This window comes from Schistocerca americana, chromosome 2 (genome assembly GCF_021461395.2).
Source record: "Schistocerca americana isolate TAMUIC-IGC-003095 chromosome 2, iqSchAmer2.1, whole genome shotgun sequence".
Lineage (NCBI taxonomy): Eukaryota > Metazoa > Arthropoda > Insecta > Orthoptera > Acrididae > Schistocerca > Schistocerca americana.
The window spans coordinates 789,761,322-790,293,651 of record NC_060120.1 but is presented as its reverse complement, the minus strand read 5'-3'; the positions used below and the strand labels follow the sequence as shown (position 1 = coordinate 790,293,651).

Sequence of the window (532,330 nt, the reverse complement as noted above, 5' to 3'; positions counted from 1 at the left end):
GGAGACACGGTGTTAACATACTGAAGGAAGAGGTGGAAAATTGTGTATTCCATTCAACAACTTTTACCTCTGGTACTGCAATACCACAGTTTAGAATTTAGTGTTACGGCAACAAGGCACAGAAATACTGAGGCAGTCTACATGTTTCCATTCAAAATCCAAATCAAACCGGCCATACCTGTAAGAGTTTTGTGACCGAGGGCTGACTTTGCGAACCAGATTCTAACCATGGCTGATAATGAAGGATTTGAAAATGGCTAAATCTGGTTCAGATGAAGCACACTTCTAACTGAATGGTTCATTAATAAATAAAACTAGTAGTTTTAGGGTTGTGATACTCCCCAGTTGTGTGAAGTGAAACCACTGTATTCTCCTAAAGTTACTGTTTGGGCTGCAGTATGTAGCAGAGCCATTATTAGCCCTTCTAATTTGAGAAACAATCAGTATTGTACTTAACATTGCAATTTTGAACAGTATGTCACTACACAGCATTATAAGAATAAACCTGATGTAAACAAACACAAACCCACGATTAGTCAGAAGCTGCAGCACACATACACTGGTGGTGTTACACTCTTGGAAGTAGGTCCTACTTATGTATTAGATATGTTACATTAAATGACACTTTAAGATATTCAAATGTATTAACAGCCATCAACATTTTTTGTAATCTTGCTTTAGGTACATAGTTTTTATGTCAAAGTGTACAATCATAGCCTCTGCAGTGTTGTGCTATGATTGTCCTACTGTTAATCCACAGTATGAAAATGGCTGGGCCACTTTCTGTTCTGTAGTGAAACACGCATCTGGTATACAGTAAAAAAGTGCCGAGAAATAGGCTATTCTTATGTTTTCGATTTGATTTTTTATTGGTCCAGTTTTATCATATAGCACAAATTGTACAATTGATATTGGACAGGTCAGACAAGTTACAATAATACATAGTATTAGCAATTAAAATTAGGTACCTACTACAATTAATTTCCATAAATTTATGGAGATAATTGGCATTGATGTTTTCCCAGGCGATGTATGTAATACGGCTGATGCATAAACTCAAATCTTAGGTGTAGCACATTGCCCATTCAGCTTAGCTAATAATTTGGTGGCAGAGAGAGAGAGAGAGAGAGAGAGAGAGAGAGAGAGAGAGAGAGAGAGAGGGGGGGGGGGGAGGAGGGGGGGGGGGGAGAAGAGATTGATTTAGCATTGCATTAATCATATATCTTGGCACTTCCGTCTGTTTTAGTTACCTCTATCGTTTTCTTCCTCTGCTGTCCATGTTTTACTGCTGACACCCGGCTTCATCCCACGTTTCGGTGTGGGTGAGCACATATTTTTCAACGATTGTTCCCCGTGTTTTATGTTCCGTTTTCTACTCCTGTTCTGGGATTTTTCTTGACACCCGTCTCACTATGTTACTGAACGGGCACTGAAGGCCTTGCTGTCGTGCGCCCAAACACCCCCCCCCCCCTCTCCTCTCTCTCTCTCTCTCTCTCTCTCTCTCTCTCTCTCTCTCTCTCTCTCTCTCTCTCTCTTCCCCCCCCCCCCCCCCCTCTCCCTCCCTCTCTCCCCCATTTTGTGTGCAACACAAAGCATCAGGTGGTGATTTTAGGTAGCAGCGAGCAAGAGATTTAAGGGAAATTGAAGTTCTGGAAGTGTGCAGCACTGGTTCCGCAAAATTGATCTGAGCACAAATCCCATCAGCTCTGGTGCAATCTGGAGTGCTTTGCTAGTAGTCTTCATGAACTTAGGTTTTGTCTTCAGGAAACTGCCTTCACCATCATCTAACCATATTGTCCCTCATAGTGTTTGGTGGTCCACAGAATTGGCAGTGAACCTCTGCTGGGCTTTGCTTCTGAACATGCACAACTTCGACAAGTTCTCAATGGTATCTACATCTACATTCGTACTCCGCAAGCCACCCAACGGTGTGTGGCGGAGGGCACTTCATGTGGCGGAGGGCACTTCATGTGGCGGAGGGCACTTCATGTGGCGGAGGGCACTTCATGTGGCACTGTCATTACCTCCCTTTCCTGTTCCAGTCGCATATGGTTCGCAGGAAAAACGACCGCCGGAAAGCCTCTGTGCGTGCTCGAATCCCTCTAATTTTACATTCATGATCTCCTCGGGAGGTATAAGTAGGGGGAAGCAATATATTCAATACCTCATCCACAAATGCACCCTCTCGAAACCTGTACAGCAAGCTACACCGCGATGCGGAGCGCCTCTCTTGCAGAGTCTGCCACTTGAGTTTGCTAAACATCTCCGTAACACTATCACGTTTACCAAATAACCCTGTTACGAAATGCGCCGCTCTTCTTTGGATCTTCTCTATTCCCTCTGTGAACCCGACCTGGTACGGATCCCACAGTGATGAGCAATACTCAAGTATAGGTCCAACGAGTGTTTTGTAAGCCACCTCCTTTGTTGATGGACTACAGTTTCTAAGGACTCTCCCAATGAATCTCAACCTGGCACCCATTACCAACAATTAATTTTATATGATCATTCCATTTCAAATCGTTCCGCACACATACTCCCAGATATTTTACAGAAGAAACTGCTACCAATGTTTGTTCCGCTATCTAATAATCATACAATAAAGGATCCTTCTTTCTATGTATTCGCAATACTTGCATTTGTCTATGTTAAGGGTCAGTTGCCACTCCCTGCACCAAGTGCCTATTCGCTGCAGATCATCCTGCATTTCGCTGCAATTTTCTAATGCTGCAACTTCTCTGTATACTACAGCATCATCCGTGAAAAGCCGCATGGAACTTCAGACACTATCTACTAGGTCATTTATATGTATATTGTGAAGAGCAATGGTCCCATAACATTCCCCTGTGGCACGCCAGAGGTTACTTTAACGTCTGTAGACGTCTCTCCATTGATGACAACATGCTGTGTTCTGTTTGCTAAAAACTCTTCAATCCAGCCACAGCTGGTCTGATATTCCGTAAGCTCTTACTTTATCAGGCGACAGTGCGGAACTGTATTGAACGCCTTCCGGAAGTAAAGGAAAATGGCATCTACCCGGGAGCCTGTTTCATTTAGTGACAGACAGTATTAGTTGTGCCATTTTCTACTCATGCTGAGAAATGATGGCTGTCACAACACTGAAACTGTGCAGCATTATTGCCTCATAGCCCCTCTTGCTACTAGTTATGTGTTACTCACACCATCTTTGGACATGATCGTACTATACGGATTGACTCAGGTAATTTCAGTCCTAGACTTCGTACAAATATTGTTGTGTTATTAAATGGAGGGGAAACCTTTTCCCTTCACTTAGCTGTCTTTCTGCAACGTTGATACAAGATGGAGATGCGATCGAAAGAAAAGGTTTTTTCCCCCATTTTGATGAGAAAAAGTATTTTATTTTGCAATAAAGTTATTGCTCCTTTCAAAATAACCCCAAATATGTAATGCATTAACACCATTGTCTCACATTCTATCCCCCCCTCGTCCTTCCCCTTCGCCCACCCTACATCTCCTACCAACTTCTCTTTCCTCTCTTGAAAAGGAACACACACTTCTGATAGCTAGGATTACTACTGATAGAACGCAAAGTGAAATATAGTAAAATGTGAGGATGTTGGAAAACAGAATAACAAAACTTCATGATGATTAACTGCTTGAAACATCAGTGTGCTTCACCAGACCAGAAAATTACACAAGAAGTTAAATAGATGCACGCTTCAAACATGCCGAGTATATGTTTACAGGAGTACAGTAGCCTGTTGTTATAAACAAAATCCTTTGAATTACAACTTTCAATATAAAGAGTTCAAATTACTTGCAGCTGGTTCACTAAAGTGTTTTTTCTCCTTGTTCTCAATAGCTTCCAGTATTTTTAAGCTGGGGACTGGGATTTTGAAAGTACTGAGTAGTTTCCTTGCTTGTTCAGGCCTATTTTACACTGCTCATTTTTAGGGATGGGTAAAACATTTTCATTTTACTAATTGGCAGAGTTCTGCCTTACATTGTCAATCTGGGAGTTTTATTGGGTTATTGCAGAAGTCTGACGCATTTTCATAAGCTTGTAACCCAACAAATACACATAACACAGACTTTAGTCAACTATAATACATTCTCCTTAACTATTTACAAAAGTCTGCCAACATTTGGATAAACTTTTCGATTCTGTGACTGTAGAAATAACGTGTTTTTGAGGCAAAGAATTCGTCAAGCCACATTCACAGAACATTTTCATCTGGAAAGGAAGCTCCTTGAGTGTTGTTCGATAGAGAGCAGAGATGAAAATCTAAGGGCACAAGATCAAGTGTATAAGGCGAGTGTGGAATGACTTCCCCAACCTAACTCCTGTGTGGTGCTTTTGTCAGTCTAGCAGAACGTAAGTGGGCTTTATTGTGGAGTACCATCATTTCACGCAGTCTTCCTGGTCATTGTTCTTGGACTCTCTCTGCAATACATCCTAGTTGTTTACAATAAATGTCAGCAATGATGGTTATACCTCACGGAAGCAATTTTTTAGTACGCCATACCATCGCCATTCCACCAGATGTGACATTATCTTTTGTGGATGCACTCTGGTCTCTATATGGGGAGTTGCTGCTTGTTTGAGTTTGGCCATTCCTTTCTTTTCCTTACGTTAGCATATACTATAAACAACATTTCTCGTCACCAGTAATAAGAGATAGGAATGGCTGGTGTTGTTCACAAGACAACTGGTGACAAGCAAGCAGAGCAACATATACGACCACCTGCTGATTTTTGTGATTTTGGCTTAGAGCATGTGGTTGGCATACATATACCCGATTTTTGAACCATCTCCATTTCATGCAAATCTCACTTGATGGCAGAATGATCACAGTTCATCATATTTGCCAGTCCTCGAGTACACTGACACGGCTCATTGTGAATTAAAGCATTTAAGTTATCTTCACCAAACCCTGAAGCTCTTCATGAATGTGGAGGGTTACTAATGTCCAAGTGATCCCCTTAAAATACAAACTTTCTTGCTGTGCTCTGCCCAAAGGCTTTATCCCCATACGCAGCACTGTTTCTCGGTGCCACTACTGTTGCCATTCCTCTATTGAACTCAAACAGAATAATATGTCAGAAATGTTCAGATTTCTCCACTGGGCACTCCATTTTCTAGCACCCACAGCTCTACTCACATCTCCAAATGACAAAATTACAATACGTAAACTCAAATAGCAACAGTGAAATACAAATAAAAAATGCTATTAACTTTTGCACCAACCTAATATAACTGCACCAAGTATGATGAACAGTGGTTAAGACATTACCTATTTTTGGCAAGAATGGCATTCAAGTACTGGCCACTAAGATCAAATTTTATGCCAGGATGAATCCTTTGACGACACAATCGATTTGCTTCCATATCTGTAAAGGGAATGGTCCAATCCAACAAGTCAAAACCTACCCTGAAATTTTTCGCCTATAAAGAATACACCGAAAGGAATGTACTGTCAAAATTTTAGCTGCTAAAATGCACTGAAATATTTTTAAAAAATTTTGAGCGTACTAGTTTTTGCTGTATGGAGAGCTGCTTATAATAGTGATTCGTACAGCCCTTCCTGCCTAGTACTGAATTAGCAGATACAGCAACGATAAAAGGATGTAGCACAAAGTCCAAAGTGAGCACACAAGAATTTAAAGCATTTGAACATACCAAAAATATCTCAAGCCATTAATTTTTTGATTAACTTGCAGTCCATATCAACAGCTCAACTGTTGCAGGTGTCATTGTTACACAAGTGACCAGCAGAGGAAAGAAAATCAAGGCAGTGTATGATAACAATTTACAGACGACTTCCATCAATCAGGACTTTGATTTATTGGCAATAAATATTGTATAACAGTTCCTGTAACACAGTTCTTATAATTTTTGAATACTGTATATTTTGGAAACAACGGTACAGTTACTTGTCTATTCCCTGCAGTTGTCATAAGACTGAAGCATCTACTGGATGATAAAAACATTCATTTTCCTTACAACAGGTCCACCTAATAAAAATAAATTAATGCATTCAGGCACGTCACAGCAATTACTAGTTTTTCGTAGATAGTACTAGAATGGAGTACGAAATGGTCATGGGCATTGTTCTGCATACTGTATTGTGTGCTTAATCAAATTCATTAAATATGGTGATGTATACACACTGGTGAAATTACTGAAGTTTAATAATATTGCCCAACCATTTTCTGAAAAAATGCTTTAGACTGTTGAAAAAATTATCAATAGTCTGAATCGCATTCTTAGTTCCGGATGGAATCTGAATTATACTGGCATTCTTTCGTCATCTTCCTGAATACAGAGTTGCCGTTACGTCCAGGCCGAGAGTCCAACAAAAGCAATGAATTTTTGTCTGCAAACAGTAAGATGATGATGCAGATGTAACACTGAAAATCGTTGTCTCCCATTTTTCCAGATTTTGTGACATCAATTACAAGATTTTTGAAAGAAATTTCTGCCATTTGACTGCCCCATTTTGGCCTTTGGAGCCATTATAAGTACATATATAAATGTCAAAATATGTCTGACCTGTCAGTGACATGTAATTGTTGTTGAAACAACGTATTTCTGGTTTTATGCACCAGTTGATGTATTGCAGGATATAAGTACACATGGAAGATATGTAATGTGGCTGACTTTTGCACAATGAGAAAACATTAACATACAGTATGGTGTATTTAATAGCTAATATTTTCCTCTGAACTGCATGAATGCACTTTGAGATAAAACAACAGATTTTCAGCATATTTGGCAGTTAACTTTCCATCTTCACATCAGCAGCACAGCCATGGCACGCTCTTTACTTGATAGAATGCCCCGCCTCTTCAAGCTGGGACACCAAAGCACAGAGTAATTCAATGCACAGCTGGTACCATAACTTGTGGTAATGGTGCAATTGCCATCCCTGCTTGAAGGCATGTCTGCATCAGTTTATGTGCACAAACAGTAATGAAACTTCCAACCGGTTTTCAACTCTAGACGCTTTAACTAATAAACGGTTTCAACTACTGCAATCATTGCTCATCAGTTAGGTAGATGTTGTCTAACACATCACTTTATCAAAGTGATACATTCCACTACAAAGATTGGAGAAGGACCTCAAGTGGGAAAAAAAACTTTTATTAATAATTTTGGAAAAACATTTGTTTAATGATCACATCTATGAATATCTGAGCTGTCACCCAGCTTTGGATCCTGGGGATTGCAGTAGTTGGTAAAACGATATGAGAGCAGTGAGGCAGCAAACAATGACCTAAAAGCAAAGAATCAACAGCCCTCCATTGAATCGCAGAAATAAGTAATAATGAAATTGTATAGTCAGCCTTTGCTTGTATGCATTCTAGATGAAGTTTTATATTTGCAGTTATCTTTAATACTTTTAAAGACTTAAGAAGTTTGACAGTGATGAAGTGCCTGCAATGTTAAGAAAATATATTCTGTTTTGTTCTCAGTTGTCCATCATTTCCTTTACAAAATGAAGTGACGTAAGAGTGAGATTAGTTTATTTCTGATGAGCTGATGTGGTGTGGAGTTTTTAATTTGCTGTGTGAAGCTGAGACAGGTATTTACTTTTTGTCATATTCAAAATGGTTCAAATGGCTCTGAGCACTATGGGACTTAACTTCTGAGGTCATCAGTCCCCTAGAACTTAGAACTACTTAAACCTAACTAACCTAAGGACATCACACACATCCATGCCCAAGGCAGGATTCGAACCTGCGACCGTAGTGGTTCCAGACTGTAGTGCCTAGAACCGCTGGCCGGCTTTGTCTTATTATTTAGATGTATTCTTTGGATTGCTAGCGATGTCCTTAGCAGCAGAACAATTTTTAAGGTAGTCAGATGTGGATTCTAGGGCACCATTTCTGATTTTTTTATACTGGTAATTTAAATTTCCCATGAGATCGTTATTTTAGGCCTCTTACTGCAGTGGTTCGCCTGAGCTAAGTGATTACTGAACTTAAGTGCTCGGATCTGAGGACATTGGATAACATGTAATCAAATTCATGCCTAACCTGATTTATAATTTTTAAGAAAGGTAGTCGCCACAACAATCAGAAGTTGGTGAAGAGTGTAATCACAAAGTCACATGAAAAATACGTCCTTGGAGTACTCACTTAATCTTAAACCCTGCCATTCCCTTGTGGTTTACCATATCATTTTTAAGTTATTTGCCTTCTGCAGCACAAGGTCATTACTTAATTTAACTTTGGTCCAGCATATTACTTTCACCTAAAGTCTGGTGGTAGCTTTATTTTTGTAGACTGTGTGCATTCCTGGTGTCACTTTTGGTACAAGAGGATTTTCCCAGCCCATGCTTGAGCTTTGGTGTTCTTTGCAGCCCCAATTTTGGATGCTATTATGACTGTCCATCTATGGTAGATGTTTGCCTACTAGTTGTTTGGGCATGGACATGGCATCTTATGACTGCTAGTTAAACTATTTTTTAATCATTGCATTTTGTTTTTAGTATCTAAATTTTATTTTTTTAATTGTTTAAAGGAGTTGGTTACAGCTACTGTTTTACTCTAGATTTCAGATACACTTGATTCTAGGGATAAGACCCCAAAAGCGTGGTAGTGTGTAGTGACTTCTGTCACATTAGACTTCGTCAATAGAAGCATTTTACAACTGTGACAGATTTGTTTACCATGCACATTGCAGAACAGATGTGGATGTCCCACAAATAAAAATCTGCTTTTTCCTAATGAAATCATTTGTAAGATAATCAGCACATTGTAAGTTCAGAATTTTGTAACAGTTTGCATTGATATTTCAAGTCATTTCATTCTCACTGATCCATTCCAGTACATTTAATTCTATTCATTATACCCATGGTGGCAAGGCAAGCCACAGTCCTTCACCAACTGTGTTCCCACAGTTGACTTACTTCCACATACACCATGGAAGAACCTCTGGTAATAGTGTTCAGAAATGAACAATGAAGATTTAGGCCTTGCAGCATGCTCAGATAGCTGGAGGGTTAAGGCTACTGCTTATCATAAGCATGAAATCCTAGGTCAAGTCCCTGTCTGGTACAAATTTTCAGTTGTCACTATATATTCAAAACATGAGTTAAATTTACATTTGTATTTATTTTACATATTATTCCCATACAACTTTTCCCTTAGCCTTCAGCTAAGAAAAATCCATGCTGTAATGTACATGATGAAATAGAATTTCCAGAGTAATAGATCCCTATGTGAAACCCCTCCAGGTATCGGTTTGCAGATTTGTGATATTGCTGTCCAGTATACATTCTGCAATTCCCATCTTTAGTACATTACCCTTAAATGCAGCCTTTCCAGCAGAGAGCAATGCTTCACTTGTCACCCATTGCCATTGAGATATGTCAGGGACCTATGGAAGCCTGCCTAAAATGAAACACAACGAGTATCATTTCTTAGTGTCCAGATGGATAATGAACTGCAAAGCAATTTGCACACTAACAAACTGATCAAGAAGCACAGTAATGCATGTGTTTTGTGTAGATGAATCTATTATTGTGTTGACATGCAGTCAAAATTTGTTTATTTTGCACAATTTCACCTACTTTGCACACCTTCACTCCCTGATGTCCCATGCAGCTACCTCCTGGGTTGCTGCAGTGAAATTCAGCAAGGTAATTGTTCTATAATAGTGAGCAATCAGAATATTGTGCAATTCAGATAAGGCACCTTTAAATATCTTCAAATTTTTACATCAACTTCACATTTTTGGTGCTGACAGCAAATGATGTTGTTGTGGTCTTCAGTCCAGAGACTGGTTTGATGCAGCTCTCCATGCTACTCTATCCTGTGCAAGCTTCTTCATCTCCCAGTACCTACTGCAGCCTACATCCTTCTGAATCTGCTTTGTGTATTCATCTCTTGGTCTCCCTCTACGATTTTTACCCTCCACACTGCCTTCCAACACTAAACTGGTGATCCCACGATCCCTCAGAATATGCGCTACCAACCAACCCCTTCTTCTAGTCAAGTTGTGCCACAAATTTCTCTTCTCTCCAATTCTATTCAATACCTCCTCATTAGTTATGTGATCTACCCATCTAATCTTCAGCATTCTTCTGTAGCACCACATTTCGAAAGCTTCTGTTCTCTTCTTGTACAAACTATTTATTGTCCATATTTCACTTCCATACATGGCTACACTCCATACACGTACTTTCAGAAACGACTTCCTGACACTTAAATCTATACTCGATGTTAACAAATTTCTCTTCTTCACAAACCCTTTCCTTGCCATTGCCCGTCTGCATTTTATATTGTCTCTACTTCGACCATCATCAGTTATTTTGCTCCCCAAATAGTAAAACTCCTTTACTACTATAAGCGTCTCATTTCCTAATCTAATTCCCGCAGCATCACCCGACTTAATCCGACTACATTCCATTATCCTCTTTTTCCTTTTGTTGATGTTCATCTTCTATCCTCCTTTCAAGGCGCTGTCCATTCTGTTCAGCTGCTCTTCCAAGTTCTTTGCTGTCTCTGACAGAATTACAATGTCATCGGCGAACCTCAAAGTTTTTATTTCTTCTCCATGGATTTTAATACCTACTCTGAATTTTTCTTTTGTTTCCTTTACTGCTTGCTCAATATACAGATTGAATAACATCGGGGAGATGCTACAACCCTGTCTCACTCCCTTCCCAACCACTGATTCCCTTTCATGCCCCTCGACTCCTATAACTGCCATCTGGTTCCTATACAAATTGTAAATAGCTTTTCGCTCCCTGTATTTTACCTCTGCCACCTTCAGAATTTGAAAGAGAGTATTCCAGTCAACATTGTCAAAAGCTTTCTCTAAGTCTACAGATGCTAGAAACATAGGTTAGCCTTTCCTTAATCTTTCTTCTAAGATAAGTCGTAGGGTCAGTATTGCCTCACGTGTTCCGACATTTCTACGGAATCCAAACTGATCTTCCGCGAGGCCGGCTTCTACCAGTTTTTCCATTCGTCTGTAAAGAATTTGTGTTAGTATTTTGCAGCCATGGCTTTTTAAACTGATAGTTCGGTAATTTTCACATCTGTCAACACCTGATTTCTTTGAGATTGGAATTATTATATTCTTCTTGAAGTCTGAGGGTATTTCGCCTGTCTCATACATCTTGCTCACCAGATGGTAGAGTTTTTTTTAGGCCTGGCTCTCCGAAGGCTGTCAGTAGTTCTAATGGAACGTTGTCTACTCCCGGGGCCTTGTTTTGACTTAGGTCTTTCAGTGCTCTGTCACTCTTCACGCAGTATCATATTTCCCATTTCATCTTCATCTACATCCTCTTCCATTTCCATAATATTGTCCTCAAGTACATCGCCCTTGTATAGACCCTCTATATACTCCTTCCACCTTTCTGCTTTCCCTTCTTTGATTAGAACTGGGTTTCCATCTGAGCTCTTGATATTCATACAAGTGGCTCTCTTTTCTCCAAAGGTCTCTTTAATTTTCCTGTAGGCAGTATCTATCTTGCCCCTAGTGAGATAAGCCTCTGCATCCTGACATTTGTCCTATAGCCATCCTTGCTTAGCCATTTTGCACTTCCTGTCGATCTCATTTTTGAGACGTTTGTATTTCTTTTTGCCTGCTTCATTTACTGCATTTTTATATTTTCTCCTTTCATCAATTAAATTCAATATTTCTTCTGTTTCCCAAGGATTTCTATTAGCCCTCGTCTTTTTACCTACTTGATCCTCTGCTGCCTTCACTATTTCGTCTCTCAAAGATACCCATTCTTCTTCTAATTTATTGCTTTCCCCCATTCTTGTCAATCATTCCCTAATACTCTCCCTGAAGCTCTCTACAACCTCTGGTTCTTTCAGTTTATCCAGGTCCCATCTCCACAAATTCCCACCTTTTTGTAGTTTCTTCAATTTTAATCTGCAGTTCATAACCAATAGATTGTGGTCAGAGTCCACATCTGCCCCTGGAAAAGTCTTAAAAATTAAAACCTGGTTCCTGAATCTCTTTCTCACCATTATATAATCTATCTGATACCTTCTAGTATTTCCAGGCTTCTTCCATGTATACAACCTTCTTTCACGATTCTTGAACCAAGTGTTAGCTATGATTAAGTTATGCTCTGTGCAAAATTCTACCAGGCGGCTTCCTCTTTCATTTCTTCCCCCCAATCCATATTCACGTACTACATTTCCTTATCTCCCTTTTCCTACTTTCAAATTCCAGACACCCACGACTATTAAATTTTCGTCTCCCTTCACTATCTGAATAATTTCTTTTATCTCATCATACATTTCACCAATCTCTTCGTCATCTGCGGAGCTAGTTGGTGTATAAACTTGTACTACTGTGGTAGGTGTGGGCTTTGTATCTATCTTGGCCACAATAATGCGTTCACTATGCTGTTTGTAGTAGCTTACCCGCATTCCTATTTTCCTATTCATTATTAAACCTATTCCCGCATTTCCCCTATTTGATTTTATATTTATAACCCTGTATTCACCTGACCAGAAGTCTTGTTCCTCCTGCCACTAATTCCCACTATATCTAACTTTAACCTATCCATTTCCCTTTTTAAATTTTCTAACCTACCTGCCCGATTAAGGGATCTGACATTCCACGCTCTGATCCATAGAATGCCAGTTTTCTTTCTCCTGATAACAAATAAGAAAAATAAATCTCAAGTGAACTACTATTTATACAATCAGAAACAAGAACATAAACATAACTTCTGATTAAAATTTGCGGAATTTGTCTAAGGTGTTGAGGGAGTTCAGTATTCTTTTACAAAGGTTTCAGATATAAATCCGGAAACTATGAATCCTGACAAATTCACTGTAAAATTTTCACATAACCAATCTCATAATTATGTGATTTAATATGGATGATGATTTTAACTTCTTGTTAGCAGTGTGATAAGTAACAGTGTTAATTTTAAAGAGAGCCCAGAACAAAAAATACCAAGCAAATGCAGGAGACTGGTTCTAACGATACAGTCCACAACGACATGGAACCAGTAATGAGTACATTCAAGAAGAAACTCATTTCATTCTTGGGACATCTAATCAGGACACCAGGAAACAGAATCAACAAGAGAATAATGGAGAAATTACGGAACTGTAATAACAACAATAAATTGATTATACAAATCAAGGAAGGTGAGAGACAACCACAAATCATAAAAGAAAATTTTTAAAAAAAAAGTAGACAAACAAATAAGACTACAAACTAAGATCAACAGATAGACAGGCAAAAAGGGCCGTTGAAATTAGCGAGGATTAACTTGTACTGGGCCAACAGAAAACTTAAAAACAATAATTAAGCACTTAGCTCTTCTCCTGCTTCATCTGTGTGTAAAAGAATAAATAAGTAATTGTGAATCAACCTTGATGTTACTTCCACCATGGTTCATTCCACATACTTAAAATTCTTTTTCATTGTGCAATATATTTCTTTGTGTGGACATTCACATAGACAGTTACCAGCTTTATGTTAATTACCTTATGGAAATAATAATTAGAGAAATTGTAGACAGGTATTGCTACTCTCGTGATGAATCTATTAGTTACCTGGCCCATAATTTGCAACAATTACACCCAATTTTGCTTTGGAATAGAAAATAACATCCATTTGTTTCAATACATAGATGTACCACTGCACACAGTTGTTTTATGAAATGCTTAACATGACATATCCAGTAGCACAAGCAAGCAGACAGTGTCTAATAGAATTACAGTGATATACTTTCATTCCTCTGTCTATATTATCACATTCCTACAATGTTTTAAATCATCTGTTTGCTTCTGGTGTACAAAACTTAACATGTGAAAAGTAGAATAAAGCCTTCAGAGAGATAACACAGGCAAAGAAGTTATGCAATTAAAATAAAAGCTAAAGAGGGGAAAGAATTAAAACAATTTCTTCATCAGAGATTCATGACTAGGTCTCAGAGGAGAATTATTATTTTCTAAAGAGTGATTATGTTTGTATTCTGGGACCTGCTAAACAGGGGAAAGAATTAAAACAATTTCTTCATCAGAGATTCATGACTAGGTCTCAGAGAAGAATTATTATTTTCTAAAGAGTGATTATGTTTGTATTCTGGGACCTATCTTCAAATGCACTCCATTTTCTTTCTACTATTTTATTATTTCTGAGAGTTTCTCAGTTACATACAGTTGACTCACTCAACAAGTACATTCGACAGCTTACTTGTTAGGTGTCTGTGTTTATGTGGTGAGAGCTGCATGAAACTATGAAAGGATTTTAAATATGTTAAAAGAAAATTCTGTGCACCAGTTAAAGGGACTAAAATATCTGGAAAAAGTTTATTTTTGTAACCGAAGATCTTAATAATTCACACATCTTCATTGTCAAGTGATTAATGCCATTAACAATAAATATTCAGTTAAAAATTGTATTTTTCCTTTCATTTTCAACTGATGTGATTGTGATCCAGTGACTATTGTCAACATTTATACAATTAGATGCATGAAAGCCAAGTAAACCAAGCGATCATTCATTAAAAAAACTTAAATCTGAACTATTTACAGTAGTTTATATTGTGTCTCTTACTGGAGGGAGATCTGGCAGCTATGTATAGATGTGTCAGAGAAATTTTATGGTGAGCATGTAGATCAAAACAATCTGGAAATAAAAATAACATCTATAGCCAACATATTTTTGTCTGGTCCAGTCTGAGCTGCGAGAGATGGCAGTCATGTGTGCCTGGGGTGTGCTTGCTTGTATGAAAGAATGTGTGTGCTTGTTTCCTTTTCTGAAGAAGGCTTTGCCTGAAAGATAAGTGTGTAACCGTCTTTTCGTTGTGCCTATCTGCAACTCAACATGTCATCTTAATTGTGAGTAGCAATATGTCTTCTTCCTCGTATTGTTGATATATTTGTAGACCACAAAAGTCACTATATGTATATGAATCAACAAACTGACTAACATAATGTAGTCAATTAATCAGTTTGCAATACACTAAAATGTACACAATATTCAGCCCTGCATATACAGTCCATCCATTTTACAGAACAGAAAACTTATATGTGTTATCATTGTGTAACCTGCATATCAAATTGTCATCTGAAAACGCTGCATTCAACAATGTGCCTAGAATACTGCTAACTCACCACTTATTACTGAGTGAGTGAAATAAACAAAGTACATGTGGCAATTTATACACCTAACATTCTAGGTCTCAGGCCTAAGATCTCACAAAATATTACACTGAACACATTTTTCAGTGCTCTTCACTTAAAACAGATTTCACAAAAAAAGCTTAGTTCTTAGATTTTACAGTGCATAAAGAAGAAAAAATTCTGCACATCTGTAACTCTGCCTGTCATAACTTTACACCTCCAACATCACAATATATTTCAACCCTGGGTTAGGATTGATACTAGTCCCACACCAAGTGCCACAGACCACAAGCTTTGGCCGCTCTAATCTCACTGCAGAAGCTGGGTTTGAGATCAAACAATGTATCTGTCATAGAATATTCTGTAAGTGTCTTCAGGGACCTTGCTTTGAGGTCTGTTAGATATGTTTACCATGACAGATTGAAACTTAAATGGATATTTAAAACTTAAAATGGTATCCCTCATTTGTAGACTATGTAAATAAAAAGTATGACAATAACAGTTCATATCAACACTTACTCTTTTATCCATAGAATATTTAATACATTTCAGGCCACCACTCCAATCTTATAATTCTGAGTTTTAATTGGTAAGATTGGAGAGGCACAAGCGTTTTCAGAATTATCTACATGATAATGAGCATTGCACAGGCCTCCTTACCAAGGGCATTATGCTATTAATGACACTTTCAAGGGAGTTACACATAAAACACTCTCTTGAGGAACACGATTCTCCTGCTCAAACCAGACATACAGAAATGCAACGAATTGGTATCAAGAAAGCATTGTTATATGAAGGGTGAAATGAAGATGGGGAAATAACAATGGAAGCCCAATCAATGAAAAACTCTTCTAGAATACTGTATCTCAAAGGAGGGTCATATGTATTTTCTATTTAAAAAATATTCTTATTATGTACTGTGTTCATAGTAAAGCCTGCTGTGCAACCACTTGAGTAGTCAGGTTGTCCATGGTGACTCTAAGCCTACACTGATGGTGGCTACAGAGCTTGCTGGTCATTAGTACCCAGGCCAGATGACAGCTGACCATCAGCTCCATATGTCTCCTACACAGCTGCTTTAAGGCAATTGTTCTATAACTACTGATCCACATGCAGTTGCTCCCTAGTTTGAGGAGGGAGCCAAAATGCTCTTCTGTGAGTTGGGAAATTGTCTTGTAAGTCATATTGACTAAAAAAATTCTAGGAATATTTCCTTTGATTGTATTTCTTCTTTTTTCCCCTTAAAAAGAAACATATGGTTCTGAGAAAAAGCAGTGGCAAGTTCCTTTAATTTTCCTTTCGTTGTATCACATATATTTGGATTGCGCCATCTGTTCACTGTGAAATATGACTTATCTCGTAAGATACAAGACTTGGCAATATTTAAAAAGTAGTAGAGGTAGTTGTTGTTGGGTCTTCATTCCAAAGACTGGTTTGATGCAACTCTCCATGCTACTCTATCCTATGCTAGCCTCTTCAAGACTGAATAACTACTGCAACCTACACCATTCTGAATCTGCTTACTGTATTTATCTCTTGGTCTCCCTCTGCATTTTTTACTACACTTCCTCCAATACTAAACTGGTGATCCCTAATGTCTCAGAATGTGTCCTGTCAACTGGTCCCTTCTTTTAGTCAAGTTGTGCCACAAATTTCTTCTCTCTCCAATTCTGTTCAGTACCTCCTCATTAGTTATTAATCTACCCATTAAATTGAAACATTTTTCTGTAGCACCAAATTCCCAAAGCTTCTTTTTTCTTCTTGTCTAAACTGTTTATTGTCATGTTTCACTTACATACTTAGCTACACTCCAGACAAATGCCTTCACAAAAGACTTCCTAACAATTAAATCAATATTCAGCATTAACAAATTTCTCGCCTTCAGAAACACGTTTCTTGCCATTGCCAGGATACCTTTTATATCCTCTGCACTCCAGCCATCATCCATTATTTTGCTGCCCAAATAGGTGTACTCATTGACTATGCTAAGTGTCTTGTTTTCCCAATGTAATTCAGCTCAGCATCACCTGATTTAATTTGACTAAATTCCATTATCCTTGTTTTGCTTTTGTTGATGTTCATCTTATATTCTCCTTTAAAGATTCTGTCCATTCCATTCAACAGCTCCTCCAAGTCCTTTGTTGTTTCTGACAGAATTACAGTGTCATTGCCAAAACTCCAACTTTTTATTTCTTCTCCCTAATTCCTTCTCCAAATTTTTGTTTAACTTCCTTTACTGCTTGCTCAATGTACAGATTGAATAACAATGGGGATAGGCTATAACCCCCTCTCACTCTCTTCTCAATCGCTGCTTCCCCCCATGTCCTTTGATACTTATATCTGCCATTTGGCTTCCATACAAGTTGTAAATAGCCTTTTGCTCACTGTATTTTACCCTTGCTATCCTCAGAATTTCAAAGGGGGAGCTTCAGTCAACACTGTCAAAAGCTTTCTCTAAGCTTTAAACATAGGTTTGCCTTTTCTTAACCTATCTTCTAAAATATGTTGTTGGGTCAGTATTGCCCACATGTTCCTGCATTTCTCCAGAATCTAAACTGATCTTCCCTAAGGTTGGCTTCTACCAGTTTTTCCATTTCCTGTAAAGAATTTGTGTTGGTATTTTGCAACCATGACTTATTAAAGTGATAGTTCAGTAATTTTCACAGCTGTTAGCAACTGCCTTGTTTGGAATTGGAATTGTTACATTCTTCTTCAAGTCTTGCACATAGATGGAAGAGCTTTGTCATGGCTGTCTCTCCCAGGACCATCAGTAGTTCTGATGGAATGTTGTCTACTCCTGGGCCCTTGTTTTGACTTAGGTCTTCCAGTCCTCTATCGAATTCGTTTTGCAAATGGATAGATAAAAAACCCACTCACCAAGTGGTGACAGGAGAACACACCCACAAAAAGGTTAAACGTTTACAAGTTTTGGAGGCAGTGATTCCTTCTCCTAACAGAAGAGTTGAAGGGGATGGAGGAGGAGTGAAGGAAACGGATTGGAGAGGTTTAGACACTGGGGTGCAGTTCAGGAAGGTCACCCAGTATGCCGGGTCTGGTGAGACACTGGACGGGATGAGAAAGAAAGATTGATTGTTGGAGACTGCACCCAACGAGATTTGAAAATCTGACAGCTTAAAGGTAGAAGGCAGGAAGACTGAGATTACTACTAAAACATCATGTATGAGATAATAAGAGTGAAAAGCTAAGTGTATTGTATGTAACAGAGGTGGGAGAGGGGACGGCGAAAAATAGACAGGTCAGGAAGTGACAAATGTAGAAAACTAAAATGGAGTGAAGAATGGAGTAGTTAGTGACTGTGAAGAAATCCTGAGATGGAAGGAATTACCAGAAATTAAGGCCAGGTGGGTGGCAAGAACTAAGGACATTTTGTAGCACTAGTTCCCCCCTGCGGAGTTCTGAGAAACTGGTGTCTGGGCAAAGAATCCAAATGGTGTATGTGGTGAAACAGGCACCGAGCTCATGACTGTCATGTTGTAGAGCATGCTCTGCAACAGGATACTGTGTGTTGTCGGTGTACACCTTCTGTCTGTGCCCATTCATCCTGACTGATGACTGGGTGGGAGTCTTGTCAAAGCAAAAGGCCAGTCAGTGCTTACTTAACAGCTGGAAAATGACATGTAGTTTCACAGTTGGTTGTCTGCTTGATTGTTTATGTTTTGACAGTTATGAGGCTGGAATAGGTGGTGATAGGAGGGTGCATAGAGCACATCTTGCAGCGGGGCAGTCCCAGGTCTACGAGCCATAGGGTAGGAAGATGTGTGCAGAAGGAGCTTAGGGTCTGACAAGGATATTGCGCAGATTGGGAGGGCGACGAAAAGTGATTCTAAGTGCACTGGGCAAAATCTCAGACAGAATGGGTGGCTCCTTACTATGCCAACCTTTACATGGATCGCTTGGAGGGGCTTTCCTGGGATCCATAAGCCTTCAGCCCCTGGTTTATTTTGGGCCATTGATGACATCTTTGCCGTATGGGCTCATGGTGAGGCTGACCTGTTGAAATTCCTGGAATTGATAAATACCTTCTCCTAATTAAATGTCACACTGTCCTATCCTTAATCCAATGCCACTTTCCTTGATGTTGATCTCATCCTCACCAAAGACCAGCTACACACTTCCGTCAACATTAAATCTACTAACAAACAACAGTACTTACATTTTGACAATTACCATCTCATCCCTGTCAAACATTCCCTCCCATACATCCTCGGCATTCAAGGCAAACATATTTGTGTGGATGCAGACTCTTTACAGTAATACACCATCATTCTCACCTGAGCCTTCAGTTGACGTAATTACCCCAACCAGCTAGTACAAAAGCAGATTGCCCAGGCCGTCACATCCAGTTCTGGTACTACTGATCCCTCTAAAAAAAACAACTTCATAGCACAGTACTTGTGAGACAGTATTATCTTGGTCTTAATGTATTAATCAGCTACTTCAACAAGGCCATGAGTTCTTAAAATCATGCCCTGAAATGATATTATTCTGTGGGATATCTTAGCCACCACACCTAGAATAGCTTTTCGTTGCCCTCCCAATCTGTGCAATATCCTTATCAAACCCTATGCTCCTTCTAGACCCATCTCCCTACCCTATGGCTTCTACCCCTATTACCATTCCTACTACAAGACTTGCCCTATACATCCTCTTACCACCACCTGTTCCAGCCCTGTAACTGGCAAACATATACTATCAAAGGGAGAGCTGCAACTGGCAAACATATACTGTCAAAGGGAGAGCTACCTGTGAAATGACACGTCATATATTGGGTGTTACGTAAACAATGTCCGGTATTTTACATTGGCATGATTACCACCCAGTTATCAGTCAAGATTAATGAGTATAGGTAGAGGGTGTATACTGGCAACACACAGTATCTTGTTTCAGAGCACGCTCTACAACATGGCAGTCATGACCTCGGTGCCTGTTTCACCACTCCCGCCATCTGGATTTTTGCTCCAGACACAAGTTTCTCAGAACTCCACAGGTGTGCTAGTGCTACAACGTGTCCTTGGTTCTCGCCACACATCTGACCTTAAGTGACATTAATTCCTTCTCTCTCAGCATTTCTTCATAGGAATTACTACTTTTTTCACTCCATTTTAGTTTTCTAAACCTGTCATTTCCTGACCTGTCTATTTTTCTCTGTCCCCTCTCCCACCTCTGTTACATACAATACACTTAGCTTTTCACTCTTATTAACATGTGCACATTGCTTTAGTTGCAATCTGTCTTGCATACTACCCTGTCTTCTACCTTTAAGCTCTCAGGTTTTCAAATCTTGTTGGGTGCAGTCTCCAACAATCAGTCTCTCCTCCTCATCCCGTCTAGTGTCTCTCCTGACCAGGGTTCTAGGTGACTTTTCTGAATTGTACCCCTTTGTCTAAACCTCTTTAGTCCTTTTCCTTTGCCCCTATTCTTTCACCTTCAATTCTTCTGCCAGAAAAAGGGGCAATTGGTTCCAAAAGTTTGTAATGGTGTGTGTGTGAGCAGATTTTTTATCTATCCATTACATTGTATTGTCAATAACTGAATATTTTCATTGTTAAATTCCTTTTGCAGTGTCATATATCCCATCTCATCTTCATCTACGTCCTCTCCTGTTTCTATAATATTGCCTTCAAATTCATCTCACTTGTAAAGACCTTCTATACACTCCTTCCACCTTTCCATATTCATACAGTTGCTTCTCTTTTCTGGCCTCTTTAATTTTGCTGTAGGTGGTATCTATCTTTCCCCTAGTGATATGTGCTTCTAAGTCCTTACATTTGTCCTCTAGCCATTCCTGCTTAGCTATTTCCCACTTCCTGTGAGTCTCATTTTTTAGATGTTTGTATTCCTTTTTGCCTGCTTTATTTGCTGCATTGTTATGTTTTCTCCTTTCATCAGTGAAATTCAATATCTCATGTGTTATCCAAGGATTTCTACTAGGTCTAGTCTTTTTATCTATTTGGCCCTCTACTGTCTTCACTATTTCATCTCTTAAAGCTATCCATTTGTCTTCTACTGTATTCCTTTCCCCTTTTCTGGTCGACCATTGCCTAATGCTCCCTCTGAAACTCTCAACAACCTCTGGTTCTTTCAACTTAATCAGGTCCCATGTCCTTAATTTCCTATCTTTTTGCATTTTTTTTTCAGTTTAAATTGTGGTCAAACTCTTCATCTGCTACTGGAAATGTCTTACAATTTAAAATCTTGTTCCAAAATCTGTCTTATTGTTATATAATCAATGTGAAACCTTCCAGCATCTTCAGGTCTCTTCCATGTATACAACCTTCTTTCATAAGCCTTAAAACAAGTGTTAGCATTGACTAAATTATGCTCTGTCTATATTCACCTGCTAATTTTTTTTTTTCCTTTTCCTACTATCAAATTCCAGTCCCCTATCACAAATAAACTGTCAGCTCCCTTAACTATTTGAATAATGTCTTTTAACTCATCACACATTTTTTTCAATGTCTTCATCATCTTCAGAGCTAGTTGGCACATAAACTTGTACTATTGTGGTAAGCGTGTGCTTTGTGTCTGTCTTGGGTGCAATAATGCATTTTTATGCTGTTCATTGTAGTTTACCTGCATTCCTATATTCTTATTCATAATTAAATATACATCTGCATACCACTATTTATTTTATATTTATAGCCCTGCATCCACCTGACCAGAAATTCTGTTCCTCCTGCCACTGAACTTCACTAATCCCCACTGTATCTAATTCAACCTATCGATTTCCCTTTTTAAATTTTCTAATGTACCTGCCTGATTAAGGAATCTAACTTTCTATGCTCGAATCTGTAGCACGTCAGTTTTGTTTCTCCTAATGGCATCTTCCAGACCAGTCCCTGCTTGGAGATCCGAGTAGAGAACTATTTTACCTTCTGAATATTTTACCCAAGAGATGCCACTATCATTTAATCAAACAGCAGAGGTGCATGCCCTCAGGAAGAATTACAGCTGCGATTTCCCCTTGCTTTCAGCCATGTGTACCAACACAGCAAGGCCATTTTGGTTGATGTTACAAGGCCAGATCAGTCAATCATCCTGACTGCTGCCTCTGCACCTATTGAAAAGGCTGCTGCCCCTCTTCAGGAACCACAAATTTGTCTAGCCTCTCAACAGATACCCTTCCATTGTGCTCGCACCTATGGTACAGCTATATGTATCACTGAGGCACACAATCATCCCACCAACGACAATGTCCATGGTTCTTGGCTAGAAACATTTTTAATAATGGTAATACAGACGTTGATCAGTATTGTACACACATTACTGTGGTACAGCCATGTAACAGTCACTACGGTTTTCACTGTCTACAGAAAAATATACGCATTCCCTGATCGAACTATGTAATTGTCATCCATGAATTCTTCGACAGTGTCCGTGAGTGTGGGGCAGGCAGGGAGTATCTGTTAATGACTAACTTTCCCATTAGAGGAGAGAGCAATTTTTTCTGTGAATCAATCCATATTTTGAATACCATATATTCCTGCTATTTCCTATATTATAATTTTTTAACTTCATATACTGTAGTGTCTGGCAACACAGTGCTGAACAGTGAGTAGAAAGTTTAAAATTTTCTCTCATTCATTGATTCCATAAAAAAGGAGAACTCTGAGGGGTGTGGAAAGATTGAAGGTACACATTCACAAAAACGCAGGCAAGTGATAGAAATGTAATCAATGAACAATATTAACAGTAAATTATCATGACACTGCTTAACACCACTCTGAGGTGACTAAAGTCATGGGATAGCGATACGCACATATACAGATGATGGTAGTAACATGTGCACAAGGTATAATGGACAGTGCATGGAGGAACAGTCATTTGTACTCAGGTGATTCACATGGAAAGGTTTCCGACATGATTACAGCTGCACAGTGGGAATTAACAGACCTTGAACACAGAATGGTAGTTGGTGCTAGGTGCCTGGGATATCCCATTTTGGAAATAATTAGGGAATTCTATGTTCTGAGATCCACAGTGTCAAGACTGTACCGAGAATACCAAATTTCATGCATTAGCTCTCACCACAGCCTTCACTTAATGACCGGCAGCAGCGGCATATGTGTAGAGTTGTCAGTGCTAACGGAGAAGCAACACTGCATGAAATAACTGCAGAAATCAATGTGGGATGTACATAGAATGTATCCATTAGGGCACTGCAGTGAAATTTGGCATTAATGGGCTATGGCAGTAGATGACCAATGTGAGTGTCTTTGCTAACAGCACAACATCATCTGCAGCACATTTCCTGATCTCGTAACCATATCGATTGGACCCTAGATGGATGGAAAACTATGGCCTGGTTAGGTGAGTCCTGATTACAGTTGTTAAGAGATAATGGTAAGATTCAAATGTGGTGCAGACCCCATGAAGCCACAGACATAAGTTGTCAACACGGTTCAATTTGAGCTCACAGTGGCTCCACGATGATGTGGGCTGTGTTTATATGGAATGGACTGGGTCCTCTGATTCAGCTGAACTGATCACTGTCTGGAAATAGTTGTGTGTGGCTACTTGGAGACCTTTCCAGGCATTCATTAACTTCATGTTCCTAAACAATGATGGAATGTTTATGGTTGACAATGTGCCATGTCACTGGTCCTCAGTTTTTCATGACTGGTTTGAATAACATTCTTGACAATTCAAGTGAATAGTTTGGCCAGTCACATCACCCAACATGAATCCCATCTACATCTACACTATGTGATCAAAAGTATCCGGACACCCCTAAAAATGTACATTATTCATATTAGGTGCAATGCACTGCCACCTAATGCCAGGTACTCCATATCAGTGACCTCAGTAGTCATTAGACATCGAGAGGGAGCAGAATGGGGCACTCCGTGGAACTCACTTCGAACATGGTCAGGTGATAGGTGTCACTTGTGTCATACATCTGTACGCAAGATTTCCACACTCCTACACATCCCTAGGTCCACTGTTTCTGATGTGATAGTGAAGTGGAAACGTGAAGAGACACATACAGCACAAAAGTGTACAGACCGATCTCATCTCTTGACTGACAGAGACCGCCGACAGTTTAAGAGGGTCGTAATGTGTAATAGGCAGACATCTATCCAGACCACCATCCCACAGGAATTCCAAACTGCATCAGGATCCACTGCAAGTACTATGACAGTTACACAGCAGGTGAGAAGACGTTGATTTCATGATTGAGCAGCTGCTCATAAACCACACGTCACGCCGGTAAATGGCGAAAGAAGCTTCGCTTAGTGTAAGGATCATAAACACTGACCATTTGAACAGTGGAAAAATGTTGTGTGGAGTGACAAATCACGATACACAATGTGGCGATCCAATGGCAGGCTGTGGGTACAGCGAATATCCGGTGAATGTCATCTGCCAGCATGTGTAGTGCCAACAGTAAAATTCGGAGGCGGTGGTGTTATGGTGTGGTCATGTTTTTCATGGAGGGGGCTTGCACCCCTTGTTGTTTTGTGTGACACTATCACAGCACAGGCCTACATTGATGTTTTAAGCACCTTCTTGCTTCCCACAATTAAAGAGCAATTCGGGGAAGGCGACTGCCTCTTTCAACACAATCGAGCACCGGTTCATAATGCACGGCCTGTGGCAGTGTGGTTACATGACAATAACATCACTGTAATGCAATGGTCTACACAGAGTCCTGACCTGAATCCTATAGAACATCTTTGGGATGTTTTGGAACGCCAGCTACATGCCAAGCCCCACCGGCTGACATCAATACTTTTCCTCAGTATAGCACTCCATGAAGAATGGGCTGCCATTCCCCAAGAAACCTTCCATCACCTGACTGGATGTATGCCTGCAAGAATGGGAGCTGTCATCAATGCCAACACCATATTGAATTGCAGCATTACTGATGGAGGGCGCCACGAACTTGTAAGTCATTTCTAGCCAGATGACTGGGTACTTTCAATCACATAATGTACATGGATACTCTGCAAATCACACTTAATTGCCTGGCAGATGGTTCATTGAACCACCTTCACAATAATTATCTATTATTCCAATCTCGAACAGCGCATGGAAAAAACTAACGCCTATATCTTTCCATGTGAGCTCCAATTTTCTTTATTTTATTATGATGGTCATTTCTCCCTATGCAGGTCAGCATCAACAAAATATTTTCGCATTCGTAGGGGAAAGTTGGTGATTGCAATTTCGTGAAGATTCTGTTGCAACAAAAAACACCTTTGTTTTACTGATTTCCACCCCAAACCCTGTATCATATCAGTAATACTCTCTCTCCTATTTCACAATAATACAAAACATGTTGCTCTCCTTTGAACTTTCTTGATGTACTCCATTAATACTACCTGGTAAGGATCCCAGACCATGCAGCAGTACTCCAGAAGAGGACGGACAAATGTAGTGTAGGCAGTCTCTTTAGTAGATCTGTTAAATTTTCTACACAATCTGCCAATAAATCGAACGTTTATGTTACATTATTGAGAGGTCAATTTGCGCTCAAAATACTGCACTGGCAATACTTAAGCAATTATGGATGGCTATACAGCCAGTATGGCTCAATAATCTACAGGGGACTTCTAACGACTTGTTTGAGTCCATGTCATGTCGAATCACACTAAGCCAGGCAAAAGGAAGTCCGACATAATGTTGTGAGGTACCTCATGACTTTTGTCACCTCAGAGTATTTGTGTCCACATCAGCTAGATGTAACCTAGTAATAGAACAGGAAAGCCACTGCACTGAAATAAATAAAATGTATATTCCTACTGCCCCAGTTATGTTAAATAGTGCTCACAGAAAGATCCATACCCAAAGACTGGAAAGTTGTGCAAATCACACTAATACCCAAGAAAGAAAATAGGAATAATCTGCTGAATTACAAGCCCATATCACTAATTTCAATCTGCAGTAAGATTTTGGGACATACATCGTGCTCAAACATTATCAATCACTTTGAAGAAAATGATTTATTGACAAATAGCCAATACAGATTCAGAAAATATTATTCGTGTGAAACACAACTTGCTCTTTATTTTCACAAAGTAATGAGTGCTGTTGACAGCGTATGTCAAATTAATTTCATATTTTTACGTTTCCAGAAAGTTTTTGACACCATTTGTCACAAACTGCTTCTAATTAAATTGCATGCTTATGGAAAATCGTATCAGCTGTTTGACTGGATTCATGATTTCCTGTCTGGAAGGTCACAGTTCATAACAATTGATGGAAAGTCATTGAGTAAAACAGGAGTAATGCCTGGTGCTCCCCAAGGAACTACTTAAATGATTTAGGAGACAATCTGAGCAGGCCTCTTAGATTGTTTGTAGATGTTACTGTCATTTACTGTCATGTAAAGTCATCAGATGATCAAAATGGATTGCAAAATGATTTAGACAAGATATCAGTATGGTGAAAAGGATGGCACTTGACACGAAATAATGAAAAGTGTGAAGTCGACCACATGAGCACTAAAAGGAACCCCCTAAATTTCAGTTTCACAATAAATCACACAAATCTAAAGGCTGTCAACTCAACTAATTACTTAGAAATTACAATTATGTTGCCTCATCAGGAAAGAGGGAAAGAGAGGGAAAGACGAAAGGAAGTGGGTTTTAAGGGAGAGGGTAAGGAGTCATTCCAATCCCGGGAGCGGAAAGACTTACCTTAGGGGGAAAAAAGGACAGGTATACACTCGCTCACACACACATATCCATCCACACATACAGACACAAGCAGACATATTTCTTTAAAACCCACAGTTTGTTGCGAAAGCTTGAATTTTGTGTGTATGTTTGTGTTTGTTTGTGTGTCTATCGACCTGCCAGCACTTTCGTTCGGTAAGTCACCTCATCTTTGTTTTTATATATAATTTTTCCCACGTGGAATGTTTCCCTCTATTATATTGATATCAATAATGGCATTCTGATTGAAAAAAAAAAAGAAACAGAAATAGGAACAGAAAAATTAATTACTCCTCCCACGAATTACAAAAAAATCAATTCTCAACCATCTGAGTTTTAAAATATCCTCTAACGTCTCCTAACAACTGTGCTGCAATGCCCCTGTACACAACATACAACTTACCTCCTCATATATCCACTGCAACTCCATGCTAAAATATTTCAAAAAGCTATACAGTGATCCACGCAGTGTCATGCGTTGACCAATTGCAACAATTACTGTTACACTTTTATACATAGAAATTGAATCATCAGTAGGAGTTCGGTCAACTACCTTAAACGATGTAAAGGAAAATGAAAGGAACCAATAAGAACTTTTAATTTATTATATTAAGAAATTGATGATTTGATTGCTGACAAACTTTACACAGACTTTTAATTGTTCCACAGTGTCTGTACTCAATAAACGCGTTTCTGGCCACAATAAAGATACGAATATTACTCTGAGTGTATGCATACATAAATCTAACAAAATCCCTCCAGTGCACAAGCAACAAACAACTACACTCAGCGAAAAGGTAAATTGCCAAAAAAAAAAAAACTCAATTAATAACAAAGTCTCCTCGTGTGCTACTAGCACGATAACGGCAGGCTGTGACCTCTCGTGTCACACGGCTTCTCTCCACCACAGCCTGTGTCGGACCACTTCCGACTCCCCTCGACAACTGCTCACTCGCTACAACTTGCGATAATAATAGTTCAGACCCAGAGTTTGTGTATGCACACAGCAGAATCATAGATTTTCAACTTTCAACCTCTCTGCATGTTAGACACACTGGATCTACACCTGGAATTATCGTCTGGGGTGCGATTTCGCATGACAGCAGATGCACTCTCGTGGATGTCCTGTGCACCCTGACTGCAAAATTATACATCAGTCTCGTGATTCGACCTTTTGTGCTGCCATCCGTGAACAGCATTCCAGGAGTGTTTTCCAGCAGGATAACGCTCGCCCACATACCACCGTTATAACCCAACATCCACTACAAGTTCAACCTGTTGCCTTGGTCTGCTCAGTCACCAGATCTGTCTCCAATGTAGCACATACGGGGCATCATCGACCAGCTCTAGTGTCATCCAACAACAGCATTAACTGTCCCTGTACCGCCAGCCCAAGTGCAGCAGGCACGGAACTCCACTGCACGAACTGACACCTGGGACCTGTATAAGCACGTCTGCATGCTTGCATTCAACATTCTGGCGGTTACACAGGTTATTAATGTACTAGCATTTCATATTTGCAATGGCTTATTTCGTACTTAGGTTAACCTGTGATCTCGGAATGTTAATCACTTAAATATGTTACCTAGACAAATTTATTCCTGAAATTTCATTAGTCTTCATTAATTATTTTTTGGTGTTGCAATTGTTTTATGCCGGTGTGTATGAAACGTTTCTATAGGCTTGACGGCCAACCATGATTCCTTCAGTGCAGATGTACACCAGATTTCATTTCCTCCTCGCTGCGAGCGAAATGCACATGGACAGGAACAGAGGAACCACAATGGCGTATGACGAGTTGATAATTCGGGTCGGCCGAGAAGCGTGACCGGATGGCCAAGGCGACTAAGCCAACCGTTCTAGAGAAGCGGAGCATCCGGATTCGAGTCCCGTTCCAACGCAAGTTTTGAACTCGCGCAGGTGATTGCTTCCACTGCCACAGTGTGGCCGCTGTAGGAAAAAAATTCCTTACTATTAATATCATAGTATTTCCTATGTTCACTGTTGAGTGCGGATGTGATACAATTTTACAAGAGAAATATACCGGGTGAACATTAAGAAAACCGACAGACTGCAGGGACGGATTCCCAACAGGAAATAGAGGAAAAATGGTCCTATGAACATGCGGCCAGAAATGCATTGTTGCCACGGTAGAAGGCGCTGGCGAATGAAAGACCCTCTGACCAAGTGCCGTGTTCGTAACCCACAGATCACGATTATGCAGACTTAGGAAACCAGATCTGACAAAGATTGCTCCGTCGGTAAAGAGGACTGGTGACAGAAATCCCATAATTGTGATGGTCTGGTTCAAAAACCACCGACAAAATCCTTCCCGTAGAGGAACTTTCATTCGTCAGCGCCATCTACCGTGGCATCGTGCATTTCCGGACACATGGTCGTTGGACCTTTCTTCCGTCATTTCCTTTCAGGAATCTGTTCCTGCAGTTTGTCGGTTTTAGTAATTTCACACTGTAGTAAGCATAGTGGGGCAGATTTGCACTCACAGATTGTATAAATTCGTCCAGTATTCACAAGTGATGTAAAACGGACGAACAACATCGAGGTCGGACTGACATTGCGCCTTATGGGTTGCACAGGCAGGGGAAGTGGATGACACTGTTAAACAGAATAAACACTTTCCAAAAACAAAGGAACTTCCTTTTACTACGATTTTTGTAGATGGTAGAATTAGCAAGTGGTTGTGTAATATGATAAGAAATTACTTAGAACTAGTATCAAAACATGGCTGAAGCTTCAGTGTCAAAAATGGCTGAATAGAGGCGTATGTAAATTTAAGTGGCAAATGGTGTAAATTTCGTTTGTATGAGTTGTTAAGATACATCGTAGTCTGACAATTTTTTCACCCTTTCTGGATGGAAAAGTGTAAAGGAGGAGAATTCGAATTAATTGAACTTTATGTTGGTCCGACAACCTGCTTTTTTTTCTCCCGTGAACTTAGTAAATAGTTTTGAGTGACCACTTAGAGCAAACTCGGCGAGTGAATGAACATTTAACAGTTTAAATATTAATGCTCGGAATAGATGACTGAAATGTCACCTCTTGTATTAAGCTGTCATAAAACGTGAGCGATTGACAGATGCGTCCTTTCTCTAACGATGACCATAGGGCAGAAATATGGTACACTATTGGCCATTAAAATTGCTACACCAAGAAGAAATGCACATGATAAACGGGTATTCATTGGACAAATATATTATACTAGAACTGACATGTGATTACATTTTCACACAATTTGGGTGCATAGATCCTGAGAAATCAGTACCCAGAACAACCACCTCTGGCCGTAATAACGGCCTTGATACGCCTGGGCATTGAATCAAACATAGCTTGGATGGCGTCTACAGGTACAGTTGCCCATGCAGCTTCAACGCGATACCACAGTTCGTCAATAGTATTGACTGGCTTATTGTGACGAGCCAGTTGCTCGGCCACCATTGACCAGACGTTTTCAATTGGTGAGAGATCTGGAGAATGTGCTGGCCAGGGCAGCAGTCGAACATTTTCTGTATCCAGAAAGGCCCGTACAGGACCTCCAACATGCGGTCGTGCATTATCGTGCTGAAATGTAGAGTTTCGCACGGATCGAATGAAGGGTAGAGCCACAGGTCCTAACACATCTGAAATGTAACGTCCACTGATCAAAGTGCCGTCAATGCGATCAAGAGGTGACCGAGACGTGTAACCAATGGCACCCCATACCATCACGCCGGGTGATACGCCAGTATGGCGATGACGAATACACGCTTCCAATGTGCGTTCACCACGATGTCGCAAAACACGGATGCGACCATCATGATGCTGTAATCAGAACCTGGATTCATCCGAAAAAATGACATTTTGCCATTCGTGCACCCAGTTTCGTCGTAGAGTACACCATCGCAGGCACTGCTGTCTGTGATGCAGCGTCAAGGGTAACAGCAGCCATGGTCTCCGAGCTGACAGTCCATGCTGTTGCAAACGTCGTCGAACTGTTCGTGCAGATGGTTGTTGCCTTGCAAACGTCCCCATCTGTTGACTCATGGATCGAGACGTGGCTGCACGATCCGTTACAACCATCCGGATAACATGCCTGTCATCTCGACTGCTAGTGATACGAAGCCGTTGGGATCCTGCACGGCGTTCCGTATTACCCTCCTGAACCCACCGATTCCATATTCTGCTAACAGTCATTGGATCTCGACCAACGCGTGCAGCAATGTCGCGATACAATAAACCGCAATCGCGATAGGCTATAATCCGACCTTTATCAAAGTCGGAAACGTGATGGTATGCATCTCTCCTCCTCACGCGAGGCATCACAATAACGTTTCACCAGACAACGCCGATCAACTGCTGTTTGTGCATGAGAAATCGGTTGGAAACTTTCCTCATGTCAGCACGTTGTAGGTGTCGCGACCGGCGCCAACCTTGTGTGAATGCTCTGGAAAGCTAATTATTTGCATATCACAGCATCTTCTTCTTGTCAGCTAAATTTCGCGTCTGTAGCAAGTCATCTTCGTGGTGTTGCAATTTTAATGGCCAGTAGTGTATTTCTACTGTATACCAAAGAACAGAAAAAATGGTGTGTGAAGTATGCTGTACTATTAAGTGTTCATCTCTCTTGCCAACAACTGAATTGGATGTCATGGCAAACATATGTGCTTTAAATTTTCAAATCGATTCCTAATTTAATGCTTTCGGGACATAGTTGACTGCTGGAATCACCATCTGACCAGTAAATTATACATAGGACGCCCGAAGGGAAGGGGAGGGGGGGGGGGGGGGAGGCAGTGGGTGCAGCTGCCGCTAGGGAATGTTAATTTCGTTTACGGGTGTGCGAAAATTGCTGTAGAAACATCTTAGAGCACAAAGGAATTCTGGACACTGAGAATATCTGTTGTCGTCCAACTAGTGCTTGCAATTAGAAAATGTTTCATCTGCTGAAACAACTGGATAGTATACTTCGATATTTTTCATTAGTTTCAAAAACGAATGTAAAAAATCGACACACGATTATGAATAGTTTAAAAATGGTCGTTGCATTTGGTATAACAGCGATGCGAAATATTAATATTTTTGGTTCAGTACCTATATCTGGTGCAACACGCACGTTCATTGGTCGTTCCTGCCACAATGTCAACACTGAAACAATGAATTGTTGTGTCATAAATGAACTTATAACAAACACAAACATGTAAAAAATGAAGTAAAACTTTTAAAATAACAGCACCGTTGAAAACTTGAACGCTGTACAATACCTATAAGACGAAAAATGCACAATTAAATTTATATTGTCATAGCCTGAATATTCGGGATCTTAGTAATTGCGAACAACGCGTAGCTCATAAGGAAAGGAAGATTACATGTCAACTAACTCTGGGACTTACTTACAAGCTATATGCATATATATGGTGTTCCGGAAATGTTGTCTTCCTAGAGAACGAAAAAGTTGCTGGCTGTCACAGTTCCCACGTCACTATTTTGTTTATAGGTGTGCACATCTTCAAAACCTCAAATGGCTATTGGCGTAACAAAACAATAGCTTACTCCTTCAAAATTGAAATAATGGTTAACATCTGCAGGCGCTAATTTAAAGCAGATTTTTTTTAAAAATTTTTTTAAGGGGTGTGCTTTTGTCGTCTTGTATGGTCGCTGATTGGTACTTGTCGGTAGAAGTAGGAAACCGTGAATGGATCTACTGCCAACATATGTGGTGTAACAGTGGGCGACGCTCATTGCTTAATTGTTGTACAACAGCCTTTATTTAATTAATTTCATAATCACTACTGCAAATATCCACCACACATGAGGAAAAAAAGTCTTTATAATACGCTGTGGCTAAATTGGTGAACGGCGCAGCGCGCTGATGTTGGTGGCAGTCAATGAAATTATCTGTCAATTATTCCACAGTCTACAATCAGATGTAAGTGAGCAGTGGTGCATGAACGTGTTTCACGTAAAATTTTGTGCAGTGTGAGGTGTAAAAATATAGTGAATAGAGTAAGAAAAATTACTAACGTCCGTAAATGTTGGTTCCTTACAAACGAATCAAAACCAAAAATGGAAGTGAGGGTATGGAAAGTATACCACCCGCGATGTTATCACACGGGACGGGTGAGTCAAACTTAAACTGTCTCTACTAAAAATTCCCGTGATTGTACTGATGGAGAAAATGTACATCTAGTCAAATCTCCTAGTTTCAAATGCTTTGATAAAAAGGATAGTAATATCTTATTCAGTATGACCTACGTTGGAAATTCGCTGAAGGAAAGGACATTGACGATTCCCTAAAGTAAAAGATTTCATTGAACCATGGCAACCTGAAAAAAATTGTAGTTTCAAGACTGAGGTTAGATGGTAAACTCCACCCGAACTGGCCATGAAGGCCCCAGAGGTACTGATGGTATACTCAGGAAATTTCGATTGGCTGTTCGTCATCAAATACATGAATGGTTTATTCTAAAGCAGTAAAACGTGCACTTTGTAAGTTGCGTCCACTAGCCAATTTCAAAAAGTTTCACAATTTGTAAAAGTGCATATAAATTCCGAATGTCATAAAGATGCAATTGAAAAGTCAAGTAATCTTGTTAATGTCGTCATAACAAACAAAACTAAGATAACACAAAAAACTGTGAATGAGCATCTCGTAAAGTTTTTAGTACACTAATTGCGTAGGCTGAAATCATTTGTCTCTTGCGTATTGACTTATATACTACATGACTTGCCTTCAGGAGGAAAAACAAACTCAAATGCAGTTCCTGACGATTTATTGCAGTTTAGAGTAAGTCAGGTGACGAAAGATTACAGAAACATTTTGAAAGTGCTCCTAAAAATTCCATTTATATTTCTCATAGGACCCAAAATGATTTAGATTCTGAAGCAAACTATAGGCTTACAATTTTGTGATATTACACGAGCGGGAGTACAATGTAGTTCCATATAAATCGATTAGTAAATTGACGGTGAAGCTTGTGGTAGTGGTTCAATAACGCAAAATGAGGGGAAATTTTATCCATAAGATGTTTTTTATTTTCCTTCAGGAAAAGAATTATTGAGAGAATAGGGCTCACGATAGGACGAACAGAAAATAATGTAAATAGCGGGAAAACATAAAATCTGAGAATGTAAAAATAGGTTTTACTACAGCTATTATATTGTTAGCTCTTTAATGTTTATCACGTTAACCAGGTACTAAAAGCGCACAGTAGAAACCAATATGAGAAAATAATCAGCGGATGACCATCTCCTCAAAATTTTTGAAGCACATATATGTGGAAAATGTTTTGCCCCTGCTGACATGAAAACCTGTGGGCACCCCTGTTATACAAATTACACTATTTGACTCAAGTGTACACGCGCAAACACCAAAAAAGCATGTGGAACAGTGTCGCGAATTTGCATCAATCTGTAACGCTGTCTTTTTGAATAACCAGTTACCACTCGAAAAGAATAAATTTATCATTGCACCGACGCGCGCGAAGTAAATGCTTTCAGACTACATTAGTGTCAGCCGTTAGTGTGTTACCAAATGCTCTACATCTAAGAGGGAATGCGTGCACTAGCGGTCTCGGTCACCGGTATGTTGCTGTGTCTAAATTTACGTAGCACGACAGTTTCAACGCACTTCGGGCTTCAGCTGCGTCAATGTTCAGAACGTTAAACAAAACTGCTTCGCGTCTTTTGGTAGAAACGGAGATTGTGATGCACAGTTGTCTTACTGGTATGACGACATTCTAATATGCAAGAGTACAGTTATCTTAGTTATGGCTTTACTCAGGCTCTGCGGATCGCTAAGTTGAACCTGTAATGTTGGCCCGACCACTGGAAATTTTATGGCAAGCAGCCTACCAAAATAGCATTTTAGAACAATTTTCGCATCAATGGCGTAAAATGCAGCATTTATTTTTTATTATTTAATTGTATAAAATGTTACTATACAATTGTAAGATTAAATGAATCGATGAGATTAAAAATTAAGAAACTGAAATCATCAATGCGTCAAGAACTATTTATTAACGTCACTCTGATAGTTATAATTAAAAAGAAGTTGAGTTTCATTTCTATGCAAAAATCAGTATTTTAGTTTTCATAATGACACACTGAAACTACAATGATTTTTACGAATAAAAATATTCTTATGAAAATATACTCGTATTTATTTTTAAAAAGTTGGCCAAGTGTGAGTAGAGCTCGCGCTCTGAGGGTTCCGTACAAACTTAATTACATATTAGATTATTTCTATCCTGGGAATCAATAATCTCGACGATTTCTGTCGCCTATCTAGATCGATACGAACACGATATCGGTCCTGAGAATTCCAAGACTTCCGAGAATATTTTACCTTTCAAAAGTAAATTTTTTCGTGCACTTTCGCATTTGCTATTGTAATCCCAGAGAAAAAGAGATCTTAATGGATGCACAAACGGCAGACGGACAACAAATAACAAAAAATATGTTTTTCTTGATACAATTACTAAGCAACAATTTTCGGATTTTTTTGTTCCTTTACTTGTACTTTGCATCTTGCCATATGTCATGCTTCTATGTCAACGAGAAGTACCCTATAAGTTTCGATGGGTGAGTTTGTTAGCATAAAAGTACGTGAGACATATATGATCATATTTTTTGATTGAATTGACTTCGAAACTTAAATGTTGTCCACCGACAAGGGACCTTGCACCTTAATACGTGCCAAAAATTTTAACTTGATACGTCTACCCTTTCCTGAGAAAAAGGAGTCTTAGCAGACAGGCACATGACAAAAAATATTTTTTTCGCATGATATAATTACAAATTCACAATTTTCGAATTTTTTCCTTTGCTTGTACTGTAAAACCATGTTTCTTGCCATATTTCGTGGTTCTGTGACATTGAGAAGTACCTTTGAGGTTTTGACGAGTGAGTTTGCGTCAAAATACGTTACATAAATGGTCGCATCGTTTGACTGCCCTGACTTAAAAGCTTGATACCGTCAAGGCACCGAAACGTTAATATGTAACATAAATTTGAGCTTGGTATGTCAACCTGCACTTGAGACTAACAGTTCTTAACAATTGGACAGACAGACGACGGACGAACAGACCGACAGACAATAAATCCCGTTTACGAGGTCTGTTCAGAAAATTCTGGAACCATGTCCACAAAATTTTTCTACGCTTACCTTCTACTAATTAGACAATGTGTCCTTCGAAATACTCTCCTCCATGATTGATACATCACACCCAACGCCGTTTCCACTTCCGGAAGTAGTCTTGGTACGCCTGTTGCTGGATCGCCCGAATTGCCGTCTGCGAATTTTTTTTATCTCATCAGTCTTTCCAAATCTTCGTCCTTTCAACCGGATATTCAACGGAGGATGAGGCAGCACAGTGATTTAATTTTTTGTGCAATAGTCACGCACAGCAGGGAGGAGTGTGCGGGTTCATTATCGTGATGCAAGAGCCCTGGATTGTCTCGCCGCATTTCAGGCCATGTCCTTCTCACATTTTCTCGCAGGCGTCGCAGCACGTCCCGATAGCACCATCGATGAACACGTTGTCACTGTGGCACGAATTCATGATGAATGATGCATCATGAATCCTCCAAAGTCAAATAAAACTACCACCATGGCGTTGACATTTGACCTGACCTGTGACGAGCTTTTTTTGGTCTTGGAGAATCTTTCACGGCCCACTGTGAATATTGAACCTTGGTCTCAACGTCATAACTGCACACTCGCGTCTCATCATCAGTTACGATTCTCTTAAGGACCATCTCGTTATTATTTGCACGATCCGAAAGCTCTTTACAGGTTGCGAGGCGGAGATCTTTCTGGTCTTGAGTGATGACCTGTGCGACGAACATGGCGACAACACGATGCATTCCAAGATGCTATTCCAGGATTCCATGACATGGTCCTACTGAAATGTTACATCCTTTTGCAATCTCTCGGACAGTCAGTCTTCGATTGGCACGCACAATTTCGTTGACGTTGCTGACATTGGTGTCGTCGGTCGATGTCGAAGGGCGTTCTGAACGAGGGCCTTCTTTAACTATCGTCCAGCCATTTTTAAACCATTGTGAACTATTCGTAACACCGAGTTCGGATTAAGCACATCTCACCGTAGGCTTCCTGCATGATTTGGTGTATTCTGTAAAGTTTTTCTTGAGATTCACGCAAAATTTAATCCAGACGCGTTGTTCCTCTAACTCTGCCATCTCGAAATTCGCAAACTGTGTGACACAACGTGAGTGCAGGCTTTCTCGGCGAATTTCATATATGAAGTCATCACGGGCTGTCAGCCGAGTTGCGTCGTCGTCTCGTAGCAACGTTTCGATGCAATGCGTCTCCACCATCTTCAGGTGAAGTGTCGGGATATCGTCGGTCGCGTGCTGCTATCTCTGCTGGACCGCTCTCCGCTTCCCGCCGCCGGCCAGCGGACGCGACGGTGCAGCTTAAATCAGAAGACTAATGGCAAAAAATCGACGCCCTCCTGCAGGATCCTGCCTAAAAACGACAAAGGAAGGACCCCACCACAACAGTGACTCGCAAGACCGTTGAGATTCTCAACAACTCGGGACTAGAGAAGAATATCATCAGGAAGCTGTACTCGAGGGCACCGGCACCACTAGGTCTCTGTGGCCTCCCAGAGGTCCCTAAACAGGTGTCCCATTACGACCTATTTTGAACACTATTAAATCGCCGACATATGGTATTCTAATCATTTATCACAGATGCTAAAACCCTTGGTGGGTTACGGTCCACACCATGTGAAAAACTCGGCTGAGTTTGTGAAGGTACTGCAGGGCATGCGGCTGGAAAATGAAGACCTACTAGTCAGCTTCGATGTGACATCCTTATTCACACGAGTACCAATAGAAGACTCCCTGACTTTACTCGAAGAACACTTTGAGGAGGATATCATCAAGCTCTTTCGCCATGTGCTAACCACCACCTATTTCTAATGTGATGGGAAGTTCTAATAACCGATAGATGGGGTAGCTATGGGTTTCCCCCTAGTACCAGGCATAGCCGACCTATAATGGAGCACTTCGAAAAGCCAGCATTGGACACTGCTAAACACAAGCCAAAAGCCTTCTACAGGTACGTTGATGATACTTTTGTAGTTTAGCCACATGGCAGGGACAAACTGCTAGAGTTCCATCAACACCTCAGTAGTATACATGGAAATAGCAAATTTACGATGGAGATAGAAGAGAACAGAAGCTTACCCCTTCTGGATATCCTGATCACAAGAAACGTGAACGGCACTCTAGGACAAGAAGTGCACAGAAAGAAAACACACACGGACCTCTATCTTAATACCAGCAGCTGCCACCACCCTGCGCAACGCAATTCTGTACTCAACACCTTAGTGCACAGGGCCAGGTCCATCTGCGATAAGGCAAGTTTGCCAGGAGAATTGCAACACCTCAAGGACACCTTCAAGAAAAATAGATACAGTGAGACACAAATAAGGAGAGCTCTGAAGACCGACCACAAGAAGAGAGAAGAGAGACCAGATGAATACGAAGCAATGGGCTGTGCGTTCTTGCCATACGCGTGTCCTCCAACGGCCAAGATGGCGAGAATTCTCAAGAAACATAAAGTGAAGACCGTTTTCCGCGCTGCGGGAAAAATCAAAGACCTTCCCTGTTCAACCAAGGATCCACTAGGTCTGACGGCACCTGGTGTGTACAAGATCGGGTGCGAATGTGTGATGCAATATATAGGACAGAAGCATCGTTACATCTCACAGCGCCTCAATGAACACATCAGGCATGTAGGCTTGGGTCAGACCAACAAATCTGCTGTGGCGGAACATAGTACTGACGAGAAGCACACCTTCGATTTCGAGGACACAAAGGAAATATGCAGTACAAACGGATTTTGGGACTCAGTAATCAAAGAGTCCATAGAAATACGGTTACACGACAACCTAATCAACCGAGATAGTGGGTACGATCTCAGCACAGCCTGGGAGCCTGCAATCAGGAAAATCAGAGAAGAACGTTCCGATCCACCAAGGGCCATGGACGGAGCAGCCAGAGACGGACGCCGGGACACGAACCCCGCACACCCGTGTCCCCCCCCCCCCCCGCCCCACCACCCCCACCACCACCACCACCACCACCACCACCACCAGCCGCAAACGAACTAGCATTCCCAACTGTTAGGTTTTGTCTAGGCTTTGTTATTCCTGCAGTGTTAATTGTACATTAACAATGGTCCACAGGATTACTGATAAAGAGCTGGCAAAGTACTATGTTCTGAGTACCGTCGCTTCACGTACAACTCAGCATAGCGTCGCCGTGTCGTTCTTTCACTGCATTCAGTGAACTCATGCACGGGTTTCATATCGGCCAATAAAGCTATCCATACAACGCTCATCCTGTCATCGCATACTTAACACTGCCGGAATAGAAAATTGGATACAGAACCCAGCAGTAGTTGGTTAGTTGGTTGGTTTGAGGTATAAAGGGACCAAACTATCGGGTCATCAGTCCATTTTTCCTGACGCAAGCAGGGCTCAAGGTACAAAAACACCCAACACCACATCCAAAAAGAAAACGAATGGAACGAACCAAAAATAAGGAAAACATACACCACAAGGAAAAGTAGAAGAAGGTATTAAAACCAAAGAGCATATGGTGTGGGCTGGCTGATCACAATAATAAAAGAGAATGAGCCAGCCACTCTGCAACACATTAAAATGTCGACCCCAAAAAGACAAGGTGAGATGAACATATGTAAGGAAAAGACGACCACCAAGACAAACAAAAGCAAAGAAAGTGTGACAGAGTTAAAATGGAGGGAGGGTGGCGACCTCAGAGAGAAAGCTGAATGTCCAACCTTAGATGGTACGATAAAAATCCTCCTCACGAATAAAACGTAAAACAAAATCTGCTGTTGAGGCATTGTCACCCAACACCTAAGGTAGGGTGCTGGGAAGGTTGAAAGTTCGCCACAGAATGGCTAAAAGTGGGCAATCCAGCAAGATGTGGACGACAGTCATATGTGAGCCACAGTGACACTGAGGTGGGTTCTTGCAATGTAGGAGGTAGCCAAGTGTTAGCCACATATGCCCAATGCAGAGGCGGCAGAGAACCACAGAGTCCCCGCAAGAGGCCCGCATGGAGGTCTTCCATACATTCGTAGTCTCCTTAAGAGCACGCAATTTGTTGTCCATACTGAGATTACGCCATTCTGTCTCCCAAAGCTGAAAAACCTTGTAGCATAATAATGATCGCAAGTCAGTTTCAGGGATGCCGAGCTCCAGAAGCAGTTTCTATGTTGCCTGTTTGGCCGGTCTGTTGGCAAGTTCATTTCCTGGGATTCCGACGTGGTCTGGGGTCCACGCAAACACCACAGAACACGGAACGACTGGGCTGTTCCAGGGCATAGATGGACTGCAGGATGGTCGCTACAAAGGATGGCGGAGGCAGCACTGGTCGATGGCTTGCAGGCTGCTCAAGGAGTCAGTACACAGGAGAAATGACTCGCCAGGGCGTGAGCGGATGCATCCAAGAGTACGAGATATGGCTGCCAGCTCTGCAATGGGAACACTGCAGCCATCTGGCAAGGAGATCTGTCAATATGTCCTCCGTGGACATGTGTGAATCCAACGTGACCATCAGCCATCCAGCTGTCAGTGTAAACCACTTCTTGGGCTTGGTACATGGCAAGAATCGAGAGGAAGTCCCAACGGAGAGCCACGGGGTGAACTGAGTCCTTTGGACCATGTGAAAGTTCCAGGCGAAGCTTTGGCCTAGGTGCACACCATGGAGGTGTACGTGAATGGACATCGAGTTTGGTGGTAAAAGCAAGTACTCCACGTCAGACAGAAGAGATAGGACGCAAACCGCAATCTTAAGCCCTGACCTGGGCCTCTGAGGCAGCAGATGAACTGCCATGGATGGGAAAAGGAGACAGTAATTTGGATGCTGAGGAGAACCATGCATGTGTGCAACGTAACTGGCGAGCAGTTGTGCACGCCGAACCTTCAATGGAGGGACTCCAGCCTCCATCAGCACACTGGTCACCGGACTCGTCCTTAAAAGCTCCTGTTGCCAGTCGAACGCCACAATGGCCCACTGGGTTGAGTAAGCGCAACGCTCAGGGCGCTGCTGAACCATAAACCAGACTCCTATAGCCAATGCGGGATTGAACAAGGGCTGTGTAGAGTTGCAGCATCATAGAGCGATCTGAACCTCAGTAGCTGTTGCTCAGCCAGCAGAGGGCATTAAGATGCTGCCAGCACTTCTGCTTCAGCTGGTGGATATGAGGAAGCCACGTCAATCGGTCGTCGAAATTCAATCCTAAGAATCGATATGTCTCCACTACAGTGAGTGGATCGTCTTTAAGGTAAAATTCTGGTTCCGTACGAACGGTACAACGCCGACAGAAATGCATGACACATGCACGGCTGAAAACTGGAAGCCGTGGGCTAGAGCCCATGACTGCGCCTTGTGGATGGCTCGGCAATACCAGTACTAGAGGAGCAGTACGAAATGCAGAAGGCGTCTGCATACAGAGAAGGTGAGACCGACGGCCCGACAGCTGCTGCTAGACCACTAAAAATATAGATACACTCAATTCACAGCCCTGCGGGATCCCATTCCTCTGGATATGGATGGAACTATGGAAGTCACCAAATTGGACACGGAAGGTACAGAGCGACAGGAAGTTTTGGATAAAAATCGGGAGTGGTCCCCAGAGACCCCACTCAAACAATGTGGCAAGGATATGATGTCGCCAAGTCGTGTCGTATGCTTTACGTAAGTCAAAAAAGACGGCAATCAGGTGTTGCCGTCTGGAACAGGCTGTTCGGATGGCAGACTCAATGGACACAAGAGTATAAGTGGTAGAGTGACCCTGGCAGTAACCGCCCGACAGGGAGCCAGTAGGCCACGTGACTCCAGTACGCAACACAACCGCCAACACACCATACACTCCAGCAGCTTACAAAGAAAGTTGGTGAGGCTGATGGACCGATAGCAATCCACACCAAGCGGGTTTTTACCGGGTTTGAGCACTGGAATGATGGTGCTTTCCCGCCATTGCGATGGAAAAACGCCATCACACCAGATCCGGTTGAAGATGACAAGGAGATGTCGCTTGTAGTCGGACGAGAGATGTTTGATCATCTGATGTGGATCCGATCTCGCCCAGAAGCTGTGTCAGGACAATGTGCAAGGTCGATGAGAAGCTCATACTTTGTAAATGGAGCATTATAGGGTTCACTGTGACATTCAGTGAACGAGAGGGCTTTTCTTTCCATTTGCCGTTTGAGGGTGCGAAGTGCTGGAGGATAATTCTCTGACGTGGAGGCTCGAGCTTAGTGCTCAGCAAAGTGCTCGCAATTGCGTTTACGTCGGTAGATGACACGCCATTGATGTTAATGCCAGTAATACCTGTCGGGGTGTGGCACCCGCAAACACGTCTGATCTTCGTCCAGACTTGGGACGGTGACGTATGGCACCCCTGGTCGAGATATACCTCTCCCAACATGCCTGTTTCCGTCTTTTTATAAGCTGGCGAACGCGGGCACGGAGCCGTTTATAAGCTATTAGGTGCTCAAGGGAAGGGTGCCACTTATGTCGCTGTAGAGCTCGCCGACGCTCTTTAATGGCCTCAGCGATTTCCGGCGACCATCAAGGTACTGACTCTCTCCGGGGGCACCCTAAAGAGGAAGGGATCGTGTTTTCAGCAGCAGAAAAGATCGTTCTAGTGACCTGCTCAACTACCATACCGATGGTACCATGTGTGGGATATTCAACGGTGGCGTCAGAGGTGAGAGCCTCCCAGTCAGCCTTGTTTAAAGCCCATCTTGGTAGACTTCCGAGGGAATGGCGATGGGGAGAGAGACAGGAAGTCATCGTGGGCTCTCAAGTGGACAGATGGGAGAAGTCCTAGGCTTCAGAGGGACAAGTCAGTGGCAGGGTAAGTGCCGTGAGCCACACTGAAATGTGTCGGGGCCTCAGTATTTAAAGAGGCAGAGATGGAGTTGAGACAGGAAAGTATCGACATCTCTACCTCGGCAAATAAGCACAGTGCCACCACACAAGGGGCTATGGGCGTTATAATCTCCCAGAGGAGAGGTTTAGGGAGTTGATGAATCACTGCAGCCAATGCGTTCAGGGGTACTGCACCATCTGGAGAAGGATATACGCTACTGGCCATTAAAATTGCTACACCAAGAAGATAATGTGCTACAGACGTGAAATTTAACCGACGGGAATAAGATGCTGCGATATGCAAATGATTAGCTTTTCAGAGCATTCAAACAAGGTTGGCGCCGGTGGCGACACCTACATGTGCTGACATGAGGAAAGTTTCCAACCGATTTCTCATACACAAACAGCAGTTGACTGGCGTTGTCTGGTGAAACATTGTTGTGATGCCTCGTGTAAGGAGGAGGAATACGTACCGTCACGTTTTCGACTTTGATAAAGGTCGGATTGTAGCCTATCGCGATTGCGATTTATCCTATCGCGACATTGCTGCTCACGTTGGTCGAGATCCAATGACTGTTAGCAGAATATGGAATCGGTGGGTTCAGGAGGGTAATACGGAACGCCGTGCTGGATTCCCATGGCTTCGTATCACTAGCAGTCGTGATGACAGGCATCTTATCCACATGGCTGTAACGGATCATGCATGCACGTATCAATCCCTGAGTCAACAGATGGGGACGTTTGCAAGACAACAACCATCTGCACGAACAGTTCGACGACGTTTGCAACAGCATGGACTGTCAGCTCGGAGACCATGGCTGCTGTTACCCTTGACGCTGCATCACAGACAGCAGTGCCTGCGATGGTGTACTCTACGACGAACCTGGGTGCACGAATGGCAAAATGTCATTTTTCGGATGAATCCAGGTTCTGTTTACAGCATCATGATGGTCGCATCCGTGTTTGGCGACATCGCGGTGAATGCACATTGGAAGCGTGTATTCGTCATCGCCATACTGGCGTATCACCCGGCGTGATGGTATGGGGTGCCATTAGTTACACGTCTCAGTCACCTCTTGTTAGCATTGACGGCATTTTGAACAGTGGACGTTACATTTCAGATGTGTTAGGACCTGTGGCTCTACCCTTCATTCGATCCGTGCGAAACTCTACATTTCAGCACGATAATGCACGACCGCATGTTGGAGGTCCTGTACGGGCCTTTCTGGATACAGAAAATGTTCGACTGCTGCCCTGGCCAGCACATTCTCCAGATCTCTCACCAACTGAAAACGTCTGGTAAATGGTGGCCGAGCAACTGGCTCGTCACAATAAGCCAGTCAATACTATTGACGAACTGTGGTATCGCGTTGAAGCTGCATGGGCAGCTGTACCTGTACACGCCGTCCAAGCTCTGTTTGACTCAATGCCCAGGCGTATCAAGGCCATTATTACGACCAGAGGTGGTTGTTCTGGGTAATTCTTTCCCGGGATCTATGCACCCAAATTGCGTAAAAATGTAATCACATGTCAGTTCTGATATAATATATTTGTCCAATGAATACCCGTCTATCATCTGCATTTCTTCTTGGTGTACCAATTTTAATGGCCAGTAGTGTACATTGCAGATAGTTATTTCCTGCGTCGTCTTTATCCTGACAGCTACAGCTTCAAGAGGGGTTTGAAGGGGCACAGGTTCACTACATACTGAGTTAAGGACATAGGCACAAACTCCTCCTGACACTATTATAGTCGCTACAGTTCTTGTAATATCCCATATAGAAACGAAGGGCACGGGTCCACATTGCCAGGAACCAGGTTTCCTGGAGCGCAATGCAGAAAGCAGTTGTAAAGCTTAACATTTGCCGTAGCTCAGCCAGGTGGTGGAAAAGACTGCAACAATTCCACTGGAGGATGGCGTTATCGTGAGGTTGGGAAGGCATAAAGCATGCAAGGAGGCAGGTTACGCCTCAGGGTCACCTGCTACCACCAATTGTGTATTTGCATCCATTCCTATTGTGGATGAGACATCAGTGAGACCCAGGTCCTCAGGGGAATTTGAGATCCACCTCATCTGCATGTGCAGAATTGGTAGGGAGTGGTGGTGTTGGGGCCACTGGAGGGTCCTTTTTCTTGGCAGACTTCTTTGTTTGCTTGCCCTCTCGCTTCTCTTTAGGGGCTTGCTGGGAGGACTTCTTTGAAGTAGCTTCAGGCACGGAGCAAGACCGAGAAGCTCTTCGTCCAGCAGCTTTTGGCTCTTTTAGACACTGACGAGTGTTTGCTGTGGTATTAGTGGAGACCTTTGGAGAGAGGGTCCCAAGGGACTCATTCCGCACGAGAGGAGCTGGAGGAGCCTATTGCTCTCCGGTTGGAGGGGAGGGGACTGATGTCCCCTCAGTTTGGGGGGGGGGGGGGCTTGCTCCTGAAGTAGATACTTTGGGAGTAATGGAAGGAGATTTTCCCCCTACCACCAAGGGTGCAGATGTATTCTGGAGGCATGTAGGGCCCACTGTTCGTGGCACAGAGTGTGGTACGACTGGTACTTGTGATGGCAAAGGTAATGTAGCTGCACCGTATGTGGACGTCAACTGAATGGGGTGTGATCATTCAAATTTACGTTTAGCCTCTTGGTAAGTCAACTGGTCCAGTGTCTTGTACTCCATGATTTTCCACTCCTTTTGGAGTACTGTGCAGTCTGGCGAGCAGGGGAACTGCTGCTCTCTGTAGCTGATACAAGTGCGAGGAGGCGCACAGGGGATATCTAGATGCAGTGGATGTCTGCCGTCTCGACATGTGGCGTTGGAAGTGCAGCAGGAAGACATGTGCCCGAATTTCCAGCACTTAAAGCACCACGGAGGGGGATGGGCGTATGGTTTAACGTCACAGCGGTAAACCGTCACCTTGACCTTTTCAGGTAAGGAATCACCCTCAAAGGCCAAGATGAAGGCACCAATAGCAACCCTGTTGTCTTTGGGTCCCCTGTAAACGCACCAGATGAAATGAACACCCCGCCGTTCTAGATCGGCGCAGAGCTCGCTGTCAGGCTGCAAGAGGAGGTAACGATGGAAAATAATCCTCTAGACCATGTTGAGGCTTTTATGGGGAGTGACGGAAACAGGAATATCACCCAGCCAGTCACAAGCGAGCAATGCACGGGATGGTCTGGGGATGCTGTCTGAATCAAGACTGCTCTGCTTCTCATCTTGGACAGCGCTGTCACTTCCTCAAAATTATCCTCAAGATGTTCAACAAAAAACTGAGGCCTCATTGGTAGAAAGGAGCCCCATCCATTCTACTACAGACTAAATACCGAGGCGAATATGACTCTTTTCTTTCTGTAGCCCTACTTTTCTCCCATGGTGTAGCAAGGAAGGGAAACGATTTAGGGTTATATCTGTCAGCATTGTACTTGATCTTGCCCTTCTTAGAGACTGCTGGCTCTGTACAGTCACCAGCAAGAGATGAATCAGTCCACTTCATTGTGGGTCATCTGCCCTGATGCCACCCACTCCGATCAGGGACCCTCCCTATGGGCGCCACCCAGCCACAGCAAAAGCCACCTGGCATGATGGCCGTTGCTGGGAGTCCTGATGCCCCAGGAAGACAGACCTCTACTCCGTGGTATACATGGGGAGTTTACAGCTCAGGCATCAGCAGTGTGATCCCTGTGTTGTCAGGTGGCTACCACCAAATGGGTACATGATGGCCCCACCATAACAGTCACAACAGACTGGCTACCGTGCTGGATATTAGGTGCAGAGAAATCCAGTACTGTCATGGGGGCGGAAGAGGACAGGAGACAATGGAAGAAGATGATATACCCCGGAAAGTGTCCTCGCCAAATATTTGAATTTCAGGTGGAGATGCAAAGCTATCACAAGAGGTTGAGGATATCGAATCTAAGAGCACTGTGGATAACTGCTGCACCATGTAAAGCGTCCTTCCCCATATGGCCCTCACTTTTGTAGAATTTGGAAAGTGGCAGGACAAACCATAAAATGGGACCTGAACTTATAGGGCTGAAAAGTGTGAGACTACTTTTAGCCGCGTCTTACGACAGGCAGAGACAACTCGGGCCTATTCTAACCCCCGGACCCGCAGGGGGACCAGCAGTAGTCAGCGGAGGCTTGTGCTTGAAGAGTAAAGTGCTCATTACTGATGTGTACTGTCAACAGTAAGCACCGTGACCGGAATACGTTTGTTTCCAAACAAGCCACACAGCCTTTACCGTTGACATTTGCACTGTTGTGCGGATATTTTCAGTGTTCCCTGGATATTTTCAGTGTTCCTAACTACTCAGAGAATATTCCCTGACGACCAGCGAAAGTTTGTCGGTTGAGTTCAGATTCACCTTGTATGAAGAAGTACTGGGTGGTTACAGTTAAAGTGGAGCTGCTCAAAGAGCTCCAGTGTGGGCTGTAATTATCGTAGGGCAGTGAAAATTGGTAGATCGCTAAAGCGTTAATGCGGAACCAGTTTATGCTGAAAAAAATATTTCCAATTTTGGCCCACCAGGTCCAAACCTAGCGCTCTGAATGCAAGAAATATATACAGAAATGTTTCCACATGTAAAAGCTTAGGAACGGGACGTGAGCAGAAAAGATGTAACAAGCGAGAGAGGCATAAAGCTGATATTATTAATAGCCGCTTACACGTTGTTTTTTCAGTGTGAGCACTGGAGACATCGGCGAAATGCTGTACGGAGACAGATTTGCATCTAGTGGCCTAAATTAGAACTATTTTTCTGCAGCTTAAATCAGTTCCGCCTTAACGAATTAGAGTATCTAGCAAGTTTCACTGAAATAAAATAATTACAGCCCACACTGGACCTCTGTCAGTAGATGCACTTCAGTTACACTGAGGTGACAAAAGTCATGGGATACCTTCTAATATCTTGTCGGGCCTCCTTTTGCCGGGCGTAGAGCAGTCCCCTGCAGAAATACCGAGCATTGCTGCCTCTATAGACAACCACAATTGCGAAAGTGTTGCCGGTGCAGGATTTTGTGCACGAGCTAACTTCTCGATTATGTCTTATAAATGTTCGATGGGGTTCATGTCGTGCGGTCTGTGTGGCCAAACTATTCGATCGAATTGTCCAGAACGTTCTCCAAACCAACTACGAAGAACTGTGGGTGGTGACATGGCGCATTGTCGTCCACAAAAATGCCATCGTTGTTTGGGAACATGATGTCCATGAAAGACTGCGAATGGTCTCCAAGTAGCCGAACATCCAGAGGACCCAGTCCATTCTATGTAAACACAACCCACACTATTATGGAGCCACTACCAGCTTGTAGAGTATATTGTTGACAAATTGTGGCGATGGCTTCGTGGGGTCTGCGGTACACACAAACCCCACTTTCAGCTCTTACAAGCTGACATCGGGACTCATCTGGCGAGGCCACTGTTTTCCAGCTGTGTAGGGTCCAACTGATGTGGTCTTGAGCCCAGGTGAAGCGCTACAGGCGATGTCGTGCTGTTAGCGGCGACACTCGTGTTGTCGTGTGCTGCCATAACCCGTTAACGCCACATTTCGCCGCACTGCCCTGAAGGATACGTTCTCGCATGTCCCACATTGATTTCCGCCGTTATTTCACTAAGTGTTGCTTGTTTGTTAGCATTATCAGCTAAATAAAAGATTCTAACTACTGAAGGCACTAACTACTGATAGGCATATAGTTAGCAAATGAAAGATTTTGGTTGAGAACAAACAATGTATTTACTTTAATAATGTTCAAAGGTCATAATATATTCGTGACATCCAGTTTAACAAATTTCCTTTTTTTGACGGACACGCGTCCAGATCGTACGCTCATATTGACATCTCATGACTCTGGCATCTTACTCCCCACATCCACCACTGCTGGCGGCTCACCTCCAACTGCCCAACACTACACTGCCGAATAGCTTCCAACAATGAGTCCAACCAGCCACAGACTGCAGACAGCGCAGTTAGCGATTTTAATATCGAGCGCTACGTGGCGTTACCAACATAAAAACCTAAATAGCCTACTTAACAACCCACTAACGTGGCTGTGCAGTAATGTGTCAACACGATCGAATAGTCGGCCGGAGTGGCCAAGCGGTTCTAGGCGCTTCAGCCTGGAGCCGCGTGACCGCTACGGTCGCAGGTTCGAATCCTGCCTTGGGCATGGATGTGTGTGATGTCCTTAGGTTAGTTAGGTTTAATTAGTTCTAAGTTCTAGGGTACTGATGACCACAGCAGTTAAGTCCCATAGTGCTCAGAGCCATTTGAACCATTTTGAACCACGATCGAATAGTGGAAGCGAGTGCAGTCTCGATTCAACCCAGGTTGTTCTGCTGAATGCTAGATCTAGTTTTCAGGCAGTTATCCGCATTCGTCTGAATATACACTTTACACAGACAAGTCGTGTACATTCTAACACTAACGCGTAGATTTCAACGTAACACGCACCTCTAGATTTAAGCATCAATTATCCTGACCAGACAAAACATGCACAGAAAGGCAAGAAAATTGTTCACATTGTAATAGCAAATTTTCAGTGTTGTACTTATAACAGCATACTCTCGTAAATGAAGAGGAGTTAACTGTAACTGGACTAGCACTGTCACAAGTCCGAAAAGTTTATTAAGTTTACCTTTTACTAATAGTAAGTTCGTAAAATTGAAATAAAATAACGGGGCTCCATCTGCTTAGGCCACGCACATACCGAAACTTGGCTACTTGACTGGAGTTCTCTCACTCCTGTTTTCACGGAGTCGAAGAGTAAGGAAACCAACCACTGTTCCAGGTATTCGCCTTCGCTCGAATGATCCGCAAGTAGAACTGACACCCGTCGTTGCAGGCGCTGACTTGTACAGGCTGTCTCGAAACTTATCATAAATTATTACAGGGCACGTTCAGACGCGCAATGCTGCGTTTTACAAACTTATGATACTTAGACCTCTGGATAGAACAAAATTAGACAAAACACTCCTTAGATGGTTAACTGAAGAGTTAAGGAACTAAACAGTGACGTTACCAAATCCGTCCTTTATGGGGTAGTACATTTGCAGTCAGAGACATCAGTCAGAAATATGATCGAACTGTGATAGTATCTAGATATCTTAAAACCGAGGCAGTAAAAACAATATTTACGTCAGAGATGTGAAATAATTGCATTAGAGATAACAGCGTAAGGGTCAAAAGCAATTGTGGGATTCCACAGCTCATCTGTGGCGAGAGGCACTTCCCCCATGTCTGAAGCGGTGCGGGGGTAAGACAGTAATGGAATAAATAATTCTTTCAAGATGCGTAGTGCGAGAACCCTTAACAGTAAAAGTGAAAAGGCTAAAGACGCAGTGAACATTAGTAGGGCCGATATCAGCAACGTCACTGTCAAAGACGGCGGAGGAGCAGAAAGAATCTGTTGCCTTAGGCGTGGGAAATTGCCCCTAAAAGGTGGAAGAACCAGCAATGATCAATGGTATGATGATGCAGGAGGCAGTGGATACCACTCGGTTAAAGAAACACATTGCGTACCCACAGGACACGACTAGTGGCCTGTAAGTGAAAAAGTGCTATAATGACCTCTTCATTGGCAAAAGATTTTGGATTAGTCACCAATTGGATGTCCGGGAGGGGCTGCCAAGGCGGCGGTAACCATGACCAAAAGACTGAAAAACCAACGAACGGGTAACATTATACGAACAGGAGTGCGGAATGTCAGAAGTCTGAATATGATAGGGAAGCTAGACAAGTTGCAAAGGCAAATGCAGACTCAATCTAAATACACTACTGGACATTAAAATTGCTACACCACGAAGATGACGTGCTAAAGAGGAAAATTTAACCGACAGGAAGAAGATGCTGTGATATGCAAATGATTAGCTTTTCAGAGCATTCACACAAGGTTGGCGCCGGTGGCGACACCCACATGTGCTGACATGAGGAAAGTTTCCAACCGATTTCTCATATACAAACAGCAGTTGAGCGGCGTTGTCTGGTGAAACGTTGTTGTGATGCCTCGTGTAACGAGGAGAAACGCGTACCATCACGTTTCCGACTTTGATAAATGTCGGATTGTAGCCTATCGCGATTGCGGTTTATCGTATCGCGACATTGCTGCTCGCGTTGGTCGAGATCCAATAACTGTTAGCAGAATATGGAATCGATGGGTTCAGGAGGGTAATACGGAATGCCGTGCTGGATCCCAACGGCTTCGTATCACTAGCAGTCGAGATGACAGGCATCTTATCCGGATAGCAGTAACGGATCGTGCAGCCACGTCTCGATCCCTGAGTCAACAGATGTGGACGTTTGCAAGAGAACAATCATCTGCACGAACAGTTCGACGACGTTTGCAGCAGCATGGACTATCAGCTCGGAGACCATGGCTTCGGTTACCCTTGACGCTGCATCACAGACAGGAGCGCCTGCGATGGTATACTCAACGACGAACCTGGGTGCACGAATGGCAAAACATTTTTTCGGATGAATCCAGGTTCTGTTTACAGTATCATGATGGTCGCATCCGTGTTTGGCGACATCGCGGTGAACGTACATTGGAAGCGTGTATTCGTCATCGCCATACCCGGAGTGTTGGTATGGGGTGCCATTGGTTACACGTCTCAGTCACCTCTTGTTCGCATTGACGGCACTTTGAACAGTGGACGTTACACTTCAGATGTGTTACGACCCATGGCTCTACCCTTCATTCGATCCCTGCAAAACCCTACATTTCAGCAGGATAATTCACGACCGCATGTTGCAGGTCCGGTACGGGCCTTTCTGGATACAGAAAATGTTCGACTGCTGCCCTGGCCAGCACATTCTCCAGATCTCTCACCAATTGGAAATGCCTGGTCAATGGTGGCCGAGCAACTGGCTCGTCAAAATACGCCAGTCACTACTCTTGATGAACTGTGGTATCGTGTTGAAGCTGCATGGGCAGCTGTACCTGTACACGCCATCCAAGCTCTGTTTGACTCAATGCCCAGGCGTATCAAGGCCATTATTACGACCAGAGGTGATTGTTCTGGACAGTTCTCTCCCGGGATCTATGCACCCAAATTGCGTAAAAATGTAATCACATGTCAGTTCTAGTATAATATATTTGTCCAATGAATACCCGTCTATCATCTGCATTTCTTCTTGGTGTACCAATTTTAATGGCCAGTAGTGTATAAGGGCAATCAAAAAGTTTCCGTTCGAAGGCCGTTTAGCACTGAATCGGTAAACCAATCAGGCGAAATCGTCGTGAGCATTGAGACAGTCATCCAACCGATGCACCCGTTTTCTAAACCAACATGTTCTGCCATGATGAAGTCCGTAACTGCCTGCTGCACATCCTCGTCCGACCGGGATCATCGACCGTTCAATGACTTATTTTAGGGGATCGAAGGCGTGATAATCGCATGGGAAGATGTCAGGACTACAGGAAGGGTGCTCGAATGTCTCCCATTTGAGTTGGCGCAACATTTATGTTACAATTTTTGCGGTATAGGGACATGCGTTACCATGAAGCAGCAGCACCCGTTATCGCAGTTTTCCACAACGGTTGTTTTCGAGAAACATGCTGTCCCATATACATTCTTTGTTCTCTGATGGCTGTCTTTCACACGAAAGTGTTCTGGACATCAAAAATGGAGGCAGACAAATCCGAAAAAAGCCGCCTGTACTGTCACAGTAAGTAAAAACTAAATTTACATCCATATCGACAGATAAGCTATAGTCATGGCGATACATTAAAGTATGACCCATCTTTCTGCCATAGAAAGCACCCAGCATTATGCTACTAACAGTAATGATATAACTTCCCGGATCCTCCCGAAACCATCTGAAGATGAACCTGAAAAGGTTTGAAAACCGGTTTGTGGAATAAAGCATTATTATTCAAAAAAGTGACTGGTTGCAGTTGTGTATATCTTATTTACATTCAATATACAGTCACGGTTCTAAAATATCCACAATGGATAAGCATAAACTTTAGAAGTGTTTGGTGCACTGTGTTCAGACACAGTTGTACTCAGCTCAGCATTAAAGTCTGACTTCAGTTCCGCCTGTCCTGTTTTACGCCTGCCCATGCTACGATGTCCGACATCTGAATGAGGCGTGGCCGCCCAACTGCACTACGTTTGGACATTGTTTTCACTTTAGCTTCGCCACGTGTTTAACACACTCACCACAGCACTCCTCAAACACCCGACAGGTCGTGCACTTTTCTAAATGCTCTTGCCGAATCTCTGGGACATCACAATCTGCCCTCAATCAAACTCAGATAGATCGCGCGTCTGCTCCATTCTACACACAGACTGCATGCTCACTGATGCTACATGCACGTACTTGTGGGTGACTAGCGGTAGTTCCTCGCCAGGTGGTGCTGCTATAAAAAAAATGGTTCAGATGGCTCTGAGCACTATGGGACTCAACTTCTGAGGCCATTAGTCCCCTAGAACTTAGAACTAGTTAAACCTCACTAACCTAAGGACATCACACACATTCGAACCTGCGAGCGTAGCGGTCTCGCGGTTCCAGACTGCAGCGCCTAGAACCGCACGGCCACTTCGGCCGGCGCTGCTGCTATCGCCTGGACAGGTTTATAGTAGGTTGGTGATCATATTGTTCTGGTTGTTCAGTGTACAATGAAATGTTATCTTTCAGGAAAGGCCTGTCGGGTTGCTGTTTGCGACGTAACAAGATGGATGGTTATGGACTCTCCCTCCTGGAAACGACACTGAAAGCGGAACACAAGGCGAGGACCGAGCATAATCATCACGTAATCATCCTTTCAAACAAATTGTAGAGCACATTGAGAGGGTATTGGGTTGATAGCTGTCGATGGATGTTGGGGTTTTGCCTGGTTTAAGTATTGGGATGATGACCCTATCCCTCCACTTCAAAAGGTAAACATCTTCTAGCCAGTACTGTTGAGAACTCTCATTAGATGGAGTCCGTGTTTCACAGTCAGATCTTGGATCATTGTTTATGAATGGAATCAGGGTCTGGGGTCATATCATGAGAATTTACAATTCAATTTGATATCAAAAGTGTCTTTGTACTCCCATCTCCCTACTACTTCCTCAGACAGGCTGAGGCAGATGGCGGGATGGCGATATCCTCCCCGATTTCTCCACCAACCGAAGTTGTGCTCCGTTCCTTGTGGTTTACTCACCAACGTTACGTTTAACTGTGATTTCTTTTCATTTCCGAAATGGCGTTATGTTACTATGCACTGCACACATAAACCAACTGTAAAACATATTCGAATGCTTAGGTACTTTTGCTTTGAAACTTATTTACAGATTTATCGCTGTGCCAGCAAACTGATCCAAGTCCAAATGTTAAGATCTTTCATTCTGAAGTGGAGTTCAAAAATGAAAAACATAATATACACTGCGGTGACAGAACAGAGAACATGAATAATCTTCTTTACAGAAAAAAGCGATACTAACATTATTTTTTCTTTAAATTTTGTGTCTTTGCCGGAGACGGTTTTTTTATTATACTTGTCTCAGTGGCTCAGCATGTAAGCGCCACCATTGAGATCCTAAAGATCTGGGGTTCGATCTTCCCCCCAACACTTGTCACATCTTTTACCTCCGACGGCGATATGTGATATAAAAAATGCTAAGTCGTACAGTGATTCGAAGTTTACGTTAAAGACCTGCCACGTACCCCGTATCTGAATGGATAAGTCATACAATCTCCAATAGCACAACCGTTGCTAAAGCTCTGTAGCACTCCAACCAATCTTCAGGTTAAAGAAAGATTTACTTAACGAGAAAGAAATAAAGAAATACACTACTGGCCATTAAAATTGCTACACCACGAAGATGACGTGCTACAGACGCGAAATTTAACCGACAGGAAGAAGATGCTGTGATATGCAAGTGATTAGCTTTTCAGAGCATTCACACAAGGTTGGCGCCGGTGACGACACCTACAACGTGCTGACATGAGGAAAGTTTCCAACCGATTTCTCATACGCAAACAGCAGCTGACCGGCGTTGCCTGGTGAAACGTTGTTGTGATGCCTCGTGTAAGGAGGAGATATGCGTACCATCACGTTTCCAACTTTGATAAAGGTCGGATTGTAGCCTATCGCGATTGCTGTTTATCGTATCACGACATTGCTGCTCGCGTTGGTCGAGATCCAATGACTCTTAGCAGAATATGGAATCACGGACCATGACTGCGGTTACCCTTGACGCTGCATCACAGACAGGAGCGCCTGTGATGGTGTACTCAACGACGAACCTGGGTACACGAATGGTAAAACGTCATTTTTTCGGATGAATCCAGGTTCTGTTTACAGCATTCTGATGGTCTCATCCGTGTTTGGCGACATCGTGGTGAACGCACATTGGAAGCGTGTATTCACCAGTGCCATACTGGCGGATCACCGGGCGTGATGGTATGGGGTGCCATTGGTTACATGTCTCTGTCACCTCTTGTTCTCATTGACGGCACTTTGAACAGTGGACGTTACACTTCAGATGTGTTACGACCCATGGCTCTACCCTTCATTCGATCCCTGCAAAACCCTACATTTCAGCAGGATAATGCACGACCGCATGTTGCAGGTCCGGTACGGGCCTTTCTGGATACAGAAAATGTTCGACTGCTGCCCTGGCCAGCACATTCTCCAGATCTCTCACCAATTGAAAACGTCTGGTCAATGGTGGCCGAGCAACTGGCTCGTCACAATACGCCAGTCACTACTCTTGATGAACTGTGGTATCGTGTTGAAGTTGCATGGGCAGCTGTGCCTGTACACGCCATCCAAGCTTGCTTTGACTCAATGCCCAGGCGTATCAAGGCCGTTATTACGGCCAGAGATGGTTGTTCTGGGTACTGATTTCTCAGGATCTATGCATCCAAATTGCGTGAAAATGTGATCACATGTCAGTTCTAGTATAATACATTTGTCCAATGAATACCCGTTTATCATCTGAATTTCTTCTTGGTGTAGCAATTTTAACGGCCAGTTGTGTCTATTCAACTACTTATAGATTGTGTTCCTTTGATTTTAAAGTTTTGTTAATATTAGATTGGTGCATAAGTTCGTAGCGTTTTTATTTTGCGTGTTGGTGTTTGCTATGGGTTTATTTATCGATTGTCAATTTTTATTTGTAGTTCACTGTTGCTATTTGAGTTTACATGTTGTAATTTTGTCGTTTGGAGATAGTGATTGGAGCTGTGGACGCTAGAAAATGGAATACCAATTGGAGAAATCGGAACATTTCCGACATAGGGTCTATCCTTCTGTTTGAATTCAATAGAGGGATGACACCAGCAGAGGCAGACAGAAGCGTTTGCGCCCTTTATGCGGTTAATGGCATTGGATAGGATACGGCAAGACAATGGTTTTCTCGTTTTAAGGAGGATCGTTTTCACATTAGAGACGCCAACGTCCAGGAAGACATTTGGGTTTGATGGAAATCGTTTAAACGCGATAATCCACAATGATCCACATCAGTGTGCTCGAGATCTGTCAAATGCTATCAACTTTGATCATTCCACCATCATCAAACATTTGCGTGCAATGGGGAACGTTCAAAACTCGGGTGTATGGTACATAATGTTGTGAGCTCATATCACAGTGATCAGTGGGTGACCATATGTGCATCTCTTATTGCTCATCATCAATTGGCTCGTGAACAACGCCGATCATTCCTATCCTGTATTGTTACTGGTGATAAGAAATGGTGCCTTTATGCTAATGTAAGGAGAAGAATGCAATGATTAAGCCCAAACAAAGCAGCAATTTTATTTTCAAATTGAAGGTGGAGGGAGGTGGTCAGCTGCGTCGGGACATAACGCAGCAACGAGCGAAAATGTGTACCGGACCGCGATTCTAACCTGGGATCTCCTGTTTACCAGGCAAGTGCGTTAACCACTGCCCATCCGGGACACAGTGCTATCACATCTGCTGAGACTATCTCGGCATGCCTCACGGCCGATTCACATTCTCGCCAAGCGCTGCCACCCATCTGCAGACCCTATCCATTTCCTCCATATTTGCTTTCTGAGATTCCCGCAGGAGGTCGGACGTATTTGTGCTTCCGAACCGAAGAATGTGATTCCATTGCCCATTCATAGAAATCAGCAACTCCCCATACAAGGATCTGCGCGCATCCACAAAACATCATGTTATGCATCTCGTGGAATAGCGACGGTGTGGTGTACTACGAATTACTTCCGCCGAGGTGTAACCATTACAGCTGACATTTAGAGGAAAGTACCCAAAAGTGGACCCCCATTTCGTTTTTATTTTTTAAAAATATATAATATCTGAAATTTACACTTTATGAGCATTCTATACGTACTTAATTTAGTTGTCAAGTTGTTTATGTGAAATTTTTAACAGTTTGAAATAAGTTTCTTGCCCTAAAAAAAAAATACAACAAAGCTTACATTTTTCTTTTTGGAAAATTGGTGCCTAATTCGGACTCCCTTTTAAAATATTTAAATAGCTATGAAAATGAGTCACAGAGATGTCACAGCGAAATAAAACACAAAGTTAGAAGTATTGCTTTAATGAAACCAAGTACGTATTTTGAAGTAGAAGAAATTACAAAATGAAACAAAAATCGAACAATTTATGAATACATTGCAACTTCTTATACTCCATAGATGAATATCTTAACAGAGATGGTTAAGTCAGCTTACGTATAAATATCTGCCAGATTTCAGTTTTGACAACACTTCGTCACAACAGTTAATATTAGGTATTTTGCGTATGATAACGTTATTAATAGTGGATAACCGTGTTTCATTCTAACAGTGTATTAATTCTGTAAATATTAACTATCCCAGTTTCATGCATTGTATTAGCTTATTTTCCACTATCTCCTGACAAATGATCAGGGTAGTAAGTATTATATTCAAATGTTTTATGTTTTTATGTCATACTTTATGACATGTTCCAAACCCACGAGAATAATCTCATTTTTTGGGTCTATGGAACGAAAACTGAATCTAGTCTAATCTAATCTAATTAAGCCCGAAAAACGAGGCCTCCATTGCAAGACAGTAATTGACAAGCTCATCTTCAAGAGTGCTGCCTAAAACTGTGCGTCTGCCCCTTTTAACATTAGCTGCTTCCTTTGGAGTGCCATATTTCATGTTAGATAATCTTATTAGCGTAGTTTATGGGACATTATACTGCTTACTTGCTTTTTTCCAGCCCATCTTTTTACTTCTAATAGCATCTATAGACCCTTTCATTTTGGTTGGACTCCACCCAAAAAATGTTCAAATGCGTGTGAAATGTTATGGGACTTAACTGCTAAGGTCATCAGTCCCTAAGCTTACACACTACTTAATCCAAATTATCCTAAGGACAAACACACACACCCATGCCCGAGGGAGGACTCGAACCTCCGCCGGGACTAGCCGCACAGTTGGACTCCACCCCTTCTGCTTTGTTTTCACCATTTTATTCCCTTGGATTCTGGAACAGAAATCCAAAAGGACACATTAAAAAATAAGGGGTCCGATTTGGGAACCAGAAAGGGGTTCGATTTGAGACTGTTGTGTTTGTAAACTTATGGAAAAATGCTTCGAATTTATGCACCTACCCTATAGAAGTACGAGAAAAAGTTGCTCATTTTAAATGCGTCTACCAAAGTTAGAATGCCCACAAATACGATATGTGGCTATAAAATAACGGAACTTAATGCTGTCACAGAGTAAGTCCCCATGTGCCAGAGATAAACGACCAATAGCTGTGAAGCTTGTGCCTTCTCTGTCGAATGCGGCATCCCTGGTGTCTGTAGCCAAATAAGTGTAAGCGAGGCCTTCGTATGTGTAAGAGCTGCTCTTTGTGTACTAACAGAGCAAGGAACTGTCTTGAAGTTTCATATGAAACTTGGAAAAACTGTGGGGAAGACTGTTTATCACATATCAGTCCCGGATCTACGATATTTCCGAACCAGGGCAAAAACTTTATGGCCATCAAGCCTATTTTGAGGACATAGCAAATTAAAACTGTCCTGTGGTGCCTCTCCTGCTCGCAGTCGGTAGGTTTGACATCCTACCCCCCCCCCCCCCTTAAAAAAACTAACAATTAATACTGGGTGGGATTATTTGTAACAGAGAGAATAAGCACTCTTCAAAAAATTTGCACTCTTTATTGCCTATTAGCTAATAACACTCTCTTTTGTGTGGCATAAAATTAAATATAGGTACCATAAAGCAGAAGACAAGCAAGATAGTTCAAATTTCTCCTATCTATGGGTCCCAGCATTTTGTTCTTCCTGATCTTGCTACAGATTTACACAGCCTGTTTTCCTTTCTGCGAAAGAATCTATTATCTCATCAAAGTTCGTCAAACGTTGTGCTACATGACAAATCACAGTGTCGTTCTCTAATACTGAAAAAGCTGTTAGTACGAATAGTACCCAAGACTGGTGTTGTTTCTCGATCTGATTACGTCTATTTTGTCACTGTCTGCTAGATAAAACGAAATAGGCCTTCCCAATATTGCAGCAATTGTAACATACGCCAAATAAGCGAGACTGTTTTTGCAAAAATAGTCATTTACATAAATAACACGACAGAATTTAATTCACGAAGTACCAATATCAACTGCATATTAGGCCTACGACAAATACTAGTTTCACATTTCATTCATTTACTCCTGCCTCTCAAGCATAAGATGGAAAAGTAGTAGTACGAAATTTTTACATAAATTTGGAATCGTCATATCGTCCCATATAAATTGTATGGTATCCCTATTTCCTCTCCTTCCTCGTTGAATCAATCTTGTCATAACTAATTCTGTAACTATTCGTGCCATTGTCAAAACTTGTTCTTCGGCTAACTTCGCAAAGCTTGCAGAGTCACAGGTTCAGTTATCCCGAGTTTATTCTCCCGTTAGGCATTATTACGTGTCCGTACAGCGCGTTTTCTGCGCTATTCTGAGAATAGAACTTAAGCAGCTGCTATCCAGGCACTGTACAACTGGCCCTCAGTAGTGTAGCGATCAGGCAAACATTTTCTGTGAGAATTTCATTTTCCTGGATGCACCCAGAAAATTAATATGTAATCTTCCATACCTGTTAGTCGTTTATTTCCACTCTGGTAGTCTGAATCTATGGATTTCGCTAATAATTGTAATAACGCTGATCATTCGCACGCCCAATCAACCACTGCCGCCGTTGGATAAGCAGCTGCCAGCAGAAAGTCGTATACTCCTAGCTCACTTATTTCTTACATACTTTAATTCTTAATTTCTTTGCGTGTTTTTGGTATTTGCATTGTTTAATTCATAAATTTCGGGCGTATTATAGTATTTGAGAGTTGTAGCATCGCGTTTTAGTACCTGAATAGTGTAAAATCGCATAGTCTTCTTCCGCCGCCGAGCAGTGTGTCAGCAGTGCGCAAGTAGCAGCATTACTGCATTTACTGGGCAATCTTGTATTTTAATAATCGTTTAAATTTTGTGTCGATTTGTTTGTGCTCTCTGTAGATTAGTTCAGACATTCTTTGCACAACAGTTTTTAGCATAGGATAGGAACTGCAACTGCTGTGCTCGGATGCAGGCTGAGTTGGCATCCCTTCGCTCCCAGCTTCAGGCAGTGTTGGCTTCGGTCACACAGCTTGAGGCTGTTGCCAATGGGCATCACTGTGGGGTTCCGGATGGGGATTTGCCGGGGACGGCCAGCTCGTCCCACGCATCCCCCGATCGGACTACGACTGTGGCTGCCCGGGATACTGCCCAAATTGAGGCTGATTCCTCACCTGTGGTAGAGTGGGAGGTCGTCTCTAGGTGTGGCAGGGGGCGAAAGACATTCCGGAGGGCTGAACGGAGGGCCTCTCCAGTTTGTCTGACGAACCGGTTTCAGGCTCTGTCTCGGGCTGATACTGATCTTCGGCCGGACATGGGTGCTTGTCCTGTTCCAGAGGTTGCCCCTCAGTCTGCAAGATCCGGGCGGTCGCAGAGGGTGGGCTTACTGGTAGTTGGGAGCTCCAACGTCAGGCGCGTAATGGGGCCCCTTAGGGATATGGCAGCAAGGAGGGGAAGAAAACCAATGTGCATTCCGTGTGCGTATCAGGCGGAGTCATTCCAGATGTGGAAAGGGTCCTTCCGGATGCCAAGAAGGGTACAGGGTGCACCCATCTGCAGGTGGTCGCTCATGTCGGCACCAATGATGTGTGTCGCTATGGATTGGAGGAAATCCTCTCTGGCTTCCGGCGGCTATCTGATTTGGTGAAGACTGCCAGTCTCGCTAGCGGGATGAAAGCGGAGCTCACCATCTGCAGCATCGTCGACAGGACTGACTGCGGACCTTTGGTACAGAGCCGAGTGGAGGGTCTGAATCAGAGGCTGAGACGGTTCTGCGACCGTGTGGGTTGCAGATTCCTCGACTTGCGCCATAGGGTGGTGGGGTTTCGGGTTCCGCTGGATAGGTCAGGAGTCCACTACACGCAGCAAGCGGCTACACGGGTAGCAGGGGTTGTGTGGCGTGGACTGGCCGGTTTTTTAGGTTAGATGGCCTCGGGCAAGTACAGAAAGGGCAACAGCCTCAAAGGGTGCAGGGCAAAGTCAGGACATGCGGGGACCAAGCAGCAATCGGTATTGTAATTGTAAACTGTCGAAGCTGCATTGGTAAAGTACCGGTACTTCAAGCGCTGATAGAAAGCACCGAGCTGAAATCGTTATAGGTACAGAAAGCTGGCTGAAGCCAGAGATAAATTCTGCCGAAATTTTTACAAAGGCACAGACGGTGTTTATAAAGGATAGATTGCATGCAACCGGTGGTGGCGTGTTTGTCGCTGTTATTAGTAGTTTATCCTGTAGTGAAGTAGAAGTGGATAGTTCCTGTGAATTATTATGGGTGGAGGTTACACTCAACAACCGAGCTAGGTTAATAATTGGCTCCTTTTACCGACCTCCCGACTCAGCAGCATTAGTGACAGAACAACTGAGAGAAAATTTGGAATACATTTCACATTAATTTTCTCAGCATGTTATAGTCTTAGGTGGAGATTTCAGTTTATCAGATATAGACTGGGACACTCAGATGTTTAGGACGGGTGCTGGGAGAGAGCATCGAGTGACATTATACTGAGTGCACTATCCGAAAATTACCTCGAGCAATTAAACAGAGAACCGACTCGTGGAGATAACATCTTGGACCTACTGATAACAAACAGACCCGAACTGTTCGACTCTGTAAGTGCAGAACAGGGAATCAGTGATCATAAGGCCGTTGCAGCATCGCTGAATATGGAAGTTAATAGGAATATAAAAAAAGGGAGGAAGGTTTATCTGTTTAGCAAGAGTAATAGAAGGCAGATTTCAGACTATCTAACAGATCAAAACGAAAAAATTTCTGTTCCGACACTGACAATGTTGAGTGTTTATGGAGAAAGTTCAACGCAATCGTAAATTGCGTTTTAGACAGGTACGTGCCGAGTAAAACTGAGGGACGGGAAAAATCCACCGTGGTACAACCACAAAGTTAGGAAACTACTGCGAAAGCAAAGAGAGCTTCACTCCAAGTTTAAACGCAGCCAAAACCTCTCAGACAAACAGAAGCTAAACGATGTCAAAGTTAGCGTAAGGAGGGCTATGCGTGAAGCGTTCAGTGAATTCGAAAGTAAAATTCTATGTACCGACTTGACAGAAAATCCTAGGAAGTTCTGGTTTTACGTTAAATCAGTAAGTGGCTCGAAACAGCATATCCAGACACTCCGGGATGATGATGGCATTGAAACAGAGGATGACACGCGTAAAGCTGAAATACTAAACACCTTTTTCCAAAGCTGTTTCACAGAGGAAGACCGCACTGCAGTTCCTTCTCTAAATCCTCGCACAAACGAAAAAATGGCTGACATCGAAATAAGTGCCCAAGGAATAGAAAAGCAACTGGAATCACTCAACAGAGGAAAGTCTACTGGACCTGACGGGATACCAATTCGATTCTGCACAGAGTACGCGAAAGAACTTGCCCCCCTTCCGCAATTCTCTAGAGGAACGGAAGGTTCCAAATGATAGGAAAAAGAGCACAGGTAGTCCCAGTCTTCAAGAAGGGTCGTCGAGCAGATGCGCAAAACTATAGACCTATATCTCTAACGTCGATCTGTTGTAGAATTTTAGAACATGTTTTTTGCTCGAGTATCATGTCGTTTTTGGAAACCCAGAATCCACTCTGTAGGAATCAACATGGATTCCGGAAACGCGATCGTGTGAGACCCAACTCGCTTTATTTGTTCATGAGACCCACAAAATATTAGATACAGGCTCCCAGGTAGATGCTATTTTCCTTGACTTCCGGAAGGCGTTCGATACAGTTCCGCATTGTCGCCTGATAACCAAAGAAAGAGCCTACGGAATATCAGACTAGCTGTGTGGCTGGATTGAAGAGTTTTTAACAAACAGAACACAGCATATTGTTCGCAATGGAGAGACGTCTACAGACATTAAAGTAACCTCTGGCGTGCCACAGGGGAGTGTTATGGGATCATTGCTTTTCACTATATATATAAATGACCTAGTAGATAGTGTCGGAAGTTCCATGCGGCTTTTCGCGGATGATGCTGTAGTATTAGCAGCATTAGAAAATTGTAGCGAAATGCAGGAAGATCTGCAGCGGATAGGCACTTGGTGCAGGGAGTGGCAACTGACCCTTAACATAGACAAATGTAATGTATTGCGAATACATAGAAAGAAGGATCCTTTACTGTATGATTATATGATAGCGGAACAAACACTGGTAGCAGTTACTTCTGTAAAATATCTGGGAGTATGCGTGCGGAACGATTTGAAGTGGAAAGATCATATAAAATTAATTGTTGGTAAGGCGGGTACCAGGTTGGGATTCATTGGGAGAGCCTTAGAAAATGTAGTCCATCAACAAAGGAGGTGGCTTACAAAACACTCGTTCGACCTATACTTGAGTACTGCTCATCAGTGTGAGATCCGTACCAGATCAGGTTGACGGAGGAGATAGAGAAGATCCAAGGAAGAGCGGCGCGTTTCGTCACAGGGTTATTTGGTAACCGTGATAGCGTTACGGAGATGTTTAGCAAATTCAAGTGGCAGCCTCTGCAAGAGAGGTGCTCTGCATCGCGGTGTAGCCTGCTCGCCAGGTTTCGAGAGGGTGCGTTTCTGGATGAGGTATCGAATATATTGCTTCCCCCTACTTATAACTCCCGAGGAGATCACGAATGTAAAATTAGAGAGATTCGAGCGCGCACGGAGGCTTTCCGGCAGTCGTTCTTCCCGCGAACCATACGCGACTGGAACAGAAAAGGGAAGTAATGACAGTGGCACGTAAAGTGCCCTCCGCCACACACCGTTGGGTGTCTTGCGGAGTATAAATGTAGATGTAGATGTAGAAACAAACGGGCGACTGGCGTTTACACGTTCGGATTTATTCGGCTCAGCTCGTATAGCCCCTTCCATTTTTGTCGGCGGAAAAGTTTCTTATTTCTAGATGCGACAGGCAGCCCCTTGGCACAGACATCTCGTACGTTATGCACGCATTCAAAAGTCAAGTTATGTCGAAAATCTTTCTGAAAACAACTTAGAATGTGTTCAAAAAAGTTTAAAAATCAACAGCGATGCGTTTCAAAATCGTATAAATACTCGATAGACCAGCGTGCGCTGGATGGTAGGCGCTTTGAGAAACAAGATTTTTTTTGCTTCAAGAATATGAATTTGGCACCTCCTGAAAGTGCCATCCAGGGCAGATACCCCGGTCCCTCCCCCTAGATCAGGGCCTGTAACATATGGAAATCACTGAAGATGACTCACGCCCGCGATATCACAAACGGTTGGAAAGATTGAAAAGTAGCTAATCTGATTCGATCTGACGATCGATTGAGTATTCGCTCGATTCTTGATACTATATGAATTGACAAGAATGTGTAAGGCAAATTTTACATACCTAGTTAAACATGAGAAAAAGTGTGTGCGAAACTGGTACCAAAAATCCTTACGACTGAATTAATAAAGGCTTGTGAAAGTGTTTGTACTGACAATTTGAATAGCACTAAAATGATCCTAATTTTTTAGAGAAAGTGACAACATGTGACGAATCTTGATTTTTCACTTGTGTCCAGAAACTAAGCGCCAGTCCATGCAATGCGAGGGTTCAACTTCACAGAGAGCGAAAATAACTCGAATGAGAAAATCAAGATTAAAAACTATGGTGACTGTTTTCTTCGATATTCGTTGAATAGTATATCTTCCCTGAGTTCCTGCGAGACTATAAATCAACGTTACTACCTTTGAAGTCCTTGCTCAGCTCCCTGAGAAAACAAAGAAACGACCCGAAATTGGAAGACAAGTTCTGCATTAAGACAAAGCACCGGCTCTAATACCGCATTTTGTTTTCAAACGAAGTACAGCATTCCACTGCTAGACCACCCACCTGACCTTGCACCATGTGACTTATCTGTTTCCAGGGTTAAATCTGCATTAAATGGACCGGATTTCAGTCGAAGCAGTGAAAGAAAAAGCGGCACGCATCATCAAGAAGCCCACAGAGGAAGACTTCCAGCACTGTTCCTGTAAATGGAAAATTCACATGGGTTGTTGTAGTGATAGAAATGAATATAAGGGCATTGATGGTGCCAATAATTAAGTTTTACAGCAATAGTCGTGTTATTTTATAGCCACACCTCTTATATGGCGAGCCGGCGGACAGAACTAAAGGCCATTACAGATTACGCAACTTTAAGCAGTCTTCCTCAATTAGAGTGAACGACTTAGTAGTTTACTAGAAAGCAGGATGTCAAACGGAGCCGTTTCAACTTCGAGCATATAGCTTCTTCCTTCACAGGCACACCAGTAATAGCAATAAGCTAGGTATCGTTAATTTCCAAGACAGTAGGAACCTTGAGTATGGAACAATTAGTGAGAAAATTTCAGCTAGGAATTGAGAGAATGATATGGGTGACTTGACACAAACATTGACGAAACTCTAACGAAGAAACTTGCTGAAGCTGAAACAGGTCAAAAAAAGTACTGTATAGTGCCAAGGAAAAGGTAGGAAGTAAATCCACAAAACCTCTGAAATTTCCGTGAACTGTAAGAAAAAGATCTAAGGAGAAAAGTACCTTATCTCTCATCGTTGTGGACGAATAGGAAACCACCTTTTAAAATCATTAAAAGAGAATGGGGAAGAAAACAGAAGAAAAACTATGCAGCAACTAATGTGAAGCCAAAAAAAAGATCGAACAATGACAGACACAGGAGCAAATTTCCAAAAAAAGGTTAGCCCTGGAGACATTTCAATACGTCGACGGCAGCTAACCTTCAGATAAAAGGAGTATTAATAATAATGCTCAAAGACTGCATGAGAGAAGGAAGTGAAATGACAGGGCCTGAGCATGCCTATATTTCAAAAAAAGAGGGAGAGATTGTAATAATTACATTGAGAGGTACAACTAACATATGGAAAATGCTACTTCTGTAGTCGGAATCTGGCAAGGTACTGGAAACAAGACGACCACATTGGTAGTGTGACAAAGTTCGTTTCACCCCAGTCTGCATTGTTGCCAAATTTATTCAAGATGGTGGCAGTAAATATGGCAAAATTTGCGATGATGTCCTGGTGGGAAGTTCAAAGTTTGGCGGCAAAATATGTCACTTGCGCTACCTCCACTAAACTGAGTCATCCGACCGCCATCTATTCCTAGGAATTGGTGGGAAAAGGACTCAGCCTGTACTGGGCTGCTGGATAGGATGGCCGTAAGTATTTTGTATGCAGTATTTAAATAAATAATTTGAGGCAGTTGCTCCATCCAGTGTGTCCACCATGAGGTCAAGAGTCCAACTGACACAGTACTCAGTACTGCCAACAGAGGGTGCTGTTGTCCCTTCCATGACATAATCCAAGATGGCGGTCTGGGGGGAAAATGGTGGGAAAAGCACTCAGCCTGTGCTGGGCTGCTGGAGTGAGGAAGGCATGTACTTTATTTAATTTGGAACAATTTATTTAGGAACTGATTTCACATAGTTCATTTATTACACTGATACAAAACTCTCTCCCTGATGTGCTTGGGCCGCCCTACATAGCCAGCAGACCTGAAAACTACCCGTAAATTATCAAAATAATGCAGTACACTGACGTACAGACACGCAAACAACTCGTTAATTGTCAATAAATAATGCATGTCAAAGGCTCTGCAAACACATTCAACGCTTAAACACCCGAAAATAATGCAGTGCACAAACACTCATTGCATGTAAAAAATACTTTCGAACTATAGTCAACAGCTACGTTTCAGAGGCTCCAATGCATGCACGCGCCGATGCCGCTATCCTCTAGATGGCTGAATAGCGAACTAATACTTAGTATGTGTTGGACAGCACTCGTTATCTTGAGGAAATTTGAGAAGATTAAATATGGATGTGCCTTTTCGCTGGACCATTATTCCCACCCATGTAAATTTTCTGGTTGACTGCTTCTCCACATTTCCCGTCTTTATTTAGTTGAGGGAACATTGATTGTGGTGTGCGCATCTATCAAGTGACAGACAGATGGAAGATATGTTTGCTGGTTCTCTAGACACGAGAAACACCTTAGCTGAGTTTTTAAATTGTAAGTGTGATTTGCAATCTGTTACATCATCGACATCGGTATTCGCGAATGGAAATATCAATTTCCTCTATAAGTTTCTATTTACTCAGTGGTTTACAGCACACTCCACTTCGCTAAAGTTTCGGATTTCTAGAGAAATAATTTCCAGTCTATATCTTCGGAATTATACTGTGTGAGCGATATTGCTGTGTTCTTGATATCGAGACGTATCGCATAAATGGTATAATATTCTGGCAAACCATGTGAAAATACATGTGTTCTTGTAATCCCAGAGTCTGGAGAGGGGTGTAGAAAGCAAGCAAGCAGGTCGGGGCCAAAAAAAGTAATGCCTTTGTGCTAAGGGGAAAAGAGCCCTTCTTTGTACAGCAGTTCTGAGAGTGACTTCGGTCCGCTGAGTTCACTCTGGTCCCGCATCGGGAGTGGATGACTTGTGACCATCGACTTCAGTGGATGATCGTTAGACTTCACCGGAAATATCTAGTGCTGTGAGGAGTATACCTGCAGTGCATGTGGTTATGTTGCCTGTCTTCACAGTATATTTACAAGTATCTGGCAGTCAATAACTATATGAATGATGCAAAACGGACAGTTTTGTATGGTGCAGGATATTAACTGTACGTTTACTACATTGACACAGTACACAGTGATATATTGTCGGGTTGGAGATCGGTTTCTCGCTCTAATTTTCAGGATTCCATCCTCAGTGGCAGAGCAGAGTAACTGAGTAAGACTCTTTCTGTATTTGACAATCTGTAGGCCACTTTGCAGTATTTAACTGCCAGTGCAATATGGCAATCTCTACAAAATAGTTTTGCCGCTGAATGTCTCGCCTGCAGAAAGAAAGAAAAAAGCAGACAGTGCTTCCATCAGTAATTTGGCGGCTAAATTCAGTAAGAGCCGATCAGAATGTTCCATTCATATGCAAGACATCCTTTGTGCTGGGACATAGGAGCCTGTACATAGCTGTGAGAACGTTTACCGTTTCTGAGATGATGTTGAAAGCAGGACATCTCGATTTCCAGGAAGGGTAACACGTGACGGACATGGTGCATCCTTAGGACCATCACGAAGAATGCAATCGGTGTTATTCTGAGTTATTTTCGTAAACAGTTCCTGTTAGTAGAATAATTTCCATATAGACAAGCTAGGACATCACGAAAGCCTCTACAAAACCGACCGTTAACTATTTCTGCAGCACTTTACTATTTCCGAGAGGTAGACGTGCCTTTTATTTACACAGACATGTGACATCAGTATAACACTGAGAACCTTTTAGCAGCGCCTGCGCTGGTGGGCCGCTATGCAGACATCTCACACTTGATGTTGGATGTCCAGGTAGATGTCAGTCACAGTATACACGTGTGGATCCAGAGGTGACATGGCTCGTCAGTATAACACTTGAAGAATTCTAACTGTATACCCGAAAATAGACACGACTTTCACCTACGGGCTGTATGCGGTACAGTGTACTGCATTATTTCGATAATTTACAAGTAGTTTGCCGATCTGTAGGCTACGTAGTGTGATCCCAAACACGTCAGTGTGAGTGTTTTGTATTAGTGCAATTAATGAACTACCCGAAATCCATCCATAAATTAATTGTTCCAAAATAATGAAGTACACTCCTTCCTGTCTCCAGCAGCCCAGCACAGGCCGAGTCCTTTTCCCGCCATTTTCCCCCCCAGACCGCCATCTTGGACTACGCCATGGAAGGGACCACAGCTCCCTCTGAAGGCGGTAATGTGCACTAAGTCAGTTGGACTCCGGACCTCATCCGCAGCTAGTGGTCGCGCAGTAGCGTTCTCGCTTCCCGCGCCCGGGTTCCCGGGTTCGATTCCTGGCGGAGTCAGGGATTTTCTCTGCCTCATTATGACTGGGTGTTGTGTGATGTCCTTAGGTTAGTTAGGTTTAAGTAGTTCTAAGTTCTAGGGGACTGATGACCGTAGATGTTAAGTCCCATAGTGCTCAGAGGCATTTGAACCATTTTTTTTGACTCCATGGTGGACAAACTGGATGGAGCTACTGCCTCAAATTGTTTAAATAAACACTGCATGCAAATTTAAGAGTTACATCCACGCTATCCAGCAGCCCAGCACAGGCTGAGTCCTTTTCTCGCCATTTCCTAGGAAGAGGTGGCGGTCGAATGACTTAGGTTAGTGGAGGTAGCCCAAGTGACCTTTTTGCCGCCATTTTCTTAGTTTAGTGGAGGTAGCTCAAGTGACCTTTCCTCCACCAAAATTTGAATTTGCCGCCATTTTCTGAGGAAAGGGAGGGGGGTGTAGGTTAGTGGAGGTAGCTCAATTGACCTATTTTCGCGCCAAAATTTGAACTTTCCACCATGATGTCATTGCGATGATGCCATGTCTATGCCGCTATCTGGTCAAATTTGGCAACAATGCAGAGTGGCTGACACGAACTTTGTCCCATTACTCACATTTCCACGTTCTTATTCTCACTGCCTGCAGAGAGAGAGTAATGAAGAGTGATTCTCGTGATTTTAGCTGTAAAACACTGAAACATGATTATAGTAAAAGAGGTTTAGAAATAAATATTCAAAAAGTATCTTGTTGGTGGTGGAAATGTAGATAATGAAGTGAATGTTATTCAAACATGCAATGAACTTAAAAATCTTGAACTTTTATTTAAGGAATGATGACATGAAATCTACATTACGCTTCCACGCAGATTGCTCTGTTGGAGTACTGGCTATTCTCTGTAAGCAAATTGGATATCAAAACCAACAGGATATGATATAGCAAATTGTTATTTTTTAATGGGACATTTGTTAATGGCAAGAGGCAATAACAAGCAGCAATGCTCTATTAAAAAAGAGAACAGGCAGCTGTACTTAATGTGACTTGTAGGACACTCCACTAAAATACGGGACTGACTGGCCTAGAGTAATCTCCAACACAGAAAATACAGGTATTGTACTCCCTAATTGCCGTATTAAAGCTGGGAAACTTATTTTTTTTCTCAAACCAGGACCATTTATTCCACTCAATAGCCGTTTTTCTGCACCAGCGCCTCTAGACAACGAACTTGGCATTCCGTAAAAATATAAACATAGCTGCATCCAGCCACTTGCGAAATATTTGTCTATTTTCCTGAATCAGTTTTCGAGCCTTTCCAGCCACATCTATAAATGACGCGAGCGTAAGTCTGCCGCGTGAAGCAAACTGTAGTGATCAACAAAATGAATATGTAAACTTCTAGCCGGCCGGAGTGGCCGAGCGGTTCTAGGCGCTACAGTCTGGAACCGCGCGACCGCTGCGGTCGCAGGTTCGAATCCTGCCTCGGGCATGGATGTGTGTGATGTCCTTAGGTTAGTTAGGTTTAAGTAGTTCTAAGTTCTAGGGGACTGATGACCACAGCAGTTAAGTCCCATAGTGCTCAGAGTCATTTGAACCACTTTTTTGTAAACTTCCGCATATGATGATAAGCCTTAAAAAGCTCGAAGACCACTTCGTGAAAATAAAGCAATATTTCGTGACATGGAAAAGCAATACAGTATTTAACATACAGTCATGGGGTTCTTCACTATGACTAATAAACGAGCTTAATTGACAATCTGATTCCTACTACAGATTGACACTGTATCGGCGTAAAAAGAGTAGAAAGTTAAAACGCAGCCTTGCAAGTTTCGCAGGAGAACTTCTGTGAAGTTTGGGAAGGTAAAAGACAAGCTACTGGAGGAAGTAAAGCTATGACGATGGATCACGAGTCGTGCTTTGGTAGCTCAGTCAGTTCAAATGGCTCTGAGCACTATGGGACTCAACTGCTGAGGTCATTAGTCCCCTAGAACTTAGAACTAGTTAAACCTAACTAACCTAAGGACATCACAAACATCCATGCCCGAGGCAGGATTCGAACCTGCGACCGTAGCGGTCTTGCGGTTCCAGACTGCAGCGCCTTTAACCGCACGGCCACTTCGGCCGGCTAGCTCAGTCAGTAGAACACTTGGCTGCCAAAGGCAAAGGTCCCGAGGAGTTCGAGTCTCCGTCCAGCGCACACATTTAATTTGCCAAGAAGTTTCATGTCAGCACCCATTCGGCTGCAGAATTAAAAAATCATTCTGATATAAAATCCGTCGAAACTCTAAATCGAGAATGGAAAATATCAAAATTCCATGTCAAGCGCGATAAATTCAAAAGGCGCAATAACTTTCTGTGGTCCACTGCAAAGCATGATATGATGTCTGAATATGAAAAAAGTGGTCGGGCCGCTTGCTATTACACATACCCACTAAACACGTTTCGGTAGTAGCAGCAGCATCAAGGCTTGATAGACACTATACTACATTTAGAATTATGTGCTAGGTAATGACGTCATCGCTATTAGCTTCTGTGGCAACCACACTGTAAGCATTCAAATTAAATATGTACCTCGTTCGTAAATAATTTGTAGAGGATACTGGAAATTAAATTGTAACAAGTTCCAAATAGCATAAGTAAAATTTGACTTTGGTGCTCGTTACTGCTCGTAGTTCAATTGCAAACATTTCTTTCGTGACGCATTTGTTTTGTTTTTGTTTTGTTTTAGTCATGAGGTCATACGCGCCCAAGTCAAAACTACACAACACGAACACAGAGAGGAGGGAAACGACTATACGTCAGTCCCAATTGGCATAATAGGAGGTAACTAAAAACAGGCACGTGGAAAAAGGGCTAAAAAAACACCATACAAAAATGGATGTCCAAAACTAAAAATTAAATGGCCTTCGCCATATTGCAGCGTCGGATAAAAAGTAAAACGCGGTCAACAGCCCGCGCGTCTTTCGCTAAGACGACTGATAAATCAGACGGCAAACCCAAGCTGGAACTTAAATTGTTAAAAAAGGGCATTCCAGTGGAAGTGGCGGACAGTTAAAAATTAGGCGCAATGTGTACAAAGTGGTGCGGTAGCGCTTCTTAGGAAATGGCGATGGCTAAAAAGGCAGTGCCCAATACGCAGCCGAGTTAAAATAATCTCCTCCTGGCGGGAGGGCCGAGAGCGGGTCGTCCAAGCCACTGGGAGAGGCTTAATAAGGCGAAGCTTATTACCGTGAACGGAGGACCATTGGCAATGCCAAAGGGACACCACCTTCAGACAGACGGCAACGCAGAGATCGTCGGAGGGAATATAGGTACTCGCGGGCTGAGGTACGAGGACTGCAGCCTTGGCAGCAGCGTCAGCAGCCTCGTTTCCTGGCAGACCGACACGAGCAGGAACCCACAGAAACATGACGTTGCCTCCACCAAGAGTGAACAAGTGGCAGTTTTCCCGGGCCAGCTGCACTAAGGGATGAGTAGTATACAGCGCACAGAGAATTTGGAGGGCGCTCAGTGAGTTGGAGCAGAGGACACGATTGAGAAGGCTGTGTCGTCGGGTGTACTCCATAGCCTGATACAAGGCAAAAAGCTCGGCTGTAAATACTGAGGAAAGTGCTGGAAGCCGATATCGAAAGACACGGGTGCCAATGACGAAGGCACACCCGACCCCATGGTCAATCTGAGAGTCATCAGTGTATACAAAGGTACGAGGGTAATCCCAAAAGTAAGGTCTCCTATTTTTATGAGTACATAGACCTGTTTATTTCTACAATGGTTTACATCATTTTACAGATTGGACATTTAGCAATTTTTCGACATAATCACCATTTCTGTCGATGAATTTTTGTAGACGCTGTGGCAGTTTTTGTATGCCCATGGTCATACCAGCTCGCCGCCATGTTGTTCAGAAAGTTATGAGCCTCTTCTTTCACCTCGTCGTCGGAGCTGAATCGCTTTCCGGCCAAATGTTCTTTTAACCTAGGGAACAGGTGATAGTCACTGGCAGCCAAGACAGGACTATAGGGTGGGTGGGTGATTATGTTGCACAGAAACTGTTGCAGGAGAGCAACGGTTTGCCGAGCGATGTGTGGATGAGTGTTGTCATGGAGAAATATATACGCCCTTGCTCATCATTCCTCTTCTCCGGTTCTGAATTGCCCGTTTGAGTTTTTTCAGAGTCTCACAGTACCTGACAGCGTTAATTGTGGTCCCAGCGATTCAGCTCCGACGACGAGGTGAAAGAAGAGGTTCATAACTTTCTAAACAGCATGGCGGCGAGCTGGTATGACATGGGCATACAAAAACTGGCACAGCATCGACTGAAATGGTGATTATGTCGAAAAATAGCTAAATGATCAAGCTGTAAACTGATGTAAACCATTGTAGAAATAAACAGGTCTATGTACTTATAAAAATATAGGAGACCTTACTTTTGAGATTACCCTCGTACTATCGCGAAGTTCTATGCGAAGGCCGTGAAACTGAAGGCGATAGACAGAAGCTGGAGTAGTGTCCTCAGGAAGCGAATGGGCCGCTTCACAAAGCCAAGTTAGTGAAGGGTTCACACCCGCTGGTAAAGTTGCAGGTAGCATAAAATTAAGCCACCGTAGCAAGTGGTGGAAGTGGACTCCAGGAGGTAACAGAGAAGAGGGACGAACCCCATACCGACGATCAAAGGAATCATCAAAGAAGGAGGCACAGGAGGGGTGGCCTCGCATGGCAGACAAACGGTATGCATTCCTGCTGAGGAGGAAGTCACAGTGGTACGACAGTGCTAGTTCACCAGATTCAGCTTATAGACTCTCAAACTGGCTGGTGTAAAAGGCACCCGTGGCCAAACGGATGCCATGATGATGGATAATGTTAAGATGGTGTAAAAGGGATGGGCGTGCAGATGCATAAACAAAGTACCCATAGTCGGATTTTGAACAGGCAAGGGTGGTTGGATCGGCACCCCAGGAAGTAACATTGAGGACATTGAGGGACCGCATACAGCGGACTGCTAGGTAAGATACATGGAAGGACCAAGAGTGGTTCGTATCGAGCAGGAGCCCCAGGAATTTCGTAGTGTCAACGAACGGAAGGGCAACTGGCCCAAGGTAGAGAGATGGTGGGAGAAACCAGAAATTCGTAAAGACGGTTTTGTCAGGGGAAAAGCGAAAGTCTTTGTAAATGCTCCATGAGTTAAGACGTTCAAGACAGCGCTGAAGACGCCGCTCAGTGAGACAGGTCCGTGGAGAACTGCAATAGATGGCAGAATCATCGACAAAAAGGGAGCCAGAGATGCCGGGTGGGAGACAGGCCACTATAGAGTTAATGGCGATAGCAAAGAGGACGACGCTCAGGGCTGAACGTTGAGGCACACCATTTTCCTGGATAACGGTGTCCAACAAGTCAGAACCCACACGCAAATTGAATACTCGGTCTTCAAAGATAACAGGGGTACAGAGGATACCAGTTCTCCAGTAGGTGTCGTAAGCCTTCTCCAGATTGAAAAACACAACCACAGTCTGGGATTTCTGCAGAAAACCATTCATTACATGGGTGGACAAAGTAACGAGATGGTCAACTGCAGAGTGCCGTCCTCGAAATCCACACAGTGCATTCGTTAGTAAATCGCGAGACTCGAGCCACTACAGCAGCCGGGCTTGAATCATACGTTCCATCACCTTCCGAACGCAGCTGGTAAGAGATGGGGCGATAGCTAGAAGGAAGATTTTTGTCAGTATCAGCCTTAGGGATGGGTATGACGGTGGCTTCACACCAGCATATGGAAAATGTGCCCTCTGCCCAGATGCGTTTGTACGTGTTTAGCAGAAAGTGTTCGCAAGAGATAGATGCTGCAACATTGGACTGTGGATGGCTCTGGCCTTGGGGCGGAGGATCGGGATGAACTGAGAACATGATCTAGCTCCCTCGTAAAGGCGGCATTATAGCACTCACGATTCTGAGAAGTGAAGGGTATCGCCCGAGCCTTCTCCAGTCGTTTTCGAAGGATGAAGGAAGGTTGATAGTGGGAAGAGCTCGAAACTTCTGCAGACTGGCGGCCCAGGGTGTTGGAGATAGCAATACGGTCCACGATTACATCGTCAGCTACTGTCAGGCCGGAAATGGGGGAATGGATCTTGGTTCAATAGAGCCGTCGGAGGATGGCCCACATGACAGAGGAAGGTGTGGAATTGTTAAAGGAACGAGTGAATGAAATCCAGCTAGCTCTTTTGCTATCTCTAAGAACTCTACGACACATTGCTCGAATTTGTTTACAATAAATGCACTTTGCCAGCGTAAGGTGGCGGTTAAAAACGCGTAGAGCACGTCTCCATGCGCGAATGGCGTCGCAGCATGCCTCAGTCCACCAAGGGACTGGACACGACGTCGTAAAGAGGACGTGCGAGGAATTAAACGTTCTGCAGTAGTAAGGATAACGTTGGCGAGATAGTCCACCTGGTCATCAAAACTGGGGAAATCTTTTCCTCCGAGGGTCGCCAGGGAGGAGTAAAGCTGCCAGTCAGCCTTAGTAAGCTGCCATTTGGGCGTGCATGCGGATAGGGTAGGAGTCAGCAGACGGAGAACAAGCTGGGCAGTGCGAAAAGGTAGGTCCAAATGGGAATAGGTGTGCGAGGAGTCGGAAAGGAAAGCGTGTGCTCCTGCGTTAAGGCAGAAGAGGTTAAGTTGGTTAAAAAGGGCAGCCAAGAGGGCACCTCTCTGACAGGTCCTGGGAAAACCCCAAAGGGGATGATGCGCATTTAAGTCACCGAATAGCAAGAATGGGGGGTGGGGGTATCTGCCCAAGTCTGCCCTGGTGACAGCGAATGATGGAGGGACATAAATGGTATAGAGGGAAAAAGTCAGGCATGGAAGGAAAAGGCGAACTGTAACAGCTTGAAGACGGGTATTCAGGGATATGGGTTGACTAATGCACGTCATCCCATATGAGCAGAATGACGCCCCCATGAGATTGAATGTCGACCTCAGGGGGAAGGTCAAAACGAATTGGTGAAAGCTCAAAGTGTTCATGAGGGCGCAATTTCGTTTTCTGAAGGCAGAGTACAAGGGGATGTTGAGATGCTAAAAGCAGCCGTAAATCCTCTTTGTGGGACCGAAGGCCGTGAACGTTCCATTGCAGGTCAGTCATGAGGAGGAAGACATGTAGGGGTTCAACTCGGCGGCCGCCGAATGACAGCCGGTGTAGAGTCGCTGCTACAGGGTACAGAAGCAGGAGGATCCTGCTACATGGGGTCCACAGAAACATCGGCGTGCTTGTGTGGTCGATCTGTGGAGTTCAACACTGAAAAACGATTTGTGGGGGCGCACCAGCGAGACAGAGGCCGGCCGGGCTAAAGGACCACGCGGCGACACCGTCGAGCAGGATCTTCGAGTTGGCGAAGGAGAAGGCCGTTTGTCTTTAGCGGACTTCTTCGGGGCCTTCTGGTTAGAGGGAGACTTGGGTGTTGTTTGGCTGGAGGGACAGAGGAAGTCTTCACGGGAGTATTACTTATGTCCTTTCCTGCATGCTGGTTGTGTAATGGGTGACTTCGCTCCCTTGAGGCGAGAGTTTGACGGTCTGTTGCACATTGGGACGGGGGAATGGCGATGCTACTTTGACACTGGACGATTTCACAACCTCAGAGCCGAATTTGAGGTCGCATGCATGTCTGCGTGGCCGTGTCCTTCGTGGAGCGAGGAGTAACAAGAACAGAACTATAGGTGCCAGACGGGAGAACATAGGGTTTGAGACTAGCCAGTAACTTGCGAGCTACTTGGTAACGCACTTTACAATACCCCTGCCCCCACAATAGGATGGCTACCGTGCTGGGTTTTGAATGCGTTACTTTTGGCAGAAAAGAAGAGAGCAAAGACAGAAAGGTACAAAGGCGGAATGTGCATCACGGTGGGAGACGTTTCATGCATGATACAAACGTCTGAAAAATTTGGAAGAGGAATGTAGGTCACACCCGGCAATGGAGACTATGTAGTGAAGAATGAAAAGTTGTGTATAATGATGAAAGATGAAAAAATGAGTGTCCCATATCGAAGCATGGGAGTATCCGACAGAAAGGTAGACAAGTAAAAAGGAGTAGTAGAAGGGTAGACTTTGAGCATGGACAGGGAAGCAGCGTTGCAATGGTCAGAGCTATGTTGGACATCATGACCGCAAAAAAGAAAGAAAAAAAAAAGCAAGGGGGCGGGGGCAGATGGAAATATTAGAGTATTTGTCTAATGATAATGTTAAATCCCCACCCTTTTGCAGGATTTCCCATGACGTCCTTAAATTACAACAATTCAGCTGTGCTAGTGTCACACATTATGTCAAAATGTCTTTCCACAAATTATGGTAATATTTGCCATCATTTTTGAAATGGGATAATTCTGCTGCTGGTGCTTTCAGTGCAGTGCATAGACCTCAAATGAGGAGGCTAATGCACTTGGAATGGTAATAAAAGGGGACTTAATCTAAGTATTCCTATTGCCCTAGAGAGAAGGTTGGGAAGGAAGGGGGGGAGGGGGAGGGGGAGGGGGAGCCTTGTCCCAGGTCATTAACTGAGCTATATCAGGTGTAGCAGATGAGTGACCTTGATTTTCTCGCCACTTTTGTGTTACAATTAGCTTTTCAGGGCCACTTCTTGCTGTGGCTCAGTCTGGTTACCGAAAAAAAGAAAGAAAAGAGAAAGGACACATTTCTAACATGCATGGGAATTAAATATGTCCTAATTCCTTGCCACGGCTGCCTGTTTCCATCTTCTCCTTCCCCCTATGTCCATCTCCTCCTGCCCCCATTCTCCTCCCTCCTCCTACCCCTCCCCCCATCTCTTTGCCCTTCACCTCTCCCCCCTTTCTCTGTCCATCTTCTTCTCACCCATCTTCCATCTCCTCCTTTCCGCTTTCTATGACCATTCCCCCACCCCCCAACCCCCACTCTTCTGACCATCTCCTCTTCCCCCCTCTCTCTGACCTTGAGCCTTGTTTATTGTTAATGAAAAGTGAGATTGGCCGGCCGCGGTGGTCTAGCAGTTCTAGGCGCTCAGTCCGGAACCACGCGACTGCTACGGTCGCAGGTTCGAATCCTGCCTCGGGCATGGATGTGTGTGATGTCTTTAGGTTGGTTAGGTTTAAGTAGTTCTAAGTTCTAGGGGACTGATGACCACAGATGTTAAGTCCCATAGTGCTCAGGGCCATTTGAACCATTTTTTGAAAAGTGAGATTTTGTGATTGTATTCTAATCATAAGCCAATAAGCTACAAAAACAATGTTCCTGTTTCTGTGTATATCCATTAAAAATATATAACCTTTATTGTCGAAAGGGTTATGATCATAACATGTAAAAATCTGAATTAAATTAGTCAAGAACTTTTTGATAATTTTGGTAACAATGTATCCCTTTACAATTTACATATTTATTTACATACTGTATGTATTAAAAAAAAGAGACATAATAACATGTGTGTCTTCAAATGCAATGTTCTGCCAAAATTTCAAAGCACTTGGCGAAGAAATTAGGAGAGTTACGATTTAGTAAAAACATACATTTAAATTCTTATTTATATAAATAGGTTAATGTGCGTAGGTGACCATGTAAGGGGCATTATCTGGGTATGAGGTTACATCCTGAACTTGAATGTACCACACAAGTGTTCCAGAGATGTGGGCGAGATATCAGGTTACATCATGACCTTGAGATAGGATCGTTAATTTTTGTTAGAGGAGAATATGATAACAATTAAAGTCCGAAACAATTGAACCAGATACAGGGGCAGAAACAAATTCAAAAGGAATTTTATGTATATCGTATAATGACCAGAAACAATGACAGGTGTACCCATACTACCAAGTTCCCTTGTTTATCTCAACAGTTTTTAGTTGATATGACGAAAAGACAGAAGCAGAACGAATGATTTCATACGACAAAATAAAAGAAAATTGCGTGCAGAAGAGTGCAGTCATTTGAGTGACGCTATCATGATTGGCGGCACGTTGACAACATTGGAAGCCTGATGATTTTACCAACAACTTACGTAGGAAGCCTGCGACACATGTACGAATCCACTGAAGGTGCTAAGAATTATGTAAGAAAACACAGTCGGCCTGATTATTCGTAACATTCACCAGCAATTTGTCATTGCCAGATATCGAGGACTAAATGATTTATGGACAAACTTTCATGATATCATAGCTCGAGGTATTTGACAGGAACACGAGATTCATGGGCGTCGTCAGAAAGTGTATGTTTGGAACCGTTGATGCTGGGGGTACACAACGGCCACAATCTAACAGCAGAAGCGAGATTAACTCATTCGTATAATTTAATTTGATTACTTGAAAAAGCCCGACGATTTAAACTGATCAGGTAATTCAAGCTGAATTTCCGAATCCAAAAAAAGGATCCAGAACTACATAATAAGGAAAATAATGATTCAAGGTCCATGTGGAGGATTAATTACTAAATCGCCATGTAGGAGTGAAGGCAAGTGTACAAACAGATATACAAGTTTATTTTAAGCACACATGACGTGGAGTATTACAAGTTATGTTAAAAAATGCAGGGACATGGCTATATTCGCAGTAACAAGAGAAAACATTCTAAGTATTGCAATACTTCAGTATCAAATGGGCAGATATTAAATTACAATGAAGCGGCTCTGCGAATATTGGTTTCCCCAATACATGCTCGACAACCAGCAGCTGTTCATTTCGCAGTGCATTTTGAAAATGTCCACGAGTATGTTTTACAAGAGAAACTCTAGAGGAGTGGCCAGTTAGCTACTTGTGAATATGCCAATTGCAGCATTTTTCAAACTTAGCCAGTGTGGTCTATTAGCAAAAACGTTGCTGCATGCCGATGTACTAACATGATTGTGCATGGGATACAACAGACAAATCTTTCAACGAAGAAAGCAAGGAACTTAAACCGAGGGTTACTGACGAATCTTCGAAAGTGACGCATCGGGAACGCAAGTGTCACGAATTGATGCACTGAACTGCAGAATATTGAAAGGGAAAAGTTATAATGTTGATGAATTATTGCAACACGTCACTCAAACAAACCATTGTTTACGGAATATCAAAAACAATTTATGATTTCATCATGAATCACATGCGGGACCAGACTTTTTCGTAAGCTTTATATTGGCTGAAATACACACCGAAAGCGATATTGCGCTTGCACTATCATCTACATCTACATGGAAACTCTGCAAAATACACTTAAGTGCCTGGCAGAGGGTTCATCGAACCACCTTCACAATTCTCTATTATTCCAATATCGTATAGCGCGCGGAAAGAATGAACACCTACATCTTTCCGTACAAGCTGTGATTTCCCGTATTTTATCGTGGTGATCGTTCCTCCCTATGTAGGTTGGTGTCAAAATATTTTCGCATTCGGAGGAGAAAGTTGATGACTGGAATTTCGTGAGAAGATTCCGTCGCAACGAAAAGCGCCTTTCTTTTAATTACTTCCAGCCCAAATCCTGTATCATTTCTGTGACACTCTCTCCCATACTTCGCAATAATACAAAACGTGCTGCCTTTCTTTGAACTTTTTCGATGTGCTCCGTCAGTTATATCTGGCAAGGATCTCTCATCGCGCAGCTGTATTCTAAAAGAGGACAGACAAGCGTAGTGTAGGCAGTCTCCTTAGCAGGTCTTTTACATTTTCTAACTGTCTTGCCAATAAAACTCAGCTTTTGGTTAGCCTTCCCCGCATTTTCTGTGTGTTCTTTTCAATTTAAGTTGGTCGTAATTGTAATACCTAGGTATTTAGTTGAATTTATGGCCTTTAGGTTAGACTGAATTATCGGGTAACCGAAATTTAACGAGTTCCTTTTAGCACTCATGTGGATGACCTCACACTTTTCGTTATTTAGGGTCAACTGACACTTTTCGCACCATTCAGATATTTTTTCTAAATCGTTTTGCAGTTTCTTTTGATCTTCTGATGACTTTATTAGTCGATAAACGACAGTGTCATCTGCAAAGAACCGAGGACGGCTGCTCAGATTGTCTTCCAATTCGTTTATATTGATAAGGAACAGCAAAGGGCCTATAACACTACCTTGGGGAACGCCTGAAATCACTTCTGTTTTACTCGATGACTTTCCGTCAATTACTACGAACTGTGACCTCTCTGACAGGAAATCAGAAATCCAGTCACATAACTGGGGTTAGTGGTGTTTAACGTCCCGTCGACAACGAGGTCATTAAGAGACGGAGCGCAAGCTCGGGTTAGGGAAGGATGGGGAAGGAAATCGGCCGTGCCCTTTCAAAGGAACCATCCCGGCATTTGCCTGTAACGATTTAGGGAAATCACGGAAAACCTAAATCAGGAGTCACATAACTGAGACGATATTCCATAAGCACGCAATTTCACTACGAGCCGCTTGTGTGGTGCAGTGTCAAAAGCCTTCCGGAAATCCAGGAATACAGAATCGATCTGAAATAAATGTCAGTAGCACTCAGCACTTCATGTGAATAAAGAGCTAATTGTGTTTCACAGGGAAGATGTTTTCTAAACCCATGTTGACTTTGTGTCAATAGACCGTTTCCTTCGAGGTAATTCATAATGTTCGAACACAAAATACGTTCTAAAATCCTGCTGCATATCGACGTTAACGATATGGGCCTGTAATTTAGTGGATTACTCCTAGTACCTTTCTTACTGGAATTGCGGCAGAGTTAATGAGAGGGTCAATAACTGCTCATTCTGCTTTGAAAATGCCTTTAAATGTTGCAGAACAAGAATTTTCAGCCTACTGTATAGCCTACACTGGTTGTAAAACTTACGGACGAAAGTAACTTTCGCCTTGTGTATCACTACGAAGTAACATAGCTCGCTGAAACTTTGTTTATACGTAGAAAAGAACTGCCACAGTAGAGTGCAGAAGGTCACTGAAAGAAATATACAAAGAGACGAACAGATGTGTCACTTTCATTAAAAAATAATAATTACACTGATATACCGTGATTTCATGGTGGTCTCATGGCCATTACAAAAGGCGGGACGTGGTTCGTAATAGGGTGTGTGTCCATCACGGACAGCAGTGCATGCTCTGCAACGGGCTCACTCGTTGGCTGCTGAGTTCCACTCCTCCCTCAGTTCGGTCAACAACGGCTTGATGGTTGTTCCTGCAAGTGGACGGGCTGGAATACGTCTGTCCAAAGCATCCTACATGTACTATGTGGGATTCAAGTCGGAAGGACAGACAGGCTAGCCCATTCGCCGATTCCTTTATCATTTAGCTACAATATAGCAGGTCGGCAACTGGAAGCAGTTAATTCCATAAATTATCTGGGAGTACGCATTAGGAGTGATTTAAAATGGAATGATCATATAAAGTTCATCGTCGGTAAAGCAGATGCCAGACTGAGATTCATTGGAAGAATCCTAAGGAAATGCAATCCGAAAACAAAGGAAGTAGGTTACAGTATGCTTGTTCGCCCACTGCTTGAATATTGCTAATCAGTGTGGGATCCGTACCAGATAGGGTTGATAGAAGAGGTAGAGAAGATCCAACGGAGAGTAGCGCGCTTCGTTACAGGATCATTTAGTAATCGTGAAAGCGTTGCGGAGATGATAGGCAAACTCCAGTGGAAGACTCTGCAGGAGAGACGCTCAGTAGCTCGGTACGGGCTTTCGTTGAAGTTTCGAGAACATGCCTTCACCGAGGAGTCGAGCAGTATATTGCTCCCTCCTACGTATATCTCGCGAAGAGACCATGAGGATAAAATCAGAGAGATTAGAGCCCACACAGAGGCATACCGACAATCTTTCTTTCCACGAACAATACGAGACTGGAGTAGAAGGGAGAACCGATAGAGGTACTCAAGGTACCCTCCGCCACACACCGTCAGGTGGCTTGCGGAGTATGGATGTAGATGTAGATCCTCCCTTTCCAAGAGCTCCTCTACCTGCACAGTTCAATACGTTTGAGCATTGTCATCTATAAATATGAAGTTAGAGGCGAATGCAACCCTGAAAAGGCACACATGGAGAAGGAGAACAGTGTCGCAGTAACACTGAACGACGAATGTACCGCGTCCAAATGTCTGAATATCAGTACGCCCATGAAACATCACACCTCCCTACGCAACAACTCCTGGACCATCAAAACGGTCACTTCGACAATGTTGGAAGTACCTTCACATGGCGAGAAGTGGGAACGTACAAACAGGAACCGTGCCGAACATGGTCGCTTTGGTGGTCCATGCGTCATGGTATGGTGAGGCATAATGTTGCTTGGACATACTGTCGTCCAAATCTTTGAACACAATACGCTCGCTGGTCAACGTTACTGTGAGACTGTACTCCTTCCCCATGTGTGTCTTTTCAGGGGTGCATTCGGCCCTGACATTTTTATGGATGAAAATGCGCAACAGCATCGAAAAGCGCAGGTGGTTGAGCTCTTGGAAAGAGAGGCCATTTGGCGGGTGGACATGCCTGCTCTTTCCCCGGACTGGAATCTCACGTCGTGGGTTGCTTGATTTGGGGGAGGGGCCAAATAGCGAGGTCATCGGTCCCGTCGGATTAGGGAAGCATCGGGATGGAAGTCAGCCGTGCCCTTTCAAAGGAACCATCCCGACATTTGCCTGGAAGGATTTAGGGAAATCACGGAAAACCTAAATCACGATGGCCGGACGCGGGTTTGAACCTTCGGCTTTCCGAATGAGAGTCCAGTGTGCTAACCACTGCGCCACCTCGCTAGGTCACGTCGAGGAATGTGTTGGGCAGACGTATTCCAGCACGACGGCATGCGCCAACAACCATCCAGCAGTTATTAATCGCTCTGGTGGAGCAATGGAGCGCCCTACCATAACTCATTACCAATTTTGTGGCCAACAAGGGAAAGTTCTTTTCGTTTTTACGACCATGTATTAAGAGCATCTGGACAGAGTCAACTTTTAAAACAGTATAATCATTTGGGAACGACGCATAGAAAGTCCTTCGAGGAAAAGAACATCGCAATAAAATAATAGAAATCGGACCTCGTACACAAAGATATAGGTGTTGACGCTCCCCTGTGTCGTTCGAGAGTGGAGTAAGAGTAATGCCCGACACTTACGAGTAAACAACAGCTTACTCATGTTGGTGTAGGTTGATTTTTAGGTAATATTTCGAATCGGAACAATATTTGTGCTAATGGCTTAATTGAGAAACAAGTAATAATCTATGGGACTGAATTAATCTGTGTCAGCAAACTGAAGAAAACAAACGTCAGTGTTCTAGCTACCCCTAGAGTTCAACAGAAAAAGGAGAAATTCAGAAAGAGTCAACAAAGGAGTCCAAATATTCATCACGAAAAGTTCCCTGTTGTGCTTGAGAGCTCCTAGATTTTTCAAGAGGACAACGAAGGAGAAAATACTCGTTAGTACAAATACTACAACAGCCTTCGCTATCTGACGACATTATCTGCACCAGATGCAAAATAAATAAACGTCAATAACGAATTATAGAACGTAGAGTCGTTTTGAAAGCGGGCCTGAAAATTAACAACAATAAGACTAAAATAATATACGAAGAACGCATCAAACAGAAAATGTAATAAGAAAATGCAGTCACAGAACCAGTTGAGTTTCGTATTTAGGGCGCTTGAAGAGAGAGGCGTGGACAACAAGAGGGATCAACAGAAGAGCAAAAGTTGTATGTAGTGCCTTTGGAAACAGTATTTTTAATATTAAACCTACTAAGTGTCTGAAAAGAAAAGTTACTACCGCTTTTGAGCTATGGCAATGAGAAAGGGAATTTTAATGTGAAATCATTTAAAAACTGAGGGTTGTTCAGTGAACAATGCGGAGTGGCAAGTTTCGAATTACTATTCGCGCCAGACAGCGCAAACCAAGTTGACACTTGGCGTGGTAGTTGGTGGGAGTTGCCGTAAATGGGAAAATTAACACTTGCAATATCAACACTTTTCAGTAACATATATTACCGGAGAGAATGAGTTACTTTATGTCCAACAAAATTCTTTTATTGTCAACTTTTACTAAAAACATACTTTTTGAAGAGAGATTGGTGCATTGCGAAAAATCCCATCTACTACTAAGTCTTAAATTTTTTGGTCAAGTTTAACGGAAAAATTTAAAACATGCATATGGAATCTGGAAAGAGACTAAAATATAAAATATTTTTTTAAATTTTAAAATATTAAGTACCAAAGCTTTCCCCATTGGTCCTACGAGGTTTTATTGCTTTACAGTTGCTCCTATCAGCCATCACACCGAGTGTCGGCTTGGTTTGCTGGTTTGCCCGCATAGTATGGAAGGGGGGAGGGGACAAACAAACGGACAAGGGAACGATGGATAACTTAATTATTACTGCAGTGAAAATGCAGGTAAGCGAATGGCTGTAGATGGGCCAAGGAAGTACTTAGGTGGTTTCGAGGAAAAAATAAACAAACTCGATACGATGACCTAATGGAGGTAAGATAGATGACGTTAGAGAACATGCAGGAACAACATGGACGCTTGTAGCTAGAGATCATTGAGCGCGGGAAATACTGGAGGGGAGCTTTCATCCGATAGTAAATGTCTGATGACAGTTTTCATCGTCGTCATCATTATGATTTGTACGGCAAAGAGCTTCACTTGTGGCTGCTTTATCGTGAAATCAAAAACTGCGTCCTTAAGATACCTGATGTGCTGCACTACATTACAAACCATGAATCAGTCCTCACGTCAGAATGACATTCCACCCAGATTTTACTGTGTGTTACTAATTTAGTCGATAACACTTAACCTGCGAAAAGTGGGAGTGACCATTTTGTGCCTGCTAACACATCAGTGAATAACAGGGATTGCAATAACCCCATTACACTTTCATGGACCCAATGCAAATTTCTGTGTGTGGCTAACACTCAAATTATGATACCGCGCTGCTTTCTGCCAATGAAGATGGTTTCATTCTAACCACAAATACGACTAGATACTCCCATGAATGTGTTTCTTTTTCAGTGGACCTACCTGTTCTTAGCTAGGTTTGTATAGCAGACGTGGAAAGATTAGCCCAGAATGGAACGAATCGGATGTGTATGACAAACTGGTTAATGAAGCAATGTTGACCACAATGAATGAATTCTAGTGCTGATCGAGGGCACGGCAAAGAAAACTTCGCAGAACTTCCTCCAACATGTCTGTGCAGAAGCATACAACGCGAGAAAGAAAACAGTTGTTGCATCTTGTCCTAACTTCAACACTTCAGGAGAGATTTAAGGCGAGGTATTGACTACAGGTTTTCTTACTTTCCCAGACAACACTGTTTCGTCGATGCAACAATGGCCCTTGTATGGTGGTACAGAAGAGGGAGGGGGGGCGCAAGAGGGGGGAGAGGAAGTGTATTATTTACTAAAAAAAATAGCTTATACACGGAGTCTAGATTAAATATAGATCCCCAAGCCACTGCATGGCGGAGAGTATTTTAAAATGTCGTGCACGTCCGTAATCTCTTTGATATCTCGTTTCTTTCACAATGTTAATCGAAATACATGATTGAAGCACTGAAATAGTTGCAGCCCTTCTCAAACACTAGGCCCCTAATCTTAACCAAAACTGTTTAGCAGAAACATTTTCTGGAAATCTTTGCAAATGCAATCAACTACGTAACACAAAATTAGCAGTGCGCTTTCCTTGGCTTTATTCCCATCTTTTATTTCAAATGATCTAGGGGTCTCAGGCTGATTTTCCTGAATTCTGTCAATGCATTTTGCCCTTCCCACAATTAGGTTTTAATACGTTTCACTTCACACCGCCTAGTAAAGTCAAACCTAGATATTTAATTAATGTAATCGATTTCTATGATATTCATGCGCATTGTATTAACGTTTTGATATTTATTTAATGTTCGTGTAACTGAGCCGGAAAACGCCAAAACAGCAGGTTTCCATCTTATTCAATCATACTAACCTGAAACAAATCTAATTTATGCCTTCAAACGTTTTTTATTTTGCTTTATAGTTTGTGCCTTGGTAATGCCTGTCAAACATATTGCCATATCTAAATCGAGAGATTTTGTTAACGTACAAATATCGGTCTTTATTCAGCGGAACTGAAATAGCGACGACCATCAGGTTGTGTTAGTCCATAAATGATACGTAAACGGGCAACAGGAATTTATCTGAAATGATGAAAAAATTAAGCAAGGCTACAACCACGTATATGTTTACCTTCCACAGTCCAAATCAGATAATTGACCAGAAACGCTGATCTAAAGAGCTTGATACTTCCTAACATAATCCAAGTTCCTGCAGGACGAAAGTGTTTTAGACTGGTGTGTTTGTTCTGTGGTAAATGTAGCTGCTACACTTTCAACACAAACGCAACATACTGAACACTTTCAACACCAACGCAACATACTGATGGGGCAGAAAATTATACATCCCTGTATAATGAAATGCCTCCGTGGAGCACCGGAATACTCTTAACAAAAACACTTGTCTAGGCAAACTATAATTTTATGTGAATAAAGAGAAGAGAGAAGTTAGAGTGAAGCACTAAAATACTGTAGCCGCTAATGCATTAAACTGCTTAATTATATATGTTGTGCCACGTTAAGACTACAAACCATATGAAACTGATATCCACCATCTGTCATAATATTTTTTGCTCATTCTTCGAAGTGGGAAACTGCTGCATTTAATTTATGGGATGGAATGACATTCACTGCTAGCTAGTAATTATCTAGTGACTCAGCGCATTATTCCAAAATTTTCAGTTATAACCTACGCAAACCTGAACGAGAACGTTGCCCCTAGAAAGTTTAGTATTCCAGTAACTACGCCGGGCCTTTCCTGAGACGCCAGAGACAGCTCCTTTGGGTAGTTTCTTAAACAGCGGTTCCTCACTGTCGTACATGAAACCAAACAGCTATACATATTTTCGAGCTACCGATGTTGTAAAATACAGGACACCTATTTGGCACTATCTTCGCAGCAGAAGAACTGGCACCATTGCTGTCTGACGCAACGACGCCGCGTGCGCAGCTGTACATCAGGATCTGGTCAGTAGCGCCGTGACGGCAAGCAGCGTAACTACGGACCTTTGCTCATCAGTCCACTGCGGTTGGGCTGCCACGTGTCTGTGTGCTCCGTGTTGCAATGACAAATTTTAGACGATACAAGTGATTCGAAAATGGATCATTCTTCCGTAATCCACAGGATATGTCTTTGGTCGAGACCTCCGAGAGCCATACCTTCTCATGTAAGGACATGGGATGGTTTGTGTTTATTTTAATTTCATGGACTTAAGTGTGATCGACTTGTTTCTTTTATGATCTGTGATTTAAATGCTGCTTTGTTACGTGATTTATTTTGAATTGTTATTAATAGTAAATATACCGCTGAAAGGCAAACATTTTCTGAAGAAACAATCCCATCGATGAAGCAGCACGCGAAATTAACAACTTATTTCAGGGCATACCGCAAATAAAATTGCTAGGATTCGTTGATGGCATGATTTCAGAAAAAAATGTGGAATTTAGAGCTTCTGAAACTCAAGAGTAACGTTTCTAATTTACTGAAACGTTTCTTAAGGTAAATTTATCAGATGTTACATCACACCGAGAAGATGCTTATGATTGAACCTGTAATGCAAACCGAGGTTTCTTGCAGCACCGCTAGAGCGCGCGGGGCTAGCATTTGCTCGCATTTTAGTGGGTGTCAGAAATAGTCAATTTCATAATAAATAAAATGTATCTAACCCTTTCCTTCTTCCCTTGATTCGAGCTAATGTAAGACACTAAATAAATTTCTACCAAAAAACACCAACGACCTGTACTCAAACTGAAAGACGTCTGGTAAGCATACAAATTAAACGTCATAAGCGACCGGAAGTACAAATATTGTCATATTTATTTCAGGTGTGCGCATCAGTCAATGTAATTCTGTGTACAAAGTACAAATGAATGGACTTCCTCATCGCGAAATGTATCAATTTTGTCCCCTCAACCTAAGTATTAGCACTGTTTTTATTAGACCAACTAAATGAAACTCCAGAGGCTTATTTTAAAAATAAATAAAATAAAGCTCCATTAGGCAAGAAAGCACAAGTACTATATTATGTGTAGTGTCTCTATAGTTGTACGTAAGGTTTACTTACAGTGCTGCAAGTAATTGTCTGTGTAGTTAACTATAGAAATAGCGACTTTGGGTATGGCTGCTGATGTATAAATCTTTAACGGCTTACCAATGAACACACAAAATCTCCAAAGGTTGTAACTGTTGATATGTATGAAATTTAATGTTAAGTAAATTTTCTCTAGCCGTACATTTTGTGGATCGTTATGAAAGTTCAGAATGTGCTAACCACGAAATGCTTTTTCGGATGGCTAGTATTAAATGATTTTAACTAAAAATATGTTTATTAAGAGTTTACGGCACAGACTTAAGACATTAAAATACGTTGTTCAAACAGCTGTAATACAAGTAAATAACAGGGCAATCCGAATACATTAACTTCCGATTCACGCTTCCAGTTCTTATCCTCTCTTTGAGAAATATCGTTTCACTGCAACCACAAAAAGCGTTGTACTCTCTAATTCCACATTGCATAAACAAGTTTTGCATTGATGATAGCACGAAGTGTTGAACAAAACTGATTAACGACAACAAGTACGTTACTGTACAGAGCACAGGGCAGCACAGCGACGCTTCCCTATACAGCCCTGTTCTGCACTCTGAATTCGACCCGATCTGATCTCCTTCCCCGGTGGCGGCCTCCCCTCCGTGACACTCTAGCAGTGGACTCGTCCAGTCGGCTGCGCAACTCGCGCGAAGCAAGTTCATTCCCGCCAATGCGACGTAGCGTCCCAGTCGGCGAGCCTAGCAAGGTTTTCGTTCTGATCCCGCCACGGTGACGTCACTCAACTGTAGATTAGTGTGGAGAACCACAGCAGTAATGTGTTGTGCAGGAATCGCCGGATTTATTATGTTTCGTGCGTACGTTTTCCTGCCGAGAGAAGCTACGTGAAGGTTCCCCGATGAAGAGTTCAGCGCAAGATGGTTAGAGAGACTCGTCATCTGTGGGTCGGAAATTTGCCGGAGAATATCCGTGAGGATCGCATCCGAGAACATTTTAAACGGTATGTTGTTTGGTGCCAAGGGAAAAATGGTGGTGATACCAGATCAGCATCATCGAGTGTTGTTGTCTTAGGTGTTTTTTGTTGTTATGGTGTTGTGGATGTGCTAGAAGGTGCCAGTGTGTGCAGTGTTTCACGACGTGAGTTGTTTTCAGCTTCGGAATCTCCGACAGCGAACATCGAACTCAGGCCTGCCTACTCCGGACGCCGTGAGTCCTAACGAACAACATAAACACAGATCATTTGTTTTGGATTGCTCCTTTTTATTATTTCAGTCTATGATGTTATTTGTGTAGTAACTAATTTTGAAACGACAGTTTCGTCAATGCATGCTTCCCCACCTTTATAAATGTCTTCTGTTGTTTTGGTGTTTAGTTTCTCGAATTGTATGTAATCGTGGAATTTCAGATTGAGCAATACCCACGTATAAGGTCGCATTTCAATATTTTCTGTATAGTGATAATGTTACCGTTTTTAGTATCTCATTACACAGTTTCTTTCTTCAGTGGTTCTCATTTTATGTTATTAACGTGCAAGACAAGTCGCTAGTGTGAAATTCCAGAAGCACAGCACTAGGGGATAAAATCAGACTAAGCACCGCTGACTGTTACGCGTGTGATTTTAATTTTGTTTTGAAAGTGATACAGAGGAGGCGGCAAACATGTATGACGTAGTATGGTGGGGGCGCTGTAGCTCTCGAATGCGGAAAGCCCGAAGATAGGATGCAGATATGGCAGCAACATAGTAGATACATTTAACTAATCTTAGCTTTCAGGTTAATGGTGTTTATTCGTAGTAGCTGTCACACTGTAAATTGTGAAGGAATTGTCAGGTCCTTTTTTGAAATTAGCGTTTTATCTATTCATAGAAATGCGATCTGTCCACGTCATGTATACACATTACATATGATATGTCAGTGGTCTGGTGTATTCGTTTAGATTTTCAGCATATCTGATGTGCCGCCCACTGTGTAAATCACCACTCCCTCCCCTTTCTGCTATTATTTCTTTTAAAAACTGTCATGCATCATTGCTTGGTGAATTAGAGGCAAGGGGTATTATTTTCAAACAGCTTATACTTCTTCATAATAATCAATATTTAGCAGTTATAATTTTTGTAACACTACGTCGTGATTTCTCTCTCTCTCTCTCTCTCTCTCTCTCTCTCTCTCTCTCTTAGTGGTGTTAGGTATTCCTTTATTTCGTAGCGAGCAATGTTTGAAACTATGGGAAGATATGGTTAACACGTAGTGTACGATCAGAGTTTCTGCTGATGTCAAGTTCACGTATATTGAACGTTTATATATTGTAGAATGTTTTGTGGTAGGCTGTCGTGCAAATTATCAATCGTACACATCTTTGTCATGTTTTTCTAAGTGTGATTCGTGAAAGATCGAGCTAATTTTCGCAAATAGAAATCCATTATTGAATAAGTGACATTTGTCATAGATTGATTTAGAATACGACGATTCAGACATGTAAGGCAGTTCATGTACGTTTCGCGATATATGTTGAAACATGGCCACAGAGATTAGGTTGTATCTAAAGTGACTACGACGAATTCACATAACTGTTACGCACTTTACACAAAACACATGGAAATTTTAAGATAAAAACTTAAATGTGTTCTTCATTGGTTCTTAGTGGCCATGCCGTACTTGCTTTATTTAGATCACGTTTCGAGTATCCCTTCAAAGTTCAGTGAAGTAGTGGAAATCATATCGTAAAGATGGTTTGCAGTATCTACGCCATAGGCCGAAGTACGTGAGGTACACACTTTGTACAGACTATAACTTTCTAAATGAGTTTTGTTTACTAAACTGGTAACCTTGTTTATGTGCTATTTCTCACGACCAGTGTAAACCGGGAGAATGTTGTAAAGCATCCCGCAAATAACCAGAAGTAATTTTGTGTGTGATTTTGTTGAAGACAAGATGCATAGAGAACTTTGGTGGCTTAAATTTGCAGTGCCTTACGTGAGACTATTTGTTAATATTGTTTTGTCTGCGTGTTTAAAGTTTGCCCACAGTTATGTTTGGTAGGGGTAAGACTAATGAACATAATTTTGACAAGTGACACTCACCTACACTGTAAGCGCGCAGTAAGTTGTTATTCTTTTAACTGTAAGACCGAAGAGTATGCTGCTGCCACCAAGACATTGTTCGTGGCAAACAGGTTATGGCCAGTACACACCAGTTATTCGTAGCGTGTATCATTACTTTTCTACAATGTGGTAGTTGCCTATGAACGAGCGCTAAGTACAAGTGAATTACAGACGAAATTTGCAAATAGAAAACTGCATAGGCTTAGTGTTCGCACACATGTCAAATGGGTCTGTAAACTATAATGGATAAATACCGAGTGACAACCTATTTGTAAACGTTTCTTCTAAATTTTGATATGAGATTTAAGGAGCTGAAATAGTTAAATGTGAAATACTGCGTATCTCTTTGGAGACGATTTGCTACATGCCCTACTACTTGTCCAGTTTCCTTAACAGAAAATAATTTAATCTTTTCATTTACGAACGCTATGGTTATTTATTGTTCTGGAATACAGTATTTGTGAGCACATACTAGTAATGCATCTTTTGATATGTCTATTGATTAATTTCGTGTTCATGGTATTTTGCATAGCGTACATTTTCGCACAATTGAGTACAATATTTGCGTGCTAACAAACCCCGGAGTTCATGGACTTTGTCTGTTGGTGGTAAATGCAATATTTGTGTCTGACAACATGAGTTTCATTCCTGACAAATTTTTATGTGTATGTCACGCCATGGTTTGGTTACTGATTTAATTGTACTCATTATGATAGATTGTTGAGTAAGTCGCAGTAATAGGCCAAGAACGCAGTACCATATTTCCGCGTATAACGTCTTTCGTCTAATTCTTTAGTTTGGCGTAGGCATTTCGTAGTGACGGGATGTTTATCATGGTATTCAGTGACTTAAGTTGCCACCCCCTTATGTTATATTGGAATCTGTTTCCACTGAATTTGTATTTTAGTTTCTTTTATCACACTTTATATTCATCTCATACAAGGATTCCATTAACACAGAGGGCTTTTCTAGAAAGGGTTCCAATCCATAACACACAAATTTACTGACCAAATGGGAATCGCTTTGCCCTAGTATTATTTTAAGTACTGTAGTTCACCAGTTGTAAAAAAGTTTGTAAAATGTAAAACAGTGAAACTAGATAAGTTTAGTGTGGACTCACTGAATAGTATTTATAAAATAGTAGATTCACAAGTCTGATTTTCAGTGATTATTTAAGATAATTACGTTTCAGAGGAATACTATTTTTGGAGCAGTTAGTGGCCTTGTTGCTTGAGCGATTCGCAGATGTCTACAGTTTAAGTATGCGATTTTGCACTGGTAGTTAAAGTAGATACATACTTTGGTACCACTTACCATTAATTGTTGCACCGAGTATCCATAATCGATAGTGTGTTTTGTTTAGCAGTCAGTAGCGACTACCTCAGTTCCGTTGGTTACCCACAAAACCGTATCTAGTTTATCCGTACTTCATTGCTTTTCTTCTAACCCCTAGTACGAAATTTTTGTTGATACGCTGGTAAAACTAATCAGCGGTCATCTATACACAGTTTCCATGTTTAGGAGTAACGTTGGTTTGAAAGTCTCTCACGAAACCTAAAATCATTACTATTCTAAATTATTCTGTGTGATAAAGGGACACTTCTTTACACCATCTATGGCCGTCTCTCAACTCTCGTGTAACTATCCAATGTCCTGTGGGCAAGTTACTTAACTTCGCAGTAAAGGTATCTTGCATGAATTTCTTCACTTCGGATAAGACATTATCCTCCATGAAGGCATTTCAGTTTTAGCATAGACTATAAATAGCAACGGAGTGTGAACCTGCCAGAAAAGTGAATTTTTGTACCAAAACGTGACGAGGACCAGGACAGTTGCGTTATAGGCATCCTAATTTTTTAATCATCTCATCATGTCTCGAGGACATTTTCAGATTTTCATTAAACAGTGCTTCTGCGTTATAGGCACCCTTCTAGTTTTTTGAATCCTCTGATCACGACTCAAGGGCATACTCAGATTTTTGGTAAACAGTACCTCTGAGTCGAGGTGATGCCCCAAGTATATAGGCCGTATTAACTGATCAGAAAGCTGCGATTAGAAATATTGCTTAAACAGCTAGCACGAGATAGCTTGCACCCACACACTCCCGTTTTTTTTTCAGATTAAAACTATATAACGAGCAGCTTGTATCAGTATAGTTGCGTGGATACGAGTCATACCGAAATTTCCTAGTTGTAATACCGCTCAAGTTGAAATTATTGCATATTTTGATCCCTATTCTAACCCGGAAGAATCTTGCTTCGTGCGTGCGACTCCTCATTATTCTGAATGGAAATTTTTGCAACAGAATAAATGAAGTTTTAGTATAATGCCAGCCCTTTATTGAAGTGAATGTGTTAAGTGGATTTACGACACTCCTATTGTGTCAGTATCAGGAAATGTGCGTGACAGTAGATTTCAGTTCTTCGTACTTCCATTACTAACTACGTCTTGTGATCGAGTTCACATAGTTCCACGGGTAGTGTCTACTGAACAAAGTGTTTTCTTCTTGGTGCCAGTTGTAGTTTAATCTTGGAAACCAGTTGGTATTTTGTGACGTCCAACTGAGCTGGGAAACGTCGTCACGCAATTCGCCTTAATTGATGCCTAAGAAATTTGATGCTCACAGTCAGTTTTTATTTGGATACACTGTGGATCCATTGTGTTCAATATTGTTGCTGTTGTAATGCATCCAGTGCGGAAACTAATAGGATCCCTAACTCGGATGCACATTATTTACATTGGATTGAATTTCAGCGTTTGTTCTCGTGCGTCAACGGAATTATAAAATGTTACTAATTTAAGATTTTTCTACGTTCATTCAAAAGCAGATGTAAGGAACCCCAGATTACACCCAACTTGTGGGCGTCCCTAAACAGGATGCCCTAAATAGGAGCAATTGTCAATATTCAGGGATATGATAGGAACGATCATTTATAGAAAAAAGTTAAGTAAACATGGGCTCTAAATTGCATACTTTAAGAGCTATGAGCACTCGTTATCTTCGCTACTGTGAAACATCTTTTTTACTGAACAGCTGCTCATAGCTCTTAAAAGGCATGCATTTTAGAGCCCACGTTTACCAGAGAATTTTTCTTGATTTGATGCATACTACCTCCTCACAAAATATGGAAAGCAAGGAACTTGCAGTTGAAGAGATTTGTTCCACAGTATCGAAGATGTTCGTTGCTGTCATATCCCTGAATATTGACCTTAGCCTTTTGGAACACTGTGTAACTGGCGCCCTAATACCTCCCTAGCCTGAACAGATTATGTGGAGTACCGTAGCATGCTGCTTGGTTTTTGCTCAATGATAAGTCGGTGCATGCATTCCATAAACGCGGCCAAAAAGTACTGCGATTTGTTATACATGGTTATTGCGAATTCTACGAATTCTGGAGTCATGTGTCTTTACAGAAGTGTTCTTCGACGCTTTTATTTGCACATCAAATGCTTTGTTGTTTTAGTGAGCAGTAAGGAGTGCATAGGGAGGACCTTTGCTCCATTTCACGTGCTATGATACATCAACTTCCAAATGAACTATAAGGTTTAGGATGGTGGAAGCGTGTCGCGGCATATTCTCGTTGTACTATGTTCGTCACATATCGATGTTCCCGCTCCTTGTTTCGGAACACTAGTGCCAGAGTTTGTCCCAAGCAATTTTTGGGAAAAGTTGGCGACAATAAAAGTGTATAGTTCAACTCCTGGAGACGTGCTCGGATTGCCTAACGGTTAAGGCGACTGCACCTGCCGGTGTGGCGGAAAATTGCAGATAGATAACGGTTTTCGATACTACGCGGAAAGTAATATCATTCAGGCTCAAGCTACCCTCAGCTGGTATAGAAATCATAGGTAATGTCAGTAGTTTATCGTTTGCGTTTCTTAGTGCACGATTATCAAATTTTCCCTGTTGTTTAAGATGTATGTACATTTATTAATAACCATAACTACGAGGTATGGTGAACAGTGCCAAAAGTTATATCAGCACTGTCTTGCGTCTTTTACAGGCAAGCACGTTTTGAAGGAGTAGTAGTGACGTCAAAAGAAATTTGTATTTTCATTTGCAGGGCAGAGACACGGAAACAACCGATATCAGTAAATCTCTCTCATTATTAGTAAATGCGTGCAAACAAGTAGCATTTTACATGATTCGGAACTCATTAGGCTACTCGGGTCAGTATTAGGAGTTTCAGTTACGTGCGTTTACGCTCGCCACTCCACTCGGCTGCATTGTTCACAGTAGCCTAAACCGTTTGGTTATTACTTCCTAGTCGCTTTCCTTTTATGTTTCAGCTACATTGGCTCCTGACTGGACTCACGTCCGTGACGGGTATTCGCCACGCTCTGTTACCCTCCAATCCTGCCGCACCGGCAATTTCTCGATACGAATCGTACCAAGTTGCGACCGGTCTGTATTTCGAGCCAATTTCTCGATACGGATCACGCCATTTTTTGAGCGGTGTGTATTTTTTCCACTTAACTGGTTACTACAGACTAGTGCCCATCTTTAGAACACAATATATCAAACCAACTTTACGAACCCATTGCATAGGCCGTAAATTATCCTGCAACCATTGCGTTATTACGCCCCTAGTCGTCCTGATTTTCGTTTTCCACTTGTGAAACTAAGATTTTAGCCGAATTCTGAATGGCTTGTTACACAGAGCCATTTCCGTTTTCAATTCATTGCCTCTGTCACTAATAATTCATTTGCTCACTCCCTACTATACAACTCGTTGTGCTGAAATAGCCCCAACTGGTATCCTGTAACTGTTAGAAAGTATTCTTCAGTTTCTAATCATGTGGCCATTAATGACCTTTTGGAACTCGAACTTTCGGTGAGGTGCTGATCATAAGCTTGTCATTCTATGTATCCATATTTGAACATTACTATGTTGCCATCCACCACATGTACACAGTGTTCTCATCAAGTAGTTTACTGCATATTTCATAAATTACTCTACTTTGTCGGGTAAGCATGGGCAAGAGAATATACTCTGACATATTCAAAGGAAAGTCGAACCGATACTGCTGAATGCAAATTCCGTGCATAACACCCCAACATTTTTGGTGCGAAATTGGGAAGAAATGTTAATCGCTGTGCTGAGAAAATTAACCAACCCGAATGACAATTAACAAGTAAACAGAATAACGAGTGGTTTTTGGAAGTGCAGATGGATTATGTAATGAGTTATTCATCTTCTGCTAGCGTCTGTAGTTGGCTCTGAGGATGTATCTTTTTCATGTGTTCAGTTTGATCTTTCGTAACCAAAGGAGCTATAAAACACAAGGAATACAGTATTTCTCATTCGAAACGTATGTGCCAAACCATGTTTATTACCCAATATTGTATGCTGTCTTTCATCTCTTTGTAAAAGCCGTAACAACACTCCCAGAGCTTTTTCAAATTTTCTTTAACGTTGATGTTCCTACAGACGACTTTTGTATAGTAGAACCTGGCCTCATGTTGCCGGTTTTCTTGTCGCGCCCCGCTGTGGACGCCTACGCGCCGTTGGTGAACAATGGCGCCCACTTAACCGGATCTAAGGAGGTCACACGCCTGCTGCTCCGTGACTGGCTCCTGTGGCAGGTGAGGCTACCGAATCGAGGGCATCCGGAGCAGACACTGTTAAGCCGTGGCTGCCATTGCTGGCGTTTCTCCGTCATTAACAGTTGATGAATTATCGGACACCTATGTAAAACTGGCCACAATTCGATTAAAATGTTGTTCGATCGCCACTGAGGAGCAGAAGACGTCCAGTCACTAGAGACGGATGAATACACGCACTTGTGTAGTTGCCGATTGAAGATAGTGCCTGTGGTTTCAAGTGAAGTGTGACTCATTCTTCCTTGAAAGAACAGCGGTTGTCCCGTTATAAAAAGTTGTAAATCTGACTGCATGAGTGGCATCAACGATTATTGCGACAGTAAATGTCCAACGTGAAAAGATGCATCTAGCAACTCTTTGGACCGAAGATCAAAAAACAAACGAGTCTATGTCATCGAAGAAAGTTAATTTCGATGACAGTGTTGTGTAAATGGCTCATAGACTTTGGCCACAAATCATATTAGGGTTTACGAGACACGTGCAACGAGCTTAACCAACATGCATTTGTAGCTGTTAAATGTTTTTTCACCAAAACAGATTTACCTGCTGCATATAGTTTGACCATCCTAATTTACTGTCGTCGGGTTTTGATGCAGATAATAGCCTTTTATCTATATGCTTGACATTATCAAGTTAGGAGGCGATATGGAGTAATGTGGACACAGAAGTACAACTTCAAACAGCCAAGATCGCTGTAGTTTGCTGAAACTGGTCATCACTGTAAATGGCGTACTAGAGCGGTCATAGCTGATGGAAGTTGTACTTCTGTTTCTGCATAAAGCCTTTTATGTGTCGCCTCTCAACTTCTTGAATGCCAGTTTAATCAGTTAGCGTATTATTTGGCCTCATGATACTGAATTAACCATTCCACCACAGAAAAATCCGAGGTTGTCACATGAAATCGAACCCGGGGCCTCCGCATCAGTTGGTGGCGACGCTAACCACCAGCCCACGGAGGCGGCAACTTGATTATACAATATAGGGTTTCCCTGGTTTGCCAAAGTGACATCATAGTGACGTCAGTGTATCCCTGTAGAAGACAATGCTCTGCTTACATCGATTTGCTTGTCGTAAGTTGACATAATCTCATATATCTGTGAGCGTGCTTCAGGCCTTTTAGACCGCTAACAGAGTGAGGTAGATGAGTTCCAGTAGCCAACCATCCCTCCTTCGACCTGTCACAGTAGTATTCAGAAGCAACACTGTAGAGTGGTGCGCAGAACGAAAGTAACGTTGCACCACGTTTCTCTACAGTGTACCCGGACAAGAGCTGAGGAAGTACGATCCCACATCTGAAGTGTGGACTGTTGCGCGGGTGTGATACAAGTAGACTACAAAACTTGTTCAGTGACAGTTACTTCCGTGTGTGCCCTATTTTCAACTAATTTGTGGCGAGGGTTGGTGGCAGAGCGATTTACTGGATTCGTAACGCAGTAATCAAGGTAGTGGACTCGCGTTCGAGAGGGATGTGGCTCGCACTGGTATCACGTTCAAGAGGTTTGTGGCGAAAATCCGCTTACATCCCCCAGGTTTAGGTTATCCGTGGTATCTTTAAATTGGTTGTGGCAAGTTTGTTTTTTTGCAAGGAGCGTTCGATGATTACTTTTCCATGCCCTTTTACAGTTCTAACTTGAGGAATGTCCCAAGTGTCCATGTCGTAGACTTGACAAACTCATGTCTCCTGAATTGCTAAATTACATGCGTGTACCCCTTGATTTATTCAGCTGATTTTCCGTTTTTGCATTGATTAGTGAAGAAGGCACTCGAGATGTAAGTCACAATTGTAATGTGCTTCAGCTGAATGTCATGTAGTCGCGCAAACAAAAAAAGAAAGTGTACAAGCAAGTAAGACCTCAGATGTTCATTAACCTTTGAGTATAGTTCGTCATTTTTAATGCTCTTGGCGGAATAACCCAGCGGAAAAACCAGCTGTTAGCAGAGAATTTCATAACGCAGTGTGTTGTTATTTTTTATAACACAGAGTGTACGTAGTACATTATGTCTGGTACAGTGGTTTTTGCCTTCCAGTATATGTTATTAGTCGATGTATTACTTCTGGAAAATCATATAATTTGTATCTTACTAGAAAATTGGATGCACATTTAACCGCACATTGTGAGAAACCTGTAGATTTTCTTACGGATTGTTTGGCTAGTGCTCTCTGTTCAACAATCATCAAGTTTCAACAAAATACAGCGTTGACAAAGCATTATTCATTTCTTTCCCAGCGGCTGGAATATGTCTTCGATGTTAAGTCGCAGGTCTCCTACACGCGCAAAAGCTGGGTTTATAAGGCGGCAGCATGGCTGAGGAGAACATTCATCGTCGCTGATACCTATCGCGCAGCGACATCCCGTTAGCGAGTGTGGCGTGGACTCTTGCGGAACGGGATCAATGAGACCGATCTATTCTCACGTTGTAGGAAACGTGACTGTCCGATCATAGATGTGTGATGACGTAACAAGCGGGTGGGCACGCAGAGGTTATATAACAGTCCAGCGTTGCCACGTCGGACACCGCCGCCTGCCAGTCTGAGCTTGGCTGCGCTGGCGCGCCGTTGCCACGTTGCAGCGACAGCTGCGCTGCGCTCTCGGACTGGGCTATTTGCTTTGGTCTCTTGCTTGCGCGCTGTCCTGCGCCTCCGGCGTGTAGTCTACCGCGTCGGTATCGCATACAGTGCCCCGCGGTATCACAAACTCGGCTTTCTCAAAACTGGAATAGTTCGTGTACAGTACTTCGTTCTTGGTAGTCGTAGGATAATTTTAATTTTTGTACATATGGGAGTCATTCCTGTAGACTGGTGGACACGAACTTTTAAACTTGGGTGCTAGGTAGGCCAACATAAATTTCTAGAATTGAAGATATATTGTCGTATGTCCAACGCAAGTTCTATCGAATGTGGTTATTACATATATTGTGGATTTTGTTACTCAATTCGTAGTATGAAGAAGATTTTTTGGCGCAACCAAGTATTTGCAACGCCTACAGAACTGCTAAGAAGTTAAAAATTCGTTGTGTGATTTGGCACGAAATTTATAACGTTATGATTGTAAATTTCTTCGAGTTATCACCCTTGTTTAGCAGCGAGCAAAGTTCTGTGCGACTTCACTTCAGAAGTACACAGTTGGTGCTGTTTGTTAACAAATGCTTTAACACGATGGAGCAACGCAGTCCTGTAACTTGACAGTTGTCGCTGACCATGGTGTCGCCCGTGGCTGTTTCGGTGATAGTACAACGTTACACCTGGTGTGGTCACAGAGGAACACGCTGCTTTTTGGCGCAAAAGACTGCGGACGTATGTAAACCCGGACTCTCCAAATAGTCTCAGTTAAAGTGATTTTCGTGCCGTCCTCTTGCACGATGACACAGCCCACGTGTGGTTTCCCTCAGAAACTGTTGTCCTCGGATTTGAAGGGGGGGGGGGGGGGGGGGGGCTTTATTAATATTAGTCGCTGTTCAGCGCGTACAACACTCCATGTTTCGTCATTGGTCAGTGAAATCGTACGACGACTGTGAGCGGATCTATTTGACGTTGTTATTACAGAATTGAATGAGTTACAATAAATCTGTGGGAATTCATGTTGGTTTGCACTGCGGCAATTTTTTTTAATGAAGTGAAGTAGAAAGCGACAATAATTCTGTTCACTATGTGATCTTCCCATTTTTTCTGCATGATTAATAATGTATTTTTTTTTTTAGATGTTCAACACATCATTAATTTACTCTATTCACTGACAATCTCTTTACAAGGGTTGGACAGAATTACAGAACATAAAAACCGCAACACATTCCCATGCCAAGTACGGTGTAGGAAACCCTTTGGCGTTCGAAACAGCTCCCAGCTTCACAGAATGGATAAGTAGAGGCCTTGTATGGTTTTCAAGGGTATGTAACACCATTATTCCTGCGAAATAACGGCAAGTTCAGGTAAGGCTGATGGAAATGGATAACAGTCACACCCTTTTCTCTCCAAAGACCATGAAGACTCAATAATACCGAGATCTAGTGACTGAAAGACCCGCGGAGATGGGACCTTTCATCCTCGTGCCCACGAAACCATTCTTGGACGATTTGAGCTGTGTGAACAGGGACCCTGTCGACCTGGAACGCAGCATCACCATTGGGGAACAAACATTTTGCTTTGGGATGGACCAGATCAGTCAAAATGATGACATAATTCTTATCAGTTATGCGACATGGCAACTATAGGGCCCATGGTATACCACGATATTCTGGCCATATCACCACCGAACCTTTGCCGGGTTTCGCTCGTGGGATGTAAACTCTGCCGGATGTTGTAAATATTGTGAAACAAGACTGACCCGACCTAATGACTTTCGTCTATTAGCCCCATTCGCGTTGTTTTAGTGGTGACACGGTTAGCGAATTCGACTTGTAGTTCTGCCGTGACTTTTGCAGCTGTAGTCGTTTTAGCTTTCGTCACAGTCATCCTCGACGACCGTCTGTCTAGATCACTCTACACAAACATTCTTCCGCGTTGTTACTTTGCGGATGATGTTTTTTCCGGTTTTCTTGAATGCTTCGATACGATGCCTCTTGAAACTGTGAACAATACGAATTACTTACGAGCACCAACAATTTGCCCACTTTGGAGTTCCCTTAGCTTCGGCATAATATACTCGTAACCGTACAGAAATTGTTCAGGCCACGACTGACACGACTAACTTAGGACATTGTACAGGTTCCGTTCGTAGGCAAACACAGCACCACCACCTGCAGGCTTAGCTAGCTAGCATTTGCGTTTATATTCAAGCATGCTTCGTAAATGTGTGTTTATGCACCACATTTCATTTCACTCGTTCTTATTTATTGTACTTTGCTAACTGATTAGCGTAATATGTCCATTTCATAAATTTAGGTAGCTATGTGGCTCCTACATTATTGTTCTTGGGCGCGTAGTATTCAAAGAGAATGATTTGTCTCGGAATATCAAAAGTTTCACCGTACAGCTTTATGAACTTGTCGAGGGAATAGCTCTATTCCAATTACGTTCTCTCTGTTACTAGATCGGGTGAACAGGTATGAGTTCCATCCTTAGTAAATTGCATTTCGGGCTGTTTCAATTTTTTTTTTTTAACTAGGGCAGTTTTGTTGCAATTTTCATTGTAGATAAAAGGATGTTAGCCTTGATGCCTCACTTTAAACGGAACAGATGGTTCAGTATTAGAATCACTTGCCACAGCACCTAGCTTGACACTTTACTATCATTAAAAAGGTATAGTGTCAGTTCTTTCGGGCATGCATGTCAGAAAGAACAGACCACTGCGTCGATGCGCAGCCTTATATGTATGCACTTGACGAAAGAAATTGGTGACAGATGAAATATCTCAACTCCCCATTGCAACAAAATTCGGAAATTTCTTTCGACAAACACTTTCCTATCATGTCGTAACGACGTTTTACACAGAACTGTGACCAGAGACTAAAATTCTTGTATTGTGTGTGACTTGTCTTGGCGAATCTGCACCATACCTTCAGTGCTACATCATCATCTGGCGATACCGTATCTCTGAAGTGGACTCTTAAGGAATAGAACTAATGTTTTTACTCAACCCCCTTGCATGTGTATGCTGCAGTACTATTCAGTTATGTATCAAATACTTGAGCCTTGCAAGTACGAGGTGGCCTATGTTTTAGAACTCTGAATAGAAGCTGCAAGGTGAGCCTCCATTTCTCACTTTAATACGTCCAGACAATCATAACATTTCGTAGTATGGGGCAAATTGCACGGATTGCTTTCGTGTCTAGCTTAATACGTCTTTGTTGCAGATACCTCCGAAATGTCTGTGAAGATTTTAAAACACATACATTTGGCCCTGTTCTCTTACAAAATCTTCCCAGCGATGTTGGCAAGCCCGTATTTTACGGGTGAACGGTGTGGCGTGACAGCTGCGCCGGATGTTCAGTCGACTGTTGTTTACAGCACTACGGAAGGGGCTTTTCCTGCATGCAACTCTTCCCCCCCTCCCCCCCTTTTTTTTTTCTTCCGTAGTTGACTGCCATATGCTGCGCGTACAATGAAAGGCGCATACTGTGCGCAGACTGGGGCTGCGTCCCAAATAACGTAACCTTTAGCTATATACACATATTAGGACATTGCTGTGTTGATCATTCTGATTGTTCGGGCGTCACAATTTACGCAAGTACGTGTTTGGTACGTTGTTTCCGTGACTGTGTTAAAATATAAATAAAACTATGACGAATCAGTCCCTAATATAATTTTTTTTATTTGCGACACATTCCAAGGCGTTTCCACCAACATCAAGTGACAGTTTCAGTAGTTAGCTCAGGTGTGTTTTTGTGCATTGCTCCTTGGAAACCACCGATCTTGTAATATCTGCAGTCCCGTGCTGCTTCATTACGTGCACTCCTCTATATATTTCGACATCGTTGGTTCCCCAGGGGCAGTGCACCAGAGTCAGACCACCGGTTGTTGAACAAAGCCTCCGAGACTCGTCACAAATTAAAAAAAAATGATAATAAGTTTAAAATTTACGCACTAATCGCGTTGTGGTCTGAGTAAAGAATGGAAGACTCAATATGGTATGGGTAACTCCGTATTCTAGGATTCTCGCCATTTTTTTCACGGTGAATTTGGCGTGATACCCGTTCTCTTATGGAAACCAGTCAGTTTGTAAAATGAAGAATATGAAAAAGGTATGTATTTAACTCGGACGTAACTTACTGTTCATGATTTAGTATACGAACGTAAAAGCTAGCGCCGTCTGTCTATTTGTTCAGTCGATAACAGAATGGCCGCGTCTGTACTGCAACAGGCGGACGCGCTCCGCCGACAAAGGCCAAAGGTCACCGTGAACGCTAAAAGGGGTCATGTTTTCTCAGGGCATCGCCAAATATTTACATTTTGTGGAAGCGCGTCACAGTAGAGATGCCTCCATTCTGTTGGGGAGGCAACGTGTCCCTGTGCCTTTGCCATGGGAAACGCAACGCAGTCCCAATGCCACAGCACGCGCTGCCAGGAGGAAATGAGAACATTTCTTGGAACACTCGTTTGTAGTATCTTAGTGGGCCTAGAATGGATTATCAGTCGTTTCAGGAGAGAGAAAGCGGAAATGACCACTCGGGCTATTAATCTTGGTGTCGTAGTGCAATACTAGAGGCGGCTCGAGAATGAGTACAAAGATGCCCTTGTTAGGCAACTAATACCTGGGGGCTTTTGCGACATGTGGACTGCATTATTTGCAGCAGTATTAGATTTCGTTTGTGCCAACACGCTCAGACTCCATAGATCGGAGAGCGAAAGAGTGTGTGTGTGTGTGTGTGTGTGTGTGTGTGTGTGTGTTGGGGATGAAAGGGAGGGGGGCCAAATGTGCGCGCACCATCTTCTAGACACGGGTAAGTGCTGCTAAAGGTAACACATTGCACGCCTGTGGAACGACCACAATTCACATCTCTCGACATTTATAGTATCTCTTTTCAAGGAAGGATGCCTTTTAAGCCTCTGAAAACAAACCAAAGGCTGAGCTGATAAGTAGCACCGCCCAAAGAAGATCTAATTACTTGTTTTGCTTTGTAGTGTTTCTAAAAGGAGAGAGGAGTCGCAGTGCTTACGGCAGAATACACGCTTTCAACACAAGTGGAGTTAAATGCTCGTCCGGCTATCAGTAGTCTGATTTTTCTGTGTTTTTTCGCGCAAATCACTACAGCGCCACCTTAGTTCCTAAAGTAAACTGACTGCTACCTTACCTCACTCTTCATCATCTCACCTTGCTGACGACAAGATGTTAGATTCTTAACCCCAGCCCCCTCTCCCCAGTCATTTGCGCTCGATATCATAGTTGACTTTCCTCCGCATAACTATATTTCTTAGACAAGAAGAGAATAAAAGCTTTCGAAATATGGTGCTACAGAAGAATGCTGAAGATTCGATGGGTAGATCACATAACTAATGAGGAGGTATTGAATAGAATTCGAGAGAAGAGAAATTCGTGGCGCAACTTGAATAGAAGAAGGGATCGGTTGGTAGGGCATAGTCTGAGGCATCGAGGGTTCACCAATTTGGTATTGGAGGGCAACGTGGAGGGTAAAAAACGTAGAGGGAGACCAAGAGATGAATACACTAAACAGATTCAGAAGGATGTAGGTACTGGGAGATGAAGAAGCTTGCACAGGATAGAGTAGCGTGGAGAGCTGCATCAAACCAATCTCTGGACAGACCACAACAACTATACATCTACGCGAGCAATTGGCGTCGGTGGCTTCGTAACTTTTTAAGTGGTTTCTTTCGTGATAACACTGTCACATGGTTTCTTTCGGCTAATAGTACTAGCAAACCACTCGATATACTGGTGTACTAGCTTGGGGAGGGCGGTTTGCTTCGCGAGCCTTTGACCCCTATGTATTTGTTCTCATAGCGTTAATGCGGACTTCAGCCATATCCGTTCAAGAGCAGCGAAGCCGTACAGCAAGCAAATCTTGTTGGCACACGCAGCTCTGATCCTATTAACGAGAATAGTAGAGTCGGCTTTGGGAAGTCTCCAAATACTGGTAGGAATTTATATCCACCCTCCGATCATTCGTTACTGTTTTCGTGGAGGCTTTTCGTTCAGGATCCTAAAACTTCGGATTTGGACCACACTGTTCCACGCCATTCAGAAGTGTGAAAGTAATAAAATCGAACAAAGAGGCTTAGATTACTAGAATTTCAAACAAATAAAACAGTCGAGAAAAGAAGTCGATTGGAAACTTGTGCCAGAGTCAGTATGGTTCGTGGGTAGTGCTGAGGAACGTGAATGTCATAGGTAATATGGTAGTGGAAAGATTGATGGAGCTGAGAAGTGCGGAAGAAAGCATCTGAAACATACAGGTGCAGATCATTAGACTTGCCATGTAATATGTGTTCACCGATGAAGTAAGTGGAACGAGAAAGAAATAGCAAAATAACCTACTTGGCCTAGTGGTGGGAAAGTAATGTATCTTCATCTTTAGATTTCAGAAATGTCGACCTTAATTATCGTCACTTGCTTAGGAAAGTGGCATTGTACAGCATATGTAGAAATAATTCAGTTTACAAAAACAAATATCAGTTTTTTTCGGCACAGCTGAAACATGAACTATTGCAGCTCGTATGTGGACTTAACTGTGGTCCAGGATGTGCAGAACGCTGTCAGTCGTGCTTTCTCCAGTCGCAGCGTGGGAAGCTGTTACGGACATTACTTGTTCCAGCTTCATTGAACTGTATCTGTACACTGTGGCGTGGTTCACCCACACACTGGTAGCTAGTGCAAAACGCAACACACCGAAAACGTTAAAGTACGAGTTAGAAAAAGAGCTCTAATTTTAAAAAATTGTTAAAGCTTTCGTGGCCACTTGTTGACGAACGGCCTATTGGCTTCAGTCTCGGGTTCTTCGGCCGACGTTGTTTGCAGTAGGTACTGGGAGATGAAGAAGCTTGCACAGGATAGAGTAGCGTGGAGAGCTGCATCAAACCAGTCTCTGGACTGAAGACCACAACAACTACAGCAACCATACTTCTACGAGGCAGAAGTCAATAGGCAGCTCTAAGTTAGCCCGATCTAAGCTGCTTTCCGGCGCTCATTTCGCGCATTCAGGAAATGACGTCACATGTAGTCTCTGAGAGGTATGTACTACAGACGATTCACGGATAGAAGGAAATCCATTTGTTATCGGATGGCACCCTTCTCGGGAAGAGCAGCAGCCAAAGAGCTGACAGGCCCATGAAAGCAGTGTCCGGAGTCAACAGTTGCGTTGCTGAGTTTCACCTGTCTACTAGTATTAAAAAGGAAATAGTATACGCTGGCGTCATCACTCTCACTGACAAATACACATAAATAATACACCTCTCCTGCTTCCAGTATAGGGGCATGTTCTGCTTTATACCGTATAAGAAAGTAGTATTGAAATTTGCTGTTCCATAGACGGAGAAATTTGGAGCGTGCTAGTATCGGCGCGATCGAGTAATGCCCTGTGTTCGGATTAATATCTTCCGTGCTTGGTTTGATTGAATATCACCATTTCCTCCTACGTTTTGAAAATAGTATGAAATTGTTGTTTTTCTTCTGAAATAAACAGCCTGCTAGACATTGTACGTACCCAAAACTCAAGTGTATGTGATAAATTGTACGGAAGCGAAGTATTCTTGTAATCTTGACTACCCCTTCTCACGTTTCCCACTTGCACAAATAGACAAGAAAGGAGCGTTGTGGGGATCTCCAAAAGCAAGCAACTGGAAACCCCGTTCACGTATGAAACATGGAAGGAATTGTCATGGTGTCGGTAGTTAGTACGTGACACTGAATGATTTTCACGTGTGAACAAGAAAACAAACACACACGTAGTTATAACAAAAAAAATCAGTTTAAAAGAATGCGGAAAATACGCGTGGTAGTGTTTTTTCGTTCACGGCAGACAGTATGAAAAAATGTCATACATATGTAACGTACCTCAAATTTATAACACGGTTTGCGCTACAGATCTTCACATATACAGGATGACCCAAAAGTCTATAAACGTTTTAAACTTCAATACTTCACGGAATACTGTAGGTAGAGAGGTAAAAATTAACACATGTGCTTGAAATGGCATGGAGTTTTATGGAAACAAAAAGTACACAAAATGACCAACAGACGGCGCTTCATATGACTGAGAACAATAATTAGCGTAAAAATTGATTTTTGCCAAGGCAATGCCCTCTATAAAAAATGCTCAACATGTCGACCGTCTTTCCTCAACAGTGTTGTAGTCGAGGGACAGTGATGTGAACAGCACTGTAAATCGTATTAGTAGGTATGGTGAGTAACTGCCATTGGATGTTCTCTTTCAGCGTTACTAATGAGATCGGATGATCGCTGAAGACTTGAAACTTCAGGTAACCCCACAACCAATAGTCGCACTCGTTGAACTCTGGTGACCTGGGAGGTGAAGCATGACGGAAGTGGTGGCTCGGCATGCGATAATCACCAAACTATGTGCGCAAGAGACCTTTCACACAAGTAACAATATGGTGTGGAGCGCTGTCCTGCATAAATCTTACCCTTCAGAAGATGTCTATCAGCTAGGCTAGCAATGATGCTATTCTGTCACATGTCGGCGTACCTCACAGCCGTCACACTGACAGTTTGAAAAGTAGCACCCCGCGTTTTCTCGAAGAAAAAGGGTCCGATCACGGTTGATTTAAATCCACACCACACCGTGATTTTCTCGTAATGCAGTGGGGTTTCCATGACAGTTCTAAAATTTTCAGTAGCCCAAATTCTGCAGCGTGAAATGGGCTTCTTTGGAACCCCATTTTTGGAAGTGCCAACATCGCAACTGCTCTCTGCGTCACAAAATACGTGGATAACAGTTCATTACGACGCTGGGTTTTCTACGAGTAGCATTGGAAGGTACTGACCTGTTGCTGTCCAACGCCTTATGTGTATTGGTATTTGTACTTTTGGCCTCAAAAAATCCCGTGTTATTTCAGAAATGTGTGTCAAGTTTTACCTCTCTGCCTACATATTACTTGAATAACTGCATTTTCAAATGTTATCGGACTTTTGGATCACCCACTAAATCGGGAATGCAAATAGCAAAAAACTTGTTATTGCATTACTTGTCAAATTACATTTATACTAAAGTACCCAGTGTTTTTTCTGTTGTCTCTACCATCATGCCAAGAAACAAGCATAAGCATGGCTATCTGCAAATATTATTTGTCTGTAATGTCCAGTGTAAATTTTATGTTGGGGTATCTAACAAACTCCTTACATCACTTACGGTGAAGTAACGAAATTCGAGCCGGCCTGAGTGGCCGTTCGGTTCTAGGCGCTACAGTCTGGAGCCGAGCGACCGCTACGGTCACAGGTTCGAATCTTGCCTCGGGCATGGATGTGTGTGATGTCCTTAGGTTAGTTAGGTTTAATTAGTTCTAAGTTCTACGCGACTGATGACCTCAGACGTTAAGTCGCATAGTGCTCAGAGCCAACTAAATTCGAGCGAGTAAATAGTTTGGTGTCATTGTCTAAATATTATTTTGCATACGCAGGATGATTTTTGCAAGCAAATTCAATCGGATCTGGGTTTCATTAGCTAATCGCATGTCCTTGGGCCATGTAAATCAGTGCTCATCAAGAACGGAATGCAGTGGGCCTTCAAGATTCTTCCGTCCCGAAGACATATCCTTGAGCTCGTCGTCAAGCAGTACACAACAAACAGATCCTGCTCTCGCGTTAATACTAGAGCACCGAGACAGCTGTTACATAGATCTGCTTCTGTATATTTCGCACACCGTGCAGCGAGATAGAAAGATAACAAACGACTGCTGATTGCTCATTACAAATAATGCAAGCTTCATGAACGCAGCAAAGAATGGGCGCAGGTAATAAAAGGCGCCGGTCGGAGTGGCCGTGCGGTTCTGGGCGCTACAGCTGGAACAGAACGACCGCCACGGTCGCAGGTTTGAATCCTGCCTCGGGCATGGATGTGTGTCATGTCCTTAGGTTACTTAGGTTTAATTAGTTCTAAGTTCTAGGCGACTGATGACCTCAGAAGTTAAGTCGCATAGTGCTCAGAGCCATTTGAACCATTTAATAAAAGGCAATATGTTGTTGATGGTGTATACCCAACACCATTTTTGAATGATGCCGTCCCATGTTCATTTCATGTTTTTTATCGCTACTTTTCTTGGGTTTCTTTCTCCACATCAATCGTCAATAATGACATTTGCGGTTAAGACTATGAAAAATAAGAGAAATTGTTGTTACTAAACTTGTTATTTTTTTTTTCAAATCAATTAATTAGTGTTATCGTAATTGTTTTCCTGATTCTGGCGGATTCTTGTGCATCTCTTTGGGAGCAGTCGCAGAACCATTTTCATTAATAATGAGGATCAGCGCATGTGATTGTAATACGGCGTCCATCCCACAACGAAAAATTAATATCGTATTTGTCAGCAGAGTCGCCAGATGACACAAAGAGTAATAAAATCAAGCTTATCATATAGGACTTCGTCTTACGGGATCGTGTAGTGTAATATAGATCATAACTTTCGAATTTCATGTGATTCGGGATTTCATTACCATAGAAATTGTCAAATTATAAACTTTTCCTCAGTTTATCAAATACTTGGATTATTGCTCCAAGAACATTTTTGTTTCTGGCGTTTATAACGAATCTACCACCAGTTCCTGCTTATCGTTGCGGACAGGGACACAGTAGTACGTAGTGCCTGCCGAGAGCCGGCGGCATAATGTGATATATTGCTTGTGTAATAGGAATGGGTCTTAGATTCAAATTCTACCCCAATCTTACAGTTTTACGTTTTCACTCTTTCCCTAAAAGGTCAAACGTGGCTAGTCTGATTCTGATCGTTGAGTCGTTGTCTTAAATTAATTCAGAACCAACACTAGGCTGGGTGTTAGTGTGTACAACACTTAGTCACTAGATTCCTCAAAAGATATTTGCGCCACCACAGCTCAGAGGGGTCAACCTTTTTCCTTTCCCATTTTTCTCATATAATTTGAAGTGTGCGCCAGACAGTGGTGTACGCGTACATTTGCTATACCGAAAGCTCTTACACACGAGCTAAACGATCTAAAACTGCAATCATACTGTGTTTAATCTGCTATCTCGGATAATGGAGCTTTCCAAAAGTTACTTTCGATTTAGTATTATCCCCCCAACCACAAAAATCAGCTGACGATCTACATGTGCTGACAGAAAAGATACATACGAAGATCATAAAAAAAGCTTTATCGCCGATAACCCGCTTTTATTCAAGACACATAAGAATCCAAACTTATGGGAATGAGAAGTGGACTTACAATGCGAAACCCATTAAAAAACAGAGTTCTCGATGGTCCTTTAGTCGCAGCCGATCGTTGTTCACTATCACGGGCTGCATTTTATCTGGGTACCTGTCAGAAACTTTCAGGTATTTCGTCGTAGAGTCTTCGACGTTCCACCTAACGAAGTCTGACAGTTTCACAAATACAATATCGTGTTTGATACTGAAGAATGAACTGATGTTATCCGGAATCATCGTCAAGTACACTGATGTCCAAAATTAAAGCAAAAACCAGCTATTTCCCCGTCCTGTGCCTAATTCACGATATAATCATACGAGCTGTCAACAGATGTCGTTACGATTGTGTTCTGCACGGAGGATGGCATTCTGATCAACGGACAACCACGTCAACAATGATGCCAAGGGCACCTATTAAGCGGGGTACTGTTTGCAACGTAGACCCAGATTCACAATCGCTGTGTACACAGTCACAGACGGTGCAGTGTGACACAGAGAAGACGCCTGGAAACTCTGCTGTGGACGGAAACGGGAGAGTCGCAGACTGACGTGACCCGATAGGTGAAAGGGAATTGTTTTGTTGTTTCTCGGATGAGGCGACAGTTTATAGTGACGGAAACTGTATCCCGGAGACCATGACAGGGCCGACCACGTTTGACATCAGAAAGAGTGGACGTTTATTTGGCAGTAAGGTCTCGACGGTACCGTCTTAGTACTGCACTGCACTGCAACTGGCATCTGACGTCGCAACATTCACTGGACATGTTGTATCGATGCAAACGGTGTACGAAGGGTTCAGCAGAGTGACCTTTGTTGTTGGGGAACTACTGTACGTTTACCTCTGGCGTGCTTTCACAGAAGGGAACCTCTAGAGTGGAGACGTCAACATGCCACCGGGACGCTCGAATAGTGGGCCAATGTTCTTGTCACAGATGAGTTCCGATTTGGTCTGAGAATGATTCTCGACGGATTCGCGTCTGGAGGGCACGTGGAGCACGATATCGGGATACAAACATTGTGGAAATAGACCGGTATCGAGGAGAATCTCTAATAGTGTGGGCAAGGATTATGTTGACCACTCGAGCACCTCTTCATGAAATTGTGCGTATGAGTCGGCAAGATTTAACTACTGTCAAGCACAGTGAGAAAATCTTGGACTCCCGTGCGCAGTTGTTGCGAGATGCTGTGGGCCCAGACTTCGTACTGATGGACGATAATGTTCGAGCTCATAGAGCACGGGTGGTTAATGTTTTTTTGGAAACACAAGGTATTGCACGCATGGCGTGGCCTGCTCGCTCTTCCGATTTGAATCCGATAGAGCATCTCCTGGGTGCACTAGACGACGGGTAGCATCACTTAAGCATCTACCAACCACTCTCTCTCCAAGACTCTGCAGGAAGAATGGCCGTTATTGTCTCAGCATGAGACGGGTGACGTCATTCACAGCATGTCCCTTCGTTGTCAGGCCTGTATTTGTGCCAGAGGTGGTCCCAGCCCATACTGTGCATATTAACCAGTTGTCAGAATGTGTGTGCAAATCCGTTCTGTTGGTAAAAAACGAATATTTTTGTCTACCGTTGTGCATGTTGCAGTTGATTATGTTCTGTATTCTTTACATTGTTTCCACTTTAATATCCCCTGTCCCTACTGTTTTGTGTTAAAATAAACGCAACCTTTTAAAATTTCCTTTTGTTGATTTAATTTTGGAGGCCAGTATATTCAGTACGTTGGGAAAGCTTCTAGGTTGACACAAAATGAGGGTTGTGGTAGCTAGCAACGGAGAGGGCGACACATATCGGAAAATACTAGAGGCGTTAGACATGTTGAAAGATACGAGAAGAGTTAGGAAAACACTGTAGTGGAAGACGTATTTATGATCGTAGAGAAAATGGAATGGAGATATGCGCCACATGGAGCCAGGCGACTGGACGGTAGATGGACCGACGATGTTCGTGAGTTTATTGCAAGAGATAAGAAAAGACCACACGATGACGTAACGGAATGCGGGACACATTAGGAATCATGCAGGGGCAACAGTGATGGGAAGCAGCTTATATCCAACAGTGAATGTCCAATGGCTGACGCGAAAAACATCCCAAAAATTAGATTTCGTGGTAACTAATTTGTTGGCCGGACGTCTGTATTCTTAATAGCATCCTAGAACTAATAGGTAGTACCTCTGGAAGTTGACATTGTCAAACTCACATATTCAGGATATGGAACGTGTGCCTTCAGAATTTTGTACTTGGTGCCATCTGTGTCGACCTCTGGCCTTCTGGGGCAGGAAGGGCTGCAAGCGATAGCGAGGCGTAAGGGAACACGGCGACGACGGGTAGAGAGAGAAACGGCGTGCCCATTGAGGAGGGATGGCTGGCGAGAGCCGCGTTTCGGGTTCCTTTGTTTGCGCTGGCGCACCTGCCGCCCCCCACTGCATTCCACGGCGGCGCTGTACAATGGCCGCGGACAAAGACGAGCAAGGCGTGCCGCCCGCTACCTGCACCTGAGCCAGCCAACCCAGCCTCGCCATTTCTCCTCTGCGTGTTCTCGGGGGCAGGTTTTAGTTAAATACAAATATCCGCGATTTCCACCTTGGCGATTTCATTTTAAAAAACAGCATTATGTTTCACTGTTTTATTTCTTGTATGGCGTACTAAGAAAAAATATAAATCACAAATTAAACAAAAATATAATACGAATCCACTACTTCTACGGAAAATTGTTTTTGACACAGGATTCCTCCTTCACAGATCTATATCAATGTCCGACGCCAATTAACAGCTTCATCAGGACTTTACTCCATTTTCCAAAGTTTCTTCTTATGGAATGCTGTTGGACAATGCTCCATCCTCTTCTCAACTACTTCGCAGTCACATCCAGGGCCATCGACGATCTGTGCACGGTAGCTCTAGTAGCTCTAGTTCTGGTGTGGCTTTCCCACCCTGGTGTTGATATAGAGGGTTTTTCATAACCGTTAAGGCGAGAAATTTTCTAAAATTTTTCTTTATATCCTTACTCCAACAGAGAGAGTTGTCACGGAAACGGAACATCTTATTGCCACAGAGATCTGCGGGATGTCAGGTAGTATTTGGAGCGTTATGCAGTACGGTATAGATAAGACGTGCTCTTGGAAGTATGGGACCGCTAAGCTTATTCTATTGTCTAATAACGCTATAGTCGTCTCGGGTCTGGCGGAACGATGTTTCCAGTGGCATGGAGCCAGGTGTCAGTGAGGGTTTCAGCGTTCCATTTGCAATGTATTTAGTAGCACATCAATTTTGCTGGTGTCGTGCTCCTGCACACTGATGTACAGTGCTCTGGAATGGATAGTGCGGTGGCGTGTAGGATATCTGCTTTCCCCTCCCACACCCCAACACTGCCACCCAAACTGTTCCTGTGATTTGTTTTGTTGTTTTATTTTACTTAGTTTATATTACAATGCAGTTTTAACTAAAAGTTCCTTTCGGTATAACTGTGTCACATTTCGAGGGAAAATCGTCTAAGTATGCACATATTCTACACTGAAGAGCTAAAGAAACTGGTACACCTGCCTAATATCGTGTAGGGCCCCCGCGAGCCCTCCGCAACACGACGTTACATGGACTCGACTAATGCTGAAGTAGTACTGGAGTGAATTGACACCATGAATCCTGCAGCACTGCCCGTAAATCCGTAAGAGTATGAGGATGTGGAGATCTTTTCTGAACAGCACGTTACAGGGCGCCCCAGATATGCTCAATACTGTTCACGTCTGGGGAGTTTGGTACCCAGCAGAAGTGTTTCCTGGAGCCACTCTGTAGCAATTCTGGACGTGTGGGGTGTCGCATTGTCCTGCTGGAATTGCCCGAGTCGGAATGCTCAATGGACATGAATGGATGCAGGCGATCAGACAGGATGCTTATGTACGTATTACCTGTCAGAGTGGTATCTAGACGTATTAGAGATCCCATATGATTCCAACTGCACACGCCCCACACTGTTACAGAGCCTCCACCGGCTTGCCCAGTCCCCTGGTGACATGCAGGGTCCATGGATTCGTGAAGTTGTCTCCATACCTTTAAACATCCATCCGTTCGATATAACTTGAAACAAGACTCATCTGACATGGCAACATGTTGCCAGTAATTAACAGTCCAATGTCGGAGTTGACGGGCCCAGACGAGGCATAAGGCCGGCCTGTGTGGCCGAGCGGTTCTAGGCGCTACAGTCTGGAACCGCGCCATGCTACGGTCGCAGGTTTGAATCCTGCCTCGGGCATGGATGTGTGTGATGTCCTTAGGTTAGTTAGGTTTAAGTAGTTCTAAGTTCTAGGGGACTGATGACCACAGCAGTTAAGTCCCATAGTGCTCAGAGCCATTTGAACCATTTTGAACGAGGCGTAAGGCTTTGTGTCGCACTTCTGTCACTTTGTACGATCCTCTTCAGTTGTTTTTCCCCGGGCGCAGCGATGTCGCTGGATTCCTGATATTCACAGTACACTAGTGAAATGGTCGTACGGGAAAATCCCCACTTCGTCAACACCTCGCAGATGCTGTGTCCCATCGCTCGTGCGCCGACTATAACACCACGTTCAGAATCACTTAAATCGTGATAACCTGCGATTGTAGCGTCAGACACTTGTCTTACAGAGGCCGTTGGCGACCGCAGTGTCATATTCTGCCTGTTTACATATCTGTATTTTAATATGTGTGCCTATACCAGTTTCTTTGGCGCTTCAGTGTATGAAACACGTTTGTTCTACATTTCGTGAATGGAACAATAGGGTTAGGATGCAGATCTGGTCCCAACGAGAGCGGGTAATAGATATAGTACATCATTTCAGTCTTCAACAGTGATAGTGTGTGGGTGAGAGACTTGGACTGCCCGGAAGCTGATCCTATGAATTCTGCGAGTGAGACGTAGTAATGAACATCTTCCTTACAGTAAACGCCATAGATACTGGAGAACTGTGGGTCACAGTTTGCATGAAATGTACAACAGACGTAGCATTCAGGACCAAATGAAAATTAGTGTTTTCACGGGTCATGTCGTTCCAACATATGCTCACTGGCTAATTCTGAAATCGTTAGATTTTACGTTCCGTGGATTACATGGCCCTTAACAGGCTAAGAAAATGTGTATAATCCGACTACGGATTTGCTCAAAGGACTGTTGTCAGTCGGGAACTCCCGCTGGAGGCTCGAGTCGTCCTTCGGAATGGGTATATGTGTTGTTCTTAGCAGAAGTTAGTTTAAGTTAACTTAAGTGGTGTGTAAGTCTTGGGACCGATGACTTAGCAGTTTGGTCCCTTAGGAATTCACACACAAAGCCGCAGTCGGAAGCAAAAAATAAAGAAGAACCTATAGACGACTTGCGGCTGTCGTCATTCCATTGCACCCGGAAATTCGCTGACTTACTCTCAAGGTGTTTATATTAACTACTGTTAAGATGAATCGATTTGCTACTTTATCAGAGACTTCTGCTGGATGACGTTGATGTTGATTTCAATTTGTTGTACATTTAAGATACTAACGCAAGTCCTACAAATAGAGAGACACAATTCCACTAACCCTTAAGACATTATTCCCGATGACGGTCAGCATACGTACTAATAAAGCCATTTTTTGTGAGAATTGTCCTAGTGGACATTAATATGGAGGCGTGGCCATTCTTCCCCTTCATGACGGCTTGAACTATTCTGGGGACACTTTCAATGTCTGATTGTCTATGGAAGAATGGCAGCCCATTCTTTGAAACCAAAGGTGAAGAGGAGGTTGGTGAGTTGGACGCTGGTGGCTGAACCGAATTCTTACGTTCAAACTCATCCCAAAGGTGTTCCATTGGCTGCAGATCGGGACAAAGGGCAGGCCAGTCCAATCTGGAGTGTTATCGTCCTCAAACCATTGGCTCGTAGACGTTATGACAGCGTGCACTGTCGGGCTGATACAGTCAATCATCGTCTTCGAATGCTGTAAAATGTGTTCATATCCTTCAGTATTTCTGAATACTGGTCCACAGAGCACGTGCCCTGTCAGACCAAGAGAATCTACCTATAGAGATAGAACGTCTGAAAAAAGTTTTCTCCAAGAATGGATACACGGACAGACAAATTGAGAGGGCACTCGAACCAGCCACTATACCACAGGTTCCTGAAGAAGACCGAGATGAAACAAAGAAGGTGGCATATCTGCCCTATGCTGGCTCTATTTCTGCCAGAATCCGCAGGATCCTCCGTAAACACAATATCAAGTGTGTTTTCTGTCCATCCAACAAGATCGGGGGACTGCTGGGGAGTGTCAAAGACGACCTGGGGTTACGAAAACCAGGGATTTACAATATACCTTGTCAATGTGGCATGTCATACATTGGCCAGACGACAAGAACTGTGGAGATCAGGTGCAAAGAACATCAGGGGCACACTAGATTAAGACAGGTGACTAAGTCAGCCATTGCTGAACACTGTCTAGGACTAGATCATGCCATGAAGTATGAGGATACCAAGATTCTAGCACAAACACCCAGATTTTGGGAGAGTGTTATAAGAGAATCGATTGAAATTAAAATGGCTGACGATCTTATGAACCGTGGCACAGGGTACCAGCTAAGCAGAGCCTGGGATCCGGCTCTGGAATTGTTAAAGGAGCAACGGGGCCAGCTGCAACACTACACAAACAGAAGAACCAGAGACATGGAGATGGAAAACGAGCCCCTGACGGACTGCCAGGCGCACCAGACCGAAGATGGAACACCCAGAAGTGGGACTGGTGGGCGCGGACTGCAGAGGGAACATCCAGAGCCGCAGCGGACGAAAAACGGAGCGGCAACGCTCCAGCAGGGCGTGGTGAGCGGGCGCGGACCACAGGGGGAACGCTTGGTACCCCAGACCGTAGATGAAACCCCCAGGAGCGGGTTTGGTGGGCGCGGACCGCAGAGGGAACACCTAGAACCGCAGACGGAAAACGGAGCAGCAACGCTCCAGCAGGTCGCAGGGAATGGGCGCGGACCACAGAGGAAGCGCCTGCAGCCGTTGGTGGAGGGGAAGGCCATAGGCATAAATACTGGACCAGGTCCACTCGAGGAGCAGTCTCAGGTCGCACCTGATGAAGGTTACGAGCTACGTGACCGAAATATCGTGCAAGTACGACGCTGATATCCGGCAGAACACCCGACAACCCAAGATGTCAGGATTAGAAGTGTTGAAGTGTCCTTTATAGAGTTGTTACCCGGGTAGCTCTCCTAACCGACCCATTCTGTTGTTACTGCTTTCCTACTACACATAATCCCCGCCTCCTTCTGTACTGGTGCGTCTACCTCTTGTGACATCAAGTGGTCAGTTCGGCATTACATAGAAGTGTCTGAGTACTTTTTATCGGATAGTGTAATAGCGACGGGATAGCAGTACTGACAATTGAATGGAAGTATTTTGTATACGGAGAGAAGGTGAGAACATCCTGAGTCGAAATTAGAAACTAGAGGCTCATACAGTTTCTTCCTACTCCTCCAAGCGCGGTACGTGTTAAGCAGGAGGCCCTTTGCTGGTTTCTTAAGTTTATTTCATTTTGAAAAATTATTGAAAATTTCAGTTTGGCTCGACATCCATATGACTTTAGGGTTGGAATTCAGGATCGTTGAGATTTCACCTCTCATGTCCATTGATTGTGTTATATTTAGCTATATATCTGAATTAGATAATGTTATCGTGGTACAGGAAATGTCCACCACATCTGGATGCTGTGTATCCGAAATGGCGTTGAATAATGTCTGTGTGATTTTAAAGGTTTTTTTCGCTGCTGGGGTAATGGCTACAATTGTGTTATTAAAGAATGGAACTTCAATTTTTACTTCAGTGGATGCTGCTACGTATCAGCAAAAGATAAATTTCAGACCGTCTGTGTACCAATTGGGACGTAGACTACCTCGTGATCCATTCATATTGCTCAATTTATGTGTTAGCAGTTCGCGCCGTTCCATTGCTCACATTTGCTCATGGCTCATCTACATCTGTTTTCTGCGGAGGAAGTTTGTGGTACCATCACGTGCCCAGCCTTCCCGCCGTATTATTATCCAGTGTTGCTTCATTCTTGCGTGGTGTGGTTTGTCGAGGAGACCCAATAAAGAACGGAAGATAAGTTAGCAAAACTTAGTGCTGTCCGGTGTTGTAAACGTTTGTGCACCCTCTGAAAAAGAATTAGCATTGACGTTCTTCATCTACATGGATATTCTGCAAGACACGTGTAAGTGCCCGGCAGAGGGTTCATCGAACCACCTTCACAATTTTCTATTATTCCAATCTCGTGTAGCGCGCGGAAAGAATGAACAACTATATCTTTCCGTACGAGCTCTGATTTCCCATATTTTATCGTGGTGATCGTTCGTCCCTATGTAGGTCGGTGTCAACAAAGTATTTTCGCATTCGGAAGAGAAAGTTGGCGATTGGAATTTCGTGAGAAGATTCCGTCGCAACGTAAAACGCCTTTCTTTTAATGATGCGCCGGCCGTGGTGGCCGAGCGGTTCTAGGCGCTACAGTCTGAAACCGCGCGACCGCTACGGTCGCAGGTTCGATTCCTGCCTCGGCCATGGATGTGTGATGTCCTTAGGTTAATTAGGTTTAAGTAGATCTAACTTCTAGGGGACTGATGACCTCAGAAGTTAAGTCCCATAGTGCTTAGAGCCATTAATGATGTCTAGCCCAAATCCTGAATCATTTCTGTTACACCCTCTCCCATATTTGGCGATAATACAAAACGTGCTGCCTTTCTTTGAACTTTTTCGATGTACTCCGTCAGTCGTATCTGGTAAGGATCCCACACCGCGCATCAGAATTTTAAAAGAGGACGGACAAGCGTAGTGTAGGCAGTGTCCTTAGTAGGTCTGTTACATTTTCTAAGTTTCCTGCCAATAAAACGCAGACTTTGGTTAGCCTTCCCCACAACATTTTCTATGTATTCCTTCCAATTTAAGTTTTATTGTCTGGCAATATGTAACTTTTTTGTGCACGAACTGTCGGGCCTTGACATGTTGCCAATCGAAGGAAGAATGAGCTAGTAAAATCTCAGTTGAAGGGTGAAATTGTTTGATGCGTCAGTTGAAACTAAGGATTACGTGTCATTATTCGTTTTGTTCATGAGAGACTAAATATTCTAAGAAGAAGGGATCAAATCTCTTAATTAAGTTATCCACACAAATTATGATTTTTCTTGCAGAACAGACCCAACGTACACTTCTCCGCACTGCGCGTCTGTTTCCAAATACGCAAATGCGGATTGGGACAAATATAAAGAAGTACTCACGGAAGAACTATCAATACCACTGACGATAACAGACGACGACGACCTCCAACACACCACAGATAGAATAGAGACTGCCATACATCAAGCAATACATGAAGCCATACCCCCCATAGTAGTCGAAAATTGGAAACAAGCCATACTCCAGGAAGCCCTCAACCTAATTCGACACAAAAAACAACTTTATAGACAAATCAGACACGACAACAACCCAGACCTAAAAAGACAATGGAATAGATTGAATGCCAGAATTAAAAGAATCATACCTGAACACCGACAAAGACAATGGGGCGACACATGCAGAAGACTTAACTACAGGGAAGGGGGGAAATTCTGGCAACGCTTTAAAACGCTCACGGGACAACGACAGACAACAAACACTACATTACTAGTGGATAACGAACCGACAACAGACAAAGCAGAACAAGCAGATGCATTTCGACAAGTACTGCAGCAAGTTTACTCCTTCCCACAAGACGCAAAATTTGACGACAACTTCAGACAACACGCCGAGCAACATCTGACTATAATCCTAAACACCCCAACGACAGCAACAGAAGACGAAAACACGCTGACAGCAGAGATCACTAACGCAGAAATAATTAATGCCATATACTCAGGACGTAACACAGCTCCAGGACAAAATGACATAAGACGTATACACCTTCAAAAAGCCCCAGCCCACCTCCTGACACCCATCCTCTACCTCATCTACAACTATTGTCTCACAAATGAAACGCTACCCGCCACTTGGAAGACTAGCAAAACAATAATGATACCAAAACCTGACAAACCAAGGACTGACCCAAGATCTTGCAGACCAATATCTCTACTCGACGTCATAGGGAAAACTTACGAAAGGATACTAACTGACCGCATAAAAACGTATGTAGAACGCAACGACATCCTCCCTCTGACACAATCAGGCTTCCGACAAAATCACTCCACCAACGACCCGTTAATCAGACTGACCAACGGAATAACACAAGGCCTCAACAGAGGACACTGCACGCTTGTAGTCTTCTTAGACATACAGCGTGCCTTCGACAAGCTCTGGCATACAGGACTGCTCTACAAACTGAGCAAATTGGGCCTCCCGACCAAGGTTATACGACTAATACGGACGTACATCACAAACAGGAAGTGCAAGGTACATGTCGGCGGAGCCTACTCTCAAGAATTCACACCCCAAGCAGGAGTGCCACAAGGAGGTATCCTATCCCCGCTGCTGTACGCGCTTTACACGGCTGACGTACCAACGACAACAACCCCCAAAGAAACGGTAGGACTGTATGCTGACGACACCGCCTACTGGTGCACAGACTTGAAGACGACAACCATACAACAAAAAACACAGACCTACCTACAAAGATTAGAAAACTGGATGACGACATGGAGAATCCGACCAAACCCAACCAAAACCCAAATGGTTTTATTTAGACACAGACACCTGACGAAAAAACGGCAACAAAACACAAATGACATACAACTGACCCTGTGGGACACACCACTAAGACTTAACGACACTGCCAGGTACCTAGGAGTGTACCTAGACAAGTACTTAAATTGGAAGACACACCTCACTTACCTGCTAAACAAGACGAGGAAAAGACAACGCCTAATCAGACAAGTACAAGGACGATTCCATGGATGTGACGACCACACGGCGATACACACCTACAAGACGTACATCAGACCAGTGATAGAATATGCAGCAGCCCCCTTAGGAGGCTTGCACAAACCGGTAGCCGAACGACTTTACTCGACCGAAAGACGACTTTTACGCAGCATCTGTAGACTGCCAAGGCTCACGCCCAGTGACGACGTATATGACATCACAGGCGTGGAGCCGCTACAAAACAGACTGACCAAACTCAGAGCGAACTACGATAGACACATATTAACGAAACGCCCAGACATGGAAGACATTTTGACAACAACACCGCGAGTGAACAGACGACCAAAATTTAAATATACCCAACCAGCGCGTACAGTAGCACAAAACACCAGCCAAGAATACCCAGACCTCGCCCCCACCATGGAACCACTAACACAAGGCATCCAACTTCCCCCACACCTGACCCAAAGACACAGAAACTGACCCCAGAATATACACACAAACGCGAACGCGCCTGCGCGCACACGCACAAAACATACACAAGAACTGTAGACCTAAGCTACATCTAAAAAGTAGCATAGAAATAACAAATTAAACATTAAAAGTAGCATACACACCAAAACTACGGTACTACTATCGTATGCTACAACCTCCATACACACTAAAGTACTCAAAGAAAACAAAGAGAATAATCATAACGGAAAATACTGTATAATTTATAAACAAACACTATATCACAACATGACTTAAAATCTTTAATACTTAAACCTCAACCTCTAACCTCATTTTATGTAATATTTTTGTACCTATTTAATATCCTTGTACCTACTTTATATTTTGTTTATATTTTGTTTTATTTTGTATTATTTTATATTTCTGCATCTTTATATATACTATATTTTTGTATACTCAATATGATCAACTGCACTTTTGCAAGAAATATTGAACTAATAAATAAATGAATGTACGAGTTATGTACAGCAAATGGCTGAAAAGGGCAATGCAAGCCCTCAAACAGCCCGCCCATCCCCATCAGGGGTGGGAATGAAAAGTGCAAAAAAAAAAAACCAAAAAAACAAAAAAAAAAAAAAACAGACTTCTGACAGTGATGGTTTTCAGCCTTGGTAACGGGGACCCTGAAAGCTGAACGTATTCGGAATTTCCAGAAACTGTGAGGGTAGCTTCCCTCCTTCCTGCCCCTGGCAGACTGTTCGGTGACAGGTGTGTACAGGGTGGGCAGCTAACGGTCCCGGGCATACCACACACGACCGTTAGCGCTGTTATCGCGCCCTCCTTCTAGTCGCGACTGCAGTGCATACTTTGAGCCCAAATATGCTGCTGGTAAGGAGGGGGAAAATATACCGCTACATCTCATGTGACGAGTCACCCAGTGTTCATGCCAGCCGGTCGCGTTTGATTATTGGCATTGACATAATAATCCCTTTAGCAGAAGCAATGGCGAACTTATTTCATGCTGAAAACCTCACAGAATACTCACAGGGGTCGAGCGCTCGGGCCTTTGTGGAAGCACGACTCTTGGATGCTGCCTCCATTTGCATCGCGAACTCGTGCAGTGAAGGTCAGCTTTTGGCTGTCGTCAGATGGACGTAGTTAATTAATCTACGATCTCCAATCATTCATTAATTGGAAACAGGGTCACGATTTGAATTTTCCTCGTTTTTAAGTAGCGAAATGCGATACCGTAATGCATGAACTACGCTACGTGTCTTGTCCAGTTTTCAAAGCAATGAGTGGTACAAGTTACACTGAATAACTGTGGCAGTGTGCGAAAAGTATTGTCACACAATCGTGGCGTTCAAAGATTTATTGATTTGAATGGATAGTTTCATTTCATGTTCACTTCTCGTCTGTGGCTATAACAGGAAATGAAATTTGAACTAGAGAGATAACAAATTCAAAATATTTAGAGACACGGCATCCAGAACTTTGGGCATTAATTTTAAGAGCACCAACCCTCCCCTGTTTACTGTAGTGATAAAATTTTGCAAGAAAATGCTTCCGATCCTACTCCTTCCGCATCACCAAGACGTAAATCCAGTAGAACTAATGAAAATGGATGCTCCAAAACCAGCTGCAATAGGGTAATATATTTTTAATATTTTACACGGCAGGCCTGTTTCGGCTTATTGTCATTATCAAGTCACCTGCTAAAAACAATATTTCTATGATGATCTAGACGTAAACCACGGCTGTTTTATGTTTACATTTGCATTGGTACTTAGTCCAATTGGAAGTGACAACGATTTTGCAGTAAGCCGAAACAGGCCTGTCGTGAAAAATATTAAAAATATATTACCTTATTGGTGCTGGTTTTGGAGCTTTCAGTTTTATGTCGTCTTATAAGTCTGAAAACCTGCAAAGAAAAAAGATCCGTAGCTGTACTACATCAAGCATCTCGCTCTCTAACCTTATATTTAAAAAGAAAAAAGAAAAAAACAGGTTGATGCTTTTGCTGCTAAATAAACGTGTGTCACCTAGCCCAGTGCAAACCTTTCGACGTAAAACGCTATGTCGCCGATATAAGCGTCAGTTTCGCCCCTGTTATGTTCGAGCAGCATTTCAGTTGGTCTCGCAAGGCTAAATGGACCCTCTTTCCAGACCTTTCCGCCAGAGAGAAAGTTGAGGAGCTCAACGAGAATCGAACCTCAGACCTCACCGTAGTTCTAAGTTCTAGGGGACAGATGACCTTAGATGTTAAGTCCCATAGTGCTCAGAGCCATTTGAACCATTTTTTATTCCCTAATGTTCCTCACCAGAGGCGTTTCAGCAATCGTCCTTCTTCCCGGGTTCCATACACGAATGGAACGGGAATAAAGTCTACTAAAGTGTGCTATGGGAAAGTATGCATGCAGTTCAAATTGATGAATATGGATACATATGTAGACCGTATAAGGCGTTGCACCGATTCGTCGCTAGTGCGCAGTTTGCAAGCAGACTGCTTGTGTTCGGTGCTGCGCCCGCACCTCTCACCGGCCGACCTCGTTCGCCTTGGTGGGTAAATGTAGCGGCGCTGCAGCTGTGACATTTGAGGCCGGCGTGCAGGCCTTCGGCGCAGCAGGTACAGCGCGCTCCCTTCGCGCCGTTTTTATGCTCTCCGCGAGCGGAAACGTTCGCCCACATCGTTTCAGGGCTACGGGAACTGCTCTGCTGGTATTTCGCCGGTGGCATTCTGCCAGGTTCGTGTATCGGAAGTAACGTGTCGATCGGAGTAAGAGAGATTCAGCATGAACACAATCGTGTATGTTGTGAAATATCATAAGACGCAAAAATACCAATAAATGCAATTTCCGAGAATAAAGTCGTAAGATATTGGTACATGACAATGGTTTTGTTTATAAGCACTAAATAATGGTGTTGGGTCTTAAGTCCAAAGACCGGTTCGCGCAGCTCTGTCCGCTAGCCGATCCTCTCCAAGCGTCTTCATATCTGCCTGACTCCTCCGTACTGTATTCATCTCTTACCCTTCATCTACGATTTTTACCACTGACACTCCCCTCCAGTAAAGTAGGTGATTGATGTCTCAGATTGTCTCCTATTAACCTGTTCCTTGTTTTTGTCAAGTTGTGTCACAAATTTCCCACCTTCCCTGTTCTGTTTAGTACCTCATCATTAGTTACATGATACATCCACCTAATCTTGCGCATTCTTCTCCAGCTTAACCTTCTCTTCGTTCCTTGTTTAAACTGCTTACCATCCACGCCTCAATTCCGTGCGAGGCTACACTCCATGCAAATATCTTCAGAAACGACTTCCTGACACTTAAATTTGTATTAAATTTTAGCGAACGTGTGTTTGTTTCTCAGAAATGCTTTTGTTCCTACTAGCAGTCTGCATTTTACAGCCAGCCGGAATGGCCGAGCGGTTCTAGGCGCTTCAGTCTGGAACCGCGTGACCGCTACGGTCGCAGGTTCGAATCCTGCCTCGGGCATGGATGTGTGAAACGTCCTTAGGTTAGATAGGTTTAAGTAGTTCGAAGTTCTAGGGGACTGATGACCTCCGATGTTAAGTTCCATAGTGCTCAGATCCATTTTTTTTTTTTTTTTTTGCACTTTACAAACTGTACTTCGGCCATTGGTGAATTAATTGCCTGCCCTAATGCCAAAACACACAGACTACTTTTAGAGTCTCATTTCCCAATCTAGTTCTATTAGCTTCACATAATTTTATTCGACTACATCCCATTAGCCTTATCAGTGTTCGTTATATAATTTCGTTTGTAGATACTAGCCATTCGGCTCAACTGATCTTTCTAACCCTTTGCAGTCCCTTTCAGACTCAACATTCTCACCGGCAAATCTGAAAGTGTAATCTTTAATTCGCTTTCCAAATTTCTCCTCGACTACCTTTACTGCTTGCTCAGGGTACAGGTTGTATAATACCACGGATTGGTAACAGCCCTGCCTCACTCCCTTCACAACTACTGTGCCCTTTGTTCTCCTTCGACTGTTGTAACTGCAATCACGGCTTTGTATAAGTTGTAGATAGTCTATCGCTCCAGCTGGCCTGTGTGGCCGTGCGGTTCTAGCCGCTACAGTCTGGAACCGCGTGACCGCTACGGTCGCAGGTTCGAATCCTGTCTCGGGCATGGATGTGTGTGATGTCCTTAGGTTAGTTAGGTTTAAGTAGTTCTAAGTTCTAGGGGACTGATGACCTCAGATGTTAAGTCCCATAGTGCTCGAGAGCCATTTGAACCATTCTATCGCTCCATTTATTTTATGCCTGTTACTTTCAGAATTTTGTAGATTGTAATCCAGTCAACATTTCAAGCGCTGTCTATTAAATTTACAAACATAATAAACGTAAATTTGCCTTTCTTCAACATATCCTGTAGGATAAGTTGTAGGTAGGGTTTGCATTGCGTCGCGTGTTTCTCATTTCTGCCGAACCCAATTTGATATTCTACGAGGCAGCCTTCTACCAATTTTCCATTCTTGTGTAAATCGTTGCCAGTACAGATGAAAAATTATGGTGTAACACTAAATTACTAGAATCATTTATTGATGAGGTCGCTATGAGTAAAACGGGAGAGAGAAAGGCACAATTTAGCTTGCGTGAGCGTTTGTGTTGCTTTCAACGGATAGAAAGCACGACCAGATTCACCATTTGGAACGCCGTTAACAAACTGTCTATTTTTATCTGGCTTATCACTGTCACAGCTCGGAATACATCTCCTCCCAGCGAAACATTGGGGCCGAAGTACATGAGGCCCGAGGTTATCGCTGGCTGCTTTGTTTACTGTACTGTAAATCGTCTGTAGGATTTCGGCTTCAGTTTTTGAAAGGGCTAAGGTCCAGCCATACGGAATATTATCAGCGCGTTTGATTCTTTGTTCGGTTGTTACACACTATCAACACAGAAAAAAGAAAAGGCTCGGGCTCAAAATATTTGACATCATAGCAATATCTACAAGAATGAAGTAATATCTACCAGAATGAAGAGGAAAGAATAAGAATGGGACGACAAGAGAGTAATACTCGGATGAAAAAGGCATAAGATAGCGATGCAGTCTTCCTCCTCCACTCTTCCAAGAAGCAACGAACGAATTAGAGGGTTCGTACCTGATATTAAAGTTCATGGTGGAAAGATATCATTGATAAGATTTGTTGATAACGTTGCTATCCCCTAAGACATGACCTGATGACTACTGAAAACAAAATACAGACCGAGAGAGTAAGCCAAAGACGAAAGTATCAGACAACTGCAGAAATGAAATTGGCAACAACTTGACAACAAATTTGGGGACAACGTGAAGGAATTTTGCTAACATGGAAGCAACATAACGCAAGACGGAAAAAAAATGGACATATGAAGCTCGCGTGGAGTGAGCATTCCTAATTTGAAGAAGAAATTTGCGTGAATGCACGTACGGAGTGCATCGTTGTGTGCATGGATGTGATTGACTAGGATAACGTGAAAGGAGACTGGAAGAGTTAGAACAAGTTAAGATTGTAAATACCTCACAAAGTCGGGGGAGGAGTGGAATATGCATAAAACACTGACCAGGAGGATGAACAGATGATAGGACATGTTAAGACATCAGGACATAACTCCCATGGTACTAAAGGAAGCCATTGATGGCACATGTTATAGGGAGACAAAGTTTGGAATATATACGACAAATAATTAAGAAAGTTGGATGTTAAGTGCTACTTGGAGGTGAAAAATTTGCTACAGAACAGGAAATCGTGGTGGCCCCACACCAAAGTAGACAGAGGACTGCTGACGAAAAAAGAAAACTGTTCTACCTCGAATGTTATATGTTCAGAGGCTCAAATATTATTTTAAAGGAATAACACAAGCTGATAATATGACCATCTCCCATCAACCTAAACTATTCAATTTTGTACAGTAGTTACCCTCAACATGATGTATACATGATAATTATTTATTTCTTCGTTGTTAAAAATTGATATTTTCGTGTTTTTTGATACAGTAAAGGCAATTTCCTTTTGGGATTTTAATAAAAACAGACTTAACTTCCTAATCTGCCAACTGCACATTGCCGTTTCGCACTTTCGTTCTCAAATAACAAATCTCATATTCTAGTTCAAGGCACCATAATTTTACTGATTGCTCTGGCCTTAATCTGTTGGGTTGACTTGGAGCAAAAGAACTGTAATCTCTGCGCAGGATGTCAACGGCAGAAACTAATGTTATAATACAGATTGCTGGTATTTTCTGTTCGGCTAGTGTGTCGCAGTCTTCTTTCCTTCGGTACCCAGTAAAATCTCAAATGCAATTTTTTTAGTACATCACCATACTCGGCTCATTAGCGACTGGTAGCCAAGATATAATGAAAGTAAATAGGCCTAACCTGAATTTGCACGAGCAACGACGGTACTAGTAGTTGGTTTTATGATGTTTTGTCGAAAATTTACATAGTGAGACACTAGCTGTATGAAAATGCAAGCCAATTAGGGAAAGGTGAAAATAGCAACCGGCCACTGTCAATAATGCTATTTATGAAGAACAAGTGGCGTCTTCGTAGGTTTCGAACTGACATGTTCGTCAGATGACTGTTCACGTTTAAAATTAAACGTTGATGATTCTGTTACGTGATGCTGGCGGTTTTCTTTCAGGCGAAAGTTCTTTGGGCTTATAACGTAAAACGATTTAAGAAAAACTGCTGTGTTGTACTTGAACCAAAAAAAATTCAGCTCTTATCTTAAAGTTAACATTATTTTAATTCATCGTTAGAAAACAGTAAAATGTACTTTTAAATCGTTTTTTATTTTAGGTTACCAGTGCTCAAGACCTTTCCTCATAATGAAAATCAGCCATAATTCCTCATAATGAAAATCATGTGTACACCAAAGCATTGTGTATATTTAAATGTGAAGAGCCGTCCGTGACGAACTTGTCTCCTCTAAATCGGAAACTGGACCAGTTGTCTTTAGTAAATAGTATCATTTACAGTAGCAGGTTACTGTTTTTGCTTTATTGCAGAAATTAAACTGCCCTTAGTTTATATTGTTAATTGCTTACGTTTCTTATTCTTATGTAAACGTACCAAGGGTGGAGTAAACCTGCTAGCAGCAGATATAATGTATCCGTTAATGATTTATTAGGAAATACGAAAGTAAGGGGAACTTGCCTGTAAGTAACACGTGTCATTTCTAACTTATCTTGTGGTTAATTTTGAGGTAGTGATAAAGAGCTGGTGATGAGTAGTAGGTGGCTTGTTATCTTGCTCAACTGCGGCCAAGCGTGAGATAGCGGGGAAGACAGCAGAGCGCTGGCTGGGGACGATGCTGTTGGCCAGCTGGCAACCGCGCCGTCGTCCCTCGCGTTTTTTGCCCCTCCGCGGTTCCCCTCCGTATTGCCTACCCCATGTTTACCAGCCTTCCCTGGAAAATCCCCGCGCCCGCCTTACACCATCGTTGCTTTCGGCAGTTCCTGTGTACGTCGTTCTGCACCACGATTCACGTACTCAAATCTCCACTCTGCTTACCTCATTCTGTTCCACCCTTTACCCACGCTTCCATTTGGGCCCTACAGTGAGTACAAAAAGTATTCGCATACCCAAATATTTCGTGTTTGTGCCATATTCAGGACAGAGCTATCAAGAAGATACGCTGCTGACTGTATGCTGTGGTATTTACCTTCCATACGAAGATCAAGAAATATTAAAAAGGAAAATGTGTTGTTGTTGTCGTGGCCTTCAGTTCAAAGACTGGTTTGACGCCAGCTCTCCATGTTAGCCCAGCCTGTGGAAGCCTCATCATCTCCGAATAACTGCTGCAACCTACGTTCATTTGAACCTGCTTACCGTAGTCAAGCTTAGGTCACCCTCTATAAGTTTACCTCCCCCCCACCCCCCTCCCCCCGTTCCCTTCATTGCCAAATTCCGGGTATTTCATTTTTGACGCGCAGCAAATATTCAGACACCTTTTATCAAACCTACGAACAAATGTTTGCACAAAAATATATATAATTTGCAGGTGATAACTTTGATATAGAGGGCTGGGGATTTTATTTACAAACACCAGGTACAGAACACTACCGAGCATACATTATCAGACTAAACGCTGACACATACCATTTTCATTTTTCCTACTAAGAGGTAAGTTTTGTAAACTTGGGTTTTGTCAGAGTCAGTGGTGTACACAGCCGATATTTTGCCCCTTCTTTTTTTTTATGCAAAATTCTGTGATAATACAGAATACAGAATGTTTCACACACAAACGGTATTAACAGGTATAAATGTTGCCGTGTGGGATGGAAATTGTCCCAGGACCAACCGAGAGTACTTTCCCGAGCCTTTTTGTTATAGCACTTTATCAACTAGCAGCCATGCCGCAGTAATCAACCGTATAAAACTTCACACTAATTTCAAAATTCACACGTCTTGTATGACAAAGCACATGCACGCAAACAATGGTCTATATTTTGCTGGCTCTATTTTCGTTCAAAATGGGTCAAATGGCTCTGAGCGCTATGGGACTAAGCATCTGAGGTCATCAGTCCCCTAGAACATAGAACTGCTTAAACCTATCCAACCTACGGACATCTCACACATCCATGTCCGAGGCAGGATTCGAACCTGCGGCCCTAGCGGTCTCGCGGTTCCAGACTGAAGCGCCAAGAACCGCTCGGCCACACTGGCCGACTTCTATTTTCGTCTCAGTTTCGGTGAGCTGTGAACCACAGATCTTCTTCGACTTCATTTTCAATATTCGTTTTTCTTTTTCCATTAATTTTTCATTGAATTCCGACCATTTTTAAAACAAAAAGAGGAGCTTTTGGATTTCGGTGTTGGAATAGTGTGTTGTAGATTAGATGGGCAGATTGAATAACTAATCGAGAGTTACTGGAACGATCTGGAGAGGATTAACAGGCATGGCACAACCTTACTGATAGGGAGGTATGGCGAGTAGACAGATTTTGCGACATCAAGGAATAGTTAATTAGGTAATGGAGGAAATTAGGAAGAATAAAAGTTGTAGGAGAAGACGGAGGTCGGTCACAGTATGCAGTTTACAATTGATGCAGCTGCGGAACATCTACATACACTGATGGAAAAAATTCTCAACACAAAATATAGTTAATATAGAGTAATGAAATTTTCGGAAAATATTCGTCTAGGTAACATATTTAAGTGGTTAACATTCCAAGATCAGAGGTTAATGTAAGCGCGAGATAAGCCATTGCAAATGTGAAATGCTGGTTGGTACATTATTAACCTGTGTAACCGCCACGATGTTGAACGGAAGCATGCAAACGTGCATGCATTGTGTTGTACATGTGTCGGATGTCAGTTTGTGGGAGGGAGCTCCATGCCTGTCAATGCAGGCACGGTTAATACTGTTTGTGGATGACGCTATAGTTGTCCGACGATGTCCCACATATGCTCGATTGGAGACAGATCTGATGATCAAGCAGACCAAGACAACATATCGTTACTCTGCACAGCGTGCTGGGTTACAACAGCGAAATGTGGACGAGCGTTATCCTGTTAGAAAACACCCACTGGAATACTGTTCAAGAATGACAGCATAAATCGTATCACCAGACTGGCATACAAATTTTGCAGTCAGGGTGCTAGGTTTAACCACTAAAGTTGTCCTCCTGTCATAGGAAATCATTCTTCAGACCGTAACTCCAGATGAAGGTCCAGTGTGTGTACCGCGGAGACAAGTTGGTTGCAGGCCCTTAGTTGGTCTCCTAACAAACACACGGCATCACTGGCACCGAGACAGAACCAGTTTCTTAAAAAAACTGGCTTCCACCTTTGCCCTCCAATAAGCTTTCGCTTGACACCACTGAAGTCGCACAAGGCGGTCTGGCTCGGAGCTTTATTTGAAGTAAGCGATTTGTAACACTCTATTGTGTATTGTGTTACTGTGATGCCAACCGTTGCTCAGAGTGCTGCTGCAGATGGAGTAAGATGCGCCTGAGCCGAACACAGTGATCTTCCCTCGGTATAGTGACACTTGACCGTCTGGAACCCGATCTTTTTACGACCGCACATTCTGGTGACCAGCGCTACCAGCAATCTTAAACAATGGTTACATGCCTGCCAAGTCTTCCTGCAATATCACAGAAGGAACATCCAGGTTCTCATAGCCCTATTACTTGAGCTCGTTCAAACTCAGTGTTATGATGATAATGGCGTCTTTCTCACATTAAAGGCATTCATGACTAACATCAACGTACCACAACCAGTCACGAAGGTAATAACGCTCACGACAGTTACAACGTGTGTTTAAAATCAACCTGAATTGCACCTTTTTAGTGGCGCTACTAACACCACAATTACGCGCCTGGTGCGAAATTTGAATAGAAATCATCTTTCAGATGTGTAGAAACGCGCCTACCAACTTTTATGTCGCACAACTACTCCTCGGTGTTTTTCCGTCAGTGTTCGTCCTGTGCAAGACTCTGTACAACACATACAGGAGGTACAGCGTCTGCATTATTTCTGATTTTCATGCCTTTATTCGCTTGCTGAGTGAGGGAAAAATGCCAGTCTAAACTCCCTCGTATATGCTCCAGTGTCCTCGCTTCTTATTCTGATGGACCCTATGCGAGATATATGATGGTGGTGGCACCATTATGGTCGTACACCGAGACGGCTGTAGCATTTCTGCGTAACGGTAAGCCCCCAACTGAAGCCGAAGTTAAGGCAACGTCTTGGTGGGGCCGAGTCTAGTTGTATAGTCCTAGCGGAATACTCGTTGTCTAATTTTACACAACAGTTGTTTGTGGGAACTACATCTTTCCTCCAAGGTTTCTCACTTAAGAACCCAAAGCATTCCTGTTACACCCTCGTTTTGCTAATACCGAACTGTAACGATCCCAGAAGGGCATCTCTGATTCGTTAAATGTCTGTTGCCATGTCTACTTTGTAAGGAAATCAAACAATGGAAAAATACTCAACAGTTTGTCCCACTTGCGTGATGTTCGCAATTTCTTTTACAATGCGCTGCAATTTACTAGAACCTTCGTACGTATATTGAGTCTTCCATTCGCCTTTCCTGATACTTATTTTGCGTGACAATCGCGTTCACATCGCTCCTTAGTGTTACTCGCATCTACTTACAGGGTGTGACATTATCAAGATGTCCGCCACTAAACTTTACCATATTCTGTCGAGATCTTTCTCTTTGTAATAAGCATTATCTTACATCTACCCGTATTTTATACAATTCATTATGTCAGGTAGAAATTTTGTCCAAGCCTTTCTGCAGTTCCTTACAATCTGCCAACGATCATATTTTTCTGTACATAACTGCATCGTTTATGTATACTGAAAGTATTGAGGTCCCATTACGCTTCCTCGGGGCGTACACGATATCGCTATTGTTTGTGTGGATGATTCACCGCCCAGTATAACATACTGGATTTTATTAGTGAAGTATTCCTCGAACTAATCACATACTTGCCGAATACAATGCGGACGATCGTGCCAGTTAACTATGCAGGTTCGAAAATACTTGCCCAGGGTATGTTAACGGTGGAAAGGTGCACAAAGAAGTTATTCGGAGTGGTGACGACAACAACATGATTGCTCAGGCCTGGTCAGCTGGTGGTTGGATGCGAACGCCGCGTTGGGTCAGAGACCGGAGCGTGGTGAAAGGCTGGTGGCGGCGCCGGCTGTTGCGCCACGGCGCTGGCTGGCCGCTTGCCAGAATGCCGCCCCTGCCCCTACCGCCTGTCCCACTACTACACTCGCCAGCCTGCGTCATTCACCAGTCTCCGTCATGATCTACTCCTCACCTGTCCTAAAACTCGGTGGCTATCCGAAGCCAAACAATGTGAGCCTAAGCACACCTTGTGAAATTACAAGAGGTGTACGAGGCTAACTAGAGACTGTAATTTGCCGATCCCTGTGGCTTGGCCGATGCGAATGTTTCAGTATGTCCATGAAGTAACTCCTCCTGGAGGTGGAGTAGCTGTTGGGTGACACGTCTCTCTGTGATAGTTTTTGTGGTTGATGTTTACGCATTACCCACGACTGACTTAGATAATAAGATGCGAAGTTCAGAAGATTCCTATATAGGCAGATCCACAATATCTGTCACATTAGTGAAAGTGAAGCTTTATAAGAGTTTTATTTTTAGGATTCCGTGCTTCAATCGGTAAAAATGGAACCCTTATAGGATAGCTTTGTTATTTGCCTGTCCGACTTAAAAAAACCTTTTTCTCAGGTGGACCTCAAAGTTCAAATTTATGTCTCATACTGAGGTCTATGGTCCCTTGGCGGAAAAAATTTTTTTTCGAGAGATACGGCCATTTATATCACAGATGGTAATGTTCGCAAACTCAGTCATCAAAATCTATAGGATAATTCCCGGCGGTTCAGAATCATGAAATTTGGCAAACAGGAAGCTTTCCCAGTACGACCAAATGAAAAAAAAAAAACGAGAATTGTAAGTTTGTAATTACATCACGCGATTTGTTTTTATCTGACTGTGCGCCCGTCTATTAAGATACCTTTTTCTCAGGTATGGGTAGACGTAACAAGTTGAAATTGATATCACATACTAAGATCTATAAGCACGTCGCATTGTAATAAATGTAAGCTTCTAAGTCAGTGCAGCTAACAGATACGGCCATTTAGGTTGTATTTTTTGATGAAGAGATACACATCAAAACCTACAGGGTGCTTCCCGTTGGTCGAACCAAGAAATTTGGCAAGGAGTAAGATTGCAATGTAGTAAAGGGAAAGAAATCCGAAACTTGTTGATTAATAATTATATCCCATTAAAAAATCTTTTTCTTGCCATTTGATTCCGCTGTCAATCTTGAAATAAAAAACAAAATCAGTAATTCTGCATTCGATCTGACTCGGTCGCAGTAGTGTCATTTCTTGCCTGATGTTTTTGACTTTTATCATTGCGACCCAGTCTGCCTGAATGAATTCAGAATTACTGATTATTATAATAAAGACCGAGCGGCGTAGCGCGCTGGTTAGCACACTGGACTCACATTCGAGAGAACGATGGTTCAAACCCGCGTCCGGTCATCTTAAGATTTTCTGTGATTTCCCTAAATCTTATATGATGGTTCAGTCGCAAGGGGCACAGCCGCGACTCTCTTCCATCCTTCCTTATTCCTAGCTTGTGCTCCATCTCTAATGACCAATAAGTCGACGGGACGTTAAACTCTAATCTCCTCCTCCTCTTTTATAATAAAGGTCGCCTGCCTCCTACATGACTTCGTCACATTTATATTATTGGAAATAAACATTCCCGAGAATCTTGGAATCCATGGGACAGGTATCATGCCGTTATCATTGTCGATAAGAGGCAAACATGCTCGAAATTCTCGGTTCCCGGAATGGATGTACTGCCTGTGCACACAATTAAGTTTGTACGGGACACCCAGTTTGCGAGTCCTACTCGCGCCTGGCCAGTTTTTGGTGTCCCCTCAGCCCTCTCAGTGGTTTGATGTGGTCCACCACGACTTCCCACCTTGTGACAATCTCTTCGTCTAGTTTGCCTCAGCTTTTTGTTTATACGCATAAAAACACAGTGTCAAAAATATAATTTCATGCATAATTAACAGATTAAATAATTTAACCTTAAGGTGTTATATGATGTCATTTGTTGAGTTTACTAAAGCAATGCTAACACAACAACGAAATACTTAAAAATATATTTCAATAATTTGTGGACTCACTCGTCCTGTTCAACCGTCTTTTATCTGAAAGCTGGCGGAAGGCGACCTTGAGTGAGAACAGCGAGGATAGAGCTGTAACGGATATGTCGCCTCCCGATAAGATATTGCTGCCACACGACCTTTTTTTCCTCTCTTCATAACAAATAATGACAATAGGCCCACTGTGTGGATTCTCATGCGCCGCGTGTTGTACGCCACATCGTACTACATTCATCATTGATTGTCCTTCCTGAATGGTGTACCAATGCTGTTTATAACCTAAGGTCACAGTGCTTTTTCTTTCGATATTATTGCATGTTATGAGTGCTGACAAGATCATAAAATTACAGAATTTTACAGTCACGAAACTTAAGCACCGTTGTATATCTGTCGTAAACGACGGTAAATTAGTATGTTGATTAGATTTAGAGAAGCGGTAAGTCAGTGGCACATTTGAAAGGGGATCGAAGCACTAATTCACTGAAACTATACGTACATGCTCAATATGCCAAGAAATTAAGGTTGCCGCCTGGGACCGGCTTTGTGGTTAATTCAGTTCTTGTAGTTTTCAATTCAAGAATATTTCTCCAATTCACTTTGCTTTAAGTGGCATTATATGCGTGAGTGGCATCAGCTTGTAACTGTTTGGCCTTACGTTTCTCCCATTATTGATTTTCTATTTGTATTTCTTCTAAATGTTGATTCGGGAGAAAGAATGGAGAGTTCGGTAAAAGATGATAAACTGTACTTAATTTCTTTAAAAAGTACTACAGCCCGGTGCAGTAGAGGTAAACCTCAAGTTGATTTCTAGCTTATTGAAGGCTTGCATTGTAGAAATTTTTCTGTCTGTGATTTATACTCAAAGCTACTCAGGAAGAATGACACCTATCAAAGAAAATACAGATTTAACAACTGGGAGCAAAATCAAGCTTCTCTGAATTCCTTATATCCATAATCAAAGAAACCTTGTATATCTCACTTTCTATACGTTACATGCTTTGGAGATATCGTCCAGTAGTATTGTCTGTTCCAGTGAGGCATTTTCTGACAGTGGTATTCTACTTTCTCCACATGCCACGGTTGGGGTTGAGCAAGGAGTTGCGGGTTTGGCGTTCTGACTTGTGGCATAGTGATCGATCGTCTTCTCGAGACGGTTAGAGAGACATTGCGCCAGATAAATACTTCACAGCTTCGACATGCCACAGGAACCCGAGCCTGCCTAATTCTGTCGTGACACGTGCTAGGTGTTCAGTAGAGCTTCAGAAGACTTTTCGATGGTCACAAGGGTTTCCCAAGTCGTGGATCTTATCGAAAAAAGCTGTTGTAGGTAAAAGCGTGTCCAATGGAAACTGAGTACCTGAAGCAGGAGCGTGATACATTTGACTAAATACTCTTCTATTTTCACAAGCATGAAACTTTGTTAATCCCATTGTATGTCAAGAATCCTCGTCCTGCCCTCGGCTGAAAGCCAAACGTTTGTTGGAATGTTTCTATAATTTGAGAGAAACCCTATTATTTAGTAGCAGAAGTGTTTTTGCTGTTGTAAGGTAGTACAAATATAATTTTAGTTTCATGTCACTGTTTTTAATCATAATTTACTGGAAAAACTCCACTTGGTGCGTGTGTGCTTAAGAACTGTTTCATTAATGTTTTGAAAGGAAGTAGTACAGCCTCGTGTCCGTTATGTGCAACATGATGAACCTGTTGTCTGCCTATGAATCTGTACCTGCGGTCGAGCGTCATTCGTTGAAGGACAAATGGTTCAAATGGCTCTGAGCACTATGGGACTTAACTTCTGAGGTCATCAGTCCCCTAGAACTTAGAACTACTTAAACCTAACTAATCTAAGGACATCACACACATCCATGCCCGAGGCAGGATTCGAACCTGCTACCGTAGCGGCCGCTCGGTTCCAGACTGTAGCGCCTAGAACCGCTCGGCCACCGCGACCGGCTGTTGAAGGACACATGACACATCCATTTTATTGTGTGAGGTAGTATTACTAGGAATACGCTCTCCGGTGTGAGGTGGAAACGCCAAAAGTCTTTGCCAAAAATTGCAGTTGTACTAATTTGGAGAACTTAAGTGCTCACTTAATTCGCAAACGTAATTGATAAAAACTACTACTCTCTCAGGTACACGAAGACACGCACTTCAGAAATAAATATCATCGCGTATTGGAAGCATGAAGGTGCAGGAAGATAGTTCAGTGTGTGTGTGTGTGTGTGTGTGTGTGTGTGTACACGTTTTTTTTTGTTTGTAAGCTGTTATCGCAATATTTACATAAACCCAGTGTTCACTAGGCGTCCCAATTAATTCCTTATGAAGGCCGAGTAATCTTCTAGTTGTAATAACTATGCTTAGCGTTTGCACGACGATATGACACAGCGCACAGAATCGAACGAACGTTTCCTGTTCGAGTATTCCCACAGTACCCATATATTCGACGACGAATGATACGACAGTCATATTGGCGAAATCACCGTCTTCGTGAACTGTGGCTGTTAACTGTCAATACGTATTGCCATATAATACCCCTGTGACGCTCTACCTTTTAGACATTTCTGGCGGTACTATACGCTAAGTCGTGCGTCATACGATTCATCACATGGCATCATCATTTACACTTCGGCTGTTTACCCCAGAACGGCAAAGCGACCTGCCGACATGAAGCATCCAGCGGAACCCGTACGGCAGCGGGAAGCAGTGTGTTTTAGCGCGACTGCAGTGGTGCCTGGCGAGCAGCCACGGCTCGACTGAGCCGGTCCCGGCAGAGGCAGGCGGCCTCCCGTATCGATCCGCCTTGGCCTGGCCGGGCCGGGGCCGGGGCACGCCGGGCTGCCCGCCCGCGCTCTCGCTGCGTTGCCGTGCCGCCACTGCAGGGCACGGCGAGCCAGCCCCTCTATGAACGAGCGTCGCAGTGTCTGCCATTATTCACTAGCGTCTCCGGCGCGTACACTCAGCCACCCTAAAGGTCACATCTCGGTACACAGCCGCACAAGCCTGTCCGTAAGCCGTGTCACTCAAGGGATTCCCCTGCACTTATACAAAATGTCAATGGGCTTTTCCTGAGATCGGAAAACGTACGCAGGTGTGCGCGTAACCCCAGCATAGTTTCATTGGAACGGTCACTTCCAATCGCCATCACACAGATTGGCTGGTAGTGCTTTCAGGTTTTGAGAAGTTATTTAGGACAAGCAAATCGACGAAAATGGATAATGTAACATAGAATTCTACCACATTTGACAATGCCTCTGAAATTGAACTACAACCAAAACGCATTTGTTTGTAAGTGTAGAATATCGCATATTCATTTCGCTGGCCGAAACATTAAGACGTGAACGTGCGTAAGAACGATAGAAAAGGTACGTGAATAAAGAATGATACACACTATCGTCGAAGCCACTGGAGTAAATGCTGATTGAAAATTCAAAAATCGTGTGTCATAGGATGAAGACCCATATCACCGACTTAATTAAGGCTGCTGCAGCCTTTCCGATTCTTTGTGAGGATTGTACAGAGTGATTCGGCAGATATTTGCAAATTTGTTTTTGTACTGTGTAGCTGGAGTCAGCGAAAACAAATAATGCTCGTCATGTTCTTCAAGCGACGGCCAGCGTCGACGAAAAGCGACCGTTTGTTTCCCTCTAGAAACAAGATAATTTTTATAGCGGAATTGTGCATTCCCGTTCCGTAGAGTGGTATCAGATTAGTGTCTTATTTGTTTTATAGATATGTATTAACAGGGACAGCAAAACTCGAAGAATAACCAGTACTCCAGCAGCGATAGCACCCTCATGAACGCGCTGACTGCTACCGCCAAACGTGCAGCGTTTCTGACTCTGTGCTGGATTTCCGTTTATCTCTCGTGTTTTATGTCCTTGTTAATATACACCGATAAAACACATATTTGACTAGGCTAATTTGGGAGCGCTCTATAGAATCGGCACGTAAAATTCCGATTTAAAAATAATTTTGTTTGTAATGGGAAACAAACAAACGCTTTCTGTTGACACTGGGCGTCACTTGAAAAGGCATGAAGAGCAGAAACTGGACTAACTCCAGCTACACGCTGCAAATATCTGCCAAAACACCAGGGAAAATGCACTCCACTATTCTTAGGAGAGAGACCAGGTGTATTATTGAGAAATAGATCTTTCACTGAATAACTTGCAGGGAGAAGCCATTGAGGTGAGCAGTTATCGGGTCTAAAAGCTGAAGCTTGATTCCTGAAAACTAGGCTAACTTAGTAACGGCCTCTGTGATACATAAAGCGACTTCTCGCCAAACGCTTTGAATTGTAGTGCGTGATGGGCCTAAGATAGATTTCTAACTGCGTTTGAGTGTGTGCAGGTTTTAAACAAGCGCTGCTGTCACACTAATTTAAGAGTTATTCAAGCATTTGAAATCTGTAATTTCTTCCATATGTCGTGACGGATACCGATTTCACATGGAGGGCGGAGTGGTTGGACATTAGATTCTGGGAATTGCCGAGTCCCGCGTTCGGCTGTACTGATTTCGATTATACAAAGATGCCCTGCATCATTTCGAATGCAAGGGTGGTTTCTTCTACTGATTTCTTTTCCCGTAAGCAACTAGCTGAGCTGGTGCCACTACAGCTCTGGAAACGTTGCTGACGACGCGTTTTATTCACCCTCAGTAGAATGGGCCTTGCTGTAGTTGGAATCACGAATGACGACGATCGAGTTTGGGCTTGCTTCTGCTCCTACGTCGCTCATTCTCCGTTAGCCAATGACAGTTCAGTAGTGTTCTGAGCGCTCTTCTGTGATTGTCGTAGCCATTGCAAGCATTTAGCGTTATTGTAACTAGTTATTTAGTGAATTTTTATTCCATTTGTGACAAGTAGTCATCGCTGATGATGATGGTGGTGGTAAATGACAAATTATATATAAGCAAGCGAGAGCCATAATTTTCAAGACACACGCTTTCTTCAAATGCAAATCACATGATGTGTGTACAGCAGCTGTCGCTTGGAACCTGCAACAGTGCAGTCAATCCCTATCCGTGCCACGACCTGTGTGATCCGCCATGGTTCGTTAATCAGACACACGACAAACCTTTGAACGAATTCCAAAAAAACTTCATTAAGAAGTTATTGTGTTATTTATATGGACCTATTACTGAAAAGCAAACAGTGTATGGTTGTAATCATGAATGAATGTGTAATTTGTACACAGTGAGCCTTAGCATTTCGACCTGGCTGTTTCGAGAGCTTTGACGCGACGTGCGCCCAAGCGGACGAACATGGTGACTCCCCACTCTGGTAGGGGCTGCAGTCCGCATGGGATGCTTTCTGGGCGGCGTTCAATTATCGTAAACAGTGCCAGCGGCGAACAATGGACGCGGCCCCGGAAAGGATGGAGAAGCGCGATTCGCGTGTCCATCTGCCGCCAGCTGCGAAACGCGTCGGCCGCCGCTTTTATATTCAAATAGCAACGCGAGCGGTCAATAGCGGCCTTTGTCAGCGATACCTGGTGGCGTGCGGTGTTGCCAGTATGTATCAGGCAGCTGCATCAAACTGTTTCATTCTCCACGCCGACGCCCGTCGTATTCGGACCGAGAAGCTGAAAGTGCCTTCTGAGGGCACCACCTCACTTTCTATAGTTCTTCTTTCATAGAAGTACTGTATTTTAACGTTATTATTCTACCATTAACGCAAAATATTTGATCTTTTCTGCAGCTCGCTGGCTTCTACAACACACACACACACACACACACACACACACACACACACACACACACACAAAGAAAAAAAAAGTCACAAGTGCATTTCACTTAATGAAATTTTCGAAATGTGAGCACAAAATATAATCCTCGTGATGATAATGGATGACCCTGCGAAACATGAACCGAAATAATGCACGGGGTTGGACATCGGTTGTGATATGTACACTTCATTCAGCAAAGAAATGGACCGACGATAGTCAATTGGATTTATTTGGTATTAAGGTGGTTTTAGTCTTGTTTCCGGTTTCTATGATAAATACCAAGCTGCGAATAAGTTCACCCGCGTTCTAAAAGTGCAGTTAGTTGTCTGTTGCTACACGTCTTCAGTTTGTACAATTTCTATCAAAGTGATATGATGAAATAAGGAGAGAGAATTTTTATATAATTCAGTTTTTTCATCCATGCATTTATGCAAATTTCATACCGCAGATCATATAACTAAAGCGAAAAGTCCAACAACATTACCTATTGTGGTTAGCTATCCCTGTACAGGAGAGCTCGTCTCGTCGCGTCGCGTGTTGCGTCTGTGACTTGGTAATCAGCTCGGAGACGCTCAGTGTAACTTGGTAGGCGGAATAAATTGCCAATCCCCTCTAATTTGCTAGCGCAACAAGTGCACCAATTATGGAATAGGAAACGGTAATCGAACCAGTAATATTTTATGTGTGCATCAAATACGCGGGACTGGTGTCGGCAGTTATCGCACTGCTGTGCCCTACTATTATTGTTTTGGTGTGCCTTCTGCACGAATTTTCTACGCTTTTTCGGTGGTCATGGTGTACTTTTCGTAATGTTATTGTGTGTCCCAACGGTTCACTACGTTGACATCTTCGCTGTCAGCAGCCTTTATCGTACCAGACTGCACGAAAATTGATCGCTATCAAATTATGTAAAACTCTGACGAGGAATAAAAGATTAGTCAGATTTGTTAGCATTTCTCTGCTTGGTGCACGACACGTTTCAGTCATGAGCTTTACTTCAGATACAGTGCTTCGCTTTAGTTAACGCCCAAAGAGATTGCAGTTACCCCACATTTTTATATATGCAGTTTTTTATGAACATAATTACTGTCATTAATGTCTTCATTTTATATAACAGCATTTACTACGTAATCCACGACACCACTTAGCAAATTCTTCGCTGCAACAGCTTTATAGTAATAAGCGGCTATTTATACAAAATAACGTACACCCTTTTGGGTCACTTTCATAAGATACTCAAAGCATCCGAATTATTGAAGACGTGTCTACGTGATTTCTGTGCCGCGCCAATAACTGTCATCAATTTTGCGGCAGTGTCTTTTAGCACGGCGTTGTTACGTTTAAAACCTCATGAATCACGTGGTCATTCTGATTCCATAATTTCGTGATTTTTCTGAATTATTTCTGATAAAAGGCAGTGTTATTTCTCGGACAAGACTGCTTGTATTCCCTGCTTCCAGTTTCATCTTCTTTTCTAATGAGCTCACTGTGAGCAGAACACCAAGCCCTACTCATAAGTAAGTCATCTGTGTAGTTGGATTAGCCTTCAGTGTTGGCTGAAGTTGATTTGACTTCTATTGGAACAGATTTGTTTTTGGTTCATCGGCTGTTAAGAAGTCTTGGGAGGCTGTTGGTAGTTTCTCGTAAGACAAAAAATGGTTAAAATGGCTCTGAGCACTATGGGACTTAACATCTGAGGTCATCAGTCCCCTAGAATTTAGAACTACTTAAACCTAAGGACATAACACACATCCATGCCCGAGGCAGGATTCGAACCTGCGACCGCGCGGTTCCAGACTGAGGCGCCTATAACCGCTCGGCCACTCCGGCCGGCTTTCTCGTAAGACATTTTGTGTCTCCAATTAGTGAGATTTATCTCAGGCTACTTGTTGTTGTTGTTGTTGTTGTTGTTGTTGTGGTCTTCAGTCCTGGGACTGGTTTGATGCAGCTCTCCATGCTACTCTATCGTGTGCAAGCTTTTTCATCTCCCAGTACCTACTGCAACCTACATCCATCTGAATCTGCTTAGTGTATTCATCTCTTGGTCTCCCTCTACGATTTTTACCCTCCATGCTGCCCTCCAATACTAAATTGGTGATCCCTTGATGCCTCAGAACATGTCCTACCAACCGATCCCTTCTTCTGGTCAAGTTGTGCCACAAACTTCTCTTCTCCCCAATCCTATTCAATACTTCCTCATTAGTTATGTGGTCTACCCATCTAATCTTCAGCATTCTTCTGTAGCACCACATTTCGAAAGCTTCTATTCTCTTCTTGTCCAAACTATTTATCGTCCATGGTTCACTTCCATACGTGGCTACACTCCATACGAATACTTTCAGAAATGACTTCCTGACACTTAAATCAATACTGGATGTTAACAAATTTCGCTTCTTCAGAAACGCTTTCCTTGCCATTGCCAACCTACTTCGACCATCATCAGTTATTTTGCTCCCCAAATAGCAAAACTCCTTTACTACTTTAAGTGCCTCATTTCCTAATCTAATTCCCTCAGCATCACCCGACTTAATTAGGCTACATTCCATTATCCTTGTTTTGCTTTTGTTGATGTTCATCTTATAGCCTCCTTTCAAGACACTGTCCATTCCATTCAACTGCTCTTCCAAGTCCTTTGCTGTCTCTGACAGAATTACAATGTCATCGGCGAACCTCAAAGTTTTTATTTCTTCTCCATGAATTTTAATACCTACTCCGAATTTTTCTTTTGTTTCCTTTACTGCTTACTCAATATACAGTATGAACAACGTCGGGGAGAGGCTACAACCCTGTTTTACTCCCTTCCCAACCACTGCTTCCCCTTCATGTCCCTCGACTCTTATAGCTGCCATCTGGTTTCTGTACAAATTGTAAATAGCCTTTCGCTCCCTGTATTTTACCCCTGCCACCTTTAGAATTTGAAAGAGAGTATTCCAGTCAACATTGTCAAAAGCTTTCTCTAAGTCTACCAATGCTAGAAACGTAGGTTTGCCTTTCCTTAATCTTTCTTCTAAGATAAGTCGTAAGGTTAGTATTGCCTCACGTGTTCCAGTGTTTCTACGGAATCCAAACTGATCTTCCCCGAGGTTGGCTTCTACTAGTTTTTCCATTCGTCTGTAAAGAATTCGTGTTAGTAATTTGCAGCTGTGACTTACTAAACTGATAGTTCGGTAATTTTCACATCTGTCAACACCTGGTTTCTTTGGGATTGGAATTATTATATTCTTCTTGAAGTCTGAGGGTATTTCGCCTGTTTCATACATCTTGCTCACCAGATGGTAGAGTTATGTCAGGGCTGGCTCTCCCAAGGCTATAAGTAGTTCTAATGGAATGTTGTCTACTCCTGGGGCCTTCTTTCGACTCAGGTGTTTCAGTGCTTTGTCAAACTCTTCACGCAGTATCGTATCTCCCATTTCATCTTCATCTACATCCTCTTCCATTTCCATAATATTGTCCTCAAGTACATCGCCCTTGTATAGACCCTCTATATACTCCTTCCACCTTTCAGCTTTCCGTTCTTTGCTTAGAACTGGGTTTCCATCTGAGCTCTTGATATTCATACAAGTCGTTCTCTTATCTCCAAAGGTCTCTTTAATTTTCCTGTAGGCAGTATCTATCTTACCCCTAGTGAGACAAGCCTCTACATCCTTACATTTGTCCTCTAGCCATCCCTGCTTAGCCATTTTGCACTTCCTGTCGATCTCATTTTTGAGACGTTTGTAATCCTTTTTGCCTGCTACATTTACTGCATTTTTATATTTTCTCCTTTCATCAATTAAATTCAATATTTCTTCTGTTACCCAAGGATTTCTACTAGCCCTCGTCTTTTTACCTGCTTGATCCTCTGCTGCCTTCGCTACTTCATCCCTCAAAGCTACCCATTCTTCTTCTACTGTATTTCTTTCCCCCATTCCTGTCAATTGTTCCCTTATGCTCTCCCTGAAACTCTGTACAACCTCTGGTTCTTTCAGTTTATCCAGGTCCCATCTCCTTAAATTCCCACCTTTTTGCAGTTTCTTCAGTTTTAATCTACAGGTCATAACCAATAGATTGTGGTCAGAGTCCACATCTGCCCCTGGAAATGTCTTACAATTTAAAACCTGGTTCCTAAATCTCTGTCTTACCATTATATAATCTATCTGATACCTTTTAGTATCTCCAGGGTTCTTCCATGTATACAACCTTCTTTCATGATTCTTAAACCAAGTGTTAGTTATGATTATGTTGTGCTCTGTGCAAAATTCTACCAGGCGGCTTCCTCTTTCATTTCTTAGCCCCAATCCATATTTACCTACTATGTTTCCTTCTCTCCCTTTTCCTACACTCGAATTCCAGTCACCCATGACTATTAAATTTTCGTCTCCCTTCACAATCTGAATAATTTCTTTTATTTCATCATACATTTCTTCAATTTCTTCGTCATCTGCAGAGCCAGTTGGCATATAAACTTGTACTACTGTAGTAGGTGTGGGCTTCGTATCTGTCTTGGCCACAATAATGCGTTCACTATGCTGTTTGTAGTAGCTTACCTGCATTCCTATTTTCCTATTCACTATTAAACCTTCCTTAACATGAAATCAACGTCTCTATAAGTATAACTTTGCGCAAACTGTCCAATCAGGTAGAAATAAATGGAGATATCATCTTTTCGGGTTTATTACAAGGTACACCATTGATGAGATCAGCATTTTGAGGAGAACGGGTGCTTACGATATTCTTGGAGTACGCGAGGCGTACTTCCGGAATCCTAGGAAAATCTACACAATGCACAGCTGGCTTTTTTGTGTGGGCGAGTCGTTAAGCACAGGGTAATGCCATACCGCTAGCTGCCATCTCTAGCTCCATTTGTACTTAGGTTGCCCAGCGGACGGTCGTAACAGTGCAGAACGAGGTTAACCGCCTCCAGGAGATTGGGTCGTTAGCCGCTGACCGGGCCGTCTAGTGTCTCCGTGATCATCGTCTGCTCTTAAACGATGCGGAGGAGTGGCTTTCTTCATTACGGTCGATAAGAAAGCAGCCGTCGGCCCTGACACGGATTACGGCCCCGTGTTTAAGGAAGCGAGCCATCCCACAAAAAGGTCACGGCAGCGTTGGCTTGCGGAAGGTTTTGCTGGTGACGTGCGTGATCTCAGCCAGTGATTTACTGAGCTATACGACTCGCGCCTATGAGAGTTCAAGAGTTCAAGAGTTTAATTTTATATGCGCTGTTATTCACTCTCAGATCATACTGCGCGGTAGGCATGGACTTTTGGTGTTAAAGACTATTTCCCACGGGTAGAGATTTCGTAGGCCCGTTTCACACTGGGACACTGGTGACGGTCGCCAGTGATGGTCACCGGTGACTGTGGTGAACACCGTCGGATCACTGGTGTCCGACACCGCAGGTATTGCCAACTAATTAGTTAGTAAAATGGACTCGTACAGGGGTAGCAACTAAATTTCTGTAGCCTTTTATGGTCCGAAAAATAAGGTATTAAATTTGAATAAAGAACATACAACTTACAAAATTTTGTTTCTCTTATCCATGCTCTTCTCATTGAAATCAGGCACAAACTTCGTTATAATTGCTTGCCACGCACTCGTTTTCATCAGTTTGTTGCTATAGTCATCGCTTTTGACATCCTAAAAAGGACGGCTTTCTACTTCACTTACAAAATCTTCCGTGTTAATCAAATGTAATTTCATGAGTACAGTGTGTACTGTATAATGTACAATGAATATTTCGCGTCATTGTCGCGGAAATGACTACCTGTCGGTTGGCAAATCTACAGCGCTGTGTCTGTGATCAGTGTTCCAGTGTGAACACTCCAAACTAATGCATATACGGCGGTGACTGCTGTGAACACAGTGACCTTGTCCGTCACATGTGGCGAGGGTGAGTAACTGTTGGGTCACAGTGGATCGGTGAGGTAGTGTAGTGTTCCGGTGCGAACGCTCCAGTTCAATCGAATGTATCTCTGTCGGTGACAGTAGGTGGTGACCGTCACCAGCGTCCCAGTGAGAAACGGGCCTTATAGTTCGTATTTGAGAGAGTCTCTTGAGCACTTCTGTGTGTTGTTCTTATATCCATCTGTGTAGGTCAGTGTGTTGTTCTCATTGTCGGTGAGGAAAGATACTACTCACTTCCTCGTAAGACTGACCCCAGTTCCCTGGAAACGGTAGGCTTGAGCTTCTTCCGGCATACGATGTCCGCGTCTTAACTTTACAGCTGCCTGAAATGACAGCATAGCAAACTTTATTTTTGGGTAGTCGCAAAATTGGGGTGAAATTATGGCTTTCGATACAAAGACAAGAGGTTTAAATTGTAGTGTCAGTTTTTAGTGATAGAATCTTGTCGACGAGAGAAAAAGATATTGCGACTCAGACTCACAATAGTAATGACGCTGGCTCAATTCACGGACAGATTCGTTTGCTACGCTTAACAGAGATTTGTAAACGTTATTGTTTACGAACGGAAGTTTAGCTGCCTGTGTTTCCTGAATACGTGTGAATACTAGGCCGTGTGGATCCACTGCGTCGTGTGGAAGCTGTCGTTGCAAGATGTACCACAAGGCAAACTTTCCACGGTGCTTGATAAAATGACCCGTGATCACAAAAGATACCTGCAAGTATTTCGGGCTCTCGTGTGATGCCGTTTCGGAGAGTCCATTAACCCTAACGTTTGATACATTGTATTATAGGGTCTACTTATGCGTCCACGCATTTCCCAAGATCAACCAAAGTCCATGCAGCATTCTTATGCGGCATTAAAGTGTCCAAAATGAGATGAGTTCTGTAGTAATCACTTCTTGTGCGGTACGTGATACGTCTCCACGCTCATCCGATGAAGCTCAGTAATTCACCCTGCACGATCAATTTCTAGGAACAGGCTTATCGACTGACCGCCGGCGTGTGGACACGCGGACAATTATCGTACAACTACACGTGTAAACCCTAACTTTAGTGCATTGCAGTGGCAATAAAGTAGAAACAGCAGCAATAAAGTAAAAAATAAGATATACCAAGTTTCTATTTTGGTAGTAAATTAAATGTTAGAAAAGATAATGTGTCGTACATTTTCCCCGCTGGAAGTCCCAGTGATCTTCATGAAGAGAACAAGATGACGACGAAAAATGTGTCAATTGCAATTTAGGTACAAAATCGTATTTGCTATATTTTTGATTAGAAAGGAAGGCACGGGAAAACACTGTTAAGATGCGTCTGTAGGGTTTTCTGGTACGAGGACATCAAAAGTGCATAACTGTGTATCTTCGTTGGAGTTAACATGCGTTTGTACACCGTCCAGTCACATTAACGTTACGACGTACCAGAAGCCTGAATAATCCCCTTTTGCAAAGCATACCTCTGCGAGACGTGCAGGAAGAGAGTCACTGAGGTTCTGGAAGCTACCGACAGGGATGTGGAGCCGTGCCGATTCCTTTGACGTTGCCAGCTACGCGCTACGTTTCTCGGTGAAGGATCCATGGCGCGAACAGCCCCAGCGAGGTGACCCCACAGATTGTGTTTTCGAACCAGGCACATACACTGCGAGCTAATATGGTATGTTGCATTGTCCTGCTGGCATACGCCGTCTAATGGTTCTAATGGCTCTGAGCACAATGGGACTTAACTTCTGAGGTCACAGTCGCCTATAACTTAGAACTACTTAAACCTAACTAACCTAAAGACATCACACACATCCATGCCCGAGGCAGGATTCGAACCTGCGACCGTAGTGGTCCCGCGGTTCCAGAATGAAGCGCCTAGAACCGCTCATACACGCCGTCGTGCCATGGAAAAACAAACTTCATGGAGGGATGGACCTGGTCCCCAAAGATAGATTCCTACTCGTTTTGATCCATTTTGCCTTCCAGGAAACGCCCTCCGTCCTGAATCCTTCCGAAAATTATTGTAGGATCTTTGCTTTCAGACTTGCGACGCCGTACACGTCAATGGTCAACTGTCCGATGAAGCAAAAACGTGATTCAACGGAAAAGGCCACCTGTCGCCGCTCGGTGGACGTCCTCTTGCGTCTGATTTATGCACTCATGCATGAGTGCATAAATCGTGCGCCTGCTGCGGAGGCCTATACGCAGCAACGATCGCTGAGCGATTGTTGAAGAGACACTGTTGGTAGCCCCCTTGGTTCATTTAGGCGATCAGTTGCTCAACAGTTGCACGTCTATTCGTTCGTACACATCTCCGCAGCTGTTGTTCACCCTGTCATGTCTGGTGCGTGGTGCACCGTATTTGCCTCAACGCCTGTTTTGGATAGCGCTATTTTGCAATGCACGGTGTACTTGAACCGCGCAACAGGCGAACAGTTTACAAACGTAGCCGTTTCGGCAATGCTTCCACCCTTGGCCCGAAAGTCAGTGATCATGTCCTTCTTGACGTCAGATAAATCCTTCTGTTTCCTCATTGCGACGACTATGGCGCTGTTTAGTTACCCCCTCGCCTAGTGCTGCTACCAATCGTGGTTATTGTACATGGCATCGAACACAGCCGATGGTCTGTGAATGGGCAATGTAGCCAGAAACTGCGGTCGCGATGCCGTCAGATCTTTGACGAAGATGGCTTTCTACCCATTAGTCGTAGTGAGGTATCTAGTTGTGTAAACTCTTTCCTACTCACGCGTCAGTTTCAATACGTGTTTAAAGTTCTTTCGTTACCTTAACTTCCAGAAGGAGTTTTACGGAGACCAGAATAATGCAATAGAAAAACGTATCTCTTTCAGTGGTGTAGTTCCCACAATACTTCCAAACAACCAGTTACGACGAAGTCCATTTTACCAAGAGTTTCTGCACCAAAAATGTTTGTGTAGCATGCAAATGCTTGTCTGATTTCTGATACTTTTGTAGTAAGTCTTCAACAATACCACTTACAGGATATCTATTTCCAGCATTATATTATGTTTTGGTACTGTTGGGTTCATAGTAACTTCCAGTGGCTTCTTTACAGTTTACTATTGTTTTTTCTCGTTAGTCAACTGTACAGTTCTTTTTTACTTTCACCCCTCTCATTTTTTCCTATTTATGTCAGACATCATCAAGTCCTCCATAAAATTCATAGGCGGCCCCCCGCAATAAATTACTGAGCACGGCGAGGGAAATAGAGCGGAAAATATATCGCAGCGCTGTGGGCGGTGCGTGTCTGTGCGAGCGCGCGCGCGTAGCCGTGCGCGGTCGCGTGATCGATTGCGTTCGCAACACGGCGTTGCGCCGCGCTGCCCCGCGTATTTGTTGTGGAAACGGGATTTTCGCTCTGCTGGGCAAACAAATAAATGAGTGTAGGGAGGGGAAGGCTCTCGTGCCCTCCGCCGCGTTTCATTATCCTGTGGGAAAAGTTTTCCAATTAAAGCGCGCGTGATGGTCAGTGCTCGGCGCGCGCTGTTATTTCGAAACCGGGAAGAGACGCGCGTGCTTGTTTTGCATTCGGGGCCGGGACCGGGGCCAGGGCCCGCTATCCCGACACTTCCTGTCACAAGTATCATCTCCCCTTCCTTGCCCAAGGTTTATTTTGTTCTCTGTTTGTGAGGGCGAGGGTTGCAGTCTCACCCCTTTCAGCATAGTAGGTAGCTCAAAATTACTTTCTTCTGCTGCAAACGTTCTTGCTGGCCGTGCATGTAACGTACGTAGATGATGTGTGTAAACTGCCTTCGTATTATAGGTCGCTAAAATACATTTTTTTGGTGAACAAATCCTGGGCACACACAGCTCGAATCCCGTCGTTGAAAGAAATTTTCATTGCAATTATTTATTCTCCAAGAGCAAATGTGTGGTTCCTAACTACCAGTCAGTGAACCAGTGTCGTAGTTGAAATTTCAAAGCTCTTGTTAGTGTGTCATGAATGTAAAGGACATGCTGTTGAAAGTTAACCGCTTGTCGGACGGACATGCATTCCGGCGTACTTGTTCGCGCTTTTCGAGAGCAATGTTCTACGTTTTGACAGAGGGTTTCCCCCTCACCTTCCGTCATACCGGTCTGTAACGTAATAATGCATTGTACCAGTTGTCATCATCATTCACACTGTGTAAAGTAGATACACACCCGACCCTCCGTAACAGCTCCAAGGAACGCTGTGATACCATTTTCACTATCCATGTTAAGTAGTTCTACTACGAGAACTTCTGCACAGCACTTCCTTGCTGCTATCTTAACATACAAGTAATAATGATTTTCCCGTAACTCAACAGTGGCGTTTTTGTAGTGGCTTCGTTTTCATGGATCTCTAAACAAGGGCATGAAAAATCTTAACTGCAAAGACGTGACGTAGCCCGTGTAATAAGAAGGATGCCATAGCCAGTCGCTTTAGGTTGGGTAGGATAAGATCAATCATTCCGTACATAGCTGACTCTTAGTATGTGACATAAACGGCACTGACTTTTAAGTGTACACACCGAGCGAGGTGCACAATCCTATCTTGTAGACGGAACGCTAAACCCAACATAACAGGTGCCACGGTCGTTACGGTCGCAGGTTCGAATCCTGCCTCGGGCATGGATGTGTATGATGTCCTTAGGTTAGTTAGGTTTAAGTAGTTCTAAGTTCTAGGGGACTGATGACCTTAGATGTTAAGTCCCATAGTGCTCAGAACCACGGTCGTGGTGGCAATTTCATGCTGTACGTTAGTCAAGGATTGCGCTGATACGTCACGAGCGTAGGATCTAAATGTATAAATCTTTTTTATGTTAGTAATGGACAACACGAAAGCGACACTCTCAGTAGGACACGGTTCCACTCATTCCATATGACATATCGGTTTTTTTTTTTTTTTTTTTTTTTTTTTTTTTTTTTTTTTTTTTATTATACTGTCGTAGTTGCGGCAATTTGTGCGAACCTTCCTCATCAAATAAACTAGTAGTAAGGTTGATAATGAATAGTGGTAGAACATGACTGTAATAAACATTACATTTGAAATTTATCTTGTTTTATGGGAGGAAGACTACACAGAATTGCATAATTGCACCTAGTGGAAGTGTGCATTAATAATTATATTGAATGCATAGTGAGAAGAAGATTCCTGTCTGGACATTTAGGTTCAAGTTTTTCGTTGTTTATCCAATTTCTTCAAAATGGCCACTAGTTAATTTACTTTCTCCTAATTACACACACACACACACACACACACACACACACATTCTCTTTCTCGGCGCGTAATCTTGAAAGGCAATAGCCTTAGTTCCCTGTAATATCCCGTCCGAACAACAATTTCTGTTTCTCAGCATCACTGCCGTATGTGACTGTGGCTGTACATTAACTTGTCACCTTGAACGGATCGTCGGCAGCTTGCTTATATAAAGAGTGTCGAGTGTCTCGGGAAGAAGCCTTGTAGCGCTCGTAGAGGCGGCAACAGAGCGCGCCTGGGTGACGTGGCAACGCTGAGCGCGAGCGGAGCCGCGGCCTGGCCGAGTGATGTAATGGCGACGGATCGATGCGGCGCCACGCAGCAAGGCGCACAACCCGAGGACTAGCTCGGCCCGAGCGCTCCTGGTCCTTATCGCGCTACCGAACCACCGCCGAATCTCTCTGTCGACTCGCCCGTCTGATTAATTGCCGAGGGCGAGCTGGGGAGCAGCCCTTCCCCCTGTGTCTCGTGGGTGCCGCGTACGGAAGCTGCCAGTACGTGCTAACTTCTACGATACCGCTCGTGAGTTCTGTTGGTACATGAGATGGTACTGCTGTACCCTCATGTGCGCACTGCTACTCACCATAACGTGCAAGTGGATCACCGTGAAGTGCGTGGCAGAGGGTACTGTTTATTGTAGCTAGATTACCGTTACTTCATTTCACATTCACAGAGCGTAAGGAAAGTACACCTGTGTTCTGATACCAGCGCGATCTCTACGAAATAGGGAGCTTAAGACTATTCGTAGTATCTGTGTCAAATCTTCAAGTTTTCTGCTCAGGTTCTCTCGAGATTTTACGGTGCCTTTTTTGAAGTGTCTGCTGCTTAACATTTCTCAGTATTTCTATCACACTCTCGCCAAAGGCCGACATAATATGAGACCCATGTAGCTGAGAAGTATTCAGTTATGCAGTCTTATAGCTAAACTAGTATGGTCGTTGCACGTAATAATTGTGACAGACACTGACTAGTCTACTCGTTAATCCGATAGCCAAAGGATATCACGTTTTAAGCGGCGTGGACTTCCATTTTTCTACATTACGAGTAGGTGCCTATATTGCCGGTCTTTGCGGCAGGTTATTATTTTATCGAGATGTAACAATTGTATGATGGGATTCGTAGTAACGCACGAGGCTCAGCTGTAAATTAAAACCAATGACCAATTACTGAGTAACTGCTGTAAACCAACGAAGAAAATAGAATGCTGTAATAGGTCCCGGTGGAGTCCCTATCGTGCTAGATATCGAAATTCGCGAGTAGTGTGGTATTCGCGAGTAGTGTGGTACAGCTCTCCACCATAATCTACCGGACATCCCTTGAGCTGAGAAATGTGACCTCCGTCGCTGTCGTTAGGTATAAGCAGGTCACATTTCTTCACTCGAGGGATGTGCCTTAAATTATGGTCTAGAGCTGTATAACATTACTCGCTAATTACTGTACAAAGCATTATAAGGACTCCATCGAGACCTTTTACAGCATTCCATTTACTTCATTGACTTACAGCACTTTCTCAATAATTGCCCACTGGTTTTAATTTACGGCTGAGCCTCCTATCGTACTAGGAATTCCCACATACAGTTACTCCCAAGTATTCGTATAACTTGACTGGTTCCGGTATTGTGAGCCATTGGCCGTGTAATAAAGTTTTCACGAAGTGTACAGCTTTAATTTTTTCTACATCACAGTATTGAGCGACGTACGCAATGGTTACCACACTGGGCTCGCATGTAGGAGGACAACGGTTCAAATCCGCTTGCGACCATCCTGATCTCCAGGCAAATGCACGGCAAACAATCCGAGCTTATGCTCCCGTCACAATGACCTCGATGCCGACGGGAGTTAAAACCTAATTCTTCCTTTCTTCCATCTGTAACATAGCTGTTATGGATATACCAAGTAAAGATTTTGCCACGATACGACTCAGATAACTATATTTTTCTCGGGTTACATTTCTTTATGCAGAAAATTGCGTTATATGTCAAAAGTAAGTAAGCTATTAAACCTAAAATTGTGTACTTCAGTGTTTCTACGCCATTGAAATGAGGCGTTGACAAATTTCATACGGCTGTCGCCCAGGTTATACACCGCGTCGTATTGTAAAATGATATTGTTCGGCCACTGTCGCTAGTAGCCTAAATCAGCGAATTTAATATGTTACGTTGTTGTATGGCTCTGAGCACTATGGGACTTAACATCTGTGGTCATCAGTCCCCTAGAACTTAGAACTACTTAAACCTAACTAACCTATGGACATCACACACATCCATGCTCGAGGCAGGATTCGAACCTGCGACCGTAGCAGTCGCGCGGTTCCGGACTGAGCGCCTAGAACCGCGAGACCACCGCTGCCGGCTACGTTGTTGTAGTGGCTGGAACTTTGCATATCACTTTACGACATAGCACTGTCTGCAACCCACAGCTGCTGTGTGGGAATTGGACGTGGTCCGAACTGGCCGGCCGGTGTGTCCGTGCGGTTCTAGGCGCGTCAGTCTGGAACCGCGTGACCACTACGGTCGCAGGTTCGAATCCTGCCTCGGACATGGATGTGTGTGATGCCCTTAGGTTAGTTAGGTTTAAGTAGTTCTAAGTTGTAGGGAACTGATGACCACAGATGTTGAGTCCCATAGTGCTCAGAGCCATTTGAACCATTTCGTGGTCCGAAAGCGTACGACGAACTTCCTTGCATTGTGCTTGTTAGGATGTCGTCTAGTCGCCTCAACACAATATAAGGATAATATCTATGATGTAAAAAGCGCATACTTTTTGTAGTAGAGTACTGTTCAAGGAGTCATCCTTGTCTGTTTCCCTAAAGAGGCAGATAATCAGTAGCGTTAATCACTAAAACAGAAACCGAAATTGCCGTATCAGGCAGAACCACTTTTTTATAACATCTACATACGTTTCCACGCCTATAGACAAGGGCATGCCACTTAAAAGAGAACAATGTATAGTAAAGCACTGTGTTGTCCAAACGAAACTTCGAAATAATTTTCACCTAATTACACAGGTAAGAGGAGTGGTTAGAGAGAATTTCGTGCTGATTTTTGCTGGGAGCAGTTGGCCGCACTGGGCGGCTGGTATTCCTGCGAGGAGAGTGCGCACTAACGAACTTCCATTACGGCCGGCCTTGGCCACCTGCTGTTGATACGCGCTCTGATGAACTCCGCCGTGCAAATATTTACTCGCCGCACCTTATCACGCCCGAGTGCCAGCTGCCTGCCCTGCCCCCCCCCCCCCCCCCCCCCGCCGTTTTGCGCGATTCGCCCAGGGAAACATGGTCGAAAAGCTCTAAGAAAATAAATTACTCACAGGATGCACGAAGTGTGATGGGATCATTTCTGTTCCAAACGGTAATACTCCAACTTAAGTATCTGGTTACAAGAAACAGTGGTTTGCTTTCGGAATTTCCTGCATTTAATAGAACCTTGCCTGTTGTTGCAGTCTTCAGTCCAACGACCGGTATGATGCAGTTCTTGACGCTAGTCTATGTTCTGCAAGTATCTTCGTCCCTGCATAATTACCGCCAAGTACATCCGATTCAAGGAGCCTACCGTTGCCAGGTCTTGAACTCCGTTTACAATACTTTATTCCCACACTTCTCACTATTGCCAAATTAACTATTCTTCATGTCTCAGGATGTGTTCTGTCAAACGATCTTTTCTGTTGGTGAGATTGTGCCATAAATCGTTTTCACTCCAACTGAATTTAGTACATCGTCATTAGTTAGTTACGCTTTAACTATCCCTCTACTCTTCTGCGTAACACATTTCATAAGCTTCTGTTCTCTTCCGTGTACTGTTAATCGTTCACGTTTCTCTTCTGAGTAAGGCTACACGCCAGACAAACACTCTTTTTTTTCTTTTCGGAAAAGCTTTTCGTGCTATTCCCAGTCTGCATTTTGTGTCCCGAAATGCTACACTAGGTAAGCATTTTCTGAAATAGGCCAATATAAACTTAAGAGCAGTTGTATGTAGAAAATACGTATTGCAAAAGAAGGATCATTTGTACACTGAGGTGATAAAAGTCATGGGATACCTCCTAATATCATGTTCGGCTACCTTTTACCTGGCGTATTGCAGCAACTCGACGTGGCATGGACTCACCAAGTCGTTGAAAGTCCCCTGCAGAAATATTGAACTGTGCTGACTCTATAGCCGTCCATAATTGCGAAAGTATTATTGGTGCAAGATTTTCCGCACAACTGACCTCTCAATTGTATCCCATAAATGTTGATGGGATTCATGTCGGGCGATGTGAGTAGCCAAATCATTCGCTCGAATTGTCCAAAATGTTCTTCAAACCAATCGCCGAATAACCGTGGCCGAACATACAGCGCATGACTGTGCTCAAATAAACTCTAAGTAGCCGCATATAATCTTTTCCAGTCAACGATCGGTTCCGTTTGACCAGAGAAGCCAGTGTGTTGCATGTAAACACAGCCCTCACATTTATGGGGCCCCACACTAGCTTGCCAGTGCCTGGTCGAGAACTTGGATGCGTGGCATCGTGGGGCCTTCGCCACACACTAACCCTTCCATCAGCTCTTACCAACTGAAATCGGGACTCATCAGGCCAGGCCAGGCCTAGTGTCCAACCGATATGGTCACGAGCCCATGACAGGCGCTACAAGTTATGTCATTCTGTTAGCAGAGGCACTAGCGTCGGTCGTCTGTTGCCATAGCCCATTAACGTCAAATTCGACACACTGTCCTAACGTATACGTTCTTCGTACGTCCGATATGATTCCTGCGGTTATTTCACGCAGTGTTGCGTATCTGTTAGCTTTGATGGCTCTACGCAAATGCCGCTGCTCTCCGTCGTTCAAGAGATGGCCGTCGGTTGCTGCGTTGTCCGTTGTGAGAGGTAATGTCTGAAATTTCGTCTCCTTAAAGATTTTCGAAATGGAATGTTTCATGCGTCCAACTCCAGCTACCATTCCGCGTTCAAATTCGGTTAATTCCCATCGTACTGCCATAATCACGTCGATAACGTTTCACCTGAATTACTTTAGTACAAATGACAGCTCCGCCAATGCACTGCTCTTTTATACCTAGTGTATCTCATACTACCGACAAGCTGGGTACAGTGGATACAGCTTACGAAAGGCTTTTATGCTAGATAGTATAATCCTTCACAGCCTCTCGATGGAGTGTCCTTATACAGAATTTGCAAATGAAATGGCTCCTTGCGTAATTTACCGCAGATCCCTTGAGCAGGGAGATTTTCACCTTGATTGGGAAAGAGCGCAGGTGACATTCATCTACGAAGAGAGGCGGTAGAATTGATCCACTACCTCACTGAAGAAGATATACCATGTACCGATGGGGGGGGAGGGGGGGGGCGGACCCGCTCTATTCAGATGAACGTGGGTGTGTAGTAAATATGCACAAAAAATGCTCTCGGTTCTGGCGATACATCTCTACCTTCAATGACGTTTGCGTATCTACGTTCGCATAATGTGTCGCCTATTCATAGACGCACTTGGGTGTGTTTTGTTTATGTAGAGATGACTGATAGTTGGCGTTAGCGGAAGCGCTTTTTGTGGCCAGGGCCGGTGACCCGTTTAGGCGGGCGGCGGGGCCCCGTATCGGGTGTCGGACGTCCGCACAGTGCTGGCCAGTATGGGCGCCGGCGGACCGGGTGAAAGTACGCCGTGCAGCCGCTGAACCCCACTTCCGTTTCCTCCACAAGGTTGCCGGCTCCGCGTTACGTAAGCATCGCCGCTCTCCGGCACGTTTTCCTATTCTCGCAGCTGGAAACGAAAGGTTACTCGGAGGGTAAGGGCTAGGAACCTAGTTGCGCCCGCCTTATCGCCGGCGTGACTCCGCCCGAGCTCTGAACTTTGGCGCGCCGCGCCGGACAAAAGTCGAGATAGTCGTCACGCGCTCCGCCGGCGCCCCACTCTTTGCGGGCCGTTGCCCTTCTCACAATTGAGTGCGCCACCCGTCGATGGCGATTGCTCCGATGTGGCTCTTAACAACCGTCAGCAGACACCCACGGATACCCCATCGAATAGTGATAAGATTGCAAAGTGGTGCATAGCTGGCAATTTGTTTCAAATGAGCACAAATTTAAAATTCTGCACTTCGCAAAACGCACAATATGATACGACTACAGCATCCAAGAGCCAAAATTAGAACCAGTCAGATCAGGCAAATATCTAAATCTACATCTACATACACATCTGTACTCAGAAAGCTACGCTATGGTGCATGGCAGAGGGTAACCTGTACCCCCACTACTCATTTCCTTTTTCGTTTCACACCGTTAGTAGAGCGAAGGAAAAAGAGTATCTATATGTCTCCATCTCTCTGCTTTCATCTTAGTGGTTTTTACGCGAAATGTACGTTGATGGTAGTGGGATCTTTCTGCAGTCAGCTTTAAATGCCGGTTCTCCTAACTTTTCTCAATAATGTTTCTCGAAAACAGCGCCGCCTTCCATTCAGGGATTCCCATTTGAGTTCACAACGCATCTCAGTTAATACTCGACTCGTGGACCTTCTGGTGACAAACAGACCCGAACTATTTGAAACAGTTAATGCAGAACAGGGAATCGGCGATCATAAAGCGGTTACTGCATCGATTATTTCAGCCGTAAATAGATAAAAAAAAGGTAGGAAGATTTTTCTGTTTAGCAAAAGTGCCAAAAAGCAGATTTCAGAGTACTTGACGGCTCAACACAAAAGTTTTGTCTCAAGTACAGATAGTTTTGAAGATCAGTGGACAAAGATCGTAAGAGATGGAAAGGAGCCACCGTGGTACAACAACCGAGTTAGAAAACTGCTGCGCAAGCAAAGGGAACTTCGCAGCAAACACAAATATAGCCAAAGCCTTGCAAACAAACAAAATGTAGTGTGAGGAGGGTTATGCGAGAGGCGTTCAATCTACGTACTGACTTGGCAGAAAATACTAAGAAATTTTGGTCTTATGTCAAAGCGGTAGGTGGATCAAAACAAAATGTCCAGACACTCTGTGACCAAAATGGTACTGAAACAAAGGATGACAGACTAAAGGCCGAAATACTAAATGTCTTTTTCCAAAGCTGTTTCACAGAGGAAGACTGCACTGTAGTTCCTTCTCTAAATTGTCGCACAGATGACAAAATGGTAGATATCGAAATAAACGACAGAGGAATAGAGAAACAATTAAAATCACTCAAAAGAGGAAAGGCCGCTGGACCTGATGGGATACCAGATCGATTTTACACAGAGCACGCGAAGGAACTTGCCCCCTTTCTTGCAGCGGTGTACCGTATGTCTCTAGGAAGAGCGTAGCGTTCCAAAGGATTGGAAAAGAGCACAGGTCATTCCCGTTTTCAAGAAGGGACGTCGAACAGATGTGCAGAACTATAGACCTATATCTCTAACGTCGATCAGTTGTAGAATTTTGGAACACGTACTATGTTCGAGTATAATGACCTTTCTGGAGACTAGAAATCTACTCTGTGGGAATCAGCATGGGTTTCGTAAAAGACGGTCGTGTGAAACCCAGCTCGCGCTGTTCTTCCACGAGACTCAGAGGGCCATAGACACGGGTTCACAGGTAGATGCCGTGTTTCTTGATTTCCGCAAAGCGTTGGCGATACAGTTCCCCACAGTCGTTTAATGAACAAAGTAAGAGCATATGGACTATCAGACCAATTGTGTGATTGGATTGAAGAGTTCCTAGATAACAGAACGCAGCATGTCATTCTCAATGGAGAGATGTCTTCCGAAGTAAGAGTGATTTCAGGTGTGCCGCAGGGGAGTGTCGTAAGACCGTTGCTATTCACATTATATATAAATGACCTTGTGGATAACATCGGAAGTTCACTGAGGCTTTTTGCGGATGAAGCTGTAGTATATTGAGAGGTTGTAACAATGGAAAATTGTACTGAAATGCAGGAGGATCTGCAACGAATTGACGCATGGTGCAGGGAATGGCAATTGAATCTCAATGTAGATAAGTGTAATGTGCTGCGAATACATAGAAAGAAAGATCCTTTATCATTAGGCTACAATATAGCTGGTCAGCAACTGGAAGCAGGTAATTCCACAAATTATCTGGGAGTAGGCATTAGGAGTGATTTAAAATGGAATGACCATATAAAATTAATCGTCGGTAAAGCAGATGCCAGACTGAAATGGTTCAAATGGCTCTGAGCACTATGGGACTTAACTGCTGAGGTCATCAGTCCCCTAGAACTTAGAACTACTTAAACCTAACTAACCTAAGGACATCACACACATCCATGCCCGAGGCAGGATTCGAACCTGCGACCGTAGCGGTCACGCGGTTCCAAACTGACGCGCTTAGAACCGCACGGCCACACTGGCCGGCTGAGATGCCAGACAGATTCATAGGAAGAATCCTAAGGAAGTAGGTTGCAGTACATGTGTTCCCCCACTGCTTGAATACTGCTCACCGGTGTGGGCTCCGTACCAGATAGGGTTGATAGAAGAGAGAGAGAGAATATCGAACGGAGAGCAGCGCGCTTCGTTACAGGATCATTTAGGAATCGCGAAAGCGTTACGGAGATGATAGATAAACTCCAGTGGAAGACTTTGCAGGAGAGACGCTCAGTAGCTCGGTACGGGCTTTTGTTGAAGTTTCGAGAACATACCTTCACCGAGGAGTAAAGCAGTATATTGCTCCCTCCTACGTATATCTCGCGAAGAGACCATGAGAATAAAATCAGAGAGATTAGAGCCCACACAGAAGCATACAGACAATCCTTCTTTCCACGAACAATACGAGACTGGAATAGAAGGGAGGACCGATAGAGGTACTCAAGGTACCCTCCGCCACATACCGTCAGGTGGCTTGCGGAGTATGGATAAGATGTAGATGTACTTGTGTGTTGTTTGAACTTACCAGTAACAAATCGACAGCCCACTTCTGAATTTCTTCGATGTTTTCCTTTAATCCGACCTGATGCTGCTCCCAAACACCCTGAAGTATACTCAACAATGGGTCGCACTAGTGTCCTAATATGCTATCAGATGAACCACACTTTCCAAAAATTCTCCCAATAAACTAAAGTTGAACGTTACAGTCCTTAAATGCTCATTCCATTTCATGTTGCTTTGCAGCATTAAGCCTAGATGTTTATCTGCGTGTAACATTTTGTAGGGACATGAAATGGAATTATCACACAGGCTCTGTCTTCCTAAGGTAGATGACTGTCTTCGGGTCATTCGCAGAATAGTGGGAAAATATAGTCAGTTTACAAAAGAGACTGCCTATAAATGCTTGTGCGTGTCATCGTAGGCATTGTTAAAGTGTAGGTGACCATTAGCTAATGAGTCTAACGAGAATGTTGAACGTCGTATTTCAAAAAGGGCAGCATTGCTAGTCGCAGGTTTGTTTCATCTACGGGGGAGCGTTACGGAAATGCTGAGACACCTGAATCCAATGTAAACGCCAGTTATTCCTTAACTTTTAAGTCGGTTTTCAAAGAGTAACTGTCATCTTCAAAAACCATTAATAAGTCAAGAGATATTCTTTATCACGCAACGTTTAACTCCCGTTGGGAATCCTAATTGTAAGACAAGATTAGACGAATTACAGTCCGCACAAAAAAAAAAAACCTGTTTTCTTTCCGCGTTCCATACGCAACTGTACGTATGATACAATGCTGTGTACCATCTGCCACTCTCTTAACAGTGTTTTGCATATTGTGTATACAGGGCGTTCAAAAATTCAATGCCCGAACTGAGCGGGATGACAAAGGAGACAAAAACAAATACATTTCGTAAAGTAATCATCGTTGTGATGTCATGTTCTTCGACCTGTGTCAGTAAACAGTGGGTAGCACTAGTGCTTGAATGAGACATCAAACGCTACACGTGGAGAGAATTGCAAGTCTTTAAATTTGTTTACGGTAAGGGCGAAGGCAATAGTCAAAAGCCCTGAGTGTTCTACGAACATTTCCCTGCACCCAAATGTCCACATTATCGTGCAGAGCTAGTCTGGTGAGACCAAGGACGGTGCGTACACCTATCGTTGAGGAAGAGGTGCTGTTCCACTAAAGAGCGAGGTGGCGCTCCCCCCCCCCCCCCCCCCCCCACCCTTTTGTGTCCGGGGGTTAGAACAGGCCCGAGGTTTTCCTGCCTGTCATAAGAGGCGACTAAAAGGCGTCTCACACGTTTCGGCCTTTATGTGATGGTCCCCTGTAGGCTTTGACCTCCATTTTTCAAAATTTTCCCGAAGAGCGAGCCAATTGGAGAAGGGCGCCTTACATGGTGCGTAGTGTCCATAATGCGCTGAGACCTCTCGCATCCTTCGTCGACGTGAATCTGCACTTCCGCTCATTCTCCAGCTGTTCGGCGAGGTCATCCTCCTGGGTGCATTTTCCTTCATCCTCTGTGCAGTATCGCTTTCTGCGCTGTCGACGATAATGGACGTGTTAGCTCGTTTGCCCCTGATATCCAGCACGGTAGGCAGTCCGTTGTGGTGGAGCCGTCATGTACCCTGTTGGTTGTAGCCCCCTGACCACACAGGGATCGCACTGGTGATGCCTGTGCCGTTAATTCCCCACGTATGCTAGGGAGTAGATGCCCGTCACCCTGGGGCATCGCGATTCCTGTCAATGGCCATCCTGCCAGGTGGCCTTTGCTTGCGGCTAGGTGGCGCCATGGGGAGGGCCCCTGATCGGAGTGGGTGGCATCAGGGCGAATGACACGCCATGAAGCGTAGTACGTAATCTCTTGCTGGTGGTCAAACGCCAGCAGTCTCTAAGCGGTCAAGGTCTAACTTCAATCCTAAGAAATACGACCCCAAATCGTTCCACCTCCTGGCCACACCATGGAAGGAACGCGAGGCTAAGGGTGGCAGCGAAGCTTATTCACCCCCGTATGTACGAGAGTTGATGGGGAATCTTCCTTGTCAATGAAACCTCAGTTTTTTTTGTGGAGCATTTAAAGTTTGAGGAGGTGGAGTTCTTGTCCAAAATGCGGTCAGTGTCGGTCTTGATCAAAATAGCATCCTCTGCTCAGTCGCAAACACTACTCTTCTGTGACAAGCTGGGGGAAGTTTCTGTTCACGCCCCATAAGAACTTAAATATGGTCCAGGGTATCTTATTTCACAGGGACCTTCTTTTTCAGTCTGACGATGAGCTGCGCGCCAATTTAGAGCGGCGAGGTCTCCATTTAGTCCGGCGCGTCCACCGGGGTCAGAGGAATAATAAGGTTGCCACCGGTGCATTCATCTTGGCCTTCGAGGGTGACACTTTACCCGAGAAGGTCAAGGTGATGGTCTACCGCTGTGATGTAAAGCCATATATCCCTCCCCGATGCGGTGCTATAATTCCTGGAAGTTCCGCCGTATGTCTTCCCGCTGTACTTCCAGCGCCACCTGTCGATATTGTGGACGTCCTTCACATCGTAATACTTCTTGTGGCCCGCCTCTGACCTGTGTCAACTGCAGAAAGCACCATTCACCTTGCTCGCCAGACTGCAGGATTCTCCAGAAAGAAAGACAACCTTGTTCAGGAGCAACGCCCCCCCCCCCCTCCCCCGCCCACACACACACCAATGGGGACGTCAGTCCGCACTTCTGAGCTGGAGAAGCGTAAGTCTCTCGCCAGGAAGGGATCCCTTGGGTCAGTCCCTGAGACTTAATCGGTGAAGACCTCTCAGCCGGTCAAACCTAAGGAGCAGCGAGAGGAACCTAAAAAGCAAATGACCCCCAAGAATCAAGGCAATGCGGTGGCACCCACACCACCACTACCTACAAGCTCTGTGTCTGAGGATGAGGTGGAGATTCTGGCGTCCGCTGAGGACCTAGATCTTTCTGGCCCTCAGGCACAATGGATGTTGATCGCACAGGCACTCATCTGGTGGCAGCAGGTGACCCTGAGGCGTAGACTGCCTCATTGAGTGTTCATGCCTTCCAAGTCTCACGATCACGTAACCCTCCAGCGGAATTGGGGCGGGTTTTTCCACCGCATAGCTCAGCTACAGCAACTGTTAAGCTGTACACCTGCTTTCTGCATTGCCCTCCAGGAAACCTGGTTCCCGGCAATACGGAACTCTGCTCTCCGCGGCTATATAGGATATTGCAGGAATCGTAGCGACTATAATAGTGTGTCAGGTGGCGTTTGCGTCTTTGTCCTGAACTCAGTATGTAGTGAACCTGTGCCCATTCAAACCCCTCTTGACACTGTGTCTGTCAGAATAAGGACGACTCAAAAAATAACTGTCTGCAGTGTATATCTTCCTCCAGATGGCGCAGTAACCCTGAACGTGTTGGCTGCACTGACTGATCAACTCCCTAAACCTTTCCTAGTTTTGTGTGATTGTAACACGCATAAACCCTTGTGGGGTGGCGCCATGCTTACTGGCTGAGGTAGGGGGATCGAAAATATACTGTCACAACTCGACCTCTGCCTCATAAATACAGGTGCCCCCACACATTTCAGTGTGGCATATGGCACATATTCAGCCGTTGATCTCTCGGTTTGCAGCCCTGGCCTTCTCCCATCTATCCACTAGAGAGTACATGACAACATGTGTGGTAGCGACCACTTCCCCCATCTTTCTTTCACTCCCCTGTCGTCATGTCACCGGACGCCTACCCAGATGGGCTTTAAACAAGGCAGACTGAGAAGACTTCACCTATGCTGTCACCGCTGAATCTCCCCCACATAGCGCCATCGATGTTGTCGTTGAGCAGGTCACCACAACAATTGTTTCTGCGGCGGAAAACGCGAGTCCTCGTTCTTTAGGGTGCCTCTGGCGAAAGACAGTCGCTTGATGGTCGCCGGAAGTCACTGAGGCAATTACAGAGCGTCAGCGAGCTCTACAGGGACATAAGCGGCACTCTTCCCTAGAGCACTTAATAGCCTTTAAACGGCTTCGTGCCCGCGTTCGCCAGCTTATAAAACGACGGAAACAGGTGTGTTAGGAGAGGTACGTGTCGACCATTGGGTCCCATACGTCACCTTCCCAAGTCTGGGCGAAGAACACATGTCTTTTTGGTTACCAGACCCCAACAGGTGTTCCTGGCATTAACATCAATGGAGTGTTTATCTACCTACGCAAACGCAATTGCCGAGCACTATGCTCGAGCCTCTGCATTGGAGAACTACCCCCCAGCCTTTAGCACCCTCAAACGGCGAATGGAAAGGAAATTACTCTCGTTCACTACACGCTACAGTGAACCCTATAACGCCCCATTTACAGAGTGAGAGCTCCTCAGCGCCCTTGCACATTGCATCGACACAGCTCCTGGGCCGGAGCGGATCCACAGTCAGGTGATCAAACATCTCTCATCTGACTACAAGCGACATTTCCTCGTTATCTTCAACCGGATCTGGTGCGATGGCGTCTGCCCATCACAATGGCGGGAGAGCACCATCATTTCGGTTCTCAAACCCGGTCAAAACCCGCTTGATGGATAGCTATCGGCTCATCAGCCTCACCAACTTTCTTTGTAAGCTGCTGGAAGTATGACATGTCGGCGGTTGGGTTGGGTCCTGGAGTCACGTGGCCTAGTGTCTCCATGTCAGGGCGACTTTCACCAGGGTCGCTCTACCACTGATAATCTCATGTCCCTCGTGTCTGCCATCCGAACAGCCTTTTCCAGACGCCACCATCTTGTTGCCTTTCGCTTACGTAAAGCGTACGACACTACCTGGTGACATATCCTTGCCACATTGTATGAGTTTCCAGGGCCTGGTCCCGATTTTTATCCAAAACTTCCTGTCGCTCCGTACTCTCCGTGTCCAAGTCGGTGCCTCCCATAGTTCCCCCCGTATTCAGAAGAATTGCGTTCCGCAGGGCTCCGAATTGAGTGTGTCTCTATTTTTAGTGGCAATTAACGGTCTATCAGCAGCTGTAGGGCCGCCGTTCTCACCTTCTCTGTATGCTCCTCCAGTACTGGTGCTGCTGAGCGGCGCCGACAGAGAGCCATTCGCAAGGCGCAGTCATGGCCTCTAGCCCTCGGCATCCAGTTTTCATCCGCGAAGTCGTGTGTCATTTCTGTCGGCGTCGCACCGTTCATCCAGAACCACGACTTTACCTTAATGATAATCCACTCACTGTAGAGGAGACATGTCGATTCTTAGGACTGGTTTTCGACGCCCGATTGACTTGGCTACCTCAACTTCGTCAGCTTAAGCGGAACTGCGGGCAACACCTCAATGCCCTCCGCTGCGTGAGCAACACCAACTGAGGTGCAGATCGCTCTACGCTGCTGCAGCTCTACGAATCCCTTGTTCAATCCCGCCTTGACTAAGGGAGTCTGGTTTACGGTTCGACGCCGCCCTGAGCGTTGCGTTTACTCGACACAGTGCGCCACTGTGGTGTTCGCCTAGCGCCTGGAGTTTTTAGAACGAGTCCAGTGGCCAGTGTCCTGGTGTAGGCCGGAGTACCTCCACTGTACTATTAAACTACTCGCCAGTTACGTTGCACACGTTCGTAGTTCTCCTGCGCGTCCGAATTACCGTCTCCTTTTCCCAACCACGGCAGTTCATATCCCGCATCGGCGGCCCAGGTCAGGGCTTACGATTGCCGTTCGCGTCCGGCCCCTTCTGTCTGAACTGGAGTCATTCCCATTACCACCTCTCCTCCAGGTCCGTTCACATACACCTCCATTATGTGCATCTATGCCGCAGATTCTTCTGGACCTTTCGCAGGGCCCTAAGGACTCCGTTAACTCTGCGGCTCTCCGCTATCACTTCCTCTCGATTCTCGGCATGTACTGGGGTCATGAAGTTTACACCGACGGCTCGAAGGCTGATAGTCACGTAGGCTTCGCGTATGTTCATGGAGGACATACTGAACAGCACTCCTTGCTAGATGGTTGCAGTGTTTTCACTTCAGAGCTGGCGGCCATTTCTCGTGCTCTTGAGCACATCCGCTCACGCCCTGGCGAGTCATTCCTCCTGTGCACTGACTCCTTGAGCAACCTACAAGCTATCGATCAGTGCTACCCTCGCCATCCTTTGGTAACTTCCAGGTGCCCCCAGACATTTCAGTGTGGCATATGGCACATATTCGGCCATTGATCTCTCGGTTTGCAGCCCTGGCCTTCCCCCATCTATCCACTAGAGAGCACATGACAACCTGTGTGGTACTGACACTGTCCATCTATGCCCTGGAACGGTCCCGTCGTTCAGCGGTGTTCGTGGGGACCCCAGGACACGTTGGAATCCTAGGCAACGAAATTGCCGACTGGCTGGCCAAACAGGCTACGCGGAAACCGCTTCTGGAGATGGACATCTCCGAACCTGACCTGTGTTCTGTCTTACCCCTCTGGGTTTTTCGTATTTGGGAGACGGAATGGCACAACAGTACGAACAGCAAACTGCATGCCATTAAGGAGACTACGAATGTGTGGAAGTCTTCCATGCGGTCCGCTCATAGGGGATCGGTTGTCCTCTGCCGGCTCCGCATTGGCCATACGTGGCTAACGCATGATTACCGCGTCCGGTGCGAGGTCCCACCTCGGTGTCGCTGTGGCTCACAAATGACGGTCGCCCACCTCTTGCTGGACTGCCCACTTTTGGCCGCTCCGCGGCGGACTTTTAACTTTCCCAGCACCCTACCTTCGGTGTTGAGCGACAATGCGTCAAAAACAGCTTTAGTTTTACATTTTATTCGTGAAGGTGGGTTTTATCATTTCATCTAAGTTTTAGCGCAAGTCCTTTGGCCTTTTGTGTCCTCACCCGAGTGCATGTAGGATGGAGGTTTTTATGTGTTTCAGAGTGGCTGGAGTCTCCTTTCTATTCTCATGGTTAGCCATGATAATTTGCTCTCTTGTTTTGATCTCTTCTACATGTTTCTTGCGTCTCTTTGTTGTTTTCTTGTCTGATTTTGCCCATTTTAGTGTTTGTTGCCCTTCCGTCATTCTTGTGGTTTTCTACTTTCTTCCAGCTGTGTTTTGTAAGTCTCGATTATTTTACTCCCACCCTTGTGGAATTATTTTAATCGGAATGAGGGACCGATGACCTAGGAGTTTGGTGCCCCCCCTCCTCCCTCCCCCCCCCCCCCCCTTCACCCGTTCTTTTAAACCAACTAACTGAGGTGGCGCAGTGGCTAGCACACTGGACTCGCATTCGGAAGGACGACGGTTCAGTCCCGCGTCCGGCCATCCTGATTTAGGTTTTCTGTGATTTCCCTAAATCGCTCCAGGCAAATGCCGTGGTGGTTCCTTTGAAAGGACACGGCCGACTTCCTTCTCCGTCCTTCCGTAACCCAATGAGACCGATGATCTTGCTGTCTGGTCTCCTCCCCCCAAGCAACCCAACCGGCTGTTACACTTTGAGTACAATCCAGAGACAAGTACATAAGCAGTTGGTGCCGTGCTCGATACTCACCATAGTTTAGTATCGAATGTGTTGCGCTAATAGCTGCTTCTTGCTTATTGTCGTATGAGAGTACAGAAAATGGGACCAGATGACTATGTAGTTCGTCTTGTGTACGCACGCTGGTTCCTGCAACATACTAATTAACACCATCGTTTCCTGTACTTGGTATATTTACAGATGAGGCTCAATTTAGTGAGGGATGCGTGTACTGTTGTCACAATTGGCATCTACAGTCACATAAAAAGCCACGTGTTGCAGTTGTGCAAGGTCATCAGGGACGTTTTGCAGTAAACATGTGAGCCGGTATCGTGGGCAACTACTTACTTGGGCCTCACATGTTGCCTGCTCGACTTAGATGGCCAATCTACAGTGTATTCTTGAAAGTTCACCTGCCGTCGGTATTACAGGAGGTACACCGCCCCGGTAGCTGAGTGGTCAGCGTGACAGACTGTCAATCCTAAGGGCCCGGGTTCGATTCCCGGCTGGGTCGGAGATTTTCTCCGCTCAGGGACTGGGTGTTGTGTTGTCCTAATCATCATCATTTCATCCCCATCGACGCGCAGGTCGCCGAAGTGGCGTCAAATCGAAAGACCTGCACCAGGCGAACGGTCTACCCGACGGGAGGCCCTAGCCACACGACATTTCCATTTTTACCTAGATATCAGGAGGAGGATGCGGTTTCAGCATGAGGGGCCCCAGCGCACTTCGCAGAACCAGTCCAAGCAGTAATAACCACTACTTCTGGCAGTCGGTGGATCGGCCGAGGGAAAGTGTACATTGGCCTGCACGAACTTCACCCCATTAGACTTCTTTCTCTGGGGCTACATGAAAGCCGTAGTGAATATAGGCCTGTTCATTCGAGGGCGGAATTGGTTGCAGCAGCCACATAAACACGCTCTGGGCTGTTATGAATTTTGCTACTTTTGAATATTTATTGTAATGTAGTAATCATCAGAACAATGAAGCAGTGAAATACATTGAACACTGTTTTGTTTTCAGTCACACACAATAACCTCCTGCATACCAGTGTTTTTGTCTCCATAGCCATACCTGTTAGTTAGGACACTGAATTTTTGAACACCTTGTTTATAGGATGGTCAGTATTCAGTCTGTAAAGTGTATCTTCATCTAGACACACTTCGTAAGTCATCCTACGGTGCGTGTCCAATGATACCACGTACCACAATTTTTTTATAATTATTTCCATTCCTGTTCAACTCGCAAATAGATCGAGGAAAAAATGTCTGTCAAAAATCCTCACTACGAGTCCTTCCTTATTTCTCGCGAAATGTACGTCGACGGCCGTAGAATCGTTTTCCAGTCGGCTTCGAATAACGGTTCTCTAGTTTTCCGCAAGAGTGCCTCCCAAGATGAGCGTCAGTTTCCCTCCAGGGATTCCCATTTGAGTTCACAAGCATCTCCTTAATACCTGCGTGCTGATCGAACCTACCGGTAACAAATGTAGCAGCACGCCTCTGAATTGCTTCGTTAAAAAGTCTTCTAGTCTCACATATCCGGAAACCCAAACGATCTGCTCGGACCTTCGTTAACAGTCTGCAATGGGACACCCACTGTGTTAAACTCTTTCTGTAAATCCAGGAACATGGAATCCGCCTGTTGCTCTCGATCTATGGTTTGTGGGATATCATGTGAGAAAAGGGCAGGGCGAGTTTCGCAGAAGCGGTCTTTCGAAATCTGGGCCGTTTTTTAGACAGATGCTTTTCCTGTCCCAAGGAAATTTATTATTCTAACTCAATATGTGTTCTAAAATTCCGCAGTAAACCGATGTTAAGAGTATTGGTCTGTAATTATGCAGGTCCGTTAGTTAACCTTCCTTATATACAGGAGTTTACCTTTGCTTTTTTTTCCCAGTCGCTTGGGTACTTAACAATAAATGCAGGCCACGTAAGGATAGAAGTTAAGTCCCATAGTGCTCAGAGCCATTTCAACCAAGGTCACGTAAGGGCCCAATGTCGCAGAGTCTCTGTGTGGAACGGAATTGTTTTTCCATTAGGACCCGGAGAGTTACTTGTTTTTAAGTCTTTTTCGGTTGCTTATGGGCGCCACGGATGATACCTAGTTGTATGTCTTTCATGGGGGAGTCTGTACGACAGTCAAACGGCGGCGGTGCGGTACGTTTGTACGATTCTCCTAATTATTTCTTAAACCGGAAATTTAAAACTTCAGCTTTCCCTTTGCTACCCTCTATTGCCACCCCAGACTGGTCGGCAAGTGACTGGATGGAAGACTTCGCCCCCTTTTACGTATTACCAGACGTGATCTTTCGTATTACCAAAACTTTCTCGGATTTTGGGCAATGAGCTTCTTACGAACACAGAAATTTCTATTAACTTTCCTCTGTCAACATTTGCACGTTATTTTTTGAATCGAGAGTGCAACATTCTGTGTTTCCTCATCGTTTTCCGAATTTGATTATTGTACCACGGAGGGTCCTTTGCATCCTTAATCCATGTACTTGGCACATACATTTCCAGAACGCAGTTTGCAATCAGTTTGAATATTGCCTTCCTCTACTTCCGTCATATTGGAGCTAAGTGGGATGATAACTGCTTATCTGCTTTTTCTAACATAAATACCCTAGGATGGAGTTATTAACTTTAGTAACCTTCGTCACTGTGGCAATATTATGACCACTAATCCGTGTCTATACTGACACTGCCTATAATTTTTTGTTTCGTATGGTCTGCCTATCATATCCCTCAATATTGGCCATTCCTCCTAGGACACCCGTAGATGCAGATTCTGGATTGTCGCACTAAGCGGAATTGTAAGGTGGTTAGTACTGTGGTTAGTACGCGCATCTGACAGCAACGGAACTTACATTCATATTCTGGCATCCAAATGTCATTCCTCCCACATTCCCCCCACTGAGCGAGTAGTCGCTCTATAACGATTTCGCTGTTGATGTAACACGACCTTCCTCTCGACTGTCAAATCTCCTTCGGCCGTCGAAACTATGAACTGTGCCTCTGAATTTATTAAGGCTAAGAGCTACAGAGATGGTGAGCCTTTTGCAAGTAAATTAACAGAACTCATACTACATGTTGCGTTAAATTCTGGCAGTTGTATTGTCACTTGAAGTATTCTGTCGATAGCTGGTCTCCCCAATACTCAGAATTTGAAATCTGGAAAGCAGCCTCACGTGCACGATACTCACCTCTTGCCAATACATACCAAATATTCACATCAGGGACTTTCAGGCGTACCATTCAGCTTCGATGTCACCAAGGAACCTTCTGCTTGGGCCAACCTACTAATTACTCTGCCAGTATCCCATTAGGGCTTACCTCTGCGTATCCTCATTGTCACCAGACAATTTACAACATACTACAGATTAAACACATACGATTGTGGTGTACTATTATTATGAGTAGGCATTTCAAAGCTTGCCTCAGTTTCGCTTTTGTGTCATAAAACAGATGTCTAAGAAGGCGATAGGCATGATGAGTATCTTATTTTCCTCTCGGGGTTTCATTAAGCAACGCGAATAAAGTACAGTCATGCTCATAAATTAAGGATATGGTTTATTCGCCTGGAGACCTGAAGGTGCATTCTACTGACCTCTGGTCACAGGAGAGCCCCCGTAAAGCCTGGTGTCAAGAACACATTCCATATTCATTGAAACAGTGGTCCCAGGTTATGTTCACAGACGAGTCCAGGTATAGTCTGAACAGTGATCCTCGCCGGGTTTTCATCTGGCGAGAACCTGGAACCAGATACCAACCCCTTGATGTCCTTGAAAGGGACCTGTATGGAGGTCGTGGTTTGACGGTGTGGGGTGGGATTATGATTGGTGCACGTACAACACTGCATGTCTTTGACAGAGGAACTGTAAGAGGTCAGGTGTATCGGGACGTCATTTTGTACCAGAATGTCCACCTTCTCAGAGGTGCAATGGGGCCCACCTTCCTCCTGATGGACGATAACGCACGGCTCCACCAATCTGCCATCGTGGAGAAGTACCTTGTAACAGAAGATATCAAGCGAATGGAGTGGCCTGCCTGTTGTGATCTAAACCTCATCGAGCACATCTGGGATGCCCTCGGTCGACGTATCGCTGCACGCCTTCAAACCCCTAGGACACTTACGGAGCTCCGACAGGCACTGGTATAAGAATGGATATGAACATCTTCAGAACACTCTTCCTGCCATGTTTGAATATACCCTCTCTCACGGCTCGACACGTCCTGCTGGTGATATGCATGATGGTCATGAAGCAACGGAATAGTCTTTAGCCAAATTATTCATTCCGGTCAAAATGAAATGACTTCAATGAGGAGAGAAAGCAGCGCACACATTTCGTGTCACGAGTGTGCGTTGAACACATTTACTTAATCTCCACTCTCTCTTGTGGGCAACCAGGATACATATCCTTCATGTCACGAATGCAAACATAGGAAGCAGATTTCAGTTGTTCGAGCAAAGTAATTCCAGTCCTTTTTTAAGTTTTAAGCGTGAACAAGGACAGCACTAGCATACCTTTATTACCGATTTAAGATTCACCTTGTGTTCAAGAAGGTGACGTCTGAAAGCAAAAAGTGTTTTGCTGAAGTGAGAACTAACGGTGAGAAATGTTAAAGAAACTGTTTGTCATGTAAATCCCAAAATCGTTTTTGTTCAGGATTGTCTGACACAGTCACTTTTTTTTATTTACACTTACGGAGGGGTGGGTAAAACATCGGAATGGCGTTAAATATCAGCAAGTTTCAAATCCCCGTCCGTCCATTTCTCCGAAATGCTTGAAGCGAACGCAAGACGATTCTTTTGGATGCATCATGAACGGTTTCTTCCCGCATCCTTGTCCACTCGTAGCTTGTGGTAATGACCAGCTTGTCGTCGAGTCGTTAGAACCTAATGTTCTTTTTGAGGTTACATCATTTCGGTCATGTAGATACAATGTGAAACAGAAATTCACGGACAGGAAGAGGTCCACAGGTGTGAAATCGACCTGGTAACGTAGGTTAGGGAAACAGGCGTCACACCTCGAATTTATATAAAAAAAAAAAAAAAAAAAAACGAATCTGTTGTGATGTTCTAGTGCCTTAAATATATGTGTAGTAGCTACTCAGAGCAGCGGTGTAGTGTAATAGTTAGGATACTTTCCAGCTGTGAAGGAAGTTGTGGGTTCGGATCCGCTTGGATCATGTGAATTTTTTTGTTGTCAAGTCTTTATCCAAATGACTTCCTTATTTCCATTCAGTTAATGGGTTCAAATGTAACTTTTTTATTCCATGTCTTTTTGTGAGTCTTTTAGTCATTTTATTGCCATTTTTATTTACTGTCAATTTTTTCATCCATCATTCTTTATTCACTGGGAATATTTTTCCTTGTGATTCTAATTAATTCATGTAGTAACTTCGATTTACTTTATTCCGTCCATGTTATTGCATTCACTGTTTGTATTCCATATTTAGCTTGAATTCGTTTTGTTTCTATTCCCTTCTTTCGTCTAAATCTTCATAACGCAACTAGACTTTTTCTTTTGAATGTTTTTATGACGATTACTACACAAAAATGTACACCTTATAACGAAAATCACGTTTTGGACACCACTACTCTGACAAGACAAAGATTTTTTTTCTTTTTTAAACATAGATAAATAAAAATAATTAAAATCACATGCACAGAGATTCTAATCTTTTAATATTATGAATTATGGAGTTAGTCTCGTCGATGACTCACATGGAAGAAGTTATTTCCCTCAACGCCGATTCATATATACATAGATGAAATACTGGATTTCTCGACTTGTTCCGTTTCGTATAGGAAAGCAGTGAAACGGCCACAGTAATTCTTACGAAGCATCGAATCCAGTTGGGAGAAGTACCGTAATTTTAATGATGGCTACATGTTGGCCATCAAAATTTATGAAACACTTGAAAGGACTGTAGAGTGCAAGTAGTGAGGTTGTAGCTATGAATCCCGTCGTTGTTCTGCATGTTGCTTGATATCTGCCACTATGAAATTTCTTAGTGCAGCTTATTTCCACGCGGCACTGTTGTAAGTTTCTGTAACATTTAGTGTCTTGAATATCATTTCCAAAATGGTCGCATTTAGTTGAAAACCAGTTTGTTAGGACGTAGAGCACAACGAGAGTTCTCTTGTGTGCGGTTGTAATGACTCGTGGCCTGCATGCGTTGGCGTGGCGTTCGTGTTGGCTAAGTCACCATCGCAAGGACGTCTTGTGCCATAGCGTGCCGGTTTCCACACCTCCAAGCTTTTCCTGCCGCCCTCCATTTGGTGGCGGCTGCGCCGGCAACTGGCTAATGACATATATTTTTTAACACCCCACATAAGAAAACACAGAACATCCGCTTGGTCAGTGAGAGGTGTGTTTGTCCGACACGTTGGAGTCTACAGTCATTTGTGCAAATTACGTACGGAGTATTCGCAGTTCTTATGCTGGCACACTGTGGCAGACAAATGATTATCTGCGGCCGTTCAACTATGAGTATAAAGTATCAGATTAAAGATAAAGTTGTATGAGGGCCCAGTACGTATGGCACTAGCGCATTTCTGTTGTGTGTTTAACCAGATTTTGATCTTACTATGTTTTGCATGTATGGAACGTTCCACTGTGGATCCGTGGAGAACTATTTGAACTTGAAGCAGAGGGTCACACATCTTAATACTCGGGCCACAGTCAGCATACTACCACTAGTATATAGCACGGTCGTAATGCAGCTTACGTTTTGCTTACTACTGCTACTTCATCATCAATCTCCACTTACATGGATTCGGTAATTTGTACTATTTCGTCTCGTGTTTGAGAATCATCGTCACCTTTTATAATATTGAAAGTTATTACAAAAACATCGGTTTCCTACCCTTTCGAGCTTGAAATGTAATGTCGGTGTTCAGTGACGCAATATTGATCATCTAATAGCGTATAACAACTTTATTATAACGTTGTGAAGTTGTTCCCCTATTATGTGTTGCCCATAACCACGCCATACTTTCGCATTATTTATACCAGAACCGAAACTTCAACAGCAATTTCAGACGCAGAACTGTGTTGTTCGTTTCCATCCTCAGCATAGGTCGACAGAGGCTGCAAGCATCAGTTTATTTAGTAGAAAGGTGTCGGCAGTGAGCTGAAGTGTTTATAATGTTAAAACCGGGTCGAAGTCACAGAGAATAGGTAACGGCACTCTTTTATGCTAAGATTCAATGAGTGTATCTTACAGCTACCCAAAAATCAGTTAATGAAGTTTTTCGGTAAGTCTCTGCACTTATCGCAAGCATGGTGTGTGACAGTACTTCAGTGACTATTTCGCAAGTATTGAGAGAAACTAACCTGGCACAGTTCATTAATCGAAAGAGGTACGAATAGGGCTCGCACAAGACTCTTGTCGTCTTACACAGCATCAGAGAGACCTTGTGTGTGAATCCGTAAACGTTCTGTCAAGAGTAACAACACGACGACTAACATAGGCCTGTTGTCTTTCGTGATTTGTTTGACCTTAGTGTCTGAAAGAAGCCCAAGACATATGCTGTGGGTGGTGTTTTCGTCGTCGCCGAACCGTGCTTGCCAGTCTGCAACTTGAACTGTGATGGAAGTGTAGCATTATTGCTTCTCTGTAAATCGTGTTTTTCAGAGACTGCCATGGTCTCTACAGTCACTCTTCAGCATCCAGTACTTTTTGCGGTGGCCCTGGGTCGCCAAGATGCATCGTCGAAACTGTGCAAGTTTTTGCGCGCTCGCAGCTCTTCCCCCAGGGCAGGTTCGCTTTTTGCGCAGCTGGTTTGCTGGTTCTGCTGCTGGACCTCGGCCATCCATTAATCGGAGCGCCGAAGCGGCGTGCCGTCCGCTTGAATATTTATTGAATTTCCGACCCGGAATTGCTTCCTAAGATTAACCTGACCATTTCCGCCGCCGTCCTCGCAGTTTAGTATAGCTCCATTCTTACCGTAAAATGGATGCCCTCCAACGCAAGCCGTTCCGATGCTGGTTGCTGCTTTTGCCCGCAGGCTTTCTTGCAGCAGTGCGTTTTGCTCCGGAAGCAGCATCCGGGTGACTTGCTCCGTTTCTCGCTGTGTGTGTGTGTGTGTGTGTGCGCGCGTGCGTGCGTGCGTGCGTGCGTGCGTGCAAATAGAGAGAGAGAGAACAAGAACATGATGAAATTTAGCCTACACATCAGGGAATATGTTGCATGTATGAAGAAACTTATGTTGTACGAAGTAGCTTGGTTTGGAGGCGCCAAACAACGTAAGTACCAGAGCGAGGAGCAGATTCCCAATGGCGCAAGTTACCAAGCACATCCTGTTTCTGATAATCCAACAGCCAGCCAAAGACTGCGTTACTTTGATCAGAGAATTTCGTTCATTTTCGTCTTGCGGGGTACTACAGCCGTATATTTGTGAGTTCCCCATCTCGACTGTTTTTCACAATTATGTAGTACGATTGGCCAATTTCGGCCTTACATGCCATTTTCAAGCGCAGAAAATATCTGTGTGTTGTACCGGTATCCTGCTATTAATTGATTGTACAATACTTCGACTAAGCAGATTCAGAAGGATGTAGGTTGCAGTAGGTACTGGGAGATGAAAAAGCTTGCACAGGATAGAGTAGCATGGAGAGCTGCATCAAACCAGTGTCAGGACTGAAGACCACAATAACAACAACAATACTTCGACGCCTACTGCGCTGGAAAATGACCCGTAAGGACGCAATTGCTCAATCGTGCAATATATAATAAACTGAATACATGTTAAAAACAGCCAAGGTGGAACACTTCGAAATTTGCTTCAACAGGTGTACATGTTGAGTGTTACTACCAAGAGATTCTTCGTGTTGCTGCTGGTCATTCAGTCGTCGCTTGTTGATCGCCTTCCGCTTCTCAGTTACCGTAAATTGGTTTGTTGTGTCAACAGCTTAAGTATATTAGCATTGCTACAAATTGACGTATCTCTCTTATTAAATACTCATTTTGGGGCGGGTGAATAGAACAAACTAGTAATTAATGCGACGTTTGTCCAGCGCCGCGACCCACATTCGGATTGGAAATGTATCGTGTGCTGCATAACGTTAGCGTATGTAATTTTATGTATTCGTGCGACAAAGGAATGATTAAGATGGAAAGATTGATGTATCTTAGTTGCAGCCACAGCTGCAAACACTGGGAAAGTACTAAGTGCGTGAAATGCCAGACTTGCCGACAAAGTGTGACCAGAGTATTGAAGTATGCGCGCCGCGAGCACATGTAAGATATCTGTAATAGATGTAATTTGTTCATCGATTTACGGAGGACAGGCGAGCTTCCGCGGTTGCTTTGCGCAACTAATGTATCGTTTTGTGTTCTCATTCGACTGAACTGCGAGAACAACTCCTTCATTATTGCGATTTATATCTGTATTGAATAGGTGCTATATAGAAATTTTACAGCTCTGTCTGTAAGTACGAATATTGTGTTGAACTTTACACATTACATTGCTCACAGTGACGTACTTAACGTAAGACACTGTATGTTTAACTGATAGGATTGTAGAATGTGAACTGATAACTATTTTTAGTTGTTCTCTTCAGTTTTGCACATTTTATTGTATTGATACGTATCTTGCGCTCCTCGCACAGGTGGAATACAAAAATTCGATTCTTGTTGGTTTGAAACGGGGAAAACGGAGAGGAAGAATGATGTTTATATCAAAAACCGTATTTCATTTGTGCCAATAAGTACTGGATACTTCCGGGGATTACCGTATCTAATTTTACGAAGATAGACATAAGCTGCAGTGATCGGCACAGCTTGTATTCAGAATCAATAACACGGCCCCTACGTCGCAGTAAACAAGGTTATAAATTTGGTGGGGCGAAAGCATCTTTACTGCTGTGGAAGACGCAGGCTTGGGAGCGCAGGCCGACTAACGTGGACTCAGAAAACGACAGAAAGTCTTTGTACTCGCTTGCTGACTTTACAAAATAGTCATGGGCTTAATCTGTGTGAGCTGTACGGGAATAGTATAATGTAACTACCGTCTGAGTAGCAGCCATGTTTGTCAAGGTTTGGGGAGTTGGCGAGTTCTTCTGATGAAACAATTTCAGGTGATAAAAGAAGAGAGCAGGTAACTGACACGATATAGTTTTTGAGAGCTGAGCTTCCGGAGTGTAACAGCCAAAAATATTCTATTACACCTATCGATAAGCGTTTACACGAACACTTCGACCATCGCGGAAGTAATTATGCGCTACAGTAACGTCACCTGCATTGCTGCTTCTCCGTCTGCAAATAAATATTTGAGATTTTTACTTACGAGTTGCGTCGTAACAGAAGGAGGCGTATGTCCTGCTCGGCCGTCCAAATTTATGGTTTCCCCAGTACCTCTAAGGAAGCCGAGGCGAATGTTGGTGTTGTTCCTTCACAAGACCACATTCAAATTCCACAACTGTGATCCAGTATGAGCTAATGTTCTGTTAATATGATGATGCCGTCGACTGGTTGCTACTATCTTACCTTCCCAGTCATCTAATGTAGTTATACTGTTGCTGCACGCAGTTGTACCGTTCTCTACTGAGCTAAATAAGACGTAGCGGCTCCATTGCAGCGGTAATTTTTGAGGTTTCACTGATTTTTTTCGTGTGAATCTAGTTTGCTAGATTTTCCGCGGAGTAAAATAATCCTAATCTGTACAAGAAAGAGTTGATTGAGCAGCAGATTTGACCATCACGCGAATTTGGTAAATCCTCATCAGAGGTCGTCGTTGTGAGTAGATGCTGAGCTGTTAAGAAAGGAACATTCTCACAGAGTATCTCAGTATCCCTGAACATTTCTAGTGATGATCCTTGCGTTGCAAAGTATAATTTACAAACAGAGAAGGGGAATTTTATCTTATTCCCCAACAATGAAACCGACCGAGAGATCAGCTGAAAGAATCATTGACCTATAGACTTACAACCACTCTATTAGTGTGTGGTTTACGTAATGTTTTCGTATTACCAAATGCCGTTACCACATTGTTAGTGCTGTATACTGCTAAAGTAAGACGTCCAACCTTGACGGGTTTTCTGTTTTTCGTAAGCGATGTAGCGTCTTGCGAATGGCCTTCGTCGCCCCATTGAGGGGAAAATATTGCCGACTGATTGCCTAAACAGTCCTTGAGGACATTCTTCCACGTCACTCCATTTGCCTGGTCCACGAAGGGGGGGGGGGGGAACAAAAAATCTTACATAACGCCAACATCCGGGTATGGCGTGCCGTGCAGCACATAGTAGCCTAGTCCACAGTCTTCTGACTTGTGGATACAACAAGTAGCTAAACAAATTCGTTAAACTAAGGTAAGAAACCTTTCGCACGTTTATTCAACAGTATGGCAAAACTCTTGACACTGTCGCGCATTTGTGGAATGGTTTTTTGACGTACATTTATATTTCGTTGCTTTTTTTAGTGGACATGCTTATGAATGTTCTTATTGCTTCATTTTTAAACTTTGATTCAAATGCTTGATGTCATAAGTGCTTTTAAATGACACGTATGTACATTTATTTGCGTATAGTTTGTAATTCATTTCTACAAATAGCAATGGAACATTAATATCCGTAGCGTTCTCGCTTCCCACGCCCGGGTTCCCGGGTTCGATTCCCGGCGGGGTCAGGGATTTTCTCTGCCTCGTGATGGCTGGGTGTTGTGTGCCGTCCTTAGGTTAGTTAGGTTTAAGTAGTTCTAAGTTCTAGGGGACTTATGACCACAGCAGTTGAGTCCCATAGTGCTCAGAGCCATTTGAGCCATTAATATCCAATCTGTTACGCAGATCAGCAGATTCTCAGCATTGCACGATGATAACGATCGGTAGTTGGACTTCCGATAAACGTAATTCGAATGTCTTCACTATGTGCAAGCACGTAATTTGTAATACCGATTATAGTACCGTGACAGAAGCTGTTATCTTTACTCCCTTGATAAAGTTTCCTTCGTGTCTAACAGATTTTTCCGTATAATCTCCAGCCACTGGCCACATTTTACTGATACTTTGCCTTTTTGATCCCATACATGTGTTCAAAGATTTTAATAGAATTAGATTACTTTTTTATATTTAGGAATAACCACTATGAATCGACAATATTTTTCCCGTAGAGATAAAATTGGTTAAGTCAGTATCCTAAAACGTTCCTGTAAGGAAGTAGATGGGTAGATCACATAACTAATGAGGAAGTATAGAATAGGATTGGGGAGAAGAGAAGTTTGTGGCACAACTTGACCAGAAGAAGGGATCGGTTTGTAGGACATGTTCTGAGGCATCAAGGGATCACCAATTTAGTATTGGAGGGCAGCGTGGAGGGTAAAAATCGTAGAGGGAGACCAAGAGTTGAATACACTAAGCAGATTCAGAAGGATGTAGGTTGCAGTAGGTACTGGGAGATGAAGAAGCTTGCACAGGATAGAGTAGCATGGAGAGCTGCATCAAACCAGTCTCAGGACTGAAGACCACAACAACAACAACAAGGAAGTAGGTGGCATCTATTTGTCCTTTCCGGTCGCAAAAGAATTTCTGTGTTCTTTCTGGTACAAATGCAACGGTGAATGATTGTAACTGACATTTAATGCATCTCATCTGCAGAGATCAGTACAGACTTTGATCAACATCTAAATACTTCAAAAGAAATCCAGGGTTAGTGCGATTGTTTATGGCATTTCTCGCACCGAAAGTTATCTTTCTAGCCCATACTAAATTAATAAAAGTTTGAGTTAATTTGCCTCTGGACCACTGCATATTCATCCTTTACTCGTCTCTGCAGTAGTTTCGTTGGTAAGCCCTTACACATCCTCCATAGACCCCGATTTCTATATTTTTGGAGCCGCGAAGAAAGACATTTGTGGCCGTCGATTTTCTTCGGTCGAAGAGGTGCCTGCCTGGGTGCATTCGTGGTTCCATAGGCATTCACGAATTTTTTGTCCTGAAGACATTGACCGTCTTATCTCACAGTGGGCTAAATATGATAACAGTCGTGGATATTGTTTCTAAAATAATAAACAGTTTAGTTACTTACTCGTTTTCATTTGACCCTTATAATACATTCGATGAGATGCCTCTGAACTGTTCCTCTAGTGTACGTGGTGTAGTGTAGTGTGAAACGCGCACATATACTTCCACATTTCGCGTTTTCATCAGCGCATTAAGAGGATCACACGCTGACCACGAAAAACACAACCATACTTTAACACCACCTCCTCTGTACTTGGCTTTTGGCACTACTCATGGTGGCATCTAAAGTGATCTATGACTTCGCCAAACCCAAACCCTTCCATCGGATTGCCACAGGATGTAGGGTGATTCGTTACACAAATTGACTCGTTTACAGTCATCCACTATCCAGTGCCGCCGCTCTTTACATAGTATCAAGTGTCGTTAAGCGTTGACTAGAGAGAGGTGTGGCCTGTGGGGAGCTGCTCTACCATTGCACCCCATTCTTTTCAACGCACTTCGCACTGTCATTGTGATAGCTGGATTGCTGGTAGCGCTTCGAAACTTACTGAGTGATTCCTTCAGCATATTTAATTTACAACCACCGTCTGCATTGCTCGGCGGTTCTTGTCTTTCGGTACATTAGCCCTCGTCTTGGTATAGCTGTAATAGTTCCTATACGTTTCAACATCACAGACGCATCACCAACAGTCGGCTTGGGCAGCTCCAGAAAGGATGAAATATCCCTGATGGATTTGTTACTCAGGTAATTAGTCTGCGTTCATAGTCACTCAGCTGTGATGGCCAGTCCATTCTGTTGTTACTCTTGTGTGCTGACATAACAGTACTTCCCCGCCTCGTGTTGTACAGGTGGGCCCGCCGTCTTCATACAGCTGAGAACCCGGCGTTGCCCGGGAACATATCTATTTTTATCGTCTGTTAGTCCGTTACCATCTCTCTCCCCTCTCTGTCCATTTGTATGTCCATCTCCTCTTCTTCCCTTTCTGTCCTTTTTCTCCTGACCCTCTCTCCGTCCATCTCACTATCTGTGCCATCTTTGTCCATCTCCACCTACTCCCATCATGATCCCTATCACAGTAAGAGGTTGTTACTTCTTATCCTCTCAGTATTTCTTTTCAGGCATGTGTATAAATCGGTCCATTGGTTTAGGAGAACATAAGCTACATAAATACACTGTGTGACCAAAAGTATCCGGATACCTGGCTGAAAACGACTTAACAAGTTCGTGGCATCATCCGTCGGTAATGCTGGAATTCAGTACAGTGCTGACCCGTGGCCTTGATAACAGCTTCCACTCAACAGGCATATGTTCAATCAGTTGCTGGAAGGTTTCTTGGGGAATAGCAGCCCATTCTTCACGAAGTGCTGCCCTGAGGAGAGGTATCGATGTCGGTCGGCCTTCCAAAACATCCCTAAGGTGTTCTATAGCATTCAGTTCAGGACTCTGTGCAGGCCAGTCCACTACAGGGATGCTATTGTCGGGTAACCACTCCGTCCCAGGCCGTACGTTATGAACAGTTGCTCGACAGTGTTGAGTGATGCAATCGCCATCCCCGAATTGCTCTTCACCTATGGGAAGCAAGAAGGTGCTTAAAACATCAACGTAGGCCTGTGCTGTGATAGTACCACCCAAAACAACAAGGGGGGCAAGACCCCTCCATGAAAAAGACGATCATACCATAACACCACAGTCTCCGAATTTTACTGTTGGCACTACACACGCTGGCAGATGACGTTCACCGGCCATTCGCCATATCCACACCCTGCCATCGGATCGCCACATTGTGTACCGTGATTCGTCACTCCAGACAGCTGCTCGACCATGAAATCCAAGTTTTTTCACCTCCCACCTAACTGTCATAGTACTTGCAGTGGATCCTGATGCAGTTTGGAACTCCTGTGTGATGGTCTGGATATATATCTGCCTATTACACATTACGACTCTCTTCAAATGTCGGCAGTCTCTGTCAGTCAACAGACGAGGTCGGCCCGTACGCTTTTGTGCTGTACGTGTCCCTTCACGTTCCCACTTCACTATCACATCGGAAACAGTGGGCCTAGGGATGTTTAGGAGAGTGGAAATCTCGCGTACAGACGTATGACGCAAGTGACACTCGGTCACCTGATCACGTTCAAAGTCCGTGAGTTCCTCGGAGCGCCCCATTCTGCTGTCTCACGACGTCTAATGACTACTGAGGTCGCTGATACGGAGTACCTGGCAGTGGGTGACAGCACAATGCACATAATTGAAAAACGTATGTTTTGGGGGTGTCCGGATTTATAAAGTATATGGCTTGTGTTGAGAGTCGCTTGTTGTTAAGTAGTTTAATGTTGCATTTACTTGTTTTACTCTTTTATCCATCAGAAATGAAATTCCGGTATTAACCGTACCTTATAATGGATTTGAACCTGAAAATAGTTATGCAGCATTATGTGGGCTTTATTTATTTATTGACTATTGTATTTTACAATTTAGCCAACAGTTCGTTTGCACGTAAGTGAAAGCAGTATTATTTTTCACACGTAAGGATCTGTTTCAAAAATATAATGTCCTATTCATGATTACATCGTAATGTCAAAGTCTTAAACGGTGCTTGATAACTTAGAGTCCATTGAACTGTAGTAAATATTTCGAGCTCTCATTTAGGAAGTGGTAGAGGTTGACAATTTCATGCTGGTGTTCTTAACTGTAAGTAGACTTGCTTTATATGAACCATGTCACAGTCGCATTAAGAGTAATGTGATCATTCTCTGGAGCCTAAAAAATTGTTTTTTGTCAAATTAGCCAATGATTAAACCATCGTTGATAAAAGTACCAATTGTAACATTACATAAAAGTCTCTGTAAGGCAGCTGAATAAATGTAGGAATCCCTTCCGCAGTGCTCTGCTTTGCGTATGACTCATGTCAGCCTTAATCTACCCTAGGTTAATGTGTTTGTGACTTTGTTTTGCTTCCTCGATTAGCTCCGTAACATAGAATGTATGAGCCTTCGATTCTAGACTCCATTCCAATAAGATTCTATTCATCAATTCGAGTGAAATTGAAACTAAGACTTTAAGCGTACTGATAGTTTTGCGATAATGCGTGATGATGTAAGGAGTAGTGCGGTAAACGCCTCGCAGTCGAATTTATGGAATATTTCTCTAAACAGCTATTCCAGAGGTGCTCAACCCGTCGATCGCACTCGACCAGTCCATCAGTATGGCTTTATGGATCAATCTTTCAAAAGCCGTGTCCGAAATCTGTTGAAATGAACTGTTCTTGTATAAATATTGCTTCGTTAACAATGAGAGTTTCGCGCGATATTTTTAAACAGTACATTAAACCCAACACTTGTCTCCGCTTCTTCCGCCTCCATCTCCATGTCACCGCCTTTTAACGCTCATACCAAGAAACAGTCATTCCTGCTGCATAACGATTATGATACTATCTGCAAAGTGTAACTTGATGGCGTGTTTTGAGCGGTGGTTATGATGGGGGGGTAACAAGCTTCACCTCCAGTGGGCAACACAAATCCCTGTTTTCGAACTTCCGTGTGTGTGGAGGAGATAATGATCAGTTAATTACTTTGTATTATCGCAACTGAGAGAGCTGTTCGTATTGAAGAGAGAGAAAGATTACTCACAACTGAATGATGTCAACTGGTTGTTGCTGTGTCATTTGTAACAGATATGACAGTAAATCTAAATGAGTCACCCAAAGAAGTTAAAGGAAAAAACCAAACAGTCATAGCTTTTATGCCATTTGTAAAGTGTTTTATGCAAAAACTTGACCTTCGAATTGCACAGCTACAGAATTAAGTACGAAGCATGTCGCTCAAATATACTCAAAACTGTTGGCTCAGCAAACATCATTGGATCAAGAAACTGAAAAGAAGTAAACACTCAACATGAAAGCACTGTAGTCAGAGTTTGAAAACCAGTTTTCGGGTTTCAAAGGAATGGAACCTGTTCTGGCTTTCATAGCTCAACTCTTCCAAAAATGGATTGGAAGATACCACAAGTAAAATAAGTACCCTCTTGTGGGCCAGAACTTGAAGAGGTAATAATTTGATAATTTTCTATATAATAACAGTTCCACCCGCCTAAAGATGTTTATTTGCTGCTGTTCAGTTTCGTCCACTGTTCTGGTCATCAGATGGCGTACTCTGTGAAAAGGGTAACATGAATGTACTTAGAGGAACGTAAACTACAAGTGCAAGAAGGAACATACTACATCAACAAATACGTGAGAAAAAGAAAGAAAGCTATATCAATGGGAGTCTGCTGAAGCTGGCGGGGAGCAGGCGCCAGTCTAGGAGGCATATCAGCACTGCTGTATTACATGTAATTTACATCGCGTAAATAGCGGAAGCTGCACCCACCGCTCCAGTATTACATCATTGTCAGCCAGTAGCCACAAAACGCGTTAAATGAAGTCTAAATTCAATTAATTGTGTGCAGTATTTACGTCCAGATAATACGTATGTCGAAAATACAAAGAAACTTTATCAAACCATAATATAAAACTGAGTAACGGGAAAGCTTTGTCAAACCACAGTGTTATACGTGAGGGTGGGTTGTATCATCTTGTCTAAGTTTTAGCCCATGTCCTTTGTTCCTCTGTGTCCTCCAACCTAGTGCTTTTAGGCTGGAGGTTTTAATGTGTTCAGAGTGGCTGACTTTTTAATGTGTGCAGAGTGGCTGGCTTCTCCTTTTTATTCTCGTGGTCAGCCAGCCATGGTCATCTGCTTCCTAGTTTTACTCTCTTCTACCTGTTTCTAGCGTCTCTCTGTGGTTTTCTTGGCCCCTTTCGTTCCTTGTAGTGTTTGTTGCCTTTCTGTCGTTCTTGTGGTTTTTCCTTCCTTTCGGTATTGTGCTGTACGTCTCGTTTGTTTAACAGGGACGCCATCAGTAACTATGGTAACGTTCTGAAGGTAGATGTATTACGACTACACATCAAAGGTACATCGGTATTGGCTTACAATCTTTCGCTCGCCAGTAATAAAGGTACCATCGTCAAAATCGATATGTTACTACTATCGATCAGAGAACGAAATAGATATTATACATTGAAATTGTCACAATTATAGTAAAAAATAACGTGGTCTTTTATCACTAAAAGGAGTCACAAGGAACCAGTATTCATATATAAAACATATGCACTTGTCCATAGGGACAAGTGCATATCATATGTCACATAGAGTTTCCAATTATGTTAATCATTAAAGAACATCAATGGAATGGTACAAGCTAATGAGGATACACTGATGTTCTTGCTGTCACCAGAGTAGCGGTGACGCAATGTCCTAATCATCGTTACCGTACCTATGTTTAAGCTCCAATTGTGAACATTTGATGTTAACCTCAAAGGTTTATTTCAATTTATTTTTGTATTATTCCATTGTGGTTCTTTGATGCTGTAAACGTAACTGTAAACTCGAGATAATTAATGGCACGCATCTAATGTACATAATATTAAGAATATGAACGTATCGATCTTCATGTCGTATATTATGGTTTTATAAAGTTTATTTGTATTTTCGATACACCTTTGGTCTGGACGTAAATATTGTACACGAATAATCGTATTTAGACTTTATTTAACGCGTGTTATGGCTATTGGCTGACAATGATGTAATGCTGGAGCGATGGGTGGAGCTTGCGCTATTTAAGCGATGTAAATTACATGTCATGCAGCAGTGGTTATATGCTTCCTATACTGGCGCCTGCTCCTCGCCAGCTTCAGCAGGCTCTATGGCATAGCCTTCTTTCTTTCTCTCACGTATTTGTTGACATACTATGTTCCTTATTGCGCTTGTAGTTTACGTTCCTCTAAGTACATTTATGTTACCCTTTTCACAGAGTAAGCTGGCCGAAACTGGTCAGCAGCAAATAAACATATTTATGCAGTTGGAACTGTTTTATTATGTAATAAACTTAAACATTTGTTATAACTGCTGACTTTCCAATAGAAAAGGGGTAAAAATGTTTCAAGAAAAATAAAAAAGTTTTAGTTCAAAATGACATCTCCGTAAAGGCTTAATACAGTGAAGATAAACGTTTGGAAATTAGTGGGTGTAAAAACGTACCCTAACGTTTTAAAAGTGGAATCGTATGTGTTATCGTTCTTTTTTGTCAAATTAATCGTGTCAGGCAGCGTTTTCAGTGATGAACATACTGAAAGACAACTGAGTGATCCTCATCTTTCAGACTGTGGAAGGTTGCCTCTGAAAAATTATTGTTGTGTGTTTAAACCTTTTACGAATTTTTAGGTCATTAGATCTCTAAACAGATTAAACTGCATGTAGTAGGTGTCAGGCCCAAAAAGGTTGAGCACCACTGTAGCAAAGATACTACTGGTAGATGGCATGGCAGAAAGTGTGTTGTTAGTTCGTATGCTGAAAAGAATCAGCGCTGGCTTCGTCACGTTTGCTTCCTTGGAACACGGAAGTAGATGCCCGATGCTTTGGAAACAGACTGTAGCGGCGGCCCGTGCGGCCTCGGCGGCGGGAACTCGGCTATTTGCGAACACTGCGCGCCGGCGGCATTTTATTTTTTTGCCAGCGGTGCTGCGTGTGTGCGGCAGCTCGCGGTGTCGTCTTGGAAACGTGTGGGTCGAGAGAGGGGGGAGGGGCGTGCGGATCGATCTGCTGCGAGGGCGCAGGCAGCGCAGGGGTGAGGGCGAGGAGGCGCGGTCGTGGGCGGCGGCAGCGGCGGCGGCAGGGCCGGGCTGCGGAACCCAGGCCGGCCGCCCGGCAGGCCTCGGCCCGCCTCGGGTGCGCTCGCCGCACCTCCGGAATTCAAATTGATTACACACACACACACACACACACACACACACACACACACGTGCCCTGGCCCTCTCGTAGCTTTCGCGTGGCCTCGATCGATTCCTCGAAAATCTTCTACACACCGGCGGTCAGCTTTTTCCGACTCGCAGCGAGCGCGGACCGAGGTCACAGTAGCATTCCTTCGATTTCATCTTACGTGCACTACTGGCCATCTAACGTAAAGGGTCGCCAGCCGAACCAAAGCATATTTTGTATACACTGTTTATTTTGAAAGCGCTCTGGACTTTTCTTTTTTACTTGTATGCGAGAGAATCGTTTACATGTGAATTTGCCCTTACACATTGATACTCCCACGTAGGAATTTCATATGTAAAAAAAGAAACACAGGATTTTATACAGCCCATGCGACGCAGCAACTAGTCTACTGCGTGGAGAACGGATCAGTGTTAGTATATCTGAATTAGGCTTAAGCATGTAAGGTTCCTCATCGCCAAGTTTTAATTATCGCGTCGAAAAAGTTACTGTTGCGTAACTAAATTTTTGTTTGTTGGTTGGTACGTGCCTGGAGTTCTGATAGACAATAAAATCCTTGCCAATAAAAGCCGTTGCACGCTTCATGAGCAGCCAGAATAAAATGGCAAACGCTCCGGTACTTTTTGGCAGGGATTTCTGTGAGTGCCAGAAGTGCACGTCCCAACAAGCAAAGGAAAACTTAACTGTCTACGTCATCGTGTTTTGTTAGTGTACTGGAGTTAACTTCACAGGTAATAGCCACACAGTTTTTTAATGTATTTAATTATTGTGTATTAACCGTCGTAGCTCGCTTTCAGGCGTAGCACACACTTCAGTGTTGAACGAAGTTGTACAACGCCTTCATTAACCCGTAAGCAGACACATGGGGTAAAATACACCCCGCTGTACCTTTGATGCGTTGGAAGCATTGTTAATTAAATTCTACATCTATGACTTTCCATATAGTTTTCGACCAACTGTCCCTCCCTATATCAGTGCGTTGAGGTCTCCAGTTTCATGCATCGTCTTGATGAGTAAAGGTGTATCTTCTAGGGCCTACGTCAATAATGCACACCTTTGATAACGTAGCCGCTAAACTTCAGGAATGGATTGGAGATTGGGACATAATAAAGATATGGCATTCTTTGTAGAACGTTGTGCAGATGAATATGAGATAACGAGTCTGAGAGCGAAAATGGACCACGTTTCATAGATTGATAATCATTCAGATACTGAGCAAGAGGCTGTTATCGACGTTTCAGAGGATTTGACTGCACTATCCCAAGCAACCTATAAAGGAAAGAATGGCACTTTGCGGATAAAATCTGCACTACTTATAAACATGTGCACTCGCTTATCAAATCTATCTGAGATCCAACACTAGAAGAAAAACCAAGACAGACGGGAGCTAGATTGTCTTCCGCGAGATGTGACGCGTGTCCCCGGAAAAAGGAAGCGGAAAACGAAAACTACGTGCAATATTTGCTGTCGGTTAGTATGTAAGAAACATGAATTTTCAGTTCACAAAGAATGTCTCAACAGAGATTTTGATTCGATCTAAAAGACAAATATCGCAGAATAAACTTTCTGAGAGAGAGAGGTTCAATTTTTGTTACAGTGAGAAGTGCGTTCTCATCTTAAAAATTCTGAAATACATCTACTCTAATGATGTATACAAATCGGTTTCAGTTTTGTAGGTAGTTCCATGAAAATAACATCATTATAACAATATGCGCTTGAGCTTACATGTTGAAACAGTTAATGTTGGGAGTGGCGTCCATCACGCTTCCAGTGAATCTATGATCTTAATTGTGTTTCAGATTACTTTATTCTCTCGATGCTACATGTTTTAACACGAGTCACTAAGAATGCCTCACGGTCGATGTGTGCTGCTTTGTTTAGATTATTTACGCTTTAACACATAACGGTTACTAAGACAAAGAAGACTATGTTTGTGTGTTTTGGCAAGTGAATTTTGTATCTCTACACCTTGTCATACAGACATTCTTAATCATGGTACTTATCAGTATAAGATTGGTTTCTTGCATTCACCATGTTGTTAATCAGCACGTCCCCTACTCTTGGGAAATGTAAGTAGATTAGGAAGAGTCCCCGTGCCATAAAGTTAGCTAGATGTGATGTCGGATAAACTAATAGGCCCAAACACTATGTAAAAGCTAGCTGACATCAAAGACTTATTAATAAATTTCACAGACGGATCAAGCTAACTCGACTTTAAAGGGTAGTGCTATCACAGCACACAACAGTAACATTTAACTTCGGGCGGTTAGTGCGTGAAGTGCAGTATTGTCCGTTGGAGAGTGGCAAGCAAGCTGCCTAGCCTGCTTGGTAATTGTTGCAGGCACAGCACAGCGCTGCGGCAGGGACTCTGTGGCGCGTGGCGTTGTGGGATGGGGTGGGGTGGGTGGTGACCCGGGCGGGCCCGGCGGGAGCTCGCTGCCATGGCAACGCCCGGCCCGGGGCTGCAGCCGCGCCGCTGCTACTGCTACTGCGGCCCTGTTCCCCGTGCCCGACACGGCTTTCACTGTCTGCCAGGCGCACGACTCCTGTCCCGGAGGCATACACTGTAAGGGGCTTGCGGAGAATGAGTGTAGATGTCGCTTCTGCTGCTGCTGTTGTGTTTCTGGAGGATGTCAGTAACGAAACAATGGGTGTCTTAATTTACTGTCTAGATATTGCTATGTACTGTCTTATTCTCTGTTAACTGCCTGGGTGTGGCAGTGAAAAGTGCCGTTTCGCAAGTGACCAGTGTACATCCGTGAGATATTTACGTATCACTCAGGTTTTTGATAAGTCATCGCCCTGTTCTTCGTATCACTATCTATTTGTGTTGTTTCCTATTGCTGTTAGACCAATAGTCCTACGTTGTCGGATACACCCTTCACTGAGATGTCACAGATACACGTTGGTGTAATGTTAACATGCCCATCCCACATGTATGGAACCATTTGTACTTAGGGCACTGTACTTTCGAAGCATAAAAACTGTGCGAGGTGGCGCAGTAGTTAGCACACTGGGCTAAGCGCACTGGGGAACGACTGTTCAAACCAGCGCCGGCTATCCAGCCGAATGTCGATGGTTCCTTTGAAAGGGCGCGGTCAATTTCCTTCTCCACCCTTGACGCAATCGGAACTTTTGCTCCAGACCCCGATGTCGACGGAACGTTAAAACCCATCTTCCTCAGTTTCTTTCATAAGCTAAACGCTAAATACGCATACCCCTTCTACGAAATGGCGTGAGTCATCCTGGCATCAAGCGAAGTGATTTCGCTGATGGTAATATGTAACAAACGAGCGATTGATGTGTGTGTATGTGCGCCTAATTGGCCTCTGTGGATCCGTTCTCAGGTCACCACCCTTATTTTGGGCGAGATATCGCCGATCACCTTGCTGCTTATGAGTTTATTGATGTCCTCTTCCCTTTCGCGCAGTTTTAGATGCTACGAAGCGGTGACACCGAACATAATTTAGCAATAACCAAGCAGCTGCAATCAGCCTACGAATGTAACTGTTAGCGAATGCCAGTTACAATCCATCCGAGCTCCCCATGACATTTTCTTCATTAAACGGCGAGTAATTAATTAATTTCGTGGTCTCTCCCAACTAATTTGGAGTGACTGATCGTGTGAAACTCAGTTGGCTCCGGTTAGTTCATGAAATACGAAGGAAATAGATAGCAGAGCTAACGAAAAGGCCGTGTTTCTTGACTCGGAGAAAGCCTTTGACAATTTTCCGGACCGTCGTCTAGTAAACAGAATACATACACACGATATACCCGAGTAGATTACAGGAGGAATCTTTAGGAAATGTAACTCATCCACAAAGCAAGTAGCTTATAAGCCGCTTGTTATCCTTGAGTATTGTTTCATCTACGTCGGATGCTTACAAGGTAGAACTGATAGAAGAGATAGAGAAAATCCAACGAAGAGCGGCGCTTTTCGTCACGGGATCGTGTAGCCGAAGCGAGTGTGTTATGGAGATGCTCGGCAAACTACATTGGCCGACGTTACAAGAGAGGCGTTGTGTATCACGGAGAGATTTATTATTGAAATTTCGAGAGAGCACTTTCCAGGAAGAGGCGGATAACATATTACTTCCCCCCTCGCATACGTCTCGCGTCGCGGCCTCGAGGAGAAAATTCAAGAAATTAGTGCCAATGCAGAGGCTTACCGACAACCGTTTTTCCGACGCGCTATTCGCACGTGGAACAGCGTTGGATGGTTCAGTTAGAGGTAGAAAAGTACTCTTCGCCACACACGATTAACTGATTTGCGGAATATGATGTACATGTAGACTAGGATTGAAGGTTTTCCAATAAACGGACTGTAGATCTCGGTCATCCTCAAGGCTGTTTTGTGGCGCCACTGCTGTTCACCGTGTGTTCGGTGGTGTAAGAAACGTAAGGATGAAAGTAACTTTTGTATCACGTGTTACTGCTAAGTAATATAACTTAGCGAATGTTGGTCCGAACACAGAAAAAGCTGCTACAATGTAGTAAAAAGGGTAACTGAAAGAAATACGCAATGAAGCAACTGAAATGACACTTTTATCAAAGAGCAATTACACTCAAGTCAGTAAGATTTGTGATTGTTCCCAGGACATCACAAAGGGCAAGACATGCTTAATAGGATGTGCGATCATCGCGGACGACAGTTCATGCTCTGCAACGTGCTCCCATACCGGCCACAAGGTTGGTAAGGAGTTCTTCTGGGAGAACGTTCAATTCCTTCACCAGCGCTGTTCACACCTGCTAGACGGCCATGGTGCATTTAGACGTGCTAAAATAGGACGGGGGAATGGGCAGGCCAGTCCGTTCACCAAATATCGTCGTTTGAGAGCTGGTCCACCTCCGCAGTTCCATGCATTCGCTTTTCCCCATCCATAAAACTGAAGTCTAGGGCGAATTCAATCCTGGAAAGGCGCACATGTGGAAGGGCTAGTGTCGTACTAACGATGACTTGTGGGTGCGCCGTGTTCAAAGACACGGAGGTCAATAGGACCATGCAACAAATACATCCCCACACCATAACATTTGGACCACCAAAACAGTCATGCTCTACATTGCTCTGTAAGCATTACGCCCCCCCCCCCTCTAATCATATATGAGCCATAATCACTACTCAGAATTAACAGGCTCTCATCCGATAAGAGCATATATCCCACTTCTTGTTGGTCCACTCTCTATGCCCTGGGCACCGACGCAAAGGGAGCCGCCGATGTGAGTGTGTCAACGGGAATACAACATGCTGCTCGTCGGACAGACCACCCCCATGCAATCGCCGTGCCACTGTGGAGCGTGTTGGGATTGCGTGCCAAACAATCCTGTTAAATGTGGTTGCTATTGCACCCGCTGTTTGATATGGGTGCCACTTGGCTGTTAGGTAATGTAGCGGTCATTTGCTGCTGTAGTTGCCCATGGTCGAAAGCCACCTCGCCTTTGGGCAGCAGTGCCTGTGTGTTTCGGAACGCTCCCCACGCACGTAAAACGATGCTGTGAGCAGTTCGAAACTCCTGTGCTACACACATCGCCCATCTTCCAGTGTCCCGATGACTCTGCCCCGTGTGAAATCGTGCAAATGTACCTGCTTACTGATTGACACACGCACTGTCTTTTCCCGTTCCTTCTTGCTGCGAGACCAACGTCATTCGGTGCTATAGTCACGCTGACTTTTTACAGTACGACTGCCAACTTCCTGTGCAACTCTGGCAACATGGTCGCCCAGTTTCATTCATTTCCACCAAGTAATTATTATGTTATGTCGCTTTATCTGTTTTGTTCTTAAGTTTTGAGGGACAATATCGATATAAATGACCTCCGTATGTAGACTGCAGCTCTATGAGGCTATTCGTAGACGACACAGTTGTTTTAGGAGAAGCTATAGAGTTTGAAAATGTTTAGATTCTTACTAAATGCGGAGAGAGTTGCAGACGGTCACTACCGGTGGAAGGATCGCCAGCTAACCCAAAAAAATTATGATGTAATGCGCGTAAATTGAGGGAAAATTTGATACCGTTCGATTACACGATCAGTGACCTGTCATCACCTTCAAGAATCTAGGAGTATCTGTCCATTTAATTTAGAGCGACTACTTAAATCGAGCAGTGGGGATGGCAGAGTTATTGTCTTCCGACTCATTTTTTACTACTGCTCGTATGCATGGGACCCTTGTAATGTTAGTTTCAAAGAAGTCACTCGACTGTAAGACGTCGTTAAGTCGTCGCGACTGCGATGGTCAACAAAGTCCATTGGGAGAAATTGTCATTGTGCACCATAGAGAGCCGTACAAAATTCTGAGAGCCCATGTTGCGAAACGGATAGAGAAACATAGTACTTTCTCCAGCATATGTCACACATTATGAAGAAAGCACAAAAATCAGATCAGTTTTCGCTGTTATAGATGGGTAGTAACGTGGTCGCACCATATCTCAAATGATTCGATTAGTCCATGTTTCACAACCGTACAATACTGTGCTTCGTACGTACATTCTCAGAAATTTCTTCCTTAAATTAGAGCCTATGTTTGATACTAGTAGACTTCTGTTGCCCAGGAATGCCCTTTTTTCCAGTGCTAATCTACTTTTCATGTCCTCGTTGCTCTGTCTGGCTTGGTTTGCTGCCTCGGTAGCAGAATTCCTTAACTTCGTGATTCCCAATCCTGCAGTTTCTCCCTGTTTTTATTTCTGCTACTTCTCATTACTTTCGTCTTTCTTCGATTTGGTCTCAATCCGTATTATGTACTCAATAGACTGTTTATTCCGTTCAGCAGATCCTGTAATTCTTCACTTTCACCGAGGATAGCAACCATTGGTATCATTTCACCTTGGACTTTAATCCCACACATGAGTCTTCTATTTCTTCCGTCCTTGCTTCTTCGATGTACACATTGAGCAGTAGAGGCGAAAGACTACAGCCCTGTCTTACACCCTTTTTAATCCGAGCACTTCGTTCTTGGTCTCCCACGCTTATTGTTCTCTCCTGGTTCTTGTACTTATTGTGTATTACCGGTTGTCTTTCCCTATAGCTTACCCGTATTTTTCTCAGAATTCCGAACATCGTGCTCCATTTGACATTGCCGTACACTTTTTCCAGGTTGACAGATCCTATGAACGTGTCTTGATTTTTCTTCAGTCTTGCTTCAGTTATCAAACGCAACGTGAGAACTGCCTCTTGGTGGCTTTTACCTTTCCCAAGGCCAAACTGATCGTCATCTAACAGGGTCTCAATTTTCTTTTCCATTCTTCTGTGTATTATTCATGTCAGAAACTTGGATGCATGAGCTGTTAAGCTGATTGTGCGATACCCACTTTTCGGGTGTTGCTCTCCTCGGAATTGTGTGGATGAAACTTTTCCGAACTCCTGTTGGTACAAAGCCATCTCATACATTCAACGCACCAAAGTAAATAATCGTTTTGTTGCTATTTCTCCTACTCTTTTAGAAAGCACTGCCTATAGACTGCCTAGTCCCCTAGGCATACGCAAGAGGGCTACGCAATGATTCACCTACAGTTTTGTAGTCACATGTTAGTAACCATAATTCAGGAACCCCTCATTATATGTGTGTTGCATGCGGTAGGAGCTTAACATGATTATAGTAATGTATTTCGTTAGACCTCATCTTCCTTACTAAGTGAGCTGGCGCAGTGGTTAGCACAACGAACTCACATTTGGGAGGATGCCGGATCAAATCCACGCTCAGCCATCCACATTTAGGTTATCCATGATTTCTTTAAATCGAAAGGGAATGGCCGATTTCCTTCTCCACCCTTGAAACAATCCGTGCGTGTGCTCTTGTTTCTAATGACCTCGAGCTCGACTGGACGTTAAACCCAGATCATTCCTTCCTTCAATTTCTAATGACACCTTACTGATTTGTTAAACAGAAAACTATAAGTTTTTCGCCTATTTAAATTTCATCGCTGTAGAGCGTGGTAAAGCGATAGTCTGAAATAGGATGATAGCTCAGTACGTTTGATAGGTCATTATAGTGGTAGAATTATAGATCATCTCCGAACCCGTGTGTAAGTGAAGGAACTTAATTTCGCGTGGAATGTTGGAAGTAAAATTTCCAGTTCTTGAGTACTTCATGTTTAAACTGAGTGCCTGAAACATTCGGTATGCAACATCTTTGCCCATCTAAATGACATGACACAGTTTATTACGTGTTATGTTAAACAGTACTCCCAAGTACGAAATCTCCAGGCGTTGTGCGGTGATTTCTTGGCAACCAATATTTTGTGGTTTACTATGTTAACGCTGGGAAATTGCCAACCAGATATGTGGTGTGTTAAAATTCAAAATTTGTCCACTGTTGCCCTCAACAATATGACTCCCTCACGTGAGTAAATCCGAAACCTTCTGTTGTGAGATTTTCGAACATGACAGTTATCTCATCTTAATGGCATGGGGCACCAGAAAGTTGTTGTTTATGACATCTACGTTGATTTGCGTAAACAGAGATGATGGCAAACCCAAGTTGTTGACTGTTTCCAAATGAAAATCACAGATGTGTTTCGTATTTAATTCGATCTGATTGAAGGTATGCAATACTACGATCTTCTGTATGTGTCAGATTTCAGAACTCGCTAAACATGGTTAAAGCCGCTGATTGTTGAAATCTTTTGATTAAGCAAGTAATTCGTATTTCGGTATTCATAAAGTATTTAAAATATTAAAAAATGTGATGAGTTACACAAACTTAGAATTTAGTCACATTAAAAAACTTTTTTTATTATTTCAGTGTAGCAAAACTGTTGACATTCAGAATTGGGTCCAGCCTTCTTGGAGTGGATAAGTAGTGCCCCGGTTTAGTTTTCAATGGAATTTTGTATCTGCTACATAAACAGGGAATTGTCGGGCGACCTGGCATTCCGAACCCACTCTCCAGTGTTTCAAACGCTGTGTCAAAGCGAATTTTTGTCCCAAGAGTGAAACATGGCGGGGGTTCAGTGATGATCTGGGCAGCCCTATCGTGTTATTCCATGGACCCCATGGCTACTCTGCAAGGTCTACATCTACATGGATACTCCGCAAGCCACCGTACAATGCGTGGCGGAGGGTACCCTGTACCACTACTAGTAATTTAGTTTCCTGTTCCACTCGCAGATAGAGCGAAGGAAAAACGACTATCTATATGTCTCCGTATGGGCCTTATTTCTCGTTTCTTTCCGTACGTGCAATGTATGTTGGCGGCAGTAGAATCGTTCGTCTGTTAGCTTCAAATGCCGGTTCTCTAAATTTTGTCAATAGTGTTTCTCGAACAGAACGTCGCCTTCCCTCTAGGGATTCCCATTTGAGGGCCCAAAGTATCGACGTCTTGTTCGAACGTACCGTTAACAAATCTAGCAGCCTGCTTTCCGATGTCTTCCTTCGGTCAGACCTGGTACGAATCCCAAAAGCTCGAGCCGTACTCAAGAACAGGTCGCTCGAGCGTCCTGTATGCGATCTCCTTTGCAGGTGAATCACACGTTCCTAAAACATTCGCAATATACCGAAGTTGACTATTCATCTTCGATACCACAATTCTAACATGCTAGTTCCGTTTCATATCGCTTTGCAACTTTACGCCCAGATATTTAAACGACTTGACTGCAGGACACTACTAGTGCTGTATCCGAAAGTTGCAGGCTTGTTTTTCCTACTCTTGCGCATTAACTTCAATTTTTCCGCATTTAGAAGTAGCAGCTATTCATCACGCCAACTAGACATTTTGCCTAATTCGTCTTGTATCTTTCTCCAGTAACTTAATTTCGGCAACTTACCGTACAGTACAGTACAGCACAGCATCAGCAAACAAACAGGGATTGCTGCCCGCCCTGTCTGTCAAATAATTTATCTATACAGAGTGTTCATAAAGTCCGGGAACACTTTCAATTGTTTATTGCACGAGAACCAAACATTGTACAGATATCACACTTATGTTATTTTGAAGAGAAAGCCTGAAAGTTTTTATGTATACCGCCACAGCGTTGTTTGGTAATTTGCTGGTAGTTAGCGCTAGTCGAAAACATGGCGAGTTCGGGTGCGGGGACAGCTGTTTCATGAAATGGCCTCCCCGATCACCAGATCTAACTTCATGTGACGTTTTTCTGTGGGGTCGCATTAAAGATCTGGTGTATGTACTGCTTCTACCACGTGATAGTAGCAGAGCTCCGGCAGAGAATATGGGAAGCGACTACCACACGCTGGGACGGCTATGGCAAGAATTCGATTACCGTATTGACGTATGCCGGGTCACTCATGGTTACGGTGTCGTCAATTACCAACGAAGCCGATTAACGATTTTACTTAGGACCAGAATTTTCTCGGGTTCTATGTTACATCTTTTGCTAAGGTGTCACGGTGGTAGGTTTTTGATGCTTCAAGCATAGGTATTTTCACAGACGCACTTATCTCTTCAAACCTTTGCTTGTCGTGAGTTGTGCGTTCTTTTTTGAACTGAGAGTGCAACAGCCTCTGCTTCCTCATAGTCTTCCGAATTTTGGTGTTAAACCCTGGTGCGTCTTTTCCAACCTGTATCCACGTACTAGTCACATAACTCGCAAAACCACGGTTTACAATCTGCTTAAACTTTGTCCATAGTTCCTCTACGTCCATCATGTCAATTCACTGCCTAAATGAGATGCTAACAACTGCTTATCTGCTGTATTTTGCAGAAACACTCTGCTAGCCTTCTTGACTGAGTTACTGACATTCGCAACCCTTGTTGCTGTAATGACATAATGATCGCTAATCTTCCTTCGTATACTGACATTGTCGATAAGACCCGGCCTATTTGTAGGTACAGGGTCTAAGATATTTCCATTGCGTGTGGGCTGCCAAGCTAGCTGCTTGAACCAGTTTTCAGAAAACGTGTTCAAAAGTATTTCGCACTAGTGTCTGTCTATACCTCCCGCAATGAATCCATAGACAACCCAGTCTAACTCGGTAGGTTAAAGTCGCCTCCAACTAGTATTGCACGATCTGAGTATTGAAGCTCTATTGACCATATGCTTCCTTACAGTGTCTCTAGAACTGTCATAGCAAAATTGGGTGGTCGGTAAAAAACATCCAACAATTAGCGTGGTTTGACCTACACCTGTTATAAGCGTCCTGATGATTTCACTGCCACACTCAACTTCGACCTCAATAGAGACAATATTTTTGTCAACTGCAATGAAGGCTCCCCGTCCTGTGGCCTCTAGTCTTGTCTTTCCGATATACGTTCCACGACTCGCTAAATATCTCAGAGCTTTCCACTTCGGGTTTCAGCCAGCTCTCGGTGCCAAGAATAATTTGAGCGCGAGAGCTTTCCTGGAGCGCAGTAAATTCGCGAACTTTGTTACAGTACTTCGTCAGTTACTGATAAAACTTTGGCAGTCGAATTGTCTTTACTCTGAACAGCTTCTAACTTCCGTTGCTGCGTGTCGACTGGCGAGTTTTCATCAGAGCGCCTCAAACTATTGTGTAGTGCACCCCTGACCTATCAAGGGGAATCCTACAAAACCCACACGATAACGCAGGTCTAGAAATCTGCAGCCAAGACCATCACAGAGTTGACGAAGCCTTTGGTTGAGGTCCCGCACTCGGCTCCAAACCAAAGTATCCCGATCAACTCTGGAACGAGGCTACAAGTTGCGATCTCTGCTTGCACATCACGCGCGAGGCCAGCAGTCTTCACCACCTCCGCCAGCCGCCTGTATGAACCGAGGATGGCCTCGGTACTCACGCGACAGGCGTCGTTGGTGCCGACCTGAGCCACAACATGCAGATGACTGCACCACGCACGCTCTAACCGCAGGCAAAGCTACCTCCACATCTCGGATGAGACCCGCGGCAGACATACCGAATGCACATTGTCTTTCTTTCCAGCCCTGAACGCCATCTGCCTAAGGGACTGAATAACAGTCCTAACGCTGGAACTCTCGGTAACTAATAAACCTCTCCCCTCCGTGTGCCTGCTCTGACCCTGCTGAAGGGGCGACCACCTGTACTCATAGGGTGAAGAGCGAGGCCAGGCGGCCAGTCTCCACATTCGCCCTCTGCCTTGAGCGACGCGAACTCATTACCACCCACCACTCGTCCTGCTGTGAGGGCGGCTCCACCGCGTCGGGTAAGCTAAGAGTTGCCTCTTAATCAGAGCCCCTGGACAAAACAAGCGACACCTTCCAGTTTTATTTAATGTTTGTAGACTTCAACGTTGGATTCATTTGTTGCCGTGCACACGTCCAGACGATATTTCACTTCTCGACACATATTCACCAACATTTCAGGTGTAACTGTCCTAACCGCCGCGACCATTCTTTCCCGTAAATGACCGATGTCTCTGATCTTTTCACTGTAGACAACCTTTTTTATGTGGTCCCAAAATAAAAAGTCCAATGGGGTTAAGCGTGGGCTTCGTGGTGGCTAAGGTAGTGAGCCAGTCCTGCCTATCCAATTTGTAGTACACATTACGTTTTTTACGCACCATCATCATACACAGTATCTTAAGGCACTCCTAATTGTAGACTACGTCTGGCCAGTGACTTCTTCGGGCTCCGAACTAGCGAAACACGGATCTGTTCAACACATCTTCAGTTGTCGGTCTACCTGGTGATTTTGCTTTTAAAACAACTACCGGTCTGCTTGAAAGACTTAAGCCAATGACGGATAGTTTTTGCTGTAGGTGGTTCACCACCATACTGAAGTAAAAAATTAGGTTGCACTGTTGTTACTGACTCAGTTTTAATAAGCCAAATAACATGCTGCGCATTCTGTTGCGGAGTACACATTGTTGCTGAGTTGCTCTGAATTGCACGCGCGGCTGGACTGAACTGAGGGAACAGAGGAAAAAAACAGCACCGGTGCCGATGCCGTCTCGAGGTCAAGCAGACCGGTCAACTGCAGGGAGCCAAACTTGGAGAGTTGATGAATCAAACACCACAAACTAGAATAGCGTATGTCACTTTATACAGATTCTAGGACACAGTAAAACTAGGGAGTTCTTTTTCAAACACACTATATCAGCCGAGAGCGGCGGCCTCATTTACTGGCTTACTAAACGAACGGGCGGTTGTCTTCAAAACAAACCAAGGATTGTGTAACCAATTCGGCTGATCAGTTACATCCTATGGTCCGATGTTTGTTGGTGACGCTGTGGTCCAACCCAAGGCTTCTGTTCACGCAGCTCGCATCGTCCACGATAGGTTTTGTGAGCACTAGGGTGAACTGTCACATCTTCTCTGTCCACTAGTTACCAAGGTTCAATATTAGTCAGCCTTTGTGGTCTACTTTGGAAAGAAAAGTGCTTGATCGCTATACTTCTCCATCATAGTTTCTTGATACTGCTATTATTTGCAGACATATTGGTATAAAATTCCATTGAAAACTATACAGGAGCACTAGTTATCAATTCCGACACGACTGGACGCATTTTTGAATGTGTGTGACTACGCGAATAGAATGCACCTTGGGAACGGTTGCTTGAATTGTGGCTACATATTGGGTGTCCTTCTGTCTTACGTGGGGAGCGTGTCCGACACGATTGGTCGCATTTTTTAGAAGTATGATGCGAAATACGTTTTCCTACCTCCATCTAAGATAGGGTCTTTGTAGGTTCTCTTAAGGATGGTCTTCCTTTGCATAACACGTGTGTCTATCGTATTCGTTGCAGTTGTGGCATGTCATACATCGGTCAGACTATCAACGCCGTTTAGGAGCGGAGTACTGAGCATGAGCGTCTCATACACACTTACAACAGCCGAGCAAAGGGCTATTGCAGAACATTTTGTTGACACCGGTAACTCTTATGGAATATAACGACACGGTGATTCTGGCATGCACTTCCAGCCATTGGGATAGTGGTATTAAGGAAGCAGTTAAGGTCTAGCGGTTCTAGGCGCTCAGTCCGGAACCGCGGGACTGCTACGGTCGCAGGTTCGAATCCTGCCTCCGGCATGGATGTGTGTGATGTTCTTAGGTTAGTTAGGTTTAAGTAGTTCTAAGTTCTAGGGGACTGATGACCTCAGATGTTAAGTCCCATAGTGCTCAGAGCCATTTGAACCATTTTTTGAAGCAGTTAAAATTAAATTAAGAAGTAACCTTGCAAATAGAGATGGAGATTTTTGCTTAAATTGCACGGTCACATTGGGTTGTATGCTGGCGTTAGTGTTTACGTGTGTGTTTTTGTGCTACGTTTCCTGAATTTCTCTGCAAACCGAGGTTTTAAATGCCATTGCACAGCGGGTGTCGAAAACTTCCAAGTTATCTGAGTATTTTACACGCCGGGAGATAGTCATGTCTCATGATAAATATCATGTGTCGTCTTTGCAGCAAAGTTAATGCCTAGTGTCTCGGAGTCATTACAGTAACCCAGCTCATATTGACACGAAACGAGTTATTTTCCTTGGATTCAAAGTACGAATTCCGTGTTACGCTGGTCGCACAGATCCTGGAACGCACAGCGCGCAAGGGCGTCTAGAATTTTTTTGATCGCCGGGGGCAGGAATGACCTACAACCTTTTTTATATACCTTGGCTGTGTCTTTCCAAAACATTAGATGAATGGGGGCTCTCCGCAGATCGCCACCATACTCACCGACGATGCTCACACGGGATAGTGCGAAACCACGATTCATCGCTGAACGCAATGTGACTGTCCTTCATTGCCAGTCCATGCTTCCGGGTCACGGTACCACTCCAAACGTAGCCATTTGTGTTGCGTTAACGGCGGCCTGTTCTTGGGTGGCAGATGCAGATGTGAAGAGGTTATGAAATGCCATCCCTTCTTGTGGTGGAGCGGAACCTTGACGAGTACGCTTGCCCTCACGTTCCCATGCAGTGCTACATTGGACTACTGTTACATTCGACACCCCACGTATCTGGATATTGAACGACATGACCAGTAGTCCAAATGGTGATTTTACAATAAAGCCCCATTTCAGACTGCCAGGTGCCGATAAAGCTGACTCAAACGAGTACGTGGCATCTCCGTGCTCTTCGTAGTGTTTGCTCAACATCTGACGCTGTTTACGCCTCTTATATACTCAAGGAGACATGGTAATAATGCTGAACACAACACTGTTGCACACTGTTTGTAGTTCTACCTGTCACAGCGAATTGCAACTCTAATATAATAATTTACAACCCTGCTAATGGTTATACTGACTTCCATCCTTGTGTTCTGGGTGCGTTTCTTTTTTCGTTAGGCTGTGCATGTCATTATGTACACATTTCGCAAATTCCTCTGATGTAGTTGCAATAGTCCACTTATATATTTTTATGTATGCTAGTGGTGGTTTGCTCTTACCAAATGAGGTTCTGCTGCATTTTCTCCACTCTCTCTATTCCCGTTGTAGCAATTTACACGAATACTGTCTGTTGTTCACGAAGAAATACAGGCGACTCTCGTAGTTGATGTTGGAACAACCACGGCGACAGGAAAGATATCAGTAGATCATTCTGTTACTACTTTCAGGGGGCCTATGTATAAGTGCATGCGATAACGCTATCCGGTGAGGACTTTCAGCAGCGCAGCGTACGAGGCCGTTTTTAATAGACATAAATAAAGAAGCTTTTTTCTTGTTTCTTCTCTGGACTTTGTGTTGTTAAATGTGTAATTTTATGCGTGAAGGCTGTAAAGTTTTTATGTTGAGTGTGATTTTGCGTTAGTCTTCGTATGCATGAATATGGGAGCAAAGAAGAGGGACCAAGAGATGACGGCCTCTAACAAAAGTATAGTGAAATTGTTCGATATTGAAGGCAGTGACATTCGACCCGGTCATGAGCCACTGTCACACTCACGTACTTCAAATTCCCGTGAAGTATTCTTTGACTCATGATAGGAGTTGTAGCACAGGCAACTGATTCTGAATAGGACGAGGAATTGCTGAAAGTGGCTAGCGTTGGTATGAAAATGGGCAGAGGCACGGCGGACACCTGTATTGCCTCGTGCCGGCGCCTCACGTTCTCCGCAGGTTCAGGGTTATGCAGGATTCCTCCAAAATGGTAGCATAACAACTGGTGGCGTTGCGTTTCATTCTGGCGCAGAAGAAAATTAAATGGCTGTGGTTTGGACGCGATATCGTTTAGAGGTGTACGAGACACTTTACGATGACTACCCGACTCCGTTAAGAGTAAGATTATACGGGTTTTATCCACTGTTGGCCGTGCGGTTACAGGCGCTGCAGTCTGGAACCGCAAGACCGCTACGGTCACAGGTTCGAATCCTGCCTCGGGCATGGATGTTTGTGATGTCCTTAGGTTAGTTAGGTTTAACTAGTTCTAAGTTCTAGGGGACTAATGACCTCAGCAGTTGAGTCCCATAGTGCTCAGAGCCATTTTTATCCACTGTCATCCCACTACTGTGCAAAAAAAAAAAAATTCTTCTGGCATGATCGTCACTTTCCGTATGTGACAACTGATCTGCCGGAGACCCTAAGCAGAAATGACGACCTGAGAAGGGGAAAATAGGCAGAAGATGTGAATTGAAGTTTGTGTTTGGGGGGGGGGGGGGCGGTGGCGGACTATTATAGTCCGTGCAGCTATGTTAGCTATAGTGCTGTGGTGGTGTAATAGCTAGCATACCTGCCTAGTAAACGAGGAGATCTACGTTCATGTCCTGACCATGGCATAAATTTTAATTCATTCCTTCAGCTTCCATCATTATCATGACCTCCCGCAGTTGTTCGGATTCCATCCGAAGCTGTGGGTCGGCTTGGAACTGACTGTTCTTGGTAAAAGAATAATGCATTTTGATGTCCTGCGAGACACTTGTTATTAAAGTGCTTTGGGATTTGAGATAGGTTTTAAGATGATCATGACTTTTTCTGTGGTTGCGTTCTTTATTCAAAACATTATGGTTAAAAATTATGTTGGACGATGAATGTTGTGGCCAATAGTTTCATCTCGCTTCTTTATTCCTTGCTTAGGATCTTAGGCGTTATCGTACAGAGATTCGCGTGGCCAGTGTCTCCATTAGTGCAAATTTTGGGCCCCAACGAGACATCATCTGACGGAATGTGCTTGTGATCGCAAAAGGAAGGGGCTATTACAAAATATTAATGGCTTCTACCTCGCTGGCGTATTTTCAGTCTCATTGTTGACAGTACACGTTGAACAAATCGAGTATTGCCAGCAAATGATTGTGAAAGCTAAATTCGGGACTCTGTATCTGGATAAGAGTTCTGGTTCAGTGGAATTAAATGAATGATACTTGATTTGCACAAGTCTTGAAGAAAGATGACAGAGTATACTAAACAAAACTTTTCACACATACTTTAAGCGAGAATAGAGGAGGCATTTCATTATACATCCTACCATCACCATGTACGAGAACCTTATCAACGTCTTCCGTATATGATTCCAACCGTACGGTCCTGGACGGCGGCAATCACCAAGTTGGGGATCTTTTCTAATGTGTGTTCAATGCATGACGTTGTTCGAGGTAAATCGAGTTTGTTTATTCTAACATGGCTCAGTGGGAATTGTAGACCTGTGGAGCTATTCTGTATTCTAGATGCTTCTTAGATTTTGTTGAGGTTTACCTGTCTAGAATTCTTTGGAGCCTGTATGACCCATTTTGTATTTAATCCACCAAAGCTGAACCATTGCTTTGAGTTTTCGCTCTTATGTCGACAGTAGGTTTGACGTGTGAGTAAATGTAGGTTTATCTGAAAATTAAGCACAATTCTCTGATTAGACTCAGTGACTGTTAATTAGCTATACTATTTAGTTTGTGTAGGTGAAGTGACATGATCTACCGACAAAACGATTAATGGTGTACTGATAAAACGATTAGTACTAGGATAGTTGTGAGGCAAGTCCATGCTACCCTAGAGAAAGGAAGGTTGGTTCACAATGATTTGTGGGATCGATAACCAGGCATGTGTAGTTCTCATGCCGACTTGCACTTTCGTTTAGTCCTTCGATAACACAGGTGGCAAAGATGATTCCATTACTGTGTTCATTGTCTTCATTTCAACCACGTATTGGGTCAAATTTTTCTCGTCTTTTAAATGTATAAGCCTACTGTAATTTCCATCATTTCTTGCCGCTTATGTTTTGATGTAATGTGTTTTACTAAGTTGCTCTTGTGTCCTGTTCTTTACCGACACTGCCCACCGTAAGACTGGCAATTATAGTTGCTGGTATTTCACTATCAAAACTACCGCCGATGTTTTTCTTTATAGTTATGTGAGCAGTAAAAAGACTGCGTGTCACCCCCACTGTAGTAAAGTACTAAGAAAAAAATCTCTTTACAGAAAAACGAAAACCGCATGAGCATCACATTTGTGGTGTTGTAGATCTGAAAGATGCGGAAGCGGATTTCCGTGTCCAGACAGGACGATTCCTGTGGTACTAGTTTTCCACCTCAAACGCAACACAGCTGGTTATGCAACGGTTAGTAGACGTTTAAAATCCTGTGATACTTATATTAATGCTTCAATTTTGCAAAATGCAAAATTTATTATTAAACAATTGATGATGTCAGCATAACCATTCTATCAGTATCACACAATTCCTCGAACATCGTGTTTGAGATATTCTACGTCTTTACACGAAACTTCCAACATTAATTGATATCTAAAGCTAGAAGAAACCACTTCGATTCAAACCAACCTTTCTTCGTGTGCTTCATAGATCCTCCGTGACGAACTAGAAAATATACTCTACCCACAGAAAGCGCGCGAGGTTATTGATACACTATGTGATATAAAGTGTCCGGGCACCCACAAAAACACGTTTTTCATATTAGGTGCATTGTGCTGCCACCTATTGCCAGGTACTCCATATCAGCGACGTCATAGTCATTAGACATCGTGAGAGAGCAGAATGGGGCGCTCTGCGGAACTCACGGACTTCGAACATGGTCAGGTGACTGAGTGTCACTTGTGTCATACGTCTGTACGCGAGATTTCTTCACTCCTAAACATCCCTAGGTCCACTGTTTCCGATGTGATAGTGAACTGGAAACGTGAAGGGACACGTACAGCACAAAAGAGTACAGGCCGACGTCGTCTATTGACTTACAGAGACCGCTGACAGTTGAAGAGAGTCGTAATGTAATAGGCAGACATCTATCCAGACCATCACATAAGATTTCCAAACTGCATCAGGATCCACTGCAAGTACTATGACAGTTAGGCAGCAGGTGAGAAAACTGGGTTTTCATGGTCGAGCGGCTGCCCCTAAGCCACATGTTACGCCGGTAAATGCCAAACGACGCTTCGCTTGGTGTAAGGAGCATAAACATTGGACGATTGAACAGTGGGCAAACGTTGTTTGGAGTGACGAATCACGTTACACAATTTGGCGATCCGATGACAGGGTGTGGGTATGGCGAATGCCCGGTGAACGTTATATGCCAGCGTGTGTAGTGCCAACAGTAAAATTCGGAGGCTGTGGTGTTATGGTGTGGTCGTGTTTTTCATGGAGGGGACTTGCCCTCCTTGTTGTTCCGCGTGGCACTATCAGCACAGGCCTACATTGATGTTTTAAGCATCTTCTTGCTTCCAATAGTTGAAGAGCAATTCGGGGATGGCGATTGCATCTTTCAACACGGCCCGTGGCGGAGTGGTTACACGACGATATTCCTGTAATGGACTGGCCTGCACAGAGTCCTCATCTGAACGCTGTAGAACACCTTTGGGATGTTTTGCAACGCCGGCTTCGTGCCAAGCCTCACCGACCGATATCGATACCTCTCCTCAGTGCAGCACTCCGTGAAGAATGGGTTTCCATTCCCTAAGAGACCTTCCAGCACCTGACTGAACGTATGCCTGTGGGAATGGCAGCTGTCATCAAGGCTAAGTGTGGGCGCCAACACCATATTGAATTCCAGCATTACCGTTGGAGGGCGCCACGAACTTGTAAATCATCAGCCAGGTGTCCGGATACTTTTGATCACATAGTGTATGTCAACGGCTATACAGTGTGTCCCAGAAGAAATGCTCAGTATTCAGGGATATGACAGGAACGAGCATGCGAATCAAAAATATCTAGTAGACATAGGCTCTAAAACGCTTACCTTAAGGGCTATGAGCACCGAGAGAGGTGGCGCATTGGTTAGCACACTGCACTCGCATTCGGGAGGACGACGGTTCAATCCCGCGTCCGGCCATCCTGATTTAGGTTTTCCGTGATTTACATAAATCGCACCAGGCAAGTGCCGAGATGGTTCCTTTGAAAGGGCACGGCCGACTTCCTTCCCCGTCCGTTACTAATCCAATGAGACCGATGACCTCGCTGTTTGGTCTCTTCCCCCAAACAATCCAATCCAAGGGCTATGAGCACTTCTTCAACTTCGATACTGTGAAACACCTCTTCTACTGAACAGGTTGTCATAGCTCTTAAGGTAGGCCCTTTATAGTCCCATATTTAGTAAAGTTGATTTGGTTCGAATAATGACCATTCAACCTGGGACACCCTTTATAGTCTCGGAGAAGTAATTTCATTTAGAATGAGGCTAACCCGGATAAGTACTTAGTTAATGATTTTGTTGCATCATAGAAGTCGTAGTTGTCGTTAAGGCCAAGTGGAGAATTAGAGCGATCGCCTATCATAATTGTATGCAAAATTTATTCTCAGTATTGGTCTCGATGAACTATTTTGGACCATATCGTTTTCTGGTTAGGCATCGCCAGAGCTCCGTGCATACTACTTACAATAGTGACGCTAAGCGCTTTAGGGCGAGTATCACCGCGCCAGTTAGTAGATGCCGTTAGACATGTCGCAATCGTAATCAGTATGCAAAGCGATCTGAGTAAAGCAAATTTGCTGGCGAAACAGCTCATCACTAGGTGTTTATATGAACAAATCTGGTACTAGTCACTGTTACTAAATGTCCATAAAAGACACAAATGCTGGGGGAATGAATGTATGTGAGGAATTGGGACTGCTTTGGCGACATTGGAGTGTTACATGTATGTTGAGCTGGTGGTAGCTGCTTTGTTTGCGACTCGTTGAAGACGTATGTCTTGTAGTGGACCAAGGTCTAGGGCGGAGGCGGTCCGGTTTCTGCTGCGTCCGCCGTTAAATGCTGACTGACGCGTCCGCGCACACATAATTGGGCTTGCCGCCAGATTGCGACGTGGTGGCGTAAATATAGAGCGCCGCCATTCATTGGGGCGCCCAGGGTAGAGACGGGAAAGACGATGCGCCAGCGGCACTGGCGCAGTATCCAGTAGCCATTGCCTTGTCTGCACTTTACAGTAGTAACAGCTTCAAGTGCACGCTCACTGTAAGACGAACAAGCGTGCATCACAGCGCCGTTGTAGCCGATCTCTGCGTGGACGGCAGGGCTTCTACTGCCCGAAACTCCTCTTGTTGGCCACATCGTAGGTTGAAGACACAGTTAGAGGTCGGTTGAGAAATTAGATGATCGCAAAGCGATTGTTGGTTAATTTTTAGATTGATGTTACGCATCCTGCTGTCCACTTAACATCAGCTCCTTCATTAGCAATATAACGTCGATAATATTATAAAATAATCCACCGTTCAGTAATATATATTGCCAACATGAATGTGACAATAATGGAACTCAATATCGGAAGTGTAGCAGGGTACCCACCCGTTGGCCCGCGGCGCACGCTAGCGGAAATGACGAGGCGGGTTCTCTGCGTCCTCTACCGGCTAGGTGTTTGATGTTCTCCAAATGCGCTTCAATAAGTATTGGATTCTATGAAAGAGAGAAGTTTAGAGTCACACCAAAAATATATAGTATTGAAATTTCGTGTTAGTTGCGCTTCGGAAAACTACATTTGGTTTAGGGGAGTCAGAAGTGTTAATAGTTCCATTGCAGTGTGCGGTTCGTTCGTAAACTACATCTAGTAAGAAATGCTGTCAGTTGTATCAGACATGTAGAACTTCCCATAAACTCTTCAGCACGATGCCCCTGTCTCTTTTACACGTCTAATAATGAATGTATCAACTCTTAATCTAGTTGCATTCAGGGTACCGTAAGTTTTTGATACGAGGCAGCACTGTCATTTGTTTGATGTCATGCTAGTTGAGCCGAGTCATTGCGCGTACGGCAGCTTCATTGTCTTATATGGCAAATATGAAATACAGGAATCAAGCTGGAGGTAACAGGGACAAACTTTTCCAGTGGCACAGAGAGATATATAAACATTCTTTCTACACTCCATTTACGTTGGAAGGGGATGAATGTGAATAGAAAATTAAACTTTTTGCAACACAGTTGAAATAATTCTCCGAGGCAGGATTTATTATTATAATTGGCAATTATAGTAGACCACACACGGCGAATGGATGTGGAGTGAGCAGGGCTTTACTCGTAAAGCTAATTTATCAAAAGAAGAGCAATAGTTCTGCTCCTCTTCGCGAGCATCGACACATTAAAGTAATACGGAAAGATTCTCATTCCACACCGCGATCCGGAAGTTCGAAGTAACTGGCGATTTGGAAATTACTCCTGGGAGCGGCCTACGGCTAATTGCTCAACAAATTGTTGGAGAAGTTACTGTTGCCATGGCTGAGGATACTGGACGGTGTGGTCTTCAAACAGCACACGAGCTGTGTCACAACATCTGAACATTCCATGGTCCACCGTTCAAAAAGTACTTCGAACAATTGTGAAATGGTATCTCTGGTGCAGTTCCAGGCTGTCGTGGATGCAGGTGGACGTCACATAGAGCAAAATTTGTCACCTGAAACGTAAACATTGTACACAATTAACAAATGTTACCCTCATACGGGGAAATTAAAATGTTTCTTTCAGTGGTTTATTCGTTATTTCTCTATCGAAAGTTTAATAATCTGAAAGCAGCTACTGTTGGCAGCGTTAATTCAGAAATATCGAAATCGAATAGAAAAAATACTTTGGGGCTATGTAGTCCACCTACTTGCAAAAATTAACATCTCTATACCAGGACTAACAGCTGCCATCGATATGTCTTTTGAAGGGGACGATGGCGAACCTGCCAAATCCTTGTTCCCTAGCTGACGTTAGATCGCGGAGGCAAAGAAGTATTCAGTAGCATACCGCAATGGCGAACAGCTGCGTTCTCTGGAACCCACATACTTGCCTTTTGAAAATTTCGCGCAACTGCCGAGAGAATAAGTAAGTTTACTGGCTTTCGCCGGATTAAGGGCATTAACTTGCTTTCATTTGTGGTGCTATAATTACCGCAGCACGATTCTTAAGCGACCTTGGAGATATTTGGCGAGATGAACGAGGTACCGGTTGTTAGTTTGGTGGCTTGGCAACAGACTTGATTACCAGCGTAAGGTGAACCTGCAGCTTCCCAGGCGGGTGAAACGTGAGCGGGCGCAGGCGCAGCGCGGAACTGTTCTGGAACCGAGGCAGCCAGGTATGGGCCGCTGCTGCTGCCACCGCCGCCTCCAGCGGCTCCCAAGCCGAGGAGTCCGCTCAAAATACTCAGCCGCCGACAAACAAAGCGAGCCCTACATGCTGCCAGAATAGACGCGACGCCAGCGTAGACGGACTTACCCGTACTCATGCGACGCAGGATTTGGACTGCCGGCAGCTTCTAAATGCATTACTCTCTTTAAAAATTACCACACAACTACGGAAATATCGCGCAGAAATGTCTGTGTAACCGATTTGTGGTCTATGACTATAGCAGGTGCTTGAGCAGGACAGCGGGCTTTGAGCGAGCGTTATACAGGCATGTAAAAACAGATGTACAAAACATTGAATGTCTGTATCGTGATATGCCAGCTATAATCGCTGCATAAGGTCTCCGACGCCTACACAGTCCAAGTCACGCCATATGCTCATAATTATGTGCATCACTTTTACAAGGGTACTGAACATGTCATGGTATTACAGTTCAACTAACGAGAGTTTTACTTTGCCTGGACGTCTGTAGGGCACCTTACATGTCAGGTGTCTTAACTGTAGTCGACAATGGCGTACATCATCACGGCAATTATCTGTTCGTGATGCGGCGTCAGATATTTGTCGGACCCGTGACAAGTTGTTGATTCACTTCATAGAGTGGTAGAGTACACCGGCGCTGCAGTCAAACGACTGCAAATATTCTTGACAAAGAACGTCGGACAGTTACTCTTTTAGCAAATAAATGCGTTTTATCTGAAGAAATGTACTTGTCTTAGGCTCTGTACTACTGTACTTTAAACTGTATATTCCAGAGTTCCTAGTGATGCTTTTGTTAAATAAAAGAGCGGAACCAGTCAATAAAAAACATGGTGAGTGTAACTAGTGGCAGTCCTGAAAGACTTAATCATGTTTCGTGTCGAAGAACGTACACGAAATTGAATCGCCATCCAAGGAGTGTGATGGCTATACGTATTTTGCATTGAGGCTTGATTTAGTTTCATATAGGAAGAGACATTGCTACTGTGGCTCCCAATCTTTTATGTCAAAACAAGTTTCGTTATATGGGTCGTAATCCTACATACTGCACTCAATTATTGAAACGTACTAGTGTCTGTTAGAGTGATCTCTGTTTTGTTCTTGAGGTGCGTTTAATGATAAAGCACCTTTGTTTCTTTGTGAAAAGGAAACGCGAATAGTTAATGACGCAGGCAATCACAAGAAGGAAGATTGGCGTGGAAACAGCTGCGACAGATCGCAGATTACATAAGCGGCAGGCGCAGTTGCGCAATAGCAACGCTGTATTACATCATACTGGCAGATTAGGCCCAGCATTCATTTATCCTGTGCGGGAGACGTCTGTAAAGAGCGTGTGAAACAACGATCTGAGTGATGTCGCATCTACTGCAGGGTCATTTGCACGTTCTTCATGAGTAGCGCACCGCTACTTGACACTGGATGACCTCGACGGTCCCCAACACATCCAGGAAAGACAGAACATCCACAGCATACGGAAGAATCGAAGTGAAGATGTCGTGTACCATAGTAAAATGAAACGTTATCGGTCTGCCAGTAACCAACGTTTTTCCAATGAGTAGATTTCATCGCTGAAGTGTGTTTCTCAAAGGTCTACAATATCTTAGGTGCGGCTGCTGTAAACTCGTAATTAATCTCAAAAAATTTCCTAGCCACAAATTATTGCCCAATAGTTGAAAAGATTGAAGGATGTTACATGTGGTGAATCAGGCGCACATTCCAACAATTCCTACCTCAGATCTCTCAGTTTTGCCTTTTTGAAATCACCGCATGGGCAGAAGTAATATTCTGATGAGAGAGGGAGTTTTCTTTTGTTTTTACCTCTTGGTTAGAATATTTGCGCAGTTTTACTTGAGTTACTGTTGCAAGATAAGCAATAAGACAATTCCTTTTGCATTCTAAGAGTCACTGGGTCACAACCTTTTCGACACACTTTTGTTAGTGCAGATTACTATCTTTCATTCACTGCTTTGATTACTGGTATTTTATTGTCACATTTGCTTCTGGTCAAATATAACAAATGCAGCACCCATAATTGCGTAAAGCTTTCTTGTAGTTAATAATTCATATAGTGTATCGTATTCCTTCTGGCACGTATTCCTTCTGGCATTCCAATTTCGTACTCCGTGAAGCGAAGCGTCGCCTTTGCACCACAGTTATCGTTTTAATCTCAGCATTGGAACGTCCTTGACGTGGTTCGTTTTCAGGGGAAGATTGGTCACCTGTGAATTCATGTACCAATGTTACAAAAAAAAAAAAAAAAAAAAAAAAAAAAAAAAAAAAAAAAAAAAAAAAAATACTTCAATGTGGTCAACGCCATTTCTGTGTGTTGCTTTCATATATCAGGTACGCAAAGTATGTCTACCTTCCGAGAGCAGCGAAGGAGTCTCTATAGAATTTGACTCGGAACCAAGCGGTATTCTCATATAAAGCGAATCTCGAAAAAACTACGCGGTATTCACTGCAGCGTTGTGAAATTTCTGTCGGTCGGACGTAAGCTGTACGAAGCGGAACGTTGTATGAGGTGGCATAATGGTATGAGACTGGATTCTCATTGGGGATGACAAGGGTTGAATCCTCTGCCCCGTCATTCAGATTGACGTTTTCCGTGGTTTTCCCAAATCGATTAAGGCCGATCTTACAATATGGACAGTACACGATAGATTTTCTTTCCTAATCGGATCCCACCTGCGTCCCTATCGACGTTGACACGAATTTATAACCTACCTTCCCTTACTTTTGGTAGGACGAAACGTGATGAGCGTGCTGGGACTGCTTGGTTGAAGTTTCACCAAGCGGTAAAAAGTTGTTCTCAGTACTCCTTGAATTATGCTTCTCTGTTACTTAGTATGGTCAAACGTAGAGTAGCTCAAATCACACTCATAAGTTAAACAATGGTCTGGCCATTCTGAAGATGTAGTTTATTATGTCATCTATGCAAATGTCATACTTGTTCCCAACCGCAATTTCTTTGTTCTTACCTTTCTATATTCTTACAGCTTTTCCATGTAAAAAAGTATTACAGATCATTTTTTTTCCTCAAAAGGAACATCAGTTAAACACGTCGAGCTGTAACCCACAAGTAGGTTTTGCATGTCGACGCAAGCGATCTACTTTTTCCAAAGTCTGGTTTAGTGTCTTGGTATAAGTTTTAAAATTTGATTCAGTTGGTGACCCATCGCAAGAAATTCTGCTCTTATCCCACAGCGTGGAATGATTTGGTTGCAGGAAACCGACATACCAATCCCATTTCAACAGCCATCGATAATTCACCACTATGCGACGTGAGAATACTCTCAGACTTCCGCGACGGAATTAAAAGAAATCGCTGGTGCCTGGATCATGATGTGTTCACCTTAAGTATATCCAACATTTTACTCTTTTTCGAAAAGCGGTAGTGTACTATAGGTCCAGTTCCAGAGTGTTGAGGATTTATAGTAAAGTGGTATACTTCCTCTGACATACGCTAAAATACGATCCGAGACAAGGTACCGGCAGAAGTAAAGCTGTGAGGACGGGGCGTGAGTAGTGCTTGGGTAGCTCAGTTGGTAGAGCACTTGCCCGCGATAGGCAAAGGTCTCGAGTTCGAGTCTCGTTCCGGCACACAGTTTTAATCTGCCAGGAAGTTTCATATCAGCGCACACTCCGCTGCAGAGTGAAAATATCATTCTACCATCCGAGCATTGAACAATTGTTGAAACGTATAATTCCATCTACAAATTGCCCTCATTTCGATGGACGTCAAGCTCTAACCGCTCTGAATTAATGGTAAAGGAATGAGTATTAAATCCTGCTGAAAATGAAGTTGTTGTGTTGTTTTGACGAAGGCGAAGCTTGTGCATTCCGAAACAGGTAAGATACAAGCAAGCTTAAAATTGTGTGTGTAATGACGAGGACGTTTTTATTTTCTCGTAGAATCCGAAACGTAAGTGAGAGAGCCTACTGTCGCGAGAGCGGTGTAAATACGGTCCTCGTTACCCATGGCGGTTTCAAAATAGAACACTGTCAGTAAGAATTGAGATCTGTTGCCCGCATGGGTTTTCCCTAAATCAATCTAAAAAACATACAAGTCGTTCCGTTGAAATGGGCATAGCCAATTTGGTGCTGTTGACTCGTCACATCTAATATTGAGCCACGTCTCTAATGATCTCGTCATTACTTTTAATCTTCATTTTTATTTTTTTCTGCTGTGAGTCGCAGTTGGATATCCAACGATTTATTCTTGCTTGTCTCGTACAAGCAAAGACAGTAGACTTACGGTTTTGTTTCATCTTCTACCGGGGACACAGGACTTCACTCGTTTATCAAGCGATTTTAACTGCCTGTTACTACTGTTCATTCTGAACATACGCCTAAAGCGTCAGTTCCATAGTCGTAACGGGGACGCACTTATTTTAAGCATATCAGTGGATATTAGGACAGTTATGTAAATATTAGTGCAACTGTTTCTCAACATGGTATAACAAAGTGCCGATGTACCATTTGTTCACTTTCTGCACGTCCCTTTTAACTTTATACTTGTCCCCGTTGCTGAGTGATATAACTGAACGAAATGACTGGGGATGCCCTTCTTTTTCGCGGTGGGTATTCTCCACGGTGTAATTTGGAAGAAAGCCTTAAGAAAGGGCGAGTTATCTCTGCCCGCAAAATTCTAAAGTTAATGCACACGGTACAATTCAACCTCTCCCCAAATGCTGTGGACAATTCTCCTCTTTCCATAGGATGACGTTATGCCACAAGGGGAAATATGCCCTCCTTCCTAACCCGTTCCAGAATGGTTTATGATTTTTTTTTTGGCTCCCGAAGTGGCATGCATCATATACAAAAAATTCTAGGAGTCTTTTTGTGTCGAACGGCTGCAAGGGAAGCTTTGCAATGCGAGCCCCAGGTCAGGTCGTAACCTGTTTGTGTGCATGTTTCGACTTGACCATGCATGCACTATAGTCAAGAGCTCGTACCACGTCTGTCAGTATTGCCTTAGCTGTGGAAGAGTTAACGTTACGAGAGGCCGCAGTCGTAGGAAGATGAGTGCTCTGCAGTTTAATTGATAACGTTTCGAGGAAATGCCTCCAGTCCTTGTATAAGACTCTCAACAACGAGCTGTCGTAGTAAGACGAATCAAGACAGCTTCGGATGAATAATTTTAGCCGAAAACACAGTTATCGCTCAGGTCTGTAACTTTTTATTACAGCACTTTCGTAGCGAAAAAAACAGGCGTTTCGTAAGTGTTAACTGGATCCTTGAGCGTATCTGCCGTCCGATTGCTTAAAGATTAAATTACATCCGCTCCTTTTGGATTACAAGCTGTTAAATGTAAAACGACGCGGGGTCAGGGATTTTCTCTGCCTCGTGATGGCTGGGTGTTGTGTGCTGTCCTTAGGTTAGTTAGGTTTAAGTAGTTCTAAGTTCTAGGGGACTTATGACCACAGCAGCCATTTGAACCATTTTTTTTTTTTGTAAAACGACGCATGTAAGAACAATGAGGTTTAAACTTTGGACAATGTATTAAGTGGAATAATCGGGAAATACGGATATATATCAAACAGGTTAAAAAGTTGCGGACTTTGGTGACATGTAAATATGGAAGCGTTCTTGCCAGAAAACAGGGAGTAGAAATAGGTTTCGTGATATTTCTAGCTTCATAGGTTAAACTCATCTGTTTATTTAATTTGTTTCCATACCACTGGACTTCCTCTACAGTGATCGTATTTTAACTCGGATTTTGGACGATGAAGATACATTTCATAAAACAAATGAATTTGTAGTACATTTTTTCTGTTAACTCAAGACTATGGCATCAGTTAATGTCTCTTCTGCGACGAGAGAGATAACTGCGCAGTAATTGTTTATTTCGCCCATAAAGGACGGCGTTATGAGGCTGTGACTTGATCAATACAAATAAAACAGTTTCTGCGTCAGTCACTTGTTTAGTTTGCCACTACGCGCATTGATGGTACACACCTTCATCTTCAGGTGGAAACTTGTTAATTTATATGGCTGGTGTTAGTGAAGAGTGCAAACGTCTCTTCGCAGTCACAGACCAAGGGCAGTGTTGGGCAATTTGCGTCGTTTGCTAATGATAAAAATTGTTGATGTAAAAAAGGCACTTTAGAGGTTAAACAACATGAATTTGAACGCTGAAGTGTACTTACAGGGGCGGCAGAGTTGTGAAAGATCTGCATACTGTTGCCTCTGGTGTATGTCCTCTCCATTATATTTACATTGTCGTTTCAAAGTTGATTGTACATGTTACAGATTTGTCTGTTTACAGTGGATACAGAGAACCAAGATTAAATGGTTTTTACAAAAAATGTGTTTTTCTTTTTTAAATATATGAATGGTCTGCATCAGAGCACTGACATGTGCACAACTCAGTAATCACATCAGGTAGTTATACATATATCCTTTCTTTTTTATGTGAATGCACTGCAGCATTGGATAAACTTCCATTCATCCCTCAATAAGTACGATCTACACTACATACGTATGATGTGCTGTAACCGTTTTATATACAAGAAATTAATATAATAAATGAAGTGTTCATGTATCTATATTCAAGAGCATCCAATTAACATTTTTTTTTAAATAAAAGGAAAACATTTTAAGCATTTAATCTTTTTTGTATCCAGTGCTGCAGCACATTCACATTAAAAAAAAAAAAGAATGTGTGTATAACTGCCTAATGAAATAACTGAGTTGCGCACATGTCAGTATTCTTGTGCAGACCATTCACATATTTAAAAAAGAAAAATATATTTTTGAAGAACCCATTTAATCTTAGATCTCCGTATCCAATGTCAACAGACAAATCTGTGCTATGTACAATTTCTTTGAAACGGCAGTGTAAATGAAATGTTCAGTGGAGAGTATAGACATCAAGTAACAGATGCAGATCTTTTACAATTCCGTCGTCGCAGTTAATTACAATTCACTCCTAAAAATTTATGTTTCTTTATCTCTAAAATGCCTTTTCTAAATCAACAATTATTATCATTAGCAAAAGACGCAAAATAACCTACACTGCCCTTGGTCTGCGACTGTGAAAAGACGTCTGTACTCTTCACCAACGCCAGCCATGTAAAGAAACAGTTCTCCACCTGAAGATAATGGCGTGAACTATCGAAACGCGCTGTGGGAAAATGAACAAGTGACTGACGTAGAAGCTGTTTTATTTGTTGTATTTGCCAACGCTGGAGAAGGGAGCCGAGCGCTGTCTTGTTTATATATTTGTACCAATAGCTGCTTCGAGCGATATACGTAATCGAATCTTTCAAAATCAGCTTAACCATGTCTTAATGAGCTACGGGCGTAGTTACCTAGCTCATTCAGCGACTGTACCTGTCACCTGAATGTGTGATTACATGATCACCGGCTCTGCCACAGTTGTAAATGAAAGAGATGAAGCTATTCCGCTAAATTTATACCGGTCTGAACATTTGCATGCCCTTGTAGTATCTTGCATCTGTAGTGCTCATAAACACAAGGTGCAGACTGCCTGTAATTCCACTTAAATTTGCCGGTGGACTGTGTATGAAAACTAAAAAGCGTTATACAATCTCTCCATATCATCACGTATGAGCCCTAATCAGTGAGTGGTGTTTAGATTTATCACGTGTAACGCAAAAATCATATCGAATTCCCACCATCTACGCAGGAACCGTTCTTCCTCCCAGAGAAAGATGATAACTCCTTACAGAATTCTTGGAGCCAGCTGAAAATCAAGACAAATATGTTGTCCATCACAGTTTTTAGCCATCGTTGTTCCATCTGTCAGATTGGCATAGCCAAAAAAAGCTATTCATGGGTACATTGCGTATTGAAGATGGTTGAAAATGGTCGGAAATTCGTAGGTGCTAAAATCTAATGGATATTTGTCGACTCGGTCGTGTTGCTCGGCGTCTCTTTGCAAGCCATTCTGTAAACAATCGAGTTCACATACAAGCCAAAAGTAAATGTCAAAGATGCATGAAAATGTATCGTATGGTTCTCGAGTGAACGGTTCATTTGTGTTTGGCACATCGGACTGAATGAGTTAGATTTTCTAGGAGTGCATCAGAAATTTGCCATAGTAAGAAAGCTACCCGAAAGATTTAAACGGACAATTTTTCATGTCGTAAGAAACATGTGCACTACACTAGTCGTTAAGAAGAGGAATGAGATTCGTTATGTTATATCTCACCCCTATAAACCTCAGTTCTCGGTATCAATTGAAAATTTAGTGTGTACCATTCAGCTGAGCATAATCACCGACCCTAAGTGTTGAAAGTCTCCTACTTCATTTCACTCCTTGAAATATTAAGTAGTTCTTAACTTGAGATACATCTGGAACCATTGGAGACGTAAAGAAATTTATCGACGCGTGATAGCCCTTAAAGGCCCGAATATTTCAGCATTTACAGTGTAGTAACATTTCAACTGGTTTCAATAGTCGTGGAGAAGAGGATTCGGTGGTACCATTGTTAAGATGCATCTCTGTCCGAGTCAGCAGTAAAGTCTTGGCGGTATGCTAACCTCGTCGTTCCGTTTGGTGTCAGCGATGTTTCGGATAGCTGTCTCTTTTACTTATATTTTTCTGGATCTATACGCCACCCTAGCCGTCTGCATATCGAGATTTAGCTTTTCTGTGGTTTACCTTCCCCGTTTTTGTCGACCTAGGCATTTGCTTCTTCGCACCTCTAATTTTATCTCGCTGTCGACGAGGGGTTCAACTCTTATCTTTGTTACTTCCTGCTTTGAAAAGAGACATACAGTGCTGTGACGTTTATTGTGGTTTGTAGTTTAACTTTCTCCAGGGAATGACGGGAGAAGAGTCAAACGCAGTGGTGAAGACTGCTGGCACAGTGTCGTTTCGGAATCTGTTGGATACAGACAAGATCCTCAGGTTTTGGCATACTTACCGCATTTAGAATCTAAAGAGGCACCACATGTCTACAATTTTAACTCCCTACACCCCTTATACTTCCCTCCGTTCGAAGTTGACTGTTCCTCGATACCTCAGGGTATATCCTTTCTTCAGTAAAGTTTTTCTATAAATTTCCTTTATCTTGAATTCGATCCAGTATCTCATAGTTAGTCGACCTACCCACCTAATCTTCAGCATTCTTGTGTTACATCACATGTCACTAGCCTCTATTCTTTTCTTATGGGAACTGCTCGTAGTCATCGTTTCATTTCCATGCGAGACTATACCCTAGAAAACTACTTTCAAAAAAGACGTCTTAACACTCCAGTAAATATTTAATGTTAACAAATTCCTCTTTTTCAGAAAAGCTTTTCGTGCTATTGCCAGTCAACATATTATAATCGCTCTATGACCAGTTATTTTGCTGCCCAAAAGACATAACTTACCCACTGCGTTTAGTGCCTCATTTCCTCATCTAATACCTTCAACATCGGTTAATTTAATTCGACATTTTTCCATTATCGTTGTTGTACTTACATTGTTCATCTTCTCTTTCAAGTTCTTTGCCATCGCTTGACAAAATTATAGCGTCATCGTGGAAACCTCGAAATGCTTGTTTTTTCTTCCGGAACTTTAGTTCCCTTTCCAAGTTTTCCCTGTTTCCTTCCCGGCTTGCTTAGTGTACGTATGGAGAAACGTCGGCATAATCTACAACAATGTGTCACTCCTTTCAGACCTTTGGCTTAACTTTCGTGTCCTTCAACTCTTGTAACACTGATTTCTGTGCAAGCTGTAATTTAACTTGTCGCTTTCTGTATTTTATCCCAGCTACTTACTGAATTTCGAAGAGTTTAGTCCAGACCTACCCCGCGGTCTACTTCTACCAGATTTTCCAGTCTTCTGTGAATAATTCGTGTTAGTATTTTGCAACCATGACTCATTAGATGAATAGTTCACTACTATTCTCGTCGTTCGGTTCTTGCATGTTTTGAATTTGGGATTATTACGTTCTTCTTGAAGGCTTACTGCATTTCTCTCTTCTTGTACATGCTGTGCAGCAGGTGAAATAATTTTGCCATGGCTGGCTCTCCCAAGGATATCAGTGGTTCTGAGGGAATGTCCTCTAGTCCAAAAGTCTTGTTTCGACTTCTGTCTTTTCAGTGCTGTGTCGTACACTTCTCCCAGCATTATATTTCCCATCTCATGTTTACCTGCGTTGTCCTCTCCGTTCATAACACCGTCCTCAACATTGTTTCCCCTGTGTAGACCCACTGTATACTACTCACTGTTAAGTCTCCGAAAAAATTTGAGATCAAAAAATATGAACACAATCCAATATCTGTAGAGTGTATTAGTTTCCAAAAACATTAGCCATGTTCCATTGTATTATAATTTATACACGCACAGTAATTTACTATCTATTACAACACGAATAATGTAGAGTTTAGTCTCAAAGATAAACGAGATAATTTCTGTTCCACGGAAGATGTTACGAAAGACTGAAATGCTGGCCCATTGTTGAATCACGCCGTGGGTACTCTTTAACATTGCGAAGTCTCCCAGGGCTGTTTTAAAGTTGCAAAACGATGTACATTACTTCTCACGGAGTGTTGTTATTCGTACGGCGCGACGGAATGCTTGTCAGTTGTGTTGCATAATCACGGTCAGTACTGTTTTCGCCTTAGCGGCAACAACTGTCATGTTGCAGCTCGGGAGAAGTGTGTGTGGCGCTATCTAATCAGCAACAGAAAAGTGCCGTGTGCCCGATAATGTGGAGAGCTATCTGTTCTGCGTAATATTGAGCAACGTGGGCTGTGGCGCAGGAGTCGGCGAGCGGCCGGCACCTGGGCGCGGGCGACTGTTCTGCTGACGTGGAGCTGAACTGACTCACCGCTGCCGTGACTACGCCCTGCCTCCACACACACCTTCGTGCTGGCTGTTTGCGTGGCCGCTAAAACAGCGAGCTGCCGCCAGAGAGGCACGAGCTCTGAGATTTTCCGTAGGGACCACTGCTGACTGCTTCCCACGACGAGTGGAGCGAAGTTACGCTTACCATAAGGAGGACAGGACCTAGTCGATTGACAACACAGTTACTTCCTCCGGCGAGATCTACCACTGTGTGAAGCGTATGGAATACCATTTTCAGTGCAATATGTTTTAACCGCATGCATTTTATTGGCCACGAAGCGGAACCATAAGTAGACACCTTTCCGTTATTTGGAACATAATCATAATAAAGTAACCCCCCCCCCCAATTTGTCTGTGTATTTTTTAATTATTTTTCTCAGTACTGCGATGTCTGCTTTTAAGCCATTATCAAGTAAACTGCCAAAGATATCTGTGTACGTGGGAGGCATATCTGTATAACATATCAAAATATCTGTATACACTCAGTCCAATAGTATCCGGGCAGCTAATAGTGGAAACTGGTATAGGTTGTATCCCTATTCCGCCGTTATGGTTGCTTGAACTATGTTGGGGACATGTCTGAATGTATGTGGAGGGATGGCAGCTCATCCTTTTTCACGTGGCGAGACCGGAGAAGGTAGTAGTATTAGACACTGGTGCCAGGAGCGAAGTGGACGTACTAACTAATCCCAGTGGTGCTCCATTCGGTTCCGGTCGGGATTCTGTGCAGGTCAATCCATTCCAGGAATGTTATTGTCCACAAACCGTTGCCTCACAGACGCTGCTTGGTGACAGGGTGCATTGTCATGCTGAAACAAACAACTATCGTCTCGCAATTGTTCCTTTATTTTGCGCACTATGCACTGTTGTAAAAAAGGGCTGATATTCTTCCGCATTTACTGGAGTTTTCCTTACTGCATTAAGGGGAACACACCCAAACGATGAAAAACCCTCCAAAGCCATAATACCACCACCGTGCTTATCTGTTGACACTGCACATGATGTCGAGTAACTTACCCCAGGCAGTCTCCAATACCTTACATCAGATTGTCAGAGGGTATAAGCTTGATTCGTCTCTCCAAATCACTCGTTTCCAATCATCCACAGTGAAGTCGCGTCGACCGAGCGAGGTGGCGCAGTGGTCAGCCAACTGGACGCATTCGGGATGACGACGGTTCAAAACCGCTTCTGGTCATCCTGATTTAAGTTTTTCGTGATTTCCCTAATGCCGGGACGGTTCCTTTGAAAGGGCACGGCTGATTTGCCCCCCCCCCCCCCCCCCCAAATCTTACCCTAATCCGAGCTTATGCTCCGTCTCTAATGGCCTCGTTGTCGACGGGACGTTAAAACAGTCTCCTCCTCAAATAGCGTCGCACTTTTTACCCCACCTAAGGCTTCGTTTGTCATTGCATGCGCACAGTAATTGTGCTGTGTGCAACTTACGAGTGATTCTTTCCGCTCTCTCTCTCTCTCTCTCTCTCTCTCTGTGTCTTTTTAGCTACCCTCCTCAGTGCTTCACGGTCTCTGTCCTTCAGTACCTGAGGTCTGCCTGATCACCTATGGCTTTTCTTTTGCGTTTCCACTTAAAAATTAATCCCCAACAGTCTACTTGGGCAACTTTAAAGTATTGTAAAGTCCCTGATGGTTTTGTTACTATGGTGATATCCAGTGAATAATACAAGTTCGAAGTAAGTGAGGTCTCCTGACGGATAATACTTGTTTTTTATACTGGCAGGTTCGCCTTTGGTGACATCTAATGCTAATTTTCGCATTGGCTTCATTGAGTGTATAACGTAGATATCTTACCATAAAATATGAGAAGAAATCATACATAGGGGCTACATTTGACATTGCATACGGCTGATACTATCGGATTATGTTGTCTTTATTACTCGTACCTGTTGAATGAGCTGTGTACTTCTGGTTGATTTTGAATAGCGTGACGTGCAATACTTCACTTTCTTGTACAAACTCCGAAGGAATATTGTGGTTGAACGTGTCATCGACGACGAGGTGGGTGAAGCGCATAATTGGATGGGGACGAAATCGACCATGCCCTCACAAATAAACCATCCCATTATTTTTCATTAAGCGATTTATGGAAACTACCGAAATTTGTATCCTGTACTTACCAGTGCGGAGGGAAGTTACGAGCTACTACAACATGATAGTTTTCTGCCGCTGGGAAATACCAGAATATAGACGTACGCATCAATATTATTTTGGTAGCACGTGACTGGCTGATCAGTAGAGAACATGATCGAACGTGGCAGAAATAATCTCGATCTCGTGAAGAAAAGACAGAGAAGTGTAGAGTGAAACACTAAAATGGAAGATACCTTACGTGGTGGCGCTGTTGCTGTTTCCGAATGCGTGTCTGAGAAGCCCTTGCATTGGAGCTGGAAGTCGCCCGAGAAGTTAACAGTACTTTTGAAGTGGTTTATCATCCGCGGTATTGGGCCACGCGCTGCGCGCGGGTGGCCGCCGTGGAGAGGAAAGCTCTCCCAGAGCGGCGCGTGACCCGCGGCAGACACTCGTCTGCCGCTGCCGCTGCTGTGCTGAGGAGGCGCTTTCCCGCTTTGTCCGCGGCACGACACCTACGCCCACCACGACGTCTTCAAGTGTCGTACGCAGCTCCCCAGTGCCGACACTGTTTCGGCCTTTGTGTGGCTACGGTACATAGGTGGTATGAGCTCCACAAACTATCTTGCTATAGCTGTGTATATGTCGGGTACCATTGCTCCACTGCCATTGCCCCCTCCCTCCTCCCCACGGCCCCCTTCTGCTGTTCTATTAGTGAACGGTGATGGGGAAAAAATGTTCAAATGTGTGTGAAACCTTTTGGGACTTAACTGCTAAGGTCATCAGTCCCTAAGCTTACACACTACCTAACCTAAATTATCCTAAGGACAAACACACACACCCATGCCCGAGGAAGAACTCGAACCTCCGCCGGGACCAGACAGTAGGGAAGAAATACTGTTGGTATAGTCTGTGAACTAAAAAGCGAGCAAGCGACTCCCCACGCAGCTCGTAGACATGCCCGAAGAGTTTTAATTTTACACTAATTGCGTTAACATTTTACAGAATGTAGACATTAGTAACTAACGTAGGCGTTTATCGCGTTAGTCGAAATAAATGCCTACGTAAATCACCGCTTGCTACGATTCACCGTTAACCTGGAAAATGGTTATTGGTGTTCTGTGGCAGTTGCACGTGATGGCGTAGTTAAAAATGGCCCCCACCCCTCCCCCTTTTAATGCGAATGCGGTATTTCGATTTCTGAAATAAATGTCTACAACAGTGGCCAGTTTTATGCAATAATCGATTGGTAGCATTGTTCTGCCAGTACTTTAGTTCATGTCATCAGTGAATTTATACGCTGCTCTTTGCGGTCTACGTAATGACTTTCTGGAAGAAAGAAAGGATTGAATTGTGTTAGCTTATCAGAAAATATGTTCGATTAAGGAAACCCGCGAAATGTTCGATATCAAGTATCCGGATAAAGTTCTACCTGCAAAGAGAGAACTACAGAGTGTATAAAATTTGGTGCACATACGGATCTGTGCAAAATGTAAAACGACAAAGAATGCCTTCAGTTTGCGCATCAGAAGTTATTGCAAGACATTCAGAGCTCAAAGAAGTCTTCACGTAAATTGCCCCAACAGACGCAAGTTAGTGGTAGGAATTGCCATAGGATATTGCAAAGTCTTAATATAGCCGTATCTCGTGATGGTTGTCCAGCAATTACGGGAGGATGACAGAAAGATGTATATTACTGCACGTGGCTTTTGAATAACACCAACGATGGTGTGTTAGCTTCTTTCCGTTACACCATGGGTGATTAAGCATGGTTTCAACTTTCCAGATGTGTGAGTTCACAAAAAACGAGTACTGAGCAACGGAGAACCCTAACATCGTGGGTCAGCAAACACTCCGTGATAGAAATGCTCGGCGTTCCGTGCTGTGTAACAGGAACGCGAATCATTGGACCGATATTTTTTGACACTACCCTCAACACTGTTGCATATATGGAAATTTTTGATATAATTTGTGCTCAACTCACTTAATATGAAAAACAATAATGCTTCTTCCAGCGAGATTAGGCAACATACCACACGTCTGAGGTATCTCTGGAACGAGTCCATGGTGTCTTCACTGAGGAATGAACTCTCAGCAAACATATGGTCACCACGTTCTCCAGATCTAATAACACGTAATTTTTTCCTGTGGGGCCACACAAAGAGAAATGTCTATGAAACAAATCCACACACAATATCAGCCGTGAAATTGCTGCCATCGATATCGGAAGTTCACGCCGGGTGTATCTGAGTATGCTTAGACGTGCACAGTGTGATGCTGTAGCAGGGGGTCACTTTCGACATCTTCTATTAATGTATTTTTACTGTTTTTTCATTGTAAATAAATGGTAAGTCCATTTCAGACCTTCATTTCTGTAATTTCACTGCAATTTCTGCACTACCCTGTAGCATTCTTATGGGAAAGAACTTTCTGCACCACGACCGCCGCTCACTCCTCGGATACAGACGGACAGAGTACAGTAATCCTACGTATACTAAAGAAGTCCCTGCTTTTTCTCCTTTTTGTCAACGATTAGAGTCTGGCAATCTTTGGTGTGAGAACAACGAAGTCCCACTGCTCATCGAATAACTCAAAGAATTAGTACCTTTGATCTGAGGGAATCACTCCGGCGTGCGTGCGCATATTTCTGCCGCGTGAAAAAGAGATTTCGAAGCAATGTAGATCTAATTTGGAATTACGCCATTATAACTAACCCAAATGCTTCTTCTCTGATAGTTTTCGCTGTTTGGGTAAATGTTGTGCTGTAAATCTTTCATTTATTAGCTTGGGGCAAGGAAATTAGTCAGACAGCGGTTACATAGAACAAAATTCTCATTCATTTTCAGGACGTGTTCGGTGGCGAGTGTTTGGCGTCGGAAGGTCTGTAACAGAGGAGGAAAGAAACTGTGTAATAGAGGTAGCGGGGCGGTAAGGGAAGAGGGGATGACAGCAGTCATACCAATAATTATGTGGGGGCTTATTTGCCCACTAAACAGCTGAAGGTGGAGATATTTGTGGCTCTAGTAAAAAATAGTTACAGTTTAACACTGCAGATAACCATTTCATTTGATTTTTACTTTTATTTTAGTAAGTTAGAACCATATTTCCTTTTTTCGTCGCTTTTTAGTTTCCTAGTAGTCTTTGCTCTCTCCTTCATGTGTGTTCTTTCTTCCGACCCTGCAGTTCATCAGTTTAATCTGTGTTGACATGTTTCTAAATATAGTATTTTAGTCCGAAAAGAGTTTGCAATTTTTGAATAATGTTTCGTTTTATATGTATATTGATTCATCCGACGTATTTTTCTCATTCCTCCAGCCATTATTCGGCTATAAAGTATAGAAAAGTAAAGATATCAGCAACATAAAGGATGGTTTGAATGACAGTTGTACTGTTGGATGTGGCATGCCTCTTCCTCTGACGTACACAGGAACTTATAAGCGGATCTGCAGTTTACAACGCGCTCCAAAACAGTACACCATTTGTAATTTTCTACATTAACAAATATTTTTAGGGGTGAAACAAAAGATAAACGAGTCTTTGGATTTGTAGTCTGAAGCTTACGCGTGTAGTCACCGAGCCATACTCCTACTTTTCTCGTATCAGTGAAATCGTGACGGAAAAAAAGAGCGCTTTCTACCTAATTTTTCTTTATTCCATTATATGTTAACTTCGTGGTATATTTATTCAGGCGATTTCTTATTTGGCCACTTGTCACTGGTTGGCCATAATTCCAGATGGTCATGAGCACAATAGCGACACCGCCGACTGCCCGGAAACGCTCGAAGGATGAGTTGCATGAAAACAGCTGTATATTTTTATTGCGACAGAACGAAAGCCATTGGGAATAGGGTGCAGCGCAAAGCCTGACTACAGTATGTGACGTGTTGTCGCTGGTAGGTAACAGGACGAGGAGCAGCCAGGCTCCTGGTGCGACGGCGCCAGCCCCTAGCCTCGGTTCGCGTGCCGCCTGCCGGCCTGCACTGGCAGAACTGGTTTGCCCTCGCCGTCTTATGCAAAAACGAAAAAGGCGCCCCCACAAAAAGCTGCGTGGTTTCCTGGTTTCCCCTCCCGCGGCGACTGCCCGCTGCCGGCCTGCCCTAAATACGACGGCCCCGTCGCTAGCCGGACATTCTGCTCTCTATCACCCGCTATTCACAGCGGTCACGGACTAAACTGCAGATCGCACATTCACAGTCTTCTGTTCGACTATACGAGCAAAGACGCTCATTCCTAACGGAGATAAGAGGCCGATCTGTTGCTCTTTGGTCTACAATATGACCTCTCAATCTGCTTAGACCACGGCACAGTGTTCTCGTGCACTGTGGCTGTACGTTGCCTTTTGATACACATTAACGGGCGCGAAACGCACTACCCAGAAGAGAGAATATAATCACTTTTTCGCCTTAGAATGTTTGCCGTGTTTTGAGAACAATGGGAACGTTGGTAGTCAACTATAATGCAGTGCAGGGGAGCAATAATTGAAAATCGGCCCACGCTTGTTTTTCAGTATGGAGAGTAGTTTGATACAGATTTCCACGCAGATCTGCCCTGTGCAGGTCTCTTCATATGTATAGCGCTACAGTAACTCGTTTCTAGTCCATCGTTGTGCTCCCTCCACAATTATTAGCTACCACACTTCGCTCCAATGCCAAATTGGCTGTTCTTGACGCCTCTGGGTGTGTCCAAACAATCGGGCTCAACTTTTACTCAACTTGGATTTATGTTGTACATTAAAAACCTCATTTACAGATATTCTTTTCTTGATACTGAGTGAGTTTTATATCCTTTCTACTCCGGCGTCCTCTCTTCATATAACACTTTACTCGAAAGGAGAAAGATAGGGTTTCATGTCTCGTCCACAGCCAGTGTGAAGTTGATGGCAGAGGCTACGTGCGATTGTACCCGTTATTAGGGCCTTTTCGCGTTCCATTCACGTATTAAGCGCAGGAAAAATGATTGCTTGACGCCTCTGTGTGCGTTGTAATTAATGTGATCTTATCCTCGCGAACCCTAGGGGAACAGTAGTTTGGGGGTTGTACTATTTGCGTAGAATCATCATTTAAAACCGGTTCGGGAAACTTTATTAGTGGACTTTCTCGGGATAGTTTCCATCTGTAACATTAAAGAGTGTGCCAGTTCAGTACCTTCAGCATCTCTGTGACACTCTCCTACAGATCAAACTAACCTTATTTGTGTGTACGTTCTCACCTGTCGTCATATTCTTCGTTAGCACACTATACAAAATAATATAATGTTCTCAATGTATCGATCACATATTGGTGCATTAATTGGAGAAGCGCGTGATCTCAGTCAGAACTACGACTCTGACTGGTAACTTTAATGTATTGGAAACTGGCCGAATCTACTGGATAACAGAGTACATTTCTGCCCCCCTGACGTCTCTAACGAGCAGAATTTCATTCAGTTATTTCACTCGAATTTGCCATTGTTTTCGTGTTTAGATTTCATCTCACCCACCGGAGTAACATAACGCACTTGTCAAGCATGCTTCCAAGCATTTCTTTATCATTACGGATTGTTCCACCGTCACATTTACTGAGATACCAAAACTTTTTTTTTTTAGGATTCATTTACGTTTCCTCGGCGATTACTTCGCTAGAGAGTTGGGGTTTCTTGATACTCCCAAACCATAGCCTTCTGTTTGGAATTCAGTATTGATTAGCGTCATTTTCTTTATACCGTGACGACACGTAAGCCACAAGTCTCTCGCAGCTTAGTTCTGAAATTGAATTGTTCAGTAGTGGCTATTCCCTTCCACACAGACGTAGAACTAGTTATCGTTAGGATGTATAAAGTCGATATTCTGATATGCCTGTTTCGCTAATGAAGAATACATTACGAAGAGTACGATATATTGCCGTGACAACTTACGTTATACATTTTGTTCACCCATTGCATTTTACCAAAGGCAGACGTACACGGGCCGGCTGGCACGGAGGTAGACACAAAGAAAAGAAAGCGGCTGTTGAGGCTGGCAGAACGGGAGGTCGTTGAACGCGTGTTGCGGCTTTCTCCGGGTGAGGCTATACGTGTGCTAATGTGCTGCCGGAGGCACTGCCGCCGCCGGTGTTGCGAAAATGGCGTTTCTTCTGAGCACTCGGGCGCAGGAAACACTCGGCCCGGGGAAAAGCACTCCCTCTCAGCCCATTCTGTTGTTCCTTTATGAGTGATCCTAAGTAATGTGTTGGTCCCACCAAAAGACTATGTTCCAGCTAAGATTCATCTCCTTTTAATATTAGTTTCAGATTGGCAGGCGCTACTAAGGACAACATTTAATTCCACTGCTAAAGAAAGGCGTTGAAGCTGATGACAGAATCGCTTAACACTGATAAGTCGTCAACCCCTCTCCCCATTCCGAATCAGTTATCAACTAACTTAACCCATGAAGGCAATGTGGAAAGGTTAAAGTGAGTGTGAAAACGACGATCAGCGTGGGTGTGCGAAATTTATGACAAGTACTAAAGAACACGTTACCAAGGATAACACTACCAATTATGTAGAACTTAACATAGATAAAACATGCCGTTTTAAGATTGTAACCAATAACATAGGAAAGCAAGGCCCTTTTCTCGAAGCTTCCGGGCATAATTTTGAACAGTAATTAAGAAAAATGGGAGCGAAACAAAACTTACGTTGTTATGAGTGAAAAAACAGCGCCGATTTTTGAGATATATCTACTAACTTGCTACAAATTCTGACGCCAGTAATGTCTAAAAGTGTCGGTGAGGCTGGCAGTCAGTATGTCTTATTTACTCTTTGTCTTATTAATAAAGACAGAGATCGGTGAAATGTGATCAGTTAATATACTAGGACACATAAATGAAATAACGGGTTTGAGTAGAACGTCATATGTAGGTCGTGCCAAAAGTGGGTGCATGAACTCTTTCTCATAATGATGTGCAGTTGACATTCAAAGCAGCTTTCAGTTCGACTACTTGACTAAATATGCGAGTATGTAGGATTGATTTGATAGATAAACTTCTCGCTCAATCTGTGCAAGCGATAAACTACGAAAGATTGTCACAATTTCTCGCTTGCCACAAATTGAGCCAATATTGCCTTATTGCTGGAAACTCATAATCATTGTTTTACACATTTTATAACTATATTTATTCTTCATATAGCCGTCCGGCCGAGCGGTTCTAGGCGCTTCAGTCTGAAACCGCGCGACTGCTACGGTCGCAGGTTCGAATCCTGCCTCGGGCTTAGGTTAGTTAGGTTTAAGTAGTTCTAAGTTCTAGGGGACTGATGACCTCAGACTTTAAGTCCCATAGTGCTCAGAGCCATTTGAACCATTCTTCGTATATGAAGGTCTTTATGACATGAGATTGTATTCTTTCTTATCTGGAGGATGGTGTATGACCGAAACTGGTCGCAATAAGTAGGTTTACAAGACAGCATTGTGTCGTATATTTTCCCATGCAGTGAGATGTTATTCTGTTAGCGAAATTTAAAGCAACTGTCACCATATCGAGCATGATTGGCCATTGCGATCTGAAGTACGAGCCAAGTTCGGTTAATTGAAGCTAGTAGTCTCATAACGTAGACAGAGAATCTTTCATTTTGATGTCATGGGGCAGCACGCAACAACGAACATTGCGGCACTTGAGTTGTAAACGTTTTCTGGCCGTTTGGAGATGTCATCAGCGTTGTTGCTTAGCAGTTCAACCAGTTTCCGTATTTATCAGTGGTACATATTTCACGACCTACTGTGAAGTGTTGTTCGACTACATCTGCGTACACACCATGCAGACCACTGCGAAGTGCAGGACGGAGGGTACTTCCTATTGTACGACATATTGGGTATCTTCCCCTTCCACTCGCGTGCGGAGCGTGGTAAGAATGGCTTCCTCAGTGTCGCTAATCCGCAGCTCGTGGTCCCGTGCAAGTATTCTTTCGCAGGACAGGTGCTGTCTATCTTCTTAAAGTGTCTGCCGTTTCACGTGTTTCATCATTTCTCAAACCGTTGACATTCGTGCAGCCGATCTTTCTACACCCTCAGTGTCCTTTGTTAGTCGTGTGCGGAATGCTTCAGACAGACGTGAACAATATTCTAAAATGAGCAATCCCCTTTATAGATTGCATTTTCCTAGTATCCTATCAGTGAACCGAATCCTGCCATTTACGCTTCCCCCCATCTATCTCTCTTTACACATTCTGCCCCCCCCCCCCCCCCCCCCCACCACTCTGTGTGTGTGTGTGGGGGGGGGGGGGGGGGGTCTGAAGTAAAGTACGACTCGCGGACTGTTCGGAAAGGGTTTTAATAGCCGGATGCGAGTGCGCAGCGTATAGATAAACAGTGAGGAGGGACAAAGTGTGGTGGCGTGAGTACGCGAGGAGTCAGTGCCCCTGGCCGGTGTACTGGCAACAGCGCGGGGCCACGCCGGAGCTGCGGCTCGGTTCGGTCTGGCGCGGCGTTGCCTGGCCGCCGTCCCGCGGCCGTAGCAGTGGGCCGCGGCGCTCGGGACACCTCCGGGCGCAGCCGCTTCCGGGTTCTCCCGCTCTTTGCACTCCGTGACGCCAGCGCACTCATCTGTGTAGGTGTACGTACAGAAGAGCAAGCACTGCCCATTTGATCACTCTACTCGCGACCAGCACCACAGAGGCTCAATGCGCAATCAGCGTTCGTCTCACGATATGTATTGATTGATCGCAGTAAGTGCTTACTCACAAGCTGTGCACAAACATAAAATAGCGTTCATATGTCGTAGGAGATGCAGATGACGTGGCGTTATTATGCCAGAAGAAAGATATCGACCACTGTGGTAGCATACTTGCTCAAGTGGCCTCACCATGTTGTTGAGTACTGTTGCAAATCGAGATTAGTCAAACCCACACATAACAGAGGCAATCAACGTACCTAGCAACTTTCAATGCAAACTCATTGTTGAAAACCGGAAAACTAAAACATCTAACAGATACGCTAAAGAACCACAACGTACTCATAACAGCCATTCAAGAAACACGATACATGGATACAGATACCTTCGATTCCGAAGGTTTTAGGATATACAAAGGGAAAGTGGGACTGAGAGTAATGAAAAATGTACCACATCTTGGGACAGCCTTTATAATCAACAAACAAATCTTGAACTCAATAGTTGGCTTTGATTCCCAATCAGAAAGAATCTCAAGTCTTACATTGACAAGCACAAACAAAACCTACACAATTATCAATGCACATGCCCCTATAAAGAAGGATAACAGGAAAAACAAAGAAAAAGTGGAGGCCTTTTGGAATCATCTAGATGATATTATTCAGAAAATTCCAGATAAAAACATCATCATTCTTCTTGGAGATTTTAATGCACAGATTGGTAAAGAAAAAAGATATAAGAAAATAGTTGGAAACTATCCTGCACACAAGAGAACAAACAGAAATGGTGTGAGACCAATAGAACTTTGCCAAGCACACAATTTAATTCTTAAATCTACAGCTTTCAAGAAACTACCACGAAGATAAAAGACATGGGTATCCCCAAATCCTAGCCTTGGGGAATTTCAACTTGATCATGTGGCAATCAAGAAGATTTCTAGCAAAGAAATCATGAATGTTAGGGTACTCAGGGGTACAAACTTGGATTCAGACCACTACCTTTCTAAAATTAAGTTCAAAGTCATCCCAAACAGGAAACGCAGCATGAAACAAATTAAGGGTCGGAAGTATAGCACAGAAAAGATATTAAAATCAGATGAATTCACAAAAGCAACAGAAACCATTCAGACACAAAGCTGGGGGGATATCAAGGAAAACCTTATTACTACAGCTGAACGGATAGCACCTAACAAAAAAAGTAAAAAACATGCCTCGTGGTAGCTGTAATGTGATGCCCTCATTGAAACAAGAAAACAGGCATGGCAAAATTGACAATCACAGAAAACAGAAGAAAGTAGACTGAATTTCATTACAGTTAGAAAACTGGTAGATAAAAATATAAAAAGGATTAAGAAGACACATGAAAACAAAACTCTCCTCCAGATTGATGAAGAATTTGCTAAAAACAACACAAGAAGCTTTTACAGAACTTTCAAAGGCTATCAAGATACAAAGCACCCACCCTCCAATTTCGAGATTTAAACGAGACCATCGCTCACAACAACACGGAAAACTGCAAAATACTGGCAGGCTACTTTGAGAAACTCTTGAATTGTGAACCCATCCTTGAAAATTTGAATCCATCCCAAACAACCGTGAGAAGCCGGATTCAGAACCACCGACGACTGAAGAACTACAGAAGGTCATTTCAGAACTTAAAAACAACAAGGCGTCCGGAGAAAATCAAATGGTGTCCGAACTATGGAAAAAGGCTGACAAAAATGCAGTTAATCCCTAAAGTGTGTTTTCGATCAAATCTGGAAATAAGAAGAGATCCCCGCAGAATGGAGAACAGCTCTCATCCACTCTATCCACAAGAAAGGTTTGAAGACGGACCCCAACAATTACAGAGGAATATCACTGCTGGATATAACGTACAAGATTCTAAAGTCCTTTTGAACTGGGCAGAGCCGCAATTGGATCCGCAAATCGGGGAATACCAGGGAGGTTTTAGAAAGGGCAGATCATGTTCGGAACAAATACTAAACCTCAAAAACATCATGGCATACCAAAAATCAAGGGCAAAGACATGCGTAATCTCCTTCTCATTGATTTCAAAAAAGCATATGATTCGATTGATAGAGAATCTCTGTTATCAGTCCTGGAAGAAATGGGTTTGGATAAGAAAACAACTAATATTATAAAAGCGACACTTACAAATACGTTTTCGAAAGTTAAATTTATGGGCGAACTATCGGAACCCTTTGAAATAAAAACGGGAGTGCGACAGGGCGATGGGCTCTCACCGTTGCTGTTCAATTGTGCGCTTGAGAATGTAGTCAGAGAATGGAACACAAATATTATGAGTGGTATAAGACTGGGTTGCAAAAAGAAGAACCTTAAAGTAAATTGCATTGCTTTTGCAGATGATATGGCCCTGTTTGCTGAAACAATGGAAGAAGCACGGGAGCAAATCCTTGAACTAAAGAAACAAGCAGCTAAAATTGGTCTTCACGTCTCCTTTGAAAAAACTAAGATATTGACAAACGTCAAGCACTCATGTAAATACCTCAAAGTTCAAGAACAGAAGATTGAAATAGTAAAAGAATTCAAATATCTCGGAGAATGGATTAGTTGGAATGCTGGGGAAAGTAAAGCAATGGAATCCAGAAAAAATGAACTTGAATTGGCCTTCCAACTAACAAAAAATACATACAACAAAAAATCCCTTTCATGGGGGTCCAAAATTACACATTACAAGACAGTGATTAAGTCAGAAGCACTGTATGCAGCAGCAGAAACACTTAACATGAATTTCAAACGCCAAATGGAGAAACTTGAGGTACAGAAAAGAAAAATTTTAAGAAAAATCATTGGGCCAAAATTTCAAGGCGATAAGATTATATACATGAAAAATGAAACTCTCTACAAGAAAACTGAAAAACTTTCAGTTTATATGCGAAGAAGGCGAATAAATTTTTATGGTCATCTTCTCAGAATGAATTCCAACATATTAACTAAACAAATCTTTGACTTCTTCCGTAACCGAAAAACGAAGCCCAACTGGTTTAAAGAAACTGAGAAAGACCTAGTGGAACTAAAGATTTCAGAAAATTCACTTATTGGTCGAACTGCTAAATTAATTACCAAAGATGAAAACATAAGTTTCCAAGACAAATCCACACAAAAGTCCAAACCCTTCATCTCGGAAGAAGAGAGGAGAAGAAGATCAGAAAGAATGAAAAAATACTGGGCCCTAAGAAAAGAACAATGCACAAAGAAATGATTGATCCAGCGTACCCCAACGAGGGTGAAACGAAAGAACAAGAGGTAAAGGCGTTCCATCTCCATAGTAAAGCACATACGAAGTTACACTTTCTAATTGATGGAGTCGAAGTTTCCAGTAACTGTTTCCCCAAACATATACATGTCATAACGGATTGGAGACTGCCAATTGAGCAACACTGCACGAATCTGCCACAGCATCTTGGCTCTAAAGTAAACCTACTACTCAAAATGACCAGCAACAACTTGAGAGCAAATGCAGATACTCTACGCAATACTGCAATTTTACTTGCGCACTCGGCTGCTGAGTCTTGCACACCTGCATAGATTACTGCGCCCACAAAACTAACTTATAAGTCCCTTGTAAGAAGTGCGTTCCAAATATGAAGTTCTTTGTAAGAAGTCCGTTCCAAATATGCAGTTCTTTGTAAGAAGTCCGTTCCAAATATGCACAATGTGATCAAAAGTATCCGGACACCCCCCAAAACATATGTTTTTCATATTAGGTGCATTGTGCTGCCACCTACTGCCAGGTACTCCATATTAGCGACCTCAGTAGTCATTAGACATCGTGAGACAGCAGAATGGGGCACTCCGCGAAACTCACGGACTTCGAACGTGGTCAAGTGATTGGGCGTCACTTGAGTCATACGTCTGTAAGCGAGATTTCCACACTCCTAGAAATCCCTAGGCACACTGTTTCCGATGTGATAGTGATGTGGGAACGTGAAGGGACACGTACAGCAAAAAAGCGTACGGGTCGACCTCGTCTGTTGACTGACAGAGACTGCCGACATCTGAAGAGAGTCGTAATGTGTAATAGGCAGACATCTATCCAGTCCATCACGTAGGATTTCCAAACTGCATCAGGATCCACTGCAAGTACTATGACAGTAAGGCCGCAGGTGAGAAAACTGGGCTTTCATGGTCGAGCGGCTGCCCATAAGCCACATGTTACGCCGGTAAATGCCAAACGATGCCCCGGTTGGTGTAAGGAGCATAAACATTGGACTATTGAACAGTGGAAAAACGTTGTTTGGAGTGACGAATCACGATACACAATGTGGCGATCCGATGGCACGGTGTGGGTATGGCGAATGGCCGGTGAACGTCATCTCCCAGCGTGTGTAGTGCCAACAGTAAAATTCGAAGGCGGTGGTGTTAGGGTGTGGACGTGTTTTTATTGGGAGGGGCTTGCACCCCTTGTTGTTTTGCGTGGCACTATTAAAGCACAGGCCTACGTTGATGTTTTAAGCACCTTCTTGCTTCCCACTGTTGAAAAGCACTTCGGGGATGGGTACTGCATCTTTGAACACGATCGAGCACCTGTTCATAATGCAGGGCCTGTGGCGGAGTGGTTACACGACGATAACATCCCTGTAATGGATTGGCCTGCACAGAGTCCTGACCTGAATGCTATAGAACACCTTTGGGATGTTTTGGAACGCCGACTTGTACCACGCCTCAAAGACTGACATCGATACCTGTCCTCACTGCAGCACTCCGTGAAGAAAGGGCTGCCATAAGCAACTTTCCAGCACCTGATTGAACGTATGCTTGCGAGAGTGGAAGCTGTCATGGTGCCACGGACTTGTAAGTCATTTGCAGCCAGGTGTCCGGATACTTTTGATCACACAGTGTATCTTTCCAGATTGCGTGTGAAGGCCCGCGAGCCGATATGGTTCGAACGTCGGGTTGCAGATGCTTTCAATATCACGGCGTAGAGGAAACGACACTAGAATGAACGTCCACTCCAGAACACCCACGCAATTAAAAATCCAACGACGAATGTTGCATTGCTTGATCTCCCCCCGTCACCAATGATCGAGGCTCAACGACATCCGAAAGGAGCAACGGAGATGTGACCACGTTTTGAATAATTGCGTTTTTCTTGACTGGAAGCAAAGCAGGCATATATGAAGAGCTTACCACTCCATGTTTTTTTTAAAAAAAAAGTCGGCAAGACGTTCAGGAAGTGTCACCAGTTCTGCGAACTGATTCCAGATTTATCATTAACCTGTAAATATATTATGTATGTATACGTTCTGTGGTGCCATACGGTAGTAAAAGATCTAGTGTCCCAGCAAAAAAATGGCTCTGAGCACTATGGGACTCAACTGTTGAGGTCATTAGTCCCCTAGAACTTAGAACTAGTTAAACCTAACTAACCTAAGGACATCACACACATCCATGCCCGAGGCAGGATTCGAATCTGCGACCGTAGCGGACTCGCGGTTCCAGACTGCAGCGCCACAACCGCTTGGCCACTTCGGCCGGCAGTGTCCCAGCATGTCAGCACATACCGTGGGCGGCCTAGACCTTTCTCTCAATGTGCCACACAACCTGTTTCTACAAAACGATCATTCCGCGCTTTTATAGTCTTTGCATGTTGCGGAGCTTTGTGATGCTGCGTTCTGAAGCGTATTCTTATAACAATGGCGCGACATTTGGAGGTGTAGGATTGAAAGTTGAGGACACGGTGCAATGTTTGGAGAGTTCCCGGAGACTAATCAGTCAGTGGTTTCGAAATTATTTACTATTGCTTTGAGGTGACTAATTTACAATAACGCGTGTATTGGTACGTCGAGTTATATTGTTCCTTTCGTCTATTCTTCGGAGCTTCCACGGCGTCGCGCGGGGACACAGTCGCGGCTGCAGTCTGAACCTCCTACTCCTGTCATTTATGGCGCGCGAGACAAATGATGCGGCGTGGATATAACCAGAAACGTTTTGAGAGGATACATATTAATTGCCTGCACTGATAAAATACAAAATCAAACTGAATTAGTGTTGCGAGCCTCGCTTTGTCCGACGATACAGGGTCAAACGACTTACTACTCCACTGTCAATATCAAATGTAACTCTCCGATAGCTTTCAGGAACGGTTTCGAAATTCGATCACTAGACTGAAATCTGAAATAGATTCACCGCAGAGAGATTATTCTCTGACTCCAGCAGCGAACACCCCCCCCCCCCCCCACCCCCCAATCCCAACTCCCTTCGATGATTTCCACACAACTAATCTGTAATACAGTTCAGAGACAATAGAGAAAGACTCACACCACAACATCACCCTCCAATTTCCGTACTGCAAGAAATAAAGTTTATTAATATGAATAAATCGTAACTAAGTTAGTCACGCTTACCCACGCAACCTCCAGCTTGCTAATGCTCAACGCTCTGAAGTCACATTATCGAACAAGTCCACACTCACTAATCGGCAACACCCACCTAGAAAAACAGGAACGTATTTCGGATTCATTCGGTCTTCAGTACTGCGCTAAGTAACTCGGATGATTACGGCTTCTGACACACACAGTAGAAACGTCACCATCGTCTCAGGGGGTTCAGAACTTCCACACTCCTCGAGGGTTGCCAGCCGACTCCTCGATTTCGCGAGCTCGGGACCGCTGCACGAATTTCCTTAAAATGCTTTTCAAGAGCAAAGTGAAGGAATTCTCATTAGGCATTTCCTGCTCCTTCCTACCGCGCTGCTGTCAGATGCTGCCGTGTGGTAATGGATGGGCGTGTGGGGAAATTATCTTGTAAGCCTGCCATGCAGGTTCCGGCCTCATCCCTTTTAGGAGCATTAGGAAAAGACTTGCCCATCAGCTCCAAGCCCCTCTCGCTGCAGCCAGGTATGACCCAGGCGACTGCGATACTGAACAGGGTTAACAGGCTTCGGCGGCTCTATAATTTCGAATTATTTGCGTGATTACTGTTTTGTGTAACACTACGCTTTGGATCGTGGTGTGCAATGCAAAATATACATAATGTCTACTCTGAGACTAGATTTTGCAGCATTAGGTAACTCCAGCATATGTCTGGTGACTGAATAGAAGAGCCCTCGTTGTCTGTCTACAGAATAACTAAAATTCACGTAGTAAATGTATAGTTCAACCAAACATAATAAAACTGAATGTTTGTATCAAGTGACTCAATTACTTTACACGCTGAACTGATATGTTGAAAGACTGAATATTTGAAAGACTTATTCGCTGCTTAAGATTTCTGTTTCCTGTTCTTTTCTCAATACACTTTCGGTGACTGCTGAGATATTGACAATTTCCTCACCTTCTGACTTCTGCAACTTAGGTATCGATTTCTGTGGTTATTTGGTCTTCTGTTCTGAGCGTTGTTGCTAGAAAGTAGGAAATTCGGTATTGGTTTTTGCTGTTGGGAAATTTTCGCTAGGGCATTACGACTACAGGGTCACGGAACTACAAACCTGGAAGTCTGACAATGGTTCGGAATTTTCCGTTGTTATTACTCTATATACTTCCTGGCGTTGCACGGAACTGGCAGTCTCGTTGCGTTAAGTTTCTGAATCAAAGTTTGTAGTGTTTGAGAGGAGCATTGCGCAGATTATTTGACTTTAGTAGTATATCGTTCGTATTACTATTGCTGATTGCTTATATCCTTACTTTCCATCACCTGTATATGGTTCTGGAAGATACTACGTATTGTAGAGTCTTTTTGCGCGTGTCGCAGGTGTTCCTTGTTATCGTCACTATATCTTCACGCTCGCCGGTAATGTAGCGCATTTTTAGTCGATACCTCAGTCATTCCATCCTGATTTCTACATTCAAATATAGCCAAATAAAAATTTGAGGACCTGTAAAACAGAGGACTAGTCAAACTCTCTTTTTGCATGTGCACCGTTTACTGGTAGATGATGATACAATATTTCGAAACTATCGCTTCGGGCGAAACCATTAGTTAGCTGATGCTCACAAAATTTCGCACAAATGAGCCGTTGTCGTCCAAGATCGGAAATAACGTCTGCGTGGAACATTAATTAAGATTAATGACTTTTTATTTAGCAATGATTTGTGGAGGGTGGAGTGTGCAGCTTCCAGCCGTCGGTAATTGAGCCCCGACGGGCCGCACCCCCGGGAGGGCAGATTATCGTACAGATTTACGACAGCCCCTCGCCATTTGCATTTAATGCCCTCGTAAAAAGTAAGCGATATTTCTGCGATTAAAGTTTAATGCGGAATTCTTAGCATTCGGGGGTTTCGTGGGTCCTTAAAAGCGAGGCCGAGACTATCGAGGGAAAGCCATCGACGTTTCCTCTCCTTTTGAATGTCGCGCCAGCCGAATTTACTACTGTGATCGGCGGCAGCGTGGCGCGGCCTGCAAGCTCGGCTTAGCTGCTGTGTTCTGCGCTCGCTGGCAGCTGCTCGTTCCCAGAGCTGCCGTCCCAGCGTGCGCGAGTCTCGCTCTGTTCACGAGTGTCGCACAAGGCAATATAATATAAAGACCCAGCCGCAGCGGCAACATAGTCACATGACTAGGTACAGGGTCACGTGACCAGTACAGCAACGTTTTTTTGATGAGAAGGAGCAAGGAATGGCAGTTGATTATAGATGTTACCAGTCAGTACTCACACATATTGTCAATTGGCTAAACCAGTTTCGGCAGTTATGTCATTCACCCATGTAACTTCTCAGCAAATGCTTGCGTCAGTATGTAGTAGGAGCGTGAATCTCCCCCCCCACACACACACACACAACAACAACACCACCACCACCACAAGACTGACGCAGCCGTCGGCTTAGAAGATAATATATTATATGGGTTGTCGTTAATGACGTAGCTGTCGATACTAGTTTACCCTGTGGACAATGCACTGGTGTCCAAAATAAAGAACGAAAGTAGCTTTCGCAAAATGTGCCACTGCCTAGTAACATAGCTTTATGAAACTTTGACCACAAATAGAAAGAAGAGCTACAGTATAGTACAGAAGGTAACTGAGAGAAATACGTAACGAGACGAACAGGAATGACGATTTTGTTTGAAGACAATAATCACACTGAAGTCACTGCGATTGATGATGGTTGCCTGGACATTCCAGAAGGTGTCTTGTCACAACGAGCGGCAGTGCATGCTCTGCGAAGTGCTCCCATGCTGGCTTCGACGTTGGTGAGCAGTTCTTGATTAGGGCGTTCGGCTGCTCCACGAGCGCGGTTTCCAAGTATTGGATTACCTCGAGGAAAACCATCTGTGAGACACAGTCAGCACGGATTCAGAAAATCCCGTACTTGTGAAGCACAACTAGCTCTTTACTCTCATGAAGTGATGAGTGCTATCGATAGGGGATCTCAAATTGATTCCATACTTTTAGATTTCGAAAAGGCTTTCGATACTGTTCCTCACAAGCAGCTTCTAATCAGATTGCGTGCTGTCTTATTTATGCGACTGGATTCGTCGTTTCCCGTCAGAACTGCAACTTTCATAGTAATGACGGAAGGTCATCGAATAAAACAGAAGTGATAGCTAGCCTTTCCCCTAGGGATTATTAATCGCCCCTCTTCTATTCCTAACCTATACAAACGATTTAGAAGACAATCTGAGCAGCCCTTTTTGTTTTTTTCCTTCCTTTTTTTCTTTTTTTTTTTTTTTTTTTCAGGTCATACTGTCATTTACCTTCGTAGTAAAGTCGTCAGAAGATCAAAAACAAAAGCAAACTAATTTAAGATAACGTATCTGTATCGTACGAAAAGTAGTAATTGTGATCCTAAATAATGAAAGTGTGATACCATCCACATGAGTACTAAAAGGAATCCTTTAAATTTCAGTTAAACAAAAAAAAAAAAAACCAGACTAGTCTTTAGACTATCAATTCAGCTAAATACCTAGGAATCACAGCTACGAACAAACCATATTGGAACCATCATAGAGATAATGTTGTGTGTGTGGGCGGGGGGGAGGGGGGGGGGGGAAGCAAACCAAAGACTGCGTTTTATAGGCAGAACACTTACAAGATGTGGCAGAACTACTAAAGAAACTGCCTACACGACGTCTGTACGTCCTAGAGTGCTGTATTTATGGGATTCTTACCACATAGAATTAAACGGAGTACATCGAAAAAGTTCAAAGAAAGGCAGCTCGTTTTGTATTATCGCGGAAGAGGAGAGAAAGTGTAACGGGTATGATACACGAGTTGGGGTTGCCGTCATTAAACCAAAGGCATTTTTAAGACATATAGGAATGAATGAGACCTAGCTGCTAGTGGATATTGATTTGCATCAATGGGGAAGCTGAAAATATGTGCTGGACAGGGCTTCGAACCCTGGTCTCCTGTTCAATAGGCTGTTGCCCAGACCACTAAGCGATGCGGACACAGAGTTCATCGCAACTCCATGGAGTACCCTAGCACGCCTCCCGTCAGACCCAAATTGTCAACTTATCCACACACTACTGACGTAATGCCACAGCCTTTTATTCTCATTACCCGTGGCGTTTCGCCGATTCCCGTAAAAGTTCGAGCGCAGTGTTCATCTGCACTGTAGGGATCACTGGCCAGCTATGCCTTAATGATATATGTGGTGCTTGTTCTTTCGGAGACGTGCTAAAGCTGTTAGATAAACCGTCAGCCAGGCACGTAAAGTATGAGTTGCAGAGTAGTCCAGTAGACGTAGATGGTCGTTGGTGCTGCACTACGTCTCCTCAACGCACCCCACACGTGCTAGGTGGGATTTTAGTCGGGGGAACGGGCAGGCCAGTCCTGCGGAATATTTTCTCGTTCCAAGAGCTCCTCCACGTACATATTACAATTCGATCGCTCATTGTCATCCATAACAATGAAGACACACATGGGGATGGAGTACAGTGTTATAATAACGTTGAGCGGTCAGTGTACCGTGTTCAAAGATGTGCCCAGTATGCCCAGGCAACATTATACCTTCCCACACACTACCACCACCTGGACCACTAACCAGTCATGTGCGACGGTCTTCCTGGATGCATTACGTGACCTACCTCTCGCCACATGAGATTGCGTCTAGCACTGTCGAACATCATCACAGTCGAACCTCCAGGTTAATATTATTATGAGCAGTTTGTCGCATCACAATGCTGTCTTGAGGTTAGTGACTGTCCTGTCGCATCGTTGGTAGCAGCAAAACTACATTGGTTGTACACCATCTGTCATAGAGTCAGACAAGGGTGTCTTAACCAACGGTGCAGTTGCCGATTGGAATGGCGCAATACTTGGAACTCTGTTACGTGCCAAGACAGACGTCAGCGGACACCACGCAGTGCTTACTCAGGCCCCCGAGCGCGAAGGACACGGTTTGGAAGAGGGAAATACCCGCGTCCCGACTCTCTCTGCAGAAACCTTGTGGTTCCTTCTCACAGTACTAGGTTGCAGCATTGCAGATGGCAGTGTCAAGTTCGCCTCCGCGTAGGGACGTCCATGCATAGATGTGTGAAGACTATCAATCATGAAGGATTTATCTGGTACCGCCTTAAGACACAAAGCGCCTGTACAGTTGGCAAGAAGAGCTTATATATTTAAGCATGGATTAAGAAGCACCAAGGTGCTAAGCACTGTACCAAGCTGCGGAGTAATACAGCTTATTCAAAACTCGAAAATGTATCTAACCGAACACATTGCACACAAGTGTAACGTTAAAAATTACCCTAGAATGTGCCGCGTAGAGAGAGAGAGAGAGAGAGTGAGAGAGAGAGAGAGAGAGAGAGACACACGATTCGGCCCTTTGCTGACGATGTCGCCGTTTATAGAAAGTATTGTTGTGTAACTTGACAGTGTAGACCGACATAATACAATGTTTCCACTTGATATCGAGAGTTATCCCGTCAGTTAATAATTAAGGATAACGCAGCGAAATAATATGAATTGGGGATAACGCAACGAAATAATATGAATTGGAACGTCCACCTAAATTGAGTTACAGATAGAAGTTCAATTTGTGAGTAAAGTTCCGTGATAGTGTAGCACTTCTGTAGAAGGAGAAAGTCTGAGTATCTTTTGGTTACTACTTTGATTGTTTTAAGGTCCACACCATTCCTAAAAGATGAGTTCAAAACTAATGAGAAGTTTGCCCTGTAACACATCGGTTTAGTCACGGTAGTTACCAAGCAAGGTGGGGCATTTGTTAGAATACTGGACTCGCATTCTGGAGGACGATGTCCAGCCATCCAGATGTAGGTTTTCCGGAGATTTCCCCAAATCGCCCCAATGAAAAGGGCACGGCCGATTTCTTTACCGACCCTTTCGCAATTCGAGTTTGTGCTACGTCGCTAGTGACTTCGCTGTCGACAGGACGTGGAAGCCAAATCGTCCTTCTTTCCTTTTTAAATCACTGTAATTGACCTCTGTAATTGCTCGTTTGGATTAGGAATCGAGTGGAGGAAAAAGACGGAAGCAAAGCTGCTGTGTTGAAGTACTTGGTTAATTTTTCACATTAGGACGTGCTTAGCTATCACGATTAGGATTGTGTGACTTATTTTGCCGTATTGCGCCAGTGTGTGTCTGTTTCTTCACAGATAACGTATCTAATTCTCAGAACGTTTGTTAATGTTGGTGAGGAACGGTACAGTTATGTTTTTGCACTACAGGTGACAGTAAGCGGTTTAATACGGGTGACATATTTCCCTGACAGACGTTAGTCAAAGCAAGGCAATTTTGTGAAGGGATTTGTTATTGCCACACAGTGCGACATACACTACTTGCACGTTTGTGGCAGCCGGCCGGAGTGGCCGTGCGGTTAAAGGCGCTGCAGTCTGAAACCGCAAGACCGCTACGTCGCAGGTTCGAATCCTGCCTCGGGCATGGATGTTTGTGATGTTCTTAGGTTAGTTAGGTTTAACTAGTTCTAAGTTCTAGGGGACTAATGACCTCAGCAGTTGAGTCCCATAGTGCTCAGAGCCATTTGATCTATTTTTGAACCACGTTTGTGGCACAAATTGACCGAAAGAAGGGATCGGTTGAAGGGACACGTTCTGAGTCATCAAAGGCTCACCAGTTTTGTAGTAAAGGAAAGTGTGTGTGTGGGGGGGGATTGTCGAGAGGGTCAAAGAGACGAATAGAGTGAACAGGTTCAAAAGGATGTAGATTTCAGTAATTATTCAGTAGAGACTTCCACAGGATGGAGTAGCATGGAAAGCCACCTGAAGCCAGCATTCGAACTGAAGACAACAGCGGCAGCAGTTACTAATTCTGGACTTAGATATACTTAATAAATCAGTTTTAATGATTACTATTCGCAAAGTGTACGTACTGACATGTATGTCATTGTTATGTCGGATAAAACATTTTGTCACTTGAAGGGTTAAACGAATGTATCGAAAAAGGGTGCATATCGAAGAGTTATTTTTCTTTGTTTAGAATGAAGTAAATCTTGCAGTTTTTCTTTCGGACGCAGCCACGTCAAATGATTAGCTACGCTAGTGACCCACAGTTCGGCGCTTGGCGACAATTTGTTAACATGTTGACCATACACCTGACCTGTGATATACAGGGTGTTGTTTTATTAAGTGTCACATATTCATATAGGAAGTAGTATTGGTGAAAGCTAGGAAAAGTTCCCATAATTATTTCTGCAAACCAGCACCTGTTGTTATGTGGGCCGTTTTACTTTTGACGAGTGATGCGTAGTATTCGGTGGTATAGACCGTGACAAGTGTTGGCATATATACTAAATTATAACGGTGCGCACCTGTGACAGATGCATATCCTCGTGCAATCATGGCGATGTGGCAAAAAGATCGCTTTAGCATCGGCGCATGGGCAGAAAATTGTAATTGACAGACTCATAGAGCCACAAACTTCAGCAAACAAACTAACAGCTGCAGTAAATCTCCGATTTCTGCGTGATGAATTACTATCTCTTGCAGGAGACAAAGGCTGTGAGATCTGCACGTCGGGAGACCGCCCTGCTTTTTACGAATTGTGCAACAGTTCGTCACCGCAAAGTTTCTTGGGTGATGGGTTGGTCGAGGAGATGCGGTAACATGGCCTCCTTGTTCAACGGACTTTAATCCGTTGGATCTGGCTTTGAGGACATTTATAAGCGTTGGTGTACGGCCAACCCATCGACTACGTTTACAGGAGCGTGTGACCAGCGCATGTGACGCAATCTGGACGGAGTCGGCTGTAATTGAGACTTCTACATGACAGACAGATGGAATGTAGGAGGACATGTAACTATAGGACCTTTTCTTCTCGTTTTGACTAAACTACCCCCTGTAGGAATTTGTGACCACATTTTTAAACACCCAGTATTGTCTGACCAACCTAAGAGTGAGTATTCGTGGAAAAACAACTGTACTTGGGTTACTTCTGTTGTTTTTTTTTCCTTCTTTTTTTCCTAATGGAAGGAGAATAGCGAAATATGTAAATTATCATAACTAAGTATGCCATTTCTCATTTGCTTTGAATATGTCATCAGTTTCTCTCAGAACTGATCGAGCAGCATAATAGTTCTGACCATCGAAATTTACCTTTTCATGTTTCTGGAACTCAGTTAAGTCTAATACCAGGGTATTTCGTTTAAATTCTCTTCGCACCCTTGATCAGCCCGAGATTTTGATTCTTCTGTTGTATCCATTCCTCGTTGACAGGACGTAAAAACTATCACGCCACCTTGTTGCATTCCGAATGGTATCGCATCTGGGAAAGCGTCAACCGCAACATTATTAGTGACAACACGAGTCAAGGGGCAGAACTGCACACAGCAATATTGGTCTCATCGTCAGGCCACGCTTCGCTTCGTGTCGCTATGATACCACGCTCAAGTCACTTTAGTCAAATAACTCTCTGCGTTTCCACATTGTAAAGGCTCAATTTACCGGTAGATGTATGACATTTGGAAGGCAAGATGTCATGTCTCCGAAAATAAACTTAATTCGTTATTATTAGATGTGGTCAAAGTCCTACCATGTCCTACCATGTGATTCTTTTATACCTGTAGTTGATACTGCAAGAAGCCGTGTCCTGTATTTGATAACGTTAGGAATATATAATCTACTGTATGTAATGTCTGATGTAGAAAAAAGTAGTACCACCATCACACTAATTTAAGAATCGGTACTAAGGCTCGTGTCATACTACCTGTGAATCCCCCAAGAGACAAACAAAGAAGCGACTTATACTCTTGCAAGACAGCAGCAATTTAAGTGCTTGTGGACCGGCGCCGAGAGTAGCAATTTTACGTTATACAAGTAAAGCTCTTCTCAAACAGAAGATTGCTTTGAACATAGCCTTTAATAAACGTGGTCGTATTGGAGAGAGTCTGTCCTTTCCTTTCTCCGACCTCTGAACTCACTTATCCAGGGGCTCTAAAGCTTAAAAGCTAACACCCGCACCACAATGCAGTATGGCATTTTTCACATTAATAAATCATTACCTGAGGCCTCGGATGCGATTAATTCCAGGAATAAATTCTAAGACTGAGAATCTAACAGCGGGCCTTTGGCATTTATCTAGTGAGCCACACTTGCTAAACTATTAGGTTTCCATCTTATTTATGTGTTCTGTTGGTCTTCAGTTGCTTTTGTATTGCTTCATTTCAGTGGCATACACTGTATGACCAGATGTATCCAGACACCTGTTGGTGGACATCATTATCGGGCGTCGACCCTTCGCTTTTATGACGGCTGGGGCATTTTCAATGATGTGTCTGAATGTCAGTGGGGGAATGGCAGCTCATTCTTTCTCAGGATTCGAAACCACAGCGCCGGCCGGGGTGGCCGAGCGGTTCTAGGCGCTACAGTCTGGAACCGCGCGACCGCTACGGTTCGAATCCTGCCTCGGGCATGGATGTGTGTGATGTCCTTAGGTTAGTTAGGTTTAAGTAGTTCTAAGTTCTAGGGGACTGATGACCTCAGAAGTTAAGTCCCATAGTGCTCAGAGCCATTTGAACCATTTGAAACCACAGCAAATCGTGATGTTAGACGCTGGGATCTGTAGCGAAGTGAATGTTCTAACTCATTCCGAAGGTGTTCCATAGGGTTCAGGTCGGAGATCTGGGCAGGCCAGTCCATTTCGAGCTACGTTAAGTGTCCGCAAGCCATTGCGTCACAGTAGCTGTCTTATGAGAGGTTGCAGTGCCATGCTGGGCACCATTCCTGTGCTGTACGCGTTAAACAACGCTCTCCTTCCGCATTTAGCGTTTCAGTTGCGGGAACACACACTAACCACAAAAAACACCTCCATACCGTAAAACCGCCTCCTCCTTGCTTCACCTTTGGCACTACACGTAATGGCAGGTAATGTTCTCCAATCGTTCTCCAACATCAAATTGATACAGGTAATAACGTGATTCATCACTCCAAATTACTCGTTTTCAGTCGTCCATTGCCCAGTGTCGCTCGTTGGACCAGCCAAAGAGTTGCATAGCACTGACCACAGCGATGTGTGGCTTAGGAGGTACTCGACCATTGTACCTCGTTCAACTACCTGTGCATGCGCAGTATTTTTGCTATCTGGACTACTGGTAGCATTCGAATTTCACGAGTTATTCCCTCCTCCGTCTTCATGCGATTTTTTGCAACCACTCTCTTCAGTTATTCGTTTGTGTTTGACCTCACCAACAGTCGACATGGACAGATTTTCAAGGTGTTTAAATGTCCTCGATGGATTTATTACTCAGTTGACATCCAATAAATAGTCCATGTTCGAAGTCACTGAGCTCTCCTGATTAGACTTCTCTACTGACATCACAGTACTCACCGTCACCTTTTGTACTGGCGTGTCCACCTCTCGTGACATGTAGTGGTCAGTTCACCTTACATAGGGGTTTCTGGATACTTTTGATCAGATAAGGTTTGTTGTGCACATATAATAAATGCGTTTCCAGATAATTATTCATTTATTATATACGTGCAACAAGTACATATTACAGGTCACCGAAGATGCTGTGCAAATGAAAAGGAAGTGAAACGCGTATTGTATACGAATAAACAGGTTTTTGTTTATTTGGATAGGCGGATCATATCTCTAAGATATCGATAACAATATTGTTTTGTTGGAGCTGGTTTATTGTGTGTGTGTGTGTGTGTGTGTGGTGTAGGGCAGTGGCCCGCCCTCTTCGAAATGCGAGGCGCCTCATAGCTCGGCTTACGTCGCTCCGCGGCGCTGTCGTCAGGCTGTGCGCTGTGCTGCCTTTGTTCGCGGGAAGAAAGCGGCCGTGCTGCGAGCTCGGCGCTGGGATTCGCGACGTGAAAGTCGCAACGGCCGCCCCCACCGTTGCCAGCTCTGCGTTCCACTTCTCCCAGCCGCCGTTGTCGACAGGCAACCGCTGCCGCACGCCACATTTTTAAGATGTGTCATCGGTCGCACTTGGTCTTCGTTTGACGAAAGAGTTCCTTTCGCAAGTATGTGCACTTCAAAAAACGCCGGGCAAGTAAATTCGGCTTAGCAGAGTGTGAAGGCTAGAGAAATTCGGACAAGGAAATGTGCGGACAGCAGGGTTTGCCGCAGATCTGCCGACACCATTTCTGTCATGTAGCGGCCGTGTGCAACTACGGTGTGCTATTTAAAATAGATCATTGTTTCTGCCGCACTATGTCTCAACAAATATACATAAAGGTTTTAAATATATACAAGTTTCGAGATGGTCCGCACGTAACAAAGAGGTGTTGCAGCTGAAGTTCCTTAATCATTTGTGATATTTCGTGGAACTGAGATGCGTTAATTGTATAAATACGGTATACTATTCGAAGTGAAAGCAATTTTCCGCAGCTGCAATGTGGACTACTACAACTACTACTACTACGTGATCAGGCCCAGTGGACCGCACGCATCTACAAGTTTCCTCCTCCACTGTATTCTGTCCATTGCTGCTATCCGCCATTCACATTTATTGACACTTGGTTTAAATCTTCGTGGAGTCCATCCCTCCAACGCTTCTCGGGTCTCCTTGGGCGGTCTCTATCCTGTAGGTGTGAAATCCAGGAGCTTCCGAGGCCATCTGTGATCCTACATCCGGGCTGGAACACTGCTGTGATTTAATTCTACAAGTTAAAACTTTACATTTTGAGAAAGGTAGCAATGCCCCACAGAATAATTTATTATTATTTACCGCATTCCGAAGTGTTCAGTATAATTATTGGTGCCTAGACTCATGCTATCGAAGAAGGGTAGCGGCTATCATTTAAAAATTTCGGATCTGCGCATACTCCGCAGGGAGGCGAAAAATTCGTTCTGGAAACAATCCCCCAGGCTGTGTCTAGGCCATGTCTGCGCAGCATTCTTTCATCTAGGATTGCTAGTCCTGCAAGTTTCCCTGGAGAACTTCTGTGTAGTTTTCTTTCAGGAAGCTTGATATCAGCGCACACTCCTCTGCAGAGTGAAAAATCCAGTCTGCAGTATTATTAAAGTTATACACAGCAGAGACTTTGGGCAGCAAAGACCATACAGCCAAGAGCAGTTACAAAAGTGCCGTATTAACGTAATCACAATTTCCACAGTAGAACAATAAAAATACTTCGAATTCAAACATAAGTCCCTGACGTAAAAGAAAAGCACTAAGACGAACACCATAAAGTCACCCATATTTACAACAGTTCCAGGACAACATTAGTGCAATTGAAGTGCGAAGTACAAAGATAAGTTCGTTGTATAAATTGAAAAGCATAAAATTACGACCCAGGGTTCGAACTGGACCGCTTCCAGAAGAGACTGACATTCGCAGAAACTTATAATTGAAGGCTAGACAACGGCGTCGGTTACAAAGATAAATTATTAATGCAAAGGAGAGACAGAAACAGATGTAACAGTTTTCAAACAGGGATAGTGTCATGGGAGGACAAGATTCACACAGCTTAGGAGTCAAAGCTGGATACTGGCTTTTAAACAGTCCGCGAACAAATTATACCTATATATCGGTTTATCGAACCGGCGAAATAAAGCTGTTAACACTTGTAGGGAGATGGTGGCTCCTCGCAACCAGTTTTTCCTCGAGATTGCCTGTGCGGCCGATTAGTTTGTGCTGCCAGTATGACTCGGTTAAGGCCTGCCACCGCTGTTGTTTCCGGATCACGTTGACGTTCTATCGGTGTAGGCGGGTTCCCGTGCCCCAGCCTCATGCAAATGAGAGAGGTCACATTACGTCTACTATGTTCTCCCGAGGTGAACCACGATCGAGAAGAGACGTTCGGTTGTATGACAGCCCAGTGCTGGGATACGTGCCATTCACAGTTCCAGTCGTGATAAGCAGCTTTCTTGACCGTCGAGCTGAAATCCGTACAAGGGATTGGTGTTAACCGGAAGTGTCCTTCTGTAATGTTCGTCTTAGCGAGGCGGATAACTGTTTCATTATAGACAATGCCTCGATGCCCTTTTATCCAAAGTAAGTGGACGTCAATGCCCAATGTCCGCACGTCTGTTATGGCCTCCAAGAGATCCAAGACATATACCTTTGTCTGTGTCCGCAAATCTCCAGTGTTCGCAAATCTCTGCGTCAACGTGTCCGCGCGCACCGAAAATCTAGAAAAAAGTTAATGTAGGCTGCACAGCGCCTGGTTTCTGCGTAGAGTTGCCTTGATTACATGTCGTATACAAGAAGTAGAGCTCGCCTCCTTCATGTTGTTGTTGTTGTTGTTGTCTTCAGTCCTGAGACTGGTTTGATGCAGCCCTCCATGCTACTCTATCCTGTGCAAGCTTCTTCATCTCCCAGTACCTACTGCAACTTACATCCTTCTGAATCTGCTTAGTGTATTCATCTCTTGGTCTCCCTCTACGATTTTTGCCCTCCACGCTGCCCTCCAATGCCAAATTTGTGATCCCTTGTTGCCTCAGAACATGTCCTACTAACCGGTCCCTTGCTTCTGTCAAGTTGTGCCACAAACTCCTCCTCAATTCTATTCAATACTTCATCATTAGTTATGTGATCTACCCATCTAATTTTCAGCATTCTTCTGTAGCACCACATTTCGAAAACTTCAATTCTCTTCTTGTTCAAACTATTTATCGTCCATCTTTCACTTCCATACATGGCTACACTCCGTACAAATACTTTCAGAAACGACTTCCTGACACTTAAATCTATACTCGATGTTAACAAGTTTCTCTTCTTCAGAAACGCTTTCCTTGCCATTGCCAGTCTACATTTTATATCTTCTCTACTTCGACCATCATCTGTTATTTTGCTCCCCAAATAGCAAACCTCACCTACTACTTTGCCTCATTTTCTAATCTAATTCCCTCAGCATCACCCGACTTCATTCGACTACATTCCATTATCCTCGTTTTGCTTTTGTTGATGTTCATCTTATATCCTCCTTTCAAGACACTGTCCATTCCGTTCAACTGCTCTTCCAAGTCCTTTGCTGTCTCTGACAGAATTACAATGTCATCGGCGAACCTCAAAGTTTTTATTTCTTCTCCATGGATTTTAATAGCTACTCCAAACTTTTCTTTTGTTTCGTTTACTGCATGCTCAATATACAGATAGAATAACATTGGGGAGAGGCTACAACCCTGTCTCACTCCCTTCTAAACCACTGCTTCTCTTTCATGCCCTTCTTATAACTGCCATCTGGTTTCTGTACAAATTGTAAATAGCCTTTCGCTCCCTGTATTTTACCCTTGCCACCTTTAGAATTTGAAAGAGAGTATTCCAGTCAGCATTGTCAAAAGCTTACTCTAAGTCTGCCTCCTTCATAGTCTCAGTGAATATTCGAACAACAAATCCTGCTGAGCAACCTCGCTTAGAAGAATTAACAGTTGATGAAGCGGTGGCGAAGTTTAAATTTGCATTTTGAAACCATATGCAAAAATAGGATGTGCTAGGAAATCCACTACACGGAAATATTTCCTCATTTGCCTCGCAATGACGCTTCCAGAAGTCGAATATCAGATAATACCTCAAAACAGCGTAGCTGCATAAATGAGAGAAAATTTTCAAACACTTAACACGTGATATTTCTGTTTTTCAGGCATCCCAGTTTCATGGTGTCCATCCGGCTAGGCAATACCAATGTATCAATTGAAGTACACATATGCCTTTTCATCAGTCGCTTCACTTTTCGAAAAGTATTATTCGTCCTTCAAAGTGTGGCTTTAGTGAAAAATCTCCGTCCTCAGGGGTATTGAATAAAATCCAGTCTTGCAGGGTCGGCTTCTTCCCTAAAGACATAATTGATTGTGTATTATTACACGACCGAAACAGACGCAGTTATTCTACAAAACATTGCGCCACATTACATGATTAATAACATACTGTATTAGGACACACAGTACTAAAATGGTGCATTTAGCCGTAGCTTTATGCTGGAATAGAAGGAAAATGTGTTGTAGAGTATGTATGGTCAAGTCTGGGTTATGTATGCAGTCAAAATCTGATCCGCCAAAAGACCCCTAATTTGCAGGACACGGTGTAAGTAGTATAGATTTATCTTCATAAGCAAAAACTCCCTCTGATACAGCAATCGTCCCTCACAAAAATGGGTTAGAAATACTGACGTGTTCTTATAACTGCCGGTAGGTTGAGGATTGTTGCGCATCTGTTATCTCGCTCAAAGCGCTTCATCAGAGGTTAGTTAAACTTACAGACTAGAATTCGACATCGGCTGTCAACGCAAAATATTGACTGCTTCGTTGTAAGCTGTAATCCCTAGGTCTTCCGCTTAACATTAACCACTGGGGAAAGAAGGTAGTTGTCCAAGTGGCATTACCAGGGCAGTGGAATGTGAACGCAAAAATGTATAGAGCGTTTCCGTTGCCCAGGTATTTAGTGTTTTTCGCAGCACAGGAAGCGCGGCAGACGGCCGCCGGCGCGGCGCGCGCAGACTGCTGAGGGCAGGGCGGCCGAGTTTCTCGGAACGCCGGCACTCTTTATTCTGTAGGCGGCCCCCAGTTCCCACAGCGCATCCTAATGCACGAGACGCCATTCAGACGCGCCAATAGTTTTTCCGTGAGAAGCCGCCGCCTTCCCCACAGGAACACACAAACTGTCTCTGCTCTCGTGTGCCCACGCAAAATATGCTTTGATGCAAGCAATTATGATTATCTTAAAATTTCCGCCCGAAGTAAAATTTTCAGTAGCTATAACTTGCAGAACGAGGTACTTACCTTGTATTCGTCTGACTGTCCATATTCTCCTTTTATGTGGTTTCGTTAAATCACATAAGGCAGGGTATCTGTTTTCTTTTTCCAAATTAGGCCACTTGTTATTTCCCTCACCTGAGCTGACACTAATACCCTTAAATGTCAGAGAGGCAAAATCAGCAACTCGTTCTACCTTTAATTTGCAAACATCGTAACTCTCGTGAAATTCCACACATCATATAATTAGACAAAGCATGGGGAAACTTAAACGAACAATTGGCATATCTCATTTATTGACAACGGATGTTCTTTCGTGTAAGGAGTTGGCGATATCTGCTGAAATTCTGGACACAACATGATAAGCTTACGACAAAGTATTAGCACCTTAATCAAACGCACTGCTCGCTTTGAAGAGCCGAAGATGTAGAACTCTCACCCGGCGGTCTTGTTATCCTCACCCGCCGGCGGAAATTGTAGTGGTTAAATCTATTTGATCGCCGGTCTTAGGAGTCGGTGCAATAAGATTAAGATAGGTCAAGGTGAAAACGTGACCTAATGACAGAAAGTATCTGACTCACGTGACAATGCTGTGTGAAGTTGTCCGATTGTTCGATGTGTCAACGCGAACAGGCGAGAGTGTCTTCGAAGAATGGTGGTACTACTCACTGACATGTAACACGGTGTAAAACATTCGTCATTGAAGCATTCTAACCGACAGGCACGGAGGCGCATTGTCTGTGACAATCGATACCAAACCTCAGAGGAATTTCTGCTTTCAGTGAATGCAGGTACATCTCAACCAGTTTCCGATTGAATACAGCGACATCTGGAGTCTGGTACCTCGCAAATGCCCATTCGTCACTGCGGCGCGTTTAGCTGCGCGTCTACAAAGTGTCAAACAACTGGATGGTAGCTGATTGGAGGCGAGCACTGTGCCGGCCGCGGTGGTCTAGCGGTTCTAGGCGCTCAGTCCGGAACCGCGCGACTGCTACGGTCGCAGGTTCGAATCCTGCCTCGGGCATGGATGTGTGTAATGTCCTTAGGTTAGTTAGGTTTAAGTAGTTCTAAGTTCTAGGGGACTGATGACCACAGATGTTAAGCCCCATAGTGCTCAGAGCCATTTGAACCATTTGCTAATGATGCAAGGCGTAGAGTCATCGAGTGCGTCGACGGCCCAATGAGGCGTGTAACCCACAGTGTGCAGTGTGTGTAGTTCAGACCGGAGGTGGTTCTGTGATTTATTGGCGTTGTTTTCCGTACCATGGGTTGGACCCAATCATCCAGGTTCTCGTGAACTTGAATGAGGATGTTTATTCAATATTATGGTCAGGAGTTTTTGCCCCTTCTGCATCTTTCTGATGAAAATGTTACAGACACTGTCGTCTGTCAAGATGGCAACAGCCATGTTCACAGGGCTGCACACCTTCATAGTAGCTACTTAAAATGACATTTGCGATGAAAAAATTAATGATGTCTAATTCGTATTATGATGTCAAAAAGCACAAAAAGGCCCTGATCGGCATTGACAGGTGTATTAGTCAAAAAGTTACGTGCACTGATCTGCTGCGGGCAGAACTGTAGAGTTGTCTGCAGTGCATTAAGCCAGTTACCCGTATTAGTCGAAGAACGAAAACGTGTACGATAGATCTTCACGCAGTGCGCAGTGCACATGACACGTAACCTTGTCAGTAGCCATGCAAAATCTTAGCCTCATTACTTCAACGCTGACCGTTAGGCGCACAATCTTAAAAAGCCTGTATTCCTATCGAGCAATAAAGTATATTCAGCTGTTGATCAGGTTAATGTTGATTCGTGGTTTCAAATATGGCCTGGTGCTGTGAATGCTGCCCTCCACGCATGTTATTTTTTATCGTAATGCGGCCAAGGTATTTCTTTGCATGATAAAATCTGAGAAATGCCGTGTGACTTTATCTGTCGTGTGATAAAATTTGCTGTACTTACTGGCATGAGAAAGGTTAGTTTTGATCCATAAAATCTATGCAAATATTGTGCATCTGAACTAGCACTGGTCTATTACAAGCAAGAAACACGTTTCTGTCTTGTTGAAATCAGAGGCTGTGTGGTGAGAAGTGCAGTTCATTGAAAATAATTTGCTTCCCCGACTGCAACTACCAGTAATTGTTTTCAGTTTTGTAATTTCTCTGGGCAAACCTGACTCAGTCGAAACACTGGGTACACAGTTTAACGCAGAAACGCAGGAAGTCAGCTTCTCAGGTATAAACTGAGAAGCAACCTGACGTGTTTTCTGCGTTTGTTCAGAAATTTTACATTAGAATTGCCGACAGTTTGAGGTGTTCTTAAAGCGGTAAATATGTGCTGCAAATGATGCACGTCGCGATATGAAGGCTTCGTTGCGATTACAACGAATACTGGGGGGGGGGACTCACTTACGGAACAGAAGGTTTCCGAAGCCATTTGCAAGCCGTGCTAGAACGTGACACTGGATTTTTTTTTAATAACATGTTTCAGGCTTGTACAGCATATGACAAAGGAGTTTTGCTTCTACCATAGGCCCTTTGCTAAAATTAGCTTCACCTGGGCTCTTTAAAGACGCTCACACCACTATGGAACTCGTTCAGAAGAGTGAGATGCGGATCGTTTTCTAAATGGGTGGGCGGATATGGGTATAGCCTACGTGTACTTTATAATAGATCCCAGTATCAGAGAAATTCAAAGACAGGAATTTATTTACGTGTGTGAAGGGTTTTCCCGTTCCATTGACGTTCGCACTGGAATGAGTTTCCGACACATGCTGCAAAAATCTAGATGTACCTATCTTTTTTTTTTTCTTTCTTCGTTTAGTGCATGTAGTATCACATCATGAAGGTATTATTCCTGTAGTCTAATACATCATCTTACTAGACAAATAATGTCGAAGGTTGGTTTGAAGAGCCTGCTGGTAGGTTTCATTAAGTTGCCTGGCCGCTGTGGGAAAATGTGTCATCGGTCTGTAGCTTCCAAGGTACCTACAGTATTCAGAGCAGTGGCTTAATGTGACAGGTGACAAAGCGATTAAGGAATGGGACTCGTATTCGGTAGCATCTGCATTTATATCTTCTCCAACAGGTTTAATTAATTGTAATGGGTTTACGCAATGGGGATTCGTTGGTGGTACTTTCAAACAGGCCTCTTCATCGCTTTGCCGCTCTCCAGGGGCGTGACTAGACTGAAACAACTGAGACAATGTCTCGGGACCCGCTGGGACAAGCGGAAAAGATAAAAAGGAGGAAAGATAGTTACAGTTACAAATAAAAAAGAAGAGTGGAAAATAGAAAATACGTGTTCGTGGATGTAGCTTCATAAATCTCCAGAGCATGCCTGTAGTCAGTATCTGCGTTCTGGAAATATGCCATTGAACATTTGTTAAATGTATTTGTCGAGTGTACGATGGACCGTTTGACCTCCCTCGAGGGACAAATCAAGGACAAAATAAGCACTCTGCTTCGTGGAACGAAAAGGGCAGGTATGGGCTGTTTATAAACTGACGTGCAAGCAGCGTGTGTGGTGAGGTCAGCAGAGCAACCTTTCATGGAAGACAGCTCGAACTGCCGTGACACAGTTTTACTGTCCTGGCTAGTGATGGAGTCCATTGTGATATATGTAGACTTGTCTGTGTGTTTCTTGTGTCGGTTATATTAACTGCTTGAGTCAGTTCAGTTCATATATTTAGTGACTGATTTAATGAACCTGTTGGTTTAGTTTTTAGTAATTTTGGTAGGAAAGCCAACGGTACATACGGTTTTAACTCCGGCATTCGCCAGACGATGGAGGGCGAATTAATGTGTGTTGATGATTTAGGCAGACGAATAACTGTTCCAGGCATTCATGTACAGAGTGATTCCAAATTTCAGGGATAATGGAGATGGGTAAGTGTATAAGTTTGAGGTAAAGGGCGATGTTCGGAAACTACAGAGTTGATAGTTATAAGCGAAAATCGTTCTGATTCCTTTGACAGTGGACCTTTTGTGCTGCAAGGTCTTTGCTTTCCATATCTTGGGAGGAGATAATACGGACCAAAACAAGAAAAAAAAGTCTGTTAAATGTGGGCTCCAAAATGCGTACCTCAAGAGCTGTGAGTACTTGTTTCATAAAGGAGATGCGTTTCACATTAGAAAAGGTGAACAAGTGCTCAGCTCTTAAGGTATGCACCTCAGAGCCCATGTTTACTGGACGTGTTTTACTTGTTTTGGTTCACATTACCACCTTTCAAAATGTGGAAAGCAAAGAACCTGCAGCAGAGGCTCCATTTTTAAGAAGCATCAGAAAGAATTTCGCCCATAACTCTCGACTCGATCGTTTCCGGACCACAGTCTCTTACCTGAAACTGATAATTTACCCTTCTCCACTATCCCTCGAAGTTTATAACGTCATCACGGAATCACCCTGTGTAATGGAAAATAAGGTTAAGATTATAATTCATTCTACGGAAATCATGTCAAAAACTTAGGCTTTTGAAGTTGTCTTACGTAGTTTATTTTTTTTGTACAAATGGAGTAGAGCGTTGTTTATGAAAATGGAGTATAGCGAAAAAGATGATGACATAGGAAGGGGGGACGAGAGACAGAGTCATAGAGATAGAGAGAGAGAGAGAGAGAGAGAGAGAGAGAGAGAGAGCGTTTGGGGGTGGAGGGGGGGCGGGGAGGAGGTGAGAATTGAGAGAAGGTGTGAGTGATGTTTCAGTGAGTTGAGAAGTGGGTTCACACTTCAGGTGCTTGCCATCAAACCCTCATGTCTGTAGTTATTCCCCTTATGAATTTGTGCTCGTTGCCTAATGTCGTCGTTAATGAGACGTTGAACTGAAGCGTTAGTTCTGTCCACTAGAGCTGAGTTGCTGCTCTTATAAATGTATCCATGCGATTTTGTACTTTGCCCCATTGGATGAGCGGGACTTGGATTTTCTTGGGCGGCATCTGTAGCAGTGGGAGAACAGTTGGGTTGGGCGGGTGGCGGGCCGCTGCAGTTTTCTCTGCCTCTGCCCCCGCCAGCCACACCGACGGGATAACGATCGGCTGGGCCCGCTCTGCGCGAGCTCAGCCCAGCGGGAGAGCGCCGCTGCTAAACGTTGCCATGCCAGGCCGACCATAATTCATGACAAATGGGTTGCTGATCCACGCCCAATATCTTGCGCTCTGTCCACTTTCTTTATGCTCTGTTTTCCGTACCGTCAAAGGAACCCACCACAATAGTCACCGAGTTCTTTGGCCGATATCTAATTGACGCTGTGTATCTGTAGCTTACCGTGATCTTAAGTGAAAATGACTGTTACATTTTTTTTGTTAGTTATTCCCTTCAGTATGGAGATTGGTTTGACGCAGCTGTCCGCGTGTCTAATCTATGTAAGCAAGTCTTTTCATCTCTACATAGCCACTGTAACCTGCATCCATATTCTTTCCTTGGACACCCTTTATAGATTTACCCTCCACTATCAACTGAAAATTCCTTGACGCCTTAACATCGTATCAACTGTCCCTTCTTTCAGATAAGTTGTGCTATTAAATGCGCACACCCTGTCTAATGCATTCATGCTCTCAGTGTTAAGCTTCTTAGCAGCAAGGGAGGGTATGAAGGATTAAAATAAAAAAATTGATGTGTCACAGATCAGAAGCAGCATACCGAAATTACGTTCTGTCTGTTAGCTGACTTTCGTGGTATAACGATGGAGCGCGTTCTGAAAGCCGCTCTGATCTTTATGAGTATGTTCTGTGTAATATCAGAGGTGTTCTGCCACGCCTAGACCCTGCCACAACACTCTCCCTCTTAGTGGTGGAACATTGTTGCACACTACTCCATTCCTATTACACTGTTAATTTTCTTCTTGCTACTAGTTCCATGCGGCCAGCTACAATTTCCTCTTTTGTTTAAGTCCCTTCGTCCCGGAATAAAACCTATATCCTAAGTCATCAACTATTCGTTTGAACACACAACCTGTCACGCATCCTTTCTCTAATTAGCTTTGTACACATTCCTTTCCTCGTCGAATCAGCGGAAAAGTTCTTTCTTTCGTATCAGACCAACTTATTTTTCAATGATCTTTTGTAACACCACATCTGAAACGCTTTGGTTCCCCATTATCGGTTTTTCCAGCCCTTGGTCCATCCTGGCTTAAACGTCAAGATGGTGAGTTTTGTGTCAGTACATTTTGTGACTATCATAGATATTTCTTACAATCAAATGGGATAATTTTGTGTTGGTGGTATTTTGCTGAACACGCGGGGAGAGAGCAAACGTTAGTAACGCTCGTTAGGCAAGCGCCTGAAATAATAGGTGATTTAATAATTGCCTTACATAAGACAAGTGCAGTAGTCAGTTATAATATGAAGCTACAACCTCCAAGACTGTTGGCTCACTCAACTAAAAATGTATATTTTTGTTATAAACGACTGCTGGTAAACAAGTCAAAGAGTCCACGAAGAGTTAGCATTGAGTACTCGTGAGAAAAGTGCTCATCCCCTGCACGTTGGAAAGTCTTTCTTCCGCGAGTTTTCTGCTCTTTGGTTGATGTGCAATGTGACTCGAATGGAATAGCGTAGAGTATTTAATGGTATCAGAACGTGCACGGTGTAGTTTACATGCCATCAAGACACTGCTACACGCCACTCATTTCCCTTTTCTTCTTCGCTTGGTACCTGTACCCCAACCACCGCAAAGTTAATGAATATAGAATTCAGTATAATTAGTTTATGATCACAAAACATTCCGAACTCTTATCAAATTTGTTAACAGGCACTGGTTTGCAAATGCAGTTCTGATAGTGTTCATAGCGCCGAAAAGGGTTTCTCGCCTATGTGTATGTAATCGTTTCTTTTGTAGAAGCTCTATCGTGCCAGTATGGCAACAACTAATTAATTGTTCTGATACTTGACGCTTACAGTCAAGTCAGTCATCAGTAACACATTCAGGACATGTCTAGAAATTGTTGGAGTCTGAACTGGAATCAGAATGGAAACACCAAGTAGAGCGGCTGGTGCGGCGTCAAGACTCACCTCACTTCCCCCTCAGTCAGCCACGTGTGCAGCCTTTTCCCTTACACATTATCGACCTCTTTCTTCGTCCTCTCGCTCTCCGCTCACTTCAGCTTGTTGTTTCCACTCTTTCATGTTTAGTATCAACTACTTCCCCCGTCTGTCTTGTGCGCTTTACCCGAACTTTTTATTTTAGATTCTGGAAATGAAATGAAATGATCGTTTGGCATTCATTGGACGGGATATCCCCTTCAGGGTTCGGTCGCCGTGTTGCAAGTTGACGCCACTTCGGCGACTTGCGTGTCAATGATGATGGAGGACACACTACACCCAGGCCCCAGCCCGGAATCGAACCCCAGCACCCTTGTGTGGTAGGCGGTAACTCTACCGCTGCGCTACGAAGGCAGTCTAGATTCTGGAGAACAGTCTGTCACGTTAATCCATTCGTGTAGCCTAAGCTGAAACAACCGGTTAGTAACTCGTACCAGTCGTTGTAGTCGGAATAATAATGTAAGAGCAAACTGTCTTCTGACTGCATGTGTTATGTGTCGCCTCACGTTCGCTATAGTAAGACATTCAACTGCTAATCACGAAATAACAGTACGGAATTGTTTTGGATCCTCCTGCACTGTCTCCATGGGCTGATTTTAAGGCCGTGACTAGCAAATCAGTGTGATGTCGAAGCACTTTTCTTGTTTCATTGTTTGAAACTGCATTAACAGGGCCTCAGGCCTACATACTGAGGACAGGTGCAGCTTTTAATCCTGGTCATTGGGGCACACTCTGATGTCACGCATCAGAATTCTTGAGACAGGCAAATCCTTTTTTGATCCAGCTCTTTGCGGCCTCCCATTCTTGAGTTAACTGCTGTTAGACGAGTTACAGATTGTTCCGCAACCCTGTCATTTTGTATGCGTTATTAGCTGTATGGGCTGGATTCGGCGTTTCTTGTCGAGAAGTAAAACCCCATTCTTGTTTTGATGATGTTATTAATAGTATCCCCAAATCATTTGGAGATAATAGGTAAATTCTGTATTGCATTGTTGACTGGAATTCGTTGTGAAATTGATGTTACGTGGTAAGTGATCTGTTTGAAGGTCACGATTGTTAATCTGGAGTTCAGGTGTTTTCTTTCATCACAGTCTCAACATTTCTGTCTAAACTATGAAAAAAGGTTTGGAAGTAAGAGCGGACTGCATTTCTTGATGTACAGAGAAAAGTCGTGAAATTGCTTTGAAGTCGTGGTGCAAGGCAGTAAAAATGATAATTATTATTGTTATAAAATAAAAAACAAATTTGTGTGAAATATATACATCGACTGACTTCGTACAATTCTCATCTGCGTGAATGAATGCTTCGGAGATGCAGTCAAAGAGAACCCGTAGTTTCTCCAGCATGAGTAACTATCTTAAAAGATGTAACTGTGTAGCTGAGATGGGGCGGAAAGCTGTATTCAGGCAGCAAAGACTTTTTCCCCAGGACCTCCAAGCTTATCCACAGGATTGTTGTACTGCAGGCTGGCAGTGGAACATTAATACGGAGTAGCTGCTGGACGCCGGCCAACTACCGGTCCGCAAATAACGGTATGCCGGCTCTAGCTCACTGCGCTCGCCGCACGTAGTACATCCCAAGGGCGACGTGCTCATTCTATGCGCTTCTCCTAGAACCTGGTCTCACCAGATTATCATTTTCATTACTTCATTTTCCCTTGCACCTGCTTTGCTTGAATGTTGAATGTCTGGCAAACTTTGTGTGACACTACTTTAAGCATCACGCAGGGTGCCACATTTTATCAGAAACGAAGAATTCATTTTGGTTGTGCCTAAAGCGAGTATTATAAAGACACTGCAGTTCCAGTCATACCTTCTCGCATAGCGTTAACTGCAGTCTCAAATTTTTCATAGCTGGCACTGTTATCGAGAAGGAATTGATAAACGAAAAAAATACCATTATCGATTCGTATAGCCCATAATATAGCTCTTCTAAAAGGATTGGAAGCTAGATTCGAGTGTAGTGTAATGTCATGTTGTGTAGGCTTCGTGAAAGGAAAAATAATGTAGTAAATAACCATTAAGGGGTTTATCAGTTGGGAGCTTGCGTAGAGAAAGAAAATGACAAGATGAGGTACTGGCAGTATTGAAGCCGTGCTTGGGTTGCATAGTCGGTAGGGCACGTGCCTGCGAAACGCAGTGGTCCGCCATACAGTTTTAGTCTATCGGGAAGCTTCAAAATGACAACACTTCCGTTTTTTTGATAGTTTATTTGGAGATAGTAGTCATTTTACAAAAAGATCGTGTACAAAAACACATATGCCCCGTATCCGGAATACTACTCCAGTGTGTGGGATCGCATCACGTTTTAGCAAAAGGGACATATAGTGTGTATAAAGAAAGGGAACACAAGCCAGGGCTCTTTTAAAGTTTAGAACTGCAGCGAAATGTGTAATTATAGTGTAATAATGAACGTTGCAATGTTTGTTCATGTGCACGCTTTTAGTGAATGAAATCCTATTATTATATAACCTAACTTTCCCCCGTCCAAATTTTGGTACAGCACGAAACATTGTGCAAACTAGCCTGTTTGAAAGCTGCAGCATGAGCGGCGGCTGCCGACAGCTTGGCAACACCGTGCGCCCGTGGCCGACCCAGAAGGGTCCACCCAAAGCGAAATGCAGCTGCGTTGCCTGCAGGGGAATTTGTGCTTTACGACGATTCGTACCGCGAGAACAATGCATTTCAAATTCTTGTTCGTAATGCCTTATTATTTGCGATAATATTTGAAATTCTTTCATTTGACTGTCGTACGCTAACGAAACCATATTAAGCTACTCGATAAATCCTCCGGCTGAACATTCTCATATTCAGTTGAGCCTGGGTAAAAAATCATGTCATCCAAACTTAATGATTCGATCATAGTAATCTTCCGTAATTAGCCTTGGTTATTCTTACTCATATTAAGTTCACAAGCAGCAAAGAAACAAGTTGCCCCAGAATGCTGTTCAACCTGTAGCTTATCTATTTGCGCTTGTTTCTGGTATTAAAAAGGACTTTTGCGTCAGGGGATGAGACCGAGGTGTCCGTTCCAGAAACAGCGGTTACATTAATTAATGCCGTCAGTAGTAAGGCTACCAACTTCAACTGGTTGCATGATTTTAAACGCTCTTTGTTGCGTTATATTAAGAGATGTGTAATAGTGTGATTGTTCGTTAAGTTCGCAGCATTTGTCAGCAATATTGTAGGTGACATGCCCTGTTTTAAAAGACACCATTTCTTTCTTATCTGTGTAGTAAACGCTTTTAACAAAACGTGTGGATTATTAGCAAGACCGGCAGTCGTCACAAACGCGTCTCGACGGAAAATTATGTTGTTTGTATGCAGTGTTCATAGTTACTAGTTAAATTGTTTATCACAGTTTATGGCCTTTATAAATTCAAGGTATAATTATTGCCAGTTCATTATGTTTTTCCTCTGGTAGTACTAACAGTTCTGCTTAAAAAGGTGCTTGCTGTCTTTGTGGGTGTGTTGTTAATCGCTTATGCCTGTTTATATGAATAGCGGTAGCTGTATTGTTTCGAAATGTTACTGCCACTCCAGGAAGTCGTTTCTCCTTCGTCATCCCATAGCTGGTTAACAGTAGTTTTACAGTAGGTTGAGAGCTCACATTGTGCAACTCGAGTTTTGGAATTACTGGCTGTTTCAGTTCATCATGTTTATTTTTCAGTCGTGTTTTTCATTAATGGCGTCTGTAACTGCTGGATGACAGATTTGGTATGTTGTAAAGTACTATTCGTAAATTTGCAGCCATGGTTTCATATTACGCCTCAGTAAAATTTTCCTTTCTTCTGCTATATAGAAGTAACGAACTTTACCTGGAGTAAATGGGGTTGTTACTAATTAACGGAAGTTCTTACTGCATCGTTCGTATAGGAATGTACCTAATGTTCCCGTAGCATTCTGTTTCTCCGAGATTGCAAATGCGCACCTGACGCTTGTGACGAACTAGCTCACGCCGTTGGCAGTCCTGTACAGCGATGGCCGCCACTAGGCTGGTCCCCAGCGGAGCTCTCTCGCTGCAGTGGTGGGCTCGTCCCCAGCAGCGCGCCCTCCCCAGTGATATTGATTTGTAAGTTTCACTGGCTGGAATGGCCGTGAACTGAAAGCGCCTTCTTCCTCCGCTTTATAGGGCACTACTCCCTGATATGCTATCCGGGACGTCGTATTTTACGCCATTAGAGCATAAATTGAAGTTCATGTGTTACAAGACGCCGGGAAACTAAGACTTGTTAAGGAAGACTCTCATGTAATTTTACGTTCGTCGTTGTTCGACCGGAGCGGCAGTAAACTTCGCTGCTGTTAATATACAGAATACTCTTATATTCAGTACTTAAATAGTTTCTATAATTTGCCGAACAGAACCGATATATTAGTAAAATAACGGTGCTAATACCCACATCAGCAAACGGTGATATTCATTGCTAGACTGCAGTGTGGTAAAATAACTTTGTAAGAGTGCGCATCCTACTGTTTAGTTGGACGTTTTGTTTCTTTTCCTAATTTAGAATGTTTGTGAGAAAAAAAAAACTTGTTACATCCAAAATTTAAAACAGCAAGTGGTGTGGAATCATAAATGTACAGAACTCAAGGGGCACATATCGTTGAGGTTTACGCAGTAGTTGTTTTTACTTATCACGTAGGACGTGTTGCACTGTGTGGCTGGCCGACGAGACGCCCGCCCTGCTGCGTGGCCTCCCACTGCTGACTCACGCGCGGCGTTGCCGCAGCCCGCATGGTCTCCAGCCTCACCGTTAAGCCCAGCCGTGCTTCCGTGTTACTAGTTTTATAAATTATCGCGCGGCACTCTGGTTTACACCGAGGAATAATTTGAAATGTCAGACCCTAGTTATCGTCAGGTACCACGAAAGATTTTAAATATTGCTCGGTTCTGTTGTTAGTCGATCTGCAGTTTCTTTTGCGGGGTGCATGTATACTTTTGAGTACAAAGCGATCCTACTCAAGCCATTTCGCGTACGAGCCGTTATTCTACTTTCGTTAAATAATGTCTCCAGTCAAAGGTCTTCGTTAACGCTCGAGACAAGAGCCTAGAAACTTCTCATGTTTCAGATCTTTACAGCAGTGATACGTATTAACAGAATTCTATTGCAAGGTGTATGGCATTGTTTATGTTGTCATTGTTTTAACAGCTTGTTCTGACGAGGTCATTGATAGAAGAAAGTTAGGTATAATTAACCTGTATTATTTAGGTGGGACTTTGAGATAACATGAAATCTGTAATTCGTAGACTTGAACACATTACGGTGAAAACTATCATTGAACTTTCTTTACAATATCTGTGGTGTATCTGTTTGATCGTGCATGGATTGAAACATATTGGGAACACCGAAGTTTATTTATTGTCTGTTAATTTATTTATTGAAAACACTCACAGGAATGATGACGGGAAAAGGAGAATCATGCTGCTTTTCTTGTACACATCAAAACACACGTCAGTACTACATATATAATTTAATTCAAAAGTTACAGCTAACATATACCTGATAGACCAGGACGAGAGTCAAAAACTTTGCAACACAAGACGGTCGCATTTTCCGTAACGGCAGTATTTACGTAAAACTGCTGTCGCGAACATTTTTCACAGCAGAGGACGGTGGAAGTAATACCATAGTGAAGCACAAAATAATAGCAGCTTACAGAATACATGTTGGATACTGATACTCCTGATGTTCCTAATCGACGTCTGCCGTAGGCTCGTGCTGTAGGGTTACGGTTTTTTCCACGTTACGCCTGTTGGCCGATTGAGCATGAAAGCCTTGCTGCCATTGGTGGATTTCTCCGCCAATAGTGTTTAAGGCCGCTCCGAACCAGTCCTCGGCTGTTGTCGGCTGGACGCTTTATATAATAACCCCCCTCCCAGCTCTGCAGCAGGCTTTTAGTGATACCCCTACTTCACGCTATAGTTCTCCTTGAAGCCCTTCTACGATGTTGACGTCACCGTAGGCGCCATGGCAACCTTTCCGTCGCTCAGAAGCAACTGGGTTGCCAGGCAGGATCCTTCAGCTACATCGATTTTTCAGCAGAAAAAGGCAAAACATTCCAGTTCTCGTGTATCGTATAACCATCTGCTCGTGAGGATCACATATGCTGTAACACACAATTTTCGCAGTAACGTAATGAAATAAATGACAGTGATACTGACCGCGGATACGTATATGGCTGCAAAGCGCCTTGTTTTAAACGGAAAACGTATAATAGTTAAAATAAAAAATTGCGACACAGATTTTCATCGTCATTCAGAGTTGTGCTGCAAAACAGTCGTAGTATCCAGAATAAGTATAATGACAATTGATTTGATTCTGGCGTCGGTTTGATCTGACAATACCTACAGATAACAATAAATTCCTTGAAAATAAACACAACGATACGATTATCTGCCCTATTCTGTTTCATCGAAGTCTTAGTCTAGCGCCGAATACGTAAGACTTATTACCGTTGCAGTAATGCAGGAATTAAATACACTCATTCCTGCTGCCACACAATTTAGTCTTCAGTTCAGCGCTGCGGAGAGGAGCGAGAATAAGCCAATACGACCGAAAGCCAAGAACTGCGTGCGGCAGTGCGCAGGCGCAACTTCTGTCCAATAGCGAGGCTGTAACCGAAGTGGGAGAAGTTCTTGGCAACGAGCCAGTCCGCAGCGGTGGCTGTGACCCCACCTTCTATGCAGAAAAAGAACGACTTGCTGTACTTTTAGACTTCTGCATTTGCTGTTTTCGTGACAGCGCCAATTCATTTGTGTTCACGCCACTTTCGATAAATGAATTGTTAAGTTAAATGTACGTCATTGAAAATTATTTATTCTGCAATGAAAATTAAATTTCATTCAGTAATGTAATTTTCAAAGCGAGATCGCTAGCTTTTTGTAACTTTGATCTCCTTCTTTAGTTATCATTTCCGTGTATCGTAGAAAATAACATGGATATATTTTATGCTCGGTGAACAACTGTTTTCAATCGTGTCTGAAGCACATCATCGTCATTGGTAGGCCGATCATATTTGCCAGTATAATTAGTTGCAGACGAAAGAAAGACATGATAACAGACACGGAACTTAGCTAACCATTACCGTTAATGTTTACGTAAGTGGTGATACGTGTGTGAATGTACGACCACAGCTTTGGAACGCCCTGAGTAGTTACCACCAAACTGGTACACATTATGGGGCCTAGTACCAGGAGAGAATTACCCATGGAGTAAGTAAGACCTACTGCTTGTGGGGATGGGTGTAGGAAAGTGGTGAAACGAAAGCATAACTCAGGAACGCCTGGAAAAATTTCATCCAAACTTTGTATATGACTAAATATTCGAAAAAAGCAGTTGAGTAAGACAACCCTAGAACTATGAGCTATCACCTCTGGAAATGTTAGTAGGAGTAAAAAGGAATTACATTAAAAGTAATGAAAAAGGACACTTCCGTGAAAATATACCACTTCAGTGGTCTCAATGGCTGTTTGGTGAAACTAAAAATTATCATCAATTTCACTTCGGGGAGTAGGTTGCACAGCCTGTTCCGGAACCCATCTTACCCTTGTGCGTTCGCTACTTCGGTCATTGAAATTCTAGGCAGTTGATCTTTTCGCACCAATTACACCTGAATGATAACACCAATTGACTTTTTATTTTTTAAATTTTGCTTACCAACTCGAAAAGCTGTAGTTCATGCCCTATTTCTGTGTTTCGTATTCTGACCATCACTGTGCAGCTTTTAATTGCCCTGAAAAATTTCATCTCTGCAATTATTTTTTGAAAGTACACGCTAGTTTCGTTTCTGGTTTTATGGTTTAGAATTCTATGAATAGTTCCACATACAGGTTTAAATTTGCAAAGTTTTGTTTGTATGTCACGGTCTACTGTTGAGGATATTTCACATCCAAGATATTTAAAGGTGGATATCTGCTCCAGAGATTTGCCTATCTCTGTTTTAGACCTTATCATGGTTTTCCCCAGATCTATCATTACTTTTGATTTATGTGAAGATATTATCACTCCAAATTTTTCTGCTTTGTATATTAATTTGTGTAGCTGTCTTTGTAAATTATCTTTGTTGCGCAACTACCACATCATATGCTACTTAATCTATATTATACTGCGCGAGCGTGATTGGTTACCACGATTGAAAATTTCTTTCCTCTTACTATGATCGCATCCATATACAGTCAGTTCCAAAAGAAAGTGTACGACGTAATCCGTATGAAGTAAAAACGCTGTTATAAATATATGTTTACATGGAAATACGTGATATTAGTAATTGCACAATTACCTAATGGTTAACACAATCGCCGCCATTATCGATTATAGCTTGACACCTTAGCGCTCTCTCCGGTAAATCATCCACGTTTTGAACCTCTAAATATCGTTTGGCCAACTTCGCAACGAATGTCTTTGACTTCCTAAGATTTTTAGCAGCAGCTCCATATGAAAGTCTTGATTCCTTTGGATGATTTACAAGAAATACTATTTCGTGAAGGCTGTCGAATGCCTTCGAAGATCGATGAAGTCGGTGTGAATATCCAAACTGAATTCCCTTCTTTGTTCAATCACTTGCTTCACGTCGAAAATGGAATCTACTGTAGAGTGGCTCTGCCTAAACCCCATCTGTTCTTCACAGATGATGATGATGATGATGATGATGATGATGATGATGATGGATGATGATGATGCCTGCTATGCCCTTCAGTCTACTATTGATTATTCTGATGCATATTTTATAGACGTTGTTCAGCACAGTTATGCTCCTATAATTTTCGCATTCAATGACTTTCGCTTCATCTAATTCTCAACTATTCTTCCTGTTCGCAATCCATATTCAGCAGATGCATGGGTCTTCACATGTAAGAAGCTTCCACCATATTTCAAATATCAGAGTAGTCACGGACCTAGGAAAGTAAACATGTAATATGTAATCAAGTGTCTTTTTTATTAACAATACAATTTTTAAACATTTTGCTTTATAATTCGTGGTGACTAAGTTGGTAAGTAACAGACTACAAGTACGAAGCCCCTGGGGCTCTGTCGCCATTCTGTCTTAGAATTTTTTTTCTGCCACTTATCACTTCTCTCACCTCTGGCATTGGTTTGTTAATGTGGAAAATATCAGCTGTTTAACTGTAGGTCCTTTTGTAAGGTCTGAGTTAGCCAGTTCAAGGGCTGGAAGGAGACAAGAGTATGCCATCCCTAATAGGGTCATACCTTGTGCTAAATAAAACCAAACCTTTGACTGAAGGTTGCTATCCTTTTTTAAAATTCTGCATTGCCTTTATATCTTTAAAATATATGCCGTAAATTAACTGCACTTAGTATTACACTGTAGACAAATATAATTCCTTTCCCTGTCTGATAGAAAATTGGGATAAATAACTAATATGTAAACACTAGGGTTTTCTGTTACATATTTCCATTTTCATTTGTTACGTAAAACGTTATAATCTCAAATACTGTAAATTTTACCAAAATGTTACATATGTGCTTTTGTAATTAGTATGGTTTGAGGCATGATAAACAACACTTTTCATCAGTGGAATAGCACAAAAACTGACATAACCTGATCCTTAGTACAGTGTGCGATCACCACAAATGGCAAACACTAGGTCTTACGTATTGTGACGGATTAATGATTACTTCATGAGGGATAATTCACAAAGGAATCAGAATCTATGGATCAGTCACGGAAAGTGCTGATATAATTGTAATACGTCTTCCTAGTTAAATATTTAGGAGCAAAACTGAAAATCGATATGAAGTGAACAACAGGTAAATCAGCATTGAAATAACTAATAGTAGCACTCTGGAAAAGTGCATTGCATCTACAAAGGAAATGGCGTTTAAGACACAAGTACGACCATTCTTGAGTATTCCTCTAGCCGTTGGAGCCCTTACTACGTAGGCATAAAAAGTGACATCCAACGAATTCAGGGACGGGCTGCTAGAATCGTAAGAGGACGGTGTAACTCATGTGAAAGTGTAGCAGAGGTGCTCAGAAAACTTAAATGGGGATAACTGGAAGGAACGCGACGTAGGTCTAGAGAAAGGCACTTTGGGGTAGTAGAAATAAGGTAAGAGAGTCGGCATTTACAGGGGCATACATGTACTAATTAGTCACATATTCCTCGCCAAAAACTCGAATGTAATGCGACAAAAAATCGCTAATATAAGTACGAAAGACCCTTCACCGTGTTCTGTACAGTGACTTACGAAATATTTTGACGTAGAATTTTATCCCAAACGACATGTTTAATTGCTTCAAGCCTGAAGACTGGTCACAACTTTCGAGACATAGCCTACCTTGTAGTATCTCGTCCACCAACTAAGCTTTGGTAGGACATACAGCGTCTTCCACCGGAAGAATATAGTCGTCTGTTACCAGCGTGCAAGGTAAAAAAGGCGGGCAGATGTCTCCCCGTATACCAGAGCCACTGCAAAGCGAGCCAAGCACCACACATATTATTCTGGAGGGCACAGATGAAAACACCCGTCCGAGTACCATGATGTGTGGTTCCCCCCGTAAGGCACCAGACGATTCCCAATACGATTCCTGTTCAGTTATATTGCAGAGTTCATCATCTGCCCTTGTGTAATTCGACCTAGTAGACATCTAATGAGCTCGATGTCAGCGGTCGTATAAATTTTCTACGAACAGCCAAAGAACTGTTCCAAATGACGTTAAGGCCGCTGCGCCCGACTATGACGCTCTTTGTCCTCACTATCAGTCCGCCAACGCATGTGAGGATGTACGCGAACAAATGAGTCGTTGTTGTCGTTCCTGCACCTTTCTGTAAATAAACTCGTCGGGTCGCAGACTGCAAACAAAGTTGTAACTTTTTCACTCACCATTCACGACGTAGCTCTGTTCGTGTCTTCAGGAGCCTCAATTTGTATGAGTCTGCCATCAAGAAGACGCCGACGATCCCTTGAAACTATGTACTATCCGCGCAAAATAACCTGGCATTGGTTGCTGCAGCTAAGGGGAAAGACCGTATGAGCATTTCCCATTTACGATCATTCCAACAAACCACCGCGCCGAGTGTCAACTTGGTTTGCGCGGACAGTACATACAGGGTGTTAAAAAAGAAATATTCCATAGTGCTGAGAGATGTAGTATGGACAAAAACAAGACAAAGCTGTCCAGTAAACATCCAGTAAACATAGGATCTAAAATGCATACCTTAAGAGTTATGAGCTCCTGTTTCCATACTTCGAAACAAATTTCTTTTACTGCAAGCTCTTTGATTTCCATATTTTGAGAAACTATAATGTAAATTTTACCAAAATGTTACATATATGCTTTTGTTCAAAGAATGGTTCAAATGGCTCTAACCACTATGGGACTTACCAGCTAAGGTCATCAGTCCCCTAGGCTTAGAACTACTTAAACCTAACGACATCACACACATCCATGCCCGAGGCAGGATTCGAACCTGCGACCGTAGCACCTGCGCGGTTCCGGACTGAAGCGCCTCGAACCGCTCGGCCACCACGGACGGCTGTGCTTTTGTAATTCGTATGGTTTGAGGCATGACAAACAACACTTTTCATCAGTGGAATAGCACTGAAATAGTGGACTAGCACTCCGTGAGACTAGTACAGTTTGCATGCAGTACTTGCATTTATTCTGAATGTACAAACAAACAAAATGTGTGAAGTTGAAGAATTCCATCACCAAGGTTTCTGTAATTTTCATCAGCTTTTGTAGTACTTTAATGCAGGCGAGTAAAGTCAAACATTTCTGAGGCATTTATGACTAATTGTTGATTGCTGATTAATTCGATATATACTACTTCGCGTGACGTCGTCAAGAATAACCATCACTTTATTTGGTAACGGGAATCGACTCTCCATTGTGGGCATTCGTTTTTACTGCTGCCTATGTTCTAATAACCTCGTTATTGAGCGGGGTATTTATACTCGGTGTCGTTTGTCTGTGTACAGGTGATGGCACTAGATCCTCAATCGGTTAATCGATGTGTTATTTATGGAGACTTCTAGCACAAAGAATTCACACCATTATTGGTTCAAATGGCTCTGAACACTATGGGACTTAACATCTGAGACATCAGTCCCGTAGAACTTAGAACTGCTTAAACCTAACTAACCTAAGGACATCACACACATCCATGCCCGAGGCAGGATTCGAACCTGCGGCCGTAGCGGTCGCGCGGTTCCAGACTGAAGTGCTTAGAACCGCTCGGCCACCCCGGCCGGCACACCTTTACTGGAAGAGGTCGCTTTTTGTTGTTTTGTTATAAATATATCATGCCTTCAGTATCATCTGCACTTACCTGTAAGATGTCGTGTCCTCCAAGTGTAATTTTACCTAATCTGTTTGGTGATTCCACCGATCGTATATTACAATGAAGTCAACACAAGCGTAGTAAGTACGAGTGATGTATTGGTCCTTCAGATTAGACATAGGTGAACACTCAGCAGACTGAGACTATGTAGGTAGAGCTCTTTAAGTGGGTGTTTATATTTTTCGTAAATCTTATTCAATTTGCTGTAAATTATTCGTGTATTTACTCACCGATAAATTACTGCTACAGTTTATTTCGTTGCTCATGATTATACTCAACATCCAAGAAGCTGTAACTCTATAGATACTGGACAAATTCTTATACTCGTAAGCAATTGAATAAGACGCACCGATCAACTGGCGTGTGGATGAATTCAGTGATGCATCTTGACGTGGATTCCACGAGCCATTGATAAAATTTGGGTGCCCTCTTAACTTACCAGAGCTCAATCGCCGCTACCAGCGCTTGGAAATTGCCCAGAGCTGGAACGTAAGTTCTCACATTACTTGGATCACGTTACTTGCACGGCGCCCGTAGATGTGTTCAGTAGGATTGAGGTCAGGTGACCTGGGGGCCCTACAAGCATCCCTATGTTCATGAAGGGTTCCTCAGACCATTCTGGAACAATTCAGATGCGATGAGAGGTGGTGCACTGCCCTGCTGAAGGTACAGGTCGTCTGCAGAGTGATGTAAGCGCAAACGGATGTCACATGGTAAATCAGTGGGTTAATGTTTCGTTCAGTATTGAGAGAGGATGACAAATTATCGAAAGAGCCGCATTTATTCACATGGAAAGACAATACCCCTGCTACTGGCCTGAACGGTGTCTCCATGGCAAGAGAGCTGTATCACTCCTGGTATATCACGACTCAACAATCCAAGCGACATTTCCGCTTGCTTTGAGCGACCAGTGACCTTGATCATGCACTTGTATTCAACTCTGGAATCTCCGACGTTGTGTGACAGATACATGATGTATCCGTGCCCCACAGAGAAATAGTGAATTTGGATGTTACATTTGCTTTCCGGTTTTTGCTGAGCTTTGAATTGACAAGTGAATTGGAGCACTATGTCCGCTCTTATTGTATAACCACGATAGATGACCGCGACCCCAATGATCAACAGTGTGTTGCTGGCGGCGTCGTTCTTCCCCAAATCGAAGTAGCCACGCCACACATTTTGCCTATCTGACAGGGAGAGACGGAGTATTGGTACGTCAGACACCGCGACCAAATGTGAAAATATTATGCGCCTTGCAAATGTTGCCCATGACTGTTGTATATCTCGTAATTCAAGTACGCGTGAATGTATGCGGGCCTTTTTAATGTAGACTTCACAACTTCAGCATAATCGAGATTTGGTTTTCCACGTGAAACAATGTTATGTGTTTAGGGAACGGTAAAGCTGCTATCAAGTAGGTTGATTTGGACGCCGTATAGATTTATTAGGTATAATCCCGTTAGGGTTCAAGACATATAGTTTCGCTGTACCCTTCGCCGGTCTGTAGAGTGGTTTTCCTAGATATCTATAGTAAGGTATTCGCAGTCTTCGGTATTCTCAAAGCATCACCAGAGGCGCAAGTTACTAGAAAAATGTATATGAACAGAGGATTGAACTTGGAACTTTTGCAGTTATAATAATAAGGCAGTTGACAACTAAACCACAAATTCATACTATCTGATTGTAAATATGAAGGTGTACTGTTGGGAATGCATATGGAAGAGTTTTTGCTTAGAACACGTTTTGGGATGGATTGTATGCCCTCATTGCTTACGAAAACAACGCGAGAGGAGGAACTGCGCCTGATAAATGTGTGGTGTTTGCCTTTAGTTCTGAATTTGACATTGCAGGCGAAGTGGCGGAGATGCACGGGAATCTATATTCTATTTTTCTGTTGTATTATGTTCCGCTTCGTTCCGGCATACGCCTGACAGTGTGGCTTGTGTTGCAGCTATGGGCGCGTCCAGAGCGTCAAACTGCTGCCGCGCGTCAAGGACGACGACGGCGGGGGTTCCAGCGGGCTGTGCGCCACCGTCGCCTTCATGGACATCAAGTCGGCGTCCAAGGCCCACAACATGGAGCACAAGCTGGACGAGCGGTGCCTGAGCACCGAGTACTACGAGCCCGCTGCCATCCCCGGAGGCTACTCCACGCCGCGCTTCCCCCACGGGTGCGTCTCTGCTCTTGTCCTCTCTCTCACTGCCGCTACCCACCCTCGCTTGGCTTCGTCCGCGTCCCGTGTGTACGCGCGCTGCTGCACTCTTCCACTTCTGACGCTCTCTTTCGTTTGATTCAGTTCACACATACAACACGGCAGGTCCCGCCACCTTCACTAGCTCATAGTTGACGAGAAATACACGTCACGCGCAACTCTATTTTCCTCTGGTAAATTTGTTCTTCACGTTTAAACTGCCCACTATACTTCAAAGAATGGCTGAATGGTTTCGGACATGTGTATTTTGTCCGGACGGCAACGTTGTAGGAGTGATCGGCCGACTCAAATGGAAAGACCGTATACAGAAACGCCGTTTTGCGTAGCATTAAGTGCTTCTTCTTAACACTCGGGACTAAAAAGCCACGAAGCTTTAATTATCATTGCGAAAGTGTGAAGCTACGTACTTAAGTTTTTGTTGTTTGCGACTACATGTCTGCAGTCGTGGTTGGTATACACCGAAATCCCCGCGACATAATACAGTAGCACGTCGCTAGAGTAACCAAAACAAAATTGCACTTCCCGTTGATGGATGGGAGTATCGCACAATAATTCGTTTACGGCAACAGCGGAAGTGTTGCGGTTGTGTCAGGTCAATCTATGTAGCTAAAGAAGTGATCTCGATTAACCTGTGACTTATGCGCTGCTGCCAAAAACGAATTACCTACCGCGCTATACTCAGCATCATCAAAGGACTAAGACGCCATTTACTTTTGGTTGCTCTTGTGGCGTGGTAAGATACTGTTTCACGGGGATTACAGTGTGTACCAGGACTGCACATATATTCCTACTAAGGAACAAAAAATACAATACGTAACTTTTTAGGTGATAATTACAACACGACTACCTCTCGCAGTACACTCCTACATTTACAAAAGGACGCATACAGTTGGTTAACGACTGTTGTGGGATGGTCATAATACGCATCCCGTTGCCTTCCTCTGTCGACGATTGCTCGAATACACGTGCACCATGTACGTCAAAGAAAAGCTGACGCATAATCGAAGGTTGCTTTGAACACTTATAGTGTTTTCCTTAGGCTGTTGTACGTTGTGTGTACTTTTCTTCCTCCGACCTATTAGCTAGAGCACCCAAGGCATCTTACTGTTTGATGGTGTAATCAGATCATTAAGTGCCTTAAATTATTTCACAAGCACAGTATAGAAGTGAAATAATGTTACGCAAAACGAAAATCCTGATATTAACTATGGATCGAGTACCCAATCCTAGACCCTCCGCTTTGAATATTGTCATCACAGCGACCAAGCCGTGTTCATGTAGGTTATGTGGCGGCCATGTGAATCTGAACTGAAAGAAAATACATACGCATCCGAAAAAGTGTACACAAGTAACGCCAGTACACAAGTAGCGCCAGTACGTAGTCTACATTCTGTCGCCTTTAAAAAATTATGAAATGCGAGTAGCTGAAATATATGAGAGTTACGTAAACACGAATTGATGTCTTGTTATGCGGGTCAACAGCTTCAATATCATTTCACAAAAAAAAGTCAGGCTCGCTTTTAACTGCAAAAAACATTTTATTGCGCTGTTCTAATTAGGCTTTTGTGCTATTCTCAAGCGTAAGATTTTATGTTATATTACGGCGTAGTAATAGATTAAAAATAACGTTGTTGTAAAGCTGTGCCACTCATGGAGGTAATGGTTGTTATCAATGACCAGAATAATTTTTTTTTATTTACAGGTAGGTTGAAGTCAGTCAGCGTAGGCCAGAGAGAACAACGATGGCTGACTTCAGTCTACGTGTAAATAACAAACCTACTCATGTCATTGATAGCAACTCCGGCATGTAATCCGACATTGCAAAAGCGCAATAAGATGTTTACAGCTAAAAGCGAACGTGGCATCATTTACAAAAATGAATGGCACATTGACAAAAATAAATCGCTTACAACTTCTGTTTTCGTAATAAGAGCGTTCATATGATTTGCAAATCTGGTGAAAAACTGTGATCTGCAATATATGAAGCTGCCAAGCGATATGTTTTGTTACGAACCAGGTTTTAAAAGTGTGTAGTGACTCTCAAGCAAAAAAGCAACGTCTAATTTTACCTTGTTCCGTTTAGCAGTGTACACCGTATTTACGATTACGTATGTTTTCTCTTTCCTTTTAAAAGATATCGTGAGCTTTTACTGTTCATGTTTTCTTGACGAACTAATGTAGAGCATGTCATACAGCAAACCGGTGAAAGGCTGCGTGTTGCTGAAACGTGTCACGTGGACTCACCTTACGTAGGTTTTTCCACTTCATTGCACTACTATAGTCGTGTTGAGCAAGTTACTAAATATCTGTGAACTGAATTAAAATTACCGAAAATGGCACCATACTGTTTTATGGCCGAAGATTCTAACTGACGAGCGCGTGTACATGCGGGATACTTTCTGAAGATCGAAGAAACGTGTCCCATCCTTTTCTGCCCTATTAAGCATTGTCGCAGTAATTTATTTCTGGGCTAATGTCTCTCAGTGATGACAGCTTCAGTTAGGTTTGTTCTCTTATCGAGGTGACTGACATTACTACTAGTTGGGTGTAATTAATTGTGTATTCTCCCCCCCCCCCCCCCCCAGCTCCCCCCCCCCCCCCTCCCTCCTTTCTCTCATCACATGCAAATCCAGGATGTTAGATACCAGCTTTCCGCTGCAAATTGGTGGTACTTCCTCATTGTGTTGTAGTCATAGCGCATTTGTCGCTAAATTCGTATATATTCAGATAGTTCAGAACCCTATGGGTCACTCTTAAGTGGAGTGACAATTCCGTATCCTACTCGCGTCTGACGCTAAAGGTACATGTCCACCGCCCACCATTTCCCACTCACGTATCTGCCCGTTTTGGTGTGCTGTTAGCACGTATGTTGTCGTCTTGCATCTTCGTTTGAGATAAAATTTATTTCTGTGTCAGTCAGTGTTTGGATCAAAACTTCAGCGTCGCCCATTAGTTTTTTTTTTTTCCGAGGAGAATTTTCGAGTTTGGTAGACTCTGTGTCGTGTTCTATACATGAGCCAGATAAGAAGAGGAAGAAGCCGTCAGTATAGTGTGGTACGTGTATGCGTGTGCCATCTCCCTGTGCAAAGTGTCGTCGGCTCGTCGTGTCAGCGCACAGCTCCACAGTGAAGCGACAAGCTGTTTGTGTGTTGTGTTTGTGAGAATTGAGTGTAGTGTTGCCGCAACGGATGAAGGCATCGTGCCCGATGGAAGCGCATTCATCTCCTGTGTGACAGTCTGCAACATGGAAACCAAACCGTCACAGTGAACACGTCTTCGTGTGCATCTAGTGGAAACGGCTGTGGAAGTGTGGACTGCGTGTTCAGCACTCGCAGGTGTCGAGGATTATCGTGCAGTGCTGCTCCGCGGTGTCCGCTCGCGGAAATGCTCCGTCGCCGTGAGCTGCAGAGCCGGTCGAGTCTGCAGGAGCGGTCGTGCGGCTTTCAGCGCGGAGGACCCGGCGGTGCCGAAAGTATCGCGAGTGTTTGGCAGGTAATCACCACGGACGCCCACCGCGTGGCCAGCGTCTCATCGCAAGGTCAGTGTGGATTTCCTCATTCTCTGTTGTGTGAGCTGCGCCTGTATCGGCGTCGCTGTGCATGCCCCCTGCCGCCTGTGTCGGTGTGCTCTGGTAGATTGGTTCACACTGCAGGTGGACGGCTCCAGGACGTTCGCCTCGACTCCATTGGCGATGGTACGACGAACTGCTGCATATTATGGCAATAATGATTTGCCGAGTGGAAGAACTCTGACAACAACTTTAACCAACCTAACAGTGTTGCCAACTCTCATTCAACAGACCTTAGAAAGTGACCGTGATTACGGCGGACGAACAAGTAAACGATTGACTAGGCCGCAAGTAGAGTGTCAGCAACCATGTCGATGTGGAAACTAACATTATGCTAGCTTGTTGGCATTTTCCAACGTACCTGCAGTTTTCAAAATTATTGTATTTGACATATGTAGACGTTAAATAACACACACATCAGACAAATATTTATGTTCCAAGATTTATGGGAATCAGACGGTATTGATCCTCTGATATCTGTAGCGATGTTCGCCCAGTGTTGATACTGTTCTCATTGATAGACAATACGTGCGTTAGTTATAAAATTTTGACTAGAGTAAAATTAAAAGCGTCATCATTCCGAAGATTGCTTTGAACACCTCAATGCCGTACTAGGCGTGGTCAGGTGGAAGTGGTATTCCGTTGCCTTCCTTCGACCTTTGGACTGATTTACCAGCCAGTTATTGGGGGACTTAAGAGATTAATGTGGATTCCGGACAATGGGGAACCTCGGCATTTTTAACATCAACAAAGAAAGAAGTGATAAGTGACAGATAAAAATCCAATGATTGACCCGGCGCTTAATAATTGTGGCACCGAGCCACATGTAAAAGTTACGTAATTAATATTTTGTTACGTGTTAGCCATACTAGCTATTCTTGCTAAATCGAGAGATTGAAATAAATGGAAAAGATAACACTAAAATCTGGGTATTATAGTAACAGCGTTTTTTCTGTATCAGCGGCATGTTAACGTCGCAGTGAATATCCTCACATAAAACGGAAACCGTAGTCAAGAAGCTGCGACTTTGATTTTTATATTGGCATATCGGCAGTAAAAATGAGATTACGGATTTTGTTATTAAGTTCCCAGTTTTTTGTTACTTTGCAAGTACATGCTTGCCTGGTATACAGCGAAACCTTGCGTCACAGTATCGGAGCGCACGCTAGGGTAGCCACTCCAAAATGGCACAGCCCAGTGGTGAAGTGGATTATCGTGTGGTAATTCACTGTCGGTAGCAGCGGAAATGTTAGAGAAGCGTCAGGCCAGACCAGTCGCCTAAAGAAGACATCTGGACTGGTCTGACACGGCTGTAGCATTTCTAATGCTGCCGACAACGAGTTACCGCACGATATTTCCACTTCACCAATGGGCTGTGCCATTGTTGATTCGCTACCCCAGGTGTATGTTATGATACCGTGGCGCGGAAATTTCAGTATGTATCAGGACTGCAAGCAAACATACAAAAAGTTTGTTACGTAACTTCGTGTTTTTTCTATGTGATACTTAAAACATGACTACCCCTCGTAATTGAATGATCTAATGCTCTTAATATAACTCAGGTGAAGGGAACTGCATTAAAGTAATACTCCTTAGGATTTTAAATCAGCTGTGCTCATCTGCTCCATAGATGTAATTTTAGACTGCTGATTCCATTTGAGTCTCTTACCATGCTCAGTTGGTTTTTTAGTAGCAAACTGACCCATATAGCTGGCCGGAGTGGCCGAGCGGTTCTAGGCGCTACAGTCTGGAACCGTGCGACCGCTACGACCGCAAGTTCGAATCCTGCCTCGGGCATGGACGTGTGTGATGTCCTTACGTTAGTTAGGTTTAAGTAGTTCTTTGTTCTAGGGGACTGATGACCTCAGAAGTTAAGTCCCATAGTGCTCAGAGCCATTTGAACCATTTGTCCCATATACAGTGGGCTTTAATGACGGCACCTTGAGTGGTGCAACTACTGTTCGCCCTTGGTGTGCTGAAGGAATCACCCGGCTTTAATCACGATTTTTTTAATGCGGATGGGATGAATGCAGAGTTGTAGACTGGAGCATACTCTCCGAGAATGAGTCTTGCTATTACCGCAGCGGCACACCCTCATTCAGATGCAGGGTGTGTCAGCAGCAATGGTCAGTATTCAGGGATTTATTAGGAACGATCATTCGAAGCAAAAAGGTCTCATTAACGTGGGCTCTAAAATCTATACCTTAAAAGATGCGATCACTTTTTCATTAGAAGTCATGAGTATCACAGTAGTGAAACTGAAAAAGAGCTCATAAACCTTAAGGTATGCATTTTAGTGCCCACGTTTACTAGAATGATCGTTTCTGTGATATCACTGAATTTTGATCATTTCTCCTGGGGTACCCTGTTGAAACACAAGCATATTCATTATTTGGATATATTGTAGCGATTCAGCCAGACTTCCCAGTTTTCTTGCTCAAAAAGGCATGTGTTTCTCCACTAAATTCTGAACATAACACGGAGCGATGTGGCCCAGTAGTTAGCACTCTTGACTCGAGAGGCCGACAGTTGAAATCTGTTTCCTACCATTCAGATTTAGGTTTTTGGTGATTTCCCCAAAACGCTCTAGATGAATATCGTGATGGTTCCTTTCAAAGAACGCGGCCGATTTCCTTCCCCTTCCTTAACAACATACCGAGCGTGTGCTCCGACTGTAATGACATCTTTATCGACTGGGCGTTAAACCTTAATTTTCCTTCCTTACTTCCTGAACGTAATTGAAATGGGGAACGAATGCCCAAAAGCTGAGTAGCTAAAATGCGAGCAACATTTGCTGTTTGGCTAGCGCTATGCGATTTGTTGTTTCCGTGGACACCGAAGGAGATCCACTGGTTTACTCGTAATACTAAGCTCTCGATTTCCCAGCCGACTGAGTCAGTCTAAGTGGTTTACTCTTGTTCTATAAAGTAAGGTTGAAATGGTCACGTAAAATGGTCAATATCTATTACCGTCCATATTTTCCAGTAAAACTACTGCTACGCTTCTAAAGATGACGGTTTCATACAGTTCATGTGCTTTACGAAAGCATAGACAGGAGGAAGCTAGGCAGCTTTGCTACCACGATGGTTGTTCATGTGATGCTGTTGAGTACGTGGGCGACGACTGCCAAACTTAGTGTTATTCACCCCGAATTACTGTATTTCTAAAGAGCGGATAGTTAGTCGACTTTAAGAGGAGTCTAGCGAGTCATCGTTTAGACCAACTCATAAGAGATGATTGTTTCCTTCCCACAGTAATACTACTCTCTCTCTCTCTCTCTCTCTCTCTCTCTCTCTCTCTCTCTCTCTCTCTCTCTCTCTCTCTGCCCTCGGTTATTTTTGAGATATTCAGGAAGTCCATAATATCAACAATATGAGTATTGTCAGCCAAGGGCCCTAACCATTTTCGTATTGCCCTCACGTTTCGAATTTCGTGTTCACTCGCTGGCGTAGCTTGTGAACAATGCTAGTGAGCGGCCACATCTGATCTTGGATTAGGCATCTGTAAGGCTAGTCGGGAGACTTCAGTCAGAATTATAACTTAAGTTTGATAACGCTGTTATTTACTTCTGAAGCTGCCAGTGCCAAGTTCTGTGAAAATACGCATTTTAATCTATTTGTGCTCGAGGATGGACAGTCTTACTATTGTTTCATATTTGTCATGTTATTGCCTGAGAGCGTCAGTGATGATTTTACTTTTCAATATAAAGTTTATTTCATTCAGTGCTCAGAAAGTTTAGTAGTGGCTATACCAGCTTCAGCTGTTCAGTCATTTTCAATAGGCCATAAGTCGATGAAGCAATATTCAATGGACTATTGATAATGTCTAGACGTCGAAACCGGAATAGCAGTTATAAAATTCGTGAGCATTGACTAAAAAAATTATGTATTGGTTCTACTATTACTCCTGGCGTTGCATTTTACTGTATTTATTTATTTTTCTACTTAAAACTACGCGCCATATCTAATGCCTTAGTGCAAACACCTGCATTTCGTGGAAAGAGCTTCAATTTGAGCCACCCAAACCTCTCTGGTTGACAGTGCAGTGAATTCATACTGCCACCCTTTTTATCTTTTACTCTAAGTTCTGGAAGCTCTGCCATGATGTTGCCAGACTAGTTACAGCGGGAGAATATAATTGGGGGACAGCGTTGCTTAATCACAGCATCAGCGATGTAAATGGTATGAAATACATAGCGAATCTGTTGTAGTGAAAACGCTGTTGTCTTGGCTCGAGCCCCTGACAGTTCTAATGTGATGTGCAACTAACTTTGCATATAAGCCTCCATGGCTATGGAACTTCCATCCAGCTATTCCTTTCGAAGCTGTAAGTCTACCAGCATAGTGCGGAAGTATCTGAGAACTCAGGAAAAAGTGGAGAGAAGCCAAAAGCATGATGAAGGTTTCAGTTGGTAGGAGAGGAGTTACAGCTTCAGAAAGCAGGTTTCAGAGACTTCCAGTCCCGCTACAGTACATAACTTTAACTTGGATTGTACGATCTGTCTGATGAATGTTCGAATAACTTGCGGGAAATCAACCGCGTGACGTCTTCGACAACATGTTGTGACAGGTGCACACATGCCATTTTCAAGGCACAAATACAGCAAGGAGGCGCAGTGTAAGAGAATTTAAAATCTTGTTGTGCACATCCGCGTGCAAACACACACACACACACACACACACACACACACACACTGTAAACATTGTAGCACCACGTAACTAAATATGACAGACGTCAGAAGTTATCGGTAGTAGCGAATTCTAAACTCAGCAGGCGAGTTAACGTTCTCTCTGTCCCTCTGTTTTTTGACAAAGGAGAGAGCAGGAAAGCCACGCAGAATTTAAGAAAAATTCTCCATCTGTCTTAAAAATTCTGTGTGGAATTGTGCTCTGGCCCGTGTCAAAAAACAGTGTTTAAATGCTACCCATTAGTAATTTTCGCCATCTATAACTTCAGACGTCGGTCATCTTTTGTTGTATGGTGGCGCGAATGTTAACGCTCGCTCTGTGTGTGTGTGTGTGTGTGTGTGTGTGTGTGTGTGTGTGTGTCGAAAATGACTGGTTGTGACCTGTCAAAATGGCTGATGGCGGCTGTCCGAAGATGCGACCAGCTGCTTTCCCGTAAGTTATTTAAAGACTTTACACAACTTGCTACAAGGTGATTTAAAGTGATGCCGATTTAAAAAGAGCGTTAAGCCGTTTTGAGGAACTAGTTCTCTAGTTGGTGGCTAGAGGAGTATGTTAGTTGTCGCTGGCACAGTGGGCTACCCGAAGGCGGCCGGCAGGGAGCGGCGCAGTGTTTCGTGTGGGCTCACGAAGGGAACGCTGTGTGGACTATTTTGGGCGCGTAAGTGCGCTGTGGCACATTTCAAGGTTAGCGCAAGGTGAGAAGCCTGTGAGAGACGCCGGGTGGGGCTGGGGCGGCGGCCGCCACGTGGCAACGCCGCGGCCAAATGCGCGCACTTCCGGGTCGCCACAACCCTGCTGCCTCTGCGCTGCACCTGTTCCCCGGGCAGGGGGCGCAGGTAAACAGTCGTCATATCGCTGGTCGTCCCCCGGTTCCATCGACGCCTCTGCGACTATCTCGAAGTCTTCTTGCTTTATCTCACACCAGCTGTGGTAACCTGACTGTTGCGTTTCGTTTTTGTTGTTCTCCCCAGGGCATGCCTAATTTAGGCAGCAGAAAGTCTAAAGATAGTAGCGAATGTGTTCAGAAAACCGATAAGTCTGTTACGATTCCGCTAATGGAACTCAGTATGCACGGCAAGGAAGGACGTTTATGTTTGCAGTGGGGAACCCAACAGCTATTGCTACCGCGCGGCTCGCCTCCTCTGTATCTAGTTGCCAACGACTGTTAGTCACTTGGTTATTCTGATTGAGATAAGCTGTTGATATTGTTATTGTGCACTTCAGTCGGAAGACTTAATGTGGTACAACTATGCACGGTAGTCGACCCCGTGCAACTGTTTTCGCCTCTGCATAATTGCTACAAACTACATCTGTTTGAAGTCCTACACTTCTCCATTAGCAAATTGTCGATTCCATGATGCCTCAGGGTGTGTCGTATCAGCCGATCCCCCCCCCCCTTTTTTTTTAACTGACCCGTGCCTTAAATGTCATTCCTCACCAGTTCGACTCAGTACCTCTTCATCATTTGCACGAACTCTTCATTAATTATCGGATTTACTGATAGAATCTTAGTCCTTCACTGTACTGCACATTTCAGATGCGTCTTTCTTATCCGTTAATAGAGTTTGATGTGTTCTTAAAAAAGGAACAGTATGTAGTGCCCTGTCCAGAAAGTTGGAAAAACGCAAAACTGACGCCAATCACATTTTTGGAGAAGATTGTAAGTGCATAAGGAGTGGTAGACCACTGGGAGATGGAAGTGGTGTATTCGTTTAGTAGGTAAAAAGCTGAAACCATTCGAGATAGAAACCGGAGCTGCATGCTGGAGTTTTTGGACAAATCCTAGTATCGAAGGTGGCCATAAGCTTGTACATGGATCCTTTTGTCGACCACCAGACACATCGCTGGATGTAAGGTCATTAGAGAATAAGTTCCCCAATCATACTGTTGTAAAAGGAGGAGACTAATCATCCGATAATCGATTGGTATAATTATTTTTGTATTGGGAAAATTGCCGCAGAACACGATGGAGTTCCTATGAGATTCTATGCAGAATTTTCGACTGAATGTGCACTAATTGGGACTCTAACATAATGATCATCAAAATACTTGAGTGGTCAATTGTGGGGATATGAAAAGGAATGACCTTGTACGTTCAGTCGTAGGTAAGGCAGGTGGATGACTTTGTTTCATTGGTAGGATACTAAGAAAATGCAGTCAATCTGCAACGGAGATTGCCTGTGGAAGTGACGGTTGTGCGCACAGCAAATCTTCTTGAAAATGGTTATAAACTACAGTTTTACCAACGCGCCATTTCGTAAAAATATCGTCAAAGTAGATGCTTCTCCTAAGTACAGGCGTTTGAAAGCTACTGGTGGCTCTTCTTAGCAGCAGGTAATTGATACCAAATCTTTTGAGAGAAGCCGCATGGTTAGAGGCGCCATGTCACTGCGCGCCCCTTCCCGCCGGAGGTGTGAGTCCTCCCTCGGGCATGGGTGTGTGTGGTACTTAGCATAAGTTAGTTTAAGTAGTGTTTAAGTCTAGGGACCGATGACCTCAGCATTTTGGTCCCTTAGGAATTCACACACATTTGAACTTTTTTTTTTAGAGGATGTCATTTTGATTTTTTCTGTGTTAGTGAATAGTGTTTTTTGGAGGAAGTAAATGAATGAATAGAAGTTGTGAGTGGCTCTCATGCAGTTTTTGGAGGTTTGGAAGATATTTTAATGTGGAAGGTTTTTTTTTGAATGGTTTCTAATGAGGAAATTGTAGAATATGTCTCAGGCGTGCGGGATCTATGTCAAGTATACCTCACTGGGATTACTGAACTTATACAAAGGAAGATATCATGATCACTGTTTTTTTTACCCGTTTGAGCGTGTAACAAAAATGCTGAACAACCTGATCTGGCAGGCACAGAAATCAATGAATATACTACTAAGTATCGCTCTCGTCGTGACGGCGATGAGTTTACACTGATTGCCGGCGCTTAGAAGCATTTAAGCAGTCATTCTTCCATTATTACTCAATACGCGAATGGATCGGGAAGAAATTGTTAATACGTGGTACAATGAAAAATACTCTCTGCCACGCACTTAAAAGTGTTTTGCAGAGAATGGATGTAGATGTGGAATGAAAGCTAGGTCTGTCAACATTTTGATAGGCAACACTCAGATATACTGTGAGTGGATAAAAATGTGGAAACGCCACAAGCACAACGAATTACCATGCGTAATACGGTGTAGAAAGCCTGTTGGCATTCAAAACAAATTCCAGTTGTCTTGGAATGGATAGATATAGTTTTTCAGGGGAATTGATACCATTCTTCCGGTAAAATAGGGGCAAGTTTAGGCAGCGTTGATGGAGGTGGATAGCGATCACACAATCTTCTCTCCAAAGTAGAAAGCAAAGGCTCAATAACATTAGGACCTGGTGGGAGATTCGAGAATTCATTCTCGTGCTCACAAAAGCAGTCGTAGAAGATTCCATCAGTGTGAACAGGGGTCCTGTTGTCTTGGAACAACAAATCATCATTGGGGAACCGATATTGTACAGTGAGATTGACCTGATCAACCAAAATGATCACGTAATTCTTGAGGTTTTGGTCTTGGAAGTAAACTATGCCAGTGTGACACAAGACTCGCCCAACCAAATTACCTTCTTCCATTGCTCCACATTGCAGATATCATAACTTCGGCACCACGTTTCCCTGTGACGGGCATTTCCATCACTGATGGGTGGTGTTGAAATTCCAGTTCGACCTGCAATTCCGTGCTTCTGGAGCTCGTGTTGTTTTAATACCGACAGGGTTCGCAGGTTTCAGCACAGTCTTGCTATTTGACCTTCCGTCTGTATCACTGGGCACGCACTTTCGTCCACGTTGTCACTATGGGGATGATGATTTTCTGGTTTTCTTGTATGCGGTATAAACCTACAATATGGAACCTGAATGCACTCAGCTCCGACATAATGCGCTCTTAACTACAAAGAACGCTGTTCTGACCACGACTGACACTTGGAACACGTTGAAGTGATTGCATAGTTGCCGTTAATGGAAAAGCGTAACGTGCTGTCTTGGTCAGCATACGCATTTATGTTCCAGCTTGTATTTCTTTTACCGTTTTCATATTTTTCGCCAAACCCTGCATTTCCTTGGTAGTGTTGATTCGTTACCGATGGTACTTGTCATGACGATAAAAACGACGCCATTAAAGCCTGTAGCTTCTATTTCTTCGATATTTGTTTTTATAGGAAAGTGATGCTTAGTTAACAAGATTGTGTATCTCTGTGTGGCACCGAAGAAACGATACGTATTATAAAAACCAGATCAGACTTCATAAATCGTATTTGTGCGGCAACCCCATCGATATTAAAAAATTTTTTTCGATGTAGATGGAATTTTTCTTCTTTAATGTATGGTACGTGACTTAATGACGTTAATTCGTACAATTCTAGACGTTAATGTATACAGACCGGGAATCAAACCCCTTGCCTACTAGAGATTGTGTTCTTATGACAAATTTATAGTTACGTAGATACCTCGCGAGGTACTGTGTAGTTCGTGCCATAGGGTACTTCAACCCATCGTGTACTATTCTCTTCATACACCATCGGATACGATCCGTTATCTTGTATAAATCGTTTGGCTCTAGCGTGAGATACACGATGGAGGGGGCAGAATGATTTTAGATTATATAACTTCACGTAAGTCGCATTCATCTCGCGGTACCAGCCTTGTCCTGACGAAAGCAGCCCGTTACAATTCGAGCTGTGCACCAGAATAGGTCACACGAATGCCTTGAACGGAGTCTCCTTTGCTAATAGAATATAATCCTCTCCTCTGATAACTGAAATTTTACATTTACTTGTTCGTCTCTCTTCTTATTGCTTTGCTTTTCTATTCCCTTCCCCAAACGCGACGGGCTCGGTTCTATTGCAAACTTGCTTACAGAACGAACTCTTGATTTAAGTTTTTTTCAAAAGCCTCGGGTATGAGGTTAAGGTGATGTTAAACATTCTGTACTTTCTCTTGAGTTATGTAGAGAAGATAACAAACGGTAAAGGATCATTAGTCATGGACGTTTGGTGCTCTTTGTGGCAAAGTGCGTTCTGCAATCGGCTTCGTATATAGGAACATGCACTGCATGAGACATTGGAAAAACAAATTATTTTGTAAAATGGATTTTTCAACCTGAGCTGACTCAACCGGTAGCGAATCATCAGGTAACCGTTTGAAAATGAAAGACAAAGGGGCCTATTAAAACACTGGGCAACTAACTAGCAAAACCAATTTCTGTACACAAGTACACGCACTTGAATACATTTTGAATACGTTACATAGAAACTTCTCAAAGTACAACTGAATAGACAGCTAATTAACATATCGTTGGTGGTTTTTGAATTACAAATGTAATATTAAAGTGTTCGTAGTATGAAACTGATTGTGAGCTATATCTTTCTCAGCAGTTGTAACACACGGTTCAGTCACATTTATGTGACCACCGCCCGTCTTCGACGCCAGCGTGCAATAACCACTCACAGACGGTAGGTGCCAACACTAGCATCGAAGGGTATATGAATTATGTGTGCGGAGCGCGGGAAACAGTGCAGTTGTAAACTGATAGCGTGCCACTGTGTTTAGGATATACCGTCCATGGCAAAATGGCGTTCTCCAAAACCGGGGCTGAGGCAACTGTGGTACACCACGAGCCATAGATGGCAGGGGTGAATGACGGCCGCGGACGTGTGTACTGGCGAATACACGTGCGACTCTTATGCAATTATCCGCACAGATGAACCAAGGAAATACCAACAGTGTCTCTTCAACGACCGTTCAGCTAACGTTGCTGCCTACATGCTGATTGCTGTTCATCGGCAACGAAGGCTGTAATTTGCACGCCAGTACCGCAGCTGGATGCCCATTGAGTGGCTACAGGTGGCCTTTTCAGATGAATCAAGTTTTATTTATACTCCACAGGAGTGAAACGCAAGAAAACTAACGCCCTGCAACAATCGTCGGTAGTGTACCGACCGGAGGACGGAGCGTTGTGGTCTGAGACCTTTTCTCGTGGCTCTCCCTGGGTGATGTCGTCAGTCTGGAAGGCACAGTGGATCACCAGAATTATGCGTCTATCCTTGGGGGTCTAGGCCGACCCCTACATGCATTTGTTTTTCCTCGGCACGGCGGCATTACGAGCAGGATCATGCAATGTGTCATACACCTTGCAGTGTACATCTACATCTATACTCTGCAAAGCACCGTCAGGTGCATGGCAGAGGATACGTCCCATCGTACCAGTTATTAGGGTTCCTTCTTTTTCCATTCGCGTATGGAGCACGGGGAGAATGATTGTTCGTACGCCTCTGTGTGTGTAGTAATTATTCTATTCTTATGTACGCGACATGTAGGCGGTTTTGGTGTATTTTTAGAGCCATCATTTAAAGCCGGTTCTTTAAACTTTGTTGATAGACGTTCTCCAGATAGTTTACATCTGTCTACACGAGTCTGCCAGGTCAGTTCCTTCAATATCTCCGTGCCACTTTCCCACGGATCAAACCTGTGACCATTCGTGCTGCCCTTCTCTGTATGCGTTCAATATCCCCTGGTAGTTCTATTTGGTACCGGACCCACACATTTGAGCAAATTCTAGAACCTCCTTTGTAGACTGGTTGCTCTTCCCCAGAATTCTACCAGTAAACCTGCTTTACCGTGACTGAGTCTACGTGATCATTTAATTTCATATTTCTACGAAGTGTTACACATAGTTATTTGTATCAGTTTGCCGATTCCAACAGTGACCATGGATATTATAGTCATAGAATACTACGTTCTTTTCGTTTGTGAAGTGCACAATTTTGAGTTTCTGGACATTTAAAGAAAGTTGCCAATGTTTGCACCAGTTTGAAATCTTATCAAGATCTGACTGAATATTTATGCTTCTTTGAAACAGTTGTCTGCAAATAGACTGCGGTTATTATTAATCTAATTAGAAGTATGTATTAATACCTTCAGCTGCTGACGGGCGTTGTATATATCAACGGAGACAGGTGAAAATGTGTGCCGCGACCGGGATTCGAACCCGGGATCACCTGCTTACATGGCAGACGCTCTATCCATCTGAGCCACCGAGGGCACAGAGGACAGTGCGACTGCAGGACTATCTCGCGCATGCCTGCCATAAAACCTACATTCTCACCTTATATGTCCACACACTACGTTCGTAGTGTCCCTACCCAAAGTTAGTATATAGTTCTGGCAATATCGGCCATGACCTTCTTCTTGTATGCGGATGCACACATATTACCCGAACTCTTACGCGACTTTGTAAGAATGTCTTCCACGAGTAATGAGTATGTTGGGTAGGGACACTACGAATGTAGTGTATGGACTTATAAGGTGAGAATGTGGGTTTTGCGGGAGGCGTGCGCGAGATAGTCCCTGCAGTCGCACTGTCCTCTGTGCCCTCGATGGTTTAGATGGATAGAGCGTCTGCCATGTAAGCAGGAGATCCCGGGTTCGAGTCCCGGTCGGGGCACACATTTTAGAAGAAACAGCTTCTCTGACAAAGAGATAAATACAGCACTACATTGTAAAAGGTCTAGCTCTTCTAATGAAAAAGAATAAAGTAACAGGAAAGTTTTCCTTCCATTTGTAAAGGCTATCACGGATCGCCTCAGGAAAGTATGCAGAAAACACGGTATTAATAAAGTGTTTAACCTAACAAGAAAAGTGTATATTTGAACACTGCAAAGGGCCTACGCTCGCGGCTTGCCACAGCGGGAGTATATAAGATCCCCCTGCACTTACTGCCAAATGTACATAGGAACTACAAAAACAAGCATCAACATGCCCCTCATGGAACAACAAGTGCAGTTGTCACCTCTCTCTCTCTCCCTCCCTCTCTCTCTCTCTCTCTCTCTCTCTCTCTCTCTCTCTCTCTCTCTCTCTGTGTGTGTGTGTGTGTGTGTGTGTGTGTGTGTGTGTGTGTGTGTGTGTGTTTAGCTTATTGGCGCTCAACGGCGAGGTTATCAGCGCCTTAACGCATATTAAAAGAAACGAATGTGGATAAAACTACGCAAATGTTATCACATAGTTAGGAGGAATTCTATAAAATGGCCCTCATGCACTCACTCATTCGCGTGGACCACACAATCACTCAGACGCCTTAATTGTCGTTTGGCCAAGATGGTTAAATCAGCAATAGCAGATCACGCACTAGGAACGGGAAGCTACCAAATTCGTTCCTCTTACACTGTTTTTAGCAAGATCCAATAATTACAGTGCTAAGATATACGGATAGGCCATAGAAATACAAAAGCGTAAAAAACTATTTCAGCAGAAGTGAAGGTTTGGAGTTAGACAAGTTGGGCCTTTAGTGCCGAATAAAACAAGCAGCGCCAACTCTTCTCCATTACAATCTCCGCAGCATACATCGCCGCGACATCGTGATCTTTGCGGTCTGATGACGTCAGGAAGCGACCGTTGCAGGATTACGTACAAACAGTGCGGCTTGCTTAGCTTGTTTTGTGTCTGACAGCTTTCTGAGTCGTTAAGAGCCTCTAATGAAGTCTCCAGCAGTGGAAGACGAAACGTTAGACAGAGAATTATGCCTTTGACCATGTCCATAATCAAATATCAGCAATATACCAGTTTCACGTGTTTTTAACTTATTCTGTTAGTATACTGTGTTCAAACCATCATTCATATTTGATGAGCGCAAGGGTTCGTACGTGCAACCGTAGCATTGTCCGCCTGTTACTTGTGAAATGATTCACAAATTCAGTATTCTAGAAAAACAGTTTTAATAAAGAATCAACGTTGATTGATTGCGCGAAGCATATCCGTGATCATTGTGTGCATATTAAGACTGTCAGGGATTAACAAGAGAACTGTGAAACTTCCTGGCAGATCAAAACTGTGTGCCCGACCGAGAACGAACTCGGGACCTTTGTTGTGAGGACGGGGCGTGAGTCGTGCTTGGGTAGCTCAGTTGGTAGAGCACTTGCCCGCGGAAGGCAAAGGTCCCGAGTTCGAGTCTCGGTCCGGCACACAGTTTTGATCTGCCAGGAAGTTTCATATCAGCGCACACTCCGCTGCAGAGTGAAAATCTCATTCAAGAAAACTGTGGTTTACCACACACTCACTATTCGTTATGCTGTAATATCGAAAATGAAATAATACACAGAAAGATGACCGCGTCACTCAACTGACATACCACTTTTGGTGTTTCTAGAATTTACTATAGACACGCCAGTGCTTGACCGGGAGATGTATATAGTCATACAGGGCTTCTTCGTTCTCATTGTGTTCGTTTGCGACGTCTGGGACTTTGTACGTACGGCAGGCATTTTATAGACACGCGGGATTAAGTTAACATTTCTATGTTTTTCCATATGAGCTTGCAGCTTATACATTGCACTTGTCGGTATTTGCGTGTGTTCGACGTCGAGATACTCTTGTTTGCGGTGATAGGTTCACGTACAGGTTACGGCATTCTTCCACTTCAGTTTGCAGATCGTGTTTTCTTGGGTATATTATCGCTCAGTACAACATACCTTTTGCAGTTTCTCTTACGTCACCCGGCGACCTCGTGGAAGTTTTCGTTACAGCGTGGTGGGAATTTACCAGACAGTCACGTATATTTTTGACTAGCTTGAGCGCCACGTATAGTTGCTGCCTAAGTTTGTGCAACCGGTAAGATACGTGGCACCACGGATAATGTGGTGGTGGGAATGAAAGGTGCGACATATCGAGCTTTCGTCATGCCCCTAGTGGCACTTAAGTTGGCAACACGGCAGCAGTTAGCTTGCGGTCCTTGATCCTTCTGATGCTATGCGACGTGTTCGTCTGTGCGCTGGATAGCCCTGGCTGTGCCGCGCTGGACAGCCCTGACTACACCGCGCCTGTGCCGGCAGCCATCTTGGCGAGCGTGGGCACGAGCAAGGAGCTCCTGCTTTCTCTCCGCGGCTGCTGATTGCACCACATCGTTCAGCTGTTGCAACTCGAGCTCTTGGCTTCCGTTCTACGCCAGTGCTTGACCGGGAGCTGTACATAGTCATACAGGGCTTCGTTCTCATAGTGTTCGTTTGCGACGTCTGGGACGTTGTACGTACTGCAGGCATTTTATTTGCAGTATTTCACACACCCTGTCGGCCGCCTACAACTATTTCATTACATCCCTTTAATCTCATTGCGTCACAAAAATCAGAACTGGAATGCATTGTAACAGCAAAGTTATGTGCGTTGTGGGATAATGCTAGGAGAAACAATTCTTTCGCACCTTGCAATGCACACAGGTTCCCCAAAGATTATATGCGTTAGGTCTCGCTGTATCTTTCATTTTTGGCCTCATTTTATAGCTAACAAGGTCTATCTGAAACTACTAATGAAACGCCTATATTAATGTATGTATCCCATATGCTGCATCACGTAGTCTCAGTACAGACTATTCACATGGTGTTAGTTGTTATGATTTTCTCACCATTCCCAGGTTGTAAGGGTTCCATCGTATTTATGCTTGTTCATTCTGGTGCTAGCAAAATTCCGCGACTTTTCATTATCGACCCTAAACACACAAGTAACAAAATTTGTATATTAACTGTAGATTACCGACAAATGGCAGTAGGTTTCGATACATTAGGAAAAGAAATGTGGCTTGTGGGTAAATATTGTCAGATCTTTTTTTTTTTTCTCGAAACGGATCATAATTTTGAAATTTGGTTCTCAACTAACCTTCCGCGTATCGGTTGGAAACAGACATTACCAGATTGCGAGCCATTACCACATTTTGGATCGTTTCTGCGATTCAGTTGAGAAAACGTATTTAATTGACTTATGCTCTCAGCGCAGAATAAAACACAGGTGTTAAAAAAAAGTGTTTTACTCGGTTGTCACTTCTTCATCTTTGTACTAAATGCTTGTGTGACACAGCAGTATCTTTAGTTATGTGCGTGAAAATTATGCCACGTCATTGGTACTTGTCAAAACATTCACCTGACTGTTGAAGCTCACTCTTCTGTGCGTGTATGCATACAATTCAATTAATTTTTTTATAGCTTCCCGATGAGCAGACACAAAAAGAAGAAAACAGATAATTTCGACACATTGAATAGTGGAAACATCCTGTTTGCCCTTTGCGCTTAATCTTTTACCTTTGAAAATCATGTGAAAAAATACAAAGTTGCACCGTCGATCGTATTCCTCCGTAAAAAATTGGCTAGCTGAGTTGTTCCAGGTATAGAAAGGTAGGTGATGCACTCGGAGAGGATCTTTCCTAGTAAACTTCTGTACCGAAGACTATTGCACTTTCATTGCTTTGAAAAGTTAGTGAATGCACAATGTGATACAAATGCGGCTGGTTGGCTGTGAGCACGTCCCCAGAGAGATCATTGCTTTTCGTTGCACGCTGTGGCTGCGCAGTCGCGTACTGCGGTAAACAGGCTCACATGTGCCGTAAGTCCGAAGGTTGTTTGCTGCGATAAACTTTTTTACTCTTCCCAAGGATGTCTGGTGTGCGCGCTGTTGCCACATGTACGCGGTCACGTGTCGCAGCAGCCCGCGCCGGCATCTGCGCCTTTTAAAAACGTCTGGGCCTCCTCCGGGGGGGGGGGGGGGGGGCAGAGCAGTGACGTGTACACACACACACACACACACACACACACACACACACTCTCTCTCTCTCTCTCTCTCTCTCTCTCTCTCTCTCTCTCTCTTCACCATCGCTACGGCGTGGGAAACATAGAGGATGTATGGTAGCAAAGAGAAATACCATATGGTTTGTGGAATTGATTATTGGTACCTGATAAGCTTAGAGTGTAATGAACTAGAATTAATAAAAATCAAGAAATGTGTCACGATAATATCGTAATCAACCCATCGTTCTCAGTAAACGAGAACCGAATGCACGACAGTGCGCGTAGCTCATGCATTATTGCTGATCATCCGACCAGTAGCTACACTTCCTTGTTTTGTTGTTTGTTCCTTGGTAGCATGTGCAGACATCTGCAGGAGCCGCTCACACGTTCGGTTTTCCACCCAGAAAGGTGATTTAATGTAGGACTAGCCTGGTACTATGAAGGAAGCGGGTCCAAATCCATTTTATAACAAGCTTAAGTCACCTGAATGTTGGGTTGGTCCCTTTACCTTCAACAGTCATGGGCGAGTCCAGGGGGAGGAGGATGGATTGCAGCCCCATTAGACCCCCTCCTGCCTTTCCTGTGGATTCGCCCGTGGCTCTGTTACATTACCTCGGTCGAAGGCTGCAGCCCCATAGCGTAACCCCCCCCCCCCCCCCCCCCATAGCGTAAACGCCTCCCCCCCTCCTCCACACACAAACAGAGCTGTTTCGTATTAATCTTAAAAAGTCTTTGAGACAGTTTTCAGGCTTAAGTCTCAAAAATTTCTTGCTATTGTTGGTTGTTGGTGTTATAATAGACTAAGAAAATACCTTAGCGTACGGTAGAGAATTTCAAAATTTCTGTGAGCTCAGCCCCTCTCACCCGCCCTTCCGATCAGAACCCTGTGTTCGCCATGGAACAGAGCTTTTGTTGTATCTCTAACAACTTTTCCACTGCCTGAACTTGTAATCTTCTTTCGATTTCTCAGTATGTGATGTTATCCATCTTCGCGGGAACTCCCACCTGTGGATAGATATTTTATCTTAATCTGCTACTTAATCGCTATTCTTGTTGAAGTGTGGGAAAAAGTAACCTTGTTACTTTGCAAATGTAGACTAGTAATTTTATAGACGTCGCGACATTTATTGGCGCAAAAAATTCAAAACTTAGTTTTGTAATACACCTGTTGAAGTTGTGTTATGGCAACCACAAAACAATTAAAAGCGATATTGACTATTATTTGACGGTGACTATTATCCATGATAGAGTTTTCAGAAACCGCTACCATACCTTTGTTTTCTTTTTCAATTTGTGTTTCGAGGCGTGACCTAATCATCAGACGAAAATTTACAATACAAAAACGCTAAACATGAACGCACACAACTCTTTCTGTACTAATTTTCTGCTTTTGTATGTGTTGTGACCATCGTGCGGAGGATTATTGGGATAGGGTTTACTTCATTTGGTCGTATGCTCCTTTCAGCAAAAACCGCAAATAATTGTTCACCCTAATCATCAGGACCACCTGCATTCTTGTGGAAGAAAACGTTACATGAATGCATCTATTTCTGGTAGTGAGAGCGAATTATCACATTTTTGTGCTATCAAAAGATGTGCTGCTTCTCCGAGGACGGTTGTCTGAATAACATGGCAGCCACTGGTCAAAGGTTAATAATATACCTAGTTTACTTTAATCGTTTTCCCTCTTGTCGACTATACAGCAAGGAAAACATAACACACAAGTCGTTCCAAAAGTTTTTCATGCAGTGTCACGTTAAACCCAGTTTGCGCCTGGTGCTTAATGAGATACAAAAAATGGTTGAAATGGCTCTGAGCACTATGGGACCTAACATCAGTGGTCATCAGTCCCCTAGAACTACTTAAACCTAACTAACCTAAGGACCTCACACATATCCATGCCCGAGGCAGGATTCGAACGTGCGACCGCAGCAGTCGCGCGGTTCCGGACTGAGCGCCTAGAACCGCTCGGCCACCGTGGCCGGCAATGCGATACAATCAGGCGCTCTGTCCGGGAAGAGAATCATCTAGATTTCAAGGGTATTGTACGGTTACTTTTTGGTAGCGTATTTACGCTCTGTAAACAAAGAATATTTTTTCTATTTACGTCTATTCTCTGCAAGCCACCTTAAAGTGCACTGCATAGGGTTGCTTCCCATTATACCTCGTAAGGGGTTCATCGATATGTTCACACGTGGAGCGCGAGTAGAATGACGTCTTAAATACCTTTTGTGTGTTGTAGTTAGTGTACTCTAAGCCTTCACAGTCGCAACTGGAGTGATATGTTTAAGAAAATCTCTAAATTACTTACTTAGCAATAGTTCTTGAAATTTAATATGTGGGCCCAAGCAAGGTAATGCGACCCCCCTAATGGGGTTTTCTGGTCGAGAGGTCTGATTTTTACCTCATTTTCATCAATTTTTGGGTGAAATCAAAAGATAAGATTATGATTATATCCTTTTATTCATCTATATTTTACCCGATTTAAATTTTTTTGTCCCAAAATAAAATGGCGCCGAAGATCGTAATGCACGCCGTACACCGGTAGGCGGGTGGAACTGGTTCAGGTAACTGGATGGTCTGTAACAGTCCAGACCAAAAAATGATTAAATTATGATTGTAGCAATGGCCAGAACCTTTTAAAAGTGAAAAAGTCGTTTTTCGTAAAATGACGGCTACTTGGAAAAAGTAAGAAAAATCGACTTTGTTTAGACATTCAGACGTGCATAAAAAATCGGTATTTTGAAAATTGTTTACCTTTCAGAGGTTCCGGCCATATCCAGTTCAATGCTCTACAAAAATAGCTAAGCGGCGTCATCTTCGGCCGAGTAGTTTTTCGGCGATCCAAGCACCCAGCACAAAAATGTGACTTTGTAGGAAATCGCGTTTAAAGTCTTGGGAAGAAGTTTCTTTTTTTGGGGGGGGGGGGGGGGGGGGTTTGCGATGCCAGGGGATTACAGTACGCCTTCCTCGACGTCGTAAATCTCGTTCGTGCGCACCACGTGCTCTCGAGCCGCAGATCTGTCTTATTTACTGGCCGTAGACGCGCGGTGCTCTGAGCGTACAAGGCGGTCCGCATTGTGCCTTCAACAAAATTCGAACGCCGTGTTGCCAAGTTGAATGCGTATGACATTCACTGTTTGTGCTAGTCCCAAGAAGCCGTCGTTGAAGATAACTGTAGATACTTTGTTTGCAATTTCGGCTACTTCTTTACCGAAATATATGTGTTTTCTGAAAGCGTCCAAATCGGCGAATTTATGGACTCGTTAGAGTTTTGAGTGTTCGCGCCAACACATCTTTCCAGTAAACTGTCATTCGATAGGTCTTCGTATACAGGTCAGGTAGCCGCTCGACGACGCGGGGCTGCCGGTCAGATGATCGTGTATTTCGACTGTATGCAGTAGTTAACGGGTAAAAAATGGTTTCGCCCACGTGTTCTCCATAATATAATATCTCGAAATATGCAATAAAAATCGATTTCTTGAAACTTCTACACCAGAAAACCCCCTTAAAGCCGTCTCTCAGTTCTTTCAGTATCTCCGTGACTCAGTCCCATGGCCGAACAAGCCTGTGACGATTCTTGCAGCACTCCTGTGTATACGTTCAATATTTCCCGTTACACCCATTTGGCATGGCTCCCTCACACTTGAGCAATATTTTTAGCAATATTCCATGATGGGTCGCACGAACATTATTTAAGCAATCTCGTATGTAGGCTGATTGCATTTCCCAAGTATTCTACCAATGAGCCGCAGCCTGGTATTTAACTTCACCACCGACTGAGTCTGTATGATCGTTCCAGTTCATATGTCATCACATTGTTATGATGAGTTCACCGATTTCAACAGTGACTCATTTGTATTATAGTCATTCTGAACGTTTAAAGCAAGTTGCCATTCTTTGCACCTGTTGGAAATCTTATCAATTTCAAGATCTCACTGAATATTTTTGCAGGTTTTTCGGACAATATTTCATTAGATATGTGCGACAAGTCCGAGGTTACTGTTTATATCGGCTGTTAGTTCGTTAAATACAATGTGAACTGCAAAATGTCCAACACCCTTCCCTGGGGGCATGCCTGTAATTAATTCTACCTCTGCCGATGACTCTTCATCCAAGTTAAAATACTGCGTACTCGATATCAACAAATCCTTAATCAAGTCACTAATCCTCAATAAAGGCATAAATTCTCGCCGCGTCATGTCGAATATAAAGGAAAATGCATAAGGAGTTGGCTGCCATAATGAAATTGATCAGATGACAGTACCTTTCCCTTCTGTACAATACTGGGGTTACACCTGGGAACTCCCGACATCGATAAGTTTACTTTTTAAAGCGATCCTTGTGACCAGGTGCCAAGAACTGTCTGAAAGAATTCAGATTCACTTTCCTGTGGCTACAGCTGACTTAAAATCAGTAGTTCTAAGGATGTGAGAAGTGCTGATGTAGAGGTCACTCACTCGAGATGGAAAGGTGTGAGCAAACGAGCACAGGTAATGTTAAGATAGCCAGACGATGACTTATACTTAGAATTTTCAATTGCACGTTATCAGTGGCGTTGTTTGGCAGATGCCTGTATCGAGATAACCCATATGATGTGACGGTGGCTTCCTGATAGCCGGCTGCCACTCTGCTCACGCGCTGCGCAGATAGCGTGTACAGTCGCCCAAAATGTAGAGCACTTCTCTTACCTACCAGTGAATTGTGTCGGAAAAACGACACGCACCGTAGTTGACGCTGGTCTGTTGATGTTACACCTGAGCAGTGGAATTCGCCCTGTGCACTGTAAGTAGAGTTACAATAGTCGAATGGTAACCGAATTGCAACACGTATATTATTTTCTAATCGGAAGATTAATAGCGTTTCGTGGAAAGTTCATGGAGGTCTGCTGTTTCCATTTATGTGGAATACCTCGTAGGTGTCATTGAAGTGGAGATTCGGTTAAATTAGTCTGCAAGTGAAGGACATCATTCTTTGGGAACGATCCACTATGAACCAATTCTTGCAGTCTTCCGTATGGAGCGCTTGAGACGGAGCACTGTGTGAGGAATGATTAATAATCCTAAGATTTTGCTTGCGCGCTGTTGTCGTTTCAGTCAAAAGTCGAGGTATATGGAAAATGCCGAGTGGCAACCTGTTTCTGAATTTACCTTAATCCCTCTGAGTAAGAGTTCGGAGAAAGCCAGCTTATATTGCTTTCCATTGGGATCATTTTGTGCAAAACACTTTCATGGTCAAATCTCAAGCAGAGTTGGTGACCACTAACTTTTTTATTGAACCGAACTAGGCTTGTGTGTGATGCTGCTATGAAGAGGAATATTTCCAACCAACTTTGTGGTTGATAACCTTAATACAACAATCTGTCAGGAAAACCAAACGAGAGAGAGAGAGAGAGAGAGAGAGAGAGAGAGAGGGGGGGGGGGGGGGGGAGGCACGTGCGGTAGTCAAACGCAGGCTGAAAGACGTAGTTACTGCCATAGACATTTTAGATGGATTGACGTCACGTTGTTTTCCTGTTGTCCCCCTGGTAATGTGTTATTACGAGAGCATATATGGTCTCGTGGCCGTGAGACGTGAAATGTGACGAGATTTTAATGCGACAGTCTTCCTTATTAATAGGCAAACGTATATGACAAGTCTTCTTTCTGTTGGATGAACCACACTTGCGGCATAGTACCAAAAAGAAAGTGCTTAGGGTTACTTAAAGTGTATCATCTGTGATTCCATTAATTAGCCAATCATGAAACAGAAGTGCAGAAATTACAAGTACATGCACTTGAATGTAGCCCTTAGGGAGTGATACACAATTCTATTGGCCGGCACGTATGTCCCCTACTTGCCAACAGAGACTATATCCGTGGGGTCGGGAAGTGTATTAGTCAACCACAGTATTATTGCACTTTGGGGCGAGGGCGCTTCTGCCAACTTATTGCGAGTTTTTGCCTTATATTTCACGATGACAGGCTGAACCACTTGATAATATATGTTCAACTGTGCTGAAAGCATTCGCAGTGTGATGCATTTTCCTTAGTCGGCACTGTATTTTTTTACTGTAATGTCATCGCATGTTTCTGATAACTACCGCGGGAGGACAAATGCAATAATATTGTGGTCGGGTAGTATGTTTGACTTGAATAGGTAGTTATGTGGACCTCGAACTAAAAGAAATGTTGAACCGCGTTGTTAAACTAATAGGTCGGGCAACTTCATTCACACTATTGTCTGTCATGGGCACGCCCAAACACGATAATTTCTGTCAGACATTCTGTCACGTTGACTCACCTTAACTGCGTTGTTTCCATATAACCGACTGGCATATAAGCACCATTTTTTTTTTTTTTTTTGCCATGATTTCCATCAGAGGTGGAGCGGTAACGTGGCCGCCTGATACGAGTTCTGTACAATGTACTGCGCTATGAGGGACGATTGTGTTCTCTTAAGATGGTGACTAATGTTATGACCGTCGAGTTTAATGGTTCAAATGGTTCTATGGAGCTATATACCGGGAGAGGAATGTAAGACGAAATATTAAATAATGTTGTTAGTAGCCCAGTTATGCCTAAAATACACAAATAGCCCGTTTCTTTCGAATCGCAGCAAGATACAGGACTGCTATCGTTTCTAGGCACATTAATCCCATGATCTGGATACAGTAGAACCTTTACGCGCTATTTATGGGGTATATTATACAGGATAGCCGAGGAGGAATGGTCAGTATTCAGGGATTTAACAGAAACTATCATTCAAAGTAAAAAGTCTAGCAAACATGTAGTCCAAAATGCATATCTTACAGTTATGAACATTTGTTAATCTGCTGAACAAGAGCCATAGCTCTAGAGGTATATCCGTAGCACCTAACACTGCTGGTGTGTTTCGGGAGTTATTCACACATGCTGGGATGCACTGTGAGAATAGCTATTGCTGTTTGCGTTTCATTCTATTGTTTATAATGAATGATTTAAGAATTTTTTAAGTTTTGCTACTGGCGACTAATATACGAGGGCTTTCAATAAGTAAGGCAACACGTTTTTGTTCCGAAAGCAGATTGGTTTTATTCAGGGTTCCAACACACCATATTACTCTCCACTCTTTTGGCCACAAAACCTAGTATCTCAACATAATCTCTGTCCAATGCGACGGCCTTACGCCACCTTACTGGGAGGCCGCATGATCGATGTCGTAGGCAACGTCTTGCTGCATTAATAACCTCCCTGTCATCCACGTACTGCTTCCCGCGGAGTACATCCCTCATTGGACTAAAGAGATGGAAGTCGAAGGGGCGAGATCCGGGCTGTAGGCTAGATGAGGAAGAACAGTCCTATGTTCTGTAAGATCGTCTCGAGTGGGCAGACTTGTGTGAGGCCTTGCGTTGTCATGGAGAAGGAGAAGTTGGTTTTCATTCTTGTGACGACGAATATGTTGAAGTCGTTTCTTCAATTTCCTGAGGGTAGCGCAATACACTTGAGAGTAGATCATTGCACCCTGAGGGAGGACATCGAACAGAATAACCCCTTCAGAGTCCTAGAAGACTGTCACTTGACTATACTGGCTGAGGGTGCGGCTTTGAACTGTTTCTTCAGGGAAGAGGTGGTTGACGCCACTCCATGGATTGTGTTTGGGGTTCGAAGTGATGAACCCATGTTTCATCATCGCTTGTGACGATGTCCGACAAAAAATTGTCACGATCAGCCTCTTAACGCGCAAGCAGCTCCGTACAAGTGGTCCTTCGTTGTTCTTAACGCAGACATCCAGTTGAGCAGCGAGGTGTTTGATTGTGATCCTTTGATCACTTCGAATGCGAGTGTCCGCACATTCCAACATTGCTGGAGTCACAGCTGTGCGCGGCCGGCTGGAACGTGATAGATCGGACAAGTTTACGGCCCCATATTGCGATGTTGACAGACGCCTCGTCCAACGACTTACTGTGCTTTTGTTCATTATCGGGACTTCGTAGACATTCTGCAAACGCTTATGAATATCTGCGATGCTTTGTTTTTCCACCAAAAGATACTCAATGACAGCTCTCTGCTAGAAACTTCCCTCCGTTATAGACGCCATTTGAAAGGTTACGTATAGCGGTCGCCACTAATCGAAACTTCATGAAATTATTGGGGACTGAAGTGGGACACGTTATCTGCAAGGTTGGTTCGATATAATTTTCCCACACAATTTGTTGCCCCATCTCCATCTCTCAGACATCACATTTCCGTGGACTTCTGCTCATGTTACTTGTGTCTTAAAAAGGATAACTCTCTCCATAGTTGAGTGGCAACAATGTCGGTTTTCACGCAGTTAACCTAGGTTTGAATACTGGTGACAACACAAATATAAATTGACACTGAAATGGCGACAGATGTAAGTATTTGCACCGAGCTGTAGGCGAAAAGAGATTTATAATTTATTTACCTATAAACAATAGCATACATTTTCGTTATTATACGTACAGGATGGATTACACTTAAAAGCGAACACTAACACGTGTGGAAGTACACAGTGGCGAAAGTAAAAGCGTTCTGGTAAACATGAATCTGCGAACGAGTTGTTGGCCAGACAATTGCGAATATCTGGTTACGATGTACCACTGACTGTAATATAATATATTGGTCTAGTTAGTACACATGGATTTGAAATGTAAAGTTTTTCGTTAAGTCCCCATGTAATGGGTTCAAATTTCACTATGTCGTATCTCACATTGCTCAACGCTTAGAAATGAGGAATGTTACTGCTGATACAAGATGACGTTTAAAGCGCCGATGTGGTCCAGGAGGGGTAGAGTACAACCCATACGTTGACGTCCAAGGTCACGCTGCTTAAACCTCGTTTGTGGTCCCATTGTTACTGGAACCCGTGTTTACCCGTGTCAGTTTTCGCCGCTACTTATGATACACACTGTATACCAATTTTGAAACTGGTCGCTTCTGGCGCCTTCTGAGCTAGAGTCTTAAACAGATCCTTCTTATCTGTGAATTTCAACGGAACACCTTACTTTTTCAAATGGTTCAGATGGCTCTGAGCTCTATGGGACTTAACATCTGAGGTCATCAGTCCCATAGAACTTAGAACTACTTAAACCTAACTAACATAAGGACATCACACACATCCATCCCCGAGACAGGATTCGAACCTGCGACCGTAGCGGCCGCGCGTTTCCAGACTGAAGCGCCTAGAACCGCTCGGCCACACAGGCTGACACACATTACTTGTACTCAGCCACTAGCGATCTCACGAGACAGAATTTGGCTTGCTTATATGAGCATGTGTATATAATGAGGTGACGTAAGTCTTGAGGTACTTCCTAATATCGTGCCAGACCTCCTTTTGCCCGGTGTAGTGCAGCAGCTTGATGTGGCATGGATTCAGCAAGTCCTTGGAAGTCCCTTGCAGGAATAATGAGCCATGCTTTCTCTATAGCCTTCCATAATTGCGAGTGTGTTGACGGTGCAGGATTTGGTGCACGAAGTGACCTCTCGATTATGTCCCATTTACGTTCGATGGGATTCTTGTCGGGCGATTTGGGCGGCCAAATCATTTGCTCGAATTGTCTAGAACATTCTTCAAACCAATCCTAAACATTTGTGGCCCCGTGACATGGCCTATTGTCATCCATCCATAAGAATTTCATCGTTCTTTGGGAACACGATGAGCATGAATGGTCGCAAACGGTCTCCAAGTAGCCGAACTAACCATTTCCAGTAAATGATCGGTTCTGTTGGACCCCAGTACCCTGTCCATTACATGTAAACACAGTACTCACCATTATGGAGTCACTGCCAACTTGTACAGTGTTTTGTTGAACTTGAGTTCATGGCTTCGTGGAGTCTGTGCCGCACTCGAACGCTTCTATCGGCTCTTACCAACTGAAATCGGGACTCTTCCGACCAGGTCACCGTTTTCCAGCCGTCTAGGGTCCCATCGAAATGGTCATGAGCGCCGCAGAGGCGCTATAGGCGATGTCGTACTGTTCGCAATGGGCTCCCGGTGGTCGTCTGCTGCCATAGCCCATTAACACCAGATTTCGCCGCACTGTACTAACGGATACATTCGTCGAATGCCCCATATTGACTTATGCAGTGTTGCTTGTTGTTAGCCCTGACGACTCTAAACAAATGCCGCTGCTGTCGCTCGTTAAGTGAAGGCAGTCAGCCACTGCATTGACCATGGTGAGAGGTTATAATGCCTGAAATTTGGTACTCTCGGCACACATTGAACATTGGGGATATTGACTTCCCTAATGATATCCAAAATGGAATGCCCCAAGCGACTAGCCCATAAACTACCTTTCCGCGTTGAAAGTCTGTTAGTTCCCGTAGTGCGGCCTCAGTCACGTCGGAAGATTTTTCCTCATGAATCACCTGAGTACAAATAACAATGCACTGCCCTTTTATACCATGTGTATACGATACTACCGCCATCTGTCTATGTAGATATCTCTATCCATGACTTTTGTCACCATAGTGTAGTGTTAGGAGTAGCATGTTTTGTGACAATGATTGTTATCGCTGACGAAGATCTGAACTGAGCTGAATGTGAGTTGGCTTGCTTGATTTTATATCAGCTGCATTAAATTAATAAGATGTTGACATGTAAACGAAAAAATTCTAATGTTTCTTTTGTATAGTGAGAATATTTCGAAACACGAAATATGCATACGCACTAATTACACATTTTCTGGGTGAAGTCTGTCACCGCAAAAGAATTCGACGACGAGCGATCAGTTAGAAGTGTTCAGTTCTGTAGCGCATCTTCGGCCATTCTATGCACCGAAGACAGAAGTTAAAATGGATACCCAATTTACAAAGACTATTCGATCTAAAAGGAGGTTACGCCAATAAGTTCTATTAGTCTAAAGTTATTTATACCGCATTAAAAGTAAAATGACCAACGAACCATGACCTAAGGGCGTTTTTATAGTTTTCTCTCAGGACCTAGGTCTACTGTCGGCCGCATGGGCATAGTTTGTCATTAGCTATATCACTGTTCAGTAATCTCATTCTCTCATAGAAGTCGAATGAAAACAAGCATATTGTTAATTAAGTATCGTCAATCTGTCCGCTATAAAGCGATTAAAGATTTTGTAAAATTCAACACTGAATTCGTGCAAGATAGCTATCAGAACGCTCTTGGATCAGTTCACACATTAATACAAAAATGTCAGGTTTCAGCGTACGTCGTGATCTGCTAATTTCTGGAAAGTTACCAGCATAGCAAAACAGTTCGGTGATGAAACTGCCTCCGAGCAGCGGATATCTAAGTCCTTTACTCGTTATCTCTGGGCGCTTTTGCTTGATTTTGCGTGTTCGAAGACGGATCAATAGCAAAGAACACGTCTTTGATTAAATTTATAAAGACTGCTAGGAGTATGTCGTAATGCACTCGCAGATTGAATCCAGTACATCTCATTATGCTTCAAACCAACTCACCGCATCATATTTCTGCCATGTGACTTTTGAGACACCTCCCCGCCACCCACCCGCGCAAGCAAAAGTGCTTTATTTGCAAAAAATCGCTGTTCTCTCTGTATTCAGCAGTATCCTCTAGGCAGAGTTACACGGGCAAGATCATGTAGCTGTAGAGAGGATGCTCAAGAAGTTCAAAGGTAATCTGTAATGAATAGCTACAACCAGTTGCTTGTATCGGCGTTTATATTTCCACGACGAAATTTGAAGACGCCTGGCATCGCATCTTCAGATGTTTACATTGTTTCTTTACCAACGACGTTGCAGAATTTTGGATTGGAAGTTTTTAAGTTAGCTGTTGTAAAACGTCGTAAGTAAAGATACAGTATTCACGAGGCGTAAATAAATGTAAACATCTGAAAATGTGATAAGCATAAACTGGTTCTATTCTAAAAATTTTTTTGACGCACAGTTTGTTGGCACGGTGTGTCGGTAAGGGTGTACCATTCACATCGGTGCACTACCCTATAAACATTAGGTCGCTTGACTACCCCAATGCTGACAAGGGAACCTCCCCATCGTCCCCCCCCCCCCCCCCCCCCCCCTCAGATTTAGTTATAAGTTGGCACAGTGGATAGGCCTTGAAAAACTGAACACAGATTAATCGATAAAACAGGAAGAAGTTGTGTGGAACTATGAAAAAAATAAGCAATATATATAAACTGAGTAGTCCATGCGGAAGATAGGCAACGTCTAGGATAGCGTGAGCTCAGGAACGCCGTGGTCCCGTGGTTAGCGTGAGCAGCTGCGGAACGAGAGGTCCTTGGTTCAAGTCTTCCCTCGAGTGAAAAGCTTTAATTTTTTATTTTCAGACAATTATCAAAGTTCAGGCACTCACACATAATCAACTTCGCTCTCCAAAATTCCAGGACATGTTCAGATTTGCTTGGACATATGCAGGATTTGACGCTCTACCCACGGAAAAATTTGAAAACGTTAAAAACATATGTTTTGACAGAGCACCAGCAAGACTGTGCGACTGTGAAACGGTTGCATTCATATGTTATCACATCCACAAGAAAACCTAAATCGGGCAAGGTAGAAGAATCTTTTTACCCATTCGCCAAGTGTACAAGTTAGGTGGGTCGACTACATGTTCCTGTCATATGACGCACATGCCGTCACCAGTGTCGTATAGAATATATCAGACGTGTTTTCCTGTGGAGGAATCGGTTGACCTATGACATTGCGATCAAATGTTTTCGGTTCCCATTGGAGAGGCACGTCCTTTCGTCTATTAATCGCACGGTTTTGCGGTGCGGTCGCAAAACACAGACACTAAACTTATTACAGTGAACAGAGACGTCGATGAACGAACGGACAGATTATAACTTTGCGAAAATAAAAAACGTAAACTTTTCACTCGAGGGAAGACTTGAACCAAGGACCTCTCGTCTCGCAGCTGCTCAGGCTAACCACGGGACCATGGCGCTCCTGAGCTCACATTATCCTTGATGTTGCCTATGTTGCGCATGGACTAATCAGTTTGTCTATTTTGCTTATTTTTTTCATAGTTCCACACAACTTCTTCCTGTTTTCTCGACTGATCTGAGTTCAATTTTCCAAGGCCTATCCACTATGCCAACTTATAACTAAATCTGAGGGGGGGTGCGATGGGGAGGTTCCCTTGTGAGACACATCCCACACAAAGGGAAATTGTTGCTGGTCAGGATTTACAATCGCCTATGGACTCAAAAGATCAAAATCGACATGTGTCCCCACACACAAATGGGTAAAAAGATGTGATAAACCTGAATCGCAATCGGCCTTAATACTGTGTTCGACGAAGGTAATGGAAAGGATTATTAAGTGGCGCTTGGAACGGTTGTGTCAAAACAAGAAAATATTACTGGAAAGCAACTTACATTTCGAAAAGGAAAAGGGACAACTTAAATCCTTTTACGGTTAGTTACTGATATAGAGCTACGTTCTCTCGGGATAATTATATGAAAGTTACTTTCACAGACGTTCAAATGGCTCTGAGCACTATGGGACTTACTATCTGAGCTCATCGGTCACCTAGAATTTAGAACTACTTAAACCTAAGTAACCTAAGGACATCACACACATCCCTGCCCGACGCAGGATTTGAACCTACGACCATAGCGGTGCGCGGTTCCGGACTGAAGCGCCTAGAACCGCTCGGCCACCGCGGCCGGCTTTTCATAGACGTGGCTAAAGCATACAACGTCGCCTTGTCAGTCTTGGGGACAAAATGGGAGAAATATCAGTTCCCAAAACCATTCCTGTGTAATACTGCGAGCTTTCCGAGCGCTAGGAAATCTTATCATTTTGCAACACGGACCTACGCTGGAACGCAGAAAAACTAGCAGAGTATTCTCACGGGGATAAGTCTTGATTCTTTTATTTAGTCTCTGTACTGCAGATCTTCAACACCTCTTTACCAGTGACATTCAAATATTGCAATACGTAGACTACGTATGCATATATTCTGAAGACAGTACTTCAACATCCGAAAATGCACACCGCTGTCGTATGTCTGCATGAGTGGTATACAAAAAGTGGGTTCGGAAAGTCCGATAGTGATCTTCACTCCTGAGTGGGTTCCACTTACCCAGACAATGCATTTGGGACAAAATAAGTTTCCAGTTGCGAAATCAACACATTATGTTGGGATGATTATCGATGGTAAACCGAGATGCGCTCATCATATCCGACGTGTCTTTATTATATGTGAAAAAGCATACAGTCTTACCAGAGCTACGATTGGAATACGGTGGAGCTCTTATTGGCAGACAGTGTTGATTTTATACCGGTTCCTACTAAGGACACGCTTCGATTAAGGGCACAGCATCAGACAGCACGCTCCAAAGACGCGACACTCTGCAGTACATACCCTTGCGTATAGTTACTGTATCATTCGTGTCAATCCCAACCAGCGCATTACTGGTTGAAGCGAATGAACCACCGTTAAAACTGCGACGAATATTTCTATGCAAAAAAAAATCCTCCTGCGGCTGTATTTCTGCGAGTATGGCCCCTCGTGATGAAGAGATCCGGGAATTAACATCCTACTATGTGTACGGAAGATATTGACCATATAACCAACTTCCACCCGTCGCGGCTGACTATATGGAGATGTAGGCATTGAGGCACAAGGCATGGGAAACTCGTCTTCTACTACATTACAGCTGGCCGTATGAAACGTCACTCTGCATATTGATGCCAGGACCAGTTGAACGGCCGGCCGCAGTGGCCGTGCCGTTAAAGGATCTGCAGTCTGGAACCGCAAGACCGCTACGGTCGCAGGTTCGAATCCTGCCTCGGGCAAGGATGTTTGTGATGTCCTTAGGTTGGTTAGGTTTAACTAGTTCTAAGTTCTAGGGGACTAATGACCTCAGCAGTTGAGTCCCATAGTGCTCAGAGCCATTTGAACCATTTGAGCCAGTTGAACGTCTGAAAGCCAGAAACCAATGACGATGCGGCGTGTTGTATTCAGATGGATTCCAAATCTAGTGACGACGCAGTTAGTGTCTACTAGGTATCCCGAAGCAAAAGACAAGGCCTATACAAGCTGGATCCACGCTTCACGACTATGGTAACCCATTTGATTACCATTTTGGAAGTCCTGATATTCGCAGAGACTACCACACCAGACACAGTAGTCAAAAACTCTGATAGTATGTCAGCCCCAATACTGATTCGAAACTGTTATAATAGTTGTACTAGCCCCATTGTTGCAGCAATTATCGATATTGTGTTCCGGGTGCAGAGGAACTATCGCAACGTCGTGATGGTATAGATGAAAGCGATACCTAGAAATGAACAACTAGATGTCCTAGGCAATCCAGCGTCTCTACATGGAGCTAAGAAATATGATAAACTGCCTCTCACATTTATCATTCCCATGCTCAGGAAGCGGACTGGCAAGAGGAATGGTCGAGGACAGTTAAAATCAAAGGCAATCACTACGCAATAATTTATCCCACGACTCCATGAGCACTTTGGTATAATAAGACAAAAACATTGAGGAATTCAAGGCTGAAATTTAATCAACGGAAGTTCAACAAAACGTCTCTATAGGCTCAACTTAAGCTCCACCCCTCTATGTGTTTGCAGAGAGGAAGAAAATCCAAACAATATATTTCTGCGGTGTCCTCGGAACATCTACCGCATGATCGTACGTGCAAGTAATCTTCGGGCTCTTGGTCATCAGTTCCCAAGCAGCCTCCAAACATTATTGAGGCAATGGCTCTGTCGGGCGTGGCCGGCACTTGGATGGGTGACCATCCGGGCCGCCATGCGCTGTTGCCATTTTTCGGGGTGCACTCAGCCTCGTGATGCCAATTCAGGAGCTATTCGACCAAATAGTAGCGGCTCCGGTCAAAGAAAACATCATTACGACCGGGAGAGCGGTGTGCTGACCACACGCCCTCTTATCCGCTTCCTCACCGGAGTATGACACGGCGGTCGGATGGTCCCGATGGGTCATATGTGGCCTGAAGACGGATTGCTCCAAACATTGTTAGCATCCAACGATATAGCAACGTTTAAGCTACTGTGTGAGTTGGTCAACAGTGATAACATCAGGATATAGCTCCCAACGCTGCTAATCTAATGATCTTGGTACTTAGAATGCCAGGGTAAGATCTAAAGCTCAATTAACTGCCACTCTGCAGAATATAGAAAGCTCAGTCTCTAAATGTGTGTACCTCCTATACGTATAGGTCTGAATACTGGTGTATTATTAAATGTGGCTATACCTATCAGAATGGTACTTATAGCCTACACAAATATTCGATTCACTTCCCGAAGCCTTTGAAACGATTCTTACACCGACATACCGAGAACATTTTATTGCCAATTAAGACACACGGTCATTAATGTGAATTGAATTGGGATATTCCAAATGTGTGCCAAAGGCGATTTATCATTTCTTATTGTGTTACCAGTAGGATATTTATAGCACACGCCTCTGTGTATCTTGTGTTATATTTTCATCTTGTTTACTCGTCGCAGTACACTGTGGATGTAAAATTTATTTATGTCGGACTCTGTCCTTTGTTAAGCCTCTGTAACTTCGTACCAGTATACGACTCAATCTAATGTACGAGATCTGTACAAAAATTGGTACGCCTCTTGGATGTATTGCGCGAAGCGTCGCTTGCGAATTTTCTTCTATCTCGTCTATCGTTGCAAACCTTCGTCATTTCAGACGGATATTCCACTTTGGGGAAAAAAAGAAGAAAAAAGCCCACAGGGGCCATGTCGGGAGAGTAAGGATGATGAGGAAGCACAATGATTGCGTTTTTTGTAGTTATCACGGGGATGAATGTGCGGGTGCGTTATCGTGTGTGTCTCCACTTTTCAGACCGTTTCCTTTTCACATTTTCTCGCAGACGTCGCGACACGTCTCTATAGTATGATCGATTAACAGTTTGCCCCTGTGGCACGAATTCGTGATGGAACTATTCCTTCAATGTGAAAGAAAGCTATCAGCATGGCTTTGACCTGACCTGACGAGCTTGGGGAACCTTTCCCGACCCATTGTGAATATTGATCCTTGGTCTCAACATTATAACCGTAGACCCAAGTCTCATCTCCAGTTATTATTCTCTTAAGGAACATCTCGTTCTCATTTGCGCGATCAGTGCCATGATCCAACTGAAATGTTACGTTCTTCTTCAGTCTTTATTGGCATGCACAAATTTTGTTGACATTCCTGACATGAGCGCCGTCGGTAGATGTCGAACGGCGTCATGAACGAGGGTCATATTTGACTTTAGTCCGGCCATTTTTAAACTGTGTGAATCGTTCATAACACCGAGTACGACTTCAGCACTCATCACCGTATGCTTCCTGCATCATTTGGTGTGTTGTGTAAAGGTTTTCTTATGTTTCACGCGAATTTAATGCAGACGCGTTGCTCCTGTGTGCCATCTCGAAATTCACAAACCGTGCGACACAACTTTCTTCTCTGTACAGCACTGAACAATAAGTAACAGACATACAACGATGAAACTTTCGGCAGTTACACATTAAACACGGGCGTATGCTAAACACGGGCGTATGCGGGGATGTCATCCGCATTTCGCTCCAACACGCCATTGGCGCGAAGTTAAGAATGTTCCAGAATTATTTGAAAAGACCTCGTATACTCTGAATTGTCCAAACAAGCTATAGTATAACATATCTAGTGTTTTGATAACTATATGGGCACGTTCCAAAAGCCAATAAACTGAAAATAAAAAATAAGATAATCGCTTGTCACGCACAGTATAGTTTCGATTGTAAGCGGTAAGAGCGCTGCTGTCGCGTCACGTGTAGAGGCCGCCTGCGAGCTTACACAGGGTGTGAGGAGGAAAGGTATGTGCTTTGACGGATGATACTACTGGCGATTCTGAACAAAAAACATCTAATAAACAAATGCCCTTTTCGTAACTGTCTCCGGGTAAACGATTCTAGACGCTTCAGTCCGGAACCGCGCTGCTGCTACGGTCGCAGGTTCGAATCCTGCCTCGGGCATGGGTGTGTGTGATGTCCTTAGGTTCGTTAGGTTTAAGTAGTTCTAAGTCTACGGGACTGATGACCTCAGATGTTAAGTCCCATAGTGCTTAGAGCCATTTGAACCATCTCCGGGTAAACTAATGAAAACAGCTAGGAACGGGAATGGTGCAGGTGACGGTAAATTAAGAGACCGTTATGTTATGGTTTGTTTAATTGTGTACGTTTCCTCACAGAAGACGTTCAAACAGTCCACCGTCAACTGCAATGCATGTTGCTGCTCTTGTAGACGGGTGTTGTGTTGCCGATCGGACCTCAGGTTTGCATTCCTTTACCTGAGCACAAGCATGTAAAATACGACCGAGACGTTCCTCTCTTGTATCCACTCTGCGCTTGTAGACGTTGCTCTTCAGCCACCACCACAAGCAGTAATCCAGTGGGATAAGATGCACAAGTGAACTGCGTACTGACGACGTTACACGTTTCTCGTTCCTAGTTGTTTTCATTGGTTTACCCGGGAACGGTTAAGAAAAGGGCATATGTTTATTAGGAGTTTTTTGTTCAGAATCACTAGTATCACCCCTCAAAGCATGTACCTTTCCTCCTGACTCACCCTGTATATGTGAATCAGGCCTGCGGTTCACCGATGGGTGCCCGTGCCTGCACTAGCTCATGGCTGCAGTGTCCTGTCATAACATGCATAGGGTATCTAATTCATTTGTAGAGTGGCTCTGGAAAATATGCTAAAATATATCACCCAACGGTAAATCAGTGGCTTCGTACCGAGGAGGAGACAGATCTGAAATGACGCACCTACTTCACTAATATGTTTTCCTTGGCTTCTCTAATGGTATTACACGCCAGCATCTTCCCGGATTCTTCGCCGTCAGTGTGCCACCTCACCAGACGATGTCAAGAATGGGCGTGTAAAGCTCACTGCTATTTAACTGGTAAAGAAAGGTATAGAAGGAACATTTTAACGACATGTCGACATTAGAGACGGATCACAGTTTCGAATTAGGGAAGAATGGGCGATATCCTGCCACGGCGATTTGTCGAAATCGTACTTTTAAAGGCGCGTACTCTCCCCCTTTACCCAAGACATCGAAATTCAGTTCTTCTCTTTTTTTCTGTTTTCTCGAACTCGTTTGAGACAAATATCGGAATGGTTCCTTCCTAAAGAACATGACCGATTTTCTCTCCTGTCCGGGAACAGCCCGAGTTTTGCGTCGTCTCTGACCTTACTGTCGGTGCGGCGTTAAACCTTAATCTTCCTTCCTCATTCCTTCCATATGCTTCCTACAATAAGTGCCTCAGTAATATGCATATTTCAGTCTTTGTCTTCTTCTGTTGCATGATGTTTTCCTGTAACATACCCCTTCTTACCATACGCCCTTTCTGTAGAATTGCTTTTCGATTTGCTGTAAATTTTTAATGCTTGTTAAGCAGTGTTACGTCACTCTTTAAGGCCAGGTTCTCATTAAAATAAGCAAAAAATAGGCAAAGCTTGAAAGTTTTTTTGCGAAAGTGAAAAGACATGCAAAGGATCTGTTTGGGCATTGTAATCGATCATACTGTGAGCTTTATTTTAGATTTTCAATACAAAAAACAAAATTGCGCCCGTAACTATGGTTTGACCGACCGCTTCGAAGTACACAGACTGGATGCAGTGCAGCCCCTCAGGAGTTATCTGAAATAAAAAATGGATAACATCAGTCACCGAGCGAGGTGGCGCAGTGGTTAGCACACTGGACTCGCATTCGGGAGGAGGACGTTTCAATCCCGTCTCCAGCTATCCTGATTTAGGTTTTCCGTGATTTCCCTAAATCGTTTCAGGCAAATGCCGGGATGGTTACTTTGAAAGGGCACGGCCGATTTCCTTCCCCATCCTTTCCTAACCTGAGCTTGCGCTCCGTCTCTAATGACCTCGTTGTCGACGGGACGTTAAACAACACTAACCTAACCTAACATCAGTCGATACTACACTAAAATTAATGGAGCTTATACCGAACCACAATGAAATAACGTTAAACGGTTTGTTGCTAACTCGAACTTTGAGTTCGAGTTTTGGGGGTTTATTCCACTCTCTATGGTTTTACAAAAAAGTAATTAATATTAATATGGGTATAAGCTACGAAGAAAAGTCTTTACTTTTTGGAGGTCAAAGATACAAGTTACTAGGCTGAACCGTTTTTATTTTATGGTACACGATGTTATCCATACCATTCAAAAACTGCAATAAAAATATCGAATTTTCGACCATTTCGAATGAGAACCAGTCCTTAAATCTTACCTACCCATCTTTTAACACTAATGATTCCTGCTCTTTACTTTCACACTTGCTGTAAAATTTTCTACCACATTTTTCGTGGCCTTTCCCACGAACGAGGTACACGGGTTACTGCCTGTGAAAGTTTTGAGTTTCTCAGTGCAGTTTGGTCCATTGCCACACAAATTAATTCTCATTAATTGCTGCCAGTTTCAACAACATGAGACTCTTTGAAGCGCTGGATGGGGCCTCCACTGCTTGACTAGCGCGCCTCTTGAAAGGTGGAAATCAGTCTGGGCGGCACACATCATTCGTTTCGTATTGGAAACATAATTGAGAGGACGAAATCCGTTTAATGATTATGTTGTACGTGTCTTTTAAGTTCTTATTCGGAAGTGTTATTAACAGGAATGTCTGCAGTTAATCACGGCGCACAAAAAACATACGGAATGTATATACAAAATAATTTCCTATCTTCATAAGTGGTTATGTTATCCCATTTATGATTATAGGGCAGTATTCGAAGGCTGATATACTGTGCTGCCATAACTCGTGTGCCCACAGTACGACTGAGAGAGCAGCATTCTTTGAGGATTCACCATCCTCATCTGAGTCCATGCGATTCCTTGCTTGTAATAGAAACGGGAAATACGGTATCACGACTGCGCTTTGAATCACAGGAAACAATGTGTCTGCCTGCGAAACAACATCCGGTAACTGGTTGGAAGTGTGAACTTATGCACGTAATTTGCAATTTAAAATACGCCGAGAAGATAAACTTGCACTCTGTGTCTAATGACTTCTATGTTGATATGACTTAAATTGTAACCTATATACCTTCCGATCCCTCTGATGTATTGTTGAACTTCATACGAATTTTCCTCAATGTATCCAGGTTGTCCTTAATTCTGTCACCCACCAGCAAGCATAACATCAAAACTGTCTCCTGAATATTATTTATCTTCTCCGGAGCTGAAGCGTTTTGAATTTTACGTTTTGTATAGAGGTTTGACTCGGGCCTCGGGCCCATTCAGCGAGCGCGTAGAGAACTTTCTTTGTCCTCACCTTACATAATTCACGAACGCATGGAATGCGATAAAGTAACAGTACGGAATTCACATGATCAATGTACGATGGCACTTATATTCTTCATTGGTTTATTGGTAAAGGCAGTGTGCATCCGAAATTCTAAGATACTCGCCATACGTGGCTCAAGACGACAGATGAAGTTAGAATGTATGTATGTGTGTGTGCTGGCGAATGACAAATTAACAACATGTTTATCTTGGCCAGAATTATTAATTTAAATCCCTGTTCTGAATTTTTATTACTTACTTTGACAAAAATAAAAGATGAAGCATATATTTCTAGTACATCTGCTTTTCATCTTAAGTAGACATGTAAACATCGTATAATTAAGTGGTAAGTGTCGAAGAAGTATTAAAATTTGCAGTAGCTATACATATAGAGAACGCAGTCATCAGCCTGAGGTTTGGTTGTATGCTACACCGCTTTACAAGGTCTCGTCGCATTTGGGTGTTACATGCAGTTTTCATTGTGTCTCGGTGGTTCAGTAGGTTTCAGGTTACAAGCACAAAATCCGATGTTCGAATTCTATTACTCACTCATTTCTTTCTCCTCTGGCAGTGAAAAAATGCCTGATTGCACCGTAGTTCGGAATCCACGTTAAGCTGTTGGTCTATATATGTATTAAACTGTTTGTTCGCCGATAACCGGCAAGGAAAAAGACTTCAGGGTTCAGAGATTGGAAGGAAGGCAAGGACTTTCCACCTCCAATAGGGGACCCTGCCTTGTAAAGCACAACGGAGTTTAAAGCAACCCTTAGGCTAAGATTATCGTCTCACTGAATCTTAATCACTATGCAATTCGCAACTTGGGTGTATTAATTTGAGTAGATAATCTGTTGATAAATGTGGATCGCGTAACGTAAATACCGGGATGGTTTCATGGAAAAGATATGGGGTAGGCATATTTATTTCCTGAGTCCATGCTTTTATCCGGTCCCTAGTTAAACCTCGTCGTCGACTGAGGATTTAACCCTAATCTGATTGACTCGTTCCTTCGATCTTTTGCTAACAAAATCTAGCCTTACCTGAAAGTGACGGGGAATTAGTATGTAAAGACAGTTCATATCTACCTTGTCGGACATAACGGATTCGTCTATCGTCAAAGGACCTCAAAGTCGCGGTAAAGCACTGAGGCGTATCGACGCTGTACAGGATGCTCCATGTTAACTGGAGATTAAGGGAAGTGGCTGTATCCTTCAGATGACTTAATGAGGAAAGGCCGCTGATGGGATTGATGAGTAGAAATGCGAAGCACATTTTAAAGTGCTACAAGGATGGCAGATTGGCTGCGTGGCGGGGTCGGCACTGCTGACTGATTTAACACTGAGAGGGTCGAGCTGTCTTCATTTGTAGCTCTGGAGGGTTGGTTAGATCCAAGAGTCTGCTTCTCGTGGCGCATCTGCTAACTACTACTTAGAACATGACTCACTGGATACTTAAACGCTGTGAAGTGAAGTGTGCATAGAAGATTCCGTTCCTACCGCGTGTTGTGTTGTCCGTAACTTCCAAAAACTCTGCAGCCTACTCTTCAAATTTACTTCACTTAGAGCATAACCCGCCACTAGTCGATGTTGTTTGCTTGAAGTTGTTCTCTTAAGACTCTTGAATCGGAGAACTGGTCGCTGTCAAATAGAGGAGGGTGCTGGATGTTTCACAAAAAGACCATCCACTTTATATTATTGATTTTAAAACAATGTTGATTGGAACCAAGAGATTTTTATCACAATGTAAATAAACAAAATCCAATCCGCACTTCTTTTTTTATTTATAGGTTACCGTGTTTGATGCACTGGCCATCATCATACCTCTTTACAGAATTCCAAGATTCCTTAAGGGAAGAAAAAGAGGCGCAGTACCCTTAAAAATGTCAAAGATTTATATGGCTAAAAGTAAAGCAGTCTTACTGGTAGGGTAACACAGCCATTGAGGTTGGGATCTAAAGGATGCATGTCATACGATTCTAGCGGTATCTTGCAACTGAACATCGGAGCGAATTGCTGGATATTAAACAACTGCAAGTCCAGTCCGCCAGTCCGCTGTGTCACATGCAGCCAGCTGAGTGCCTCCCTCACGCACAATACATAATGTGTTAACGTAAAGTATCGTGAAGTATTAGCAGATAATATAAATTCCGTAATAGCACTAAAGGAAATACAAAAGCTTTCAGTAGTGTATGAGTTGGTATAAACGATCGTTGTAGACGTTAAAGTCTGAGACACATCGAGGTGGTCAAGATGCACACGCCAACGGTGAGATCGTCGCGAAAACAAAAGGCGGGACAGTGTAAATCGAGAAGTCACCGTGATCTCTGTATGGATTATTATGAGAACACACTATGTATACCGAAATTCAATCGTAGTTTTCTGTTTATCGAACGGATGTAACGGACACTGTTGCTGTGTTCATTGCTATCACAGTTTGTTGGTGGATGTTCATCAGTTTGCCTTGTGTCAATCGTGTTTGTCACTATATTTATCCGTTGTGGCCCTCGATGGTCCTCGCTACGGTTGCAGGTTCGAATCCTACCTCGGGCATGGATGTATGTGATGTCCTTAGGTTAGTTACGTTAAGTAGTTCTAAGTTCTAGGGGACTGATGACCTCAGAAGTCAAGTCCAATAGTGCTCAGAGCCATTTTTGAACCTAGAACGGAAGATCTGAACAAGAAAGAATTATGTAGAACTGATATGTGAAAATAACTGAATAAACGAAAGAAACAGTGTTTTAATGACATTAGAAACTGAAAAAGAAAGATATGAAACCCTAATTGCTGAGAAGCGTAATAGATAATGAGAAGGTGAAAATTTAACGTCGCAATATTAAAAGAATAGAATGAAATATTAGTATCATAAGTACAGAAGAAACAAAGGAATTGGAACTGATAACCTGTGGGCAGAAAGAAAACAGATCTGTTGAATGTGCGACAAGGTTTCTACAGTAAGGGTCTGATACGAAAGCTAACTTCTAAATCTCTTAGTGATATTACAACCTCGATTTCGGAATTTTTGAGCCGAGTAATGAACTGTTCGTCCGACGGTATAGTTTCATTACTAAGTCTTAGTTGTCGTTTCTTTACCAACTCTTGTAGGATGTTATGACAAGAAAGTTAATGTACGAAAAATATCTGTGGCTTCATGACTCGGTGGGAAAGTGCGATTTTATAAATCTGAGGTTCAGTGTTTTATTATCCTGAACCAACGCTAGTATTCTATCAGTTGGCCCTTTTTAACAATGGAAATAATTTATATGGGTGAAACTACGAAGTTTCGCCGTGGTTCAGAGAACTTGTTAAGTTGCGTACCTTTCGGCTGCGTTCTTAAGGCAGTAAAAATAGTTGGAGAAGGGCAAGGACGTATCACATCCAACAGAACTATGTCCAACACTGCGGCGTTCAAACCAAACGTGAGGTTGAAGACGTCTTTACTTTAGTTAAAAGTGTATGTGGTCTAAGAGACCTTTAGTCCTTAACCTTTACTAGTTGTGGTTAGCGGTACTGTTTCTCAGGTCCTTCAGTTACCATAATTTTGTTCTTGTACAAAATGTATCCAGACGAGACCGTGTAAGATATGGTTGGACAAAATGTATCCAGACGAGACCGTGTAAGATATGGGAAAGTGCTTCGCTCTAAGTAACTAGCTATGCTGCTTCTCCTAGCCGTGTGTGAACAGCCTACTTGCGGAGGCTGAGGTCCCTCTACTACGGATCATCGGACACAAACAAGAGCTACTCACTTATGCAATACGTATTCGGAGCTCCCCTTAGCATCAAAAAATACTGTGCCCTTTTCCCTAATAGAGATGTCTACCTCACATAAGAGTCCCAGAACTTAGCTCACAATTGTAGTTCGACTGCAGTGTCTCTATCACGAAGTCCAGAGCCCCCCCCCCCCCCCCCCCCCTGTCGGTTCTTGTGAGGTAGCAGTTGCGTACACGCTCCTATTGCGTGTTCCCTGACCTCAGATCTGTCCCGTTTTATCCTTTGGATCGAAGATTCAGTTATCCCCATGGTGTCTCCCATCTGTTCCAGGCCGTCCCCGATGCATTTCCAGGTTCGGAAGCGGTATATTCTGATGGTCCAGTGATCGATGGACGAACCATTTTTGCATGCACACACGCAAGGTACAATGAACTACATTCCTTGCCGAATGGATGCCAGCCGCCTGTGTCTCGACTCTTGAACATGTCCCAAAACTGGATATTACGTCGATTCTACGCTGTCAGTTGTTGGATGTTTGGAAATCGAAATGGTTCACCCTGGACTCTCCAAAGTGAGGGCAGTGAAAGGAGACCACGACCACGTGGCAGTCTTCCCTTCGCGCTTTTCGCGGGTAATCCTTTGTCCTCTGTCGGCTACACGTTGACGACGCTTGGGTGAACCAGAGTCACATTCTCTGCCGTGAGGACCCACCTTACTGTCGATGTGTTGCCTGCCTAAGGGTGGCCAACATTCTGCTAGACTGCCCAAATTAGGCTGCTTTGCGGCGATATTTCAAACTTCGTGACACGCTACCGCTGGCGCTAGCAGACGACGCCAAAGCGGCTGACCTGGTTCTACCTTTTACTCGCGAAGGTGGCTTCTACTCGTCTCTGTGAGGTGGGGAACTTTGGCCTCATTGGCCGTCTGAGAGTTGAGGGGCACATCTCGCCTGCTCTTGCGCAGGGGTCCCATGGTAGCCCCTGCTCGGCGGTCCGGCCAGAACGCTTCCCACCGTTTGTTTTATTTTCCTTTTTCATTTTACTTTTGCTGTTTTTAATCTGTCATCTTTCCCAAATTTTTATCATCTTGCCTGTGTTGCTCGTTTCCTTGGGGTAACGGACGGTGAGGTGGCGCTGGTGGGATGCAGGCGTTGCGTCTCGCATCGCATACCGTGTTACGGGGACCTCCAACTGCATTGTGGACAGAGCGGCTCGCCCATTTTACCCTTCTCACACCCCTCTACTTTGATTGTATTTCTGTCTTATTGTATTTTGCCTACAGCCACACTTTCCAGGATTTGCCTTTTGTATCCTTTTGAGCGTTGATCTTGGTTCGATACATGTAGGATGAACGCACTGATGACATCGCAGTTAGGTCCCTTTAACGCCAACAACCAATCAACCAACCTAGCCATGTTTTGACGTCACAGCTGGTCGTACCGTGATTCTTATTTTTACCGGATTTCATACGGTTACTGGAAATTCATCTAACTTATGACTGCGTTATTGATACTACTGTATACTTTTGCCGATGACGAGAACCAGTAAATTTGCACAAAGCGTTGTTACTGCTATAACAAAGCAGTTGGTATATTTCGCTTTGGGATACAATGGCAGCGTTTTTAGGGAGCGTTGGCTGCCACGTGATGCTTTTGCTTTTCGGCACAGCACGTGCTGTACAAAGATGTCACAACACTACGAGGACGTGACCCAGAAGGAGCAAGCAGCAGCTTTTGTGAGTTTCGTAGTACGAGATTTCCACTGGTAAAACGTGAACAGTGTTTACTGGCAAAGCATGTTTTGTTGTTCATTCTAGATGACAAGGTGTTGGCGTCATCTAGAGATCGTGAGCGAACCAGATAGTAAAGTGAGCTTTTTTGCTTTACGCATTTTTACGATAAAAATGGGATAAAACATGCAACATATAGTACATTTGCTGAAGCGAAGATTAATTTAGCTATTTGCTTTGCCTAGGCCTCTGGATCAAGACTTTGTGAACATGAACAGCATTTTTTATTTTTTTAAAAGTCTGCTATCTCGTTCTCGCGAGAAACCGCTTCAGATCTCGGCCAGGCCATTCTGCTCACTTCGAGGCGCCTCACAAGCTGCTCCGCAAGATTGTATTCGTTTCCTTCGGCCATTCCTGTCGACTGTCAGCGCTGTATTTGTTTCGGCGTGACGCTCGACACGTAATACAATGCCTTCCTTTGTAGGTCACAGTCTCCATTGTCGCGAAATAACTTCTAGCACCTGCTCAATGTTTAAAACTCCTCCCGAACAGGCCATGAAGGCCCAACGGTACCGACCTGCCGCCGTGTCATCCTAAGAACAGAGGCGTCACTGGATGCGGATATGGTTCAAATGGCTCTGAGCACTATGGGACTTAACATCTGAGGTCATCAGTCCCCTAGAACTTAGAACTACTTAAACCTAGAACTACTTAAACCTAACTAACTTAAGGACATCACACACATCCATGCCCGAGGCAGGATTCGAACCGTAGCGGTCGCGCGGTTCCAAACTGAAGCGCCTAGAACCGATCGGCCACACTGGCCGGCCTGGATGCGGATATGGAGGGGCATGTGGTCAACACACCGCTCTCCTAGCCGTATGTCAGTTTACGAGACCGGAGGCGCTACTTCTCAATCTAGTAGCTCCTCAGTTTGCCTCACAAGGGCTGAGTGCACCCCCGCTTGCCAACAGCGCTCGGCAGATCGATAGTCACCCATGTAAGTGGTAGCCCAGTCCGACAGCGCGTAACTTCGGTGATCTGACGGTAACCAGTGTTACCACAGTAGCAAGGCCGTTGGCTTTCAGTGGTTAGGTGTATAATAATTCCTAGGAAAGAAGTGGCAGAATGCATTGTCCATCAACGTAGAGTCCATACTTCGTCTGATAGCCACTGCAGTTCGAAAGTGTGTTCTAACAGAATTTTGTGTTATCAGCTATGAATAGACGCAACACTCAGCGTTCTAGATCTACAGCCACATCGATATTCCACAAGCCACCAGCGCGTGACGGAGGGTACCCCCTTGTACCTCTATTGTCATTTCCCTTCCTGTTCCACTCGCAAATAGAGTGATGAAAAAATGACTCTATGTGCCTCCGTATCAGCCCTAATTTCTCGTATCTTCGTGGTGCTGCCACTGTACTTAGATGTGTACGTTCTTGAAGACTTAAGGAAGGCTTTAGTTAATTTCTGGACAACAGCAGACTTTTTGACGAACAGCCCTGTACGTTGAAGAAATTCAGATGGGATTAGTCGTAATGGTGGGCGGTATACCCGATCAAATTCCTACTGAAATATTGAAGGTAATTCATTTGCATTTGACAGGGGCTTAGTTTGTTACTGTTTCGACTCTGTCGTATGAATGTCAAACTACCAATGAAAATAAGTTCATTCACATTGGTTGTTTTCTGTAATGTAAAGGGATTTTCGCATCTGGTATTTCTTTGTGAGTCTGATCCACCCTCCACCTTCTCACCCACCCACCCACACACACACAGTCTGATGAAAAGTATCCGGACACCGTTATGTAATGCGGAATTGACCACAAGAGGCGGACCTCCAAGTGTAAAAGTAGGTGGTGTTTATTGTGTTGTTGGTAGAGAAACGGTAATAGCAGAAAGGGTCGACCAGGAGAGCTCACTGACTTCGAACGTGGACTAGCCTACCTGAGTAACTAACCCGTCAGAACAGTCTGACCTTTCATGCTCACTAAGTCGATTGTGTTGGTGATGTGATTGAGAGGTGGGAACCCGAAGGACCACCACAGCTAATCCAAGACCAGGCAGACTTCATATACCGACGGACAGGGACCATCAAGCATCGCGGAGGATGGTTTTAAAAATTGCACGAAATCAGCTGAGGGAATGACTCGTATGTTCCAGAGAGATACCAACAATCCAGCTATCGCAATGACTGTGCGTAGTGGTTGATAAACTCCTTCTAAGCCACTCATTTCTGTAGTCAGTGCTTAGCGACGATCGGGATGGTGTAAAGAGCGGCGCCACTGAACAGTAGATGACCGTATATGAGTTATTTTGAGTTATTAATCACGCTGTACCATTTGGTACGATTGCATGGGTTTGGCGAATACCTAGACGAAGTTGCCTGCCATAATGTGTAGTGCCAACAGTGAAGTACGGAGGACCTTTAGTGGTCTGAGGTGTGGTCCCATTACGCACCTAAAAAGACGCTAAAGGTGGAAGGGTGTGAATACATTTTACGAAACTGTATCTGTGTACGGAAGAGCTGTTTGGAGACGATGATTGTATCAGCATGACAATCACCCTGTGATAAAGTAGCAACGGTGAGGCCAGTGGTTTGTGGACAGTAAAATTCCGGAAATGGCCTGGCTGCACAGAGTCCCGACCTGAATCCAGTGAACAAGTTTGGGATGAGTTAGAAAGCCGACTTGGCTCCAGACCCCATCGTCCAACATCACTTACTTCCTGGTTTCGCCTCATGAGGAAGATAGGGCTGCCATTCCTCCACAGACATTTAAGACTTGTCATTGAAAGTGTCCCGAGCAGAGTTCAAGCCGTCATAAAGACGAATGGTGGACAGAATCCATATTAATATATCCGAATACGTGTCCGGATGCTTTTGACCATACAGTAAATCTATTCTCCATTTGCATCTGAGAAATGACTTCAGAGGTCGGAAAGAAACATCTTCAGCAGTACTAGACGTGGTGGTGTTCACTAATTGCCGCATTGTAGGGCCTGCAGCTTGCTGTAGCTCACAGTATGACATTTTAATGAATAGTTCCTGTTAGCTGCTTAGAGTTTATTATTCTCTCGTACTGTAAGTTTATTTCGGCATTATGACCATTTAGCTTGTACTAAAGTGCTGTATCAAGGCTTACCCAGAAACCACCTTGGTCGGCAGAACGCAGCACATCACATCACATCCATTCATCAGCATACACGGGAGTAGTTTGAGGTATGGGGCTGGAAAGTGTGATATGACCATTACTGTTCGTATTATGTATGTTATCCGATGAAAATGATAGCATTGTCTAACCAAATCTACCAGTAACGCCGAAATAAGCTGAGAGAACGACAGAATAACAAACTCCAAGCAGTTTACAGGAATTAACTGCTCATTAAAATGATGTTCAGCTAATCTCCGGGCTACTGAATGGTTTACTTGCGACGGAGACCGACACCTGGTTCGAGTCTTTGTACCTAATGATGTCGTTTCCGTTCTTGAGAAAGTTTATAAAATTAGGTGCTAGGTTTGAATCTGGGCAGCTGACGTCAATAGGTGTGCACAAATAGTGTTTCAGGTCGCCGGTGACCAGCTTGCATAACAGATACTATATTTGTTATGAGCGTTTTGTTCAGCGATTGCGTCGAGCAACTGATTAACAATGAAGATGAAAGTGTGGACAACGTGCGGCTCAAAATGACACACAGTCAGTGAAATTCTGCTTTACAAGATAACGAAGGAGCTGAGAAAAAAACCAGCTGTTTAGTAACTTTATTAGGAATATACTTGGCTGTCAGAGAGTTAAATCACAACTTAAAAAGATGTAACCTAGCATATTTAATGGACGGTCGCTAACTTTTAAACAGACTTTTCTCTGCAAAATTGTAAAATAGAAAATATAAGCAAGTTTTGCGGCCATGTAAAATCAGCTAAGTGGTCGAAATCATTACAGTGTTTGTTGGCCTTACTGAAGGTCATAAAATAAAGGCTGAACTCAGTGTACCGAAGTCAGTAAAGAGAATAATCGACCACAATTCTTGATTAAGATATTGCATGAATTGAAAAAATGCAGATGTTCAGGTTCTTCTTGCGAAGTTAGAAGCTTCTGCTGCCGTAAACCCAATTTTAAAAATCAAAGATATACAGATAAATTATGGCAGAATTCAAGAGCAGTTATTCGTTCGGAAGAGGAAAGGTAAGCTATAATTTCTGTTGATGTCATGGCCATTGGGGACAGTATACAGTTTGTTCCCCTAAGAGCGTGCAAAAATGTAACAGGACATAGAGAACATTTTGAGGTAGGGTTCTTGGGGTCGGAGAAGCCACCTTACGGAGGTATGGAAGTGAACTTGGCTACCGCTTCGTTTAGCATTAATGTTTTCCACCTTATTTATAACTAAAATGCGTACAAGTTTACATGTACTGTGCTATTTATTTGCATGTACACTCTGTATTTCGTGCAAGGAAACGAGGAATTGCTAGAATTGTAGCTGCCTGTGATGTGATCCGAAACACACCAGAGATATTCGTCAGGGTGCGTCAAAATCTTTTTGCGGATGTCATGCTTGCATTGAGGTTGATGGCCGTCAGTTTCAGCACATTTTGTTGGCTACAGTGCAAATGGTACGTTCATTGTGACAGTGATGGTCTTTGTAGGTAACAGTAACTAATGTAAATAAAAAAGTACAAGACAAAAAACTTTAGTGCAGTAACAGACATCTATATAGAAGTTTTACGAATGGATTAAGATCAGTCATCTCCAGACACGGGAATAGTTTAAGGTGTGATATGATCATTATTTTTCATGCTATGTAATTATATGCACTCTGACACACACACACACACACACACACACACACACACACACACACAACGACGCACCAGGAAGGAATTATCCGGATGGGACGGAAATTGGGCATTGTTTGATAGAGTTGGTGGATGTCCGCATTAGGTTCAAATGCTTCAAATGGATCTGAGCACTATGGGACTTAACATCTGAGGTCATCAGTTCCCTAGAACTCAGAACTACTTGAACCTAACCAACCTAAGGACATCACGCACATCCATGCCCGAGGCAGGATTAGAACCTGCGATCGTAGCAGTCGCGCGGTCCCGGATTGAAGCGCCTAGAACCTCTCAGCCACCGAGGCCGGCGCGCATTAGATATCTCGTGCCAAATTGTGCCCAACTGGCGCATTAGAGAGTCAAAATCCCGTGCTGGTTGGAGAGCCCTGCCCATGATGCTCCAAACGTTTTAAATTGAGTGGAGATCCGGCGACTGGCCCAGGTAAGGTTTGGCAAGTACGAAGCAAGCAGTAAATAGCTCTTGTAGTGTGCGGGCGGGCATTGTCTTGCTAAAATGTAAACCCATGATGGCTCGCCCTGAAGCGCAACAAATGGGGTGTGGAATATCGATGACGTACCGCTGTGCTATAAGGGTGCCGTGGATGAAAATCAAACGAGTCGTGCTATTAAAAGAAATGGCGCCCCAGACCATCAGTCCTGATCGTCGGACCGTATGGCGGGCGAGTTAGTCAGTGTGGCATCACACCACTGTCCGCGGCGTTTCCACGGCGTCTTCGCTGGACACCCTGCCCAGTTCCAAGCGGGACTTGAAGACAATTCTACTCCAGTCAGCGAGATTTTAGGCCGAAGACGTGCCTTGAGACGTCCCGGGTAGTGGCGGGATATAAGCCTGATTAAGGCCTGACAGCCAGGAGTGATGCTCTGGAATGCCAAATCTTTTCATAGCAGGACTTCTTTAGTCGTCATTCGCGGCATTACAGCAAAGCTGTACGTTGTCGATATTCTACGCCCCGTATTGTTGCCCTTCGTGGCAAATCATCCTGGGCTTACTTTTCAGCAAGATAATGGCCGCACGGAGACAAGGATATCTGCTGCTTACTTCGTTCTTGCCAAACCTCTCATTGACCAGCAAGGTCGGCGGATCTCTCCCCAGTTGAGAATATTTTTAGCATTATGGGCAGAGCTCTCCAGCCAGCTCAGGATTTTGGCGATCTAACGTGCGAATTGGACTGAATTTGGCACGATATACCTCAGGACGATATCCGACAACTCTTATCAATCAACACCGAGCGAATTAACTGCTTGTACAAGGGCCAGAGGTGGATCAACGCGTTATTGACTTGCTCAATTTGTAAAGCTCTGAATAAATTATCCAATTTTGCTGAAAATGTTATCATTTGTTACATCTACATGACATCTGCCGGTTTCTATCCCATTCGGATCATTCTTTTGTGGTGCGTCGTTCTTTAGTGTGTGTTATCCGATAATGATTATAACATTATCCAACTGAATGTAGACAAATTATCAACTCGATGGGGCAAAAAGTAACCAGTTATTAATCTGAATAACTGTTTAGCCTCATTTTTAGGTATATGACAAGACTTAGAATTGTTGAAAGAGTACTAGGTGACAGCAGTTTCTCTACCATTAAAATTACATACGAAACAATTGTATTTTCTGTGCTATAACACCCGCACAAGCATGTTGTGTGCTTTTTATGTGACGGTGACAAACAATATCGAGTCTGACCATAGGGCAGTGTGATTTGTCGCAGGCATGTTTGCTTTGCGCGAACGAGCTGTTGATAGTACTCAGTTCGTGCTACTATCAGAAAGACACGCAAAATCTAGCGAAAATTCAAGGAATCGTTTCCACTGGCGTAGCCATATACGGGTGTTGGACAAATATATGGAAAAACAAAAAACGCAACACATACCATGCCTAATGATAGTGTAGGAAACGTGGTAGCATTAATAACAACTCCCAGACGTCTACCGAAAGGTTAAATAAATGTTCTATAGGGTTTTCACTGGAATCTGATACCATTCTTCCTGCAAAATATCGCCAAGTTCAGGTAACGATGATGAAAATACGTAGCAATCACGCAACCTTTTCTCCAAAGTAGACCACAAAGAGTCAATAATAATGAGGGCTGGTGGCTGTGGTGGCCAGGGGAGATGCGCAATTCATCCTTGTGCTCACAAAACCAGCTGTGTGAATAGGGGCTCTTTATTCTTGGAACACCGCATCACTATTAGGGAACTAACACTCTACTATGGGATGAACAATCAGCCAAAATAGTCATAATCCTTGGCAGTAATGGGACCTTGCAGAGTAACCATGGGGGCCGTGGAATATCACGACACGGCTGCCAAAATGATCACAGAAACACCCCCACAACCCCCATATTTCACTCTTGGGCAATAAACTCGGCAGAAGTTGGAAACTCCATGAAACAATACTCATCCAACCATATAGCGCTCTGCCATTGCTCCCTAGGCCAAGATTTGTGGCTTCAGCTCCGCGTTTTATTATTAAGAGCATTTGAATCGCCGATGAGTTGTTTTGGAATTCTAGTTCGCCCTGGAATTTCCTGCTTCTGGAGCTCCCTTAGTGTTGTTTTCGTGCTGACAGCGTTCGCGAGTGCGATATTCATTTCTGCTGTGACTTCTGCAGTTGTCGTCGTCTTTACTTTTCGTCACAATCCTCTTCAATGACCGCATGTCACGTTCACTCAACACACATTTTCGTGTACTTTGTGACTCAGCGGATGGGCACCAACAATTTGCCCAAATTGGAATTCACTTAGCCCCGACATTGTGAACTCACAACTTTACAGAAAACCACGGCTGACACTTGTAGCGTATTGAGGACATTCCACAGGTGCCGTTCATGGTCATTTATAACAGCGCAACTTGCTGGCTTGGCTAATATCTGCATTTATGTTCAAACAAGCGTTTCTTGTGGTGTTTCCATATTTTGTCCAGCTCGTGTATGTGGTGTTACACAGATTATTAGAAATGTCTTCTTGAGAAGATATGCACTACGAAATGTTTCTTCATTTTCCTAGATTGGATGAATGGTTTGTACTCCCGATCGGGTGTGTGAAATGCAAGTCGTATTAAGCGTGGTAAACATAATTTACTTACGAAGAAACTTTTTCCATCCCAGAAATAATTTTTCATTGACATCGAATTTTGTTGTACACTTTATCAGAACCACACAGCATGTGTCGGACTCTGTTGCGTGAGGTCACTGTGAAGGACTCAGCGATGCCGGCACTCGCTTGAAGCAGCAGTATTAGCACCTGACAGAGTTTTAAGATGTCCTCGATGTAAAGTCTCCATTTGGCCAATTGGTCGAATCGTGCAGTATCCGGATTGTTTGTGGGGTATTCGGATATGACAATGGCCCGATGTTGGACTGCATGGGAATATAAGGGCAGGTATGCTCGTCGTTGAAGTTACCTGTCGGTCACGTTTGTCCACCACAAGGGAAGATAGTCGTATTGTGCACCAGTCACACCGTAACGCTTTCAAATGTAGGCCTGTCATTCGCTAATGATTGATAGATTCCCTGCAGTATTCTGTCTCATACCGCATCATTGGGCGGCGACTAGCAGCAGTTGGAATAGGTAATTACTGTCTTACGCGTAGGTTTCCGGTAACACCACGACACAAATTTCTGTGTTTGGAGAGGTGCCATGACCGGGAAGCGTGGACTGATGATGGATGGTGACGCATTGTATTCAGGGATCAATCGCGGTTCTACACTACCGGTACCTCGGATGACAATCGTCGGCGAGTATAGCGGCGACTTGAGGAGGGATTCCATTCTTCCAGTGCTTGGGAGAGACCGCCATGGTTTGGGGAGTCACGGAGTATGACTTCAGATCACGATTGGTATTGATTGATGCAACTCTGAGTGCATCTTTAATGTGACAGTGTCGTGGTACCCTTTTTCAACTGGACAATGCTCATCTACCCATGGCACGTGTCTCTATGAAACAGTCGTGATGTTGAGGAACTCACATGGCCAGCAAGATCCCAAGATCTGGATCCCCGATAGAACATACGTGGGAGGAACTCAGACTTCCGAACGACTAACTGCTCTTAAGTTCTGCCATAATTTATCTGTATACCTTTGATTTTTAAAATTGGGTTTACGTCTTTTCTCAGTTTTTGTTTAGTGTTGGGATTCTAAAATACATACATCTGAGATGCCCTGAGTTCTCGATGTGATCTTTGTATGTGTTCGTCACATCTCTAGAAATCAGCCAAACGGTAAGGGTTTGTGTTAAAATCTTGTCTGAATGTGTAAGGTTTTGGAAATGTTCTTGAGGCATTGGGTTATCAGCACTTCATCGCTTAAGGAACCTCTAAGAACCTTTCTCTTACTAGAGTCAATTCAGAATTTTAACTTGAAAAATTAATTATAGTCAGCAGGCGCGACTTCGTGTGGGACGTTGTCTCCTTCGTCGTTTTGATATTGTAGAGTCCACAGATGATGCAATATATTGCACTGATGTGCTCAGGTATGTTACATTCGTTTAGTTTCGCTTTTAAATTACTGTCTGTGACTTTCGGCGACGGTTTACACAATTTTGCTCTGCATTCTGGCATACAGTGTAATTACGGTTTCTTTGCGGAATATATTGAGGCGAAAAGGGGATCTGGTAGGAGATCTAGAATTAGGTGGCATTACCCCTGTTTCGTATTCACAGAATGAAGATCGATAAGTGCTGAGCTGGTAACCGACATTTCAAAATGTTTCAGGACTCAGGAGCCTTGATGCTGAATTATCGATGCTCAAGATATTACAGTTTATGCTTCAAATCAACGTCCCAGCGTTAGTCGTCATGTCTCATAGTATACGGAAGTGAGTTGCAGAATTCTGTGTCGTGATACAGCCGCTATCTGTCAACCGTTGTATTTTCCGAACAAAAGTACGTACGCAGCTCGTTTACTGATAACGAGATGAATGATGCACAGGATCGTAACGTAACTGAATCGCTATTTTTAGGGCCACCGTAGTATTTCTGAGCTTTTCGAAGGAAGTAGTTCCGATGCCGCTCGCTTACTTTCATTTCGTACCCGCCATGAAAGTGTATACGTACTATTACACTGCCCAAGGACTGATCCACACGATATACAGGGTGTTACAAAAAGGTACGGCCAAACTTTCAGGAAACATTCCTCACACACAAAGAAAGGAAATATGTTATGTGGACATGTGTCCGGAAACGCTTCCTTTCCATGTTAGAGCTCATTTTATTACTTCCTTCACATTAATCATGGAATGGAAACACACAGCAACAGAACGTACCAGCGTGACTTCACTTTGTTACAGGAAATGTTCAAAATGTCCTCCGTTAGCGAGGATACATGCATCCAACCCTCCGTCGCATGGAATCCCTGATGCGCTGATGTGCAGCCCTGGAGAATGGCGTATTGTATCACAGCCGTCCACAATACGAGCACGAAGATTCTCTACATTTGGTACCGGGGTTGCGTAGGTAAAGGGAGAGGTCAGAGGCATTATTCGCTTCTAGATTTTACGACCACAGAAGACTTGAAACATGGATTTGATGTTTGTCAAAAGCACATTGGATAGAGAACGGAGTAATTTATTCCAGAAGGGCAGGCCGCACAGATCAGCGACTGAGCCCCGGAAGATTTGGATGGATGTACTCCTATCAGTGCATTTACCATACACAGGATTCCAGAAAAGTTATCCTATATGGGCGCATTTTTTGTTCTTCATATTAATTTTAAATACACATAATGAATCTCATTGGCCTAAGCACACGTAACGTATTCTCAAAGTGTGATCTGGCAACTGCAAACTTTAATCATCCCGGGTGTGCATCAGTTTTTCTTCCAAAGAAACTCCCCAGCCTTTCACACGGGTCCAAGCGTGGAAATGAGACAAAGTGACGTAGGGGAAAGTAGTATTCTAGATAGATTGTTCAGGAAATTTTGCGTAGTAGGAAGTTTCATAATATTGACTGATTTGCTTGTACACAGCTGGAGTGTAAGCCACAACAGCCTAGTGTCCATCTTGGATGAGTAGCGCCTCTACAGTCATCATTCCGACCCTCTACTTTGTAGCGATTCTTGCGGGTGGATATCTGCACGTTTTAACACTTCTCTCTAAGTGTAGAGAAGAGCCATAATCCTCTCCTTGGCAGACAGAACTTTAAACATCCAGTTATTGGGTGGCTACTTGTTCCTGCCATTTTAATACTGAAACAAGTTACTCCCGTTACGAGGTATGCCAGCATCTGTTTTTTACCTTCCCTTTGTACCAAGAGAAATGCTAAGTGGCGTGTTATTCTGTCAAGAAGTGTGAATTACAGGTGTAGATAGGCCCGAAGAGTCTTCGGGTGGCACGTTCCAGACCGGTTTTCGTCCTGAGTGTTTCCGTTTTTATGACAACATTATTTTCATTGACCCATTGAGGATGTCGCCATTCCCAGTTTTGACGTAACATCTGATTTGTGTGGTTCCCTTTGCGCTGTTAGTGTCTCACTGTGCCTCAGAGCCACACGGTAACAATCAGCAAGAACGCTTTCGTCAACAGCAGCAGAGGGTAAAAAGCCACAACGGACAGACTCGTCATGGAGGGCACCAAGGAACTGCAAGTTTCATGCACCACTCCTTCACTATGAAATAAAGCACTACGACCACACCTTCCTATTAATATAGTTATGATAGAAGAGAGAGAGAGAGAGAGAGAGAGAGAGAGAGAGAGAGAGAGAGAGAGAGAGAGAGAGAGAGGAGGAGGAGGAGGAGGAGGAGGAGGGGACTCGTCATACTGACTATTACTTGCTTCTGTGCTGTGTGAATTTGCTGTGCAAAATTGCCGTGTTTTTCAAATGGAATGATAGCAAAGCAAATACGAAACATAACCTTCGTGTGGTTAGAGTGATTAACTGGAGAACATTCAATTGACAGAGTGCCAAATACTGTGTTCCATGTATCGGCTGTTGCGATAGAAAGTATGTATTCCATTTAATCCCTGCCACTTTTCGGACGAGACTCCACCTAACGTTAAGAACGATGCAAAAATTAGTAATGAGCTTCAGGGTGGCAAAAGATGTGAATTGGTACTTGCTTTTGTCATATGAGATACGGAAATCTAAGTACATTCACCTCTAGATGAAACTTGTTAGAATAAGCATTCGCACTTTGTCCCCCTTGCAGCTGTGTGGCTGGACACACAATGCAAATCAACGTAGTCGGCTGGGCCGGTTAACAGCTACGCCCCGCGCGGGATTAGCCGAGCGGTCTTAGGCGCTGCAGTCGTGGACTGTGCGGATGGTCCCGGCGAAGGTTCGAGTACTCCCTCGGGCATGGGTGTGTGTGTTTGTCCTTACGATAATTTAGGTTAAGTAGTGTGTAAGCTTAGGGACTGATGACCTTAGTAGTTAAGTCCCATAAGATTTCACACACATTTTTTTGAACAACTACGTAATAGCGTTATGTCCTCAGAACAGTCACTGAATTTCGTTAGTGTGTTTACGAGTATCTCTGTATGGTGCATCTGAGCACTGTATTGAGACAGAGTTTATTTGAACATGTTTCATGTGCACTTTTGATGATCCAGACAATTATTATCATTTATAATTATCGTTGTAGACCGTAGAATGCATTCAGCTAACTAAAACATGACCTGTGCTCTGGGAGAAGTTTTCGTACTTGGCACTGACTGTAAATGAGGCAGAAAGCGTGCCAGGATATTATCGAACTAGACAGCGAAAGGCATCGTAGCAGCTGTTGTGAGTGGCACTGCGTGCTTCCGGCAGACGTGCACAACGTTATTGGTTAGGTGATATTTGCCGAGTTGCACAGCATTTCGTTTCACAGCCTGAACGTGTAGAGATAAAAAGCAAGCCATCAGCTTTGAAGCAGCGTACTATCAACGAGACGCAATAATGCAGTAACTCCTTGGAAAGTATTGTTTCTTATATTACCTAATGGCACTGTACCATTGTAACCTTCTCAGTTCGCATTCTGACTTCCTCAGGCACACCATTCAATGAAGTCAGAAACCTACCATATACACAAATCAAAAAAAGTTTTGCATCGCCTGGGTTCCGGAACCTGTACAGAAAATTGGAATAAGAGATCAACATAATCATCATTTCCGCCCTTTCTACTGCTCATGAAAACCACATGTTGCATGTTGTACCACCCTACAGCGAGACCTTCAGACGTGGTGGTCCAGATTGCTGTACACACCGGTACCTCTAATACCCAATAGCACGTCCTCTTGCGTTGATGAATGTCTGTGTTCGTCGTGGCATACCATCCACATGTTCATCAAGGCACTGTTGGTCCCGATTGTCCCACTCCTCAACGGCGATTCGGCGTAGATCCCTCATAGTGGTTGATGGCTCACGTCGTTCATAAACAGCCCTTTTCCATCTATCCCAGACATGTTCGATAGTGTTCATGTCTGGAGAACATGCTGGCTACTCTATTCTAGCGATGTCGTTATCCTGAAGGAAGTCATTCACAAGATGTGCACGATGGGGGTGCGAATTGTCGTCCATCAAGACGAATGCCTCGCCAATATGGTTGCACTAACGGTCAGAGGATGGCAGTCACGTATCGTACAGCCGTTACGTCGCTTACCATGACCACCAGCAGCGTACGTTGGCTCCACATACTGCCACCCCAAAACATCAGGAAACCTTCACCTTGCTGCACTCGCTGGACAGAGTGTCTAAGGCGTCCAGGTTGACAGGGTTGCCTCCAAACGCGTCTCCGATGATTGTCTGGTTGAAGGCATATGCGACACTCATCGGTGAAGAGAACGTGATGCCAATCCTGAGCGGTTCATTCGGCATGTTGTTGGGCCCATCTGTATTGTGCTGCATGGTGTCGTGGTGGCAAAGATGGACGTCAGGAGTGAAGTTGCGCATCATGCAGCCTACTACGCACAGTTTGAGTCGTAACATTATTCGCCATGGTGGCGTTGCTGACATGGTTCCTCCGAGCCATAAGCCGTAAGTAGCGGTCATCCACTGCAGTAGTAACTCTTGGGCGGCCTGAGCGAAGCATGTCATCGACAGTTCCTGTCTCTCTGTATCTCCTTCATGTCCGAACAATATCGCTTTGGTTCACTCCGAGACATCTGGACACTTCCCTTGTTGAGAGCCCTTCCTGGGACAAAGTAACAATGCAGACGCGATCGAACCGCGGTATTGATCGTGTAGGCATGGTTGAACTACAGACAACACGACCCGTGTACTACCTCTTTCCTGGTCCCCTCAGGGGCTCAGCATGCGTTTGCTGAGTATGAGCTTGGCGACCGCAGGGTTCCTGAGCTGGGCCTGGTAAGTGCCACCAGTCCTCTGTCACCGCAAGCTTTAGTCATACTTCAGCGACCACCGTGCGGCGCAGCGGTGGAATGTTGTGTGTTTCGGAGAACGGGGATCTTGGCTTCACCGCCTGGACCGCGAGGAAGGTACACACCTCGGAAAAAAAAAAAACCTCAACCTCAAGGTGTGCTACGTGCTGAGGGGATGAATGGCTATTGAGGTGAAACAGTCTTTAGCGGGCAACCTCTGGGGCACCTGCTGCCCCCCCCCCTCCCCCCCCCCCCCCAGTTGTATCAGGCTTGTTCAGGCATGTGGGGCTCTGTCTGGGTCAACAGTTGTTTCCCTAGCGTCTCGTGGGATCCCTATGGACCTGTCTCATGAAACTACTACTACTGACGGGATGGATGTACTGTCAGGCAGCACCCACACCCATTCCACAAAGAGAACTAGGTTGGTCAATCCTCCCGAAAAGAAGCCCCAGAGTGATAACAACAGGGCATTAGTGTGGCATAATACTTTCATTGTAGCCAAGCGAAACGGGGGAAGCTTTGAGAAGATATCCCCTTTTTACACTCATGCTCATAAATTAAGGATAATGCTGATACATGGTGAAACAACGCTCTGGTGGGCGGTTTGCGGGTTTAAATCACCTCGGGGGATGACAGTGCGGTGCATTTGACCTGCGGTCGTCGCACGGTGGCGCTGGCAGCAGTCTACATGCGCAGAGGTGTGTTGCGGCATTTCAGAGTACGGTACAGCGAGTAAGTGTGCAGACGTTTTCAGATGTCCTAATGGTGACTGTGTGTTGAAAACGGCCCTAAAGAACACATATTGATGACGTTATGCGGGGTAGAATACTAGGGCTACTGGAGGCTGGTCAAACTCAGCAGGTCGTAGCACGGGCCCTCCGTGTGACACAAAGCGTGATCTCACGATTATGGCAACGATCCAAGAGACAGGAAACGTGTGCAGGCGCTACAGTACGGGACGTCCACAGTGTACAACACCACAAGAAGACCGATATCGCACCATCAGTGCCCGCAAACGGCCACGGAGTGCTGCAGGTAGCCTTGCTCGGGACCTTACCGCAGCCACTGGAACAGTTGTCTCCAAACACACAGTCTACAGACGACTGAACAGACATGGTTTATTCGCCCGGAGACCTGCAAGGTGCATTCCACTAACCCCTGCTCACGGGAGAGCCCCTGTAAAGCCTGTTGTTAAGAACACAGTCCATGGACTTTGGAACAGTGGTCCCAGGTTATGTTCACGGACGAGTCCAGGTATAGTCTGAACAGTGATTCTCGCCGGGTTTTCATGTGGCGTGAACCAGGAACCAGATACCAACCCCTTAATGTCCTTGAAAGGGAACTGTATGGAGGTCGTGGTTTGACGGTGTGAGGTGGTATTGGATTAGTATGATTGGTGCACGTACACCACTGCATGTCTTTGACAGAGGAACTGCAAGAGGTCAGGTGTATCGGGATGTCATTTTGTACCAGAATGTCCGCCTTTTCAGAGGTGCAATGGGTCCCACCTTCCTCCCGGTGGATGATAGCGCGCGGCCCCTCCGAGCTGCTATCGTGGAGGAGTGCCTTGAAACAAAAGATATCAGGCGAATGGAGTGGCCTGCCTGTTCTCCAGATCTAAACCCCATCGAGCACGTCTGAGATGCTCTCGGTCGACGTATCACTGCATGTCTTCAAACCCCTAGGACGCTTCAGGAGCTCTGACAGGCACTGGTGCAAGAATGGGATGCTAGACCCCAGCTGCTCGACCGCCTGATCCAGAGTATGCCAACCCGTTGTGCGGCCTGTGTACATGTGCATGGTGACCGTATCCCATATTGATGTCGGGGTACATGCGCAGCGCAGGAAACAGTGGCGTTTTGTAGCACATGTGTTTCTGGACGGTTTTCTCAACTTATCACCAATACCATGGACTTACAGATCTGTGTCGTGTGTGTTCCCTATGTTCCTATGCTATTAGCGCCAGTTTTGTGTAGTGCCACGTTGTGTGGCACCACATTCTGTAATTATCCTTAATTTATGATCATGAGTGTATATTCCCAAGGCATTGGAAGGTATTGCTGGGTCTCTGGAAAGTATCAAACGACTTCGTAATGGAACGCTTTTAGTTGAAACTGCTAATTCCAACCAAATATCTAAGCTTCTGGGATGTAAAGCCTTAGGTGACTACCCAGTCGAGGCTGAATTGCATAACACACTTAACTTATCTGCTCCAACATAATGGAGATTGACCCCGCGGAGTTACGTGAAGAGTGGAAGAATGTGGGCGTTACGGAGGTGCAGAATTATATGAGGAGAGTCAATAGCAAATTGGAAAAATCGGCAACGTTTATTACTGGAACATGTCATTGCAGGCTGTATCCTCCTTAAGGTTTGCCCGTTTGTTCCTAACCCCATGCGTTGATATAAATGTCAAAGATTTGGCCATACCACTATGGGATGTAACGGGAAGACTACCTGTGGCAACTGTGGAGGCTCCGCTCACGAGTCAGGGACTTCTTGTACAATTCCTCCGAAATGTGTAAACTGCTCTGGGGATCACCCAGTGTGGAGCAGAAAGTGTGGGGTTTACAACGAGGAAAAGAAAATTCAAGAGTTGAAAGTAAAGAGACACCTACCCTATGGTGAAGCTAAAAAAGCTTACAAAGCCAAGCAACTGCTTCTTTTGCATCAGCCCTTAAGACAACAATCGTTAAGTGTGATGCCTCCACACAAACAGACCACAGATTTCAGTACGATCACATGCACTTGTCGATATACCTATGGGGGAAACGCTCCACTTGCTACTGATGTCGTTCGCAAGTCGTCAGAAGTAAGCTTACCAACTAAGCCACATACCACTCCTCAACATCTGAAGCCAACTAAGCCATCCCCGCAACCCAGGCAGCCGCCTCCTCCTGTCAGTAAAGAAAAACGTCCTTCGAAAAGTAGTTCTAAGTCCAAGAAAACGGTAGGTAAACCTTCGGATCGACGAGCTCTCTCACTTTCTGATGGCGACTATGCTCTTGTGGATATGGACTTCCAATCGGAGGAACCAGAGAGCACAGAACCAGCTAACGCACTCCCTGACCTCTCTGGTAAATCACCGCCTCCGTGGGAGAAAGAAAAGAATCACCATCGCTAAGCAATGGCTTCCATAGGGACTTCTGTGTTGCAGTGGAATTTGAATAGATATCGCTCACATTTGGAAGAATTGCAGCTGCTGGTCCAGGATAAACCTTTCTGCATCTGCTTGTCTTAAAGTCACAGACACAACTGCATTACAGGGCTACCACATATACAGGAAGGACGATGCTACTGGAGACAGGGCTAAAGTGGAGCGGCTATTTACTTTGATGACAGATGCCACTCCTCTCCTTTTCCTCTTACCACGATCATGCAAGAAATTGCTGTGATAGTTCTCGCACCCTTTACTATCACAGTGTGTTCTCTGTACCTGCCCCCCCCCCCCCCCCCCCCCCCCCCAATTGGCGCTTTGGATGCGGACGCACTGGTAGACCTCTTTCAGGCACTCCCACTCCCATTCCTCCTTGTGGGGGACTTCAGTGCCCACAATGTGCTGTGGGCTCGGCTAATTTTGAACGAAAGGATTGTGCACAGGAAGCAGTGGCCCATATCACTCATGAGATCCAAAGGGCTGCCACAGAGTCCATCCCCAGGTCAAGTAACCACCTCAGACGACGGCCTGTACCTTGGTGGAATGACGACTGTCGATTGGCAATCGGGGCCAGGCGGACAGCTCTGCGGAATTTTAAACAGTGTCCAACTAAAGACACTCTTCATGCCTTCAGGTCTGCGAGAGCACATGCAAAGAACGGAAGAGGGCTTCCTGGAGGTAATTCACGACTTCCATTAATCGGTCCACTTCCGCTGTGCACGTTTGGGAATCAGTAAGACAGATTTCAGGCAAGGGTAGTCTACAACCTTCCATTCTCCATGTGGGAACTGGAATCAGCTTTATCTGCAGCCAGAGACACTGCTCCAGGACCTGATGACATCCATTATATCATGCCTCGTCATCTGTGCCCTGAAGCGAAAGGTCAGCTCCTCTCTTGTTTCAATCAGATCTGGTTTAATGGACAGTACACCACGACTTGGAAGGAGGCAATATTAATTCCATTCTGGAAACCAGGCTAGGACCGTAGCGCCCCTAACAGTTATCGGAGTGTCACCCTTTCCAGTTGTACAGGTAGGACTCTTGAAAGCATGGTCAGCTGCCTCCTTGTCTGGCTGCTCGAGTCCCGAGGTCACCTGTGCCGCTCCCAGTGCGGTTTCAGGCGCTACTGTTCCACTCTTGACAACTTAATTCTACTGGAAACGGCGATACAGGAGTCCTTCTTACGCCGAAACCATTTAGTTTCTGTGTTTTTTGACCTCGAAAAGCCATACTTGGAGGTACAACATCCTTCGCCAGCTTCGTGAATGGGAACTACATTTTGAAATGCCTTGGCGGAAAAACATGGGGAGCTGACAGGTCCCAACTCCTGCAGTTTTATAGGGCATTTGTTTGATCACGCTTAACTATGGCAGCGTGGTCTACGGATTGGTCCGTCCTTCCTACCTCCGAATGTTAGATGCTGTCCACCATGAGGGCTTTCGGATATCGACTGGAGCCTTTCGGACCAGCCCCATTCAGAGTGCACATGTGTGCAGAGGCTGGTGAGCCACCACTCCGGATTCGGCGACGTATCCTTTTGGCTCGACAGGCGCCGAAAATCACAGTGTCACCTTAGTCTTTGGCATTTAGTTCAGTGATCCAACCCACCTTCGAATGACTGTTCAGGAATCGGCCCCATGCGACCCAGCCATTTAGTATAAGTCTCAAGAATCTGGATCTCTCTGGCATGAAAATACACACCCAGGGATGGAACGCACTGCCGCCTTGGTGTCTTCGGAGGCCCAAAGTGATTTTAAGCTTGACACAGTACACGAAAAGTTGTAATCCAGATCTGGTTTTTACAGTTTGGTTTTCATCTATTTTAAGTATGTAGCATACTTTTACCGTTATTTATACAGGCGGATCCCAGCAGGAGAATGTTCTCGGTAGTTCTGTGGTTTTCCCTGATAGGGTTTTTAAAGTGCGTCTTCCAGAATAATTTACAAATTATGATGCGGAGTTATATGGCATTCTGATGGCACTGGAGAGGGTTCACAGACATCACCGTACGAGTTTTCTTGTCTGTTCAGACTCTCTTTGTGCACTGCAAGCACTTCATCAAATGTATCCGGTAGAGCCGCTGATTCAGCTCATCCATGACTCCTTACAGCGGTTCCAACGCCGTGGCAAGTGATCTTTTGCTGCGTACCTGGCCACGTTGGGATACAGGGGAACGACATGGCTGACAAAGCTGCCAAGGAAACATATTGGGATGGTGCTGTCCATCCATGTCCCATCGAGTTGCACGCCATTATCTCATTTTATGACAGATACATCATGCGTCAGTGGGAGACTGAATGGTTACAGGTGTCAGACAACAAACTGCAGTCGCTCAAATCGACCACAAAGGCTAGGCGGATTTCGTGTCAGCCTCGCCGCTGGAAGAAGGTTTTGCTTACCAGACTTCGCATCTTTCATAGCCCTTTCACACGTGGCTTCCTCCTCCGGGGGGAGGATCCACCTTTCTGTGATGTTTGTGGCGTGCTGCTTTCAGTTCAGCATATTTGGCTACGTGTGGCCTGTATACTGATATTAGGGCAGCCCTTGGTCTCGCTGGAGATCTAACCCCCATCCTCGCAGATACCGATACCAGTGTTAACGGAGTGGTGAAATTTTGTGAACTGTCAGGCCTCATCCCTAAAGTGGTGGGGGAGGGCGGCAGACTTTTGTAAGTTATAAACTGCTCGCACGTGGGGATAGCCTTCGTCCCCACCCATGAGATTTCATGTTGACTTTTGTTATGGCGCTGATGACCATGATGTCGAGCGCCCCCCTCAACCCAAAGCATCATCATCCGACTTCCTGGTGGAATGACTGGAACTGATCGGCTGTCGGACAGCCCCCCCCCCCCCCCCCCTTTACCGTCTAATAGGTGCTCATGCATGGTTGTTTGCACTTTTGGTGGGTTTAGTGACATCTCTGAACAGTCAGAGGGACTGTGCCTGTGATACAATATCCACAGTCAACATCTATCTGCAGAAGTTCAGGGAACCGGGGTGATGCAAAACTTCTTTTGATGTGTGTACGTTATATTCAACGTATTCGAAGGACGGACACAAAACTAAAACATCTGCACACATGTGTATTTCAAGCAACCGGTTTGGAAATTGAATGGGGTTCACAACAATTATCTGTTGGAAAACAATGCTTCTATTGCTTCATTACCCCAGCAGCAAGTGCCATACTCAGATAAGACAAGTCCCACGATAATAGTTATCTTTTCGTCATGCTAGTCTTACATAATTTTTCCTGTTAGCTGGTATGAAGCGTTTGAGTACACCTACCCACTGTCGTTAAAAAGCTCAATAGCGTACCACCATCACCAGCATAATCATTATAACATGATGATGATGATCAGCAGCAGCATAACCATGTTTGTGAACTCACTAATAGATATGAATGTAACGTCGCATTGCTTTCGTAATCTGCGTCGAATTATCTGATCGCCTAGTTTTTAACTTAAAGTTACTCATTCCATTTACTTCTCATACCTATAATTTTGTCTTTTACTGTGTAGATTGTATGGATTTATAGATGAGTTCATAGATGTTGGACTAATTACCATCTTGATCCTACAATGAGGTGACGAAAGTGATGGAATAGCGTTATGCAAATAAACAGATGGCGATAGTATAGTGTACACAAGGCATAAAAGGGCAGTGCATGGGCGGAACTGTCATTTCTACTCAGGTGATTCATGTGAAAAGGTTTCCGACGTGATTATGGCCGCATGACTGGAATTAACAGACTTTGAACGCGGAAAGGTAGGTGGAGCTAGACGCATTGGACATTCCATTTCGGAAATCATTAGGGAATTCAATATTTCGAGATCTACAGTGTCAAGAGTGTCCCGAGAATACCAAATTTCAGGGATTACCTCTCACCACGGACAACGCAGTGGCCGATCGGATTCTCTCAACGACGGAGAGCAGCGCATTTGCTTAAGAGTCGTCAGTGGTAACAGACAAGCAACAGAGCGTGACATAACCACGGAAGTGAATGTGGGACGTACGGCGAACGTATTCGTTAGGACAGTGCAGCCAAATTTGGCATTAAGGCTGTGGCAGCAGACGACCGATGCGACTGCCTTTTCTAACAGCACGACATCGCCTGCAGCACCTCTCCTGGGCTCGTGGCTATATCGGCTGGACCCTCGGCGGCTGGAAACCAGTGACGTGGTCGGATGAGTCCCGATTTCTGTTGGTAATAGCTGATGGTAGGAATAGTGTGTGGCACAGGCTCCACGAAGCCATGAACCAAAGTTCAACAAGGCACTACGCAAGTCAGTAGTGGCCCCATAATGGTGTGGGCTGTGTTTACATGGAATAGACTGGGTCCTGTGGTCCAACTGAACCTATCATTGACTGGAAATGGTTGAATTCGCCTACTTCGAAACCGTTTGCAACCATTCTTGCACTTCATGTTCCCATACAACGATGGAATTTTTATGGATGGATGACAATGGACCATGTCACCGAGCCACAATTGTTTGGGGTTGGTTTGAAGAATGTTCTAGACAGTTCGAGCGAATGATTTGGCAACCCATCGAACTTTTATGGGACATAATCGAGAGGTCAGTTCGTGCACAAAATCCTGCACTGGTAACACTTTCGCAATTATATTTGTCACCTCTCTCTCTCGCTCTTCCCCCCTCTCTCTCCCTCCCCCCTCTCTCCTCACCATCCCCCCCCCCCCTCTCTCTCTCTCTCTCTCTCTCTCTCTCTCTCTCTCTCTCTCTCTGTGTGTGTGTGTGTGTGTGTGTGTGTGTGTGTGTGTGTGCTTTCACCGATCTAAGAAATGCAATTTCTGATATTAATGTGACACTTCTATCATTCCTATATTTAACGCACTGTCATATAATTTTTTTGGACCAAATATTATTTTATGAACAGTCATACGCGGAAAATTAATAGCACTTCTGTTGCTGTTTTGTCTTGCCCTTAGACCCAACAGAATGGGACTTACACACAGTAAGTGTTCAGTTTTACTGGAACAGACTAATTTCGGAGCCGTATTGTTTCTTGGCGACGGTAAGTAAGTATGTCTTACTCGGTTATGGTCCATTTGATGTGTTGGGTTCCACACGACTATTTTGCCGACGCTGGTGCTCTGAATAGCAGTACGGAGGTGGCGCACTCATATTAGTGCTTGGGAGCATGGCGGTTCAAATTCCTGTCCCACAATCCAGATATAGGTCTTCTGTGATTTCCTAAATCGCTAAAAGCTTTATAAAGCTTCATTTAATGAATACCAACTCGTGAGTTACAGCGAGAGGACGTTGCAAAATGGCTTTGTGACCAGGATGCTCTACATTCACACTCCAAATTTCCCCTCGGAATAAAGCTACTCCCTCCCGCATGTGTTAGTTAATCGCTTAAGTAGCCGTATGATGATGTTAGAGGACCGGAGTAATAATAATAATAATAATAATAATAATAGCAATAGCTCGTGGTTCAGTTGTGAAGTGTCAGACTAGGGATCACCGATCCGTCACAGGATTTTTATCTGACACTTATCACTTCATTCATCTTTGACAATGTTTGTTAATGTGAAAGCTGCGCCGGAGTCCACGCTGTAACTGGCTGGGTAATTGAGTTATAAGTTATACATTTTATTGGTCTTGATCTCAATATAATGTTGTAACAACTAGATGATGATTGTTTACGGTTGACTAGCAACCATCCTCAGATAGTGCTTACGCTATAATAGGTAGCTAAGTGCAGTGTTAACCATAAAAACACTACACTAAGCGTAAATTGTCAAATATTCAAAGGCTGCTCCTCCGCAATATTCTTTCTCTCAACAGTGCAAGTCCATGAAATTATACAGGAGAACTGTTCGCTTTTAGAAGTAGGTGAGAGGGAGACCTAGCCAAACTTGCCAGAAAGTTTCAAAGGCATTGTTGTTCACGTGGGTTTTGAGAGTTTCGCTTAGAAGAACGGTGTCTACTACAACTACTTTCTCAGCTTAAAAAGATCATACACTATTCGCATGTTACCGCATGTTATCGTGTCATATATTTAGCTCCACAAGTGCGTACTTATTCTAATTATAATAGCTTGGAAGTAGGTCAGCTGGAATTTCGTATTGCTGATCGATCAGATCATCTGATTTCCTTACTTCTTTTCTTCCTTCGTTTCGTGCAACGAGGAAATTCAATGTTTCTACCAAAATTATAACAATTTTACTTCGTTATGAGACAGAACAACAGTTGAATACAATATATACACAAAAGTATTATAAATTTTGAAAGCAACGATCTATATCCAGCCCTCCTACTTGTTAAATACAGAAGTTACAGTGTCTGGATGGTCTCGTGGTTATTTTTGAGAACATGTACATCAAGGAAAAAACTGACTTGTTTCATGAAGAATGTTCTGACACATTGCTCTTTCAACGTTGGCATTAGGCGCAGCACAAGGCTCCATGCTGGTTTCATACTTTTCACTTAGTAAACTGGTGACTGCCCTGACGCGTAGCATCAAATTCTACTCTACTGAAGACTTACTTGTCTTAGCGGTTCAAACTACCTTGCTAAAGGAAGAAGAAAACTTCCTCTAAGGAATTAGATATGCTCAATATACAATAGACGAAATGTGGACTATCTATACGGACAAAAGTATGTGCACTCTACATGCACAGAAGAACATCCAACAGCGCAACGTAGACTTCTGTCAGGAGATGTTGAAAGAAGCTACAAATATCGCACCGGACTGCCTCAGTAATTCGTTATAGTCGTTAGGAGCTGGGGCGCCAGAGCAAACTTCGGTGATGATTTTCTTAAAAACTACGAAGTGTCGAGCTAAAATCTGAAAGAAGTGTTTTTTCCCCGTCTAAGTGACGAACATTGCACCAAATTTCATCCATATGCGTGGGCCACGGTTGCCGTCCTCCCTTTGTTAGCAAAGTTCTCAGGTAGTGCTTTGACGTAATTAAAAATGAATAAATAAATGCACGGAGGTGTGTGTGTGTGTGTGTGTGTGTGTGTGTGTGTGTGTGTGTGTGTGTGTGTGTGTTTTCCAAGCACTGTCGGCACACACTTTAAAAGAGAACGCATCACGTACCTACGTAGCAAGCACGTGCCGTCTCAGTCTACGCTCTGGAAACCAGCGGAATAAAGTTCTTCCAGTTCGGGGTAATGGATTAGTATGTAGACGTCGCCACATCAACAGCCACCAGGCTGTTTGAAGGCAGGTGTCGAGGAGAAAGCTCTTATTAACTGCTGGAAAAATTTGAGAGGTGGACAAGACGACTTGTTAAGCTTCACATCATAAATGAAGTGATTTGTGCGGTGTCAACTGGGGTACGCACTAAACTTGCCTGCCCTGTGCGTGCGTACGTGTGTGTGTGTATATATGTGTGTGTGTGTGTAGTGAATTCATGTAGATGATGGAGCATCCGAGCACATCATTTCATGACCAACGAATTTAGTAATTTGTTTATTACATGGCGTCTACTCAAATCTTGTGCAACGCTACGAAGTCGAAAAAATCTTTAACGCTCCTGGCTAATCCAGCTAAATACCTAGGTTAGCCCTAAAGCATTTAAACTTGTATATGGTCGATAGCGTAAAAAAAGTACTTTTGAGGCAAGATTACCGCAGCGAAGGTGGAGTACACGGAACCGTTAGGTTTTTGGAAAATTACTAGTCAAGCTTTCATGATGTGTTCCATTTTCTAAAATTTCATCCAACGAATTCTGAAATGTTTTACGCTATTCTGCCTTTGATTGTTTCCTCTATTTGATATGATTGGTTTCGGTGCTAAGGCTTGCGGCAAAGCAATGGAAACTTGAACTACTACGGCAGATCGATAGTAACTCATGTTCTTGTGTTCGAAACAAGGATCTAACTTGATGATCTCAAACGTGGCCAGTACTGCATTACAACAGATTAGTCGCAAGTTTATATCGATATATGTACTTGACGTTTTATGCACTATTGAATAATGGCATTATTCCGGAAAACAAGATGGAAAATTAAACTCTATGAAGCAATTAATTGTGTTCCATATATACGTTTGTGAGATCAGAAGTTCGCAGTGGATTGTCATTTGTAAGCTGTATGACTTTATATATAATGTCAACCGCTGAGAGACGTTGCGCCCTTTTTTTTTCTTTCTTGCTTAAAATAGGAATGCTGGAAACAGTTCAAAATTTAAAATTCTTTGTGTGTGTTAATCCCTGCACGCAAATATGTTCCTATGTGTTACGATGTTTTAAGTTTCTTACTGTTATTTTTACTAATGTATATTGCATTTCAGTGTCGTGTTTCACCTGGTTATATAACAAGCTTTAGTTGTATAAATAGCATATACATAGCAACCCGCAAGTTTCCTCAGAATGTCCATGTTAATGGAGCACTGATTCTTTATCATGTGTGCTGTTTGCTTGTGTGTTCTGGAAGAGGGCTGTATCTCACCCGCAGCATGTTTCTACACGATGTCTCAGTGTGCTTCCATGTACATGTTGCCTGTGTTCTTATTAGTAACTGTGTCATTCATTATCTGTTGACGTGCCCAACGGTTAACGGGACGCTGTACTTAACAAAAAGATGGCGGAAACGTCTTGTTAGGGTAGCTAATCAGAAGTACGTGGCTATCCGTGCCCACTCGCCAAACTGAGCCGTAAATTTCACTTTTGTCAGAAACTCCATCTTTCTTGAAATATTTAATTGGCCACTTGAGGCCATTTTTTCCATTAAAATAATTCTAATGGATAACAAAATTTCAGATGCAATCAGGGCGAATTTTAATGTCATGCAAATTGAACCATGAAAGATTATAGCAAATTCTTTAGTCTTTCCTTTTGCAAATTTCTGTGTACAAATCTTTTGTATTAGCAATACATATTGTATCCATGTGTTTTAATTGATTACTCTCATCATCGTAATGTCATAATTCCACGTTGGATTTTAGACATGTGCATGATAATAAACTACGCTGGAGGAAGACTAGGGTTTCTGTGTTTCAGTATATCCTAACCAAAATGGAAATAGCTGTCAGCGCTAGAGCATACAGCTAACCACTGGCCGCAGAACGCTGTTCTTACACGGGAACCTCCCCATCGCACCCGCCTCAGATTTAGTTGTAAGTTGGCACAGTGGATAGGCCTTGAAAAACTGAACACAGATCAGTCGAGAAAACAGGAAGAAGTTGTGTGGAACTATGAAAAAAATAAGCAAAATATACAAACTGTGTAGTCCATGCGCAAGATAGGCAACATCAGGGATAGTATGAGCTCAGGAGCGCCATGGTCCCGTGGTTAGCATGAGCAGCTGCGGAACGAGAGGTCCTTGGTTCAAGTCTTCCCTCGAGTGAAAAGTTTGTTGTTGTTGTTGTTGTTGTTGTCTTCAGTCCTGAGACTGGTTTGATGCAGCTCTCCATGCTACTCTGTCCTGTGCAAGCTTCTTCATCTCCCAGTACTTACTGCGGCCTACATCCTTCTGAATCTGCTTAGTGTATTCATCTCTTGGTCTCCCTCTACGAATTTTACCCTCCACGCTGCCCTCCAATGCTAAATTGGTGATCCCTTGATGTCTCAGAACATGTCCTACCAACCGGTCCCTTCTTCTTGTCAAGTCGTGCCACAAATTCTGTTCAATACCTCCTCATTAATTACGTGATCTACCCGTCTAATCTTCAGCATTCTTCTGTAGCACCACATTTCGAAAGCTTCTATTCTCTTCTTGTCTAAACTATTTATCGTCCATGTTTCACTTCTATACATGGCTACACTCCATACAAATACTTTCAGAAACGACTTCCTGACACTTAAATCTATACTCGATGTTAACAAATTTCTCTTCTTTAGAAATGCTTTCCTTGCCATTGCCAGTCTACATTTTATATTTTCTCTACTTCGACCATCATCAGTTATTTTACTCCCCAAATAGCAAAACTCCTTTACTACTTTAAGTGTCTCATTTCCTAATCTAATTCCCTCAGCATCACCCGACTTAATTCGACTACATTCCATTATCCATGTTTTGCTTTTGTTGATGTTCATCTTATATCCTCCTTTCAAGACACTGTCCATTCCGTTCAACTGCTCTTCCAAGTCCTTTGCTGTCTCTGACAGAATTACAATGTCATCGGCGAACCTCAACGTTTTTATTTCTTCTCCATGGATTTTAATACCTACTCCAAATTTTACTTTTGTTTCCATTACTGCTTGCTCAATATACAGATTGAATAACATCGGGAAGAGGCTACAACCCTGTCTCACTCCCTTCCCAACTGCTGCTTCCCTATCATACCCCTCGACTCATAACTGCCATCTGGTTTCTGTACAAATTGTAATAGGCCTTCGCTACCTGTATTTTACCCCTGCCATCTTTAGAATTTGAAAGAGAGTATTCCAGTCAACATTGTCAAAAGCTTTCTCTAAGTCTATAAATGTTAGAAACGTAGGTTGCCTTTCCTTAATCTATTTTCTAAGATAAGTCGTAGGGTCAGTATTGCCTCACGTGTTGCAACATTTCTGTGGAATCCAAACTGATCTTCCCCAAGGTCGGCTTCTACCAGTTTTTCCATTCGTCTGTAAAGAATTCGCGTTAGTATTTATGCAGCTGTGACTTACTAAACTGATAGTTCGGTAATTTTCACATCTGTCAACATCTGGTTTCTTTGGGATTGGAATTATTATATTCTTCTTGAAGTCTGAGGGTATTTCGCCTGTCTCGTACATCTTGCTCACCAGATGGTAGAGTTTTGTCAGGACTGGCTCTCCCAAGGCCGTCAGTAGTTCTAATGGAATGTTGTCTACTCCCGGGGCCTTATTTCGACTCAGGTCTTTCAGTGCTCTGTCAAACTCTTCACGCAGTATCGTATCTCCCATTTCATCTTTATCTACATCCTCCTCCATTTCCATAATATTGTCCTCAAGTACATTGCCCTTGTATAGATCCTCTATATACTCCTTTCACCTTTCTGCTTTCCCTTCTTTGCTTAGAACTGGGTTTCCATCTGAGCTCTTGATATTCATACATGTGGTTCTCTTTTCTCCAAAGGTCTCTTTAATTTTCCTGTAGGCAGTATCTATCTTACCCTAGTGAGATAAGCCTCTACATCCTTACATTTGTCCTCTATCCATCCCTGCTTAGCCATTTTACACTTCCTATTGATCTCATTTTTGAGACGTTTGTATTCCTTTTTGCCTGCTTCATTTACTGCATTTTTATATTTTCTCCTTTCATCAATTAAATTCAATATTTCTTCTGTTACCCAAGGATTTCTACTAGCCCTTGTCTTTTTACCTACTTGATCCTCTGCTGCCTTCACTACTTCATCCCTCAGAGCTACCCATTCTTCTTCTACTGCATTTCTTTCCCCCATTCCTGTCAATTGTTCCCTTATGCTCTCCCTGAAAATCTGTACAATCTCTGGTTTAGTCAGTTTATCCAGGTCCCATCTCCTTAAATTCCCACCTTTTTGCAGTTTCTTCAGTTTTAATCTACAGTTCCTAACCAATAGATTGTGGTCAGAGTCCACATCTGCCCCTGGAAATGTCTTACAATTTAAAACCTGGTTCCTAAATCTCTGTCTTACCATTATATAATCTATCTGATACCTTCTAGTATTTCCAGGCTTCTTCCATGTATACAACCTTCTTTCACGATTCTTGAACCAAGTGTTAGCTATGATTAAGTTATGCTCTGTGCAAAATTCTACCAGGCGGCTTCCTCTTTCATTTCTTCCCCCCAATCCATATTCACGTACTACATTTCCTTATCTCCCTTTTCCTACTTTCAAATTCCAGACACCCACGACTATTAAATTTTCGTCTCCCTTCACTATCTGAATAATTTCTTTTATCTCATCATACATTTCACCAATCTCTTCGTCATCTGCGGAGCTAGTTGGTGTATAAACTTGTACTACTGTGGTAGGTGTGGGCTTTGTGTCTATCTTGGCCACAATAAGGCATTCACTATGCTGTTTGTAGTAGCTTACCCGCATTCCTTTTTTTTTATTCATTATTAAACCTACTCCTGCATTATCCCTATTTGATTTTGTATTTATAACTCTGTATTCGCCTGACCAAAAGTCTTGTTCCTCCTGCCACCGAACTTCACTAATTCCCACTATATCCAACTTTAACCTATCCATTTCCCTTTTTATATTTTCTAACCTACCTGCCCGATTAAGGGATCTGACATTCCACGCTCCACTCCGTAGAACGCCAGTTTTCTTTCTCCTGATAACAACGTCCTCTTGAGTAGTCCCCGTCCGGAGATCCGAATGGGGGACTACTTTACCTACGGAATATTTTACCCAAGAGGACGCCATAATCATTTAATCATACAGTAAAGCTGCATGTCCTCGGGAAAAATTACGGCTGTAGTTTCCCCTTGCTTTCAGCTGTTCGCAATACCAGCACAGCAAGGCCATTTTGGTTAGTGTTACAAGGCCAGATCAGTCAATCATCCAGACTGTTGCCCCTGCAACTACTGAAAAGGCTGCTGCCCCTCTTCAGGAACCACACGTTTGTCTGGCCTCTCAACAGATACCCCTACGTTGTGGTTGCACCTACGGTACGGCCATCTGTATCGCTGAGGCACGCAAGCCTCCCCACCAACGTCAAGGTCCATGGTTCATGGGGGTATGGTGAAAAGTTTACTTTTTTATTTTCAGACAATTATTATCTGTCCGTCTGTTCGTCCGATGGATTTGACGCTCTACCCACGGAAAAATTTGAAAACGTTAAAAACATATGTTTTGGCAGAGCACAAGGAAGACTGTGCGACTGTGAAACGGTTGCATTCATTTGTTATCACATCCACAAGAAAACCTAAATCGGGCAAGATAGAAGAATCTTGTTACCCATTCGCCAAGTGTACAAGTTAGGTGGGTCGACAGCATGTTCCTGTCATGTGACGCACATGCCGTCACCAAGTGTCGTATAGAACATATCAGACGTGTTTTCCTGTGGAGGAATCGGTTGACCTATGACCTTGCGATCAAATGTTTTCGGTTCCCATTGGAGAGGCACGTCCTTTCGTCTACTAATCGCACGGTTTTGCGGTGCGGCCGCAAAACACAGACACTAAACTTATTACAGCGAACAGAGACGTCAATGAACGAAAGGGCAGATCATAACTTCGCGAAAATAAAAAAAAGTAAACTTTTCACTCGAGGGAAGACTTGAACCAAGGACCTCTCGTGCCGCAGCTGCTCACGCTAACCACGGGACCACGGCACTCCTGAGTTCATAATATCCTTGATGTTGCCTATCTTGTGCTTGGACTACTCAGTTTGTATATTTTACTTATTTTTTTCATAGTTCCACACAACTTCTTCCTGTTTTCTCTATTGATCTGTGTTCAGTTTTTCATGGCCTATCCACTGTGCCAACTTATAACTGTATCTGAGGGGGGTGCGATGGGGAGGTTCCCTTGTTAGATCTTCGCAGTTTGTTAAACTATCGGTTGGGTCCTGGGTTATAGGCACTTGGGGGGTCGGGCGGGGGGGGGGGGGGGGGCCTTGACTTAGCTAACTGATATTTGCGTGTGGAGAAACGTGATGAATAGAGAGACTTTGAATGAATCATTTCAGTTGGCTGCTGTCATATTTTATTCACTGAAAACACGGAAACCAGCTGGCTTAACTTCACGTTTTGTTTTCCTCCCGTTACAAAATATTTCTTCACCATTGTACGTCATCAGTCACAATTACAGAAGAGTATGATTGGTGCTCTGGGTCAGCAACGTCTGTTATGAGTACAATGACTCTATTGGTTTGCTGCTCACATCTTCACCGTCATAACTTTTGAGTCACCCAGCTTGGAATGCGATGCAGCCCTCTGTATATCTCCTCTCCAATATTCAGAAAGAAATTTACGATTTGTAGCGTGCTATGTGTTGAATTACGCCAACGAAACTGTATTTGTATGCCGGCCAGGGACTCGAAACTGAACCTTCGTGGTGTCTTCAATGCAATTTCCATACAGAAAGAGTCACTGATTACGGAAACGCCCATAGGTTAATTATATATAATTCAGTCTTCCATTGTGAACGTCGGGTTAGTCAGCTGCGACTTACTTTTTAAATTTCTGTTTCATAATCGATTACTGTTATTAAGAAGGTTACAAATATTTTTCATACGCAGAACATATCATTTGACATTCAGATAATCCATATTTTCCTACTGCAACATTACAAGTGAAATAGTAATGGTCAGATATAGAGCAGTAATTTAATTAGTTACTACGTGAGCGGTATTAGTATATAAATTTAAGTTACATGGGCCGATGTCTGAACTCTCCCTTCTATCTTTGTTCTTTGCTCATCATTGTAGTTCATATCACTGCCGGATTTACCTGCAGAAATCGACCCGTGTGGGGTGTCTCAGTTGTTACGACGATTGACTGAATGTATAAGGAACGACATTCATTCCGCGTTCAGAGTTTCGACGGTTTTCCGAAACACCGGAGTGGTTCGTTTATAAATGCTACGGCTGATTAGTGAGCCACGTGGGCAGTGGGAATAGACTGAATTCTTATTCGGGTTATCGGTGGTTTAATTTCTCGTTCGACGTTCTAGGTTTAGGTTTTCCGCGATTTACCTGCATGCTAGGCTTGTTCCTTTAAAAGTCACGGCTGATTCCCTTCACTAATCCGAGTTTGTGCTTCGTCTCTAATGCCCTCGTCGCCGGCGGGGCGTTAAAACCCCGTTTTCGTTTCTTTCTTCTAAACAGTCTTCTTCACCTTCTGCAGACAACCTTGTAGGTGGGGCAACCACAGCCGTGAGTAATCTACTTGGATATTAATAAACCGCTTCAGCTGTATTTAGTCCTGTATGTTTAGATAACTACCAGTTTCGAGGCACCAAAAGCCATATCTTCAGGTGAACCTAAATAAAGGCTATAAAGGTTGAAATTTTGTACTCAACATTCGTTGTCACTCAGAACAAAACACTGTTAAAATGCCGTATGTCATGGAATAAAAGAGCCGAATTACAATATGGTGGATTGGTCGGCTTCTTCGATGTGTACGCAATCGCAAATAGGAGGCGCAGCCACGTGCTCTCTTATGTTTTAGTTATATGTCACCTGAAGATGTGGCTTTTAGTGCCATGAAACCGATAATGATTTAAAAATAAAGGACTCAGTACAGCTGAAGCGGTTTAATAATACCCTAGATGATTTTTCACCTTCGTCACAATTGTGAGAAGGCAGAACTTTCGACTTACGGCACAGTCCACGTAAAGATTCATCGTATTGACACGATTCAGAGTATACCTTTGTATTAATGCCATGTTTTCGGGCGTACAGCTGAGTTGTTGACTCTTGTTTTATGCACAACTGGAATGGCTTGGAGTACAAGCAATGAGTATGCATAACTAACAGCTCTTAGCACCTTATGACGACGATTGGGTCAGTCGTCAAAATGTAGTACATAAAATGAAGAAGTAACAACTCCGCTGTACACCCGAAAGCACACTATACACCCGAAAGCACACTATACCCCCGAAAGCACACTATTAATCAACTGCGGCGAGAAGAGGAGAACTTTGTAAATTATTGCACAGTTTTCGCAGTTGCAATTCCCTCCGAATGAGCTGAACTGCAGGCGGCAAGCGCAGAGGTCTCTAATGCGAAATGACGCGTACAATGCGGGGAAAAGATCTGTAACTATATAATAAGTGTCTCCATCTGCGGATGGGTCAGAGTGGCTCGAATGTGATGTTTGGGAGGGTTAACATTACGCCAGATGAAAGCCTCGAACGATCAGTACGGGTTTATGGGGCAGCCGAGTACCGTCAGCGGAGATAGAGATCGCGTTGGGATCCCTGTCCGGCAGAATATTATTGTACGTTAGGAGGGGTGGCCCTCGCGAGACAGCGCGATGACGGGTCGGAGCCGGTGCCGGCGCGTGAGCCGCCGGTGGCATGCAGTGTGTGTGTTTCAGGGGCGGCGATGATTTCGAGCGGTCTAGCCACTTCTACGCGCGCGAGGGTGACGCGGTGTACCTGCGCCGCGCCGCCGTGGCCGCCGCTGCCGCGTGGTCCGCCGCAGACCCCCTGCGCGGCCGCGCCAGGGAGCGGGAGCGCCTCTACCGCAACGGGCCCTACCCACCGCTGCTCGACAGGTACTCGCCGCACCCGCACCAAGCCGCTAGGGACCGGGGCAGTGTCTGCGTTGACCGCTGTGCACACACACACACACACACACACACACACACACACACGCACACATTCCCATCTTGATAGCTCTCGCTCTCTCTTAAGTGTCTGCCATTACAGTAGTCTTGCATGCTTTTGTTCTCAGTGTTCTGCAGTATATATTTATCACACTACATTTTGTGTCTCTTTATGTGTATGCTTTGCCGTAGAAAACTTGTGGTAATGCCGTGATCTTGTGCCTATCTGTGTTGGATGCTTTGTTATGCCTATTGTGTTTTGTACTGTATCTGTCCTGTAGCCACATACGTAGCGAACGCTGTCGGAAATTACGAGCTACAAGCACCATGATCATTGTACGTAGTCACGCAGATTTTCTCCCGAGCGCAACAAATGAAGTCTCTCGTGGGAATACGGCAAATTCTGCGTATATTTTGTCGACAGTCGTAATCAATATAATCATTTTTTACTATCGGTGACGGCTGTTAATTACTGTCCGAAGCTGAGAAGAATGTGTGGTTGGTACAGGAGTAGTGCAGCACCATGATCATTGTACGTAGTCACGCAGATTTTCTCCCGAGCGCAACAAATGAAGTCTCTCGTGGGAATACGGCAAATTCTGCGTATATTTTGTCGACAGTCGTAATCAATATAATCATTTTTTACTATCGGTGACGGCTGTTAATTACTGTCCGAAGCTGAGAAGAATGTGTGGTTGGTACAGGAGGAGTGCAACAGCTAGTCTTGTGTTCATTGTGACGTGCCCAAGACAATGGTACACGTCGTTCTAAAAACATTTTCACGAATGGAATTGTCATCATTATAGCGGTAACTGACAGGACTTTGTTCGAGCGACGTAAATAAATTGAATCGTATCACCTCTCCATTGCAGTGAACTTCCGAGGCAATATCGGTCAAAGTCAGCATTTGTGTGCATATGACATCAGTAGCTGCTGTATCAATAATTTTTTTAAAACTGATATTGTGTACGCAACTATGCACTGAATTTTTTTTTAGTCTCGATGCAAGTTTAATTTTATTCAGTTAAAACATCGCCAATGGTAGAACTTTCTCGTCCGTTTCTTGCTTACGAGTTGGTATGATATCTGCGTGGAAATTTCACAAGAATTTTCCTTCTTTTTCATTGATGCTATTCATGAGTTAAACTGGGAGACTGTAAATGGCGAATAGTGAAACTCAGCAAGGCTGACAATGAAGTCTACTGGTAGGACAATATTTTTTGGACGTCAAGTGACAGAGATCGTGGGCAGTCACGAGACGGAAAGGAAGCCTCTCCCCTTGTAGTGAGTCTCTTCAGTTGCCTACTGTAAGCCATCTTCACACTTGCCTATCCATTTTCATAGTACTCTAGTTTCGGCTGTAACTTGTCAGTACATACGTGCTAGTGGTAAATGTTTCTCCGTACACCACATCAGCAACCATACTGGCCGTTATAGTGAAGCTAACTGCATGCAGTGTACAAGTATGGGTACAGCTGACAGGAGATAAACAACAGCCAGCCACGTGCGTTGTGGACGTGTTGGAACTGTATGACGAGGCACGTTCTGTCGTATCGGGCAAGCGAATGATTGTTATCTCAGTCCACTTCGCGGATGTGGCGAGATGCTCTTTCCACTTCCATCAAGCGTGTACGCTTACGAACATTTGTGGTCTGGTAGTGGCGAAGTCTGGTACGGCTCCGAGCAAGAGTTATTTTCTACGTACCACCGGCACCGCAGTATGCGCCTTGCTACCTTTGCTTTAAAACTGATTCCACTTTTCTCCCGGTTGTTTTTAGAATGGCAGGAAATGCCATAATTCGTACTGATTGTCGTGGAACATTGTCATGTCGGCTCGGCGTGCAGCAAGTGCTTAAATTGGCGTATAGAGTGGTAGCTCGTGAAGACATACGGAAACTGGGAACAGCCTGCCAAATGGAAGTGAGACCAGTAGCTTTCTTAGACTGGGGGCCACTTTTCATTAACTAAATTTGACAGTAGGAAGCAGTACAAGACTCACAGTTGTTAAGGAGTGTCTTAGAATGCACGCCAAGCCATCCCAGCTGGGTTTTTATAAATCACCATAACCGAATGTTGAAATGGTTCCTCCAAAACAGCCGCAAGTGTGACCTCTCTTCTGTCCCCCAAACAGCCGTACTTGAACTCTGCTCTTCGCAGTACCGGAGGGGGGGATAAATCTTTGTCTTCTTTCGTTGAGTAAATGACATGATTGGATTCTTTAAACCTTATTTCATTGCCGATGATCACAAAAACGCAGGACATGAGAAAGTAATTAAAGCTGCCCTATTACCATCTGTTGATCGTTCAGATCTACGAACTATTGGAAGAAACCATTCAGATCTGTGATGATAATTGAACTTTTCCTCGTCTTAAATCAGCGAAGTAACACTGATTGACCTTGACTGAATTTTTTTTACGCTGTACCTGTTCATTGAACGTATCATAATGATTATGGTTGCGAAGAGCTGGGCAGCCTGACAGAAAGGTTGCTCGCTCGCTCGCTCACGTCGATTTGGCAGTATAGGAGGTACGGTAAGTGGCAGAGCAGGACAGCGTAGCATAGTGTGCTGAGGTCGGTGTACTGGTGTCACGAACGCGCTATGTTGGCTTCGGCAGGGGCCAGGCGACGCACCACCGGCCGCTGGCGAACAACTGGAGCTACGAGCCGACGGCAGGCAGCGTGCGCTACCCGGCGGGCAGCCAGGGTGCCGACCCATATGCCGACCCCGACCCGGGGCCCGGCCCGGGCGCCGGGCCCGGCCGCAGGGACCTGCCGCCCGCCGCCCACAAGAAGAGGACCAAGTCCAGGTGTGAATCCCGGCTAAGCTGCTGCCATCACTTCAATACTTGTGTTTCAGGAATCCCTTCTTCAGTAACCTTTCGACTTCAGACAAGAAGAAGTCGCTGGGTACCTGGGCATAGAATGTGAAGTAAACGTACTTTCTCACAACATTTCAGTAGAGCTTGGTTCAAAATGGTTCAGATGGCTCTGAGCACTATGGGACTTAACATCTATGGTCATCAGTCCCCTAGAACTTAGAACTACTTAAACCTAAGTAACCTAAGGACATCACACAACACCCAGTCATCAAGAGAGCTTGGTGTGTCTCCTTTTGAGAAAGGGGCAGTGCACCTTATGCACACTGAACAGTCTGTGAACGAAGGGTCATTTCGATGTTAGACCACACTGGCATTGTCACTTAATGGCAGTAAGTTGCCTGGTGAATTTGAAAGTTCGCCTGTTGTGACAAACACCAGCTGCTGACAGCTACCTACAGTGGCACTGCACAGTTGTCGCGATACGATCAATTTGGCCTCTGAGCATCCATTACAGACAACACTACAAATCCTCCAGCACTGTGGTGTGCAAAGAACGTGTTAGAGGGAACAACTTGTTTGGAAACTCGATTAGTGCCTTCGTATTCTCTTCGCTGATGACTGAAACATTTTTCTGACAGCTAATCGTCACAGAAAAGTGTTTATGCAACCGGGTTCCATTTCACGCCCCAGGTGTGCAGTCTCACAACTTCAGCAGGGAGCTGGGTTACTATCACTTAACCGAGCAAGGTGGCGCAGTGGTTAGCACACTGGACTCGCATTCGGGAGGACGACGGTTCAATCCCGTCTCTGGCCACCCTGATTTAGGTTTTCCGTGATTTCCCTAAATCGTTTCAGGCAAATGCCGGGATGGTTCCTTTGAAAGGGCACGGCCGATTTCCTTCCCCATCCTTCCCTAACCCGAGCTTGCGCTCCGTCTCTAATGACCTCGTTGTTGACGGGACGTTAAACACCACTAGCCTAACCTACTATCACTTATCGATGTTGACATCTCTCATAGTTGTCAAGGGTAATTTGAGGCTGTTGGTATTGGACAGGATGGGTTTATTTTAGGAAACGATAATGAATGAACACTGCACCCAATTAGTGGACACCCTCCTCCAGGAGACACAGATCACCGAATGGAATGGCCCATCTTATCTGCTGATAAGGGCATGATTCAGTACATTTGGGGTGAGTTTAAACTTTTAATGCATCATCACTGGAGCACTATTCGCACGTTGAGTGACTTCAGGAGGCACTTGGTTGAAGAGTCAGACAGGCTCGAACGGCACTGTCGTGACTACATTTTGTACAGTGTGCCGGGGAAGTTCCGAGCATGTTGCAGTGAGGTGGAGCAAAATGGCATAGAATGTTACCCAGCAGCAGATTTTGGTTTCACCGACATGCAAAGGGGTGTAGTTTGGAATAGTGTGTCTTTATTTTGGTTAATTTATTTATAGTTTCACAAGGCTTATTATTTCTTTCCCCTTGTTCACTTCAAATCAAAGGGTAGACAAGTTTACTGATATTAAATTGATTTTTTTGTCATTTTATAACACACGTTAATCAGTTTGATACAGTTTGAAAAATAAGATTTCATTATTAGGTAACATGTGCTCATATGTCTGAATAAAACATAACACTAGCAGTGCAAGAGGTTGTGCAGTCTTTTTGTAAGTTTCACATACAGGTCTATCTGCTACACAGTACTACTAATTAATAAACTGTATTTGTAGCAGTCTGAGCACTTTAGTTGTTGTTCTTGTAATTTCCACAAACACTACTGAACTTTTTGGTTCAGTAAAGTATGTTCTCTCTTAAATCAAAAGAAGCAGCTCATGAAGTAACAAAAATGTCCGTGAACAATGTCACATCTCTTAAAATGAGGGAATTCTAAGCATAGTTAACATCCTACTCATTGTTCAGCATAGAGGAGACTAGTTAAGTATTTTGTATCATTACTGTATGGTAATGGGCTGTTAAGTACATGGCTATTGCCATTAGTGTTTCCCAAATCGAGCCATTGGAATGTTCCTCCAGTAATTGGATAATGTCCCTTGAATGGATTTTGCATTAAATGTGGTGTCCATGTAAAGAATATGTAAAGTACCATGACCTTTCATAGCTGTAGGCATTTGTTTAGTGACGTAATATAATGTGCCTGCATTCCGTATGTCTGAATTACACATATTATTCAATCCTTGTGTAGTAAAGCAGGTATAACTGCATTGTAGTGACAGTTTGGTATTTTTGTACAGCAAATTACCCATCATATTTTGATAAGTATTTTGCTGCAAACTAACAAGCATTATACTGCAGTAATTTTTGTTATGAAGACTCTTGTGCATCATAAACGCTACTTACCTCCATTTATCCAAGTTACTTAACTATATTTTCACAAACCTTTAGCTCAACTTATGAATATGAAAAGAAAGTTATGAGTATTAAACATACACCAGAAAACTTAATCCTTTGCACCTAATCAAAAATGGTGTTCACTAAGGGCAGATAAACAAAAACTTGTTTAGCTTTTCATAGACTGTTAAGTTTAGTTCCCACTGTCCACAACTGGCTGATGCATTTTGAAACCTGCACATGTGGCTACATACAATTTAGACATTTACAAACACTGCCAGATAGTGCAGTGTATCATTAAGTGATGGATTTTTGCAACCAAACAATGTACTGTGCATCTTGTCATTATACAGAAACAGTATGGACACAATTTGGATAAAATGACTAACATTTTACAAAATTAAATCCTTACTAAAGTAGGGTGGTTACTATCAAAACATCAACTGAGCACTAAGCTCTCCGGTTTTAAGACTGACGTGTTCTGGAGGTATGTCAATGACACATTCATAATTTGGCCCCAAGGTGAGAATAAATTGATCAGAGTTTTTTGAACATATAAACTTCATTCACGAAAATATCAAATTTACAGTGTAACGAGAAATGAATGGCAGTCTGCTGTTAAGGGACAAAACCATAGGAGAACTTGTAACAGAAGTCAGAGCCCAGAAATGCAATCGAGCCAAAATGTGCCAATTTTTATATATATATATATATATATATATATATATATATATATATATATATATATATATGTGTGTGTGTGTGTGTGTGTGTGTGTGTGTGTGTGTGTGTGTGTGTGTGTGTACATATAAATATATAACAGTAATAAGAAGAAAGGGTACATAAATAAATAGATTAATAGAAATCAATTATTTTCAATTGATCCCCAAATTCTAGATTGTATAGTTTGTTTCCTTTGACTCCATTTTAACATGAACTTACTTCCTTATTGTCAAGATCTGCACACTTCTGTTAGGTGTTTCTTCTTCCGACGCTGCAAAACTTTGCATTCTTCATGACCGTGTCGGTAATTTCGAACTTCTTCACCATTGGCATGCAGCAGGAGGTGAGTGACATGACCTTTTCGTGGTGTGTGGAAGAAAATAAATAGGCCAAATTTTTTGCACTGAGAAAAATTATTATTCAGGTACCGTGAAAGCTACTACATGCATCACATATCTAAACATAGCCAGTACGTCATATTCAGCATGGCAAGGTCATGCACAGCAATTGTTGCATGTCAGTTGGGAGCCAACACCGTAAACTTTGTCACTATGATGTCAGAGGCGAGGGATATCTGTCTGTGTGGGCCAGCCCAAGCAGCCAAGACTGCAGCAGCCACAAGTTCCTGCTCTTCACTGTCAGTCCAGTCTTCAAATCTGGGCAACGCAATCACCACACCACAAGAAATGTCACAGCTGTAATGACAGAAGATGTGACTGGCTGGTCTTAACCTGGAATGCAACCACAATGGTCCTCGTGCAGCATCTGTGTCACTGTTGCTGATGCAGCGCGTTGTGTCGACACTCCACTAAGTAAGCAGTCCACCTTTCTGTGCTACTGGCCATTACTCTCCCTGCTGCTCAGTGCAGAATATTACATGGAGAAGGAAATGCAATTAAGTACCTATACTAGCCAGATGGAATAGTTAAAGCCTTGTTCATGTTGGAATCAAGTTAATGATTGAATAAAGGACTTTGTAAATGTCCACCATTGATCTGCTGCCATTTCACCATACATCACACCTGTCTCCCAAACCACTTGCAGACCTTACCGTGCCCACAGGAAGACACGGAACCTATTGTGGCAAGCAAGAACTGCTCGTGTTTCACTCTGGTTTCTCCGCAGCTGTCCCTAGTCTGCATTTTTAATCCCCAACAGGGAGGATTGTGCATTCATACATTATATTTGGTGTCAGAACTGAGATGTTTGGGATCTGTGACAATCAAGAAGATACACGGAATGCTGATGGCAGAAGACCAAAGGCAATGATTCAGTAGGGGCAGCAAGACGTAAAAGTAGCAGCACAAACGTTTGACATCTTCACTTGTGGGATTCCCTACATCCTTCAGTTTGAACTTTTCTTATTTTACTGTATAATATTGGGGTTAGGTACCACTGTAGTGTTTGGTAAGGGCCTGAGAGCTGAACCTTTAACTCCAATAATAAATATAATAATAAGGTAGAGGTAACCAGTGGTAGCTCAGCATTGACCATGTACAGCATGCTTTGAAAGTCAAAGCAGAATTGGATGGTTCAGATTTTCTGTCTTTACATTATGCGTGACTGCCCCAAAGCAGCAATATACTGAGGCATCACACAGATATGAGACGAATTATTGGCTCTAATGTCAGTTAAACTGATCCAGATTTGCTGGGACACAGTAAACATTATAGCAGAAATCCACCAACAGCGTCGTTAAAAGTTTGTTATGACAGGAGAACATGATGGGAAAATTAGATGAAGTTTTTCAAATTTGTGTTACAGACCAGGAGGGTAACAGGAAAGTAACTTTGAACAAGGAAGTATGTCTGTGGTATCAAAGAGCACAGCAAAGCAGGGCTACAGGATTACTTGTTTTCTCATGGAGTGAGAGATATCTGTTTGTGGAGATATTGAGGTTTACTGTGATGTATTAGAGTTTATTGTGAAGAGGGATGATTAGAATTGAGTGTTTGATGAGGTATTACATGTGTTTACTGATATATTGAGCGGATGAAGTTTGAGAATTGTGTTTGTTATAGAGTTCTGCAAGGTTAATATGATTAAGAAGGTGGCAGTGGAAATGCTACAATTGTCCACTTTATTTTGTAAAGTTCTCATTACTGACATAGATCACAATAATCAGATAACAAGATACTAAAGATATAGATTAATGTAAAGAAATTGTGTGGTTTCTTGTTGGTGTCAGTGCTGAAAACCATGTAATATTGTTTTGTAAATACAGGCTGTATCGTAGCGTAATGTATGATAATTTTTCTGTTTTTTTTTTCTTGCTAGTTACCAGATGTGGCGATGTAATCATCTATGACAGGAGAAAGTGGGAGACAAGAATTTTAGTATGTTAATATTAAGTAGAAAGGCTTATGAGTTTATGCAGGCAGGGTACCTTTCATGAACCCCATTTATTTCCCGTGATGTGAGGTAATCACTAAAAATGACCACAAGTAAAGTGTGAAAATGAGAAAATATGGACTCAGTTGTTGAGAGAGAGTGTAGAAAACTGCTGGCGAAGTCAGACAAATAATGTAATACCCTTTAGTGAAAGTGGAATAAGAACCGTAAATAACTGTAAATAAACAGTGTATATTCCAGTAAAATTTGAGGGCGAATTTTTGTCGCTGAGGGGAGGAGATTATAAAAGTGCAAAATTACAGGAGAACTTGAAGCGGAAATCAGAGCCCATAAATGCAATGAGGCCACTGCCAGACAGCATGCTGGTCATTGAACTACGATATCGGCCACCGTGTCGTCTAGGGTACGACCACCGAAATCAGGTCACAAGCCTTGGCATTGGATGCAGCTGGCCATCACTCACCCTTGATCAGTACCCCTCAGCAGCAACAAGACTTCCATTACAATATTTAAGGTGTCAGTATCTTGGGCCAGGCTTGAAGAAGCCACTTCAGCACGTGTGACATCAGCATTGTTGACGCTCATTGCCGATTATGCCAGACAGCGGCCATTGCCCTGTTTCAGATGGTTCATAGTGGCCCACAAACACATCTATTCCAAGAATTCAGTGCCGAGAACCAGTAGTTAAACACTGGCTCAGCCTAGTACCTTATGTTCGGCACAACAGGGCCACACATGGTGCGTGCTATGTCAGCCAGGAGTCTTCGCCATAAACTCTGCTGCCATTGGGTCGTGAACGAAGGACCTCTTCCAGTCTGCCCAGCCCGGGCAGCCAACACCGCATCAGCAATACGTTGCTGCACTTCACTGTCAGCACAATTTTCGAGTCCAGCCTTTGAATACAGGCTATGCCGTGCCACGTCACACAACCAGGATGCCGCAGCCTGTTATAGAGACAGAAAATACTGCTGGCTGCCCTTGTCCTGCACAGCAACCACAGTGGGCCTCATGCGGCACTTGCATCACCATCACAGTCGCCGAGTCAGCGATCCGTGTCACGCTCCATTGAGTAAACAGCTTGCCTCTCTGTACCACTGGTCATTACTATGCCTGCCACTCTGTGTGGAATATTACGTGAAGAAGGAAATGCACTTCAATACCTGTACCAGCTGGATTGAATAATTAAAGACTTGTTCGTGTTCATGGTGGAATCAAGTTGACTGGTTGAATAAAGGACTATGTAAACGTCCACTGATGGTCTGGCTGCTGGTTTTACATGTGCCTCATCCCAAGCAAGAACTACTCATGTTTCACTCTATTTTCTCTGCAGCTGTCTGTCGCCCTCTACATTACCATTTTTGGATGTATTAGATTGAAATAAGGAAGAAGGGTTTTAAGGACACAGCGTTTGCTATGAGCCCACCCATACAAATTTATATTTGCAGGCGTCTAGCTCCACTGTCCTTAATAAACTGAGTTTACTCATTACTTTAGTACACAGGGCTGGTGTAGTGTCAAATGCTGAAAGCTTACAGAATGAACTCAGAAGAAATATTCCATAAGTGTAGGTATATAAAACATCAAATAAAGATAGCTCTGCAAGCAAAAATGCTAGACGAACCACAAGAAGAGCAAGAAGAAAGAGATATGAAATATTGTTTCAAAAATTGCAAGCATAATGAAGAAACATAAAGTGTTTGAGATCTTCCTTCAAGAAGCTTAGATGGCAATTCTTCTGGTATGAGTGAAGGATGATCCTACTTTCACAGAAGGGGTTATAAATGAAGCATCTTGTGAGCGTGGTAAAAGGTACATAGAAAAACTCATGCCTCACCACCAAAGTTTCTTTATGAGGATCTGGAACATATTTTCCCTGTGAAAAGAATTGCAGCTGCCAAGGCATTGAGTTTCTTTTAATTATGTTTAAAAGAAAAACTCTGTTTCCACTGTTTTGTACCTAGTGGTTTACAATATTTACAATATATGAGCATGTAATTGTCTGTTCTAAATCTCAGTAGGAGGGATGGAAGAGAGGGGGCAGAATCACAAAAAAAGTCTTAAGAAGAGAAACAGTGTCTAAAATACTGTATAGATATTTCTGCTAGTGAAGAAATTTAAACCAATGTGTCAGTTAACTTAGCTTTAGAGCTGATATAAAACGTAAGACAAAATGGGAAAAACTGGAGGTGATCGTATGGCGTTGTTGGCTGGGAGGTCCCATTTGGGGGAGTTTGGCCACCGTATTGCAAGTCCTTTTTAGGTGACGCCACATCGGTGACTTGCGAGTCAATGATGATGGACACACAACACCCAGTTCCCTGCCAGGAATCGAACACTGGTCCCCTGTGTGGTCGGCGTTAACGCTACCGCTACACTACGGAGGTGGTCACAAAATGGAAAAGTAATGGGAACTAGGCAAAAGCTGATCTTCAGATGTTCTGAATTTTTTGACACACGTGTTCTACAATTTAAAATGCCACTTTGTACTGCATCATTAACACAGAATTAACAAGAAATGAACAGAAGTTAATGCTGTAGTAAATGCATATACAAGACATATATATTCTTACTATTGACATCAAATTTGGAAGTTACTAAGTGATAAACTCATCTTTGTCATTACATGCTACAGTGATTTATATTTGTTTTTGTGAATTTGTTTTGCAGCCGATCGGGCAGCGAGTCACGTTCGAACTCTGCGTCCAGTAGATCTAGGTCTCGATCTCGCAGTCATTCTCACTCCAGCTCCAGCTCGAGCCACTCTGGCTCCAGCAGCTGTAGCTCCGGAACATCTACCCCTGCCACTGACAAGTCATGTTCACCACATAGGTGCGTCAGTATTGTGTAATGTTTGTTTGTGGGTGTTTGTTGTAATGTGTGTTTTCATCTTTCCTTGAAACTTACGAATTATTACTCACGTGTAAACCACATATCTATTTTTTATTTAATTTTAAGGTTTCCTGTCAAGTATGTATTTGAGCCTGATTGCTTTCTCTGGAAGTACTCTGTTGCTAAACATTGATGTCTTAACTTTGTTTTCTTATGCAGATTGTATTGTGTGCAATATTTTTGAAGCCATATTCTGTTTCTGATATTAGCAGCCATCATGGAGCACTACGTGGCAGTGGAAGAGTGTCTCTGCAGTCGACTGTGAGTGCAGCACATATGAACAATGTCAGCCCTGCTGTTCATACAGATGACCGCCGCCCTCTCGCCATCTGTGTTCGAAATCTTCCCACCCGCTCCAGTGGTATGTTTTATGAGTGGAAAAGTAAATTTGTTTTGTGGGTCTCTATGATTATGCTAGTAGGATGAAGTTAAAGGAAATGAGTTGCTATCCTCATCCATCCTCTGCTTGTGCTCAGTATGTAATTACCTATAAACTTCTTTGACCGAAGATGATTATTGCTAAATATGAATGCATTTGTGGGACAGGTTTCCATAGAAGTACTCATCAGCTTCTAGTTTCTTGTTTTGTGCAGCATGGTAATCACTACCACTGAATCGTTGTCTAGATATTATGTGGATGATAGGCAGTAGAAATCCCAGTTATAGACAAGTTTCAGTGTAAAAAAAAAAAAAAAAAAAAAAAAAAAAAAAAGAAAGAAAGAAAGAAAGAAACTCTACATTTAATGGCAACTGAGCACAGGCAAACTGTTGAGCTTTTGCCATAAACATATAGACAATTGCTTTGCGGTACCTATAGTGTTATTTGACGTATATTTCTTTTCGTCTTTCATTTTTTCTTTTCCATGTTTACTCCTAAATCTTTAATTATACACAGTTTTCCAGTAAAATTTGACACCAGCACTTAATTGAACATCGCCAGAGCTCCTGTTTTAGTCATAACACATTATTTATTTTAGTATTTTGGAATATAGGGTAATCTCATTTCCATTTTGTCTTTGCAGATACGAGTCTTAAGGATGGACTCTTCCACGAATACAAGAGGTACGGGAAAGTGACATCAGTTAAAGTTATTGGACAAGCTGGAGATCGCTACGCTATAGTTTGTTTCAAGAAACCTGATGATGCAGAGAAGGCACTGAAAGATTCTCATGATAAACAGTTCTTTGGGTGCAAGATAGAAGTTTCATTCTATCAAGGCTATGATGTAGATGAGAGTGAATCTAGGTTTGTCCTTCAAACTTATGCTAGATTCAGTATGTGTCTTTAGACATTTTGGTGATAGTTGATAACCCATTATTTTAGTTATTTGTGGCGTATTTCTTCCCTGAGATATTGTGAAATAATTTTTTCACAACTGCAGCTAATGATGTTCTCTTCTGAAATTGTATTTCAGACTGTATGAAGCTGAACAAGATGAATTTCATCCTAAAGCAACACGAACTTTATTCATTGGAAACCTGGAGAAAGACGTCACTTCATCTGAGCTTCGAAAACATTTTGAACAATTTGGAGAAATAATTGTGAGTTCAGATTGTATGTTGGGTAAATTGAGACAAACTGTGCATGAACTCGCATTTTAAAAATACAAGATTCATTCCTCAGAATAGTTCAATGCAGATTTTTCAGTTCTTGTATACATTGCATCAACCAATTGATTCATAACCATTCTTCAAAAGCAAGAGGGTGTGGTATCTGTTACAGTTTAAAGGAAACTTAAAGAAGAAATTGGCACTGAATTGCAAAGGGCGATAACAATAATTACTACTAAGAGAAATAATAAAGACTATTTAAAAGTAGAAAGACTCAAGTTTTAAAAGATATTTGTGGTGTTTGGGTTAGAGAAATGCATAGGTATTTGGAAACAAAGTGGGGAATTAATGCAATGCAGGAATAATAAGTAGGGCAGAGAGAGCATTGACAGAAGTAAATGTGAAATGACAGTTCTGAGAGAGAGAGAGAGAGAGAGAGAGAGAGAGAGAGAGAGAGAGAGAGAGGGGGAGGGGGGGGGGGGGGAGTGAGAGAGAGAGAGAGAGAGAGAGAGAGAGAGAGAGAGAGAGAGAGAGAGATTGGGAATAAAACACTTCAGCTCTAAGCATATTAAAAATTGTAATATTTCTACTCCTTTTAGAAGGTTGGGCTGCACCCATATTATTGCGTATCACTTTATTGTATTGCTTTATTCCATGAATATCAACGCTTTTTAACCTGTAAAGAACTTTTTTTTTAATCTCTCTCGCATTTTTCTTACCCCGCACCTGGCTAATTATGACAGCATGTACCCCCAGCCCCCTCCCTTCCAAGCCTCTCTCTCTCTCTCTCTCTCTCTCTCTCTCTCTCTCTCTCTCTCTCTCTCTAACACACACACACACACACACACACACACACACCAATTTTCTGCCCCCTGTTTTAGGAATGGGGTTGAACTGTATTGAGCTTTTTTAGTAGGTCTACTTATATTTTGTTGGCTTGATAGTCATGCATAATTATCTAGTACCACTATGCAATGATGGAAGGAAAAACTTGTTAAAACACTTTTCTGTTGTATGTTATAGTTTCCAACATGCAGACATTCATCTGTAAATGTACATAGTTGTGTTTTATTAGGTTTATAGCAACAAATACTTGTATTATTTTAACTAATGTCATTGGATTTGCTAGATGCAGTCTGGAGCTAGTACATTGTTGCATTATTATGAATCATGAATTAGTTATTGACGAACAAACATACAGTTACACTTAAAATCTATATAACAGATTTGAATTTACTCACAATGAGTATTTTGCTCTGGAAATTAATTTTCTCTGTCACATCCAACACTTTTGTTGGTCACTGCTTCATTATATTCGTGAACAAACTTATTTACTGCAATGGTTCAAAAGAAAACATTGTCATTTTAGTCTACTTCCACTTAGATGTGTGATTCACAAAAAGATTTTATTTTACAGGAAATTGATATTAAAAAGTCTGGCGTTGCAATACCATATGCCTTCTGTCAATTCACTGACATCAGTAGTGTTGTGAAGGCTATACGTGCTATGGATGGCGAACATATGGGCAACAACCGCATTAAATTGGGGTTTGGGAAATCTATGCCTACAACGTGTGTTTGGGTGGATGGCATCACAGGTAAACTCCAGTAGTTCCAATTTTTTAATGTTATAAATGTATAACACCAACTACAAAAACCTGGAGGAGACATGAAGATTCTGTTAGTATTTGCAGCTTACTTTCATAGTTGGTAGTAGTGTAACTTTTGAGTGTTGAACAAAGAAGTCCTGTGATAATGAATAATAAATTGTGTGATTGCTAACAGCAAAGGAATTGATATTTTAGTTACTCTTGTTTATATTTTATCAAGACTGATGTTAATGTTAATCACTACAGTGTATATTCTTATAATCATTGAAGAATCACAACTTCTTTATTCAACTGGTAGTGTAGTGCCTACGCTTCAGTACTTTTTTTTATATAACTTTTCAGTATGTATTTATAGTTCCTTACTACAGTGGCTGTTGAACTGGAGTCTGATATGACTGCTGCACATTAGTAAATCCGTGTAAAAGTAACAAAGGACCATTTTGCATTTAAGTCAGTGGACTTTGTTTGTCTCCACATCCGCCATTTTGTTATATCCTTTGTGTTACGTCTACTTCTTGTTGTTTTGAAACCTTATGTTTATTGAATTAATTCTTACTTTTGCTTTTCAGAGCATGTTTCTGAGAAGTACCTGAATATGCAGTTCAACCCTTATGGAACAATTCTGCATATTACATTGGATCGTGTAAGAGGCCAGGCTCTCATCTATTATGAGCAGGTACTTTGTTGATGAAATTGAAAGTATGATCTTCTATAATGTTCCTTAGTGAAGCTATAATGTTTTATATAAATAAAGAGCATGATGATTTCTGAAGAATTAAAAAATTGTAAAGCACACAAAAATTGACTAGAAACTTTTTTTTTTTAGTGGCAAATCTTACATTTTTAACGTTTAACAATACCAGAGAAGGAGTGTTACTACTCACCATATGAGTCGCGATAGACACAACAAAAAGATTCACACAATTTTAAGATTTATGTATTACAGTATTAGCAAATAAATGCACTTTTGGTGTTTGACAGAGGGAAAATTTTTTATCTTTTTAAATTCGTAACAGTTAAGTTTCTATTTAGTGACAGTGGAAATTTTTTTACTGCAGCTCGCCTCTGCTCAGGAAGCTGTCAGGGAAATGCGGGGCATTGGATTGCGGGGTCACAAGTTGCAAGTTGATTTTGCATCCAGGGAATGCCAGGAAGCTTTCTATGAACACTTGGAGAAGCAGGGGCATGCAGTGATCGGTGCAGAACGGCCATGGGAACACTACGAAAACAAGTAAGTAGTTTTAAGTATGTAGTTTTGTGTGTTTAGCTTCTTCAGACAAGTTGTTTTCGATGCTGTATCACACCGAAGGTGAATGAAATGGCTTTTAACAGCATATTCAGAAGTATCCTTTATATTCTATGCACAATACTAGTACCACCACCACCACCACCACCACCACCACCTCCATAGTCACTACTGAAACAACTGATATTGTTTGTATTGCTTATTTTTATGTTATGTTATGACTGCTATTATAGTCAGAAAACTCTCTCTTCTTCTCAACAGCCGTGAAATACCATCTGGACGTTTTGACGCTACTGTATCAACTCCTGGCTCCCGGTTTTCTCGGTATGAATCGTCCCAGCGAACGTCTAGGACATCACTGTATTCAAGATCCGGTTCGGGAAGTGGTAGTGGTAGCGGCAGTGGTACGCCAGCTACTCCACCTGCCCCAGCAGGTGTTAGTGGCACAAACAGCAGGCCTACATCAAGATCTCAGCGTTCCTCAGGAAATCAGCGGTACGAGCATTATGATACTGCTGACTACACTGACCGCCGACACAGGTGAGAAACAGTTTGGCCCAGTTGTGATTTTGTGGCGGAAGATTCAACGTGCTTGCTTTTCCTGGGTGGAAAATGGCTCTGCTTATTTAACTGGAGACTGCCTAGTGTCTTACTAAACAATGTTTCTCAAAATTATTTGGGCTTAAGCTGTTAACACCTGTGTCGTATGTTGGTTCTTATTAACATTTGCTTTTTGAACGTATATAAGTTTCAAAAGTAATGCTTTGCCAGCAAAAGAAAATGTGGCTATTTCAGTATGTTTTGGTAAAAATTAAAATAACTGTGAGCTGGATTTTATGATTTCTGCTCTGCCTTGATTTAGGATTAGCACTAATAGCATCTGCAGTGCACTATACTGTCTCTTGGCAAACATAAAATGAGCTGTGGTTTAGACTGCAGTAAGGATGGGCATTGATCATTTTTGCTTAATGCTCATTATTTTGGCTTTTCTGCATTCTATAAACAAGTGGCTGTACAGACTTCACTAATGAGTGAGTGTGAGAGAGAGAGAGAGAGAGAGAGAGAGAGAGAGAGAGAGAGAGAGAATATATATGTGTATGTATGTCTGTCCGTCCTCCCAGCATAGGGATTTTGATGTTTACTTTATTTGATGCCTTTCTGTGGTATAAATTAAAACCGTTTAAAGCAGTATTGCTTCCATTCTTTGTGGAATACTTTCAGAGATGTGACAGATCGATTGCTTTATGGTGATTGTTTCCATTTATCCACACAGTAGCAATGGGGACTACAGAAAAAATTTATGAGCACAATGTATAGCTCATTGCATTTATGGCTAATTTCTCCCATAGTTTTTCCTCCTGTTAACATCACTCATAAATCTTCGAAATACTAAATTCTATGGTGCCCCTGACTTGATAGTGATTGGTGAGTGAAGAAAGTCCTTCCAAGTCTCTGGCTGGTGGTACTCAGTTCGTTTGGCATGTACGGTGTCATAGTCTAAATTCTGTTTCGTGTATATGCTATTAGTTGGAATTATAAGAACGCTTCACAAGACCTTCATGATAAAACAGTGAAAAATCTATTTAAGGATACTAGTAACCGATTTCAAGTAAATAGAATTTAATGATCACCTCTTAATCATGTGAAGAATTAACAACAGTTAGTTCACTATTCTCAGTTTTTTCTTGGGTACCTTTATTGACACTCATTGCAAGTTAATCTAAAAGCAAATGTAAAAGCATGTTTTAATATTTACAATTTTATGAGAACTATTTAGACATATAGAGATTGTCCTTATTTACATGCAAATTAAACATTTTTGGAATGAGGCAATAAATCTTTCAATTGGAAAAGGCAATTACAGGATCTTATGTAGCTGCCAGATTGAAAGGAGCAAGGAAAGGGGAAAATGATGCTTTAATTTCAGTGGCAGTTGATTAATAGGTTTTAGTAAAATAGTACTGTTTAGTGGTGATTTTTTTGAATGAAGTACTGTTATATGGCCAAAATTAACCATGTCGTACACTGTATGAAGACAATGGAACACACATTAACTGAGCACCAATATATTATTGCGCAAGAACAAAAACTGTCATAGATAAAAAATCAATTTGAGCTGGAGGTACAAGTGGTATTCCTTAATGCTGTTGTGTATGATACACGTGAAGCTCCACTGATAAAATGATGCATTTCAAACAGCTGATTTTACTTTTTCAGAATTAAGTGACTTTTATTGCAGTATAATGTTGCCATTTCTTATATTGATAACTGCTTTTATTCAAGCACTGTACATACTAAGATGTGTTAAAAATAAATAAGAAGAATTCAAAGTGTGGTTGTAAGTAACCAGTCCAATTCGTTGCTGCAATGCTTAGACTGGCGGATGTGACCAACCTGGTGATGGTGATACCAGCCCTAGTAGTGACATTAAACTGCACATTGTACCTGTTCCTGAGCCATAGAAAATGATGCCCACTTTTAGATTTCTGGTGTAAATAAATCTTTTTGTGACACAATAACTGAAATATAAACTATGTCAGTATGTGAATTGTGAGATTCTCTTTCATTGTAACCTTAGCTTTGTGAACTGTTAATAATTTTATCGTTATTAGTGTTTAATTTTAAGCAATTAAGACATAAGTTTGCCATCCTATGTGCCACATAGAGGGCAACACCTTCAAATTTCTTCACAATTGTATCCCTCCACTCCTCTATGAATGCTGCCACATCTATTCTGTGCACCCTAGTGACTTACAGATGATGTACACGGCACCTGCAAATTACTGGTTACTCTGAAACTGCTGTGGTATCAATGCACTGTTTCATTTTACCTTATACATGTAATAGATAGTTACCATATTTTACAGACTATAAGAAGCACTTTCTATTTAAAAAAGTTGCCTATAAAATTCTGGTCCTTCTTATACCCAAAATTAATATCAAAATGTCCAATATGTGATTTAAAATTCCCAACAGTCCTAAAAATGGCCAAATATTCGATGCCATGGGAAACGTATCTCTGTCTGGCAACATTGGATTCAGATGGCATCAGCAGTGCACCAATGTGACAAACATGAGTTGCGGGGATTCGCAATCTTGCTAACACTGTCTCCCTCCCGCACCGTCAACACCAACACAGAACACTGTCTAGCCTGTGATGTGTCATTGCAGTTGACAGTGCCAGTGAACTTAAATTGAAAGTGATTAGTGTTATTGGTAACGGTACAATATTTTTGTTAGTGACTAGTTTCATAATGTAAAAATAAAAGATATTCATATGATGTGGGCTATAAATTGAAAGTAATAGCATAAGCAGAACAACATGGAAATTGAGCAGCGGAGTGGCATTTGTGCCCTTCACCAACAAAAAACACCATTCGTCATTGGCAGCTAGAGAGGCTAAAAGTGCAAATAGAGGACTGAATGCAAAATGGCAAAAACTAGAAGATGAAGTTTTGAAATGGATTCAGAGGCACCATCAAAATGGCATTGGAATTAATACAAAAATGATTCAAATACACACTTATAAACTAGCACTACAGTGGAACTTAACCGACGTTAAGGGTGGAGTTGGTTGGTGCTGCAGGTTTCTGAAGCATCATGGACGTAGCATGCAAACCATAACCAAAATATCTCAGAGAATGCCAAAAGAGTACTAAGAGAAAATATTATAATTCCATTGTTTTAGTATTCAACATTGAAAGAAAACTGGTGTGGAACTAAACCAAGTAGCAATTGTGGATGACACTCCTGGGACATTTGATGTGCCGAGTATCAGAACTCTTGCCACCAAATGTGATAAAACTGTAACTATAAAAGCAAGTGGACATAAAAAAATGCACTACACTGTTCTGGTACTTAACTTCATCCAATGATCACTTTTAAGTGCAAATTAGTGCCAAAAACTTTCTGAAATACCTCAGAGTGTTGTTGTTTACATACATGGCTGGTATGAAATTGTGGATTAACAGTGTGTGGGAGAGGAGGATAGGTGCTTTATTGGAGAAGAGATCCCTTCTTGTGCTTGATCACTTTAGTAGTCATTTGAAAAATTCTGTTAAAGGGAAATTGAAATGGGAAATACAGAGCTTGCTAGTATTTCGGGAGGACTTACTTCACAATTGCAATCTACAATGTCTCAATGAACAAGTATGAGAGAGGAATGGATCAGATGGATGATGGATGAAACCATCATGAATTCATGCTGAAGGGAGCTTTAAAACGACCTACAATCAAACAAGTGTATCAGTGGATAAAACGTCATGGTCTAGAGTTAGAGAAGACATTATTGTTAAATCTTTCAAGAAGCGCAGCTTAAGCAACGCTCTCGATGACAGAGAAAACTATCTTATATATATGAAGAGGACAACAATGATGATCGTGAAGAAGAAAGTCCAGATGACAATTTTCAGGGATTTTAAGGGTCAGTTTGGTTTTATAAACGAAGAATATTTTTTAGTTTGGCCTTGCCATCTAATATTAAAATTTTATTAAAAAAAAATTTTTTAAAAATTAAGGTGCATCTTACAGTCTGTAATGTCTTATAGTCTATAAAACACGGTAGGTACAATCACAGTTACCGTGCCTAACACACAAAACCAGTTATCATGTAAGAAAGTGTGCCATTGCGCTGCAATAAGTCATTTCTGTGCTTTCATTGTCATGTGTTTCTCCACTAGACAATATACCTAACCTCAATAAATGTTAGTATTTAATCTCATATATGATGGGATCCTACGCCATTAATTCAGTGCTTGTGGAATTTTGTGTGACTGCAGTCTGATGGTACTTAACAGGTATTTGTAACACTATGTATTCAGTTATTCTTTGTAAGTCTTGCAGTATTTTAGAGGGAAACGTAGAGGTATGCAATCTCGTTAAACTTGGCTTAACTTGTTACTGCAAAAATTACTGACTCATCTCTCCTCCTCCCACCTTCCCTCTGTCATAAACATTCAGGAACTATCTTGGGATGTTGAGCATGCTGCAACTGCACTGCTGAGGACCAGAAAATTTTGTTTGAAAACTGTGTAGAGACTTTAAAAATACAGAATGACATAAGCTAGAGTACTGTGGATAAAGGAAGTTTGTTGTAACTTCATGTGATCCTGATACTTTTTAATACTTGTAAATATTCTCTTTGTGATTATTGTTTGTATTGAAGCGGTACCACCACTTAGGATAGGGAAAGTTAGTTTTGTGCAATATTCTGAGCCAAGTTACAGCCGGGTGCGGGCCGAATTGCAGTGAGTTACGCATACCAACAGCTGCGAAGTAGAATAGGGGCCACAGGACTGTCGAGTTGCTGAAAGGGTGTATGTAGCGATTTTGCATGTCGCAAATCACAGGCAGAAGGGGCCCACTGGCCAACCTAGTGTGTTATGAGTACGTGATGAGAAGCAGCACGTATGGCAAAACAAAGGCACACAGCCGTGAATAAATAGTTCCGGGCTTATAACGAGATTTATTCAAGTGTGGCAGCTCTCCTGGATGGCAGGGCATACCACATCTCCAGCTACACGCAGCAGCAGATGGGACGCCAGTGTTACAGTCCACGGCGGGTTGCTGGTTCGACCCACTGAGGCTGACGTGGGGTCTGTAGCAAGCCAGCGGCGGGCCACTCCATGGCTCGCTACCTCGGGCAATCGTCCTGGCTTCCAATACATGCTGGAGGCATCCTGAAGAGAGGGCCGCAGATTCGGACTCCGGATAGCGGGTGCTTGTTGTTGCCATGACCTGAGCCACATCGACGAGAAGCACGCAGCTGGCCACCTGCGGCTCTCACCGAGCGGCGCAGAGTCAACAGCTGGCATCCTGACACCGCTGCAACTCTGCTGCTGTACAAGGCTGACACACAGCTGTGCATGCACGGTTCGCTGAGGCAGCCATTCCGCGCCAAGCCATTTTACAGACAGCGAAGTGTTGTCCTCAGCATTGCGGGACCCAGTGATGCAGATTGAGAGGAACAGGAGCACTGTAGTTGGAAACAATAAATCACTTGGAAAGCTTGGACGAGTTTTAATACGGTGCCTTCTACTTTTAAATAAAGTAAGTCCGATTTAATGCATGCATGGAGGTAGTACCATGGGTAAGCTAGCGCTACGATATGATTCTAGTAGTAGATTTCTTGCATCAACATCATGCGAAAATTGAGCTTGCAGCGGGTCAGGATGCATTGGATCTTCTCCACCTATGAGAATTTGGTAGTACTAGCAAGTTGTTTTGCGCGGGGAGTATTTGCAGAAGCGAAACATATAGAGCTCAAGTGGAGCGGAATTTTAATCAATGGAACCAAGTGTAACATAATAGGACCAACCTTCCACCTGCCAGCATCAATTTCAGGACACACACAATTGAATGTTACAGAGTCACAGCTTTACTGGCCCAAAGCCACTTTAGAGTTTTTGCCAAGGCAGAATCTGACCTTGTTAAATCAAACACTGGAGCCGTGCCTGTTGAGATCCGTAAACTAGTTCACTTTAGAGCAAGAGGGGCACATATCAACTGATCAGATTCTACAACATGTCGTTCAGTATAGAGAAAGGCAACGGCAAATAATGATCATTTTGAGCACCTCTGTGCCAAATGTCATCGCAGCCTTAACTTTGTTATGTGTTTTCTTTCTGATGAGGTGGATAGCTAATTCCAAGAGGGAACCAAGGGTATTCTAAGTTGTGGTGGATTGGATACAGAGGATGTGAGACGAGTAGGTAAGGGGTTGATGGAGCAGTGGTCGTCCAGTAAGGAATTTTTAAGTTTTGTCATGTTATGGTTCTAAGGGACACTAGACCACATTTAAGTTTTCTATTAGTAAAGAAATATGCCATAGCTAATCATAAAGGAAGGTTGTATACATGGAAGAATCCTGGAGATACTAAAAGGTATCAGATAGTTTATATAATGGTAAGACAGAGATTTAGGAACCAGGTTTTAAATTGTAAGACATTTCCAGGGGCAGATGTGGACTCTGACCACAATCTATTGGTTCGGAACTGTAGATTAAAACTGAAGAAACTGCAAAAAGGTGGGAATTTAAGGAGATGGGACCTGGATAAACTGACTAAACCAGAGATTGTACAGATTTTCAGGGAGAGCATAAGGGAACAATTGACAGGAATGGGGGAAAGAAATGCAGTAGAAGAAGAATGGGTAGCTCTGAGGGATGAAGTAGTGAAGGCAGCAGAGGATCAAGTAGGTAAAAAGACAAGGGCTAGTAGAAATCCTTGGGTAACAGAAGAAATATTGAATTTAATTGATGAAAGGAGAAAATATAAAAATGCAGTAAATGAAGCAGGCAAAAAGGAATACAAACGTCTCAAAAAAAATGAGATCAACAGGAAGTGCAAAATGGCTAAGCAAGGATGGCTAGAGGACAAATGTAAGGATGTAGAGGCTTATCTCACTAGGAGTAAGATAGATACTGCCTACAGGAAAATTAAAGAGACCTTTGGAGAGAAGAGAACCACTTGTATGAATATCAAGAGCTTTGATGGAAACCCAGTTCTAAGCAAAGAAGGGAAGGCGGAAAGGTGGAAGGAGTATACAGAGGGTTTATACAAGGGCGATGTACTTGAGGACAATATTATGGAAATGGAAGAGGATGTAGATGAAGACGAAATGGGAGATAAGATACTGCGTGAAGAGTTTGACAGAGCACTGAAAGACCTGAGTAGAAACAAGGCGCCGGGAGTAGACGACATTCCATTAGAATTACTGACGGCCTTGGGAGAGCCAGTCCTGACAAAACTCTACCATCTGGTGAGCAAGATGTATGAGACAGGCGAAATACCCTCAGACTTCAAGAAGAATATAATAATTCCAATCCCAAAGAAACTAGGTGTTGACAGATGTGAAAATTACGGAACTTCAGTTTAATAAGTCACAGCTGCAAAATACTAACGCGAATTCTTTACAGACGAATGGAAAAACTGGTAGAAGCCGACCTTGGGGAAGATCAGTTTGGATTCCGCAGAAATGTTGCAACACGTGAGGCAATACTGACCCTACGACTTATCTTAGAAAATAGATTAAGGAAAGGCAAACCTACGTTTCTAACATTTATAGACTTAGGGAAAGCTTTCGACAATGTTGACTGGAATACTCATTTTCAAATTCTAAAGATGGCAGGGGTAAAATACAGGGAGCGAAGGCCTATTACAATTTGTACAGAAACCAGATGGCAGTTATGAGTCGAGGGGCATGAAAGGGAAGCAGTGGTTGGGAAGCGAGTGCGACAGGGTTGTAGCCTCTCCCCAATGTTATTCAATCTGTAAATTGAGCAAGCAGTAAAGGAAACAAAAGTAAAATTTGGAGTAGGTATTAAAATTCATGGAGAAGAAATAAAAATTTTGAGGTTCGCCGATGACATTGTAATTCTGTCAGAGGCAGCAAAGGACTTGGAAGAGCAGTTGAACGGAATGGACAGTGTCTTGAAAGGAGGATATGAGATGAGCATTAACAAAAGCAAAACAAGGATAATGGAATGTAGTCGAATTAAATCGGGTGATGCTGAGGGAATTAGATTAGGAAATGAGACACTTAAAATAGTAAAGGAGTTTTGCTATTTAGGGAGTAAAATAACTGATGATGGTCGAAGTAGAGAGGATATAAAATGTAGACTGGCAATTGCAAGGAAATCGTTTCTGAAGAAGAGAAATTTGTTAACATCGAATATAGATTTAAGTGTCAGGAAGTCGTTTCTGAAAGTATTTGTATGGAGTGTAGCCATGTATAGAAGTGAAACATGGACGATAAATAGTTTGGACAAGAAGAGAATAGAAGCTTTCGAAATGTGGTGCTACAGAAGAATGCTGAAGATTAGATGGGTAGATCACGTAATTAATGAGGAGGTATTGAACAGAATTTGTGGCACGACTTGACGAGAAGAAGGGACCGGTTGGTAGGACATGTTCTGAGGCATCAAGGGATCACCAATTTAGCATTGGAGGGCAGCATGGAGGGTAAAATTCGTAGAGGGAGACCAAGAGATGAATACACTAAGCAGATTCAGAAGGATGTAGGCCGCAGTAAGTACTGGGAGATGAAGAAGTTTGCACAGGACAGAGTAGCATGGAGAGCTGCATCAAACCAGTCTCAGGACTGAAGACCTCAACAACAACAACGCCATATGTGCCAACCCAAACAAGTTAATAGCTAGTTAAGGGTCGACCCGGGGATGGGGTCTTTCCGAAGGGGGGAATAATGTAGAGGCACTACTGTTTAGGATAGGGAAAGTTAGTTTTGTGCAGTATTCTGAGCACAAGTTACAGTCAGGTGCGGGCTGGATTGCGGTGAGTTACGCATACCAACAGTTGCGACGTAGAATGGGGGCCACCGGGCCGTCAAATTGCTGAAAGGGTATACGTAGCAGTTTTGCATGTTGCAAATCACAGGCAGAAGGGGTCCACTGGCCAACGTAGCATGTTATGAGTATGTGACATGAAGCGGTGCGTATGGCAAAACAGAGGCACACAGCCATGTATAAATAGGTGCGAGTTTCTAACGAGATTCACTCAAGTGTGGCAGCTCTCCTGGACGGCAGGGCATTTCACACCACCATATACACGCAGCAGCAGTTGGGGTGCCAGTGTTCCATTCCATGGCGGGTCGGTGGTTCAACCGTCTGAGGCCGACACGGGGTCCATAGCCAGCCAGCGGCGGGACACTCCACGGCTCGCTACCATGGGCAGTCGTTCTGGCTTCCAACATACCGGAGGCATCTCGAGGCGAGGGTCGCAAATTCGGACCCCAGATCGCAGGCGCTTGTTGTCACTGCGACCTTAGCCATGCCGGCGAGAAGCACACAGCTGACCGCCTACAGCTCACACCCAGCGGCACTCAGTCGGAAGGGATGCAGACTGCTGTGTCAACTGCCGGCATCCTGACGATGCTGCAGCTCCGTTGCTGTCCAAGGGCGACACACAGCAGTGCGTGCACGGTTCACTGAGGCAGCCATTCAGCGCCAAGCCGTTTCGCAGACAGCGAAGTGGTGTCCTCAGCATTGCAGGACCCACTGTCACAAATCGAGAGGAACAGGGACACTGTATCCGGAAACAATAAATCACTTGGAAGGCTTGGATGAGTCTTAATACGGTGCCTTCTACCTCTTCATGCTACATTTGGTGTTGCTGTTACATTCGGTGGCAGAAGTTGCCACTACAGTATGTTTGTTTTCTTTGCCTTACTGTAATCATTCCACCCATTATCTACTACTGAAGGCAGTAAAAGCGGTTGTATTATCTTTTTGTAGCTTTTGTTCTTGGTGTAATTATCAGTATTGTATGTTAACTTCCATTAAAGGAAAACTTTCTTCACAGACAGCCATCTTATATTGTGCAGTAAATAAGTAAATCTACTTCTTTCTCATCCAGATAGTAATGATTGGTGAGTTGCAGGAAATAAAATAATAAAAAATGTAGCAATGAGTTGTTATCAATATTGGATCTTAGTGAAAAGTATGTGCTAAAGGACTTCCTGTGGTATACCAGCTTTAAAATTTTGAAAGAACTGACCTTGTCCAATGTAGTAATGCAAATATTGTGATGGAATCATTATCTTTGGTTTTTAAGAATGTTTCTGCACAACTAAGTGTAATGACCAACTTTGGGCACACAGAAGTTATCAAGGTAACAAATTTTACATATTTTTATTCAGTTTATCACTTAAAGATAACCTTATTGGCTAACTCTAGGCAAAAAATATACTTAAACAAAAAATATTCATTGTACCTTGAGATTGAAATAGTTTCCCCTTGACACCTCTTGTACTACTGTAGATAATGTCTACAATCAAAAATCCCGGATGGAATAATGACAATTTATGAAAAGGAACTTTGCCACTCACCATTTAGCAGAGATGCTGAGACGTGGCTAGGCACAACAGAGAGTCTGTTAGCAAGTACACTTTTGGCCAAAAAAGTCTTCTTCAGGAAAAAACAAACACACACACACACACACACACACACACACACACACACACACACGCACACACACACACATATGCACTCACGCAAACAAAACTCGCAGACAGATGACCACAGTCTCTGGCTGCTGAGCCCAGAGCTGGCCTGACGTGGGCTCAGCAGGCAGAGACTGGGCATATGTGCATGCGCGCTGTGTGTGTGTGTGTGTGTGTGTGTGTGTGTTTTCTGAGGAAGGTCATTTTGGCTGAAAACGTATTGCTAATAGTCTTTTTGTTGAGCCTATCTGCAACTCAGCATCTTGGCCACGTGGTGAGTACCAACTATCCTTTTCGTGATGTTGTAGGTAACATCTGGAACATAATTACATTATGTATTACACACCTCTAAATGGCCACCAAGTAACTATATAAACATTTTTTTTAAAATAAAAGTATGTAATAACTGTTTATATGACTTTACACATCATAGTGTTTTTCGTGAATGTGATGTGGAATACACAACTAACTAATGGCAACAGTATCCTCCGATCATCATTGTGCCTTTTTCTAGCTATACGAATAACAATAACATTTCTATTTCCGAAGATGTACCTTTCATAAGATATAGTACCCAAAGCTTTCTGTTTATTCTGTTTAAGAGATGAATGAGTGTACAAGTTCTGTCTTTAGTCCCAAATAACAATGTTATGCACAATGACACTGCACACCAGAGGCTTCATTTTCAAGTTTCTTGGTTTCTACAGTATCAACATGCATTGTGTTATACATATTTATGTATGTGATGTTAGATAAATTGTTGCATTTACATGTTGTAGAAGTCAAAGCACCAGAAAATGGAACACAGTGTCCAAAAAGTTATTGAACTTAATTTTAAAGTTAAGGTATTTAGGACTAGAGCCAGAAATTATATACAGATATTTGACTTGTTATACCCACCACTGTTGCAAATATAATACATAACATCTGTTTTGAGGATTCAGTATTTCCAATTAATCTGGATCTTACTAGTACTGATGGACTTTTTATTTTTTTGTATTTTCCAGAAGCTACGACGAATTCAGCCAAGGCAGTGGAGCGAGTCATGATGACTCTTACGATCAAGATGTACGTGACTATGGTTATCGGGACCGATGTGACAGCAGTCCCACACCAGCAGTGTGTGATCCAGTAGACATCTGTCGACGGAGTACAACTGCTGGACGTGTGCCAAAGAGTTCGAGCCCTTGTGAAAAACCCTTACAGGGTGAGGATGTCGATTTCAAGCCTCGCCATTCACTACAGAGTGTAGTCGTCGATGCGGCAGCACCTCTACCTCCACCACCTCCTCAGCCAGCGGACATCAGGCATCTACAGAAGGAGCGTGTTCATCTTCTAGAGCAGTTAGAGGACTGTACCAGTTCAGGAGATGATGATCCTGCTCCAAAGAAGCGGGCAAAGCTGGACTCTGTTGACCTGCAGTCATCCTGTAATGCAGATCTATCTTATGACTGTGAACCTTCATTAGCAATAGTAACACACAATCATAGGAAAACGGACGTACGTAGACTTTCGGACAGCAAACACTGTGCAAGGAGATTATCATCTGATAGCCTTTCGAGACACAGTAGGGATGGAAGGGAAGCTTCAACTGACCGTCCAGTGTCGGTACAGGGTTATTCTCCTCATCCGGTTTGCAAACGTCGGAAAACAGGCAGTAGTGCAAGTGAGAATGAAGAAAGGACAAGTTGTCGTAGTGGAAAACATGGACACCATCATCACCATCACCATAATGATGTGACTGTAACGACTGTTAGTGGCAGTGAAAGTGTTGATGGTAGTCGTCCAGGTACTCCTTTGTGTGACGAACGGCCAGAAAATCTTTTGCCCCCTTCTGAACCCAGGCGTATACCTCGCGAGAGAAATACCACCGAAGGACCCTTATCGTTGCCTCTTCCCAGGTTTGCAGCGCAGGTGCTGTCATCATCCTCGAGGCTGTCAGCATCGGCCTCGAGTACAAGTTCAGGAAAGCCAGCCCCGTCCAGCAGTATCATCTCTTCTCCTCCACCTGCACTAACTTCACCAAGACCAACACATGCTACACCATTGCTACAACCACCACCTAGTCCAAGTATCGTTCCGCCTCCAGCATCGCCGCCACCACGACCAGCCTCGATACTTTCATCATCATCATCTGATTCCGAGTTGTCTCCTCCGTCTCCGACACTGGAGGAACGAATCAAATCTTTAGATGAAAAATATGAGAAATGGTCTGGATCTCGTGCAATAAGTGCAGCTGGAGGTGATGCTCTAGCAAAACTTGATGCTTCTGCAAGTGAACGTTTTCGTTTTCGTCACAAGCTTCTGGATCTTGATGACCTTAAGCCTTCTGAAATAGTGAAATCAGTGTTAGCTAAGAGGAGTGTATTTGATGAAGACACAAAGCGTCTGGAAAACATTGGTGACAAGTATGAGCCTCGTGAGTGGACAGCTGGGTGCTTTCAGAGCCTTCGTGTGAAAACTGAACCTAGGGATGCATCTCAGTGTATAGCTCTTGCCAAACCTTCTGTATCAGCCAGTAGTGTAAGTGTTTTAACGGCTCCAGTTGGACCACCTAAAAGTGGCTCTTTTACCATTCCTAGTGCGTCGCGACTTCTGAGTGCTTCCTCACCCATGCATTCACCATCGCAGCCTCACCCAAAATCTCCTTTTTCTGTCAGTAGCCCTACCACTCCTACAACTGTTGGGAAAACACATACTCAGTCAGTCTCTATAGGGACTGTACCTCTTATACAATCTTGTAACAAACTACAGCCGATGCCAAAGAGTTCTAGTGCTGTTTCTCCAAGACCTGGGGGTCCTACACTGCCAACAGCAAAGGGACTTCAGTATCCTTTCCCTAGCCATCCACCTGTATTACCAACAACTACTGTGGCTACGACAACTGCAGGCACCACTATAGGAACTCTAGTGTCTGTGTCGACTGTAGGAGTAAAAGCTAGCTTGTCTGTAAATGTACCTGCTACTTCTGCAAATGTGTTGTTTTTGCCTGAAATGTCACGGACAAGTGCTATTAAACCTCCAGTCTCACAGACCTTACCCAATAATGTTGTTAACACCCCGGATATGAGACTAGCAAGACCATTATCATCTGTAACAGTATTGACAACGTGTACGGGCACAAAACCATCATCGGAGGTGATAAGTAGGCTGCCTCAAAAGGCAGTAACTTCCTCTCATTCTGTTGTATCAGTTGCATCATGTCGAGTAAGTACTCCCAAGACGCTGGCTCCAAGTGTGACTGTGTCTCTGCCTGTTGCTGTTAGTGTTTCCAATACTCTGTCAGAAACTGTGCGGGCATCTCATACTTCAGTAAAAAGTTCTAGTACTGCAAGTTCCTCAGATAACACTGCAACTAAAACCCCAGTAGTTTGTAACATTACTCCGTCAAAAACTTCAGCAGTTATATCTGTTGCATCTTCCACACCTAAAACTACTGTAACTTCAACTTCATCACAAGCTACATCTCGAGGATTAATAGGAATGAAATCTACAGGCTCTGGTGTGCTGGTACCGGCTGGTAGTGCTTTGTCAACAAAAAGTGTGAGAGCTAATGAACATCTACCGAAGATCATAGGTTCGCCACCGCCGCGAAGTGACACTTTCAGGCCAAATAACATTCCAGGATTAAAATCTGCAAATGTGAGTGATAGCCAGTCTTCTAGCTCAAGGCTTGTTACCAATCCAGCAATATCACTGCCATCTATTGCTTCAGCTTCTGTGATGATGACTCCTTCTGGGACAACATCTCTCTCTGTGACGTCTGTTACTGCTGCATCTGGTGGGGATAGTTCTTTGAGTATTGTTACGTCAGGAGTTGTGACATCCGCGATCTCAGTAACAGAATCTGCAAAACAGAACAAAACTAAATGCTCTGCCTCAAGAAAAGATTCGAAAGATAAACAGAACGAGACCTCCACAACTTGTAAACCTGTACCTTCTGTGAAAAAAGATGCTTTGTTGTCACCAACGAAGAAAGAGGCTAGTGTGAGAGATACAGATAATGTGAAGGTAGCAAATCTTCATAAACAAAAAAATGTTTGTCTTTCCAGTGAACGAAAAGAAAAGAAAGTTGCCACATCATGCTTAAGGAGAGAAAGTGAGCAAGATACGGAGAGTATAGACAGGCGGAAAGAAAGGTTTGACAGCACTGATGACAGAAGGAGAGACTCTGTTGACAGTATAGAAAAGAGGAAAGATTCTGAGTTATTAGATAAAGATAAGAGAAAGGACAATCTTCCTTTTGAAAATGAGAAAGAAAAGAGAAGGGATATGGCAGAAATGGTTGAAAAGGAGAAGAAAAAGGAGAAAGATGTCCAGGAGTCTAATGAACGTGATAAATTCAGAGAGATGGATGGAGAGAGATGTGAAAGGTGGAAAGATAGTCATTTATTGGAAAATCTTGATAAAGATAAATGGAAAGAGAAGGATGAAATTTTTGAAAAGGACAAAAGACGTGACAGTATATCTGCAGACCTTCAGCAGAGAGATGCTGAAGACAGAGAGAGGCGGAAAGAGCGTCGTAAAGATAGAACAAGTAACAGCAGTTCTCCTGCAAGCATTGGCTGTAAGCGTAGAATGAGCTCACAAGACAGTCTAGAAAGTGTACCAGATGATGCCAAAAGAATAAAACTTTCACCTGCTGTTAGTATTGATCAGCGCAAAATACCAGAAAGGCGCGATTCCAAAGACAGCGGTCGAAGTAGCAGCAGCAGTAAACGAAGTAGTGCAGAACGCCCTCGTCATAATGAAAAGAGTTTCACAAAACAGCTGGAAGATAAGATTCGTGATGATAAAAAAGGTAAAGATGAATTGGACAAGAAGAGAGAGAAAGATATCAGAATACAGGAAGATGCAGAAAAGCATAAACCAAAGGACAAACAGAAGAGAAAGAACAAGGTAGAAAAAGAAATCTTGAAAGAAAAGGATAATACAAAAATTAATAAAGAATCTCCTGTTGATAAGGACTTTTCACCAAAAAGTGGAAAAAAGAAGGAAGACAGTGAGACTGAAGATAAGGAAGAGAAACACAAACATCAAAAGAAAGAAAAAAAGAGAAATTCAAAAGATGAGTTTGTAACATCAGATGTTGTTGAAGAAAAGGTAAAGAATATTAAAAAAGAGAAAGAAAAAAGAAATAGCTGTGATAAGAAAAAGGATGAGGCTTCCAACAGAGATGATCATAAAGGGAAAAAGGATTCAAAGGTCCACAAGAAAGAGTTCAGTCATTCTGATTCAGATACTGAGGATGACTGTGCAGACGGTCCCAAAAAGCATTCCATATTTGATATAATAGATGATGGACCAGCATACATTTCAATGTACGACAAAGTGAAAGCGCGCTCAACTAAGAATATGCAGAAACAAGAAGAAGAAAAGCGTCAGGAAAAGATGAGAGAGAAGTTCAATTTATTAAAACAGTCTCGTGCAAAACGTGAGGAGAAGAAGAGGTCAACATCATGGGATGAAGATTCTGATTCTGACAATGCTGATAGGGACCGAAGTAATAAATCCACCAAAAGGTTAACAAAGCTTATGATAAGCAGCTCTTCTGAAGATGATATTCGTGCTCGTTCCTCTTATGATTGTGAGGAAATAAAAACAAATAAGATGCGATCAGGTGTGAAAGTGAAAAAGGAGGAAAGTTCTATAACTAAGTCTGATTCTGATTCTGATATGCAACAGAGGCAAGGAAAAGTAATGCTGAAAGAAAACAAAAGAGTAGACATAAAATTGGAAGGAAGTGAGGAGGATGAGAATTCTGTAAAAACTAAACATTCCACATCATCTAGAAAAGGAAGCCGATCAAAATTGATATCTGATACATCTGAAGATGACAATACTGCTGCAAGATTCAAATGTAACCCTGTTAAAGTTTCTGACATTTATTCAGCAGAAAGTGACGGAGATGCTGTGTATACAGATGTTGATGACAAAGGTATTGGGAAAAAATCAAGATCAAGCAAAATTTGCAAAACTTCTTTGGATACATCAAATGATGAAAACAGTCAAAAGTTGGTCTGTGAAGACACAAAAGTGGCTCTTGATAAACAGAATCTCTTCAAAAAAGTCATTAGTAAAAGTAAACAACAAAAAAGTACGCTTGACTCTTCTGATGATGAAAATCTGAGGAAATTCTCATCTGAACCAACCAAGATAAGTATGTTTAGTGAAGAGAAGCAAGCTATATTCAGAAAGTCAATTGCAAAATCGAAATTGGTGAAGGTCGCTGTAGATTCATCTGATGATGATAGTACCCGCAAAATGCTTGCTGAGTCAATGAAGGGAAATAATTTTAATGAAGATAATAAACTAAGTTTGCTAAACAGATATGGTGTAAAAGCTAAAATAAAATCTATAGATTCCTCAGACGAAGAAAACAATAAAATATTGAGTGTAGAATCTTCAAAAAGCAGTTTTGTTTCTGAAAACCAGCAGCCATTTAAAAAGAATTTTAACAGAAGCAAAATTTCTAAAATATTCACTGATCCTTCTGCAGATGATGTTCAGAAACTACAAAGTGATTCTGAGAGGGATGACATGTTTGGAGATACTTTTGTTTCTAGTAAATGTAATCAAATCAAGATTGAGCCACAACTTGAAAATATTTCTGATGCTGAGCCAACTGAATCAACTCCACCTCCTCAGCTTGAAAAGGTTGTATTCTATGGGAACTGTGTTACAAAAGGCAATGATACTGTGAGAAAGAAATCACACAAAAAGAAACAGAAACGGCAAAAGAGTATTCTAGACAATGAGGATGTTGGAAACACTGATAAGGATGTATATGAAGCCCAAGAAACAGAAAACTGCATCATAGAAGAAAGTGGAAAAGCAAAAAGTGACAGTGAACGGAAGAGGCATAAAAGAGACAGGAGAAAGTCGAGTCACGGAAAATTGTTAGACTCAGACGGAAAACAGTTGAAGATTCGCAAAAAGAAGTCTGGAAAATCAGAACAAGGAGTATTAAAACCAGAAAATAGCTTGAAAAGGGAAGAAAAAATGGAAGATATCTTTGGACCATCATCTGATGAATCTGAGCATGACTGTGTGAAATCGTCAACTGCATCACACGCTCTTCAAAACAGTGTATTTGATCAGATGTCTCCAAAGTGGCAAGTTTCATTAGTATATGGCTCAGACTCTGATTCTAATGTTGATCATACAACACTCAATTCACAAATTGATCACTTTGAAACATCAGATAGTATATTACCTAGGTCAGCAGAAAAGGAAAGGAAACGGAAAGAGAAAAAACGCAAGGAAAGAAAATTACGTGAAGAAGAAGGTATAGCAGGTGACCTTGCTGAAGCAGGAAGAGCTTTGGAAGCAAAGTTATTAGATGATGATTATGTTGATGATGAATTGACAAATGCCAACTTCCTGAAAACTGATGGTAGTGGAATAAAACAAGAATCAAGTGCAGATGCCGACGTATTTCATTTCACAGATGGTGATGACAGCTTGGAAGGATCATCAGCTGTACTGCCAGAGAAAACAAAAGAAAAGAAGAAGAAACGTAAGAAGTCAAAAGAAGAGAAACAGAATCGCCGTGATCACCATCACCATCACCATCATGACAAAGTATCTTTGAAATCACCTGAAAGAAGGTTAAGTGTAACATCTGTGTCGGAGGAGAGCAAACCTCAGTTGCAGTCTCCTCCCCCTCTACCCAATCTTGAAATGCCACCAAGCCCACCAGTAGTCAAAGGATCATTAGCTATGATTTCGGAAAATTCTCATGCTTTGCTGCAATGTAGAGAGTCAATAATGAGTTCATCGTGTAAACTTTCACCTACTATAGCAAAATCTATTGAGAAAAAGAAACCAGAAAAATTTATTCCGGGCTTTGGTGCTGATATTGATGACACAATACATGAAAATGCTGTTAAAAGCATTTCTGAATTTGAAGAACCAAAAGTAGATGCTGTTAAAATTAATGATGGCAACAAAGTGGAAGAAATACCAAAAACTGAGTCTGATAGTTTGAACGGAGAAGAAGAAAAACCACGGGCAGTAATTTCTCAAGAGGAAACTGAAGATGCTGTGGCTGCTCTGCTAGGGGAATCTTTTGGTGGAGGGTTTGGTGAGTGCTATGTGGCTGATGGTAACAGTAGTCCTACCAGTACTGCCGTGACAAATCCACCGGAGCCACAGTTGCCAACAGATGAAGAGGAGGAGACTAGACAGGCAGTTGAAGGACTTATTGACTTGAAACCAGATACTCCTCAGTCAGAACCTGATCTGCAGATAGATACAGATACAGAGGATAATATAGAAGAAAATTATACAGGCCTCAGATTTAGTAATGATGACAACCCTAGAACACCAGATGGTTTGGATTTCTCTGGATTGCCAAAAACACCTGATCTGTCTCCATCATTTTACAGGCAGCATCAAACAACATCAGAGAAGCAGTTTGAAGAAAGCACTATTCCTATGCTAAAACCCTTGCCTGAGCCAGAAGTTGTACAAGCTATTCAGAATGACTCTCTAGTTAAATTGAAAGAACCTCCAACAAGTGATTTAGTTTGTGAGGAAAAAGAAGAGGCAATCAAGAATGAAACAGAAGATAGTTTGGATACAGCAACAGCGACGACGACTGAGGCCCTACCACCTGAATTACCTTCATCTTTACTGCCAGAAAACCAGTCATCTCCAAGATCTGAATTGGATGCAGATAATGAGGCAACTGATGATATCCATTTGGAAACTAAACCTCATTCACCACTTATATCTGAAGACAACAAAAAAGCACTGGTAGAACAAATAACACCTGAGGTGGATGTTAAAGAAAGCACAGAAAATAATGTGACTGTGTCAGCACCTAGCAGTCCTTTACAAACAGAACTAGAGGTAGAAAAAGAAATTGTTCAGGCAGAAGGCATTGAAGATACCCCAGAACTGTACGAAAATGATAAAATTGATGTTGAGAAGTCCCCAGATAACGAATCTTCTGAAGAAAATGGTGTTACAGCAAATGTTGTCGGAACTGTGGAAGAGCCATCTGTGGAAGCTATAAGTGACAGAGATCAGTTTCATACACCAGAGCCTGACACTAAAACTGATGGTGGTTCTGCAACTGAACTGAATGACATGGAACCTGTAAAAGATGAACAACCAGCAAGTGAAAGTGTAAAGAATGAACACTGTTGTGTAGAGGAAACTGAAAAGAAAAGTTATGAATTGGATGAGTGTGTCACAGAAGATACAGAAAAACATTGTTTAAATATTGAGAAGCAGGACACATGTGCTGAAATATGCACATCTGAGGCATCAGTTCAAGAGGCAAAATCACCTGAAGTAAAGGAATGTGTGGACACAGAAGAGATAAAAGACTCTGATGCCATCATGCCATCACCCAAACAGAGTGAAGCAGGTGAAGAAGTAACATGCGTTGATAACTCAAATGTTTGTGTTAAATCGGACCTGATAATTGATACCAGAGAATCAGACTTTTCAGAGTCAGAGAATGATATGAAAAGTGATAATGATTTTGTGACTAATTTATTGGCATCTGATTCTATGACTCAGGGGCTTTCAGATGATACACAGACAAGTTTTAAACTTTACAAAGAGAAAGAAACAGAATTAGTGTCAGTAATTAAAGAAACTGACAGCCTGCAGAATAGGGCAAAAGAAGAGAAATGTTTGTTTCCTGAACTTAAGCCAGTTGAGGATAAGGATGAATCTGTGAATACTTTCGGCATGGTGACGAATGATAGGGGTGATTTCAGTGAAAAAGCAGATTTGATAGATGTAGTAAAGAATGAAGATTTCTGGACGGCTAAGGAAGAGGTGAACATAGACTCTGTGATTAAAAAAGTGGATGCTCTTTGTTCTGTGGAAGATGTACCTCCATTTGATAAACTTGCAGATAAGCCTGATGTGACGAATGATACCAAGGCATGGTTCAGTGGTGTAAATGAGATTGAAGCAGCAGAAGGTAAATTAGATATTAAGCAAGAGGATACTGAAAGGGAAGTTAAATCAGATATGCAGCAGAAGTCGTGCGACACACCTGAATCTCAGATAAGTGGTAATATAGTTCCGACAGCAACTGTTAATGAGAAACATGACGAAGAAGAAGAAGATGAAGAAAAGCAAGGCATTGCCCTTGAAACTGAAAAAGAACAGAATGACAGCTTTTCAGTGTCGTCTCCCACCGCAGAGTCGGAGTGTAGAGCACCTTCTGGTTACACTACAGAGGATCAAGACCAGTCACATGTTTCAACATTGTCACCTGAACATGAAATTATTGAGACTAGGCAGTGTCACAATTCTGTCGGTGTGCCGCGTGGAACTAGGAGGGGGCGCAGAGGTTACGGTGGCAGACGTAAAGCAGCTGCATCCAGAGTGGCATCTGGTGTGACAACTAGACGAACTAGACTTCAAAAACGTGAAGTGAGTCCAGTCACATTGCCCCTGCTGCCGACATCTACCTCTCCGAGAAGAGGTGGCCGTGCTCAGAGAAGCAATAAATCATTAGGCATTGACTCCAGTGGCCAAACAGGCAAAAAACTTACTACAGATGTCTATGAATTTCATGATGACTCTGAAGAAGAAGGAAATACGAGTGCTGAAAAGGGTCGGCCACGTCTAATTCTTACTATCAAAAGTCCTGTCAGTGGTGCAACACCAAATATTTGTGCAATTACGAAAGAAGTTCCAGTTACAACAAAAACTTTACCTTCTCCAGCACCTTCACCAGTCTTAGATGTACGAGAAGAATTTCCTTCACCTCCCACTCCTGCATCTGCTGCTACGACACGCAAGTCTCGTCGACTACAAGAACGAGATGGTCCTAGAAATACAGTTGACGATGTTATCGAAGATGTTGTTCGTGGGACAGTAACACGATCTGCAGCGGCGGCAGCAGCAGCTGCTGCTGCCGCCGCCGCCGCTGCTGCTGCTGCTGCTGCTGCCGCTGTCACCACCACTACCACAACTGCCCTTACTTGCACTACAACTACCACAAGTACCACTATTACTACTTCTTCTATTACTGTTGCCAGCGTTTCGGCAACCACAGCTGCTGGCAGTGTAGGCCCTGTTGTGACACGTCGATCGGCTAGGCAGAACCATGCTGTAGTTTCCCGCCCATGCCCTGAAGTTAGAAAATCCCCAAGAGGTGCAAGGAAAGGTTCACAGCAACGTGGAGTTTCGGAGATACTAGATGAATCTTCGGATGAGAGGCATAAGTTTGATGATGATCCACCTTGCCCCAAGTCTTCAGAAATGTCACCTTTGAGTAGTGGTGAAAATAGAGACGCTGTAGAAAAATCAGATGTCCCTCTGGACGTTAATTCCCAAGAAAATAATTTGAAACCACCTGTGAAAGAAACAGATTCTTTAAAATCTGTTGATAGCAAAAAGAATTCTGAAACTGATGCAGAACCAGTGACTCTAATTGACCCTGTTACTGGACTGCTAATACCTTTCAGGGAGTCTGAGGAAGGACAATACGTTCCTGTTACTACTGCTGCATTGAATGCTACTTCCATTGTGTCAACTGTTACCACTACGCAGCCACCTTCGGTTACTTCAGAGCTCAGTGTCCCACAACTGGCAGCAAACGAAGTACTACAGAAACCACTGGTGCCATCACCTCCTGTTAAAGTAAGTAAACTTATTTATTAATTTTCAGTTTTTACTCTTTGTTGGTTATTGATAAATTAATATGTTTGTATGAATAGTCAGAAAGGCTGAATGTTTCGACAGCAAAATCAAATTATTAAATGTTGCCAACATTCATTTGTAGGACATACTCATCTCAGTGATTGCTATTTCTTCCTTTATTGTAGTATTGTAAAGCATATCAATTGAATTTTGATATGCTAGATATAATTGTAGCTGTTTGCTCATTTCATATGTTTCTTGATTTAATTAAGTAATCTTTACAGTGAAATTGGATGCTATAAAAAATGTCTCAAAAGAAAAAATGAGTAAAGGGATGAATATGATCGGCAGTTTTATTCCATGACACAGTAACTACCTGTGTGACAAGTTCATCTTAAAGAATAGATACTTACCTGCTCAACTCACAACTCTTTTTTTTTCCCCCCAGCACACTTTTATTTATGACTAAAATTTTGCTTCGTTTATACTGAATTGTTAACATGGTGGAACTGCTTTTGTGATTTAATTCTCCTGCTGTTTCTCTTAATCACATCAGCTAAGTGCTGTTATTGTTCCTCAAATATGATCATTGCCAGTTTGGTGCCACATTCTTGTTCAAGTAATTTTGTGCTTCATACTTAATGATATTACTGGCAGTGGGACACTTGATTTCTTTTTCTTCCTTTTTTATACTTTTTATGAAAGAAAGTATATTGGATATTTGATTGTCCTTTGAGATTGTCTTCAGTAGGTTAATGGTGTAGCTTTTAAGGCACTAATAGCTCATTTTACATCTGCTCACATATTGCGGATTAGTGTGTAGAGCGCTGAAACACGTAACACCAAACACCACTCACACTAGCTTTTGAGCACTGGCTTTTTTTCTAGAGTACACACATTTCTCACATAATCACACAGACACCCAAACCTTCACTATTGTGGCCATGGGAGTGTACGTTTTGGTGTCTGTGCGATGATGTGTGGGTGTGTGCACTTTTGATAGTGTTCGGAAAGTAGTGCGAGTGCTGTTTGCTGTTGTGGTTTTTTTGTGCTTCATGCATTGGTTCACTATAGGTTAGTGGTTGCCTTTCCTCTCTTTTACATGTTGCTCTATCCAGGAATTTCCATTGTTGTTATTGTTTTGCGTCTAGTGGTATTATGAGTATAGCTATAATTTATCATTATTTTATGTAGCTAAGTCCTTTGCAAGGTGCAATTTATGGCCTAGTTGAAACTAATGATTAATGTGTAGAGACCAATTGCAAGATACTAATTTATAGGGCTGTTCCTTCAGCATCGCTGTTTACTTCATGTAATCATAACATATCATTTCTTTTATGAAATATACCACAAAAGTTTGTGAACTACAGATGCAATCATAAAGCAGTATCTGTCAGTATCAGTACTAATTTTCTTTACCAACTTTGTCATCAATAGGATGTCAAATCTATGGTACTAATATAATTCATGATATTTTCAGTGTACTGTTCATTTTGTCATAACAGTCAAGTATGCCAAAATCAGGTACACATGTTTAAGAGTGTAACATGTTTCATTCTAAGCAGTGTCTCCCAACCTAGATCACAAAATCAGTCTCTGTTAACTGTGGTGCTATCCGCAGTTCTTTTTTCATTCCTAGAAATACATTTTATTACTTTGATGTTATAAATTATATTTGATTTTTTGTTCTGATTTCTTTTGCGGAGCCTTTTTGTGACAGTTTATTTTTAATGCAGGTCACTCCAGCCTCGGAAGAAGATTCCGTTCGTGCACCAGCCACATCACATGTTCCAGTAATATCCAATCCACCTCAGAAACCGCCAAGTGCTACACCTCCGGTACCTTCTGTAACAGCATCTGTCAAATCGACAATAGTATGTAAAGTGGCACCGTTATCTTCAGCGGTACCACCATCCACAGCAACACCACCACAGAAATTACCAACACTGAAGGCTCATGTACTGCAACAGGCTGTCACAGTTGCACCACCAAAGCCTACTCCAGCACACCAGACCGTCACTCCTCTCCGTCCACAACAGGCTGCAGTTACTGTGCCTACTGCTGCTGTTCCCATCAGGCCACTACAGCAGATACCCTCTACTCCCCAACATCAGCCTCAGTTGCAGCAACCAGCTCAACCGCAGCCAGTCGTTAGACCACCTCCTGTCAATCCAAAGTTCCACTTACTTCAGGGAGCTGCAGTCACCACAGTGAGTCCCGGTACAGTTACCACGCGTAGACCGCCGTCACCCACCCCTACACCAGTTGCTCCAAAGGCACACCTGCTCCAGGCTGCTACAAAGCAGTTTAGTGTCCCAGTGAGTCAGGTTACTGGCCACAAAGGGCATCAGGTACAGCAAGTTCAGCAGCAGCCAATACCGACAGGAGCTGTTGCTAGCCCACCACTCAAGTCTAATGCACCTCATCACTCTAGCCAGCAGCCTGTAGTAGCGGGTGCTAGCAGTTCAAGAACTATTGCAAAGCCTCAGGTGAGAGACACATTTTTCTTGGCATACTAGAACAAAATAAAAGTGCTATAACTTATGTAAAATTACATTGTTTTGCACTGTATTGTGACGTATGTTACTACTTTACCTTTATACAAGAAAAATAGGACACTCAGAAAAAAATTAAATGAATTGACTTTGTAGTGTGATATCTGTGGTTCTCGAGTGCATCACAAGGAAGAGATCAAGCGTACAGTGATAGTTAATAAATCATTACCTGTGCCTCTTCAGTCTTTCCCAGTGGGTATGTTCATTATACGGCTTTTGAGTCTGCTGCTGAATCGTGTTTTGTAAATTCCACAATATTTCCTGGAAGCAGTTGTTAATTGCCAGTAGTAAGCAGCAGTCACCACCTGATGCTGCTGAGCAGTTGTCTTGAGGAAACACTATGGAATTTACAAAATGTGATCTGCTGAGATCAGTAGACAGTTACATTTGAAAGGTTTGCTGCGGAAAGGAGTAACTCCAGTTTTCAAGGTTTTCCATACACCACAAAAAAACTTTTGAAAAAATCATAATTCTAATTTGTGTGAAAAGCTTCTTTTTGACCCTTTTTTTTCATATTAGCCCAGTATTTTCACACGAAAATTTGTCTTCCAAATTCCATGGTGCATGGAACTACCTCTTACTTGCCACAATACAGTTGTTCTGTTCACTCTCAACAATTGAGTTTCATAAAAAAGTACAATATACACACATTATATTTTATTTAATGAGAAGTAAAACATTTATTTTAGCTTTACCAACAGAATTATATTTTTTAATCTTCACATCCATGCTCTGTACAGATGGCTCACATGGTGCATCATATGTAGTCCATTGTATGACCTCTTAGCATTTTGTGTAATGTTGCCAATCCCATTACATCCTACATGTTCTACATTCTTAAGAGGAAAGCAGGTGGAATATGGAATAGATTGTTTAATAGTAAATAAGTACTGTGTAGCATTAAAATTATTAATATTTGCACTCACACTTTGTCGGTTGCTTGAATTATGTTTATCGTGTCGAGAAGAAAAATTCTGTCTGGTATTTCTGTTATCTACATGATAAACATAATTAATAAGTAGGGATTCTACCAAGGAAGGTGTAGGTTTTAATGGATGGGTAAGCAATAGTATTGACAGAGATCTTGAATACAATACAATACAATACAATACAATACAATGCAATGCATGACAAGGTAAATATACAGACAGCTTCAAGACATAAACATGTTGAATATGCTGCCATGATCAATGTCATTTGACCTTTCTGGTCAGGATTTTTAATTTGGAGTTTATACTGCTACAGAATCACACATTTGCATCTTTCTTCTTTACTCTCTTATTAGGTAAGGTTACACAAGGCATGGTTCTCACCTCACCAGGAAAGTAAGGGCAGATTGTGTGGGCTAATATTAAGAAACTTGAGTGTTAAAATACCAGTAGCGATAGAGCAGCACCTTTTTTAGGGCTAAGGAAGGCAGGGAGAAACCATGTTTCAAGAGAGGTTGGGACTGAAACAACAATTGCTATTTGCAACAGGCTTGTATAAATTTCTAGACATAGAGAATCGTCTTTCCTCTTCCAAATCACTCATCATTGTTTGAATAATGTACACTGTTTCATAACATTCCTGTAAACAAACCGTAACAGACCTTAGATGCAACAAATAGATGACTCAACATGTTATGCCTTTCTTGCAACAAACTGTTGAGACAGGGAGTTCCACCTTTTGTATAGTAAAATAACGACCAATGGGAATTATGTCATTTTTTGGACAAAATGAATGAGAGAGAGTGTCTATTTTTGTTTTGTTTTGCCACAAAATAGTGCATGTAACTGGAGACACCTCTGCAATGAAGGGATCAATGGACTTGAAGCTTTCTTTGTAATCAAAAGCCACTTACAAAAATTTCATTCAGTCATTGATATGTTTTTGACAGCGATTTTCTTATAAGAACACAACAGTTGGGTGTTGAAACCACAGTGTTTGAACCTCCAAGTGTTATTGAATGAACTGTAACAAGTTGAATTGATTTTGCTCATCCCATTATGATAAAAGTCTGTTAAATATTGGTAGATGGATTCCAAACAGTTTGACTCCCAAACTTCAACAGTTGTGGCAATGTTGAGAAGTAGTGATTTTTTGGTTTACAAACTAATGACTTCCTTGGAAGGCCTATCCCTGAGGACAAAATGTGAATACATGGATAAATATAGCAAAATCTTGGACCACAAGATGATTAAAAGAAAAACTATTGTAACATCTTAAGCTCTTCTTTAAGCTGCTACCAATTCATAGTGATGTGTGTTGCCGATTGAAGGGTTCATTTGGCAGCATGACAATGAAGGATTCTGTATTGCCCGTGCAACAATTGTGATAACTTGACAACATGATTTTTAATGTTTCTTTGGATAAACACATGATGTGAACTTGCCTGAAACTTTCTTCTATAAGCTCAGGCTTGTGAAATCACCTTGTGGGGGGAAATGTGTGCCAGGCAGCAGGTGAAGAAATGAATTTATAAACAGAATTATTTTTTTGTAAAAAACACTGTAGAACTTGAATCATAGAGGATGATAAAGACTGTATAGAAAAACGATAATTTATATTATTGTGGTCCAGTAAGCACAGTTTATGAATGTAATGTTTTCATGTGATGCAGTCACACAGTTACTAGCTACGTCATTGTAGGTGTGGAGGACTTTGGGAGTAGAAACTGAGTCGTATTGTTTGAGTTATCATTGTCTTGTTGCTCGTCATCTTAAATCTGCTAAGGTCTGTAGCTGTTTGATAGTTTCATGTATTTTTGCAAATGTTAATCTTCTATAAATCTTTGCCACACTTTCCCAATATGATGCAATAATTCAGTAGTGTATCGGAAGATTGTCGAGCAGTATGTTTCTCTTTATCATTTTCCATCTTAATCTGTGTTATAAAACTGTTTTGTGTCTATTTATTCAGAAAAGCCTTCTGTTTAAACAATTATCTGCCACCGAAAAAGATAGATGCTTTGCTCCCAATTATTGTTTGTCTTTGCACATTGTTAATTAGTACAAAACTGCTTATAGTAAAAGGAACAAGATTATAATTCTGCATCCGTCTTCTAGGTGCCACTTACCCATCATGGAAAACAAGTAATAGATGGCTCAAAAGTGGAAGAATCAATGACAAGCTGCATTGTAGTTCCGAGTGTCAGCCCTCAGTCACGAGGACAAGTTATGCAAGCCGGGATTCCTGTTCCTGCTTATGAAGCATCTCTCGTGAGTTTTTAATGCTTAATATCTTTTGTAAATGCATGATAGCCCAAGTATTGTATAATCTATTTTCTTCTGAGAATCATAATTATAATAAGTCCATCATAATTTTCTTATAACTGTACAAAGGAAAATTCAGTTGAGGAAATTAACAAATATGAGTCACAATTGCGGACCAGTACTTACCTTTAAGGGTGAAATTTGTGGTAATGCTGATGAACTCCCATAAAAGTGATATCTTTGTCTATCCTCACCCTCATTACAAATGGGTCCCTCTCATCCTGGGATCTGAGTGATGTGTCCTTCCTTTTTACCCTTCCCCAAACTATGCCTCTTTCTCCCCTGAGGAAGGAACTGATAGCTCAGAAAGCTAACAGAATGTGTGTGTGTGTTTATTAGCAGCACTAAACATGTCTCTTCCGGAAGGTAAGTAATGATTGGCAGTTTTCTTATCATCCAATTTTCAGATCATGGTTATTTCATTGTAAAGTAACTAAATAAGAGCTACTGCTTAAGTAATGTTCACTAAACTTTAGTGTATAGAAAGCTTTTGTCCATACGACAACGTCAGTTGAGTGACTGAAATAGCAGTTCTTAAATTAAATGAGCAACCTTTCCTATGCCATTTCTGTGATCATCATCATTATGATTACTATAATTACTGCTATTAGTAGTCGTATTATTATCTGCTTGCTTGACACTTTCATTGCATCTTGATGTTGCCTCGTCCACAACCTTTGTCAGAACTATAGTGACCAAATAGGTCCTTGACATGGATTGTATATTTTAGGAGATAAACAGCAGCATACTCTTAGAGATTGTCCTTATTGCTTGGAGTGTGATGTTTTTCTGATTGTCTAACAGTACAAGAGAGTAACAATAACATACAGTTTGTTCATTTAGGAGTGACATAAAAGGAATTCCTTCAGAAATTAACCAGAATTTGTCATTTATTATTATGATAGTAATTTCAACTAACACTTAATGGTGGCTTTTATTTCTGCTGTGTTTGCATTTCTTTTCTATAACTTTTCTGCCTGGGGCTGGCAAGGGGAAGACAAAAGCTTTTACTCGGTCATCTCATTTTTAAACATAGACTTCACTTTTTTGTTGTTTTGTGTAGGCTCTTTCTTCTGTTTTTGACAGAGAATAGCAGTTGTCGTGTCTTGTGCACATCTTTTTTTGACATGTGCGAGTTGTATTGGGAAAGATATTTAGCTTAAATAATCAGCGTCAGTGTTAGTGAAAATCCAGTAACTGCAATACTTTCTTTTGAAAATTATATCTCAATATATAATTAACCATGAAATCTGAGAGAGATGCAAATTGAATGTGAGGACAGCCCCAGGCAGACAAGGCTCGCTTAGGCTACTAACGTGGTTGTGGGTTGTGTGTGGCAGCATGCGGGCTCGGCAGGGGTGGTAGCTGAGTTGCTTCCCAACCCTCAGTTTGTCGTCACTCGGCATCACAGCCCCCCACCCGCACACCAACATGGTGGACAGGTAATATATGTGTTGAGAGTGTTGAAGCTTAGCTTTGCTGTGCTTTGCTTTGTATTTGCATGGAAACTGTGAACTTACAGCATGAAAATGATAATTTTATCTTTCGTCATCGACATGTTCTGGAACTACTTTTCTTAGGGGCTGCTGTAGATAAGTAAGGGGTGCTTGAATTTCTTTTCTTTGTAGCTTCTGTTAAGTGATAGTTCCTTTGCTGTGTTTATTATGAACTTCTGTTCGATATTGTACAAGAATGGAGAGAGAGATAAGATATGCGGTAGACAGGTAGGGTGTTTTGTGTGTGTGTGTGTGTGTGTGTGTGTGTGTGTGGGGAGGTCGGGACGGGGGCAAATTTCAATTAATTAAAATGGAAAAAATTAAATATCTTCATTATACATGGTTACTTACATCTAACGAATGCATCTTCTGCAATATTAGTAAAAAATTTCCACTTATGTTTCATTTAAACTCCTTGTCATATTTTCTAACATGAGAATATGAAATACATGAAAACATTTTCTAGTAGAATGAAGCCTTCATTGCAGATTATCTCCTTGAAGCAAACATATTTCTTAGACAGATCACAGCTTCTTCCCCATCTACATTTCTCCAGTGCCGGTGCTCCCTGTCTAACATCATCTTGTTGACTCTAAAACGATCAAATTCCTTGATTCATTTCTTCATGTTGTAAGAATCATTGTGGTTGTAAGGTGTAGAAAAACCTAATTTAAGGAACAGTGGTTCAGATTAGCATGTCTGGCCACCGATATTGAGGTTTATGTGGTTTCTCTGTAAATCGCTCAAGGTAAATGCCAGGATGGCTCCTTCAGAAAAGATATGTCCAATTTGCTTTTACAATCTGAGATTGTTACATCTCTTGAGACAGCATTATCAATGGTATGTTAAATTCTAATCTTCCTTTCTTTACTGTACCTCCCTGAATGTTAGAACACTTAAATAACCAAAAGTAGTAATTGTCTTTGTTGTGTAACTTATTATTTTGATTCCATCCTGAATTGCATTTAGCAACTTCCTTTTTCATCATGGAAGTCTTTGTTGCTGTATACAATGGAACATGTGCTGCATAATTTGCTGTCAGTTGTTACAAAAAATTAACTGGCATATTGTCATTGTTGTAGTGCTCAACAGTTTTTCACTGACTCATGAAACTAGTGGATGGAGTGTGTTGTTGCTGTACAGACTGCGTTAGTGAAAATCGTGAAATTCCTCAACTTTTCGCAACCCTGTATAGCAAGTTCATGGACCTACAAATTTGCATTGACTTGCCTTCAACTACCAACAAGTGAAGTGGAAAATTTATGTATAAAGAGATGCTTTGAAATCCCTATTTGCCCACTCTGTTGTACGCTTTCCATGTTTTCTCTAAATTACTTTGTTTAAACATCAGGATGGATCATCCAAAAATCACAGTAGACGCCTCTGTAGCTTTTATTAAATTAAACCAGAGCTCTGTACTAAGAAAGTTGGGATGTTAGTGAGTTTCTTTGACCTAATCATCCAGATTGTCCTGGATTTAGTGATATTACGAGGGGCGTTCAGTAAGTAAAGCAGTACTTTTTTTCTCTGCCATTTACAGTTGAAAAAATTAGGAATTTTTTGTGGTACATTGTGGTATATTCCGTCTTTAGCCCCTATAGTTAATGAAGTTGCGATAGGTGACGGCGCCATACATAGCCTTCAAAATAACATTTGTAATGGTAGTGTATTCCAAGTAGAGAGCTGTCATTGAATTTCATGTGTCAGGAAACCAGAGCATCACAGATATTCAGAGGCACTTGCAGAATGGCAACAGTGACCTGGTTGTGAACAAAAGCACATTGTGCTGTTGGGCGGGGCATCTATCATCGCAACAAGGTCGCACAGTCACACAAATGTGCCCAATCTCCCTTGGGTCAGCCAGTCGCACACAGCTGTGACTTCTACAGTGTTGGAACATTTGGACACTTGCATCTTAGGTGATAAACATATCACAATCATACGTATCACCACACAGCTGGACATCTGTGTTGGTAGTGTTGACATACTTGTCCACGAGTTGATGTACTCAAAGGTCAGTGCCCACTGGGTTCATCACCACTTAAAAGAAGACCATAAAAAGCAATGAAGGACTATCTGTAAGGAACTGCTGCTCATTATGAAGCCAGTCATGACAGTTTTTTGTTGAACATCGTCAGAGGTGTTGAAACATGGGTTCATACTTTGAACTGGAAACAAATGAGCAATCCACGGAGTGGCGCCATACCACCCGTCCTCCGAATAAAAAGTTCAAAGCTGTACCTGCAGCCGGTAAAATGATGGTGACAGTATCCTGGGTCTCTGATGGGCTTGTTTTGTGTGATGTCCTCCATCATGGTGCAATGTTCAGCTCTGAAGTGTATTGTGCTACCCCCAGGAAATTGAAGAAATGACTTCAGCATGTTTGTCACCCCAAAAATGCAAATGAACTTCTACTTCTCCATGACAACGTAAGGCCTTACGTAAGTCTGCACACCTGAGAGAAGCTCACAAACTGTAGCTCAGTTCTCTCACCTTCCAACTTTCATATGTCTGGCTCAGTGAAGGATGCAGTACATGGGAGGCAGTATGTGGATGATTTGAAGATTATTGATGCAGCAAAACATTGGCTCTGATGTCGACCTGTAGACTGGTGCCATGCAAGCATACAGCTCACCCCCCCCCCCCCCCCCCCCCATCCTCCCTGTAGTAAGGTGGCTTCTGGCCTTCACATTGTACAGAGCTTATGTTGAAAAATGGGGTTTTGTAACCAGAAGAGTGGGGAATAATATGGTGTATTGGAATCCTGGATAAAGCTAACCTGCTTTCAGAAGAAAATATGTTGCATTACTTTTTGAACGCCACTTGTGTCTATAAACTGGATTCCAAAAAATGTCACTCTAGGAAGTGTGCTTATCAGAGTTTGACTCAATTGCACAATGTGTCTTAAGATTTCATCACCAACAAGCATGAACCCCTAATCTTCTTGTACCTTTGTGCTATTTTGTTATTACTCCAGTAGCATTTCTGGATTGTTAGTGGAATATTTTTTCCAATTTAATGAATGATTTAAAAGTTATTTTTTAAGGTTAAAAATATTGTAATATTTAAAATTAATATAAAATTGGAAGGTAAGGTTGTAGGTTCACTTCTACATTTTAAGTGTTTTCTTTTAATGACAGACATTTTAGTTTCTGAAGCATGCATGTTTAGCAGCCCAGTGTATAATCTCTGTCATATAATCTTGTTACACCACTGAAAGACGCCCTTCATTTCCGATTCCACCCAGTATCATTATCTGAGATACTTCTTCTTGAACTGTTGCTGGGTTTCTTTCATTATCCTAAAAAAGACAAACACTGTCCAGATAGGCCTTGAAGGCCCAACAGTACTGACTTGCCACTGTGTCATCCTCAGCCCTATCCTCCTGTTACGTACATAATTCTGATGTCACCATCAGCTCTGTTTACAGCAGTGAAACAATATTACTGTAGGAAAGAATTGACACCACATATAAACCAGTTAAGCATTCCATCTTATATAACCACTGTGAAAATTTTCATAGCAACAGTTACAATTTTTAAATTGCGTACTGCGGTGTGTTCTACAGTAGTCAATTTTTTTACAGATTTCGTACCAAATGCTGTAGTTACCTGCCTAAGAGATTCTCACATATTTTGGATGTAACCTTTTTATGTGGTTAGGATATTTTACGATACAAGTTTACATTCGTAATTTTATGTAGTTTTCAAAGTACAAAGTATTATTGCTATGAAATGGCTTAATGCATATATCATAATAAAAATATTAGCATGTTTGTACTTTGCATGTGATAGATTAGAAAATGCTGTAAGGATATGAATGTCATTAGATAGTAATAAATTCATTTTTAAGCATTAACATTTTTGTTGGCAGGGGGAGGTTGTGCAACATGTGCCTTTTCCACATCACATTCGCTCAGCTGCAACACATGATTTGCATTATGTGCACCCACAAATCATGTACCAACAATTTCTGCGTGCGCAGGAAGCTCTTGGTGGACACATACCTTACCATATCCCAGCAGGTGAGATTACTTTTTAATTAAGAAGTTTCTGTATACCTTGCATGCAGAAAGCAAATTTAACATGTAACAAGGTGTTTTTCCACACACAGTTCTTTGCATTGAAATTCTATTTTGATCTGAATAAATATGAGGCTGGTATTAATATGATGACTGTGTAATTTGAAATAAGCTATTAGAAGCCAGTATTTAATGTCAAGAGTTTTGCAATTCCAAAAGCTATAAATCCAGCACTTTGTAAATAAGTTGATAAAATACTGAAAAAGTCTCAATTTTAGTTTTACAGTGCTATTAATGAAAATAATACGTGGCTGATAGCCAGAGTGGTCAGGCAAAATTGGTCTGCCAGATCCCATGTTTTTGTTCGAAGCAGCTGTGTAGTTTTCAGAACAAAACAAATTTTTCATGTTCCTACAGAACTTGAAAATTTCTGTTACCCATGTAGCTCTTGTTTTCATGGAAGAGTTAATCTGTGAATGAAAAGTTGGAATAATTAACACTTAAACATGTCAGAATAAAACTAAAATTCAACTTAATAGTTATTTGTAGTTGGTTAAAGCAGTTATTTGGAACAGGAATTGAACATAATGCAAATCTCTTTTTTTGGGGGAGGCGGCAGTATTTAAATTTGATATCAAATTCAGTATAAATTAATTAATTAACTACGGTAACAGAAACACCCTTTGGTGTCAGGAGCTAGAATACACATATGGCCATTCCTTGCCTGTCGTAAGAGGCAACTAATAGGACTCTTTTTATTTGGTCATGTTTTTACCTTGCTATTTTAACTGTTGTTTGGCGTTCTGAAGGTTTTTGCTATTTTCTCTTTCTTTTTTTACACTTTTCACCTCACCTTTTTTCCTTTTTAAATTGTGGTCACAATTTTTGGGTTTGACCTCCACTTTCCAGATTTTACAGAAGTGTGGCCCATTTGAGGAAGGGTGCCTTAAGCAACATTCAACAGATTTGTACCTGGCATATGCGGATAAAAATATCTTCATAGATGTCTACCACGACCTAATTCAGACACACGTTCCCAGCAGCAGCAGCTGACATCAGCGTTCTCACTGGCGACGTCGTTCACCTGGAAGAGCAGCGAATCAGGCATACCACTTCGATACACACAGCTCTTCAGTGCCAAATTCTGATGTCCTCCACGATGAACATCTGACCTCAGATTCTGAATTTTACTGTCCAGTTCTTTATCTGAAATGCCAAACAAAGAAGCAAGTTGGGGAAGTGCTTTGCATTTGGAGATGCAGTTTTTATAATATGTGAATATAGGACCCATAACGAACGTCTTTTGGTGAAATTCTTAAACTAGTTTAACTGTGTTATTTATTTGTCCAATCCATCTCCACAGACTGCTGCTGAATTTACACATCTGATTACTTTCACGCGAGACAAAACACCATGAGTATGCCTGCGAAATGACTTCTCACGTGGATGTGCATGCCCAGTAGAATATGTATGTGGGATTTGTGCCGCGTTGTCAGTGAGTGAAAAGGTACAGGCACAAGTGCGAAAAATACTTCTTGGAATTCTAGCATCGTGTTGCATAATCATGTCACGGGAACTTGCAACTTGTGCCACATCTCATTGGCTACACATGCTAGGCGCAAGTCCAAGCGACAAATCCCTCATTTTGAATGTAGCTTTACTGTGGTGCTTTAACTCTTCACTGTGCACTGTTACCTTTTGCACCTGCTAATTGAGTGAATCTATGTTTGCACTCAAAATCCAGCGCGGTAGCCAGTCCGTCGTGGAGGGGTTGTCATGTACCCTGGGTTGTAGCCCCCAGACAATGTAGGGATCACATTGCAGATGCCTGATCAGTAACCTCCCTGTGTCAGCCTAGGAGTATGTATCTACCCACTTCAGGGCACCAGGATTCCAAGCAGTGGCTGCTGTGCCAGGTGCCTTTTGCCTTGGTGGGATAGTGCCCACGGGGAGAGCCTCCGATCAGAGTGAGTGTCATTGGGGCAGATGGCCAGCAATGAAATGAATCAAACTTAGTGGTGGCCATACCAATATGGTCATCTCAGCAGTCAGGAACAGTGATTTTAATGCAGAGGTTTACAATCCTATGGCATTTCTGTCTTTGACCATGCCTCAAGACAAGAGCCAGGTAAGGAGGATTGGAGTGGACAGTTTGCATAATTCTTGGTGTGTTTCCAAAACTAATGGTGAATCTTTCACTACAACAATCAGTTTTGGGGGTTGCAGCAATAGAGAAGGTGAGAAATGGGTGTTTGCTGATCAAAACATCGCACACTGACCAATCACGGAGGCACGTAAGGCCTGTGTCAAGGTAGAAGATATACTAGTCGCCATTTCTCTTCATAACAACCTAATAGAATTCAAGGTATTACCTTTCGTCAGGACCTAATGCTACAAACTGATGAAGAGCTGCGTACTAATCTGGCGCAACATGGGGTCCATTTTATTCACCACATCCAGAGGGGACCCAAGGATAATAGAGTGAACACTGGAGCTTTTATTGTAGCCTTCAAAGGCAACATTTTGCCAGAAAGGGCTGAGGTCCTGGTCAATAGATATGATGTCAGGCCTTATTTCCCTCCTCCCTGATGAGATGTTTTAAGTGCCAAACGTTCAGACACATGTTCTCCTGCTGTTCTAATAAGGCTATCTGTAGGGCATGTGGACGGGCGTCCCAAGAGGGCAGCCCTTGTCACCAACACCCTCAGTGTGTCAACTTTCTGGAACTGCACCCCCCTCGTTCGCTGCAGTGCTCAGTGTTCAAGACAGAGAAGACAATTCAAAAGTATAAAAAGCTTGACCACCTGTCTCATCAAGATGCAAAGAACTTCATGCGAACTGAAATGATCTTAAATTTTGTGACTGTTATGTCGCAGTCCAGCGCTCACGTGATGACAAGGTCTCGCAGACACCTCCCAGCCCTGGTCATATTCTAGGGGCTGCCGTACAGGTGGGGGAGGGAATGTCAGCTCCCTTGCTCCCTACAACTATAGCACTGGTGGTTCCCACACCTAGGCCAGAGATGCCATTCATCCTCTGGCATCATCACGGATGAGGACACCTGTGAAGGTGCTCTCCCACTGCCCCATAATAACCCCCCCCCCTCCCCCCCCCCCTCTCCCCCGACCAGGACCAGCAGCGAAAGGCCAAGGCTGTGGGCTGAAGAAAAGTATGGTCCTCTTCACTCCTGAAAGATAAAATGAGGAAAACTTTGCAGAAATCAATGTAGGATAAGCAGAAAGATGATAAACTAGTTTCTGAGGCTTTGGATGTTCCACCACCCATTCCTGCAGAGGTCGAGCCTATGAACATTGATGACATATCACACAATCAGGTGGACTACAACCTGGTTGCAAATGAATCACACTTACCTTTTCCATTCTCCACTTTCTCAGACCTGACTCCAATGCTACTATTGTCCTCTAACTGAACTGTCATTTAACGGCTACTTACTCCGTAGTTGGCATAGCACTTCAAGAAACACAGTTTACAATAACACACCTACCCGCTCTGAAAAACTACAGACCCTACTATACCAGTCGCATTAATGTTGAGAGAACATCTGGTGGGATCTGTACCCTCATACGCTCTGATATTTCCAGTGAGCAGGTGCCCCTTACCACTGCACTAGGGCCTGTGACACTGTCCTGCAGAGGCCGAGTACTACAACACCTCCTTTCGGAATTGGATACCTGTGTACTCAACACTGGAGCTGCAGCACGTTTCACTGCAGCCCACAGAACATATTCAGCTATTGATCTCACAGTTTACAGCCTGAGTATCTTAATCCTCATTCAGTGGCGTGTCCATGCGGATCTTGGTGACAGTGACCGTTTTCCTATTGTTCTCTTCCTCTCCACTCACAGACATCTGGAGCATGTCCACTTCGGAAAGCTGACTGACAGACTTTCTCCTCTATAGCCATTTTTGCAGCCAGTTGTGTGATGGGCATTGACAAAATTGGTACAGGATACTATTGTTACTATTATTCATGCTGCAGCAGCAACGATACCCTACTCCTTCGGCTTATCCCAACAACCATGGTGGTCTGAAGATATAGCCACAGCTATCGGGGAACGCTGGAGGGTGCTTCAGCAGCACAAATGCCATCACTCTATGGGTAATTTAATAGAATTCAAGAGACTACAGACAAAAGTGTGGTTTTTAACAAAGAAAAGGAAGTGCAAGTGTTGGGAGAAATATGTATCATCTATACGATCCCATACACCACCGTCCCAAGTACAGACTAAACTCGGTCACATTTGTGGCCATCCACCAACTACAGCAGTTCATAGCATTTTTGTCAATGGTAACATCTACACTGATCCCATGGTACTTGCCAAATGTTTTACGGCACACTTTGCTAAAGTGTCTGCTTGCAGTAATTACTATCCTAATTTCCTGATCCGGCAACACCTTATTGAGTGCCACGTGCTATCCTGCTACACACACGGCTTTGTATCGTACAACGGCCCTTTTAGATATGGCTGCTGGACTCGACAAAATTCACAACCAAATGGTCAAACATTTTGCCGACAGCATGAAATACATCCTCAGGCCTTTTAATTGTATTTGGCGGAAAGGAGAATTTTCCTCTCAATGACAGGAAGGTATTATTATTTGTGCTCTGAAACTGTGAAAGGTCCCACATAATTTAACTAACTACTGGCCAATCCCTCTGATGAATGGGCTGTGTAAGTTATTCAAACAAATGGCCATCCGCTGTCTTTGTTGATGACTTGAAGCTGGAGGGCCACATCATGATTCCAAAGTGGCTTTCTGACATTCCTGTCTACTACAGATCATCTAGAATCTGCATGTGCTACGCTTTCGCGCATCGCCAACATCTGATTGCAGTGTTCTTTGACCTACAAAAGGCATACAGTACCACCTTGCGACATCACATCCTGTCTGCACTTACCTGAGTGGGGTTTCCGGGGCACTGCAAACAGGAGTCCCAGAGGGATTGGTTCGAACTGTAACGCTGTTCACTATCACCATCAGCCTCATCCTGCGGCGGGTACCTCCATGCGACCACAAATTACTTTTATCCTGTCTCATCGTGTTGTGCCTTTAGCCCCCCTTGTGCAAGTTGCTGTCTGGATTATCACTATTTTCCTTTACCTATTGTGTTATAACTACTGTCGCATACTTCTTCAAACTCTTGACTTGTTATACAGTTCGAGCAGCCAAGGCCCCACTTTTTCACTTTTTACCTTTTTGTGCGTTTTTCTCATGAAATAGAGGAATTGATGACCCAGTAGTTTAGTCCCTTTACACACATAATCATCATCATCTACAGTAACTCAATAGAGCATGGTGTTATGTACAGAACTTACCATAAATAGCTTTTGCTCTTTGAAATAGTGAAGCATTTTAAGTAAGTTCCCTTTGTACAAGTTATGATATCTGGTGAACTAGTTTAGCTCTTGTGGCAAGGCAGCATTCTAGACATATTGTACCTAAAATGGTATGGGCAGCAGTGTTAATACTATTTTTCTTATCAGGACCCTGTTCATTGTGATCCTCGTAGATTTGAAGTGGGCTTACATTGTGATGAAATGGCTGAGACCAGGCTGCAGATTTTGTATTAACAGCGTTATAAATTCAAGTTTACATGTAGAAGGCCTGAAGATTAGTAAACATCCTTTTATTTTTTTTAACACAATAGGTAGGCTATTGAGAAGTAATGACCGTATTTTACATACTATAAGACACTACAGATCATAATATGCACCTTAGTTTTCAAGCAATTTTTAAAAAAATAACATTTTTGTTATTAGATTGCAAAGCCAGATTTAAAAAATGTACTTTTACGGGTAATGCAATTCACTTTCAGTCCAAGTTCACTGGCATCATAGACTGAAATGAAGCATCATAGGCTAGTTGTTCTGGGTTTGTGATGATAGGGCAGGAGGGAGACAGTATTTTCACGCTTGTGAATCCCCACACCGGTGCACTGCTGGTGCCAGTTGAATCCAAATTGGCCAGATATAGATAGGTTTCCTGTGGTATTGAATATTTGGCCATTTTTAAGACTGGTGGGAATTTTAAATTGAGCACTGGATATTTTTATGTTAATTTCAAGTATATGACTAATTTTTTATGCATCTCAGTGTTTATAATGTCATCAACTGAACAGGTACATTCAGTAGTATATGTGGACACCATCTGCAAAATGTGTTGATAGAGTTCGTAGCAAATAAGTAATAAATCAGAACATCATGCATGATGCTGAGGTTTTTCTGGTTGTACACTGAAAATGTAAAGTGATAAACTTACTTCATACTGCTACTTTATGGGCTTGTCAGCAAGAAAATGTTTTGCCAGTGTTTGAAATTGTGTGTAGTGTTTGTTGGAAGTTACCAAGTGCTTTCGTTCTCAAATACTGAATTAATGTAGTATGGATAATTTGTGTGTATTATGTTGCCTCAAGACATTGTGGTACCTTCAGGGCTCAGGGTGCTGCTGTTTGTTAATAGTTACGGTATTGTTGACTGTGGTACAGTGATTGGATGATATTTTTTGATTTTGTGTGTGTGTGTGTGTGTGTGTGTGTGTGTGTGTGTGTGTGTGTGTGTGTGTGAGACGGGCGGGAGGGGAGGAAGGGGGGTACAGAGTTCCTTTTCGTAATGGGCTATAAGTTACAAGTACTCAGCACTGTGTTTACAAGCAGTCTGTGAACTTTTAACCAACAATTCTCATGGTAGCACTACATAGAGTGCTCATATTAGCAGTGATTAGCTATAGCTAGCATGTGATGAGGTTTGAATCTTACAGTTGACCTAATTTTATTTGCCTTCCTTTCAACTATTGTGTACAGTACAGTACTTCGTGTCTGTTTGAATGTATCTTGTTATGCCATGCTGTCAGATACGCATATTATAATCAACCAATTTGAGTTCTGTGTTCTGTGATGTCACTTACTGACCATGGTCATGGCCCATGATGGGTTCTACAAACTTTTGATATAGACTAAATGTTTCGCAGAAACCTGTTGTAAATTGTGAACTTCTGTATCCACTGAAATTCCATTTTTGAAGACAGATGCTATTTGCTATTAAGGGAAGAGGGAAGAAGGCATTCTATTGGCTTCAAGTGCACATTTATGTCTCGTGACAACGATTATGGGTCAGTCAATCCTACTCATTGTCATCCACATGGCAAGTTTTGTTTACGTGGTACACCATAGTTTGACCTTACTGCATCCAGTTGTAATTTAAATTAGACTATATTGTGTATGCAGACAGTACAGTGAAGATCTGATGTTCTAGAATAAGAGTTTGAACAATTTTTGGATTTCTTGCCATGATTCCGACTCATATCAAAATTAAAACTGTGTCTGTATTCTAGAACAACAAAATCAGGTTTTGCATTTTCCCCTTATTTTCCATCATATTTACATCTCTATTATAATCCCTTATTCCACCTCATTTCTGTATGTTAACAGCAGGCATATCATGAATAGTTAATTTTGTCATAGCACAAAACTACCCACAGGATGTTGGTCTACTCTTATCAGATACCTCTCAAAAGAGCAACCACAGCAGACATTTCTGGTGTAGAAACCAAGCAAGATGGCACACTGCTTAAGACTGGACTTCTGTTCTGGAGGCTGGCAGTACAACCCTCTCCCCATCTAACTACCCAGATGTAGGTTTTCCTTCGTTTCCTTAAATTGCTCAAACCAAATGACGCAATAATTGCTTTGGAAAGAATGTATCCTATGTCCTCCTCCAATCTGAGCTTGTTTTCTGTTTCTAAATGACCTTGAGATGGGTCATTAAACCCTAAGCCTCCTTCCTGTTTTTTTAGGGTAGAAGAAAACCACATGAAATTCCAACTTAATTCATGTATTGGTTAATACACTTACTAATGAAAGTAGTAAATCAAGAATTGAACTAGAATTTTTACATCAATTAAAATGAAGCTGCAAATGAGGTATAATATATCTAAAGTTATTGCACAAAATTTGAAAATAAGCAGTCACGAACTATAAATAAGGGAAGTGCATAAATCATCATCATCATCTTCTTCTTCTTCTTCTTCTTCTTCTTTTTTTTTTTTTTTTTTTTTAAAGATAGATGGGCCAGAAATCTGAACATTTGTTGTACAAGGGGAAATGATACTAGCTTGCATTGTCAGGCTACAAGAAGTTAGTCATTGAATATGAATAGGAATTTCATATTTTGTGTCGCACAATTGTTTTGCTTTTAATATAGAGACTAAAGTAAATATTTATTGACCACTACATGTTTCATATTGTGTTTTTAGCTATTACATTACAATGGCAGTTTGGAGCCAGTATATTCAAGCTGAACAGTGAAAGACAATATGTCAATGCTTACCAAATGCAGTTGAAATTTTGTGAATGTGAACAAAAACATTGCCAAAATACAGAAATTAAAAATTTCTTGCAAAGTGATTTAGTGATAGGTGTGTGTTACAGTTTACAATTTTACTTTTGGGATGCTAAAGACATTCACCCATGTGGAAGTTCATGATAAAGTACCTTTTTTGGTTGTGAGTTATTTCTAACTGAATTAACATAGGATAGATTAATGAACTAGCTTATGTTGAGGCCTCACTTAGTCATTCAAGTATAAAAATTTGATTGATGTAGTTACAAAAGAAAGAAATTGAACTTGCCAATGTCATTTAACGACCTTTCCTTTCTTTTTATTTATACTTTCTAGAGTGTGTCTGCCATAAACGTAGAGAAAGTTGTCATTTCAAACTATCGGGTGGCCTTTTTGAATCATTGTGCATAGTCACTGTGGTCTGCAGATAGCACTGAGAGACTGAAGTTGCTCAAAGAGTGGAATTATCTGTTTGTTCTTGATATCCAGCATCCTTTTGGATTCCTTGTCCTTTCATCACTTGCTGTGAATGTGGCAATCCTCCACTTCACCATTTATGTTAGAGTTTTTAATTTAGTCTATGTATTGTAGATTTAAGTCTTTCCCGTTAAACGTTGTATGAAGTCAATTTTTTGAGAAAGAAAAGTTGGTGTAACATTTTCCATATCATTTGTAAGGGAACTTTATGTCCTTTTTTTTGTTACAGGAGCTGTTCGTTCTCCTATTCTGCCTGCAATTGACATTAAGTGTGCCGATGTAGATGAGGATGCCGTACACGGGAGTAGCCCACCTCTCGAATTACGGAGGCCGTCAAATGCTATTCGTGGTAGTAGTAGCAGTGTGCGTGGTGGTCTCACGTCACCTCACGACCGTACTACTGACTCACCACAAGTGGCTACGGTATATCGTATGGCAGCTCATTACACCCCGCCACCTGGTCGGTACTACGGTGAACCAGGTGCCGAACCTCCACCGGCACATCTACCACCACGTGCTCTGCCTCGACATCACCATCCCTTACCTGGTTCTGAAGCACCACCAGGTGGACAACCAAGACTTCAGGTTGCTACACCACCACATGCTAGCCAGGTGCCTCCACAAGCTGATTCACTGCTTATGTTATTGCAGGTATGTAACAATTGTATTCCCATATATTCAGTTTATATTGTCATTTTGTTATAATTTTTGTAAACTTGTGATACACATGAGAGATAAGAATGTCTGGTTTTCAATTGCTAAAGTAAAAACCATACAAGCCAGGAATGGTGAAAAAATGATGCTTAATGCCAGAGGTCTGCAGACGGGGTATTTTAAGTATTTACACTAGAGTATGCAACGGTCCTGAAATGAAAAAAATAGATATTTATTTTATTTATTTATTTAAGACATCTGCTTTATTGAACCTGCATATTGGAATGTTGCCACTAAACAAATTAGAACTATAACAGAAATAAAATTTTCTCAAAGTTATTCTCTCTTAGAATTGTAATTTTATTTATTTATTTGCTAGCCGCATTTGAGACTGGAATACAAAACAATATTTTTGCTAAAACAGATAGCTTTCAAAAGAGACGACTGTTACATTTCCAACACTCAAGCGAATCATCATCATCATCATCCGTTTGAGTTAAATACAGGTCAGCCTCATCGGTAGATCATCACATAGTTCACAGTCCAGTCACTCCGGAAACAGGCTTAATTTTTTTTTGTTGGCTAATGCACCTGACACCTTCTAGATGGACCGAAATAAATACATAATAAATAAATAGAACACTAAAACAGAATAAGGTATTAATGCCATGTTATAATTTTATTCTAGTCTAGCTGGAATTGACATTTCTTTACAAATTTGATTCACAGCATTCCTACGTCTGCGTCTGCATACGTACTCTGCAAGCCATTCTGTGGTGCAAGGCAGAGGGTACCGTCGGCCGCTACTAGTCTTATTGTTACGGTACTTATGTGAAACACACATTTGCGGCAGCAGAATCTCTCTGCAGTCAGCTTCAAATGCCAGTTCTTTAAATTTTTTCGATAGTGTTCCATGAAAAGAATGCCGCCTGCGCACCAGGGATTCCCATTTGAGTTCCGAAGCATCTGTCTGATACCTGGGTGTTGATTGAATCTACTGGTAACACAAGTAGCAGCCTGCCCCTGATTTGTTATGAAGTCTTCCTATAATCTGACCTAGTGGGAATCCAAGATACTCGAGTAGTACACGAGCATTAGTCGCACTAGTATTCTATACCTGGCCTCCTTTGCAGGTGAATCAGTTTCCTAAGATTCTCCCAATAAACTGCAGTCAATCGTTCACCTTCCCTGCAAGAATACTTACATGTTTTTCAATTCCAAATTGCTTTGCCGTGTTACACCTAGATATTTAAATGACGTGACTGTGTTGAGCAGCCTACTACTAATGCTGTATTCAAACATTATGGGATTGTTTTTCCTATTCATTAGCATTACCTTAGGTTTATATACATTTAAAGAAAGCTGCCATTTGTCACACCAACTAGACATTCTGTCATCTTGTGTCCTCCTATAGTCACTCAATGTCGTCTCCTTCCCATGCATCAGCAGTAAACAGCCACAGATTGCTTTCCGTAACACCATCAGCAAATAAACACACAGCGCTGCTCACCCTGCCCGTCAGTACATTTATGTATGTAGAGAACAATACTGGTCCTATCACACTTCTCTGGGGCGCTCCTGATGATACCTTTGTCTCTGATGATGAATGCTTGCCATCGAGGACAATGTACTGGATACTATTACTTCAGAAGTCTTAGAGCACCTTGCATATGTGTGAAGTTATTCTGTATGCTCATACATTAGTTAATTTTGCAGTGGGGCACTGCTTCAAATGCTTGCAGAAGTCTAAGAATATGGGATCTGCATGTTGCCCTTCATCCATAGTTCACAGAAAAGGGCGAGCTGAGTTTCGCATTAGCCATAGATACTTTCTAAAACTGTTGTGGACAGAAGCCTGTCTGTCTCGAGGAAGTTTCATCATATTTGAGTTAAGAATATGTTCAAAAATTCTTTCCAAAACAAATGTTAAAGATGTTGGTCTGTAATTTTATGGGTCCATTCTTTTACCCTTCTTGTACACAGTTGTCACTTCCACTTTTCACCAGTTGCTTGGGACTTTGCGTTGGGCAAGAGAGTTGTGATAAACACAAGCTGAGTAAGGAGCCAAGACTGCTTTTTGTGCAACTGAATTGAGAATTATCTCCAGACCTGGGGTCTCATTGGTTTTCAGCTCCTTCACTTGCTTCTGTACACGAGTATGCCCATTACTATGTCCTCTATAAGAGAATCTGTAAGATGATAAAAAAATTACACTATGTATCTATAATCATACTGTTTGAATAATATCTTAAGTGCAAAATTTGAAACCTCAGCTTTACTTTTGGGTGACCATACAGGTCATATCAATTCATGGTCATGAATTTCTCTGGAAAAAATATATTTTAAACCTCTATATCATAAGCATTAAGAAATAAAGTATTTTCATTTTATCTTAATTTTTGTAAATGGTATGGCTCTTTGAGAAATTATATTTTGTAAATAACTCTTTAAAGTATAGAGAACAAAAAATATTACTAATAAACAAAAAGTACAAGAGACCTGGTGGATGTTTTGTGTTAAACCTCCCTCTTAGTGCACTGAAATTTGATTGACACCCATACAATAAGGGGCCTCTTTTAACTTATAAATTTAAAACCAAAATACAAAATTTAATTTTTCCACTTACATTTTTTTTTTTTTTTTTTATTTTAATTTGGAAGATCACAGAACACTATCTTTTCTGTTGTGTTAAAATGAAGAAGACAGTAAGGATGTTTATATTTCTGGGTGTGAAGTTGTTGATGTGCTGAATGTTAGCGTTTCTGCTGTAGCCCTTACTATATCCTTCCTGAAACGTCCAGGAAAAGTGAGAAGCACAAGAAGAAAACAGTATGTAAAAAGGAAAGTGGAAGAAATTGAAACAAGTTTTGCACAAGCAACATTTTCAAAACTATGTTACGTTAAATGATGACAGAGATTGCAGCAGGCAAGGTCCTTACTGGGCTGATGTTATCTCTGTTAGTGAAAACGGTGAAAAAGTTAAATAAGTAAAAAGATATACGACAAGATCAATAAGAGAAGCAAATCTCCTAATGAAAGAGGGGAGCCTGAATTTAAAAATTTGTCTCACAAAATTCCATCCCTTACAACCAAAATGGATAAAATGGCAGCCAGTGAAGGAAGTATGCACGTGTATTTACTGGACAAATTTGAAACTTGTTTGTTTTGCCATAAGCAGTGTTGCAGGAAAGAAGTACACAGAGATGGACCTTACGCTTTTGTGTATCTGTCAAGAGCCATAAGATAAATGTTGGTTGTAGGAGTGTGCAAGATGTCCTGGTACTGAAGTGATGACTGTTGAACCATTCCACCTTCAGGATACTGACAGTGATGTAACCTCTGCATTGTGGGAGGGAGGAGAGTTGGTAAAGAAGACAATAGTGTCAGAGAAGCTTGTTACAGAGGTTAAAATTGGGTCATGAAAGAAATAGCTCACCATCATATCCGGAGGATTCAGACACAAACCATATCAGAAGCAAAATCAACCACATCCCAGAATACTGATTCATTAGTTATTCATTTCGACTTTGCTGAGAACTGGTATGTTGCTTTTCAGAACGAAATTCAAAGTTACCACTGGCACACATCACAGGTATCAATACTCACGTGTTGCTCAATTCCTTGGACCATCACACTGTTTTGCTATTGTCAGTGATGGTCTCATTCATTTTAGTGCACATGCATGCTACAATGTCAGCATGATAATTGATGACATAGCATCTAGAGACCATACTTATACTAAACATGTGTATGTGATTGATGGTGCAGCGTCTCATTTTAAAAACTGGTTTCAGATTTATGAGCTTGATCAACACTGTAATACAGGAATTAAGACAAAAAATGGATATTTTCAGCAAAAGGTTATGGAAAAAGTGCATGTGATGGGGTAAGAGGTCTCTGTGAACATCTTGTAACAAGATTTAATCTCCAGCATGAAGCTGTCAATATTGTAAGAGAAGCTACTGGATTTGTACACACCTTATCAACATTAGTGATAAACATGAAACTTTAATTCTAAATGAAAGCCCATCAAGGGAATTCCATTTAAAAAAGAGAGAAGAGTGGTGTGCTATGAAGCTTGTGGTAGGTATTCAATCAGGTCACTACTGGGTTGCATCCCGGAGTGCACATTTTGCAAGAACAGTTCTCCATGAAATGCAGTGTGTTACTGTGTGTGAAATGCAGAGACCACAGTATACATTAGAAGACTTTGTAGTGAGCCACCTCATTCCTTGTCATCATCATCATCATCATCATCATCATCATCTTCGTTTCCCCTCTATCAAACATCTGGTCGGGTTGGGGTATCAATGGTACTTCACCACTGCACTCTGTCTTTCCACCATTCTTCTTCCACAGTTTGGTTCCATAGTAGGTTTCTTCTCCTTAAACTCATCTTTATTGTATCAATCCATCTTGTTCTCGGTCTTCCTCTTGGCCTCTTGCCTGCCCTCAATCTTGGACTCCATCATTCTTTTTGGTATTCTTCTCTTTCCCATCCTCTTCACATGCCCAAATCATTTTAATCTATTCTTTTCAATTTTCTCAGTCAACTTCTCCACTCCAATTTCCTTCCTAACATCTTCATTTTTCACTCTGTCTCTCCTCGTCTTCCCTAGCATACTTCTCAGAAACTTCATTTCACTGGATTGTATCATACTCTCCTCTCTGCCAGTCATAGTCCAAGTCTCTGAGCTGTAAATTAGTGTGGGTGTGAAGTAAGTCTTGTATAGCACCAGCTTGCACATCATTGACACTTCCCTTCCCCACACCAAGCCCCTCACACACTGGTAAAATGTACTACTCTGTTGTATTCTTTTGCTAATTTCTGTCTCCAAACGAGCATTCCCCATTAATTCACTTCCCAAATATTTAAAGTTGTCCACTATTTCAATATCCCGTCTCCTAATATGAATTTGTCCATTGCCCCCTCCATCCCCTCTGGTTACCACCCTGGTCTTGCTTTTCTCCACACCAAATTTCATTTCATATTTCTCGACCTTATCATTTAGAATGTCTATTTGTTTTTGTACCTTCTTACTGCTTGTTCCCCACGCCACAATATCATCAGCAAATAGTAACAGCTTCATCCCCCTTCCAATATGGGTTTCTTTTGTCTCTCTGACTATTTCATCCATCACTATTATAAATAGTAGTGGTGATATATACATTTCCTTGTCTTAGTCCCGTAACATTCTTAAACCATTCAGTTGTCCCAACTGGTGTCTGCACACAACTAGAGCTTTTTATATATTGCCTGGCTGGCTTCAAGTGTTTGCTTTCCAAATCCCTTTCTCTTCAAGGTTGCCCATACCTTTTGTTGTGTCTAGACAAGACAGCCTAGACACAATGAGAGGAAGCCGAAAGGCACGCGCTAAGCCAAAGCAGGGTGCGTGAGGTCTGAAACAGGATACGTAATGAATGCTATATAGAAAAGTACGTAGCTTCTGGAATACTTAACTTTAATCCATCCTTTTGGTACATCTGGAGATTGTGGCGATACAAGTGAGACTCTTTAGATACATGCAATGTTACTAATGGCGCCTTGCTAGGTCGTAGCCATTGACTTAGCTGAAGGCTATTCTAACTATCTGCTCTGCAAATGAGCGAGGCTTCGTCCATGTAGTCGCTAGCAAAGTCGTCCGTACAACTGGGGCGAGTGCTAGTCAGTCTCTCGAGACCTGCCTTGTGGTGGCGCTCGGTCTGCGATCACACAGTGGCGACACGCGGGTCCGACATGTACTAATGGACCGCGGCCGTTTTAAAGCTACCACCTAGCAAGTGTGGTGTCTGGCGGTGACACCACACCTATTCCCTGGGATCACTGTCATATGCTTTCACGAGGTCGAGAAAGTCATCACCAGATCTTTCCCATACTCCCAATGTCTTTCCATCAACTGTCTCATACTAAAGATTGTGTCCACTGTTGATCTACCATGGCGAAAGCCATACTGCTCCTCTTCTAACTGCCCTTCCACTTTTTCTCTCTCTCTCTTCTTTCCAGTATCCTCTCCATTATTTTTGCTACTTGGGATATGAGTGTGATCCCTCGATAGTTGTCACATACTTTCCTATCCCCCTGGTTGAAAACTGGGATTATTATTCCCTTTCCCCATTCTTGAGGTACACATTGTTGGGAGGTACACATTGTTGGGTCCAAATGCATCTTATTAGTCTATATAGCCACTGTAGCCCAACTGGTCCAGTTGCATTTATCATCTCCACAGTAATTTCATCTATCCCAGGTGCCTTTCCTGTTTTCATTTTTCTCAGAGCTAGTTCCACTTCTAACATTGTTATATCCTCATCTTCTTCCAGACCCCTGCCCCCCTGCCGTACTTCTATTCCCGTTCTTAACATTTAGTAATTTATCAAAGTACTCTTTCCATCTTTTCCTTATCACCTCTGGTTGCATTAATAGCTCTCTGCTTTCCCCTTTCAGTAGCTTTGTGTGTGTTTTTTCCTTCCTCATACTCTTTGTAATTCCATATATCATCCGCTTACCACTAGTAACATCTTTTTCCAACACTCGAGTGAATTTCTCCCAACTTTTCCTCTTTTCTTCTGCTACCATTTTGTTACACTTGTTTTTACGGTCCTGGTATTTCCTTTTACTTTCAGCTGTTTGGTCTCTGTTCCATTCATGCCAGGCTTTCTTCTTTTCTTTTACTGCCTCCTTCACCCTCTCATTCCACCTTTGTGTCTCCTTTTCCTTGTCCCTTCCGGACACTCTGCCACAGGTTTTCTCAGCAGAGCTTACAAACGCATCTTTGAACTTACCCCATTCCTATTCCACATTGCCATACTCGGTGTTAGGGATTTTATGCTTAAGTGACTCCTTAAACTTTCCTTGTACCACGCCAACCTTTAGTTTCCACACTTTTATTTTTTTTCCCTTTCTTCCTTCATGTCTTTCAATTCATCGAATCTCGTCTTTGCCACCACTACTCGATGGTCTCCATCAAAAGCCTCTCCTGGGAGTGCAGTTACATCCGTCAAATGTCTCCGATTTTTATTTTCCATCAGATAATAATGGATGACCATCTTCATCCATCTATCACACCATCCATATCTCGTTATCTTTTGGCTATTCTTTTTATCGAACCATGTGTTACCCACAGTCAGCCCGTTTCTTTCACAGAAATCAACCAGTTTCTCTTCTCCCTCATTTTTCCTCCCATATCCATATGGGCCAATTATCTCCTCCTTCCCTCGACTTTCTTTGTCTACCTGCACATTTAGGTCACCCATTACTATTGCTTCCACATCTGTAATTATAGTCTCTAATACCTCTAGAAAATCCTCTATGTTCTCTTCTTTATTTTCTGTTTGTGGTGCATATACTTGGATGAAGTCCTTCACTATATTCCTTGTCCTCAGCAGAATCCTCATCACCCTATCACTTGTGTATTCTACTGCTTCCACATATTGCTCTAGGTTTGGTTTTATTATGATACCTACTCCATTTTTGGCTTCTTGTCCACCACTCCAGTAGAGTGTGTAGCCTTTCCCCATTTTCCTCCTTCCTTTTCCCTTCCACCTAACTTCACTAAGTCCCATCAGTTCTATGTTCTCCTTTTCCATGATGTCCATCAACTCTTCTGCCTTCCTAGTAAGGATCATCAGATTAATGATACCCACCTTCATTGTGTTTGTGCCTCACAGTTCCCCCCAGAACCCCAAGAACTGCGCGTCGCCTGCAGAGAACGTCTTAACTTTTTCCGAGGCTGGTTTTGAAGTACCATTTCATATAGGCTATTATTACGATGGGGTCGCCACTCCCAAAGGCATTTTAGAGCTGCTGCCAGCATATGTTTAGGCTGTTTGTAGCTGCCCTTCTGGAGTACAGACGCTATGGGCGGTAAGATATGAAGACAGTTCTTCCACTTTTCCACCGTTGGGACTTGTAAAATCCTCTTCTGCTTTCCAATCGTTGTCTGTCTTCACCTGTTACCATGGTGAGGGGCCCTTACAGGTTACAGGGTACTACCATCTGGAGCCAGATGGACCCAGGTTTTTTTAACAAGGTTGTTACTCCTCCCCCTCCTCCTTCCTCACCACTTGCAAGGTGAGGCCCCACGCTTGGGACCGGCACTTTGTGTGTATGACAATAATTGGTGGGTTGGGACAGTGTCTCTCATGAGCTGCAATATATAATCATTTCCTTTATGACACCTCATGGTCCTGCTAATGCTTTCAAATGGCAATCATCAAAAGATCAGTGTGTAGTTATCATTTCCCGAGCACTGCTCTTGTTGGATCATCCTTGTCCACTTGAAAATTCAGCTCGGCTTTACAAGTTCAATGAGAAGCAGATGACTAAAGACAAATGTTCTCTTTTCAACAGTGCAGTAATGATTGTTACATTGTAGGAGATTTTAATACATGGAAAGTCAAGAAGAAGTAAAGTCATGACAGAAGACTATAATAATTTGTGTAATATCATATGAAGAAAAATTGGTATATATATTCTGTTTTTTTGTTATAAAATGCTTTTGAATAAAATAATGAATCGTTTTCCTACTCACTTATGATGTTGTAAAGTAATTATTTTGATTAAAAAAAACCAGTTTTGCTTGACATTTATTTATAATCAGCAATCAATTTAAATATTTATGTGTCCATGACTTCTTAACCTTGAGAGTAGAGCTAGGTGAAACCTAAAAAAATTCTCACATTTCGTACAGACAGATACTGCCCAATCTTATTGCACGTACAATGAGCAGCTGACATACCATGAAATTTTTAGAACATTTAGTTTGGGGGTTTCGGAGAAAATAATTTCTGAATAATTAAAAAATTTCAGCTTCTTTCATCTTTATGTACAAATTTTTGACAGTTTAAGAATTTCATGCATTAATGTCATAGCTGACAGTTACCATTCCACTTTATTATTTCTCAAGACTGTTAACATCCTGTGACTACTCATGTTTCCAAAGCATAACTTTAAAGTTCACAAAGAGGTACAAATTTTTATTGTTTATTTTTCCAAAAAAATATGAAAAGAAGCTCAGAAGTGTGTGTGCATTAATCATGTCTCATGGTATTGGGAAGAAGTATATATTGAAAATAAATTCAGATCTGTATCACTTTTGGTTTCTTTATTACAATTTTTCAGTTTTACCATTTGTTATGACATTTTCACAGATACTCTCATTTAGAGAGGTCTGTAGTGTTTTAACAAATCATCAGAAAATCAAAATATTGTATGTTTGGAGAGGTATCATGTAGAGCTTTCAACATTTTTTTTTTTTTTTTTTCAGCAAACTTTGAAATAGTTATGTGACAGATTCACTCCTGACCTGTTTGATCTGAGACGAAATCACCTTTTTGCAGTCTTCTATTGCCGCACAGGGCTGGTTAACGAATGGCTGGATTGAAGCATCTGACCTGCTTAGCAATTTTATTTAGGACTACAATTTTCTCAGGTTCTTGGCAAGATCTTTTGTTAGAGTATGTAGGTGGTCATTCATTTGTTGTATGCTTCACACATTGGTATCTTGTCTTATCAGCTATGGACATAACTTTTAGGTCAGACGAGTGGCCATAGACATGTTTCTTCGTGCAATGCCCATATTTCTACTTTCTTCCCCTTGAGATGGAGACAAAAGTTCTTTCAGTCCTTTTAGTACCTACTGTAAACATAAGGTAATACAACAGTTGTACCTAACTGCCAAATACCAGTGACATAGAAACTGACTTTTGCAGATAAACATAATTTACACATGCTTGATATGCAGCCTGTATTAAGGACTGTAATTAATGTTTCCCCAATGTTGTCGTTGTGGTCTTCAGTCCTGAGACTGGTTTGATGCAGCTCTCCATGCTACTCTATCATGTGCAAGCTTCTTCATCTCCCAGTACCCACTGCAGCCTACATCCTTCTGAATCTGCTTAGTGTATTCATCTCTTGGTCTCCCTCTATGATTTTTACCCTCCACGCTGCCCTCCAATACTAAATTGGTGATCCCTTGATGTCTCAGAACATGTCCTACCAACCGATCCCTTCTAGTCAAGTTGTGCCACAAGCTCCTCTTCTCCCCAATTCTATTCAATACCTCCTCATTAGTTATGTGATCAACCCATCTAATCTTCAGCATTCTTCTGTAGCACCACATTTCGAAAGGTTCTATTCTCTTCTTGTCTAAGCTATTTATCGTCCACGTTTCACTTCCAAACATACTCATGTTAACAAATTTTTCTTCTTCAGAAACGCTTTCCTTGCCATTGCCAGTCTACATTTTATATCCTCTCTACTTCGACCATCATCAGTTATTTTGCTCCCCAAATAGCAAAACTCCTTTACTACTTTAAGTGTCTCATTTCCTAATCTAATTCCCTCAGCATCACCCGATTTAATTCGACTACATTCCATTATCCTCGTTTTGCTTTTGTTGATGTTCATCTTCTACCCTCCTTTCAAGGCACTGTCCATTCCGTTCAACTGCGCTTCCAAGTCCTTCGCTGTCTCTGACAGAATTACAATGTCATCGGCAAACCTCAAAGTTTTTATTTCTTCTCCATGGATTTTAATACCCACTCCGAACTTTTCTTTTGTTCCCTTTATTGCTTGCTCAATATACAGATTGAATAACATCGGGGAGAGGCTACAACCCTGTCGCACTCCCTTCTGAACCACTGCTTCCCTTTCATGCCCCTCGACTCTTGTAACTGCCATCTGGTTTCTGTACAAATTGTAAATAGCCTTTCACTCTCTGTATTTTACCCCTGCCACCTTTAGAATTTGAAAGAGAGTATTACAATCAACATTGTCAAAAGCTTTCTCTAAGTCTACAAATGCTAGAAACGTAGGTTTGCCTTTCCTTAATCTTTCTTCTAAGATAAGTCGTAGGGTCAGAATTGCCTCATGTGTTCCAACATTTCTACGGAATCCAAACTGATCTTCCCCAAGGTCAGCTTCTATCAGTTTTTCCATTCGTCTGTAAAGAATTCGTGTTAGTATTTTGCAGCTGTGGCTTATTAAACTGATAGTTCGGTAATTTTCACATCTGTCAACACCTGGTTTCTTTGGGATTGGGATTATTATATTCTTCTTGAAGTCTGAGGGAATTTCGCCTGTCTCATACATCTTGCTCACCAGATGGTAGAGTTTTGTCATGATTGGCTCTCCAAAGGCCGTCAGTAGTTCTAATGGAATGTTGTCTATTCCCGGGGCCTTGTTTCGACTCGGGTCTTTCAGTGCTCTGTCAAACTCTTCACGCAGTATCATATCTCTCATTTCATCTTTATCAACATCCTCTTCATTTCCATAATATTGTCCTCAAGTACATCGCCCTTGTATAGGCCCTCTATATACTCCTTTCACCTTTCTGCTTTCCCTTCTTTGCTGAGAACTGGGTTTCCATCAAAGCTCTTGATATTCATGCAAGTGGTTCTCCTTTCTCCAAAGGTCTCTTTAATTTTCCTGTAGGCAGTATCTATCTTACCCCTAGTGAGACAAGCCTCTACATCCTTACATTTGTCCTCTAGCCATCCCTGCTTAGCCATTTTGCACTTCCTGTCGATATCATTTTTGAGATGTTTGTATTCCTTTTTGCCTGCTTCATTTACTGCATGTTTATACTTCCTCCTTTCATCAATTAAATTCAATATTTCTTCTGTTACCCAAGAGTTTCTACTAGCCCTCGTCTTTTTATCTATTTGATCCTCTGCTGCCTTCACTATTTCATCCCTCAAAGCTACCCATTCTTCTTCTACTGTATTTCTTTCCCCCATTCCTGTCAATTGTTCCCTTATGCTCTCCCTGAAAATGTACAACCTCTGGTTTAGTCAGTTTATCCAGCTCCCATTTCCTTAAATTTCCACCTTTTTGCAGTTTCTTCAGTTTTAATCTACAGTTCATAACCAATAGATTGTGGTCAGAGTCCTCATCTGCCCCTGGAGATGTCTTACAATTTAAAACCTGGTTCCTAAATCTCTGTCTTACCATTATGTAATCTATCTGATACCTTTTAGTATCTCCAGGGTTCTTCCGTGTATACAACCGTCTTTCATGATTCTTAAACCAAGTATTAGCTATGATTAAATTATGCTCTGTGCAAAATTCTACCAGGCGGCTTCCTCTTTCATTTCTTAGCCCCAATCCATATTTACCTACTATGTTTCTTTCTCTCCCTTTTCCTACTGACGAATTCCAGTCACCAATGACTATTAAATTTTTGTCTCCCTTCACTACCTGAATAATTTCTTTTATCTCATCATACATTTCATCAGTTTCTTCGTCATCTGCAGAGCTAGTTGGCATATAAACTTTTACTAGTGTAGTATGCGTGGGCTTCGTATCGATCTTGGCTACGATAATTTACTATGCTGTTTGTAGTAGCTTACCCGTACACCTATTTTTTTATTCATTATTAAACCTACTCCTGCATTACCCCTATTTGATTTTGTATTTATAACCCTGTATTCACCTGACCAGAAGTCTTGTTCCTCCTGCCACCGAACTTCACTAATTCTCACTATATCTAACTTTAACCTATCCATTTCCCTTTTTAAATTTTCTAACCTACCTGCCCGATTAAGGGATCTGATATTCCACGCTCCAATCCGTAGAATGCCAGTTTTCTTTCTCCTGATAACAACGTCCTCCTGAGTAGTCCCCGCCCTGAGATCCGAATGGGGGACTATTTTACCTCCGGAATATTTTACCCAAGAGGACGCCATCATCATTTAATCATACAGTAAAGCTGCATGCCCTCGGGAAAAATTACGGCTGTAGTTTCCCCTTGCTTTCACCCGTTCGCAGTACCAGAACAGCAAGGCCATTTTGGTTAGTGTTGCAAGGCCAGATCAGTCAATCATCCAGACTGTTGCCTCTGCAACTACTGAAAAGGCTGCTGCCCCTCTTCAGGAACCACATGTTTGTCTGGCCTCTCAACAGATACCCCTCCGTTGTGGTTGCACCTACGGTAGGGCTATCTGTATCGTTGAGGCACGCAAGCCTCCCCACCAATGGCAAGGTCCATGGTTCATGGGGGGGGGGGGGGGGTCCCTAATATGGCTCCTGAAAATTTCCATAGATTTCTTCTTCTCTGAATAGTGTGTTGTTGCCAGTACCATGTTTTGCAATGTCCAGTCTTGATCAACAATATGTGCAATGACAGGTATGTAACACCTCTTCCGATACAGATCAGTCCGCAAATTCACTATATGCATATATACATTCATGTCTATAGTCAGGACAATACTGGGCCTCATACTCACCCATATTTCATTGACTGGTCTTCCAGAGTTTTGTGCCACTGTTGTAGGGTGAGACAGAATGATGGAGATGTCCAGATTCTGATCAATATATACGAGCTCCTGATGTAGAGATTGAAATGCTTCATCTGATATTAAAGTAAATGGACAAAGATTCGTGGCACACATTTCAAAGCACATTTTTGTTGCATAGTCTTCCGTTGAAACTGGTAATGTGTCAAAACTGAAGCTGTGTCGTGCCATCAGATGGGCTGTAGTGGATCCGTAAGACTGGAGATCACAGCACCTGCTAAAGTAAACATAGCCAACATGATATCCTTCCTTATCAGTCACTGAGAAAAATATCTCTCAAACATTGCTTTGACAATTTTTCGCATTGAGGATATTTTGAATCAAAGTCCCCCCCCCCCCCCCCCAACACACACACACACACACACACACACACACACACACACACACACACACACACACACACACACACTCTTTAGTATCACGTTCATGGGCTGTGAGATTGTGCTGCAGGCAACTGAGTTGTGATGTGGTAATTAGGGTGCACGTACACTGAATGCTCAGTCTAACACCTTTCAGTTGCCCAGAGTTGCATGGCATCATGTCAACAATCCCAGAAAGAGCATAAAATGGAAGTGCTGAAAGCAAATCAGTAATATGATTATGTGCATATACATGTTACTGGGATTTTAGAACCAAGTCGTACACTCTATCTGTTCTATGCAGCGGATAATGAAAAGTTTGCTAATTTAATTTACGAACCCAGGTTGACAGGACCAAAATGATGAAAATTATCACTGTCTTGGCCAACAAAGAACTGAATTGTTTTAAATTGCAGTACCCTTTACAAGGCAAAACATTAAAAGGGCTATTTTGAAACACACCGCATAGGCTGTACACTGTGTAGTCCTGTTATAAACTATTGTCATGTCAACAACAAAAAACACTTGACTGTTTCCAGATGTGTTCTAAAATAACTGCAGAACCCATATTTACCCTTTCCTTCTTTCTTTTTTACCTCCTGAAGAGAATTGCCATTATGGTAGAAGTTCATTACATTGATTACTAAACATGCAAAATACTTGTGAATGTGTGAACATGACGGAAGTGAAAAGCAGTAGCTCCGCACACCCAAAGTAATTACGCTGACATCTGTTGAACTTTGACAGAACTACATGCACTTAACAATTTGAGCGAGTGTGAACATCAGATGCAGACCTCTACTTGATGCTTTGGAACTGGCATCTGCATTGTAGTGAGAGGAAAGCCGAGAAAGGTGTATAGCTAATGCTGTGGAAAGGGAAAAAAGTTTGGGGGGGGGGGGGGGGGGGGGGGGGGGGGGGGGGGGGGGGGGGGGGGGGGGGGGGGGGGACCGGCACCAATAGTCAAGTGCAGGAGAGAATTCAGTGGTAAATGTTATATACAGTATATTTACTCCTCCATACTGTATCAGTTGGAATGCATATCTTTAAAAATTTCTTCAATCCTGCAATATTCAAGAGATTACTTTTTTTTCCCTTTCAAATTTAAAACATTTTCATTTGCAGAGTCTTGGTCTTTCGTTCCCCTGAGTGCACTTGAACTTCTTTTGACTATTGTGCTACAAAAATGTGTGTTTCATGCTTGAACATAAAGGGGTCTTAACTTTGTTGATTATGTGATAATTTGCAATAATTTAAAAATGTGTGTTTCATGCTTGAACATAAAGGGGTCTTAACTTTGTTGATTATGTGATAATTTGCAATAATTTGTGTAGATGAGTTCTGTATAAAAGCCTTCTACCACAAATATTATCATAATCGTAGGTGGAGGAGGTTTTATTTTGTAGAAATGAGTATATTGTAAATTTATTTATTTATTTCTTGCTACATTGATAAGAACAGCAGAGCCATGGAGGAAACTGACTGTATCTTTACAGCACACTCACCATTACATGGTAAATACTGTGACGTGCAGCTGCTGTATAAACCTATGGAATAATGTTTGTAATATGTAATGCTCTTTTTAATAGCCCACACATTATTTAAAATTTATTTTACAGCGCTACCCTGTAATGTGGCAAGGGCTTCTTGCTCTGAAAAACGACCAAGCAGCAGTCCAGATGCACTTTGTGTTTGGAAATCCACATGTTGCACGAGACTCCCTTCCATGCAATTCAGATGGCAGCACACCACCTCTCAGGATAGCTCAGCGTATGCGACTGGAACAGACGCAAGTGGAGGGTGTAGCCAGAAAAATGCAGGTATGCCTTTCTTAATTCACATAATACTGTTGCCCCCCATGCATAATTGTCATACAGCCTTTATGAAATTAATTAACTACTATTATATTTCTATAGAACAATAGAATTTAAAAAGAAGCAACAAAGAAGAGACTGTGCTAACCTGGTCAGAGAAGCACAACTGCAGTCTCTCATGAACAGTTAATTTATCCTTGTACACTTAAGAGAGAAAGAGAGCTAGGAGGGAAAAAAATCAGTTTAGATAAATGGAAACACCTGAAAATAAATAGAAAACACTGAAGGTGTGTGTGTGTGTGTGTGTGTGTGTGTGTGTGTGTGTGCCGCGCGCGCTGCGCGTAAGTAAATGACTTTTTTAAAATTATTAATACCTGTAATTTTTGTTTTATCTTCCGAACGCTTTCTTTGAAGTTCTGTCTTTAGTTCTAATTTACACTCACGTGTGTACCTCACAATCCATTGTAATGCTCATGTTGAAGGATACTTTGTACTATTTCTAGTAGTCATTCCATTTCCTGTTCCCATTCGCAAATGGAATGAAAGAACTTGATTAACTGCCTGCTTGCATGTCACTGCTCATGCTCTAGTCTCCCTAATTTTATCGTGACAGTTCCTATTCAAGACGAAGATTGGAGGCATCATTCAGCCCTTGTTACTTGTTTCTGGTAATACTTCTATATTGTGAAACTTATTCTTTTAGAGAAGGATCTCGAGCTTTCCGTCTATGCTTTGGATACTGTAGTGGGGCTATGCTTTGGATACTGTAGTGGGGAAGGGAAAAAGAGAAGGAATTTTACTATTTGAAATCGTACAGAATTTGAAAGATTTACAGTGCTAAGCAAATTCACTGGGCTAATAAAACCGATCATCTGTTTAGTCTGCATTTACATTGTTGATAGGTATTTATCTTCTTGAACAAAAAATGAAGCTTTCCCGTCTGCTAGCTGAAGAAGAAAATTTGTCAGCAACATGTATTTTTCTTCTGAGAATCAAATGAAAACAGGTCATTAGACATAGATATTATGAGTTTTAAAGCATCACAACTATACATCTATAAAAAAAAAAGTAAGCATATTGAAATACACAAAGAAGATATGAACAAATAAACCTTGTATTACATTGTACTTAAATAATGTGCGAGTACAGTGAGGTTTATTTGCTCATATTTTCTTTATGTGGCTCAAATATGCTTGTGTTTTCTGTATAGATATATAGTTGTAAAATGGTTACATGTCTTTGGAAATAAAGCTGTAATCTCTCACTGATATTCTGTGAACTAATCTGTTCAGTTTTAGTCTAAAGAGCCAATTTACAATGAAATATATAATAAATATTATTGCGGAACATAAATATTTTGTATTTCAGTTTTTAATGTGTGTGTTTTCCTCCAAGTGCTGAAAGAAATTCTATCAAAGCAATTAAGATGCTCATTTAGCACTGAAAAGGTATTTGTGTTACTGGACATAATTGTAGTTACGACAGTGCTCTGTATGAGTAGTGGATTGACAGCTATCACCATGTTGGGGTGTCTTTCAACATGTTTGTGTGGTCATGAGGTAATGTACCTTCTAGTTGTCCATTTTGATGACTGAACCATTTTCTGTTACCTCCCTCTAAGATAATGAGTCCCATTTACATTAGTGTATGCAGACATATCTTTTATATTACATTCTATGTATAATTTTTGAAATTCTTTTGTCTGAAATTTCATATTTCTAACATGTTAGTACGAATAAACTTCATAAACAAAGTACTGTACTTACACATATATAAAATGACTTTAAATGTAAGACAAACCCCCCCCCCCCTTTTTTTAAGAGGCTCCTCGAGAAAAAATTATTTTTAACATATTCTGACTGATCAAAATTACAGACTATTTTATTGACATAAAGTATCTACCAAAAAGTTAACATTATACTTATTCTAAACACATCACTTATTGGTTGTCTGCATTTTGGTAATACAAGGAGAAATAAAATAAACAAAAAGAAATGGCTTACATTAATTTTTCCAAATGTTTTCTTTTCTACTTTTTTTCCTTAAACACTGTAGTATCAATATTTCAAATCGTCGTCGTCGTCGTCCTAGTATCACAGCTGTGAAATTTATATCTTCATTCTCACAAATATTTGGCTGTTTCTTCCAAATATGTTGCTATTTCTGAGATTATTGTTACGGTGGGACCTGAGAACATAGCTGTTTTTCTGAGTGTGTATTGCATTTCTTTCCTGTTCTGATGTGAGGATGTTAATGTCTCTTGCTTCCGAACATATCACCTGCCCACCGCTCCCTCATTTTCTGTGTACAACCAGCTGACACAGCCCCCTTTTCTTCCGATCATACAGCATGGCAAGCATTGACAACATTGCAGCAGGAAACATGTAAGTATGCCAGAGACCCCTATCTAGACTTTTTCTGTCTCCTGCAGAAATGAATACTATTGGTGACTATTTGTCCAATTTTATAGTCAGTACAATCTTCTTGGTAACATACAAAATTTGCTGCTCACTCATTGCTTCCCCTCACGACAACCATCCTAGCTGTCAGCAAAACTGGTGTCTCTGTTCCCCTTCGAACCCTGCCACAGTGCTGAGCTTGATCAACTGGGAAAAACTGACTGAAATACTTGCTAATGTGCAGGTGATATGCACAACACCAACTAATACGTAAATAAAAATGACATTTACAATTCATACCCATTCTCAAACTAACGATCATTCTGCGATCTATAATTGGAGTCACAAATGATGGCGGTCAAGTTTAGGCTTGTTTTGTGCCCCTAAGTCAGGTATTCTCCAACAGCCAATGAGCTTTCAGTAGTGTTCTAGCGCTCTGCTGTGATGTCGTACCCAATGTGAGCATTAAATATGATCGTAGTGAGTTATTTAATGAACTTTTATTCCATTTGTTGTGAGTTGTCATGGCTGATGGTGGTAGTAAGCAACAAAATTCTAAAAAAGCAAGTGAGAGACATTATTTGCAGGATACATGCTTACATTAAGCATGTACCATAACTGTCACTTGGAACCAGCAACAATGCAATACCTGTCAGTTCCGTGACCTGTGCGAACTGCCGTTGTTTGTGAATCTGACTACAGTGACGTCTGTTGGTACTGGTAGTATCTCCTTGACAGGTCTTGCCGCTGTAATTTATTCTCATGATAAGTTACAGTCAGTGTAATATGATGTATTTCCTTTGTTAGACATTTCATTCAGGATTAATTTTCCTTCTTGTTTCAAGTGGATGTCATCATCGTGTACTTAAGCTGATTAAAAGCTGGAAATGTTTTTACCCTGTATTCTAATATGTGAACAGCTGATGAATTTCTCGTTTGCAACTCACTTAGTAAATCATTTCAGTCCCTCATAACCAAATAATTCTGAATCAACTAATGTTTTTTGTAGGACAGCATTCCCATTTTAGAATGGCACCTTTACTTAAAATGCACCATTTTTTGTATACAGTATCCAGTGCTTTTTTTCTAAAAAAAAAGTTTGAGGGTACTCAGACATTGGATATAATGCAGCGAAAATTACTTATAACTGAAGCATGGGGTACCACCTGTCTGCTTTTAGCCATAGCGTCATCAACACCATCACGATAGCGGGACCGTAGAGACATTTATCGGTAGCTCGGCATTTGAGTGCATGCGTATCCGTTTAACACTACCGTCGCCCACAATTAGCAGGCGAGGGCACTACATGCTTGGTTCAATCCCGCGTCCGGCCATCCTGATTTAGGTTTTCCGTGATTTCCCTAAATCACTCCAGGCAAATGCCGGGATGGTTCCTCTGAAAGGGCGCGGCCGACTTCCTTCCCCATCCTTCCCTAATCCGATGAGACCGATGACCACGCTGTCTGGTCTCCTCCCCCAACACAACCAACCAACTACATGCTTGTCGAACTGACTGCCAGCAATTCAGTTGTCGAGAATGGTTGTTGCTGCTTCGAAATGCTTGAAACAGTCAATGACATCGCTTTTCCCACCAAAAACTGCACTGGTATAATTCATATTGCAATTACAAACACGAAAAATATGAAATAAAAAGTTTACATCCGTGAAATAAATCTTTGGCACTCTTCTGAGTTCTCAACATCGTAAAAAAAATTACTTTGTCAATGAAAAAGTTTAGGGGTACGCTTCCCCCAGCGTTCCCCCAGAAAAACAGCACTGACAGTATCCATACATGTATGGGAATGTTTATTGCAACCATGTGTGAGTAGACTTTAATGGTGTGTATTTTATTGTAAATACAATCCCGGGAGTGTGGACTGACTAACTAAATGTGTTACTGAGCCTAAAGCCACACCACTCACATGAAACTGAAAAGAATCCTGTGTGCTTGAAAACCGATCTCATTCATGAGCAAATAAATAAGCAAACCAATAATTTCACTCTCAGTGGACTTGTCAATGTGAACTGTATGCAAAAACTTAACTATGTTAAAAAGAAACAACAACTAATTGTAATGTTGGCCTGTATAAGAATGTAACCTGAAACACACAGAAAATTTCTGCTCTGAAATAGGGCCCTTGTAAAATAAAGAAACTGACAGGACCTACTTCTGCAAAGAAAACGAAACAGTCACGTATTATGAAACTCACCTGCACAATAAAGTACCGGCAGAAACAGCAACACAGCAAGACTCCACAACAGCTAAAAAAAGTACTGCTGAAAACTAAATACAGTTGGTCCAGGTAAGTTGGGTTCATAATCTTGATACAGAATGCCAATGAAACATATGACTCAACATTTAAGTTCCAAAATATCAGTTAGGAAGGAACTTATCAAAGAAAACAATAGACTCTAATATGAAAGTTCATTTACTCTAATAATTTCCATGGTACAGGAAGTTAACTCAGAAGGTCAATCAGTAGAATAATTATCCAAAACTGGACTGTGGTGAAGTGGACCAACAATACAAGTCTACAAAAATGAAAATAAACTTTTTACCACATCAAATAATACCTTGTTCTTCATTTCAAAGCCTTTTTTATGTCCGTATGCTATCCAACCATTGTTCTGAGTCATCACTCCTCATTGTAATAGATCTGCAACTCACATAGTTCTAAAAGCGCTTCCATGAATTAAACTGTACACTCAACGAAACCCCACCTGCTGCACGCCACAGTTATCCACTACTGACTGTCAAAGATTCTATAATTTCATAGTGCTGCCATCAGAGAAACAGATACTGTTGACTAAAACGTTTCTCTGACTACTGTTCTTATCACTTTCTTTTACAAATGTTAACACATCCATTAACATCATCAAAAAATAGCCATCTTACACCTGTTCAGATACAACAAAAATTTGTAAGATGATAGAATTTTATGCTATTTTCTCCTGTGTTTCATGAAATTGTCAAATTTTATTAAGAGAAATAGAATGTTGTAGTGGCAAGTTCATGATTTCTTGTATATTTCTTGCACGAGTGCCGCATGAGTCAGTGTCGTGATTTTTCAAGCAACATCTATACTGTATCAAGTACTTCAGTGTATTGGGAAATTTTGATCCTGATGGGACAAGAGTATCATTTGCCAAACCATGCTCTTCTGAATTCTTCAAAACAAATCTACACTTACCTCAGTAGCCAAATCTTTATCTCTAAATATAGGACGACTCCTATAAATGTAAGACTACCGTTATATACTCTACTAAACAACACAAAAATGCTGACCTCGGCAGCAGTACTTTTGATGTCCCTGTATTTTTCATATGACGAATTCTGGAAAAGCTTAGTCATACAGTCAGCTAAATGTAGTGCTCAGGATTCAGGGAAGAGGAAATAGAACTGACAGGGTCTTATTTTAACTATGTGGTTTCTCTGCCACACATGATGAGAGATGTATTTCATTTGTCAGATGGCAAAGAATAATCTAAGTGACAAGAAAGAAATTCATCCGAGAATCACCTCACAACAACATAAAAGTTGTGATGGTAATAAAAGAGAAACCTATAGCTCAGAATTGAGATACACACAGAATACCTAAGTATGCACTGTAAAGGTAGGACATGTGGTTGGCTGTGGGCCTAATGAATGAACCATCCCAGCATTTGCCTGAAGTAACATGAGAAAACCACAGCAAACCAAAATCAATATAGCTGGCCAGAGTGATCCCTTTATCAGGTCAATACCATAACCGTTCACGGGTGCATTTTTGTCTTACCGAAAATAATGATTTTGCTATCCTATTAGAATTGTGATCAACTGATTATTTTTGAGAATTTTATTTTTGTGATTTAAGACCAAAAACTATGGTGGTACATACATCACCAAGACATCTTTTTGAGGTATTAAAGCTATGGTTGGTAAATGGATTTCCCTCTTCCCTTTTGTGAGCTGTTGTGTGTTGCCATTATATGTAAAAAAATAATGAACAGTGTTTTCTGTTTTTATTTTAAGTTTTCTTTTACTTTGTTTAAAAATTCGATATTAAAGTTTACGTACCACAATGTGGAAACAGTCGTATAAACTTTCTCATGCATTAAAAGTATGAGTTGATACAGATCACAATAATGTATATTGTACAAGCAAAGCAATGTGTTCAGACAACAGTAGTGATCCCATGACAAACAGAAACTGATTGTAGCAGTCTTCATGCACCTGATGCAATGTGCTACTACAAGATGTCAGGTGTAGACAGAGGTGATAAGACATATTCTTAAAAGGTTTGGGATACCCTTAGTTGGTGGTAAACATGCTTCCCAAGTACCACATGACAGATTAATTTTGTGGTAAGTTTACTTCTCAAGCCCCTTCCAGGAACTAGTTTGGTGGCAACCATATTTCCAAAAAAACTATTAAACCACCTTTATTTGATGGGATATATGCTTCCCACAGTCCTGAAGGCTATATTTCATAACAAACAGAAACTACAGCTGGTGCAGCAGACTGCCACTAGATACCAGGAGCATACAGAAGTGGTAACACATATTCCTTTAAATGCTGTAAAGAGATACATATAGTAGGAAGTATATCCTCCATAGCTCGTGAAAGGGTTAACAGATGCGCCGCCTCATTTGGTTGATCCCTGTTATACAAGTATCTTCTGAAACTAATGATATAAAAAACATAGTTTTTTCTATTCATCACCACTTGCACTAAGGATTTCCGCTGATGACTTCTAGGTCATGTTCGTTACTTAGTTAATTTCAGGTTACGTGGATCACTTGCACAATAAATTGTAATGGCGAACGAGTCATTTTACATGCACATCACAAATTTTTAAATGTGGCAACTTGCTGAGCATTTGTAAAGTTAGTTATGTAATGGGTGCGTCTCCCAAGAGTCGTCAGGTGCATTTTCTATCGTGTTTCAGCAGATATTTGCAATTTTGGTTTTGCATTGGATAGTTGAAGTCAGCCTTAACAAATAGTGCTCGTCACGTCTTTCATATGATACCGAGTGTCGACGGAAAGAGACAGTTTCTGTCCCTGTACAAACAAAATGATTTTTAAAATGAGATTTTACATGCCCATTTGATAGAGCAGTCCCAGATTAGTCTAGTGCAATATTTGTTTTATTGATACATAGTGACGGGGACAGTTAAGTGCGAAGTATAACCAGTACTCTAGCAGCGACACCACTGCCCTGGCCAGTGCTGACTGTTACCAACAAGCATGCAGCACTACTACGTTGCCGTGGATGCTGCTTATTCTTCATGTTTTATTGTTCCTGTTAATACATACCAATAAAATGAATATTGGACTAGCTAATTTGGGAGCACTCTGTCGAATGGGCACGTAAAATTCCAATTTAAAAATAATTTTGTTTGTAATGAGAAACAAACCAACACTTTCTGTTGACACTGGGCGTTGTATGAAAGACATGACAAGCTGTAACTATTCGGGATGATTTCAGCTACACAATGCAACAACAAAATATATTTAATTCCTACCCACTGCCGTTCACATTTACAGTAATGGAAATTCTTCTGCGGATTAGAAGGAGCTGTCAAGGAGAAACTTTTGCTGTTTGTTTTCAAATTTTACTTTATTATGTCAGATATTTTGTATCACTGAGTAAGGTATCAAAAATTTTAGTTGCAGCATTGTGCACTCCTTTTGTTGCTGAAGACTACCTTAATGTGGAGTAATGAATGTTATTCTTCATTCTGGTATTGTAATTATGTACATCATTGTTCCTTTTGAACAGCAGTGGATTATTTAAAACAAACATCACAAGAGAATTACGAAGAAATGGTCCGAATACCAACTCCTTAAACAGTTGTCCACAAGATAATGGGTGTGGACCACATATTACTCATACACCAGGTTTTTGAGCATTGAAAACTTCTGTTCTTAAAGATGAGTTACCCCAGAACATTATTGAATGAAAATATGCAAAATATGTCAGCTTGCTGATTTGTCCCTCCACAAGATTTGCAATAATTCTAAATACAAAAGTGGCTGAACTAAGTTGTTTTAGGAGTTCCGAAACGTGTTTCTTCCAGTTTAAATTATCATCAATATGGATTCCTAAGAATTTTGAAGTTTCCATCCTATGTATTATTTCCTCATCATATGTTAGACTTATCGAAGGTGTGGTACCCCTAAATATATTGCATCTTTTTAAAATTGAGGTTGAGACTATTCGCAGAAAAACAGTCAATGAGCCTTTTACGAACATTCTTTACTGTTATTCCTGTTTTCACGTGTAAGCTTGGATTGATTACAATATTAAGGTAATCTCCAAAAAGAACTAATTCTGCTTCTTGTATATTAGATGAAAGTTCGTTGATATATATGAGGAACAGTAGTAGACTTGAGATTGAGACTCGGGGCCCCATACATGATTCCTCCTCCGTCAGATTCATATCCCCAGACAACATTGGTTGAGTTGCTAAGTACAACTTTCTGATTTCTTTTGGTTAGATATGACGTTAATCTAGAAAAATATTCTGATTCACAAAGTCAGATGTCCTAGATAGGCCGGATAAAATGCCAATTGGTGCTTTTTTATTATTTTATGCTTGTTAAATTTGGTGAATGATCATGTGAATGGCATTCTCAATAGAACAACTTTTCTGTTATCCAAATTGTCATTTGCTGAGGATATTTTTATTGCTCAGATGAGTTACCATTCTAGAATTCATCATCTTCCCAAAAAGTTTGGAAAATGACATAATCAATGAAACAGATTGGTAGTTATTGACATTTGTCGTATCACCTTACTTACAGAGGGGGGTTCGTAGTGGGATATTTCAATGTCTCTGGAAAAATGCCTTGCATTAGAGATGCATTGCATGTTTGAGATAAGACAGGGATTGTTATTGGGAACAGATCTTTCGTACTCTATTGGAAACACCGTCAACACCAGTTGGTATTTTATTTTGAGAGAATATATAATTTTCTTAACTTCAGAAGCAGAAGTTGATGATGCATCCATGTGATTGAATTCTATGAGAGTTGCTTTTTCAACATACTGCTGTGATTTCTCTCTTGAACTGTTTGTCCCTCCACTTTTTACTATATTTAAGAAATGATTATTAAATATATTTGCTACCTGTGACTCATCATTTATAGCTCTTTATGAAGATGCTGCTATGCCCCTTGTGATAATTCCTGTATGTCTGGACAACCAATTTCTGAGCCACCAACATTCAAGTGTGCTCCATATTTCATTCCTGTCCTCCCCTCTGCCAGCTTGGAGGGGGGAGCACTACACAGCAGTACATCACTATCATGCACTGCCCTTCAGATACTGACATATGAATTTCTTTCAAAAGCAGTAAACCTTGATCATGTATTGAAATGCGACCAGGCATTGTAGTTAACTCCTTGGATTATTACCTAGGACTCTTTGAGTCCTCCAAGTAATCTTTAATTGTGTCATTTGCATTAATTGTGAAGAATGTTTTAGCTGCATGTTCGAACAGATATATTTTAGTAATATCTTGCACTTCCTTGGGCAGTTTATTGTACAATTTTATCCCTTGATAGAAAATAATGTTTTGAGCTTTTTTGTTGTTTTTCCTGGGTAAATGTAAGTTCATACAGGCTCTTGTTCCATGATTCTGTATAGAACTATTAGTGAAATACTTAGCAATGTTATCCCTCATATGCACCACACATTGGTAGATGTACTCACATGGTGTAGTAAGATGCTCAGTTTTCTAAATAGCTCTTTAAAAAGAAACCAACCAACTACTACTTCTAGTTATTATTCCTTCTTTTTTTTTCAACTTAAAAACTCTCACGTTTCGTGCCTTTGCTCCCTAAAAAATAATAATCCTGTGGATAAGAATTGAGTTAACATAGGAATGGTATAATATTGTAAGATGTTGTCTATTGCAAATGGATGGTAAAACTTGTATAAACATACAATTACTTTGGCAAGAGAGAAGGTATGATGGTAGTAAGGTACTCAGAAGCACCTGTCAGTTGGTAAAGTTTTTTCTTTTATACAAACACCATGGCAGGACATAACGATAGGTACTATTTTCTATCTTCTGCAACTTGAATGCGAAATGATTAGTCTTGAAAGATCTCTTCCTGTTAATGATAATTACCTCTTCTCTATCATAGTACAGCAATGCCGATGATGATGTGTTTTGAGGATTATTCCCAAGATTTGCTCCAATAGTTCATGGAGCACATAGAGGGAAACAGGTGTACGTGAAGCTCGTAGAAATAACGTACTTTTCTTTCATGAGCTAGATAAATTTTTATTGTTACTTACATAGTTGTATGTTACAAGCATTAAAACCAGAGAGGTGTTGTAAAAAATCTGAAGGTACATTGTTTTTTTTTTTCACCCCACTGCTTTCTCAGATTACATTAGTGTGGCATAATATGAACTAATATATCTTTTGCTCATTCAACTGGCACCTGAATTAGTAAACCTTATAGGTACCCACATAAACCCCTCAAGAGCATAACATGCTGATGACATCATTTTTGCCAGTGTCTCTGTATGCTCATTCTGTGTTAACTGGTAATCAGTATTCGTCCGTAATAACTTTGCGCTTGATACACAATCTATAGATTTATCATCTATACCTAATGTGACAGAGTTGTTTTCCCTCTTATTCCTAAAGTGTATACTGTTTCTTTTCTTTATGTTCAATAACATTTATTACATCCTGTCTAACAGCGAACATCCTTGAGGGTTTCAGTTTTAATATCTAATTGGAGCTCTGGGTTTAACCAGTGATTAGATGTTGCTGTAATCAGTGAAGAGAACCTTTTTTCCATGTCTAATACTGTCTCAGAAGCCTTTGATATATCCAATATACTACTGTGGAGAACACCTGTGTTTGTGTTTTTGTTTGACAGTTGTTTTACTAAAAACGTATCAGTAGCAGATGTGAGGACTGTCTCTCTACATTTTTCAACCTGTTTTCCAGTTAAGACTGGAACCACTTGTTCATTGTTCCTCTTAAACGTCATGTTTAGTAGTATTTTATGGGCAACAGTGCTAAAGGACCTTGGACAAGTCTAAGGATATGCCCGAAACACAGTCTTCCCTGTTACGAGCTTCAAGTACCACTTTTGTGAACTCAATTACTTTTCTTTAGTAAGGGCGCAACTCATGTGTGATTTTAGAACTCTGAAAAATTTCTGAACTTACACTGGAACTCCATCTAAACCTGCTGACCCTTCATATTTTTTAATTCTTGTATTGTTTTTCTGACTTCAGGCTCTGTTGTGGGAAACGTCGTCATTGTGCTTGCTGTGAAGGTCATTGTGAGTGCTACATGCATTTAGGAAAATTTTGCTGCAGCCTCTCAGCAATACCAGAGAAATACTCTTTCACAAACTTTACCAATTCTTGAGGGTTTTCATTTATCCTACCCCTGTCTTTGATATGTATGTAATTAAAATTGTGCCTGCCTTTTCCAGCTTTTTGTTTTATGACATCCCAACACTCCTTTGATTTCATTTTTTGCTATAAATATTTGTTATCGTTGATCTCATCATGATGAGAGAAGTACTCTCCTATGTATGTTTTTATATCAGTGATGGTAATCTAAGAACTGTGGATTAGTGCATTGCTTTTTCAAAGAACTGAGAAATTCAGATGCACAGGAGGACTCTCTAATAGCCACAGTTATATATTTATTTTCTTTATCTGCTGCTGTAGATGTGGCTACTCTCCTCAAAAATTAATTGAAACAGTACGCAGAGTGTAAATAACTTAGCATCTACATTGTTTTCCATGTACATATATTGCTGCAACATGAGATGACCTTGAATTGATTTACAATAGGTAATTTTTTTCCAATAAATGTTACATGGTTACAGTAAAAATGTGTGTTCAGTGCACATTCTAGAAAACTGGTGGTTACTAAAAGTATATTTTTACCACGGTGACCTTGAGGACAACATGAATCAGAGTGACAACAGGATATAAATTTTCAGTTCGAGAAGTAAAAGCTATTCTTTGCAGCATTTTGCCATAAAAGAAATTTGTTTATATGTTTACCTTTGAACATGAGGGCAACTATATTTCTAGATCTCTCTTTCGTACTCTTCTCAATTTAAGCTCCAGCAGATGCCAAATAAATATTGATTCAATTTTTGGTAAAGAGTCGCAGTTCATGGCTATTGGCACCTGTTTTGCACGGCTGTATATGTACTTCTATCATAATCGTATGAATTCATAATAGTCAGCTTTTTGGTAGCTCCAACATGTTTATTTCATAATTAGATCAGAATTAGCACAGTTCTTAAACATATTTTGTCTTTATTTTTTCAGATTGATCATGAACACTGCATGCTCTTGGCTCTACCATGTGGCCGGGATCATATGGATGTGTTGCAGCAATCAAATAACCTACAGACAGGTTTTATCACATATTTACAACAGAAACAAGCTGCTGGAATTGTGAACATCGCAGCCCCTGGCTCTCAGCAGGTATATTATTACATCTGTTTGAGGATGATTTAGTGTTGTGTAGAAGTAAAATTTATTTGAAACCAGCTCTGGAGAATGCTTGGGGTTTACACACATTCTCGAATTATTAGTTCTGTAGTGTGTTAGGTCCTATTACCTCAATGTTCTGATTACGCAATACATTTAACTACTTCACATATTTTGTTGTCTATAAACTCTTATTATCCTACACAGAGAAATCTAAGTAATAATCTATGTTGAAATTAAATTAAAGCAGAATTGGTAACAGCATAATTTTTGACTCATAAACAAGAATTAAGAATAAAAGTGAGAAGATACCTCAAAAAATAAGATTTTTATTCAGGAACAGTGTGGATTGAAGATGAAGTGGAATCTGCACTAGTGAATATGGAGATACTTGATAGATTCAGAAATGATTACTTGCTAATAACTTCCCTAAATTTGTGTATTGAGCTATTCTGAAACACTGGATGTATAGGTATAGGTAACTGTATTTAACAATTAAGTGATAGGGTAACAGAACCAAAATACTTCAAATCATTTAACCAAACTAAAATCAGTTTTTTAATAGTAAATATATTAAAATGAAAATTTGGTGACTTTCCCTAGAACTAATTGACTACTTAATACATGGCTCTTGGGTCTGACATCAGATTGTTTTGTTATCCCCACAATATTTCCTCAAGTCAACTGCATGACATCATCAGGAGGTGGCTGTTTGTTACTATTGGCAAGTAGCAGCTGCTGGTGTCTGCATTGGGATGATCTGTATGGAAACCACCTTTGAAAGTTGCACTCTTCTGTGATTGGGTTGCTTGCAGACTAATGATGGTAGAATGTTCAGGGCCTCCTATCAGGAGCTGAGCTGTATAGTCTTCCATGCACACAGCTGGTAACCGATGCTGTCGATAGTTTCAATGTGGCCAGGACCCAAGCAAAATCTAGCGAGATAGAACCTGCACTATGTATCAGTCTACCTGTTGTCAGATATACATGTTTTTCTCTGTATTTAATGGCAGCGAGTGCAGGGCTCCCGGCTGTACTTGGTTGGAATCCTGAGTCCCTATTTATTAAGGTGTACACTGTGCCAATACATATTGCCTCCTTTATCACACAGTCCCAGAAAGACCACGTCTGGACCAGCCAGATAAATCTCAAGAGCACTGCTCTAGTACATGACACTACATATGTGAAAAGACAGAAATTGTTTATTCAGATTTGTCTGTTTGGGACTGTGAGGTAAAGAGGCAATACATATTCACTCAATAAAAAGATTAATTAATAGGAATTCAGAATGCCAGTTAAGTACAGTTTGGAAACCTGCACTTGCAACCATTAGATATAGAGATAAGCAAACAATTCTGATGACAGGTACGCTGCAACATAGTGGAGGTTACATTCAATTAACAATGTTGGTTTGCCTCCCAGCCACAGTGACCCTTAGTGGCAACACTGGTTATGTGGCCCATGCTCAGAAGGCCACAGCTAGGGTCACTGTAGGGGATTTGAAATGCTAAGTAACTGAACCATGCACTTGCGACCTTCACATGAAGCTTCCATACGGATTATTGCAATGCAGACAGCAGCAGTTGCTCCTTGCTAGCAATAACTATCAGCAACCCCCTGATTATGTCAAGCAGTTCCTTGGAAGAAATATTGTGGAATACACAAAAGATGATCTGGCAGCAGACCTAAGGGCCATATATCAAATAACTTACTGATGGAACATAAACAATTATGAAAAGTATAGATCACTGCTCACTGTAAAGATGACATGAGTTGTTGCAGACATGCACAACAAAAAGACTGTTACACATCGAGTTTTCAGTCAAAGACTTCTTCAGAAAAGAAAGAAAATACATACATTCACACAAGCAGGCATACCCCACTGCTCTGCCCATGCTGCAACTGTTGCATTGAATGAAAGTAGCAATGTGCAGTGAGGCAGAGAAGGGGGAGGGATAGAAGAGTACAAGTGACAGAAGAGAAGAGCACTGTCTAGTGGAGCATACAGGAACAAGAAGGTAGCCAGATGCAATTTCAGGAGGCTGGGGGGGGGGGGGGGGGGGGGGGGGGGTAGCAGAGAGAGAAAAAGATTGGTGGGAATATTGGCAGAGAGTAGTGCACAATGAGGGTGTGGAGACATGAATTGATGGGAGGTTATAGGCCGGCGTGACAACTGTTTGCTTGCGGGTGTGGGAACAGTAGGTTTTTGTAGACTGAGGCTGGGAAACTTTAGGGAGTGGAGAATCTGTTGTAAAGATAACTCCTACCTGCTCAGCACAGAAAAGCTGGTGGTGGATGGATGACTCACATGGTGTGGGTTGTGAAGCACCACACATGCCCTTGGCCACAATTCAGCAGTGTCCATTCATGCTAGTGGAAGCTGGTCAGTAGTTGTACCAATACAAGAAGCTGTGCAGTGATTGCAGCAGAGCTGGTATATGACGTAGCTGCTTTCACAGGGGGTCTGGCCTCTGACATGGTAGGGTAAGCCTGTGACAGGACTGGAGTAGTAAGTGCTGGGTGGGTGGAATGGGCAGGAGGGAGCTGGGATTGGGAGTGGATTAGGGATGAACTAGTTTGTTGTGGAGGTTGGGTCAGCGAAGAAACAGCACTTTTGGAGAAATGGGAAGCACTTGGGTAGTACAAGCTAATTTCTGGGTATGATGATAGATAATCAAAGCATTCATTAGGGCTTCACGCATTGAAGTGGGTGGCATCCTACCCAAGACCCTTCCCACCCCTGCTAACATTTACAGTCACTCGTCCAACCTCCACATAATCCTAGTCCATCCCTGGGCCACTCCCAGTCCCAACCCCTTGCCACAAGGATCATATCCCTGTGGAAGACCCAGGTCTACGACCTGCCCAAACCACCCATCCAGTACTTAGTACTCCAGTCCTGTTACAATCTTATCCCACTCTATCAGAGGCCAGACGACCTGTGAAAGCAGCCATGTCACATACCTGTTCTGCTGCAACCATTGCACAGCTTTTTACATTGGTATGGCCGTCAACCAGCTGTCCACCAGGAAGAATAGCCACTGCCAAAATTTGGACAAGAGAAAAGAGGACCACCATGGGGAACAGCATGCAGCTGAACGTAACATGTGCTATTTCAATGGTTGCATCACAGTCCATGCCATTGTCCCTTCACCAAGAGCTTTTCCGAATGGTGCAAATGGGAGGTACTCTTGCAACCCATTCTGCACATCCTGGTCTCATCCTACAATAACCTACTGTCCTCACACACTCCAACCAAGAGTTTGTGCCCCCTCTGTCCTATAACCTCCTACCAATTCACATCCCCTCACTCTCATTGGGTGGTGTTCTCTGCCCAACATGCCCATTTATCTTTTTCTCTCCCCCTCCCCCTCCCAATCTCCTCCAGATGCTGCGTGTTGCAGTCTTGTCCTGCCACCTTCCTAGTCCCAGCACATTCTGCCAGACAATGCTCTTAGCCCCCTCCCACCCGTTTTTCATGCCCTACTCCAGACTGCTGCTGACGTTCAATGCAACAGTTGTAGTCTAAGTCTGCCCAGGGTGGGCAGAGAGAGAGCAGTTTTGTGTGTGTGTGTTTTTTTTTTTTTTTAAAAAAAAGAAGGATATGGCTGAAAGCTCAGTGTGTAACAATCTTTTTGTTGTGCCTGTCTGCAACTCTATGTGTCATCTTTACGGTGAGTAGCAATCTATCCTTTTGTAATTGTTGATACTATAACCTGGAATTTTGCTGGGTTGATAAATTAATGGTGGGTATGTTGCATGTTTGTACTCCCTTAAGGATCTCTGGCCAACCACTGTTTAGTGATTTTTCTGACTTTTTCCAGTACAAGTGGTTATCATTGTCAGGGTTCACCTAAAAGTTCTTTGGCAGTGCTACCAAACGTGCTGGGGAAATCTCAGAAAATCGACTAAACAACAGTCAGCTGAAGACCCTGAGACTAAAGCCAACAGGCAGCTTGTGAAGAAGAAGCTGCAAAATCCTCAACAATTTTAAATTACTGATTGTTCCAGAGTATGGCAGAATTTAGGAATTGTGTGTGGCAACTTTCTTCTATGTTTTATTAGATGATTCCAAAATTCAGCAGTTTGCTGTGAGGAATTTGGATCCTTTTAAATGAATTCTCTGCCTTGCTGCTTATTTTGGCGCATAGTAGCGTAAAATTTGCTCTCTGTTGTTTGAAGTTATTGAGTAGCAAAATTCACATTTAACAGCAGAAAAATTCAATTTTTGTCTTGCATTGCTGATTTTTCTTATAAATCAGGCATTTTATGGGAGCACGTCTTCCTGAGAGTGAAATTTCTGTCTGCAACTGTTTATTAATTGTATGCAAGATCCAGAGTACACCTGCAGTTTTACATTTGCATGTGTTCTCTCTACTTAAATTTTCAATTTAGATAGTGTGAGCAACCAAATGTTGACAATGCCCATCTACCTACAGATGCGTACCATCCAGTTTTTCCATATGCAGACAATTTTTGTGTGTCTGTACTTTGGCAGGCAGAAAGCAGTGATGCCTTTGAAAATGTGAATTAGTTTTAGCAGATTTCAGTAATACATAGCTGTGCCTAACACACCATTTAAGTAAATGAACGACAGAATATCTTCATGGTACCAGAGAAAGGTGCACCTTAGTACTGCAGACCATTTCACAAATTGTCACTCTGCTTAGTCATAGGATCAAAGGAATGTGACATTTGTTGAAATTTTCTTCACACACCACATCAGAGGTCAGAGTCTGTAACAGTCAGTTGATGTTGGAAGACTTTGGGCTACTAGTGTGCCTGCCTAGTGTCAACATTATAGAGCTAACTATAACAGTACTTAGTTTTCTACTATAGTATTCATCACTTAGTGAATGTTGTGTTGCACTGTCTGTCTGTTCTGAAATGTGAGATAAAACATTTCCAAGGCCCATTGTGAGTGCTGCCTAAGATTCATCACATTCACAGTCTTCTCTAGTACCTATTCCCAGGCTCGGTAACATTATAACCACCATCTGTCAAATGTAATGGTGAACAATTAGATTTCTAATGTTTCTTTTACTGTTGAATTCCTGTAATATGAGTGGTGGTGTACTATTAAGGTATCTTCTGAACTGAGTTTGTGCCCTTTTATTAGGTTATATTTCATTGTCACTGACTTTTTGAAGTTTCCAGTGGGGTGCTCTGACATAGTGCAGATTGTCTGCACAGCATAGTTTTTGATACATTCATATGGCGTGTTGTATATATCATATAATAAATTGCTTAGGACAGAATTCTCCTGAGCTGGTGTTGGAATCTGTGTTTATTTAAATCAGGCACGGGCAACATTTGGTGACCTGGAGACCTGATTCACATACATACTTAAGCTTGTGGGCCACCTCATCATGACACAGCGGGAACACTCCTAGTGCATGAAGTCAAAGACTATATTGTCCAGTACATTAATGGACTCAAATGTGAGGGTCTTGGTGCAACACACAATGTTAATCTGCTAAGAAATTTCAGATCAGCGCACACTCCACTGCAGAGTGAAATTTCATTCCGGAAATATAAGCCCATTCCCCCTTTCCCTTTTTGTGGTCATTTATATGTAGTTTGAGTTGTTCTAAATTTTGAATGTGTGGTTGAATAATTTAGTTTTCTCTGTACCGCGGAGTTCCTTATACACTCCAAGACAAATTATCCAGGTGGGACACAAATTGGTAGATGTGATTTACATGTACAGACTAACAAATGATTATGGTTTCAGACGAATTGGGTGAGAGAGTTGTTGGATGTCTCCTGAGGGATATTGCGCAAATTCTGTCCAGTTGCTGCATTAGATTGTCAAAATCCCAAGCTTGTTGGGCAGCCCTGCCCAAATGCTCCAAAAGTTCTCAATTGAGGAGAGATGTGGTGACCTTGCTGGCAAGCACAAAGACAAGCAGTAAAAACTCTCGCCATGTGTGGATGGGCATTATCTTGCTGAAAATCCCAGGATGGCTTCCCATGAAGACCAACAAAACGGGGCATAGAATATTGTGAATGTACAGCAGTGCACCCCAGACCATCTGTCCTTATTGTCAGGCTGTACGAAGGGTGACAGTCAGGTTGGTATCCCACTGCAGTCCAGGATGTCACCAGACACATCTTAAGCGTGGAGTCTCTTTGATTGGAGTCGTGCTATGAACTGAACCCTGATGACCAGTGAAGATGTGTTGGGAGACACTCCAGACAGCGGTGCCGACAACCATGTGTGATGGTCTGGAGTACTCTGCCTCGTGATGACTGGGTGTTGTGTGCTGTCCTTAGGTTAGTTAGGTTTAAGTAGTTCTAAGTTCTAGGGGACTGATGACCATGTATGTTAAGTCCCATAGTGCTCAGAGCCATTTTGATGGTCTGGAGTACTACATCATTTCGTTGCAGGACCGACAGCGGTATGTCGGCGATATTCTGTGCCCTTTTTGTTGCCCTACATGGCAAGCCACCCTGCACTTAAACTTCAGCAAGGTAAAGCCCATCTACATGTGTGAGAGTTTCTACCTTTGTCTGTGCTTGCCAAACCCTATCTTGGACAGCAAGGTTGCTGGGTCTCTCCCCAATTAAGAATGTTTACAGCTTGATGTTTGGACAATCTAACATGCCAGTTGGAATTCGGCACAATATCCCTCAAGAGAACATCCAACATCTCTATCGGTCAAAGCCAATGCTCGCAATGGGCCAGAATTGGTCCTACATATTACGGACTTATTCAGTTTGTGAAGCTCTTTCTCTCGAATAAATCATCCAATTTTTCTGAAACTGTAATCATTTGTTTGTCTGTACATGTAAATCACGTGTACCGATTTCTATCCCATTTGGATAATTCCTTCTGTGGTGTGTCATTTTTTTAAAGAGTGTACATCACTTGCATTCTTTAAATTGTATATTTTATCTTCCAGATATGTGTAGACTGTGTTATTTAAAATCTGATTGTAATTTTTCATTTTCAGGCTGCATATGTGGTGCATATCTTTCCGTCCTGTGAGTTTGCTAACGAAAACCTAGCTAGAATAGCTCCTGACTTGTTGCATCGAGTATCAGACATAGCACACCTACTCATAATTATTGCAACAGTGTGAACACTTGACATAAGTGGACCTTTGTCAAGTGAATTATAGAATGGCCAAAAGGCACCCAGCAGGAAGAAGAGAAAAGTTGACAGCACGTAGTAGAGCAGTCAGCAAGAAGGCTGGGTGGTGGTCAGTGGCAGGCTCGTGGTGCTGGCCCGCCTGGCACTAAACATGCAGCTAGTACAGAATTTCTCAGATTGTTTGCTTTGTTTAGGTTTTCTGAAATGTGCTTTGGTGTTGTATTCTGTTAGAATTTTTTTTGTTTTTTGAAGAAAAAGAGAAGAGGGGCCTAATTTTGAATGCATCGGAAAGGAGTTCTTACTCTCTGCATGTTTAGTATCAGGCATATGTTTTGAACTCCTGTGGGAATCAGGAATAAAAAAATGATGTGTGATGGTTTTCGCTAATGAGATAGCGGATATGTCTGCAAAGTCTTAGATGATTTGTTGATTGATTCACATTCAGTAAGCCAGTAGCATCACAGTTATCAGATCAAACGTGTCTTTAATACTACTGGTGACCAATGATGCAATTTGGTGTATTCAGCTGTAAAGAAGTAACAGATTATATTAAAGATTTATTGTTGCATGCTTGCTGAAAGGAAATATGAGAAATGCTGGGTAACATTCCTGTATAGTTGTCTGATTATTTTTATAAATAAATAAATAAATAAATATGTGTATAAATATGTATATTGTAGATTGTGTTGTTGTCCATAGGCGGAAAAATAGCATTATAATATTTATGGACACAATAGTTTATTCTAGTCACAGTTTAACACTTTAATGTGGAAGATTTTACCCAGCAGTTCTTACATTTTTGTTTCTAATGTGACGCAACAATAGTCTTGTATGAAGAAACTGCAAGTCATTTTGACTTTGAATGTGTCTGTCTTTGTGTGTGAATCAGATGTTTCCTGATTGTGTGACACTGTTTGGAACCTACATTCAAACAGTTTATAAATGTGTTTTAATTTACCAAAACTGTGTGTGTGTGTGTGTGTGTGTGTGTGTGTGTGTGTGTGTGTGTGACAGAGAGAGAGAGAGAGAGAGAGAGAGAGAGAGAGAGAGAGAGACGACACAGGGATATTTATAATAATTTAAGCTTTGGCCGCAATGAGTGCAGTTATACTCATTGAAATTGATTGCTTTTAGGCAAGCACAATTGTAGAAAGAACCCAAAGGATATTCTGTTCTATAGTGTGTGCATATTTTCAATGAGTAGCTGTGTTAGTGAGATCAAATCGAGACTAGGACAAGATATTTGAATGTCACATGCATTTATGTACCATGTGCTTACACATTTTAACAAATAATATGAAGATTAAGATAAGTACAATTTATTAATAAACGTGTTTTATGTTAAAATTTCGAGTCTGTTATTAACGGGCAGTGTTACGAGAGTTGTATGTCAGCGCGCATATTACATAAAACCTGCCAGGTGTACCATATGTAATTTTTAATTTTCTGTAGGTACCGTCGTTCGTGCGAATGTTTATTCGATGTACAGTATGTAATTATATATATTATAAAACTCTTGTTACATCTTCATAAGAAAAACTGGACTGATCTACTCATCATTCATAATCATTAATTTTAAGATCATTTCATTACTTGTATATTTTGTATATAAAAATACTATAATTGTGCAGTGTTGTTCGACTCTTTAGTCCATGTACCTACACGCGATGTGGTTTAAATATATGTATATAAGAAATGAGCGCATGTGTATAGGAAGAATTGTAATACTGTGGATAGATGTATATTGGTGTGTAGATAGAACTGTTAAATGTGTACTTTTTTTTCCTGCGGTTTAGTATGTGCATTTCTTCGTACTTACACATAGCTCTTTATTTCCTGTTGCAATAAACAGAGGTGTCTCTGTTTAGCCTCTGTTCTCACTAGCTTCAAGATGATGTAAATGTATTGTGTAGAGTGTCTTGTATTTTTGGCATTAGATTTATTTGTTTTTAAATTATTTTAAATTTAGATATGCCATAAGTGGTTAAAAAGGTGTTTTTCAATGTCAGTTTGCTCAAAATGTCATCCCAGATTCTATTTTCACTTTTTATTATGTAAAAGTGAGTGAAATCATTATATATTTTTTGATGTGTACAAAAGTAAAACATGGAAAAATGGAAAAAAATGAACTATGGTGAAGCGGACACAAGTTCGATTGTTTAAATATACAGCCGATTCGGTTATGAAGGCAGGAAACAAAACTTGTAAATATTTTCAGAGACTACCTTAGGCTGTGATCTCTCTGCATTAAGTTACTAAATTTCATTTGATAAAAAGATCGTCCAGTGATTTAAGTTATTTGATGAATGAAAATATAAAGTGTTAATAAAAATAAATGGAAATTTCATAATGCTGTTGTTTATTCATTTCATAACTTAGTGTAATGCCTGCACCATTTTCCTACTTTCTTATAAGTGGTCTTTGTTATTTTGGTAGAAACCTGATCGTTAGTTGTCTTTCAGTTGCATGATAAAATTATAAATATTGAACAGTATGCCATATTATGTCTTAAGAGCACTTAAAGTTTTAGGGTGAGTAATTTCATTATCATTGATAACTATGTATTAACACTCCTTGGTGTCCTGAATATGTGGGGGTAAACAGTTTAAGTAACACTGGCAAATAAATATTACCAATGTGCAAATTAACATAGACAAATGTAATGTATTTGTGAATACATAGACAAATGTAATGTATTTGTGAATACATAGAAAGAAGGATCCTTTATTGTACGATTATATGATAGCGGAACAAACACTGGTAGCAGTTACTTCTGTAAAATATCTGGGAGTATGCGTACGGAATGATTTGAAGTGGAATGATCATATAAAATTAATTGTTGGTAAGGCGGGTGCCAGGTTGAGATTCATTGGGAGAGTCCTTAGAAAATGTAGTCCACCAACAAAGGAGGTGGCTTACAAAACACTCATTCGACCTATACTTGAGTATTACTCATCAGTGTGGGATCCGTACCAGGTCGGGTTCACAGAAGAGATAGAGAAGATCCAAAGAAGAGCGGCGCGTTTCGTCACAGGGTTATTTGGTAAGCGTGATAGCGTTACGGAGATGTTTAGCAAACTCAAGTGGCAGACTCTGCAAGAGTGGTGCTCTGCATCACGGTGTAGCTTGCTGTCCAGGTTTCGAGAGGCTGCATTTCTGGATGAGGTATCAAGTATATTGCTTCCCCATACTTATACCTCCCTAGGAGATCACGAATGTAAAATTAGAGAGATTCGAGTGCGCACGGAGGCTTTCCGGCAGTCGTTCTTGCCACGAACCATATGCGACTGGAACAGGAAAGGGAGGTAATGACTGGCATGTAAAGTGCCTTCCGCCACACACTGTAGGGTGGCTTGCAAAGTATAAATGTAGATGTAGATTTACCACGCATAATTGTTTTGCTCCTGATTCATTGGTATGAATATTTACCAACTGGTACATCGTGGTGGACTCAGAAATACATAATAAATTGAAGATATTTATTCATTGCTAGTTCTAAAGGGTACGTACTGACATGTATTTCACTGTCATGCTGGAGGAAACATTTAGTCACTTAAAGGGTACAGTCATTGTTTATTGTACTGTTACCAAGCAAGGGACACAGTGGTTATGGAATTGAATTCACATTCAAAAGGAGTGGGGCTTCAAATCACTAGCTATCCATCCACATTTAGGTTTTCTGTAAATTCTCTAAAATTATTAAGGAGAGTACTGGGGTCATCACTTTCGAACGGACACATCTGATTTCCATTCCCCAATCTCAAGTACTATTTCATCCGATAGCAAAATTTTCGGTACTACACATGGTGACTTACAAACATTACTCCCCTGAAAGTATTTTCATTCTGCAGTGGGATGTATGATTTGAAACTTCCTGGCATACAGATTGAAAGACGATGATAAATTATGTAAAACAAACTGAAGACCATTAACAAGGAGGAGATTAGAGGATGCTTTTTGCTTGACTTGTTGTTGTTGTTGTTGTTGTTGTTGTTGTCTTCAGTCCTGAGACTAGTTTGATGCAGCTCTCCACGTTCAAAAATTGCTATGAGCACTATAAGACTTAACTTCTGAGGTCATCAGTCCCCTAGAACTTAGAACTACTTAAATCTAACTAACCTAAGGATATCACACACATCCATGCCCGATGCAGGATTCGAACCTGCGACCGTAGCGGTCGTGCGGTTCCAGACTGTAGCGCCTAGAACCGCTCGGCCACTGCGGCCGGTGCTCTCCATGTTACTCTATCCTGTGCAAGCTTCTTCATCTCCCAGTACCTACTGTAACCTACAAACCTACTTCCTTCTGAATCTGTTTAGTGTATTCATCTCTTGGTCTCCCTCTACGATTTTTACCCTCCACGCTGCCCTCCAATACTAAATTGGTGATCCCTTGATGCCTCAGAATATGCCCCACCAACCGATCCCTTCTCCTAGTCAAGTTGTGCCACAAATTTCTCTTCTCTCCAATTATATTCAGTACCTCCCTCATTAGTTATGTGATCTACCCATTTAATCTTCAGCATTCTTCTGTAGCACCACATTTCGAAAGCTTCTATTCTATTTATCGTCCACATTTCACTTCCATACATGGCTACACTCCATACAAATACTTTGAGAAATGACTTCCTGACACTTAAATCTATACTCGATGTTAACAAATTTATCTTCTTCAGAAACGCTTTCCTTCCCATTGCCAGTTTACATTTTATATCCTCTCTACTTCGACCATCATCAGTTATTTTGCTCCCCAAATAGCAAAACTCATTTACTACTTTAAGCCTCTCATTTCCTAATCTAATTCCCGCAGCATTACCCGATTTAATTCGACTACATTCCATTATTATCGCTTTGCTTCTGTTGATGTTCATCTTATATCCTCCTTTCAAGAGACTGTCCATTCCGTTCAGCTGCTCTTCCAGGTCCTTTGCTGTCTCGGCGAACCTCAAAGTTTTATTTCTTCTCCATGGATTTTAATTCCTACTGACATAAATGATTCTGATAAAGAGCAGATTACCACTCAGCATCTGGGAATGAGCATTTCAGTAACAGCAAAGTTAGTCGGCTGCTGTTGTGAGCATTTACGGAGGGAGTTCTAAAGACTGTGAAACCATGGGTAGGTGACACGGTGTTGGACACACACAACATGCCACAGAATACGGAGATCAAAGGCAACACAGAATGTTGGGATTAGATGCTGACCCACTTTGGAAAGCAGTATATGCTGCTTTCTGTGGCTCATCTGATGGCAAAGTACAGTGTTAGTATGAGCACAAGTATTTTGGAGCACACTTTTCAGTGTACATGGCTGAAAATGGGGCTCCACAGCAGACAACCCCTAGTTCTTCCCACGTTGATCCAACAACATTGTTAATTATGACTGCAGTGGGCACAAGATATGTGAGCTTAGAAGAGGATAATGGAAATGTATTGACTGGATGGATGAATCCTGTTTCTTGATATACCTGATGTAAACATTACACCATATATTCATCCGCATTTTCTAGAATCTCGTTGGATTGTGTTTCATGTAGAGTGGAAGCCAGTCAAGGACGATCATAAGGATAAGTTTTATGCTGTGTTACACGCACGTAGACTGAGCGACAATGCAGGACAACTACTTCACCTGTGCATTTAACTTGGACGGCAATGGCCTTCCAGCTGGTCCACCTAACATTGCAATGATGTGATGTGAGCAGTTGCAGTTCAGATGTTAAGAAGAGACGACATTGCTTCAAATGTCATTTACTTTTTGAAGAGAATGAAATAATATTCGGGAAAACTCCAGCACTACTGTATCCTTCTTAGGTGACCAGACACAAAGCGTAAAATGCTCATTCTCACCTAAAATAGTATTCTGATTACAAATAAGAGTGATGAAAATTCCAAACTTAAACACAGAGCAATTTTTCTGGAGCGAGATATGTGTGATGCAAAAGCATACTGCAGAGATTTCATCGTATTGTTGAATACTGAAGTTACTAAATGTATTAAAAAGTCAGTTGTCTGGCAATCTCCTAGCTCCTTCCTTATCCGAATCTAAGAAATACAGGGTTATTACAAATGATTGAAGCGATTTCACAGCTCTACAATAACTTTATTATTTGAGATATTTTCACAATGCTTTGCACACACATACAAAAACTCAAAGTTTTTTTAGGCATTCACAAATGTTCGATATGTGCCCCTTTAGTGATTCGGCAGACATCAAGCCGATAATCAAGTTCCTCCCACACTCGGAGCAGCATGTCCCCATCAATGAGTTCGACAGCATCGTTGATGCGAGCTCGCAGTTCTGGCACGTTTCTTGGTAGAGGAGGTTTAAACACTGAATCTTTCACATCACTATGCGTGAAACTTGCCCGCACGCGTTCAACCGTTTCTTCGCTCACTTCAGGCCGACCCGTTGATTTCCCCTTGCAGAGGCATCCAGAAGCTTTAAACTGCGCATACCATCGCCGAATGGAGTTAGCAGTTGGTGGATCTTTGTTGAACTTCGTCCTGAAGTGTCGTTGCACTGTTATGACTGACTGATGTGAGTGCATTTCAAGCACGACATACGCTTTCTCGGCTCCTGTTGCCATTTTGTCTCACTGCGCTCTCGAGCGCTCTGGCGGCAGAAAACTGAAGTGCGGCTTCAGCCGAACAAAACTTTATGAGTTTTTCTACGTATCTGTAGTGTATCGTGACCATATGTCAATGAATGGAGCTACAGTGAATTTATGAAATCGCTTCAATCATTTGTAATAGCCCTGTACATTACAGTTCTCTAACAGTCATCTGCTATGTTGATAATGAGTCAATCAACAACAGAATCCGCATTTTCACCTCTCCTTTGTGGTGTGCCATCCTTTATCCCACCGGCATTCAGCATTGACTTGTGAAGAAACTGTGTGTTAGTTCCAGTACATCTGGCAGCTTAACAGTCTTGTAATTTCTCATGACAAATCCCTTAACTTGGCTCCAGGTCAGTTATGTTAAGTTCATACTGTAATGCTACAGTGGCAAATGTAAAAATGAAGCATTTGTATAGTGTGCTCGATGTTGTGAAAGTGATTGTTTTTCATGTTTCTATGACACTTATCAATGATTCATGTGAGACAACGTGTGTGTTATAAAACAATGGCCATAGTATAAATAGAGTTTTTGGTGCTTCACTTTCGTCCTAAAAATTAAATTGTTATGTTTCCTTAATTTAAGCAACTTGTATTAACAATCTTTCATAAAATATCAGTAAATGAGAATTTATATTTGAAATGAAAACAGGAATTTCACATGAAATATGTAATTAGAAACAAGAAATGTGTGTTATTCATACAAAATGATGATGAATTTTACGGTAATGAGATGTAGGTATTTCAAATTGAATGAAGAAAAAAAAGAATGACCAAGGTAAGACTTGGATCAGTGATCCATGAACTGCACCAAATTATCAATCTACTATGCTGCCGATTCTGTTACACATCCAATGTGTATTTATCTCGCAGCTGTGCCAAATACACTCCCTTGGTAAACTTCAAAGCCGTTTTTTCTGTAAATTTGTGAAAAACATTGAGAACATATTGGCACTTTCTAACAGTGTTCCAAACACGTGTTTCATATCGGAGCAGGAAGCAGCCTTACCCGTTTTCATACTGTGTATTAACAACACAACAATCGGAACACAACAGTACAGAGACTGTGACTGTCACGATTTTTTAAATAAAAACTACACTGCTAAAGCATGATTAAGAAAAATGTTGATGGCTGTTAATACATTACAATATCATAAAGTTTCATTTAACGTAACTTAACTGTAGTAATAAGATATCTGATACATAAGTAGGACATACTTCCAAGAGCGTAACACCACCAGTGTACGTGTGCTGTGGCATCTGACCAATCATCATGTTTGTGTTTGTTTGCATCAGGTTTATTCTTATCATGAACAGAGAATACATATACATTTTCATACATGTTGCACAGGCCACCATATGGTGTATGGTGGAGGTACCTTGTACCACTACTGGTCATTTCCTTTCGTGTTCCATTCACAAATAGAGCAAGAGGAAAATCAACTGTCCATATGCAATAATTTTTCTTATCCTTCTTTGTGGCCCATGTGTGAAATGTACTGTGGTGGCAGTACAGTAGTTCTGCAAGCTTTGTTGTGCCACCTCTTTAAATATTCTCAGTAGTGTTCCTCAAAAACAAAGTTGCCTTCCCTCCAAGGATTTCCATTTCAGTTACCAAAACATCTCCATAACACTTGCATGTTGATCAAATCTAATGGTAACAAACCTAGCAGCCCTCCTCTGAATTGCTGCAACGTCTTCCTTTAATTTGATGTAATGGGGATCCCAAAACACTAGAGCAATACTCAAGAATGGGTCGCACTAATGTTCTATATGTGATCTCCTTTACAGATGTACCACACTTTCCTAAAATTCTCCCAATAAAATGAAGCCAAGCATTTGCCTTTCCAACTAAACCTGATTTGCTCATTCATTACATTTCAAGTTGCTTTGCAACGCTATGCCTAGACATTTAATTTGAATATTGCAGGATTGTTTTTCATACTCATCTGCATTAAATTACATTTCTCCAAATTTGGAGCTAGCTGCCATTCATCACACAACTAGAGATTTTGTCTAAATCGTCTTGTATCATCCTACAGTCAGTGAACACCACCTCCTCGTACACCACAGCATCATCAGTAAACAGCTGCAGATTGCTGCTCACCCTGTCCATCCGTTCATTTATATGTCTAAAGAATAGTAATGGTCCTGTCACACTTCCTTGGAAAACTCCTGATGATTCCTTTGTCTCTGATGAACACTCACTGTCAATATCAACGTTACACCATGTTGATAGTCATGTCCCGGATATGCCGTCATCTAGACGGGCTGGTGTTCAAAATGTAATGTGTCACAAACACAGCTTGGTATATTATCCTAATGGGGAACACTCATCTGGGCTTTCATGGGATCTGTGGTAGTAGCCGAATGTACCGTAACTGCTGTGGACTAGGTGAACATTATTTTGGAACCCTTTATGCTTGATGTCATCCACTATGGCAATGGCATCTTCCAGCAGGATAACTGTCCATATCACAAGGAAAGAAATGTGCTACAGTGGTTTCAGATGCATGGTAGTGACTCATATTTGATGCCTGGGACATGCAAATTCCCTTGATCTGAACCCAATATTAATGGGCACCCAGCTTCACACCCACAAACCACCGCCCCAAGTTTCAGGGAACTATATGACCTGTGCATAGATATCTGATGCCACATACCATCAGAAACTTACGAAGGACATGTCAAATCCATACCATACAGAATTGGACCAACATGTTATTAAGCAGGTGGTTTTAATGTCTTGGCATATGAGTGTATAATGATGTAGTTCTCCAACTGGTGACAGGTTGGTCTTTGCCTATGACAGTGGTACGTTAACTGCTAAATAAATCTGTTCCTTTAGTTAGCATATCAGTTTTTAGGAATATTGATACTCTGTACTGCATGTCGTATCCATTCTTGTGCGTGAAACATTGAGATCATAAGTATAATTAGCACAATTAATACATGTTCTTTACTGGAACTACTCCTTAGCATGTGGTAAGAGGTCAATTACCCAAATTGTATGAGTTAATGAGCGTTTACTCATTGAGTATAGTGGACAGATTGCTACTATTTATTATTTGCCTGGCCATCCTTTTGCACCGTTAATTCTATAACTAGTTACTGCAACTGCTGTTTACCTATAACTGTATCGAAGTTATTACAGAACAGTAGAGATGGGTTTGACTCTTGGTTTGCTGATTGCTACTATAAAGGAATACTTCAGTATGAAGTTATGCACAATTATTTTACTTTGATATCTGCATTTGTTATAAGGCTACATCAGTTTTAACAGTAAGTATTGAATTAAATTTCTCATTTTTTTTGTTAATGGTCAGCTAGGAAAATTGTAAACAGGTTTACACCTTGACTGGAAAACACAGCTGAACAATTTGGAAGGCAGTCAGATGACAGAAATTTGCAGACGTACACGAAAAGCATGTACTAAACAATACAAGAAAGTTTTGACAATGGCATCCTTGTGTAAGATGACAGAGGTAGGAATATCCACGTAGTGAGTTTCTGACACACTGAACACTACTTCTGTTGTCAACATACATTGCCTCCACAATCATGTGACTGTGGTACTGCATAAGATTTACCCATAAATGCCTTGCATGTTCCTTTTAAAAGGATCAAGTAGTTTGTACACGTGATTCATGTGCATCTCAACTATTAGCATTTGACAGCTTGGATGAACTTTGCTTAAAACTTTGAAGAGAGAAACAACAGATGTTTGTTGTTTGCAGCCTATGTCACAGCTTTTATGTAGTCATATTAACTTAACTTTTAGGTTTTGTGCATGTCAAGTCCTGATTTTTACCCATGTTGTCACCGTTAAAACCTGTTGTGGTTGATGCACATAGTAATAATTATGATTCCCAGGTTGAAGTAGGGAACTCTTTATTCATGACACAAGTTCACAAATGAGTTTAGTTCTAATAACTGAAAAGATTTATTTGTGACCACAGGAGAATAACAGAAACAAAGTTCACTGACATGGTTCCAATTCTGAGGGAAGCTTCATCCCAAGTGGCTGTAGGTTTAGTGTCTTGTAAGGGCCATGCTGTGTGAAGTATAATGAAGCAATGCGTCCGGGCTGAGCGTATGTTAAAATCTGCACAGCTCATGTCCGGGCTGATCTTGCGGATATAAATTACATTTTTTACGAGTTGAACGATTTAGCCATCCTATTTGCCCTAGAAAAGTTTAACTTCTACCAGGAGCATAAGCAATTTACATTAGAAATGGATAATTGGGTGCTGAGTTGAGTTCTTGGCAGGTCTCGTTAGATGAAGGACTACTTGGTGGGAGGTCCGAACATCAGCCTTCCAATTTGGAATAGTATATGCATGGTCCAGTCACATTAAAGTGACCACTGCCTATGTTCAATGTCAATTTTCAATAACCACTTGCTAGCAGTGGAAGTTATATAAAGTGTGGTGGACGCAAAAAACAGTGCAGTTGTCATAATGCAGAAATGGAGTGATTTCTTATACATCAACAGGGCACGATCATTTTCTTTCAGGCCAAGGATAGAAAGCATTTCCAAAACACATAAGTTTGTAAACTGTTCACTTGCCACTAGGGTAAAAAGTATATTGTGCATAGCAAAATGGTACTATCCAAAATTGACATCGACGCAACTGTGGTGCTAGTAATGCAACTAGATATCCACCCGAATGGTGACACGTGGCTTTTCAGGTGAATCACATTTTATGCTCCATCAGACAGATGGACCATTGGCGTGTACGGCATGAAATGTCTCAAATAAACAAGGACGGAGTGTGGCCTGGGAAGTGTTGTCATGTCATTCTCTGAGTGGCCTCATTTTCTGGCAGGCACAGTGAGGACTGTGTCCATCCCTACATGCAGTTCGTTTTCTCTTGGCATCGTGGCACCTACCAGCAGGACAATGCAATGTGTTACACATCTCGCAATGTACACTGGGTGGTTTGCAATATGCAGCTGAGAAACCTAGTGCAGCTGGCTACGGCATTGGAGTCGGCATGGCTCCACATCCCTGTCAGTACCTTCCAGAACCTCATTGACACTCTACATATCTTACAGTGGTCCACACTGTGACAGTTGGTTATTCGGGCTTTTGACAGGTGACTGGACAGCGTATTAGGGAGGAACAAAATCTCGTTGAGGATGTGCTTAGTTGCACGTTTCAGGAGAACATTCCAGAATCTTACAATGAAGCAGAAGTACTGGATTTCAGATCGCTATGATTCTCTTGGAGATTCTTTCACTATTTGTTGATCTTAAGGAGAGACAACAGGAACATAGTGAGTTGGACAAAATTTGGCGAAGGCTGGAGGTGGCCACTCATTGCAACAGGAAACTGAATATCTGTCTTTGTTGAAGCTTAGTCCCTGCTGTTTTTAGCTATTTTCATTGACCACTGTGGGGTGAGCATCTGGGCCTTTATAAAACCAGGATGACAATTAAAGGACATCTGACTTGGAAAAGCATGGGGAGATTAGTAGGTCATTATCAAGAATGCAAGACCACCAAGCCTAACACTAACACTAGAAGCGGTCTTTCTGCAGTCACTAGAGGATATCAACATGTGGATAAGCTTTTTATTAATTACTTATGGTCCGTCCTGCTTACCAAAAATGGTAATAAGTTAGTTCTAGTGGCGATTGATGCCTTTACAAGGTTGGTTTGGTCAGTATCTAGTAAAGGAATGACAATCGACATTAGTATCCAGCACGTAAGTGTTATATTTGCTGGTTTTGGAGCTCCTAAAGTCTTAGTATGAGACGATGCCCCTGCATTTACATTATGTGAATTCAAAAAAATTTATTTTAACAGTGGCCTCTCTCACTTGACAACTATCCTGTATTATCCTCTGCCATCTTTTACGAAAGAATGTATTAACGGGAATCAGAAACCTGCTTTAATAATTTATCATTCTTGTTTGCAGAAACATTGAGATAATTCCATGAATTGCCTTAGTCTTGCCTTCAATACTGCCTGTCATGTGGCATGGGAGATGGTGCCTGCCACATTAAAGTTCACATTCTCCCAAAATTCATCAGTGAGTAATTTCTGGTTGTTCAATGATCTTACTGGATCGTGTTGAGCCTGAGGATATCAGGGTTAATTGGGAGGTGGCGAAAAATAAAATTTCTCTTACACATCAGAGAGCCTCCTAGGTAAAGCTGAGGGAGGCCGCAGTCTTTAAATATGTCTGCTTGTGTCTGTATGTGTGGATGGATATGTGTGTGTGTGCGAGTGTATACCTGTCCTTTTTTCCCCCTAAGGTAAGTCTTTCCGCTCCCGGGATTGGAATAACTCCTTACCCTCTCCCTTAAAACCCACTTCCTTTCGTCTTTCCCTCTCCTTCCCTCTTTCCTGATGAGGCAACAGTTTGTTGCGAAAGCTTGAATTTTGTGTGTTTGTTTGTGTGTCTATCGACCTGCCAGCGCCTTCGTTCGGTAAGTCACCTCACCTTTGTTTCTAGTATATACTATGATGGAATTGACAAAGTAGTCTGTAACTATGAAGAACACCAGTTAATGTTTTTCTGTATACTAAATACAATAACATGAGAGAATAATCTGCACCCTGTAACAAAGATAACTAAATATAGTGCTTAGATCTTGCCTTGAACAGGCAAGATCCACAAAGTTTGAGCTCACTTAATAGTTGTTCATCAGCCTGGTTCCATTTTATACAAAACACATACTACACACATGATCTACTTCTCTGGATATGATGTCATATGCAATACTTTCCCCATTAGTTGTATGGGTTATGTCATCAACTAGAAGCTGGTAATTATATTTTAGAGCAATGCACATCGAACTTATAATATTCTTCTCATCTCATATCTCCAAAAAGTCACATCCTTATATAGAACACACAACACTGTCCAATCAGTCACTATAAACCACGTTTTTTTAGCAAAAATATTACACACACCGTACTATTCATTATTTCTTCATATACATATGACCTTCTACTACATACTAACCTGCTTATCAAATGGTTCAAATGGCTCTGAGCACTATGGGACTTAACATCTGAGGTCATCAGTCCCCTAGAACTTAGAACTACTTAAACCTAACTAACCTAAGGACATCACACACATCCATGCCCGAGGCAGGATTCGAACCCGCGACCGTAGCGGTCGCGCGGTTCCAGACTGAAGCGCCTAAAACCGCTCGGCCACCACGGCCGGCCCTGCTTATCAGCAGGAATAATTAATGCAGAGCACTGTTCACACTAGCAATGTGTGTGCATGGCTTTGCTGATTGCTTATGACTTGCTGTCTGTGTACCAACCAAGTAATACACTGTCTTTTGGCAGGTGTGGTAATTTTCCAGATCATCAGTACTTCCCATTCGAAGATAAATTTTAACCCTATTAAGGGTGATATTTTGTACAATAGTTTATAACATGGTTTTTTGCTACACATTTTTACATAACCCTAGTGTCACAAAATAACGTTTAATAAAACAAACAAGAAACTAACGTTACAGACCTTACTTGACCTGAATAATATTTAAAATAAGTTTAGTAAATTTTTTAAAAAGTTTACACAAATGTAGTTACGACAAAAAATGCTAGCCTACTTGTATATTATTTGTGTGTGTATTTCGTGTAGACATTTTACACACGTCCCACATTTCTTTTAGGCATCCAGAAAAAGTTACCTAAACAAATGTCTCTACATAGAATATAACATGGTGAAATACCTTTTATGTAACATTTTATTCAGTTCAAATTAATGAATCAGATCAAACTTCAGCACTCTCCTTCACAAAACATCAATTTCATATTCATTATCCTCTGATTTATGTAGTATAATTATCACATAAATTTTAGAATATGATACCTTCTATTTTTTTACTCATATCATACTGGATAAACTCACCGTCTCCCATTTTTTTATTACTTCTACTCTTATTCCCTCCCGCAGTGTACAATAAGACAATGTTGTTATTATTTACAACATTTTTTTTTTCATCCAATTCACCTGAAACTGTAAACTTAGCTTTAGTTTGCTATGCATGTATAAACATTTTATAGGGCAATCAAAAATGTTCATGTATAACTGTTTACAAGTTATTCATTAAATCTTATATAGTTACCTGCTATTAACCATGAAGTAAAAAATTCATCATTATTTCCAAATTACTGAGAAAAATAAGACAGTTTCACACTTATGCAATTTGATTGTCAGTTCTGGCAGTGTATTCTTTAATATATCTTAACCTGAGGTGTTTACCAGATTTGGAGTATTTTAAAAAGTAAGCATTCGTAAGTGGTGTGTTTGTGATGTTAAAAGAACCATTACACCTGAATCTGAATTTAAAAATTTCATTGGAAGTTGTTCAGATTTGGATTACCAAAAAACTGACCTTCCATGAATTTCCTAACGAATCCAGCCAAACTAAAAACCACTGTCAATTGCTTTTTGGGCTTCAAAACTGTGTAATTTTTAATAGCTACCATTTTACTTGGCTCTTTCTAATTCCTTTTGTTGAAATATTATAGCCTAAACCTTACTCACTTTCTTGACAAATCCACACTTTTTGAATTTTAATGTCGTTCCTCCATTAGTCAGTCGGATAAATGTTTTTACCAGTAATAGTATCTTTATATCACTAACTAATTCTGTTTGAAATGCTTGCTGCTCGACCTACTTGCATTATTTTATACTAAAAGTAACAATTTTATTACCTCTACAGTTTCTAGTTAGTATTCCAGTTGTCTTTCCACCTCCTTACAAGCTCTCAGGCTTGTGATTATGCTTTAATTGCATTGGCTGTGAAGGGAGCTTCTGGTGACAGTGATGTTAAGTTGAACAATGTCAAGTCTATAAAATATCTTGATACTTCAAAGTAAGCCTGCAATACTGAATTAACAGTTTGTTTTTACTTCTTATAAACACCTGATCTCCTTCTGACATGAATCTAACTTTACCCAGAGCATTAGATATAAGAAAAATACTATTTTTAAAGTTAACCTAAATGAAAGGATAACTTTTTACTAGTATTAAAACAGAAATTTTACTCTAATAGGGCAGAGTTGGTGAACATTTTAACTTTCCCATAAACTCAGTAACTATACGGGTATAATGTTATGATGTTTGTTTGCGATTTGTAACTTTATTCATGTCCAATGTTTTCAAAAAAATGGAAAAAGTGGTACAAAGTTACTCCAATTACTTGCAATTAAGGCTTTAAAGACATTGTCCTAGATTTCTAAACGCTCTTCCCAGGTTTGTGTGGTGATCAGCAAATCGTCTACATACAATAAAACTGCTTTTAATAGTCTTCAGTGGACTGACCCCCCAAAAAGGTGAAACTGCAAGAAAGTATAAAATTACAGGAAAGCATATGAAACTCAACTAGCAGTAGCTTTTGTGCCTTTTGATGTTTGCAAAGACTGCCAACTTTAAGTGGTTTAACCAATATTGTGTTACAAGTTTTATTTAGTGTAATTAGTAAAGATTATCAGTAATAAGTACACATTAGAACACGATTATCTTTTTAACGAGATTTCAAGGGAGACTTTCGGTTCTGTGTTTTATTTTCATCACTGGATATGATTGGAACCAATACGGAAAAATGCCACTGTCTTCGAGACAATTTCAAACGCAATGGCCGAGTGCTGACACCATGGGTGTATTCGGCTGAAACAGGCAAATGCACACGCAGTTTTCCACCTGTGTTCTGATAATTTCTAATGATGTAAATAGAGTATGGAACCATAAGTCTTTCCTGAAACGACATTAAAAAGATATTCGTGTTGTAATGTGAGGCTTCTTAGTGACAATCATTATAAAATTACGGCAAATAAAACTTGTAACACATTATTGGTTAAAACACTAAATTTCGAGCATCTCGAGGAGGCATATTTACGTCGAAAATCAGCACGTAACAGACTAAAACTGAGCGCTTATTACGGATTAGCGTATTTCATGCAGAAATAACGAATTGTGAAACCCCATTATAGAGACGGCCGTCTTCAAAAGCGGTGTTGATTTGTATAAACGACTGTGAAATTAAATTAAAGCTGTTGTAATAAAAGACAATGAGCAGAAGGAAGGATACTACTAGAGTCACTATAGTCAGATCATTATTATGATTAAGACAGTGGCTCAGGATACTTTCCCGCCCTTTCAAATGCTGTGAACTTGTTAATATAGGTGGCCGTGACTCAATACGCCTACAATGACAGTATTGCTTACGGCACTAATGCTACGTTATATGATAAAAAACTTTGCGTATACTCTGCATTTTTTGCTTTGTTCGAGGGCTGATTTTGAGCAGGAATACGATGCACTTTCGGCAGAAATCTGTATGAAAACCAATTTTAAGGGTCGTGATAACATCAAAGAATATTTAAAATGTGGCAAATGTTGAAATATGGAATCGTTAATGACAGAAAAGCATTGCATCGAGAGAATAGGACTTCTACTGGGACTAATAAAAACAAACGTAAAAAGCGGAAAAATGTAAAACACGGGAATGTGAAAAGAACAACTTCAACCTAACCTAAGGACATCACACACATCCATGCCCGAGGCAGGAATCGAACCGTAGCAGTCGCGCGGTTCCGGACTGAAGCGCCTAGAACCGCTATGCCACCGTGGCCGGCTCCTAACGCTTTATCCAGAGTTCAGATGGATACGGAAACTGTATTCAAACCAAATGGCACTACTTCGTAGTGGTAACATTTTCCTGAAAATAGAAATGGTGTGAATTACCTTACTTTTGCTTAAGTGCTAACCAACAGCCAAGTAATAGAAAATACACATTTTTAACCATCAACTGTTTATTTCAAAAACCTATTTGTCTACAGGACTCAATCATGGACTATCTTCACAGGGCATAAGGTGAAATCAGATTAGATAAACGTGTATTTCATGTTCCTTTTAGGTTGATACAGCCTCAAAGCTGTCATGTTGAGAATCCACAACCACTAATCAAATACAGCACGTACAGCAGCAGTGAACATGGTTCACAGCAAATAATGTAAAAGGGATAAATAGTCTAGGTGAAAAATACACACATGAAATAAGCAAAGCCAATAATTTAGACGATAATTCCGGTATTTGACTGATAATTTCTTTTAAGTCATCTTCAGCATATTCTATAGATGATTGTCTTTGCTTGTTTCAGGCGTATAATATGTTCCTCCACGATTTTTTGTGCCTATTACATTAATCATTGTGAAGTGTGCTCGTTACATTTCCCTTGACATTGTTACTTGAAGTCACAATTAACCAAAAGAGGTTCTACCTGCTTTATTCCATCACCTTTGGTTTCTTCAAATCCAATTTAGAACTTTTGTTGTACATTTTTACACCTACTTAAGTCTTCCATTACAATCAATAATTATCTGTTCCTTAACTAGCCAGTCAATGCCTAATATCACCTCTGCACTTAATTAGTGCACAGCTAATGTATGTGAGTCTGCTGAGAAACATACTAAGATGGGAGTTCCGCACGGCTCTGTCTAGGGACCATTTTTGTTTTTGGTTATGATAAATGACTTACCCTCCTTTATAAGTTCCAGTACGGTTCCTAAACTACAATTATGACCGGCATAAGGTAAAAGATTCTGTGGACAATACACTTGCCCAAGCAAAATATTGGTTTAAGTCAAATGGTTTTCTCCTGATTGAGAACAAGACACAAAAAATGTTATTTTTGCCTAAGGGACAAAAGCCCAGCTATGTAAAGTTCTTGGGGATATACTTAGGCAGTAAATTGTCCTGGGGACAACACATAGAATATATAAGTATCAAACTGTCTAGAGTAATTTATTTATTAAGATGTCTTATAAAATATGTACCAGCAGCCTATGTTAAGACCTCGTATTTTACATTCTTCCAAATTATTGTGTCATATGGACTTATTCTCTGGGGAAACTCAAGCCATGTTCAAAATATATTACTTCTGCAGAAGAAAGCAATCAGAGTCATTACATGTTCCCAGCATAAAGCACATTGTAAGCCCTTGTTCGCTGAACTAAAAAAAAATGACTGTTATAGATCTGTACATATACCAAGTGTTAATCTATACAAAAAATAGCCTACATGAAGTAAAACATAGAAATAAAATCCATGGTCACCACACAAGGAAAAACAAGTCCGTATAGACATCATACTGTAGACTAGCAAAGACAGTCAATAGCTATGAGCTAGTGGGCCATAAACCATTTAATAAGCTTCTGCAGACAGTACAAGATCTTCCAGAGTGTGAATTTAGGAAAACATTAAATAAGTGGCTTGTTGCCAACCCCTTTAATGAATTAAAAGAATTCTTTGACTATGATATTGAATTGTAAGTCAATAATGCTTTATTATACTGTTTATTAATGTAATGATTGTGCTGTACAAAAATTTGTCTATTGTGCAAAAATTTATCTATTGCTGTAATGGCCTAAAGACAATAAAATTAACCTATCTTAGTAAAATTTATTTCCTTTATTTTAAAATTCATTAGTGTATGATTCTTAACTGCTTTACTCGCCTTGCATGTTACCCGTGCTATATTTGCTCCGATTAAGGGCATCACTTCTGCACGGGGGGGGGGGGGGGGGGTCGGGGGAATAAAAGTGGCCTGGACAAGTGAATACCATTGGACGTTAATGTATGTATAGAACCACACCCTACAGTTACTTCTGACAGGATGGAGCAACTGCCTGTACAGCTGGCTGGAATTTGGAATACATTTAGACAATCTTCACACCTGACAGAGTCGTTAGCAGAAAGCAGTCTGGTCATGGCCCTAACTGGCCATCTAGGTCACATGACTTGTCAGTGTGTAATTACTCTGTGTGGGTAGCCTCCATGTCTAATGTGAATCATAATAAGAACTGCAGCAGGACATTTTGGATGAGACTGCAGCAATTCCAGCTGTCCAGCTTCAATCCGCATTCAGCAACTTGCTGACTAGTATCTAGAAGTGCCAAGAGATGAATGGTGGTCACCTTCAACATCTGCTATGGTCAGGTTAGTACTGTATTTCCTTTTCTCTGCTGTGTTTCTTTGTACCCTGTTCTCCAGGCCATTTTTATTTGCCCCACTCTGCAATCCCAGTTGAACTTCAATTATGTCAAAAAAGGCTTCAGGCACTGCACTCACCTGTGCTCTAGTTCTGAAAGTATATGCAAATTATTTTGGTATATCTCAAGGGGGAATAATTGTTTACATTCTTGCTTTACTGCTTTCCTTCTCATCTCTTTCTCAAAGTAAGTTCTTTTGTGCAACTATGTCTTCCCAGGTTATCTATCTAGCTGTCACAAATTTTTCTTTGTCTGGCATCTCTTTTTTTCTTTTGGATTGTAACTTTATCAATTGCTTTCAATATTAGTGTTGTGCATTTACCGTTTCTGGTCTTGTTTCAGTATCTGACTCTTGAAAGGCAATGTCTAGCTCTCGTTTTCCCCCCAATAATCTCTCTTCCTCTTTTGGTACATTTTTCAGTACATATGATTTGGTAGTACTCATTTCATTATTGACTTCTTTCTTATATTTTAACTGATTTATTGCTTTTTCAATTTCTGTATTAAATGAATCTTCTTCACACTCATCGGATATGCCACTCTCTACTTCAGTCAGATATTCTACATTCTGATCAATTATTTCAATTACTGCTTTTATTTTGTACACTTCAAACCATTTGCTGTTAACGCACACTGTCACTAAATTCACTCTCCACAACTTGTGGATCAGTGCTGAATTATAGTTTGTGAATGGAATTGTCTTCTGCAGTTATGACCTCACATGTCACTGCACTGTGGCCTCTTCCTACTTTCCCATTGTTGTAAACCTGAACTCATCTGTCACAGTCCTCAAATTATTCCTCAACACTACTGACTCCACTATTCTGTTTGCTATAGCTGCCAGCAATAGCAAACTCCTGTTCCACTGATTTCCATTCTTCTAACTCTAAATATATCTTCCTCATTGTCTCACAGTATTCCTCAACTGTAATAATTCCATTATTCTTCTTGATGCTGCCATCAATAATGAATTCTTGCCTTTCCTCAAGCAGTTTCACAAATCATCCTTACATTCCCTCACAATGTCACTTTCGCTACCTTCATTAATATTGGGTATTCTTTCCTCATCTGTGTATTCTTTTGACTGATAATTATCTTCCTTAGCTATTGCAGCTAACCTATTATTGTGTGTTCTGTTGTTACTTTGTGTCCTTCCCCCACCTTCACACTTGCTGCTTTTTTTTCATTTTCTGGGCCCATTTCGCCTTTCTGTACTTGGTAGGCAACATTATGCATGGCCATTAGTTTCCCTCATTTGCATGTTCCCCATGGTTATTAGAAATACTGTGAGCTCGATTTGCATATACTTCATTGCATCGTTAACTTGCAGATTATTGCTATTACCTCAGTCCACCCTATTCAAATTTCTATTTTGTCTTTGGTTGTGATTATTGTACAAATTCTCATTTTATACTCTTTCAATGAAACAGATAATGATTTGTATTTACTTTTTGCATTATCAGGTAATTTTTTGCATAGCTTCCATACTATTTCTGATTCTGATTTTCGTTCTTTCAGCTATTCAAGTTTGTGAAACTAGTCCTGACAATAATCTTTCATCGAATTTCTCCCATAAATTTTGGAGTACAAGCTACTGTAATTCTCTCCATAAGCTATCCTGTTTATGTTTGGACCAGAATTTCACAATAAATTTGTCTTTGAACTGCACAAATGTCAGATTCGATATTTCCAAATTCAGTCTCCATCTTTCTGCATTTCCTGCCATAGCATTAATTATCATATTGACTTGTTTCTCTGCTGCTCATTTTGACAGGCAAAATTCTTTCACAATTTTTGATAAAATCCAGAGGATGCCATCCTCCTTGTCACTTCTGAGGGTGGAATTTCTCTTCTTTTAATGGAGGTTCAACAACTTGTACCATTATCAATACAGTACTAGCAAATTCTGTCACAACAATTCTACTTCTTTGTACATGTTTTATGGTAGCTTCTTCTACCATTCCACAATTATGCCATGTTTTATTTTACTTTTCTCACTCAACATGTATCTCTACACTGTTCTTAACTTTCCCCACTACATTTTTTAACTACGAGATTTTTCTGCCTTTTTCTTCATCTACATTAATGAGCCAAAAGTATTATGACCACCTGCGTAATAGCTTGTTTATTTATATTTGGAACGCAATACAGCATCAACCATACACATCATGAATATGACAGTGTGTTGGTAGGTTAGTGGAGGTACATGGCACCAGATGTCTATGCACAAGTCATGTAATTCTATAAATAATGGGCTGTTGATTTGTATACTGGTGATGGCACCTTGAGCGGCGATCCAGATGGGCCCCATCGGATTAACATCAGGCAAATTTGGTGGCCAAGACATCAACATGAGTTCAGAATCACGCAGATCAAACCACTGCAGCATGGTTCTGTCTTTGAGACATGGACACTTATCCTGCTGAAATATGATATCACAATTGGGAAGACATCAACCATGGAGTGACGCAGGTGGTCAGCAGCCATCAGCTTGTCTTCAATCACTACCATATATCCCATGTAAACACAAGGGAATATCTTTCATGGCATAATACTGCTCACGGTGGCCTGCATCAGTGGCATGGTGCGTGTTTCGAATCACTGTTAACCTGGATGGTGGCTTTTGTGGAGACATACATCGACCGAATGTATCAAAACCGTGATTCAACCGATGAGTCAACGCTTTTCCATTGATCCACGGTCTAATCTCTATTATCCTGTGCCCATTGCAACCATAACTGACTGTTGGGACAGCATATGAATATGTAGGGGTTGCCTGCTGCAAACCCTCATGTTCAATATTATATGCTGAACTGTGGATTCTGAAACACTTGTGCGTGTACCAGCATTGTGCTCTTTCAGCAGAAAAGATATACACTCCTGGAAATGGAAAAAAGAACACATTGACACCGGTGTGTCAGACCCACCATACTTGCTCCGGACACTGCGAGAGGGCTGTACAAGCAATGATCACACGCACGGCACAGCGGACACACCAGGAACCGCGGTGTTGGCCGTCGAATGGCGCTAGCTGCGCAGCATTTGTGCACCGCCGCCGTCAGTGTCAGCCAGTTTGCCGTGGCATACGGAGCTCCATCGCAGTCTTTAACACTAGTAGCATGCCGCGACAGCGTGGACGTGAACCGTATGTGCAGTTGACGGACTTTGAGCGAGGGCGTATAGTGGGCATGCGGGAGGCCGGGTGGACGTACCGCCGAATTGCTCAACACGTGGGGCGTGAGGTCTCCACAGTACATCAATGTTGTCGCCAGTGGTCGGCGGAAGGTGCACGTGCCCGTCGACCTGGGACCGGACCGCAGCGACGCACGGATGCACGCCAAGACCGTAGGATCCTACGCAGTGCCGTAGGGGACCGCACCGCCACTTCCCAGCAAATTAGGGACACTGTTGCTCCTGGGGTATCGGCGAGGACCATTCGCAACCGTCTCCATGAAGCTGGGCTACGGTCCCGCACACCGTTAGGCCGTCTTCCGTTCACGCCCCAACATCGTGCAGCCCGCCTCCAGTTGTGTCGCGACAGGCGTGAATGGAGGGCCGAATGGAGACGTGTCGTCTTCAGCGATGAGAGTCGCTTCTGCCTTGGTGCCAATGATGGTCGTATGCGTGTTTGGCGCCGTGCAGGTGAGCGCCACAATCAGGACTGCGTACGACCGAGGCACACAGGGCCAACACCCGGCATCATGGTGTGGGGAGCGATCTCCTACACTGCCCGTACACCACTGGTGATCGTCGAGGGGACACTGAATAGTGCACGGTACATCCAAACCGTCATCGAACCCATCGTTCTACCATTCCTAGACCGGCAAGGGAACTTGCTTTTCCAACAGGACAATGCACGTCCGCATGTATCCCGTGCCACCCAACGTGCTCTAGAAGGTGTAAGTCAACTACCCTGGCCAGCAAGATCTCCGGATCTGTCCCCCATTGAGCATGTTTGGGACTGGATGAAGCGTCGTCTCACGCGGTCTGCACGTCCAGCAGGAACGCTGGTCCAACTGAGGCGCCAGGTGGAAATGGCATGGCAAGCCATTCCACAGGACTACATCCAGCATCTCTACGATCGTCTCCATGGGAGAATAGCAGCCTGCATTGCTGCGAAAGGTGGATATACACTGTACTAGTGCCGACATTGTGCATGCTCTGTTGCCTGTGTCTATGTGCCTGTGGTTCTGTCAGTGTGATCATGTGATGTATCTGACCCCAGGAATGTGTCAATAAAGTTTCCCCTTCCTGGGACAATGAATTCACGGTGTTCTTATTTCAATTTCCAGGAGTGTATATCGCCACCTACCCTACTTTACAGAGCAGGCAAGACTCCAAATCCCACGTTCTGTGAAGAGTAGTGGACATACAACCATTTAGCATCCAGTGGTAGTTTTACTATCTTTCTGTCGCTTTTTGTAGATGCTCACTACTGTAGCATGTGAACATTTGACCAGGTTCGCCATTTTCGAGATACTCGCTCGTAGGTTCCAGGTAGTAATAATCTTCCCTGTGTCAAAGTCATTGACCTCAGTGGATTTCTCCATATGCGATCTGTATCGTCACTAGAATGATACCCGAGTCGTCCTTGCTCCACGTACGTACTCTCCTTACCATGCCACGTTCCTGCAATACCACCAGGCCCCAACTTCACAGTGAGCAGCTGTCAAAATATTTTGGATTATCAGTATATATCGTCTTTAATGAGCAAAACACTTTGCTGCACTTTTGTCTCATTTAATGGGTTAACACTATTTTCACTCCTACTTCAGAATCGAATCTTTTGCGTATATCATCGATTTGTTTATATGCCTCATTTAATTTTCTTCTGATTTATTTTGCTCATCTTGTTTTTCAACCCAGTCAAGGAGAGTATGGTTCAAGTTATTCATTTCCTTCTTGAACACAGTAACTGTTTCCTTTTTTAACAGAGTAATCATTTTTATTTTGTACATATACTTTCTTTTCCTGCAAATCTATCTTGTAAGAAAACTTACTTTTCTGAAAATCTGTCTTACTAGAAAGGCCACTTCTCTGCAATTCTATCTGACTATAAAGCTCATTTTTCTGTGAGTCTTTCTGTATTCTACCTGCAAGACCTATAATCGCATTAACCAATGCTCCCATGGGTATCTGTGATCCTTTTTGAGAAACTGAATAATAATAATAATAATAATAATATAAAAACATTAATGAAGAGTGGGAGAGCATGAAAGGGAATCGCTCTGAACCCAGTGGAGAAAAAGAATAAGTGTTATAAAATTCCATGTCATGGAAACTTATCAGTGAGGACTCGAAAGAAACTATTGTGAGTCAACACAGTTACAGCATTTTTCATACCACAAAATTTGGGCAGGAAATTAAGGAACGATAAAGTTTTTAAAAAGGACCACTTCTCGTATTTTGGCATGTATCATACTGAGTGTGATACAACCCGGATGTATAAGGGCAGATTTATCGGCCAGACAGGTAGAAATTTGCGTAAGAGATTAAAAGAACATAAGGAACTGGACAAATCCAGGTCAGCTTTCACAATGCATTTGATTAACAACCAACCTTAGCTGTATCAGATTAGATTAACTATCTTACACAGCGCAGAGAAAGGTCAGATAGTCAATGTCCTGGCAGAAACAGAAATCTTAAGGAGTCTTCATTCCCATCCCCTTGGTACCATTAGCCAACGCACTAACCTGTACCACAAAAATATTTTAATTAAATATGACATTATTCAGACAGGTTAAGGTATGTATGTAATATAATATTTTTCCTTGTTTTTAGATGTACAGGTTCTCTTCCCTCCTAATGTTATGACAGTTCCATCTCCTTTTTTGTTGTTACTTCCGCTTTTCCTGTTTAAACTGTTTACTGATCATACATCTTATTCATACTGCACCTGTGCTTTAGGTTGTGTGCACCCTCAATACTCATGGCTAGCAAGTATTTACTATTGCTTAGTTTTCCCATTAGTATTCCTGACTGGGGGAATGGCTTTTATGGTATTTATGTAAGTACTTTGACATAATGTGTTTTCTCTTCCTGTCGTTATTGACACGAGGTCCAACGTAAAGTGAACATTTTTGTAGAAAACAGTTGTATGAAATAAATAAGTATTTGTGCAATCTTGTCTGTTGAATGTTCCTTAATGACAGTTTGCACTTCCAGTGAGAATAATCCAAGCTACCTACGCAAGTAGAGCTGTGTAACTATAGTTCAATTTTTTTATCTTGGCGGCTCGCGCATGCCCGCCCAAACGCGGGAGATTGCTGCGTTGCCAGTTTGCACGCGCCGTGAGAAACAGCGCCATAGTATAGTGCGCAAACTTACGTTTAGGGGGGAGCGCGCAGTTTATGAAGTGAAGTCACCACGGCCGCATTAACCCTTTCGCTGCTACAGAGACGTGCTCCCCGCATTCCGCTCTGTGCCCGATTTTGTCATCACTGCACTGCTCGCCTGTGCAGACACTGGTGTTCCGACTGCTTTGACACACTTATCATTCGATTTCACAAAAAGTATTTGGCCCGAAAATTTGATTTTTACACATTTTCTTGACTGGTACCTTCCCCCCATAAATGACTTAATTTTGTTTCGATGTTCCACGCAGTTATTGTGCAGCATTAAATGTAGTAAACCATTGCACGAAATTTTGAAGAGTTTGCAGAGGTAAAAGTCCACAGCGTATACTTTCCGTATGGTCGATTTTAGTTGCCACTAGAAATTTCAAAAAATTACATTCAAACGAATAAAATCCATGAAGTAAGACACTTCGATATTGTTTTTAATTAAAGAAAATATTAAGCACCAAACATGGTTTGAACTCAGAACCTCTTGCTTAGCAGCCAAACACTTTAGCCATTACACTAGCGCAGGTCATCATTTACTGTAGTCCCTGGAGTGTAAAGAATCACGCAAAATACAAACACTGTTGGTATGACTATGAATTACTCACGTTTCGTCGAAGTACAATAGGAAATAAACAATTACCGCTGTTCTTTATTGCGAAAAAGCGGTTAGTGAGAATGAATTTCCTTGCTATCGCCTGAATTAGGAGGCTTATTGATTGTTTGGTTTAATTAATTAATGGAATATGAAGCAATTGGTATAAAGAATGATATTTCCAAACTTTTTTTTATAGAAGGTCTGCTATCAAGACATTGCTTTTGTTCAATTACTTTATTTATGACTGAACGTTTCTAAAACTGAAGACACTCGTCCGTGCTCTGCACTGCAGTGGAGCTCTGGCAACGTCGTTCTCTGTTCATTGGCTGACTGTGTTTTGTGACGTCAAATGCGCAGAACGAACCTAAACTCAGCCGCTGTCGTAAATGACGCGCACTTTAGTAGAGCTGATTAATTTAATGAGATAAATGGTCACCTTGTATACTAACTTGAATGATATCCTACGAAAAGTAAGAGATAGTAATGACTTCAAGTGTCACACAGAATCTGTCCTGCTGACCACTTAACCAGTTCCAGGGTGTCTATATGTAACATTAAAGACAATCAGTATCCAATGATGACACACTGACACATTGACACATTGTGTGAACCACAACATCCTTTTAAGTAAATTAGAATTCTATGGTGTCACGGGCAGTGCTGCAAAATGGTTCAAGTCATACCTCACTAACAGGAAACAAAGGGTGTCAGTGCAAGAGACTAGTGAATTAAGTCATTAGTCATCATCAGAATGAGAAGAAATTACATGTGGTGTCCCACCAGGATCCATCTTAGGGCCATTGCTTTTTCTTGTGTACATTAATGATCTCTCATCAGTTACACTGCCAGAAGAAGAGTTCGTTTTGTTTGCAGAGGACGCAAGTATTGCAATAAATAGTATGTCAAGTGTAGTTCTAGAAAGATCTGCTAATGATATTTTCATGGATATTAATAAATGGTTTAAAGCCAACTCACTGACATTAAACTTCGAAAAGACTCACTATATGCAATTCAGAACCTGTAAGAGGTTTCCACCCAGCATATGCATAAAATACGAAGAAGAGCAGATAGAAGAGGTTAACAGTCTTAAATTCCTGGGATTACAACTTGATAATAAATTCAGTTGGGAAGAGCACACCACAGAACTTCAGAAACGCCTTAACAAATCCGTGTTTGCAATTCGAGTGTTAGCAGACATAGGCGACATAAAAATGAAAAAGCTTGCATAATTTGCCTACTTTCATTCCATAATGTCATATGGTATAATATTTTGGGGTAACTCTTCAAGTCAAACAAAAGTTTTCAGAGTCCAAATGTGTGTAATACGTATTATTTGTGGAGTAAATTCACGGACGTCCTGTAGAAACCTCTTCAAAGAACTGGGTATACTAACTACTGCCTCTCAGTATATTTACTCATTAATGACATTTGTCCTAAATAATATGAACAGCTCAGTTCATACATACAATACCAGGACCAAAAATGATCTTCACAGGGACTTAAAAGCACTTACTTTAGAACTCAGGAACACACATCTTCAATAATTTGCCAGTAAACATAAAAAATTTAGTTGCAAATAAAGATCAGTTTAAAAGGAGCTTGAAAGACTTACTAGTGGCCAACTCCTTCTACTCCATTGACGAATTTTTTAATAGAAACAAATGATGTATTGTATATATTCATACTATTAGTATTGTTATTTCAGCTTAAAAAAAATTGACATGTTCCACATCCATGAGGATCTCCTCAGCACGGATCTATGGAACGAAAAACTAATCTAATCTCATCTAACTATGGCCATTACTGAACTACATTAGATCTTACCTGCTTATTATTCTTCCAAATCGACAAAGTCTGTGAAAGTGCAGTACACACAGCTATGAAAGAAGCTGGTACTTACAATTAGTCAATCCACTTCAAGGTTTAGTGCTTTTAAATGTGTTAAGAAATCTTGGCTTTGAAATCTGTTAATCCTGACCAAATCTGAGCGTATTTCGGGTACATTAACCATAATGTTGCAAAGCTAAACCATTCTGTAACAAAGATAATTATTCTGTGAAAAAAACAAAAGTTCATAATGATGAATTGTATTAAAATCTAGACACTGAATGTCTCTATACATTGTAAATCATGTATACAGTCAATTTGGATTTACTACCTGATATTTTTTACGTATGGTGACAAGAACTGGTGATGACAGCTTCCCATGCCTATTTGAAATGCGCTGCTACATTCTGATCGATGTCTCACCAATATGTAAACACAAAAAACATTATAGCAGTGTTCTGACAATTTACTGTCGTTGCTTCTATGAAAATTGAGAAAAAAGGAAACACTTGCAATGCTATAGGGGAGAGTAGTTCTTATTCTATTTTATATTTTTAAATTTTTTCTTGGGCTACCCTCCAGCTTGGTTCCTTCAAAATCGGGAAAAATCCATAAAAATTAAACTACGAACTTCGCAAAATATTACTTCTCCGTAACAAATTAATTCATTTCCCAGTGTAGGATTTATTTTTTTTACTTTAGTATCCTCAACTGCACATGCTCTCATTTCACAGGTTGCATCGACTGAGTGATGTGATGGATCTGTGACCCCAAACCAGAGGACAGAGAGAGCAGAATAATTCCTTCCTCTGATTCAATCCCACCCCCTTTGCCCCTTCCCAGTATTTCACCTTCAGGACAGCTCCAATATTTCACGTTAAGGACAGAGTTATATGACTTCTGGTTAGGGGCAGAGACTGCAACACCATATTGGTACTATCTTTGACTCGATGCAGCAGACACCACATTTGCTCTTGTGTCTTTAACTGTTTTAAGTTACAACTTGTAGTAAGCTGTATCAAGGCAATGGTGAATTCAAGATTTATCATCAACAAATCATCCTTATAATTAAATGTCAGTAAATGATGCATCAATGATAAAAGCCATCATGAAATACCATGATAACCAACAAAAAAGATGAACATCAAGTCTTTGGCTTAGTGTACTGGATAACAATGTGGGTTATGTATTCAGATTAAATGGGTTCATGTGCTGATGCTTTTTCATATTAGTGTTTTTAACACATTAGACCAGTTCACAACCGAGCGGGGTGGCGCAGTGGTTAGACACTGGACTCGCATTCGGGAGGACGACGGTTCAATCCCGCGTCCGGCCATCCTGATTTAGGTTTTCCGTGATTTCCCTAAATCACTCCAGGCAAATGCCGGGATGGTTCCTCTGAAAGGGCACGGCCGACTTCCTTCCCAATCCTTCCTTAATCCGATGAGACCGATGACCACGCTGTCTGGTCTCCTTCCCCAAACCAACCAACCAACCAGTTCACAATGGCTGTCACATCATGTCATGTCCTGTCCTGTCAAAACATTCTCCAATGTGTTTCAAATGGCAGCATCTACACTGGCTGTCCCATCACATCACGTAATGTCACGACACGGTCATGGTTTCTGTGGAGGAAAGTTCTGACAGCTGAGGTCATCCATCTGTTGCTCATTTCATCCCGAGACACGGCTATGTGCCTATCTCCATATTTCATTTTGCTGTGTATTTCGTGGTTAATATTAGTTGTTTTTGTTAGTTAGGCCAGTATTACATATGATATTTCTTTGATCAAGAAATATGATCAAATATTAGTCAAAGGGGTATTACACTGTCGTCATATCTTTCATCAAATTTCAAGATAGCGGACAACAACTTCTTATTATGTGCTGCGGTTGCTAGTATCATAATTGCACTGTGTGTGTATTTGGAAGAAATGCGGAGCAAATAAGGAAACTTACTTGGATGAAGCAATAGGTATAACGTCCAGATAGTAAATGCATTCATCAAAATTTGTTACGAGAGCTGCTAGTGGAGGACGTCAAGTTTTATATATACTTACGAATGGATCTTAGTGTATTTCAATAATCGCACAGTAAAGTAACTTCTCATATTACAAAACAGGGGATTACTGAAGAACGGGATACAACACGTTGGCTTTGACCAATGATGTCAGAATTTGCCAGAGATGATTTATTATACAGATTTAACAGCTGAGGCAAGTGTTCATAAACGAAGGAATGCAAGAGAGAAAACAGATGGTACACGTATGTCACGTCCAGTAATGTTTCGACAATAATGTTAAGGATATCGCTTATTTGAGTCCTAAGATTTCTGTAAAAAAAGGGAAAGAAGTAACGGTAGCATGGAACAGCTCAGTTGACATATATGTATGAGTTGTACCTCGAACTTCAGTCGATCTGTACAGGTCAACTGCAGTACAGATTACAAATTTAACGTAGGTCAACTTCTTTGTTTTCGTTAGCATTAGTATCCCATTCTTCAGTTGACCTATACATGTATTGTTTCTTTTGCCTCTGCTACTACTAGCCTCTGTTCTTACGTAGATAGTATTACTAGTGAGGGCTAAAAGACCTACATACATCATATTTGCATCACATACTTCAGTTTGTAACACAGAATCCATTGTAAGTAGTTTATACAATGTAGTTATGTGTTTGTAACTATGAAGTAGTTGTTCTTTACTGATTAAGTTCATTGAGTTGTGAAAGGAAAATTATTATGTGTAATGTATGTAGTATAAAAACTTAACAGTGTGTTTAAATATCTTTATAAAATATGCCTGTTTATAAAAGAGAAATTCTATGTAGAAAACTTGTTCATACTTATAGAAGTTGTGTTATATAAAGGAAAAGGTGGTATTGGCTGTCAATCTGATGGCAAGAGAGAGAGCACATTACATAGTCAGTGGCCAGTAGTTGTACAGTCAACAATGCAGGTGCCAAGTGAGCCATTCAGAAACTGATTTATGATGGAATGGCCTTGGATGTGGTTTCGGCTGTAAAATGGTGCTCTCGTATCTTGGAATGGCTCTAAAATGTTTTATGGGACGCCAAGAAGATTTGAATAGAGCATTAAACCGCCAGAAGTGAACCAGATAGCCGACTCGTGCTTGCCACTACTACTGTGCCACTGCTTCACCAACTTTGGAAATCAGATATGCATACAAGATGAACCAGTTTGCTTGTGTGTGAGTGTTTTTCGATAATAATTTCAATGACAAAAATTCGTGTTTGAACTTTGAAACTGTCCTGTTCATGAAACAAAGCAGGGCCCTATCCTAAACGTGCTAAAGACCAAGCATCCTGTTTATGAAGAACCACTAACTTGTTTCTATTTGAATGTGCCGAAGTTTCGGGTTGAAGCATATAAATGTTGCTAGTTAAATTACTTATTTCACAGGTAAAGAGAGAGGCACATAATTTGGAACTTACAAAAAAAACTTTATTTTGCTTTGAATTGTTTCTGCTTTGAATGTACCAAAGTTTTAGTGCTGAAGGGCATAAATGTTGTTAGTTAAAATCACTTGGTTCACAAGTAGTGAAAGAGGCACACAATTTTGAATCTACTTGAAACTTAAGTTTATCTTGAGCTTATTTCTGAAGTTAATTAAGAATATTGTTAGTGTAAATTGCTATAAAGCATTGAAAGATAAATAATCTCAAGTGGGGTTGGAAATCAGTATTAGTGTGATGCAAATTGGTTAAGAAATGTGTGCATAGTTTGCTTATAAAGGATGTGACTGTTTATGGGTCCCCACTTTAATCTTTTCTAGTGTAAGAAAGTCAATCTAAACAGTAGTGTTGCTAATGAAATATAAAACATTTCCACAGTAGAGTGAATATAAAAAGTGTATGTACAGTGTCATTTAATTACATTTGTGATGTTTGGGTGTTAGTTAAATTGGGACTGTCCATGCTCAGATTTGGTTTTGTGATGCCTTTGATCACATTTGGCACTGAATCGGTTAATGGTTAAGATGATTATTATTATTAATAATAATATATGTATAGGGCAATTTGTCTTCCTATGATTGCTAATTAGGTGAATGATAACTACTGATATTTACTGTTGAATTTTTCTGGTGGCTGTGTGTGTTCATTGCAATTTAGAAAGAAAGAAGTATCGATAGTTTCCTTTCGTAATATTATAGTTAAATTCTTTGAACTTAATATTCTAAATTGTTATGCCTAATTAGGCTGGCGACAGTATATTCATTCTTTTATGCGAATTTAATTACTTTCTTAAATTCCAAAAATAAAGTCTTTCATTATTTCTACTAATTGCAATTTGTACGAAATCATAGTTCGATACCTTCTGTCCACTGGGTCAACACGGTCAAACTATGGAAAATTCCTCCCAGAGGTTAATGCTAATTGCGATGAAGCGTTATACGTAAGATTATACATGACTTGCAGTTGCGTTATACTTGGCGCCGAGTGACAGGACATTCGTTAGTTTTACTTTCAGAGACAGTTTAGAACCTAAATATTGGGTGAAAACAACAACAGAACGAGTAGAGAACGTCCAGTGGTACGAATGTGTAAGATATCAGGAAAAATAATACGTAGACAGTTTCCCAAATCTGGAAGATAAAGATATAAAAGAGTAACAAAGTAAAGATGGACACAAAAACGAAAGTAGACCAGGGCAAGTGGGACGGGAAAGTACAGAATGTACTAGGTGGCAGTAGTTCGATGGATGCAACGACAGATGACACCACGAGAAGGCAGCAGGCTTACGTGGAGTATCACACACATGTATATAATAAGATACGAGTAATGAGATTGTCGCAAATGAAACAACATAGGAAAGACGAGATAACTAAACATAGCGGTTACATTAACGACTCGGTGGACATGTTTAATTCATCGAAAGGCGACGGTGAAACTAGTGCAACACGAGGAACAAAATCCGAGTACAAAGATACATTAGAGCAGGAGTGCGAAAAACCACTGAGCATGAATGATTTATTAAAAATGTCTGCACAGATTGCAGCACACAGTAGCAATATTAATGTGCAGCACAGGGTCAACAAATTAAAGCTCAGAATAGTAATATTAACAGATTGCAGCACAGGGTCAGCAAATTATAGCACAGAGTAATGAGATCAATACCCAAATTAAAACACTTGAGAAAACGCAAAGTAAGCAGATTGAAATGCAAGGGATTAAGATCAGTAAACAAATTGATGAAGTAAATTCAAGGGTATGTGTAGTGAGTAATGAAATTAGCGATTTAAAAACTGAAATAAATACTATTAACAACAATGTTGCCACTATGCAGGGGCAAATAGATGAAATTAACGAAAGATTTGGCAGAGAAATAATAACCTTTAGTAATAACTAAAGTGGATGAAAAAGTTGTCAGTCTCAGAACCGAAGTACTAACTAAATACAACACCGAAATTACTCAGTTGAGACAATCGGTGGCTGAGTCCGAAAGAGAGATAAGTAAACAAGTAGCACCCTGCGAACAGAAGTATGAACAAAACACTTCTCAAATTCAAGGCAAAATGTGCGACCTTGAATGAAAACTGAGAGAAAAACCTAATTACACTACTGAAAGAGTAATTTGCAGTAAATTACTGGAGGGCAAAGAATATTTCGACCCGACAAAAAGGCATGACGGAATGCATCCATTAGACTTTGTGAAAAATAGCGAGAGAAATTTTCCTGATTATTTAACTGATCAAGAGAAAATTAATGTGATGTTTAGTGCTTTAGCAGATGACGCTAAAAGATGGGGACTGAATTTAGAAACAGATCAAATGTCATCTGAGGAATTAACGCAAAGATTTATTGAGGAGTACTGGTCCAAACAAAAGCAGAATTATTTATGGCGAGAATTCATTATGGCTAGATTATACAATAATAGAGGTAGAAATTCTATGAAGAAATTCTGTGGAAAGTGGTACCGGAAATTGAACCATTTAAGAACTAGGCGAACTAAATCCGAGATAGTGTGGGAGCTGTGGAAAAAACTCCCCGAGGATCCAAAACGATGTGTGGGAAGCAACCACAAAAGCTTCTCATCGTTTTTGGAGAGAGTAGAGAACGAAGATCACTGGAGAGAAAACTGTCTGTACAGCAGCAACTTATCATTTCGCTGTAGGGGATTTGAGCCGCGAAATTTTCAAAATAGAGGCGATACGGAAAACTAGGGCCCGCATGTATTACGGGCCACATTTGCGCAGATAGTGAGTTTGGGCCCAAACTGGAGAAATCATACAGAAGTAAGAAATATGAATGCAAGCAACGAGCTAATGGTAGGAACATGTCACAAGTCGGTGCACGTGGAGCGATAGGTGCTGCGTGTATGAGTCATTCACGGGCGAAGAGACAACAGGCAGGAAGATGCGAAATAGGCCACAGCATGCAATGAACCTTGTGAAGCAATCACCTGGCTGCTGTGAGACCGAAATAGCTGTGGTAAAAAGAGATGACGTAGTCGAAGACTTCAGTGAACAAGTTTTGCTAGTAAATGTCTTGAAACGAATAAAAGTTTGGACATATTAAGTAGTAGAAGTGAAAAAGGGGACATGTTGTGCAAAAGGGAGTTGTCAAGGATCGAAAAAGAGCGGGATGATGCAATTAATAGTGTAAAGCAAAGTGAACAAGTTGTTGTTGTTGTTGTGGTATTCAGTCCTGAGACTGGTTTGATGCAGCTCTCCATGCGACTCTATCCTGTGCAAGCTTCTTCATCTCCCAGCACATACTGCAGCCTACATCCTTCTGAATCTGTTTAGTGTATTTATCTCTTGGTCTCCCTCTACGATTTTTACCCTCCACGCTACCCTACAATACTAAATTTGTGATCCCTTGATGCCTCAGAACATGTCCTACCAACCGATCCCTTCTTCTAGTCAAGTTGTGCCACAATCTCGTCTTCTACCCAATTCTACTCATTACCTCCTCAGTAGTTATGTGATCTACCCATCTAATCTTCAGCATTCTTCTGTAGCACCACATTTTGCAAGCTTCTATTCTCTTCTTGTCCAAACTATTTATCGTCCATGTTTCACTTCCACACATGGCTGCACTCCATACAAATACTTTCAGAAACGACTTCCTGACACTTAAATCTAAACTCGACGTTAACAAATTTCTCTTCTTCAGAAACGCTTTCCTTGCCATTGCCAGTCTACATTTTATATCCTCTCTACTTCGACCATCAGCAGCTATTTTGCTCCCCAAATAGCAAAACTCCTTTACTACTTTAAGTGTCTCATTTCCTAATCTAATTCCCTCAGCATTACCCAACCTAATTCGACTACATTCCATTATCCTCGTTTTGCTTTTATTGATGTTCATCTTATATCCTCCTTTCAAGACACTGTCCATTCCGTTCAACTGCTCTTCCAAGTCCTTTGCTGTCTCTGACAGAATTACAATGTCATTGGCGAACCTTTAAGTTTTTATTTCTTCTCCACGGAGTTTAATACCGACTCCGAATTTTTCTTTTGTTCCCTTTACTGCTTGCTCAATATACAGGTTGAATAACATCGGGGAGAGGCTACAACCCTGTCTCACTCCCTTCCCAACCACAGCTTCCCTTTCATGTCACTCGACTCTTATAACTGCTATCTAGATTCTGTACATATTGTAAATAGTCTTTCGCATCCTGTATTTTACCCCTGCCACCTTCAGAATTTGAAAGAGAGTATTCCAATCAACATTGTCAAAAGCTTTCTCTAGGTCTACAAATGCTAGAAATGTAGGTTTGCCTTTTCTTAATCTAGCTTCTAAGATAAGTTGTAGGGTTAGTATTGCCTCACGTGTTGCAACATTTCTGTGGAATCCAAACTGATCTTCCCCAAGGTCGGCTTCTACCAGTTTTTCCATTCGTCTGCAAAGAATTCGCGTTAGTATTTTGCAGCCGTGACTTATTAAACTGATAGTTCGGTAATTTTCACATCTGTCAACACCTGCTTTCTTTGGGACTGGAATTATTATATTCTTCTTGAAGTCTGAGGGTATTTCGCCTGTCTCATACATATTGCTCACCAGATGGTAGAGTTTTGTCAGGACTGGTTCTCCCAAGGCTGTCAGTAGTTGTAATGGAATGTTGTCTACACCCGGGGCCTTGTTTCGACTTAGGTCTTTCAGCGCTCTATCAAACTCTTCACGCAGTATCATATCTCTCATTTCAGCTTCATCTACATCCTCTTCCATTTCTGTAACATTGCCCTCAAGTACATCGCCCTTGTATAGACCCTCGGTATACTCCTTCCACCTTTCTGCTTTCCCTTTCTTTGCTTAGTACTAAGTTTCCATCTGAGCTTTTGATATTTATACAAGTGGTTCTCTTTTCTCCAAAGGTCTCTTGAATTTTCCTATAGGCAGTATTTATCTTACCCCTAGTGAGATAAGCCTCTACATCCTTACATTTGTCCTCTAGCCATGCCTGCTTAGCGATTTTGCACTCCCTGTCGGTCTCATTTTTTAGACGTTTGTATTTCTTTTTGCCTGCTTCATTTACTGCATTTTTATATTTTCTCCTTTCATCAATTAAATTCAATATTTCTTCTGTTACCCAACGATTTCTACTGGCCCTCGTCTTTTTACCTACTTGATCCTCTGCTGCCTTCACTACTTCATCCCTCAAAGCTACCCATTCTTCTTCTACTGTATTTCTTTCCCCCATTCCTGTCAATTGTTCCCTTATGCTCTCCCTGAAAATGTACAACCTCTGGTTTAGTCAGTTTATCCAGCTCCCATTTCCTTAAATTTCCACCTTTTTGCAGTTTCTTCAGTTTTAATCTACAGTTCATAACCAATAGATTGTGGTCAGAGTCCTCATCTGCCCCCTGGAAATGTCTTACAATTTAAAACCTGGTTCCTAAATCTCTGTCTTACCATTATATAATCTACGTGAAACCTATTAGTATCTCCAGGCTTTTTCCATCTATACAACCTTCTTTTATGATTCTTGAACCAAGTGTTAGCTATTATTAAGTTGTGTTCTGTGCAAAATTCCACCAGGCGGCTTCCTCTTTCATTTCTTAGCCCCAATCCATATTTACCTACTGTGTTTCCTTCTCTTCGTTTCCTTCTCTTCGTTTTCCTACTATTGATTCCAGTCACCCATTACTATTAAATTTTCGTCTCCCTTACTACCTGAATAATTTCTTTTATCTCCTCATACATTTCTTCAATTTCTTCGTCATCTGCCGAGCTAGTTGGCATATAGACTTGTACTACTGTCATAGGCATGGGCTTCGTGTCTATCTTGGCCGCAAAAATGCGTTGTTTGTAGTAGCTTACCCGCATTCCTATTGTTTTATTCATTATTAAACCTACTCCTGCATTACACCTATTTGATTTTGTATTTATAACCCTGTATTCACCTGACCAAAAGTCTTGTTCCTCCTGCCACCGAACTTCACTAATTCCCACTATATCCAACTTTAACCTATCCATTTCCCTTTTTAAATTTTCTATCCTACCTGTCCCATTAGGGGATCTGACATTCCATGCTCCGATCTGTAGCGCGTCAGTTTTCTTTCTCCTGATAACGACGTCCTCCTGAGTAGTCCCCGCCCAGAGATCCGAATGGGGGTCTATTTTACCTCCGGAATATTTTACCCAAGAGGACGCCATCATCATTTATCCATACAGTAAAGCTGCATGCCCTCGGGAAAAAATTACGGCCGTAGTTCCCCTTGTTTTCAGCCGTTCGCAGTACGAGCACAGCAAGGCCGTTTTGGTTAGTGTTACAACGCCAGATCAGTCAATCATCCAGACTGTTGGCCCTGCAAGAAAATTTGAAAAAAGTTATATGGCCGATAATATAATAAAGAGAGGAGGCTTTGGAGTAGAGACGTTATCCGTAGGTAGAAAAGAGGTTGAAATAGGAAGCACTGCGCAAGGTGCGCATGCAGACACATTAGAAGTTAGTGAAAGAAACAAAGGCGCCGCACTAAGTACACGAGCTGCCATTATTAGGGAAAGTAATGCAGAAGATGGTAAAATGGGCAGTATACGTAGAAATCGGGCAGAGGATGAAATCCTCAGCAGTATAGATGAGGTCCTGACTGACGAAAATCTCGCACAAACAGTTGTCAGTGATAGTGGGGATGAGGTTGAGTCCGACTATAACATGCAAACCACTGAAGTGCATGATGATTACACCAAGTATGAAGTGAAAGTCGACGTCATTTGAAGTAATGTTGAAGAAGTGTTTGTAACAGTAGATTAAGGGCAGCATTTAGGAGATGACCAGAAAACTGAAAATAATGAAATATCAGCTGATGAATTAGCTCGATGTCTTAGAGTTGCATTCATGCTTGAGTCAGGTAGTGAAGAAGAACTCAGTGATAGTTCCATGGACGAATACATAGAAACAGAGAAGGAATAAAACTTTACTGAAAATGAATATGAAAGGTTAAATGAAGTCTTCCCAAAACAAATCCGGTGGTAGAGACTGAACTGAAAAAGAAAGAACCTTCAGATAATGCAATGCTGGGACAAGAATTGATTACAGTAGTGAAAGACTTTGAGCTTTCAAAACCAAAGGAGCCACCTGACGATACGATACGGTGGCAAGAATAGAATAGGATAGTGAAAGATGCGGAAAGTAGGAGACCAAAGAAGCCACCTGATATAGGTGATTGGCCAGTAAATAACAACTGACAGCCCATACAATCATAAGGCCTGGGGCAGGTTTATTGCAAATACGTACAATGAATACCCTCTATCACTGAACTACAGATTTCACACCTGAAGAAATCCTGCTATTTGTAAAAGTGTGATAAAAGATAGTTTACAGACTCCTCCAATTGCAGAACTTGATCTAAAAGAGAAAAAAGATTTGTTCAGGAAAAGAATGAAAAAAAGCGGAAGGCATATCTAAAAGGCACGATAAGGGCCTCAAAGTGACTAAGTGCAAAATTGGTGATTTTGTTTTAGTAAAAACTCACGAAATGTCCAGCGATATTAATCATGAAATTTCTAAATTCAGATATATTTATAATGGTCCCTTTGAAGTACAAGGAACTCCATACACCAACGCATATTATCTCGTGTACCCCAATCTAAAAAACCGCTGGGGGTTTGCAGTGTTGTAGATAAAAAATGTATGTCCATAGAAATGCACAATAAGAGACAAAAGTGAAAAAGGCGGCTATCTACCTCAATATGTATGATTCTTGTTTTGACATTTTATTATCAAGTGTTGTATTGAAATAGACGTTTCTGGTTTTAGATTTCTAACGCCTGTTTGTAAGTTTCATGTTCTAAATAATATAAAAAGATGTGTTATCCAATCCATTCAAAATACCAACTATGGCCTGTATAAGGACTGCAAAAATGGAATGTTGCAGTATAACAAAAATAGACTGCCTAATATGTTACTGGGCAAACAAGCAATTATGACAAAGAAAAAATAAAGAGCTGCTTTGAATACAAAGTGGACAGTAACAAGGATTTCCCAAACTGGAGCAAGAAAGTATGTGTGAATATGGTAAAATATTAATTATTCACTGCCATACATCAGTGTTAGGCAGTGAATGGAATTGAAATTCTTTTGAGTATTTTCTGTGCAATGTTGTGTTAAAAAAGTCCAAGCTGGGCAGTCAAATGTTTAGTGTGTGGTAAAATTGCAGTGTTTACAAACATGGACTGCTAAATGCTATTGCAGGCACACAAATAATTTGATTATTATCTTAATTAATATTGTGTGTATTGTCTTAAGGTTTCTAAAAAGGACTGTCTGTTTCAAAATATGGGCAGTGAGAAAACAATGTTAGGCTCAATGTAAATGTGTTTATATGTCTGTGTAATCACTCAAGAATGGACTGTTATTAATGAAAGCAGCATAGAAAAACTTCTTACTTGATACCTTTGAAACTAGTTGTAAAGTATATAAAGTCTACAGTGTAAAATTTCTTGTGCCATTGTTATGTGTATGTTTACGTATGCATATCTAAAGCTTTGAATACTATACAATTTTCTCAGAAACGCGAAAATTTCGAAGAAGTTATTGTTTTACAAAATGAGAGTGGATTATCATATCTTAATATGTAATTGAATATTGATGTCTGTGTCTTTGTTTTGAAAATGGTGTGTGTATAGGTACATAATGGAAAAGCCCCAACACGCTACGATAAACACTAGCATGGCCACTGTAATCGCCAGCGAAGAGATATTTTGCTATGCCGGAAGGCAAAAGACAAATGATGGAAACCTTATTTCATTTTTTTGACAATTGCTAGAGAGTCTCTGTCGTTAGTTCTTGTGGGGAGAAGACGTATTCTTGTGAGAAGTGTGTAGTAGACATTGTATTATCTGAATAATAATTTTTATGAAAATAATGAAGTGTGAAGATTCTTATTAGTGCAACACCACGAAAGTTTTCATTTCTTTCAGCGCATTATGGTAACGTCATGTCACTAGCTGCCAGCATCTGAAGAGGAAGACCGATGAAGAATCAATATTGTACACACGGTCAAGAATGACAAGAAATTATACAGCAATCGATGTAGGTTAAAAATGAAGGACATTCCATTCTCTTAAAAATCTATAACGAATCAAAATGGTAAAAGTGAGAAAAAAATAAATTTGTTTAATTAATTATATTATATATATTTTTAACATAAAATTTGCAAAACTGGTGACCTGGTGACATGACATTCAGAAAGCCATGAAACCAGTTGTGTAAATTATTCAAAATTATTTATCACATTGTATGAAAATTTTTTGCATATACTAAGTATCTTCAAATTTTCAAGTGCAACGTCACAACTGGGGGCAAAATAATCAGAACCAAAAATTTTTGTAGATGAAGCAACCAATTCAGAAGGGAATCAAAAGTGAAACCGGAAATTACGGAAAATTTTGGAAATACGCTGTTCGTTTCATTGCAGCAAAGGTAGGACCACTGCCCTACCACTTGCTTAGCTATGCTTTGTAGCGTCTCCTGCTTAGTAATTAGACATCCTTTTCCTTAATTTTCCTTTGTAAAAGTATTGTAATGAATTTTTCAGAAATTTTATACGATGATTAACAAGAGAAAAATTCGAAATTTCTGTGCCACAACATTTTGTGCGTCATAAAAGTAGCCAATTAACGTTTGATGATACGTAAATCTTATGTTTAAATTTCCAAAAATAATATATTTCAATTTTCTATTTTTAAAAGTTTTGATTTTAATATTCAATCAAAATGACTCAAAAATCAGTTTCCATTATTCTTGACAATGGCGAGAAGGAAATGAGCCAAGATGGTGTACAATTTTAAGATAGAACATCTGAAGTACCAGAGCCAGTAGTTCAGAGATGAATATAACCGAAGTAACAAGTGCTTGTGAGATTTCACAGAGTTCTAACTTTGCTGATACATTGATGACAATAGATGAAACTACGTATCTCTGCGAGCCACACTCTCCTCACCCAGGAAAACATGAAAATGAAGATAACATGATTTTTGACGACACTTCACCGTCACCTATCATATGAAATCCAAATGTCAATTTACAAAGTACAGTTGTTAACAACCAAATTACATTACATAGAAACCAAAATGACGCACTTGCCGCTTTACTTAAAAAACTCGATATTCTGAACACAAGTTTGTGTACAGACATAAAAAATATAAACACCAATTTGCGAATGGACATAAATACAAGATTTGACAGTTTGTCACAAAATCTTACCATAGTCATACAAGACATAAACAACATAAAGCAAGACCAGAAACAAGTTTTAAAAGATATTCGGGATACAGTCATACAACAGATCAGCGACTTGACAAAGAATTTTCATGAAGAAATGAATGTAAAATTTAGAGACATGGAAAAGCAGCTAAAGCAAGATGTACTTTCCGAAGTAAACAATGACATTAAGGAAATAAAACAGAAATTAGACACTCGTAACGAGCAGAACGATACAGTAGAGCGGCACATAAAAGCGATTAAAGACACACACACAAACCTGGAAGCTACACAAACACAATTAACTTCCAGAGCACAGAACATCTCTACTGTAGTGAACAAACTGCATAAGGATTACGAACATATACCAATAGCTATTTATGAGCTCACTTTAAAAGTAGTATCAGTTGAAATCGAATCAGTCTGTGCCAAATGTAAAGAGACAAATTAGTGAAAATTTATCTGATGTAATTTCACAAGCTGAAGCAGGTAGTTTAGACAAAAAAAAGGTGGCGAAGAAATGTAGATTAATCAATGATGCAGTTGAAAAACTTAATCAGGAAAAGGAAAATGACAATATTGACAAAGTGAACACCAATTTGCAAGCTACAGAGCACAGAATACGCAACTACTTAGGTGAAAGTGTTGCAGGGGCACAAGTGGTACACATAAACAGAGAGCCAGCCACAGAAAACCAAAGTGATGTATGCACAGAGATCATTGCAAATCCCACATACAATGCCAGTAGTAATGACAGAATGCAGAGCGTAAGTTTACATGGCAAAACACCCGAACCAATACCTACGAGAAATGCAAATGATTATGACAGCTATGTAAACACAGTACAAAATGCAAATAGCTTGTCCACTATATTTGCTGAGGAAGGTCTTTTAAAACACCGTCAACTCCCAACATTTACGAAATGAAGGTAAGGAGATGAATCATGTTGTATTTATTAGTGCTTTTCGACATGTGTTTCCTAGAAATTGGACGGAAGCACAAAAGATTAGGTTTGTTGTTGGGTACATGCAAGGCGGTGTACTTTTGTGGGCGACCGAGGTAGCTGAGCGGTGTGCCATATATTTACAATCTGAGTGGGCATTTCTTGACAAATACTGGTCAGATGCCGTACAGGAGAGACTTAGGCCAGAGGTTTTTAATCCCACCCCTATTAATAGGAAATATGGTAGCTTGCGAGGGTATTTTGAGAAGTATCTCAATAAAACACGTTTTGGACAAATCCTATTTCTCATGTTGATGTTTTAAAAATTTTAAAAAGCCGTTTGCCATCACACATTCGTGAAAAATTAATTACTACACCTGAGTGCGACACAGAATATTTTCTATCCATTTTAGATTCAATCGACCTAATATATGAGGAGACAGTAATAACAGTTAGGACGTCAGACAGCTAAACACCACAAGAACATAACTAGAATGGTCAAAACAAAAAGCCAGATGCAAACATACAGCAAGGCTGGTATGTGCAACTGCAAGGATGCATTAACCATGGTAACGAATATGGGAATGGAAATGGCAGTAACAAGAGACTTAAACAAAACTTTCTGTATAACAGGAACGATTACCATCCACAAGCTAATTTCAATCCCTCCTCACCAAACTATGCACCACACATAAATAAAAACAGTCAGCCATGCCAAAGGCCAGTGCAAGGCAACAACAATACCATGCCACACGCCGTACCGCAGCAAAATCACAATATGGCAACATTCCACAACAGCAATATGAACACATGAGAAAGCATGTCGTGAATTGGAGATGATACACACTGGGGAAATAATCACACAGTACAACTGACAGAAATTGTCCCATATACAGAAGTAGATCAGACTACACCACAGGAAAACCCGAATTGGTCGTAGTTGAGCCCCAAACTATAGACCTTATAAGCGATGGGGGCAAATCAGATTTTCACACATGTTCCGCACGATTCGATGAGCAAGGAGACATAAAAGACGATCTATACCAACATGAACTAAAATCAGCGAAAAATACACTAGAAGAACAAGGGCAAGCAGTAATCAGGGTGAAAAATTTTTGTATAGAGACACAGTTAATACTTGATACAAGGTCCACGACTAACGTATGTCTGAAACATTTTTTACTGAATTAAAAAGATGGAATAAATTTCCTGTTCTGCCAGTACAAAATTGCAAAGTAGAAACCGCTGCCAGCAGCAAATCTAAATTAGTAAAACACCAAACTCTTATCAATGTCCACATTGAACAATTTTCTGTGCAGTGTAATTTTTTAATAGTAGCAAACTTACTGTCAACTGCTTGATAGGTATAGACGCATTTAGAACCTACAAATCTCAAATAAACATAGGTAATGGTAAGCCTGATTACCATAATGGAGAGGTATGACAAAGTAATCCCAGAACTCAATGTCACTGTACACTATTCATATCCCACCGTGTATTTCTTGAACAAATGTGATAATGAACATGAGACCGAGACTGAAGTTAACCAGGAATTAGTAGAACAAAAATTGAACGAATCAAATATTCTAGATGCTACACAACGACAAGAGCTTTCTGACTTACTTTTTATATATGCACATGTTTTTAATAAGAATCCAGAAGTAATCAAAGATTATGAACATGAACTTAATGTCTATCCTCGCAAAACGTTTTGTTTTATGTCTTACCCTATACCGTGGGCAAAGCTTGAAGCAGTTAAGCAGGAAATCAATAGAATGTGGGAATGGGGAAGCATACAGCCACCATTTTCATCATATTGCAGCCCATATTGCAACTACCAGTTAGCAAACCTGATGGATCAGTACGACTTGTTTTAGATGCTAGAGGCATAAACAAAATCCTAGTACCAGTAAGAACAAAGCCGGATAATTTAGATGAACAACTGCTAAAATTTCATAACACCAAATATTTCAGCACCCTCGACCTTAAAATATCCTAGTGGCAAATAAAATTACCTGAGGAAAGTAGAAAAGAATCAGCATTTGCCTGCAATGGCAGGAGTTATAAATTTCAAGTTCTACCCTTTGGCTTAATCATTAGCGCAGGTGTATTTATATCAGCTTTGGACAGGGTCTTAGGACCAGAATTGCTCAGTAAATTTACCATACATGTCCACGATATGTTAATAGCCACATCATCTTGGGCAGAATACATCACTATAATGGAAAAAGTATTTCAGAGATTTACAGAGTACAAAGTAACAGCAAGTCTTAAAAAATCTAGTTTGGCAAAGAAAAAGTAAAAAACTTTAGGACGCATCATATCGGAACGGGGTATATTACCATACCCAAAGAAACTAGATGCCATACGTAATTGCCCACTCCCAAGGACCAAACAACAATTGAAAGCACATCTAGGACTAACCTCCTTTTTTCGAAAATTTATACCACAACAGCTTATGAATAGCGATGCCCTACTTAACCTGTTGAGAAAGAATAAACCTTGGCTATGGGATGAGAGATGCCAGGAGGACTTCACCAAAATTAAAAATGAATTAATATCAGCAAACATTTTGAGTCATCCTGACATGTGTAAGGACTTTTGTTTAAGCATGGACCCCTCGTCTCAGGGGCTGGGGGCAGATACAAGAAGGAGAAGGAAAAACAGTATCCAAAGTATCCAGGTTTGCCAGCAGAACTTTATCAGAGGCAGAAAGATCATATTCTGTATCAGAACTGGAAAGTTTAGCAGTAATTTGGGCGTTTAAGAAATTCGAGTATTTTGGGGGGTAAAAACACTAGGGGCTGTTGTGATCAATAATCATTATCTTTTCTCTTAACATGTAAACTGTTACACCGAAGACTAGCGAGGTGGTGTTTGTACCTGCAGCAATTCAATTTTGAAATAATATACATAAAAAGCAGTCAGAATATTATTGCAGATGCCCTATCCAGATTACCGCTGGGACTAGACGAGTTCATTGAACTATCTGACCACGATTCAGAAATCCAAACATTACTGATGCAAAATAATACACAAAAATCAGACTCCAAAAATTTTATAATCAGATGGGAATGATACAACACCAAGACAATAGATGGAAAAAGGTAATACAAAATCTCAACCAGAATATAAATCACAAGGTAAGTAAATGGTTATAGAAAGGCGTTTTGTTTCACTGGAAGTACGAAAGTTCTAACTATTGGTGTGTATGCCTTCCAGAGGAATATATCAATGAATTTATCAAACATACACATAAAGTATGGGGACACTACGGAGTAACAAAATGTACAGACAAGATTTGCAAACTTTGTTACTTTCCTAATTTACGATATCATGTTTCACAAATATTAAAAAAGTTTGCTATTTGCAAAAGAACAAAACCATCCACTATGTAAAAGTTTACAGAACTACACCCCATACTAACCAAAGCTAATGGTTTCTCTGGATATCACAGAGCCATATCCCAGAATAAAATGTGGTGTCAAACACAAAATAGGTGTTTATGACATTTTCACAAAATACATTTAACTTCATACTATCAAAACCAATACAGCCAATAGCATCATAAGGAGAATTGAAGAGGATTATTTATGAAGAGTATTGAAACCCAAAGTAATATTAACACACACTGCAGCCTGTTTCGTAGGAAGAAAATGGAAAGAATGCATGAATACACAGGGCATTAAACACATCTTGGTAAGTTTTTTCCACCCAGAAGTAAGTCCTGTGGAGAGGGTGTTTAAAGAACTCAGTAGATTTATAAGGACACACACTCCTAATAAGCATTCACGATGGACTGAATACATGACTCCATTTATGCAAATAGTAAACAATCTCCCCCACTCGTCCAAAGGTTTCACCCCTAATGAACTGATGTTTAACACAAAGCAAACTGACGAATGTGAACCACCCATGCCAAAAGTACCTACTAAAGAGTTATTTTTAGATGATGAAATCATACAAGCAGTAATTACACTAGAGAATAGAGCAGAATATAAAAATATAATATACAACAAAAGTTAAAACGAGTTACACATTTTTTAGAAGGGCAACGAGTCTTCTTAGAATACACATTCCAAATCGACAAACGTCGGTAAGCTAAATAAAAAATGGCAATTACTATACTCAGGGCCCTATATTATTGCAAAAATACCTTATCCTGGAGCTTATAAGGTGGTATATGAAAGAACGGGGAGAGACGAAGGTCCCCCCCCCTCACAAAGATTTAAAGGCTTTTCACGAATAGTGACACAGTATCACAGCAGTTCTCTTGTCAGAAAATACATTTATAAGTAAATATTTTAGTTTTATAAGTAAAAATTTTTATTACGTGCATTTTTAAATGAAATGTGTATAAACTCAAGTAATTTTCTTGTTTTGTAAGCAAAGACAAACATTTGACTAGAAGGAAGTGTAAAAACACAGCTTCACACGAAGCGAAATGCAAACTGGGGTAGCGTACAACTCAGCTGTGCGAACTCAACAATGCATGCTTACGTCAATTAGGGAAGAGACATTGATCTTGCACAAGCGCAACAGGCTAACTCACGGCGCAACCAAATAGAAAGGTGAAGCTACACAAGTATCAAAATCATATTCAAAATAAATAATAACACTTAACAACTAAATTTACTATCAGGGAACGAAATAATATAATATAACATTTGTATCAACATGTGAAGTTGTGTCAATACGAAGATACATACATTGTAGCTAGAATTAAAAGAAATCATTACAATGAAACATACAGGACGTGTTAGCTAACAAAAAGATACCATAGGGGATGTCAAAGTAACTTTCTTTGCAGGATAAATGAATAAAAAGGATAAAGATGCAAGTGAATAAACATATAAGCAAATAAGAATGAAATTTGAAAAACGTCTGCGAACTAATGTGATGACCGACTATATGTATGATCTATGAGCTAGGAAACACAATTAGTTTTTAAGTTAATTATAAGTTTTTTATATTGCAGCGACCAGTGCATTGACACAGCGCAGAAGAAGAGATTTAAGATGGGTGTTATAGGTACCAAATGAAAAAATGGGCCGCACCTCAAAGAAATGATTTAGTTATTAATATGTCTATGTGTATATTTTGGTCATCAGACAAATGCAGAATAAGAATATACATCGTAACATTCCAACTACAAAACTTTTAACCATACATACTAACTAAAAAGTGCACAAAAACAAAGAGGCATGTGACCTCAAATAAAACTAATCAATTCATATCGCGTCACATGCGAATATAAACGAGGACATTTCCACATAATCGTCAAGAGGTAAGCATGAGGTAATGCAAAAACTTTTGCGTTATGAACACAATGCTACATGTAAACAATTATAAGCAACATAATGGTGTATAGTACATTAGTCATTAATACGTTTCGGTTCCATGAAAAAGGAGTTCCCTGTTAAGTGATTTAAGAAAGGACAAACAGCATTTCCTTAGTAACCCATAAACCAGTAGAATAGTAATTCCTTATTCCCTTCCCAATGCAGGAGGTGGCGCCAAGGCATAGTTAATCCAGCACCATGTAATGTAGAATCATGATGTAAATGTTTTTCTGTTTCTTCCTAGAAACATATTAAACTCTCATAACTGATGTACGCTTGACTAGAAAATAAAATGTGGATGCATTAATGCATATATGGTAACACAATGTAATTGAGTTATGTGTATTTATGTACAAAGGAATTTTTTTTTGAAGCTAACAAACAAACTATACTAACCAGCAACTGTAATTGAAAAAGGAATTTTGTAATATTTTAGTATTTAAGAATTTTCTATGTTTGATGCAAATAACGGGTGGAATATCAGCCTTAGATGTAAGCAGTTGTAATATGGATTGTTGTGTCAAAATGTTTATGTCAGTTTTAAGTGTATGTCAGGCCATATGTAAAAGATGAACTTGAAAAACTAACAAAAAAGGAAAAAACCTCGAGGACTAGAAACAATTCTCACGCCAAAGTGATGACGAAATAGATGATGGTATCCAAACGCATGTGCAATAGTGTAATGAATCAATTGTGTTAATTTCATGCTACACAACGTCTGATATATTAATCAGCAAACTACAATTGTTGAAGCATCACTTACCTTGACGTCGGGTGTTGATGTGCAGTATTCACCCCACTGTAAACGTGCATACGATGGAGAAAATCCTTCCCGGGCCGTATCAAAGGTGAATTATCTGCCACAGCATCGGTTCTTGGAGAGTAAACGCCCATGCACCGCACTCATAATGGAAGACCGCGCCACAGCAAATTATTCGACGGATAGTACGGCACTCAGTTCGAAAGTGACATTAAAGTAGGCATGGAACTGCATACGACCATACACAATAATCCATGGAGCATTAACGTCTCTTGCACAGCCAACAAACATATTTCGTGCACATTCACAGCGCTCTCATGTAAATACTTAGTGAATTATCATTCTGTATGTAAGTTGTGTATTTCTTGTAAAATAATGTGTAAGCAAGACAAGCTGACATCTCCAACCCAAAATACAAAGAAAAATACGCCGACAAATAAAGGTCATTGTACCCCTTTCGGCAAAAATTTAGATTTAAGCTGTACGGGTGTATACAAAACACTGTGCACCTCCGTTGCATGTCATTGCATAGTGTGGGGGCAATTGTGTAGATACATAAAGGAAAAGCCCCAACACGCTACGATAAACACTAGCGTGGCCACTGTAATCGCCAGCAAAGAGATATTTTGCTACGCTGGAAGGTGAAATACAGATGATGGAAACCTTTTTTCATTTTTTTGACAGTTATTAGAGAGTCTCTGTCGTTACTTCGCGTGGCGAGAAGACGTAACCTCGTGAGCGGTGTGTAGTAGACATAGTATTATCTGAAGAATAATATTTATGAAAATATGAAGTGTGAGGGTTCTTATTAGTGCAAAACCACAAAATTTTCATTTTCTTCAACACATTATGCTAATGTCATATCATTGGCTGCCTACATCTGAAGAGTTAGTCCAATGAAGAATCAATATTGTACACATGGTCAAGAATGAGAATTTATTATACAGTAAACGATGTAAATTAAACATGAAGGAAATTGCATTCCCTTAAAAATCTATAAGGAATCAAAATGGCAAAAGCAAGAAAAAATCAATTTGTTTAATTAATTACATTATTTCTTAACATAAAATTTGCACATGTGTATAAAGCATAGTGTGTTTTGGTTTATTTTGCGACTTTTTTTATGCTCCACTCTGGTTGGATTGATTATTTTTTTGACTGTTAGACACTGCATATGTGTTATTGATATTTCATTGATGTATCTCTGTTGGGAAATCTCAATGAAACATGGGGCATGTGTAACACCAGTGTAGATTGTAAGTACTTTATACAATATAATTATGTGTATATAACTATGAAGTAGTTCTTCTTTACTGATTAAGTTCATTGAGTTGTGAAAGGAAAGTTGATATGTGTAATATATGTAACATAAAAACTTAACAGTGTGTTTAAATAATGAAACTTCATAAAATATGCCTGTTTATAAAAGAGCAATTGTATGGAAAAGGTGTAAGGAACCCCCTCTGCTACAAAAGGGGCTTGACATGTGGGAAAAGGTGGTATTTGGGGGTCAATCTGGGCCGCAAGAGACAGAGAGCACATTACACAGTCAGTAGCCAGCAGTTGTACAGTCAACAATGCGGGTGCCAAGTGAGGCATTCAGAAACTGATTCATGATGGAATGGCTACAATTTTGCATGCTCTGCCAGGCACATTATTGTGAATAGCAGAGTAATCACGCAGATGTAGATGTGGTTTCAGCTGTAAAATGGTGCTCTCGCATTTTGGAATGGCTCTAAAATGATTAATACGTCCCCAAGAAGACTTGAATAGAAAATTAAACCGCCAGAGGTGAGACAAGATAGCTACCATGTGCTTGCCACCACTATTGTGCCACTGCTTCACCAACTTTGGAAATCAGATATGCATACAAGATGAACCAGTGTGCTTGTGTGTGAGTGTTTTTCGATAATAATTTCAATGACAAAAATTCGTGTTTGAACTTTGAAACTGTCCTGTTTATGAAACAAAGCAGGGCCCTATCCTAACCGTGCAAAAGACCGAGTATCCTGTTTATGAAGAACCACTAACTTGTTTCTATTTGAATGTGCCTAAGTTTCGTGTTGAAGCATATAAATGTTGCTAGTTAAATTACTTATTTCACAGGTAAAGAGAGAGGCACATAATTTGGAACTTACAAAAAAAAACTTTATTTTGCTTTGAATTGTTTCTGCTTTGAATGTACCAAAGTTTTAGTGCTGAAGGGCATAAATGTTGTTAGTTAAAATCACTTGGTTCACAAGTAGTGAAAGAGGCACACAATTTTGAATCTACTTGAAACTTAAGTTTATCTTGAACTTATTTCTGAAGTTAATTAAGAATATTGTTAGTGTAAATTGCTATAAAGCATTGAAAGATAAATAATCTCAAGTGGGGTTGGAAATCAGTATTAGTGTGATGCAAATTGGTTAAGAAATGTGTGCATAGTTTGCTTATAAAGGATGTGACTGTTTATGGGTTCCCACTTTAATCTTTTCTAGTGTGAGAAAGTTAATCTAAATAGTAGTGTTGCTAATGAAATATAAAACATTTCCACAGTAGAGTGAATATAAAAAGTGTATGTACAGTGTCATTTAATTGCATTTGTGATGTTTGGGTGTTAGTTAAATTGGGACTGTCCATGCTCAGATTTGGTTTTGTGATGCCTTTGATCACATTTGGCACTGAATCGGTTAATGGTTAAGATGATTATTATTATTAATGATAATAGATGTATAGGGTAATTTGTCTTTCTATGATTGCCAATTAGGTGAATGATAACTACTGATACTTACTGCTGAATTTTTCTGGTGGCTGTGTGTGTTCATTGCAATTTAGAAAGAAAGAAGTATCGATAGTTTCCTTTCATAATATAATAGTTAAATTCTTTGAACTTAATATTCTAAATTGTTATGCCTAATTAGGCTGGCGACCGTATATTCATTCTTTTATGTGAATTTAATTACTTTCTTAACTTCCAAAAATAAGGTCTTTCAGTATTTCTACTAATTGCAATTTGTACGAAATCATAGTTCGATACTCTCTGTCCACTACGTCAACACAGTTAAACTATGCAAAATTCCTCCCAGAGGTTAATGCTAGTTGCAATTAAGTGTATACTTAATGTTGTACACGACTTGCAATTGCGTCACAAGTTGACCTATATGGGTCAACTGAGGAATAAGATTACAGCTAACATAAATGAAGAAATCGACGTAGATAACATTGGCATCCTGTACGTAAGTTCAACTACGCGAAGGCGAAAGAATGACACTCATAAAATTTGTATCCCATACTTCAGTTGATCTATATAGGTTAATTGCAGTATGGGATACGATTATTTTGTCATAGTCCTGTTAATGTCGACAAAAATATCGACAACAGTAACATTTGTATCCTATTCTTCAGCTGAGCTATATAGGTCAACAGAAGAATAGGATACTACTACTAGTGAATGACCTATGTAGGTCAACTGAAGAACAGATTACTATTGTCAGCGAAGACGAAAAATAGCGAAGTATGTGACTTTTGTCTCCTGTTCTTCACTTGACCTATAAAGATAAATGACACAAATGTTAAATATGTAGCTTTTTTCGTCAAGCTAGCACCAGCATCCCGTACTTCTGTTGTTCTGTATACATCAACTGAAGTAGGGGATACAAATTTTACAAATTCCAGTCTTTCAGCCTTCACTAGTGCTAGTATAGACTCGAATAAATCGTATTAACACTAGTACTACAATAAGGAAAAAGAGAACAACTGGAAAATTTGTATTCCGTACAATAGATGACCCATACTTAATGCAGAACAGTACTCTACGACAAAGAAATACATCAAAATTGACAAATACAGTACAAGATAAAAATAAAAAAACTTATCACACGCGAACTCCTCTGCAAGAAACCAGAACTCGCCTTGAAGAACGTTACGAGAAGTCAGATACCATCATACACAAGAAACACAACATCATGAAAAAACACATATATGTACAAATATAGAAACGCAGAAGTTCACATCAACGAAATGAAGTTGTTGTTGTTGTGATCTTCATTCCTGAGACTGGTTTGATGCAGCTCTCCATGCTACTCTATCCTGTGCAAGCTTCTTCATCTCCCAGTACCTACATCCTTCTGAATCTGCTTAGTGTATTCATCTCTTGGTCTCCCTTTACGATTTTTACCCTCCATGCTGCCCTCCAATGCCACAATCTCCTCTCCTCCCCAGTCCTACTCATTCCCTCCTCAGTAGTTATGTGATCTACCCATCTAATCTTCAGCATTCTTCTGTAGCACCACATTTCGAAAGCTTCTATTCTCTTCTTGTCCAAACTATATATCGTCCATGTTTCACTTCCACACAGATACTTTCAGAAACGACATCCTGACACTTAAATCTAAACTCGATGTTAACAAATTTCTCTTCTTCAGAAACGCTTTCCTTACCATGGACAGTCTACATTTTATATCCTCTCTACTTATTTTGCTCCCCAAATAGCAAAACTCATTTACTACTTTAAGTGTCTCATTTCCTAATCTAATTCCCTCAGCATCACCCGACTTAATTCGACCACATTCCATTATCCTCATTTTGCTTTCGTTGATGTTCATCTTATATCCTCATTTCAAGACACTGTCCATTCCGTTCAACTGCTCTTCCAAGTCCTTTGCTGTCTCTGACAGAATTACGATGTCATCAGCGAACCTCAAAGTTTTTATTTCTCCTCCATGGATTATAATACCAACTCTGAATATTTCTTTTGTTCCCTTTACTGCTTACTCAATATACAGATTGAATAATCACTCCCTTCCCAACCACTGCTTCCCTTTCATGCCCCTCGACTCTTATCACTACCATCTGATTTCTGTGCAAATTGTAAATAGCCTTTCGCTCCCTGTATTTTACTCCTGCCACCTTCAGAATTTGAAAGAGTGTATTCCAGTCATCATTGTCAAAAGCCTTCTCTAAGTCTACAAATGCTAGAAAAGTAGGGTCATTATTGCCTCACGTGTTCCAATATTTCTACGGAATCCAAACTTATCATCCCTGAGGGCGGCTTCTACCAGTTTTTCCATTTGTCTGTAAAGAATTCGCGTTAGTATTGTGCAGCCGTGACTCTTTAAACTGATAGTTCGGTAATTTTCACATCTGTCAACACCTGCTTTCTTTGGGATTGGAATTATTATATTCTTCTTGAAGTCTGAGGGTATTTCGCCTGTCTCATACGTCTTGCTCACCAGATGGTAGAGTTTTGTCAGGACTGGTTCTCCCAAGGCTGTCAGTAGTTCCAATGGAATGTTGTCTACTCCCAGGGCTTCGTTTCGACTCAGTTCTTTCAGTGCTCTGTCAAACTTTTCACACAGTATCATACCTCCCATTTCATCTTCATCTACATCCTCTTCCATTTCAATAATATTGTCCTCAGGTACATCGCCCTTGTATAGACCCTCTGTATACTCCTTCCACCTTTCTGCTTTCCCTTCTTTGCTTAGAACTGGGTTTCCATCTGAGCTCTTTATGTTCATACAAGTGGTTCTCTTTTCTCCAAAGGTCTCTTTTAATTTTCCTGTAGGTAGTGTCTATCTTACCCCTAGTGGGACAAGCCTCTACATCCTTACATTTGTCCTCTAGCCATGCCTGCTTAGCCATTTTGCACTTCCTGTGGATCTCATATTTGAGACGTTTGTATTCCATTTTGCCTGCTTCATTTACTGCATTTTTATATTTTCTCCTTTCATCAACCAAATTCAATATTTCTTCTGTTACCCAAGGGTTTCTACTAACCCTCGTCTTTTTACCTACTTGATCCTCTGCTGCCTTCACTACTTCATCCCTCAAGGCTACCGATTCTTCTCCTACTGTATTTCTTTCCCGCATTCCTGTCAAGTGTTCCCTTATGCTCTCCCTGAAACTTTGTGCAACCTCTGGTTTAGTCAGTTTAGCCAGGTCCCATCTCCTTAAATTCCCACCTTTTTGCAGTTTCTTCAGTTTTAATCTACAATTCATAACCAATAGATTGTGGTCAGAGTCCATCCTGCCCCTGGAAATGTCTTACAATTTAAAACCTTATTCCTAAATCTCTGTCTTACCATTATATAATCTACCTGATACCTTCTAGTATCTCCAGGCTTCTTCCAGGTATACAATCTTCTTTCATGATTCTTGAACCAAGTGTTATCTATGAATAAGCTATGCTCTGTGCAAAATTGTACCAGGTGGCTTCCTCTTTCATTTCTTCCCCCCAATCCATATTCACCTACTACGTTCCCTTCTCTCCCTTTTCCTACTATCGAACTCCAGTCACCCATGACTATTAAATTTTCGTCTTCCTTCACTATCTGAATAATTTCTTTTATCTCATCATACATTTGTTGCTATATAAATTTGTACTACTGTAGTAGGCGTGGGCTTCGTGTCTATCTTGGCCACAATAATGCATTCACTGTGCTGTTTGTAGTAGCTTACCCACAATCCTATTTTTTTATTCATTATTAAACCTACTCCTGCATTACCCCTATTTGATTTTTTATTTAAAATCCTGTATTCACCTGACCAAAAGTCTTGTTCCTCCTGCCACCAAACTTCACTAATTCTCACTATATCTAACTTTAACCTATCCATTTCCCTTTTTAAATTTTCTAACCTACCTGCCCGATTAAGGGATCTGACATTCCACGCTCCGATCCGTAGAACACCAGTCTTCTTTCTCCTGATAATGACATACTCTTGAGTAGTCCCTGCCTGGAGATCCGAATGGGGTACTATTTTACCTCCATATTATTTTACTCAAGAGGACGCCATCATCGGTTAACCACACAGTAAAGTAAATGAAGTAAAATAATAAAAAAATCCACAGGAGAAAATTCCATAATATAAGAAAATGAAGAACAATGGATCAACCTCAAAAAATCAAATTAATATTTTAACCATCCAGACCAAACCCACCATTTTTCTTAGTTATCAATTACCCTCCACACTTGCCATCCAAACCTAAAATTAACTAACAAATTTTGGACGATACATTTGCATAATACGTTTAAGGAAACATTTAAACAGGCAAATTGTATCAGATGCATACATCTAAATGTCTCTGTAGTATCGAAATACGTCGTTTCCCCCTTCTTACAATAGATTTTATAGCTGATCAATAAGCTTCTATACCATTGGTACAAGCCCCCGTTGACGAAGATCTGAATTCAATATTATGATTGACGACAAGATGTGATAAGTGTGATATCAGATCGTTACACTGTATTAGCCTGCCCGATTGGCCGTGCAGTCTAACGCATGACTTTCCAGGCGGGAAGGAGCGTTGGTTCATTACACGAATCCTCCTGGAGGATTAGTGTCGAGGTCCGGTGAGCCGGACGGTCTGTGGCTGGTTTTTAGGTGGTTTTCCATATTCCTCGGCGAATGCAGGCTGGTTCCCCTTCTTCCGCCTAAGCTACACTATGTCGGAGATCTAGGTGTAAACAAGTTCTCCACATACGTGTACACTACACAAACATAGGGATTACACTCGTCTGGTGTGAGACGTTCCCTGGGGTGGCCACTGGGGGCCGAACCATATAATAACCTTGTGTTCGATGTCGCGCTGCTGAGTGGTGAAGTGGACTGTGGTAGTCGTCATGGGGTTTCAGACCACTGTGGCTACCGGCGGGGATGGAGCCTCTCTGTCGTTTCTAGGTCCCATCGTTTCTAGGTCCCTGGTTAACATAACATAATACTGTGTTCTTTATAATAATTCTGGGTACAATTCTATATAACAGATGTAAAAAGTGAGGCTTCCACTTTCCAAAATATAAAATGCTGAGTACTCTTACTCAGGCTCCTTGTATAATGTGAGAAATTCCCATTCTGTACATGTAATGACATCTCCTCTGACCCATGGACGTACTTTGTGTTGTTTTGCAGTTATGTCTTATTCTTCTAATATACAAGCTACCCTGAGAGCTGCAAACCGTTTGAGTCCAATAATGTCATTTTCGTACAAATGTGAACTCCACCATCCATGCTACCACTTCGTGTATGTGCACTTTTTACGTAAAAACAGTTTAAAATCAACAAGATTACAATTCCTGAAAAAAGAGCAGATGAGAACAGAAATGTGAGTTAAGATCACATTAGTTGAATTGATGTAACGTGCCGTGACATAATGGCCAGTGCAAATGCACCTTGACGTGATGGTGCCATGATGTGGTAAGTGCCATTATGGACGGTGTGATTTGGTTTTTATATGACTTTCTTATGGATGTAATACAATTACGTCCTGTAGTAATCGATATTATTTACATTTCTGTCTGATTGGGAAATGAAGGTGAAATAAAAATTTAGCTGTTTATTTTTGAATATGTGGTGATTTATGACTGTGTGGTTAAGCAGGAACCTAAATGGATAGCTTAAATTTCTGTTAGTGAAACGAACAACAGTGAAATTCATATTCTTCTTTGTCATAAACGCTTGGCGGTTTATTTCCTAGCATACGCAAAGATCATGAAGGGACTGCTACTTTACATGTTACAACCAATTGCATTTCGGGTTGGTGTAATTTCGCTGCTAACGACATGCTTCCTGAATACTGTAACACTTTCGACAAGCCTTTATTTGCTTGTACTTAACGAGAGGTACAGTGACTGCACTCCTTTCAAACATATAATTTGCTTTTCTAGAAGACATTGACAGATATCTCTGTTGTCAAGCTATGTCGTGACTGTGCGAGCTATTCCAGCAGACAAATTAAGGCAGAAGCTGTTTTTACTTGCAACTGGTTCATTAACTGAAGATTTGGAAACTATTGCTGTCTTTTCTTTCTTTGAAAGTGAGTAGCTGCCCACTTTACACTCGTTATTTACATAGTGGTACACAGTATGAAAAGTGCTGCTAAATAAATGTGGTACTTGTGTGAAGAATGTTCTAATTTGTCAAAAAAAATTACAATTCACTATCTAACATCAATAAGCCGTATCTTTTCGAGAGATCCTCAGTGTGTTAGTGTACTTATTTAAAGGACATAGGTGATAATGTGATTATAATGTAAAACACACCAAATATGAGCTTGACGAAATCCAATATGTCCTCTGCTAGGTGTATCAGCCAAAATGCAGGTTGAATCAAAAAAAAATTATCCGATTAAAAAAATACCATAAATATTATGTTGTTTGAGATATGTGCATGAGCAATGTACTGTTGGAAAGGGCAAACTCTCGAATTTTACATGGTTCCCATTAGATAGCAGCAGTGTGCACCCACCTCAGTTCTAGTAAAAATGGTGTTGGGACAACAGGAAGCGTTTTGTGTTGTACGTTTTGCACGATATGGGTCAGTAATAACAGTTCAGCGTGACTTTCGTACTAAGTATGGTGTGGATCCTCCTACAGCACAGACCATTAAACGATGGGCATGAACAGTTCCGAAAAACAGGTTGTTTGTGTAAAGGGAAATCTCCGGGCCATCCCAAGTGTCTGACACAGACGTCGATCGCATCCGCCATTGTTTCACAAGGGGTCCGCAGAAATCCATTCACTGTGCAGCTCGACACCTAAACATGCCCCTGATGTTCGTCTGTGTGTGTTGCGTCGACGTTTACATGTGAAACCATACAAAATTCAGCTCCTGCAAGCGCTTTGTGAAAGTGACAAACAACAACATGTGGAGTTCTGTAATTTCGTTCTTGGCAAGATGGAGGATGACAGTTTCCTTCCATGCTTAGTGTTTAGTGGCAAGGGAACATTCCATTTAAATGCGAAGGTGCATCGTCATAATTTGAAAATATGGGGTATGGAACAACCAAATGAAGTTCTAGAACATAAGAGGGGACTCTCCAAAATATAATGCGTTTTGTGTAGTTTCACAGGAAAAGGTGTATGCTCCAGTTTTTGTAGATAACACTATTACAGGAAGCACATATCTCGATATGGTTGAGAACTTTCTTTTCTCGCAGTTGGGGAATTCTTTGAACAACTTCATGTACCAACAGGGTGGCATTGCCACACTGGCATCTGGAAGCGCGGAAATTTTTAAATCAAACGATTAATGAATGATGGATCGGTCACATTGGACCAAATGAATCAGCCTTACATTACTGGTCTCCAGGATCACTGGACCTGACTTTATGTGATTATTTCTCGTGGTGCTTCATAAAAGACTCTGTTTATGTGCCTCTGTTACCAACAACAATGATTGAACTGAGATATCGCATAACACCAGCTGTGGAACTTGTAACTCGAGACATGCTCACTGCAGTGTGAAAACAATTTGAATACCACATTGGCACCGAGCGAGGTGGTGCAGTGGTTAGCACACTGGACTCGCATTCGGGAGGACGACGGTTCAATCCCGTCTCCGGCCATCCTGATTTAGGTTTTCCGTGATTTCCCTAAATCGTTTCAGGCAAATGCCAGGATGGTTCCTTTGAAAGGGCACGGCCGATTTCCTTCCTCATCCTTCCCTAACCCGAGCTTGCGCTCCGTCTCTAATGACCTCGTTGTCGACGGGACGTTAAACACCACTAACCTAACCTAACCACATTGGCATATGGTGTGCGTCTCAAGTGGGGCATGTTGAACACATATGAAAAGGTATGAAAAAAAGTTTTTGAGTTACCTGTTTACCAAAAAACAAAATTCATTGTATATGTTTATGAGTTACAGAAATATAGACATGCCAAATCAGATGATTCTTTTTGATGCCCGTGTATGTACATTGTTGAACCTATCATCATATTCATTAATAAAATGGAAACCTGAAGGATTACATCAAAATATACTAATGATAATAGGAAGGAGGAAGAAATGACTGACTTATTTTGAGATTATCACTTTCAGTGAGGGAAAAGATGGCACTGATTACACAAAGACATTTGGATGAAATTGTTCCATGAGCAACTGAATAATATAGTGAAATTATTTCCATTTTCAGTATCCGGTATGAACCCTGGGTACAGGTTTCTAGTTATTTACTGCATATATAGAAATAATTGTCTGTGATTCTACTAAACTGCAGACTTTGAATTGCAGAAGACAATGGAAAACAGGTTTTCTTGTCTACCAGGTTGTTTAAGCAAAACTGTGCCATTTTCTTGGCGTGATGGTAGTTTTGGTGCAGGCTTGAAGTCTAGGCTGACTGGAAGTTTTATGGGATACTGCTGAAATAGTCCCCAAATTTCTGTCACTTCCTTGTAAAGCTCTTATTAAGATGAAAGATTTATTCATGCTTACATAGAGCCAACAGGTCTCAAACAGACATAATATGATTTCAGGAAGGGAAAGTCGATCAATGACACTGTAAATCAGATATCTGCAAGCTTTGCTAGTAGTTTTGATTGCAGCACAGATTTTTATGCAATACTAACACACAAAATATGTATATATTTATCAGTTTCAGAAATGTAGACGTACAAAACTGGATGATTCTTTCTGATACATATTATATCTTTGAAAGTAGCATAGCCACAGTACCTCTTGTAACATATAAAGGCACAAAACACTTTTGAGGGCTGGTAGCATTTGTAGAAGACAATGACTTTGTCTTCGGATCTTCAATGGGAGACAATTTATTTACTTGTGTATTACTCCTATAAAATAAATTACAAAAAGTGGACATATGTTAAAGGTTTTCTTTTATATTTTACAAGTGCGTATATCAACTGTGGGTCAAAGCACTGTACTAATTGCGTGGGAAGTGATGATTTATTGGGAGAAAGCCCGAATTCCAACATAAAACCTGAGAAAAGAAATTCCAAAATTACAAGCTTTGTATCAATAATGGAGGAACTATAGAAACATTCTACAGGATCGTTGAATTTTTACAAGTGAAAAGTAACAGATTTTGGTAAAAAGTGTGATGACATTTGTGACATAGCGCATGCTAATGCTTCAAATGTTATTGCTATTGAAAAAGATAAATTTTGATTAAACTTCGGAATGATGGCCAGGGTTTATGCATGGAATCGATTACCAGATACCTGTGATGAGAGATAAGCAGGTGAACAAGCAGAGGCAACTGGAAAGAGGCGAGAGTGAAGCAAACAAGCATGTAAGAACGATAGCAATAACCATTTAATGACTGATCCGGACATGGTCGATAGTGGGCAAGATTCCCACACAACCAAAAACTTTGACTTGTTGAGAAACAGAAATAACAAATACTTTGGTTTTCCAGACCATGGCATCTGGTGTATCTATGTTGTGTTGTGTCGCTTTTTATGAGTAAAATAATTAACTTGAGTATACTAGTGTGTCGTATTCACTATGACTCAGGAAATATATTGACAACCCTGATGAGTGCAGACAACAGGTGAGCTATCTGCACAAACATTCGCCGACTTCTGTGGATCTTCCATAAGGCAAGATCTCACTTACTAGAATTCCAAAGATACCTGCAAGCTGCTGAATATTCGAATCCTGTGAGTGCAGCAGTTACAGGGAAGTAAACATACAACATAATGACTTCGCCACTATGGGCAGCCATAACTATGCCTCTAGAATTTCATTATAAGCATTGTGTAATGCACTGAGTGGAATGGTGTTTCACTGAACTGTGTATGATTATGACAGTCCTGTTATGTACACGATCAGTCAATGCCATTCACCAGATCTACCACATCGATCTTCAACTGTCGATGTCAAGAAGTATCACAAGGGTTGTCCTTATCCGCGCAACTGCGAAATGCAGAAGATGTATGTCCAAACACACCTATACTGCAGGCACAGATGCATGAGTGTTGCCCTTCATTTTTAACTACCTGAAGAGAGTTCGCTAGTGTCTCACGACACCATGTGGTACGGGCAAAATATGAACAAGCAAACGCAATGTAAAGTGACAGGGTTATCCGAAATATCTAACTTGTTTCGCATTCAAAAATTAATGCTGCAAAACTACGTTATGACTGAAGACAATCATAAGTTCGTGACAGTGTTAAATGGCTTAGCAGGACTTGCTACTCTAGTTAGAGTCATAGTAGCAGCACCCTGTTCACCACACAAGTTTGATGTGCTAAAAGAATACTTATTATCTCGTTTAACAAAGTCGCCAGAAATAAAGGTACACTGAATAATAAGACACCGTAACAATTATAGCAGCACCATTGGCTATCTGTGGGAACTGACGTCTTGCCCAACGCTACTTTATGGAGGATCCTGATTCAGCAGTTGCCATCAGCTTTGCAAACAACATTATCGCCAGTCAGGGGGATTATATCGATAACAAACTTCATTTAGCAGACAAAATTTTTGAGCTTAAGCAGAAACAAGATTGTGGTAGTCGTTATATTACATATAACGTCTATATGGTGCAAGCAAGGCGTATACAATGGAACGGGTGCGACCTAGGTGCTCCCCGACCATATCCAAATAAACACGAAGCTGGACCAGCTCGTTGGACACAGGTAACACGAGCGCTGCTGGTGGCAGACGAAACTTTATGAGCACGAGACCCGAAATGCAGGGTGTTGGCTGTATGGACCATGCCCATTCCTCAGCTGCACATGGAGGATTGTCACTCAGCACACTTCTGTTGGTTCCATGCAACGTTTGGCGCACCTTTACATAATATAACCTGCCCTGCAGTTTTTCAGATCTGACACAACCACCACACACAGACGCACTGGTAATGTGACAGCACAAGACTCTAAACTACCAGGACATGATGCTAAAATCATGCATGATGTTTTGCCACGTAAAGACCCGAAAATTTTTGTCTGGGATCAGGATAAAGACACCTTCTCATTGACTCAACCTCAGTGGTTAGCACCATTACTTATGAACATTCATGTGAAGGTGATAAGTGTGGAATAATATCCTTATGTACGTTAACGACACACCAGTGCAGCATTTTGGCTACAAACTTTGAACAGTCGACTGTGCACTGTAACGCAGTTTTGTGTGGAAGTTTTGTGTCACTGAATTGTTTGTTCCGATTATAGGTGCAGACTTCCTCAGTCACTTTGAACTGTCAATAAACATTGACACCATGGGAATCAACAGAGTGGGTACGAAATATACAGTACACCCAATGGAACATGTTGGACCCACCAATACACTGTCAGAACAAGACAGCTGGAGCAGTTTCACAGACTGCATACGCCAAACAGAAAGTGACATTATCGACAAGAGCTCATAATTTTTCATCGCTAGTCATGAAACTGCATCTTTACATTGTTAAAACACATCCCTGCAGACTAATGTGTTAGAGCAAGAATTACAGTTGCAAGACCTGAATAAGCCCTTATCCACACTAAAACGCATCATACATTATGATGATAACCTCATCAGCAACTTACCCAACACCAATCACAAGACGAAGAGCAAGGCATCTAGCAGCTACGTTCCCATCAGTTGGAACAGTAACATCTATTATCACTGCATCAACGTGAGAGGCACCAGTTTCTACGACTCCTGCGAACACATCGCAAGTTTTCCTGGCAGAGGTGAGCTCCACGTGATCTATCAGTGTCACAGCAACTGCTAGCGGCGCCCCACCTACCTGGCCACCAGCGACAGCCTATTCCACTACAACAGCAGCAGACATTTCAGTATGGACAGCGGCGACCTCCATCATATCAATAGCCGAGACAGGGACTACTAGAGATGGCGGCACCAGAAGTCACTTCTACTCACCAACAACAGCACTACAAAGTCAGTGGCGTGCACGATGAGCATTCAAGGCCAGGAGAGAGCAACAGGGGTGGAGACATAGGTTTACATAATACGAGGCATCACATTCAACTGGTGTATGGGCCCCAATTTTCGCCAGAGTGTACCGACTAATGCTGGATGTAGTTTGAAAGGCTATGAAAATTGTAAGAGACTTGTTAAATTTAGGAATTATTAGACCTTTCTCCAGTGCATGGTCTTCCTCGATCCATTTAGTCCAAAAACGGATGGGTCACTTAGGTTTTGCGCGTATTACAGATCACTCAATTCCTGTATGGTACCAGATACATTATGTGATCAAAAGTATCCGGACACCCCCAAAAACATACTTTTTTCATATTAGGTGCATTGTGCTGCCACCTACTGCCAGGTACTCCATATCAGCGACCTCAGTAGTCATTAGACACCATGAGACAGCAGAACAGGGCGCTCCGTGGAACTCATGGAATTTGAACGTGGTCAAGTGATTGGGTGTCACTTGTGTCACACATCTCCACGCGAGATTTACATACACCTAAACATCCCTAGGTCGACTGTTTCCGATATGATAGTGAAGCGGAAACGCGAAGGGACACGAGCAGCACAAAAGGGTACAGGCCGACCTCATCTGTGGACTGACAGAGACCGTCGACAGTTGAACAAGGTCGAAATGTCGTGTGACTCGGGCCTCCCGTCGGGTAGACCGTTCGCTGGGTGCAAGTCTTTTGATTTGACGCCACTTCGGCGACTTGCGCGTCGATGGGGATGAAATGATGATGATTAGGACAACACAACACCCAGTCCCTGAGCGGAGAAAATCTCCGACCCAGCCGGGAATCAAACCCGGGCCCTTAGGATTGACATTCCGTCGCGCTGACCACTCAGCTACCAGGGGCGGACAGGGTCGTAATGTGTAATAGATAGACATCTATCCAAACCATCACACAGGAATTCCAAACTGCATCAGGATCCACTGCAAGTACTATGACAGTTAGGTGGGAAGTGAGAAAAAGTGGATTTCATGGGCAAGCGGCTACTCATAAGCCACACATCACGCCGGTAAATGCCAAATGACGCCTCGCTTGGTGTAAGAAGAGTAAACATTGGGCGACTGACACAGTGGAAAAACATTGCGTGAAGTGACGAATCACGGTACACAATGTGGCGATCCGATGGCAGGCTGTGGGTATAGCGATTGGCCAGTGAACGTCATCTGCCAGCGTTTGTAGTGCCAACAGTAAAATTAGGAGGAGATGGTGTCAGGGTGTCGTCGTGTTTTTCATGGAGGGGACTTGCACCCCTTCATATTTTGCGTAGCACTATCACAGCACAGGCCTACTTTGATGTTTTAAGCACTTTCTTGCTTCCCACTGTTGAAGAGAAATTCGGAGATGGCGATTGCATCTTTCAGCACGATCTATCACCTGTTCATAATGCACGGCCTGTAGTGGAGTGGTTACACCACAATAACATCCCTGTAATGGACTGGCCTGCACAGAGTCCTGACCTGAATCCTATAGAACACATTTGGGATGTTTTGGAACGCCGACTTCGTGCCAGGCCTCACCGATCGACTTCGGTACCTCTCCTCAGTGCAGCACTCCATCAAGAAGTGGCTACCATTCTCCAAGAAACCTTTCGAGCACCTGATTGAACATATGCTTGCAAGAGTGGAAGCTGTCATCCAAGGCAAAAGGTGGGCCAACACCATATTGAATTCCAGCATTACCCAAGGAGGGCACCACGAACTTGTAAGTCATTTTCAGCCGGATGTCTGGATACTTTTGATCACACAGTATAGGTACCTGACACCGAATCTGCTTGTCTTCTTCCATGCCCTATCAGATGAAAAAATTTCAATGTAATAGATTTCACAAAAGCAAGCCATCATATTACTATGTTCCCGGCTGACATATAGATAAGACAGCAATCATTATGGCGTTCAGGTGGTCTGAATTTGTTCGAATGCCTTACAGACTTAAAAAAGCTGTCCAAACATGGCAGCGTTTTATCAGTTCTATGTTCAGAGACATGCCATACTTTTTCTGAGTTATTTAGATGGCCTTTTTTTTCCAATTCGGCAGAAGAGCATGAGAAACATTTAAACATTATTTTCTGTATGCTAGACCCACATGGCACTCCAGTAAATAAAGAAGAATACAATTTACATAATGAGCATGTAACATTTTTTGGACCACTCCGTTAGTAGTGAGGGAATCAGACCAGCTACGGAGAGGATAGAAACTATCCGAAAAATACCACACCCGACTAATTTCCATGAAACATCATTTCCTCGGTATAATAAATTTTTACAGAGATCACTCACTGCTGGCAGCACAGGTAGAAGTGTCACAAACAATTGCATAGGCTAGTAAGGATACAGAAGCAAGGAGAGTTTTATAATAGATGGAGGAAATGCAACAAGCATTAAGCGCCGCCTTGGAAGTGCCGTAATGCTTAGCTACCAGGTAGTGGACGCGCCGTTGACACAGCACGCTCAAGCGACAGGGCAACAGGCGGGAGTTTTGCATGAGATTATACAGGGACAACATTGCCCCTTAGACTTTTTCCCAAGAAGTTGTTGGCTTGCCAGCGGTAATGGTTGGCAACTGACCAAGAGTCATTAGCCGTGTGTGAGAATCAATTTGGTACTTCAAACCAGACAAAGAGGGCGGGAATTCACAATCTTTAAGTATTAACTTCTACTGGTGGAGGTAATTCGAAACTTGATCAGAGACTGTCCTCTGAACCACTGCAAGCATGTGGGTTTTACTAGGCAATTTTCAACAGCTGTGGAACAAATTAAGGGGGATGACAATATCGTCAAGGATTAACGCCCTGTTGAAGGCGCGAATTGCGGAACCTCAGGACAATGCAATGATGACGAACTACAACAATTATTAATAGACAATACAGCTGATATTAAGTTTGAATGTTTTCCAATGAATACTGTGAGTTGTAAACTGAGGTGCAACACATCACGGGGCCGCACATGACCATTATTGCCAAGCTGTGGAAATCGACTATATTCAAACGTTTGTACGGCCTAGCACACCCTGGTATACGTCCCTCGGTTCAGAAAGTGACTGAACACTTCGTATGGCCTGCTCTGGAGCGTGATCGTCAACAGTGGACTCAAGCATGCGTAGACTGTCAGAGGTCTAAAGTGCTAAGTCGCACGAGCCCTCCATTCGGCGGGTTTCATTTCGCGACTGGTGGGCTGCAACACGTCCATTTGGACCTCAGGGAACTGCAGCCAGTGTCTAGTTGTTTCTGCTGCATTCGTACGGAAATTGACAGCGTGTCACAATGCGTGGAGGCAACACCATTTGCATATATTACGACAGCATCGTCGTGAAAGCCTTCGTGGAGTTGTGGATTTCTCGTTTTGGCTGCACTGTTGTCATAACATCAGACCAGGACAGACAACTCGAATCTTCACTGCTTTGGCAAACAATAGAACCTTTGCAACATATGCTGTGTCCAGTGCAACGTTTGCAAAATGTGCCATGTCAAACTAATTTGTAGCATCACATACCACCCTCAAAGTAATATATTGGTGAGGCGGTGCACTGCACTTTAAAAGTGCCACGGATGTGCTGTAGAGGAGAATGGCAGGAGGCCCTTCTGTCAGTATTCCTAAGGGGTATGTTCCACTTTCAAAGAGGATCTTCAGGCAACATTGGCAAAAATTGTATATGGTCAGAAATTAATTTTACCTGGAGAATTCGTGGAGTCTACAAATGTAACTTAAATTCTGACATTGCCAGAACGTGGAAAACTCAACAGTAAGTGGCAATTACTATACACTGGACCATACATAATTACAAAAATCCCTTACCCGGGAGCATACAGATTGGCACACACGAACACGGGTAAAGAAAAGGGCCCCTACCCACACAAAGACTTGCGAAAATTTATGTATTTAAAAAGGGTTGTATACCCTCGAAGTTGTATATATGTATAATAATATTAGATTTAGAATGCTGGAAAATCACATTCCAGAACTTATGTTGTTAGTTGATTAGGAAAATTTTTGTTTGTGTTTTTTCTTATATGTCAAATGTGTAATGTGATAAAGTGAGTGGATGTAACAAGGAAGAATATTACTTTTATGTGTCTAGATACGAGGATACTTTAATCACAACGCTTCACCTTGTGCGTAGCCCAGTTGTAAATGAATAAACGAACTTGTGAAACACAACCTGCCGCGACGTTAGTGGTGACAGACGCAGCGCTGCACATTGGGGAGAAAGCTAGTCAACAAAACGCAATTGCAGATTGACACAGCTGAAAGTGTTGGAGTGCCCAAAACAAACAAACCCTATGAGCTACAGCCTGCACTAGCATTTTTAAAGCCTGTTGCATAAAAAGGGACATAGGAAATTAAGGGTGTCTATACTACATCTGCGACTATCTACACAATACACGCAAGAAAACATAACCTAAAGGATTATATACACGGAAAGGGATCCTAAACTACGAAATATCTACTGAAGTCACGCTACTATGTACATTATATCTATACCTATAATAGGATCTGTGGAGGGTGGGGCGCTGAAGTCAAGAAAATATTGTACAGACACATCAAATTTGTTTGAATGAACAAAGGTGTTTCCTTAACCCTTTCGCTATCTTTTGTTTTAAAATGGTGAGTGCATAAAATTCATACGTTATTTTACTGTCTTGCAGCATTCTCTTTAAACTGCCATATATCACGTTTTATACAGTTTAAAAACCTGAAAAAATACAACGTATCCTCAAAAGTATGTAGTTTATTGTGGTATACACAGATCTTTATGCTCTTTCACTTTAAATTGTTTATGACAAACCAAATAAAAATTATTATCAATTTTTAGAGAGATAGCGAAACATAATATCTGGGGAGTACATTACAGACTGTACATTTCTGCGTTACATAACATTTGTGCTTAAGAAAACATTGACTCATTTAAAATATTGCAAGGATGTCATTGTAGCTTCATGAACTACTGCTACTTTCATTAAAATACTCTATCACTAATATTTTCCAGTAGCTCATGAATTGGGCTTGGATTGGACTCAGTTTCTAAAAATTGATACGAAACATCTACTAACACTAATGTTAAGAAAATAATAACACAAAAACGAGTATTTTAAGCTCTAATTTGTGACTGTAGCTTTCGAAAAGATCCACCATCTCGATATTCAAATCAACTATTAATTTTTTGAAAATTTAAAACTGATGGGCATTACACACCCACAACCTGTTCTTTTCCAAGCATGGGGAATGAGCGCTGGCGACTCGAAATATCTGAGTGTTTAAAATACTGGCCTGTATACTTTCTAATAGAGGTTATGCAGGGTCCTATACTCTTGTATGAAATTGGCGTTTCTAACGGGAACCATAGACGTTGCCACTAGTGGTGAGGCCTAGCTGCCTCTGCGATACACATAACCGTAGCATGGTTGCAACCACAATGGGGGAGTATCTGCTGAGAGGTCAGAAAACATGCGGTTCTTGACGAGGGGCAGCAGCCTTTCCAGCCATTGCATGAACAACAGTCTGGATGACTGCCTGATCTAGTCTTGCAACAACAATCGAAACAGGCCTGCTGTGCTGGTACTGCAAACAGCTGGAAGAAAAGGGAAAATACAGCCGTAATTATTTCCTGAGGACATTAAGCTCTGCTGTATGGTTAAACGATTAAGGCATCATCTTGGGTAAAATACTGCAGAGGAAAATAGCACTCCATTCAGATTTCAGGACAGTGACTACTCAGGAGGATATCATCATCAGGAGAAACAAAACTGGCGTTCTACAGACCAGAGTGTGGAATGTTAGATTTCTTAATCAGGCAGTTAAGTTATAAAATTTAAAATGGGAAACAGATAGGTTAAAGTTAGATACAATGGGAAATGGTGAGGTTCAGGGGCAGGAGAAACAGGACTTCTGGTCAGGTGACTTGACTGGTGTCTGAGAGAATGGGGGAGGTGGAGAATAAAATATAATGTATAATGGAAACTGATTAAAAATTGCTGCTTAAATAATTAAAAAAGAAATTTCGAAAGAATAATTGAAAGAAATTGGAAAGTACTCATATCCTGAGTGAACTTTAGGTGGCATTAACATCAACAGACTTTTAATATTCAATGTATTATTAGATTAACATTCGAAATTTACGTATCATACATCCTTTTCCTATTACCGCTATTGTGCATACAAATTGGTATGACAATACTGGTCCCGGATCGCACTTCCTCTGCTCACGCAAATTATTCTTGTTTGCTTCGATCCTCCTGGTGCAGGATTCTCGGTGCAGGCAAAATGATGAACAGAATATGAATGTACAAATAATCTTTGCTTCCCTAATGACTTTCTATCGCACTTCTTCGATGTACGGTTGGAATACACATTTTTTTAACAATATTATCTCGGCGGAGCTCGTCATACGTCCGCCAGCTACCACTTATAGAGACAAAACAGGTGAAGATTAATTAATTTAAGAGCGTATCTCTCTTTGTTTTGTTTGTATGCTAATAGTATCTATGGTACAAAATTATTATATATACAGGGTGAGTCACCTAACATTACCGCTGGATATATTTCGTAAACCACATCAAATACTGACGAATCGATACCACAGACCGAACGTGAAGAGAGGGGCTAGTGTAATTGGTTAATACAAACCATAAAAAAATGCACGGAAGTATGTTTTTTAACACAAACCTACGGTTTTTTTGAATGGAACCCCGTTAGTTTTGTTAGCACATCTGAACATATAAACAAATACGTAATCAGTGCCGTTTGTTGCATTGTAAAATGTTAATTACATCCAGAGATATTGTAACCTAGAGTTGACGCTTGAGTACCACTCCTCCGCTGTTCGATCGTGTGTATCGGGGAGCACCGAATTACGTAGGGATCCAAAGGGAACGGTGATGGACCTTAGGTACAGAAGAGACTGGAACAGCACATTACGTCCACATGCTAACACCTTTTTATTGGTCTTTTTCACTGACGCACATGTATATTACCATGAGGGGTGAGGTACACGTACGCATGTGGTTTCCGTTTTCAATTACGGAGTGGAATAGAGTGTGTCCCGACATGTCAGGCCAATAGATGTTCAATGTGGTGTCCATCATTTGCTGCACACAATTGCAATCTCTCGCGTAATGAATGTCGTACACGCCGCAGTACATCTGGTGTAATGTCGCCGCAGGCTGCCACAATACGTTGTTTCATATCCTCTGGGGTTGTAGGCACATCACGGTACACATTCTCCTTTAACGTTCCCCGAAGAAAGAAGTCCAGAGGTGTAAGATCAGGAGAACGGGCTGGCCAATTTATGTGTCCTCCACGTCCTATGAAACGCCCGTCGAACATCCTGTCAAGGGTCAGCCTAGTGTTAATTGCGGAATGTGCAGGTGCACCGTCATGCTGATACCAAATACGTCGACGCGTTTCCAGTGGGACATTTTCGAGCAACGTTGGCAGATCATTCTGTAGAAACGCGATGTATGTTGCAGCTGTTTGGGCCCCTGCAATGAAGTGAGGACCAATGAGGTGGTCGCCAATGATTCCGCACCATACATTTACAGCCCACGCTCGCTGTCGTTCTACCTGTCTGAGCCAGCGAGGATTGTCCACGGACCAGTAATGCATGTTCCGTAGATTCACTGCCCCGTGGTTTGTGAAACCCGCTTCATCGGTAAACAGGTAGAACTGCAACGCATTCTCTGTTAATGCGCATTGACAGAATTGCACTCGATTATTAAAGTCATCACCATGTAATTGCTGATGTAGCGACACATGAAACGGGTGAAGGCGGTGACAATGCAGTATGCGCATGACACTACTTTGACTCAGTCCACCGGCTCTCGCAATGTCCCGTGTACTCATGTGTGGGTTCATGGCAACAGCAGCTAACACACCAACTGCACCTGCGTCTCCTGTGATGGGCCTGTTGTGGACCCGTTTGCGTGCTATAACCATACCTGTTGCGTACAGTTGGTGGTAGATGTTTTGCAATGTGCGGCACGTTGGATGCTCTCTGTCCGGGTACCGTTCTGCATACACCCTGCAGGCTTCAGCTGCATTTCGTCGACACTCGCCATAGATGAGTATCATCTCCGCCTTTTCAGAGTTCGAATACACCATTGTCACAGTTCCTACAACACTACACTATCACAGACGTCTGGTAACACGGTGTACTACAGTTGGTCTGCGTGCGGAGACGAATGCAGAATAACAATAGCAGCAAGCGCTACATGCGGACACTGCGACAGCTAGACCAAACCACAACAGTGCACTACAGCCACACTCGTAAACACGGTCGTCATCGTAAACATGTCCCTGCAGATGCTGCTCGCCGACCGTGGCCCGTGTTTGTTACAACACGCAACTGAACGTCGGAGGTTTCAGGCGTCAACTTTAGGTTACAATATCTCCGGATGTAATTAACATTTTACAATGCAACAAACGGCACTGATTACGTATTTGTTTATATGTTCAGATGTGCTAACAAAACCAACGGGGTTCCGTTTAAAAAACGTAGGTTTGTGCTAAAAAACATACTTCCGTGCATTTTTGTATGTTTTGTATTAAACAATTACACTAGCCCCTCTCCTCACGTTCGGTCTGTGGAATCGATTCGTCAGTATTTGATGTGGTTTACGAAATATATTCAGCGGTAACGTTAGGTGACTCACCCTATATATATATATATATATATATATTATTAGTCGTAAAGCTCCCAACATGGAAGACGCTAAGTAAAGATGGTTCACTTCTGGGGCTTCTTATTCTTCTTGTTTGCCCACCAGGTCTTCATTCTTTGCGAGAATTCAGCTTTTCTTTCTTCGCTCCATTTTGTTCCAGTTCTCGGCGCTTTTGTCTCTGGTTTGACCTCCCATTTGTCAACTTTAAGTTTGAAATTGTTTCTTTTGTTCATGTCTTCAGTAGTAATCATGGCTAATTCCAGATCTTTCTTTACATTTTTGATCCATTCTCCTCCATTAACAAGGGATGCTACGTATCTTACTATTTTTTTTGTAAGTCTGTGATCGGGAAGTCTCATTATGTGGCCATAGAATTTTAGACGCCTCTTCCTCATGTCTATCTCTATGTTAGAATATTCTTCAATTTTAGAATTTTTCTGTAATCTATACCCCTCTTTGGTCCATTTTGGTCCCAGAATTTTCCTAATGATTTTCATTTCCTCTTTCTTCAGGTTTTCCATATCTGTTTTCCTTTTAAGTGTCAAGGTTTCGCTGGCATATAGCATTATTGGTTTAATTACCGACTTATAATGTTTAATTTTTGTATTTATAGATAGACATTTTTTATTGTAAATGTTTTGGACCAGCCCTAGACCCCTACGAGCTTTTAATATTCTTTCTTGTTGTGAGTATTTTTCAGAAATTATCTCTCCTAAATATTTAAAGTATGGTACCCTCTTAATTTCTCCATATTTGGTTTGTAACTTAGAAATTTCTAGATTTGTTGTTGTAAACACCGTTTTCTCAAAAGATATTTGTAGGCCAACTTTTCCTGCACACTCTTTTAAGGTTTCTATCTGTTTGACTGCCATTTCACTAGAATCTGCCATTATTGCAAGATCGTCTGCGTAGGCTAAGTAGGGGATTTGTAGGTCATCTTTTTTGGTTCCCAGTGATATTGGTTTCCAGTACTTTTCTTTTTTGAGTTCTTTTTCCCATTCTGCCATGACTCTATCCAGAACTAAGTTAAATAACAGAGGTGATAATCCATCACCTTGTCTAATCCCAGTTTTTATCTCAAATGATTTTGAAAGTTTTCCCATGAATTTCACTTTGCATTTTGTATTTGTTAATGTCTGCTCTATGATGTTCCGTGTCTTCTTATCCAGTCCTTGTTCTTCAAGAATTTTAAATAGTGTGGGTCTGTGAATTGAATCATATGCCTTTTTAAAGTCGACAAAGACATATACTGTAGGCTTCCTTCGCATTTGTCTCATCCTTGTAATCAATTTCAAGTTTAAAATTTGTTCTGGACATGATCTGTTTGGTCTGAAACCAGCTTGGAAATCTGAGATTTTGGGTTCTAGCAGTTTTTGTGTTCTTTCAAGAAGACAAGCTGATAATATCTTGTATGTGACGGCAAGTAAGGAGATTCCTCTATAGTTGTTCACATCCGATTTATCCCCTTTTTTATGTAACGGATGTATTAGGGCACATTTCCAATCTTCTGGTATTTCTTCAGTAACCCATATGTTTTGAATAATTTTAACTAGCTCATTTCTTGAGTTAGACCCTAGACTTTTGAGAAATTCGGCTACAATTCCATCTTCTCCTGATGCTTTGTTATTTTTGAGTTTGTTTATGTGTTTGATAATTTCTTCTTCAGTTGGCGGTACAGAGTCTTGCTGTTGCGGGGCTTTAGTGCTGGATATTGGAAGAGCTTCTGTTGGTTCTGGACAGTTTAGTAGCGTTTCAAAATATTTGGCTAATTCTTCACAGTTTTCTTCGTCGCTTAGTGCCAGATTCCCATCTGATTTCCGAAAACAGACATTTTGAGGGATATACCCTTTAATTTGGTTTGCAAAAGTTTTGTAGAATCCATGCGTATTATAATTTTTAAAATCTGCTTCTATTGATTCCAGTTGCTGAGTTACATACTTTCTCTTCTCTTGTCTAATAAGTTTATTTGAAAGTTTCCGTGTTTCTAAAAAGTTTTGAAGAGTTTTCTCATTTTTATTTGAACTGTACTTCGCAAAGGCTTCTGTACGAACTTGAATTGCCTTTTCGCATTCCATATTCCACCATGGATGTTTGTGCTTCTTCTTCAGTGGTATTTGCTCCTTCGCTATTTTTGTGATTTTTTCCTTGAATGTTTCCCAGTTGTTTGCGGGAGAATTTTCCCATTTTTTAATTGTTTCTGATTCTGTTAGTTTTTGTAGGTCAAATTTTGGGATTGCTGGTGGAATTCTTGGTGTTTTCCTTCTTGGGGTGAATTGGACCCGAACTCTTGTGAGATAATGATCTGAGTCAATATTTGCACCTCTCCTAACATGGATATCTCTGATCTCTTTTTGGAAGTTATATGAGATGGCCACATGGTCAATTTGAAATTCGCCCAATTGGCTTATAGGGGATCTCCAGTTCTTCTGTTTTCTTGGTTTCTTATTGAACGACGTTGAGCTGATTTTCATGTTGAATTGTTGACAAAGTTGGATTAGTCGCATGCCATTTTTGTTGGTCAATTTGTGTGCTGGGTATAGCCCAACCGTCTTCCTGTATTTCTTTTCTCTGCCAATCTGTGCATTGAAATCTCCAAGAAGTATTTTGACATCATTCCTCGGTATCTTTGACATTTCAAGTTCTAATCATTCCCAAAATTTATCCACATTGTCTAGGTCCTTTCTATTGTCAACGTTGCAGGGTGCGTGAACATTAATTAGGGTGTAATATTTATTCTTGTGTTTCAACCTAAGAAACATTAGTCTATTGCTAATAGTTTTTACAGATTTTACAAATTTAACTGAGGATTTTTCGACCATAAAGGCCATACCAAGCATGTTTGCCCCTTTACCAAATTTTCTGTCTGTTCCACTTTTGAAAATTCTGAAGCCATTGTAGTCAGTGATTTGATTATCAGGAAATCTGGTCTCTTGTACTGCTAGGATTTGGATTTTCAGCTTCTTTAATTCTTCTGTTAATGTGTATAATTTTCCAGTTTGTATTAGTGTCCGTATGTTTACTGTTACAATGTAATCTTCATTTTTGGGAAGTTTTCCAGAGTGCTCCGATCCACTCACAAGTCGTGTAGGTCCGGTCTCCCAAGAATCCGATAGACCGGTTGCCACCTTTCTGCTAGGCGGGTGGATTTCACCACCTGGGGTACTTTTTTTATTACATACACGAACCATGATTTTACTTGTAGTTGTATTTTGGTCTGACATGTGCCAGTTGGTAGGATCAAGGTTGTGGAGCCATGAAACACAAATCAGCCGCCACTAACATGTGGAACAGACGCTGTCGGGAAACCGCCACTGACATGTGGAACCGTCGTGCCCTAGTTTGCTAGTTTTGGTCCACCCTGGGTATTTTATTTCCCCGGTACCCACCATATCTGGTGAGCATTCCCCTATCCGCCACCTGGGGAGGCGCCTGGTAGGAGACTAGCAACTCCCCCAGGTGTATATATATATGTGGTGTCACCGCCGGACACCACACTTGCTAGGTGGTAGCTTAAATCGGCCGCGGTCCATTTAGTACATGTCAGACCCGCGTGTCGCCACTGTGTGATCGCAGACCGAGCGCCACCACAAGGCAGGTCTCGAGATACGGACTAGCACTCGCCCCAGTTGTACGGACGACATTGCTAGCGACTATACTGACGAAGCCTTTCTCTCATTTGCCGAGAGACAGTTAGAATAGCCTTCAGCTAAGTCAATGGCTACGACCTAGCAAGGCGCCATTAACCATTTTAAGATAGAGTCTCACTTGTATCATCAAGGAATGCTTTATTCAAATGAAGGATTAAAAGTTAAGTATTATAGCAGCTACGTACTTTTCTTGCTACCATTCATTACGTATCCTGTTTCAGACCTCTCTTTAGGCAACGTGAGATTACGCGTGCCTTTCGGCTACTTCAGTGTGGCGTAGCTGTCTTGTTACGCCACAACAGTTGGCGACGAATCAACGGAAAGGGTCTTGTTCTTTCTAATTGCTTACATTTACTTGTGTCATGGCTTCGCCAGATGTACTGTCCGAATTTTATCGCTTGCAGAATCAGCAGACGCAGGCGTTATTGGATGCCCTTGGACAGCTCGTCCAGGGTCAACGTGCACTGCAACACGATGCGGCAGCCGCCGCTTCCGCGCCACCGCAGCCACAACATGCAGTTGCACCGCCATTTCGCAAGTTTGACCCAACCCAAGAGACATGGACTGAGTGGTCACGCCAGTTTGGATTTCATCTCGCCGTCTACCGAATTCAAGGTAACGAGCGGCAGCCTCATTTATTGGCGTGTGCAGGGGTGCAAACGCACCGAGTGATAGTGAAATTGTTTCCCCGACGCGACGTAGCAACTCTGTCCTACGAAGAAATTTTGTCGGCATTGGACGCCTATTTCAAAGAAACAGTTAATGTCGTTGCAAAAAGGTATACTTTCTTTCGTACAAAACGTACGGCCGGTCAAACTAATAGGGAGTGGGTTGCAACTTTGCAAGGCCTTACAAGGGATTGTGCTTTTGAGTGTGAATGTGGACTCCCTTATTCCGATACAATGGTACGTGATGCAATAGCACAGAACGTTTCTGATGTTCGCATACGGGAGCAGATTTTGAAACTAGTTAATCCCTCCCTTCAACAAGTGATAGACATATTGGATAGACAGGACACGCTTGACTTTGCTCAGGAATCTTTTGAAACTTCGCCAGCCGTGTGTAACATTAACCGGCCCGCCGGGCGCGCTGCGCGGCCCGGTAATCTGACCTCGCGCACGTCCACTCAGCTGCCGCCACGCTCTAAACCAGGTGTGCCGCGCCAGCACACAAATGCAGTGAAATCATGCCCGCGGTGTGCAACTAGACATTTGCGTGAAAATTGCCCGTCACGCCAAGCTATTTGTTTTTACTGTAATAAGAAAGGACATGTTCAAAGTGTTTGCCAGAAAAAGCTCAGATCAGACAATCACAACCATTCCAGGCCTTTTGCTTCGCGCCGGAATCGAACCAAGACTACTCAGGCTCGTGAACCTTCGCCCATGGATATTCATGTAGTTAATTCCACTTCGTCCAGTGCCACTGTCTCTAACAGTGACTGTGTTCGTCCCACAAATACTGTGCGTCGACGTCGCCGGAAATCGCGTCAATTAGCAAGTGCTGCTGTACCTGTATCAGTTCAATTTGCACGAGACAGTCGCTCTTGTCGTCAGCAGGGCAATAAACTTTTTGTGGATTTGGACTTTAATGGCAAGGTCATACCATTCCAGCTCGATACCGGAGCTGCAGTTTCTTTGCTCAATCATGACACGTACAAACAACTGGGCAACCCTCCGTTGCGTTCCGCAAATGTTAAGCTCACTACATATTCAGGACAGCAGATCCCTGTGTTAGGACAGTGCAGTCTTCTTGCAACATACAAAGGACAAACAAAACTTGTGTCATTTTACGTTCTTCGTTCTTCTACTGCAGTGAACTTGTTTGGTTTAGATTTATTTAAGTTGTTTAACTTGTCTATTGTAAATCAGGTCCTATCAGTGAATCAGACTGTGCCTTCAGACAGTGTTTCTCGGCTATGTGAAGACTTTGCAGACATTTTTGCACCGGGCTTTGGTTGCGCTAAGAATTATGAAGCACATTTGGAACTGAAAGTAAACGCGCAACTGAAATTTTTCAGAGCGCGCAATGTTCCTCACGCATTGCGTGATGAGGTCGCACGAACATTAATCGATTTAGAATCACAAGGTGTAATTGAACGTGTGCAAGCTTCTCTCTGGGCCTCACCCTTAGTAATTTTGCCAAAACCTTCCGGAAAACTGAGACTTTGTGTGGACTTCAAGGCAACAGTGAATCCACAACTCGTGATTGCAACTTTTCCCTTACCCCGCCCGGAAGATCTTTTTGATAAACTGTGCCAGGGTAAATACTTTTCGAAGTTGGATCTAGCAGATGCGTACTTGCAAATCCCAGTGGACGCCGAATCCCAGCGCGTCTTGGTGGTTAACACGCATCTTGGTTTGTACCGATTTAAAAGACTGCCATTCGGGTGTGCATCCGTCCCTGCATTGTTTCAGCAATATTTACAAACTGTTTGTGCGTCGGTCCCTACTGCTGTGAACTATCTGGACGATATTGTGATCTCCGGAAAGACAGCCGACGAGCATTTAGCACACCTACGAACATTATTTCAGGTGTCGCGACAAAATGGTCTTCGCTTGCGGAAGGACAAATGTGTGTTTTTTGCTCGGGACTTACCATACCTGGGACATGTCATCAATGCCCAAGGCATACATCCGAGTCCAGAGCACCTCCGGGCCATACAAGATTTGCCTTCACCACAGAATGTGAAGCAGCTACAGAGTGTGTTGGGTAAAATTAACTATTATCATCGCTTTCTGCGCAATGCCTCTTCCATTTCAGCTCCGCTTCATCGCTTACGCCGTAAGGGTGTTCCGTTCGTCTGGACGACGGAATGCGAACGCGCCTTTCGCCAGTTGAAATCGGCGTTGCTTTCAAATACTTGCCTTACGCCATTCGATCCCCAGAAACCCCTTTTGTTGATGGTAGATGCATCGGATTTCGGGATCGGTGCTGTGCTTGCGCACAAAGATGGGTCGCATGATCGCCCTATTGCCTTTGCATCCAAATTGCTCTCGTCTGCGCAAAGAAATTATTCACAGATGGAGAAAGAAGCTTTGGCTCTCGTGTTTGGTGTTACTAAGTTCCATGATTTCTTGTATGGTCGTCACTTTACCATCATCACAGACCACAAACCTTTGACATTGCTTTTTCATCCGAACAAGCCTGTACCTCCGCGTACAGCGCAGAAATTCATTCGCTGGTCTATTTTCCTCTCGCAGTACCGCTACGATATCTTGTATCGGTCCACTGCTAAGCACGGAAACGCCGATGCGTTGTCCCGTTTGCCTGTTGCTGAGGGTAAAGCGTTCGATTCTTCCGAACTTGCTTGCATGTTCATTGATTCGGAAACCGATGAAGTGGTCGAATCGTTTCCGATTGATTTTCGTCGTGTAACTACAGCCACAGCTGCTGACCCTGTCCTTGCTACCGTTTTGCGTTTTGTTGCTACGCAATGGCCTTTGTCAACGTCTCGGATCGAGGATCCGTTGGTTCGCCGATTTTTTGCTCACAAGGAGAGACTTTTTGTACGACGTGGTGTTTTGTTGTTGCGTTCTGATAATGATCAATCCAGAGTCGTGGTCCCACGTTCGTTACAGTCCTCTGTTTTACGGCTTCTTCACCAAGGCCATTGGGGTATAGTGCGTACGAAACAACTTGCTCGTCAGCACTGTACTTGGTTCGGAATCGATGCTGCGATTACGAATATGTGTTCTTCTTGCATGGCGTGTGCCGAACAACAATCCGCACCGCCGCGGAAAGTCTTTGCATGGCCAAAAGCCACTTCCCCTTGGCAACGCTTGCACATCGATTTTGCTGGTCCATTCTGGAATGCTCGATGGTTGGTTCTGGTAGATGCCTTTAGTAATTTTCCTTTTGTTGTCCGGATGTCTTCCACGATGTCCTCTGCCACCATCCAAGCGTTGTCTGCTATCTTTTGTGTTGAAGGTCTTCCGCAGACTATTGTTTCCGACAATGGCCCACAATTCATGTCTGCAGAATTTCAGTCATTCTGCCAGGCCAATGGTATTCAACATCTGACATCCG

General features: G+C 42.2%; 1 protein-coding gene and 4 non-coding genes across 5 annotated transcripts; 4 read left to right on the top strand and 1 right to left on the bottom strand.

Annotated features, from left to right (window-relative positions):
- Positions 1 to 89,942: 89,942 nt before the first annotated feature.
- LOC124594435 (protein split ends-like) lies at positions 89,943 to 454,577 on the top strand. The gene is made up of 22 exons (XM_047132811.1): positions 89,943 to 90,118; positions 277,623 to 277,841; positions 337,415 to 337,424; positions 357,647 to 357,807; positions 360,475 to 360,666; positions 368,776 to 368,937; positions 369,207 to 369,358; positions 370,020 to 370,242; positions 370,412 to 370,538; positions 371,965 to 372,145; positions 372,727 to 372,833; positions 373,216 to 373,388; positions 373,665 to 373,943; positions 385,367 to 395,978; positions 397,715 to 398,467; positions 401,581 to 401,733; positions 403,128 to 403,229; positions 407,157 to 407,307; positions 416,371 to 416,792; positions 432,067 to 432,267; positions 444,970 to 445,128; positions 452,091 to 454,577. The coding sequence occupies exons 1-22, from the start codon at positions 90,036 to 90,038 to the stop codon at positions 452,217 to 452,219; spliced, it is 14,751 nt and encodes a 4,916-aa protein (XP_046988767.1). The 5' UTR covers positions 89,943 to 90,035; the 3' UTR covers positions 452,220 to 454,577.
- Positions 293,138 to 293,212, bottom strand: Trnat-ugu. The gene has a single exon. It is a non-coding gene; the product is annotated as a tRNA-Thr (tRNA).
- Trnat-ugu lies at positions 293,540 to 293,614 on the top strand. The gene has a single exon. It is a non-coding gene; the product is annotated as a tRNA-Thr (tRNA).
- Positions 295,054 to 295,128, top strand: Trnap-cgg. The gene has a single exon. It is a non-coding gene; the product is annotated as a tRNA-Pro (tRNA).
- Positions 454,578 to 511,599: 57,022 nt separating the features above from the next.
- Positions 511,600 to 511,672, top strand: Trnaa-cgc. Its single transcript has one exon. It is a non-coding gene; the product is annotated as a tRNA-Ala (tRNA).
- The last annotated feature ends 20,658 nt before the right edge of the window (positions 511,673 to 532,330 follow it).

Bases quoted from the DNA above. Each gene is read 5' to 3' on its own strand.
- LOC124594435 (XM_047132811.1), top strand. From the start codon at position 90,036: ATGGTTAGAGAGACTCGTCATCTGTGGGTCGGAAATTTGCCGGAGAAT. The intron at 357,808-360,474 runs GTACTCGCCGCA...TGGCTTCGGCAG, and splicing joins TACCCACCGCTGCTCGACAG to GGGCCAGGCGACGCACCACC. The intron at 407,308-416,370 runs GTGAGATTACTT...TTTTTGTTACAG, and splicing joins ACCTTACCATATCCCAGCAG to GAGCTGTTCGTTCTCCTATT.